Source organism: Loxodonta africana, chromosome 20 (genome assembly GCF_030014295.1).
Source record: "Loxodonta africana isolate mLoxAfr1 chromosome 20, mLoxAfr1.hap2, whole genome shotgun sequence".
Classification (NCBI taxonomy): domain Eukaryota; kingdom Metazoa; phylum Chordata; class Mammalia; order Proboscidea; family Elephantidae; genus Loxodonta; species Loxodonta africana.
The window spans coordinates 72493683-72934280 of NC_087361.1; the positions used below are offsets into that span (position 1 = coordinate 72493683).

Here is a 440598-nt window from a genome sequence, read left to right on the forward strand (position 1 = left end):
TCTGAGCCTCAGGAATCTCATCTGAAAATGGAGATTGTAACACACTAGGGAATGTAGTCCTTGTGAAGATGACATTAGGTGCCCCGGGACAGCAGTTCTCAAATTGTGGTCCGCGGATCCCTTGGAGTTCCCAAGAATTTTTCAGGGGGGTCTGTGAGGTCAACACTGTCTTCATAATAATATTAACAGATTATATGCCATTTTCAGTGTGTTGACAGTGAAGGGACTAAAGCAGTGGAGGGTAAAACTGCTGATAGCTCAGCATGAATAAAGCTAGGGCACCAACCTGTACTAGTAGTCATTGTATTCCTCACCACCGTACTGCTACTTTGAATGAGTGAATAAATACCAGTTTCACTTAAGAATGTCTTTGGTGAATGACAAAGATTATAAATTTTATTAAATCTTGACTCTTGAATACATGTCTATTTAATACTCTCTGTGGTGCAGTGGTTAAGAGCTATGGCTGCTAACCAAAAGGTCGGCAGTTCAAATTCACCAGCCCCTCCTTGGAAACCCTATGGGGCAGTGCTACTGTGTCCTGTAGGGTCGCTAAGAGTTGGAATTGACTCAAGGGCAAGACTATTTTTTTTTTTTTGGTAATGGAATGAGCAGTACACATGAAGCACTGTGCTGCATACTGAAGGACAAAGTGTTCTCAAGGAAAAACGTCTGTTCATCTGTTTGAGTTGCCAGCTAAACTAGCCACTTTTTTCATAGAACACTGTTTTTACTTGAAAGGGCAACCAACAGATACTGCAGTTATTCAGACCTGGGTGTTTGGCAGGTGGTTTGCAGAAATGAGTGAAATGAGTCTCTGTCACTTCAAGGAAAAATCTGACAGTATTTGTTACCAGTGATGAAATTCAAGCTTTCTAGCAAAAATTAGAATTTGTGTTTGGAAAACTCACATCTATTACCAGGAGAAAGATTTTTCTGATGAGATCAATGGGAATGTAATGAAATTTGTCAGCATTTGGAAGATCTGTGCAACTCGATGAACCAGTATTTTCCAGATGATGTTTTTGTTGCTAGCTGTTATTGAATCAGCCTTGACTGATGGAGACCTCACGCACAGCAGAACAGAACAAAACCCTGCCTGGTCCTGTTCCATCCCTGTGATCGGTTAGGGATTGGACCATTGTGACCTATAGGGTTTCCACTGGCTAATTTTGAGAAGTAGGTCACTGGTCCTTTCTTCCCAGTCTTAGTCTGGAAGCTCTGTGAAACCTGTTCAGCATCATGGCAACGCACAAGCCTCCACTGACAGAGTAGTGGCTGCACATGGGGCACATTGGCCAGGAGCTGAACTTGGGTCTCCCACATGGCAGGCGGGAAGTCTACCACGGAACCATTAAAGCCCCCCAATTCCAAAGGCATGGACGGGTAAAAGATCCATTCAGTGTGGATCCAGTCACATTCCACATTGCAACTAACCTCTCAGAAACTACCACTTGTCAGGTGTTGGTGAGGTATCAGATAAGAATATCTACAGTGATCTGAAAAGACTATTAAAATACTCCTCCCTTTTTCCAGCTACATATCTGTGTGCTTTCATACCTTAGTCAGAACAACATAATGCAACACAGAGTGCTGAAGCAGATGTGAGAATCCAGCTATCTTCTAGTCGACCAAACTTTAAAGAGATTTACAAAAACGTAACACAATACCGCTCTTCTTACTAGGACTTAAAAATATATCTAGTTACTTTTTTTTTTTTTAATAACTTTTATTAAGCTTCAAGTGAACGTTTACAAATCCAATCAGTCTGTCACATATAAGTTTACATACATCTCACTCCCTACTCCCACTTGCTCTCCCCCTCTTGAGTCAGCCCTTTCAGTCTCTCCTTTCTTGACAATTTTGCCAGCTTCCCTCTCTCTCTATCCTCCCATCCCCCCTCCAGACAAGAGTTGCCAACACAATCTCGAGTGTCCACCTGTTATCATTAGCTCACTCTTCATCAGCGTCTCTCTCCCACCCGCTAACCAGTCCCTTTCATTTCTGATGAGTTGTCTTCGGGGATGGGTCCTGTCCTGTGTCAACTGAAGGTCTGGGGAGCATGGCCGCCGGGATTCCTCCAGTCTCAGTCAGACCATTAAGTTTGGTCTTTTTATGAGAATTTGGGGTCTGTATCCCACTGATCTCCTGCTCCCTCAGGGGTCCTCTGCTGTGCTCCCTGTCAGGGCAGTCATCGATTGTGGCCGGGCACCAACTAGTTCTTCTGGTCTCAGGATGATGTAGGTCTCTGGTTCATGTGGCCCTTTCTGTCTCTTGGGCTCTGAGTTGTCGTGTGGCCTTGGTGTTCTTCCTTTTCCTTTGCTCCAGGTGGGTTGAGACCAATTGCTGCATCTTAGACGGCCGCTTGTTAGCATTTAAGACCCCAGACGCCACATTTCAAAGTGGGATGCAGAATGATTTCATAATAGAATTATTTTGCCAATTGACTTAGAAGTCCCCGCAAACCATGTTCCCCAGACCCCCGCACTTTCTAGTTACTTTTTCTAAAACTATGTTGTTTGTATTAACATGTAGTGGGTTTATTATTGTTATTTTTAAATAAATAAATGATTAAAAATTTCTCAGTCTTAATTTCTAATATGATAGATGTAACCCACATGAGCAAACGATCTTGGAGGGTCCTCAATAAAGGGATATTGGGGCCAAAAAGTTTGAGAACTTCTATTTTAAAGCCTTGCCCAGGGCTGAGCACATGGTAAGCACTGGGCAAGACCTGCTTGCTCCCCTGGAGAGCAGAACCTGGGGCATTCCCTGTGTCTGAGAACAAATAGGCACAGAGATGCACCACCAGGGCTGAGGGGTCCTTGGAGCACATCTGGTCCCCTGGCCTCCAGGTGGCTTCTGTGGGTGAGACCCCTTCTGGGGCTGCCTGGGGGAGGGGCTTTCCTTGGAGTTGGGACCAGGGAGAACTACAGTCCCCCACCCTACCTTCACTGGAGCAACTCTGCCTTTATCTGTCTTGCATATTGGGGTTCCACTTAAGCTTCTGCTTAAAGAAAAAGTTTTAAGGCTTTAAAAAAAGGTTTAAAAACTCTGAATAGCCCAAGCCTTCATTTTACAGATGAGGCCCAGAGAGGGAAAGTAACTTCTCAAAGAACCCAAGGCAAACAATCAGCTCAACAGTGATCAAGGCAGAACCAGCGCGAACCCAGTGGCCATTGCCAGGGCCTGTCTGTCCGTGAGCCGGGCTGTGGGGCCTCAGCGAATGCTCATTGAATGGATCAAAATGCTTCCCCGTGTGTCATCTCCTTTTACCCTTACGAGAAGTCTGAGCAGTATACGCTATTTTTTAAACATTTTTATTGATGTGTAATATATATATCGTAGCATTTACCTGTTTTAACTGTACAGCTGAATGATTTTTAATAGATTTAGGTGTTGTGCAGCCATCACTACAATCCAGTTTTAGAGCGTATGATAGTTACTTCCCTTTACAGATGAGGACATCAGGTATCAAAGGTAAATGTTCCCTAGGTCCCTGGGTGGTGCAAGCAGTTTACATTCGACTGCTAACCCCCCCAGCGGTACCATGGAAGAAAGGCCTGGTTGTCTGATTCCATTAAGATTACAGCCAAGAGAACCCTAGGGAGCAGTTGTAACTCTGTAACACATGGGGCCACCAGGAGTCAGAATCTACTCGATGGCAGCTAGCAACAACAGGCCACACTGCTAGTGGGTGGTAGAGTCAACATGCAGATTCAGGTTTGTCTGCCCCAAACGCCAGCTCCCCCCAACTTCCCGCACCATGCTCCACACTGCAGAGAGGAGGAGATGACAAGTTTGGTCCCTTCTGGGGGACTGTGGACAAATGCTCCCCCACCCCCAGCCTGGCATTGCTGGGGCTCTATCTCACACTGTCATGGCAGTCCAGTTTGGGTGCTGGTCCTGTCCACACAGCTCTGTGGAGGCAGAGGAAGCCCCAGATCCCAGCCCCTCTCAGAGTGAAATCTCACAAATGGGGGACCCACAGTGCTTCTCTTTGCCTCTCCTTTATAGGGGACCTAAGGCTTCTTGGGTGGTGCAGTTAATGCATTCAGTTGCTACTGAAAGGCTGGAAGTTCAGGTCCACCACAGGCACCTCAGAAGAAAGACCTGGTGATCTACTTGCAAAAAATCAGCCACTGAAAACCTCGCGGAGCACAGTCCTCCTCAGACACGTGGGGTCGCTACCAGTTGGGATCAACTCCATGGCAGCTCGCTACTGGGCCATTGAAAACCTCGTGGAGCACAGTCCTCCTCAGACACGTGGGGTCGCTACGACTTGGGATCAACTCCATGGCAGCTGGCTACTGGGCCATTGAAAACCTCGCAGAGCACAGTCCTCCTCAGACACGTGGGGTCGCTACGAGTTGGGATCAACTCCATGGCAGCTGGCTACTGGGCCATTGAAAACCTCGCAGAGCACAGTCCTCCTCAGACACGTGGGGTCGCTACGAGTTGGGATCAACTCCATGGCAGCTGGCTACTGGGCCATTGAAAACCTCGCAGAGCACAGTCCTCCTCAGACACACGTGGGGTCGCTACGAGTTGGGATCAACTCCATGGCAGCTCGCTACTGGGCCATTGAAAACCTCGCAGAGCACAGTCCTCCTCAGACACACGTGGGGTCGCTACGACTTGGGATCAACTCCATGGCAGCTGGCTACTGGGCCATTGAAAACCTCGCAGAGCACAGTCCTCCTCAGACACACGTGGGGTCGCTACGAGTTGGAATCAGCTCCATGGCAGCTGGTTACTGGGCCATTGAAAACCTCGCAGAGCACAGTCCTCCTCAGACACGTGGGGTCACTACGACTTGGGATCAACTCCATGGCAGCTGGCTACTGGGCCATTGAAAACCTCGCGGAGCACAGTCCTCCTCAGACACGTGGGGTCGCTACCAGTTGGGATCAACTCCATGGCAGCTGGTTACTGGGCCATTGAAAACCTCACGGAGCACAGTCCTCCTCAGACACGTGGGGTCGCTACGAGTTGGGATCAACTCCATGGCAGCTGGCTACTGGGCCATTGAAAACCTCGCAGAGCACAGTCCTCCTCAGACACGTGGGGTCGCTACGACTTGGGATCAACTCCATGGCAGCTGGTTACTGGCCAGAGCCTCCAAGGGTGGTCTGCTCCAGGGGTAAAATCAGCCCTTGTTGGTGGTGACCCCTAACAGGGAGGAAGTCCCTCCTTGTTCCACGCCGTTGTCCTCCTGCTACACTGAGTGCCCGTTTCCTCTGACCACGCCCTTGCCGACTTCCACTGGGTGAGTCTGGGTCAGTGTACACAGCTCAGTGGCCGCAGAGAAACACGGAGCGCCGGAGGCAGAGTTATGGACTATGTCTGTCTGGACAACTGCCTGTCGTAATTAAGATTTAGCACCCTGGTCTCCGAGACCGAGAGATAATTGCTCTGTGAAGAGCAGGCAGTCTTCACGTCTCTTCTGAGGCTTTGTGGCTCCCGCACGGAGAGAATGTGGTCAGCTCGTCCTGGGAGGAGAAGAGGAGGGAAGGTCTGGGGAGGGCTCTGAGGAAGAGCCACCTTCAGCCGAGGTCATGTGTCTGCTCACGCACATCTGGCCCAGCAGGGGGAGCAGCCTCTCTGGGCTCTTCAGCGGGCACAGGCCGTGTAATTGATTGTCCTGGCACAAGGTTCCTTCCCAGCTCGCGGCCCTGGGGCAGCCCTTCTGTCCAGGCACCTCTCTGTACCAGCTGCTTCCAGCCCCCATTATAGACTAGGAAGGGGGCCAGACTGAGACAGTAAGAGAAGGGGGCGGGACTCCCCAAAGAGAGGGGTCATCTGAGCAGTTTGTCCTTTCCTGGGGGAGGAGTGGTAAGACCCTGGGCGCTGGCCCCTGGGGCCATGCAGCTGAAGCAGGAACTGGCCCTGATGCTTCCTCTCCCCACCTGAGTGGCTTCCCTCCCTTGGCTTCTCCTCCAGGTACCAGGCGCTGCCCTGCAGGCCAACCATGGGCCTGGCAGCTGCTGGGCAGGAGAGAAATCAGTAATCAATCTGGGCATGCTCTGAGGCAGGGCTGTGCAGCCTCCTATGGGTAGGTCGGTACCCCTGGGACTCTACGTTCTGGGGTACAGGGGCTCAGACTCTTTCCCTTCCCCAAGTAAACTAGGCAGATTCCCCAACAGCTCCCTCCCAGGGTCCACCCCGTCGTCCTAAACCCATTGCCACCCAGTCGATTCTGACTCATGTGACCTCATGCGTTACAGAGTAGAGCTGCACCATGGGGTTTTCTTGGCCATAATGTTTTATGGCAGCAGATCTCCAGGCCTTTCTTCTGCAGCACCACTGGTTGGGTTTGCATTCCCAACCTTTAGGTTAGTAGCTGAGTGCAAACTGTTTGCACTACCATGGACTTTCCCTTTACTCTAGCCTTATTCGTTCAGAGGGCAGTCCCTTCTTATTTAGGCTTCATGGCATCTCGGGGCAGTTGGCACAGAGTAGGGAAGACTCACAACTTCACACCTACACAGACACACTGCACCACAGACACACATGGCTTTTGGCAGGTTGCCCCTGCAGAGTGGGCCCTCCTGCTCACATTCCTTGGAAATTGAGACTGAAATTGAACCTGAGGCCTTACCTCCAGGCTGGAGGAGACTGTTCTCCCAGGTGGCATGTGGTCTCCTTCCCTGTCCATATGCCACTTCCTGGCTTGACTCAGAATGGGTCTGGGTGGGTGTTGGGCTGGGGTCTGGGTCCATGCTTGGCAGTTGTGTTGTCTGTTTGCAGACTTTGGACCTGTGGTTTCCCCCAAACCATTGCTGCCTTCCCAGGCCCCGTGGCAGCTGCTGTCAGTGATTAGGAGCTAATGCCTGGAGAAGCCTGCTCAGCTTGGCTGTTAGCGTAGCACTTTCCAGAGGTGGCATTGATCAGGGATGGACCAGCTAAGAGACCAGCAGCAGGGGCTTCTGGGAAGGTGATTGAGACAGTGTTTGGGAGTGGAGCTGGGGACACTAGTCACTGCCCTGGCAACAAGGCGGTGGGGGAGAAGGGAACAAGTGGGAGGAAAGGTATGTGAGAAAGCACGTAGACATGGTCAACCCTTTCATCCACGCAGAGGGCTTGCCTATTCCCCTGCTTCATAGAGACCCCATGTGTCCAAAGTTCTCTAGAAAAGGAAGCTCTATGACATTGCCTGACCCCCCTTTTCAGTGTTGCAGCCTGGACTGGAACCTGTGAGCTCTGGCCTTGCTGCCTTTCACCTACGTACCACTGGCCAGGCACCCACATGCCACAGGGCCACCCCTCCGTGGACTCCAGAGGACTCTTGAAAGGGTATCTGACCTATTCCCCTGTGTCTAGAGGTAAAACTGCCTCAAGGCCCCCTCAGAAGAATGCTTTGTGGGCTGCCCAGTTGCACACTCTCTAGGAACTCATTCATTCATTCAAACAATAAACATTCATTGAGCAAGCCGGTGTGCTGGGCTGCAGTGGTGCTGAAGACAGACACCATCCCTGCCCTCGTGGTCTTGACAGCCTGAGGGAAGCAGACATTAAACAAAAGAATCACACGATTGATTACGTAATTACAATTGTGATCATTGGCAGGAAGTAAAAAGTATGCAATGCTCTGAGGGTTTGTAACGGGGCCTCATGGAGTGGGGCTCGTGGGGATATGGCCACCACAATTCATGGGTGATGAATTCCTGGGCCTTCCTGTGGGATGGCAGGTCTGCGTCCTGGCTCTGCCAGTCATGTGTGTACATGGCACACATTCATAACAACACACTCAGGCAGGCTGCCGTCCATGGGAAGCCTTCTGAGCTGCGAGGCAGGATTCGAGTTATAAAGGAGACTGGACTTTCTGGCTCTGCCTCTAATTCTCCACATGACCTTGAGCTTGTCACGTCCTCTCTCTGTGTCTGTTTCTTCTTCTGTGAAATGAGGCATTGGCCTAGGTAATCCCTGCAGTCTCTTCCCAGAAAAGCATCAGAGATTTTCAAAGACCAAACTGTAGTCCTTCGCTTGGAGTCTGAGAAAGGAATCCAGGAACAGGGGCCAGGAAGCTCCGGCTACTCACTGCAGAGGGTGGGGAGGAGACAGAACAAGCCCAGAGTCAGGGGATGTCACAAACTGAGGAATGGCCGTGGCAGGTACATCCCCAGAGTGGCTGGGTGGAGACCTGACAGGAGAGGGTAGCTGTCACTGCACTGAGGGTAGGACTAGAGCAATGGCTGAAAACTGCAGCAAGCAGGGTTTAGGTTAGATATAAGGCAGTACTTTCTTGCTTGTTTCAGAGACATCTGGCAGGTGATCAAAGGGGTGTAAGAGGGCGTGTCATATAGATGTTCCAGAAAATCACAGAAAGGGCTTCTCAGAGGGTGGTGTTTTGCAGAGAAGCAGGAGTGGATGGTGACCTTATAAGCTCTCTTCCTCAGACAAATCCGTGAATCTCCTCTCCTCGTGTTGCCACTGATGTCAGCACTGTCTGGACGTCTGTGAGAGGAAGATGTCAGGTCCTCTGGGAAATGAGTTTTTGAGCATAAACTATCCCTGGTTCACATCTCTCGATGACACGTGGTGGCTAACTGCAGTTGTCACACTCAATCAAACCGAGTCCAGTTCCACCTTTGCACGCTGTCCTGCTCTAATATAAATATGGCTTCTGAGGACTGTATTAGTTGCTGGCAACGTGGGAGCTGGGAAGGCTGGGTTTGGGGGGCTGAGAGGCCAGGGAGTTTCCCATTTCAGATCCAGAAACAAGGCTGGAGAGAGGTTCTTTTGGTGTGCGGGGCAGCCCGGGAGGCCTTCTGCTGAGGGGGTCCTGAGGCAGCTTTATCTCTAGAGACAAGGGAATGGATCAGATACCCTTTCAAGGTCCTTTGGGTCCTTTGACTTTTTTTTTTTTAATAATATTTTATTGTGTTTTCATTGAAGGTTTACACAGTAGTTTAGGTTCCCATTCGACAGTTTCTACGCAAGTTATTCAGTACATCGGTTACGTCCTTCACGATGAGTGAGTGTTCTCATTATTTCAATTCTGGTTGTTCTGTTCGCATTAATCTGGTTTCCCTGCTCCCTTACATTCTCATCTTTGTTTTAAAGTAATGATTGACCGTTTGAGTGTCCTTTGACTTAAAAAAAAAATTGTTAGCAGTGGCCACAGGTTCTGTGTGGGGGGTGGTGGTGAGGGGTATATGTATGCTGGAGTACGTGTCTGATGAAACTCTGCCCCCCGTGTCCACTGAGGAAGAAGCTCCATATCTTTAAAAAGGATTCATAATGTCAGAAAGGCAAGGGGATTGGTTACTCCATAGCAGTAAGGATTGCAGTTAGATATAAAGAGGAATTTCCAAACCTTAAAGATGGTTAGACATTGTAACAGAAGACCAAGCAGGTAGTGAGATCTCCTTCAAAGAGAAAAGTCAGGGACAGGCTAGACATTGGAAAAGGGCAAATTGACCACCAAGATTCCCTCCGTTCCACAGTTTTATGAGTGTGGGTCTAGACGTGCTAGGGAGAGGTGACTGTGTGCACAGAGGCCAAACATAGTTTACTTGTGTTCAATGAGTGTGTCACAGTGTGGAGGGAGAGGAGAAGGAGGAGGAAGAAGATGATGCTGATGGAGGTGACAGCAACTGGCCATTATGACAGTAGCAGTAGTTGAATGCTTAGCTGGGTGGAATCCCCTTCTTTATCTGTGTCACTATGTTATCTCTAGGGTGAGGATGGTGTGTGTGTGTGTGTGTGTGTGTGTGTGTGTGTGTGTGAGTTTGTGAATTCAGCATCAAGAGACTTCAGTTATGAGAGTCAAACCTGCAGTAGGACATGCAGGCACCCCCCACTGTGTGGCAGAGCTACCCATTTAAATTTAGGGTTCTGACTGTCTCTTGCTAAATAACTCCTTTGTCCATCAAAGGGAGAGTAAAGGGCCAGGGATCCTGTGAAGAATGTCTTCCAGAGTCCTCCACCAGCATCTTCCAGTCTGAGGTGACTTTGTCATGAACACAAGAGGGATGAACAGTGCGTTTACTTTTTTTACACTCTCCCCCCCGACACCAACTTGACTCCAAGTACCCACGGAAGGGTCACAGTCATGATCCTGAACTTCAGAGGTGTGACCTTGAAAGATCCTGATATCCAGCCTCCAGAATCACCCCACATCCTCTGAAGAATCTCCTACTATCTCCATGTCCTTATCTAATGGGGGAGGAAATTCCATCAAGTTTCTCTTGGCCTTCTTTCTAGTGGCCTTCATCTTTCTCAGTATCTTAGAGCCAGGTGACCATGCCCAGCTCAAGATGGTGAGGAGAGGTGAGGGGTTGGAATGGTGCCTTGTCCCTTTCCTCATGCTTCTGGACATCTGTCTCTTTATTCCCGTGGAATCAGTTGATACCTCTCTCATGTAAATGGGTTCCTAGCTTGCATCATTGACCTCACTGAATCTCCAGTGGCACCCCTACATTGCCAGAGGCCTAAGCAGTGCTTAGAAACACAAACCATGGCTGTTTGGGATTGGGAGAGTTCAGCACCATGGACAGAGTCCAGAGTGGCCTTTCTTTGCTTCCACAGGAGGGTCACAAGCTGAATCCTAATTTTCTAATTTTGGAGATGGAGGCAGGGATGAGAGGAAAACCCATGTTGTGGAATATTGTTTACTGACTCTGTGACCTAGGCCAAACCACTATCTTTCCTCAAACCCCAATTTCTCTTTTGTAAAACGAGGAGCATGACTATACGAACTCCAAGCTCAGTGACACTATGAGCATAAATGTCTATGATTATCTCTTCTAGAAGGTGTTTACAGATGGGCTCTTGAACTGTATGGCCTGGGCCTAGTAGGGCCAGTTTAGTCCATCAGTAATGGGATGTGTGTAATCTGTCCATGGTCTCCCAAAGTTGATGACTGGCACCTTCTTCCAGCTTGTTGAAACTTTCAGAGCAGGAGCGCCTTACTTGTACCATTCATTAGTCCAGATAGCTCACTGCACACTCTACCCATAGGCAAAACCTAGCCTGGGTTGGTGGGAGGGGGCGGGCTTCTGTAGTGAGGAGTGGCCATGTGAAGCTTAACTGGGGTCCAAACAAACAAACAAACAAACAAAACAAAACCTGTTGCCATCAAGTCAATTCTGACTCATAGCGACCCCATAGGACAGAATAGAGCTGCCCCACAGGTTTCCCAAGGCTGTAAATCTTTATGGAAGCAGACTGCCACATCTTTCTCCCATGGAGTTCCTGGTGGGTTAAAATTGCTGACCTCTTGGTTAGCAGTCAAGCTCTTAACCAGTGCACCCTTACCTGGAGACAGAGCCTCCAAATGAGGCTGAAGCTGAGTAGGTACCCTGGAGGGAAGGGACTGCAATAGGGATTAGAGTGGAGAACCAGGCTTGTCTGTGGTGGGCAGGTCAGAGCAGGGCGTGAGAGCTGAGCCACTGTTGCAGTGACACTGCCCAGTGGGAGGCCAGGCTGCAGTGGGAGCAGCTGGCAATGGATGGAGGAGGCATAGATGAAATGGCACGAGGCCAGATATGGAGGATGGGGCAGGCAGAGACTGGCAGCACTCCAGAGCTCTGAGGGCTGGGGGGGCCTGGGATGGTGGGAGAGAGGATAGAGCACCAGAGGTGAGGCTGTGTAACCTTGTACCTGTAGCTGCACCACATTTCCAGCCTCTTCATTCATCTGAACAAGGTCATTCCCTCTGCTTCCAGGCCACAGGACACCCTGCAGGGAGGAGGGAGCTCTCCTTTATCACCCAGTTCCTTCTGTCCCCATCCTTCCCCTCATCTACATCTCTTCTTTGACCATCACACTTCTCCACTAAACTGACGGCCAGTTCCTCCTTGTTTCCCTGCCCAGGGCACTTAGCTGGGGGAGAGGGCATAACTGTCATTTCTTGGGTCCTAAAAGGGGCAGCCCGGGCCCTAGGTACTAGGCAGGATCTTTTGGAACCCTGTACACCTTCTTGTTGGGTGCTGTCAAGTGGATTCTGACTCATACAGACCCTATATGACAGACCTAGGCTATAATCTTTACAGGAGCAGATCATCAGTTCTTTTCTCCTGCAGAGCTGCTGGTGGGTTCAAACCACAGACCTTTTGGTTAGCAGCCGAGTGCTTAACCATTGCACCACCAGGGCTCTTTCTTCTATAACTTACCTCACACTAAAAGGTTGTCTCCTGTCTCCTCTTTGGTGGTTCCTCTTAAGCTCCTCTCAATGGCCCACATCCTCTCCTCTGATCCCCAGCCCCCACTCCCCAGGTCTCACCTCCTCTTCCTTCCCACAGTCCTGAGAACGCACCAGTGTGTTGTATTCTGCAGCCTCAGCCACAGATTAAGGCTGCTGCTATGCTGAACCCAGCATCCTCCCAAACAAAAGGTATTTGCATGTTTAGTAGGCAGCAATGCCTACCCATAAAGGCTGGGTAAAGAATGATGGGATTCCAGGCATGGTGAAGGCTTGAGGAAGATATTTTAGGCAGTCCTTTCCTGTGTCATTTATAATACCAGGTGATCACTGTTGATCTCACCAGTAGGCAAAACCAGTTTTTGGGGGTGAGGTGGGGTAGGGAGAGGTGCAGACAGACCCTGGCTGGGCAGAGAAGATCTGTGTGTGGGTGGGTGGGTAGGTACAATATTCTGGGGGAGGGGGGAGGGTGTGGAGAACTGGGGGCTTAAAACTCTAGCACCAGGGGTACCCATGTCTTGAATCCAGGCCTGAAAACCATTGCCTGAACAGAGAGGCAGTTCTGGGCACAAGGCCAGCCTTGGGGAGGAAGCTGGGCCCCACAGTCTTATTGTAGTGCATCCAGGGCTTTGGGTCTTCCAGGGAATTGAGTCTACATCTCAGCTTCTACTAGGGCCAGGGAGCACAAGATACATGGAGGCCAATTTTGACCCACTCTTAGGAAGATGATTCTAATAGAGCAAGGGCTTGGTTTGCTTCCCAGTTGAACACCAGTGCCAAGTTCAGTGCCTGACCCTTGAGAGATGTTCCGCAAATACTTGTTGAACGAATATTGACAAATTAAAACTGGCTAATGCCTAAGTGCCTGCCTCAGGAGGCCACTGTGCACTTCAGCAGAGACTAAATGACCATTTACCTGTTAATTTGTTGGAGGAGCTCAAGCAGTACAAATGGCTTGGGCTTGAGGGCCCTTTTCCTTTAACTTTGGGAATCCATGATTCTGTGACCTCTTTTGAAGAAAGAAGACCTTCAGATTGGGGCCAGATTTGGGCTGGCGGGGAGCGCCTTTCTCAGGGACGCGCGGGGAATATGAGTCAAGCCCTGTCCCTTCGGCCCAGCCACTCCTGCTACATCAGCCTGCCGCCAAGCACACTTGTCAAGCTTGATAAAGGGAGTGTGTCTTTCTTGATTCTTGGAAATAATGTGAGGCTGCCGCATCTTGGTCTCGGCTTGGCCTGTGTCTTGCTAGCCATCTGTTAAGTGGGGTGATACCCATCTGACTACCTCGTACACTCTTCAGAGGTGGGTGCTCGTAGGACCCTCAGGAGATGGGAGAGATTGTTGGTTGCCTTTGAGGGGGAGTGGGTGTCAGTCCCAGCTCCAGCTGCTCCCAGGCTGGATCCCCGACTCTGGCCCTGATGGGGATGAATAATTGATGGTAACTAATGGATCATTGCTCCTGTAATGAAATATTCAGTGGGGACTGTGGCAGGTTTGTGTAATCAGATGATTCATGTTGCCCTCCTGGTAGGTATGGGGCTCCTGGGTTTCCCTGTTTCTCAGAACCATGGTGGGGGCTTCCCAAAAGAGGAGTAGGTTGTATACAAGGGGGCCTGTGGGGCAGCCTACTCAGCGTGCACTTTATGGGGACAGGAGGCAGGGTCCATAGTCTTAATTTTGGGGGGTTGACTTCCTTGCTTTGTGGGGTGTCTGTACCGCCCCCAGCGTTCAGAATGTTGGTGAACTACTAGGTGGGATCACCAGGGGTAAACAGAGGAGCAGCATGTACACCTGGGATGTCTAAGAGGGTTAGTAGGATGCTGTTGGTGAACTGAGGGTGAAGGAAAAAAACCTCTTCTTCTCCAGTATCCCTGCCCAACCAGAACAAAAAACAAACAAACAAAAACAAACCCATTATCTTCAAGTAGTTTCCAACTCATAGTTACCCTATAACCAACTCAAAACCAGATTTGTTACGTTTTGAGTAGAACTGCCCCATAGGGTTTCCAAGGAGTGGCTGGTGGATTTGAACTGCTGAACTTTTTGTTAGCAGCTGAGCTCTTAATCACTTTGCCACCAGGGCTCCAGTGACTTTATAGCAACCCTATGAAACAACTCAGTACAGTAGCTTTGTTGTGCAGAAGAGGAAGGGGATACTCAGAGGGGTTAAATGATTTGCCTAAGACCAGCTAGTGAAGGATGGAGCTGGGGTCCCACTCCAGACCTGACCTCATGCCACCATGCCTCTCTGCAGAGCTGTCTCTTGGCCTCTTCTCCTCACCCCACCCCCACTCCCTCTCTCCTCTCCTTCCTTGTTGACCCTGGAGAAATGATGTCATTGGGATCCCAGGATAGAGTTACAGCCACAAGCAACTATGTGGTTGAGAGGACTGGCTGGTCCCTGATGGGGGATGGAATAATGGGAATCTCTCTTCTTTTTCTCTCTGTGTGTTGCCAGTGTGTCTGCTGGTTCATTCTTGCATATGTGAAGTGACATGCTCAATATGTGTGTCAGGGGTCTGTGATGGTCTTGTCCTTTCCTTCCGTAGGGAGTAGGGTGGCTAAGAACTTTCCAGCCACACCTGCCCTTGCCCCTTCTGATCAGCTCAGGAGGGTGGAGAGTAAGCCCACCTGGAGCATAACAGACCCAAGGATTTGGGGAGGAGAATGGGCCAGAATTCCTAGTTGGAGGGTTGGCTCTGCAGTGGGGTTAAAAGTGGTACCTTTTCCTGCTGACCCACAGCCCCTCTGCTGTCAGTGTGGGGCTGACCACTTTGAAGCTGCTCCTATGAGCACTTAACTTCAGCAGAGTCCCACAACTAGGACCCAGTGTCCTAACTCCCCTTTTGGATCCTCCCTCTTTGCTACACTGTCCCCATGTCTCCCCACCACCATCAGAGGTTGGGTGAGATGGCCATCTAAGGGCACTACTGTAGGCATGAACACCTTATCTCAGCCCACTCTTACCAGTTTTGAGAAACCCCCTAGAGAAAGAAACTGGACCAATGCCCTCGACCATACATTTGCATGTCTCATAAGGTCCTCGTCAGCAAGTTCTCCTTGCTCTCTAGTCTCATGCCATCCTGCTGCAACCAAATATATCCTCTTGTTCTTTGGGTCTGCAGCTTTCACCCTCCAAGGTCTCATGTAACATCGTGGGCATGGGGGATGTATGAGTAATGCTTGCCTAACGGAGAAGAAAATGCAATTCAGGATTTTGGGTTTAGAGCCAAATTCCTCTGTAGCTATCTCTCAACTCCAACTTGACACATTTCTCTGCTCTATTCCTGGGCACTGTCCAGGGGGCCAAATCAGAACATCCTTGCAGGAGAAACAGCAAGGACCTGCTGGCTGTCCCCTGCCACATGTAGTCCTCAACCTGTTCTAGACCCTTCACTGTGTCCACCCACTGAGCTCATTGTGTCTGGCTGGAGTGTTATAATGGCACAGTCATTCCCGCTAAGGAATGAATCAAAAAAACCTCAGTGAGCTTTCACCACACTCTCGCATTTCGCCCTTCTGATTCTAGGGCTAGAGGAGAAGGGCTGAGGGAACTGTGGCAGATCACATTTGCCCATTTTACAAACGGGGAAACTGAGACTCAGAAAATTAAAGTGAATTGCCAAAGTTCACATTGCAGGTTGGAGTGTGAAACCATGCTTGATGTTCTGCTCTAGAATCAAGTCCCTGGGTATGAAAAGGGACAGTGACCAGAAAGCCAGATACTTGCTCAGAAATAGGGTCACTGTGCTCTCAGCCTCTGCTGCAGGAGGGGCCCTGGCTGGCCAGCTCAGCTGTAGCATGGAACAGTCCCATGCTGCCTTCCGGGGGCACTGTCCCCACCCCATTATTAAGCCCTCAGAGTTGTGACGGCTGAAAAGACTATCATTCTTGCTTATTTCAGGTTCAGTTCAGTGTTAGGTGCAAAGGGTTTAGCAGATAGAAAGGGACAAGGGGAGAAAAAGAATGGCTTTTTATGTCTCAGAGTCCCTAGATGGTGCAAATGGTTGACACACTTGGTGCTAACCGAAATGTTGGAGGTTCAGGTCCACCGAGAGTTGCCTCAGAAGAAAGGCCTGGTGATTTACGTTTGGAAACTCAGCCATTGAAAACCCTGTGGAAGTATGTGGCTAATTGCCTCCATGAACAACTGCCTCATTTGCAATGAGACCAGAAGCACTGCATGGTGCCCAGCTACCATCACTGAACATCTTGATCAAACATTTCATAGAAGAATCCTGATCAAATGGGGGAAAATGTAGAACAGAATTTAAAACTTTCATGGACTCTAGACTTTCTGAAGCCATGGAGGGTGGACGAACCCCTGAAACTATTGCCCTGAGATAATCTTTAAACCTTAAAACAGAAATATCCCCTGAAGTCATCTCAAAACTGAACTGTAGTTTAGCTTGACTAGTAAAAAAGCCTGCCTTGAGCATTATGCTCTTTTTAGAACTATCTATGTGGGAATCAGATTGACAACAGTAACTTGAAAGATTAGATAGGAATCTCAGGGGACAGTGAGTTTATGTTAATGGGGGAAGAACAACTCAGAAAAAGAGGGTGAGAACGATTGCACAACTCAAAGAATGTAATAAATATCACTAAATTGTACACTGTAATTGTGACTGTTAAATTCGTGTGTGTTTTGCTGTGTATATTTTCAACAACAACAGCAGATAAATTAAATACAGAAAAAAATAAAGAAAACCCTGTGGAGCACAGTTCTATTCTGACACACATGGGATTGCTATGAGTCAGTCAACTCCACGGCAACTGGTTTGGTCTCAGGTTCCCAATGGAGACAATTAACAGTATGGAAGAGGATCCATTTTTTTTTTTTCCTTTAAAAAGGCTGTTTTTTGTAGTTATCCCAACCCCCTCCTCGTCTGAGCCACACATGCTGTTGGCTTCCCCAAGCACCTGGCTCTTCATTTCTAGTATCCGGTCAAGGGGAGACCCCTCTCACAGAGTCCTCTTCTTGGTCAGTTGGTCACTCAGTTATCAAGCTCAGCTGCAGGTCTATAGCATACCCAGCCCAGGGCTAGGCTTTGAGAGCAGAGAAGAGCATGATGTCAGGAGTGAAGGGCTCCTTTCTGCCCACGGGCAATATGATAGCAATTCAGACTACCTCACCTGGAGATGAAAGATGTGATAGGATACAGCAACACAAACCTGTCACATGGTTAGGAAACTCAGTGTCCTCCTAAGACGGGCTTCTGGAGTTTGAAGAGTGAGGAAACCAAGGGCTGGGTTGGCTGGGGAGACAAACTGAATACATACCTCATGGGTGTCTTTGAGAATCCCTAGTCATTCATTTAGCACACATTTTATTACATGTACACCAAGGGGAATGCACTCTGCTAAGTGCTGGGGATATAAAGATGCTCAACAGTTTATGCTGAGTAATCAGAGCTTAGTCTTACTGCTTCCCCGTGGTAAGTGACTTTTCATTTTTCTTGGGCTGCTTTCAGGATTCTTTCTTTGTCTTTGGTTTTGGCAAGTGCGATTATGGTGACTTTTTTATTGGGGTCTATCCTATATTTGCTTCATTGAGCTTCTTGGATGGTCAGCTTTTCAACTTTCATGATATTTGGGAAGTTTTCTGCCAGCAAATGTTCAGCAGTCTTCTCTGTGCTTTCCATTTTTTTCCTCTGTTCTGGAAGTCCAATCACATGCAACTTTTTGCTCTTGTATCCCACATAATTCTTAGGTTTTCTTCATTCTTTCCTCTGATTTTTCATCAAACAAAGTGGTGTCCATGGATTTATCTTCAGTCTTGCTGATTCTGTCTTCCATTGTTTCAAATTTGCTCCTGAAACCTTCTACTGAGTTGTCCATTTCTGAAATTTTGTTGTTTACCTTTTGGATTTCTAGTTGCTGTTTTTGTATGATTTCTAATTATTTATTTTGATGTCTTGTTCTTGTATTATTTTCCTGAATTCTTCTATTGCTTTGTCTGTGACTTGATTTTGGCTGTGTTTTCATTGGTTTTGTCTGTGTTTTCCTTGATCTCTTTCTTAATTTCTTCGAGCACCCTAAATATTTGTCTTTTGAATTCCATATCAGGTAGTTTCACTACCTTTTTGTCTACCAGAAGGCCATCTGATTCTTTATTTTGGTCACTCACTGGAGCCGTCTTGTCCTGCTTTTTATATGTTTTGATATTGTCTGCTGTCTCTGAGACATTAAGGCATTATTTTCTTTATTTATTGATTGTATGTTCACATTCTTCACCAAACGTTATTTTCTTTTGTTATGTCAGGGTGGGTGGTCCAGGCGTGCTTTGCTGCTTGCTCATCTGTGGGCACAATAGCTCCTACCAACTTGTCTGGGTGGGCAGGGCCACAGCAGACAGGGTGAGCCTGCTTTGCTATACACTAGCTTGGTGAGGTGGCTAAGGGCAGACTGGATGGGGCTGTCTGCCTCCTGATGTTGGTCCAGAGGTATGGGAACATTCACAGCCCCCTGCCAGACAGTGGTGGTGGAGGCAGTGTTGGTGTTGGAGTGTCAGATGGTGGATGGTATGGGCTCGCTTTCCTTTGCTCAGCAGCTGATTGAGTGGTGGGAGGGGAGGAGAAGTATGGGCCCAGTGTGGTGGTGAGCCTAAGCTGAGGATGCTCTAGCCACAGCAGCATGGGATTGAGGGTGGGGTATGGGGCTAGGTTGGTGGGGGAGACAAAGAAAAGAGGAGCAACAAGAAATGAGGCTGGAGAGGTGGGCAGGCAAGGCCACCTAGGAAGGCCATGATACCACGTCAGGGGGAGGGAGGAGAGAGAGAGAGAAGACATACATTTTGGGATCCTTATTCTGGCAGAGCATAGAGAATGGCTTGGAGAGTGGTGGTAAGAGTTCTAGGCTTAGGGGCCTGCTGGGGTTGATGGACATGGGAGGTGATGGGTGATGGGAAGTGATCAGAACAGGTGGTTCTCTGTCTGCTAACCCCTGGAAGAGTTTAGGGCATGGGTTTTAGGACAATGTGTCCTTTGCTACTTGAGGGCCCTGGGAGTGGGGAGCCTCCTTGCACCAGATCATGTCCTTTCTTTCCCATGCCGATGAAGACATAAGGGAGAAGGGCTCCACCCTCAAGAAGGAAAGAGAGAAGCCAGAATCTTACTTTTCCCTGTGAGATCCTGTCTGTCTGTCTAAGGTTAGGACTGGAGGAAGGTGTGACAAGAAGACATGCTGAGGGAGGGAGGTGACAGGGAGGACCTGTGCTGACGGGGACCAGGGCATGTCCCCTTGGGCTAACCCTCTGTCTGGCTGATGTGTCTGGCCCTGCCCTGATGCTTCCTGGCACTTACCCCAGAAGTGCAGAGGGGGAGCCCTCTACACATCTGCTCACCCCACGCTGGGACCCTATGGGACTGGTTCCTGATGATCTCATTCCCCTGCCTCACTTGCAGGAAACATGCCTTCTAGCAATGCGAGCCTGTTTCCCTAGTTAATGGACCTGGGGAAATGTGCATTCATTTTTCCCCTGAGCTGTGACAGGCAATAGGAAATTTGCCCTGAAATATGCTTCAGTGTGGATTGGAATAAAACACTTGTATTTTGCAACAGAACATTAAAAAGGAATAATGCGGCACCTCACCCAGGCACCAGCTGCCAAGGATAGTGTTCTCCCTAAATTTTCAAGCATCCCTTCATGTGGGCAAGGTGGGCAATGGGGTGAAATACCTGGGCAAGGAGCTGTGGGAGGTCAAGGAAAGGCTGACTCCAGATTGCCCACTGGCCAGAGACCAGGGAACCTGAAACTTTGTTGCTTCCAGAATAATGGTAACTTAAAAAAAATATGCCAGAAAGAATAGGTATGATAAAGCCCCTGAATGCCTTGTTTTGAATAATTAAACTTCATCGACTCTTCACCCTGCTAATGTAAGTTCTGTTGGTGTGAGCAATGGTGGGGTTGGGGTGGGGGCCTGGGATGGAGGCGGGGTGAGTGGGGGCACTGGTGCAGATCTGCTTTCTCTCGGCATCCTCCCAACCCCAGCTCTATTTGTCAGGCCAGTGAACAGGTTTCTACCCAGAGAATGACTAATGCCAGCCAGGTGAATGGGAAATGGCTCGATTTTAGTTTATTTTACTCCTTCGGAGGCAAAAGTACTGTCTGTTCAGGTGGTTGCTCCCTCAGCAGGCAGGTTTGCCCGGAGAGGGCTGAATTCTTAGAGCTTGATTCTGCCAAGGGCTTTTTCTCGCTCCCCAGCAAGAGAGGATGCTCCCAGGGGGCTGTTTCCACCTGTGCGGTCCCCAGGTTTGACAGTTCTCCTTTGCAGCTTCTGTGGCCTCCTCTAGTTTAGGCTCATATCCTGGCAGGGCTGGCTTCCTGGTCACTCTTCCAGTTTCCTACTCACATACCACCACTACATTAATGTTTCTAAAATACCTTTGGAGCATATCACCAGTACCACTATCACCACCATAACCACTACCACCACCACCATCTCTACCACCACTACCACCATCACCTCCACCACTACCACCGCCACCTCCACGGCCACCACTATCACAATCACCATCACCTCCACCACCACCAGCACCACCATCACTACCACCACCACCACTACCGCCACCGTCACCACCACCACCACCTCCACCTCCACCATCACCAACACCACTACCACCACAATCGCCATGACCACCGCCATCACCACCACCGCCACCATCACCATGGTCACCATCACCACCTCCACCACCACTACCACTGCCATCACCACTACCACCACCACCACCACCATCACCACCACCACTACTGCCACTGCCACCACCACCGTCACTAACATCGCCATCACCACTACCACTGCCACCACCACCGCTACCACCACCAGCACTACCAGTGCCACCACCACCATCACCACGACCACCACTACCACCACAACTACCACTATCACCACAACCACCACTGCTACCACCGCCACCTCCACCACCATCACCGCTACCACCACCACCACTACCGCGGCCATCACTGCTGCCAAGACCACTACCACTACCACCACCGTCACCACCGCTACTGCCACCACTGCCGCCGCCACCGCCACCACCTCCACCTCCACCTCCACCTCTACGAGCTCCGCCTCCACCTCTACCACCTCCGCCTCCACCACCACCACCATCATCGCCATCACCACTACCACCACCTCCACCTCCACCACCACCTCCATTACCTCCACCACTACCACCACCTCCACCACCACCTCCACCTCCACCACCACCTCCATTACCTCCACCACTACTACCACCACCTCCATCACCACCACTTCTACCACCATTACCACTCTTAGCACCACCACCACCGCTTCTACCAGTACTACCACCATCATCACCACTGCCAGCACCACTGCCACGACCATTGTTAACATTGCCATCACCACTACCACTGCCACCACTACGACCACCACCACTGCAACCACCACCACCACCACCTCCACCACCACCATCGCCATCACCACTACCACCGCCACGTCCACCACCATCAGCACTACCACCACCACTGCTACGACCACCACTACCACCACCTCCACCACTACCACCGCCATCATCACTACCACCACCACCTCTACCACCATCACCACTACCACCACAACTTCCACCACCACTCCCACCACCACCACCGTCATCACCACTCCTACCACTGCCACCACCACTATCCCTACCACCACCACCACTGCCACCACCACCACTGCCACCACCACCACTGCTACCACCACGACCATCACCTCTACCGCCACCATGACCATCACCTCTACCGCCACCACCACCGTCACCACTACCATCACCACCACTACTACCACCACCACCACCATTGCTACCACCACCATCACTACCACTACTACTACCACTAGCTCAAATGCTGTTTCCTAGAGTGTGTCAGTCTATGGATAAGAGTAGAAAGAAGGGTTGGACATCAATGCCAGGAGCCAAGGACTGAGTTGGAGATGAGTCAGGTCAGGATGGGGAGTTTTGTCAGAACACCACGGACTGGGGACAGAATGTGGGCTCAGCAACATGTTGAGAAGCATGTTAAGTTCAGGAGGGGACAGAGGAAGTAATTTGCTAACCAGCTGAAACCAAATACATCAAGGGGTGCAGGTCAGGGTGGAGTAGGGGGCACCCAGAGACAAATTCCTGCAGACAAGGTTCTGTATATGCTCCCACCCTTTTTTTAAACTTTGGACTGAAATATAATATACATATAGAAAAGTGCACAATTGTACAGTTGGATGGATGTTCACAAAGTGAACACACCTGTGTAAGCTGCAGCTGGGCTAAGAATTAGAACATTACCATCAGCCAGAGGACAGAAATGATACTGGGTGAATGGGGAACACCTCCATTTCCCCTCACCATACTTCTAGCACTAGCACTGTGGATTCGTTTTGCCTGCTTTTGAACTGGAATAATACAATATGCACACTTTTGTGACTGGCTTCTTTCACCCAACCTTATGTTTGTGATATTCACCATGTCATTGCTTGTAGTTGTACCTTATTTATTCTCAGTGCTGTGTCATACTCCATTCTGTCAATGTACCTCAATTTATTTGTCCACTCTACTTGCTAACAGCATTTGTGTGGTTTCCAATTTTGGACTGCTGTGAATAGTGGTGCTATAAACTTGCCTTTTGATAAGCACATTTCTCTTGAGTTTATACTTAAAAGTAGACTTACTTCTCTCCCCCACCTTGCTGGGTCATAGCCTACAGATTTGTTTTCTCATAGTAGAGTGTTATGGATTGAGTTTCACACCCCAAAAAGATATGTTGAAGTCATAACTCTTGTTACCTGTGAACATTACCTTATTTGGAAATAGAGTCTTTGAAGATGTTATCAGTTAAGTGAATGCGAGGTTATACTGGAGTAGGGTAGGTCCCAAACCAATATGAGTGATGTCCTTATAAAAGAGGAAAAGGGACACAGAGACCCATAGGAAAGATGACCATGAGATGACAGAGGCAGAAACTGGAGTCATGCAGCTGCAAGTTAAGGAACACCAAGATGTCTGAGAGTCAGAAGCTAAGAGAGAGGCAGGGAACAGATGTGCATTTTAGAAAGTTCACTCTGGCAGAAATGTGCTCCCGTGTTTGAAGGGGAGCAATGCAGAAGGTGAGGAAACCAGTTAGGAGATAATTGTGGAAGCTAGGTGAGGAATGATGAGGACCTGGGCCTCTGGGAGATGGTGTTCACATTTGAGAGCTAATTAGGAAGACTCATGCATTAGACTTGGTCACCAATTATAAGTAGGAGGTAAGGGAGAAGGAAGCTCTGGAATGATCCCCAAGTCTCTGAACCAGGCAACTGAGTGAATGATGGTGCCATAAGCTGAGAAGGGAAATATAGGAGGAAGTTGGGTTTAATTTAAGGGATGAGAATGAGTTTAGTTTGGGACATGATGTGCTTGGGTGCTTGTAGGACGTCTTTGTGGACATGACCAATAAAAGGCTGAAAGTGTGTGTCTGATGCTCAAGGAAAAGTATAGGACCTTCAGCATCGTGCGAGTTGTGGGAGTGGAGAGAGGACGGAGTCCTGGGGGACACCAACACCAGCAAGGTGGGTTAAGAAAGAAAAGCAGGGGAAGGAAGCTGAGCATGAGGCAAGAAAGAAGGGGCAGGAGAACAGAAGATGGGTGTCGCCCCAAAGGAAAAGGAGAGAGGGCAGGACGGTGTGGCTCTTGTCAAACACCAGCATGGTCAAGCAAGGCAAGATGGAAAAAGTCCCCAAGAACTGGCGTTTCAGAGGCCGCTGGGGATCTTTGTAAGAGCTGTTTCATTGAGTGATAAGGACCAGAGTCAGATTGTAGGGCCAGTGGATCGGTGATAGGGGCGGAAGTGGAGACTGAGTGTGGCAACATGTAACAGCAGTTGATCTGTGTCAGGAAGGAGAAATATATGCAGGTAGCTGGAGGTCATGTGTGTGTTTTATAAATAGGCTAAACTTGAGTTTATCTGTACATGGAAGGGGCAAGTCAAATGGAAGATAGAAGAAAGACTGGGAATAGTTGACAGGCAGCATTCTGGAGGAGGTGGGAGGGGTGGGTGAAGGGTGGAAGGGAGAGACTGGCCCCACACAGGGATAAGGAAGTCCCCCTCTGTGTGAGACTTGTGTCAATGGGGAGGGAAGGAAGTGCTGAATAAAGATTCCAGAGACGGAGAGGATAATTAAGAGAACAATAAGGAAGCAGGGTCTCAGAGGAGGCAGGGGTATTGGGGCCAACCTCAGAGAGAAAAGGTGGACAGTTGGAGATAAGTTGAGAGAGCCAGTCTCCAACTCACAGACTCTAAATCTGGGTTCACATAGATCATAGAATCAGAATATTAGCAAGTTGCTTTTTTTTTTTTTTTTTTACTTTTAGAACGTTAAAAAGTACAGAAAAGTGTAACTACCATCCATTTTCACAGAATTAGCAACTTTTTTTTTAATAACTTTTATTAAGCTTCAAGTGAACGTTTACAAATCCAATCAGTCTGTCACATATAAGTTTACATACATCTCACTCCCTACTCCCACTTGCTCTCCCCCTCTTGAGTCAGCCCTTTCAGTCTCTCCTTTCTTGACAATTTTGCCAGCTTCCCTCTCTCTCTATCCTCCCATCCCCACTCCAGACAAGAGTTGCCAACACAATCTCAAGTGTCCACCTGATATAATTAGCTCACTCTTCATCAGCGTCTCTCTCCCACCCCCTGACCAGTCCCTTTCATTTCTGATGAGTTGTCTTCGGGGATGGGTCCTGTCCTGTGTCAACTGAAGGTCTGGGGAGCATGGCCGCCGGGATTCCTCCAGTCTCAGTCAGACCATTAAGTTTGGTCTTTTTATGAGAATTTGGGGTCTGTATCCCACTGATCTCCTGCTCCCTCAGGGGTCCTCTGCTGTGCTCCCTGTCAGGGCAGTCATCGATTGTGGCTGGGCACCAACTAGTTCTTCTGGTCTCAGAATGATGTAGGTCTCTGGTTCATGTGGCCCTTTCTGTCTCTTGGGCTCTTAGTTGTCGTGTGTCCTTGGTGTTCTTCCTTTTCCTTTGCTCCAGGTGGGTTGAGACCAATTGCTGCATCTTAGACGGCCGCTTGTTAGCATTTAAGACCCCAGACGCCACATTTCAAAGTGGGATACAGAATGATTTCATAATGGAATTATTTTGCCCATTGACTTAGAAGTCCCCGCAAACCATGTTCCCCAGACCTCCGCACTTGCTCCGCTGACCTTTGAAGCATTCATTTTATCCCGGAAACTTCTTTGCTTTTGGTCCAGTCCAATTGAGCTGACCTTCCATGTATTGAGTGTTGTCTTTCCCTTCACCTAAAGCAGTTCTTATCTACTGATTAATCAATAAAAAACCCTCTCCCACCCTCCCTCCCTCCCCGCCTCGTAACCACAAAAGTATGTGTTCTTCTCAGGTTTACTATTGCTCAAGATCTTATAATAGTGGTCTTATACAATATTTGTCCTTTTGCCTCTGACTGATTTCGCTCAGCATAATGCCTTCCAGGTTCCTCCATGTTATGAAATGTTTCACAGATTCGTCACTGTTCTTTATCGATGCGTAGTATTCCATTGTGTGAATATACCACAATTTATTTACCCATTCATCCGTTGATGGACACCTTGGTTGCTTCCAACTTTTTGCTATTGTAAACAGAGCTGCAATAAACATGGGTGTGCATATATCTGTTTGTATGAAGGCTCTTGTATCTCTAGGGTATATTCCTAGGAGTGGGATTTCTGGATTGTATGGTAGTTCTATTTCTAACTGTTTAAGATAACGCCAGATGGATTTCCAAAGTGGTTGTACCATTTTACATTCCCACCAGCAGTGTATGAGAGTTCCAATCTCTCCGCAGCCTCTCCAACATTTATTATTTTGTGTTTTTTGGATTAATGCCAGCCTTGCTGGTGTGAGATGGAATCTCATCATAGTTTTAATTTGCATTTCTCTAATGGCTAATGATCGAGAGCATTTTCTCATGTATCTGTTGGCTGCCTGAATATCTTCTTTAGTGAAATGTGTGTTCATATCCTTTGCCCACTTCTTGATTGGGTTGTTTGTCTTTTTGTGGTTGAGTTTTGACAGAATCATGTAGATTTTAGAGATCAGGCGCTGGTCGGAAATGTCATAGCTGAAAATTCTTTCCCAGTCTGTAGGTGGTCTTTTTACTCTTTTGGAGAAGTCTTTAGATGAGCATAGGTGTTTGATTTTTAGGAGCTCCCAGTTATCGGGTTTCTCTTCATCATTTTTGGTAATGTTTTGTATTCTGTTTATACCTTGTATTAGGGCTCCTAGGGTTGTCCCAATTTTTTCTTCCATGATCTTTATCGTTTTAGTCTTTATGTTTAGGTCTTTGATCCACTTGGAGTTAGTTTTTGTGCATGGTGTAAGGTATGGGTCCTGTTTCATTTTTTTGCAAATGGATATCCAGTTATGCCAGCACCATTTGTTAAAAAGGCTATCTTTTCCCCAGTTAATTGACACTGGTCCTTTGTCAAATATCAGCTGCTCATACGTGGATGGATCTATGTCTGGGTTCTCAATTCTGTTCCATTGGTCTATGTGTCTGTTGTTGTACCAATACCAGGCTGTTTTGACTACTGTGGCTGTATAATAGGTTCTGAAGTCAGGTAGGGTGAGGCCTCCCACTTTCTTCTTCTTTTTCAGTAGTGCTTTGCTTATCCGGGGCTTCTTTCCCTTCCATATGAAATTGGTGATTTGTTTCTCTATCCCCTTAAAATATGACATTGGAATTTGGATCGGAAGTGCGTTAAATGTATAGATGGCTTTTGGTAGAATAGACATTTTCACTACGTTAAGTCTTCCTATCCATGAGCAGGGTATGTTTTTCCACTTAAGTATGTCCTTTTTAATTTCTTGTAGTAGAGCTTTGTAGTTTTCTTTGTATAGGTCTTTTACATCCTTGGTAAGATTTATTCCTAAGTGTCTTATCTTCTTGGGGGCTACTGTGAATGGTATTGATTTGGTTATTTCCTCTTCGGTGTTCTTTTTGTTGATGTAGAGGAATCCAAGTGATTTTTGTATGTTTATTTTATAACCTGAGACTCTGCCGAACTCTTCTATTAGTTTCAGTAGTTTTCTGGAGGATTCCTTAGGGTTTTCTGTGTATATAATCATGTCATCTGCAAATAGTGATAACTTTACTTCTTCCTTGCCAATCCGGATACCTTTTATTTCTTTGTCTAGCCTAATTGCCCTGGCTAAGACTTCCAACACGATGTTGAATAAGAGCGGTGATAAAGGGCATCCTTGTCTGGTTCCCGTTCTCAAGGGAAATGCTTTCAGGTTCTCTCCGTTTAGAGTGATATTGGCTGTTGGCTTTGCATAAAAAAAAAAAAAGATGCCCTTTATTATGTTGAGGAATTTTCCTTCAATTCCTATTTTGGTAAGAGTTTTTATCATGAATGGGTGTTGGACTTTGTCAAATGCCTTTTCTGCATCAATTGATAAGATCATGTGGTTTTTGTCTTTTGTTTTATTTATGTGATGGATTACATTAATGGTTTTTCTGATATTAAACCAGCCTTGCATACCTGGTATAAATCCCACTTGATCAGGGTGAATTATTTTTTTGATGTGTTGTTGGATTCTATTGGCTAGAATTTTGTTGAGGATTTTTGCATCAATGTTCATGAGGGATATAGGTCTATAATTTTCTTTTTTTGTAATGTCTTTACCTGGTTTTGGTATCAGGGAGATGGTGGCTTCATAGAATGAGTTGGGTAGTATTCCGTCATTTTCTATGCTTTGGAATACCTTTAGTAGTAGTGGTGTTAACTCTTCTCTGAAAGTTTGGTAGAACTCTGCAGTGAGGCCACCCGGGCCAGGGCTTTTTTTTGTTGGGAGTTTTTTGATTACCGTTTCAATCTCTTTTTTTGTTATGGGTCTATTTAGTTGTTCTACTTCTGAATGTGTTAGTTTAGGTAGGTAGTGTTTTTCCAGGAATTCATCCATTTCTTCTAGGTTTTCAAATTTGTTAGAATACAATTTTTCATAATAATCTGAAATGATTCTTTTAATTTCACTTGGTTCTGTTGTGATGTGGTCCTTCTCATTTCTTATTCGGGTTATTTGTTTCCTTTCCTGTATTTCTTTAGTCAGTCTAGCCAATGGTTTATCAATTTTGTTAGTTTTTTCAAAGAACCAGCTTTTGGCTTTGTTAATTCTTTCAATTGTTTTTCTGTTCTCTAATTCATTTAGTTCAGCTCTAATTTTTATTATTTGTTTTCTTCTGGTGCCTGATGGATTCTTTTGTTGCTCACTTTCTATTTGTTCAAGTTGTAGGGACAGTTCTCTGATTTTGGCTCTTTCTTCTTTTTGTATGTGTGCATTTATTGATATAAATTGGCCTCTGAGCACTGCTTTTGCTGTGTCCCAGAGGTTTTGATAGGAAGTATTTTCATTCTCGTTGCTTTCTATGAATTTCCTTATTCCCTCCTTGATGTCTTCTATAACCCAGTCTTTTTTCAGGAGGGTATTGTTCATTTTCCAAGTGTTTGATTTCTTTTCCCTAGTTTTTCTGTTATTGATCTCTAGTTTTATTGCCTTGTGGTCTGAGAAGATGCTTTGTAATATTTCGATGTTTTGGACTCTGCAAAGGTTTGTTTTATGGCCTAATATGTGGTCTATTCTAGAGAATGTTCCATGTGCGCTAGAAAAAAAAGTATATTTTGCAGCAGTTGGGTGGAGAGTTCTGTATAAGTCAATGAGGTCAAGGTGGTTGATTGTTGTAATTAGATCTTCCGTGTCTCTGTCGAGCTTCTTACTGGATGTCCTGTCCTTCTCCGAAAGTGGTGTGTTGAAGTCTCCTACTATAATTGTGGAGGTATCTATCTCGCTTTTCAATTCTGTTAAAATTTGATTTATGTATCTTGCAGCCCTGTCATTGGGTGCATAAATATTTAATATGGTTATGTCTTCCTGATCAATTGCCCCTTTTATCATTATATAGTGTCCTTCTTTATCCTTTGTGGTGGATTTAAGTCTAAAGTCTATTTTGTCAGAAATTAATATTGCTACTCCTCTTCTTTTTTGCTTATTGTTTGCTTGATATACTTTTTTCCATCCTTTGAGTTTTAGTATGTTTGTGTCTCTAAGTCTAAGGTGTGTCTCTTGTAGGCAGCATATAGATGGATCGTGTTTCTTTATCCAGTCTGTGACTCTCTGTCTCTTTATTGGTGCATTTAGTCCATTTACATTCAGGGTAATTATAGATAAATAAGTTTTTAGTGCTGTCATTTTGATGCCTTTTTATGTGTGTTGTTGGCAATTTCATTTTTCCACATACTTTTTTGTGCTGAGGCGTTTTTCTTAGTAAATTGTGAGATCCTCATTTTCATAGTGTTTGACTTTATGTTAGTTGAGTCATTACATTTTTCTTGGTTCTTATCTTGAGTTATAGAGTTGTTATACCTTTTTGTGGTTACCTTATTATTTACCCCTATTTTTCTAAGTAAAAACCTAACTTGTATTGTTCTATATCGCCTTGTATCACTCTCCATATGGCAGTTCAATGCCTCCTGTATTTAGTCCCTCTTTTTGATTATTGTGATCTTTTACCTATTGACTTCCATGATTCCCTGTTATGTGTATTTTTTTTTTAATTAATCTTAATTTGTTTGTTTTTGTGATTTCCCTATTTGAGTTGATATCAGGACGTTCTGTTTTGTGACCTTGTGTTGTGCTGATATCTGATATTATTGGTTCTCTGACCAAACAATATCCTTTAGTATTTCTTGTAGCTTTGGTTTGGTTTTTGCAAATTCTCTAAACTTGTGTTTGTCTGTAAATATCTTAATTTCGCCTTCATATTTCAGAGAGAGTTTTGCCGGATATATGATCCTTGGCTGGCAGTTTTTCTCCTTCAGTGTTCTGTATATGTCGTCCCATTCCCTTCTTGCCTGCATGGTTTCTGCTGAGTAGTCTGAACTTATTCTTATTGATTCTCCCTTGAAGGAAACCTTTCTTTTCTCCCTGGCTGCTTTTAAAATTTTCTGTTTATCTTTGGTTTTGGTGAGTTTGATGATAATATGTCTTGGTGTTTTTCTTTTTGGATCAATCTTAAATGGGGTTCGATGAGCATCTTGGATAGATATCCTTTCGACTTTCATGATGTCAGGGAAGTTTTCTGTCAGGAGTTCTTCAACTATTTTCTCTGTATTTTCTGTCCCCCCTCCCTGTTCTGGGACTCCAATCACCCGCAGGTTATCCTTCTTGATAGAGTCCCAAATAATTCTTAGGGTTTCTTCATTTTTTTTAATTCTTTTATCTGATTTTTTTTCAGCTATATTGGTGTCGATTCCCTGGTCCTCCAGATGTCCCAGTCTGCATTCTAATTGCTCGAGTCTGCTCCTCTGACTTCCTAGTGCGTTGTCTAATTCTGTTATTTTATTGTTAATCTTTTGGATTTCTACATGTTGTCTCTCTATGGATTCTTGCAACTTATTAATTTTTCCAGTATGTTCTTGAATAATCTTTTTGAGTTCTTCAACAGTTTTATCAGTGTGTTCCTTGGCTTTTTCTGCAGTTATCCTAATTTCATTTGTGATATCATTAAGCATTCTGTAAATTAGTTTTTTATATTCTGTATCTGATAATTCTAAGATTGTATCTTCATTTGGGAAAGATTTTGATTCTTTTGTTTGGGGGGTTGGAGAAGCTGTCATGGTCTGCTTCTTTAAGTGGTTTGATATGGATTGTTGTCTCCGAGCCATCACTAGGAAACTAGTTTTTCCAGAAAATGCGCTAAAAAAAAAATGCAGTCAGATCCCTATCAGAGTTCTCCCTCTGGCTCAGGTTATTCAGATGTTAATGAAGCCGCCTGGGGAGGGTGGGGGAGGGAACAGAGAGATAGGAGAGTAGCACCTCAGAATATAGCCAGAGTTGCTTGTCTTGCTTGGAATGACTATTATATCTGAGATTCCTGCGGGGCGCGTCGCCTATGTGTGCTGGCTGTGTGGAGATTGCCCCCGGGGGGTCTGGCCCGCTGGAGTCACGGTCAGATCCTCCGCTTCCAGCCGCCCAGCGTCAAGGCTCCCCTACCGGGACGGTGCACTCTCGACTCCAAAATCAGTCGCTGCCTCCCGGGGAGTTCTCGTCCCTCCAGACGCGTGGCCCTGCCACCCCCGAGAACCAGTTGGGCCTTCTCCCGGGGTTAGTTCAGATGGGTGGAGCAGCTCCCCGTGCTTGTGTCGTGACCGAGTGTCCCGGCTGGGATGCTGTTCTCCCCGCTCCAATACTAGTCGCTGCCTCCCGGACACTTCTCCTACCGGCTGTGTCCCACGCCGCCCGCGCGACCCGGCTGGTCCCCTTCCCGGGGTTAGTTCAGAGGGGTGGAGCAACTCTCCGTGTTTATGCCGTACCTGCGTCCAGTCCAAATCCCTGAGGGACGGTTCCCCGGCTCGGACGCTGCTCTTTCTGCTCCAAGACCAGTCACTGCCTCCCGGGGACTTCTCCTACCGGCTGCGTCCCACGCTGCCCGTGGAACCAGCTGGTCCCCCTCCCGGGGTTAGTTCAGGGGGGTGGAGCAGCTCTCTGTGCTTGTGCCGTACCTGACTGGTACGCTGGCTCCAGGCTCTGGAAACAATCGCTGCTTCCCCGTGTTAGTTCGTTCTCCGTCTCTAAATCTGTGTTTGTTGTTCAGGGTTCGTAGATTGTTATGTATGTGATCGATTCACTTGTTTTTCCGTGTCTTTGTTGTAAGAGGGATCCGAGGTAGCGTCTGCCTAGTCTGCCATCTTGGCTCCGCCCCCCAGAATTAGCAACTTTTAATGTTTTACCAATCTTTTCTGTGTATCTAAAAACAACGTAAATAACATGCACACATTCTCCTTTAAAAAATATACGCAGGTATATAAAACATTTAGCATTATAGCTAAAATCCTCTGTGGAATATCACCTCCAACCTCATACCCTTTTCATTTCCTCAGAGGCCCCCACGATGTTCTGTTGTGCATCTTTTATCTTGTGCATCCTTTGACGTGCAGTTTTCCATATATAGATTTGTAAGCCATATTAATGTTGGATTTTGTGTGTTGCATGAGTTACCTAGAAACTCTGGTGGCATAGTGGTTAAGAGCTACAGCTGCTAACCAAAGGGTCAGCAGTTCGAATCCACCAGGCGCTCCTTGGAAACTCTGTCCTATAGGGTCGCAATGAATTAGAATCGACTGAACGCCAATGGGTTTGGTACGGGTTTTATGAGTTACCTGATACAGCAAACCACTTGATAACACCCGATACGATACCTGATAACAAATCACCCCCAATTAGTGGCTTAAAACAATAAAAATCATTTACTTTGCACAGGAATCCGCAGTTTAAGCAGGGCTCAACAAGGATGGTTCATCTCTGCTCCACATGGCGTCTGCTTGATTAAGGGCTGGGGGATTTACTTTCAAGATGACTCATTCACATGGCTAGCAAATTGGAGCTAGCTAGCTGTCATCTGGGAGTTCAGCTGGGGCTGTGGACTAGGACCCTGTTCCTCTCCACATGGACCTGTCCGTGGGTTGCTTGAGCATGCTCACAACATGGTGGTTGGATTCAAAGAACAAATGTTATAAGAGAACAAGATGGAAATGCATTACGTGTTTATGACATAGCCTTAGAAAAGTTATACAGCATCACTTCTGCCATAATTTCTTGGCCAAGACAGTCACAAAATCCACCCAATTTCAAGGATAGGGAAAATAGACTTTGCCTTTCAATGAGAGGAGCATCAAAGCGACATTGTAAGAAAAACATGTGGGATGACAAATATTGTTGTGTCTTTGGAAAATATGATCTGCCACTTGTGTGTTTAAAACTTTTATATAAACAGTGTTTTATTGTCTATATTCTTCTTTAACTTGCATTTTTTTCACTCAGCATTATGTTTTTGAAATTTAGATCTGAATTTACTTTGTTATACATGTCATGGCTGGTGTTCAGACCCAAGCAGTGGGGAAGACCTATTAGCAGTATCATGAATTTGGTTTCAGCTTGGCCTTCTATTATTAAAGCCAAATGCCAGCCTGGAGAAAAGCTTCTGTTTTGATCAGAGCTATTAAATCCAAAAAGCTGAGCCTGGCTGTCGGATGTGAAATGTGAGATTCATGACAATTCCAACTCATACCACTTGTGTAAACATTAGTCTCAGCAAGAGAAGGCAAAGAGAAATATAATTAGTTGGTAGGAATTGAGTGAAGGCATGTGTCCTAGTTGTTGTAAGGTATATGAAAGAAATATAAGGAAGGATTCTTGCCCTTGAGAAACCAGCGAACCATCAGATGAGTTGAGCAAATATCCACAGAATGGTGAGAAGGTTGCATAATCTGAGTGAAGGAATTCAGAGAGGGCAAGATCAATGTGGGTTGAGAGCTAAGGGCAGGCTTTGTGAAGGATGTTCTGCCCTGCGGGCTCCTCCAGGTCAGAATGTCTTATCCAGCCAGTTTCCAACACCCTAAAGAACACCTGGCTCAATACATGCGTGTTGAATGCATGATGTGGGACTTGAACCAACTCTGAATTGGGGAGTGTGTATGAGTTAGGTGTCAGTCAATCCCAATTCTGTTTCACTTCAATTCAATTCAATTCCCGTTCGGACACCAACTGCACATGACATGATTCAATTCAATTCAAATCTATTCAGTTCTGTTCCTGACTGCAAATGCAGTACTTCTCCTCTGACCCTAACTACCAGAGCTAGGTCAGAGCTCACAAATGAAAGGGCACAGTCCTCTAGACTGCCCAATCTGGTACCCAAGACCTCAGATTCTGGCCTCAAGGTAGGAGGTCCTTCTGACACCTGCACTTCTCACTTGCGGTCCACGAATTGAGGGGTTCCCTCAACCCCCTCAGGATGCCAACTCTAAGTCCAGGGATCCTCAGGGCCCCCCTCACATCTGACTTGCTTGCTCCCACTTTTCCCTCAGGTTTGATAATTTGCTAGAATGACTCAAAGAACTCAGGAAAGTGCTATAGTTACTATTATAGTTTTATTATAGCAAAAAGGATACAAATGAAGAGATACATAGGGTGAGGTCCAGGAGGGTTCCCAACGTGGAGCTTCCATGATCCAAAGGATGCACTATCCTCCGTGTGTGCTGGTGTATATCACCAACCAAGAAGCCCATGGAGCATCCATATCCAGAGCCTTTACTGAGGCCTCATTACATAGGCATGATTGATTGAACCCAACCTCCAGCCCCTCTCCCCTAAGGTTAGGGAGGCTGTAGAGGTGGAAAATGCAGTGGTTGAGAGTCAGTTGGGCTGGGATTGACCTGGCTCTGTCAATTACTTGTGGTATGAGTTACTCAGTTTCCCTATGTAAAATAGGCATACTAGTAGTACCTACCTCAAACTGGCTTTAAGGATTAAATGAGAGAGTGCAGGCAAAGTATTTAGCACGGTGTAATTCACCTAAACCCAAGCCCAAACCCATTGCTGTCAAGTCATTTTGGACTCATAGTGACCCTATAGGACAGAGTAGAACTGCCCCATAGGGTTTTCAAGGCTGTAATCTTTATAGAAGCAGATTGCCACAACTTTCTCCTGTGGAGTGGCTGGTGGGTTCAAACCACTGACCTTTTGGTTAGCAGCTGAATGCTTAACCACTGTGCCACTGGGACTCCTTTGTAATGCACCTAATGCATGATAAATACTCAAAAGAAATTAGAAATGATTATTATTCAAGCTAGGGTCAGATGACAGCTGGGTTGAATGCTAAGGCAAAAACCAAACCAAATCTACTACCTTTGAGTTGATTGCAACTCATAGCAACCCTATAGGAGAGAGTAGAACTGCCCCGTATGGTTCCCAAGGAGCAGCTAGGGGATTCGAACTGCCAACCCTTTGGTTAGCAGCCATAGCTCTTAACCACTGTGCCACCAGGGTTTCAGAGGAGCTTTAATATGATCCTCTAGTTGATGTTCTGGGTTTATTAGCTTGGCTGGCTGGACTGGTTAGAGGAAGTGGGGAAGAGTGGAGGGAGACCAACCAGGAGGCCACAAGAAAAATCCATTTGGCATCAGCAAATGAATCGATTTCATCTTAAAAGATGGGGAGTGCTTCCTGCTTGGTGTTCGGCACCTCTAGTGATAACATTGGAGAGTGAACGTAACTCAAATGGTGAGAAAATGCCTTCGTTGAGCCCCCACGTCAGCCACGTGCTCTGGCCAAATACTCTCAGAGTTCTACGCTTTGCATTCGTAGCCCTTAGCGTAGTTTTTATTACATATTTTATTTTTTGGATTATTTGATTAGTGGCGTCTCCCCCATCAGGGACACCATCGTGTCCCCAGTGCAAGTTAGAGTGTCCAGCACACAGTAGGTGCTCGGTAAATGTTTGTTGACTGAATGGCTATACCTTAAATATACGGTGATATGGACCCATTCTAATTCAGATGTGCCACGTGCAGTTACTCACCAGGTCTTATGCACTGGGTTGTAGGACGGGCTGTACTGGAGGCCACCTGAAGCACTAGGCTTAATTGGGCTCCAAATTTGGTAGGTGTCAAAAAATTAGTCTGACTAAAATTTTATCAGAACAAACTAAACATGAAGGTGTTAACGTAAGTTTATATAGGTGTTCCAAACTATGCGCTGCTGTGCAGTGGTGTTAAGGAGGGCGCACGAAACCCTGCTGTAGAAAATATTTTATTTAACATAAAGTAAACAAATAGACTTTTTTCTGATGCTGTTATATTAAAAGGCACCACCGATGCCCTCTTCCAAAGGAGCAAAAATATCTTCATCTGGGCCTACTTGTTCTTAATCTGTCTCATATGTTTGCGTGTAGATAGTCCTTCATCCAGCAGATACTGAGTCCTGCCTGTACACCATCCCTGGTCTGGGGTACAGTGATCAACAAGGCCACAGTGGCCCTCTCTATGGAGCTTACATTTTAGTGGGGGGAGGAATAGACGATAAATGAGGTAAGTACACGAGCAAGATAATTCCAGGTAGCAGTAAGTGCTCTGGATTAAATGAGACAGGGTGATGTGATGGGCTGGAGATGCTTAAGCTGAGACGGGGTGATACAAAGGGGCAGCGGGGTGCAGGGCTTGGGGCAGGCCTGCCAGGCAGGGGGCAGCATGTGCGGGGCACTTGGCAGAACCCAGCATGGTGGGTGTGGGAACAAAGAGCGGACAGTGGGACCAGAGCAGTGCATGAAGAAGGTGGAGCCGGGCGCTGAGGTCAGCTCAGTGGCAGGATCAGACCCGCTGGGGCCTTCGAGGTCAGATTAAAAACCCAAATCAAACCTGTTGCCGTCAAGTTGATTCTAAGTCATAGTGACCCTATAGGACAGAGTAGAACTGATCCACAGTGTTTCCAAGGTGGTCTTTTTCTGGAAGCAGACTGCCACATCTTTCTCCCACAGAGCAGCTAGTGGGTTCCAACCGCCAACCTTTCAGTTAACAGCCGAGTGCTTAAGCACTGCACTACCAGGGCTCATTCATGATCAGATTAGGGAGTTAGGATTTCATACTAAGTGCAATGGGAGCTAAGAAGAAACATAGTTCATTTTTGGGGGTGTGTGTGTGTTTTTTATAGAGGCTTTATAGTTCATAAAACAAATTTATAGCCACTATTTTATGACTCGATGGCAACTAACAACAAAAACAACATTTGACAGTCATGCCAATCTTTTAAAATGGCTATCCTTTTCCCTTGTTTATACATTAGGAAACAGATTCACAGAGGTAAATAATCCCAGCAAAGTGACTCAGTTTAATACATTCAGGAGGCAGTTCTCAAATATAGATCTTGGAAACTCAAGTTTCAAGCCCTCAGTTTCAAGGTTTCAGCTGCCTGTTCCTTAAAAAAAAAAAAATCTACATATATAATTCAGTGACATTGATTACATTCTTCAAGTTGTGCAGTGTTGGTTTGTTTGTTTGTTTACTGTGGTGAAACATTTGCCGATTCAGTAATTTTTACATGAACAATTCAGTGACATTGATTACATTCATTGTGTTGTACAACCATTACCACCATCCTTTTCCAAATTACTCCCCCAATTCCAGTTATCTTTTTAAAAAAAGTATCTCCTGGCAGATAATGGATGGTACCCCCTTCACGGATGAGTGAGTGGTCGTGCATAGTCAGGATGTCACCTGCCGTCATTTATTAAAGCATAATATACAAGAAAAAAAATTTTTTTTCTTTTATATTTCTAGCTTTACATATATACACATGTAACTTCATGTCACACAGACTTTCAAATCCTCAGATGTATGCTCACACCTGGGTATGTGTGTACTTAAGTACACTGATGAAGACCCTCATAAGAGGGATTGACACAGTGGCTGCAGCGATGGACTCAAATATAGCAATGACTGTGAGGTTGGCCCAGGGCCAGGCAGTGTTTTGTTCTGTTGCACATGGTGTCGCTACGAGTTGAACTAACTTGACGGCTCCTAACAGCAACAAGTACACCTCCCCTCTCCCATTACTCAGAAATATATTCACACACATGCCCACAAACGAACCTTCCCACACAGGACTTTAACTGTTACACGCAAGTAGCATGGCCACCTAGATGCCCGTGCACACACTCACACACAGCCAGGACCAGCCAACTCTCCCTGCCCGTCACCTCTGCAATCTCGTCCAGGCTTCTGGTGACAAATGAGATCAGAACTCCATGAGGAATTGTTCTTTCTGTTGAGCATGGATGTGCTAAATAAATCTCCCTGCCTGGTATAAATCTTGCACAGATGTAGAAAATGCATTAGAGCCTGAGAAACTCAAGGGGGCTGGAGATGGTGGTGGAAACAAAGTAGTAAATCTTTTGCGGGGGGCGTGCCAGCAGCAGGAGCGCTCCCCTTGCCCAGCCAGCAGGGTGGAAGCCTGGAGCGTGGAACCTATTAACACATATACCTGTGTGCTCACGTTATTCAGAAATGCATCACACACATACTCACACGGGGATACACACAAACAAACCTGCCCTCGCAGGACTTTACCTGTTACGCACAAATAGCAGTGTCTCCCTGGAGGTCACCCCATGGTGACCCTGACGTTCCTCCCCGGGTGACGTGACCTTTCAGCTGGAGCCTTCCAGGCCACCTCTCAGAGACATGGATGAGTGTGGGTCTTCATGACACAGAAACATCTGCATAATTTGATCCATTCTGGGAGAAAAAGCACTAGTTGAGTCAAAGCTGACACCAAACTGTTTTTACAGTATGTAGAAAAAACATCTTTATATTTCTTGTTTGTTTGGGTCTAATTTAGACGTAGAGCCCTGGTGGTGTAGCAGTTAAGTGGGGAGACTTTGGCATAGTATACATTTAAGATTCAGAAAGGGGAGGAATGGTTTCTGAAGGAAGGAGCCATGTGTAAACTCACCCCTGGCTGCCATGCCACAAGTCATTTAAGAAGTTGTTTCCTTATATGCTAGAGAAATAAGAGCCTTTACACAAACAGATCTATGCACACCCATGTTTATTTCAGCACTGTTTACAATAGCAAAAAGATGGAAGCAACCAAGGTGTCCATCAACGGATGAATGGATAAATAAATTATGGTGTATTTACACAATGGAATACTATGCATGGATAAAGAACAGTGAGGAATCTGTGAAACATTTCATAACATGGAGGAACCTGGAAGGTATTATGCTGAGTGAAATTAGTCAGTTGCAAAAGGACAAATATTGTATGAGACCACTATTATAAGATCTTGAGAATTAGTTTAAACTGAGAAGAACACATTCTTTTGTGGTTACGAGAAGGGGGAGGGAGGGAGGGTGGGAGAGGGTTATTTACTGATTAGATAGTAGATAAGAACTACTTTAGGTGAAGGGAAGGACAACACTCAATACAGGGGAGGTCAGCACAATTGGACTAAACCAAAAGCAGAGAAGTTTCCTGAATAAACTGAATACTTCGAAGGTCAGCTAAGCAGGGGCAGGGGTTTGGGGACTATGGCTTCAGGGGACATCTATTGGCAAAATAAAACCTATTAATAAAACATTCTGCATCCCACTTTGAAGAGTGGCATCTGGGGTCTTAAACGCTAGCAAGTGGCCATCTAAGATGCATCAATGAGTCTCAACCCACCTGGATCAAAGGAGAATGAAGAACACCAAGCTCACAAGGTAATTATGAACCCAAGAGACGGAAAGGGCTACAGGAACTAGAGACTACATCACCCTGAGACCAGAAGAACTAGATGGTGCATGGTCACAACCGATGACTGCCCTGACAGGGAACACACCAGAGAACCCCTGAGGGGGCAGGAGAACAGTGGGATGCAGACCCCAAATTCTCATAAAAAGACCAGACTTAATGGTCTGACTGAGACTAGAAGGACCCCGGCAGTCATGGTCCCCAAACTTTCTGTTGGCCCAGGACAGGAACCATTCCTGAAGCCAACCCATCAGACGTGGATTGGACTGGACAATAGGTTGGAGAGAGATGCCAATGAGGAGTGAGCTACTTGCATCAGGTGGACACTTGAGGCTATGTTGGCATCGCCTGTCTGGAGGGGAGATGGGAGGGTAGAGGGGGTTAGAAACTGGCAAAACGGCCACAAAAGGAGAGACTGGAAGGAGGGAGCGGACTGACTCACTAGGGGGAGAGTAAATGGGAGTATGTAGTAAGATGTATATAAGTTTACATGTGAGAGACTGACTTGTAAACTTTCATTTAAAGCACAATAAAAATTATTAAAAAAAAAAATTGTTTCTTTTGCCCCTGAAACTGTTGCCCTGAGATAATCTTTACATCTTAAACTAAAAAAATATCCCCTGACCTCTTCTTTAAACCAAACAGTAATTTAGCTTAACTGGTAAAGAACATCTGTCTTGAGCATTGTGCTCTTCTAAGATCTATTTTTATGGGATCAAATTGACAACAGCAACTCGAAAAGTTAGATAGGAAGCTTAGGGGGCACTGAGTTTATGTTAATGGGGGAGAAATAACTCAGGAAAGGAGGGTGAGCATGGTTGCACAACTCAAAGACTGTAATCAGCGTCACTGAATTGTACATGGAGAAGCTGTCGAGTTGGTGTATGTTCTGCTGTGTATCTTCTCCACAACGACAACAAAAATAAATTCTAAAAACAGAAGTTGTTTATTTTGTTTTATCAGTGTTACCTCTGGCTTTGAAATTGTCCAGAGCCTACGTTGATCAAAACAAAGGAAAGAGCTGGAATAAACAAAGGATGAATTTTAATACAAAGCAGTGGCCCAGGGCCTTCAAGGGTACCTTCCTTTCACTCTGTTCCCTTTACAGCTGCTTTCAAATTTTAGGGGAGGAGGGTATTAAGTCACCCATCACTTCGCACCCATGCTGTTCAAAGCCAGACTTGGCCGTTAGCGATGGCCATGCCCGCATTATGCTCACAAGCTTCCGGGGAGTGCAGTAATTAATCCTGGCAGGAACTTCATTCATCTTGATTTAGTGCTCAATGTAGCTGTGTCCCCTTCCCCTTCAGTTTTCTACACATGAAATGACTCAAGGAAGAATGTTAATTCCTGGAGCTAGCTAGCTGAGGAGAGGGGGATTCTGCCATTCTTCAGCTCCTTGCAGCCTTAAAGACCTCACCCCAGTCATCAACCAGTAGCTCCCTAGGTGCCAACAGAAATTTGCCTATGTAGGGCTTAAAGAGTTAAGTTCCTGATTCTCCCACTTTTCCATTCTATTTTGAATAGCTCCCCCCACCCCCCAAATTCACATCTTCTCAGAACCTCAGAATGTGACCTTATTTGGAGATAGGATCCTAGCAGGTGTAATTAGTTAAGATGAGGCCATACTGGGTTAGGATGGCCCCTAAATCCAATGACTGGTGTCCGTCTAAGAAGGCCATGTGAAGACACAGAGACACACAGAGGGAAGAAGGCCATGTGAACATGGATACACAGTGGAGTGATGCGTCTACAAGCCAAGGAATGACAAGGATTGCCAGCAACCACAAGAAGCTAGGAAAAAGGCATGGAACAGATTCTCCCTCGGAGCCTCCAGAAGGAACCAGTCCTGCCAACACCTTGATTCCAGACTTTCGGCATCCAGAACTGTGAGAGAGTTGCATTTCTCGTATTTGGAATCACCCCGTTTGTGATCGTTTATTACAGTAGCCCAAGGAAACTCATACGCCTTGAGACCCTGTTCTCTCTGAAGCTGGCTTCTTGGGTTTTATTAGTAATAGTGTATCTTCAGTTTCCTCTCCATCTGTTCCCAGAGAGCCCTTGAGTGGGGTCACTCATGGGACAGTCAGACCCTTACAAGCTGGAAAAAAAAACAAAAAAGACCCTGAAACCAGGGGCCATTGTGTTGATTCTGGCTCACGGTGATCCCATGGTGATCTCGTGGAGTAGAACTGTGCTCCACAGGGTATTCAATGGATGATTTTTTGGAAGTAGATCACCAAGCCTTTCTTCTGAGGTGCTTTTGGGTGGACTTGAACCTCCAACCTTTTGATTAGTGGTTGAGTGCATTAACTGTTTGTACTACCCAGGGACTTCTTACAGGCTGCAGAGGGGCTAAATTCTAACATGCCAGCATCACCCTAAACATGGAAAACCCTCTCACTCTTAACCCCTGGCTCATAGCATTAGGGGTGTTCTCTGGGTCTCAGTCTGACCCTAGGCTTGCTACAGGCCCCCTCTTACTCATGAGCACTGGCCTATGTGTCAGCCAGTAACCGTGTCCTTGAGAATGCTTGGGGTGGTGTACACGTGACGCCTTCGTTCAGTGGGTCAGAGCCTGCAAGCTTAGAATTCATAAGACCTTCTCCTTCCACACTAACTCAGATAAGCTGTCACCAGGCAGGTGGTGGTGCGTCATTATGTCCTCATGATCTGAAAACCAGGGCTCCCAGATGAGCTGACTGAGACTGTGGCATAGTTCACGTTTTTCTACTCAACTAAAGTCTTAAACATTTATTAAAGATAACGTTACAGATTAACTAGTATTTCTAAAATATGCACGATTTAATGTAAAATTTAAAAACTTATAAAGACTTTGGCTAATTATGTGACTCAAAATATCTAATTTTTATTAGTAGCTGCTTGACCTCACTGATGTTTTCGTGGCTTGTATAGAGTTAATGCACTCTGAATTCATTAACTGTATCCAGGCTTTTCAGAAGCATCAACAGGTACCAAAATTCCAGAAGTCTTGACATAAATAAGATATAGACAGACACCTCATTGCCAAATCTTTTTCCTCTGTTCAGTCAATGTTTCTCATATGTTTCCTGCCTGATTTAACAACCCTTTTCTTGGCTTCTACTTCAAGAAATACATGAGACTTCAACAAAAAGAGCATCAGAGCTGCCCAGGGGTCCTTCGTCAGAAATCTTGAATCCCCTCTCTTTGAGAACATGCCTGATACATTGGTGGTTGTGACTCGGAGTCAGACAATCCCCGGCTCAATCCCCAGCTCTGCCCTCAGTAGCTAAGAACTCTTATTCAATTACTTAACCTGTTTTCTTCTGGAAAATGGGGAGAGTAATAATGCCTGCTTCTCAGAAATGCTCTAAATATTAAATAGGAAAATGTATATAAAATGCCTAGTATAGGTATTAGTGTGTAGCAAGCACTTGAAAAATGAGCATTTTCATTATGATCTTTTTCCCAAATAAAGGCCTTCTCTCTCTTTGCCCCTAGTCTTTAAACCTGTTGAATCTTATTACAATTTACCTGCAACCATCACTAGCAGCCTTCACTTACAACAAACTACAAAATGCAGTCACAATCCACGTTATATTTTTGCATTTATTCAGGTAATGTGCTATAAACTTTATAAAGCACTTTCATATATACCACCCTACTTATCTCTCAGATCATCCCTGAGAGGTTTAAGTCACTTTTCAAAAAAGTAAGATTTAGGTATTATGTGTTTTAGCTGTAGTTTATACATGTGTGAGTATACAGATAGGTACGTGTGGGAGCGTGGGAGGTGGGTGTTGTTTTCAGTCGCCACGAAGTCGGCTCTGACTCACGGCCACCTTATGTATACCAGAGCAAAACATCGCCTGGCCCTGCTCCATCTTCGTGATCACTGGTATATCTGAGTCTGTTCTTGTGGCTGCTGCGTTTAAGTCCATCTCACTCAGGGTTTCTCTCATTTTCTCTGACCTTCCACTCTTACCAAACATGATGTCCTTTTCTAGCAACTGGTCTTTCCTGATGACGTGTCTGAAGTAAGCCAGCCAAAGTCTCACCATCCGTGTGTCTCAGGAGCATTCTGGATGTATTTCTTTGAAGACTGACTTGTTCATTCTTCTGGCAGTCCATGGTATATTCAGTATTCTTCACCAACACCACAATTCTATCACATCAATTCTTCTTCTGTCCTCCTTTTTCATTGATGCTTTTTTTTTAAGTTGTGGTACAAATAGTATAACAAAGCACTTGGCATCTCACATTTTTTACATGTACGACTCAGTGACATTAATTACCTTCATTACGTTGTGCAGCAGCTGTTTTTTTACATGTGTTTGTAAATGTGAGTGGGTAGTGGCTGGAGCCCTATAACATACTTCATACCTTTATATCCTGGGTAGACTCAAGATCTATCTCTATTCTCTTTCCACCCAGGGGTCTACCTCTATCCATTTGCATGTGGTTGAGCTAGTATATGGACTCTGGCAGTGCTGGGAGGCAGGCTGCCTGAAAAGACCTGAGAAGCCTGCTGCAAGCTCAGCCAATTACTCTCATCCAACATATTTGTAATGGCTACCATACCCTAAAGTATCAGTGCCTCTTTCTGACAACACACACTGCTGGTCACCGGCCTGTTTGCCTTCAGAGCCACTCTGCACCCTTCCTCTGCTCTGCTCTGATTGGAGGGAACTACGTTTTCCAGGCTTCCTTGCTAACTGAATTCTGAGTGGGTTCAGTCAAAGGGAGCACTGGCAGAAGACTGGAAGGTGAGAAGAGGGGAGAATCCCTTTCCCTTTTTTGCCTCAGGAGGCATCTTTGGCAGCAGTTGTGTCTCTGCTATGGTACAGGGCCCCAGGTTCTGGGCCCTCATAATGCCACCTCCTCCTGTTTTCTCTCCAGCTCTAGGATGAGAGTGGTTTGCTGAGTTGCTCTTCTCTGGGTTGAATCTTCCCTGTTTGGTTTCTCAGTTCTCCCCTCACCCATTAAACAATCCCCTGTATGAAATCGTCTATGTTCAAAAGGCCTAAAGTGTTTTCTGCTTTCCCAACTATACCCTGATTAATGCGTGTGCACCCGCATGCATGTGCACGTGCGCGCACACACACACACACACACACACATACATACACTTACCATGGTAAATACTGTGAGCTGTGACTCAAGTGCTATTAGGATCAGTTATGGGTCAGCAGGGGCTGCACAGAAGAGAAGAAATTTAGCATCTGGGTAGCACATTGCTCCCATAGTCTCCATAAGCCAGTATGTCATTTGCTTTTTTTTTTTTTTTTTTATGGTAGTCCCTGGTGACACAGTGGTTAAATGCTTGACTACTACCACTGGTTTTAACTCACCCAGAGGCACCTTGGAAACACGACTGGTGACTTCCGAAAGTCACACCCTTGAAAGCTCTATGGATCAGTTCTACTCTGCACATATGGGAGTCATCATGAGTTGAAATCGACTTAACAGTATAACTCACAACAACCAAAAACCAAACCTACTGCTGTCGAGCCGATTCCGACTCATAGCAACCCTATAGGACAGAGTAGAACTGCCCCGTAGAGTTTCCAAGGAGCACCTGGTGGATTCGAACTGCAGATCTTTTAGTTAGCAGCCGTAGCACTTAACCACTATGCCACCAGGGTTTAACTCACAACAAAGATATGTATATATAACACAACGTTTTCAAGACTTTTCATGTATACAATTTTAGTCACGCTAATCACATCAGTCTTGTTGTGCAACTATCAACAGTATCTGCTGCCAGATTTTCCTTCATCGTAAACAGAAACCCAATGCTTCCTAAACAATGCTTCCCCTTTTTCCCCTCTCTCTTATTCACCTTTTTTAAATTTTATTTTTTGTGAAAATATACACAACAAAACATACACTGATTCAACAATTTATACATGTGTAGTTGATGGAAACGCTGGTGGCATAGTGGTTAAGTGCTACAGCTGCTAACCAAAGGGTAGGCAGTTCGAATCCGCCAGGTGCTCCTTGGAAATTCTATGGGGCAGTTCTACTCTATCCTATAGGGTTGCTGTGAGTCGGAATTGACAGCACTGGATTTGTTTTTTTGTTTTTGGTAGTTCATTGACAGTGGTTACAGTCTTCACATTGTGTCACCATTCTCACTGTCTCTGCCACTATTATTTTACTACTGTTAACTTATACTCTCTGTTTCTTAAAGTTCTCATCCATGCTTGGGAGTTATATTCTCATTTCACTTTCATATAGGTAATTCTTCAATAGGGAGCAATACTCAAGGTAGATATTCTTTATTTATTGAACTAAATTGTTTAATTTAAAGATGACTTCATGGAATAGTTTTGGCTCAGCATTCAAAAATTGTTTCCCAGCAATAGATTCGGAGGTCCCTCCAGTCTCAATGTGTTTAGTAAGACTGATTTCCAATAAGAATTTGAAGTTCCATTGCTCAATTTTCCTCTTTTTGATCAAGATCCATCTATTGGGTCCCTGATGAAAATATTCAGGAATGGTAGCTGGGCACCATCCATTTCTTCTGGGCTCATGGCAAGGGAAGTAGTAGTTCACCTTTCATTCACTTTGACAGTATCAGTGACGTGCCTTTGAAATTGTAGGTCTACATCATAGAAAGAGTGTTATCTTCTCACACCCACCCTACCCAGGAATCCCAGTGTCTGTCCTTCAAACCTGCCCCTCTCTTCATGTCAGGTGTAGAGCATAAAGAAGATTGCAGAATCCTAGGGGGTCCTAATCCAACAAGGATTGCTCTGTGGGGCACCATTCTGTCCCAATTTCCTAGATGGGAAGCTTCTCTGGGTGAAGAGAATTTTACTATTTCGACAAGAAGACTGGATCTAGAGTCTGCTAAAATCACTAGTCGAGCTGTCAGATCACTGGGGAAATTTAATTTAAATTAGTTGTCTGGCATCCTGAGGACCAGGTAACCTTTTTTCCTACTGAGAGTACTGACGAAACTCACTCATTTTAGTTAGCTCTTTAAGGAAATAAAGTTGTGTCCCATTTATCTGCTTCTTAAATTAGGAACTGCGAGCACACAACTTTATTCAATAAGCCCAACAAACAGAAGTATGAACCTCAGACTGAAGACCAGTTAATGTGAACAGAGAGATGGAGACCAAGGGGTGGAGCAAAGGAAGTGGCAGACAGAGGGACGGAAGAGGGGAGGGGGAAAGAACAGTTAGTGGAGAGAAAGCTATGCTTAGAGGTCCTTCTCAGCAATCCAAATGCACAGAAAATGAGGGGACTGTGGAGAAAGACATATAATGCCCCCTCTCTTGTGGCCTTTTAGGATATCATGGCTAAAGATGTAAAGTAACTTTGTTTTCTCAGCTAGAAGCATAACCTCTATCTCAAAGCCCATGATGCAGATCAGCAAACAAGCTTTTCTCTTGGTTGCTTTAGTCCAGTGTAGGGCCACAAGTCATCACATTTATCTGTCTTCCTGACAGGTGCCGTCAAGTCAGTGACTTTGTCATATGTACTTATCCTAAGGCTTAGGACATAGTAAAACACCAAACCAGTTGCCTTCGAGTGAATTCCGACTCCTGGCGACCCCATGTGCATCAGAGTAGGACTGTGCTCCACAGAGTTTTCAGTGGCTGATTTTTCAGTAGATCATCAGGGCTTTCTTCTGAGATGCCTCTCGGTGGATTTGAACTACCAAACTTTTGGTTAGTAGCCAAGCACTTAACAGTTTGTGCCACCCAGGGACTCCTAGGACATAGTAGGTACTCATTTTTTTTTTTATGAATATCACAGAAAGGGCATCAGGAAACTGAAAAACAGTGTATGAAGTTATTTGGTTCATCTTGTCTCCAGACAAGACATAACCTAACTACCTTTTGACTCCATACTCTATTCTAGAGGTGTTGGCAAAGATTCTCCCTTTTTGTAATTATTTTCTTTATTATTTTCATTCTGGGGACAAACTCCTTATTCTCTTAGAATGCAAAAAAGTTTTCTTAGAGCAGGAACTATGGAAAGGGTAGAGTAGAATACACATATATAATTTTAAAATTATTTTCAATTAAAATGTAAATTTTAAATGTAAATAGGCACTCCGTATGATGCCATACTATATTTAGTAATAAAAACGAGTGAACTACTGTTAAATGCAACAACATGGGTGGATCTCAGAATAATTATGCTGAGCAAAAGAAGCCTGCACAATAGCATGCATGCTGTATGATCCCATTTAAATGAGATTTTAGAGCAGGCAAGCGTAATCTATAGTGAGAAAAACAAATCAATGGTTACCTGGGACTGGAAATGGTGGGGACTCGAGTGCAAAGAGGTATGAGGAAACCTTTTGGGGTGATGGAAATGTCCTGTATCTCGATTGGGGTAGTGGTGAAGTGGATATATACTTAACAAATTCATCAAACTGTATACTTAAAATGAGTGTCTGTTAATGTGTGTATGTAATTATACCTCAATAAAGTTGATTAAAAAAAGTAAAAATAATTCAAGGGACAACAATTGGTATCTATTCTCCTGGAACAACAGAGGAAGAAGGAGAGACAGGAGCAGGAGGAGGAAATGGAATGTGTGGCTAGTTGCCTCCGTGAATAACTGCCTCCTTTGCCATGAGACCTGAAGAACTGGATAGTGCCTGGCTACCATTATTGAATGTTTTCCTCAAAGATTCTATAGAAGAATCTTGATCAAAAGGGGGGAAATGCAGGATGGAATGTCAAAGTATCATGGAATCCAGACTTTCTAGAGCCATTGAGCCAGGTGAGCCCTCAAAACTATTGCATTGGGATAATCTTTAAAACTTAAACCAAAAATATCTCCTGAAGTCTTCTTTAAATGAAACAATAGTTTAGCTTAATTAGTAAAGAATGTCTGCCATGAGTATTGTGCTCTTTTAAAAAACTATATGGGATCAAATTGATAACAGCAACTTGAAAGGTTAGATAAGAAGCTTACGGGGCAGTGAGTTTATGTTACTGGAGGAGAAGCAATTCAGAAAATGAGGGCTGGGTTTTCTAGAGAAGCAAAACCAGTAAAGCAAATGAATAGAGATTTATATCGAAGAAACGGCTCGTGTGATTGTAGAGAAACGGCTCGTGTGATTGTAGAGGCTGGAATGTCCCAAGTCCATGGGTTAGGATAGAGGCTTCACCCGATTCACATAGCCGCAGGGGCTGGCGTACCCAAGATGGGCAGGTTGGAAAGCAGGGCTCCGCTCTCCAGCTGTGAAGATCGATGAATCCCAAGATCAGCAGATAAGCTGACAGCTCAAGTCCCAAGAACTAGAGGTTAGACGAACAGGTGGCATCTGCAGGATCCAGAGAGAGCAAAAAGCCAGAACATCTGCTTGTGTTCAGATGCAGGCCATCCCCCCAAGGGAACTCCCTTTCAACTGATTGGTTCCTCACAGCAGATCCCATCATGGGAGGGATCACATATAAACACTGAGAATCATGACCCAGGCAAGCTGACACAGTATCTGAACCATCATAGAGGATAAGAATGGTTGACAATTTGAAGGATGTAATCAATATCACTGAACTGTACATGTGGAAACTGTTGAATTGGAGGAACAATTCAGAAAAGGAGGGTGAGTATGGTTGCACAATTTGAAGAATGTCATCAATGTCACTGAATAGTACATATAGAAATTGTTGATGTATGTTCTGCTGTGTATATTTTCAACAATAAAATAAATTATTTAAAAAAATATATAAAAATAGGGCAATGAAGGAAAGTGGGGCCTTGTGGCTGTTGCGTGCATTCAGAAAACCCAAGTGAGATGGAAATGAGCTGTCTTCCTCCTGGCTAGGATAATGAGGGGTATCTTAGTTATCTAGCGCTGTTATAACAAATACCACAAGTGGGTGGCTCTAACAAACAGAAGTTTATTTTCTCACAGTCTAGTAGGCTAGAAGTCCAAATTCAGGGCACTGGCTCCAGGGGAAGGCTTTCTCTCTCAGTCGGCTCTGGAGGAAAGTCCTTGTCATCAGTTTTCCTCTGGTCTAGGAGCTTGTTGGCTCAGGAACCTTGGGTCCAAAGGACATGCTCTGTTCCCGGTGCTGCCTTCTTGGTGGTATGAAGTCCCCTGTCTGCTTGCTTCTCTCTTTTATATCTCAAAAGAGACTGACTTAAGACAAAACCCAATCTTGTAGATTAAGTCCTGCCTTATTAACATAAATGCCTCTAATCTGCCTCGTAAACATCATAGAAGTAGGATTTACAGCACATACAAAAATCATATCAGATGACAAAATGGTGGACAGTCACACAATACTGGGAATCATAGCCTAGCCAAGCTGACACACATTTCTAGGGGACACAATTCAATCTATAACAAGGGGCTTGAAGTTAGACTTCACAAGAACCCCCTGGACTGTTACAAAGAGGGGCCTGGCATCTCTTTTCTCCTCTCAAATGGCAAAGTCTTTCCTCCAGCCCCTCCTCAACATTCATACCCTCTGTTTGGGGTAGCCTAGGTTCAGATGATGGGTGAACCTGCCTCCCCCATCTGTCTTGCGTGAAGACGAGACAATTACTTAAACGTGGAGGCAAGGAGAGCACTGGCAAAGTAGCTGATGTCCCCCGTATGCTACCTTGTTGCACAACTCCAGAGGGCAGGATCCTCATGGAACCTGGAGTCCTGCAACTTGGCTGACCCAGCATCAAGGGGAAGAATTTCTCAGATCTGAAGACCATCTGAAATCTAGTGCTTATGCGAGAAAAAGGAGTTCATTCTAAGAGCAGAGCGGCCAGATCCCCAGGGCCCTGGTAAACAGTGCACCCCAGGCATGGTGACTGAGTCCTGCTGCCTGATGGGACTTCCTGCCTTGCAATCCACAGGTCCTGCAGCCCAGAGGTCCCTTAGGCAGCCCCTGGAGTGTCTATTTCCAATTGATTCAAGCCTAAAGGGGAGGTGGGAATGAGTGGCTGGAGGCGCGGAAAGCCTGCTCAAGGGAAGATGTCATGATTGAATTTTAACTCTCACCCTCTGCAAAAGTGCAAGCTCTCCTGTCCCCTGGGCGCTTGCTGCTGCTGCTGTGTGTTGACAGCTCACCCAGTGCCCAGCCTGAAGAAGGTTGAAAGCCCTGTCTCTGCCATCTAAAATAAACATAAAATAAACCAAACCCTCTGCTGGTGAGTCGATTGTGACTCATAGCGACCATACAGCACTGCAAGTCCAATGCCATTGTTGGGTGGGATGCATCCATTCTATAAACATTGAATGAATGCTTATAGTGTGCCAGGCACCATGCTAGGTACTGTGGGTAGGAAGAGGACTAAAAGCAGCCCCTGCTCTCCGGGATCTCCCAGTCGTAGGGGATGCATGCAAGTAAATGGACAAGTGAAACACAGAGGCATGAGCTGCAATGGGCTAAGCAGAGTGCTGTGGGCGCTCAGAGGAGATGCTCTAACTCAGAAGGAAGGCCCCTGGAGGAGGTGGTGTCTAAGTCAAATACTAAAGAAAAGGTGAATTTAGCCAAGGGAAGCAGAAGGAAGAATGTTCCAGGCAAAAGGAACAGCAGGTGCAAAGGCCCAGAGGTGACAGAAGGAACCTGCTTTGGAAGCATTGTTGTTGTTGGGTACCGTCAAGTCTATTCTGACTCATAGTGACTCCATGTGTTACAGGGTAGAACTGCCCCACAGAGTTTCCTTGGCTGTAATCCGTATGGAAGCAGATCGTCAGGTCTTTCTCCCTCGGAGCCATTGGTGGGTTTGAACCACCAGCTTTTCAGTTAGCAGCCGAGTACTAAACCATTGAAAAATTGCAAGTTGTTTAGGAAGGTTGCAATGTAGTGTATGTACACATGTGTTTGGGGGAGTGGTACTGAACGTGAGAGATGGTGTAAAGAGATGAGTGGGTTAAGGAGAGACTTGAACCTGCATCTCATTGAACCTCTAGATTCAGCCATCAGTTTATAGGAAATATGGGGGGGGGGCGGGGCAGGGAGCAGAGGAACAAGCTAGATGACACCACACGGAAGCAATCAGCTTATCCAGAATAGAATGCAGGACATTTTACAGATACCAAATGACCCAGTTTGTCCAACAAATCAATGGCATGAAAAAAAGGGAGAAGGGACTGTTACAGAATAAAAGAGACTTGACAGGTAATAAAAACCAAATGCAATGTACAGACACGAACCAACTTTACAAGGCACTTTTGAGACATCCAGAGAAGTCTGCACATGGATTGCGTGTAATATGCTATTACAGAATCTCACTGGGTTAGCGTGAAAGTGGCATGGTGGTCATAAAGACAGCTGTTTTTAAAGGCCTTCTTAGCTAGAAAGCTATATTGAAGTACTTGTGGGAGAAGCAACATAACGTCTGGGTTTGCTTTAAAATACTCAAGGGGGGGAAGAAGTGTGAGGGGAAGTAGGTAAAATGAGACTGAGACATGTTCATAAATGCTGAAGTTGGGTACATAGGGCATACTGTACTCTTCCTCCTACTTTTTTGTAGGTTTGTAAATGTCCATAGTAAAAAGTCTTTTTAAAAGGTAACCTCAAGGCTTTGAAGTTAAGTAGGCAGAAAAAAAGTGGAGCCATGAATAGACACAGGGAATTCAGGAGGACAAACTCGTTTGGAGGCAAAGGTGATGAGTTTGCTGGAGACATACGTGTTTGTGAGGCAGATGGTGAGGTTTCACATTTACAGCTGAGAGAGAGAAGCAAGGGCTTGGGAGCCAAGCTGACCTGTGGGTGTGGTGATTCCATGGCCATGCCAGAATGAATGCCAATAAACCATGTTGTCCTAGTTATTGTTAATTGCCATCTAGTCGCCAACACAGGGCGACCCCATGTACAATAGAACAAAAAATTGCCAGATCCTGTGCCATCTTCACTCTCGTTGGTATGCTCAAGCCCATCATTGTGGCTACTGTGTATGTTGGATGTCTCCCAACCTGGATGGCTCATCTTCCAGCACCGTATTGAACAATATTCGGTTGTGATCCACAGGACCTTCACTAGCTGATTTTTCTAAGTAGATTGCTAGGCTTTTCTTCCTGGTCTGTCTTAGTCTGGAGGCTCTGGTGAAACTTGTCCACCATGGATGATCCTGCTGGTATTTGAAATACAGGTGACAAAGCTTCCAGCATCATAGCAACACACAAGCCCCATAGTATGACAAACTGACAGACAGGTGGTGTTATCCCAGAGTCCTTCTGAATGCTGAGGGTAATGGCCGCCATTGCCCCGTGGTTCTCCCTCAGCAAAGGTAAGATGACTCGCTGTTCCTGGGAGTAAGGAGTGGTTTAAGTTCTGTTCTTGGTGCCCAGGAAGGTCCTCTCTCATGCTGGACTGGTATCTCAGCCACTGCCCCTCATCCTATAATCCCAGGCTAAGAAAGGAAAACTTCTAGGAAAGAGAGTCCATGATGACGCCAGGAGGGGTGGGGCAGGAACCTAATTCTGTAGTAGGAAGAAAAGGTATTAACTAGACCCTCATCACACACAGGCACCTTCCATGTCTAGTATGATTTAATTTTCATAAAACCTCATGACGTATTATTTCCATTACAGATTAAAAAAAGGAAAAAAAAAACTGAGGCCAATAGAGGTTAAGTAATTTATGCAAGTTCACGGTTACGTCTGGGCAATGGGAAGTGTATCTGAGGATTCAGTGTCCTGACCTGCTACTGCTTCTCTCCTCTTAGAACAACGGATTTCCTCTCAGTCCCTTGTCATATCCCCATTATTATTACGTACGATTTATCAACTATGTGCCAGACACTAGGCTAACCTGCATCCATTATCTTTAATCCTCAACAACAACTGTACGTACGATTTATCAACTATGTGCCAGACACTAGGCTAACCTGCATCCATTATCTTTAATCCTCAACAACAACTGTATTAGATGGCTACTGTTAATTCCTTTTACAGATGAAGATACTGAGGCTCAGAGAGGTTGCCTGACTTGCACAAGGTCAGGCAGATAGTGAATGGCTGAGCCAACAATCAAACCAAGCTTCGTGTGATACCAAGGCCTGTGTTTGTAACCACTATACTGCACTGTCTCCCAATGGACACGATGCTCAGGAAATTGGGGGCATGGGCACTCAGCTCAGAGAAGATGGGGCACCCAGAGTCTCTCCAGCCTATCCTGCCTGCCCCCACCTTCTATTGGTTAATGGCATGGGACAGCCCAGCTATCCTGTATCTGAGCTTGGCTCAGCTAGTACCTGTGCTCTGTCTACCTGTGGTGGGGCCCTCACCTCCGTGAGTATCGATAATTGACACACTCCCTTGCAGAGGCTGACATGAGCACCACTGTTAATTAGTGGGTTTAATGCTTTCCTCCCCCATGCACACAGTTCTCCCCCAGGCAGGCCCAGTCCCACAGAGGGGAGACCCGGGTGTAACCCCCACATCCCTAGGGAGCAGCAAGCTTGCAGAGGCAGGGGAACTCACTAGAAACTGAAGAGCCAGGCAGGTCCCCGTTCTGCCACCACCTCGCACACACCAAGCCACCCACTTCTGTCTTTGTCCATGATGTGTCTTCTGCCTGGGAATGCCCTTCCCATACCATGTGCTTCAGTAATTCCTCTTCTCTCCCAGGCCAGGTTGGCAACCTTCCCTCTGTTCCCATCTTCTTCTCTCCCAGCCCAGGTTGGCAACCTTCCCTCTGTCCCCACCATACCTCTCATTGCACTTACTACGTTGTATTTTGATGGCATGTGCACCTTCTCATTAGAGTGAGAGCTTCTTGAGGTCAGGGACCACCTGCTGGTCATCCTCACACCTCCAACAACTAGCACAGATCTCGGTACCTAACAGACTCACAAGGTGTTTGACAAAATGAACAAGTGAATGAGTGAAGTAAATGTACTAGTTCTGTGACTGACCTTGAGCAAATCAGAGCCCACTCTGAGCCTCAGTTACCCCATCTGCAGGTTAGGGGATTGAGTTGGATGGATCCTGAGAGCCCTTAGTTCTTTACGCACTCTTCAGCAGGGCTGGTGGGAACCGGCCAGCGCCTGTGGAGTGTTCTTTCTGAACACCTGCCCCTTGGAGCAGAGACCGGAGCTGGCAGGCCGGTGATGGATGCGGGACTGGCATGAAAAATTGAGGCCATGGGCTGAGCTCCCCCGCCAGACGCCACGACGGCCCATGAGTGGCACAGCGCGACCACGAGGGAACGTTAATGATGTCCTGACGCTGTGTTTGAGGGAATTAGCCCAACCTCACGTGTAGTTATGAGGCATAGGATTATGCAAAGGGACAGGGCTGGATCCAAGCAAAACAGAAATGCTTGGTAACTGGCAGTGACGATGAGTGAGTTGGGGAGGAAGGCCAAGCCATCCATCTCCCCCAAACCGCCTCTCCTGCCTAATGACCCTGCTGACTCAAGACTGCAGTGGGTGGATCCAGCGGGTGGCCCCTGTGGCTGCCCCCTGCCAGGAGGAGGCAGTAGCTGGGCCGGACCTTGCCCTCTGCCCTAGGGTTTGGAGTTGAAGGTCCCGAAGGGCAGTTAGGCCTTAAGGGCCATTTCTTCCTTGGCCTTCTTCTGATAAGGAGGGCTTTGCACCCTTAGCACCCAGCACAGTGCCTGGCAGAGAGTGGGCACTCAGAAGTATTGATTGAATGAGTGAGTGAATGAATGAAATGAGTCAGTGAATGCATGAATGAACACATCATCGGAAAGTACTGAATCACGTGGTCCACGAGGGCAAGGGTTTTTTTTGGTTCATTGCTCTGTCCCCAGCACCTAGGACAGTGTCTGACATATACCAAAAAAAAACAAAAAAACAAACCACTTGCCGTTGAGTCGATTATGACTCATGGCCACATCATGTTACAAAGTAGAACTGTGACCTTTCAGAGGTAAACGCCAGGCCTTTCTTCCAAGGTACCTCTGGGTGGGTTCAAACCACCAATCTTTTGGTTAGTAGTTGAGTGCTTTATCATTTGTGCCACTGAGGGATCCCTGTCTGACATAGAGTAGATTGAATGACTTGAGGAAAGTGGGTGCAAAAGTATGAGACTGTGGCAAGAAAAATGAAGAACTGAAGAGTACTTGAATCCAGAGAAAAAGAAGATGGGGTGGGGGGCGAGGGAGGAGAGCAGGGCAGCACTTAGTAAGCCGCATCCTCACCACCCCTTGAGCAATGGGATTGGGGCCATCTCTCCCTTCCTCCAGGGCAGCACTTCTCAAAATGTAGTCCCTGGGCCACCTATAGCGGAATCACCTGCGGGTCCTGAACTGAAGCCAACGAATGAGAATCTCTGGAGGTGGGCCTGGGAATATGCATTTTTAGAAGCCTCCAGGAGTTTTTTTTAATGCTTTCTGAAGTCTGGGAAAGGAACCCTGCTGGCGCAGTGGTTAAGAGCTCAGCTGCCAACCAAAAGGCTTGCAGTTCGAACCCACCAGTGGCACTGCAGGAGAAGGACTTGGGGATCTCCTGCCATAAAGGTTACAGCCCAGAAAACCCTCTGGGGCCAATTCTATCCTGTTCTATAGGATCAGTGTGAGTCAGAATCGACTCAACAGCACACAACAAGAGCAAATTCGGGGAGCAGTTTGGTTAAGGCCGCAAAGCAGGAGATTCCTTGCCTTTCTCCCCTATTGTTCTGGGGTAGCCGTAAGTAGTTTACAGAGGGCATGCACACGTACGCCATGTAATCCTTCCAATCCCCTGTATCACCACCCCAATTACAGAGGAGGACACTGAGTTCTGAGAAGCTCAGGAACTTGCCCCAGGTCACACAGCTAGAAGGGGTCGGGCAGTCAGGACCAAAGTCTGGGCTTATAAACAGTGCACTGCCTGACGGGGTTCCCTCTGCTTTCCTGGTGGAATGTCCTCAGAGCCCACCCAGCATGTGGTCCTGACCTCTGGGAAGAAAAATCTATCCATCTTTCCCACAGCAGCTGTGTTGCTCCAGCTGGCTTTGATAGAAAATCTCCAAGAAGAGGGGCAGCCTCTCTCAGGAAGAGGGTCAGTTTGTTTCCATTTAAAGACCTCTATGCCAAGCTCAGGGCCTAGAGGCACTTCCTGCTGGGGCCCAGGGAGAAGTCCTACAGGCAGCAGCTTTGACCCTCCCAGCCTCGAGCTCCCAGCCCCTTGCCCCAACTTCCAAGTCAGTGGCTATCACCTGCTCGGCAGATGGACAGACTGGCAGCACCTCTCCCTGGGCATGGCCCAGATTGGCTCGGCTCTGCCCTGGCTGCCCCTGAGCTAGAGCCATCTGTGCCCAAGAGAGACCAATATCAGAGCAGAAGGGCAGACAGGCTCTCGCAGCCCCTCCAGAGCAGAGGACCTTCTGGTGCCCACGACTGCCTGTGCCCAAACACTGAAGACATAGTGATCTAGCATGCAGGCTGGAGGGGCAGCTTAACCCGCGCCCACAAAGGGCTTCCGAAGTCCCGCCCAAGGCTGCAGTGCGCTTACCTGGCCACAGTCACTGCCCAGCCCCATGTCTTCATCTAAGAGACCTCCTGTCGATGCTCTGTCAGCAAAGAGCCTCCAGTGTCTCCCGCCACCTGGCAGCTGTCGTCCCAGGGAAACCCTCCACCAAGGGGAGAGGAAGGTGGGGGCAGAATTGGCAAGGATAGGTCCGCCTCGGTGCCATTAGGCCTCTCGTCTGGGTTTATTTTCATAGCTGATTGAACTCATCACCTTTTGAACTGGAAACGCATAGCTGAACTGAAATGGTCCCTTAAAGGAAACCTAAGAACAGTGACAGAGGTGGAGTGTGTGCAAAATGCTTATGGTAACGGGAGGGAGTGGTTCAAGTTTGTGCCCTTCCTGAGAACCTGCCACAGATCTGGTATTTGACACCTCAGAGGGGTAGGGGCATTGTTGCCACCCTCCCCCAAAATCTCATTCAAAGAGAAAAAGACAGAGAAAGATTCCAGGAGTCTCTCCTGGAATCGGAAAGCATCTCTGCCTCTGTGAAGGAGCCTGGAGCTGGAGCCCCTGGGGATCCAGAAGCTGAGCTGTGCTCCACTTCAGCAAGCCTTTCAGTTCAATCTGTCCCAGCTCCTGGGAAGGGAAGATCAGCCCCTTCAGACCCCTTCCATCTCCACCTCCCAATTCCACAAGGAGCAGAGGCCAGGGGGCCACACTCCGGCAGGGGCAAGAGGAGGTGCCAGGACAGGAGGTGTTGACATTGTCCCAGGCAACCTGGCCACCCTTTTCTGAAAGGATTTGGCTGTGCATTTCCCTGGGAAATGAGGACTTTTAGGGGAAAAAAAAGAAAACTAACAGAAAAAACCCAACCACTGCATTGCAGTGCCTCTGAGATTGGTGCAGGCTGCTCACTGCTGGTTGAGGCACACACACACCACACAGACTCACTCGCCTGCACCCAGGCCTCCGTGCCCCAGCTGCTGTACCACTGCCCTGAGGGCTGGGCGTTGGGGGAGTGGGGACACTAGCTCTCCTGCCCCAGCTCTGGACTGGCCCAGGTAGAGGCAAATGTGGGGATTAGAGAGCTGGGAGGGTAGGGGAGGGCAAGGGGACATGGTGGCCAGGCTGGGAGGCTGACTTCCTGGGCCTGTCCTCTACCACCTCTACCCCTTCTGCCACAATGCCTGGTTATCTCCATTCATCCTGGGTACCCTCTAGCTGAAACCTGCACGTCCCTGGCACTATCCACTGTGAGTTGCCCTCCTCATTTTCACCTCTTTCCCTTCAAGAGGGGCCAGGCATCCTGCGCTAGCCACCTACCTCCAGCTCCCAGCTCCCAGACACATAACCATGGAATGGCAGAGCTGAAAGGGGCCTAAGAGATCATCCAGGCCAAACCGTTTGTTTTATAGACAGGGAACCTGAGATCCAGAGAGGTGAATGACATGCCCAAGGTCACCCAGGGAGCTAGTGGCAGAGCTGGCCCTAGAACGTAAGCCCAGAGGTGGCGCAGGAAGTAAAACCAAGTGAAGGGTCTGTGGCTCCCTGCTGATTGATTAATGAGTCACTGATTACCTGTTCAGAGCAGTGCTGATGCCAAACTGCAGGCACGTTAGTGCCAGATGCAGGACCGGGGGAACTCCCTCCCCTGCCCAGCTTCCTCCGAGGGGCCTGAGCCCCACAGAGCCCTCTGCCCTCAGCCCCCAGGGCCCCTGTCCACAAACACTGGCTTCAGCCTGGCTTTCAGAGCTTCTCGTCAAGGACAGCAGTGCTGGTTGCACTTGGCTTCTGGAGTGGGGAGCCAACATCAGGGCAAGAGGGGGGCCAAGCAGGGAGGTGGCTCATGTCTCACCCCAGTACCAGGACACCCAAGGCCAGCTCCCAGCACTGCTGTGTGAGAGTGAAAAACCCAATGACCTGCCAGTATTTCCCAGTTCAGAGTGCTGCCTGTCAGCTTCCTCCCCAGCTTCTCCCAGGGCCACTAGGTAGCTCCACCGTCAGCCCAGCCCTGCCACTACAGGTTTAAATTCTGAAAGCTGGAGAATGGAGGCATGGCTCTGTCCAGGGTCCTGATCACACCTCCCAGGAAAGTGGCCTCCAAGTCTGCCAGAAGGGAGAGCATCAAGGTTGGGGGTGGAAGGGGTGGAGAAGAGCCCCTTCCAGGACTTCAGCTTCTCTTCTGCCCTTGACTGCTTGTGTGGGTTGCCCTAAAGAATGAGATGGACAGACATGCCTCTTGCATGGTGTGCTCGGACTAGCTCTGCCCAAGGTTGGGACCTGGTGAAAAGGCTTCAGTGCCACTGACTGTGATGAGCTGGCTCAGTCTCTGTCTGACCCGTGGAATTTGGACTAATTGGCTCATATTTAGAATGTACTGTACCTCTGTGGACATCCATCCCAGCAATAGGGAATCCACTACGTTATGAGATAGCGTTTCCCATGGTTTGGGCATCTTTCAGTTAGAATGAACTTCCTTATCTTGAATAAAAATCTGACGGCTGGACAGAATCTAGCCCTCCAGAAGACATGGCAGGCAGTTCCTCAGCTATCTGATAGCAGCCATTGTGGGCTCCTGGGCTCCTGTGCTCCTTCGGCTCTTGTTCCTGGGTTTCCATTGTCCTTCTGGACAAGAACCAGTTTGTCTTTATCCCCCTTAACACAGGGTGTCTGGAGTGTCACGTTTATGCCACGGCCATGGCCTGTCTACACATGGTGCATCTAACGCTTAACATGCAGGACAGCTGATTTGAGACTCACACCAGTACCAGTGCTAGTTGCCGTCGAGTTGATTCCAAGTCAGAGTAGAACTGTGTTCCGTAGGGTTTTTAATGGCTGATTTTTTTGGAAGCAGATCCCCAGGGCTTTCTTCTGAGGCGTTTCTGAGGGACTTGACTCCCCAAACTTTTGGTTATCAGTCAATTGAGTTAACCATTCACACTACCCAGGGACTCTAAGACACACACAAAAGGTGTTATTTTCCACTTTTAAGATGACAAAATGAGCCTTAGAGAGGTTAAAGGCACTTCCCCAAGGTCATTTGCTTAGAAAGCAGCAGTCGGGACTTGAACCCCACTTGCCAGCTCTGGATCCCTTAGTCTTTGCGCTCTTGCACTCTTGGCCTTGAATGTCGGACTCACAAAGCCCTGGGGCAGAATGTACGATGGAGGATTGCACTGACTCCGCTCTGGGTCTGGAATAAAAAGCAGCAGGACCAAGGGGAGGGGGAAAAGAAGCCCCTAGGAGCTGAGGGTCTGGAGGCCCTGAGAGGCCTTGGAGTCACAGCAATGACCAGCAGGGCACCTCAGTCCAGCCTTTGGGTTTGCCTGAGGAGGCAAACACTCCACTTACTGCTCCGTTTTGGTGTGTGTGTTTGTGTGATGTGTGATGTGGTGTGTGTGTGGCATATGTGTATGTGAGGTGTGTATATCTAGTGTGTGTGGTGTGTGTGTGTGTGGTGTGTGGTATGTGTATGTGGTGTGTGTGTGTGTGAAGTGTGTGGTGTGTGTGGCGTGGTGTGTGGTGTGTGTGGTGTGTGTATGTGGTGTGTGTGGTATGTGGTATGTGTATGTGGTGTGTGTGTGTGAAGTATATGGTGTGTGTGAGGTGTGTATATGCAGTGTGTGTATGGTGTGTAGTTGTGTCTGTTCCCTCTCTGCCTGAGACAGCATGGCAGCCCGTGGGCCAGTGGGAAGAAGTGAGAGATCCACGTCTTCTGGTCTTGGTTCGCAGTGCCCACATAGTCCTTGCTGCCATGACACAGATGAAAGGTCTCTCAGGGCCTCCCCTGCTGTCAGAGCACACATCTGTTTCTTTTGGAGAGATAGCACCCAGAGATTCTGCTCAGATTCTGCCCCTTACTGTATGGCTCAAGGAACATTGCTTAACTTCTCTGAGACCCAGTGTCCTTTCTGAACACGGGGATAATAATGTCTGTCTCACAAGGGTAAAGTCAGCTGAAACATGTAAAGACTCAGCCCAGTATGTAGTTGGATGGTAGTGTTCCCTTGAGCCTGAATTGATGGCAGTGTTCCCCTGTCACTGAAGACTCTTGGGCACTTGATCAGCTGTCATTTTCATGCAGATAAAGGAAACAGAGGGAACTTAAATGACTCTGAGATAGAAAAACAGAGCGAGATGACTTTGCAAAAATGAGGGATGTGTTCAAGTCCAGTAGGGACTTGGTCTAGGGTGAATCATATCAGTCACTCTTAAGGCCTGTCCCAGGCCCTCTTCACATCTGTGATGACCACAGCCCTCAGCTTCAATCCCCTCCTCTAAGTAGATGCTTCGCAGGCGTGTGTCTTCATCCCAGATCCTTCCTCTGAGCTCGGGCTTGTTAATCCATCTGCAGATTCAGTGTCTTCTCTTTGATGCCCTAAAGTACCTCAACACCCAACTTACGCTCTTGCCCAGACCTAGTCTGACTCTAGGGCTTCCTGTCCCAGGGAGTGACTTTGCCACCATCCATCCAGATCACAAGCCAGCAGCTTAGGAGCTACATTTTTTTTTTTAAATTGTACTTTAGATGAAGGTTTATAGAACAAACTAGTTTCTCATTAAACAGTACACATACTGTTTTATGACACTGGTTAACCACTCCACGACATGTCAACACTCTCCCTTCTCAACCTCAGGTTCCCTATTGCCAGCTTTTCTGTCTCCTCTTGCCTTCTAGTCCTTGCCCCAGGGCTGGTGTGCTGCTTTAGTCTTGTTTCGTTCCGTGGGCCTGTTCAGTCTTTGGCTGAAGGGTGAACCTCAGGACTGACCTCATTACTGAGTTGATAGGGTGTTTGGGGGCCATACTCTCAGGGTTTCTCCAGTCTCTGTCAGGCCAGCAAGTCTGGTCTTAGGAGCTACTCTTGATGCCTCGCTCTTCCCTCATACTGATCCAGTACCAAAGCTAGTCACTTTTCTCCTCTTTTGAAACCATCTACTTCTCCCCCTCTCCAGCACCCTGGTCCAGCCATCACCATCTCTCACCTGGCTTATGCACTGACATGCACTTCCCTCCCCTCTGCCTCATTAATTTCTGCCCAGCCATCAAGCCCAGTTCAAGTGCCACTTCCTCAGGGAAGCCACCCTTGATCTCCCTGACGAGTCTGAATTCCTCTATTATAGAGTCTGTGGCACCATCCCACATGTGTGTGGTCATGCGATTACTGTCTGTCTCCCCTGGTAGACCGAATACCCACGAGGACATGGCCTGGTCTAGTTTTGCTCATTGCTGACTACCCAGTGCCAAGACCAGCATTTGACACATTAAGCGGTCACTCAGCAAAGTGCTGTTGAGGGAGGCGTGAGTTGGCAGAGGCGAGTCTGGAGTCAGATTCTGCGCACGGACAGGGAGGCTGGAGGAAGGACTTCTGGTCACCTCAAAGGCCCAGGCTTGACCTGAAAGCAGAGCATGCAGAGTAGGGGCAGCCCTCACAGGCCCTGTAGAAACCCGGCGCATCAGAGTGTGGGCAGCAGCGGCAGTGGGGAATGTGCTTTCTTGGGGCACGTGACTGGAAATATTAGTCCTTGGGAGCAATTAGTTAAGTTAATTAGCTCATCCATTTAAGCTGCAGCTAAGGCAACGGGGCTTGAAGACCGTTTGGGGAAAGACACTCAATTATTTGCACCAGTGTCACCCTAATTTCCCAGTAAGCTTGGCTGTGGCTGGGCAAGGGAAAAGACTTGAACACTCAATTAATTTCCCCTGTGTGGGGCCTGGGGGGAGGGGAGGGGGAGAGGATGAGGGGCCCTGGGGGTGAGAACTGGCTGAAAGCAAGCTGTCGGGCACCGAAAGCTGCTGTGGCCACTCTCACGCTTCCTGTCAGTGACCTTGCTGGCCCAGTAAAGACACAGGATTTTCAGGGCCCTGAGGTGTCAGCCTAGCAAGAGAATGACTTAACCAAGTTTAGTTCCAAGGACAGACCTAGAACCCATGTTTCCAGCCTTATTCTTCAGAGGGAGAAAAGAAGAGGTGCGAATAGTCACTGTGAGGACTTTCAGAGGCCCAGGGAGGGGTGGTGCCAAGGTCACACATAGTGGCTCACCTAGAGCAGGATCCAGAATGGATGGGCCCTAACTTTCCACTCTGGGACTCTAGCACCCAGTCTCTGTGTTTCTATCTGGAAAATGAGGCCAGTGTTTGTTTGAAGTGGGCTTAGAGATACCCCATCCCCTGTTCCCAATCTCTGGGGACAGCCTTTGGGTGCACAAAATCTGGCCTCTTTCTGACCCCCCATACTACGTCAACCAAATAAAATCCAAATCCATTGCCGTCAAGTCAATTCCAACTCATAGTGACCCTATAGGACAGAGTAGAACTGCCCTATAGAGTTTCCAAGGAGTGCCTGGTAGACTTGAACTGCCAACCTTTTGGTTAGCATCTGTAGCACTTAGCCACTATGCCACCATGGTTTCCACTAGGTCAACAGTCGAGATTACTGAAACACCTACCCTGTGCCCAGAACCGTGCTAGATACTCTCACTGAAAAGGTCTAGGACAGGATGCCTACCTCAGAGAGTCTATAGGCTGGAGAAGGAGCCATGGTGACGCAGGTGAAACCACTGAAGAACAGACGATCATGTGTAATGAGATGCTGAGTGTAAGGGGGAACAAGCCAACGAGGACTGGAGTGACAAAGGAAGAGGTGGCATTTGGGTGAGGACTGAAGGCCTTCCAGGTAGCAGTGTGGATGCATACAGGGGAGTAGATGTGATGAGTGTGCAGAGAGCAGCATGCAGATGGGCAGAAGGCTTAGGAGAGTCTGTGATGGGAGCAGAGGCCTGGGAGTCGGAGTCATCAGGTGGGGCTGGTTTGGGAAGGACCTTGGTGGCCAGAGGGCAGCATTTGGCTGGGTGCAGCCAGAAAGGAGCGATGCTCAAGATTTTCAGTTAGGGTAATGGCATCAAGATGTCAAGCTACACATGCAGAGTGAAAAGGAAAAATGATGCCATTGGGGAAGGGCATGTTTTCCATGGGTTGCTGAGCTGGGGGACTTGCAAGCCTAGGTTAGGAGGAAATTCTAAGTTTTATGGGGTTGCTGTGTGGTTTAAAATCAAGAAAGGTGTGTGTCAGGGTTGTATCCTTTCACCATACTTACTCAATCTGTATGCTGAGTAAATAATCTGACTAGCTGGACTATATGAAGAAGAATGGGGCATCAGGATTGGAGGAAGACTCGTTAACAATCTGCAATAAGTAGATGACACAGCCTTGCTTGCTGAAACCAAAGAAGACCTGAAGCACTTACTGATGAAGATCAAAGACTACAGCCCTTACTTTGGATTGTACCTTAACATAAAGAAAACAAAAATCCTCACAACTAGACCAATAAGCAATATCATGATAAGTGGAGAAAAGATTAAATTTGGCAAGGATTTCATTTTACTTGGATCCACAATCACCTCCCATGGAAGCAGCTGTCAAGAAATCAAACGTCATATTGCACTGGGCAAATCTGCTGCAAAAGACCTCTTTAAAAGTGTTAAAAAGCCAAGATGTCACTTTAAGGACACCTGACCCAAGCCATGGTTTTTTCAATCACCTCAGATGCATGTGAAAGTTGGACAATGACTAAGGAAGACCAAAGAAGAATTGGTGCATTTAAATTGTGGTGTTGGTGAAGAGTATCAAATATACCATGGACTGCCAGAAGGACAAACAAATCTGTCTCGGAGGAAGTACACCCAGAATGCTCCTCAGAAGCGAGGATGGGGAAACATCGTCTCACATGCTTTGGGCATGTTATCAGGAGGGACCAGTCCCTGGAGAAGGGCATCATACTTAGTAAACGGTCATCATAAAAGAGGAAGACCCTCAACGGGATGGACTGACACAGTAGCTGCAACATCGGACTCAAACACGTAAACAACATGGAGGACAATGCGGGACCAGGCAGTGTTTCGGTTTGTCGTAGGTAGGGAGGGTCGCTATAAGTCAGAGCTGACTTGCCAGCACGTAACAACAACAAGGGAAGGAAGGTGAGAGGGAGATTATGTGCATCAAAAGCCAACTCAAGCTTTAGGCACTGTGCTTTATATGGGTTACTGTAGGGGGCTTGGCTCTGAATGTCCCTGAAGAAAAGGAAACTGGGGCTCAGAAAGTTTATTTATCCAACTCACACAGCCAATGCAAGGCAGAGCTGTGATTCCCAGGTCTGTCTCTAGAATCCACAGGCTTTCCATTGCAGCCCTGGTTCCCACCCTTGGCTGTACGTAAAATGATGGCCACCTGGGCCCCTCCCCAAGCTGATTGAATCAGGATTTCAGCTTTCTTTTTAAGCTCCTCCAGTGATTCTGATGGACAGAGAGGTTGAGAACCACTGCACTGCAGCACACTGCCTCCTGCTTGGACCCCCAGACTCCAGCCATTCTGTCATAAGGGGTTGGCTTTTGTCACCATTGTTGTCAAGGGTGCAGAAGGCAGGGAAGACAGATTGGTGCGTGAAAGGTGATCTAGACAGGTCTTCTGCAGAAAGGCAAGTGCCAGCAATTGAAAGGGAGAAAGAAGTGCGAGACGAAGAGCTTAGGGGGGTTGTGTGGTGGTCCTGGGAGAAGAGCAGAGATGGAGGCTGACCCACTGGTCCTTCCCTGTCACCCCTTATATGCATGGCCCTGGGGGTTCCTCATGTGCCATCGCTATGATCCTTGACATATGCATACATCTCCCAGTGGAAACCCTGGTGGCATAGTGGTTAAGAGCTACAGCTAGTAATCGAAAGGTTGGCAGTTCGAATCCACCAGGCACTCCTTGGAAACCATATGGGGCAGTTCTACTCTGTCCTATAGGGCTGCTATGAGCCGGAATTGACTCGACAGCAATGGGGTTTTTGGTTTTCCAGTAAGCCAGACTTCTGAACCATCCTTCTGAGCTGAGATGCCACACACTCAAGCGAAAAGGGCAAGGAGTGTCCTCTCTCTAGTTATGCACGTGGCTCCTTTGGCCCCTTCCACTGGTAGCAGCAGCCCCCACCAGCTCTCTGCTGAGGGTACCACTCTCTCGGAGAGATTTCCAGTTGAATGGTTAGCTGTGATGGACACCATGTCAGACTCTATAGCCAATTTGTTGCATGACTTATTTAAAAATATATCTCAACTTTCCAATTTTATAAAATATGTAGGATAATATCTGAATGGAAGCTTATACCCCAAAGCTTTAGGAAAAAGAAAAGAAATTGTTTAGGAGCATTTTGTAGGTGTTTAGACTTAAGGCGGTAACTACTGATGGATAGGAATGTGCTGAGGTGGAAGGAGAACTACTAACCAGGCTCCCCCAAGCCTGAATCAGATCTTCTCACTGCCACTCATTAGGTTATTAATATCTTTTGTGCAAGTTTTACTTAGCGATCTTCATGTCAGTGATTTCCAGAGTTGTATCTCTGATCCAGACCTCTTTCCTGAGCTGCAGATCCACATTTCTAATGGTGTTTTGGATTGAATTGTACCCCTCACCAAAAAAATTTTATGTTGAATCCTAATCCCAGGAGTCCCTGGGTGTCCCAAGCAGTTAAGTGCTGGGCTACTAACTGAAAGGTTGGTGGTTCAAACCCAGCCAGAAGAGCCTCAGAAGAAAGGCCTGGCAGTATGCTTCCGAAAGGTCACAACCATGAAAACGCTATGGAGCACAGCTGTACTGTGAATTACACGAAGTTGCCACGTGTAGAAATTGACTCTAAGGAACTGGTTTTGTTTCGTTTTTATACCTGTGGATGTGATCCTGTTTTAGAAATAGGGTTTTCTTTGTTCTGTTCATCAGTTCATACCTAAGTAGTGGGGGTCCTGAAGCTAATCACTTCTGAGTTATAAAAAGACCAGAATAGTGTTGGCATCTCCTGTCCGGAGGGGAAATGGGAGGGTAGAGAGGGTTAGAAACTGGCAAAACGGTCACGAAAGGAGAGACTGGAAGGAGGGAGTGAGCGGGCTGACTCATAAGGGGGAGAGTAAATGGGAGTATGTAGTAGGGTGTATATAAGTTTATATGTGAGAGACTGACTTGATTTGTAAACTTTCACTTAAAGCACAATAAAAATTATTTACAAAAAAAAAAAAAAAGACCAGAATAGACGCAGAGGTACACACGGGGAAGAGGAAGACAAGATGATGGCGACAGATGAATCTATAAGCCCGGGATCTCCGAAGGTTGCTGGCAGCTACTAGAGGCTGAAATAGACAAGGAAGAACCTCCCCTAGAGACACGCCCCGAGTTCAGACTTCTAGCCTCCTGAATAAATAAATACATTTCTGTTCTTCAGAGCCGCCCACCTGTGGTATTTCCTTGTAGGCAGCACTCGGTAACTAAGGCAAATGGCTTACTGGACAATGCCTCCTCAGTAGGGCGCAGGCTCCCCAGACTGACCTCCTAGCTCACATCCTCCCCTCGGTACTCGGCCTGGGCCCGTCTTGATGAATGACTTCACCCTCCTTCCAGTCACACACAGTCATCCTCCACACCTCTGTTGCCTCGCTTCCCACATCCAATTAGTCATCCAGCCTCAGGAATCTTCCAGATACAAAGCCATCCCTTCCTCTCCACTCCCATGTTCACTTAACCTACTACAATGGTGCAGCCACCTTACGGCCCCCCAGCAGCCCCCTGCTTTAAAGCCTTCTCTGGCACCCCCTTGCCTGTGTGGGGTAAAGCCCAGTCTCTCCTGCCTGGCCTGCAATGCCCTTCAGCCTCACTCCAGCTACCCTCTCTCCTCTGCCCACCACACCTCCAGCCACACGCCCAGTGCCCTCCTGCTTCCATGCTTGAGCACACAATATTCCCTTTGCCTGTAATATCAGGCCTTTTTCCTTGGGCTGGAGTCCCTGGGTGGTGCAAACAATGTGCTCGGCTGCCAGCTGAAAGGTTGGAGGCTTGAGCCCACCCAGAGGTGCCTTGGAAGAAAGTCCTGATGATCTACTTCCAAAAAAATCAACCATTAAAAACCCTACGGAGCACAGCTCTACTCTGACATACAGGGGGTCACCGTGAGTCGGATTGACTCAAGGACAACTGGTTAACTGGTTTTCTTGGATTGAAATCAGAGGCATACTTCGAGGCTGGTCAGAAGGCAGCTTCTCTGGGAAGGTTTTGGCCCCAGTGAGGCTCTGACTGCTTTGGCTCCAGGGTTATTTGCACACACGATCCCTGAACCATTTGTCACAAGTCCGGATCATTATGTGCTTATGTGCTTGTTGCCTCCAACGGCCTTGCAAATTCTGTGGGCAGATACTGTGCCCCAGAGCCCTTTGCATCCCCAGAGCCTAGCAGAGTGCCTGGCACACAGTGGAAACTCAATAAAGGCATGTCAAATGAATGTTGGTCAGAAGGATCCCTGCTGGGTTCTCTTTTTCCCTCAAGACCCAACTACACTGAAAGAAACGTACTGCCTGTGTGTCCTTTATATACGCTCCTGGCTGTTAGGTGGTGACAGAAATGTTACCATGTGCAAGCATGTGGCCCCTTCAGGCAGTCACCTCAGGCAGGCTAGAAACCCTGGCTCACAGGTGGGCAGCGCACCTGAAAACACGAGGCTCACACAGGTAAACAGAGCCCCTCAGGCTGCTGTTTGCACACACGTAGTTGTGGGAGTTGATTATCTTGGCTCCTTGAATTCTCTAGGAAAACCCTGTAAGCCCTCTAATTCCCTTTTCCTCTCAGGGGCCCTCTGCCAAACAGCGGCTCTTCTTAGGTGGTCTGTACGTCCCACCAACAGAGAACTTGGAATCGTTCCCCATGTCCAGGAAAAGCCCTTATAGGGGAGCTGGGGATGAACTGTTTGTGCTGAGAAGACTCTGGGATTTATAGCAGGCTGGAAGAGACACAGGTTAGATATGAGCAAGAACTTCCCCAAAGTCAGCTTGATTGTTCTCCAGAACAAACCTTGGGATTGCTGAGATAACGCTGTCTTGAAGGGGGTTGGGAGAGATAGAGGAGACCATCTCCAAAGCATTTGCAGTTTCTACTTGAAACAAAGAACAGGCAGAGATTGCCTGTGTCCTGCCGGACTCATGGGATAGAGGCAAAGGTGCTGGCCTGAGCCACACTTCAGCTGTGTGGTCTTGGGCAAGTCACATCACTTTCCAGCAGGGGGACCAGCTTTAAAGCCCACAGGCCAGGGCTTGAGTCTTGCTTTGACACTTCACAGTTACATGGATTTGGGCAAGTCATTTGTATTTTTTGAGCTTCAATTTTCTCCTCTGTGAAATGGGAATAAACATTGTTTTCATAAAGTAGTTGTAAGGATCCAATATGATCCCAAGTGCCCACAGCCCTGTCATATTTATGACTAGAAATGAGAGGACTTGATATTAATTGATGAGGCATATGGCAGAGGGGTTAAGAGCATGGCTTCAGGAACAGAATGTCAGGGCTTAAATCCTGCATCTTCCACTTGCTAGCTGTCTGACCTTGGACAAGTTATTCTGTCTCTGTGTACCTCAGTTACTCCATCTGTAAAATGAAAATCCGAATACTCCTCTCTCCTAGGATTGTTCAAGTATCACCTAAGTAAATCCATGTTAAACACTTAAGGTAGTGGCTGGCATAGAGTAAGCACTCAATGTGGGTTTCCTGTTGTCACTATCATCATCATCATTATAATCATCACTGTCATCTTAACACCTGAATCTCATTGGCTCCAAGTGCCTACCGGCTCCTGCAGGAAATTCAGTCTCCTCCAAAGCTGTGTCAGCCCAGCATATGTCCTGGGAGCCCCCTAAAGCTGACTTAGTTGCTCTCCTACACCGGTCTGGGCTGACACTGGCTTCTAGCGTCCGTGTCTCAGGTTCCCCTTGGCACCAACACTGGGCTTGGCTCCTCTGTGTGGCCTCTGATGCCCAAGCCCCCAGCCTCAACAGCTTGGCAGTCTCTTCCAAAGGGAGAATGAGAATATTCCCTCCCTTGGTGATGTGTTTATGTGAGGCGACAGGGTCTGTCTTCTTTCTCTAGGGCCACCATAACAAAGCACCATAAATTGGGTAACTTATGAGAACAAAAATTTATTGTCTCACAGTTCTGGGGGCTGAGTCCAAATCAGGGTTTCGGGGTGCTGATTTCTTCCAAGGGCTCTGAGGGAGAATCTGCTCCATGTCTTTCTCTCAGTTTCTGGTGATGGATGGTAATCCTTGGTGTTTCTTGGCTTGTTGTTGTTGTTAGGTGCCATCTAGTCAGTTCTGATTCGTAACCGACACTATGTACAATAGAACGAAACGCTACCTGGTCCTGCACCATCAACACAATCATTGTTATGCTGGAGCTCATTGTTGCAGCCACTGTGTCAATCCAGCTTGTTGAGGGTCTTCCTCTTTTTTGCTGACCCTCTACTTTACCAAGCATGATGTCTTCTCCAGGGATCGATTCCTCCTGATAACATGTCCAAAGTATTTAAGACATAGTCTTGCCATCCTCGCTCCTAAGGAGCATTCTCGCTGTACTTCTTCCGGAACAGATTTGTTCATTCTTTTGGCAGTCCGTGGTATATTCCAGACTCTTCACCAACACCATAATTCAAAGGCATCGAGTCTTCTTTGGTATTGGCTTGTAGATCACTCCAATCTGCCTTTCTTCATGTGGCTATCTTCCCTCTGTGTGCCTCTTCTAGTCTTTTATAAAAGCACCACTCATATAGGATTAGGACCCAACCCACTCGGGTATTACCTTATGTTAACTGATAACATCTTCATATTACCAAATAAAATCCCATCCATAGGTACTAGGGGTTGGATTTCAACATATCTTCTTGGGGAGACACAAGTCAATCAATAACAGGGGTCTGCAGTAGAGTGTCTTGAACCCTGAAGTGTTAACCTTTAGTGAACTAGTTCTTGAGACAGCTCTTTCAGTTACCAAAAAAAAAAAAAAAAAAAACCCAGATTAAGGCTCATGGCAACCCCACGTAGAACTGCCACATAGGGTTTTCAAGGCAGTGGCCTTTTGGAAGCAGCTCACCAGGCCTTTCTTCTGGAGTGCCTCTGGGTGGCTTAGTCAAGTGTTTAATTATTTGTGCTACCCAGGGACTGCACCTTTCAGTTACACTCAGCATTTTTCTTCCCAGGATAACCAAGGTAGGACAAGGCCAAGTGCCAGCTACTCTACTGGACCTGGGGAGTCCCTCTAACCCTCAGGCTCTATTGTAGAGTCTGACTTGTTTTGCTAGCTATATTCTCTTTTTAACAAATCCTCTATCAGGAGCCCTTCTTTGAGGACTGCCAGATATGTCTCTACATGTCTAGAGCCCAGTTGTGGACATAGTTCAAGATTTCTCAGGGTGCTACTCTTCAGCCTATGTAAACCAGTGGATGCAAGTAAATGCTTCAGAAGAGGAGCGTCAGCAGACTCTCCAAGTTTCATGTATGCATCTAAGTCTCAGCTCCAACCCATCCTGGACTGCCCTACAGCATATATAAACTGCCTGGCGCATAGTAGGCACTCAAAAAAGCTAATTTTATCAGTTTCCTCATCTCCAAAATGGAGATCATATAAAAACAACAGTTAATGTTTACTTACTGAGTATTTCTTATGTCTCAAGCATTGTTCTAAGTGCTTTACATGCATTAACTCAGTCAATAGTCATGCTTCTATGAGGTAGATGCTATTTTTGTTCCCATGTTACAGAGGAGACACAGAGAGGTTATTAACTTGCCCAAGGTCATACAGCTGCTAAGTGGCAGAGCTGGGATTCAAACCCAGTAGGCCGACTTTGGAGCCTATGTTTTTAGCCACTGCAGTGTCCGTGCTCCTGCCCAGAACTGCTGTGAAGATCCCAGGATTCTAAGTTCTGCAGCCCCATACAAGCATGCAGCCTGCGGCTACCATTCCTGGAAGCTGAGGGGGTGGGGGGAGGGCCAGGAGCAGGAAGAGGAGGAGCGGGAGGGTCTCCGATAGCAGTAGTGATGGTCCTGGTGGTGACTGAAGGATTTAGAACCTCTTTGCAGAAATCCAATTGCTGCATTTCTGGAAGGGAAGGACTGAGAGTCATTATTTTGTCTGGAGAGGTCTGAAGTGGGGAGAGAACTTGGTCAAGGTGAAGAGCTAGATCAGCCTTCCAATGCTCTGCTCCCCTCTCCCTCCCTTCCCCCTGTCTCCCTCTCCCCTCCATTCATCTGGAGCTAGGGTGGATGGGGGAAAGGTCTCTGGCAAGGCTGCCTTCACCTGCAATGCTAGGCGACACGCAATCTTAGCTAAGTCTGCAGGGTACCAGCTGTGAGGAGGAGGGGGAGCTGGGGAAAGGGGCTGTCAGCCTCCCAAGCTGCAGCCTTCACTAAGTCCCAGATGACACAGATGGAAAGGAGGACAGCTGAGCAGCACCAGGTCCTCAGTCCAGGGAGACTGCAAAGACCTCTTCGGAACATGACGCCTGCATACATGAGGTCTCATACTCCCTTACTCTGGGACCTGGAAAGATAAAGGCGGCAGGAACTGGATGCTGCAGAGTTGGATTAGAGCCTAGAGCTTCCGGGGCAGCTCCTCAATTTCTGCGTAGGAGGAGCTTAGGAGTTGGATCTCACCAGGAGGGGGCCAGGGACTTGCCTTGGACTGAGGGTTTATTTGGGGGTGACTTTTGGAGATGGTGGCGCAGTGGTTGAGTTCTGCTGCTAACCAAAAGGTCAGCTGTTCCTTGGAAACCCTATGGAGCAGTTCTACTCTGTCCTATAGGGTCGCTATGAGTCCGAATGGACTCCACAGCAATGGATAATGGGATTTTTGGAGATGGAGATCATGAAGGAGATTACAGTGCCCCACCTCCACCCCAGCCACCCGGGATGGGGTTATGCTGACACCTGAGGAGCCAAGGCTGGGTGGGCAGGGAAGGCCCCCAACTGTCTCCACCTACTTTCTCCAGGAAGCCTAGGGGAGAAGTTAGGATTTCAGGAACAACTGAGTGAGGCTGGAGAGAGTTGGGGGCAGGGAGAAGAGATATGTCATATCTGGGGGAAAAGGCCAAGTAGAGGAGTATGTTCATTCCATTATTCCTTCAGTCCTTATTTCTTTATCAGCAGGATGTACCATCAATGTGCCAGGAACGGCACCACGTTAGTCTCTTTACATACATCATCCCTTAAATATTACAGCAACCCTATATTATCATTAAAATCCGCATTTTGCAGGTGATAAAGCCAAGACTTAAGAAGGCTATGTAATTTGTCCAAGATCAAAGAGCATACAAGTGACAGAGCCAGGATTGGAGGACTCTGACCCTCATAAGCACTAAGCCATTCATTGAACACCGACTCCGTGCCAGCAGGCTGGATGGCAGGGTCCTCACCTCATGGAGCTTACAGTCTAGTGGGGGTGGGGTGGGGTGGGTGGGAAGAGATAATAAACAAGAAATGGCAAAGGTGACAAATGCTGCAGAGGAGAAGCACAGGGAACAAAAGGGAGAGGGGTCAGGGAACTGAGACTGGCTGGATGAAGAGGAGTTGGCATGGAGAAGTGGGGTGGAGAGGACAGCGTCCTCCACTGGAAGGACAACATGTGCAAAGGCTCTGTGACAGGAAAGAGCACGACTCTTTCAGGACCTGAAGGCAGCCAATTTGGTTGGAGCCCAGCGGGTGAGGGTGTGGGCAGGACCAGATGGAGCTGGAGGGGTGGGTGGGGGCCATCTAGAGATGCTGGTGCAGGGAAGCAGGGTAGGAGGGGTAACGGGGGCATAAGGAGAACCTGGGAGAAAGGGGAAGACATAGACACACACCCATCCCATGTAGACCAGGGGAGGCTACAGCATCTGGAGTCACAAGAACCAGCTCCACACCCCAACTCTGCTAAATCTACCGTGGAAACTCAGGTGAGTCACTCCTCTCTGAACTTCAGTGGAGTGAAGAGTAGTCCATGCCTTGCCCTGCTGCCTCCTGGAATTGTTTATAAAGGTCAAGTGAAATTAAGGCTAAGAACCTTTTGTCCCTTGGCTGTTGTTACCACCCCTGTTGGGGGGTTTTCATTGGCCAGTCTTTTTTAGAAGTAGATCACTAGGTCCTTCTTGCTAGTCTGGGAACTCTGCTGAAACCTGACCCTGCTGGTATTTGAAATACCAGTGGCATATCTTCCAGCATCAGAGCAACATACAAGCCACCACAATAGACAAACTGGCACACAAGTGCTGGACATAGTGGCTGCAACAGTGAGCTCAAACCTAGCAATGATTGTGAGGATGGCACAGGACCGGGCACTGTTTCATACTGTTGTACATAGTGTTGCTATGAGTCGGAGCCAACTCAACGAAATCTAACGGCAACAATTGCGGGCCTGAGGGGGCTCTAATGGATCCACAGCTGCCTCTTTTCAAGGGGCCACGATGCTCCCATCCCCTCACTCATCTTGACCAGCGTCCTGCCTGTACGAATGTCCTCTGATCTCCCACACCCCATCAAAATTCCACTCTCCCCAGGAGGGAAGACGGAACACTGGAGGAAGCATATCATTAAACACAGGCATTTTCAGAAGGAGCAGACATAGTCTTACATAAATGCTTTATTTTATGTAATTGGACCCATTTTACTGGAAGTAGCTTTGGGTGAGGCTCAGCCATCTTTTCATCCATTTTACCGGAAGGAATTGTACGAGTCATTTCACCTATCCTCCTGCCTCCAGGCAGAACACATTCCAATTACTGAGGCATAAACTTTCTCTGTTAGGCAGGATGATGTCCCAGAACCCTTAGTATCAGCAAATCCCAAAGTCTAGCCTGAATCCAGCCTGCTGCACTTTCAGCCCTTTTTCCTCTCCATCTCACACAAAAAGTTTTTGGGCGATTTCAGGATAGAGACATTTCTTCCCCCAGGGAGAATCAGAAGATGGGCAGCCAGCCGCAGTTCCTGGGCCTGCCCACCTATCTCGGGTGACAGCTCCCGCCTGTTTGTATGTGTGTGTGTGTGTGTGTACTGGTGGGGTGGAATCCCGGATGGGTGCCCTCCAGCTGAGCATCTGACTTGAGCCCTTCACCCTCAGGTCCTCTTTTCTATCTGAGGGAGGTGAGAGGGCCAGCAGAGCTGCCTAGCCTCCGGCATCAATCCTCTCCCTCATCCCCTACATAAACACACCACTCCCACACCCTTCCCCGCACAGACGTGTGCCCACTAGGTGTGCAGGTGTACTTGCTCTCACAAGACATGCAGGCCTGAAAGCCCCGAATCAGCTTTTTCTGCAGACCGTGATCCACGACTAGCTATTGAGCTTCTGCCATTCTGAGAGAGGCTCCAACCCAGCCAGGAGCAGCGGGTGCTGCAGCATTGCAGTGGCCAGACTTCTGGGGTGATGCTGACAGGGTGGGGCTGGGAGGGGTAGGACAGGGGGAGGGGCTGGCTGTAGGTACTGGGGATTTCGGGGGTTCCTTACACTCCAGATAAGAAGCCCTGAAAAGCCCTGAATGAGCCCCTCTCAACATACATACAGGATTTTTTGGGGGGTGTCACCTCCTGGGTGGACCCCAAACTTGATCATGATTCTTAGTCTGCAGAACAGGAAGCAAACTGGAAGGTGTTGCTGCTGAAGGTGAAGGGAAAGCTGAGGGGATGCGGGCGGGGATAAGGCAGAGCTGGGAAGGTCAGGGGTGAGCAATGGCCTGACACCCCCAGAATTCCACCTGAGGGAACTGGGGTCTGAACTCTTAGCCAGTGGGTCCTGGGGATGGAGGATGAGCCACAAGAGGGAACACTGAGGTGCGGGGTGGGGGGGTGGGATAGGAGGCTAGCACAGTCCTTCCTGCCCCCTCCTGGCCTTGGGAGATGCTTGGCCTTCCCTGTGGTCAGGGTGATTGGAGGCCTTGACTTCCCCAAGAGGGAGAAAGCAGAGTTGTGGTGGGTGGGGTTGTGCTGGGCTCCCCAAGGTAGAGTCCTTTTGGGGGCCCCTATCTAGGAGCCAGGCTCAAGGCTCTGGGCCAGTGACCTGTTCCTCCTTTATCCCCTGTCACTCTCCACCCACCTTCTCTCCTCCCTACTGGCAGGTGGCCTGTCCTGGGCACCAGCTCCCCACCCTCCACCCGCCTGCTTCCCCACCCAAGCTGGGGGCAGCGGGCCTTGTGGCTCTCTGGGACTAACAGCCCCACCCTCTTCCCCTCCAGTATCTGCCTTTTGTCTCCATCTCTTCTCCTTCTTGCTCGACTCCGGAAAACCTTTATCCGTGTCCCCTGAAGCAAATCGGCCCCCTCCCACCCTCTTGCTGGTTTCCGACAGCGGGGAGATTACCTTCCCTGTCTCCCCCTCCCCATGTCAATCCCCGAGCTGGAGAAGCTCGTAAAACTCATGGGTGGCAGGGGTGGGGTGGGAGTGTCGCAGGAGGGCGCGGAGCGGGCGGGGACTCCTCCGCAGAGCCAGGGGGAGCCGGGCGGGGCTCCGGGGTCGCGAAGCTGGCCCTGCCCACCCCAAACTTCTCCAGGGCCGCGCCAGGTTTAACCGCCGCGCCACGGCCCCTCGCACATACCGCCCCATCCCCTGCCGCCCCTTGGTCCCCACCCGCTAGCTGTCCCAACCGGAGCCAGGGGGCTCGGGGCGCGCGGAGGCGGCCTCCCGGCGGCGGGGATGCCTGAGGCGGGGGCCCTACGTTGCGGTCTGCGGGAATCGCCTTCGGAGGGGCCGGCACGCGCTGTGTGCAGGCGGATGTGAGGAGCATCTCAATCGGCGGGCGGGCGGGCGGGGGAAGCGGGATCAGGTTGTTACTACTGCAGAGGGAGAGCGCGCGAGCGCAAGCCAGGGAGCCGGTGGGCGGGAGGAGAGCTGCAGCACCGGCCGGCCGCCAAGTGGGGAGCGGGGACCTCGACTCGGGACCCCGGCGGCCCCCGCCCTTTCCGCGAGCTCAAGCCGCACGGCGCCCGGAACGTCCCCGGGTAAGAGGGCTCCCGGGGCAGGGCACCCGGGCAGGGCATCCTGCCAGGGCAGCCGGTAGTCCCGAGCGTAGCTGCCGGACCACCAAAGACCGCCCCTCGGGCCTGGGGCTCGGGAAACGCGGGGTCACCAAACTGGGACACTCCGACTTTCTGGGCTTGGTGCTCATAGCAAGATAAACGAAGTGAGGCATAGTCCGTGGTTGGGGATTGCGCTCCGGAAATCCACTGGCGTCAGAATTACCCGGTTAGTCCCGGGGGAGGTGCCCTGGATTATTCTGGGAACCCTTCACCCTCGCCCTTTCTCCTTGCGAGGAACCCGGGACCGGAGCAGGGCGGGGGGGGGGGGAGGCGAGGGAGGCTGGCGTGTATCCGCGTCGGGACGGGGCGGGGGGGTCGCGGGGAAGCCGAGGCACCAGCCCCTGAGAAGTCGCCGGGAGGTGCGCAGAGGAGGGAGGTAAAAGAGGGTATGCCGGGAGAGGAGAGGAAGTGGGTGCGGGGCGTGTGGGACCCCAGCCGCCCCCACCGCAGTGAGGAGGAGCTAAGGGCTCCGCCCGCGGAGCTCGGGAGCCCCCTGGCGCAGAGTGAGGCGCAGAGCCGGGGGCTCCGGTGGCGTGCGGGGCCCTCTCGCCTTTCGTGCCCAGAGTCCCGCAGCCGTCGAGGGCTGGGATGAACGGCCGAGTTTTGCGCCCCTTCCTCTTCCCGGAACTTTTTCCTACTCCTACAAGCGCTCAAAACACTGGAGGAAGCAGGGTCCCACGAATCCTGGCAAGCGGGGTTAAAGACGGGGCATAGAGTGGGGGTGAGGAAGGGGCACCTGGGCAGTTGGAGCCTGTGCTCCCTACTCGTTGTGCTGTGTGACCTTGGACAAGCAGCTGCACCTCTCTGAAATCTCAGGACTACGGAGGTGCGTGGCGCCCTGGACGAGAATGAGGACGTGGTAGGGGGAGGGTGCTCCAGCGAACAAACCCGCCGGCTGGCGCGCCTGCTCCAGGCCTCGGGGCCTGGGAAGACTGGCCTGTCTGCAGCGAGTTTAGCGCTCACTTCCGGGGGAGGGGGTGGCACAACACCTGCTGGCCCCAGCGCGGGAGGTAAGGCCAAGTGAAAGATGGGGTGGGGTGCAGTCTCACCGGCAGCGTCCCTTCCACTGTGGCTCCACCCAAAAAGGCAGCACTGTGAGACCCTCAGCCTTTTCATCCACCAGCCCTCCCGCCCTCAGAAGCTCCAGCCCTTGGGGAGAATGGCTTGTCTTCCAGCACCAAGTGCACATTGTCTTTGCAGGAGGCAGTCTTCCCTGGGGAAAGGTTCTCTGTGACAGATGGGAGATGGGGAGCTTGCCTAGGGGTTTAAGGGGAATTTCAAGGGCCTCCCAAGGTCATGCTGTCTGCCCTCTGTCTCCAGGCAGCACTGCATCCAACCCAGCCAAGGATGGTCTGAAGGAATCCCCTCTGTTTCCAAAGATCTCGGCTACAGTAGCCCATAGTATCCCATTGTGCATCTGCGCACCCGCCATCAGAAAGTTCTTTCTTAGCTCTAATCTGACTCCTTCTTGCCTAAACTATGGTTCAGTCTTCAGGAGACATGAAACAATAGCTTCTCATCGGGCCTCAGGGTGTTGTGGAAAGAATCCGGGTTTAAGACAGTAGACCTGAGTTTAATTCCAGCCTCTGTCTTTAATTTGGGTGACCTTGGGTGACCTTGGGCAAGCCCCTTTCTTTTCTTGTTTTCCTCATTTGTGGATTGAGAGGGTTGAACTAGATAGCCTCCCAGGACCCTTCCAACCTTGCAATTCTGTGACTCAAGTTCTGGGCTGGCGTCTGAGTTGCAGGAAGTAGGCTTGACTGGGTTATGGGTCCGGGTGGTCTCTAGTAGGCTCCAGGGGAGTTCTGAATGCAACCCCTTCCCCACCTCCAGACTGGAAACAACTGGAGACAAATGCTCAGTATGCATGGGGCCATTTCCGAGGCCCTGCACACTCTGGCTCTACTGGTTATTGACTGTGTGACCTTGAGCAAGTTGTCAAAAGGGAATGATAACAGGGTTATAGGTTTAGCGTTGTGAGGGTTAAATAAGAAACACATGTGTAATGCTTAGGCCAGTGCCTGAGCACCCCCACCCCCCCGCACCCCAGTGCTCAGTAAGTGGTGGTGATGGTTAATAATAACAATAAAAGCCCTGTAGCAAGCAGGGCAGCTGGCACGGCACTGGGCACGGTGGCCGTGGGCAGCGGGGAAGACTGGTGGACTTGCAGTAGATCTCCCTCTGCTGCTTCCGAAGCTTCCTACAGACGGGGAATAGCAGCGCCTCCTCTCTCTGTCTCTCGCTCGCTCCTAGAGTTACTCTGCAGGAGAAGCTTCACGGAAAAGAGACTGCCTGACTTCCTGTAGTCTCACACCCTATCTCCCTCTGGATCTCCCTTCGCCACTCTCTGCCTCGCTTCCAATCCCTCCTGTGGTTGTGACAAAATGAGCCTTTTCCTCCACTCCTTGAACCCTCCAACCCTCAAGTCCCACTGTATAGACTTCCAGGAATGAGCCAGCTGAGGCCCGGAAAGAGGTGAGACTGGGTGTCCCTGGACTGGGTGGCCAGAGGCACGTCTGCACCCAGCCCCAGGGTGGATGGAGAGAGTGGTGAAGGGACTGCTGGGGGAGCTCCCAGGATCCTAGATGCCAGCACCATGTCAGATGGGGCACACCATGATGTGGGTAGAAGGATGGCAGGCCTGGACTGGGGTTTACCCCAGATTCCCTGTGTGACCTTAGGCAAGCTACACCATCCTCTGGGCCTCAGCTTCCTTAGGAGTGAAAAGTTGGATTGGATGAATCCAAGGTCCTTCTACCCTGTTGGTCTATGGCTCTGGTGGCCCTGCTCTTGCTGAGGCAGGGAGGTGGGGGGTGGGAGGTTCACTGGAGTCGTGGAGGCATTGGTTCCCATCCTATTACTCTGTCTGGGAAGAGGTCTATGACACTGCCCTCTTGGGGCTGACGGTTAAGAGCAAGGGCTTTGTAGATGAACAGATTCAGGTTCCCTCCTTACTAGCTGTGTGAGTTTGGGAAAATTACTTTACCTCTCTGAGCCTCGGTTACTTCATCTGTGAAATGGGCTAATATGACCTACCTCTTAGGGCTCTTAGGAGGATACATGGAAATACTTTATATAACATTCCTGGAATGTGGGGAATTCCCAGTGTGATATTGGGTGTGGTGCCAGGAATGGGCTTTTTGAAGCTCCGTGTCAGCACGGGGGCCTCAGGTGAGAGGAAGGGCAGGAGCAGAGCACTTGTCACCACGCACAGGCTTCTGGAAATGCCCTCATTTCCTGTGTCCTCCTCCTGCTGTGCACTGGCTGCAGACGTGTCGTTGTGGGGAGTTTGCATGCACTGCTCCTTGTGACAGGGCCTGCAGAGCGGGGAGCTTGCGGGCCACAGGGGACTGCAGGCTGACTGTGAGCCTGCCAGAGAGAACCTTGGTGGCTAACAGGAGGTGCCTGGTGAGGAAGGAATACAAGCTGGAGGCATGACATCCTTCCATTCAAGGTCAGTCATGAGGAAAGGGCTGTAAAATGAGGTCTTGGAGAACTGGCTGGAGGAGCTGGCCAGTGCTGCCCCCAGGGCGTGCTAGGTGGTGGAACCAGTAAGAGGTCTCAGGAACCATCTCCTCCAGTCCTCTGATGTTAATTATGAGGATGCTGAGGCTCAGTGGCGGGGAGTGCCATACCTGGCCCTGAGCAGCATGTCCACAGCAGAGATGGGGTTGTACAGGCAGCTGTGAACTTTCAGGCCAGTGCTCTTTCCATCCTTCTCCTTAAGCACCAAGCAGTTATTTTTCATCTTTCCTAAAACCAGAGCACAAGGTAGAATGTCTTGATTGCAACAGAAAAGACACGGGTCACTGAGGGGAAGGGACTTCCTGACCTAGATACTGACATTATTGGGCCCACCGTCCCCATTCTGTGGATGAGAACACTAAGGTCCAAGAAAATGAAAGGACTAGCATAAGGTTACCGAGTATCAGAGCTGAGCCAGAGCAGTTCCAGCTTTCTCGGCCACTTCACGCTGCTTCTCATGGGCCAGTCGTACCACATGGCAGCAGGACAGCCAGGATGTGAGAGAACAGACCTGAATGGGCTTGGGAAAGGGAGGGAGGGGCAGGCGACAGAAAAATATCACTGTCCAGATTCTTCATGCTTTCCTTTCTCTGGCCCTGCTCTGAGCTGTTAGGCGGACAGCCTGCCTTGCCCTCTGAGAGAAGGAGACAATAGCCAGCCCCATGGGTCTCAGTCCCACTGGCAGCGCTGAGTGAAAGAAAGTCAATATTTGCCCAGTGGCAGAGGACGATGGAAAACAAGTCTGACTCGGGATTTATGTGGGAAGGAAATGGTTCTGGAGAGGAAGTAGCAGAGTGTGGCCTGATGTGAGCACTAGACTTCTAAGGCGGCCTTTGAATTTATGCGTTAAGTAACCCTTTGTATCTCAGCGTGCACCCCGCCCCATTCGCCCGCACTCTCTGCCCTGCAGCCCCATCCCTAGTAGATTTCCCTTATTGTTTGGAGCTGCTGCCTCCCCTGCTTCCAGCTCCCTGGAGAAATGGGACTTTTGAGCCTTTGCAGAAAGGCCTCAGAGCAGATGGCCTATTGAGTGGGGCTCAGGCAGAGCCGTGCAGAAGCTGCGAGAAAGGCCTGTGTTCTTATCTGGGCCCCTGAGCCAAGAAAGATGTGGAAAAAGTCCTTGACAGGTAAGGAGAGGCTGCGAATGATTTTTTTCTCTGCCTTTGTTTCGTTATCTTTTGGTTTTTCTTTTCTGGGTCCTGCTCTCTTGCTCCCTGGGCCCTGAAGTTGGGGAGGGGCTGGGGGTGGGAGTGCCAAAACCCACAGTCTCTCCTCAACTGAGATGAAATTCTTGAACCCACGGCAGCTGCCAGCTGCTTTAATGGCTTTCGTGATTGCTGGTTGCTCATGGAATAGCATCTTAGCAGTTTAACAAAGGGAGTGTTTGGAAGCAGAAGCGTTTCTAGGACAGGGTAAGGGGCTGTACTGTAGCAGAAAGGGCTCATGTGAGGTACAAGGGAGAACTTCCTGCCGTGGGGAGCTCCAGCTCCTGGTGAACGTGGTAAGTGAGAACCTGGGGTGGATCCACTGAGCTCACTCCTCTCTTAACAATGAGCCAGCTTTGTCACCTGTCCCTGAAGGGGCCACAGGGACACACCTGATGGTCAGTGCTGCCACCCAAGACTCAACCTGGTCCTACAGCCCCCGGGTGGTCAGCAGGGCTGGTGGCTCCTGGAGACCAGTTAACTAGAGCAACCTCCCAAGCCCTTCGCTTTGCCCCGCCGTGGTCTTGGGGAAGATTGGGATGTGTGACTGAGAGTGGGACAGAGGGGCGAGGGAGGTGGAGAGCCCACAGGCCTGGCCTTAGCCCAGCCAGCCCTTCTGCCAGGAGAGATGCTGCAGCACCTATAAGCCGCTCCGGTGGGAGAGTCTCTCAGAGCTGCTGCTCACAGTGGGGCAGGCCAAGGCTGCTAGCTCCGAGCCTGCCTTAACCTGCTCCCCACTGCTTGGCCGGCTGGACCTTGGGCAGCCGGCTGCTCAGAGACAGATTGCGGCCTATCCCACAGCTCATGCTCTCCTTCCCCCAGCACATGGCCCTGGTGGGAGCATGGCCCAGCTCCCGGGCTTAGGGGGACTTTCTGCACCCTGGCTCTGTCTTGGGCAGCCCCCCTGAGCGTATCATAGGCCCCTACCTTACCTTCTGGTGGGAGGAAACTCCTGGCATTTGGAATATGCAGAGCCTTTACATGGTAGGTGCTTGGCAGGGTTGCACAGTGGTTAAAAGCGCAGATGCCAGGGTCAGGCTGCCTGGGTTTTTTAACTGTGGGACTTTGGCTAAGTTACTTAAGCACCAGGTACCTCAGTTTGCTCACCTGTAAAATGGAAATAAAATTTTATTGCCATAGTGCTGCTAACCTGTCACTGTCAAGTTGTTTCTGACTCATAGTGATGCTATAGGACAAAGTAGAACTGCCCCATAGGGTTTTCAAGGCTGTCATCTTTACAGAAGCAGATTGCCACATCTTTCTTCTGAGGATCAGCTGGTGGGTTTGAACTGCTGACCTTTTGGTTAGCAGCCGAGTCCTTAACCACTGTGCCACCAGGGCTCTTTATAGTGTAGCTATGAAGGCTTAATGTATAGATATATTTAAAGTTCTAAGAATAGTAAGTGCCTGGCACTGGTGCCAGTTTGTCGTACTGTGGGGGCTTTTGTGTTGCTGTGATGCTGGAAGCTGTGCCACCAATATTCAAATACCAGAAGGGTCACCCATGGCGGACAGGTTTCAGCTGAGCTTCCAGACTAAGACAGACTAGGAAGAAAGACCCAGAAGTCTACTTCTGAAGAGAATTAGCCAGTGAAAATAGCAGCGGAACATTGTTTGATATAGTGTCGGAAGATGAGCCCCTCAGATTGGAAGGCATTCAAAAGACAGCTGGGGAAGAGCTCCCTCCTCAAAGTAGAGTTGACCATAGTGACATGAACTGAGTTGAGCTTTAGGGACCTTCATCTGCTGTTGTGGCAAGACTCAAAATGAGAAGATATAGCTACAAACATCTATTAATAATCGGAACATGGGATGTAAAAAGTATGAATCTAGGAAAATTGGAGATCGAAAATAAAATGGAAAGCATAAACATTGATATCCTAGGCATCAGTGAGCTGAAATGGACTGATATTGGACATTTTGAATTGGACAATCATCTGGTCTACTATGCTGGTAACGACAACTTGAAGAGGAATGGAGTTGCGTTCATCTTCAAAAAAGAACGTTTCAGGATCTATCCTGAAGTACAATATTGTCAGTGATAGGGTAATATCCATAAGGAAGACCAGTTAATATGACAGTTATTCAAATTTACACACCAACCACTAAGGCCAAAGATGAAGAAATTGAAGATTTTTACCAACTTCTGCAGTCTGAAATTGATTGAACATGCAGTCAGGATGCTTTGATAATTACTGGAGGTTGGAATGCAAAAGTCGGAAGCAAAGAAGGATTGGTAGTTGGAAAATAAGGCCTTGGTGATAGAAACAATGCCAGAGATCACATGATAGAATTTTGCGAGAACAATGACTTCTTCATTGCGAATACCTTTTTCACCAACATAAACAGCGACTATACACGTGGACCTCGCCAGATGGAATACACAAGAATCAAATGGACTACATCTGTGGGAAGAGACGATGGAAAAGCTCAATCTTATCAGTCAGAACAAGGCCAGGAGCCAATTGCGAAACAGACCATCACTTGCTTATACGCAAGTTCAAGTTGAAACTGAAGAAAATTAGAACAAGTCAACGAGAACCAAAGTACAACCTCAAGTATATTCCACCTGAATTTAGAGACCATTTCAAGAATAGATTTGACTTGTTGAACACTAATGACTGAAGACCAGAAAACTTGTAGAATGACATCAAGGACATCATATGTGAAGAAAGCAAGAGGTCATTAAAAAGACAGGAAAGAGAAGACCAAAATGGATGTCAGAAGAGACTCTGAAACTTGCTCTTGAATGTCAAGTAGCTAATGCAAGAGGAAGAAATGATTAAGTAAAAGAACTGAACAGAAGATTTCAAAGGGCTGCTCCAGATGGAAAACCAAAACGGAAGAACACGCTCTGCATTTCTCAAGCTGAAAGAACTGAAGAAAAAATTCAAACCTCAAGTTGCAATACCGAAGGATTCTATGGGGAAAAATTCGACTGTGTGGGTCATAACAAATTATGGATAACATTGTGAAGAATGGGAATTCCAGAATGCTTAATCGTGCTCATGAGGATCATGAGCACATAGATCAAGAGGTGGTCATTCGAACAGAACAAAGGGATGCTGCGTGGTTTAAAATCAGGAAAGGTGTGCGTCAGGGTTGTATCCTTCCACCATACCTATTCAGTCTGTATGCTGAGCGAATAATCAGAGAAGCTGGACTATAGGGAGAAGAACGGGACATCAGGATTGGAGGAAGACTCATTAAAAACCTGTGTTATATGTAGATGACACAACCTTGCTTGCTGAAAGTGAAGAGGACTTGAAGTACTTACTGATGAACATCAAAGACCACAGCCTTCAGTATGGGTTATACCTCAACATAAATAAAACAAGGATTTCATTTTACTTGGATCCACAATTACCTCACATGGAAGCAGCAGTCAAGAAATCAAAGGATGCATTGCATTGGGCAAATCTGCTGCAAAAGACCTCTTTAAAATATTGAAAAGCAAGGATGTCCCCTTGAAGAATAAAGTGCGCCGGACCCAAGCCATGGCATTTTCAGTCATCTCCTATGCACCTGAAAGCTAGGTGATGAATAGAGAAGACCAAAGAAGAATTGACACCTTTGAATTGTGGTGTTGGAGAAGAATATTGAATATACCGTGGACTGCCAAAAGAACGAACAAATCTGTCTTGGAAGAAGTGTAACTAGACACTTAGAAGCAAGGATGGCGAAGCTGCGTCTCACATACTTTGGACATGTTATCAGGAGGAATCAGTCCTTGGAGAAGAACATCACGCTTGGTAGAGGGTCAGTGAAAAAGAGGAAGACCCTCAATGAGATGGGATGACACAGTGCCTGCAACGACAGGCTTAAGCATAACAATGATTGTGGGCGTGGCGCAGGACCAGGCAGTGTTTCTTTCTGTTGTACATCAGGTTACTATAAGTTGGAGTCTACTCAATGGCACCTAACAACAACATTGTTATTACAGGTCCTTGGGTGGCACCAATGGTTTGCACTTGTCTGCTAACCTAAAGGTTGGCAGTTCGAACCCACCCAGCAGTGCCATGGAAGAAAGGCCTGGCAATCTGCTTCCACAAAGACTACAGCCAAGAAAACCTTATGGAGTACAGTTCTACTCGGTAACACATGGGTTCACCCTGAGTCAGGGCCAATTTGATGGCAGTGGGTTTGGTTTTTTGTTTCTTTTTTTAGAATTGTTATTACGGTGTTTCTTAAAACTAAAATGGACATGTAAAGAAACATAACCCCAGGGGTAGGTGGTGAAGCAGTGGCGAAGAGCTCGGATTGGAGGTTCGAATCCACCAGCTGCTCCTTGGAAACCCTACGGGGCAGTTCTACCCTGTCCTGTAGGGTCTCTATGAATTGAAATTGACTCGATGGCAACAGGTTTGGATTTTTTTGGTTTAGGGATGGGATGAGGCGGGGAAGTGACTGGATTTCATTAGAAATATCTAGAATCTAGTGATTTTACCATTAGGTTACTACACATGGCTCTGGGTAAGCTGCTTTTTTTTGCCTCTGGACCTCAATTGTCCCCATTTGAAATTGTCAGTCTGTCTTCCTCACCTCTCCCAAGATGCCCTAGGGATAAATGAGGTGGCTGATGGGGCCTAGGGGATGCACCGGTGACCTCTTTCTGTCCTGGCTCTGTGTCACATGCAGGCTTCCTAGCCAAGGCCTGGCATACTGGGCTTTCTACAAGTTGCACCAGCCCTAGTGGGCTTCTCCCAACAAGGCCACTCAGATTGTGTGGCCCTGGGGTGAGCTGTCCCCTCTCAGTCTCTCCTCTCCTCATTTAGCCAGGAGAAGGGGTAATGGGTTTGTATCTCTGAATGTTCCTAGCAGAGGAAGCAGGACCGTTTTTGGACACGGTGCATGGTTGAACAGCAGACAGAGGGAGGCGGAAGAACCTCTCCTTCACCAGCGGCCCTAGATAGACTGGGGCGATATTTTCCCTGGGATGTCAGGTGTGGGAGCTCTGTCCCTCCAACTGTGCGGCCAGGCTCACTGTGGTGCAGGGAGGGGGCTGCCCGGAAGCAGAAGCATTGATACAATGTCACATTCAGGCCCTTCCTGCCATGTAAGTCATGGACCCTGATGGATAGCACTCTTCTCCCCCTCTTTCACCTGCCTTTTCCCCGGTTAGGAGGAGGAGCCAACTCAACTTGTTGACAGTATTGGGTTGATGACTAGGCCAGGAGCCTCACATATTGTTCCCAAGGTCAAGGACCACAGGATGGCCAACCTAGGATGCCCAAGTCAGCAACTGAGTGATGCTCACTGCCTCATGACCTCCTGGTTGGTCATCCAGGGCAAGTGGCAGGTGTAGAGAAGAAAACCATACCCATTACCACTGAGTCGATTCTGACTTATAGTGACCCTATAGAAAAAGGGACTTTTACTTCAGAGTTCAACTGGGCCTGGGAAATGTCTGCCTTTGGGGTCCTCCTAAAAGCCTCTTCTCGATATCATTTTACCAAGAGCCCCAGAGATGAGATTGCTTGGCCAAGGTCACCCCCAACGTCAGCCATGAGCTCATGGGCCAGAAGCCCCTATATTTTATTGATCCCACTCTTCAGGCTTCCTAGAGAAAGCATCAGGCCTTGGCTCTAAATGTCAGGTTCTGATCTGGTGCCTGTCTCCTATGATTCTGACCCCAACCTCAAATCCTCCTGAACAGCATCCTCCAGTAGTTGGAAGGATTTAAGATTAGACAGCAGCGAGAACTTCCTGAAGTCAGAGTGGCCTCATTAGGGAAGGGAATGGAAGCTTTTCCTAAACTGTTTAAGGACAGACCTGGTCTTCATGGGTCCAGCCTCTCCTAGGTCTTTTGGTGAAGCTGCAGGGAAAAAGTCCAGCAAAACTGTCAGCATCAGGCCTGGGAGCCTACTAGCTGTGCTATCTCAGACAAGCTGCTGCGTTTCTCTGAATCTCATCTCTAAATTGGGCTTGCTTTACAGGGGTTTGTGTTTATTTTTAAGCTAACATTTATTAGACCCTGTTCTAAGTATTTTACATGGATTATCTGATTTAATGATCACAGTTCTCTACGAGGCAGGTACTATTATTATCCCCATTTATAGAATGAGGAAACAGAGGATCAGCGACATCAAATAACTTGTCCGAGGACACTCAATAGAGCCAGGGTTTGAACTCTGGCAGTCTGGCTTTTAGCTCTTAAACCACCTTGCTTCCGTATGTGGAAGGTTTAAATGAGCTACGGTATGAACATGTTCCCAGCCTACTGGCCGGCTATAGTAGGTGCTCAGTAAATGTTTGGTGAATCCTGGGGGCAGGGAAAGAGAAAAGATGACTCTCACGCCTTACATTTATCTCACTGCCCTGCTGTGTAGATTTAAGGAATTTATTGTGCCCCTTGGAGCCTGGTTCTGCCAGTATTTAAATCTTCCCACACGGCATTTAAGAGGAGGAGAAGAGGGCAGTGCAATAGAAAGAGTCCTGGATTCTAGCCCTGACTCTCTTCTTGACTTGGAAAGTGGCCTTGGTAAAGTAAATTCCCTCCTCTGGGCCTTGGTTTCTCCATTGTTCATAAACCCGTGGCTGTCATGGTGACCCCGCGTGATTAAGAGTTTAACTGCATTCCATAGGATTTTCAATGGCTGTAATCTTATGGAAATAGATCGCCAGGCTTTTCTTCTAAAGTGCCACTGGGTGGATTCAAATTGCTAACCTTTCGGTTAGCAGCCGAGTGCGTTAGCACTGTCATTCATAAGGGGCTAGAGTAACTGATCCTAAGGCCCCTTCTAGCTCCTACATCCTATGCAAGTTTTGTGCTCTTGCCTCAGCGCTGGAGGTGGGGTGGTGGGACGCCTGGGTCGGTGTCCATGGCCCCAGGGCCTTCCACTGGGGAGCCCTTACCACAGGCCAGGCCCTGGGCTGGGGACTTCCTCCTGTGATCTAGTCCAGGAATGAACCATTACTGCTTGCCCCCACCCCCACTCTTTCTTGGTCTCCCTTCTCTGGGTCCCACACCCCTGGAATCCTGCTCCCTTTGGAGTTCACTCCAGCCCTCACACCAGTTAACTGCCCAGAAGCTTCTGATGCTTGGCCCTAGTTCCTGGTTTGGGACCAATTATGGGAACATGCTGAACACACAGTAGGTGCCTAATATGTGTCACTTGACTCTGAATCCGGTTCAGCTTTTGAGCCAATGGCCCCCTCACCTGATAAGCCCCTGTTTGCCTTTCCCATTCTTGGTCAGTGGGAGCATTAATTATGTTCTCCAAACTCAATCTGGCAATGCCAAGCAAGGCAACCACTGCCACGCCACATCTTCCATGCTATACCCCTGCATCCTGTAACCTCTTCCTGGATCACCTTTTTCTCCATAGTCCCGGTTTCCAGAACCTACCATGGAAGCTCCTGCTGTATTCCGGGTACTGTGCTAAGCCCCTAACAACATAGGACAGCTCATTTAATGCTCAGAAGGACCCTAGGGGCTAGACATACATAGTGTCTCCATTTTCTGGAAGAGGAAACAAGCCCGGGACCGGGAAGGGGCTTCTCCAAGGTCACCCAGCTGGTAGGAGGCTACAGAAGGATTCCAGTGAAGGCTGTCTAGCCTCAAAGCCTGCATCACTAGACCTGTAAGAAAGGTGGGATAACGGGCTTCTGAGGGGGCCGCCCAGACCCAGGGGAACCAGAAGGAGTGTCTTGGGCAGGTGGGTTCTGAATTCCTCAGGGACACTGAGTCCCTGTGTCGTACCTCTTTTTACACCTGCACCGAGCGTGGTCGGGCTCTGTGGTGCCTGTTGGGTGATGCCTGTGGAACCCTCCTCTGGGCCTCAGTCTTCTCATCAGCGAAGGGGGTCTGACTTTCCAGCAGGCACGTGCTCCAAGCTCATTTGTAGAGACTGGGAGAGGGCGAGGCTGCTTTCCTTTCCCTGGTTCTGGATTCAGTCTTTGCAGGCTGTGCTGTTCTTGCCTCTGGTGTGATGATCTGGAGTTTCAGCCCCTACCCTCTGCACCTGCGTGTCTCGCTATTTTTAAGCTCCGTGGGCTTAATGAGCTGCCTGCCATGACATGTCTTCAACATTCACCTTTTTCTCTGATGAACCTCAGAGAGCTGGGCTGGACTGCCTTTCACTTGACGGCCCCCCAGTCCCAATCAGGAGGCCATAGCTGGGCCCAGGCTCAGCTCTCGGAGATTCCTCAGCAGTGTGCCCCACAATTTGCCTGGTGGCTGCAACACTGTGGGTTCCAGGCCCTCAGGAACTGACCCCTTCTCCCTGTGTCATCCTGTTGTGTTTCCCCTATCCCACCCCTACCCCAACCCCTGCTTGCAAGAGGAGTGATATTATAAAGAGAACTGTGGAGCTCGAGCTCCGCATATAATTGAGTGGTAGCTTCTCCTTGTGAACAAACTCCCTGGAGTCTGTGACTCATGGGGACCCCATGTGTTAAGAGCAGAACTGTTCCATAGGATTTTCATGGCCGTGAACTTTCAGAAGCCAGGCCTTTCTTCTGAAGTGCCTCTGGGCGAGTTCGAACTGCCAACCTTTCAGTTAGTAGCCGAGTACTTAACTGTTTGTGCCACCCAGGGATACCCAGGGCACAGGCAAATGAGGCCATCTGGCTGCAAGGAGTGGGTTGGAGAGGCCAGAGATTTAGAGATGCTCAGGGCTGGAAAGGGGACCTGAAAGTTCATCTAGGCCATTGCTGCATCCTCTCCCTAAGGCCCAACATGACATTCCTCCCAGGAGTGGTCTAACTTGAGCTTGAATACCCCCAATGACGGGTGCTCATTACCCCTAAGGATTTCCTTTCCATTGCAGGTTGGTTCTGGCTATGTGACAACTCTCCCTCCTTTTGAGCCTAAATCTGTCCTCCCACACTATGAAGGGGGGTCCCCCAGTGAGTTTGGGCTTCGGCCTCCAGCCCTCCCTGCTGCTGGGGGAGGGGAGGAGAAGCAGAGGCGGAAGGCATCCATCATGAGCAGCCACAGCCCAGCCTCTTGGGCAGGACAGAGACCCTGTGAGCCAAGGAGACGTGGCTGACCCCTTCCTCTGAGGTGACTTTGCTTGGGGCAGCGGAACCACTGAGAAGAGCTACCATGGCTGTTAGGAAGAACAGGGTAGATGCCTTCCAGCTTCAAGAATGCTAGGTGCTGGATCACATGACAGAAAATAAACACTGATGCAGACCAGCTCTGTGTGGAAAGGGTTAAATGCTGCCCTCTGGTTCCAGCCACAGGGACTCAGGCCTGATAGGAGCTGGACCAGGAGTAGGGTTTCAGTTAAGGTTGTAACCAGGGAGCAGCCCACAGCCTCCAGAGAGCCCAAGATGCACACATCACGCCTGCTTTGGTAAACTCACCAAGCCTGGGGGTTTGTGGACTTAGAAGAGCACTGGATTGGGAGCCAAGCACCACCTATAACTCTGTGGCTTTGGGCAAATCACTTCCTCCCTGTGGCTCTCAGTCTGCTACGTTGTGGAGTGAGTTATGTGGACCTTCAGAGATGACATGGTGGCCGGGCTCTGTCATACATGCAGCAGATGTGCTTTACTGGGGAGCCGAACAAAGGGAGCCCTCTTCTGCCCACCTTTCCCCCTCTCCTCTGGCCTGGGGCAGGGAGGCTGATGCCCTGGGTATTTTACTCCGAGTCAGGACAGCGGCGCTGGTAGGTGTGGACGAGGCTCCCCGGAGCAGGTCCCAGAAGGCTGGGTCTGTCTCTTGAGCCAGGCCAGTGTTTTGCTGTGTCACTCTCCTTCCCAAGCCACTTGTCACCCCTGTGCCTTCCAGGGAGGCCAGCTGGCTAAGCTGGGGGTTGTGAATGGTCCTGACTTTCCTTCTGGTGTCAGACACGCACCCAGCCATCCCTGACAGATCTGTCTCTTGCCTGGAATTAGCCAGGCCCTTTCTGAGCCCATCCCTGCCTCCTCTAAAACCCTGGCTCAGTGCTCCTCCTCCAGGAAGCCCTCCTGGAATGTGCTCCTTGGCTCTTGGCTCCCTTGCTCTGTGGTCCCTCGCCTGGAGCACCTGTGTCTCACAGGGGAAGCAAGTTGGCAGCTTGGCACTCAGCCTCCTGAGCCGGGCCCATCATTCCTCCCACCATGGTGTCCTCTCCCACCGCAAGCTCTTACACCCAGGCTGGAGCCACTGACCAGCTGACCATTCTTTTTTCAATTTTCATTTTGCAGTTTTTAAACTTTATTTGCTAATTAGCTGTTAGTTCTTATCCACCTCGGCAGTTTGTAGGTTTTGAAAGTGTGACAGGTCCATAGGAAACCAACATACAGAGCTCGTTTGGAGAATCTTTATCCTCATTACTTTTTCTGGATGGCCATACATGGACACGGTGTGGGATGTTCCTTCTTCTTTTATAGCCCACACAGCTTTGTTGAGCTCAGTGTCAATGTGCACCTCTGGTGTTTCCATCTCCTTCATGGCAAATTTCTGGATTTCTTCGAGTGCCCAAGGGGCACGCTTCTGAAGCCCACTGCACAGATGCGCTTGTGAGTGTTGGTGGTGCACTCCCAGGCCTCCACCTCGTTGGCAGCAGGATGGCCTTTGCCCTTGCCACTTCTTTGTAGGAGCTCTTGGGCTAGGACCAGAGTGGAAAGGAAGAGCACCATGGATTGCCTGACCATTCTTTTGCATTCCTTTTTTCTTTTTCATTGAGTTATAGCTTACATTCAGCAAAGGGCCCAACTTTTGGGTATATGCTGTACACCTGTATCAACACTAAAGTAGCACCCCACAAGGTTCCCTGTGTCCCCTCCCAGTCCCTGCTCACCCCTCAGAGGTAACTACTCTTCTGACTTCTCTCACCATTGATCAGTTTTCTCTTCTTCCTGGCTCTCCTCCCACCCTTGGCCAATCCTCAATCTCCCTTGATTTCCTCTTTTATTAGGTACTGCCAAGCCACCTCCGACTCACTGCAACCTTATGTATTAACAGAAGGAAACGTTACCTGGTCCTGCGCTATCCTCACAATTGTTGCTGTGTTTGAGCCCATTGTTGCAGCCACTGTATCAGTCCATCTCATTAAGGGTCTTCCTCTTTTTCACTGACCCTCTACTTTACCAAGCATGATTCCCTTCTCCAGGGATTGATTCTCCCTGATAACATGTCCAAAGTAAGTGTGCTGTTTCTAAGGAGCATTCTGGCTGTATTTCCTGCAAGACGGATTTGTTCCTTCTGGTAGTTCTTCTACAACACCACAATTCAAATGTGTCAGTTCTTTTTTTGTCTTCCTTTTTCATTGTCCAGCTTTAACGTGCATATGGGGCGACTAAAAATATGGTGGCTAGGGTCAGAGGCAGCTTAGACATCAAAGTGACATCTTGGCTTTTTAGCACTTTTAAAAGAAGTCTTTTGCACCAGATTTGCCTAAGGTAATTCATTGTTTGATTTCTTGACTATGCTTCCATGGGCATTGATAATTGATACAAGAATAAAATCCCTGACAACTTCAATTTCTTTGCCATTTATCATGATGTTGCTTATTGGTCCAGTTGTAAGGATTTTCATTTTTTTTTTTATGTTGAGGTATAATCCAGACCGAAGGCTCTTTCCCTAAATGGGATGTTACCCAAAGCCCGTCTTTGACTCTCTTCTAATGCCTACACTCTCTCCAGGTGACTTTGTCCATTCTCCCAGCCCCCCTTGCCATTTGTGTCGGCGACTCCCAGAGCCACAGCACCGATAGCCCCACATTTCTGAGCAAACCACCTGCCCACTGGCCACATGGATGCCCACTGGCCTGGCTGGCTTCCAGCTGGAGTGTCTTTGAGGAGTCTGGGCTTACCTCCACGCCTCTCAGTTTCGTCATCTGCGGAATGGGAGTGGCGGCTAGAGGAAGGTAGCCAGACTGCTGACTTCTGTGAGGGGGCTGGAGGGTGTCAGTCACTGTCTTAGTCATCTAGTGCTGCTAGAGCAGAAATACCACAAATGAATGTCTTTAACAAAGAGAAGTTTATTTTCTCACAGTAAAGTAGGCTAAAGGTCCGAATTCAGGGCATCAGCTCCAAGGGAAGGCATTCTCTGTCAGCCTTCTCCTCAATCTTCCCCCAGACTAGGAGCTGCTCTGCGCAGGGACCCCGGGTCCAAAGGCCACGCTCTGCTCCCAGCACTGCTTTCTTGGTGGTATGAGGTCCCCCCTCTCTGCTAGCTTCCATTTCCTTTTATCTCTTGAGAGATAAAAGGTGTTGCAAGCCACACTCCAGGGAAACTCCCTTTATGTTGGATCAGGGATATGACCTGGTAAGGGTGTTACAATTCCACCCTAATCCTCTTTAACATAAAATTACAATCGCAAAATGAAGGACAACCGTAGACTACTGGGAGTCGTGGCCTAACCAAGTTAATATACACATTTTTGGAGGGACATAATTCAATCCATGACATTCCACCCTTTGACCCCCAAAATCACATTCTTGCAATATACAAAACATATTTACCCTGTCATATCATAGCAAAAGTCTTAACTGCAAGTCCAAAATCCAAAAATTCCTCTTCATCTGTGCAATCTAGAATACAAATTATCTGCTTCCACAGTACAGTGGTAGAACGGGCAGGTGGAAGCTAGTCATTCCATTACGAACGGGAAAAATTGGAAGGAAAGAAGGCATTACAGGCACCAAGCAAGGCAGCAGAACACATTACATTAGCCCTCAAGGGGCTTTGAAAATAATCCTCTGTTCTCTGAGACAATTACACAATGGCCCTGCCCTCCAGACCCTAGGTATTGGCCACATTCTCCAGATTCTGAGTGGAGGCCCCTTGGCCCTGGGCTTCAGTGCCGCCTTCCAGACCCACTGGAACAGCAACTCTGCTCCCTCAGCTTTGGGCACAACACACCATTCTAGTAGTCCCTCTGAAACACTGCCATGGCTCCACCCTTTGAAACCCCTGAAGTCATGGCCATACCTTTTAAGACTAAGGCAGCTCGACTTCTTGTGTTCCTTGTCTCTTCAGCTTCTGTTTCCTGGTTTCTTGGCCTCTCAGCTCTAGGGCCTCATACCTGCATCTGCCCTGCTTGGGGCAAGTGTTCCAAAGCTCAGTAGCTCCACCGATTAGTGCCCGGAGGCACCCCATTCCCGCCAGCAAGCCTCCTGCACACAGGCACTCAGCACTCTGGCTCTGTGGGTTGGCAAGCCTAACTCCACTGATAAGTGCCCGGAGGCACCCCGCTCCATTGGGAAGTCTCCTGCACACAGGTACTCAGCTCTCTTGCTCCATGGATCAGCTCCAGCACCGTCTTGAGCTGGTCTCCTGGTTCTGCTGCTGGTCCTCTGCTGCTGTCATTCCTCTATCCATTCACAGTTTCAAAACAGCTTCTGCATTTTAGGTATCTGTTAGAGCAGCCAGCACTCCACTCTTGGTACTAAATGTCCTAGGCTCGGTTCTCTAGAGAAGCAAAACCAGTAAAGTGTATAAATATATAAAGAGAGATTTATATCAAGGAAACAGCTCACCAGATTGTAGGGGTTGGAACGTCCCAAGTCCTTGAATCAGGATAGAGGCCTTTCCCAATTCATGGAGCTGCAGAAGCTGGTGAACCGAAGATGAGCAGGTTGGAAAGAAGGGCTCCGCTCACAGGCTGTGACAGTCAAGGAATCCCCAAGGTTGGTAGATAAGACTGAAAGGTTTCTCTTGAGTCACGTAGCTGCAGGGGTGGTGAACCCAAGATAGACAGATCAGGGAGCAGAACTCTTGTTTGCAGGCTGTGAAGATCGGAGAACCCCAAGATGGACAGACAGGTAAGCTGCTAGCTAAAGTCCCAAGAGGTCAGATGAGACAGCTGCTGGATCCAGAACAAGCCAACAACCTTTGCAAGGTGAGCAGGAAGGAAGTAGGCAGCGGAAGGCAGAGAGATGAAGGCTAAGGGAGCAGTGTGCCACCGCAGGGCCCGCCCCCTCTGGTACCACTCAGCAGATTGCATCACGGGGATGATCACATATCAAATTTCAACAAGAAAATGATCACAACATTATACAACTGCTAAAACACTGAGAATCATGGCCCAGCTAAGTTGACACATAGTCTTAACCATCACAGTTCACCCCTTGTCAACTTGGCATCTGTACACATCTCTCCAAACCATACATAATTTCTGAATAAACACAATTACAAAGTTATACTTGTGCCTAACATGATACAACTAACACTCGTAAACCGAAAATGCACTAGCCCTGTTTACATCTTATACTTTATAAGTGAAAAAAAACAAAAATATCTGATGCATACATACAAAGCAGAAATACTCATAACAATTACAGTCCTCATTTCTGCAACTGGTCACGTGGCCGTAACTGGTATTTAGAACTACCTTCTTCCACCACCCATTCTGTATTTCCTTTGCTCTCAGCAAGCACCTTAGCTGGTCGTGGTTCTGTGCCTGGTGGGGTGACCCAAACCTTCATTCCTGAAGGGCCTGGGCCATTAGTAGTCATGTCAAAATTCAGTTGGTGTAGTTTGCCATTGCCTTTAATCACAGGACATGGTAGTACTAAGAGGCACCATAAGGGATCTCCTGCATTCCAGACATATTCTTCTTTACCTCCATTATGTAGTATCAATCCGATTTCCTCTTGGTTGTCTGGATCAGTCACACCAGCCAGTATGGTAACTCCCTTCTTTGCCTGTTGATCCAGAGGCATAAGGAGCCCAAAGTGGCCAGGTGGCATTCTTAGCTTCCAGTTCAATGGAAGCAGTGATGTGTCTCCAGGTGGGAGCATTCCTCCCTTTAGAACTAAGACCTCTAGGCCTGCAGAGCGTAAGGTTACAGTGACAGGAAGGAAAAATCTTGCAAGTGGGTCACTAGGGGTAATAGTGAATGGTGCCACTCCCATTTCCACCCCTTGATTCCTGGACCTGTGAATCCTGGCTATGGGAGAAACAGCACCATATATTGTATGCCGGTTTAGAGCACATACAGCTTCCTAGAGAACATTGCTCCAAACTTGCAAGGTGTTGCCACCTAGCTGGCACTATAATTGTGTCTTTAGGAGGCCATTCCATCGTTCTATCAAGCCAGCTGCTTCAGGATGATGCGAAACATGGTAAGACCAGTGAATTCCATGAGGATGGGCCCACTGCCGTGTTTCTTTTGCTGTGAAGTGAGTCCCTTGATCAGAGGCAATGCTGTGTGGGATACCATGATGGTGGATAAGGCATTCTGTAAGTCCAGGGATGGTAGTTTTGGCAGAAGCATGGCGTGCAGGGAAGGCAAATCCATATCCAGAGTAAGTGTCTATTCCAGTAAGGACAAAACGCTGCCCTTTCCATAATGGAAGTGGTCCAATGTAATCAACTTGACTCCAAGTTGCTGGCTGGTCACCTCAAGGGATGATGCCATATCGGGGACTCAGTGTTGGTCTCTGCTGCTGACAGATTGGGTGCTCATCAGTGGCTGTAGGCAAGTCAGCCTTGGTGAGTGGAAGTCCAGGTTGCTGGGCCCATGTATAAACTCCATCCCTGCTACCATGGCCACTTTGTTCATGAGCTTGTTGGGCAATGACAGGAGTAGCTGGGAAAAGAGGATTAGTGGTTTCCACAGAACGCATCACCCTATCCACTTGATTGTTAAAATCATCCTCTGCTGAGGTCACCTTTTGGTGAGCATTCACATGAGACACGAAAACCTTCACTTCTTTGGCCCATTCAGAGAGGTCTGTCCACATACCTCTTCCCCACAAATCCTTGTTTCCAATTTTCCAATCATGTTCCTTCCACGTCCCTGACCATCCAACCAAACCACTGGCCACAGCCCATGAATCAGTATACAGTCGCACATCTGGCCATTTCTCCCTCTGAGCAAAATGAACAACCAGGTGCGCTGCTCGAAGTTCTGCCCATTGAGAGGATTTCCCTTCACCACTGTCTTTCAGGGAGGTAGTGCTGCTGCTGTCCGCTTTTGAGTGGTGCCTGCATATTGGGCAGAACCATCCGTAAACCCGGCACAAGTTTTCTCTTCTTCAGTCAACTGGTCATAAGGAACTCCCCATGAGGCCATAGGTGCAGACTGGGAGATGGAAGGTAATGAGACAGGAGTGGAGACCATAGGCATTTGGGCTACTTTCTCATGCAACTTGTGCCTTCAGGTTCTGCTCAGGCTGGATCTCATTTATACCATTTCCATTTAATGATGGAGTGCTGCTGTGCACATCCAACTTTATGACTCTGTGAGTCAGACAACACCCAGTTCATGATGGGCGGCTCAGGCCACGTGGTGATTTGGTGTCCCATGGTTAAGCATTCAGTCTCTACTAAGGCTCAGTAACAAGCCAAAAGCTGTTTCTCAAAAGGAGAGTATTTGCAGAGGATGGCTGGGCTTTGCTCCAAAATCCTAAGGGCCTACACAGTGATTCACCAATAGGGGCCTGGCAAAGACTCCAAACAGCATCTCTATCTGCCACGGACACTTCAAGCACCATTAGATCAGCTGGGTCATATGGCCCAAGTGGCAGAGTGGCTTGCACAGCAGCCTGGAACTGTTGTAGAGCCTTCTCTTGTTCTGGGCCCCACTCAAAGCTAGCAGCTTTTCAAGTCACTTGATAAATAGGCCAGAGCAGCACACCCAAATGAGGAATATGTTGCCTCCAAAATCCAGAGAGGCCCACCAGGTGCTGTGCCTCCTTTTTAGCTGTGGGAGCAGCCAGATGCAATAACTTATCCTTCACTTTAGAAGGAATATCTCGACATTGCCCATACCACTGGACCCCTAGAAATTTCACCGAGGTGGAAGGCCCCAGAACTTTTGTGGGATTAATTTCCCACCCTCTAACATACAAATGTTTTACCAGTAAGTCCAGAGTCATTGACACTTCTTCCTTACTAGGTCCAATCAGCATAATGTCGTCAGTGTAATGGACCAGTGTGACATCTTGTGGAAGGGAAAGGCAATCAAGGTCCCTGTGGACTAAATTATGACATAGGGCTGGAAAGTTGATGTAGCTCTGAGGTAGGCAACTGAAGGTGTATTGCTGGCCTTGCCAGCTGAAGGCAAACTGCTTCTGATGATCCTTCAAAACAGGTATGGGAAAAAAGCATTGGCCAGATCAATAGCTGCATACCAGGCACCAGGAGATGTATTAACTTGCTCAAGCAATGAAACTATATCTGGAACAGCAGCTGCAGTCGGAGTCACCACCTGGTTAAGTTTTTGATAATCTACTGCCATTCTCCAAGGTCCATTTGTTTTTTGCACAGGCCAAATATGAGAGTTGAATGGGGATGTGGTGGGAATTACCACCCCTGCAGCCTTCAAGTCCTTGATGGTGGCAGTAATCTCTTCAACCCCTCCAGGAATGTGGTATTGCTTTTGGTTTACTATTTTCCTAGGTAGGGACAATTCTGATGGCTTCCACTAGACTTTTCCTACCGTAATAGCCCTTACTCCATTTGTCAGGGATCCAATGTTGTCATCTGCAGGGTGGGAGTGGTGGCTAGAGGAAGGGTAGCCAGCCTGTCCTGACTTCTGTGAGGGAGGTGGAGGGTGTCAGTCACCCACACATAAGAACTTGAAAACTCGAGCCGCCAAAATGGAGACATAGCAGCTCCAACTGGAAAGAAGGCACCTGCTGAGAGGTGGGCAGTGTGAGTCCCTGGCAGGACAAGGCTGGGAGGACAGGGAAGCTTGGATAGTGCTTGACACAGAGACAGGGGAGAAGCCACAGCCAGTGTCATGGCTCAAAAGAGAAGCCTTGGCCCAGAGTTGAGCCTCAAGAAGGCTGGCTAGGGTGGAGCTGAGGGCGTGGCTGGCAAGAGGCAGTTTATTAAGAGAGACTGCAGGTGTAGAGGCCTGGACTGTTCCAGTAAGCATGGAAAGGGCTGTGTGGTCAACCTGGCCGTAACTGGGGGGTTACAGAGAGGCCCACCCCTGCCCTCCCCACTGGAGCCATCCCTGTGTGCTCCTCACAGGCCCCTTCCAGTCCCACTCAGGAACAGGGTAAGGGCACAATATCATGCTTTATACACATTATTCCTAAGCCTCACAACCCTGTGAGGCAGGTACTATAGTAATCCACATTTTACAGATGGAGAACTGAGGCCCCGAGAGATGAAGCAACCTACCCAAGTTCCCCAGGCTAAGGGTGGAGCTGAGACTTGAACCCAGGTCTGTCTGACCCAGGGTCCAGGCACTAATCCACCCCACATGGCTGTACCTAGGCTTTTACTTGGCTTCTTTTCCTCCATGAGCTGTCTGCTAGGTTTGGGTCCACAAATGATTCCAAGTTGGGATTTGCCAATTGGGAATTTTCCCCCTCATCTCTCTCCTTTTCCAGCCTGTTGGCATTTTGAGGCCATGGTTTGTCCCTCCCTGGCCCCTATTTCTCATCTCTGCCTGGCCAGCAAGTCAGGTAGGAGGAAGTTGTCTTCTTCAGGAAACATAATTGTGCCCCTGGGACTTGCTTGATTCACGTTAGTTAGCGGAGACCACGAGCTGTCAGAGGTGCCGGTGGTAATGCGTATCTCCTCCGAGGAGTGAATGGCGCATCCCCTCTGTCCACGGGGCCTGCCAGGGTCTGGAAGAAGGAGGTGTGTGTGGAAACAGGAGGGCCACACTGCATTTGCCTCAGCTGACCCCCTTTCTGGGTGTGATCACCCATCTCCCACTGAAAGCAGATTGGGGTCCTGGTTTCTTCTGACCTTACCGACCTCTTAGCTGGGCTCATGGGCATGGTTCTTCTCATTCTATGTTGTTGTTGTTGTGAGGTGCTGTTGAGTTGGTTCTAACTCATAGAGACCCTGTGTACAACAGAACAAAACATTGCCTGGTCCTGCGCCGTCCTCTCAGTCGTTGTTATACTTGATGCTATTATTGTAGCCATTGTGTCTATCCATCTCATTGAGGGTCTTCCTCTTTTTTGCTGACCCTGTACTCTACCAAGCATGATGTTCTTCTCCAGGAATCGGTCCCTCCTGGTAACATGTCCAAAGTATTTGAGACAAAGTCTTGCCATCCTCGCTTCTAATGAGCATTCTTCCAAGACAGATTTGTTCATCCTTCTGGCAGTCCATGGTATATTCAATATTCTTTATCAACACCACAATTCAAAGGCATGGATTCTTCTTTGGTCTTCCTCATTCATTGTCCAGCTTTCACGTGCGCATGAGGAGAGTGAAAACACCATGGCTTGTGTCAGGCGCACCTTAGTCCTTAAAGTGACATCTTTGCTTTTTAACACTTTAAAGAGGTCTTTTGCAGCAGGAAAAGAAGGCAGGAACAGACTGGAAAGCTGGTAATAGGGAATCCAAGGTCCAGAAAGGGGGTTTTGACACGTCGTGGGGTTGGTAACCAATGTTAGAAACCAATATGTATACTAATTGTTTAAAGAGAAGCTAGTTTGTTCTGTAAACCTTCATGTGAAGTACAATAATTAAAAAAAAAATTTAAAAAGTGAAGAGTCAGAGATGCCCAAATAGAGGAAAAGTGGATGTGAGGATGTTGACAAGCTTTTAGGGTTTAATGAGGAACTGATCTTCTTGAGAAACTCCTGTCTCGTGGGCATCTGATCTGTGCTCCAACTACCGAAAATTCTGAGAATTTTCTTCCGGTTCCCGTACCAAGAATCTGGCACAACACATTCTGTTCTTTCTTTAAAGTAGGGGCTCGCAGATGGGAATGATTGAGGATGGTACAATGGGAAGAGGGCAAGAGGGTTGTAGGGGGTAACTGTTCTGAGAATATGTTCTTTCCTTGAAAAAAAAAAAGATATTTGAAGCAATTATGGAAATGTATTAATATTTTTAATCTACCTCAATTTGCTTGCTAATGGTGTTTTGTATATCCTAAACCTGGAGACTTCTTTCTTTGTTAAAAGGAAGTGGCCTGCTCTCATTGCAAAAAATGTCAAGTTCTGAGATAAAAAGAGCGATGCTATACAACCTGAGTCTCCTCCTGTCTGAACGGTAATGACCATACCCACCTCCTAGGGATGTTCTGGGGATTAAAGTTAAGAATTCATGTAAAGTGTGTAGGATGGTAGGTGCTCAGTAAACCAAAAAACAAAGGAAAAAAAAAGAAGGTCTTTTGCAGCAGATTTGCCCAATGCAATGTGTCATTTGATTTCTTGACTGCTGCTTCCATGGGTGTTGATTGTGGATCCAAGTAAAATGAAATCCTTGACAGCTTCAGTCTTTTCTTCATTGATCATGATGTTGCTCATTGGTCCAGTTGTGAGGATTTTTGTTTTCTTTATGTTATCCTATGAGGAAGGGGGAATTTGCATGATGTGAGTGAGTAACCTCTCTCCTACCCCACTTTGCCTCAGTTTCCTCATCTACAACATGGGAATAGTAGTACCTACCTCACAGGGCACTTAGCAGGACTTCTGTGAGTGTTACCTTCCTTTTCCCTGGCTCATGCTCCCCACCTCCTGGGCCCAGTGCCTTCATCACCTCACCGACCACAATTAGACCTGCTCTCAGAGTTTTGGAGAAGCTAGCTGGGGATGCTTGTTGGGAAGGAAAGAACCCTGGGTTGGGTGCCAGGAAGTCAGAGCTCAAGTTTGCAGTGAGGCCGTGGGCAAGTTGATCTCTGAGCTGCAGTTGTCTCCTTCAGTGGCAAGGGTCCCATCTGCTCCTCATCCACGAAGCCCTGAGCTTCCTCTGCCTCCCCTGTGAGTCACTTGAGGACAGGGCTGGGTTTTATCCAGCTCATATTCCCAGCGCTTAGCACAGAGCCTGGCCTAGCACTTGGGGGGAATAAATAAAGGTATCAGATGAAAGAATGGATTTTCAAAAGTTAAACATGCCTAGGGTTATTTTCAAAGTTGGGTAAAGCAGACAAATTCTGCCCCATCTGTCGCTAATTAGGGAAATTGTTTTCAGGCTGGTCCTTGGCTAGGATTCTCTGGAAGGTCCCAGCTGCATTAGAATCCCCTCTCCCAGGGGAACATGCGTGCCTATAGGCTGCCCACACATCTCCCTCTACAGCAGGTCTGTGGCCCAGCCCTGACTGCTGCCCATCCAGGGCCCAAGTGTGAGGGTCTGGCCTCGACAGACCAGCCTCCAGCCTCAGTGTCTCACTTCTCCCCTCAAAGCAAAGAACTTGATGAAGCCGAGAGCTTGATGATACAAAGGTCGCCAGAGGGGAAGGAGTAGCCCCATCTTCTCAGGCACCCACTGTGGGGGCCCAGGAGCCAGGCTGTGCCTCTGGGGCAGGGACTGCAGAGATAAACAAGACACCCGTCTACCTCACGCCCCTCATGTCTACGGGGAGCTGAGTCATTTGCACAGTAACTTTGATACCAGGTAAAAGTGACACAGTCTCTATGAGAGGGACATGCCAAGCTAGGAGGAGGATTCTGGGCCTCAGGCTCCCAGCTGTGCACACTCTGCAGCCCCCTCACCCCATCCTCACAGAGCCTGGGCTGGTGGTCAGGATCCCTGGCTCTGCTGGCGCTGCGGCCCTCCTTCTGGGGGACATACCCTGACCTTGTGCCAATGGTCAGCATGGACTCAGCCCAGCCCCACTGAAGGGAGAACCAGGGAGGGGAAACTAATGCTTGTTTAGAGGCCACTTTGGGCCAGCAAGGGAGCCCTGATGGTACAGTGGTTAAGGGCTCAGCTGCTAACCAATAGGTCAGCAGTTGGAACCCTAGCCTCTCCGCAAGAGAAAGATGTGGCATTCTGCCCCATGGGGCAGTTCTACTCTGTCCTATAGGGTCGCTATGAGTCTGAATGGACTCGAAGGCAGTGGGTTTTTTGTTTTGTTTTGGTTTTTGTGCCAGTACTTGTGGCTTATTTGGTCTTTACAACCTCCCTGTGAGACAGGCGCCTTGCCCTCTGTGGCTGAGGAAATGATACCCAGAGTAACTAATCCACTTCCCAGAGTTGCAGAGCTAGTACATGTCAGAGCAGGGATTTGAATGCCAAGGCTGGCTATTCTAATGCCCATGTTCTCACTGCCACCCCCCACCCCTTGTGCTGCTCATGTTCTGAGATCAACGTCTTCAGCAGCAGGAAGGCCATGTCTTAAAGGCCAAAGGCAGCCCTGGGGGGTGCAAAGCCACTTTCCAAAGGAGGGAAAGCGGGAGAGAAACCAGGTGTCCTGGCACCTGATTCAGGTCCCTGACCTCACTACCTTTGGAGGCAGAGAACTCTGGCCCTCCAACACCCCTGAGGCTCAGGAAGAGGGGGCCATGATGGTGGAGAGGGAGGGTGGGCTGGTCTCTTCCCACCCTGAGGCTCTGGTTCTCCAAGGTGACCCCCTTTGATAGTCTGCCGCCTCGTAAGCCAAGTAAGGGCTTTTAGATATCCCATGGACAAGGCGGCCCACAGACACCCAGTTCTCCCCTCACTAGGGCTTCTTGCATGAGGCTTTATCACACACCTGCACACACACATTATCCCACATGTCTATACACTTGTTTATAAAAGGGCCTGTGTGTGCATGTTTACATATTCACATATGCTGTCCACACACTGAGTTCACACACACATGTACACACAGCCTTCCCCACACTCCCGCCATGTGCCTTCACTGGCTGCTGTTGACTGTCTCAGCTGGCCTGGGAGATGGAGGGCAGATCCCCATCTCTTGGTGCTGCTGGCTAGCAGACACCGCTGGTGCTGAAGTTCTGCTCCATTACTTGGTTAATGAAGTCTCTCCCACCTCCAGCCTCCCACTGGTTGCCCACCTCCTTCTTTCCAGGTTGTGAGCATTGACTTGGGGCCTGGGAGTCAGTCAGCCTGGGCTTGGGGTGCCCAGCTGTGTGCAGACTGCCTTCTCCTGGTGCTGGGGCTAGAGTTGGAGCTGGGGGCAGCTGCAGGGTCCTGCACAGACAGAAGGGGGCGCCACCAGGTCTCACTAAACCAGGAAGTGGGAGTTGGGTGGAGGCGCCTGGTGTCCTAAGACTGATATAGGGCAATCTGGTCACAGCTTCCTGTTCCTGCCTCCTCTTGCTTCTCTCCAACCACCTGCAACACACACATACACTCAGATTGAAAGGCATTCACTTTTATCCCGAACCTCTAACCCTGGTCCCTTAGCGGGGCAGTGCTTAACAGAGCTAGTGTGTTCAAAGCTTGTAACGTTTAGTCAGGAAGAAGATGCATCAATTTTTAATGGTTTTTAGCTCAAAATGAAGATGCATATCTGGCATGAAGGGTAGCAGATGACTGTGTTGGAAAGTATGGTGCGTTTCCCGTGCAGCCGGGCTGCGTACACGTGTCCACAGTGAGCCACTGGTTTGTGTCGGTTAATCACCGCTAAGCCACAGAGTTCCTTCTCCCCCGTGAATGCTCCCCCACCTGTAGGCACCCCAACCACTTTCAGAAGGCAACACCTCTCTTCCAAGCTCTGGAAAGGCATGATCATGGCAGAACCCCTGCCTACCTCCCCACACCAATGGGTCCCACTCCTCGTGCCTTACGCTCAGAACATGCACACACGTCTCTGGGGTGCCATGACACTTTGGGGGCAGACCTGCTAGGGCCCAACAGGTGAACCCCCACCACACTTCCCATTACCTACAGCAGGCACCCCAGGGCCTACTGGTCCCCAAACTTCTATCTATCCTCACCCCGTCACCCATTCAGGGCCCTCACCCTTCCTAGCTTGCTCCCAAGCATCCTGACACCCAGACCCTTTCCCCCACCCGGAAGAGCTGGTTTGGGAGATGTTGGATGCTGGGGAGTAGAGTGGGGGACTCTGGGCCAACGCCCAGCATTTTGAGTCTTTGCAGAAGGGGAGGGGAAGGCAGCGGGTTTGGGGGCTAGAGGGAGCCCCTGGGCTGGCAGCAGCGGGAGCCCCAAGCAGGCAGCTGAGGGCTGGCCAGGCGCCTGGGCGGTGACTCAGCAGTTTCCCCCCTCAGGCTGATGAGCGCTCTATAACGCAGTATTAACTCTCTCCAGGAAGCCTGGGCTTCAGCTCCTCTGCCCACCAGGGGTGGTGGTGGTGGCAGGGCTCCTTGGTCTTCTTTCAGACTGTGGTCTCAGCTAAGGCAGCACAGGGGGTGGGGAGCCCAGGGGTCTTCACCAGTCCTGACCCCTCCTTACAAGGATGAGAAGGGAGCCAATGAGGCTGAGGGGGTAGGTGGAGTAAGGGGGATCAGAAAGAAGGAGGTCAAGGAATCTACACTCAGGGGGATCAGAAAGAAGGGGGTCAAGGAATCTACACTCAGGCCGCTCTCCCACTGCCTGGCCATTTTATTTGTGTAACGTGAGCTAAGTCACGTCCCCTTTGGGGCCTCAGTTTCTTCATTTTTCAAACAAGGGCTTTGGGCTGCATTGTCTGCAAGGTTCCAAGATTTTGTTTGTCTGTGGTTTAAGAGTATCCACTCCAAGAGTCTACTAAGTTCTGAGAAAAATAATCCCTGGCAGGTATGCAGAGCTGCAGGGTTTACAGTGCCTTAATACAGGCGCTTCCTCCTTTGATCATCTCAGCAACCTTTGAGGAGAGCAGAGCAGGGGTGGCTAACCCTCACTCAAGGCCGTGCAAGCGGAGGCTCAGGAAGGCTAATAGACCTACCCAAGGTTACACACAGCAAGTTAAGTGGTGGACCGAGGGCTCAATCTTTGGCCGTTGGACTCTGAGCCTCTCTGCCTCAGGCCTCTCAGGTGGCCTGTGATTTGCTGATCTCAGCTTGCATGCAATAGAAAGGAAATGAGTCTCACTGCAGGAGGAGAGATTGAGGTTAGACACTGGGAAGGACTTTCCAACTCTCAAGAACCCTGGAGTGAGCAGCAACCCCAGGGCCAGTCAAGAACAAGCTCTGCCTTTTGGGCACGAAGAGTGGCAGTCTTGCTTCAAAGCAGAGGTGTGTGGATGGACTGACCCGAGCAGGCTCAGCAGACCTCTGCACTTAAGGAGCTCAAAGAAACGGGTAATTTATTTTCAAAATGAGCTAGAAAATTAATTCATTAGAACTTTATTCTCTGCCCCCCAGGACTAAATGTTGGACTGGAACATTGGTACAAAAAAAAAGACAAATTTATCCTTAAGTATTGATCCTTTTGTAGCCTGCTACCTTTAGCGCATGGGATCTTGCTGGTTAACCTATTTCCATCTCATTACTTTGGCTTCTGCAAGTACGATGTGGGAAAAGATTAAATAAGTTGTAGCCTGTCAACCGACTCATCCCAAAACTGTCAACCCACCATTATCTGCATTAACACAGACCAGAATGGAGTGGGATCATCCACACAAGTGCCTAGTCCTCAAATCACATTTAATTGCTTTGGGGTGGCGGTTGGGGGGTGAGTGTGTGTGTGTGTGTGTGCGTGCGCATGAGCACACACGCACATGTGTTTTATGGGGAGTGAGGGCCAGACTTACTCATCTCTGCTGTGGGGTCCAGATCCCATCGTGAAGTGAGTCTCATCTGGGAGGACCTGGAGGGAGCCCAGAGGCCTGCTGGAGGAGAACGTGAGGCTACAGGGCTCTTGACCCACTTTAGGGCTGGGGAGAAGCAGAGTGGGGGTCCAGGGTGGCCTGATGGGTGAGGGATGTGTCTCCCAGCTTGGGCCAGGCTGGGCGATTCCTGGGGGGAGCTACAGAAACCCCTCATTTGTTCTCTCTTTTACGAGGCTGGGACTCCAGCTCCTGGATTCTAAAGTATCACGAGTAGGGGTGGGGGCACATATGTGATTAAAAATTCAAAAGACCTGAAAGAACGTACAGTGAAATATCTGCCAACCATTCGTTTCCACCTCTCCTCCTGAGAGGCAGCTACAGCTAATGTCACCAGTTCTTTATGCGTCTTTCAGAGCCGTTCTGTGAATACATGAGCACGGATGCATTCCTCTCCCTTCTTCAGGTAGTACGCTTGTGCACAGCTAAACAAGAGCCTCCTCCACCATTGATATCAGAGTCCCTGGCAGTGCAAATGATTAACGCGCTCACCTGCTGACAGAAAGGGGGGAGGTTCAAGTCCACCTAGAGACTTCACTAAAGAAAGACCTGGCGATCTCCTTTTGAAAAATCAGCCACTGAAAACCCTGCGGAGCACTGTTCTGCTCTGACACGCATGGGGTCGCCATGAGTCAGAACTGACTCGATGGCAACTGGTTTTTCCTGTGCACATAGATTTTTTTGATTAACAATCTCTCTCGGAGGTCATGCCATATCCGTAAACAAAGAGCTAAGCTCTGGGCACCTCAGCCGTCTGTGATGCTCCCATGGAGGCTGACTATAAGCACAGCTAAGATCCTGAAAACAGAACATCCTAGAACTTTTGTGAGTATAAGTGTGTGCAAGGCCATTTCACCCCACCATCAGCCTAACTCCCTGTCTTAGTCATCTAGTGCTGCTACAACAAAAATATCACAAATGGAAGGCTTTAATGAAGAGACATTCTCTCACAGTCTAGTAGGCCACAAGTCCAAATTCAGGGCATCAGCTCCAGGGGAAGGCTTTGTCTCTCTGTCATCTCTGGAGGAAGGTCCTTGTCATCATTCTTCCCCTCATCTAGGAGCTTCTGAGCACAAGTACCCTAGGTCCAAAGGACGTGCTATGCTCCTGGTACTACTTTCTTGGTGTATGGGGTCCCCCTGTTTCTCTGGTCACTTCTCTCTTTTATCTCTCAAAAGAGATTGACTCAAGACACAATCTAATTTTGTAGATTGAGTCCTGCCTCATTAACATAACTGCTAATTCCACCTCATTAACATCATAGAGGTAGGATTTACAACACAAAGGAAAATCACATCAGATGACAAAATGGTGGACAATCAATCACACAATACTGGGAATCGTGCCCTAGACAAGTTGACTCACGTTTTTGGGGGACACAATTCAATCTATAACACTTCCCTTTCATCTTACAAAACAGGTTATTGTCAATTGAGTCTCCCTATAAGGTCGCTATAAGTCGAAATCCACACAACGGCAACGGGTTTGGTTTGGTTTATAGTCTAGACACTAGTTACAGCTGGGCTCTGAGCACCTCTGAGTATTTAGGGTTAGAGAAGATAGAGCCTCTAGATAGATGTTGTCTCTGCTTGTTCTGAGAGGGCTCTCTGAGGAGGGTTGGTCCCTAGCTCCCTGCATACCCCATCTCCTTGTATCCCAAGGCTCTCTGTTCATACGTCTTTCCTATACTCAACCTTAGTCCTGCCTTCTGCCCTGGGAGACCTCTTCATTTGGTTTGGTACCGAACAACAGAGAAAGAAGAGTAAGATAAATTAGGTCAACGAGGTGGTCACTTACTTCCCAATACCCATCTAACCTCACCCCAGGTCAAACACGACTGCTTACCCTGGCAGAGGGGCCAGAGGCAGTGAACTAGTGCCCAGAGACCCCAGCTTGACCTGGAGCCTGTGCAACGGCTCATAGACCACACCACCACCTCACCCTGGCCCTCCCCACCCAAGCCTGGCCCCTCTTGGTCCAGCTGCTCCCAGCCCTGGAGAGGAGAGCCATCCACCAGAGCTTGAAAGGACCACAAGGCCATTTCTTTGCTTTGTCATTTCAGTAGAGTTGCAGGCATGAGGTGGGGTGCTGGGTATACCCGGGGTGGGGAGCGGGAGGAAGTTGGCTGGGTGGTGGTGGGGAAGCAGAAGCCGTAGCCCAGAGGTGTGGGGGTCCTTACTATAGGTGCCTGAGCAACTGGGACTGTGTCTGTCACAGGAGCCAAGTGGCCAGCCTGGACAGACAAATGGAGGGCAGCCAGCGGGCTGGGGGAAGAAGGGAATGCCCGCATAGATTCTCCTCCCTGTTTAGTGACCTAGGGAGTCCTGGTGGCACAACAGTTAAGCGCTCGGCTGCTAACTGAAAAGTTTGTGGTTTGAACCCACCCAGCGGTTCCTCAAGAGACAGACCTGGTGATCTGCTCCTGTAAACATTACAGCCAACAAAACCTCATGGGGCAGTTCTCCTCTGTCCAATGGGGTCACTATGAGTTGAAATCGACTTGACGGCACCAAACGACAAGAACAACATTTAGTGACCTAGCTGGTCCATCCCAGCATCTCAAGCATATGTTGCCACTGCTGGAGTCTCCTTCCCAAGCTCTCGCTGACACCTGGGCTCCCCCAACCTTGCCCGTGGAAAATAGAGTGGGAAGAGCAAGACTTGGACTCAGGCAGATTTAGGCTTGAATCTTTATACTGACCAGCTGTGTGACCTTGGGCAGGTCACTTATCTCTGAAGTGGGGCTAATAATAGGATCTCCCCTGCAAGCGGGTTAAAGGAGATGGTGTGTGTAAAGTGCCCAGACTGAGCTGACGCGCTATGTGTGCTCACTAAATGGGGCTGCTGGGGCCTCCAGCTTCCTCCTGCCCTCCCCGACGCAGCTTCTGAGGGAAGCGAGGTGGAGGGCAATGTCCCAGCTCAGCGCAGCCTTTGGAGGCTTATTTTACTTTCAGCAACTAATTTTAGAATTTTACCTTCTCCAGCCAAGTCTTTCCTAATTACTTACCAGTTGCTGTGGTGTTGGCTCCAATTCATGGTGCCCCCATGGGTATCTGGGTAGAATTGTGCTCCATAGAATTCTCAGTGGCTGAGTTTTTGGAACTAGGTTGCCAGGCCTTTCTTCTGAGATGGACTTTCTTTTTTGAAGTACCACCTGTATCAGAGTAAATTGGAGTGCTTGTTAAAATGCAGGCTCCTGGGCCCCGCTTCCAACCCACTGAGTTAGGCTTTAGGGGATGGGGTGTAGTGGCAGGGAATCTGCATTTTAACAAGCTCCCCAGGAGTCGAAGCCTGGGAGACCCTTCCTCAGTCCCTTCCATGATGGGCCTCCCAGCCCCTCTCTCCTCAGACCTTGACCCTGGTCCCTACAGCAGGAGCAGGAGCCCCTGCCCATGCCCTTGGCCTCCCTCCCTGGGGGCCGCAGTGCCTCGCAGCCTTCTCAGCCTAATGGTGCCATTTCATGCTTTCCTGCTCTGGTGATTCGCACCAGACAGAGGAGTTCACTCTGTTCTGGGAGCTCCTGGAGCCCCAATTCATTTATCACCCTCAACCCTTCCAGCTGGCTGCCTTCCCCAGGACTGCAGCTCTGAGCCACAAGGGAGGAAGGGAGGTGAGGAAGCTGTAAACCCCTGAGGACTTGACTGTTCCTCCAGGCTGTTCTTGGCCCCAGGGCTTCAAACCAGTTTGTTTAGATTCCAACCCCTGCAGAGACTTTGCATTTCTAACAAGTTTCCAGGCGATGGTAATGTTGCTGGTTAGGAACCAATTGTGAGAACCACTAGTAGAGCCCAATTGTGAGAACCACTAGTAGAGCGGTGGTTCTCAAACTTTATTATACATAAGAATCACCCTGGATCATGTTAAAATGTAGATTATGATTCAGTGTATCTGGGGTGGAAATGCAAATTCTCAGCAGGGGTTTGAACCAGAACCAACAGGCTCAAAGCTCTGCTTGTCCCTACTCAGCCACAGGAACCCTGCTTCCTAGAGTGGGAAGAACAGCCTTAGAGATGAAGGAGGCAGCTGTGCTGTAGGGGAAAGAGCACTGGGCTACGGGTCCAGAGACTTGGATTCTGCTCCCCGTGCTGCTGTGCAACTACTGTGTGACCTTGGACAAGTCACTTCCCCTCTCTGAGCCTCTTTTTGTCACAGGCGTCTTGAGAATGGGTGCCAAGCCTACAGCATCTTTGTATCCTTAGCTTCTGGAGGAATAAGTGGGGATCAAGAACAACGAACCCTTAGACTATTCCAGAGAGAGAATATGGAAGTTCTTTTTGTTGTTTGTGTATTTTTTAACAAACTCTGAAGTGCTGTAGAAATGGAAGAGAGATGATTGATATCAGAAAAGTTTATAACTGGGAGTGCCTAAGAGGCTCGAGAGACCACAGGCATTGTAGATATAAGAAGCCACTGATCCATCCATTTAGTAACTTATATTTATTGAGCACCTCCTGGCATAAACAGTTAAGCACTTGACTACTAACCAAAAAGTTGGTGGTTCAAACCAGCCCAGAGATGCCTCAGAAGAAAGCCCAGGGGATCTGCTTCTGAAAAGTCACAGCCTTGAAAACCCTATGGAGTGCAATTCTACTCTGCACACAAGGGGCCACCATAAGTCAGACCTGACCCCATGGCAACTGGTTTGGTTTTTGATTTTGATACTATGTGCTAGTCAAAAATCCCACCACGCATCTGTCATGTTCTCATACTGTGGTGGCTTGCGTGTTGCTGTGATTCTGGAAGCTATGCTGCTGGCTTAAATACCAGCTGGGTGAGCCATGGTGGACAGGTTTCAACAGAGCTTCCAGACTAAGACAAACTAGGAAGAAGGACCCGATGATCTACTTCTAAAAAAATTGGCCAGTGAACACCTTATGAATAGCAGCGGAACACTGTCTGACATAGTGCAGAAAGATGAGCCCCCCAGGTTGGAAGACTGGGAAAAGGCTCAAAGTAGAGTCGAACTTAATGACGAGGATAGAGTCAAGCTTTTGGGACCTTCATCTGATGATGTGGCACAACTCAAACTGAGAAGAAACAGCTGCAAACCTCCATTAATAATCAGAACGTGGAAAGTACAAAGTATGAATCTAGGAAAATTGGAAGTCATCAAAAAGGAAATGCAACGAATAAAGATCCATATGCCAGGCATTAGTGAGCTGAAATGGACTGGTATGGGCCATTTTGAATCAGACAATCATATGGTCTCCTATGCCTGGAATGACAAATTGAAGAGGAATGGCGTCACATTCGTTGTCAAAAAAGAACATTGCAAGATCTGTCCTGAAGTACAATGCCGTCAGTGACAGGATAACACCCACATGCCTACCAGGAAGACCAATTAATTATTGAAATTTATGCAACAGCCACTAACGCCAAAGATGAAGAAATTGAAGATTTTTACCAATTCTGCCGTCTGAAATTTGATCAAATGTGCGATCAAGATGCATTGATAATTACTGGAGATTGGATATGCGAAAATTGGAAACGAAGAAGGACGGGTAGTTGGAAAATATGATGCTGGTGATAAATGATGCTGGAGATCGCATGATCTCCACAGCCACAGTATAACCTTGAATGTACCATACCTGAATTTAGAGACCGTCTCAGGAACAGATTTGACACATTGAACGCTAACGACCGAAGACCAGGTGAGCTGTGGGAAGACATCAAGGACATTATACATGAAGAAAGCAAAAGGTCATTAAAAAGAAAGGAAAGAAAGAAAAGACCAAAATGGATGTCAGAAGAGACTCTGAAACTTGCTCTTGAATGTAGAGTAGCTAGAGGAAGAAATAACCATGTGAAAGCGCTGAACAGAAGATTTCAAACAGCAGCTCAAGAAGACAAAGTATTATAATGAAATGTGCAAAGACCTGGAGTTAGAACACAAAAAAGAACACGCTCAGCATTTTTCAAGCTGAAAGAACTGAAGAAAAAATTCAAGCCTCATGTTGCAATATTGAAGGATTCTATGGGCAAAATATTGAACGACAAAGACAACATCAAAAGAAGATGGAAGAAATACACAGAGTCATTGTACCAAAAAGTATTGGTCGACATTCAACCATTTCAGGAGGTAGCATAGGATCAAGAACGGGTGGTACTTTGGTGAGCAGCATCTGGGGTATTAAAAGCTAGCGAGCGGCCATCTAAGATACTCCACTGGTCTCACCCTGTTTGGGAGCAAGGGAGAATGAAGAAGATAAGACACAAGGGAAAGATTGGTCCAAAGGACTAATGGACCACAACTACCACAGCTTCCACAACTAGATGGTGCCCATCTACCACCACTGACTGCTCTGACAGGGATCACAATAGAGGGCCCTGGACAGAGCTGGAGAGAAAATGTAGAACAAAATTCTAACTCACAAAAAAAGACCAGACTTACTGGCCTGAGAGATAGTGGACAAACCCTGAGAGTATGGCCCCCAACACCCTTTTAGCTCAGTAATGAAGCCACTCCTGAGGTTTACCCTTCATCCAAAGATTAGACAGGCCCATTAAAAAAAGAGAGAGAGACTAAAGAGGCACACCAGCCCAGGGGCAAGGACTAGAAGGCAGGAAGGGACAGGAAAGTTGGTAATAGGGAACCCAAGGTCGAGAAGGGGAGAATGTTGACATGTAGTGGGGGTTGGTAACCAATGTCACAAAACAATACGTGTACTACTTGTTTAATGAAAAGCTAGTTTGTTCTGTAAACCTTATTCTAAAGAAAAAAAAAAAAAAAAAGAACCGGTGGTACTGAAGGAAGAAGTCCAAGCTGCACTGAAGGCATTGGTGAAAAACAAGGCTCAAGGAATTGACGGAATACCAACTGAGGTGTTTCCACAAATGGATGCAGCCCTGGAAGTGCTGACTCTTCTATAGCCACAAATTTGGAAGACAGCTACCTGGCCAACTGACTGGAAGAGATTCATATTTGTGCCCATTCCAAAGAAAGGTGATCCAACAGCATGCAGAAATTATCAAACAATATCATTAATAGCACATGTAAGTAAAATTTTGCAGAAGATTGTTCAAAAATGGTTGCAAGAGTACATCAACAGGGAACTACCAGAAACTCAAGCCATATTCAGAAGAGGACGTGGAATGAGGGATATCACTGGTGATGTCAGATGGATCTCAGCTGAAAGCAGATAAGACCAGAAAGATGTTTACCTGTGTTTAGTGACTATGCAAGTCATTCAACTGTGTAGATCATAACAAATTGTGGGTAATGTTACGAAAAAGGAGAATTCCAGAACACCTAATTGTGCTTGTGAGGAACCTAAACATAGATCAAGAGGCAGTCGTTTGAACGGAACCAAGGGGATGTTAAAGTCAGGAAAGATGTGCTTCAGGGTTGTATCCTTTCACCATACCTATTCAATCTGTATGCTGAGCAAATAATCTGAGAAGGTGGATTATATGAAGAAGAACATGGCACCAGGATTGGAGGAAGACTTATTAACAACCTGTGATATACAGATGATATAATCTTGCTTGCCGAAAGTGAAGAGGACTTGAAACACTTATTGATAAAGATCAAAAACTACAGCCTTCAAATACTCAATACACGGAAGGTCAGCTCAACTGGACTGGACCAAAAGCAAAGAAGTTTCCGGGATAAACTGAATGCTTCAAAGGTCAGCGGAGCAAGGGCAGGGGTTTGGGGATTATGGCTTAAGGGGACTTCTAAGTCAATTGGCAAAATAATTCTATTATGAAAACATTCTGCATCCCACCTTGAAATGTGGCATCTGGGGTCTTAAATGCTAACAAGCGGCCATCAAAGATGCATCAATCTCAACCCACCTGGATCAAAGGAGAATGAAGAACACCGAGGTCACACGATAACTATGAGCCCAAGAGACAGAAAGGGCCACATGAACCAGAGACTTACATCATCCTGAGACCAGAAGAACTAGATGGTGCCCGGCCACAACCGATGACTGCCCTGACAGGGAGCACAACAGAGAACCCCTGAGGGAGCAGGAGATCAGTGGGATACAGACCCCAAATTCTCATAAAAAGACCAGACTTAATGGTCTGACTGAGACTAGAGGAATCCTGGGGGGGTCGTGGTCCCCAAACCTTCTGTTGGCCCAGGACAGGAACCATTCCCGAAGACAACTCATCAGACATGGAAGGGACTGGACAATGGGTAGGAGAGAGATGCTGATGAAGAGTGAGCTACTTGTATCAGGTGGACACTGGAGACTGTGTTGGCATCTCCTGTCTGGAGGGGAGACAGGAGGGTAGAGAGGGTTAGAAACCGGCAAAATTGTCACGAAAGGAGAGACTGAAAGGAGGGAGCGGGCTGACTCATTAGGGGGAGAGTAAGTGGGAGTATGGAGTAAGGTGTATATAAGCTTATATGTGACGGACTGACTTGATTTGTAAACATTCACTTAAAGCTCAATAAAAATTATTAAAAAAAAAAAAAAAAAACTACAGCCTTCAGGATGGATTATGCCTCAACATAAAGGAAACAAAAATCATCACAGCTGAACCAATAAGCAGCATCACGATAAACAGGAAAGATTGAAGTTGTCAAGGATTTCATTTTACTTGGATGCACAATCAATGCCCATGGAAGCAGCAGTCAAGAAATCAAATGGCATGTTGCATTGGGCAAATCTGCTGCAAGAGACCTCTTTCAAGTGTTAGAAACCAAAGATGTCACTTTGAGGACTAAGGTGTGCCTAACCCATGCCATGATGTTTTCAGTTACCTCATATGCATGTGAAAGCTTGACAAAGAACAAGGAAGACCAAAGAACTGATGCATTTGAATCGTGGTGTTGGCGAAGAATATTGACTATACCGTGGACTGCCAGAAGAACAAACAAATCTGTCTTAGATTACAGCCAGGATGCCCCTTAGAAACGAGGATGGTGAGACTTCATCTCACATACTTTGGACGTGTTATCAGGAGGGGCTGGCCCCTGGAGAAGACATCATGCTTGGTAAAGCAGAGAGTCAGCGAAAGAGAGGAGGACCTCAACAAGATGGAATGACACTGTGTCTGCAACAATGGGCTTAAACATAACAATGATTGTGAGGATGGGGCAGGACCGGGCAGTATTTCTGTCTGTTGTACGTAGGGTCACTGTGAGTTGGAACCAACTTGATGGCACCTAACAACAATAAGTTCCTCTCATGTACTTTGGACATGTTATCAGGAGGGAACAGTCCCTGGAGAAGGACAACACGACAACCAAAAATCCTTGCTTTTATGAATCTTAAATTCTAGTGTGGGAGACAGACAGATAAAATAAATAAAATATATAGTATGTTGAGTGGTGTTAGGTACTGTGGAGAAAAAATCAGAGGAGGGATTAAAGGGACCCTGATTAGTGCAATTTTAAATAAGGTCATCACAGGTGACCTCACTGAGTAAACACCTGAAAAAGGAAGCCCCAGAGGGATTTATGGGTGGGATGTTTAGGACAGAGGGGACAGCAGGTGGTAAGGCCCTGAGTTAAGAGTGTTCCTGGTGTGTGGGAGGATCCGCAAGGAGGGAGCGTGGCAGGAAGGAATGAACAGAGAGCTGCAGGTGGGCAGGTGAGTGGCAGAGCTTGAAGGCTGTGTGAGGACCTTGGCTTTTCTGAGTGAACGAACAGCCGCTGAAGGGTTTTGAATAGAGAAGTGATGATCTAGTATATATATTTTTAATTTTGGTAAAAAAAAATATGTATAATACAACATTTGCCAATTCAACCTTTTTACATGTACAATTTGGTGACGCCAATTACATTAATCATGTTGTGCAGCCATCACCAGTATCCATTGCCGAGTTTTCCATCATCATAAACAGACACTCAATGCTTCCTAAACAATGATGCCCCTTTTTCCTCTCCCTTCTGCCACTAGTAACCACTAATGAACTTCGCCTCTATATATGCATTTGCCTATTCTAGAAAGCACACGTAAGTGGGACCAGAGACTATTTGTTCTTTTGTGATGGACTTACTACACTCAGTGTAATGTTTTCAAGGTTCGTCCATGTTGTAGCATGTATCAGGACTTCATTTCTTTTTATGGCAGAATAATATTCCATTGTATGTGTTCATCACATTTTGTTTATCCATTCTTCTGTTGATGTTGGGTTGTTTCCACATGTTGGCTATTGTGAATAGTGTTCCAGTGAACACTGGTGTACAAGTATCTGTTTGCATTCCTGCTTTCAGTTCTATTGGGCATATACCTAGGAATGGAATTGCTGGATCATAGGGTAATTCTATGTTTAACTTTTCGAGGAACTGCCAAACTGTTTTCCACAGTGGTTACACCATTTTACATCCCCACCAGCAATGAATGAGGGTTCCAATTTCTCCACATCCTCGCCAACACCTATTGTTGTTGTCTGTTTGTTTTTTTAATCAGCAATGGGCTCAAGCATAACAACAATTGTGATGGTGCAGAACCAGGCAGTGTTTATTTCTGTTGTACATAGGGTTGCTGTGAGTCAGAACTGACTCCACAGCACCTAACAACATCCTAGTGGGTATGAAGTGGTATCTGACCGTGGTTTTGATTTGCATTTTCCTAAGGACTACTGATGTTGAATGTCTTTTCATGTGCTTATTGGCCATTTGTATATCCTCTTTGAAAAAATACCTATTCAAGTCTTTTGCCCATTTTTTATTGTTGTGAAAATATTGATAGCACTACATTTGCCAACTCAGCATTTGTCATAAAGACAATTCAGTGAGATCAATTGCATCGGTCATATTGTGCTACCATCACCAACATCCTTTGCCAAGTTTTCCATCACTGTAAACAAGAACTCAATGCTTCCGAAACAATCATTTCTCCTCCCTCCTGCCCCTGGTAACTATTAAACTCTGGTTTTCCTGCATTCGCCTATTCTAGGTACTTCACGTAAGTGGGATCACACAATATTTGTCCTTTTGTGATTAATTTATTTCACTCAGTATAATGTTTTCAAGGTTCATCCATGTTCTGGCGTGTCTCAGGACTTCATTTCTCTTTACAGCAGAGTAATATTCCATTGTGCGTATATACCACATTTTGTTTATCCATTCATCTGTCAATGGTTATTTGGGTTTTTTCTACCTTTTGGCTAGATCCCATTTACCTACACCTTCTCCTCACTTATCGACTATCTCTTTATCTGATGTTTTGGATTTACAGCCATGGTAAAAAATTTAACGTCCAACTAATTTGCACATTAACAATGTACGTCTGGTAATAATGAATGCCGAGGCACGAGGTGAGAGTAATGCTGACCGTGATGATTAAGGCTGCATGTCAACTTGACTAGGCCATGAATCTCAGTGGTTTGGCAGTTATGTAATGAGTAGTCATCCTCCATTTTGTGATCTGATGTGATCATCCTCCATTTTTGCATAGCACTGATTTTGCATAAGGACTTGGCCTTTGAAACAGAACCATATTGATAAGTGAGGAGAGGGTGTATTTTGTCTTTTTTTGCTTGTGCTTTTGGTGTCTTATCTAAGAATCTGTTGAAGATTAAGTCCCAAAGCGTTACCTCTGTTTTCTTGTAAGAATTTTATGACCTTAGATCATACATTTAGGTCTTTGATCCATTTTCAGTTAGTTTTTGTACATAGTGTGAGATGTGGGTCTAACTTCAGTCTTTTGCATATGGAAACCCAGATGTCCCAACACTATTCCTTTGCTCATTTTTCAGTTGAGTTGTTTGTGTTTTTTTTGTTGTTGTTGAGTTGTAGTTCTTTATATGTTCTGGTTATTAAGCCCTTCTCGGATACATGATTTGCAAATATTTTTGCCCATTCTGTAGATTGTCTTCTCACTTTCTCGATAATGTTCTTTGATGCACAAAAGTTTTTTTATTTTGATGAAGTCCAATTCATCTACTTTTCCTTTTTTTGCTCATGCTTTTGATGTCATATATAAGAATCTGTTGCCAAATACAAGGTCTTAAAGATTAGCCATTATGTTTTCATCTTTTTTTTTATGGCGTTATGCTCTTATATTGAGGTCATTGGTCAGTTTTGAGTTAATTTTTATATATGGTGTGAGGCAGGGGTGCAACTTCATTTTGCATGTGTAAATCCAGTTGTCCCAGCATCATCTGTTGAAGAGAATATTTTTTCCTCATTGAATAGCCTTGGCACCCTTGTTGAGATCAATTGGCCATAGATCTATGGGTTTATTTCTGAACTCTCAATTCTGTTCTATTGGCCTCTATGCGTATCCCTATGTTTTAACTTGGTGTAATAATAATGTTTGAAGTATCGCAAGGTTGAAAACAAATCAAGAGAGGGAGGCTGGAGATATTTAAACACTTATTATACTCACACTTCCTGGTGTTTACAGCATACCAGGCAGGGCCACACGGAGAAAACTCAGGCATAGTCACAAAGCAGAGATAGAGCAGGACTATGGGAAAACATCTTTATTGTTTTCATAGGAAATATGACAGGAAGAAGCAAGAGAACATGCGGATTTTACTGGTCAGCTAAATTGGTTAAGGTGCTTGGCTGCTAACTGAAAGGTTGGAGATTTGTGTTCACCCAGAGGTGCTTCAGAAGAAAGGCCTGGTTATCTCCTTCAGAAAAATCAGCCATTGCAGACCCTATGGAGCACAGTTCTACACTGACACACATGGTGCCATGATGAGTCAGAATCGACTTGATGGCAACTGGCTTCTATTTGACATTAGAGCGTTGAGACCCGAGGTGTGTACTTATCTGGGCATGGTAGACATGGGTGGAGCATTACTGGGTGTGGGTGTTAAAACATCACATTACAGGAGCTACAAAGTATGGTTAATACACCTTATACTGGTGGTTGGTGGTGTTTTAGAGGTTGACAGTCACATATTTGGATCTTGGCTCAGATGCTGATTCACTGTGTGACCTAAAATACTGGTAAGTGGTGTTTTAAAATGGGAGGGGCCCAGCAGAGGAAAAGGAAAGTTTAGGCATAAGGAAGAACAGGGTTTGAGCAGGTTTCCTGAGAAGAGCAGAAGAGATTCCACACATGTGGAGGAGGGGCCTTACACAGGAGAGAAAGTCTTTACATGAAATGGATAGCCAGGAGGAGAGGGTGGGTTAATGTGTATGTAGGTTTGTGGTTTGGCCTGGGAGATTTTTCTTCGATGGCTTCTATTCTCCCCTGAGCTAACAGGCAAGAGAGAGAAGAGAGCTGTGGGAGAGCTACAGGTCTGCAGAGAAGGAGAAGGTCTGGAGTCTCCATTGTAGAGGGAGGCAGAGTGACTTGAGAGTCCTATTAAAGGTTTCTGTGCAGTGTTAGGAGTCCTGGTGGCACAGTGGTTAAGATCTCAGGCTGCTAACCAAAAGATCAGCAGGTCGAATCTACTAGTTGCTCCTTGGAAACCCTATGAGGCAGTTCTACCCTCTCCTATAGGGTCGCTGTGAGTCGGAATCAACTCAACGGCAACGGGTTTGGTTTTTTTCGGTTATGCAGTGTTAATGGGGACAGTGGTGGTTCAGTTGCAGAATTCTGGCCTTCCATGTTAGAGACCTGGGTTTGACTCCCAGCCACTGCACCTCACGTGCAGCCATCACCCACCTGTCAGTGGAGGCTCGCTTGCTGCTATGATGCTAAACAGGTTTCAGCGGAGCTTCCAGACTAAGAAAGACAGGAAGAAAGGGCTGGAAATTTCTGAAAATCAGCCACTGAAAACACTATGGATCACAATGATCCAATGCACAATGATCATAGGGATGGCGCAAGACCGGCAGCATTTAGTTCTGTTGGGCATGGGGGTGCCCTTAGTCGGGGCCGACTCAACAGCAGCAAACAACATGCAGGGGCCAGGTGATGTCAGGAATGTACCTGGTGTCCAGGCGAGCTGCCGTTGTGTAGGATTCTCAGCAGCAGTGCTCAGCAGTCTGGGGGCAGCCATGGGGAAGAGGAAGTTGATAGTAGGAATTCTGCCGGGTGAGTGCTGCAAAAATACAGAGAAGCACAGGAGTTTAGAAAGTGGGGAAGAAAGTTATTGACATGACAGACCATGATGAGAAATGAAAACAGGAGGTATAATGGGGGGCCCAGGGAGTTAAAGAGATCCCTGGGAGAAGGGCGTTCTAGGCTGAGGGAAGGTAAGTTCACAGGCCCTGAGATAGGGGTGCGTGTGCCGAGTTCACGGCTGGCAGCCAGAAGGCCAACATCGAAGGCCAGAGCGCTGAGATCCGGGGCTCTGGAAGATGCATTTGGGGGGCTAGCCAGGGCCAGGCCAAGTAAGGATTTTATTCTAAGTGTGATCAGAAGTCATTGGAGGGTTTTAAGTAAATCAGCCTGGCTGCCGTGTGGAGATTAGATTGAGTGAAGCAAGAATGGAAGCTTCCAGATAGGAGGCTATTGTGGTATTCTGGGTGGAGGGGTAGGAAGTGGCTGATTTTGTGAGGAGAGTTGACAGACTCCCAGTGGCTGTCCTGGATGTGGGAGGTAGGGAAAGGAGCAGAGTCAAGGACAACCCCACGGCTTGGGGTCCGAGTGACTGGTGCCATTTCCTGGATGAATAACTGAGCAGATGGGCCCTGAATCCTGCCCTGGCTAGCTCTCCCACCCCACTGGCCCATGCCTACCTTTTATCAAGAGCCACCTTCTCAGGCATATTCAGTATTCACTTGTTCTCTGGGCACCTTTAGCCTCATGTTTCTTGTTGTGGATGAATTTAAAAGGCTGTTCCAGGCTCAGCTGCCTGGTGTTCCCTCTCAGCAGCTGGATGCCACTCCCTCTGCTGGGCTCCTCATGATCACTGTCATGTCTTTCATAAGAATTTGGGGTTCACAGAGATTTATCATTGGCTGTTTTCAACTCTTTCTCCCATTCCCTCCTGAGTCCCTTTCTAGTCTTTTTTTACTCTGTATGGCCAGGTCAAGGAGCCCTGGTAGGTCAGTGGTTAAGTGCTGGCTGCAAACCAAAAGGTCAGTGGTTCAAACCTTCCCAGCAGCTCCATGAGAGAAAGACCTTGAGATGTGCTCGCATAAAGATTACCGGCCTGGAAACCCTATGGGGCAGTTCTACTGTCACATGGGGTCGCTATGAGTTGAAATCTACTTGATGGCAACCTGACAGCAGCAACAGCAGGTCACCAGCAGTACTTGAAGGCTGAAGCCATCTCTACGGAAGGTGAGGGCTCAGGGTCTTAAAAGAAAGGAGAGAACGTTGGAGCTACGAAAACTTTCTCTCGGAAGAATCCTGAATTATCACATAGAATTAACTCAGACGGTAAGATGTAATGAGAAAAGTAACATTCTTGTGATGTTTGCATCCTACTTTACTATTTCCCTGTTTGTTTTAATAAAATAACAAGACTTCAAATTTCGTGAAGTAAAACAAATGCCCCAAGGAGATGCGGTGTTTACTCTTGTGCCTGGAGTGACCATTGGTACACGTGCTGTGTTCTCCCAGGGCAACACAGCCATAGATGCTTCCTGGGCACCCACTGTCTGCTTGGCATAAAGGGGTCAGGATGCTGACACAGGATCTGCCGTCTTGAGGCTTCCAGTTTAGAGAAGACACATGCCCCCACTTTCAGAAGCAGAAACAGCTCAGTGGAGAGGCCAGGATTGGAGAGTGGGCAGTTTAGAAGCTCATAAGAATGTTGCCTTAAATGAAGACCTAGATTTATGTTCATCACGTATTTTAACCAGCAAAATGATAGAAACCCTGAATGTCTAATAGTGGAATTGTTAAGCAAATTGTGTTACTATTAGGTAGTGGGATATTATTTAGGTATTTATTGATAAAAAAAAATTTTTTAATGATGAAGGAAAATGCTTATGATAAAATTTTATGTAAAAAAATGGGCTGAATGACAAACTATGTATAGTATGATCCAACATGTAATACATACAGACATACACACACATACATACAAACACTCAGAAAAAATATGGGTATAAAATGTCCCAAAATGTTAACCTTAGTTATCTCTGGATGGTAGAATTATGGGTTCTCTCCCAAATTTTCTACAGTAAGCGTGGATTTTTTTTTTTTAATAATTTTTATTGTGCTTTAAGTGAAAGTTTACAAATCAAGTCAGCCTCTCACACAAAAACCCATATACACCTTGCTACACACTCCCAATTACTCTCCCCCTAATGAGACAGCCTGCTGTCTCCCTCCACTCTCTCTTTTCATGTCCATTTCGCCAGCTTCTAACCCCCTCCACCCTCTAATCTCCCCTCCAGGCAGGAGATGCCAACATAGCCTCCAGTGTCCACCTGATCCAAGAAGCTCACTCCTCACCAGCATCCCTCTCCAACCAATTGTCCAGTCCAATCCATGTCTGAAGGGTTGGCTTCAGGAATGGTTCCGGTCCTGGGGCAACAGAAGGTCTGGGGGCCATGACCACCAGGGTCCTTCTAATCTCAGTCAGACCATTAAGTCTGGTCTTATGAGAATTTGGGGTTTGCATCCCACTGGTCTCCTGCTCCCTCAGGGGTTCCCTGTTGTGTTCCCTGTCAGGGCAGTCATCGGTTGTAGCCAGGCACCATCTAGTTCTTCTGGTCTCAGGATGATGTAGTCTCTGGTTCATGTGGCCCTTTCTGTGTCTTGGGCTCATAATCGCCTTGTGTCTTTGGCGTTCTTCATTCTCCTTTGATCCAGGTGGGTTGAGACCAATCGATGCATCTTAGATGGCTGCTTGCTAGCGTTTAAGACCCCAGACGCCGCTCTTCAAAGTGGGATGCAAAATGTTTTCTTAATGCATTTTATTATGTCAATTGACTTAGATGTCCGCTGAAACCATGGTCCCCAGACCCCTACCCCTGCTACGCTGGCCTTTGAAGCATTCAGTTTATTCGGGAAACTTCTTTGTTTTTGGTTTAGTCCAACTGTGCTGGCCTCCCCTGTATTGTGTGCTGTCTTTCCCTTCACCTAGAGTAGTTCTTATCTACTATCTAATTAGTGAATGCCCCTCTCCTACCCTGCCTCCCTCCCCCGTCTCGTAACCGTGAAGGAATGTTTTCTTCTCAGTGTAAACTATTTCTCAAGTTCTTATAATAGTGGTCTTATACAATATTTGTCCTTTTGCAACTAATTTCACTCAGCATGATGCCTTCCACGTTTCTCCATGTTATGTGATGTTTCACAGATTCCTCACTGTTCTTTACAGATGTGTAGTATACCATCGTGTGAAGATACCATAATTTATTTATCCGTTCATCCGTTGATGGGCACCTTGGTTGCTTGCATCTTTTTGCTATTGTAAACAGTGCTGCAGTAAACATGGGTGTGCATGTATCTGTTCGTGTAAAGGCTTTTATTTCTCTAGGATATATTCCACGGAGTGGGATTGCTGGATTGTATGGTAGTTTTATTTCTAGCTTTTTAAGGAAGCACCAAATTTATTTCCAAAGTGGTTGTAACATTTTACATTCCCACCAGCAGTGTATAAGTGTTCCAATCTCTCCACAGCCTCTCCAACATTTATTATTTTGTGTTTTTTGGATTAATGACAGCCTTGTGGGCACCACACACCTTGTTGGAGTGAGATGAAATCTCATTGTAGTTTTGATCTGCATTTCTCTAATGGCTAATGATCGTGAATATTTCCTCATATATCTGTTAGCTACCTGAATGTCTTCTTTAGTGAAGTGTCTATTCATATCTTTTGCCCATTTTTTAATAGGGTTATTTGTCTTTTTGCAGTATCACGTAGATTTTAGCGATCAGGTGCTGATCAAAAATGTCATCACTAAAAACTTTTTCCCAGTCTGTAGGTAGTCTTTTTACTCTTTTGGTGAAGTCATTGGATGAGCATAGGTGTTTGATTTTTAGGAGCTCCCAGTTATCTAGTTTTTCTTCTACGTTCTTTACAATGTTTTGTATACTGTTTATGCCATGTATTAGGGCTCCTAACATTGTCCCTATTTTTTCTTCCATGATCTTTATCGTTTTAGATTTTATGTTTAGGTCTTTGATCCATTTTGAGTTAGTTTTTGTGCATGGAGTGAGGTATGAGTCTTGTTTCATTTTTTTGCAGATGAATATCCAGTTATGCTAGCACCATTTGTTAAAAAGACTGTCTTTTCCCCATTTAACTGTTTTGGGGCCTTTGTCAAATATCAAGGGCTTATATGTGGATGGATTTATGTCTGGATTCTCAATTCTGTTCCATTGGTCCATGTATCAGTTGTTGTACCAGTACCAGGCTGTTTTGACTACTGTGGCGGTATAATAGGTTCTAAAATCCGGTAAAGTAAGGCTTCCCACTTTGTTCTTCTTTTTCAGTAATGCCTTATTTATCAGGGGCTTCATTCCCTTCCATATGAAATTGGTGATTTGTTTCTCCATCTCATTAAAGAATGTCCTTAGGATTTTGATCAGAATTGCATTAAATGTATAGATCGGTTTTGGCAGAAGAGACATTTTTATAATGTTAAGTCTTCCTATCCACAAGCAAGGTATGTTCTTCCACTTAGGTAAGTCTCTTTTGGTTTGTTGCAGAAGTGTACTGTAGTTTTCTTGTATAAGTCTTTTACATCTCTGGTAAGATTTATTCCTAAGTATTTTATCTTCTTGGGGGCTACTGTAAATGGCATTGATGTGGTGATTTCCTCTTCGATGTTCTTTTTGTTGGTGAAGAGGAATCTAACTGATTTTTGTATGTTTATCTTGTATCCTGATACTCTGATGAACTCTTCTATTAGTTTCAGTAGTTTTCTGGAGGATTCCTTAGGGTTTTCTGTGTATAAGATCATATCATCTGCAAATAGAGATACTTTTACTTCTTCCTTTCCAATCTGGATGCCCTTTATTTCTTTATCTAGCCTAATTGCTCTGGCTGGGACTTCCAGCACAATGTTGAATAAGAGTGGTGACAAAGGGCACCCTTGTCTGGTTCCCGATCTCAGTGGGAATGTTTTCAGGCTGTCTCCATTGAGGGTGATGTTGGCTGTTGGCTTTGTATAAATGCCCTTTATTATGTTGAGAAATTTTCCTTCTATTCCTATTTTGCTGAGAGTTTTTACCATGAATGAGTGTTGAATTTAGTCAAATGCCTTTTCTGCATCAATTGATAAAATCATGTGACTCTTGTCTTTTGTTTTATTTATGTGGTGGATTACATTAATTGTTTTCCTAATGTTGAACCATCCCTGCATACCTGGTATGAATCCCACTTGGTCGTGGTGAATTATTTTTTTGATATGTTATTGAATTCTATTGGCTAGAATTTTGTTGAGGGTTTTTGCATCTACGTTCATGAGGGATATAGGTCTACAATTTTCTTTTCTTGTGGTGTCTTTACCTGGTTTCGGTATCAGGGATATGGTGGCTTCATAGAATGAGTTTGGGAGTATTCCGTCCTTTTTTATACTCTGAAATACCTTTAGTAGTAGAGGTGTTAACTCTTCTCTGAAAGTTTGATAGAACTCTGCAGTGAAGCCGTCAGGACCAGGGCTTTTTTTTCGTTGGGAGTTTTTTTAATTACTTCTGAATCTCTTCTTTTGTTATGGGTCTGTTTAGTTGTTCTACCTCTGTTTGTGTTAGTTTAGGTAGGTAGTGTGTTTCTAGGAATTCATCCATTTTTTCTAGGTTTTCAAATTTGTTTGAGTATAGTTTTTCTATATGATTCTTTTAATTTCAGTTGGGTCTGTTGTAATATCGCCCATCTCATTTCTTATTCGGGTTATTTGCTTCCTCTCCTGTTTTTCTTTTGCCATTGTAGCCAGCAGTTTATCAATTTTGTTGATTTTTTCAAAAAACCAGCTTTTGGTCTTGTTAATTCTTTCAACTGTTGATGTTTCGTCCTTTGAGTTTTAGTTTGTTTGTGTCTCTAACTCTAAGGTGTGTCTCTTGTAGGCAGCATATAGATGGATCTTGTTTTTTAATCAATTCTGCCACTCTGTCTCTTTATTGGCGCATTTAGTCCATTTACATTCAGGGAAATTATGGACAGGTATGAATTTAGAGCTATCGTTTTGATGTCTTTTTTTGTGTGTTGACAGTTTCTTTTTCCCACTTGATTTTATGTGCTGCGTAGATTTTCTTTATATATTGTCCTTTCCTCATATTCGTTGTTGTTGATTTTGTTTCTGCTGAGTCTGTATTTTTCCCTTGTATTTCCTTTTGATGAGTAGGATAGTTTGTCTCCTTTGTGGTTACCTTATTATTTACCCCTATTTTTCTAAATTTAAAACTAACTTTTATTTCTTTGTATTGCCATATCTTCCTCTCCATTGGAAGGTGTATGATTACATTTCTTAGTCCCTCTTTATTATTTTAATGTTGTCTTCTTTTATATAATAACATCACCATTACCCTGTGTTGGGCTTTTTTCTTTTTTTCTTTTTAATCTTTGTTTTTTTTGATTTCCCTGTCTGCGTTGACTTCTGGTTGCTCTGCCCAGTGTTCTAGTCTTGGGTTGATACCTGATATTATTGATTTTCTAACCAAAGAACTCCCTTTACTATTTCTTTTACTTTTCGTTTGGTTTTTACAAATTCCCTGAACTTGTGTTTATCTGGAAATGTCTTAATTGCACCTTCATATTTAAGAGACAGTTTTGATGGATATATGATTCTTGGCAGGCAATTTTTTCCCTTCAGTTTTTTAAATATGTCATCCCATCCATTGCCTTCCTGCCTGCATGGTTTCTCCTGAGTAGTCCGAGCTTATTCTTATTGGCTCTCCTTTGTAGGTGACTTTTCGTTTATCCCTTGTTGCTCTTATAATTGTCTCTTAATCTTTGGTTTTGACAAGCTTGATTATGTCTTGGTGACTTTATTTCAAGATCTACCTTATGTGGAGTTCGATGAGCATCTTGGATAGATATCTTCTCATCTTTCACAATATCAGGGAAGTTTTCTGCCAACAAATCTTCAACAATTTTCTCTGTATTTTCTGTTATCCCTCCCCGTTCTGGTACTCCAATCACTGGTAGGTTATTTCTCTTGATAGAGTCCCACATGATTCTTAAGTTTTCTTCATTTTTTTTTAAATTCTTTTATCTGATTTTTCTTCAAATATATTAGTGCCAAGTGATTTATCTTCGAGTTCAGAAATTTTAGCTTCTACTTGCTCAATTCTGCTCCTCTGACTTTCTACTGAGTTATCTAATTCTGTAATTTTATTGTTAATCTTCTGAATTTCTGATGCTGTCTGTCTATGGATTTTTCCAGCTTATTAAACTTTTCATTATGTTCCTGAATAATCTTTCTAATTTCTCCAGTTGCTTTATCTGTGTGTTCCTTGGCTTGTTCTGCATATTGTCTCATTTCCTTCCTGATGTCTTGAAGGGTTCTGTATATTAAAGTTTTGTATTCTGCATCTGGTAATTCCAGGAATGCACTTTCATCTAGAAGATCCCTGTATTCTTTGTTTTGAGAACCTGTTGAGGTGATCATGGTCTATTTCTTTACGTGACTTGATATTGACTGCTGTCTCCAAGCCATCTATAAGTTATTGTATTTGTTTATGCTTGCTTACTGTGTCATAGCTGCTTGCTTTGTTTTGTTTTGGTATAGCCCTATGGGTTGCTTGAGTGAGCTAGCTTGACTATTTTCGCCTTTGGAGCTCTGGTGTCCTGTCCCCAGGTGGCTAGAGCTGTTATCAGGTATATCAGTCTAGGAGTCCATTCAGTTTCCTTGTATGAATTCAGCTCAGGTTTCCAGGTAGCTGATATCAAGTATGTGGTACAGGCTCTGTCCTACAGTCTTAGAGGGGCAGGGGTGATTGGCATATTTACTGGTATCTGATTGCAGCAGGGGGTCACGCTCTGAACAAGGCAGGGGGTGAGAACCGATCCCCAAGTGTCTCTGAGGAAAATGCGTCTCTGTTCTCTAGAGTGTGCTGGTGGGTGTGTTCTGCAGAGGGACCATGGGCACCCAAAGTTTTTGGTTGTGAGGACTGGGAGGTACCAGTTATCTTTGGACCCCTGCCACGGGTGGCTGGGTGACCTGAGTGGAGCTACCAGTCCTTAGGTCCCTGATGTGGGTAGGTGAGGGCCTTGTTTAATAGGCAAAGCAATGTCAAACGTCAAACACCTGCCTCCCCGCCGCACAGCTGAAATGGTTGGGGTTTGCCAACAATGGCCTATTCTCCCGAAATAGGCCCACACAGGTCCATGCAAAAGGGAAAGGTGCTCCAGGTCCACGGATGGTTTATGTCTGGACAGGAGCCCCTCCTGGTCTGAGCTCCCCTGGTTAATGGAGCTATCGAATTATTTTTTCCCCCCAGTTGCAAATGTTTTCCTTCCCCAAGGCTGGGAGGATGGCTCCAGGTGCTCACCAGGGTCAACCTCAGGCCTAGGGATTCAGCCGCTGAAGCTGGGTTGGGGGTGGGGGGGGGGCGCGGTAAAATATACGCAAGTACTTAGCTTTTGCCGAGACCGCCCTTCTGCTCAGGTTCCGGAGGTGTGAGTGGGCTGTGTGGCTGGCTGCTTCTCCCTGAGGAAACTGCAGCTGAATGCTAGGACCAGCCTGCTGCTGCCGCCGCTCAGGGAATGGTGCCTGAGGTCTCCCCGCGATTCAGGTCTGGCAACTCCTCTCCACTTCTGAACGGCCTCTTCCTCCCCCTGCCCCTCAGTTCATTGTCTGAGCTTGCCTTTGGTGCTCAGGGCTCTCAGCTTGTCACAAATATACTGGTTCCACTTGTTTTTTCCGGTCTTTGTTGTAAAGAGGGCTCCACGGAAGCGTCTGTCTATTCCGCCATCTTGGCTTCTCCTCAAGCGTGGATTATTTTTATTATTAACAAATAACATTTATTTGATATGTTGTTGTTGTTAGGTGCCATCGAGTCAGTTCTGACTCATAGTGACCCTGTGTACAACAACAAAACACTGCCCAGTCCTGCGCCATCCTCATAATTGTTATGCTTGAGTCCATTGTTGCAGCCACTGTGTCAGTCCATCTCATTGCAGTTCTTCCTGTTTTCTGCTGACGCTCTACTTTACCAAGCACGATGTCCTTCTCCAGGAACTGATCCCACCTGATAACATTCCAAAGTATTTGATATATAAAGAGTAATGTATGTCCATACAGAAGGAGCAGGGCTGGAGGCTCAGAGACCTTGGGGGCTGAAGGTCTAGACGGAACCCAGGGAAGGAAGAGGCTAGAAATGGAAATTTAGGCACCATCTTCCTAGAGGACAGGCTGAAACAAATCCTGAGTGAGTGCTGAGGGAGCCAGTGAATAAAGAAGACAAGTGGGCTGAGGAGAGAATCTTGGGGACATATTTAGGGTTCAGGAGGAGGAAATGGAGCCAGGGATGATAACAGAATATGAGTGTTATGGGGACAGGTGTAAAATCCAGGCTGAGCAATGTCATTAAAGTCAAGTAAGAGAAAGGTTTAAGGAGTCCTCAGTGGGAAAACCTGGCCTTCTTCCTAGAGTTATTTAGAGGTTAGGGTTAATTGAGATATATGATAGTGATTAAGCATATAGGCTTTGGGGTCAGGTAGACTGGTTCAAATCTCAGTTTCAGAACTTATTAGCTAAGCGACCTTGGGGAACCATCCTAACCTTTCTGAGTTCAGTTTCCTCATTTTTTAAATGGCAATAATAAATTGTTAGGTTGTTTAGATTAAATGAGATAATGCATAGAAAGTACCTGACACGTTTATGGACAACCTTAATGATAGCAATTACTATTATTGTTTTACGTCATCATTAATATTACATGAAAGAGCTTTGAACTATAAAGGGATTACTATTAATATACTAGCTTTTGGAAGAACTTCACTGGTCCTTTGGCAAGGATTTCTGCACTTGGGACTCCGGGATGTTCACCCTGCCCCTTCCTCTCTTATCCCCAGCTCTCCCCCCCAACCCCACCATCATGAGAAACATCTTCAAGAGGAACCAGGAGCCCATTGTGGCTCCTGCCACCACCACCGCCACAATGCCATTTGGCCCCGTAGACAACTCCACTGAGAGTGGGGGTGCTGGAGAGAGCAAGGAGGACATGTTTGCCAAGCTGAAGGAGAAGTTCTTTAATGAGATCAAGAAGATTCCCTGTGAGTGGACCCTGGTGGCCGAAAGGGTGGGCAAGACTAGAGTCTGGGAATGGTTGTGTGGGCAGGACAGGGTTTGTCCAAGTCTGGGGTGGGGGGACCAGTGGGATGTGGTTGGCTGGGTTCTTTCTTACAGCTTAGATTTCAGGCTGGATTCTTTGGGGATCCCCTTCAGAAAGGGAGGAGATGTGGTTTGGCATTAATGAAGGGAACAATGGGTGTATGCGCCCCCAACCTTCAAGAGGAAAAGGAAGTTCTTATAACTTAGAAAACAGTCAAAAGAAGATAAAACCAAAGGAAGATGAAAAATTATGAAACAGAAATCACTATTCAGGTTTTCCAGTAACAGTTTAAAATTACTTTATTTTGGAAAGATAAGAAATAAAAGCTCCCATTGTTTTCTGAATTTCTCACAAAAGCTGTATAGGAGACCTAGAGGTCAATCTTCAGGTGGGAGGTAGTGCTTCAGAACCACGGAGAGCAGCCCATCCCCAAACACTTGAGTTATGCAAAGCTAAGTCTTCTAGGTCCAGGCTAAACCTAGTTTGGTCCTTGTGTCTCTGGGTCATCCCTCTCGTGACTGGGTGCATGAGGTAGGGTCAAGGGGCTCTTTCTACAGCTAGGTCTGATAAGGACTGTTCCACCCTGTCCAGCATGGCCAGTTTTCCATAGATCAAACTAGTCAACACCCAGTAGAGTCAAACTGATGTTCTTCTACATATGTACCTGATTGCCACCCCTCAGTTAACAGGCTGTATCTCCAAAGACAGTAGGCTAAGGAACATGCATGAGATCTTAATGAAAAGGCATGCAAAGTATCTGTAATGTACATGCAAGTCACTATGAGTGTGTGGTTAAAACATATCAAGGAGTGTGGCCATTGAGGATCATAGTCTCGCCCCATTTTTGGCAATGTGCTGGGGTCAGGATTGGGAAGACAGGCACTGCTGACTCCTGGGTTCTTCTCTGTGTGGGCAGTACCACCCTGGGCGCTGATCGCCATTGCTGTGGTGGCTGGCCTCCTCCTCCTCACCTGCTGCTTCTGCATCTGCAAGAAGTGCTGCTGCAAGAAGAAGAAGAACAAGAAGGAGAAGGGCAAAGGCATGAAGAACGCCATGAACATGAGGGACATGAAAGGGGGTCAGGTAGGACACCTGTGGGCAGAGGGGGGTGCTGGGAGAGCCCATCCCAGGCCTTCCTGATGGTAAAGGGTGAAACAAAGGCTTCTGGGTTTCTACAGCTAAACTGGCCCCTTTCTTAAAACAAGGTGGCTCCCCTTTTCCAAGCTTCACATGAAGAGATGCCTCAGGCAGCCCTATTGTCACGTCTCTAGTATAACATCATCTGTAGGTTGGCTGGTGGGAAGGTGGGATTTGCATGCTAGCATGAATGTGTCCTTCAAAAGACAGAGGAAGAAGGCGGTGTTGACCCCAAAGAGGCTATTGGGGAAAAATGTTAGAGAAAGAGGCAACTCCCCAGGAAGACACCACCTGGGTAGTCCTGTGTTCTTCTGTCAGAAGGGGTGGGGTGGGGAATAGACAGAAGCAGAAGAATGATCTTGAGACACCAAGACAGGGCCAACCTGATTCATCTCTAATCACATAATTCAGTTATTTAACTCTGTCTGAGTCTGGTCAGCCTGGAAAGGTCCCTTGACAGACCAAAGTTTCTCCTTTTAAGTTTACAAAGTTCCTTGTGTGCCCCATGTTTGTTTTGGGAGTTACTGGGAGAAATCTCTTCCCTGAGGAAACAATATGGAGGGTGGAAGGTAGGGCCTGATCTCAAGAAGGAATGGGCCAGGGATCAAAATGGCCTGTGAGTGTTTGCATGTTTATACACATGTATGTATATGTGTGTGTATGTGTGCCCAAAAGAAAGCTACAGTGTGTGTGTATGTGTGGGGGGGGGAGGGTTTCCAAGTATTACCTGGGTACAGCCCCACCTGGTCTTACCAAGTGGCTGCAACTTGAGGGGCTGGTCTGAGCTTCAGGACTTTTTCTTACATCACTTTTTCCCTTCTCTTCCCACCTCTGTGGACTCACCCTTCTGTCTGCCTGGATGGAACGCCTGGTATGTCTCGCCCAGGGTGGGTGGGGTCTGAGCTGGGGAAGGTACTGGGGAGTAGGCTAATAAGGGAAGCAGTTCCCACAGCTTGAGAAGTGTAAAGCATTTGGAGTAGTTGCTGGCAAATGGTACTGTGCCCATGGGGAGGACAGGTGCATACCAAATACCATAGGCATGTCTTTCCAGCCCAGGGCTGGGGTCCCAGGGGCTCAGGGGAGGCCCTGGAGGAACAGACGGAGGGTTCTGATGGGCTGTGGGGAAGCAGAGTCCTCTGGATAGTGCTTCGCCCTGTCCCTTAGCCCCACACCCAGCTCTGAGTCAGGGGCTGGCCCAAAGGGCGGGCTTCCACTGCTCCAGTGGCAAGCCAGCCTGCTCAGTTCTCCCCCATAATGTATGCCTCCCCTCCCCCAGCCTCCACAGGATGATGACGACGCAGAGGGAGGCCTGACTGAGGGAGAAGGTGAAGGAGAGGAGGAGAAAGAGCCGGAGAACCTGGGCAAACTGCAGTTTTCCCTGGACTATGATTTCCAGGCCAACCAAGTATGTGGGGCTGGGTTTGGGGTGAGGTAGGGAAGGAGGGAGAGGGCTGGGAGTTGGATGGGAGGGTTGGAAAATCCAGCCCCCCAGGCATGTGGGCATTACTCCTTTCCACGGAGTGGGCCAGGTGGACACCATAGGACATATATCCCTAGACTAATCCTGGCTTGGCTACCAGCCTGTTCTAGGGAAGGTGTCAGCCCAGGCTGATCCTGCTATTAACCTGCCCAGCAACCCTGGGTTAATCAGTTGCCCTTTCAACTCCAGGTTCCCCATATGTCACTGTGAATTCCTGGGATGGCGATCCTGGGGAGGGGTTGGTGGGTGCTGGGTCTAGGGCCATCCTGAGACTAAGGCCTTCTCCCTCCTCTTTCCACAGCTCACAGTGGGTGTTCTGCAGGCTGCGGAACTGCCTGCCCTAGACATGGGAGGCACCTCCGACCCTTACGTCAAAGTCTTCCTCCTTCCAGACAAGAAGAAGAAATACGAGACCAAAGTCCATCGGAAGACCCTGAACCCTGCCTTCAACGAAACCTTCACCTTCAAGGTGACGATACCAGCTCCCTCCCTGACCCCACTTCCACCCTGAGTTCTGCATACCTTTCCTCCATCCTTAGCTGTGGCTGAGGCCCCTGGGACCAGCTCAGTCTGGAACAATGGCAGGGTGTCCACCTACACATAAGGTCCCTCCCTACCCAGCCTCTTTGCAGCATCAGGACCCCTCCTGTCCTGCCCTTGCACTCTGCTCCCCTGTGCCTGGATCTTCTCTGTCTACAGACTCCCTGGGAGCCCTAGGCCAGTTGGGATGGAGGCCAGGCCCAGGGACTGCCCACAGTGCCCCCTGGAGTTTCAGGAGTTGCTCTGACCCCTCTCTGCCCCTGACTGTGCCCTGCAGGTGCCGTACCAAGAGCTGGGGGGCAAAACCCTGGTGATGGCTATCTATGACTTTGACCGCTTCTCCAAACATGACATCATCGGAGAGGTGAAGGTGCCCATGAACACGGTAGACCTCGGCCAGCCCATCGAGGAGTGGAGGGACTTGCAAGGCGGAGAGAAGGAGGAGGTGAGGGCAGAGAGCAGACACTGTCATGACACAGTAGTAAGAGGTGGGCTTTAGAGCCAGGCAAGCTGGTTTAGGATCCCAGCTCCACACTTCCTAGCTGTGCGACCCTGGGCAAGTTGCTTAATCTCTTTGGATCCAAATTTTTCTCTTTTTACAGATGAGGATTAACTGGTTATGTAAAGCACCCAGCGCAGTGTCTGCATTAGTTGGCACTTGAATAAATGAAAGCACCATTATTGTTACTCCAAAGGTTCTGCTATCACCTAGGGCAAGTGAGTCATGACTGTGCCTCAGTTTACCTACAAGGAAAGCCCACTTTTGTTCTGAAGGACTCTTGGCATGGGAGCCTGTCCCCCCAGCAACTGATACAGTGTTTATTCAGTCACCAAATCTTTATTGAGCACCTATTGTTGTTGTCGTGTGCATTAAGTTGATTCTGACTCATGCTGACCCTGTAGGGCTGAGTAGAATTGCCCCTTGGGGCTTCCTAGGCTGTAACCTTTATGGGAGCAGATTGCCAGATCTTTCCTCTCAAGGAGCTGCTGGTGGGTTTGAACCTCAGACCTTTCAGTTAGCAGCCAAGCACTTAGCCGTTGCTCCCCCAGGGTTCCATACTGAGCACCTACTGTGTGCAAAAAGTTCCATTGTAGCCACTGTGCCCTGCCAGGCATCAGTCATTGGTACCTAGCCAAGTGCCTGTAGTGTGCCTGGCACGGCACTAGGCAGTGATGGAGAGCCTAGAAGAGGTGCTTACTGAGACATACGTCCTTACTTTGGGGCTCACGCTGTGGCTGGGAGGGAGGCAGGGCCAGCACACTTGAGCCAAGGCACCTGGTCAGCGTTGGCCTGGTGGTCCTGACTCTGCGAAGATTTGACTCAGGCAGAGCGGTGTTAAGAGAGGGTCTAAGAACCAGGAGTCCTGGGTCCACATCCATCCCCCAGTGTGTGTGTGTGTGACTTTGACCAAATCATCCTTCTCTCTGAACCTCGGGTTCTCACTGCTCAAACAGAATCCTAGCCAAATGACATAATGCATGTGAAAATATTTTATAAAATGTAAGGTGCTTTTGACTGCTGTTATTGTTATCACTGTTTATGTTGTTGGAAATACTGATACCAGATACTGAGATTATCTATCAGAGAGGTTGGAACTAAAAAAAAAAAAAAAATCCTTGTCCTGTCCACATGAAAGAGTTGAGGTGCAATGGCAGAAGAGAAAGAACACGGAAGTGCTTTGAAAACCACGACTCACTCTACCGATGGAGGGGTAAACAGGGAGAGCTTACTGAGCAGCGGACTCAGGGGAGGGAGGCTCCTGAGGTAGCCACGCTTAGTCTCCCAGAAACCAGCCAAGCTAACCAGCTCCTTGCCCTCAAGCAGGTTCTGTCCCATGGTGACCCCCTGTGTTACAGAGTAAACGGACTGGTAGCTTTTACTGAGCTCCGTAGGATGTTCTTGGCTGTAATCTTTACAGAAGCAGATTACCAGACCTTTCTTCCGTGGCACCACTGACCTATGGATGAGTAGCCAAGTGCAAACCATCTGAGCCACCCAGGGACCTTTCAGTTTCCCAGAGACCTTGGAAATGAAGACTTGGTTCCACGCCCACTCCTCCCCCTTTCCACCATCCCAGGCCTCACTGTCCTGGGGCAGGTCAGGGGGTAGAAGCCCTAACATGCCCCACATTGCCTTCAGATCCCCATAGGGTACTCAGTCATCCCCACTATGGCAGCCTGTTCTGTTGCCCTCCTTTCTGAACCCTTAGCCCAGGGCCCCAGGCTCCAGTTGGGCTGCCCAGTCAGTCTCAGGGGCTTTGTTGAGCGGCAGCAGAAGGCACTGAGCTCAAAGGGGAAAGACCTTCTCGGCCATCACAGATGTGAGGCTGGTGACTGAGGGAGGTGGGAACAAACCATTGCCTTGCTAGTAAGGGCAACATGGGGTCGGACCAGGCTAGAGGAAGTGGGGTGCCTGAGATGACCCTGAGTCCTCTCCCCCCATGGACAGCCAGAGAAGCTGGGAGACATCTGCACCTCCCTGCGCTACGTGCCCACAGCTGGGAAGCTCACCGTCTGCATCCTGGAGGCCAAGAACCTGAAGAAGATGGATGTCGGGGGCCTTTCAGGTGCGTGCAGAGCTTCGGGCTACCATTGGGTGGCACCATCGAGCCAGCCACCACCTAGAGCCTTCGGTGTTTGCACATTAGAAGGAAAGCTGTTCTGGATGTCTCTGACCAGCTGTGGGCCCCCAAAGTAGGATGTGGAGCAGAGGGATCTGGCTTCTCAGCCCCTCCCTTTCTCTGAGGGTCCTCTGCCCCCTTTTGGAGCTGTCTTCCCAGGCTCTCCTGCCTTGTCCTCTGGGTCATGAGGAAAGTATCAGATATATGTCATCCCCCAGGGGACGGCTGTAGGAAGCGGGCAGGGCTTAACCCAAAGCATGCCCTTCCAGTCCTGACGCCACAATCGGGGCACATGGGGAGGAACTTTTTGAGGAAAGGCTCTTGGCTCTGCTGGCTATGCCCAGAAAGAGGACTCCAGGGTTGTGCTCCAGGTTTCAGGTGTACTGACGGTGACTGGGGCTGGCCCACAGCACAGGTTTCTTGTGGAAAGGTAGAGAATCAGCCCCATACCTGGCTTTGACCAGCAGGTCTCCATGCTCATCCCAGCTCTGCCACTGACTCTGTTGGCCTTGGGCAGGTCACTTCCTTTCTTTGGGTCCCAGTTTGTCATCTGCGAGGTTAGGGAGATCGGATTGGATCAGGGGATGGTGTATGTGTGTCACGCTTTTAGCACACCTCTGTCCACTGCCTCTGACAGACATCACCAAACCACCACACTCTCTCAGGAGACCTTACTTAGACTCAGGAATTTTCCCAACATAAGGCTCCAGGCAGCCACAACCCGTCCATCAGAGTTGATGCTTAAGGTGAAACCTTTTTGCCATCCCTGGACGAGATGATGGCCCTGATGTCTCCTGGGCTTGATGTCCTAAGACTCGGGGCCCTCTGAGGGCCAGGCCTCAGCAGGGTCTCAGCAAGGTGGAATGGTGGAGGGCTAATGGGAACCTTCCTGGGTGGGGTTCTCCCTCTGCAGATCCCTATGTGAAGATCCACCTGATGCAGAATGGTAAGAGGCTCAAGAAGAAGAAGACCACGGTGAAGAAGAAGACCCTGAACCCATACTTTAATGAGTCCTTCAGCTTTGAGATTCCCTTTGAGCAGATTCAGGTGCTCCAGCCCCTGGGTTGTAGCTGTGGTACAGGGGTGAGGGAGGCAAGCATGTTTGGGGGAGGCGGGTGATGAGGAAGAGCCTTGCTCAGGTGGGGGAAGGCTCTGGGTCTAATGGTGCTGTGGAGGGGCCACCTCCCAAGTGGCCTCTTCCAGAGTCCCACTTTCTACAGAGATGAATGTGAACTAATTCAAAAAAATCCATGAAGCATTCCTTTAGGACTTTGAGGTACATGGTAGAGCACACGGGTGGGTGAAGATGTATCACAGGCACCAGTGAGGGTGGGAGCTGGTGTGAGGAGGTGGGAATGGCCTCCTTCACCCTACTCCAGCCCTTCCCGATTGGGCCATCCCTGCCCCACTTCTGTTGGAGTAGGCAGGCTGCTACCATTTTACCCTCTGACTCCCTTTGTCTTATCTCTCTCTCTTTTTTTAAATTATTTTATTGTGGTAAAATATATATAGCATAAAATTTGCCATTTTAACCTTTTATAAGTGTACAATTCAGTAACATTAATTACATTCACAATGTTGTGCAGCCGTCTCCACCATCTGTTCCAAAACTTTTTCATCACCCCAAACAGAAACCGCACCCATTAAGCAATGACCCCGCATTCACCCCTCCTCCAGGCCCTGGTAACCGGTACTCTACTTGCTGTCTCGTGAATTGACCTGTTCTAGATAACCCAGTGCCGTAGTGACCCTAAAAGACAGAGTAGGACTATTCTATTCTAGATGCTTCATATAAATAGAATCAAGCAATGTTTGTCCTTTGTGTCCGGTTTATTCCGCTCAGCATAATGTTTTTAAGGTTCACCCATGTTGTAGCAGGTATTAGACTTGCATTTCTTTTTACGGCTGAAAAATATTCCATTGTAGGTATGTACCACATTTTATTTATCCATTCATCTCTTGATGCACACTTGGTGGTTTCTAGCATCTGGCTATTGTGAACAAGCTGCAGTGAACACTGGTGTACAAGTATCTGTTTGAGTCCCTGCTTTCAAGTCCCTTGGGTATATACCTGGGAGTAGAGTTACTGGGTTCTATGATAGTTTTATGTTTAACTTTTTGAGGAACTTCCAAACCCTTTCCCACAGTGGCTGCACCATTTTACATGCCCACCAGCAATGGATGAGGGTTCCAATTTCTCCACATCCTCACCGACACTTCTTATTTTCTAATCCTGTTTGGTGTGAAGTGGTATCTTGTGGTTTTGAAGTTTGCATTTCCCTGATGACTACTGATGCTGAGCACCTTTTCATCTGCTTATTGGCCAGTTGTATATCTTCTTTGGAGAAATGTCTGTTCAAGTTCCTGCCTCATTTTTTAATTGAGTTGTCTTTTTGTTGTTGAGCTGTAGTTCTTTTCTGTAGTTCCATTCTGGATATTAACCCCTATTAATATTTGCAAATATTTCTCCTATTCTGTAAGTTGTCATTTAAATTTCTTAATAATGTCCTTTGATGCACACTTCTTTTTTGGTTTCATATTTCTTACTTAGCCCAATTGTACTTTAGATGAAGGTTTACAGAACGAACTAGTTCTCATTAAACAGTTAGTGCACATATTGTTTTATGACATTGGTTAACAACCCCACGACATGTCAACACTCTCTCTTCTCAACCTTGGGTTCCCTATTACCAGCTTTCCTGTTCCCTCCTGCCTGCTAGTCCTTGCCCCAGGGCTGGTGTGCCCCTTTAGTCTTGTTTTGTTTTATGGGTGTGTCCAACCTTTGGCTGAAGGGTGAACCTCAGGAGTCATTTTATTACTGAGCTGAAAGGGTGTCTGGGAGCCATACTCTCAGGGTTTCTCCAGTCTCTGTCGGGCCAGCAAGTCTGCCCTTTCTTTCTGAGTTAGAATTTTGTTCTACATTTTTCTCCAGCTCTGTCCGGGACCCTATATTGTGATCCTTGTCAGAGTAGTCAGTGATGGTAGCCAGACACCATCTAGTTGCACTGGACTCAGTCTGGTGGAGGCGATGGTAGGCGTGGTCCATTAGTCCTTTGGACTAATCTTGCCCTTGTATCTTTAGTTTTCGTCATTCCTCCTTGCTCCCGAAGGGGTGAGACCAGTGGAATATCCTGGATGGCTGCTCACAGGCTTTTTAGACCCCAGACACTACTCACCAAAGTAGAATGTAGAACATTTTCTTTATCAAACATGTTATGCCAATTGAGCTAGATGTTCCCTGAGACCATGGTCCCCAAAGCCCTCAGCCCAGCAATTCCATCCCGAGTTTGGCTGTGTCTATGGAGCTTCCATGACCTTGCCTTGTACAAGTTGTGCTGGCTTGCCCAGTATTGTGTACTGTCTTACCCTTCACCAAAGTTACCAGTTATCTATTATCTATTTAGTGTTTTTCTTTGTTTTAATTTTGATGAAGTCTAATTTATCTACTTTTGTTGCTTATAGTTTTGGTGTCATATCTATGTCTGTCCTCTTTTCCCTCTGTCTTTCCCTTCTCTGCTCCCTCTTTCTTTTCCTTCCTTTCTTCCCACCAGCCAGTGCTGTAAGTGTTTGAGACGATGCCTCTTTTTCACTATTTCTGGGCAGGAATGGGACCTGGACATGGTAGGACAAGAGCCCCACCTACCCTTTCTGGGAGTCAGAATGGGCCAGGACCTTGGAGTCTTTGTCCCTCCCTCTTTATAAGGAGCTGCTACCTCCTCTCTCCAGGAGGGTCGAGGGGCAGGGGTACCAAGGGACTCTTCAGAGTCGGTAATGTCCTCTCTGGAAGTTCTTCAAGGGAACAGTGAACAGCTTGGCAATGATCTTAGAACAAAGTGGAGAACTTGAGAGATATAAAGTATACTGGCCCGAGCAACTCGAATTCAGCACGCCCAGAGCCAGTATAATGAGCTTCTCCACACCTTCCCTCCCAGCCAAAACTGCTCCTTTTGGATTCTTCATTTTCCGTGAATGGCCTCACCATCTACCCAGCTGCCTAACCTGGAAACCTAGGAATCATCTCAGACCTCTCCTTCTCCCAGACGCCCTTTTTCCTTTCTCATTTATCCAAAATACTGAGCATTTCCTAAGGCTAGGCACTCCCTAGGTGCTAGAGAAACAAATGTAAAGAAGACACAGTTCTTGCCCTCAAGGAACTCACAGGCAGGAGGGGTCCAGTCAGCAGGCCCTTCAAACAGTGTGAGAGCAGCTTCAATGTGCATAAACACAGATGGCTGTGAGGTACTCGGGTGGCTTCCCAGAGAAAGCCTGGTCCTAAAGGCTCAGTCTGAGTTGGCTGGGCTCAGGAGAGAGAATAGCATTCACCTTCCCCTCAAGAAACCCAACCAGTCATCCAGCCCTCTTGATTCTCATCCCTAGACACCTCTCCAATCTGACTTCTCCCCATCCCCAATGCCACTGCCTTGGTTCAGGTATTCAATATCTACCCTCCCAGGCCCACTGGCAGTCCCCCACTGAGTCTCTCTGACACCAGTCCCATTCCTCCTCCAGTAAGTCTTCCACCTCAATGCCAGGGTTTTCGTTCTAAAATATCTGTGTCACTCTTTCTCTTAAGTCTTCAGAAGCTCCTATGCTTTGCCTGTAGCATAAAATGCAAACTCCTTAGCTGGCCGAACCCATCCTACTGATTTCATTTCCTGCCTCTTCGGTTCTTGCTCTGCATCTCAGCAACTCTGAACTTGTTCTGTTTCCCAACACTAAATGCGCTCTCATGTCTCTATACCTCCACCCAGGCTAACCTTCTCTTCTGGAATCCTCCCCTTCCTTCTTTTCTCCTATCTGGAGAAATCCTCAGCCTTCATGTTTTAGTTCAGTCTGTCCTCACCCCAGCAGGATTGTCACCTCCTCTGAATGTCTATAGTACCTTGTGCTTACCTCTCTAGCATTATCACTTTGTGTTGTAAGTTTTTGATAATGTGTCTGTTGACCTCATTAGAGGTGAAGTTCATCTTTTAACCACCCCCCCCCCGCCCGGTGCTTAGCACAGTGCCTGGCCCACAACACTTGCTCAATAAATACCTCTTTGTAGAAACAGAGATTGCCTCTAAACAGTGTGGCCTCTGTCTCCATGTAAGTTCAGTTTATGATGGAAGCCAGAGATGAAAGCAAGGGGCCCTGGAAGGGCTCTCCTGCTCAAGCACTCGGAGATAGGTTGATGGAGGGGGAGAAGGTTGGCCATGGGATTCCACCTCTTAGCCTACCAACTCCGTCCCTCCTTTGCTTTCCCTGCAGAAAGTCCAGGTAGTGGTCACTGTGCTGGACTATGACAAGCTGGGCAAGAATGAAGCCATTGGCAAGATCTTTGTGGGCAGCAATGCCACAGGCACCGAGCTGCGGCACTGGTCCGACATGCTGGCCAACCCCCGGAGGCCCATCGCTCAGTGGCACTCACTAAAGCCCGAGGAGGAGGTGGATGCACTTCTGGGCAAGAACAAGTAGGCAGCAGCGGCTGGGACCCCGCTCCCTTCACAGACACTGACGAGATCCAGAGCTATCAATACCTCAGTTATGCAACCTTAGAGGTTTTTGTTTGTTTGTGATTGTGTTCTTGTTTTTTCTTCCCTTTTCTCTTTTAAAAGACCAACTTCCCTCTGATGGCTGTGTGGGGAGAGTCCCCTAAGAGGTGAGAGAGAAGCTTGGCTCTTTTCATCGTCCCAGGAGCTGCCCTTGCTGCCTGCCCTGTCATTTACCCCTCACTCTTTCAAAGTTTCACTTACACCTCACCCTGAGTGAGGCCCTCTTCTGAAAGAAAGTTGCAACACTTCCTGTTTTTCGAATGTTCTGGACCAACAAAATGGCAGCACCTCCTGTTTCCTGACAGGGAAGGCAACACAGTGGCCAATGATCCTTGTGTGTGTGTGTGTGTGTGTGTGTATGTGTGCGTGTGTTGCTTTGAGCATCTCTCTTCATTTCCGGAATGAGCCACGGACAGTGAAGTTGTGTGGGGAGAGACGGCTCTTCGGGAACCCTGAACTGAAGAAAGTCCACTGTCTTAAGTGGGAGATCTTCTGTCAGCTGTGGAGAGGGCTCAGAATCCTGAGACTATGCCAGCAATGCCCATACTGCTTATGGGTGGCTATCTGGGAGGCAGCAAGATGTGGAAACTGGATTTGACAGAACTAGGACCAAATCCCTGATGCCATCGTAGACTTCCTCCTGTCAGTCATGGTTTCCAGAAGTGTGGTTTCTGGGACAGTCATGGAAAAAAACTACTTGCTAGACTCTTAACAGGGACTGTCAGTCCCAAGACATCACTCTCGTTGACAATGAATATTAAACTGTGGAGAAACAGAAGTCTCATTACCCAGAAAGACCAAAATGAAACTCCTGGATCTCAATCCTCGTCCATTGGGAAACACAGATGCTTTCTCCCTTTCCAGAATATAAACAGTGCCATTCATTTGCATTGATTTTCCATCATGCTTTTGCTAATGCTTCTCTTTCAATTTAAGTGGAGCAACGCTGTCTGAGCCAGAGAACTTTAAAAGGAAGGCTTAAGTGTTCTTAGTTACCCTGAGGTCCAGGTAAGAAGGAGGTGGGTGATAGGGGTAAGATGGTAGATAGATGGCAGAGATTCCCTGGATGAGAAAGATGGAAGCACGAATTTCCCCCAACTCCCAACTCCCAGGGTCCTGCTCTGCCCTCCATGCTAGAAGACCTATGGGTAGCTGGAGTCACCCAGGGAGACTCATGGCGAAGCCCCATCTTTCCATTCCTTAGGGAAGCTTCTCTCTATGAATTCTAAGAAACGAAGGATGTCCATTCCAAATGGGTGGTAGAGGAGACCTGCCAGGGTTTCTGCCGCATGCTCAGTTGTGTCTATTCCCCTTCACCTTTTGTCCCCAGCATTGATAAAAAGCCATATATATGTTAGTCAAGTTTGCACTGAGTCCCCTTCCAACCTTCAGTCTGGGCAAGAGACATAGGTCCTCATGTGGCCAGAGGCCAGCACCACTTCCTCAGGCCCCTTTCTCCCATCCTTGCCTCCCTTCAGCCCCCCTCTTCCAACCATAGAACACTCAGGCCATTGCCATTTCTTCATCACAGAAAACTCATGGCTTCTTCAGAAGCTTTGGGATTGCCCTCATTCCCAGCAAAAATAGCAGCACTTCCTATCCTACCTCACCTGGGCCACCTCAGTTTCCTGTAAGTCCCTGAGACAGATGGACGGTGTAGGAGAGAATCAGGTTTTGAAGACCCAACATGAAGAAGGTGCAGAGTATCTTTTTATTTTACTAAAAGAAGAAGGTTTTTTTTGTTTTGTTTTGTTTTGCTTGGTGTTTTGGTCAGAGTAGGTGGTGAGGAAACACCACCACCAGAAACAGACTAAGAAGCAGGACCCAGCCTGCCTGTGTCTCTCAGAGACTCTTCCCCTTCTTGCTAGTGGCACTTGGTACATGGAAAATTATTTTTTTACTGGAGCCTGTGGGGTATGTGTGTGTGTGTGTTTAATGATTGGAAGGCTGAACTCTGACAGGATTATGAGCTTTGGTCCTTGGGACCAGACTTGTGGTTATGGTAGCGAGTTATAAGAAAATAAGGTGCCTTCAGAATCTGGGTGGCTGTGAGTAGGAAATACTGGTGTGGACATCAGAAGCCACCGGGCTCTTCCCCCATCCCCAGAGCTTGGAATTTTGGTGCTTTCTCAGGGTCTCTCTCCCCACGCTCATTCTCCTCACCCACATCCCACAAATATCGTTCATGGCACCTCCCCTGTCAGCCTCATCTCCTCTACCCTCATTCCTTTTCCCTTTCCCAATCCACCTTCTACCACCTGGGATTCTTCTCTGCCCAGGAACCTCATTTAGCCCTTCGGTGGTTTGGGTGTCCCTGTACCTGGAAATAGGTGCTGGATTTATTCCTCCAAGCCTAATGGTAGTGAGCTGTCTTGAGAGGTGGCACAAATCACTGAGAAACTTTGAGCATAGAGCCAGGGGAAGACCTGAGTATGGGGAACAATTCCCTCCCTAGTCCTAGCTGATTCTTAGATGGGCACTTGGCCCAGATGAGCTATCCCAGCAGATGGCATTTTTCCAGGCCCACAGGCGAGGAGGTAGACAGGAAACAATCTTACTCTTGTAAGGTCTCCACAATTGGGGGTGGCTGTAACCCAGACCCCAGAGCATCATTCTAAACCTTCGCTGCTATGCGGGCTTATTTCTGGGGATGTTAGCGTGCTGGGTGCAGGCACTAAGTAGGACAGCGGTAGGCTGTCTAGCTTGTGAGGGTTCAGGATGCCTCAGGAGCTGGGAGGTTTCATTCCTTAAGTCTATTCCAGAGAGGGGAAATATAGAGGTGATTTTTTACAGAGGGGCTGAGACTATGAAAACCCAAACCCACTTCTACCCAGAATTTGTGAGGCCTGAAAGCTGTTTCCTCCTTTCTCCTGAAGAACCATCTCAGGGGGACACTAGCTCTGCCAGAGCTATGAAGAGATGTTTGGGCTTTAGAAGAGGAGGCTGAGGCCTAGGGTAAGCTGGGTAAAGAGCCCTTGGGTAGCCCCAGATGGTGGACTTGGCATAAATGGGCAGTGACTTTCCTGGAGTTTCTCAGCTGGAGGATGGGGCAGCAGGAATTAGGTCCCAGTCTCAGACCCTGACCTCCTCTACTCCCCCCAAACCATATGTAGCTTGTGCTTCTGCAGAAATCACTTTGGGATGATCTTGCTGGCCCAGGGCTTCAGAGAGAGAAGACAGGTTGCAGCAGGCAGCCCTCCTGTGGGTGATGACAGCTCTTTTGTAACCTGACTCCCTGCAGTGGGGTGGATGGTGGCCCTAGCAGAAAGGTCGAGAAACCTGGGTTTGTGGAGTGAGAGCTTCCGTGTTCCTTTAACATTGTGGGCTAATTCTTGAGGCATCTGAGTCCTGGGTCTCACCCAGCCTTATAGAGAGAGAGCCTGTTGCCCCTTCCTCCTAGAGCCAGGAAGAGATTCAGCCAGGAACTGCCCTCGAATCCTCCGCCTTGCCCCAACCCCCCTTCCCAGGCTGGCTAGGGCCCTTTCTCAGAGCCCCTGTGGTGGCAGGCAGGGAGGGAGGAGTCCCAAGGTCTGACCTTGGTGACCCATAGCCCCTATGATAGGGTTGCCAGATTTGGCCAATAAAAAACAGGCTTCGCAGTTAAATTTGAATTTCAGATTAGCAGTGGATAATTTTTAAGTATGTCCCAGGCAATATTTGGGACAATACTATGCTAAAAATTATTGGTTGTCTATTTGAAATTCAAATTTAACTGGGCAGCCTGCATTTTTATCTGGTAACTGTACACTCTGACCACCTCTCCCCCTCTCCCCCTCGGTCTCAGGGGACCAGAGATTGGCCACCAAGGATTTCATTTGACCTGTTTTTTGAACTGCAATATTGAGAAGGGGACACTGTGACTTGAAGACACGTGAATATACTTTATTTTTTAAGTGATGATGACAACAAAAAAAGAACCTTCTGAAACCATTTGAGCCTCATCTGACCCCTCTCCATGTGCGTTTAGTTACCTATAAAAGAAGATAGTTATCTATAAACACACAGCAGAATCTTGTTGAACCAAGATGCATGTTTCTAACTTTCTGTAAATAGCCGCATGGCAATGCTGAAAGCCTCCTACTCCTGCAACCTCAGACCCATTTTACAGAATTTGTTGAGGCTGCTCCTTCAATTTTGTGTCAGGTCCTTGTCCCCCAGCCCCACCCCGTCTCCACCCATCGGGATCCCCCCACAGCACTTGATTTCCAGCTCTGGTCCAACCTCGCCCGTCGGAGATGGTGGAGGACCGTGGGCACCCCGGAAGTCCATCCTGCCGTCTCCTGCACGTCCGTCCACCTGTCTGCAAAGCCAGCCATCGGGGGGCGGTGTGCTGTGTCTGGCCCAGTGTCTGGTGTCCCACTAGCTTCTGTGTCCTATGTATGTGTGTGGCGGGTGTGCCCCTTCCTCCCACTGTGTAAATTAACTGAAAAGCCATAAAGGGGGCCCCCTGCTGGAGATTGCCCTCTGGCTCCTCCCAGGACCCCCATGTCCCTCTGACTGGCTCCCCTCTGAACACTTGTGAAGGGCTCACTGTTGTCACCCCTCTGCTCCCTCAGCCCCGCGTCCTGGGTTTGCAGCCTCACTCGGGTCTCCACCCTGCCCCGGGTGTGGACAGGGCGGTGGCAGGGAGTACATATTGTCAGACCCCTTTCCTGGGGGCCCTGCGGAGGCACCCAGGATTTTCAGGAGCAGCAGTCTGCAGCGTAGCCTGCGGTCAGGACACCATTTATAATCTGGGGTTGGTTGACAGAACCAGCCCTGCTTATTTCACACTGTGGTGTCAGGGTCTGTGGTGGTCGTGGGTGAGGGCCTCTTGGGGAAACCGGGGCGGGGGGGGGAGTTGCCCTGCAAAGGCAGTGGTCTCCCCCCATGCTTCCTCCTACAGTCCAGAGACAGTACCCCAAGAGCAGGCAGCCTGTAGGAACTCCCCTGAGAAAGGTGGGCAGGGGTGTGAGGGGTCGCTCTGGGGAGGGCCTCAGGCCACAGGTATGCACCAGGTCTCGGCCTCCCACCTGCTCCTGCAGCAGTCACGGCCAGGTTGTGGCTGGTAGGAAAAGTGGGCCGAGGGGACTGCGCGCTTCAAAGGCCCCGGGGCATTGTGTTGAGCCAAGAGGGACAAGTAGCTCCTGGCCCGCAGCTCCTGACCCCGTGGCCCCCGGCAAGGGCAGGTGATGCCTCTGAATGACCCCAGAGGCCTTAGGCATGACAGCTATGGCGAGCATGGGGGAGGAGAGACGAGGGTGGTGTGGTGGGGGAAACCAGGCAGGCTGCTGTTCCTGGGTACAGCAGACAAGGCCAAAGCTGGTATGGTGGGCTCTGCCCCTTCCAAACCATGACCCGGGAGGCAGGGCGGGCCCACAGCAGAAGGCCTGGCCAGCTTGTTGCCGGGGTGGGAAAGGAGTGAGGAGAGCAGGAGGGCCACTTTAGAACAGGTGGGGATAGGTGCTTGGAGGAGGTGTGAGGGGACACGGGTCTTGCCCCCTCCAGCTCTCTCTGGGAACTTCCCACCCTCCAAACCCACAGCAGAGTCAGGAACTGAGGCTAGAGTTGAGGGAGAATCTGGCCTGGCAGGTGGGCAGAAGCAGTACACATAGGGGCTGGAGGGCTCCACCCAGCCTTCCTCAGCAGCCAGGGCTTTGGGGGACCCTCTTCAAAGAGCCTAGCTGTCCTGCCCTGCCTCCTCCCCATCAAAGGACTGGATTTGCTGCTTTCCGAAAACCCTGGGGCCTGAAAACCTCAAACCTGGGCTGGGGCAGGCAAGGGCCTGCCCCAGACTGCCCCTGGACTGCACTGGCCCCACCAGGACCCCCTGCCTGTCTTCATAGGAAGGACACATGTATAACCCTCGTCCCCCCTCCCCCGGCTTGGTAACTCTCCCCACCCCAACTCCCTATGTGGACTCTGTTGTTCTTGTCTGATCTCTTGTCAAATTGTTATTTTGTAATGAGCTGCGTCTCCTTATTAAAGAAATGAGCTGAAAGAAACCTGGGGGTGGGGGTGTCTCTAGTTTTTGCTGGGCTGGGGGACAGTATGGTGGGGCAGAGATGGGGAGAAGGCTCTGAGGCCCTGGCCTCTAGCCCGGCATCTCCCTTGGGGGAGGCAGTGAAAGGGGCCCAAGGCCCAGTGTCCTCTCTTCTTGGGAGTGGGGAAGACCAGACCGGTACTGCATGGTGGGAGGACACAGGGCATGTGCCTGGTGCCTGGCAGCTTTTCTAGGGGAAGGGTGGGGGGCCGGGAACATCCTCCTGGAGGCTGGGGAGTGAGTCCCTTCCAGTAGAGCTAGGCTTGGGGAACAGTCACAGTGATGGGGAGGCTGGCCCTGGGGTATGGGGGTTTGAAAAAGTGACCAGGAATTTCTACAAAGTCCTCAATTGCCCTGTTGTAAAGAACTTCAAATCTTTGAATTTGACGCAAAGATGTCAGTGACCAAGGACTGGGCTTCAGAGTCTTTAAATTAAGGAAAGAGAAAGTGGCATTGCCCCCAAGACCAAGAAAAGGTTAAATTCTTTCCTCAGTTCCCACCCCCCCAAGTCCCCTCTGCTTCCATCTTGTCAGTTTACACTGTGCCTCCCAAGCAGGAGGAGACTCTAATGATCTTGAAGGGACTGGGGATCTGATCAACAGGATCTCTGGCTTCGGGTGGAGGGCGGGCCCAGGTGACCGCTAGGTGATACTCTGTCTTCATCGACTTGGCCATATCCAGTGCAGGGGGACACAGACGGAGGAATGGCCTTGCATCGGACATGCTGCTTTGCCTGTTTCCGGGCCCAGGACAGGTCTGAACTCTTCAACTATGACATCATGTGTGTTTGTTCTGCTGCTGCTTGGGCCACAAACAGCTGGGTGACAGCAGCGGAGAAGAATCTCCCCTCTCTGCCCTCCCCATGCTTACTCCCAGTCAGTGACCAGGGCTTTCCGTCTGGCAGAAAACACAGGGCTGAGCCAAGCCAGCGGCTGGGCCTGCTGGGTGGAGAAACCAGACCCGGGCCTTGGCGGGATGAGGTCAGACCTGGCCGCCCACCTACAGACCCTGCCAGAGCGCCTGAGTAGCCTCCTCCCTGGACACAGCCCCTTCTTTTTTGAGTTTGGATTTAACTTCCACTAACTCCCAACTTAGCTACATTTGTAGTTTGAAGCTGTGGTTTTGGATCTCCTGAATCAAACTGATTAACGAAGACCTTATGCATATCAGCAGAGGGCTAGGGGGGAATGCTGGGAGACCTCCGTGGGCCCTGGAAAATCACCAGCCCTCTAGGCCCCCACTTGCCCATGTACAAGAGTGTGTGAAGATCATCTAGGTGGGCTCAGTGGCCTTGTCATTCAGCCCTGCTCTCTGTCTTCAGAGAAATAACCATGCTCTTAGTCTACTTGAGAATTGCTTTCTTCTCACGGCTCTTTTGACCCTCCAGTCTAGGCTTTTCCTTGGCCTGACTCCACTTCGGAAGCACCTTGGTGCTCCCAGAGGCCCTGCTCTCAAAGATGGCAGCTCTCAGTGGCTGTCCTGGGGAGGAGACCTAGGAGAATCTGATTTACATGGCAGGAGGGTGAGACTTCCAAATAGCAAAGACGGTGACAAGAGATAAAAATGAGAAGAGGTTCCTTCAGATGTGGCATTCCATAAACCTCATTTCCTATTACTGAGGGGACAGTCACAAAGTTAAAACACAGTTTTATTTACTCATTTATAAATACTGTTGTGTTTACAGGCATCATATAGATGTGAATATTATTATTCCCAAACTTTCAAGCACAGAATACTTAATAATACTATATAATAACAACCAGTAAAACAAAATCATTCATCTTAGGGTTGAAAGGCCACTCCAAATTGCATAAAAATACATTCAGTTCACAAAGCGAGTCTGGCATACCCCCCCCCAAACCCCCCACTCCACCCCAGGTGTATTTACAGTTCACTGAAGCTAATCCATACAACTCAGCTGAAAAACAGTTACATCTAGTGCTTTAACCGTGGTGGAAGTTGGGGTCAGGAGTGAAGGGTGAGGTGAGTGGAGAAAACACAAAACGCTACCCCTAAAATGGGAGCATGGAGATGCCACGGTGGTTCTTATGAGCTCTCTTCAGCCCTGTCTGACCAAGGTCGGGGCAGAGGGAAGAATGAAGGTAGGAAAACCGTAAAGCCAGACCCCGAGTCTGAACTGCTCAAGTAGGCAGAGGCTCTACCTTCTCTGGGAGGAGAGATGCAAGGTTGACAGCGAGATGAGGACCTAGCGGGGCAGTCCCAGCCTTTCAGGGGATGCTGGTTAGAAAAGGGGGTATTTGAGGCTGCTGCATCCTCCCAGAACCTTCTACACCTGAGTCTGCCTCCTGGTGGTGTGTGCTCCGGATCTCCCTGTCCTTTTTCCTCCACCTCTCTTTCTCCTTACCTGGTCTCTCTTCACCAGAGGACAAGCTGGAATCTTGTCCAGCTTTCAGTGGTGTGGAAGAGAGAAAAGGCAAAGGCAGAGATATCTGGGTCTTACTGGTGCTGGCCCAGTGTACCTCTTGGCCCTAGTGTGCTCCTTGCCCAGGGTCTGTGCCCTGATCTCCAACTCTGGTTTTGTGACAACATGGCTCTTTTAAGAGGCTCCACAGTCAGCCTGTCTTTCCTGAACTCTCTCCCCTGCAAGGCAGGAATGGGCTCCGCTGCTGCCACCAGATGCACGGATACACTGATCAGGTGTTTGCTGAGAAGATACACTTCTGTTTCAAGCTGGAAATAGCCAAACCTCTCAGGACAAAGACTGAATAAGCCAAGATGGCTACCCATGGTCTCCTTGGCCAGGCTATGGAAAAGCCAGACAGGGAGCCCTCACTGACCAAGAAAGGGCAGGAAGACTCAGCCACAAACACCAAGACCTGGAGAGCGGTCCCACTTTAACTGTTGCCTTTGCAGGAACACAGAGCAATTCTGACCCACAGGCCTACAAGTCAAGCCTCACTCAGAGGCCATTAGCACAGACAAGGAACTCTGAAACTGGAAGAGGGGTGGCGGTATTGGTATGTGGAACTCCTCCAGGGATCTTGGCCGATTCATGGAAAACCTCCTCTCCAAGCACCATCAGCGCCAAGTGAGAAAAGCAAGGAATAAGGGGGTGGGGGGGAGACGAAGAGTATGTTTATTTTGGAAAGACATAAGAGGATCCTGATGTCACCTTAAGGGCCACCCAAGAAAAAGTTTATTGGAAGCATTAGAGAAAAATCTGGAGGAATAACAGAAAATCTGACTTCTGGCAGATCCATGGCCCAAAATGATACGCAGATGAATTGGGGAATGGCCCAGAGAGAAGCCCCTGGGGAAATGGAAAGGAGGGGGAAGCAAAAGATATGAACAGAATACCGCACTTGGAGAAGACTGGTTTCTGAGGCTTCACTTCTAATCAGAATTCTAATGGAGCTGAAACTTCTGACTAGCAAACGTGCCAGTGTGTGCACGGGCTGGCAGTCCGGGAGCCCCCAAAGTGTTAAAGCTTCTCAGCTAAGGTGAGAACACTCGCTCAGCGCTGCTCCATCTTTAAACACACCCACTTCTTTTTACAGTTCTTCCCAAGGAGCGGCTCCTGGACACTGGGTTGCAAGCCAGGCCAGCTCAGTTCTGACGCTCAGCCACAGTCTCCCAGGGCAAGGGGTGCAACTCTCAGCCATGCAGCTGCTACTGGCTGGCCAGGAGTCACCATTGGGTTTTTCTCAGCTCTTAGAGACCACCTCACTCCCTAGTAGCTGTGACGGTGACAGTTCCTGGGCTGCAACAAAGCTGATCTATTTTCCAATCTAATCAGAACACAAGCGATCAGTGGCTGTCTCTGACAGGGGCGACTGCTCCTGAGCAATGTCGTACCTATTAGGGAGGCCGATTCAACTCTGTGCAGCTGGTAGCAAGAGGGATGCGGTCACCAGTGAGATGCCACTCACCTCCCTTGTCCACGTGTTGGGCCTCTGCCTCCCAGCATGGAAAGCCTCCCTCCTGCTCGACATTCAGAGCCCTGACCCACCTCTCCCCCTGACAGCAGGCAGCCCCTCCACTCCAGGCCCTCTCCCCGCCACAGCCCTGCAGGGGTCCTGGCAGCCAGTGCTGTTGTGTGCCCCGTGGCTGGGTAGACCTCGGGTTTGGAAACTCTTACTGTGTTGGTAGTCTCTGCAAATCTGATGTAAAGAAAAGAGCACCTTCAACAGCACCGGAACCTCTTACTTCTGAGAGTCCAGAATCCAGTGAAGGAGCTCAACAGAACTAAAAATTGAGGTTTTTTGTTGAGGAAGATTCTCTGGCAGCCGTAAGGCAGAGCTCAGGACCGGGTGCCAGCTGGTGCTACGCAGGAATGCAGTTAGTCTGCTGTTTGGGTGTTGAGAGCCATGTAGGCCACATCCGAGGAGGCTGAGGAAAGGTAGCAGAGGAAATCTATGAAGCAGCAGCTCTATTTCTTTTTAAAACAATTTGTCCAAAGGCTGCCTGCAACAAATTGCTTTCTATCCATTTCCCCATAAGCTCCAATTTCCACCTCTGCAGGTTTTAATATTCTTACCAAGCCATTAGGAGGGAAAGCAATTGCAAAACCATTCAATTACCCTCAATATTAAATTCACTTTCCAACAAGGATGAGAAGTCAACCTTGACACGCTGATGTTAAACAGTTTGAATCCAGAAGAAAACAAGAATATTTGCTCTTAAATTTTTGAAGTTAGAAACAGCAGAAATTCTGAGTTTAAGAAATGTTCTTTAACTTCTGAGGAATGAATACATCACAGAATGTTAAGCCTAGAAGGGGTCTTAAGGATTATCCAGCCCAACCTTATTTCACAGACAGGGGAGGTGACTTGCCCCAGGTCACACAGCTAATGAGGAGAAGAGATGGCCCTGAAATTCAGATGTTCTGACTCTTGTCCTTTCATTCCGCCTTCAGAACTGCCTTCCTTGTTGGATCAGAGCAACTCACATGCTTTGAGGGGTCAGCAACCTTCCTTAAAAACTGGTATGGCAGCCACCATCTATAGTTAACTGGGTCTGGATTTGGGTAAGGGACTGGTTTTGCTAGATAACTATGTGTCCAGAGTTAAGTGTGGTGCCAAATAAACAATGGATACTCAATGAAACCCCTAATAATACCTCAGAGGGCAGGAACGAAAACAAAAAACACCAAACCCGTTGCCATTGAGCTGATTCCAATTCATACTGACCCTCTAGGACAGAGGAGAACTGCCCCATAGGGTTTCCAAGGAGTGGCTGATAGATTTGAACTGCTGACCTTTTAGTTAGCAGCTGAGTTTTTAAACCACTGCGCCACCAGGGCTGCATGAGGGCAGGCCACCAAGTACAGTGTCACCTCACCGTTAAGCTCCCGTGGAATCAGTGGTTCACTTGGTGGGCTGGAACTAGCGACTGATTCCCCGTTCCCATTGGCTTAGTCACTGGATCCCTTAGGCTTGCCTTTCAGGTGCAAAATAGCCTGGAAGCCTAAGAACTGGCCACACTTTAAATAGTTCTCTCTTCTCCATGCGTCTTCTGCTCATTCTGCGCTCGTCTCCTCACGATATGGCAACATGGCCAGGACCACCTCCTGGGCCAGTGTCCTGGACGGAAACTCTCCTCTGCCAGGTTAGGAATGGCTCCAGTGGGGCCAGAAATTCAGGGACCCGACAAAGGGTATGGAGACCCTGGGTGGTGCAGAGAGATAACGTGCTTAGCTGCCAACCTAAAGGCTGGAGGCTCAAGTCTACCCAGAGGCACCTCGGAAGAAAGGCCTGAGAAACTACTTCCAACAAATCAGTGACTGCAAACCCCGTGGAGCACAGCTCTACTCTGACGCACATGGGGTGCCATGAGTCCGGGTCACCTTGACAGCAACTGCATAACAAAGTGCATGGCTTTGAGTTTCTTCTTTCCTCATCTCTGGCTCAGTTAAAAGCCAGAGAGAAACAGTAGCTCACACAAACTTTTGTGGGCTCTAAAAGCAGTTTTTGCCTCCTTGCTTCCTGGGTGGAGCTGTATAAGGATGCATTTAGTTTGGGGGCAGGGGCAGTGGGTAAAATCCATAACACAGGTCTGAAACCACACTCGTGGTCTCAGAGAGCAACAAATGCATTCAAGACTCTGCAGAAACGGGGTGGGAGCTGGGATACAAAAACACAGGGAGGATCCAGGAAATATCAAATGAGACTGCCCCCATAGAGAGTTCAGGGCCCTGAGTAAGCCCAAGCATGTCTGTGTTTCTGATTCTTTAGCAGCGACACCCTGAGATCTGTCTACGCCTGTTACACAGAGGCCTGGCTGGGACTAGGGGTCATTGTGCCCTGAAGCTATCTGGAAAGGGATAAGCAACCCCTGAAAGACAAACAGGCGAAGCAGCAAAAATTCAGCCAGAGAATCTCTGGAACGGCCAAATCATGACTCTCAAAGGTGTGGCTTGGTTTTGAAAACTATCAAATTCATGAGAACAGAGGGTGTAAGGCTGTACCTAGAACCTTCTCTTCCCCATCCTGGTATTTCATGTGAAGACTTTAAAGTGATATACTTTAGCCTCAAGTTGCTGGCCATGCCTGTAGCTATACATTCAGTTTAAGCTCATGGGAGGCTTACGGCCAGCGAAGAGACCAACTGTGAGTGACTGGAGGGGAACGCAAGAGAAGGCAGGCCTGCCGATGCCAGCACCTCCAGAAAACGGCTGGCTGGTAGAGGCCCACAACCATCACTTCAGAGGGCTTCCTGTCAATCAGAGTTGTGAAGAAATGGTATTTTATTCTCCAAAGAGACCAGAATTCAGCGCTTATTTGTCCATTAAAATGAACAGCATAAGAGAGAGTGCCTGGAATTCTCCAGGATGGTTTACACTTTCGTGAGCTCTCAGCCATAGAATCCAGTATTCCTGAGATTGAAAAGCTTGTAAATTTCTCGGTCCACTAGGCAAACTTTCTGGCAAGAAAAGGCAGCGTTAACATTAATTGGCCACGTGAAGCAGCAGGGGTGGGACACCAAGCTAAGAGTTTTGAGTACTTGCCTCCAGCACCTTTGAAAGGCACCAACAAATCTAAAGCAACTCTCTGTAACCACTTTACCTGGTCCATCTAATGGAAAAAGGTCGTCACATTTTCCTGATAATCCACATCTTTTCCTGAGAAAGCAGCAGCAGCCCTTTTAACCCCCAATACCCAAGGAGCGCCTAGGAGAATTGGTCAACCCCCTGTGCTGACTTCCTCTCCCGTGGATGAGGGAAACGCTTACAGTGGAGGGTATGACAGTCCTTGCTGTAATGCAGCATGCCCCGAGAACCGAGTTTACAGTGTTCCCACGAAAATACAAAACCCAAAAGAGTAGCTTTCTTTGAAGAATGGCTGGAAATGGAAGAGAGAGTTTTGTCTACTCTAAAAAGTAGGTTTTACCGGAGACATATCTCCTATTCTGGGATTGGGGTCTGGAATTGTAGCTTCTGGTCTAAAGAGCACTTGATGCTTCAGGGAGCCATGGAGAACTCTACTGCCACTGTAACCTGGAAAGAAATTACAAATGGACAGAGGTGGTAGACATAAGATAAGGGGCCACTCTGAGCACTGAATACCTCCAGCAACCCTAAAACGATGAGGACTTAAATGACCTGCAGGCTCAAAATGAGCCAACCAAGTGATAAGACTCCTACAGAAAGCAAATACAGTATTACTATTAGGTCATTGTCAAGAACTAATGGTTTAATTTTGCACTGGAATATTCTGTCCAGGACTGGGCATGATATTTAAAAGGCTGTTTGTGTCTGGAGGAAGATGACTAAACTAAGATAGGCGTGAAAGGTATACGACATGAACAATGATGGGAAGGACTAGGGATAATGCAGCTAGAAGATTAAGGAGCCATTACCAGCTACACACATCTGCAAGGCTGTCATAGTGAACGGCAACCAGGGGAGATGGGGGCTACTGGGAGAATCCACAGGCACACTTCAGCTCACAATCTGAAAACTTTCTGGTTATTAGAGTTGCCCCACCTTCCCGTAATAAACACACAGCCACCAGGGGCTGTGACATGGGTTCCCGTGATAAACACACAGCCACCAGGGGCTGTGACATGGGTTCCCGTGATAAACACACAACTACCAGGGGCTGTGACATGGGTTCCCGTAATAAACACACAGGCACCAGGGGCTCTGACATGGGTTGCAGCTGTAGTAACAGGGGACCCTGTGCTGCAACCATGGGAAGCCAACCTCTGGGCCTTGCCACTCTAAGATCCCACGACTCTCACTAATGGGTTGTAAGCATTTCATCCCTTTAAACCTCTCTTAAAAAGTCACTTCTTCTACTGCTTGTAAGACAGAAAAATGTCTCTCTCCTAAATCTAACCGCCAGAAATAATCAAATCCACCACCGTGCTCTCAGCCAATGCATCTCAAGTGCGGCCGCCACCTGTCCATCAGTGGAGTCTGCCTGTTGCTGTGATGCTGAACAGATTGCAGCAGAGCTTCCAGACTAAGATGGACTAGGAAGAAAAGCCTGGCAATCGACTTTCTAAAATCAGCCAATAAAAACCCTATGGATCGCAAGGGTCCAATCTGCAACCAGTCATGGGATGGCACAGGACTGGGCAGCACTTCGTTCTACGTGGGGTCTGTCTTCTTTGTCACAATGTTGCAAGTGTCCTCAGATACTGTACTCACACCACATATGTCTTTCCAACCTGCTTCCACTCCCTGGTCCGTCTCCCATAATCTACCTGCCCCATCTCCATGCCTCGTTGCAGTGACTCCCCTGCTTCCACTCCCTGGTCCATCTCCCATAATCTACCTGCCCCATCTCCATGCCTAGTTGCAGTGACTCCCTTTCTCATTAGGACAGTGTCAGAGCGAAGAGAGAAAATACAGTCAAAGAGAGGTAAAGTGGAATAGGGTATTCAGAGCCTAGATTTTCTAATAAAGAAAATCACTCTGTAGGGAGAACAAGTGAGCGATGAGAACACTGGGCTAATCCTTAACGCAGGGGTCCGGCTTTCCTGGGGAGGGCGGGGGGAGTGGTGCTGCCACCAAGATCATTCCTCCCCTTTCCAGAGTGCCCCATAATGAGCAAGGAATTCCCATAATGGCCAAAGACAACTGAGGCAGGTGCTCTGTTCTACTTTTACATCATGAGGTAAGGTTAGGGGGGTGAGAAGGAAGAATAAAAGGACAGAAAAGAAAGGGATAAAGGAGGCCAGGGTGCCTGAGCCTTAGGGAAAGCGCCAGGCGTGAGGGAGGAATAGAGTTTAGGACTAGTCAGGGATGTTGACAGAAAAAATAAACACTGGCAGGGACTTAGAAGAAAGTCAGTTCCTGAGGGGTGAAGAATAGAGCCCAGATGCAGAATCGCTGTCACCTTTGGAATTGAATAGAAACATAGCTCTAGTGGCTGTCTGATGATTACCATTTCTCTTAGCCCCCCAGACAGGGTCCTGGAGTGGCCACCACAAGCCTCACCTGTATCAGAGAACACCAGGTCAATGCAAAGGGTGGTGGGGTACTGGTTTGGGTAAAGGCCTCAAATGTTGGGACCAAATCCAATGTGGACAAAGTAGCTGAGCAGCAGGAAGTTGGGGGCTCCACAGCTGAGCCTGATGTACTCCCCAAGGCCTTCTCCAGATGGCTTGAATGATCACAATCATGCTTCAATTAAAACTGTCGGAAACTTGGGCCATGGGCGTGGGAGAAACGGGTGCTGAGGGTACAAGAAAATGTACAGTGCAGAGAAGGTGACGGTAGGGGCCAGAGAGGTGTCCTTCCACCAAAACATTCACCTCTTTTGGCCAGAAGGCAATGGCTGGAAGAGAGGGTTGGGGCAGCACATGCCGACCCATCCCCCCAAGTCTAAAGTCTAGTCTACTTGGACAGTTTGCTGATGACTCTGATGAGAGCACCGTTTTCATCTTTCAGCCTCTGGTTGTCAGATTTCAGCTCTGTTAACACCTGTAGAGGGGACAGAGGGAAAGGTCTGTTAGAGCCTGGCAACCTCCGTGACCCCCCTGAGCAGGCCAGGACACCCGCGTGTAAAATCTGAGACAGCTTCCGTAATGAAGGGCCACCGCCCCTCTCCCTAGGATGAAATTCTCTTGAATCTTCTATTTATTGAGTTGGTAATGCTAATATTCAGGGAGACCACGGCCCCTCCATCTTTTGAACTAGCATATTAAGTAATAATATGTTATTTCTTTGAATACAGGCTTCATGTCCCACACTGTGTTACCCTTTGATTCTAATGAATCACTATTTTAAATTGTTCCTGTCCTTGAACTGACCTCTAGCCTAGCGTAATTAGGGAATGCGATATGAGCTGGTGGCGACACGGAAGGAGTTCAGAAAGGAGTGGGGGCCATCTAATACAAGTTAAAAAGAGGACACTGCTTCACACCCCCTCAAAAAAAAAAAAAAAATGCAGGGGAGAGGGGCTTTCCTGACACCAGCACAAGACGGTTTAAGTGTTCCTCCTCCTGGGTGCCTTTGGTGATATAATCCACCAACATTCTCACTGCACGTCCTACTGTACATATGTCATACTGCGCACACGTCATACCGCACACATGTCATAGTGCACATGTCATATCGCACACATGTACTTCTAACCACTAACATCCAGGGAGCTATGGAAACCATCCCCACAGAGCCGTGAGCACAGTGAGCACCAGGCATGTATTTAACTCCCTCCGAAGGCCCCCCACTGAGAGTTCCCAAGTGATACCCAGAGGTCTTATCGGCAGTTTTAGGGGATGATGACATAATTCCAGGCAACAGGTGCCTTTGGGCGGGGAGGGAATGGAGATTTCAGTTCTATCATTTCTGTCGTATTGGAACCTTATGCACAGTGTTGCCCAGCTTGTGGAACAAAGGAAAAGCAGCAGCGCCACTGGAATCTCCAAGTCTTTATGAGTGACCAGGCACTCTGATGGGGAAGTTGTGCATCTGAAGAACCTTACTGGGATGTTGGTAAGGTACGGTTTATGTGTGGGCTCCGTTGGCAGAAGAGAGGTTTAGACTAGAGGGTGAGTCATTCTTCACCGTGAAGGTTACAGAAGTCTACGTTCACATCTGCTCAACACAGATGTCCTTTGATTGATTCGTCTCTCAGATATCGGGACCCCTGGGGCAGGCAATGCCTCCGGTAGACAGTGGCCTGGGCTGAGGGGTCACGAGGTCCTGGGTCTGCTTCACCACTTAGGGCATCTAACTACACCTTAATGAATACAATCTTTGCTTCCTCTACCTCTCAGGGAAGAAATAGGTTCAACTACACAAATACACGTGGTGCACATGATTAAGCTTTGAAAGCAACGCATCCCAGATACATACAGAGTTATCAGGGGAAAAACATAATGAACGTCTATGCTGTGGAAGGGACTGCGCTAGAAGGTCTCCTTTCTGCAGTCTAATTAGCACCTGATCCAGCTGTTATCCTTATTCTTACAAACCAGGAAACAAAGGATTTCACAACTCATCCAAGGCACTTGGCTATTAAACGGCAAAGCCGACACTGAACCCAGGTGTGCTGGACTCCATTGCTCATTTTCATTGTTTGGCAAGGTAACAGAGGTGGGGTGAGGGCAGAAAGCAGGGACACCGGAAGTCCAGAAACTGAAATTCTAGTACTGGCATTGTCACTGATGACCTCTTACTTGAGGCAAATCACCTGATCCCTCTGGCTTTCCACTTTTGCATCTATAAAAGACCAACCAACCTGTCCTATCCCACAGAAGGCGGGGACTTGGCGAGTCCCACAGAGATAACAGATGTGGACGTGTGTTGACATACGCAATATGCCGTGTGACACTGAGTATTCCTACTAGTTCTATGAGTTCTCCCTTGATGTGGGAGGGCAGGCAAGGTAATCTGAAAACTCATTAAGAGGATTTTACTCCAGGAAATATCAAAATAAAGTTTCAGCCCTTTGACCCTGCTTCTCCTACCTCCAATCAGTCAAAGCCACTCTGCCTGTCCTCTCTCTGGCACCTCCGCTCCTCCACTCAACACAGACTTTCATAAATGACAGCAGTTATCGTGGATATTAATTACTGAAAGCATGAGATCTAGTTTTGCCCCAGATCCTACGGTATCTTGCACAAAGAGGGAAACTAAAAATACCTGCGATATCTTTTGGGGGCCCTAGCTCACCCTCTTTGGGCCAGACTGAGCACTCTATCCAAAACTCACTAAAAGACGATCAGAAAGTCAGCCCAGGGCAGTCTCATAGCCCACTGCCTTCCCGTCTGGTCTCCGGCGCCCGTCCTGGGGCCTGCAGCTAGGGTGTCAGTCAGGCACTGAAAGCTGTGTTTCTGTGACGGGCCCCACAGGCAGGGGAGAAGCTATACATGGCGACGGATTATATCTCACTGCCAGCAGCTCATCAGAATTGGACTGCTTCCCCCCACCCCACCCCTCCTTTTTTTTAAATGTACAAACAACTCCTTGAGCCTTGGGTGATTTATTTCCACATTAAGAACTCAATTCCTTGAAAAAAATTGGGCAAGGCAATTTCCCAGCTGCAACACACTACAGTTGACATCCGCAGGGAGTGTCAAAAAGTACAAGAAATGGAATGTAGAAATCAAGGGCGGGGGGAGTCTATAAACTTCATCTCAGAAGAGAGAGGGGAGATGAACAGGGTTATCTGATATCCACTTGAAGTTAGAGGATGATTAAATACGAACATCTGGGAAAACACTACACAAACATGAGCTTTAACAATGCTTTGGTTTCAAGTCTCCGGAGCTCAGCTTTTTAATTTTCCAGCTTTCCACTGTCTGATGTTAAGATGCCTCCGAAAAATAAAATTAAATTGATGTTTTCTCAAGTATTACTTCTTCAAGCCTTTGATCAGCAATGAGTTAAAGAGGCAGAGGCTCCAAGGGTCCTGCAGCCACAGCGTAAGGGGCTCTGAAGGGGCCTTCCCTGAGCTGCTGTGCTTCCGATTGCCTGCAAGTGGGAAGGGAGTCCCCACTTAGATTTTGTTGGTAAGCGGCTTGCACTAGGCACTGAGAGACAAGACAACTTCTCCAGGGGAGACTTAAAAGAAAAAAAAAGGGCAGTGCAAAATCTCTTGAGCATGCTGCCAGTTTGGCTTAGTTATCTCATCTTTCTCTATGGCAGGGGTTGGCAAGCTTTTCCTGTAAAGAGCCAGTGAGTACTGGAGGCTTTGCAGGTCAGACAGTCTCTGCTGCTGTAGTGCAAAAGCACCCCTAGACATGATGATGATATGTAAATGAATGAGCGTGGCTCAGTTCCAATAAAACTTTATTAACAAATACAGGAATTTGAATTTTATATCATTTCCATTTTTCGTAAGTATTACTCTTCTTTTGATTTTTAAAAACCTATTGATATGGCTCACAGGCATTACAGGTGGGCCAGAATTTGCTGACCCCTGACATAGAGGGTCATGTACCAGGTGGTGGCTTCCTTTATGGCAGCAAAATCTGTTGGCAGGTTAGTGGCTCTTTGGAAGTTAACCTTCAGCAAGGAAGTCAGACTGCTCAGAAGGAAGAAGGCTGTATGTCATCCTTCGGCTGCCATGCTGGGGCACACTGTAGTTGCTCAACAGATCCTTCTTGAGTTGTTTAGGCTGTATGCTTAACAAATGACTCAGACTCTATGCCAACTACGCACACAGCTTATATCACAGTGGTTAAGTGCTTGAGCTCTGGAACCTAACATATTTAGTTTGAATTTTGATTCTGTCACTTACTCTCTGAGCAACCTTGGTCAAGTTACTTAGTCTGAGACTGTTTTTTCCATAAGTAAAACGACTGCTCTGGGGGAATGAGTGAGATAAAGCATATAGAGCACTCAGCACAGACTTTCATAAACGATAACTGTTACTGTGATTATTAGTTACTGAAAGCGTGAGATCTAGTTTTGCCCCACATTCTATGGTATCTTGTGGAAGAGGGAAACTAAAAATAACTGGGACACCTTTTGGAGGGCCCTGTTTTGGTTAGGTCTCCCCAAGTCAAATTTCCCAGGCATCTTTTTTTTTTTTGCGGGGGGGTTATTTTAAAGCGCAGAGTTTGACCCTAACTGCATTGCTCGCTGGGAGCCAGGCCATGGCAATGCTCGCTCCCCTTTCAGTTTTCTTTCTGCTTGTGACAGCATCTGCAGCAGGCTATTAGCTCAGTCCTTATGGTAATGTGGGTGCTTCAGATCTAGTGGGTATTAGTTGTCAGCAACTGACACCCACAGCAAAAGCAAATAGGCAGAAAAAAGAACAGGCCTTGGTCAGGACTAATCAGATTGGTGCTGAAAATTAAAAACTCATTTCAGAGAGTGAAATTGCTCAGCAGTGGTGACCCCATCACCCTGTCCTGAGATGGGGAAACAAGTGATCTGTGAACCTGTCTCTCAGACCCACAGCCGAGGAAAGGCTCCGTTGCTGCAAATCCCTGCTCTCTGCTCCGCTGCCTGTCGCTGCCTTTGCAAAGCCAGCTCCCTTAGGGAGGGTCTGGCTGTGTGAGGGTCTTATATACCCAGGCTGTGTTCTGCCTCACAGCTCACACGCTCAGAGGGGAAACATCCCCTGGGCCCAGAGATTTGTGACAAGGATGAGAGCAATGCCTCCCAGGATAGGAGAGGAAGGCAAAGATGACTGGGAAGGAGGTAGGCGCTCATCCAGGTCTGCGCAGACGGTGGGAAGGAGGCTCTGTTTTGCTGGTAGGAGCGGGGACAGAACGGCGTTAGCCTTCAGTCCTGGTCCTCCCTGTCAGCAGGGCTGTCAGATGTCAGATTTAGTTCTCTGGTATCCAAAGGGCAGTGTTTCCTCAACCCTTCGGCTGCAGCGAAGAATCAACAGGGAGGGGAGCTCTGAATAAATACTGATGCCTGGGTCTCAACTGAGACCATTTCAATCTGACTTTGGGGGGAATGGTGGGGGGGTTGGGCACAGCACTGGGATATTGTTTCAAGCTCCCAGGGGCTTCTAACGTGCAGCCAGGGTTGAGAGCTTCTAGCCTAGGTTACCCCAGACCCAACCACAATTTGGGGTCCAGAACCAACCCTAAATGCTCCAGGGACCAGGTCCCGCTTGCATCGCTGTTGACTGAGAAAGCACTAGCTCAGTTTTGCAATGACCCCATCAAAGAATTGTGCATACGTATATGTATACAGGGGTCCTGGTGGTGCAGTGGTTACACGTTAGGCTGCTAACCAAAATGTCAGCAGTTCGAGCCCACCAGCTGCTCCTTGGAAACACTATGGGGCAGTTCTACCCTGTCCTACAGGGTCATGAGTTGGAATCGACTCGACAGCAATGGTTTGGTTTTTGTATACGGACACAGGCAGGTACATACACATCCACTGTGTACACCTATGTGCACACGTAGCAGAGTGAGCAAATACATATTCAGTCTCTAGGGGAAGAGAAAGTAGTGTGGTCACCTTACCAAATACCCTGCTAGCCCAGCCAAGGTCTCCCCTAAGGCTGCCCTTGACCTAGGATGTTAAATCCCAGCTTATGGGCTCAGCCCTGGGTCCTTCCATTGCAGATGACCAACCTTTACAGGAACCTGCATGTGGAGGCCCTGGTGGAGTGGGGATGGGCACAGAGCACCTGAGGCCAACGAGAAGAGTGAACCTGCCTGGAGCAGTGGAGGAGGGAAGTGAGGTGGAGAGGAGGGGCAGGGCCTAGAGCTCTTGGGTTTCCGAGGACTCGATGGACTCCGAGAGTCTGGCCACCACTCGGGTCAGGGCCCTGTTTTCAGCCTGCAGTTGCTCGTTCATCTGCTTCAAGGTTTGAATCTGTTTTAGCTGGTGGAGGTTCTGTAGAGAGCGAGACATGGAGGGGAAAGACAGACAAGACAGACCAGGGGAGATAAAAGTAGGACAAAGAAATCATGTGACTTTTTGTTTTTGTTTTTAGTTTGCATGCAAGAAAGGAAATGAGAAAGGCAGGCTGATGACAGCGGATGGGAGGGAGGGATGGAGAAAAGCACCGGGAGGGTGCTGTGTCTGTGATTCTTGGCTAAGGTCTAAATCTGCTCAAGGTCACCATATGAATAGAGCCACTGAGCATCTCAAAAAGCACATCTGGACTGCTTTTGGAAATGACAGCCCTCCATGCACCTGGGGGCCTTCTGAGCTGAAGTAACACGGTCAAGCTGTCGCCTCAGGGACCCTGATCGCTGAGACTGGAGCCGAGGACTGAGGGTGTTCCTAAATCCAGCTGCTGTCCTTTTCTCGCCCCATCCCTCGTCTTTCCCCCATAGTTGATCCCCCTACCCCACCTGTTTTCTTTCTAGGTCCTTCTCTCATGGTATTTATTTTTTGTTGTTAAAAAGAAGGAAAATAAAAGAGGGGTCTGTTGTTTAAATATTTCCGTATGGGGGCACGTACTGTTTAGAAGGTTGAAGTGACTCATAACAAAATTATACAAGAACTGGCGGCTCTCTGGAGGGCCCTCTCACCGCTTAGTAGGAAGCTTCATTAACCTACTGGTTCTCCTCTGCAGTCCAGAGGGCTTGTTCAGGGTCCAAGGACACTAACTTGCCTCTGACGTGCTATTATGATCATCTGCATCACTAAATTCACAGCTAACTGCACTCGCTGTCTCAGTTCATGCAGAGGCCGGGAGCTGCTCAAAGGTGTTCACAAAAAAGACTCATGCTCTGGAAATCAGAACCATGCACGAAAGGCGGAGAAATCGTAAACATCCAGCCACACAGAACTGGTTGGATGGCTGTGCTACTCCAGCCCTTAATATTTGTCAATGTGCAATGGAACAGAATAACCAGTCCACAGATAGTCTTCTTATCCCACAAGGGATCAAAGACTTCATTAAATGGAATTATTTCCCAGCCTGCCTGCTCTATTGTCCTTCACGTGATCATCTGCACTGACCCGGAAAACTGGGACAATCAGCTCTTGGAGAGGAGGGAAGTGATTTTGTTATGTGAAGGGGGTTTTATAGGTGAGGATGGATACTCCTGTAGGTTATAGTAACTACAAAAAGTCACCAGAGAAAAGTCTCTCATACTCTGATGGGTAAGAATGATGGAAATGAAAGCTTAGTGGCGTTGTAATTGTTTAGGAGTGGAGAAGCAGGGAGCTGAAAGCTAGTGTGAGGGGAAAACAGTGAAAAGGAAAAACAAGCGGAGACAAACTGCTGAATATCTCTCCTCATCAAGGGAGAATGGCCACCGTGGAGAAAAGGAGGGCAGCCGGCCAATTCCACGCAGCCACTGGAAGGCAGGGCTTGGACAATCCTCGCCCACTGCAGTGTCTCAGCCATGGCAGGACAGATGATGTAGCATACGGAATTATTTAAAGAGATGGACAGGGGTCAAATCTCAGGACCAATGGAAAGTCCCTGGCTATCACCCTTCTTTGGTGTTTACCTTGGGCCAGAGCTTTCAAAACAATCATTGTCATTATACGAAGTGGTCCCTGCCTCCCAGAATAATATTAAAACATGAGCTGTGAAAGTGACTCAGTCTAACGTGTGAATGCAAGCTGACTGAAGTGGAAGAATTTGGAAGTTATCAGCAAGAGGGAGAGAGGCAGGAAACAATCTGGTGGAATGTTCTACAGGAAACAGTACCAGGAAGATGGGAGTGGCAAGGGGATGGAGAAGGGAGCAGGGCAGAGTTTAGGGGCAGGATCAGACTAGTGATGTTTCCAGAGTAAATAAACATTCCAAGACCAAGCTAAAAGGGGATTGGTTGTTGGGCCTCTCTCATGAAAGGACGTGGGAAAGGAAGAGAGAAGGCCTGGCAAGGGGGCAGGAGGTAGCAGAAAAGTACAGGTCTGATGTGGGCACATCCTAAGGCCAGCTACAGACCTAGCAGAGCTCACAGTGACATGCACCCTGCCAGTGCCTGACACATCATCCTACTCCAGTCCCGGATCTGGGTGGAGTTTCTCCCGGGGGAGAATTCATAAATACTTACATTTCCAATTTTTGCAAGTAAAGGCCAGAAAGGCGCAGCCCAAGTCACAGGCACAGAGCCCCATACCCATGTGAGCCCATCTCAGGGCCCATTTCTCTCTCCAGTCCTGGCCCACAGCCTGCGGACAGCCCAGCATCACTTTCTGTCCTTGAGCACCTACTGTATCTTCACATGGCTCCCTACTGACTGTTCCAAAAAGGAGGGGGAATTTGTTATAAAGGGCAGATGCAACAAGCCTGGGGACTGACTGGCCCCAAGCTCTGCTGGATTCCAGACTGACAAGACGCTCATCTGTTCTGCTGGCTGGTTACCCAGTACACAGAGATTCTGGCTACTCATCCCTCCGGAGATGTGGTTCACCCTAAGCTGCTGTCTGTGTTGAAGCTGGACAGCTAACCAAGCATTTTCTTAGACTCCGCTAGGGTCAGTAGCACCAATTTTATGATGTTTGTATCTGTATATTTGAAGTTTTTGCCTCCAAAGGAATGGATTAGAACTCCAAATATACGGATACAAACAAAATCGGTGTGACTGGAGAGGCTCTGATACTCCTCTGCCTGGTCCTCTAGGGGGCGCTGGGCACGTTGCAAACCTGGTATTAAGGCTTTGACTTGAGCATATGGAGTTTAGGGACTTTAGGGCTTGCAGGATTTCTTCTCCATGTGGTTTGTAATCAGTAATGGAGAATAAGGGCAACTGACTGAATGGGGGGCTTTTTAAACAAAAAATCAGTGTCAGATCAGCTTACCTACTGGCTTGGGGACTAAACAGTCTTGATCTGGCTCCACTTGATAATTTAAAAGCACTTATTTTGAAGTTGGCTGGCAAATGGCTGATGGCCGAGGAGAGCACACACTTTCATGTAATGTAATCTCTATTGATTAAAGGAAGGGACTTATGACCTAGTTTAGGAAACCATAGCCTGACAGGACAAGGAGAGAGAGAGAAATACCTAAGTCTTCTTCAACCCACGGCCCTACTTAAGGGGCTTCTATATTTGCCAAAGTAGACCTGGAATAAAAATAAGGAAGGACTTCAATTTCTCCAGTTTTGGACACTTTCTGGGTCTGTGTGTGAGCCTGAGCGGATGTGATACAGAATTCCATGACTGCTGGGATGGCTTTGGGCTCCTGGGTACTCATTGGAGGGCACTGGCTTTGGCCTCATTTACATGCTCCTCATCAGCATTTAGACCATTTCTCAATGAGCAGCACTGACAGCTGCCTAACAGCAGAGTACAGGTGGTATAACTCAGGGGCTTTCAGATACAGGAAGAGGCCCCGATGCAGCCAAGAGCTGAGGATACTCAGTCATCAAGAACTGCTCACCGCTACTCACAGGCTGTTCCAAGCGGGATGGAATGCATCTGTGTCGTAGGTGAGGGGGCTTTGGAAAAACCAGATGATGGAGAAGCTTAACGGTGTTAGGTCATACTGTTTCCATCACCTCAGGAGAACCAACTACTTATTATTTCTGCTCTGAATTAACTTGGAAATTTTAAAGTGGCACTGTTTGAGATACAAGTGGGTACTGCTAGAAATTCTATGTGGCTGCTGTCAGGTACAGCTTTGGGAGGGTGGGTAAGGAATGCAGGGGCAGGGCTTGGCATCTCGCCTTCGTTCTGGAAATATAAAGAGTACCAGGCTTATGAGCATTGGGTCCTGTAAATGATGGCCCTGTCAGGTCCTGAAAGCTCTTCCAGTAAGTAACCATCCTTTACAGGCGACTGGAGCAATAAGCATCTCTCCCAAAGTGCTCCAGACGCATATTAGGGATGCCTGCTCACAGAAGAGCCCTGGGGATCTACCGAATCCTGCCCCTGAGCTTCCGTTTTCCAGTTGAAGAATCCTGTGTTTCACCAGATGAACACTTCGCATCATATATCCAGTAAAATAAAATCCTTAAAGAAAGAGAAAAAGCTGAGCGAGTGCTAATGACTGTGTGCATGTGGCATCATGTCCTGCAGGGCTCAGATGCTCCCAAATCACACCCAGGTAGGCACCCTGCGCAGCTCCACATTCCCCTTTCAGAGCAGTGAGGTGACTCTTTTGGGTAGATTTCCAGTTTTTAGCACTCAAAACTGCCCAGGACGGCAGTCATTCACTAAAACGGCTAATGAGGTGGGGTCAGGGGTCACAGTGAGGAAGACAGAAGGCAGTAAGGCATGAAGTACACCTGGGGACATGAGCTTACTCCAGTGGGAGAGCACCAGGCATTCCCGAATATTTCAGGGGATAGGAGCAGGCATGCAACCAACAAGTGCAGAAATCTTCATTCTGCTGCAGAATGACTCAAACTGTGTTCCTGTCATGAAGGGGCGAGGACAGGGAGGGGCACCAGGGAGGAAAGCCTCAGGTCCTACCCAGGTCTCCCCAGGCACCTAATGGGCTCTACAGAGCTGGGACCAGCCCCACGGGGGTAGAGCCATTGCTTGGAAACCTTAAAAGTTCATCTCAGGTTTGTCTCCAGCATGCTGGGGGCTTCCCTTAAATCCCTTAAAGCTACATCTGTTCCTAGAAGGGCTCTGAGGTGGCCACAGTGGATGTGGTGTGAGCTGAGAGACCTATGACATGGTGAAGGAGAGGTGTGCGTCTCCTCCTCACACATCATCTCATCTTGAAGGTGATGAGTTTGCAGTAAAATGTGGGGGCAGGGGACAGGCCAGTGCGCAAATATCCAGTCTTGGCCGGCATTCAGAGGACAGGTGTACAAAGAGAGAAAGAAAATCTCTGCGTACCTTCATCTCCTCCTCCATTTCCGACATTTTCCGCTCCAAGGCTCTCCTCTCCTGTTTAGAAACAATGAGACTGTTGAGCATCTAATGGCTTTAGAAGAGAGTCAAGGCGCTGTCTCCCAGCTGCCCCGTGATCAGCAACTTCACGGTCAAAGCATTTGTCTACTGACTCAGGCAAACTTTACCCAGGAGATTTGAGCACTGTCTGATCCTGCCACTTCTGGAGCTACTTCACTGATAAAAATCACATTTTCTAAATCTCCTCAGAAAATTAGAAGAAATATGGGGAAACAGCTTGGTAATATGCAAACGGGATAGGGCCAGGGCATGCTAAGCTATTCTGTTGAGTTAAAGACATCGTGGAATTTCAAATGGCTGCAGTGACCAGGACGCTCACTCTCTATTAACAAGAAGGCATCACGATCTTTAGTAACGCTCCCCCCAGATTCCTAGGGGACTGCTTCCCTCAGGAGGGGGAGCGGATGGCGAGCAAGGAAATAGACATCGTTGTCTATGAAGAGACAGTGCCCCACTCCCTAATCTATTTCTCTCTCCCAGCAATTGAGTCCTGATGTAGCCTAAACTCAACGAGGATTCCTTGACTAGATGAGATACCAAAGAGGTTTGGTTACAGGCCAAGGAAATAAAATATAAAACTAAGCTGCCTTCCAAATTAAACAGACAACAACAGGAGAGATGGGAACATATTATACTCCAAGGGTCAAATTCAAGCTAGGGTTCATCAATAAATCTAATTAAGTTTTCACAATCAAAGAATGTCAAATCCCAGAAAAATACCCTGAATTAGCTGGAAGAGGTCAGCAAATGAACCAGAAATCCTTCCATCAGTCAGAGTGAGTGAAAGACTCTGTTGGCTCATGTTTCAAGTCACAAGACCTAAATTGATGGCAGAGGGTCCTGTCGAAACTTCCTTTCTGTTCAAGGTGATAGGGAGGGTAAAGAGACCTTGGACTTGGGTGTGCACGTGATGATTTACAGTAAACCCAAGTGTATTTTGGGTATGTGCATGTGTGCAGGAGGTGGAACAATGTATGAGACGACCTTCCAAGGACCCTTTCCACCCAAGACTGGAATATGTGAAAAGCACTGACCATCTGAGGATGCCAAAAAGACTAGCAATCAAACTGCTGCCCAGAGTCAGACAAAAAGAATTTATTATCAAACCGGGAATGGAATGTGGCAGAACTCCTGCCTTCTTAAGATGAACTTTTTCCATTGGCATGAACAACAAAGTTAGGGAAAGTCAGACGAAAAAAGGAGGTGAAACAGAGGGGAAAGAGACATACACATACCCGCTTCTCCATCTCCAGCATCGACGACCGGTCAGAGGTCTTCTCTTGTTTCTGCTGGTACAAACGGAAGGAAGACAGTTGTTACTTAAGTTGTCTCTGAGCCAGTGGAAAGCCCAGTCTAGTTCAGCTTCACCATCGGACATCTAGAAATAGACTGCAGGGCTCTGGGCTTTCATATAGCAGGGGTTCCTTGCAAACAGATTCTGATAAGTCTCTAAGTCTCATGTTATCTGCCTCTCTGAAGTTTGCTGGATTCCCACTGGGGAGGGGAAGGCAGGTAAGTGCTATTCCCTGAAATTTAAAACACGTACAAAGACATCGCTCCCAGCACACACACAGACACACACACACAATTTACTAGGTCTTCAATGCCAACTACCTCCCTACACCTCTCAAAACCTAGAGGAAATAAAAAGTGGCTTTTCTTCTTTAAAAGGCCGCAACTCCTGAGCTGGAATGTCGAAGCCCCCATGGATTTGGGGTTCATGTTCACAGGGTATCCATGGTACTCTTCTACAGTCCTCTCCCCCTAGTCTTCCTGTTTGGAGAATTGAGGCTCTTTTTCCTTCAGAGCAGTGGTTTTCACATGTGGGTGGGTTCCCAGGGGTTCTAAGGAGTCCGTTCATAGGGTCCACCCTGGCTTGAATGGAGTAGTTCTACTTTTATCTGTTTTGTATATTGGGTTTCCAGGTAAGGTAAGAGTTCATTTGAATAAAAGATGGTGCAACTTAAAAGAAAGAAAGTTTATTTTAGATCCTCTTTAACTTTCAATTAAAATTAAATTTTGCAGAAGGGCCAAAAAGATTTAGCTACCATAGCTAAGAAGTAGAATAACCTCAGGTTATGACCCTGCCTCCAGAAGGGGAATGGAAATAAATCCTCGAGTCCCTTTTGAACTTAGCATTACAGAACTGGACAGAGTTTCTTCCATTCAACAGGCATTTAATAAATACGGGGTAATTATTTATATTCTAATTTTATTATGCCTAAAAAAAAAAAAGTGGCAGGCACAGACAACATTTAAAACATACAGAAATTATGCTGGTCTGCTTGGAGAGGTTTTTTTTGTTTTGTTTTTTGTCTTGTTTTGTTTTTTAAATAAGGAATAGCCAGGACTAACAGTAAAACTTGGAATTCTGGCTCCCGTCCTGGGCTTTCACCTTCTGTTCTGAAGGTCATGGCCATCTGCCTTTACAGCACATCTACCAAGAAGCAGAAGGAAAAGAAAAAACACAGAAGTAGATCCTGTAGGTTGCTCTCTTTCCTAAGCCCGAGAAACTGTGACAATTTCACCATTTTCAAGGTTCGCTTATACAAAAAACAACCAGCTTTCCTTTTTTTTTTTTGATTTTTAACCCTCTTAGAGTACGGGTGGACCTGTTATATAAAACGTTATGTGTGTCCATGTGGTAACTATCTCCATACAAATGTGTGAGGCTGACAGGCCCTCCCTCCACTGTCCTGCCAAACAACTCCATGTTTGGTAAATAGCAGAGACTAGGTTTGTAGCACAGCATTTCTTCTGAATTGTAATAACTTGTATTTGGCAAAGCCAAGTATATTCCGATGCACCCTGCAAAGCAGTTGGTTGGAAGTAAATGCTTTTCCCCAGTGGTTGGAAAGGCTGCTTTTATTTTCAATGCCCTCTGTGCAAGTCAACGTCAGTGGCTTGTTAGCTGCTCACTGCTATGAAGCACAGACTGATAGAAAAGCCAGGAACCCCTAGAGGTCAGGAAACGAGCTAGCTGTCAGAAGCTTCTGCTGAGGAGACAGTGAGGAGCAAGCAGGAAGGTGAAACTGGGTGCCTCACCTGGCTGCTCCCTAATTTCTGTAAAACAGCCCCAGTAATAACCAACGAGAACCAACATAATCTCTGCATCATTGCCAATACATGACACTATTCAAAATTCAAAATTAGCCTCAGATATTTTCCTAGGGTCTACTGTGAATAGCACTCAGCTGCTAACCAAAAGGTTGGCGGTTTGAATCCACCAGCCACCCTGCAGGAGAAAAGGCCTGGCGATCTGCTCCCATAAAGATTACGGCCTGCCTGTGGGCAGTTCTACTCTGTCATGGGGTCCCTATGAGTCAGAATGGACTCGATGGCACACAACAACTGTAAATAGGAGCCCCTAGGTGGTGCAAAAGTGCTTAGCTGCCAACACAAAAATCGGAAGTTTGAGTCCACCCAGAGGCACCAAAAGTCAGCCATTGAATACCCTGTGGAGAACAGTTCTACTCTGACAACACACTAGGGTCGCCATGAGTTGGAATTGTTTACTGGAAATTGGTAAACTGTGAATAAGACATTTTGCCTGGCTCAGTAATGCTGGGATCAAGAGGCCTTAGGTCCATCCTCAGTCTTACCTTACCTTACCTTACAGCAGAGTTATACCTGAGTGAGTGTATTTATTTTAGATTTGGCGACCTACTTTTCTTGTTCCACTAAACCACTTAAAGCTCAGCTGTTACCTGTCTGTTGCAGCAGATCTCAGAAATTCCCAATCTAAGAGCCATGTTCAACTACTATAGCCAGGCAGAAGGCAATGCCTCTTCCAAATTGACAGGCAGCTCACAGGACATGCCACCCATCCTGTGCCTGGCCAGCGCTTCTCCAGAAAGTGCAGGTGTCCTGAGTGCCTTGCTGGGATTCCATGCAGTTCCATGATGCTGTCTTCCAAGCACTGGTACTCCTTGGCTCACCCCATTCCAGAGGGGTGGCAACAACATGTTCAGAGGGTACCCAACCCCTTGCCCTCCAAAACCCCATGTACCCAGTATTTCAGCCTTGGCTTTTGGATTATATCCTATGGCCAGAACTAACTAGCTGCCTCTGGTTTTCATTTCGTGCCCTCTGGGTAAAGAGTCATTTTTACCTCATTAAGCTTTCAGAGTTCTTAGTTCCCATGCATTTCAGAAGGGCAATAACTCAACAGGTTTCCTGTTAACTCAGCAATAATCTAAGATAGCACTTCCTTCAACTTTCGGCTGCAGGCTTTGTTTCACAGGTGATGAGGTTAACCAGACCTGGTGGTAAGAGGAAATGGTTTGTCTGTCTTTCTGCCACTCAGGTTCCTATCCCTTAGGCTGAAAGACAGTGGTGGCTTGGGAGGCAGCATATGCAATGGACAGAATCTTTGCTTTGGGACTTAAGCCTATGTCATTGTACCATCTTTGTCCTTGATTTGCTGTATGATCTAAGCAAACCAGTTATTGCTCTAGGGCTAATTTGCTGCCTCTCTGCACTAGGTTTAACAGTGTTTTGCTTAGCCTTCTCCAGTGATGACTTGTAGATAAACTGAACTGAAACACGATGAACAACTTAGGAGAAGCCAGCTAGGACTACAGTGTAGTACAATGGGGGAGTACGGTACTTAATAAGGAGATAATCCTTATTAGCTATTAGCATTTGGACCATCAAGAGTTGTCCACTGAACTATGAATTTTCAATTTAAGTTAAACACTGACTGATGGAGTCCTAAAATCAAATTAGGATCTAAGAGGCGTATATCTCATTATCTGAGGAGAACGGCTTCTGACTCTCTCCCTTCCCATCTCTGGATCCTGAGTCTAGCTTGCCTCCTGACCCTCTAGCCCCTGCCTCCCCATCTTCTCTCTTCCTCTTCCCCCTTACCTGGGCCATCTTCTCAAGCTTGGATTTTACATCTGCTAGCTCTAGCTGGGCCTCCTGCAGTTTTGTTTTCAGTTTTTGGTTTTCGGTTAGGGCACTCTCGTAGAGCTGGGGGAGGGGAAAGAGAGAATCAGGTCACCTACTAGGCGAAGCACCCAGAATTAGAACTCACAGCTTTTCACATGTAAGACTGCCTCAGGCTCTCCAGCTCAAGCAGCCACTGTGCTATAGGTGGGGAAGATGCAGAGTCTAGGGAACAGAATGCATTCAGCCTACTGGCCTCTTGCTTCTTAAAAGTGATGAAGTCCCAGATGCTGAACACACAGAGAACAATGCTCTAACTTCCACAATGTTAATCGTCAGGAGAAAAAAACAGTCATTCCGTTTTCTCTTACAGGGCATTTGCAGTGATTAAAAGTGAGGCTCACATACCACCATACCAAAGAGAATTATTTTTTGAACCAGACTAGTGGGTATATGAGTTCTGCTTAACAAGACAGTAACAAAACAAATGTTTTCCTAACAAAAACATTATTTTCCTGGTATCCCAAGCACCTGAAAAAGGGGATTTCCAAGCCTGCCCTTGGAGCTGGGTACTCTTCAGCAAGAAGCACAGGAAATCAACTGTGACTTAAACCTTATCCAAACCCAGATGGTGATGAGGAGGATGATCTTAGTTGACATTCACAGGACCTCATTAAAAGCAGATGTTTATTAACAACAACAGGGTCTCCTGAATGATTCTCAGGGGCTCACACAGTCAGCATTACTTTTATTTCCCTTTTTGCAATTCTTAATTCCTCACTTTTTCCAACACCTCTAAATATCACATTCTAAAGCATACATTTACTGCACTAAAAACAATACACAAAGAGGCCTTTATTTAGCTGTTGGAGAAGTGAGGCAAACCAAGAAACCTGCAAGGAATTAGTTGTCGACATTTATCACTTAAACGCCTTTTCTCTGGTTTCGGCAGCACTACAATCCTTTTCCTATGTTGGTGGAAAAGGCCGAGAGCTTTATACACTGCAACCCAAGAGCAGCAAAACAGATAAAGGGACCCTACTCTCTTATAATCCCTGTTGCTGTCCTCTTCTACCCGGCTGGTCAGGCTGGCCAGACGGGCCTCCCGCCGGGCTCTTGCTGAGGCTCGGTCATAAGATTCACTGCTTGTAGGGTTGCTACCTCCTGACTCCAACCTGTGGGAAATGAAATAAGAGGTAAAAATTGGTTTTGAGAACAAAGGAGTGGGGGAAAGTAATACTTAAGGGCAGTCTGTGGCTTCTCTAAGAAGCACTTGAGAGTCCAGGGCAGAAACAAGGAACGTATTCCTTCCTTGAATCTCTCAGTCGCATTTGGGGACCTCACAGCTAAGCTGCGCAAGTGAGCTTGGAGAGGGAGGCTGCCATTTGCTAAGAATGGAGCTTACTTGAAATATTGGTGGTTTGGACCCATGCGCTGATTTAAATCTTAGAGCTTTTCAAATTAGTTTAGGTTTGAGCAGTTTCCTTCAACAGAGTGTGTTTTAAGAGCAAAAGTTTCTTGGACCTCAATGACTCTTGGAAAATGATTCCAATGAACTGCTAATGAATCAGAAACATATGGACTGGGAGATCTGAGCTGGAAGTTGAATGGGGGAAGAATGGCGACTGGAGCACCACACGCACACTCTTTAGATGTACTGCAGGTTTGCTGGTATCCCAAACATTTCAGTGGTACCATCACAATGCCAAAATAGCTAGTTTTCTTCTTTCTCATCTATACTCCACGTGGAGACTGCTATGATTAGGATTTATACATCTTCCAGTAAGTGAGCAACACTCCAGAGTTGATGGTGGTTTTATTTCCAGTATCAGAAAGTTCATTAAGGGAATGGTCTCTCAACTGACTACCTGAAAACTAAGGCTTATTTAAATGTACAACTATCATCCTGATCCTGAACACTGATTTATCCTTTTCTCAGGCTTTATGCTTTTCAAACTAAAATGTGGGACATATCAAACTGCTGTGTGCAAACCAACCCTGCAGGGTTCCAGCTCCTGGAGCTAGGATGGTCTCAAGAGGCATAGTTGTAGAACTTGCATCTGATGTCTCTATCCCATGGTCACTATTGCCAAAGTTGGGGGTGGGGGGAGGGCTGAAATAAGCATGAGAAGAGGTAGGGGAGCAAGAAGGAGGACACAGAAAGGGGAGAGGCAAGGTAATTAGCACCTAATGACATGAATGGTCACTTTTCTCTTACAGAGATGCTAAGTCCCATAGCAGCCTTCTTTATTTTTGTAAATAGGAGTTGGTTTATTAATTTTCCTGATTACAAAAGCAACATATGCTTGTAGAAAAATTTAAGGACTACTGAAACATCTAAAGTAGAAAGTGAAAGCCATCATATACTCCTGCCCAAGAAATAACCACAGTTAACAGTTTAGTTTGTATCTTTGCAGGATTTAAAACACACAAGTAAATACATTAAAAGATATATTTATATATATAAAATCAGATAATGTGTGTTGTTGTCTAGCCACTCCCCCCCATACTTATCACTATAACCGTGAGCATCTTACCACGTACATAAAAAAAGATTTGCCTTATTTTTAAAAAATGACCACATAGTCTTCCATTGTGCGGCTGCATGATAATTTATTTAATTAATCTTATATTGATAGACATTTATATTGTTTCAAAATTTTTAGCTACTTATAAACAATGCTACAACAAGCACAAATCTTATGCATTTGTCCGGTTATTTCTTTAGAATAAAAGCTTAGGAGTGGAATTGCTCATTCGAGGGGTAAAATATATTTTAAATGTTGATATATATAGCCATACTGCCCTCCAAAAAAGAAGAAAGTATAAATACTGCCCTCCAGAGAGGCTTAATCCTTTCCAGTCCACCACTAGAAATATAATATCTTACTGTCATTCATTTTAACATTTTTAAATCATTAGTGAGGTTCAACATCTTTGGTTGTTCATCCTTGTTTCTGAATGGGGTAATCCTCTTTTTCTTGTTATATCTGGGGAGCCTATTACATAGCAGGATTTTAATAACTGTCCAACATAGGTTGTGGAGCCCTGGTGGCACAGTGGTGAAGAGCTTCGGCTGCTAACCAAAAGGATGGCTGTTCAAATCCACCAGCCTCTCCTTGGAAACCCTATGGGGCAGCTCTACTCTGTACTATAGGGTTGTTACAAGTTGGAATTGATTCAACGGCAACAGGTTGTTTTTTTTTTTTTTTTGGTTTAACATAGGTTGCAGATCTTCTTCCCACTTTAATTTTTATCTCTGTTTATGGTGTCTTTTACTAGCAGAGATTTCAAATTTTATATAATGAAATTTGACAATTTTTACTTTTATAGTATCATGTTTGGGAAGGTGTTTCCTATATAAAGATCAAAATATTCTCTACTATTTTTGTGGTAAAATGTTTTTCTCTTCACAACTGCAATCCATCTGTCATCTATTTTTTTTCCTATGGCTGGAGGGAAGACTATTTTCCCAAGTAGACAGTCAACTGTCCCAATTATCACTTAGTGAGCAATTCTTTCTCTGCTGAGTTGAAAGTCGTCTTTTTACGGAACTTTTTTGAGGGGTTTTCTATCCATCTCTTTGTTTATTCTTGAACTAGCATCTCATTGTTTTATTCACTACAGCTTTACAGCAAATTTTGAAGTCTGTAGGGAAAGTTTCCTTTCACAAATGACCATTATAATATAACGAAGTTCACAAACGATTAACTATAGCAAATACCACTGTGTACCAATCTTGTAAAACTAAGACATTTTCTGCTATGTTGGAAGTAAATTATTTATCCCAGCTGGTGCCTGGTGGGAGGGAAAGCAGAGGAAGAATACATGCAAGCTTGTAAATTTTAGACTATGTTAGTAAGGTAAACCAGCTCAGTTATCAAACAAATTACAGGAGGAGACTCGTTTGCCCTGTGTGGGGCCGTAGCTACACCTCCCCCCCCCGCCCCACCTCCATCTCTTGATTTCTCTATCAAAGGACAGTGGAAAAGGAGAGGTTCCAACTTTTGGCTCCATGGTCTCCATTATTTTATTCTTCAGGACGATCAGTTTTGTACCCTTGGATGTAAGTGAAAAATTACAGAGGGTTATCTCCCAAACTATATGAAAGTCTGAAATCCTTCCTTAATTTTTCAGCAAGTGCCAAACAGGTCTTGAGTTCATTTAACAAATTATTACTGAGCACCATCTAGGTACAGGTATTGTGCTGGATCCACTATTAAATGAGTGTCTAACCTTAATCTCAATTCTGATAGCCAATCTACAGTAACGCTTCCCTGAACCAGCGGATGAAGTTAAACGCCTCTTCTCAGCGCTCATCATAACCATCCATACTGCTGTTTCGGCACTTACCACACCGTATTGAAATTTGTAAGCTACTTGAGGGTAAGGGTAGTACCTAATTCACATTGTTTCCCTAACTCCTGGCACAGTATGTGGTATGCTGGTGCTTTAGAAAATTTAATCTAGTGGAATTACACAAAACCAACTGGCAAGGGGAGAATCTGGAGGCAGGAAGGTGAGTTGAAAGCTTTTGCATGACTTTAGGCAGGAGATAATAGAAGTCTGAATTATGTGGTGGCTGTGGAAATGAAAAGGAAGGAAAGAATGCAGAAACATACTAAACCACATAAAGCTAAATTTAATTAGACCTGCATTTACTCTCAAGTATTAAGCATGCATATAAAACAGGAAAAGTTCTTACCTAGAAAGTCTTTCATGCTAGAGAAAGGAGGAGACAAAAACAAAAACACAGCATTAGCAAGGGACTTATTTTTATTATTTCCATTTATAAATGCATTTTTCAAATCAGATGTCTCAACTTCATAGCTGGAGACAGAGGTGCAATTTAAGAAAAGCAATTCGACTGGCTGCACCAAAGGGAGTCAGGCGGCTTCGCTCTAGCTCACACGTCTCCGTATTCCATGACCCACACTACGTTTAGGACTCTGGGGACAGCATCTTTTTTAAAGTGGAAGTCAGCAAATTTTAAAGTGATGAAAAACCGGCTCTCTCCTCACAAACTAACAAATAAACCTTATGTTCTCGGTGTGACTGCCACTGACCTTCTGTGTGACAGTCTCTCTGGGCCTCAGTATTCATTCTATTAACTTCTTTCAATTCACAAACCCCCAACCCTGGCTTAAGTAAGTACTGTAATTTACCAGTTCTAAAATGGGACAGCTCCTGGCTTCCTCCCAGATCTCTAATAAAAGCTGAGGCGTGAGGGAAATGAGAGGATCGGGGGAGAAGGTCCGCCCTAGTCTCTAGGATGGTGATAAGGAATGAAAAGGATAAGGAAGTGCTCTGAGGTCTCAGAAGGGACGAGTTTGATAGATGCAGGCTGCAAGCTTGGTTACCTGTGGTCACTGTAAACAACCTGAACAACATAAATGATGAAGTCTGTGCTCTACATTTATTTTTTTACCTTAGAGGACCTTTACCCTCCTATCTCTCTGCTTTTTTTTTTTTTTTTAACAACCCATGCAAATAAAAACTCAATTTGATTTGAATGTGTTTATTTCCTCTGTTGAGGTACGAAAGAACAACAACATCCTCAAAGACAGACAAAAGAAGGAACAAGAGAAACAAGAGTCTGGTAACCTACAGCATGAATAACGCATCCTTGATCTGCTGAGAAGTCGCTGAACGACACTGTCTTGTTGATGCATTCAACAGTCCCTGGAAGCCACTGGTACTTCAGCCAACATTGTGTCACAAGGTGAGTGTGGTGTGACAGCACCTCTGACTAAAGAGGGCGACCATGCTCAAAGGTGGCTTTTCCCTATGAAATCCTTCTCTCTTTAAATCAGGGGTCACGTCCATCAGAATTATCTTGTGTGCTTTTTCAGTGTGGACACACGCTAACCTCAATGCTGGCGACTCTCTTTCAGTGCACCTGGAGCGAGGCCTTCCCCTCTGTTTTTAAAATTTCCCCCAGGTGATTTCTGACTGCAGAGCTCTAGTTAAGCACCACTGTTAGCACTAAACAAAGTTGTTTTTAACATAAAGACATGCCCCATTTGAGATGGGGGAGTAAGAAAAGTACATAGGGTATCTTTCATTCTCATACACCTGGAGTTCTTTGAGAATCCTCAGACTTGCAAATCTGAAATTCAGGACAATTCCGGGTTTTCTCCATTTATACATTTCTAACTGATCTCCAGTAAGAGCCATATGCATATCCCACGCTCTCGATGGCCACTTTATCAATATTAATTAAGGTTTTTTTTTTGTCCTACCTGAAGCCTTTTTTATTATTTTTTTTCAAAAAGAAAACTAAATTTTAATCACCTCTGAAGAATTACCTAATATATAAGGAAGTATGAAAGCGAAACTGAAGCTGGGCTGCTGGCTATGCTCCCTCACTAGCTTTGTGGTAAGATCCAGCCTGACAGCATCTGGGTGAATTAAAATTCACAATCAGGGAAAACAGAAAATTGTGACAAGTCAAAAAGAAGCAAATGCTAAGCCTCTGCTGTATTCAAGAGTTCACTGTGTGCAGGCAGGGAGGCACCAAAGAAGAATAAGCAGCAGGAGGAAGCCAGGAGAATAACGTGGACATCATTAACATACCTGTCGGAAACATCGAAGGGCAAACAAACAAGTAATTGCTAAGACAATAATAGGAGTAACTGGTGGGCTCCAACTAAGAAGGCTTCCTCAAAGAAGTGAGTTTTAAGAAAATGGTATTATGGAAACACATACAGCCACCCACCCACTCACACACAATCATACGTTTTTTAGAAAAATATTGTTATGGGAGGTTTCTCTAAAGTTTCTTTATCTCAGATCCATCCCTATTTTGTTTCCAGTTATATCCTCAGTGACAGAACATGGTGGGTGTTCAATAAACACTCACTGAACTGAATTGTTAATGTTTCTGGGAAGCAGTGTGATGGCCTTGGCTGAACCTGAGTGCTGATTTCTGCTCTGACATCTTCTAGCCATGTGACCTTGGGCAAGTTACCAATTACTTGCCCAGTTTTAATTAATTTTTTATTGTGCTTTAGGTGAAACTTTACATAGCAAATTAGTTTCCCATTTGATAGTTTGTACGTGAAGTAAATAAAAAAAAATAAAAAAATTTTTTATTCACTCCACGTGAAGTGCTCATGACATTGGTTGCATTCTCCACGACGTGTCAGCACTCTTTCCCTCCTACTCTGGGTTCATTTCCTTTTGTCTGGATTTTCTACTCCTTCCTGCCTTCTCATATTTGCTTTGGGCGAATGTTGTCCTTTAGATCTTGTTTAGTTGATTGTTCTAAGGAGCATGTTCCCCTCGGGTGTTATTGTTTATTTTATGGGCCTGCCTATTGTTTGGCTGAAAGGTCTCTGGTAATGGCTTCAGTTCCAGCTCAGAAGGTCGTCTTAGGGCCATAGTCTCAGGATTCCTCCAGTCTCTGTCAGACCAGTAAATCTGGTCTGTTTTGTGAATTTGATTTTTTATTCTACATTTTTCTTCGCACTGTCTCGGACCCTCTCTTGTGATCCCAGTCAGAGCGGGTGGTAGTGGTAGCCACACATGACCTAGTTCTTCTGGTCTCAGGGTCGTGTAGGCTGTAGTTCATATGGTCCATTAGTCCTCTGGACTAATTGCTCCCTTGAATCTTTGTTTTTCTTTACTCTCCTTTGCTCTGGACAGGAAGAGACCAATAGTTGTATCTCACAAAAAAAACACCAAACCCACTGCTGCTGAGTCGATTCCAACTCACAGCAACCCTATAGGACAGAGTAGAGCTGCCCAGTAGGGTTTCCAAGGAGTGGCTGGTAGATTAGAACTGCCGACCTTTTGGCTAGCAGCTGTAGTTCTTAACCAGTGTGCCACCAGGGCTCCAGTTATATCTTAAAAAAAAAAAAAGTATCTTAGATGGCAACAATTACTCTTATGGTAAGAATTAAATGTGATAATTATGAGGAAGTACACTCTTAAAATGTCAGGTCCCTTCCCTGTTCCAGCTCCCCTTCTATTCTCTTTCATTTTTTAATTATAAGGATACTATATAGGCTATGGGTTTTTTTTTTTTTTATATAGGCTATTTATGGCAGTTTGAGTATCAGACCTTTGATCCAAGGAACTGAGTTCACGTGTAATCAAATGAGACAATAATTTAGGAGACCATTTAGTTCCTCTCACTACTTCTAGGCAGAGCAGACTTCAAACTAATCATCTACATGGGAGAACCATTCTTGACAAGCTCTCCAAAGACAAGCTTTCCACACTCTCTCTTAACAACAACAAAAAAACCAAACCCACTGCCGTCGAGTCGATTCTGACTCATAGCAACCCTATAGGATAGAGTAGAACCGCACCATAGAATTTCGAAGGAGCACCTGGTGGATTCAAACTACCAACCTTTTGGTTAGCAGCCGTAGTAGCACTTAACCACTATGCCACCAGGGTTTCCACTCTCTCTTAAGGTACATAAAAAATGACCCATTTATAATCAAGCTGGTCTGCTTTGTGCCCTTTCTTCCTCCTACTGAAATATAAACCCATTTCTGCTTGGTGTGCACAGACTAAGGCCTGATGAACTTTCTGACAATTAAATCATGTCTATTTGCTAGCTGTTTTTCCTGAAATGTGCTAACCTTGCTTAAAACACACACACACACACACACACACACACACAGTTTCCTCTTTATAAATATCTAATTTGTTGGGTAAGATTTAAGCTACTTTTTCTGCTTTAAATTCTGCTGTGTAGACTCTAGCAGCTGCCTCTATAGTAAAGAAACAAGCTTTTCTTTCCACTAAAAGAGAAAATTAGGATTTTAACCAGGTATCAATCTTTTTTATCAATCTTAGCCATTATATACATACACATATATATATATAATTAGGCTAATAATTTCTATTGGTTTAGTCCTAAAATAATGGTATGTAATTAACCCTTTCCATCCAGAAAGTTTTGGAAGCACAATGAAACTATGCCCTGTCATCAGACCTAAGAAAGTGCTCAGATGCTCAGATGTGTGACCGGACACTATGGTTGTGTGCACTGTATGGCCTCCACTGAGGAGGGTGATGTAAAACACAAAGGTTAGTACTACCACGTGGCCATCAGAAAAAGCCCATGGGGTTCCTGGATACGAAAAGGCAGATTCCATAAGGTTTTTAAGAGGTCTGAATTAACTTTTCCACAGGTGACAGCATGTGGCAGGAGGTAGTGTGAATGACGCTCAGACTTGTCATTGCCACACCAGTTCCTGCCCCTACAGGCTGACTGCAGGAGATGCTTCCCAAAGATAGCCATCTAAGGAGCTGGTGAGTGACACTCTCACTTCTGCTTGTCAGGAGGAGCTAAAAGCAAATACCACAATCTGTTGTTCATCATCTTTTTAAGGTGTGTTAAGATGCCTCGTTATCCTTTTTTTTTTTTTTTTGAGGGGGTGAACTTTTATAAAAGTGTGTAGGGGATGAGTGATCTAGACACAGTTTACCCAGATCCAGGCATCAGGGAAAAGAGAGTTTCCAAGTTAATCCTTAATCTTTCTTCACTTCTTCTAACACTCCCTCCTTTCCCTCCAGCTTTTATCTGACTTCTTCTGGAGCTATCTGGAATCCTTGGATTTTTTTTATTATTGCCTTCAAAAGTTAGTCTTAACAATGTCCTGGGAAGGTCAGCCCAACCAATAAGGAGAGAGCTCTCTTCATAAAACCTTACAGATTACCAGTATTTGGATGCAATAGATAACACAGTTAACATAATGCAAATAATATTATTTCAAAGAGAGGAGAAAACTGAGATTTCTAAAGAAGATGGTGTTCTCACTGCAAAAAACATGGTTTTCTTTTAAGTTTTTTGGCCTAAGAAGACTGCTCTTATAGGCTGGAAGGCAAGATAGCTCAAAAAAGTATACAAGATTTAATATTTAATTCCCCTTCTGGTAAAATAAAATGGCTTAGGTGTTTATATCATACTTCCTGATTTTCACTGGTAGAATACCCCCGGGAACTATTGCTTTGTTTGGCTTCTTGATAGCCTAGATAATCTGAGGTTTGATGAAAAAACACTGGTTAGATTTAGAGAGAAAATTTTGGGTTCCTTGGGTAAAGGGGCAGAGCGGCTGAATTGGTAAAGGAGACTTCAAGTTTTCTTCTTCAACCTGCTGTCACTCAGACTAAGTGCAGTTCGCAGTGCCAGCGCTGACACTGCTCCTCTTTCTAAAAAGCCAACTGCCTACCCTTCAGGGGGACACCTGAGAAAATCTGGAGAGCAAGAGATAAGACTGAGTGGGAGTTCTCTTAAGTGGTCTCGGAGGTACAGTGAGCCAGAAAGTGACACCAAAAGAAGCAAGTAGAATCCAGGCTGCGGAAATGAACACCAAAGGTTCTCATAGAGAAGAGGATTGATTCTACGACCTTACCCTAGAGGAAATAAGAAATAAGGAGTCCTAGAACACAGGGTTTAGGGACCCAAGTCAAATCTACGATCTTCTGGAGGCTAGCCTCTTACCTGTGCTCTGGAAGGAGTTCCTGGGTGGTGCAAACAGTTCAACACTTGATTACTAGCCAGGCTGGCAGTTCAAACCCACCTGGGGGGGATCTCAGAAGACAGGCCTGATCTGCTTCTGAAAGGTCACAGCCTTGAAAACCTTGTGGAGTAGTTCTACTCTGCACATATGGGGTCGCCATGAGTTGGAATCAACTCGATGGGAACTAATAACATGTTCTAGAAATGACCTCATCCTTCCACTTTCTCTCTTCTATGCATGCTCTTTTAAAAAATTAAAAGTTATTCTTACTCTACTCTTTAAGTAGGTCTGAATAGCTTATCTATACATGATGGAGTCAGATATTTCAGAAAAGGCATGAGTCTTCCATTTAATTTGTAGGTTAATACACAAATGTATTATGTCATATGCAACAATCCAGAAGTTTTAGAGGAACTTCAGTTTTTGTTTAAGATTGTTGCTGTACCTTCTATTGAAGAAAAATGAATGATAGCCATTACGAGGAGACTCTGGTGAGTCTGAACTAGATAAAAACTGTTCAGAGAAAGACTTACTTTCATAGCTTTTATGGCTCAGTTGGGGGCAGTAGATATTGTGAATGAGACACTGGAGCAGAAGGGGCTAAAAGCTGCTCGGAAACGAATATGAAGACAGCAGAGGTAAGAGGAACGATTAGCTAGACGGACCACAGTTTTAAAAACACCCCCCAGACAAGAAGCAGGCTCCTGCTTTTCTTGCCTCTTGAAATTCTTCCATGATAATCTCATCGCTTGAGCGCTGTTTCTAATAAAAGAATAGAGTGACGATCACCATTTATTCATATGGCAATGGTGGAAAGGGACAGGAACCAGGCTGGTTTTGATTTGTGAAATGTGGAGGGCTCTCAAAACACCAGAGACTAGCTTAGAAAAATCCCCACAAAAGCTTTTAACTTTAAAGTTATCAGAAGTTCAGGAAGGCACATAATTAAAACCAAACTCCTTGGTCCAAGTTTAAAATAAAACCGTGGCTCTGGAAAGCTGGGCCTAAGGGAAAGGAATGAGACCAAGTCACATGTCTACTGCCAAGGACAAAACGGGGGCAACTCACGCTCCTTTGGAGTTAGGGCCTGACCCCACAGTGATGGGAAAAAATCTCCTATTTACATTTTCCTTGAAGAGCGACTAACCAGAAGGAACATTTTATATTTAATGTTCTTGTGCGCCAGCGGAGCCAGGAAAACAATCTGAGCTATTCTGGGATGGCCCACGGAGAACTGGCCTTCCTCTTCAATGTTCTCAGATTAATGACTGATAATGACCAAGCCAATGAAATGAGTGTGGCTGTAGCAAGGGTCCTTCAGATTTTGAGGGTCATTGAAAACCTAATCATTATCTGTGTTAACTGCAAAATAATATAATTTATAACTTTTTGTGTTTTAAGAATCTTTATAGTCATGGGACTATATGTTTAAGAGAGACAAAGGTTTTCTAGCCTTCTATCTCCAGAGAAGAGTGCCCTTCATAAATCAAACAGATGGGGTTCTTGGGAAACTTTAAAGGAGACTCTAGTCCTGGTAGTGTAGTGGTTAAGAGCCTGGCTGCTAACCAAAAGGTCAACAGTTCGAATCTGCCAGCTGCTCCTTGGAAACCCTACGGGGCTGTTCTACTCTTTCCTATAGGGCCAGTAAGAGTCAGAATTGACTCCAACAGCAAGTGTGGTTTTGTTTTGGTTATCAGTCTCTAGCTTTGTTTGAACTGGATCTCTCTGAGCCTGTATTGCCACAGTAATATATTTGGGGATCCTGAACAACTTGGAAATACATACAAGGGTAGAAAAAAAACCTTCAAGATTTATGCAGATGTGGTATTAGAGGACAGGGGTGATGAAGCCTGTATTCGTTTTCTATTGCTGCTATAACAAATTACCACAAAGCGCCTTAAGACAATACCCATTTTATTAACTCACAGTTTTACAGGTCAGAAGTCCAGCACGGCTCTGCTGGCTTCTCTGCTTAGGTTGTCACTAGGCTAAAACCGAGGTGTCTGCTAGCTGGGTTCTTATTTGGAAGACTGGGGCAGAATCTGCTTCTAAGCTCATTCAGGTTGTTGGGAGAATCCAGTTCCTTGTGGCTGTAGGTCTTAGGTCCCTGTTTCCTTGCTGGCTGTCAGCTAGCGGATGCACACTGCTTGTAGAGGTGCCCACATTCCTTCTCACACGGCCCCCTCCATCTTCAAATCAGCAAAGTCACACTGACTCCTTTCCACACTTGGAATTTCTCTGGCTTCCCCTTCTGCCATCAGCTGAGAAAGCTCACTACTTTCAAGCACTCACGTGATTAGATCACCTGGCTCACCTGGAAAATTCCCCTGTGTTAAGGTCAACTTTGCCATATAGCACAACATAATCATGACAGTGACAGCTCATCATGTCTACAGGCTCTGCGGGGGTAGGCTGGAACATCTGTGGGGGGCCGTTTTAGAAATTCCAACTATCACAACGATACTCCTTCAAAAAAAAAAAAAAGGTCTAGTTTATAACATCTGCAAAGTAAGCAATATATATCGTACATGGCCTCTCAGCTGCAGTTGGGTGATTATATACAATTAGAATTAGAATAAAGCCAAAAGCACTGCCTTCGCTGGGAAAGGTTGCATCCATGTGCGTGGATGTATGTAGGTGTCAGAGAGTACACTTCTGGCAAAAGTTAGCTTTTAAGAGCAAATATTTAATCACAAATACCTTTACCATATTCTATTTCTTGATTTTTCTTCACCAATTACTAAATACATATGAAACAGAGACAGCTAAATAGGAAAGTCAGGAAACATACCACTTAACCATGAGTTTATATTATAAATATTTCTGAAAAATCTCATATGCCAGATTGGAACTACCCTATCAATTTAATATTGCATGTAGAAATGAGATCATATAATGTCACCTCATATATTTTAGTAAAACTCACTCATTATATTTTAAAAGAAAAATCACTAAGTTCATTAAATGACATAAAAAGATATTAATAAGTTCATTAAATGATAGAAACAGACTCATCTTTTGTTGTACCTAAAACATTGCGTGGAACCTACTTGTCCGTATATGTTACCTAAGTATTTATTATCAGAACTTTATAGCTTATATTTTTCTATGCAGGTCTGTACCTTTTCTCTGTAGATATTCCCAGCTTCTGAAAATTTTCTAGAACTCACAAAACTAATCTAGAAAAAAATGTATGAATATACTAAGGCCTCCCTAAAATATCAGAGGCAAGTCATTTTATCTTTAAAGACAAGGCATAAACTCTTGTGATCCATAGATACATCTGCAGACTTGGGCATATTCTCTACCCAGCCTTTCACACACTGCATACTACACATGTTGAAAACGACCAACAGGAAAATGAGGAGCTCTAAACCTAGTGGCTCTGGCATAGTGGCTCTGGCGTATGGGTCACATCTCTCATACTTAACATTTATTTTTATTTTCCGCATAGGGTAGGATTTTAGGTCCACACTGGTATGCACAGCCACCTGAAACACAGTAGCCCATGAAATATATTCAGAACAAAACAAAAAAACCTCAGTGAACATATAAGAAAAGGCTGATCACATCCCCAAAAATACTGGTAGTAAATTCCGCATATAATAAGTCATAAATTTAACAAGTCCCTGTTGTTGTTATTGTTGGATGACGTCAACTCTAAATGACAGAGTAGGCCTTAAATCTCATTGCGTGACTGAGTTTCATTCTTTTTCTCTAACTCAGTTTCCAGGTTTCTCCTCATTACTCCGTCAAGGCTCTTTAATAGATGTTACTGACTACCTTTGCACCTCTTTAGGCAATAAAAAAAAAAAAAAGGCTTCCTTAATGGATTTTTTTATATGGTAAATGTCACCGTCTAGAAACCTATTTGGGTAGCAGTTAATTTTAATTTTATTTGGAATAGGCTGTGAATCAAAGCCTTTGTGAAGGGGTTAGCAAGACTTTCTAGACCTCACTTTTCAAGAGGAAATAAATACCTGGGACTTCAGTAACGTAAGTACCTGGGACTTCATTACTAAGTAGGTTCCACATAAAGTCAGTGATTTCCTTTGTTATTAAGTCTTCTTCTGTCCCTACAGAAACCAAAATATTAACTCACATATTTAGGATCCATAGATACACTTGCGAACTGCAATAAACAAGAATCTGAATTGCCTTGGGAAGATCTATGATTGATCTTCATTTCATAAATAGGATTACCTAGTGTGTGGCTGACTCCTTTCCAGATGGTCAAATGGGATATGAGCAGAGAGATCAAATCTTAAATAGGCAGTGGTGTTCATGCCTTGTGTTTACGTAGTATCTGTGTTTGCCTAGCTCTGTGAGTAGTACTTAGAAGAATAAAAGACATTTACAGAAATCTAAGACATGGCTCCTTGACCTCAGAGAGGTCTTCTTTGTGGAGGCATGCAAAGAACATCTATAAAACAATTAGAGAGTAATGCAGGAAAGAGATCAATTGAATGTAATCAAATACTAGACTACCTGGTGCACACAGTAAATAAAAAGGATAGCCAGAAAAGGTAGTGAATAGCAGCTAGTGTTTTTTTTTTTTGCATCCTACTAGATATATCGCCCTTGAGTTTCAAAATGAGTAGTCACAGAAAATGAAATTATCATGTGCGATGTGATGAAGCTGGGACCCTGCTACGGCCATAGTTTCCCAAAATGCTACTGGCAGCCCTGAAAGATGAAGACTGGTGCTTTCTTCGATTCTTCCATTAAATATGGCCTTTTATACCCTGTTTGGACCTTGAGTCTTCAGATGCACAAAGCTCTTTGGATTTAGGGGCCTAAACCACCTCCCAGAGCAAGACAGGTATTTTACAAATGTAGCCCATTCACAGTTTGTTGGTTTATTTGCCCTTTTGGTGGGGAAAGGGTCCCTGAGATAAGAAAAGCCTTAGTAATCCAGGCCCTCCTAATTCGGAGCTTGTTATAATTTAACAGGTCCTGAGTTGAAGCATACCTTTGTACCATCTGTTTAAGAATTATCTACAAAGAAAATTAATAGCATAAACAAAATAAGAGACATGCTGTATTTAAAGGATCCATTTTTGAGCCCTTACAAATGGCTTTAGAGTATTTTCATACAGTTAATACACTCACTAAAAATGACTCTAGCCAACAAGATCAAAGGGCACAGAAGATTCTTTTGCAAAGCAATAAGCCAGTGCTTTTGTCATAGATACTTAAAAATAATAAAACTCTACCTATTTAAAAATGATATAAAATTCTGACTTTTTACTAATTTAGTTTTGTCACTTCCTATATTATTCTCTGAAGTTTTTCCTCCTTTAAAATACATTTTATTGTCACCATCTCCCTTTTCAAATCACATTCAATAGTCAGGGATACTGGCAGTAATTCAGGAGCTATTTAGGTAATGGAGGCTCAGTAGTTTCCCTGGAGCAGCTACACAGCTTGGTGATTAAGACCAAGGCTCTGGGGGTCAGGTTGCTAGCTCCAGCATTTACTAGTTGTATAATCTTAATTACTTAACTCCTCTTTGCCTCAGTGGCCTCACTGGTAAAATGGGAGTAATGAGACCCAGTGCATAAGGTTATCGGAAGCATTAAATGAGACAATATCTGTAAGTGCTTGGTATAGAATCCAGCATATAGTAAACGTTTTATACTTGTCAGCTACTGATACTAACACCGTTTTTCCTATTTTTCCTCTCTTTCTGTCTCTTTTGTCTCTCCTTGGTCCTTTGGCTGTGCCAATGCTTGTTGGCTGCAAAAGGAATAAAAGCACAAACAAATTCCTTAGCACTCAAGTACAGAGTTTTTATTATTTGTAGATTTTTATTATCCGGGCTAATTCCTACTTACCCTTTCTAACCTACAGACATTTAAGGTTATTATTTTACTGTCTAAATAATTATATCCTCTCTCAGGTAACCAACTGTCTGAAATTGATTTTGGAAATGCATACAACGATATGACAAATCCTATACGAAAATGTTGCTTTTACAGTTAACCATGAAGAGGTTGAAGTTCAGACACACTTTTAGTCTCTTTATCCAATCGTTTTATTGGTACAGCTCCCTGCATTGTGAAACCAAAGAAGGTTGCTGGGTTTCGGAGCTGTGATGAGAACTCACACCCCAGTTGAGGATAACCACCACCTATTACATTTTTTTTTTTATTACATTATAAGCAGGTCAAGAACAGACCCAAAAAGAGGCTGGAGAAGAATAAAAGACTGATAAAATCCAACTCTAATCATTTTCCTTTGGCCTTCTGATGCTAATGAATGGTCAGGGCACCCAAACACTATGAGATTAAGAAGAAGAACTAGAACACAATGCTGAATAACCTGGGAACATTTAGGAGGGGAAAAATCCCTGTTTATACAACTGGCTATGCACTGAAAACAAAACTAGAGCCCAAACACTTAACCAACTGACCCTTAACTGACCTCCTAAATTTCTGGATCCTTTGAGAACAGAAACTTATCACTGTAACATAAGGTTGACTATAATAGCACCAAACAAAGAAACAAGATGTACGACCTGCTGTGTCTCCCACATGTGACTCCGGTGTAACTGGACAGGAAGGAGACAACGGAAGCAGCAGCAGTACACCTCCATCTGTTGGCTGTTACTCCTCCAATGTGCTATTCTCAGTTCTTATGCTACAACTATCCCTTAGACAATCTCACCAAGCCTATGGCTTCAATTGTAAATATCAACATTTTCAGCCCATAGTTTTCTTCTAAGCTTCAGACAAACTACTTTCTGGATGTCACTCCAAAGTACCTCCAACTCAACATATCCAAAACTGAAACCATTTCCCCACTCTACATCCCTTCCCCTCCAGTCTGCCAACTCAGTTTTTTTCATACCATTTTTTACCACTTCACATAAAGACCTGGGAGCCATCCTTGAGTCTGCCCTCCAACAGGTTCACCTTGCCCCCATTTTATTAGTTCCCTAGTCTTGTCAATTCTACCTTCTAAACAGCCAAACGCTTCTCAGTATTGCCCTGAGAATGTCTTACTGGTCGCTTCTCATCTGGAATACTACAATCATGGGCCAACTGATCTTAGTCTTCTCTCTACAATTTAGCCTCCATAGCTTCCAGTGTTATTTTTTAAATATGCTAATCTGATCACAGTAACTTTACTGTGAATCTTCAATTCTTTTTCTACAGGATAATCTCAAATCCTTGGAATGGGATTTTAAGCCCCTCATGACCTGGCCCCTGCTGTCTCCAGTCTCATTTCCTATTACACTCCTAAATATTTTTTTTGTTCTAACCACACTGATCTACAGCTCTCAAAATAATGCCATACTTCCCTTTTTTTCTTTGAAGTGTGCTGTTTCCTTATTCTTTGCCCATCTAGCTCCTATTGTTCTTGAAAAAAGAATCAGGCTAATACATTTACCATTTGATTGACCTCCTAAAATACCCCATACCTACATATTTTTATTAGAACATCGCTTATTTATCTCCCTGATTAGATTGCCAATTCCTTGAGGGCAGGAACTGTGTCTTTTCTGATTTCCAGTGTTCAGTATGGGGCTACATAATAGGTGCTCATGGAATTTCAGTTGTGGGAGGGTTCAAAATGGGGCAGGTGGCCTTGATATCCATTTATAATGGAAGCATAAAATCAGAGGGATGAGTAGGCCAGGGTTGGCATCTATGTGCTGTCACCCAGAAACTCCAGTAAAGGAGCTGATGTCTTCAAAACTCCCGGTTTCTCTGGTCAACAAATTGAGACTTCAGTTTCTATCTGATCCAACTCTATGTAGGACAGGCCTTAACTAGCCCAGTATCTATCCAGGATTCATGTAATGGCTCCAGATGGGGGAATTACTTTTATTCCCACAGGCTCTACTACTCTTGCTTTATTGACTTCCTTGAGTGAGATATTAAAAAAGATACACTACTGGTTTCAATTAGAAGAAAAAAAAAAAAAGTTAATAGATTGTACCCTTAATTAGCACTGTTCATACAAATACATTCCATTCCATGACAATGGATTATAAAGTTGAGTAAAAAATGGGCTCCAGACTGATAGTGTCCTAGATGCAGTATCAGACATTCAGAGGATAAGATAATATACTAAATAACTGTTCGATGGTTGCCAGAGGAGGACACAAAATTCACATGAAGAAGGATTACCAATATTGACAGTCTGGAAGGCCAAGAGGCAGAATGCTCCCTGTGAACCAGAGATGCCTCATAGACAAGCTCTCATGAAAGCAATAATCCTTTATCACGCAATTGTTTATCAAATGTACTCTGATTAAACTTAGGACTGGTTAAAAAACAAACCAAGTTGGCTCAGTGTTTTCTTTATGTATGTTAATGGTTGGGGCGAAAAATATTATTATGTAAAATCTTTGTATTTTCTGCTCAAATGTTAGTCCTGAAGGAGTAGCAATCCAGATTAAATGGGAAAATGCAACTGATCTTGTAAATGCAAGTCAAATCCTTTCACCACAAATACTGTTTCAATGAAAACGTGCCTAATTAAAACATTCCCAGGGTTCAGCTGATGGATGACACACTTGTTTCAATAAGTATTCAATATAATAATCAAATGAGCACTGCAAAATAATTTGGACATTCTCTAGCATTTGTTTTAGTCAGACATGACCTGTATTGAAAACTACGTTGATAAATCAGCAAATAATAAATATTGACCAAGGATTACCTGACTCTTGCTTTCAAAGCAATTTATAAATGTTATACCATCCAAATTGAATACTTTTAAGTCATAGGGTTGCTATGAGTCAAAATCGACTCCATGGCAGTGGGTTGGGTTTTTTGGTTTTTAAGTTAATAGAATTTACAAACTCTAGACTCAACAGTATACAGTGATGAAAAAGCAACAGCCAGAGGTGTTTAGTGTATTTGTTGTTCAGAATTTTTTTTTTATGTTGGAAAACTAATGTCAGCTTCTCCTGGCATCTCATGTTGTACTTGCTTCATGGTGTGAGAACAGGGGCTGCACCTTCAGATCCTCATAAGTAACTGTCAGCTGTGGTTCCCACAGATGTGAGAGTGAGTCTGGCAATTCAGCAATTCTGTTACTAAAGCAGCTCCCCAACTTTTAGAGACAAAAGAGATAGTGAGCTACAGTGAAACTTTTAAAGCCAAGAAAAGTGGTTAAAAAATAAAATAATTAGGAGCCAACAGAGACCAAAACTGCAATATTAGGAGCATACCACTTACAACAGCCGTTCTCAATGGAGATATGAGTAGGGGATACCAAAAAGATGGATGGATGTTTTCTCTGTTGAAAGAGAGGGGTGTATTTTTGGGGGGGAGGGCTGTGTGGTAAAATACACACAAAACATTTGTCATTTTGGCCAATTCAGAAACATCAATGACATCCACCGCATCGTGCAATCATCATCGCTATTGGTTTCCAAGTGTTTCTTATCACCCGAAACAGAAACTCAGCGCTCCTTAAGCGACAACTACCCATCTGCCCTCCTCACAGCCCCGGTAACCACTTATAAACTCTGCCCTCCTCACAGCCCCGGTAACCACTTATAAACTCTTGTCTGTGTGCATTTGCCCATCCTAGATATTTCATGTAAGTGAGATCATACAATATTTGTCCTTTTGTGTCTGACTTACTTCACACAGCATAATGTTTTCAAGGTTCATAGTGTTGTAGCATGTATCAGAGTATCATTTCTTTTTGTGGCTGAATAATATTCCATTGTATGGATAGGCCACATTTTGTTTATTCACGCATCTATGGATGGGCACTTGGGTTGTTTTCACCTTTTGGCTATTTTTAATGATGTTGCAGTGAACATTGGTGTACAAGTATTTGAGTCCCTGCTTTCATGTCTTTTGGGTAGATATGTAGGAGTGGAATTGCTAGATCATATATGGTCATTCTATGTTTAACTTGTCGAGAAACTGCCAAACCATTTTCCACAGAGGCTGTACCATTTTACGTTTCCATCAGCAATGGAAGAGGGTTCCAATTTCTCCACATCCTCACCAAGGCTTGTTATTTTCCTTTTTTTTTAAGCCATCTTAGTGGGTGTGAAGTAGTATCTCATTGTGGTTTTGATTTGCATTTCCCTAATGACTACTGATGCTGAACATCTTTTTATGTGCTTATTAAAACCAAAAAACCAAACCCAGTGCCGTCGAGTTGATTCTGACTCATAGTGACCCCACAGGACAGAGTAGAACTGCCCCATAATAGAGTTTCCAAGGAGCGCCTGGCAGATTCGAACTGCCGACCCTTTGGTTAGCAGCCGTAGCACTTAACCACTACACCACCAGGGTATTAGCTGCCTGTATATCTCCTTTGGAGCAATGTGTATTGTTGTAGGAGTTCTTTGCATGTTCTGGATATTAAACCTTTATCAGATATCCGGCTATGTTCTGTCATCCTGTAGGCTGTCTCTTCATTTTCTTCATAAAGTCCTTTGATGCACAGAAGTTTTTAATTTTGATGAAGCCCAATTTATCTATTTTGTCTTTTGTTGCTCATGTTTTTGGTGTTATATCTAAGAATTCATTGTCAAAAACTAGGTTCTGAAGCTAATATTCATCTTGCCTTTTGTTTTCTTAAGTTAAAAACTGAACGTGTTTGAGTTGCAGTTTATAGACTGCCCATACTGCTTCTTGAATGTCTGACTAACAGCAAGGTGTTAAAAATATTCTCCCCATGTGAATAGCCATTGTTTTAGATCATTTTGAGGACATTTTCCTTATATGGAAACATCTAGTACTTAGTTCCTTTAACAACATATACAAAAAAAAAAAAAAGATCATAAGCTTTTAAATCCTGGCTCTAAATTTCAATCCTGTTTTGAAGAATATAAATCTCTAGCAGAAAACTATATGTATACATGTCACAGAGGCTGGGAGTAGGATAGTGAGAGCACTGTCTTGACCTTAACTCTGAAATGCACACAGAAACTTCCCTGTATCTTTACTTTCTGGCATCTTTACTATAAAAGGTCCAAGCATTTCTGCCTTTAAGAGAAATCTGAAGACCCTGTAGCTCACAAGGTTCCGGGCCCTGTGGGGTCCGTAGTCACACAGGATATGCTTTGGCTAGAATTTCAGAACCAGGTCTAGGAGATTCAGTTGTGGCCTGTCAATTCCCTCCCGTGGTCTGTAGACACAGTCTTCCTCCTCTTGTAATCTCAGTTTCCAGAACTCCATCATGTCTGAATTTTGGACTCTCACAGCTACTCAAGCTTTAAAATGTCATCTTTGACCCTAGCATGTCTTTAACCTTGACTTTCAAATATTTTGACTTGTACTCCAGCATTGCTGATGAATACAGATTTCAGAGTCAGAGAAACCTGAGCTTGAATCATGACTCTGCTGCTGGGCACGCCACTTCTCTTCTATGGTTCTCAGTTTCCTCATATGTAAAATCGGAATAGCAATACCCACTTTTCAAGGTGGCTCAGGATTAAATGAGATAATGAAAGTAAAGGGCTGGCACATGTTAGGTATTTTGGAGACAGTGCTCATGTTTTTCTTGTATGAGACTCATTAGAACACTGTTCCCCACCTCCTGATTAACACCAAAGTAGCGATGTTAACCCTGGTGGCATAGTGGTTCAGTGCTAAGACTGCTAACCAAAGGGTCGGCAGTTCGAGTCCACCAGGTGCTCCTTGGAAACTCTATAGGGCAGTTCTACTCTGTCCTATAGGGTCGCTAAGAGTCGGAATCGACTCGATGGCACTGGGTTTGGTTTTTTTTTGGTTAGAGATGTTAATCCCTGTGACTATCTTTAAGCAGCAGCCAGTTACAATCAGGCATCAGAAGCCATATAAACACAACAACAACATCAGAAAACTAGTTGTTAAAGGACACCCAAAATTAGTTTTTAAAGAGTACTCTAATTAGTCGGGACATGAAAGGAAAAGACATAGGCTATAGTGGAATTTTAGTTTTATAGTGACTCCCAAGTGTTAAGAGCCTCCAAATTAATCTTGCATATCTCTCACTCTCTCAAACATTAAAGTTATAAGCAACATAATGAAACATGAGTCGTATATGAAAAATCAACGTTCTCTACAGCATGGTCTCAAGCCATTTGGACACTGGAAGTTGGTTACAGTAAGCTGATGATATAGTGGAAATCCACAGTAACTGACCACTAAACTTGGGAAGAAGTCTCTTATTAAAGCCATCCACGTTTGGTTTCCTGTAATCCAACGACACTCAAATTCTCTCCCACTGTGACCTCTGTCTAAAAAGCCGGGGGGGGGGGGCAGTAAAGAGAAGGGTGAAGGCAGGAAGGGTGGATGGCAGCTGTTAGGACAGGGACAAGAAAGTAGTACCCAACTCTAAAGGAGAAATGGGCTCAAAAAGAAAAGGGGAAAAGGAGGATAGTCACTAAGAAGATATTTGTTGATTGCTCACCATATATCCTGCATGGCTCACCTCTATGAATACAGAGGTGAGCAAACATTAACAAGGGGTTCTTTACGCCAAAAGATACTGCTGCTAAGTTCTATCAAACTTTTATCAGAGGGGAGGAAGCAAAGGGAAACACTAACCAAAGAAAAGGTTCAATTTTGTGGACTTCAATTGGTAAACATCAAAAATACCCAACAGCTGCTACGGTTCCTTGGCAAGGTACCAGCCCAGGTGTGGAAGAAACACTCCTGAAACTCAACAATAGTGACATATACATTGGAACCTCCTTGAGCCCTCTCACAGGAAGACCTTACGAACGAAACAGCTTCATAACAAAATTCTTTTTGTATTTTGGTAACTAAACAGACCTGGCTGAGGTCCCAGACCAACATGCCATATACCAAATTCCACTACGTGGTGATTTACACCGTGAGAAAGGCACTGAAAAGGGATATAAAACGATTCAAAAGAAAAAGAGTAGTCTATTCCAATTTCTTGCAGATTTTCTCCCCACAGCCAGTACCTTTCCGAGGAGCCAAGGCTCCCAAAATAAGGAAGCTATGACCTTTCCTCTTTTTACTCTGTATATATAGGTATACCACGACTCACTTCCCCTAAGAAGAAACTGCTGCCATGCCTGCTACCTAATATGCTCATCAGGGCTTCTCATTATTTGCTATTGGTAGCAGTTCTTGCTTTTGTCAGCTTCCTGCAGAGGAAGACCCTAAATTAGATGCAAACGTTCATATACAAATTACTCCAAAAGAGGCATTCACTAAAGAAAATGGAGAAGTCTCAAGTGGATCTGCCTAAGGATATCGCAAACACCTCCGTACAGCTGGTTGTCCACGGCCAGGAGCTATTTCTTTGGCTTTGCACATGAAATTTACTGGTAGTACTTAGTGACTGAGGAGTAAAACTGTAAGTGATCATAATCCCTTGCTCATTTTTTCTTTTCTGTCTTTATTGCTCGCAGACAGACATGCAAAACAAGCACAGGCAGGTCTTTCTCATATACACGTGTACCAAAACACTTAGGCAGAGCTTGCACGTAACTGAGGTTTAATGTACATAGTTTCACGGCTTTTTGGGAGCTTTTCTCCTTGAAACAGTGTTGACCCATAAAACACAGGAAAGGCAGCAACTAAATAGAGCCAGAGAAATTAAGAAAACCCTGTAAAATATAGTGACAAGGATGCTAAAATCTTACTGTTAAACAGTCTATAACTGATGGTTAAAAGCTAGAAGACAGAAGCTGCAGTCTGACGTATTTGTCTGCTTTTACATTAAGTATTATGAACCATAACCTTTTGCAGAGAAGCTAAGAGTCTTTACTTGCAATTTCTTTTTTCCTCTACTGATTCCCATATGTTTTGAAATGCCTTTGCTCTAAACCTAACCTCAAATCATATACATATATATACACACACGCACGTACACATTCTCTACCTTTGACAGGACTTTGAACATACGCAAATAAAAAATGCTGCTTACTCGGAATGTCTTGGCAGTCGGGGAAGGAGATGCTGGGGGAGAATCAGACTGTGATTTCCTATTCCGAGTGAATTCTTTACTTCGGGTATATAAAGAGGACATGGCTCCTTAGGATGTCGATAGACACTCAACCACTGGATTCTTCACACAAAGCTGGGAAACTGCCCCTGTAGGTTACCCTCACAGAATCTTTCCTTTTGCGTTGATGCAAGATGACTTTGAATAGAACTAAATAAAGGATAAAAGCCACCCTGTAAATTATAGTCTTGAGCTCTGAACCAGTCCACAGTTAAACAGAGTCTGAGAGGCGTGTTCCATCAATATTTTCAATTCAGCTTCAACCACAGTGTTCAGGACTGGTAGCTTAAGGTGGAGGGTGTTATGCTGAACCACACCTTTATGTCTCGATTGGGTCCTGGATTCTCCCAAAAGGACACTTCTTATTGAGGCTTGCTCCCCAATAAAACCTGAGTCTAGGCTCCCGATGACACCAGATTAAATCCCAGAGGAAAAACGACCTTGGATCTTGCCGGAGACGAGCCTGGGAACAACTACTGCCACTTTATCCAGAAGGAAGAAATAGAAATCCTCTGGAAATCATGCTGTCCTCCCTTAGCTTGACTCCACAGGGCTGTAAGGGCTTTGGAACTGCAGTGATAAACTCAGGTTAAGCAACTTAAAAAACAAAAACAAAACAAAAAATATATATATATAAATAAGGAACCAAGAGTTCACGAGAAGGAAGCAGTCAGAGGAAGTCAAGTTTCCCTGAGTCCTCCCAGACTAAGCTGGTTTTACATACAAACACTCACAGTCATACACACATCTTTTCCCCTCCCCTCTTCTATTTTCTGACATTCCAAATCCCTATTCGCTCAGCAAGGAATGCTGGAGAGGAGCCAATGGCAAAGATTCACTTTCAACTCAGGATTCGGGTTGCCACTTGTAGGAGGAAAAGAAAGCCTGCCAGCTTCTAGGAAGAAAGGGAGGCTCTTTGGGGGCATGCCCAGGGGCAAAGCCCACCAACCTTTTGGTGTCTACTGCCTCAGAGGAGGCAGCCGTCTCAAGGGCTGATTTCTCTGAACACGTTCCTAAGTATGAGAAGAGGAATTTTTCAACTACTGGATCTCTTAAGTAACAAAGCCCAGACAGACGCATCAGTCAAAGCACCTTCAGGGCCTTTGTGCTCAACTTTAATGACATGTCATTCCTGCGGCACCATGAGGAAGCCCAGCAAGCTGAAACTTTGGCCCACTGCGAAGGACGCTCTTTATGCATTAAAGCCTTAAGTATGCAGCTTACTGGAGTCTTCTAGGATGTTACAGTCAGGGGAGAACAAGACAGAGAAGGGGGCAGTGCAAGTGAGGGGAAAGAAAGAAGGGTCGGAAATGAAGAGAGAAAACAGACAATAGTGGAAGCGTGAGACTACAGGACTCCGGGAAAACTAACAGTTAAAAAGAAAGCAATTTCTTCCTTGGTGTTGAAGGACTTTGGATTTGGCCCTGGAGAAACACCTCAAATTTAATCTTTTGCACTGTGTTGTCATCACTACAGCATCCAACATTTCGAGGCCAAAGACTTCCTGAGCCAATGGGTTGATCCCAAAGTAACAACTCACTTCTCTCTAGACTCTTGGAAACTCCGTCCTGCCCTCCCTTTTCCACATGAAAATGTATACTTTTTCCTTCAAATCTTCCCAATAAGCCATTCTTTCTCCGCTAATTGTCCTGATATCTCCTTTATTTCTATAATCAGGTTTATGAAGCTCAATCAAGGGAAACAATCAGCTACTTGGGGGGTGGTCTGAAGAATATAGGTTGAGAAGAGTTTAGAAAGGGGTCCTGGTTCATTTGCAATCTAAAAAACTCCTCAAGAAGACCGATCAATTCTACCACAAACCAGAACTATACTGCGTCTCAAAGGCCAATTATCTTGGGGACTCAGATCTATGAACCTTACATTATGGGTCCTGGTTACACAGATAATCTCATCTGGTAAGAGGGAGTCTTTCTCCATTAGAGTCCTACACTTAGAAAATAAATACTGTTGTAAAGCTAGACAGCAACATTCCCAAAGCAAGCACGATTCGTTAGGGAAGGATTAGGATATATTTTCAACATGAAGAACTAAAATCACCCGGTTACATTACTTCTTAAAGGGATGGAAAGGACAGATCTGATCAGCCACAGTTTCCTGAGCTGTTTCTATAAAGTTTAGATAGTGATTTTATACGGCAATTAAAGAGGGAATGAATGTAAACCCTTATTACTCCCAACTGGCCTCTTTTTCTCTATCTCATCTCTACTTCTAGGCAGTACTAACGATGGTAAACTCTTTCACATTTTACAAAGTGTTTTAACATACATTATCTCACTGATCTCAATCGTGCTGAAAAATACATTCCTATTGTCTAACAGGGGCATTGGTGGTTCAGTGGTAGAACTCTTGCTTTCCATGCAGGAGACCTGGGTTCGATTCCCAACCGATGCACCTTGAGCGCTGCCACCAACCGTCTTTCAGTGGAGGCTTGTGTGTTGCTCTGATGCTGAACAGGTTTCAGTGGAGCTTCCAGACTAAAGACAGACTAGAAAGAAAGGTCTGGTGATCTACTTCTGAAAATCAGTCAATGAAAACCCTATGGACCACAACAGTCTGATCTGCAACCAATCATGGAGATGGTGCAGGACCAGGCAGCATTCTGCTCTGCTATGCACGGGGTCATCGTTAGTTGGGGCTGAATTGATGGCAGGTAACAACAACATTATCTTACGGACAGGAAACTAGGGTTCTGAAAGGTTAAATGACTTGGTCAAAGACATACAGCCAGTAAAAGAGGAGCAAAACACAACTGCCTGTGGAATAAGCTTCGCTGATTAAGGTGAAGTAAAAGCAGATTGGAGTAGACCCACCAATTCAAATCCTTCAGAAAGATTCTGGGTGTTTGAGGCACTCAAAGGAACATGTCAGAAATATAGGGACAAAGATAAATTCTCCAGAAAGTTAAATCTAAGCTCTTTAATTCATTGCTCTTTTATGTATTTACTTTTTTCCTCATTCCAGCCAACAAGCATTTAGTTTCCTTTCTTACTCAAAAGACATTAACTCCCCTATGAACACAAAATAATCCTCCCCACCCCAGTGAAAATAAGAACTGAATAGAAATATCCTTGGCTATAGCTCTGTGTCTTTCAGTTATAAAGAGAATCCAGCTTTCAGGTAGTACACCACATTTCCAGTTCCATTCCCAAATTAGGGATCCAGAGATGAAAACCATCTACATTTTTGTTCACTCCTGCCTATCATAAATGAAAACATTCTTGGCTAGGGCATACACATTACTACTCAGAAGGTTGCCTAATCAGACAGGCTTTCTGCTCAAAGACAATTGGCATGAAGACATATCTGAGGGTAAGAATCACTCCCTTCTTTGCTTCTCAGGAGGGGGTTCTCCAGTTGATGATTCAGCCTGTTCTTTCTTAGCAATGAGCTTTGCAAACAGCCACTTGTTTAGAGCATAATTTATTCTTGCAAGCAGGATAAAATGTTGGGTTCGTCTGTCTTACTTCTTCCAGGTGAGACAGAGTAAAAAAGTCTAGAAGCTTTAGGGAGTTATTTATGACTGAATTAGCGTTCTGCGTACTTAGCTCAATAAAAAAAAAAAAAAAAAAAAGCCTCCAACAAATATAAGAACTTTCAAATAAAGTGAATACATGTGCTTATTTATCTTTAAGAGCACACACATCAAATGTGTGGGCAAGCCAATAACATGTCTCATGATCTGAAACCTGAGCACCCACTCTCACTGATTCAACTCTCCCAAACTTAGTAGAGGAAGAAATGAACCAGTTAATGCATTACTATCTTTCCTTTTATGTTTTAAATCAAGAAAATTAAATAACATGGTTTAAGAGTGATGATGTTTGGTGAAATGCCCCCGCCCTCCCGCCCCGTGATGATTCCTGAAGAATAAAAAAAAAAAAGTCACCAATATTCAATCCAATATTTACACTGCTTGATCAGTTAAATCTGAGAACACTGTAAGAAGTCATCATTTATTAAAGAAAATTTAGGATTTGATGGACAAACACCACTAGGAGCCAGGACAGAATAATTTTTTTTTTTTAATCACAGTTGATACAATTCCAAAAATCATCTCTACTGTCAGACTGTCAGTTTCACCTTGCAAACATGCAGACTACTCATACACACCCTGAAAATCCTTTGTGTGGTCTATGGCATGAATGAGGATTTGGCAAACGTCACTGAAGGGCTTTAACTAGAGGAAAGTACAGCCCTTACTAGCATCTCAAGAAAGGAATGTTTGGAATTTCAAGTCACTTTCGCCTCAGAGAAGAACAAGGCCTCTTTGCCCCCCAAACAAACTGACAATTCAGTATCAACAATGTCCATTACCATCTGAAGAGGGAAGTGTTGGTAGCTACCTCTGTTTTCCTGATCTGCAAGCATATTACATTCTGGGCATCAAACATGCCACATTTACTAAGTTCACAGAAAAACACTTTGTTATTCTGCTTGCTGCTTTTGTCATTCAGCAGAGACTATTGGTCTGCAGAAGGGATGCTGATAATTACCTAAGACAGATGAAAGTGATTTAAAAAAAAACAAACAAATGAGCTTCATCTAGTAAAGCCTTTGAGCAGGGTGAGGACTGAAGACTATATAAGGAGAGAATGCAAAAGCACAGGTGAGGAAACAGACAATTTAGAATATTATTTGCGTTTTGGTTCAGAGCCAAACTGATTTTTTTAATTCCTGAGGGTAGGGTATACAGATATAAATATGTGTGGGTAGGAACAGGGTGGGCTATACCTGTAAGACTGTGTACCAACTACGAACAATTGTTAAAAATAATCTGCATACTCTATTAGCTTATAAACCTCCAGAGGCTTTCTCTTGGAATTGGTCACTTTTAAAATCAAAGTTATCTAAGAGCAGCTTCAGAATCCGGTATAGTCTCTATCTATACCTTTCAAGGAGCCCTAGTGGCACAGTGGTTAAGAGCTCAGCTGATAAGTAAAAGGACAGCAGTTCAAATGCACCAGACATTCCTTGGAAATTCTATGGGGCAGTTCTGCTCTGTCCTATAAGGTCATTATGAGTCAGAGTCGACTCGATGGCAATGAGTTTTTTCCACCTTTCAAGTTGTTTTATTTCAAAATAAAATAAAATAGAATAAAATTCTGGAGCGCTCCTGACTAAGTGGATCAGAAAAGGCACTCCCTGTTAACACTTGTGAATACCAGAATTGAGCCTGCTTAAGATAAGAAAAAAAAAAAAGATACAAGATGCTTAAATCAATAAATGTTGTACAGCTTTAGCCAGAAACTGCAGACCTAGGCTTTTTTTGAAGGGGCTCTATCATCTAGAAGTGAAATCTCGAAGATTCTAGTTTGGCCCAGTGCCAAAAGGATCCTCTACCACTGCCCATGTTATCAAACAGAAAGTGTAGGAGGGCTCCTTCTGGAAGGTGACATGGCTTTCAAACCACAATGTCTTCATGGTCCAAAGGAGATCCTCAATGGTTTTGGAAACATTACTTGATCTTTCAAAAATTCTTCTCCTTCCTGCAAATCAGTATTTTAGTAGCTGAGTTTATAAACTTCTGAGTAAGCACAATGCACAGTATTTTAGTTCAGATTTAGCGAAGAAGGTGGTAAGTCAAGTATCACCAGTTAAGAACTACAATTTAAATAGTTCAGAAACTAAGAGCATGGAACACACTAATCGTTTTTCAGGCCTATTTATGAACATGAGGACAAAAGAAAATATTTTTAATCATCAATTGACACTTTTCTTCTATTAATCACACCAAAAAAAACACCAAACTCACTGCCTTCGAGTTGAATTCCAACTCATAGCGACCCTATAGGACAGAGTAGAACCGCCCCATAGGGTTTCCAAGGCTGTAATCTTATGGAAGCCGACTGCCACATCTTTCTCCTGAGGAGCAGTTGGTGGGTTAGAACTGCTGATCTTTCTCTTAGTGGCCGAGTGCTTTAACCACTGTGCCACCAGGGATCCACAAGGTACTATTACGGATATATGAAGTTTTTAAAGATATGATTTCTGTCTTCAAAGAAATTGTAAGAAATCTCTACGTTTACAAAACTGCAAAGTGAAGTCTCCATACTGCTAAAACTAATAATCGAGGCTTTCTCTGAATTTCTAAACAAAAAAGCTGTTTTTCAGAGTCATCGGCAGCACACAGCCAAGTTAGAATACGTGGCATTCAGAAGCACTTCATTTACTCTTACCTGCAGCTCTACAGTTGTTTTTACTACAAAGCACCTAGAGGGCCCACAGCATTGTTTGGGGCACGGGGAGGTATGTGTGTGAATGCAAAGTTCTGAAGGAAATAGGTTCTTTGTCACTTATTCCGCTTCTCTTTCCATTTTCCCATCTGATTCCTGTTTTAATTAAAAAAAAAAAAAAAAATGTGATCTGAACACATCCTTTCTTCTTCGGGGGTGGAGAAGATCAGTGATGGTAACTCACATTCAACGATGACCCCTGCGCAGATGCTCCTGAGTGAGGGGGACATGTTAGGGATTTTACCAGAAAATGAATCTCTTATCGTCACTTCTTCTTTAAAACAAATCATTCCAGAGTGAAGAGTCGGCCTTGATTCAGCATATAAGGAAATGCAGAGCAGAGGCCATGCAATTCCTTAAACTTAATAAAAAGGCTTTTGACATGTGTTCTTTATGCAAACGCAATAAATGCTAACAATCAGACCAAGGACATGCACCCACTAAAAGGCTTATGTGTACTCTGTGGGCTTGTGGGGGGACACGGCGCCATTTCGAGGCACAAGTAAGCAAGCGAAGCCAACGCACGACAAGACATGTGAGCTGCCCAGCATGGAGCTCACAGTAATTCTTGTTAGTTCACAAATTGTTCTCAATCTTGTTCTCACATACTTAAATAATCACGCCCTTATGTTATGAAAGTTTAAATCTCAGAAACCCACTTAAGGGTAAGGGGTTATACAGGCCTTTTAAGAAAATCATTCTGCAAACCCTGTCCTAGAAATCGTTTCTGAGTTCAGGGTTGTGCAATTACATTTAAATTTAGCAACGGCTAAAAAGGGCAAACAAGTAAAAAGCTCCGTCTTCTTATGTCAATAACATATGCGGCCTTTTCTTCCTCACACTTTCTTTGTAGGCCCACAGGACAGGAACTGCAGTGAAGTCAGAAGAGGCAACACAACCCGAGCGTACGTGTCCAGGGGTAGGCAGTGGGGGTGAGGGCAGCACTGCCCACAGAGGCATTTAGAAATGCGTGAGGACACGGGTTCTCACAACGAGCGGACGGTGCTACCAGCAATTAGTAGGCCAGGGTCTGGGAAGCTGAATATTTTGCTAGGCTTGAGACAGCCCACATAATGAATGAAGAATTACCTTGCCAAGATGCTCACAGTGCCCTGAGATGAAAAACTGCTTGAATGAATCAGAAGCACTAACAGGGAAAATGAAATATATATATATATATATAAGCTTAAAGGCAACCAGAGGTCTCTCTCTAGGGAATTCTAGGGAATATGGCTGGTTAACACTGGACGTTGTTGCTGTTGTTACTTGCCATTGAGTCAATTCCGATTCATGGTGACCCTGGATAAGTAGCTTAAAATCATAGGAATTATTTGAAAATTTTTGTTAAAACTATAAAGATTCAGTAGGGCTAAGAGTGAGGTCAAATTGTGGAGATGATATCACATATCTCAAAACTCATCAAATAGTAGATTTTCAATATAAGCAGTACATAAGCTGTACATAAATTATATCTCAATAAAGTTGTTTTAAAAAATGGGAGAAAGATGCTGGATAATACCACAGAAATTCTATTTAATAATATTTTACAGTAACTTTTAGAATAAACAAACCATTTAGTTCACAAAGGTCTGATTTGTGATATTCAGATTGTGCTTGTAATCTGTATGTCAGGAAAACATACTACCAGCTGGTGGCAATACACCTAAAATTTAGACTTCAGTGTTTGATGACAGTGAGCTTCTTGAATATGAAATCTACAACCAAAGACTCAACGACGAAACTAGTCCATAGGCCTAACAGCCCACATGAACCACGGCCTCTTCTAACCTGAGAGCAGAAGAACTAGATGGTGCCCAGCTACCACTACCCATCGTTCTGATCAGGGACACAACAGAAGGTTCCAGGCAGAATGAAAGAAAAATGTAGAAGAAAAAAATTGTTAAATGGGAACCTAATTTGCAACTAAAACACAATAAAATATTTTTAAAAAGATGAAATCTACAACTTAACTTTACAGAAGCATCACCAACTGTGAGTAGCAGAAGCTTACAAAAATGCATTATAAACACAAAGTTTTAGAAATTCAACTTTAGGTTCTGTTTTTTAAATGTCATCCACTTGGTTTACTTTTACATTTTGGTAATTTTCTTTAAGACCTATAAATTTGGCTGAATGCTCTAGCAAGTGGTAAGGAAAAGGACACTTCTCTTTTATTAGTAATAACTGCAGAATTTAAGGAAAAGGGAGGTCCCTAACAAAGAAAAGTTCATCTGGATATTTAAATTCCTCGACCAGTCTTAATTGTGAATTTACAGTTGGTCCAGAAATAAAATCTGCTCCTTTTCACCTGGGTTTGAGAATAGTGGCCCTGGTGGCACAGTGGTTAAAGCGATCGACTGCTAATCAAAAGGTTGGCTGTCTGAAACCACCAGTGGCTCTGCAGGAGAAAGATGTGACAGTCTGCTTCTGTAGAGATTTGCAGCCTGGGAAACCCTATGGGGTTGCTATGAGTTGGAATTGGGCCAATGGCAGTGGGTTTATTGAGAATACTTCCCCTCGGTGCTAAAAATATAGTTAGAAACCCAAATCTTCATTTTTTAACATAGATCAGATCTTAGAAGAGTATACGAAAGAATGTCCCTGGTCTAGAATGAATTTTGTTGTCCACACTTCACTATGTTCCCCTGCTCTAGCTCTGGATTTATGATATCACCCTTCCTCGCACACCACCACCATATTATTTTCCTAGGTTTATCAGAAGCCAGGCAAAAAATTCCTTTGTGCTACACTTCAGATTCCTTTTGCTTTGCAGACACTGCTGATGTAAATAGTGTAAATGTTTGCCCATATGTTTTATTAGCTGTCTATGGGCCATCTGGAGTCCCTGGGTGGTGCAAACGGTTAATATGCTTGCTGCTAACCAAAAGGTTAGTGATTCAGATCCACCCAAAGGAAACTTGGAAGAAAGGCCTGGTGATCTACTTCTAAAAAATCAGCCACCAAAAACCCTGTGGAACACATTTCTACTCAGACACACATGGGGTCGCCATGAGTCAGAATCGACTTGATGGCAACTGGTTATGTGCATCTATATGCTTTATCTCCATGTTGTCCGTTAAAAATATTTAGAACAGTTGAAGATGAAAGAAGCCACTGTGCTACTCAGTTTAGTTTCTAATCCTCTCACTTCCTTCATCCTCAAATTATTTTCTACTGTGTCAACTGACTCCTCCAGACATCCAACTTTTCCTTTTTCTGCCTTTCACATTCTGGTGAGCATTGGTTTGCTCCTTCACTAGGATTCTGCCAGTGGAGGTTTAAGCTTTGGTTCTGGTTGAGAAATATGGCTATAACCAAAGTTTCTCCCTGTGGCCAAAATACAGTGTATTAGAAAAAAAAAAAAAAAAGAAGAAGAAGAAAAAAGTTAAAAGAAAAAATATTTCATAGGGAAAGCACTATTTTTTGCTCAGATTTAGAACAAGACCAACTTACTTTTGCCCATGGTAAATAAAGTCTGCACGCATATGTAAAAAGAAATGCATTTCAACCTTCACATCCTAATATAATTAAAAAATCAAAGCTCCTGCAGCCAGGCGTGGCGAAGGGGAAACAATTCCCCAGGGCAACTTAATGGTCCTGTCAACTCTGTCCTTCCCACATCGCAACACCAACGTAATTCCACATAAACACAATTACGTTGAGGTGAACACTGTTGCAAAGTATGAGAGCTACACATGCATTTCTCTAAGAAACACAACTTGTGAGGTTCATGAGGCATGGCAATATTTGTGGCAAACAGGACCAATGTGGAGGTCACATTTAATTAGATTCCTGGAGTCTTTGCTTAGTATGCAATGAAAGAAAGACCCAGGCTCCATGATGACTAAGCTGACAAGCATACACACAACCACATGTTGTTTTCTTGGAGCACAAAGGGCAGGTGAGAGCTAATATTTCAGTGTTTACCACATCCCAGTCATTGTTCTAAGCAGCCTGCAGGATGCTACATGCAATGCTCCTATCTGGGCTGGTCATTAGGTGGTGACAATATGCTATCGGAGCTAAGGTCACCGAGTCAGTCTTCGTATGCTTAGTTAGCACAATATTACAACAAACAAACCAAAAACATAAAAAAGTTTTTCCAAGTCACAGACTACTGGTGAAGTATCTTACAAATACACACTATCAGTCATAACACAGACTGAGTGAGGTCCCCAAACCCATCATTTCTTCTGGAATCAAAACTGAAGAGCAAAGCAGACCTACTGTAAACCACACAGAAAGGAGACCACCAAGTCTGATGTCCCACCTACACTTGTACCACCTAGTTATAATTAGTTGTATTTCTTTATTTGGATAGTGCTATTTGTGTTAAGTATTGAGACTTTTTGCTTGTTTTCCCTGACTCAGTTCTTCACCTTCTTTTGTTGCTCCTAAACAAGTTGGGGAAGCCTGGTGGTACAGTGGTTAAAGCCTGGCTGCTAACCAAAAAGTCAGCATTTCGAATCTACCAGCTGCTCCTTGGAAATCCTATGGGGCAGTTCTACTGTGTTCTACAAGGTTACTATGAGTTGGAATTGACTCCATGGCAATGGGTTTGGGTAAACAAGTTGGAAGCAAGACAATCTAGTGTAGACTCTGGTTTCCTTCTTTTTATTCTCTGAAACAGTTTGCATGAGACAATCATTCTTATACTTGTTCCTTAGAGATTTGATAAAATATGTTCTAAAAATAGTGTAGGCCTGGTGCCTTTGGTAGGAGGTTGGGGGGGTGGTGGTTAAAGTCTGATTACATTTCTTCACCGGTTATTGGGCTTTTCAATTTTATTTCTTCTTGAGTCTTTTTGATATTTTTTTCAGAAGAGTGTTCACTTAAAGTTTTCAAGCTTACTGACATAAAGTTGTTCAAAATACTGGCTTATGACTTTTAATACTTTTTTTTTTCTGTAATTCTGCCTTTATTTCTCTTCCTTACTTATCGTTAGGCGCCAACGAGTCAGTTCTAACTCATAGCAATCCTACATACAACAGGATGAAACGCTGCCTGGTCCTACGCCACCCTCACAATCTTCGCTACGCTCATCGTTGCTGCCACTTTGTCAATCCATCTCCTTGAGGCTCTTCCTCTCTTTCGCTGGGCCTCTATTTGAGTGCCTTCCAACCTGAGGGGCTCATCTTCCGGCCACTATATCAGACAATGTTCTGCTGCTATTCATAAGGTTTTCACTGGCCAATTTTTTCAGAAGTAGACTGCCAGGTCCTTCTTCCAAGACCGGCTTAGTCTGGAAGCTCTGCTGAAACCTGTCCACCATGGGTGACTTTGATAGTATTTGAAATACTGGTGGCATAGCTTCCAGCCTCACAGTGACACACAAGACACCACAGTACGACAAACTGACAGATGAGGGGTGGGTTTACTTATATCTACTGTTTTTTTCTTGACCAGACTTGTCAGAGGTTTATTGTATAAGTCTTCAAAGAATCAGCTTCTGGTATTGCTCATGATCTTCATCTCTACTGCTATTTAGTTTTCTATTCACTAATTTTTGTATTTATCTTTATTTCATTCCTTCTACTTTATTTTTGTTTACTGTTATCGTCCTAGCTTTTTGAGTTGAAAGCGTAGCTTGTTTATTTTCATTCTTCTTATTTTCAAACCTTAAATATGCATTTAAGGTTATAGTTTTCTCTCTTAAGCTACTTCCAGAAGTTCTAATGTGAAATGCTTTCATTGTTTTTCAGTTCTAATTATTTTGTAATTCTCATTGTAATTACCTCTTTAACCCAAGCAGTATTTAGAAGGGCATTGTTAGTGTCTAAAAATATTCTTGTCTTCTCCTCCTACCTTTTCATTGTCATTACAAAAAACTGTAACCCCTCCATAATCTCAATTTTATACTACCATGTCTTATGTTTCCAGCTCACTCTCTCTCTGTTAGGGTGACCCCAAACTATCCTTCAGCTCCGTGGGATCTCATGTCTTTGATGTCCTTCATTATTTTTCTTACCTAGTTTAAATTCCACAGTCAATTATCATCACCACTCTTTCCTCTCTCTCCCTTCATTGTACTTGACAAAACTACAACCTTACTTAAATTCAATTTTTTGCTTACTCTGAGTCTGTGTAACTGAATGTGGCTTGAGAAAAAATACAACCATGCTCATTGGTCTCAATTTAAATTCATGACTTTGAAACTTGAGTGGACTCTTAACGCCGCCAGGCACTCATATATACCTCCTAGTCCATTCACTTTCCTAGACAACTATTTCATCCCTTTTCCTTTCAACTCAAACTGCCAACACTTCCTTCCTCATGTTCTTTCTTGGACGCTGGCCTTGCTTTCTATTTCACTATAAAAATTGAAGCAATCAGAAGAGAACTTCCATAGACTTTCATCACTGCATTTACACTATCTTCCCATCTGTTACCATGGATGAACTTAACATGCTCCTACTGGATGCCAATCTTTCCATTTGTGCCCTAAATTCCATTCTCTTGTCTTCTCAAGGACCTCACACTACTATTCCTCATCTTCCCTCCTACATGATCAATTTTTTTGCTCTCCCCTGGATCATTCCCATTGGCACACATGCAGCTATTACTACCATCTTAAAAAACACCTTTCTCTTGACCCCACTTCCTCTAAAGTTGCTACTCCATTTCTTTGACCCCCTCCTTGCTGAAAAACTTGTTAAGAAAATTATCTTTTCTCAACATGTCCAATTTCTTTCATTCCACTATGTCTTAGACACACTCCAATGAGGCTTTCTGTCCCACCATAACACCAAACCACTCTTATCAAGGTCACCATTGGTCTCCATGTTGCCAAAACCAATAGTCAGTTCTTAGTCCTTATCTTACTTGACCTATCAGCAATGGTCAACACAGTTGATCACTCCATCCGCTTTGATATACTTTCTTCACTCACACTGGAAAGGACACCACATAGTCCTTGGGTTTCCTCTTACTCCATTGGCTGGTATCTCCTCTTCTTCCCAATCTCTCAATGTTGGAGTAGCCCAGGGCTTCATCCTTGGTCCTTCTTCTCTATATTGTCTTTCCATGATCTCATATAGTCTCATCACCTTAAATACCATCTAAATGGTCCACGGACTTGTATATCCAGCTGCCAAATTTTTCAGTTGGATATTTAAAACATATCTCAAACTCAACATATCCAAATCTGGATTGCTCGTTTCCCTCCCCAACCTGCTTCATCTACAGCATCCCCCACCTGATTTGATGAAAATCCTATCCTTCAGTTGTTCAGGCAAAAAACCTTGGAGTCATCCAAGATTTCTCTCTCTCTCACATCCCACATGCAACCCTTCAGGAAAAGGTGGCACTACCTTCAAATATATCCAGAATCTTATCAACTCTCAGCACCTTCATTGCTACCACTTGATACAAGCCCCTATCATTTCTTGCCAGGGTTACTGCAATAGACTCCAGGTTTCTACCCTTGTTTCAGTCTAATCTTAACACAGCAGCTAGAGTGATCCTTTTAAAACTCAAGTCAGATCATGTCACACCTTTAATTAAAAATCTTGCAATGGCTCCCCATTTAACTCAGAGTAAATGGCACATCTCAAGCTGAAGGAACTGAAGAAAAATTCAAGCCTCGAGTTGCAGTAGTGAAGGATTCTATGGAGAAAACATCAAACAACGCAGGAAGCATCAAAAGAAGATGGAAGAAATACTCAGTTATTATACCAAAAACAATTAGTCGATGTTCAACAATTTTGAGAGGTAGCATATGATCAGTTACCAATGGTACTGAAGGAAGAAGTACAAGCTGCACTGAAGGCATTGGTGAAAAACAAGGCTCCAGGAATTGATGGAATATCAACTGACATGGTTCAACAAATGCATGCAGCTCTGGAAGTGCTCACTCAACTATGCCAAGAAATTTGGAAGACAGCTACCTGGCCAAGCTACTGGAAGAGATCCTTATTTATGCCTATTCCCAAGAAAGGTGATCCAACCGAACGTGGAAATTATCCAACAATATCATTACTATCACACGCAAGCAAAATTTTGTTGAAGAACATTCAAAAGTGACTGCAGCAGTATATATTGACAGGGAACTGCCAGAAATTCAGGGTGGATTCAGAAGAGGATGTGGAACCAGGGATGTCATTGCTGATGTCCGATGGATCCTGGCTGAAAGCAGAGAACACCAGAAGGATGTCTACCTGTGTTTTATTGACTATGCAGAGGCATCTGACTGTGTGGATCATAACAAATTATGGATAACATTGTGAAGAATGGGAATTCCAGAATACTTAATAGTGCTCATGAGGAACCTGTACATAGAACAAGGGGATACTGAGTGGTTTAAAGTCAGGAAAGGTGTGTGTCAGGGCTGTATCCTTTTACCATATTTTATTCAGTCTGTATGCTGAGCAAATAATCCCAGAAGCTGGACTGTATGAAGAAGAACGCGACATCAGGATTAGAGGAAGATTCATTAACAGCTTGTATTATGCAGATGACACAACTTTGCTTGCTGAAAGTGAAGAGGACTTGAAGGATTTACTGATGAAGATCAAAAACCACAGCCTTCAGTATACCTCAACATAAACAAAACAAAAATCCTCACAACTGGACCAATAAGCCACATCATGATAAACGGAGAAAAGATTGAAGTTATCAAGGGTTTCACTTTACTTGGATCCACAATCAACAGCCATGGAAGCAGCAGTCAAGAAATCAAAAGACTCATTGCATTGGGCAAATTAGCTGCAAAGAACCTCTTTAAAGTGTTAAAAAGCAAAGATGCCGCCTTGAAGACTAAGGTAAGCCTGACCCAAGCCATAGTATTTTCAGTCACATCATATGCATGTGAAAGCTGGAATATGAATAAGGAAGACTGAAGAAGAACTCATGCCTTTGAATTGTGGTGTTGGCAAAGAATACTGAATATACCATGGACTGCCAAAAGAATGAGCAAATCTTTCTTGGAAGAAGTACAACCAGAATGCTCCTTAGAAGCAAGGATGGTGAGACTGCGTCTTACATACATTGGACATGTTGTCAGGAAGGATCAGTCCCTGGAGAAGGACATCATGCTTGGTAAACTACGGGTCAGCAGGAAAGGGGAAGACCCTCAATGAGATGGACTGACATGGTGGCTACAACAAGGGGCTCAAGCATAACAACAATTGTAAGGATGGTGGAGGACCAGACAGTGTTTCGTTCTGTGGTTGCTATGAGTTGGAACCACAACAACAACAAATGACAAAAGGCCTACAACACCCTACATCCACACGATCTGATTCCTTCTCCTACTATTCTCTATCATAATTTCTTATATGTACGAGTACTTTCCCATAGTATGGCCTTTGCTCTAGCTGCTCCCTCTGTCTGGAATGCTCTTCCTCTAGATAACTGTACGGCTTCTCCCCTCAGCTTCTTCAAATCTTTATTCAAATCTCAACCTATCAGTGGTATTTACTTAAAACCAAAAAACCCGTTGCCATCAAGTTGATTTCCGCTCATAGTTAGACTCTCCCATTTGATGCTACACCCTGTCCTCTCTCCACCCAAACCTTCTTATCCAGCTCTCCTTTTGTTTTTTAAACCATTGGTGTCTAACATACTATATATTTTACTGAGTATGCTTATTGTTTACTTCATGCTGGCTCCTTCCTGCCCCTACTAGAATGTAAGCTTCACAAGGCCCAGATCTTGGTCTATTTTGCTCTCTCATGAATGCCTAGAACAATGTCTGGCAAATGTTAAGACACACAAATATTTGTTGGATGAATGAGTGAATGCTGATTTTTAATTTACTATGGTATTGCACTGTAGTCAGAGAATGTAGTCCATGTGTGTTTATATCTATTGGATCAAGCTGATCAACTATGTTGTTCAAATCCTTTATGTCCTTAAGTATTTTTGTCTGTTTGACCAACTGTTTTCTGAGAGAGCTATTTTAAAATCTGCAACTTTGACTGTGGATATATTTCTCTTTGTGATTGTATCAGTTTTTTAGATATTTTGAGATTAAATGTTCAGCGTCTACATCCTATTATCTTATACCTTCTTGGTAGATTACTCTTTCTTTTTTTTTTTTACAAGTTAAGAGATGTGTCACTTGATCCTTTTTGCTTAAAATTATCTTTTTATAGATATTAATGTGATATGCCAGCTTTCTTTTGGTTAGCATTTGCATATATTTCTTTTCTCATCCTTTATGGAAATCCCGGTGGCACAGTGGTTAAAAGCTATGGCTGCTAACCAAAAGGTCAGCCAGTTTGAATCCACTAGGTGCTCCTTGGAAAACTTATGGGGCAGTTCTACTCTGTCCTTTAGGGTCACTATGAGTTGGAATCAAATTGACAGCAACAGGTTTTTTTATGGGTTGAACAGTGTCCCTAAAAAATATGTGTTGTAAATCCTAATACCCATAAAAAAAAAAAACAAAAACACCTATACCTATGGTTATAATCCCATTTGGGAATGGGTTTTCTTTGTTATGTTAATGAGACAGTATTAGTATCTTGAGTCAATCTCTTTTGAGATATGAAAAGAGCAGATTAAGCAAGGAAGTGAGGAAGCAGAGATGGGGGAAGGAAGATAGACACCATACCATGTGAAGATCCCCAAGGAACCAAGAAACAAGGACCTTCTCTCAGAGCCGACAGAAAGAGAAAGCCCTTCCCAAACGTAAGCTCTCTGAATTTGGACTTCTGGCCTCCCAAACTGTGAGAAAATAAAATTTTGTTTCTTAAAGCTATCCACTTGTGATATTTCTATTATAACAGCATTAGATAACTAAATCACCATCCTTCCATCTTCCACCTTTCAGTGTCATTTTGAAGACAGCATATAGTAGGATAATCCAGTATGAGTATCCCTGTCTTTGTAGATGAATTTACATTCTTTAGTATTACTTACATATTTTATTTTGTATTTCCTATTTACTATGTTTTTCCTTTGCTTCTTTTCATCTCCTTTCCTGCCTTATATTGGATGGACTGAATGCATTTTTAAAATTATCAATTTTTTCTTTACCGATGTGGGTGCTGTACCTTCTATTTCTACATTTCTATTATTTTAGTGGCTACTCCTACATTTAACACACTTATTTAATAATTTTTTTTTCTTTAAAAGTTTAAAGTTAATCTGTATCTTCTCTATTGGAGTAAAGCAAGCATACTTTTACATCTTTAACATCACATTTTTATTGCTAGAATTTTAGTTCTACCTTTTTAAACATAAAAGAGAAAATATTAGTTTTATCATATTTTACAATTTTTTACTCCTTATACTCTACTCCCTTCTACACTTTTCTTTTTCCTGAAGACTATTCTTTAGTTCTTTCATCAGCAAGGCTTTGTGGGTTGAGAAATTAGCCCTTGTGTATCTGAAAATGCCTTTACTTTGTTCTCATTGTGTAAATAAATCACTGTATAGAATTGTAGGTTCATTTTTGTTTTTCTACAGCAGTTTGAAGATACTATTCTGTTTTCTGGCATCTATTGTGTCTAATTAGAAGTCTACAACCAATCTGACTACTATTCCTTGGTATATTATCTACTCCATCCAGCATTTAAGGTTTTCTATTTATCATTAATGCCCTATACTTTCACTGTCATATATGCAGTTATAGATTTATTTATCCTGCTTTACAGATTTATTTTTCCTGGGTTTTTCTATTCTGAGGGCTCCAACTTCATTTTTGGAAACACTCTTGGCTGTAATTTGTAAAACTGTCTCTTCTTCATTCTTTCCCTTTTCTCCTTTGCAACTTCTAGCTGATATGTGTTAGAGCTTCTGAGGTTATCTTCCACATCTTACTTCTCTTCCATTTTTTTCCATCCAACCCTATGTCAACCTGCGTATGAAAGATTTTCTCAGTTCTATCTTCCAGTTCACCAGTTTTCTCTTAAGCTGTGTTTGGTTCTACCTGTACTTTTAGTATAATATTGTATTTTTTTAAAAAAAATTTTATTGTGCTTTAAGTGAAAGTTTACAAATCAAGTCAGTCTCTCACACAAAAACTTATATACACCTTGCTACATACTCTTTTTTTTTTTTTTACACACTCCCAATTGCTCTTCCCCTAATGAGACAGCCCGCTCCCTCCCTCCACTCTCTTTTTGTGTCCATTTCACCAGCTTCTAACCCCCTCTACTCTTTCATCCCCCTCCAGGCAAGAGATGCCAACATAATTTCAAGTGTCCACCTGATCCAAGAAGCTCACTCATCACCAGCATCCCTCTCCAACCCATTGTCCAGTCTAATTCCTGTCTGAAGAGTTGGCTTTGGGAATGGTTCCTGTCCTGGGCCAACAGAAGGTCTGGGGGCCATGACCACCGGGGTCCTTCTAGTCTCAGTCAGACCATTAAGTCTGGTCTTTTTATGAGAATTTGGGGTCTGCATCCCACTGCTCTCCTGCTTCCTCAGGGGTTCTCGGTTGTGTTCCCTGTCAGGACAGTCATTGGTTGTAGCTGGGCACCATCTAGTTCTTCTGGTCTCAGGCTGATGTAGTCTCTGGTTTATGTGGCCCTTTCTGTCTCTTGGGCTCGTAATCACCTTGTGTCCTTGGTGTTCTTCATTCTCCTTTGATCCAGGTAGGTTGAGACCAATTGATGCATCTTAGAAAGCCGCTTGCTAGTGTTTAAGACCCCAGATGCCACTCTCCAAAGTGGGATGCAGAATTTTTCTTAATAAATTTTTATTATGCCAATTGACTTAGATGTCCTCTGAAACCATGATCCCCAAGCCCTGCCCCTGCTACGCTGGCCTTCGAAGCATTCAGTTTATTCAGGAAACTTCATTGCTTTTGGTTTAGTCCAGTTGTGCTGACCTGGCCTGTATTCTCTGTTGTCGTTCCCATTACCCAAAGTAGTTCCTACCTACTATCTAATTAGTGAATACCGCTCTCCCACCCTCCCTCCCTCCCTCCCCCCTCTCGTAACCATCAAAGAATATTTTCTTCTCTGTTTAAACTATTTCTCGAGTTCTTATAATAGTGGTCTTATACAGTATTTTTTTTTAATACAGTATTTGTCCTTTTGCAACTAATTTCACTCAGCATAATGCCTTCCAGATTCCTCCATGTTATGAAATGTTTCACAGATTCATCACTGTTCTTTATTGATGCGTAGTATTCCATTGTGTGAATATACCATAATTTATTTATCCATTCATCTGTTAATGAGCACCTTGGTTGTTTCCATGTTTTTAATATTGTAAACAGTGCTGCAATAAACATGGGCGTGCATATATTTGTTTGTGTAAAGGCTCTTATTTCTCTAGGATATATTCCAAGGAGTGGGATTGCTGGATCGTATGGTAGTTCTATTTCTAGCTTTTTAAGGAAGTGTCAAATCTATTTCCAAAGTGGTTGTACCATTTTACATTCCCACCAGCAGTGTATAAGTGTTCCGGTCTCTCCACAGCCTCTCCAACATTTATTATTTTGTGTTTTTTGGATTAATGCCAGCCTTGTTGGAGTGAGATGAAATCTCATTGTAGTTTTGATTTGCATTTCTCTAATGGTTAATGATCATGAGCATTTCCTCATATATCTGTTAGCTACCTGAATATCTTCTTCAGTGAAGTGTCTGTTCACATCTTTTCCCATTTTTTAATTGGGTTATTTGTCTTTTTTTAGTTGCGTTTTTGCAGTATCGTGTAGATTTTAGAGATCAGGTGCAGATCGGAAATGTCATAGCTAAAAACTTTTTCCCAGTCTATAGGTAATCTTTTTACTCTTTTGGTGAAGTCTTTGGATGAGCATAGGGGTTTGATTTTTAGGAGTTCCCAGTTATCTAGTTTTTCTTCTACATTCTTTACAATCTTTTGTATACTGTTTATGCCAAGTGTTAGGGTTCCTAACGTTGTCCCTATTTTTTTCTTCCATGATCTTCATTGTTTTGGATTTTATAATATCGTATTTTTTTAATTTCAATATTATATTTTTAATTTCCAAGATTTCTAACTGGTTTTCTCTCACACTTTTCTGTTCCTGTTCATTATCTGTTATTTTTATTTTGTGGATGCTAACTCTGTATGTTGAAAATTTTAACCTATTTTTAACCTTCTTCAGATTATTCTACTATTCTCTCACTTGTTGAGTTTCTTGACTTGCTTTCCACTGTTTTAAATTTTATTACATTCTTTGTAATATCTTTGAGCACTCAATTTCTGATTGTTTTAAATGTGAGTACCTAACCCTGTAGGATAGTTTCAAGTTGTCCCAGCTTAGACCCAATAAGTTGCCTGCCTTACACCAGACCTTAAGTTGGTAGTTCTGGATTCTCTCCCCTTCTAAGTAGCCCAGTTCTGGAGTTCTGTGATTCCAGAAGGGGTTTGGGACTCAGTTCTATCTTGAGTGGGTCCCTGGGCTTGCTTGCTTCTGCCTGGCCTTCCCTACTCTCGTCAGGAGCTAGGAGCTTATTTCTAGCTGTGACACTACTGGGACAAGCTGAACTAACCCAGCTCGTCTGCAGATAGTACAGTGTGTTTCTGGTTCCTGACTCACGCTGTACGTGGACAGGATCCTTGTAAAAAATCCTAGTTCCCATTGCCTGTATCCAGTCACAGCTCCCTTACCACACTGGCTTTTCTCTTCATTACTAGCCCAAAGAGACTTTCTTTCTCGTTTTTGGTTATGGCTGTGTGTTTAAAAAAAAAAAAAAAAATCTTTACCCATCATTTCCCTGTTTTGGAATGGAAGGGATAGGATTTGAGTGTGCTCATTCTGCCATACTGACCTGGAAATCCCAGAGTTACTTTCACTTTCGAAATAATAGCAGTTCAATCCCCCGACCTCACTAGTCTCTAAATATTAGCAAATATACCCAAAGTTCAAACTGAGAATCAACTGTAGTGAAAGAAAACTCTCATTATTTGGATTGAAATAAATAATAACTATACCGGAAAATTGGAAATGGAGAGAAGATAGCTTTTAAAAGTTAAGAAACTTCGGACAACAGCAGATTTTATTATTTTATTATAAACCTTGTGTATAAGCTCTACTGCTTTTTTCCATAAATGGAATCAGACTGAACAAAAGCAGAGGGTGCTTTCCACAGCACCAGGAAGAGCCACTGCAGTCAGCGTAGTCCTGTAGTAAGCACCAACCTGTACCCATGTACCTGGCAGACAGCCATCAGCAGAGCGGAAAGAATGCTGGACTAGGAATTCAAAACTGTTCTAGGTCATTCTCTGCTACTAAGTCATTACACGGCTTAGGATAAGACATATCCCATTTTTGAGCCTAAGGTTTTTCACCTGTAAAACAGGAGCTAGGGACTAGAATGACTTTTAAAAGTGCCTTCCAGAAATAATTTTCTGTGACCTCAACAGTTTGGTACTTTGTAAGTAGTCCAGGTACTCCATTCTTCAGTGTACTCTGTAAATAACTTACCAGATAAAGAAAGAAAATTACGCGTTTCTGAAATCAGTCTTCAAATGAAATGGAAGTTGGAATCACCAGATGCCTGGTTTTATTTGATTACCACTCTACTAGCCTAGTGATGCCTGGTAGCTGATGTGTGGGTGTAGACACAGTCTAAGTTTTAAATAGAAAAAAAGCCAACACGGATCAAAACAAAAATTCTACACACAAGTCCCAGACACAAGAAAGGGTAAGATGTTGTATTTTCTACAAACATGCCTGTCACTGGTAGCTGAGAAGACGAGAAAAAGAAATCTCAAACTGACCAGATCAAAGCACAGATAGGGACAATACTAAGCAGCATGCAACAAAACTGTAGGATGTGGGAGATCTGACTCTATAAAGTCTTTACACTGTAAAGTCGGTACAATTAGAATTCCATGTGAATAGATACGAAGGAAAGAGAATGAGGAAGAAACAGCCTACAAGGCAAAGCTGGAGTGCTACTGAACAGAAGGATAATGGATGAAGAATAAAGAAATTTGGATTGAGGTAGAAAGGAAAACTCAAGAATAAATCTTAGAGCTTCTCTGAGCTTTGACTATGGGTCATAATGTGAATTTACATGACTAACTGTATTAATTTCACCACAATGCAGTAAAAACCAAGCTGATTCAGATTTTATTTATAGGTCTGAAGGATGGAGAGTTAATACATAGCTAGTCACAATCATAAAGACCTATCATTTTCTAAAAAACATCACTGATAGCAAAGCATCTTATCATCTATACTGTCACATGTGAGGCACAGTACATTGCAATATCTGTGGATACAGACCATATTAGGGGTGGGTGTCCAGATACTATTCAATTTTCCCACGCCTGCTGAAATAGGCAAACAATCCAAAGGGATTGTTAGTTCACAAACGGCCACTGAGCAACTGGATATCCATCTGTAAAAAAATGAAAGAGGACTCATACCTCACACTATACACAAAAGCTAACTCAAAATGGATCAAAGACCTAAATATAAAACCTAAAATGATAAGGATCGTGGAAGAAAAAATAGGGACAACGCTAGGGGCCCTAATACATGGCATAAATACAATACAAACCATAACTAATGATGCACAAACACCAGAAGATAAACTAATCAACTGGGGGCTCCAAAATATTAAACACTTACGCTCGTCGAAAGTCTTCACCAAAAGAGTAGAGAGAGAAGCTACAGACTGGGAAAAAAATTTTGGCTATGACATATCCAACAAGGGTCAATCTCTAAAATCTACAAAATACTGCAATACCTCTACAACAAAAAGACAAATAATTCAATTAAAAATGGGCAAAAGATATGAACAGACACTTTACCACGGAAGACATTCAGGTGGCTAACAGACATGAGGAAATGCTCATGATCATTAGCTATTAGAGAAATGCAAATCAAAACTACAATGAGATACCATTTCACCCCCAATATTACTGGTATTAATCAACAAAACAGAAAATAACAAATGTTGGAGGAGTTGTGGGGAGACTGGAACTCTTATGCCCTGCTGGTGAGAGTGTAAAATGGTACAACCACTATGGAAAATGATACGGTGTCTCCTTAAAAAGCTAGGAATAGAAATACCATACAATTCAGCAATCTCAATTCTAGGAATATATACTAGAGAAATAAGAGCTGTCACATGAATAGACATATGCACACCCATGTTCATTGCTGCATTATTCACAACAGCAAAGAGATGGAAACAACCTAAGTGCCCACTAACAGATGAATGGATAAACAAATTATGGTACGTACACACAATGGAATACTACGCAATGATAAAGAACAATGATGAATTAGAGAGAAACATCTCCTAACATGAATGAATCTGGAAGGCACTGTGCTGAGTGAAAACACAAAAGGGCAAATATTGAATGAAAGCACTATTATAAAAACCTAAGAAAAGGTTTACACACAGAAAAAATCCATCTTTGATTGTTATGAGAGAGAGTAGAGGGGGGGAAATCACTAACTACATATTAAACAAGTGTTAACTTTGGTGAAGGGAAAGACAATACACATATAGGGGAAGTCAGTACAACTTGACCAATGCAAAGTCATAGAAGCTTCCTAGATACATCCAAACACCTTGAGGGACCAAGTTACCGGGGCTGAGGGCTGGGGTTCACATTCTCGGAGCACATCTAGGTCAATTGGTATAACCTAGTTCATCAAGAAAATGTTCTACATCCTACTTTGGTGAGTAGCATCTAGGGTCTTAAAAGCTTGTGAGCGGCCATCTAAGATACAGCTATTGGTCCCATTACATCCTGAGTAAAGGAAAATAAAAACAAAAAACAAAGACCCAAGGGAAATATTAGTCCAAAGGACTAATGAACCACATGAACCAAAGCCTCCACCAGCCTGAGCCCAGAGAACTAGATGGTGCCCAGCTACCACCACCGCTCTGACAGTGATCACAATACAGGGTCCTAGATAGAGTGAGAGAAAAATGTAGGACAAAATTAAAATTCACAAAAAAGACCAGACTTGCTGGCCTGACAGAGACTGGAGGAACCCCTGGGCACCCTGCTAACTCAGAACTGAAGCCACTCCTGAAATCCACCTTTTAGCCAAAGATTAGACAGGCCTATAAAACAAACGGAAACCCTGATGGTGTAGTGGTTAAGAGTTACAACTGCTAACCAAAAGGTTGGCAGTTCGAATCCACCAGGTGCTCCTTGGAAACTCCATGGGGCAGTTCTACTCTGTCCTATAGGGTCGCTATGAGTCAAAATCAACTCAACGGCAACGGTTTTTGTTTTTTTTTTTCAAATAAAACAAGCAGTAACACACGTGAGGAATGTGCTTCTTAGCTCAATCAAGTATACAAGACCAAATGGGCCACACCTGCCCAAAAACAAAGATGTGAAGAGGGGAAAACTAGACGAATAGGCATGGAGAACCCAGGGTGGAAAGGGGCAGAGTGCTGACATACTGTGAGGATTGCAACCAATGTTACAAAATAATTTGTGTATAAATTTTTGAAAGAGAAACCAATTTGTAATGCAAACTTTCACCTAAAGCACAATTAAAAAAAAAAAAAAAAAACCCACACAGAGCAGCCTTCACTTTCAAGCAAGCCTTCACTGTTTGTAAGTTCATGTTACCAAAAAGCATTTAAGGAAAAAAAAATTAAAAAATTACAAGTAACAAGGGGTCATTAAGAAAAAAATTATAAAATAAAGGAAAGTAGGGCAAGCACATTTGGTCTCACCACAGAAACACAACCACTGTTAACAGTTTGGCGACTTTCTCCCTTGTCTTTTTTACCTGGACCTAGGTATTCTCCATTCCCCTAGAGGTGTAATCATACCATGTATATAATTCTGCAGGTAGTTCATTCAATAATGTTTTATCATAAGCATTTATCCAAGTTATTGCACTATCTTTGTAGCTCATTTTTAAATGGCTGTCTAATACTCCATTTTATTCCAAGGAACTACTCCTAAACAGCCAGTAGTCACCAACCGGTAAACTGAACTATTATTCATAGCATTCCATTCCATGGATGAATCCAAGTTTACTAAACTACTGCCTGAATACTGGACATTTAGGTTGTTTCCAATTTTTCCAGTACTATAAATAGCTAAATGGACTAAGTCTGTTTTGCTCACTGGTGTCTGACAGTCTTCCACATAGCAGGCACTCAGGTACGTGTTGAATGAATAAATGTATCTAAACAAAAAAATCCATTGCCATCAAGTCGATTCCAAAGCATAGCTGCTCCATGGGTAGAACTGCTTCTATGCTTTCTTGGCTGTAATCTTTACATAAGCAAACCACCAAGCCTTTCTTCTGCAGCACCCCTGAGTGAGTTTGAACTGCCAACCTTTAGGTTAGTAGTTGGGTAAAAAATTTTTGTGCCACTCAGGGACCTTATAAACATATATGGAGCTACATATATATAACATACCCTATGGTTTTTTATGGTTAAGCCCTCGGCTGCAAATCAAAAGGTCGATGGCTCAAATCCACCAGCTACTCTGCGGGAGAAAAGACCTGGCAATCTGTTACTGTAAAATTAGTTTAGGAAACCCGATGTGGCAGTTCTACTCTGTCCTGTAAAGTTGGTATGAGTTGGAATCGACTCAACAGCACACAAGAAGAACAACAAACCAAAGAACAACAACAACACGATGAAAATCTACACTAAGCTCTTTTTAAATATATATACCTATTTAGAACTGTTTCCTAGAGGTAGATTTCCTTAAGTGGAAATTCTAGATCAATTTGAGGCTTTTGACAGTACACCATCTCCTCACTTATTGACATGGTTAGGTTCCAAAGATCAGGTTGTTAAGCGAATTCGCTGTTAGCAAAAATGGAGAATGACCACATCAGATCACAAAAAGGAAGTTGACCACATCATTACATTAATTGCCAAGTTATATCATTACATAAGAGCCAAACCACCGAGAATCATGGCCCAGTCAAGTTGACACACAGCCTTAACTATCAAAGCCAATGTTACTCTCACCTTGCACTTGGTGTTCGTTACTGCCAGATGTGCGTTGTTAATGCACAAAATAGATTTTTTACTATTGTAAATGTGAAGTGTTGGAAAACGAGCTAGTCGATAAGTGAAGAGAAGGTGTGTTAATTTGCATTCACAAAAGTGAAATATGAGATGACCCATTTCAGTATATTCTCATCTGAATTGGGCATTATCTTTTCAAAGTCTTTATGTATTTTGGTTGGTAAAAAAATCCTTCTTCGTCATATTTTTAATTTCTAGTTTTGAATACCAGTGATGTTGAACATTTTCCTTATGTTTGTCAACTAGTTGCCTATTTTGAAATTGGTGGCAGTATAATAATCATTACTATCCAAATCAAATTTATTCTTTGAAGTTCAGCTGTAGCTTGCAGTAGAAAAAAAAAAATAGACAACATTTTTAGGAAGTAAATTCTGGAAGAAGCTTTCTTTAAGGAACTAACCTAAATACATAGCTGGAAACAGCTGATTCATAGAGCGAGTCTGGTCCACTGCACTGTTTTTATTAATGGTAAAGTTGGAGGCTAGAACTCTCGATTCTTGACTTTTTCTTGATACTTATCTGTTACATAAAAAAAAAAAAACATAGTTCTGTTTTATTTGTGATATTTTTCTGGAGTGATGATGCAATTGGAGACAGGGAGAGCAGGAGGGAAAAAATTTCCATAATTATTCTTCAACAAGTTTTCTTTGGAGGCCATTTTAGACTAAGCCAGAACCTCTGAGGGCTGTTATCTACAATTGTACTCCATGGAAACTTCTTCAGCTAAGATTATCTGAGAGTGGCATATTGGCAGACCCTTGTCAATCTTGAATTAGGCTTTTTCTCTGAAGGTTTTCTGTAAATACGTAAGCTAAACACAGAAAAGGCAGAAACATGTTTGGAGAAAACTCAGTGGGCCTAGGCAACATTACATTAGTGAGAAATTGATAACGACTCACAATCTCATCTCACTAGCTAAGTCAGTAACTAACTCTGTCCATAATTGCTAGCGTAATATGTGGAGAATGCTCCTCTGAGGTACAAGTCTATTTGCTTTTCATTCCTTCAAAATGTTTGCAGGAAAAGGCAAGAATGTCGATCTACCATCTGTTCTCAACAAGGGGGAAAAAGCAGAAACGTGGAAGAAGGATTGTTTGTGGAGAGCAATTCAAAATAAAGCACGTAATGAGACAGTCACCACAATCTTCCAAATGATGCAATGATTATATCTGTTTGAACTCTTCAAGCTCTTATGAGAAAAAATATATATATATATATTTTTATGGCAAACTATCTTGGCACTCTGCCTACAAAGGAAATGGGTACTAACCAGAGGCTATTAGCCCCCACAAAATCCATAAAACCATTAAATGCAGATGAGTTACAAGGAGAAGATACCATTCCTCTGATTTACCCCACTCAAACAGCTCTCATAAATTAGCAACATCTCTATGTTGCTAAATCCACTGGGTAAGATTTCTGGGGACTGTGGCAGCTGTGAGTCAGAACTGACTTGAGGGCAGTGGGTATGGGTGGTAGCTAGGATTTGTCTTTCTAGTACCTTATCATTTTCTCTTCTTTTGGTAACGGAATTCCTATTTTTTTTTTTTTTATGGGAAACCTATTCCATGTAGTCGACCCTTCCCTAACTTCACCCCACTCCCTGGGTGGGTTGTTGTTATTATAGTTCATCATCATCATCATGATAATAATAACTGTCATTATCTTTATCATCACCATGGTGGCTAACATTTACTGAGCACTTACTATGTGCAAGACGCTGTTCTGTCCACTTTATTGCATAATCTCATTTATTTAAAAAAATGACCTATGTGACACCATTATTTCTCCCATTTTATAGGTGAGGAAACTGAGGCATAGGGAGATTATGTAATTTGCTCGAGGTTATAAAGTGGCAGAGCAGGGATTTGAACCCAAATAACTTGGCTCCAGAGTACAGGCTCTTAACCTGTGTTTCACTGCCTAACTCGGTCTCACCTAATCTCTGGCCACATAAACTGGTTCAGGGAAGCTCGCCTGACCCAATCAGCATCGCCATGTGAAAACCGACACAGGGACACTGGATACAGGAGGTGTTTCTTCCTCTGTGAATGACACAAAGAAGGCGGAGCTCTGATGACAAAGTTCCGGCCTCCTGAATTTAGCTATGCCTGAATTTTTTTTTTTTTTTTTGAAGCCAGGCCAGGATCAATAAGCAGATTTCCCATTTACATAAGCCTTTTTGCTTGAGCTCTTTGAAGTTAAGTGTCTGTCACTTGGAGTCCGTGAAACTTTTCACTTCCTTGCCTGGTGGAACACTATAGCTTTCTGGGTTTCCCCCTCGTTCTCTGACCATGTTTCCTTACTGATCTCTTTCATGGGTGCTGCTCCTCCTCTGCCTGTCCATTACACTGGGGTGCCCTAGGGCTCTGTTCTAAACAGTCTGTTATTCTTTTTTCACAGCAGTGGTCCTCCTTAGCACAACCCACAAACATTCTGATAGGCCTCCCTGGGGAATGTGCTCCCCTTCTTCTTGCCGCTGCTTCAGAATCACTGAGATAGAGGACCACAGTTAACTCATGTGAGTGCCCACATTCCTCAGAATATGGGGGAGGAAAAAAGTTGAGAACCACTGCTCCACAAGTTATCCTCAGAAAACAGCATCCCTTTCAAACCTGAAACTGTTGCCAGCAGGCTGATGACTTCCGAAGCTGTATCTCTAGCCGTGGAGTTCCACATACTTCAGGTCCATGTGTCTAACTGCCTGTACAACATGTACTTTCCTGTGTTTGACAGACTCCTCCAACACAGCATGCCCAGAAGAAAACCATTTTCTTCCTCCCCAAACATGTTTTCCTTCTGAATTCTCAACCTCATTAGTGGCATATAATCCATGTAGTCATCATAACGAGAAACACTAATGCCATTAATTTAATTGCTCTACAAATATTAATAGAAAACGTATTAAATACTAGGTATTCTGCTAGATGCTGGGGGTAAAATAATGAACAAGAAAGAGACCCTGCCTTCAAGGCATTTGGTTTAATGGGCAAATACAACATAGTATGATTAGTGCTGTGTATTAATGATTAAGTTCAAGGTACCAAGGGGTACTTAGCCTGGTCTGGAGAGAGGTCAAGGAAGGCAATATGTGTCAAAAAAAAAATGGAGTGGGAGGAGAAAGAAGCAGTAAAGAGAGAGGAAGAGCATTCCAAGGAATGGAAATAGCACGTGCGAAAGCTCAAAGATACAGAAAGGAAAAAAAAAAAAGGCCGGTGAAGTACTATTATACCACTAAATCGAAAACCAAACCAAACCCGCTGCTGTCCAGTCGATTCCGACTCATAGCGACCCTACAGGACAGATTAGAACTGCCCCATAGAGTTTCCAAGGAGTGCCTGGTGGTTCGAACTGCTGACCTTTTGGTTAGCAGCCATAGCAATTAACCACTACGCCGCCAGGGTTTCCATCATACCACTAGCTTTCAGTTATTACTATAGCCAGGCACTTTTAATACATTATTATTGCCACTCCTTATACAGAGCCTATGAGGTGGGGATAATAATCTCATTTTCACAGATTAAAGAACTGAAGTTCAAAAAAGTTAAATTGCTTCTCCAAAACCATGCAGCTAATGGGATTTGGAACCAGCTTTGGATGCAGGTCTTCTGACTCCAAATCTAATACTGGTTCTACTATCCCATGCAGCCTCCCAGTGACCCTAGGCTCTTCTTTATGCTTCGTCCTCCACATCCAGTTAAATAACAAATCCTGCTGAGTTTTCATATTTCTGAAATTTCTTGACTTTGGTCCATACCTACCATAAGAATCCTTGTTCATTATTTTTCATCTGGATTCCAATAGGCTCCAACTTTAACTGATCTCTAGGTATGGAGGGTGTGTGTGTGTGTGCATGTGTGTATCACAATAAGTCAGATTAGAACTACCTCATTTTGCCAGCACCAGATCCACCAACTTATCTGTTTATATTCTCCTGTTACAGTGGAAGCAATACTTCTGCTCCTGTCTCAGGCCAGCCCTGGAGTAATCCAGGTTTTAGTCATGGGCCCTTTTTTCTTCTTTAATTATACTCTTTCCTTGAGTGATTCTACCCAGTCCTCTGGTTCTAAATACCATCTTTAAGACAATGACTCCCAAGTTTGTATCTCTGGCTCTAACACCTCCCTTGAACACCAGGCTCCTATGTTCAACTGCCTACTTGACATCTCAGCTTAGGTGATGAACAGAAGTATCTCCTGTTCCATTAAATGGGAGTGCTACGAGACAGCAGGACTCTGCTTGTCTTGCATATTTCTTTTTTTTAGTGCACAGTGCCTAGGACACGGAGGGTAGTTAATAAATATTTGTTGGTTGAACAAATGCATGCTGATCCTGAGTGGAATCAGATTGCCCTAGAGGGCCTTAGAGAATTTGGTATTCTATGGGTTAAATGTGCCTTTCTGGAGGAGGGGGAAGAGTAGGGGTTGGCACTATCTCCGTTACTGTGCCAGAGATAATCCTACTTTTTAATGATGACCTACCTGGGATGTCAGCAATCCCTAAATGTCACAGCTCTAGGAATAGCGTTTGTCAAACTTGCCTGCTAAGCATCACCTGCTGGACTTTTAGAAGACAGATGCCCAGGGCCTCAGCTCTCCACACCTCCCCTTGCCCAGCATGCTAAATCAGAAACTCCAGGGTAAAGGCCTGAAAATCTGTATCATAAACAAATGACTCCTGTGATTCTTACTGACAAGTTTGAGAAAGACTGTTAGAGAAGCTTTACTTACTAGGTTATCATTATTGAAAATGGCTCCGTTTGCGGCATATCAGTACAGTAGGTCCCCAGGTTACAAACATCCAACTTACAACTGGTACTTGCCCTTTAATGTTATATAAACTTGCCCTCATTTTGAAATGATGAACCAACCCCTACTCACAACAAATTCTTCATCACAATCACTATCACTTGCTGCACATGGCCCAACTTTCAAATCACTAAAGAGCCTTCGATGCTTTTCTTGCACTGAACAAAACAAAAAAATGACCAAACCAAACCCACTCCCATAGAGTCAGTTCTCATAGAGACCCTATGGACAGGGCAGAACTGCACCACAGGGTTTCCAAGGAGCAGCTGGTGGATTTGAACTGCTAACCTTTCGGTCAGCAGCCAAGTTCTTAACCGCTGCGCCACCAGGGCTCCTCTGGCACTAAAACCAAAAATCAAACCCATTGCTGTCAAGTCGATTCCAACTCATAGCAACCCTATAGGCCAGAGTAGAACTGTCCCATAGAGTTTCCAAGGAGCGTCTGGTGGATTCGAACTGCTGATCATTTGGTTAGCAGCCATAGCTCTTAACCACTATGCCACCAGGGTAAAGTAAGGCTAAATAAGAACTGTATGTACCTGTCCCGGCTTACCTACAAATTCAACTTAAAGACACACTTGGGATGGATTTGGTTTGTAACCCGGGGACTGCCTGTATCCGAACTTGCTCTTAGCTCTAAGTCAAGGACGCTAGAAGTGATTTATAAGTTGCCCAAATAATATTTCATTGGTTTTATTCCACAGCACTATATAGTATCAATGACCCAAGAGAGGCCTTCTCAGACAACATGCTGTACACTAGGTAGAGTCTTATTCTTCAGAAAGGATCTGGCTTTGTTTACTTAGGAGATTAATTCTGCCAATCCATGCTCAATTCCCACTCCTGATATGAGTCTTACTATGACATAGGAATGTTAACTTCCATCACTTTTTTCTTAAAGTTGTTGAAGAATCAGGATTTGAGTTTCTCCATCCAAAAATCCACTCCTCTTACCTATTATTTCAAATAAGCAGAGTCAAAGCTTTGAAAATTTCTGTCACTCTCTCTGCAACCCAAAACTTCCTCCTATATATTTAGTAGACTGAAAGTTGACAAGGCAAAAAGACTAATAAACTCCAAACTTACTCCAGACTAAGGAATTCAAATGACAACCAGCAATTAAAGTGAATGACGGCAATTAACAGTCTTCTGACAGGCCCCATGCAGGAATCTATGAGCCTTAAAGGCACATTTACTTATGGCCTTGTCTACAAAAAGCTGAATTTCTCAAATGTCTTTGATTACATGTCCCCAAACTGCAATCTTAGCTAACCTCAGACAGGTCTTTGGGAGGTAAGAAGGGATAGGATCAGATGAGAAAAACAGATAGGGACACACTGGGAAAACCATTTTAGACATTCTCCTCAAAGCGTACCGAGCTGAAACAGAACAGAGAAACTGCATCTAAAATGACATGGAAGCCACTCCCCACTCCCTACATTACGCCCTCATTCAGGAAGCTTCGGAGCTTGTTTCCTGTGTCATAATCAAAACTCATCAGTGCTTTTCCAAGGGAGAACAAATGACATGTATCCTTCCAAACTGATGACTTCCCTTGCCCCCAAACTAATTTTTTAAAGTGAAACAAAATTTTATTTTGTGGAATAAAACTTGAATATATAATTCTGTTCTCTCCAAGTAACTGTGGTTGTTGTTCTTGTTAGGTGCCGTCGAGTCGGTTCCGACTCATAGTGACCCTATGCACAACAGAATGAAACACTGCCCAGTCCTGTGCCATCCTTACAATCGTTGTTATGCTTGAGCTCATTGTGGCAGCCACTGTGTCAATCCTACTCATTGAGGGTCTTCCTCCTTTCCCCTGACCCCATACTCTGCCTAGCATGATGTCCTTCTCCGGGGACTGATCCCTCCTGACAACACATCCAAAGTATGTAAGACGCAGTCTCGCCATCCTTGCTTCTAAGGAGCGTTCTGGTTGTGCTTCTTCTAAGACAGATTTGTTTGTTCTTTTGGCAGTCCATGGTACACTCAATATTCTTTGCCAACACCACAATTCAAAGGCGTCAATTCTTTGGTCTTCCTTATTCATCATGCCGCTTTCACATGCATATGATGCGATTCAAAATATCATGGCTTGGGTCAGGCGCACCTTAGTCTTCAAGGTGACATCTTTGCTCTTCAACACTTTAAAGAGGCCCTTTGCAGCAGATTTACCCAATGGAACGCGTCTTTTCATTTCTTGACTGCGCTTCCATGGCAGTTGATTGTGGATCCAAGTAAAATGAAATCCTTGACAACATCAATCTTTTCTCCATTTATCATGATGTTGCTCATTGGTCCAGTTGTGAGGATTTTTGTTTTCTTTTTTTTTTTATGTTGAGGTGTAATTCATACTGAAGGGTGTGGTCTTTGATCTTCATTAGTAAGTGCTTCAAGTCCTCTTCACTTTGAGCAAGCAAGGTTGTGTCACCTGCATAACGCAGGTTGTTAATGAGTCTTCCTCCAATCCTGATGCCCCGTTCTTCTTCATATAGTGCAGCTTCTCGGATTATTTGTTCAGCATACAGATTGAATAGTTGTAGTGCAAGAATACAACCCTGACACACACCTTCCCTGACTTTAAACTAATCAGTATTCCCTTGTTCTTTTCGAACAACTGCCTCTTGATCTATGTAAGCGTTCCTCATGAGGACAATTAAGTCTTCTGGAATTCCCATTCTTCACAATGTTATCCATAATTTGTTATGACCCACACAGTCGAATGCCTTTGCATAGTCAATAAAACACAGGTAAACATCCCTCTGGTATTCTCTGCTTTCAGCCAGGATCCATCTGACATCAGCAATGATATCCCTGGTTCCACGTCCTCTTCTGAAACCAGCCTGAATTTCTGGCAGTTCCCTGTCGATATACCGCTGCAGCCATTTTTGAATGATCTTCAGCAAAATTTTGCTTGTGTGTGATATTAATAATATTGTTCTATAATTTCCACATTCGGTTGGATCACCTTTCTTGGGAATAGGCATAAATATGGATCTCTTCCAGTCAGTTGGCCAGGAAGCTGTCTTGCATACTTCTTGGCACAGACAAGTGAGCACCTCCAGCGCTGCATCTGTTTGTTAAAACATCTCAATTGATACTCCATCAATTCCTGGAGCCTTGTTTTTTTGCCAATGCCTTCAGAGCAGCTTGGACTTCTTCCTTCAGTACCATCTGTTCCTGATCATATGCTACCTCTTGAAATGGTTGAATATCGACTCATTCTTTTTAGTATAATGACTCTGTGTATTCCTTCCATCTTCTTTTGATGCTTCCTGCATCGTTTAATATTTTCCCCATGGAATCCTTCACTATTGCAACTTGGGGCTTGATTTTTTTCTTCAATTCTTTCAGCTTGAGAAACGCCGAGTGTGTTCTTCCCTTTTGGTTTTCCATCTCCAGCCCTTTGCGCATGTCATTATAATACTTTGTCTTCTCGAGCCACCCTTTGAAATCTTCTGTTCAGTCCTTTTACTTCATCAATGCTTCCTTTTGCTTTAGCTGCTTGACGTTCGAAAGCAAGTTTCAGAGTCTCCTCTGACATCCATCTTGGTCTTTTCTTTCTTTCCTGTCTTTTCAATGACCTCTTGCTTTCTTCATGTATGATGGCCTTGATGTCATTCCACAACTCGTCTGCTCTTCGTTCACTAGTGTTCAATGCGTCAAATCTATTCTTGAGATGGTCTCTAAATTCAGGGGGGATATACTCAAGGTCATATTTTGGCTCTCATGGACTTGCTCTGATTTTCTTCAGTTTCAGCTTGAACTTGCATATGAGGAATTGATGGTCTATTCCACAATCGGCCCCTGGCCTTGTCCTGACTGACGATATTGGGCTTTTCCATCATCTCTTTCCACAGATGCAGTCAATTTGATTTCTGTGTGTTCCATCTGGCGAGATCCATGTGTATAGTTGCCATTTATGTTGGTGAAAGAAGGTATTTGCAGTGAAGAAGTCGTTGGTCTTGCAAAATTCTCTCATTCGATCTCTGGCGTTGTTTCTATCACCAAGACCATATTTTCCAACTACTGATCCTTCTTCTTTGTTTCCAATTTTCGCATTCCAATCACCAGTAATTATCAATGCATCTTGAGTGCATTGATCAATTTCAGACTGCAGCAGCTGATAAAAATCTTCTATTTCTTCATCTTTGGCCCTAATATCATCCATAGTTGAGGGGGAAAAAAAATTTTTTTTTTTTCATTTAAGTGTGACTAAACCAAAACCAAAAACCAAACCCAGTGCTTCGAGTCGACTCCAACTCACAGCGACTGTATAGGACAGAGTAGAACTGCCCCATAGAGTTTCCAAGGAGCTCCTGGCAGATTCAAACTGCCGACCCTTTGGTTAGCAGCCATAGCACTTAACCACTACACCACCAGAGTTTCCTAAGTGTGACTAGTTACTTGGAATTCACACTTAAATGAAAAAACAAAAACAAAAACCTTTTTTTTGCCCCTCAACTATGGATGATACTAAAGAATCAGGGGAATTGGAAAAACTGCTGAATTACCAGAGAAGTGCTTAGACACAAAACTGACATTTGGAGTCATGTTGATATCAGCAAATACTTTCTGAATCAATAACCTGGAACAGGGGCTGGCAAACTGTGGCCTGCCTGACCCATAGGCCAAATCCAGTTCCACCGGCCTGCTTTTGTAAATAAAGTTTTATTGGAATATCGCCATGACCATTTGTTTACATAATGTCTATGGCTGCTTCCCCACTATAATGGCAAAGATTACAACAGACCACATAGCCTGCAAAGCCAAAAATATTCACTATCTGGACTTTTTTCAGAAATGGCTTGCTGACTCCTGATATACACAGCATTATGTGCCAAAGATGAAGACTCGGCTGGCTCTGCTGCCATGGTCCCTACTCCACCACATACCACTGGAAAATAGGCATCAACATTTTCCCTCCCCATGGGCCTCAGAAGAAGGCAGAGTGTTGGCCCTTCCACAACAGCCAGCAAGTAGCTATACTAGACACCTGGAGAGATGAGAAACTTGGCATGCAGTCCCCATAGACACTCCTATGACTCTCAAATTTGGCATACCACTTTTGAAAGTCTCCAACTATGTTAAATATCAGCTTTAGGTATAACATGTTTTATTTGGTGATATAACATCCAAACATGTTATTTTGCCCTTAAAATGCTATCTATCACCAGAAAAAAAATCTGAAACAAGAGATACAGCACCTTCGCGGTGGGAGACCTGGGTTTGATTCCCAGCCAATGTACCACCTGTTCGTCTGTGAAGGCTTGAGTATTGCTATGATGCTGAACAGGTTTCAGCAGAACTTCTAGACTAAGGCAACTAGGAAGAAGGACCTGGCGATCTACTTCTGAAAATCAGCCAGTGAAAACTCTATGGATTACATCACTGTGATGCGCAACTGATGGTGGGATGGCCCAAGACCGGACAGTGTTTTGTTCCATTGCGCATGAGGTCACCATGAGTCAGGGGCTGACTTGACGGTGGGTAACAACAACAATATAAGCTTCAAGAACATAATCGATATTTTATTTTGAGGTACTAATTTGCAGTGGTTTTCTAAAATGTCCTTTCTTTCCTCTTAGTAGCCAATAACATTAGCGTATTTTAGTATATAAGGGTTCAGGTTGTAAGAAAATGTAAACACATTTTAAAGCATAAGAAAAGTCAAGCATTTTTAAAACCACGCACTCTGTTAAGGCACACCTGTGTGAACATTTATGTACCTTAAGGGATAGTTGGATACAAAACTATGGCTTCTCCATGAAAGAGACTCATGTTACTAAATGGCTGCTATCTGATTCTTGAACTTCATTAAAAACTGAGATGGACTGGAGAAAAATTAAAACTGGTAGGTTGTAACCATTTATCTTCACATTCTCACCCCAACTAATCCTCTTTAGGTACTACCAAAACAACAGTTTCAAAAGCAACATCTGTTAGTGCCTCAAGCTCAACATTCCTGCTGCAGCAATCCATAAACACTCCATTTATTCAAAAGGAGCTGCAAATCCCACACTAAGCTTTCTACCTCAATTCCTGGGGCTAGACCGCTGATGTTAGCTAAACGTAAGCCATGGTTAAGGCTCTCCAGCCTTGCTATCAACAGAAGAAATGTATACTTTTGTAACCAAGGTAACCCTTCAACTCTGGCTGAAAGGGGAACAATTATTCCTGGAGGCTGTCTATGATCAAAGCCATCACAGTACCGACTACTTTGATAAAAGAGTTGAACCCAACTGCTTTGAAGACAACCTTAAGAAATTGTCATCAAGGTAATGATGGGGCCCCAGGAATGCTCAAGTTGAAAATGATCCTTTTCTTAAGAACGCCATTAGCTGGTCTTGAATTTTTATTTTTTTAAGCTTTAGGAAACTCACCAGAATGTTACCAATTACTTCCTCTGAGTAGTATGGTTATAGGCATTTTTTTTCTTGTTCTTTATAGCAGAAACGATCCCCTCCTTACAAAAAATATTTTCTAACACCCCACCCTTACACCCTGAAATAAAATTCACAGATATAAAACTTAGCTAAAATCATAAAAAATCAGTAATAATATAAAGAAGAAATAAAATAAATTTATAATAAAATGTGTATTTCAATGTGTAAATGCTTGGGCCCAAAAACACTAGAAGGCATAAGATAGCCAGAGGCTTGGACCCATCACAGAATCATGAAGACAGAGGTCAAATGCAGATCTGCAGAATGAATTGTTTAAGTTGTCATTATACAAAGAAACTGACATCAATGATGAGTAAAACTAGGTACAGTTTTCCTCCAATTTACATGGTAGTTGAACTTTCAGCAGGAAAAAAAAAGAGTTTATATGTAAAAGGAAGTTTGGTTTTATACTCAAATAATAGACAGGTTTTCATCTCCATGACTGTCCAGTGAGACAGTCAGAAGTCAAGCGAGCTAAAGGAAGTTCGTTTGTTTGTTATACGGAACATTGAAAGACACTTAGCATCTCTGGTTCCTGACTATTAGATGCACGTGGACATCCCCCATCACTGTAACCCCCAAAAGTACCCCTACGCATTTTTACGACTCCCTCCAGAAATGTCACTGCTTTTGAGAACCACCGCTTTATACTTTTCTGTACTTCCTAATTTTTAATAATGAAATGTATTACATTTTATAATCATAAAAAAAGGTTCAAGCAGAATTTCAAGCTCATCACTGTCCCTCCAACAAAGGAAGACAAGGTCACAGGTGACTAACACAGACTCATACCTTGAAGGCTGATGGAAGCAAGAGAAGGAAGAAATTGGAAGAAAAGGTCAAGAGGTTTACTATCCTTAAAAAAAAAATCCTTAGTAGCTGATAAACCTTCTGCGTCTCTGGCTAAGATGTATGAGAGAAACGCAAACAGATACCTTGAAGGTCAATTTATTCTATCTGAAAAAAGATTTCAGATTAAAGTGGAATTCACTGATGTAATGGCACAGTGGGTTCCAAAACTACAGGGTCTCAAAGGAATATATGTGAGCTTTGATTACAGAGATTTCCTTGGCAACAGCATGACCTAAAATTAATAGAGACCTTAAAAGGAAGATTCCAAAAGTAACTTTGTTCTTAAGATGGTTTATACAGCTTAGGCTAGAGCAAGGCACAAGTATGACCCATATATAGAAAATCACAGAATCTGCAGTATTTTAAGAAACTGCAGTTTGCAAAGCAAGAGCAAATGTACAGTGAGAAGAAAGATCCTTCCAGCCAAAGTGGACTCAACCACTGGAGAAAATTCTTCAGTACACATTGGATAAAAGGCAGCTTCCCACATACAGAGCTGGTTAGTTGCCATTTCTCCATCTTTGTCTCCTTTCTGGGGACTGCCCATTGTCATTAATTGTACAGATCCGGGACCCCTTGCTTTTCTACATGTGGAATGCCTACCAACTCCCAGAGGCTGGTTACGACAGAACTGTTTAATAGCCATCACTTATTCAACCTGTCCCTACTTCTTATGTCCTTATAAGCATTATCATGATATCAGTTTCTCAAAATTTCTCTTTAAAATACGTTTATTCTGGGGGCAAGCTAACTACTCTTCCCTTTTGTCCTTATCTGCCTGAAGATGGATTGAGGAAAGAAAAATCTGTGTTTTGTTCCTTTCATTGCTAGAGACAAAAGGGGCCTGCGGCTCTTATAGGGTATACTGTTAAAATATATTACTTTACCACACAAATAATTAATTCTGATAGCTCACCTACCACATCTTTAAACTTAGTCAAACTGTTGTTCCATCTCAACAGTGCAGTCTTGTCTAGGACATACCTTACCATATTAGGCAATCAGGCACCAGAGAGAGGCGAAAGCAAAACAGACCTAGGATTTTACCTAAAAGGAGAACAGCAAATATATCGCCCAGTGTAGAGAGTGGACAGAAAATAGCTGGATGCCCTCCAGGAGATCAAAGGGCTTCGCAAGATTAAAAAATACTGTGTGAGAGAGGGAAAATATCCAGCAAACAGCCAGAAGCAAAGTTGCAAAAAATTAAAGCAAATAAGAAAAAAGGCTGTTACTTATTCCAAGAAAGAGGGTGGGGAAAAACAGTAAAGATCTATGAAACTGAAACTTTCAGAAACTCTGGCAGAGGAGCATAAATGAGAGGGGTAATTTAGGCATAAAAATGAAAGCCTACTAGATTGACAAGGAAATTTGTAGGGGCTTGATTTGATCAGGTATTGAAAGAATTCTGAGTAAAATTTGAAACATCTAATCATTGTTCTTTCTCTTCTATCCATTTTTTTCCCCCTACTTCGACAATCCGTATGAAACTTATTCCTCAAAATTCCCCAGGTATATGTCAGAACACAGACACATATATGCTGGAATTATAAAGTCTGGGTGATTTTTTCTGACTCTCCAAATAAACTATTCTTGAAGAATGAATTAATACATAACTGTAAAATCATATGATTCTAAGGTCAAGGTATTCCAGAGAGCCTTATTCTCATCCAGATTTAGGAGCTCACAGATTTGGAAAATAATTTGAATAAGTCTCAATCACTTCTAACTACTGAAATGTATTAACATATTATCCCCACTTTAGAGATGAGGACACTAAGGAACAGAAAGGTTAAGTCATTTATCCAAAGTAGTTGAGTGGCAGAGCGGGGGTTTGAACCCAGGAAGTCTAGCTCCTGGGTCTGTACTCTTAACCACTATGCTATAATATTTGTCATAACAGTATACGACATAAGATACATAACAGATCTAAAGATTCAACTAAAGGTAGTGTAACAGCCATGGAGTGGGAATACAGCTATAGGATCCTGGCAAATTACTTAATCTCCCTAGGCCTTAGTCATTTTTTAAAATGAGAAGGCTAGCTAGACGGACTTTAAAGTTTCTTTAAGCTCTAAAATTCAAAGTCTGCAACGGTCACTCTAGCCATCACGCAGCTAAATCAGATTTTAATAATACAATTGCACTTAGAAATAAATTTTTCAAAGAAAGTCTCTTCTTAACTGAAATGGAAGTGCTAGTTGCTCAAAGATGTAATATGGCTGAGGAAAATTAGGCAAAACAAAGGGGACCCAGAGGTGAATCCACTTAAAAAAAAAAAATCATTGCAGGCATGGTTAATCAACAGAATCCCTCTGATGTAACAAGAGTCATCGGACACTCTTGGGCTTCAAAGCTCTCTTAAAGAGATTTGCAGAGAGGTGGCTGGGTTCAACCCCCTACTCCGCCACTCAACTACTTTGGATAAATGACTTAACCTTTCTGTTCCTTAGTGTCCTCATCTCTAAAGTGGGGATAATGTGTTAATACATTTCAGTAGTTAGAAGCGATTGAGACTTATTCAAATTATTTTCCAAATCTGTGAGCTCCTAAATCTGGATGAGAATAAGGCTTTTTGGAGTACCTTGACCTTAGAATCATATGATTTTACAGTTATGTATTTATGTATTAATTCATTCTTAAAGAATAGTTTATTTGGAGAGTCAGAAAAAATCACCCAGACTTTTCCAAAAGATGTCAGAGGATGCCCTGGGACATCAGCTCTCCTACACCACTGCATGACGCTTTTATAAACAGGCCAAGCAGGCTTCATGGGTAACATCCCTACACAAGTTGAGAAAAAACGGCAGAAAGACAAAACCACCTACTGCTCTGTGAGTGTTTTTTGTTTGATTTTGTTTTGGAAAACCGTACTTAATTCTCAGAACTCCTCAATTTCCTTTGCTGATTCTTCCTTTCCCCTCACTTTTAACTGTGTTGTGACCCGGGGCTCTATCATTGAACCTCTTCTCTGTCTATACTGATTCTCTTAGGGAGTTTATCCCATCTCATGGTTTTAAATACAGTCCCTGTGTTTACTGAAATCCAAGTTTACATAGCCAGATGAACGGTACGTTCATCTGAACTCCAGACTCCTAAATCCAACTGTTCTCATGACTTTTCCCAGTGAATGTCAATCAGACATACTAAATTTGTTGTTGTTGTTAGTTGCCATCAAGTTGGCTCCGACTTACATATAACAGAATGAAATGCTGCCCGGTCCTTTGCCATCTTTATGATTGTTGGTATGTTTGAGTCCATTGTGGCTATTGTATCAACTCATCTCACTGAGGATTTCCGTTGTTTTCGCTGACTGTCTACCAAACATGATATCTTTTTCTAGCAACTGGTCTTTCCTGATAATCTGTCTAAAATAAACAAGCTGAAGTCTCGCCTTCCTCACTTTTCAGGAGCATTCTGGTTTAATACTTCTAAAATCAAAACCAAACCCTTGTTCTTCCCCTGCCAAATCTATTCCTCCTAATGTCTTCTGCATCTCAGTAAATGAAAATTTCATCCTTTCAGTTGCCTCAGGCTGAATGTCTTGGTGTCAACCTTGGCTCCTGTTTCTCTCACCCTATATTAATCCAACAGTAAATCTTGTTGATTCTAGACTTCAAAATATATCCTGAATATATGTATTGTCAGTATCTTTACGGTCTGCTATCACCCCAGTCCAAACCACCATCAGTTTTTCCCTGGATTACTGCATTAGCCTCCTTACTTATGTCCCATGGCCCTGTGGAGCATATTCTCAAAACAGCACCCAGAGTAACCCTTTAAAATACAAGTATAATCGTGCCACTCTTTTGCTCAAAATTCCACAATGGCTACCCACTGACTCAGATCAAAAGCCAATAACCTACTGTTGTTGTTAGGTGCTGTCATGGATTGAATTATGTCCTCCCAAAAATGTATCAATTTGGTTGGGCCATAATTTCTAGCATCGTGTGGTTGTCCTCCATTTTGGGATTGTAATTGCATACTTAAAAGCATTAGGGTGGGATTGTAACACCACCCTTGCTCAGGTCACCTTCTGATCCAATGTAAAGGGAGTTTCCCTGGGATGTGGCCCGTACCACCTTTTCTCTCTCAAGAGATAAAAGGAAAAGGAAGCAAGCAGAGAGTGGGGACCTCATACCACCAAGAAAGTAGTACCAGGAGCAAAGAGCATCCTTTGGACCTGAGGTCCCTGAGCCTGAGAAGCTCCTCGACCAGGAGAAGACTGATGAGAAGGCTGACAGAGAGAAAAAATATTCCCCTGGAGCTGACACCCTGAATTTGGTCTTTGAGCCTACTTTACTGTGAGAAAATAAACTTTTCTTTGTTAAAGCCTTCCACTAGTGGTATTTCTGTTATGGCAATGCTAGATGACTAAGACAGGTGCCATCAAGTAGGTTCCAACTCACAGTGACCCTATGTACACCAGAACAAAACACTGCCCGGTCCTGCACCATCCTCACTATCTTTATTATGCTTAAGCCCATTGTTGCAGCCACTGTGAATCCATCTTGTTGAGGGTCTTCCTCTTTTTTTGCTGATCCTCTATTTTACCAAGCACAATGTCCTTCTCCAGGGACTGATCCCTCCTGATAACATGTCCAAAGTCTGTGAGATGTAGTCTCGCCATCCTTGCTTCTAAGAAGCATTCTGGCTATACATCTTCCAAGACAGATTTGTTCGTTCTTTTGGCAGTTCATGGTATATTCAATATTCCTTACCAACACCATAACTCAAGGGTGTCAATTCTTCTTTGATCTTCCTTTTTCATAGTCTAGCTTTTGCATGCATATATATATATAAAAAAGCACCTTAAGTCCTCCCTCTTAGTCTGACCTCCTGGCTCATTCTGTTCCAGCCACATCTGTCTCTTCACTGGTCCTTATGCATGTCAGGTACACTCCTGCCTAGGGTCTTTGCAACTGCTATTATCTCTGGATATAATACCCTACCCTCATATATCCACATGGTTCCTCACCTTACTTCCTTTTAAAAAAAAAAAAACTTTAAGTCTAGGCTCAAATGATACTTTCTCAGTAAAGACTATCCAGACCACTCTACTTATAATGGCAATCCCCCCATTCCATCTTGTTGCTTCTATTCCTTTTTAGCATGATCTATATAGTTTTCCATAGCACTTATCACCTTTAAGCGCACCACATTTTACACATTTATTATTTATTGTCTATGTCCCTGACTCACCATGCATCTGTCAGTTTGTTGTACTACGGTGGCTTATGTGTTGCTGTGATGCGTGTTCAAGATGCACTGAAAGCACTGGCAGAAAACAAGCTCAGGAATTGACAGAATACCAATTGTGATGTTTCAACAAGCAGATGCAACACTGGAGGTGCTCACTCATCTATGCCAAGAAATTTAGAAGACAGCTACCTGGCCAACCGACTGGAAGAGATTCACATTTGTGTACATTCCAAAGAAAGGTGATCCAACAGAATGCAGAAATTATTGAACAATATCATTAATATCACATGCAAGCAAAATTTTGCAATCCTTCAAAAACGGTTGCAGCAATACATCAACAGGGAATTAAAGAAAATTAAAGCCGGATTCAGAACAGGACGTGGAACGAGGGATATCACTGCTGATGTCATATGGATCTTGGCTGAAAGTAGAGAATACCAGAAAGATGTTTACCTGTGTTTTATTGACTACGCAAAGGCATTCGACCATGCAGATCACAACAAATTACGGGTAACATTGCGAAAAATGGGCATTCCGGAACACTAAACTGTGCTTATGTAGAACCTGTACATAGACCAAGAGGCAGTTGTTAAAATAGAACAAGAGGGTACTGCGTGGTTAAAAATCAGGAAAGGTGTGCATCGGGGTTGTATCTGTTTGCCATACTTATTCAATCTATTTGCTGAGGAAATAATCCAAGAAGCTAAACTATATGAAGAAGAATGGAGGATCAGGACTGGTAGAAAACTAACAACCTGTGATATGCAGTTGACACAACTTAGCTTGCTGAAAGCGAAGAGAACTTGAAGTGCTTACTGATGAAGATCAAAGACCTCAACCTTCAGTATGGATTACACCTCAACATAAAGAAAACAAAACTCCTCACAACTGGACCAATAAGTAATATCATGATAAATGGAGAAAAGACTGAAGTTGTCAAGGATTTCATTTTACTTGGATCCACAATCAACACCCACAGAAACAACAATAAAGAAATCAAACGAAGTATTCCATTGGGTAAATCTGCTGCAAAAGGCCTCTTTAAAATGTTGAAAAGCAAACATATCACTTTGAGGACTCAGGTGCATGTGAAAGCTTGACTATGAATAAGGAAAACCAAAGATGAATTAATGAATTATGGTGCTGGCGAAAAATATTGACTATACCAAGGACTGCCAGAATGAACAAGTCTGTCTTGGAAGAAGTACAGCCAGAGTGCTCCTTTGGACCTGTTATCAGGAGGGACCAGTCCCTGGAGAAGGACACGATGCTTGGTGCGACGGTTAAGACTGTGTGTCAACTTGGCTGAGCAACGATTCTCAGTGTTTATATGTGATCCCTCCCATGATGGAATCTGCTGTGAGTTAGCCAGTCAGTTGAAGGGGAGTTTCCTTTGGGGGTGTGGCCTGGATCCGAATATAAGCAGACATTCTGGCTTTTTGCTCGCTCTGGGTCCTGCAGCTGCCTCCTGTTCACCTGACCTCTGGTTCTTGGGACTTGGGTTATCAGCTTATCTGCTGATCTCGAGGTTCATCAATCTTCACAGCCTGTGAGCAGGAGTCCTGCTCCCCGACCTGCTGATCTTGGGTTCGCCAGTCCCTGCAGCTACATGAATCAGGAGAAGCCTTGTGGTCTTGCCTGCCAATCTTGGGATTCATTGATCTTCACAGCCTGTGAGCAAGAGCCCTGCTCTCTGACCTACCAACCTTGGATTCGCCAACCCCTGCAGCTACGTGAATCAAGAGAAGCCTCCACCCTGATCCACAGACTTGGGACACTCCAACCTCTACTATTGCATGAGCCATTTACCTGATATAAATCTCTCCCTATATATATATTTATACGCTTTACTGGTTTTGCTTCTCTAGAGAACCCAGCCTAAGACACTTGGTAAAGGATCAGCAAAAAAGAAGAAGACCCTTGATGAGATGGACTGACACAGTGGCTGCCACAATGAGCTCAAACATAGCACCGGTTGTGAGGATGGTGCAGGACTGGGCAGTTTCATTCTGTTGCACATAAGGTTGCTGTGAGTCTGATCCAACTTGACAGCATTTAACAACAACCTTCCCCACTAGAATGTAAACTTCACAGGCGCAAGCGTTTTTGGTCAGTTTTGTTCACTGTTATATCTCCAACATCTAGAAAAGTACCTGACCATAACTGGCACCTAAAAGTACTTGTTGAAAGAATAAGTAGGAGGAGCTTATAAAGGGGAAGGTGCAACAAAATGGGAAATGCATTGTTATGGATTGAATTATGTCCCCCAAAATGTGTTGTAAATGCTAATCTTTATGCCTGTTGTTACAATCCCATTTGGGAATGGGTTGTCTTTTTATGTTAATGAGGCAGGATTAATGTAGGGTATATCTTGAGTCAATCTCTTTTGAAATATAAAAGAGATTAAACAAGTGAGCAGAGTAGAGCAGAGATGGGGAAGAGTGATGCCAAGCCTCATGAAGATCACCCAGGATAAGAAGCTCAAAGAGACAAGGGCCTTCCTCCAAAGCTGACAGAGGAAGCCTTCCCCTAGAGCCAGTACCCTGGATTTAGACTTTTAGCCTCCTAAACTGTGAGAAAATAAGTTTGTTTGTTAAAGCCAACCATTTGTAGTATTTCTGTTACAGCAACACTAGATAACTAAGACAGAATTTGGTAGCCGAAGAGTGGCATGCTCCTCTAACAAAAAAAGATACCTAAAATGTAGAAGCAGTTTTGGAATGGGGTAAATGCGGAAAGACTGTAGGAGTTTAAAGATATCTAACAGTAAAAGCCTAGGTTGCCTTGAAGAAACTGTTGGTAGAATTATGGAGATCAAATGCAATTCTGGGGAGGATTCAGAAGGAATTGAGGAGAGCTACAGAGAAAGTCTCTGTTGGCTTAGAGAATACACATGGTGTCAGCAACAGGATGTTGCTAGAAATGTGGACGTTAAATATGCTTCTGGTGAGATTTTAAAAGAAAATGATGAACATGTGACTGGAAAATGAAGGAAGGGTGATGCTTTTTATGCAGTGGCAAAGAATTTGTCTAAATTATGTTCAAATGTTTGGTGGAAGGTTGAACTTATAAGTGATGAACCTGGGTATCTGGTTGAAGAAATTTCTAAGCAGCATCTTAAAGGGATCGCATGACTTCTCCTTGCCACTTACAGTAAAATACGAGAGGAAAGAGTTGGACTCTAAAGTGAACTGTGCAAAATGAAAACAGAACTTAAAGATTTGGGAAATTCTGCTGTACAAATTAAGGGCACATGTCCTGGAAACTTTTGTTAAAGAGATTAAGCCTATGACTGATGGATCTAACCAATCACCACAGCAGAAAACCCATCAGCTTAGACTGAAGGAGTCAGAGACAGGACGAAAGGAAACTGTCTCTTGGAATTCTACAGGGAGGAAACAGGCTAAAGGAGCTATATCTATTGTCCTCCAAAAAAAGGAAAGTACCATCCCTGAAGCAGCTTGGAGATCAGTAAACTGCTGGAAGAAGCACAGGAAGCAGGGCCTTCTCAGTTTCAAAGGGTGGGGCCAAGGTCTCCTGGATCTGAAAGGCTACAGCTACAGCCTCCTAGGTTTCAAAGAGTTGGATCTTGACTCAACTCAGTTCTGGAGTGTGGGGCTGTTGTTAAGGTGTGCCAGGGGTGGAGCCACTGCCTACAGCTGAGGGGGCTTGGCTGCCATGCTCAAGGGGTATAAGAATGGGGGCCTGCTGGGGTTGAGGAAGTGGGGTCACCACTCAGATGGACTAGGAGAATGAGGGCACCCAAAGCCAAGGAACCAGAGTTTCCATCCCAGTGGGCCTGGAAGGCAGAGCTGAAGCCCAGGGCCAAAGAGCCTTCATCCAGAATCCAGAGAACATGGCCAACACCCAGAGTCTGGAGGGTAGGACCATTGCCTAGATGGTCTCAGAGAACAGAGGATTATTTTCAAGACTTGACAAAAGCTAATGTAATTTGTTCTGCTCGGGTTTGGACTTGCTTGGTGCCTGTTCCACCATCGTACTTTGGAAACAGATAAATTGTAGTTTGATTTCACAGGTTTACAGATGAAAAGGAATTTTGTCCCAGGATGGAATACACCTAAAGTCTCGCCCATATTTGATTTAGATGATTCAAAATATGAGATTTTGGACTTGGAGTTGATTTAAGACTTTTGGGAGGATGTGATGCGATGAATGTATTTCGTATGTGGTAAGGACATGAACTTTGGGGGACCAAAGGGTGAAATGTCATGGATTGAATTATGTCTCCTAAAAATATATGTTGTGAATTCTAACCTTGGGGTTATTCCTGTGGTTACAATCTCATTTGGGAATGGGTAGTCTTTTTTATGTTAATGAGATGGGATTAGTGTAGGGTGTGTAAAAAGGGAATGGGAGTGGAGGCTTTATAGCATCAACAGCCCAAGGCTGATTCCTATGAGGCAGAGATTAGACATACCTCCTCTCTCCAACCTTTTTGCCAATTCTGGCACAAACCATCCCTCCCACAGCACTCTCTACTTCTCTGCTGGGTTCAATAATTTGTTACAATGGCCATACAGAACTCACAGACCATACGCACAGTTATGGGGTTTATTAGGGAAGTAACAGGTTACAATTCAAGTTCAGGAAAGCTCAGGATATAGTTCTTCAATGAGGACAGCCTCTCCTCAGCCATGCTGAAGGCAGGTCTCTGGCCTTCCGTCCTTCAGGCCTCTTGGGCCAGCCTTCCTCTGCCCTCCTTGGGCAAGTGTTACAAAGTTCTTTAGCTCCTCCAGTAAGTGCCTGGAGGCACCCCACTCTGCCAAGAAGCCTCCTGCCCAAAGCACTTAGTTCTTTCACTCCATGGCCTGGGAAGCCCACTGAGCCATCTCCTGCAGGTCTCCTGGTTCTGCTGCCTTTGCTGCCTCTGTTTCTCTGCTGCTGCTTCTTGCTGTTTCTCACTGTCTCTGGTGTTACAGCTCCAGGGTCGAGGAGGTTCTCATCGCCGGGATCCCAGGTCCAAAGGATGTGCTCCACTCCTGGCTCTTCTTTCTTGGTGGTAGTCACGTCCCCCTCTGCTTTGGGACTGGCTCTCTTTTAAGCCTGGTGGGATGGCAAAACTGACCAATCCCCTCGTTAGGTTTCTATATAGCTTATTTGCATTAGCAGCAAGATGTCCAATTCCCTTGGTGGACCACAGGTGCCTTATTTGCATAGTCCCACCCAATCGCTGTGAGAGTCTCAAAGGCTATGGCTAGAAGGGCCATATTAAATAACTCACCATACTGCAGGGTGTATCTTGAGTTAATCTCTTTTGAGATATAAAAGAGATTAAACAAGCAAGCAGAGGAGCTATGAGGGAAGAGTGATGCCAGCCACGTGAAGATCACCCAGGATCAGAAGCTCAAAGAGACAAGGGCCTTCCTCCAGAGCTGACAAAGAGAGAAAGCCTTCCCCTAGAGCTGGCACCCTAATCCAGAATTCTAGCTTTCTAAAATGTGAGAAAATAAATTTGTTTATTAAAGTCACCCTTTTGTAGTATTTCTATTATAGCAGCATTAGATAACTAAGACATGACTTAGTGACTTTTAGTATTAGAGACATTTCTGGGGTCAGGTGGCTCTCAAGCCAACTTTTATTTTCTGTTAAATCTAAGTTCAAAACCAAGCTTTGCCAACAAATTTCAGCTCTTTTCTCTCTTTCATTTAGTTTGAAAACTTTACGTTTAATTGATTATCTCTCTTGGAATAGTTTTACAAAGATCTAAGGCAGATATCTTGATATCCGTGAATTAGTAATTTCTTAACAGGACCTTCTTTACCAATGCATTCTGAGGGATAATTAGTAATCCACGTCTGTGGGTTCCAGTCTGGACTGGGATGGGTAGCTGCTGACTTTAGGGGTAAAGTTTCAGTGATGCTGTTCCGATTGAGTGCTGCCTGATTCCATAAAAGAAACAGGTATTTTAGAAAAAAAAGAAGCACTTTCCTAACTATAGTATGGAAATTCTTACTTCCTGACAGATAACCTACCCACCTATGTCAAGGACAGTAGCAGAATGCTGATGCTCTACCCAGCGAGTCTTGATACTCCGAGTAGGCTTTTAAGTTGTCCTTCAAGAAGATCTTCCTTCACTCAAGGAGGTGAGATGCTACTAGCAAGTCAATTTGAATATGCAACCTACTGAGTAAAAAAACCAAATGGATAAATAGGGAATGGAAAATGATGGAAGCCCTAATTTGGGGTCTGCTTCACCACAATCAAACAAAAAGGTTCCCTGATGCAGAGTACAGGGTGTTCACCTAGGAGAGCTTGTATGGCCCTAAACATTCCTTTACTTCTTGAGGCCTCAGTTTTCTTAATTGTAAAATGACGTTTCTAAACCACGTTATCTCTGAATTTCCTTCTAATTCTAAGATACCAAAAGTTGGGAGGCAAGACTTTACTACATTGTACTGGGTTCTTCAAAAATTCCTTTAAGAGAACCCAAAGTCGAGAAGGGGAAAGTGTTGACATGTTGCGGGGGTGGCAACCAATGTCATAAAATAATATGTGTGTTAATTGTCTAATGAGAAACTAATTTGCTCTGTAAACCCTCATCTAAAATATAATTTTAAAAATTCTTTTAAAATAAAAACAATTTGTCTTTTGCTCAGCTTCTTTAAGATACCATTCTGCTTGTTCACTATCTTTTCTGTTGACCACTTGTGCCCTCTAGTGATAAATTCAATTATACAACAGGATTGGCTTGAGAAATAGCTCCAAAGGAGCCAATCCTTGATACTGGGGGAGGCAACAAGAATACAGTAGATAAAGCTCAATGTTAAGCAAAAAGAAGGCAGCCAAAGCTGTGGGTAAAAAAGATGAAAAGAACCCAAATGGCCATCGCCTTCTGCGCTGTGCCTGTGCCTACCACAGCAAACATTCTGTGCAGTTACTACCTGTTTAAAAAAAAAAAAAAATACTCCTGAATACAAAACCGTTTTCAGGTACCAGGCGCTCCTTGGAAACTCTACTCTGTCCTATAGGGTTGCTATGAGTCGGAATTGACTCCCCGGCACTAGGTTTACTGCAATAACTCACTTCCTCATATTCAGATTCAGTTTTTTTTTTTCACTTAGCAAGACAAGGGATATATTAAAACTTCCAGAGATTACACCTGATGAGGATGACTAAATAGAATTGCTTTAAACACAGAGGTGCTATGTCTTTTAATTATATATTCATTGTCGCTGGTTCATGAATGTACCAATGAAGGATGGGTTTGGACTAAAACCATGCACTATGTTGGGTTTAAGCAAAGTCCGCAGTCTTCCAAGCATCATTCCTCAAAGTTGCCCTCAATGTATAACTGGTTTCTCCTCTATCACACACTCTATTGATAACAAATATCAGAACCATTTCTGGGCATAAATCCTACCTGTGTATAAATGATGGCTACATTTTCTAGATTCGGTACATTAAAAAAAAAAAAAAAGGAAATGGACTTCAATGATGTTAACAGATAATTAGGTTAAACAACAGAAAAGTCTTCTTAACCATGCTGTTGTTACTGATAATAGGGGACAGAGGTTGAAGAATCTTCTTTGGACACCTTTAAGAAGGGGGGAAAAAATTTTGGAATCATTTTAGCTCTAACTCTGACTGGAGGCATAAGATAGAGATAATAACCACTGAAGTTTCCTATCTACTCTTAAAATGAGATATTATTAATGAATGATTCTACACATGTGAAGTTCAAGAACAGGAAATAGTAATTTATGGTGACAGATCTCATCTATGGTGGGTCTTTAGGCAGAGAACTGACTGGAAAAGGGGCTTGAGGGAACTTTTTAAGGCAACAAAAAAGTTCTATAATCTTGATTTGGATGGTGGTTATAATCACGGATAACCCAAAACCCATCAGAGACTGTTTTTATAATCAAGGATACAACTCTCAAAACCCATAAAATGATCCGTTTAAGATCTGTACATTTTATTGGTTATAAATTATATCTCAGTTTAAAAAAATTAGATTTCAGGGTCTTGGGGAGAGCTAACATTAAAAATAATAGACCCCACCACTCTTAAGGAGCAAGCCAAGAGAGGAAAGGAAGCTGATGTGGCCACAATAGCAGGTACCATTTTACTGAACCAAAAAACCAGGAAAGAAAGGATTGTCCTGGCTCCTCATCACTATCCACGCTGATCAGCTAAAAGTGCCATTTCAACAGAATGCCCTCCTCTGGGTGGCTCATCTGAGCCACAAGCCAAGTCAGCTCTGCTGTCTGACAGGTGGACTTGGAGGTGGCGCAGTGGGAGTGGCCATATATACTGCTGATGGTCTTGAAGGTAGCACTGCAGCAATTTACACTGGGCCTGACCAGGTATGATGCTCTGTGGGCCTATACAGATAATGGCATCCTGCCTTCTCGTGTTAGAATAGAGTGCTCAGGGGGAGGAAAACGGGTAATAGCTTCACTGAAATAAGCTGGAGCAACGAAGCAAGCAAACATAATGCTTTTTCAAAAAAGGATGCCCCACCCTGTGCTGACTCTCAATCAGCCTTCCCTTCTACATTGTTGGCTAGGCTGGAGACGGACACCTGGAATGTGCCTGTACCAACCCTGGCTGGTCTACATACATTCAAAGCTACCTGTCTAGAGATAATGGGTTGTTCACACTTCTCTTGGATTCACAGTGGCGTCTGCCTGGCATATGGTAAACACTGGCAGGCGCCTCAAGCAACTGGATGAGTGGAATATTTTTCAGCCTGACAAATGGCTTTCATGCCAATCCTCAACAGTCTCTGGTTTTCCTCACCAATCAGAAAGTCTTTTCATTAATTTTAAGTCAATGGCACTAAAATGAAATTCTCAGGAAAGCACTGCATCAAGGGCCTTTTAACTTTCCTTACTTGGTGCCTGAGCTAGGATTTTCCAATACCAAGTAGTTTAGAAAGGCAAAGATTTTCACTGACAAAAGATGCTCCCTGACAATAAAACCTTCCTTGTCATAATTCCCTTGATGGACTAAATGGCATGTATAGAGCCCTGGTGGCACAGTGTCTCAGTGTTGGCTGCTAACTGAAAGGTCAGCAGTTCGAGCCTACCAGCCACTCCGGGGGAGAAGTTGCGGCAGTCTGCTTCCGCAAAGGCTACAGCCTTGGAAATTCTGTGCGGGCAGTTCTAGTCTGTCCTATAGAGTTGCTGTGAGTTAGAGTTGACTTGATGGCAACAGGTTTGGGGTTTTGGATACCCCTCTAGGGATCATAGTCCATTTCAATAGTCTGTAATCTATTACTCAGATTCTCTGTCTAGATGTCTTATAATTCCCCTAGGGACTTTCCTACAGTCACTCTTCTTGTCTCCAAAAGCTTTTACAAGCCTCTTGAAGGATCTGAGAGTTATTTGCACATGCTCTCCCTCAAGGGAGCCTCTATATACTAATATTTGCACATAACACAGCCCATCTTGATGAAGCAGCCCCAGCTCTAACCAGGGGTAGACAATTCTCACCTATGTCACCATTACTCATTACAGGCATGGTTTTTTGGAAGGCCATTGTTGACTGTTTTGGGTCTTGACTAAAATAATGGGCAGGCCAACGACACAATATACTATTTCTATTTCCTCTGCTAAAAATGAGGCAGTTGTTGATTTTCAGTATGGGTTATTAAATATATCCTGAGAAAGTAAAAAGGCAAGTACCGACTGGGAAAATAATTTCCAAAACCATATATCTGAAAAGAATCTAATAACCTCAACAATTTAATAACAAAAAGACAAATAACCCAATCATAAAATGGGCAAAAGGCTTGAATAGACATTTCACCAAAGAGGACATTCAAATAGCCACCAACACATGAAAAGATGCTCAGCATCATTAACCATCAGAGAGATACAAACAAAAACCACAATGAGATACCATTTCACTCCTGGGTAAGATAAAAAGCAAAAATAACAAATGTTGGTGAGGATGCGGGGAAATTGGAACCCTTACCCATTGCTGGTGGGAATGCACAATGGTACAGCCATTGTGGAAAAGAGTGGCAGTTCCTCAAAAAACTATAAATAGAACTACCATATGGCCCAGCAATTCCACTTCTAGGTATATACCCAAAAATCTTGAAAGCAGAGACTCAAACAGAGACTTGTACATCAGTGTTCACTGCAGCACTATTCACATTAGCCAAAAGTGGAAACAACTTAAATACTCATCAACAGATGAACAGGTAAACAAGATGTGGTATATACATACGATGAAGTACTACTCAGCCAGTAGAAGAAATGAAGTCTTGATACATGCTACAGTATTGATAGAGCTGGAAGACATTATGCTGGGTGAAATAAGTCAGTAACAAAAGGACAAATACTGTATGACCTCACTTACATAAAAAGACAAGAAAAGGAAAATGTATAGAGACCAAAGTTCATTAGTGGTTACCAGGGGCAGGGGGAAGGGGAAAAGCTGGTTAACAGTGATAGAAAGATCACACTGATACGGGTAGCGCTGCATAGCTGATTATTCTATTGCTGTCAATAAGTTGTACACCTGCAAAAAGTTGAATTGACAAAAGCTGTGTGATAGATGTATTTATAACAATGACAACAGAGTGAAAAGAAAAAAAGAGTAGCTGCTGAGGCTGCTTATGTACAACCAAAAACCTCATGGGATTTGGTTTCAAGAAAAGCAAATTTGGAGGTTTAGGGTCACGGGTTCACGGGACATCCCAGTTATTTGGCTTAATAACATCTTTAGTGCTTCTGTTCTACCTCCTAGTTCAATGCCTGGGGTCTCAAAAACTAGCAAGGTACAATAATTGGTTTCTATTCACCTGGAACAACAGGGGCGAAGAAGAGTCAGGAACAGGAAGAGGATATGGAATGTGTGGCTAACTGCCTCCATGAATAATTGCCTTCTTTGCCACGAGACCAGAAGAACTGGATGGTGCCTGGCTGCCATTCCATAGAAGAATCCTGATCAAAAGGTGGAAAACGCAGTACAGAATTTTAAATTCTTATTGACTCCAGGCATCCTGGAGTCATGGAAGTTGGATAAACCCCTGAAACTATTGCTCTGAGGTAATCTTTAAACATTAAACCAAAAATATCCCTTGAAGTCTTCTTAAAACCAAACAATAGTTTAACTAGTAAAAAATGTCTGTCTTGACCATTATGCTCTTTTAAGAACTATCTACTCAGAACCAAATTGACAACAGCAACTCAGAAGTTTAGACAGAAACCTTAAGGGGCAGTGAGTTTATGTTATAGAGGGAGGAACAACTTAGAAAAGGAGGGTGAGAATGGTTACACAACTCTAAGAATGTACTCAATGTCGCTGAATTGGAAACTGTTGAATTGGTATATGTTTTGCTATGTATAGTCTCAACAAGAGCAACAAAATAAAAATAAATAAATTTTTTTAAAAAAGGGAAAAAAAATTTATCCTGATAACAAGTTTTTAATAAACTGTAGGATGCAAAAAGGCTACCTTTCCACAGAATTCCCAACAGAGATGGATATGTTTTCTCAACTGTTAGTCAAAATCAAATCTTTTCTCTCCTGCAAAATAGTACTAAAAAGAAAACCAGTAACTTCCTATTATCTTTGAGGGGCTTAGAGGAACCTGGAGTATTTCCCGGAAAGCTGGGCCCAGGCCTTTCAATGCAGAGAAGGATGCCAGCCTTAAAGGGTCTGAGTTATATCAGGGGCCAGATGTTTAGCCTCATTTCAAAGTCAAATATAAAGGACTCTTGGATTGTCTGATGTTTTACAGTCTCCACATTTAAGTCCCTCTCTATCAGTGTCAGTGTAGATCCATACGGGAAATGGCATCTCTCTTCACTTTTCTTCCAAAGATTTCAAAGTACTTTGTGTAACTCAATAACATACCCACAAAAGAAAAAAAGAAGACAGATCTTGTAACTGTGTTACAGATTGGCGGCAGACATAGAAAACTATAAGAAACTTGCTCCAGAGCGCAGGCATTGTTATACCACGTAAGCAAACAGTACCACCAACTAACACCCACCACATCATCTCTCAGAGGAATGTCTGTCTCCAAACTCTCCCTCAACCCAACATGGTCTTTAGTCCACTGAGAAATCTACATAGGGCTTGCTCCTTCTTCTATTAAGACTGTGGGCACAAGGGACATGCCTCACTGGCTTGTCGCTTACCAGTGCCTGTTTCACCTCTTCGGAGACATCAGCTTCATCCCCCTGAAAAGAAAGAAGGAAGAGAAACAAGAGGATCATAGTCACAGTCATCCTCGAAAGCAACAAGGTCAGCTTCCATCAATGATGCATCTTGGCATTTCAAACATGGGTACTGAGATGCTCTGTTACTATTGCTTTTAACAGCATCATAGGCAGGCACGTTGGCAACCACAGTTGGGTATCTTCAGGAAAGAAAGACTTTATTTCATCTGTAAATAGTGATCAGTCTCTGTGGCCTTATAACAATGAAATACTTTTATCTAAAGAATAGTTTCTAATGGATGACTATTCCTGTCTTATTTCTTGTCTCACTGAATAGTTTATCTAATTTTGAAATGAGTCACTGGTAAGCAGGGACCTTTGTCCAAGTTAACTGGTTGCTTGATATTTAAAATGCCAACAACGAGGCTATTGAGTAAGGTACAGAACAAGACATGGAGGAGGGTGAATTAAAGTACTGAATGTGTGTTTGTAGTTAGAAAGCATTGGTGCACCTATCTTTATTTTAAAGGCTAAGTTAATCTGTGTTATATATATATATATATTGTTTTCCTCCAAAAAGGGTAAAGTTGAGTCAAATGAGTTTGTGTTGCTTACAAATTTTAAGTTCTTTGAAATCTCCATGGCTCCTCTAAATATTTAGTTGGAATCTCTGCTTATACGAGGTACTACGAAATTTTTGACTAATAACATGGCTTTCAGGGAGTATTAGGCAGGACTGCTAAAACTTGACAAGCTTATTCATTTATTATATCTTTTGATATGACTGTTGGAAATTTCCAGTTTTTTCATTCTTCACCAATTATTTACTGAGCACCTACTATGTGCTCAGCCCTGTTCTAGACACTGGGCATCCAGCAGGAATATAACATATGAGTCCCACACTAGGTGACTCTTTCTATTTTTTTCCTCAGTAATATTTCTTGACAATCTGCAAGATTCATGGCACCATGTGGACGCTTTCTTTCTTTTCTTTTAATTAAAGCAAGTTCCATTTTTCATTCCTTAAAAAAAACAATGAGCACACACTTTATGTAGGAGTCTGATACATTGTTTATATCTCTTTGAAACTCAACAGAAAGGACAGCAGCCAAGGGTAACGTGACACGCCCAGCACAGACCCATCCACTTACGTCGTTTGTCCAGAAGTTGATGCCCGTGCCTCTTCGCCGTTCCTTGGGTCGCCTCCTGTCTCGGCTGGACAGCCTGTTGGAGGACTGAGTATCTAAATCTGCTTCTTCGCTCTCTGGCCAGAGATAAACAAAGTACGGGTCTTAAGGACATGGGGCACATGCACTGGGGAGGGGCCTGCATCTAATGAAGCTCTACATACCATTTTTGTCCATTTCCTTTGCAATGTTTGTGGTGGTCTCTGAATTCTCAGAATCAGGGACTGAAGACCTACTTGTTTGTAGCAGATAGGAACTGGTGTAGAGTGAAGGTCTTGATCCAGAGGGAGATACTGGTGTTGTGGGTTTGTCTGGCTTAGCTGGACACCTCAGGCGACGATAGACAGACTGGAAATAACACACAGGATGAGATACTAGAGGTCAAATCCAACCAAAAGAGAAGAATAGCAGGTTTATTCAAAATAGGCTTTTCTCCTATATCAAGGGGCTTATTAGTAGTAGGTGTTCAATAAATAGTTATTGAACTGGACTAAAGTCAATTAATTAACCAGAAAGGAAAGAGCTTCTCAACTGCTACTCTGCTAACATCATCACACTGGGAGCAGTCCAGAGAAATCATTCCCAAATTGAGCAAAGGGCAACTAGACAGCATTAACCTTGTTAATAAAAGTCCTTTGATGCTGGGAATGAAATAGGTAGAATGACGACCCTTTTAAGATAGAGAGCGGAAAGGCAAGGTTTACATAGGAAAATCGAAAGCTCAGGAATAGAAGCACAATATAGGGATTATCTGACAGCAGACGCCACCACTGAGCATTTGACCAATTTCTGAGTATGCAGCTAACCTGCCATACCCACGCTTGTTGAAATTTTTCTTCCTGAGAGTTAGGACAGATAAAGCCTGATGATAAGACTTCACTTGGTTTGTTCAAGATGCAGAGATAGAGAATTCTTACTATGCATTAAGTTTACAGCAAGGAGGTTGTATCCTTTTTTGTTTATAAGTTATAAAGGTAGAAGCAATAAAATAATCTTTGGAGTCAGACAGAATTTGGCTCAAATTCTAGTTTCAGGATTTACTAGCTGTGTGACCTTGAACAAGTTACTTAACGTCTCTAAGCCTCCGCGTCCTTGTCTGTAACATAGGGATGACACCTTCCTTTAAACAGAGGGCTTTGAGGATTAAATGAGATAATATCTGTTAGGTGCTTAGAACAGTACTTGGTTGTAAAGCAAAACCAAAACAAAACAAAACCCCAAATCTGTTACTGTTGAGTCAATTCCAAATCATGACGACCCGACCTGGTAATAAGTACTTAATGAATAGTGGCTGATAAACAAAACAAACGACAGAACCTTAGTTCATGGAACTCTGCCATTCAGAATTAAAGCAAGTAGGTGTTTCTTTTTTCTATAACTGTGATGACCATAAAATTTATCATCTAAACCAAGATACTTCCAAGAGTGAGAAGGAGTGGTACTGAAAACTGGACAGGACAAATAGGTGTAACTGGCACCATCTTAGGTAAACCAGCTTAGGTAACCCTATAACTTTGACTACCAATTCCACTTGACAAATGGAGCAAAAGTCAAAATGTTCACCTCAATAGTGACACTCTGGGGACATGGGATTAAGGGGTGATTCGTAAGCTCTTAGATTTTCAAGAGCTTGGAGAAGCAACATACTAGTGGTTAGGAGTGCAAGCTGTGGAGCCCCACTGACTAGATTCAAAACCTTGCTTGATTGGCTGTATGTTATCGTGGACAAGTGACTTAACTTCTCTAAGACTGAATTTCCTCATATGTAAAATAGGAATAATAGTATCTATCTTATAAGGATATAATAGTATCTATCTTATAAGGATGTTTTGAGGATTAAATGAATTAATACAAATGAAATACTTAAAATATTGCCTGGCATAATGTAAAAACTCAATAAATCTTATATTTTTATTTGTATTTTATTATACTATGACCCCTGGAGGAAAAAAAATTGTCCCTTAAGAACTGATATCCTCTGAATTCTTTCAGTCACACAGGTTTGCTAACTAAAAGCAGTCATAAACAGTGCTTTCTGGGAGCAGTTCACTGCTAAATAAGACACGGTGCTTGAGTTATCAGTGGGGGAGATCTCCCACATGAATTACCCTGCTTTTAGCACAGGATATGTCAGCAATAACGAACTTACTTACCTCTTCATCCAGGCTTCCAACCCACGGCTGTCGGCCCTCCCCAACCTCCTTTGCCGGCACTGCTGAAGGCTCACTCTTCTCCGAGCAGCCCTCAAGCCCTTCGGTGTCTACAGGCTTCTCGCCAGGCTGCTCCTGAGCTTGCCGCTCTGCCCTCGACCGGCTGAAAGTTCTTTCTGCCTCTTGAAGGTCTGTTAGGGTTACACCCTGGGAAAATATCACAAGGTCAGGGAGGAAAGATGGTCTTCAGTTTCGTACTAACCATGGAATGACTCTTGATAAGTGAGTAGGGAAACTCCCTAAAAGATCTAATATCAAATTCCAAAAGAAGATTCCAAAATGCATAACGAGGCCATTGCAGCAATACATGCTTAAAATAAGCACCTCAGTTTGCAAAGAATCTAGACCTCAGTCCAAGTATATTTCAAATGTAATCCTTTAGCTTTTTCAATTTGATCTCCTGAAAATAGGTCACCATTGAGGTCTGCCTGTGGTAGATGTACTTTTTCCATTCCAAACAGTTCTCAACAGCTTTATTTGAAAGCTCCCTACCTTCCCAAGATCAGATGAAGATCAACTGAGATTTTCTGAACATCAGATACTAGAAAAATTTAATTGTACTCAGAGAAAGCAAAACCAATTTCAAAAAAAAAGTGAAAATTCTGAGCCACACTAAAACAACCACACCAAAAAAAAAAAAAAAAACACCACCAAAAAACTTTTACTAATTTTTCCACTAACACCATTTCCCAAGTAGCTCTAGGAATCATCATCGAGAGACACCCCAATAATTAATGTTCCCCCAGCAGGAACAAAAGGACAGCAAGATAGAAGAAAAAAAAAAAACAAATGACAAGGAGACACCTATATCTGCAGGAGAGGGGAGAAAAGGAGTTAGGAAAAAAGTAAGCTGATTCAAACTTAAGTAGTTCTGTGCTTAAGTTCTCAGAAGAAGGGGTGCACTCCAAAGCCGAAAAGTAGTTGAGCTGATACCACATCCACGAGTTGCTTTTTTACAATCCATTCATTTATTTACTCAATCTCTTAATAAAGAATCATTGAGTGGAACTACAAAGACAAAGCAACTTCTGTACTCAAGAACCTCTTAATCCAGTATAAAGAGATAAGAAAACAGATGGCTATAATGGAATGGGAGCCCTGGTGGCACACTGGTTAAGAACTAAGACTGCTAACCAGAAGGTTAGCAGTTCGAATCCACTAGCCGCTCCCTAGAAACCCTATGAGGAAGTTCTACTATAGGGTCGCTATGAATTGGAATCAACTTGTTGGCAGTAGGTTTGGGTTTTTATAATGAAATGTAAGTGTTAAGACAGAAACACAAGAATACACAAGAGGTAGACCTGAGTTTTGAAGAATGAAAAAAATAAAGAGTTGGTGGAAGGAGAGGAGAAAAAAGATGTTATGGAAAGAGGGACTCTCTGGACAAGAAAGGCCATGGGTGATTCAGAAATCTGTAATAACTTAGCAAAATTAAAGCACCCAAGAGAAGAAACAGAAGTCGGGGGAGTGGTGGCAGAAGGGGGTTAGATGAATTTAGGAAAACAGCAAAGGAACATGGATTTGACCTTTGGATAGATCTTCTTTTAGGGGTTAGGGGTTCCTTTGAGAATCTCATAAAGACTAATGAGAATATAGTAAAATCTTCTCTAAAGTTATGTACACATTTTAAGATCCCTTCAAGTTCTGACATGGATTTTCACTCCCTCTCTACTGAATCTTTCCTTTCAAGATATATAGTGTCCCATTCTCTCCTAACTTCCATTCTATGTCCCCCTCTAGCTACTTCCCTATCTTTTTTATCCCTTAATAAGCAAACATGAAATCATTCCAGAGTAGTTTATATTCTCCTACCTTTTATTCCTCATTCATTTATTCAAAAAATGTTTGTTTATTTACTGTGATTTAGGAGATAATACTGCAGGCACTGTTTCCTGTCTTAGAATGTAACCTGCTGGAGCTGGACTCACAAGGACCCACAAGGACTCAACTGGGCCCTGAGGTATAAAGACAATAGCTAGGACAACCTTGGAAGACATCTCTTAGGGAACCTTTCACATGAACTAAAAAAACAGAGCACAAAATACTTTCCACTCTCATCTTCTTCTATTAGCATTTAGTGAATAGAAAATTTGCTGGACCAATGAAGACCCTCCTGACTGTCCTTATTGAAATCTGTACCAATGATTGTCAAGAAAGACAATTCGAAATATAGAATCATGGTGACTTAACAGTTTCTGGTCAATCTGTGAAAAGGTGAAGCTTTCAATGGTTTTGCCCATTTGTAATGTTTATACTGATGCTTCTGTCACCTTCCTTGGACTCCTCCTTGGACTTGGGCAGATGTGGCTCTGGCAGCACGCTTGTCCCTTTCCTACTTCTGCCTCTTTGAACATATGCCGAACAAAACTTTTCCTTTTGTTTACTAAATTTTGTGATGTTTTTACCCTAGAACAACTGTATGCTGGGGGAAAAGATACTGAGCAAAAAATATAATATATATATACTCAGTTTGGTCCTCACGGAGATTACATTCTAATAGGAGAAACAGACAAGTAATCATCAAGCAAAAACAAAATAGCAATGGTTTTAATAACTGTAAGGAAACTTGACTTAGTTTGAGAGGGTCAGGGAAGGTTTCCCAGGGGATTGACAATTAAGCCAAGATCTAAAGGATGAGTAGGTGTTAACTATGTGTTGGGACAAGAGTTGCAGGCAGAGGAAAGAACACGTGCAAAGGCCTTGTGTACAGCACAAGGAAGCATGTCATGTGTGGCCTGAGTTCAGCGAGAAGGGGAAAGTAGGGTAAGATGAGGCCAGAAAGGCAGCCAAGGGTGGATGGCTGAAGGGCTCCCAGGTCAGGCTGAAGACACAGCATCTATTCTAAGAACAAGGGAAAGTCAGTGAAAAGCTCTAGGCAGGGGAGGGCACAGTAAGCTTTTATGTTGAACATACCTCTTTGGTTGCCAAATGGAGAACACAACGCAAGTCTGCAGGTTATAGTTCATAGAAGCTATTATCAGACTTTTGGTGCTATTTGATTTCTTTTAGCTACATGTATGCATTGCTTCGATTTTTACAAAACTGTTTCTTAAAAAAAGAAAAATAGAGGAAGGATACATGAAAACAGATGTAAGAAGACAAGTCTCGAGTGAACTAGCTAAGAGATAACAATGGTAACTTACACAAGGAAGGTAAAAGTGGAAGCACTGAGTAAACCTGAAAGAAATTTAAGATGTAAAACAGCAACAGTGGTGATGGAATAGACACAGCGGTAATGAAGGGGATGGAGTGTTAAGGATGATTTCTAGGTTTTTCAGACTTGTGAGACTGGATGGATGGTGATTCTCTTCACTAATAAGCAGAACACTGGAAGAGAGTGTGGTTTAGGAGGACTCATGAACTAGATGTACAAATAGGAGATTAGATTGACTAGGATTAGATTGCCTGGGAATATAAAGTGAGAAGTGACGTGAACCGAGGACCAAGTCTTGAAGACTTCCAACATTTAATGGCTGGATACAGGATGACCAGCAAAGGAGACAGTGAAGGAATGATGGGAGAGGAGAGGAAAAGTCGGGAGATTACTGTGTAACAGAGGGTAAGGGAAGAGTTTCTTTTAATCATAACTTTAAAAAATCAACTTTATCCAGTAGAAATTACATAGAATAAGATGCACTCACTCAAAGTTTTCAGTCCAACAAGTTTTGATAGGTGTATACACCCATGTAACCAGCGCCCAAATTAAATATAGAATGTTCACAGCACTCCAAAATGTTTGCTTGTGCCACTTTGCAGTCAATCTACCTCAACACCCTCTCTCCCACCCTGCTGGGAGCCAGGCTGCAAGGGCGGCCCCTCTGCACCCACTGCCCCCAGCATAAACATTGAAGAATTCCTGAAAAGTCAGGAAGAGCCAGGCTGCAAGGGCGGCCCCTCTGCACCCACTGCCCCTAGCATAAACATCGAAGAATTCCTGAAAAGTCAGGAATATCTCTGTCATCTGTGTTATGTTTCTGTTTCATTTTCAGCCTGTGTATAGCAGAATGTATAAGCATAAAATTCCATTATATATTTAGGGACCTTTGGACGGGGGGCGTCCTACTCATAATCCCCTGGTGAAATCCCGGGTAGGGACAGCCCGTGTATTACTTGGGGATCAACATGAAGTTGTCTTAGGGGAAAAACAAATAGCTCGACTATGGAAAACAAAAACAGGATGGTGGAATCCTGGTATTTACCAAGGCCGTTTTTGTGATTAAACCACCACCCACACATGACCCCATAAAAGTGGAAAAACAAAAGGCAGTGAGTTCTCTCAGCCAATTTCTCAGCCAATTACAGGTCAACCTTCTCGTCTACCCCGCTCACTGCTGCGTTTGACTGGTCTTTGGGTATAGAGATTGGGCTAATTGTCCTTGGTATAATCGCGGACAATATGACGTAACCTAAAGTGGCTGGACTACAAGAATTTGGCCACCCTGGACAAAATGGACAAAGCCTATGTGGCAATAGTTTTTGCAAAAAGATTAATTATTATAAAAACTGTGGAAGGAATTGCAAGATTAAGCATAAAGTGTAAAGCAGTATGAAGTCAATTGTTACTTTGTGTAAAAATATATCAACAAAATATTCTCTTCAATTAAACAAAAACTCATTGTACTTGTGTGTGTATGCAGAACTGTACTATGTGTCACTTGGAAAATTATGTCTCTGGGAAATGATGTTTATGATTATATATCTTGTACTGCCCCTTTATTGATCATGCGATGTTATGCTTTTGTAAGCTTATGATATAAAAGACCATGTAAAAAATAAAGAGCAGAGGCTTCCTTTTCTGCAGAATGAAAATATAAGACTCACTACCTCTCATTCTTTTTCGCCGAACTCTACCCCTCCTCTGGTAACCCTGTTCATTGCTGAGGCTGGCCCCCAGCACCACCCCAACAACCACTGATCTGATTTCTAGGCCTACAGATTAGTTTTGCCTGTTCTGTAATTTTAAATAAATGGAATCATACAGTAAATACACTCTTTTGTGTTTGGCTGCTTTCACTTCAGAAAATGTTGTTGAAATGTAACCATGTTGTTGAGTACAAAACATTCATTCCTTTTATTTGCTGAGTAGTATCCTGTGGTATGAATATATCATACTTTGTGTATTCATTTACCCACCGAAGAATGTTTGGGTTGTTTCAGTCTTGATTATTATAAATAAAGCTGCAGTGAACACTCGTGTAGAAATATTTTTGTGGCTATATGTTTTATCTTGGGGAAAAAAAATTTTTTTTTAATAATTTTTATTGTGCTTTAAGTGAGAGTTTACAAATCAAGTCAGTCTCTCACACAAAAACCCATATACACCTTGCTACACATTCCCAATTACTCTCCCCCTAATGAGACAGCCCGCTCTCTCCCTCTACTCTCTTTGTGTCCATTTTGTCAGTTTCTAACCCCCTCCACCCTCTCATCTCCCCTCCAGGCAGGAGATGCCAACATAGTCTCAAATGTCCACCTGATCCAAGAAGCTCACTCCTCACCAGCATCCCTCTCCAACCCATTGTCCAGTCCAATCCAGGTCTGAAGAGTTGGCTTCGGGAATGGTTCCTGTCCTGGGCCCACAGAAGGTCTGGAGGCCATGACCACCGGGGTCCTTCCAGTCTCAGTCAGACCATTAAGTCTGGTCTTTTTATGAGAATTTGGGGTCTGCATCCCACTGCTCTCCTGCTCCCTCAGGGGTTCTCTGTTGTGTTCCCTGTCAGGGCAGTGATCGGTTGTAGCTGGGCACCATCTAGTTCTTCTGGTCTCTGGATGATGTAGTCTCTGGTTAAGGGAAGAGTTTTAGTAGTTTGGCTTCTAGCCCCATCACTATGGAAAGATCTTTTTGTGGCTATGAATGATGTCCCTTTTTCCATCCTAAGCTTCAGTCCTAAGCTTCCCTACCTGATTTTTGTAGCATTTAAAACTGTTGAACTTCTCCTTCTCATGGTAAACTGACTTCTCAATCACTCCCATGCTGCTACTATTTCCTGGTTTTCTTTTTATTTCTCTGGTTGCTCCTTTTGGTTCTGCTTCATTGGCTCATCTTCCCTTGCCTTCTTCCTCTAAAACATAGCCTTCTTTCCATTCTCACTGCATTACGACCTGAGTTCATGCCCTTGTCATTTCCAGCGTGGACTACAACAGCTTCCTAACAGGCCTTCCTGCTTCCAGGCTTGACAACCATGCTTCCACCCACCACTCCCATCAAATCTCAGGATGGTGATTTTTATAAAATATAACACAGATCATATCACACCTTTCCTTAAACTGCTAGGATGGCTCCCATAAGGGAGTCTTTTTATTTTTAAGTAACATTTTTATTGAGATATAAAATTCACATACCATAAAATTTACCCCTTTAAATTTTACAATTCAGAAATTTTTAGTGTATTCACAAGTTGAACAACCATCATCACTACCTAATTTCAGAATATTTTTATCATCCCAAGGAGAAATCTTGTATCCATTAGTAGTCACTCCCCATTCGTTGATCCTTCCAGTCTCTAGCAATCAGTAATATACTTTCTGTCCCTATGGATTTGCCTATTCTGGACATTTCATATAAATGAAATTATACAGTACGTGGTCTTTTGCATCTGGCTTCTTTCACTTAGCATAACATTTTCATTCACATTGTAGCATTTATCAGTACTTCATTCCTTTTTATTGACCAATAATATTCCATTGTGTGGATATAGCACATTCTGTTTATCCGTCATGAGTTAATGGACACTTGGGTTGTTTTTACTTTTTGGCTACTGTGAATAATGCTGTTGTAAACATCCATGACAGGTTTTTGCATAGACACATGTTTGTATTTCTCTTTGGTATATATACCTAGAAGTGGAATAGCTGGCTCATATGGTAACTCTATATTTAACATTTTGAGGAATTGCCAGAATGTTTTCCAAAATGGCTGCATCATCCCTCAAGGATTCTTAAGATGTGATCCTTTAAATACAAGTGGAATGGTTAGCCTTGTGAAGGAGATAAACCTGCTCTGAGTCTGGAGGAACAGAGGTCAGACTGGGTGGTATAGCTATAAATTCATTTGATTCTATAGAAATGAAAAAACCAAACCCACTGCTTGAGTCAATTCCAACTAATAGCAATCCTATAGGACACAGCAGAACTGCTCCATAGAATTTCCAAGGAGCCGCTGGTGGATTTGAACTGCTGACCTTTTGGTTAGCAGCTAAGCTCTTAATCACTGTACCACCAGATCTCTGAAAAAAAAATATGGAATGCTTCACAGATTTGTGTATCATCCTTGCACAGATTCTATATATAGCATAAGATCTAACGCAGGTGAAAGCTCTTAAAATACAGTGGCTGGAATAAGGCACTCATTTTACTTTTTTTTTTTTTATACTGTACCTCCCAATGTAAAGGTAGACATTAAAAAAAAAAAGGTCACACTCACTTGAGTAGACCTTCGAGTCTGCCGAGCTTGTCTGGAGCGTGCTTTCCGTAAAGACTCTGCTTCCTCATCCCGTACAGGAGTCAGATATGACCTGCAGAGAAAGAAAATAATAGAAACAAGATGTTTTTACATATACTTGAGGAATGACAAGGTGCTTCCAGAAACTGAAGTTATTTCTACACTCTAGGGATGAACTCAGGCAGAATCAAAACGACAGGAATGCTATCAGATATCAGTTAAAACGACAAAATCCAAAAGGTCATCTGTAAATGTACCACTCACTGTCCATTCAGAATCATGTCACCTGTAAGATGACTATTTTATTTCCTCCTTCCCTAGCCTTACAATTTTAATTTTTTTCTTGCCGTAACGCTCTGGCTAGAACTTCTAGGACATGTTGAAAAGGAGTGGTGATGGTCTCCAGGCTTAGTTTGTTTTCAGAGAGAAAGCTTTCAGCCTTTTACATTAAGTGTTGTGTTTGCAATAAGATTTCTGTAGATACCCTCATCAAATTAAAGAAATTCCCTTCCATTCCTAGCAGGCTAAAAGGGTTTTTTGTTATTGTTGCTTGTTTTTTAATCATTAATGTGTGTTGAACTTTAACACATGCTCCCCAACCCCATGTTGAGATTATTATTTTTATTCCTTTTTTCTATCAACATGGTTAATCACATTAATTGATTTTTGAATGAAAAAACAACACTGAATTATTGGGACAAACCCAACCTGGTCATGCTGTATCTATCACCTTTCTAGAATAAATTCACTATTTTTTTAGTTTAGGATTTCTGCATACATGTTCCTAAGAGAAATTGGCCTGTACATTCTCCTTCCCGTAATATCCTGGCTAACGTTTGCAATTCTAATCACCAGTAATTATCAATGCATCTTGACTGCATGTTTGATCAATTTTAGACTCCAGCAAGTTGTAAAAACTTCAATTTCTTCATCTGTGGCATTTGTGGTAAAATTTAAACAACAGTCATATTAACTGGTTAGTATCTAGTGTCTAGATACTTACCTATCAGTGACCATGTTATACTTCAGGACAGTTTTCAAATTTTTTTTTTTTTTAATGATGAGTGCAACTCTGTTCCTCTCCGGTTTGTTGTTTCAGGTATAGCAGATCATACGACTATCAGATTCAAAATGGCCAAAACCAGTCCACTTCAGCTAACTAGGAAAGGAGCCCTGGTGGCACATGGTTAAGTGCTTAGCTGCTACCTGAAAATTAGCAATTTGAATCCACTAGTTGCTACTCGAGATAAAAGACCTGGTGATCTGCTCCTGTAAAGATTACAGCCTAGGAAGCCCTATGGGGCAGTTCTACTCTGTCCTATAGGGTTGCTGTGAGTGGAATCGATTTGACAGCACACAACAAGTGCCTAGGATATCAGAATACAAACCATAACTCATAATGCACAAACACCAGAAGATAAACTAGATAAGTGGGAGCTCCTAAAAATTAAACACTTATGTTTATCAAAGGGCTTCATCAAAAGAGTAAAAAGAGAACCTATAGACTGGGAAAACAATTTTTAGCTAGGACATATCAGGAAGGGTCTAATCTCTAAAAATCTACAGAATACTTTAATACCACAATAACAAAAAGACAAATAATCCAATTAAAAAATTGGCAAAGGATACAAACAGACACTTCATCAAGGTCGGCATTCAGGCAGCTAGCAGACACACGAGGAAATGCTCACAATCATTAGCCATTAAAAAAATGCAAAGGAAAACTACCATGAGATATCATCTTACCCCAGCATTACTGGCACAAATCCACAAAAAAGAAAATAACAAATGTTGGAGAGGTTGTAGTGAGATTAGAGCTCTTATGCACTGCTGGCGGGAAGGTAAGATGGTACAACCACTATGGAAAACAATATGGCACCTCCTTAAAAAGTTAGAAATACCATCTGATTCAGCAATCCTTCTCCTAGAATTCATCCTAGAGAAACAAGAGCTGTCACATTATTCACAACAGGAAAAAGATGGAAACAATCTAAGTACTCACTAACAGATATATGGATAAACAAATTATGGTGCATACACACAACGGAATACTATGCAACGATAAAGAACAAAGATGAATCTGCGAGAAACATCTGACAACATGGATGACTCTGGAGGTCATTATGCTCAATGAAATCAGTTGCAAAAGGACAAATATTGTATGAGACCACTATTGTAAGAACTCAAGAAAAGGTTTAAGCACAGAAGAAAACATTCTTTGATGGTTATGACAGTGGGGAGGGAGGGAAGGAGAGGGGAATTCACTAACTAGATAGTAAACAAGAATCATCTTTGAGGGACAGAGTAGCTGGGGCTGGGGTCTGGGGACCCTGGTTTCGTGGGACATCTAGGTCAACTGGCTTAACAATGTTTATTAAGAAAATGTTCTTCACTCCAACAAGGCTGGCAATAATTCAAAAAACACAAAATAATAAATGTTGGGGAGGTTGTGGACAGACTGGAACACTTATACACTGCTGGTAGGAATGTAAAATGGTATAACCACTTTGGAAATTGATTTGGCGCTTCCTCATAAAGCTAGAAATAGAACTACCCTACGATCTAGCAATCCCACTCCTCGGAATATATCCTAGAGAAATAAGAGCCTTACACAAACAGACATATGCATGCCCATGTTCGCTGCAGCACTGTTTACAATAGCAAAAAGATGGAAGCAACGAAGGTGCCCATCGACAGATGAATGGATACATAAATTATAGTATATTCATACAGTGGAATACTACACATCCTTAAAGAACAATGATGAATCCATGAAACATCTCATAACATGAAGGAATCTGGAAGGTATTATGCTGAGTGAAATTAGTCAGTTGCAAAAGGACAAATATTGTATGAGACCACTATTATAAGAGCTACAGAAAAAGTTTAAACACAGAAGAAAATATTCTTTGATGGTTACAAGGGTGGGAAGAGAGGGAGGGAAAGGGTATTCACTTATTAGAGAGTAGACAAGAACTATTTTAGGTGAAGGGAAAAACAACACACAATACAGGGGAGGTCAGCACAACTGGACTAAACCAAAAGCAAAGAAGTTTCCTGAAAAAACGGAACATTTCAAAGGCCAGAATAGCAGGGGCGGGGTCTGTGGTCCATAGTTTCAGGAGACATCTAGGTCAATTGGCATAATAAAATCTATTAAGAAAACATTCTTCATCCCACTTTGGCGAGTGGTGTCTGGGGTCTTAAACGCTAGCAGGCGACCATCTGAGATGCATCAATTGGTCTCAACCCACCTGAAGCAAAGGAGAATGAAGAACACCAAAGACACAAGGTAATTATGAGCCCAAGAGACAGAAAGGGCCACATAAATCAGAGACTACATCAACCTGAGACCAGGTTGTGCCTGGCTACAACTGATGACTGCCCTGACGGGGAACACAAGAGAGAATCTCTGATGAAGCAGGTTATCAGTGAGATGCAGAACTCAAATTCTCATAAAAAGGCCAGACTTAACGGTCTGACTGAGACTAGAAGAACCCTAGAGGTCATGGTCCCCAGGCCTTCTGCTAGCCCAAGACTGGAGCCATTCCCAAAGCCAACTCTTCAGACAGGGATTGGACTGGATTATAAGATAGAAAATGATAATGGTGAGGACTGAGCTTCTTGGCTCAAGTAGACACATGAGACTATGTGGGCAGCTCCTGTCTGGAGAGGAGATGAGAAGGCACAGGAAGACAGAAGCTGGCTGAATGGACACAGGGAATACAGAGTGGAGAGAAGGAGTGTGCTATCTCATTAGGGGGAGAGCAACTAGGAGTACATAAAAAAAAAAATTTTTTTTTTTTTTAGCAAGGTATATATAAATTTTTGTATGAGAGACTGACTTGATTTGCAAACTTTCACTTAAAGCACAATAATAAAAAAAAAAAACAATAATGAAAAAAAAGAGAAAATGTTCTGTATCCACTTTGGTGAGTGGCACCTGGGGTCTTAAAAGCTTGTGAGTGGCCATCTAAGATGCATCGATTGGTCCCAACCCACTTGGAGCAAAGAAGAATGAAGAACACCAAAGACACGAGGAAAATATTAGCCCAAAGGACAAAAGGGCCACATAAACCAGAGACTCCAACAGCCTGAGACCAGAAGAACTAGGTCATGTCCTGCTACCATCAATGACCGCCCTGACAGGGAACACAACAGAGATTCTTTGATGGAGCAGGAGCAAAACGTACAGCAGAAATCAAATTCAAATAAGAAGTCAGACTTAATGGTCTGACTGAGACTGCAGGAACCCCTGAAGCCTTGGCCCCCAGAACTAAAATCATTCCCGAATCCCACTCTTCAGACAAAGATTAGACTGGACTATAAAACATAAGATAATATTAGTGAAGAGTGTGCTTCTTAGTTCAAGCTGATACACTAGACCAAATGGGCGGCTCCTGTACAGAGGCAGGATGAAAAGGCAGAAAAGAACAGGAACTGGCTGAATGGACACAAGAAAACTGAGGTGGAAAGGGGGAGTATGCGGTCACATTATAGGGACTGCAACGAATGTCACATAACAATATGTGTATAAATTATCGTATGAGAAACTAACTTGGGCTATAAACTTTCACCTAAAGCACACACACACACACACACACACAACAAACAAACAAACAAGAAAAGGTTTACACACAGAAAAAAGTAATCTTTGATGGTTATGAGGGAGGGAAGGAGCGAGGAGGGGAAATCACTAACTAGATAGTAAAAGACAAGTGTTAATTTTGGTGAAGGGAAAGATAATACACAATATAGGGGATGTCAGCACAATTTGACCAAAGCAAAGTCACAGAAACTTCCTAGACACATCCAAATACCTTGAGGGACCGAGTTACAGGGTCTGAGGGCTGGGGACGATGGTTTTGGGGGACACCTAGGTCAACTGGTACAACAGTTCATAAATAAAATGTGCTATATTCTACTTTGGCGAGTAGCATCTGGGGTCTTAAAAGCTTGTAAGCAGCCATCTAAAATACATTTATTGGTCCCATCATATTCAGAGCAAAGGAGAATGAAGAAAACCAAAGATACAAGAAAAATATTAGTCTAAAGGACTAATGGGCCACATGACCCACAGCCGCCACCAGCTATATGGCGTCAGGTACCACCACCACCTACCGTTCAGATAGGGGTCACAGTAGAAGGTTCTGGACAGAGCAGAAGGAAAATGTAGAACAGAATTCAAATTCCCCAAAAAAGACCAGAGTTACTGGTCTGAAAGAGACTGAAGGAACCCCCAAGACTATGGCCCCCAGAGACCCTGCTAACTCAGAAATGAAGCCACTCCCGAAGTTCACCTTTAAGCCAGAGATTAGAAAGGCCTATAAAACAAACAATAACACACTGAAGAACGTGCTTCTTGTTGAATCAGATATACAAGACCAAATGGGCAACACCTTCCCAAAAGCAAAGACAAGAAGGCAGGAAGGGACAGGAAAACTGGACGAAGCTGGGTTGTAAAGGGAAAGGCAGAGAGTGCTGACACGTTGCTGGGACTGCAACCAATGTCACAAAACAATCTGTATATAATTTTTTGAACGAGAAACTAATTCACGCTGTAAACTTTCACCTAAAACACAATAAAATTAAAAAGAAAAAAATGCCTAGGATATAAATTTTCAAGCATTTCATTTCACTTCTGACGACTTCCAGTTTTCCTTGATTCACACTTTGTATACTCCACGTTCCTTTACTAATAGATTGAGTCACGCCACATCAGCAAATGAAAGTATCAAAGCCTTTACTCCTCCTGCATCATTTAAGGTTGACTCTCCTTTGAGAAGGCAGCTCTTCCCCAGTAGTATTTTGAGTTCATTACAACCTGGGAGACTCATGTTTGGTAAAGAAGAGAGTCAGTTAAAGTTAGGGAACCCGTTAGTGAGATGGACTGACACAGAGCCACAACAATGGGCTCAAACATATCATGGAGATGGTGCAGGACTGGGCAACGTTTCATTCTGTTTTACATACGGTTACACGAGTTGGAGCTGACTTGATGTCAACAATATCCTGCCTAGGTTTGGGAATTAAGCTGAGCTTCAACCTTGGCAAGCACTGTTCATTTTCCAGTAAGCCCCTCTTTCTAGGGCATAGACTTTAAGTGATCCCAGCGGAAAAGTCTAAAGTGTCTCCTGGGGTCTGAACTATAATTTTTGATGGGTTACCTACAGCAGACTGTTGAAAGTTTTGCCCAGTTTCTTAGCCTTATAGCTACTGCTTCAGTAATCAATAAACACCTCAGGGGGAAAGCATAACCAAATGTTGGGTTCACCTCTTCATGATTCCCTTCTTTCCAGGATCTTGACTCCTCAAGTCCTCACTTCCTTGGTAACTCTCCAATGCCTTCAAAGGTATTTCTTCTTGTATTTATTCAGCTTTTCTAGATAGGCTCAGTGGAAGGGTCTGTCTAATACAAGACATGCCACAGCATGAAGAAGTTTCCAACCAGGCTATTTTAAAATAATATTTTTCCCTCAATGTGAATTAATGAATTGGAATTCTGAGATATGTATCAATCTATTGTATATTTTGTGGGCTTGAGTCCTTCTTAACATATTCCTCTCCTCGGGGTGAACTAATAAAATTAAGTCCCCAAACTGGCAAACCTGTCAACCAGACCTTGGAATTGGTGACCATACTGAGGATTAACTTCCCATGAAGTGCTGTGTGGGTTATCAGCCAATCTATTCATATGTCATTTCTATCTGCAAAACACAGTAGAACTGCCCCATAGGGTTTCCTAGCTGTAACCTTTATGGGAGCAGACTGCCAGGTCTTTTCTCCTGCAGAGCAGCTAGTTTCAAATTGCTGAGCTTTCAGTTAGCAGCTACCAGGTCTCCACAGTATACATAGTTTGTATATCTTTTTAAACGAATATCTTACATTCTTTTGTAAACTGTAGCAATACATGAGATGTTTACTGTAAGTTACAGGAAATAAAATTTTATAAATACGAAACTTAGAAAACTCCATGTAATGGTTAAGATTGTGTGTCAACTTGGCTGGGCATGATTCTCAGTATTTTGGCAATTGTATAATGTGATCACTTCCCTGTTGAGATTTGATATGTGCTCTCACCCATGATGGGATTTGCTGTGAGTAGCCAATCAGTTGAAAGGGAGTTTCCTTGGGTGTGTGGCCTGCATCAAATATAAGCGGATATTCTGGCAAGGCTTGGGAGGCTTTGTGCTTGGTCTGATTCCAGCATCTGGCTCCTGTTTGTCTGACCTCCAGTTCTTGGACTTGAGCTAGCAGCTTACCTGTGGTCTTGCCTGCCGATCTTAGGATTCACCGATCTTCGCAGCCTGTGAGTAAGAGCCCTGGTCTCTGACCTGCCGATCTTGGGTTCCCAGCCCCAGTGGCTACGTGAATCAGGAGTAGCCTCTATCCTGACCCGCAGATTTGGGACATTTCAGCCTCTACAACCAGGTGAACCATTTCCTTGATAAAATCTCTGTCTATATATGTTTTTATACACTTTACTGGTTTTGCTTCTCTAAAGAACCCTGCCTAAGATACTCCAGTACTTGAACTTGAAAATGTCTTTGAAGAAGGAAGCATTTTCAGTCATCTTTCTTTACCTAGATGGGGATTCTGAGGTTCTCAAAAGTGATGTGTCTAATTTATGATTACACTGTGGACACACTGTGTTTTAAGTAGATCCTAAGTCCTCGTACTTCCTAAAATCTAGACTGAAGGGTAAGCAAACTATAATCCTTGGGCCAAATCTGGCCTGCCACATTTTTATAAATAAAGTTTTATCAGAACACAGTCACGCCCATTCACTTATGCATTGCCTTTGGCTATTTTCACAAAGTTAAACACTTTAGATGGAGACCATGGCCTGCAAAGCCTGAAATATCTACTATCAGGACCTTTACAGAAAAAATTTGCCAAGCCCACATTTAATACCCCTGAGTCTTCCTGAGAAGCATTTGCAGCCACGTCATGAACATGAACGCTACGTGATTCTTCACTATTTTTAAAAGAAGACAGGTCTGGGCCCACAAAATAAAAATAATAACGTCTATTTCCCATCTATCCCCTGGTCTTCTGGCATCCAGATAAAACTAGGCTAATATCCTCAATTCAGTGGCGTAAGAAAAGACTCCAGTGCTAAACTCCTCTGAAGACCCTATTTGTCTACTACATTTCCTAGAGGGCAGAAAGCATTTTTTTCTTTGTATTTGTTATGACTTACATTGAGGTTATACAATCAGTGGTCATTTGAATAACCAATTATAGAAAATTAAGCATAATGTTACAGAAGTAATTTGTAATTTGCCTCTGAAGTTCACTGTTTCCCTTTACATATCATAGATGGACCAATCTTGTCTTAAGAAGTGTGTAAATGTCTAGCAAATCACTAGTGAGCATTAAGAGAGCCACAATAAATAATAACAGAAGACCTAAAATATCCTCTGACAGGGATAGTGTACTGATTAAGTTCCTTGGCAGGGGAATCAGACTGCCTGGGTCTGTAACCTTGCTCCTCAAGTTACTTGGCTGGATGATCTTGGATAAAGTATTTAAGACTCTAAACCCAAGTTTCTTATAAGACAGAGATATTAACAGCTGTAATAATATTAACAGGTATTAATAGGGTTGTTGTGAAGATTAAATGAAAATCCATGTAAAGCACTTAGAATGGTTCCCAGCATATAGCAAGTACTCAGTACGGCTCAGCTGCTGCCACCACTGCCACCGCCAGACCACCCCCGCTTCATTTCCACTGCACACTGACGGCTCAGCAGCGCTAACGGGGAAAAGAAGGAAAGGCTGGCTGTGCCTGTGACATCCTTCCCGACTAGTCTAATACAATATTTCCTCTTAATCATTTTTCCTGGAAGTGCATAGCTCATTTGGAAGAAGTCTTAATTCCCTTGAAAATGTTCTCCATGAAGGTTCAAACAGGTATCTAAGTGAAATAAAACTAAGTGGAAGAAAAATGAAAGAGAAATAACCATGATTTCCAAGGAGAGAACAAAACTGCTTTCCAAAATAGCTTTCAATTCTGTCCTGAAGACAGATGGGTACTTAAACGTGTTAGTTTCAAACATGGGAAAGAACCAAGTTGGGTATATGTTCTATATAGTACCCAGGTTAATTGCAGAATATCTAATATACTATAAGAAATCTTGTCACTCCTTAGACTTGGGCATAAAGATACATAGGCAAAAGTCATTCAGGGAGGCCAAAAAGATCTTTGAAATCAATCTGGAAGCAGATATGGCTAGGTATAAGGGAGGAGGAGAACTTAACAGAATAACAGAAGACCGTGGGACTAAAGACTTTATGACCTCGAGAAATTACCTGATCTAATTCCATGACTTTAAGTAGAGATGATAAAATTATTCCCGTTTTGCAGATGAGTCAACAAAGACCTAAGGAAAACTTAAAATATTTACCTGAGGTCACAATGTTATTCAGTGATAGATCTAAAAGGGCTGCAACTGTGGCTTCCTGCTTCTAGTATACCAAAAAAACCCAAAACCATTCCCATCGAGTTGATTCCGACTCACAGCGACCCTACAGGACAGAGCAGGACGGCCCCATAGAGTTTTCAAGCAGCGGCTGGTGGATTTGAACTGCCGACCTTTTGGTTAGCAGCCGAGCTCTTAACCACACTGCCACCAGGGCTTCTACTATAGCTCTTCCACTATTACATCCCAATAAAAACTGTTTCTTCCACCCAGCATCATGGTACTCTAGCAACATGGATTTATGGAGCAAGACATTTCTGCTTCCAAAGCCAGCAATAACAGGAAGTAGTGGATAAAGAGGTCTTGCATTAGACTTCTCCTAGCATCCGCTGACGTCTTCTAACAGTTTGCCACAATCAACCCTCTGTCCTCAGAAAGGATGATTTTTACATTTCCAAAGGCTGTCTGTCATCAACATGCTATAGGCTGTCATCGACATGCTATAGGCTGTCATCAACATGCTATAGGCTGTCATCGACAAACTAGAAGTGACACAGTATGAGGACTCAATGCTCCTTTAGAGGGTACAGTTGACTCTACAGCTGCCAGAGCCCCATCAGGCAAGTTTTAGTTCAAGTTTTCCTTGTTCATTCTAACTGGGAACGGATGCCGTCACTGAGGCCCAGTAAAAAGAACAAGGTACCTGGATTCTAGTTTCAGCTCTGGCATTAACTATCTGTTTGACCTTAAGAGACACTCACTTAACCTCTTGGGGCCTTAGTTTCTCCCTTTATAAAATAAAAGTGTAAGTCTACAGTTTTTAAAGTCCCATCTAGCTTTAAATCAGAATGAGTCCATATATATGCTGATTCAGGACAAAAGGCCTTTAAAGCTTTTCACTAAAAAATGCCTATTCTTTGATTCTGGTGAAATATTAAATTTCCTATATTCCACAGGTAACTTTCTCTAGAACTGTACCATCTAATAAAATTTTGTACAATAATGGAAATTTTGTACACCTGCCCTGTTCAATAACGTAGCCACTGGCCACGTGTGGCTACTGAGCACTAAAATGTGGTAGTGTGACTGAGAAACAGAAGTTTTCATATTATTTAATTTTAGTTAATTTAAATATTTAAATTGAAACAGCCATGTGACTACTGGCTAGCACACTGGAAAGCATGGCTGTCAAGTTCTGAGAATCCAATGACGAGACATTTATTGCCAAGCCCTCTCCTTAAACCTGAACGTCAGACCCCGCTCTTAACATCAACCTAACAGAATTTTCCAAGAAAACACTTTGTTAGCCGGCTAAGTTTAAAAGCAACTGATTTTATTTTCTTCTCAAAGATGAAGTTCTCATTTTTCTTCTGTGCTTCCCAGAGGCATTTTTATCGTAATTTTACATTTTCATAGATGGTACTTTTAAGTTATATGAGGCAGTGCTGGGGCTCTCACCTTAAATTGTAAGACATTTATAGATGTAGTCTAGGAATGACCTCACGATGCAGCACACTTCAGGGGCTCCTTTTCTCCTAATTGTAGCGTTTATGCTCTGCTGTTGCTATATGTCTTGCCCAGCACCACCCTGCTTTCCCTCTGTCCCCTGACAAAGAGAGCGCCAAGAAAACAGACTGTTACCTCCATGCGCAGGCTTGCATAGCAGAATGAAGGTCAAGAGATGTGTGGAGGCGAACAGCAAGGAAGGTGAGCGGCTGCTGGGGAAGGCTGCAGCCTCAGCTGGTCTCCCTTGGAAACTGGAAAAGGCTTGCACTGCCACTGCTATCCAGCAAGCCAGAGGCAAAGCTTGTAATTTGCTAAGAAGCTGCCTACTAAGGAAGGAGGAGGAGGAGAAGGAAGGGGAGGATAAAAAGGAAGAAGGCAAAATCTTGGGGCTCGGCAGAGTAAATGTTGCTTATAGTTCCCAAAATACCATTCCATTAGATGCATATTTTATACACTGTACCCAATCAATCAATACTGCTGCTTCTTTGATAGCGAGGGGAGGGGAAAGAATTCTCCCTCACGTGAAAGCAGAGGGAGAAGGAGAGGTGCAGCATTCTTATTCTGGATAGTGTTTCACCTGCCCTTGGGCGATCATAGTTGCTTTATCTGCTCAAGTGAGCTGTAAATACTGCCCCACTGGAGGCTGGGCCAAGCCAGCTGGCAAATGCCGACAGTGATAAAGAGATAGATAAAGAAGAAACACATGCTAGACAGAAGTGCAGAACAAACTTCAGACCTGGTATAAATGGGTTAAACCTAGATGGAGCAAGACGGTCAATACTACTCCATTTAATAAACTAGCTACATATGATGAAGATTTCTAGATCCAGTATGTGTCACATACCCGGATATGATCTGATTTCATAGTTTAGGGAAGACTGCTTTCAAACGATCATGTGTCATCCCGGCCTCTAATTCAACACTGAGATCAGAGCTGAAGTTAAAGCAAGGAACCAAAGCTAAACTCCACTAATCAGAATCATTCCTTTTTTTTTAAAGGAACTTTCTCTCAGCCAAATTAAGCATTTCCTAATTCTTCTAGAACAGTGGTTCTCAACAGGAGGGCAATTTTGCTCCTCAGGGGTCAACAACTAAGAATTATCTGGCCTCAAATGTCAATAGCGCAGTGGTTGCTCTAAACCAGGAGCTGGCAAACTTCTTCTGTAAAGGGCCCAGTAGCAGATATCTTAGGCTTGGTGGGCTTTTGTAGCGCCCCAACAGCCCAGGCAGTAAGGGCAAGGCTGTGTGCCCCTGCCTGCCGTGCTACAATGGCAGAAGTAGCTGCAACAGAGACCACAGGGCCTGTAAAGCCTAAAATATTTACTATCTGCCCTTTACAGAAAAGGTTTGCCGATCCCTGCTCTAGATTCTAAGTTATGTAGCACTAGACGGCGACTCAGAGAAGTCCTTTTGCTTTATAGACAGCATGAATCTGGTGTCTCTTAAATAAGTATGATATCATCTTGGATCCTTGTACTTCTGAACATTTGTCCCATTAAAAATATGCCAGCCTCAAGTGCCAAAGCCACTTTCACAAATGATAATGTTTTACTTACGTAGGTCAACCTACAGTTAGTTCATTGGTCAGAGAGGGTGTTACTGATGCCAGGAATGACAGATTCAAGCACTAAAAAGGCCAGTGAGTGCTACTTTATTTCATACCAGAGGCTGTACTAACTGGACCTGGACAACTGCCTCATAAATATTTATCACTGACTACAAAACAGACAAGGACAAATTTAGCACCACCACTAGCTTTTTTTAAAGTAGGAAAACCCAAGCCAGTCAACATACGAAAAGCTCACGGAGATGACCTAAATGTCAAACAATAGGGGAAATGGTTAAATAAACTATGGGACATCCATATAACGGGGTAGTACACAGATATCAAAAGACAGACTAAAACCTACTACAGCTACATAACTTGCAAATTGTTCGTATCTAGTATGTATTTAAAGAACTTATATCAATCAAAAACTAAATAAAAAGACCAAAGACCCAACCGAAAAAAAATCAGCAAAACATATAACCAAGGAATTCACAAAATGGGAAATGAGAAAAGCCTATAAACACAAGAGAAAATGCTCAGTGTCAATAGTAATCAAGAAAATGCAAATTAAAACAAGGAGATTTTTCCTTAGACTGGCAAAACAAACAAAAAAGCTAAAACTGGCATTATAAAGTGTAACATTAGATGTAAAGAACTAGAAACTCTCCTACATTGCTCTCAATATAACAGAGTGTGAATGGGTGACCCATCTGGCAATGTCCCGTCAAGTTCAAGATGTACTCACCCTTGAGACCTAGCAGTTCCATCTGGAGATAAAGGCCCTTGAGAAACTCTTGTACAGTTGATTAAGGAAACACGAGCAAGAATGTAAACAGCACCATTGTTAGTATTACACACACACACACAAAAAAAAAAAAAAGGAGAAAAAGAAAACAACCCAAACACCCATCAACCAGAGAGAAAAACAAGAAACTGCGATATATTACTACAATGGACTAAAACAAGCATTTAAAACAGATAAACAGAATGCTGTGTGAAAAAAGTAGGCTTCAGAATGATATGTACAGAATGATACAATTCATACACAGTTACACATACAAAAAACATGTAAACGTACTGTATTACATATGTGTACATATATGAAGTAATAAAACTGAGAATGATAAACAACAAGTTCAGAACAGGGATTGAGGAAAGGGGATGAGATTGAGGAAAGATACACAGGGGCTTAAACTATTTTTCAGATTTTATTAGTTTTACAAAATTGAAGCCCCACTACCCACCTGTTAGAATGGCTGAAATCCATAACACTTACAACACCAAATGCTGGCAAGGATGTGGGACAACAGGAACTTTCCGAAGACAGTTTGGCAGTTTCCCATAAAAGCTAAACATAGGCTTAAAGTCCAGTAATCACACACTAGGTAGTTACCCAAATAAGTCAAAAACTTATGTTTGTACAAAAACTTGCACGTGAATGTTTACAATAGCTTTATTCATAATTGCCAAAATTTGGAAGCAACCAAAATGCCCTTCAGTAGATGAATGGATAAACAAATTGCGGTCCATCCATAGAGTAGAGTGTTATGCAGTGATAAAAAGAGATGAGCTATGAACAGACTTGGAGGAACGTTAAATGCATATTGCTAAGTGAAAGAAGCCAACCTGAAAAAACTTTACACTGTATGATTCCAACAAAACAACATTCTGGAAAAGGCACAACTACAGAGACGCTGAAAAAATCAAGGGTTTCCAGGGGGAGGTGAGAAGGACAAAAGATCAAGGGTTTCCAGGGGGAGGTGAGAAGGTTTCCAGGGCATTTTAAGGGTACTGAAGCTATTCTGGAGTCTCTCAGTTGCTGCTAGCTGAAAGGTTTGAAATCTGAGTCCATCCGGAGGCACCTCAGAAGATAGTCCTGGTGATCTACCTCCGAAAAATCAGCCAGTGACAGCGCTGTCGAGCACACTTCTACTCTGACACACACGGAATCACCATGAGTAGGAGCTGACTCAGTGGCAACTGGTCGTTTGGAAACTATTCTTCATGATATTGTGATGGTGGTTACATGACATTGTGCATCTGTCACAAGCCACAGAGCTGCACAATACAAACAGTGAATCCTAATTAAACTACGGATTTTAGTTAATAATAATAATAAAAAAACCCAGTTAGTAATGACGTATCATTGTTGGTTCATCAACTGTGATAAATGTACCACACTAATGCAAGATGTTAACAATAGGAGTTGTGTACAGGGGAGGAACACTGCATATGGGAACTCTCTATACTTCCTGCCCAATTTTTTTTTATAAACCTAAAACTGCTCTAAAAAATAAAGTGTGGGGGCGGGAGGAACTGAAGCAAATAGGGCAAAATGTCAGGCTTTAAGATGAAAGATGGATATACTGGGTACTTGTTTGTAATATTTAATAGTCAAATATTTTTTAAGAAAACACTGTATACAGCATGACCTCAAAATAAACAGAACATAGAAAGACGTTAGCAGAGATATTGCTGAGTGGTGAGACTATGGATAATTTTCATTTTCTACTTAAAATACAATTATAGTGGAAAAATTTAAGAACTAGAAAGTCCAGACACTAAAAAATGATCATTAATACTCAAAGGGCTGTTTCATAACAGTGAGATCTTCATAAAAGAGATGTTTTTGTATTTCACACTTAAAAAAAACCTTATTACCAGAGTTGTTAGTGATATAGAAGGCACAGGCATACTATCTAAACCAAAAAAACCAAACCCGTTGCCGACGAGTTGATTCCGACTCATAGCGACCCTACAGGACAGAGTAGAACCTCCCCATGGGGTTTCTACGGAGCACATGGTAGATCTGAACTGCTGACCTTTTGGTTAGCAGCTGTAGTTCTTAACTACTACGCCACCAGGGTTTCCGCATGCTATCTAGGATATACTAAATGTTAAAGAAAGTTAAATGTGCCAGAAAAAAAAAAGAAAGAAAGAAAAGAAAATGCTATTTGGTCAGCCTTAAGAGAGGTGGAGTATGGTTAGACTAAGGTTGAGGGAGGTAGAAAAGAAGGTTCTAACCTGTGTTTGGAGTCCCTGGGTAGTACAAATGGCTAAGCGCTCAACTACTAGCCAAAAGGTTGGCAGTTCGAACCCACCCACAGGTGTCTCAGAAGACAGGCCTGGCAATCTGCTTCTAAAAGGTCGCAGCTTTGAAAACCCTATGGAGCAGCTCTACTCTGCATACATGGGGTCGCCAGGAGTCAGAATTGACTCAAGCAAAACTAACACAACAAGCTGTGTTCACTGGGAATCAGAAACAGACCCATTTTAACATGAGGTGGGCTCCAAGTACTGAGCCAGTGCATTCACGGATTCACGGGCTCCTCCATTCTCACCAGTTCCCAGCAACTGGTTTCGAGCTGCTGTAGTCACTAGCGTGGCCTTGCTTAGGGAAAGGGGGCACCTGGGAAAGTAGAACGAGCTCCCAGACCTGTGGTCCTTAACCACTGCTGAACTCTGACTCACCTTTAACAATCAGATGAAAACTACTCTCTGAAGAAAAAAACACTTTTAAGTATACGCCAAATTTTGCTAACCATTTCAGAAAGAAAGATTCCTGCGCTTTCCTGAACTGCAGGTTAAGAAGGGAAGAGTATTTTCTTGATATAATCGTGATAAGAAAAATCTATTAAAAATCAGATTGACTAATTGTTAGCATCAAAATCTATTAATAATAAATAAATAGACCAAGAAGTAACAATCAAGACATTAACACAGTCAATTAGGTTTTATTTAGGAACACCTAATACCAGATGTGGAGCCCTGGTGGCACAGCGGTTAAGAGCTCAGCTGCTAGCCAAAAGGTCGGCATTAGAATCTACCAGTTTTTATCCCGGATACTGTATGTAAAAATGAAGAACGTCTGATCTCCAACACGATCTTCTGGAGGACTTGGACATATAAAGAAAAAAAAAAATTTTTTTTTTTCCGGACATATAACTGGTGAGAATTAAAATTTAACATACAAAACTGCCCTAAAGAGACAGTGCTCTGGAGAGGAAACCCAATACTGCCTGAGGGTGAATCAGGAATAGAACACATTCCTGAGGTGATCTGGGTAGAATCTGAAGAAAATGAGAAGCGGCTTCCTAGAAAACAATGGGGGAGGGGCTGACATGGCTCCTTGTGGCATTCATGGTTTTTAAGCAGTCGAGTGACCTAATCGCGTTTGTATATTAGAGAGACTACCTGGGCCCCACTGCAGGAGATGGACTGGTGGGTGGGGCAAGGGAAGGACAGACCAGGGGTCTAGTTAGGAGGGCCTGAGTTAAGAGAGAGCAGTGCAGAGGGAGAGGAGAGGATGGAACTGAAGGGTAACAATGACAGACAGGGCTTGATGATCGACTAAACGTGATACGGAAAGAGGGGAAGGCTTCCAGTCTGATTTCCAAGCTTCTTAGTTGGGTGACACTACACAGGACCATTAACAAAGATTTAAAAAATACACGAGAACAAACAGACTTTTCTCTCTCTCTCTGTCCCTCTCCCCTCTTTTTAAAGGTCAGAGAGAATAATGTGGTTTGGTTTATTTGTTTGTTTATATCCTCTTTCTAAAGAAGACTTGAGAATCCTTAAAGAAACCCGTGACAATATTTTAAATAGATGAAGAAACGAAGGGGAAAGGAAAATACAGGCAGCCCCCGGATTATGAACGTGTTCTGTTCCTAAGTCTGTCTAAGTCGAATCTATACATAGGAAGGAACAGTCAGGTACAGTTCATATTTAATGTCAGTCAGTCAAATGTTTGTCTTAGTATACAGTATATAGTGTACCTTTCTATACATAAAAACATTAAAGAAACACTTCCAGATACACTAAAGCATCTTTAACATAATAATATGGCAATAATAATAATAACTTGCATCGCAAAGTAGTGCCTGTTTGTTATCATGAACCATTGTATATACCTCGAATTTTTAATATAATAGGTTTTAGGGGGGTTGTTTCATAATTACGGTTGTACATAAGTCAGAAATTCATAACCTGGGGACTAGGTAATGGTCAGAAACGGCTATAGTTATAGAGTGCCTACCATAATCCAGGCACTGTTCCTAAGTAAGCCCTTTCCATGTAGCTTCATGAAGCTCAGCAGAAAAGTCTGGGCTAGAGACAGAGACCTGCGTGATAGCTGAAGCAGTTGGAGTAGATAAGATCAGCTAGGGAGAGTACTGAGGACAGAGAAGAAAGCAGCCTGATATAACATAAAAGGTGTTTGCATAGGAAGAAAGGCCAACAAGGACAGAAAAGAAGTAATCAGAAAGGGTGGACGTGAACCAGGCAACAGTGGTATCACAGAGGCAGAGGTTGTAGCAGAGTGAAGGTTTCAGAAGGCAGTGTCAACATTACAAAATGCTGCTGACAGTTCAAGGGAAAAGATGAAGTGACTTAAGGGTACGACAACAAGGAACTCTACAGAGCAATTTCACCGGATGGGTGGGTGGGGCAGAATTCTTACTGTAATAGGTTGAGGAGTGAGTATGAGGCCAGGAAATGAAGGAAGTGAAATTAGAGGACTTTTTCAAGATTAATAGCAAAGGGAGGGGTGAGATATGGTGGCCCTAGAGGGCAGTGCAGGGCCAGAGGTGAGTTCTAGTTAAGATCGGAAAGACAAGTACCTCTCAAGGACAAATGAACTCTGTGCAGGTGTATTTTCATCATGGATTAGCTAAGCTTGCAGTTCTGCTTTCCATTATTTATGGATTTTGTGGGCCAAGTGTTCTTTCTTTTAAACACTGTCAGCTTTATTATAAAGGAATTTAGTTCTCAAAGGATCCTTGAGCTAGTACCATATTTTATTTACATGTCAATGATCAGAAAGCCATTTTCAGCACAGGTACACAGGGATTGTGAATTACAATTTTTCTACTTCTCCTTCTTCCAGGTTAGAAGACTAAGATTTCTTTAAAAAACAACAAATTAAAGAGTTAGGTCAGTATATACCCAGGGTTGTCTAGGAGCCTCTAAGAAAAAGGAGGGAGGAAAAATCGTTGTTTAAAGAAGAATCAGAAACGATGAATCATTCAGGTAATTGCTGTCAGCCTATTTCATTTTTTTTAAATTGTGGTAAATACAGCATATAGGTATCAAAACATCTGCCATTTCAACAATCTTGACAGGTACAGTTCAGTGACATTAAATATGTTCATCATGTTCAATTTTTAGATACTTCTTAAAATAGAAATATGCCCTCCCCAGGCTCTGGAGCTCTCCCAAAGTCAACTTCTTACACCCAGCATCCTTTCCCAACACTGGACAAGCCAGCTGACCTATAAGACAATTTCTCACGTGGTTCTCAAAAGCCCCTCTCTTCCATTCAGATTCCAGAGACGACAGGAAGATTTCAATTCACCTCAATTTCACAAGTGTTATCACCCAAGATAAATACTCATTTGTAGAAGTTCTACCTCCCCTTCAAAGAAATGTAGGAGATTTTAACCGCTGTGTTTATGCTGCCCAGCTTATGGGGTAGGACAGCTCAACTGAGACTGGCCTTTAGTACCGTTCTCACTACACCTTTGCTCGGTGGTCTAGAAAAGGAAGCATGAGCTCTGAAGTTCAAAAAACCTGGTTTTGAATCCTGGCTTTACCATATACTAGCTCTGTGACTGTGAGCAGGTTCCTTAACCTACCTGAGCCTTAATTTTTTTATATGTATAAAGAGAATGATATTACTTATGTCACAAACTTATGAGGAATAAATGCAGCTAGCAGGGTATTGGACATATAATAAGCTCCCCATAACAGTAATTCTCTTATGCCAATTAAGCCTCTCATATGCTTGAAGGCCAAGTCAAATTCCACCTCCTCTGGCTCCATGAAGCCCTTTCTAACCACCCTACACTACACCATTCCCCTTCCTCTCCGAACTCCTGGTATACCTACCTGAACACAAGTTCGCACTCATATATTGTTCCTTAATACATGCTCACGGTTAAGTATGTGTATACTTAGTGTTCTTGATCTTGACGGCACAACCTAGAGCATACCCCTTTCTTATCATACCCAGAATTCTTAACACAATATTGAGCACATAAACAGCAAGACAGTCAATGAAAACTTAGAATCCTATGATTTTAGACTCCATTATTACCTATAGATCTCCTAACTCCACTGATGAACAGATGAAGAAACTGAGACTAGAGACGTTAAATGGCTTGCCTGAGAGAAAGCATAAACTGTGAGCTTAGCTGAAGAGTAAACTAGGCCTCCTGCCTTGCAACCCAGGGAGCTTTTTACCTTGTGCCTGCTGCTCTCGTGTGAAGAGGCGCCAGAGCGGCAGCGCACAGAGGGCCTCCACATGCCAGAAAGCATCTGCGCTCCCTATATGAAAACTCTTAAAATGGAATGGGATAGATATGCTATGCTAAACTGATCCAACTGACATCCCACTGCTGCCATCTTACGGACGTAGGGGATTACTACACTGGGGCTTATTTTCACTTAAGAAACAAAAGAGTCAATAAACATTTACCCATTATCTACTATGTACTAAGTTCTGTGGTGTGAAGAAAGTCCATTAAAAAAAGTACCCTCAAGAATCTCGCAACATAGCAGGGGAGGCAAAAGACAGTTTGTTACGCGAGTCCTGAGGTCCCTGGGTGGTGCAAGTGGTTTGCAATTGGCTACTAACCTAAAGGTTGGCAGTTCAAACCTACCCAATGGCATCACGAAAGGAAGCTCTGACAATTTCCTTCTGTAAAGATCATAGCCAAGAAAACCATGTGCAGTTCTACCCTAACACATGGGGTCGCCACGAGTCAAAACTGACTCAACGGTAACAGGTTTCATTTTGGTTTACAGCAGTCTAAAGAATGGTGCTACAGAAGAACACTGAGGAGGGAATGCTGGTTTCAACTTGGAGCTGGAGGAGCAGGGTAGTCAACAGTGAGGTTTAATTTACAGGAGCTTTTATGGTACAGGTAGGATTTTGTTAAGCAGAGAAGAGAACGTCATTCCAGAAAGAAGGTTCAGCATGGACACAGCAAGAGGGGCATGAGTTCAGAAAATGACTGTCTTCTACCTTAAGCAGATATATAAAGTGATACAATTACCAAAGGCACAAAATACAGGAAGAAGAGTAGAGAAAAGGAGATAAGAACCAACAGTATAGTTCTGGATAGGCTGAATTCAAAGAGTTTGATGAGTTATCTCTCTACAGGGTAAAATGACTGGTCATCAGCAGGACTTTCTATACTACTTGACCAGCATAATTTTGAATTTTGTCCAGAAACTGGTCCTCTGAGCATATAAGATCAATTAGGAAACTTTTCATTTTATATATATGGGAAAACATGTATTTCCATTAAGATTCAATCTGACTGTACACTTCGTAGTAAGTAAAACAGCTTCTACCAGACCTCACTGAACTAGCCTCTTCATTTTATAATTTCCTGTTCAAAGGCCAACTAAAGGAACAATCTACCCTTTCCCCTACTTAAACTAGCTTCTTTCTGTAATTGCCCGAAATATCTGACAATGTTTTTTTCTTTGTTTTATTTAAATAGATTACATTACGTAATATTTAAGATATATGAAAATATATAAAGGATAATACAACCACCACCTGTGAGCCACCATCCAACTTAAAAATAACATTACTGATACCAATTTCCTCTGAAAAAGAGATGCATGTTGCTACTTCTTGAAACGCTTAATTGTCCTCTGCTACCCTAACATCTTGGGTCTGATCCTTAAGTTAGTGCACATGTTTAAATTCATTAGGCGTACGGGAAAACACCACAGAAGCTCAAGGTGGTTATTCTGAACACTGCGCATCTTGTTCTTACTGCCCTGTGTCTCACAACCATACCACCAAAAACAATGTATGCAACCAAGAAAATGCAGCTTCCCAAAGAACCACCAGGAGAAGCAGGGGAGGAGGACAGAGGGTAGAAACATGCATCTAGGACATCAAAGCTGTTGGGCAAAGAACTGTTACCTGCTGTTTCTGCCATTCCGAGTCCAGCACTTGCTGATGTCTCAACACTCAGCATACCCGTTAGTCCCCAAACACAGAGGGTGTTAGTAGACTACGGCAGAACCTCCTCTCAATTCCCCAGAACACAGATCAATTTCCTGTGCCTTTGATTTCCACAAAACCAGGAATGGCAAGGGACTGCACTGCCAGATCAAATCATTCCAGGGGAGAGCAGGTCATTCTACCTCAGACACACCTTGCCACGCACCTGCACAACAGCTTTCCCAGAAGCCCAATTTTAAACAAACAGGGTGGCCACTCCTCTGGCTCTCCTTCTCTAGTAAATACCAGAGCCCGCGTTATGAGATTGTTACAAGTGACTGTCTTTTTCTAACATGGGAAAGTCAACCGACAGAAGAGAAAGAGGGGAGTTTGAGTGAGGGCACAAAATTTGGATCCTTCCTACAGGTCACCAATACTCGCAGCTCTGAAAAAAGAACCACTTTATCAGAAGATTAACTGTAAAAACATGGCTGATAAGGGCTTTGAGTAGCAGGTGTTAGGTGACTGCCCACTTCACACTGAAGTGGCTGGGGAACTGGGACAGAGCCACCAGAGGCTCTGCTACATCAGGGAACCACAGACTCTTGCTCTTTCTTCTGTGTGGTGTTCTGGATGACTGTGTGATAAATGCCCTTGAAAATGAAGTGAGTTCATGTTGCAATAAGCCATATTTAGCAACAAAAATACAGGAAAAATAGGTTTTTTTTAAAATTCAAGGCCCTTAAATACATTAAGATTTAAGGCCGTCTTTGTACTGTAACTTATTCTAATGTTACTAATGTGATTTATAAACGGCTTTATTAGATATAATTTACATACCATACAATTTACCCATTCAAAGTGTACAATTCAACGGTTTTTAGCATATTTGGAGTTATACAATCATCACCATAGTCAGTTTTAGAATTGATCATCCCAAAAGAAATCCCATACACATTAGCAATCACTTCCCATTTCCTTTTTCTAAATATAGACTGACAGCATCATTCTCACCAGCTAAATAGTACCATTTTGCATCAAATCCAAAACACCATCCACTGTAAGATGTGTCATTATTTTATTTATCACTAAGAAAGAAAAAGCACTGCCAATTAACCTATGACACATGATTTCTTATCACTTAAATTAATAGCTGTTGAAAGAAGTCTTTTGGACTTAGACATATTTAGCACCAGCAATGCACGTAACTCAGTGGAAGTAACAATATGAACACCTAGGACCAAATTCACACATGCACAGGAATGACAAAGGGCAAAGGTAAGACACATTCTCATCTCAGAGATCTTAAAATATGAAAAAATGTTCACTTGAGAGGCAACAATATCCAATATTGCATAGTCTGGAGCGTACCTGATTACAAAACAACAGAAGCTGACTGCACAACACAGGAAGGAAAGGAATTTGTGGGAAGGAATTACTAGTGTTTGTAATACGAAGAATATCACTGGTGTTGGAGGCCCATGCTCAAGCTTTCCTGCAAGGATCAAGCGCTCCCATTATATCCTGCTTAGCTGACTGGTTGTTGCCTCAGGTAAACTTCAGTGTGCTGAGATTCCTGGACGACGCAGCTTTTCCCACAGTGCTCCCGTAAGAACATCCCAGCAATGTATGACATTGTCAACAACAGGTAAGGAGATCAGAGACAGGACGAATGGGCCTAGACTAAGAACATAATCTCACAGTGCTGAGATATAGGATCTCTGTAGCACACAAGGTTTAAGAAATAAATAAATAACCTGAAGTCTAAAATGGTAGCAATAAGCACATTCAGGTAGATCTTATTTCCAATTGTATTAGCGCTGGAGGAGCTAGGCACAGACCTAAGTGAAAGCCAAAAGGTCATTTTACTGGTCATAACATGGATAATTATCATTTATATCTCTAAACTCTTTTGCAGTTTGTAATATCCTTTCACATGGTCTGTTTCATTTGATTCTCACAATAGCCTCATGAGATAGGCATGGGGACATCTGGGCTATCCACGAATTATTCCTAATTTAACAACAAGCTTACACGATTGGTTTTATTGTCCCTATTTTATATACGAGGAAGGGGTCAGAAAGGGAGCCTGATCTGCTCAAAATTACACAGCAGATAAGAGGCAGGACTGGAACTCCACATCAGTCCTGTGTTCTTCCCACTAAGTCAAGCCTTTCACAGGTACCTAGTAACATATCACCACTATCTTTTCCAAGCAGACATATTCTGAAAAAATAATACAGATGTGCCATGTGACACTGAGGGCAGTTTTGTCTGTAAGGTATCTTCAGTGGAGCCTCTTGTCATTCTGCTTCCTAAGGATTTGGCCTACACAGAGGCTGACTCTTTTCTTTCATTCCATTCAAGAGTTGTTCGGAGTGCCACGGCATAATCCTAATCATAGAAGGAATAGCAACAGAGTAGGAATACCTACTGCTATGTATATTTCACCGTCTTCCTGCCCAACATTCATAGTTGGAAGAGAGCTATTTATAGCAGTAGAGAAATAAACTTGGTAGTTCAGCATTGCTGCAGATTTTTGGAAAGGAAAGAAAGTACTCATCTCAGAACCCAAATTGAGAGAGCCTGAAGGAGGTTGTGGAATCTCTTTTCTGGAGTACCTTTCTGAATCAACAGCTGCCTACCTCTAGCTTGGCGACAGAGGGATGAGTCAAATGACTTTTACAAACCATGACTCAGAGTTTAATTACTTGGTTTAAATTTCTAACATTCCAAAGCTGATGCCAAATTAATCTGCTGACAGCTTCACATTAGCAAGAATAACTACCTAGCTTAGAAAGACCCCAAGGGATCCAGGAAGGTCGACGTCTGCGATGTATACGACCCAGCCAGTACTGTCGGTATCCTGGCCAAGCAAAACACAGAGGTGTAATGTGGGCTGTTTGGGAGGGAAAAAACAATTGTAGCTTCTTGTGGAGAAAAACTATTTAAGCCATTCCTATAAAGCAAAGAAAGGACGTCCATAAAAAAAAGAAGACTTAAGATTTAGGGTTGGGATGGAAGAAGGGGGAAAAAGCTAGGGAAGAAACAGAGCAAGAGAATCAAAGGCAGGCACTATCAGGCTCTAATATTAGCCAAGGGATTTGTTTACATTGTGTTGCTAAGGAAAACTTGAAGCTGTGGAAAATGAACCCAGCCAAACACTACTGTGACAGCTGCTGCTTGGCCCTGATATCCCTGCAGTTATCTGCCAACTGCTTGCCACTTGCCATTTCTATCCTCCTGTCTGCAAGTCAAATCAACCCCTTTATAATCAGATGGCCCTGTTGGTTTCTATGGTCCTCAGGAGCGAGCCAAAGGCAGTGATCACAGCGCCAAGAAGGCAGAGACTGTTGCATTCTGAGTTGAAGATTAAGACGGACAGGCTCCTGATTCCAAACTTTTATTCTTTATGGTTAATACTCATCCAAAAGAAGAAATGGATAGTGAGTTCAGTGAAGAGGAAAAGGAAGCCTGGGTGATGGTCTCCACTACGCCCTACCTCAAGGTGTGAAAACTAGGCAAATCACTCGATTCTCTTAGGGTCTCAGCATTCTTATTTGTAAAACAGGGAGCATAGTTTCTACCCCTTTCCATCACTGGAAGAGAATACATGTGAGCACACGTGAGCTCTGCAGGAAAAAAAAAAAAAAAAGAACTTCACAAATACAAGATTGTGCCCTTCTCAAAAGCAATGAAGTGTTGCAGAAGTTCTGCCCTGAGCTGTATATGCAAAATGATAAGTTATCTAGAATCTTGCAAACCTTGAATTTCTGACTATTGGGTTTACTCTCAATGATCACGGCCATCTTCACAGACTTAGATCATAAGAAAGGCTCTTGACCCTAGAGTTAAATTTTTTTTCAAGCCCCCTCCACCAGTATAATGGTAATACTTTATCACTACGGAAATTTGGAAAAATTCAGAAAATAAAAATTACCCACAATCCCTCAGAGAAACCCAGTGTTAACATTTCCAAGCTTATTACTGTTTGGTGTATCATAATGTATCCTTTTACACCTGGCTTTGTTTATTTAATAATATATCTGTAGTTAACGACCTGAGTAAAGAACTGTTACCGAGGTGTAAAACTGAGGCCGATTACTGAACAATTGGTATGCACCCACCCGCTTATTCCCTCTTGGAATAAAACATTCTCAAAAAAGGAAAGCCCACTCCCCAATCTAAAAACTCTAATTACATTGCAAATGGAGATTATTTCTGAGAGATTACTTTCCACTGGTTAGGTCTTGCTGCGGCCAGTTTTAAAGCCCTGTTTACCCCAATGCTCACTAATTGGTTCCAATTGGACCTATGAACACAGGCTTCAAGCTTCCACCACGATTTCCCAGCAGGAGTCAAAATGCTTCCACAACGAGTTGATTACGGAGGAACTGCAGCTTCAGGAGAATTAGCACGCAGCAAGCTCTTTCAGAAGGAAAATTCAGCTGTTTTCAAAACATCTCATTTTTTTCTTTATGCTTATGTTTGGCTAGAGGGAGAAACTAAACAGCTTTAATTTTGCAAAGGCTTAAACGATGTGCTTTAGTCAATCAAGTCATTCCCCTGCTTAAAATCCTGCAGTAGCTTTAAGAATAAAAGTCCAGGTTTTTAGCATACCATAGACAAAATTCTCCATGATACGGTTCCTGCCTACCTCTCTAATCCACAATTTCCAAAGTGTGTAAAACGCTGCAAATTCTTAACTTCCCCTTCCCCCTTCACAGGAGAAGAGTGATCCTGAGAAGGCTTTTGGGTAACCTTGTCTAACGTTGTTTAACCCAGTGTTTCCCAAATTCATATGGCCATGGAGTCCTTTCCCTCCCAAATCTAAATCTGTTTCACAAAACACACTTTCAGAAATGCTACAGTGGCCTTCCTTCCCCCAGCTTTAGGCATGCTGAACTTGTTTGCTTCCTGAACTTCTTGTGTTCCCTCTAAAGTACCATCCTTCTATTACTACTTACAGCTAACTTCCAGTTGCCTTTCAAAATTCAACTCCAGTCAGCTCCTCTGGTGAGCCTTCCCTGTCACCCTACTCAATCTAAGTTAGATTCGCCTCCTTTGCGCATCCATAGCAATCTTACCCGTACCTTTACCACAGCACTTCACAAATGTACTGTCCTACCTGGTTTACTTGTTTGCCTTCCCACACTAGAAAGACTTAAGCTCCTCAAGGGCAGGAAAGACATTTTCTTTGACCTTGTATCCTTAGTACTTCTGTGCCTGGCACATGGTAGTCTCTCGATAAATGGTTATTGAACGCTTTATATATGTGGGTTTCCATTTAAACAGACCTCTATAATAAATACGGAAACCCTGGTGGCGTAGTGGTTAAGTGCTACGGCTGCTAACCAAGACGTCAGCAGTTCGAATCCACCAGGTGCTCCTTGGAAACTCTATGGGGCAGTTCTACTCTGTCCTATAGGGTCGCTATGAGTCGGAATCAGCTCGACGGCAGTGGGTTTGGTTTATGATAGATACAATACTGTATTTGCAAAATCTTATATTTTTAAAACCATGCTTCATTCATTTACCTAACTGTTCCTATGTCTACCTTTAGCACAGCTCCTCACTTCTAATTATTGGTGGCACAGTAGTTAAGAACTCTGCTGCTAACCTAAAGGTTGGCATTGCTGCTAACCAAAAGGTCGGCAGTTCAAATCCACCAGCCGCTCCTTGGAAACCCTATGGGGCAGTTCTACTCTGTCCTATAGGGCCATTATGAGTAGGAATTGGCTTGATTGCAATTTTTTTTTTTAACTCAGATAATATTTTGAAATTTCTGTTGTGCATTTAAAGTTCTATTACCTGCTTGTCTATATCTATGAATCTATCTTAGAACCTACATCTGTTGACTCTGCTTCATGGTAGTTCATTTCCTTCAGTGTTTTATAATGTGTTATGACAGTTCATCTTTGGTAGAAACGTTTTTATGGAAATTCCTTATACCCTGCTTGTAGATGTGCTCCTTCAAGGTGGTTTTGAATTTGCTTGTGCCAGGACCACAGAGATTCAAGAACACTGGCAAAGTTTCTCTATTAAATTCCTGGCTTGGGATTTCCAAACTATATGAGTAGAGAAATTTCCCCCAAGAGGCTTTTCTGCCCCTCCCCAGAGCCTTGGATAGACTCCTTCTTTGTCACTTCTTTGGGCCATGGGCAAAGTACCCTTTTCATGAACCAGGGAGCCCTTTGAGAATTCCAGCTTTAGACAGGGTCTCCATTGCAGTTCCCAGACTAGTCAGGTCCAAAGCCATGCTTCCTATACCCACAGATGGCATTAAAATCTGAGTTTCTACACCCCAAGGTCTACATATAGGTCTTATACCATGCCCGGGCCACTTAAACCACTCCGACTTTTGAGTTTCTCTTACTTTCTGTCACCTGGTAGTTCCCTTTCTTTCTTTTGAACTCACTTATATTTTTCTACTTTTATAATGGAAAAACGGTCCTTGTAAGTTCCATCTACCATGTTGCTGGAACCACCCTCTTAAATATATTTTGAGTCCACTCATTTTTCTCCATTTCTTGTACCACCACCTCAGTGCAAGTCACCATTATATCTCATATGCCTTTCCTCTACCCAATTTACACACAACACTGCAGGCAGAGTTTAAAAGCCGGAACTTTAAAAAATGTTAATCGGATCATGGTGCTTTTTGCTTAAAACCTCCTAGTGACATATGATCCAGCAATTCCACTCCTATATGCTCAAGGGAAATGAAAACATAAGTCCACATAAAAATCAATACACAAATGTGCATAGCACCATTTCAAAAGTGGAAACAATCCAAATGTTCGTCAGCTGATACATGCATAAATAAAATGTGTTGTATTCACAGTAAAAGGGAATGAAGTACATGTTACGACCTGGATGAACCTTGAAAACATTATGCTAAGCAAAAGGCGCCAGTCACAAACCACCACATATTATATGATTCCATTTATATGAAATATTTGGAATAGGTAAATATATAAAAAACAAAACCAAGCCTGTTGCCGTCGAGTCGATTCCGGCTCATAGCAACCCTATAGGAAGGAGGAGAACTGCCCCATAGAGTTTCCAAGGAGCACCTGGTGGATTCAAACTGCTGACCTTTTGGTTAGCAGCCATAGCTCTTAAAAACTATGCCACCAGGGTTTCCGGCAAATATATAGAGACGGAAAACACATCAGTGGATGCATAGGGCTGGGGGGATGGAGGGTTTTTTTTGGGGATTATGAAAATGTTCTAAAATTGACTATGGTAATGGTTGCAGGTATCTGTGACTTTACTAAAAACCACTGAATTATATACTTCAAACAGGTGAATTTTACTGTATGTGAATTATATCTCTATAAAACTGTTTAAAAAAAAAAAAAAGTCTTCCAGTGGCTCCCCATGGTTCTTAGCATATAAATCCAAAATCCTGAGCATTAACTATTGACCTTGCATCGTATAGCTCCTACCTACTCCTCAAGCCTCACTTTAGACCACTCTTTCCCTGCTTCTCTACACTAAAGTCACCGACCGTGCCCCCTTTCAGTATCTCCAAAGGACCAAGCGCCTCTCCACCTAGTGCCTTTTCAACTGCCATACTTTCTGGCTGGAATGCCCATTGCCTTCTCTTCACCTACCTATTTGTTGTCCTACAGATCTCAGTTTGAGCATCCCACCCTTAGGGTAGCCTTCTCTAATCCCCCAGAGAAGGCAGGTCTTCTGTAATACACTGTCATGACAACTCATACTGCTTTGTCACAGTATACGCTACAAGCATAATTAAGTGTCTGTTTAATGTTCATCTTCTTCACCAGCATATAAGCTTCCCAAAGGCTAAGATCATGTATGTCTGGTTCACTGCTGCATTGCCTGGGCCTGTATACCTAGCAATGGCAGGTGCTTAATATCTTGAAAAAAATGAATGCTAGTATAGATTAAGTGGCTAAGTCCAACAGTTCTTTACCTACTATCTTCCTATTTATTTATCTTGTTGTCATGCTTTACAAGCACTTATCTTGACCTGTACTTGATATACCATGTTCACCTTATAATTCATTAATATCTCGATTTAGTATTTTTATTCTTCTATCTGCTGCTCCTTAAGGAAATATGTCTTAGTTATTTTACAGGTACTCAATAAATGTTTGTGGAATTTAATAAAGCTTATAAAACAAAAATAAAAATCTGCAGCATATATTATCTTATTGATTCTAGGTTACAAAATTCCCAGAAGGCAGTAACTGTCTCTCTAAATTTCTCTAGGTACTTAATATTTCAGGAATCATGATCTTAATGACGATTTAACTTGTTTTCCTCCTCTCAGCTCAGAAAGATGTTTTAAGGAGTTTTTTTTCAGCTAGTAAAAAATATTACTTTTATATTTAGCTTCTAAATGAAACTAATAGCATCTAAATGACATCTGAGCTATTAAATACACAAGCATTAAATGTCTGAGATTGATGTATTAATACTACCTTGGATGGGAACCAATTAAAAGAGGACAACGGCTGCGTCTGAAATCTGTTAGCCTAGAAAATTAAATTTTAAAAAATTTGTGTAAAGAAATGAACAAAAGAAGGTAGGCAGGGAAGGCAGGAGAAAAGAAGAAAAAAAAAACACTATTTTTCTACTCACTTAGCATCTCACTTCTATTCTTTCTCAAAACATGTATGTTAGAGTCGTCTTTATAATGAACAAACATCTAAAAAGTCTACAGCAACTCTTTCCACTTTTATAAGACAAGAGTAGAAATATATACAGAGACCAATGGTCACTGGTGGTTACCAGGGATGGGTGGGAGGGAACGGTGAATCACTCTCTAGATTGCAGATACTTGTTATTTTTGATGATGGGAAAAGTAGCACTGGGTGTGGCTGTAATGAGCACAGCTTGACCAGAGTAAACGATGTCACTAAGAAGCACACAAAAGAAAAGAATCTTTGTGGTAAAGAATATGGCATATATAATTTCAACAATACTGAAAAACGAATGTATGGTCACATATGCATGTATATAGGCATATATGTGTACGAGAAGTATCCATATGTATGAGTACATACAGATATGTGTGTGCATGCATGTATATTCACAGAGGACACAGTTACAGGTACTTCTCAGATATAACCAAATACCTTGTGAGACTGGTTTTCTGGGTTTGAAGGCTCAGGACCTTAGTCTCATGGGACAGCTCAGTCAATTGGCATAATACAGTTCACAAAGTTCACATTCTGCATCCTAGTCAAAGGAGAAGCATCTGGGGTCTTAAAAGCTTACAAGTAGCCATCTAAGATACAACTATTGGTCTCTACTAGTCCGGAGCAAAAGAGAAAGAAAGAAACCAAAGTTTCAGAGAAGAAACTAGTCTATAGGGCTAATAGCCTACACAAGACATGGCCTCATTTAACCTGAGAACAGAAGACCTAGATGGTGCCCAGCTACCACTACTGACCATTCTGATCAGGGCCATAACAGATGGACCCCAAAAGAATGGGAGAAAAATGCAGAACTCAAATTCTTAAAAACTCCAGACTTACTGGATCAGCTGAGACTAGGGGACTCCCTGAGATTACTGCCGTGAGATACTCTTTAAACCTTGAACCAAAACTATCTCCTGAGGTCACCTTTTGGTGAAATAACAAACTGGCAAACAAAATAAAGGATATTACCTGTGAGTATGGTGCTCCGTTAAAAAAACAGCCATATGAGACAAAAAGGTCACTCAAAAGCAAAGATGAGAATATAATGGGGCAGGGAAACTAGAGTATTGGAAACGAAACAACTGGAACACAAAAAGAATGCTAACACTGTGAAAATGAGACTAATGTCACTGAACAATTTGTATAGAAATTGTCAAATGGGAGCCTAATTTGTTACATAAACTTTCACTGAAAACACATTAAAATATTACTTTAAAAAATCTTATTGTATCTTGTAAATGATAAGATTTCTTGACTTATTACATACATATGTATTCATAAACATAAAATCTTCCTTTGGATAATCAAAGTAAAATTAAGTCAAGCAAATCTAAATTTTTATAAGATTTCACCTGTTTTCTACTCTTAAAAAAGAGGTAATTATGCCTCAGTCTTTAAGTAGATCTGAAATCCCCAAATGGAGTGCAGTCTAGTTTTTACATCTATTAAAGCAGAAGATAACTGTACACTTTACCTTGGTCACATCTTCCAAGGTTTCTTAGCTCTGATAACCAAAAGTTCTTCTTAGCTTCTATCTAAAATCTCTCCCATGTCAATTCAGAACCACTCTCTCACAATTTCTTTCTAAAGAAATTGCAGAACAGCCTGTCACTATCCTTACACCATACGATAAGATACAGCAAAATCTGTGAGAGCCAGAACTCGATGGGTCTGCCTTGTTTTTTGGGGTCTTGAAAGTTTTCCGCCTTTCACAGGGTGCAGTCTTACCACTTTTCTATCACTTGTTTTAGTGGAAAGTATGAGTTTTTCTTCTCTAACAGGTTTCCGCCTTACAGAGACTCCGGCTTTCGAAGGGTTTACTGTACTAGCGTTTCCTTTTCTAGCATTCTTTTCAAATGCATTAATTAAAACTGCATATCCTAACTCAGTTTCTCTGAGCCTTTAATCATAACGTTGCTTCTCTTTGCTGCCAGAAAAGTTGTCATGGATAACCCCAAACAAAACAAGAGATCCTTCTCCATGCTTCTGGTTCTCCATCACAAAACGGGGAAATAATGTCTGACGATTTTCTCCCTCACCAGACAAATTAAAAAAAAGATATGCCTGAAAATCCTATGGATCACGACGGTCTGATCCTGTTGTGCACGGGGGTCGCTACGAGTCTGAGGCAGACTAGATGACAGCTGACAACAACAGCATATTCACCATACAATTAGTATCTATGTCAAATAATCAGAAGTAATTAAGATTTCCACCCAAAACTTCCCAGAGGCAAAAGACAGAATCCAAACTATAATATAAAGATCTGCTTTAATAAATTTATTTGAGATTGGGGAAATTCACACCCATTCCTTTATCTCCTCCTCTTCGCAGAACCCCACAAATTAATCACTGACACAGCATACCTCCTCTTCTCCCTGGCTTCCACGGACGAGTCTGTCCCAGTAGTTGAGAGCACACTGGCAGCTGTGACCCCATTGGCAGTGCTAGGTGGGGGGCGATTGGTGATCACGCAGAGGGGGGTGCTAGAAGAGACATTGTCTGCTGTTTTCTCTGCTGTCGAGTCAGCCTGGGGTTTGTAGGGAGTCCTGAAATGAAAAAAGACACAAGCAGAAAAAGAATGGCCACGCTTGCTACACAACGAAGAGCTGGCACAGAGACAGAAGGGTTAGAGATTGTTAGGTTTAACTAGAACATTTTCTTGCTCGTTTTTTTTTTTTTTTTTGGTGGGTTGGTTGGTTGGTTTTTTAAATTCTGAGACCTTAAATCTTGGAACAGTATCAATATATCAACACACATTCAATCTCCTATCTTCTGTCCAAGGAGTTCTATTTTATGAGGTATTTTTGCCTGAGACTAAATAAATAAATCAACAAAGCCTTAGCTATGGTGCCAGGCAAGACAGTGACACATGCAAGGGTGCTTGAGACCACTCCTCAATACCGTCTGGTCCCTATACGTGCATACATGAAAAAGACGCTCAAATCACTTACAATATGAGTCTCCATCTGCCCTTTAATTCTTGGCAGTGGGTGTCTGTGTGGTAGTCCTCAGTCTAGACGTGAAGACCATCTTCTTGGGTTATCCAGAGACACTCAGTGAATGCTCTGCAACCTCAGTGTGTTTAGTTCTCCCTCGCCTAGCTCAGCAACTACGCCCTCGCCGCTCAGCCAAGTGTCTGTCTGTTCATAACTGCGTAAGTGAGAAACTCAAACAAAAACTACTAGGATTCTATATGTAACCTTAACGAAGGATATTCTCAAAAAAGCAAGCTGTGTAATTAAACTCGTCTACGCAAAAACAAGATCTTTGTTTCTTAAAGGAATTGGGAGCAACCCATTGGCTCTCCACCCAAAAAGCTATCATTTGTGATGTCACAGCTTGTTGCTGGGGTAACAGAGACCCAAAATTGATACTCAGAGATGGGAAAAGCATGAATTTTTTTAAAACCTATTTTTTCACCTACATCCAATTATGACCAGAAATGTTTATAAAAAGCTATAAACTGACTTCCAAATAATCCCATTATTAGAGTAAACTTGGAAAAAATAATCAGATTACAAAAATCTAAATATGGTCCCTAGATGCAAATATAAAAATAGAACACTTTTGAAGATGGCAGTGGTATCTAAAACATACAAGACATTACTCCAGGAGAAATTAATAGCTTAGAAAAAAGGTGAAGTTTTATATTCATTTTTGGATTTAAAAATTGAAGGCAAATAATTCCTCAGACTTACAAGATACATGAGTTGTCAGGAAGCACTAACAAAATTACCCAGAAACAAAGCTACAAAAAAATACACTTATCGAAAGCCTAAAATAAAGTTGTTTTTAGGTTAATGCCGTGTTTTGTTCTCTCTGCCATAGTACTGCAGGTTGTTGTGATGAAATGAAATAATAACAATGAAACTATTTCTGATGATATAAAAATGCCAGGGATTTATTTTACTAAAGTACATGATAGAATCTTTACCATTATTTTGAAATGTGGCATAATTGGACAAGTAGATTGTCAGGAGCAGACTAGGAAAAGCTCCAGAGGAGGGAGTAGGGGCTGCCCAATGGAGTAGAATAAACAGGGGCTTTGAAACCACTTGTGGCTAAATTTAAGCCAACGTCACCTCTCTAATCTCTTCTGTAAAATGGGGATAATGATACCCTAAAACACAGGGTTCCTGTGACGATTAAATAAAATAATATATGTAGAACACTTAATATAGTGCTTGGAACACAATAATGAAATGGCCAAGAGCTTCCAAATACACAGACTTGGGTTCAGCTCCTATCTCAGTTCCTTACCAGCTGTGTGACCTCAGGCAGATGATTAAACTTTGGTCTCAATATCCTTATCTATAAAGTGACAATAATACCTCTACACTGGAGGGGCCTTTGTGAGACTATACATAATATATGTGTGCCTGAGACAGCTAGTTTCCTAACCCATATCCATCCTCCCTTTCTTCCTCATTAACAAAACCTCTGTGTTACTGAAGGCAATGATGTACCTAGTTAAAAATCCACATTTCCCAAAGTTTCCCTAGCTTCTAGAGGTTATGTGAGACATAAGCAGAAAACTGTTGGGTAAGTGCTTGTGGGAAAATTCTCAGTTCTGAAGCATGTCCTCTTTGTCCCCTTCCCCCTTCCTCCTTTCTGCCTAGAATGCAGCCATGATGGCAAGAGCTCCAGCAGCTACTTCAGATCATAAAGCAACCCATGGAGATGGAAGGCATGATCTCAGCACTGTGGAGCAGAAAGACAGAAGGAACCTGGATCTTTTAATGACCTTGGAGCTGTTGTACCAGTTCTATTTCTGGGCTCTCTTAAGTGGAGAAAAAAAAAATAAACTTTTATCTTACTTAAGCCACTATTATTTGGATTTACTGTTACATGTGGGTAAACAAAATCTCGATATGATTTTTGTGTATTACCTAACTCAATGCCTGGCATGTAACAGGGTTCAACAAATGGCAGCTGTCACCAGTAAAGGAGTGATCTCTTGTCACTTTCCCCAGCCCTCTCTCTTAACAGTTAACCGAGTAACCTCCCCATGTTTCAGTGTCTTCATCTATGAGGATACTACCTACCATGCCTATGTGTAACTGGATTACTATGAAGATCTAATAAATTTTTATGTAATTATAAGGTATTATTATTAATAATCCTGTCCCTTCTGTCAAATAAGTGATCGTCATTCATTTTAGGGGAAGAAATCTGGTAAACTGTCAAATACCAATCAAGCACCGCCATTATGGGTATTCTTGTAGAGCAACACTATCATTATTTTTTCTTTTTTTTGTCTCAGCTGCAGAAACAAAAGACCTCCCCACTAAAAAATAAGTCCCTTTGCCACACTCAAAAGCGAAAAGGTCTCTGACCACACCCAGGGGATTATAAACAACACTCAAAGGCCTGCTGCACTTGCACAATGACATTCTGCCCATGCTACCTATTCAGGGAACTGGAAACCACAAAAAGACACTACTCCGAGAACAAAATTTAGATAAACACAAATCTCTCTCCCACCAAAGTGTTTCCACCAAAACACTCCCATTGGCTAGGAATTTTCAGAAAGCTACAGGAAGCTTATGGAACAAGAGTTAGGTTTCCTTCGGATTTGGGTTTAAATGCCATCTTCCAAAAAAGACTAAATCCAAGAGATTCTTACCCGTAATTACTAGAAAATTAATATAAGTGAAACATGGGATTATTTTTAATACTTGATGTACCACAATAGTATGACCTTAAATTTTAATCACAACTAGTAAGAAAGAGATGTTTTTGAGAGACGAAAGCAGTCATATTAAGTTGATGCCTAAACACCAAGGACACACATACTCTGCAATTATTCAGTGAGCAACTGTTGGCCAGCTGCTACAAGTTAAAGCTAAAGCAACCTCATTAAATTACAGACATTCATGCAGGAACTCAAACTTGCTTCTATAGTGACAAAGTCCCTGGTTCAAATCCCATACTGTGTCCAGAGGCATTAACTTTGATGACTACAACTCAAATGGCTCCAAGAAGCCTTACCTGCCATGGTGTACAGATGCAGTAGTGTTTGCACTGATTGGTGCAGGGCAAGAAGAGGCAGGTTGCCCCTGGCAGCCCTGAGAGGTAGATGAACCAGTGGTAATGGGTGAGGTAGCAGGAGATGAATTGCGATTGGCTGAAATGTAGGGACTGGTGGGGTCACTACTTCTACCAAATGAAGCACTGCAAAATAGCACACAGTCACTTCCTTCAGGACATGTTGCTCACCCACCATTTCCCAGCACCGCCTTCCCACCCAGATTGTGCACTTAAAAGGAATATAGGCCAGAGAGAGTATGACAACTGGGAGTGATCAACTCCAGCTAGAGCTGGGTCACTGGCAGCAAGCAGGCAACTGTCAATCATCCAAAAGAGTGACGGAATGTGAAGGAGAGATATGTAACAAGGGAAAGCGGGAGAGTGGAATATTTGACAAGGGTAGAGGCTAAGAAAGGAAAAAACATTAGGAAATACAATAATTTTATTAGAAAAAACAATTCCCAACAACCCCAAGGCAAAAAATCATGCACCCTCAAATGTCTGCTTGACGTAGAAGTAGCACTAAAAAAGCTGAAGTAAGACCAGAGATTTGAAGGAGGTTTCAGAGTAGAGATTCAAAATTAGAAGAGTGCAGAAGAACAGGGGAGTTCTGGGCAAAAATGACTTCGGGAACTGCAATTATTTAGCCTAAAGCAAAAATGCCTTTGGGAGGATTTAAAGTCTTTAAGCCTAGAAAGTATTATTATATGAGCAATAGAACGATTTTCCTTGTTTCAACTGAAGACAGTTGAGAACTATCTCAAGTGCAGACATAAATCACTTGGGTTAGAATTTTACAAATGTTTCTTGACTATAATAGTAATAAGACATTTGAGCAAGTGACCAAAAAAACCTAGGGGCCTTCTTCGGAAAAGAGGCATTTTACTGTGCCATGTGAAAGGAATTCCTGCTTAAAGACAAGAGATGAGCTAGAAAATGGAAAGTATGCCAAGGTTTGGCACAGACCAAGAGTGACAAATTTCTACTCATGCTTTCATTTTTAAATGGTGATGGCATATGATTCTTTCATCCTGAAAAGATCATAAGGCAGGGCTTTGTAAAATCAAAAAGTACTTTAGGGTTATACAGGGAGAAGAAGAGCTTTAGAAATCCAAGGTACGAAGCAAGCTGTATATGTTTCCTCAAAAGTGCTCACATAATTAAGAATGTTTTCCACCCTAAACAGAGGCAGACCCTCTTTTCCTCTATTCACCATAACTCTGTCAGACTACATCTATCAAAGCAAACGCTACTCACCCAACCCATATAACTGATGATTTGGATCACAAAAGTCAACAACCACATTATAAAATAATTCCATGCCTGAAATTAAATGGAAACTTTCTCTCCTAGATCTAGAACGTTAATTCCTTAGAAAAGATTTCTTGGTCTTGGATTCAACCGTATACAATAACAGTATATCTAGTAGACCAAGGCCTTAGCCTTTAAAATAAATAGGTAATAGCCTCATTAAGCCAAAAACACATAGTTTGTGTAATAAAGCTTCCATGAGATAACTGAGCTATACTTGTATACTTTTAAAGTTGAGCCCTTTCTTACAGAATGTATCTGTAGAACTGAAGAACATTATAAGGTAACAGTGGCTGTTTATTTTATAGCTTACTACTTCCCTTGTTCTGACAGTAACTAGTTGGCAGTGCACACATTGGGGAACAGTACTGGATAAGATCTGGAGAAGATTCTTCCTGTGAAATGGAAATAAATTTTGATTCCAAACAGTTAATCTACTCATATAGTCTATGGCCAAAGCCTGCTTCCGTGGTAGCCAATCAATTACCTTAGAAACCTAACGATGAAGGCGATGGCAGGAAAAAGCAGTTGGAGGGGTTAAGTCAGAGGAAATGAAGAAAGAATTCAAAGTAAGCAATGAAAATCAGAATCTTCCACACCAGCAGCAAAGTTCAAATTAAAATTCTAATTCAGTATATCTTGTAGCGTAACGGCTCTGGTAAAGGGGCTTTGGTCACTGGCTAGTCAGTGGCAAAGAAAATAACTGCAGAAAAGGGAATATAGGTGAGAAAAGAGGAAAGAAACCCATGTACCTGCTCTGCACCAAACTTGCGAGTTTCACATCTTGATGGATCTGAGGGCCATTAAAGTCATAAAAAAAAAAAAAAACTCAAGTCCCTAAATTAACAGGCTTCAATATGAAACTTCTTTATGCAATACACAACTATCCCAATTTCCCAACCATCTCCACCCTATAGTGTCCCTCCCTTTTTCCCCCTCTCCAAAAATAAAGCTTGAGATGAGAACTACTCTGGTTTTAGAAAAAGGAGAGCCGACTACTGGACAAGGGTAATTTAAATTCAGTCCTGTCCAGAGATTACTAGAAGTTATTTCCAGTTGAAGACTTTTATAGGACTGAGAGGATGGAGTATAAATTCAGATCTGGGGTAAGAATTTGGAAGTAGCTTACTTTAATTCAGTTAAGAGAATAAATTAAGTTTAATATTAAATTAGTCAGGATGTTAATCCCAAGAAATATAAAAGTAATTCATTTTTTGATTCATTTTTGTGGTGCTAATTGGATATAAAAAGGCATGCAATTACAAATATTCCCATGGCCAGAGTGGAGGAAAAATCATCTCCCACCCCTTTGAGCCTGATACCTTTTCAAGTACGTTGACACATAGGTGGAAGGAGCAACTGTTTCCGGGGTTTCATTTCCCTTTGCTTCATCCCTCCGCAGCTGTCGGGAGTAGGAACCACTCCTCACTAGATTAACAGCTGACTCTCTGTGAGGCATGAAAAAACACAACACAACACAACACTGACTTCTACTATCAGTTTTTGTCAATGATACAATGCAAACTGGGAGTGAAGACCCAGATAGTTAAACTATGAGATGACTAAATAAGCAGGCACATTTTTCGGGCGATTTTCTGTTTTATATACCTGTTCTCTGTATAGAAAGAGGATGAGTATTACTGACTGCCTCTTTCATCAACTTGGAAGCCAAACAATTTCAGTAAGCACCAAATTCTTTAGGCCAAGGGTTCCTAACCCTTTTGTAATGAGGAGTCACTTTTGCGCCTCTTTTAAAAAACTTTGCAACCAGTCCTCAGGAGTGGGTTGCTCATAAATAAGCAGAGAAGGGAGCAGTAGGGGGAGATGAGGGAGTCTGTTCTCAGGGAGAGAGGTGACCACAGAAGGGGAAAGGGAAGGAGGACTTGTTGGAAGCCTCTTTAGCAGTATAAATGAAAAGGCATCCAGGAAGGGGATGTAATAGGGTTTCTGGTCCACAGCTGGTAATTCAGGGTCTTTGTTACAAAAGCTATGGGTTCTCTAGAGCGGTCCTTCTCAAACTTCAATGTGTACAGAATCACCTGGGGAAACTTGTTAAGGGGCAGATTCTAATCTAGCAGGTCTAGGGTGGGGTCTGAGATTCTGGAATGCTAACAAGCTCCCACAAGATACTGACGCTGCTGGTCTGAGGCCCACACTTTAAGAAACAAGGCTCTAGATTGGGTTCTGCTCTGAGATGCAGCAATACTTCAAAATCCTTATGTTCATTTTAACTGATGACGAAGACTTTGAATTTTATCTACTTGCAAATTAGAAATTGATCAATTCAACTAAATAAAAATATTTTTTAGTGTTTACTATGTGGAAGGCACTAGGGGTACTTGACAAAACAGACAGAAATAGACCCTACCTTTACAGAGCCCACTGGTGGACTAAAACTATTCCACACTTGAAAGGGCCAGGAAAGACTTCCTAAAGACAGTAATGTCTAAGCTGGAGTTAGAATTTGAAGGGTCAAGAACTGGCAAAGCAAGGGGGTAAGGGCTGGAAGGTGTTCTAAGCAGAAGAAACAAAACAGTCTAGACTGTGCTAAGGACATCTGCAGAAAGAGGCAAAGGAATTATGGCCAGGAGATCACGATGCCCAGCAAAGTTAAAAAGGGCCAACTTTGGCTTGTGTTAGGAATACCTGTTCTCCTTTTCTTCAATGTCACTTGTGCTGCTGAGCCTCCTGGATGCTAGTGAACCAAAATAGCTTTTGTTTTCTCTCTCCTGTAAAATCAAAACGAGTAAAGCACAGGGGAAGGTACAACACTGACACAGTGTACAACATTATGGGTAAAAGAGCAGAACATAATATACCTACATCATCTTATTTCTGGACTCAACACCAATTCTGTTGTGAGTGGTATTTAAAAACGTTAGCTTCCAGAGGCTTATTGCTAACTTTTCTCCGTTAAAAACCAGTATGTAGGGAAATAATTCTCATAGGAAAAGCCAGGATGATCGAATAAGGATAACAGTAGCACAAATTACAGAGCAGGAGCTCTGCCAAAAGAGGGGGAGCCTTTGAGAAGCCACAAACAGAAAGCTCAGTTCCAAATTTCTTGATGAAATAAACTGTATTTATTCCCCAGCCTGTCTTTTCCTTGAAATGCAGCTTCCTTAGGGGGCATGCACAACAAATACACAGCAGAGGCAATCCAACCAGTATGCCTCATCCACTTTAGTAGTCTCCAGAAATTATCAAGCAAGAAGACTATGATTGTAAGGAATAGCTGAACCAAGAGAATAGCACAGAGTAAGCCCTATAAAATCTGGAACCAAAAGTCAGAAAATAAAAATTTATTCATCTTGGGTGAGTATGTAAGCAAGCTGTTTGTGAAGTTACCCTGATTATACCTCTACTAATAAAAAAAAGAGTTTACATTTTTTTTCTAAGTGCTAAACATCAAAAGATAAGTTATTTGTACTGGTTCACAACACTTTAGGCCATATCCAGATGTTATGCTCCTGATCCTTTTTTTTTCCTGCTCTAGGTAAGGAATAAGGAGGGTAAGGAAGAATAAATATAAGGTAAGCCAGATGGAAAAGCTTTTAAAATAGCAAGGCTTTGTACTGCCAGAATCAACTTAAAAACCCGACCTGTTGCAATTGAGTCAATTCCGACTCAGCAACTCTACGGGACAGAGCAGAACCACCCCATAGGGTTTTCAAGGAGCAGCTGGTAGATTTGAACTGCTGGCCTTTTGGTTAGCAACCGATATCTTAACCACTGTACCACCAGGGTTCTGAATCAACTTAGAGACTAGAAAATATTTTCATTTTTTCCCCCAAGACTGAATTTTCATGGAAGGAAACTGTGCTGGAATTCCCCACACCCTGCCAAAAGCACCTTATCTCTGTTGTCCAGTACAGCAGAAATTCGAGGGCTTGATGATGAACGGTAGACAGAGGAGCCTCGGTCTCTTAGAGTCTCCCTGGAATTGGCCACCTCAGTCAGCATGTTGTGGCTGCCAGTTTTTCTGAGTCCCAGTCTCCAGGAAGAAGGAGATTCATCTTTGGGCTCTTCTGGCTTGTTAAAAAGGCTGGAGGAGAACTATGAGGGAAGAAGCAATAAAAAGAAAGAGAAAGGCCCTGGTGATTCTTTTTCAGCTTATTTGCCTTTTCCACACTTAACTAAGCTCAGTGAGGCAACACAAGGCAATACAAGGAGGGAAATACACAGCAGGCTTTCTGCCAAGGTTCCCTTCCTCACCTGGCAGATGCTAGAAACGTCTCAAGGCTCCCTTTCTCCGTGAGGCAGAAATAGCCTCAGATTCTTAACACAGTGCTCCTACCTGACCAAGCTGCTCCGAGAAATTAAACTCTATTTGCTCTTCTGATGCAATGACAACCGACCTAGAGCACCAGGAGATCTGTGTTCTAGTACCAGCTCTTGACTCACTGTGCAACTGAAAATAAGACACTTCACTTCTCAGCATGCTCATCTGTAAAATGGTAATACTGAGCTGGTTGTTGTTGACGTGTGCCATCTAGTTGATTTTCAACTCATAGTGACTTACAGGAAAGGGTAGCACTGCCCCATAGGGTTTCCTAGGCTGTAATCTTTACGGGGGAGCCCTGGTGGCGTAGTGGTTGAGAGCTTGGCTGCTAACCAAAAGGTTGGCAGTTTGAATCCACCAGCACTCCTTGGAAACTCTATAGGGCAATTCTACTCTGCCCTATAGGGTCACTATGAGTTGGAATTGACTCCATGGCAATGGCTTTTTTTTTTCAATCTTTACAGGAGCAGATCGCCAGGTCTTCTCTCCCACGGAGCTGCTGGTGGGTTCAAACTGCCAAACTTTTGGTGAGCGGCTGAGCACTTAACCGTTGAGCCATCAGGGCTCCCTTAATAATGAGCTTAATCCTTCCTTATATGTGGAGACTGGAAAAAAGAAGATGAGCTAATGAATAAGTATGTTTTAAGTTACTGTGAAAAGATTATAATCAGCTGATTTAAGTCAATACTAATAAAAATACTAAAGGTCATTCCACTCAAATTCTAATTGCTAATTTCAAGAAAATAATTTTATTTAGGGCAGTTCCAAGAGTTTCAGATTCTGCTGACCAGCAAAATTTTTAGAATAAAAAAAATTAGAGGTTGAAGAGTTACCATCTTTTTTATTTTGCCAAAAGAAAACATCTTTCAAAGAGTGACTGCCATTTCTATCACTATCATTTCATTTTAAAAAGAAGGAAAGAAGAAATTTTAACATTAGAAAAGAGAGCTTTATGGAAAGCTTACTATTAATACATTGCCTCTATCTCATTCTGCCACTGATCAGGGAAAACATCACAGACAAGCATCAGGCCAAAGACCAGTTTGGGGTATGACTGGTCCTCAGAATATCAGCCAACAGTCCCTCCGGCCCCTCGCAGAAGGCTTTGGTCCTTCTCCTAATACCAGGCCACCTTTACCACCCGGCATAGTGAAAATAAAAACATTAATCACTAGTCTGCAACTTACACTCAGGTTTTCTCTTTTCATCAGTGCTACCCTGAGAGTAGAGAGAAAAACACCTTTCCCAGCATTATTTCAGTAGAGTAAGTATATGTGTGTATTTGTATTTTTTTTTTTTTAATTCAGTATTTTTCTTTACAAAAGCAGGAAGTCTAGTCACACCATACGGAAATGACAGTATGTGAGGTGTTAACTAAACAACTGTATAATGAACGATGGCTCCTTCTATCTGAAACTTCTCTATGATCCATAATGATGCTCCTCAGAATGCCTGTAGCTGAGCCTTTGTTCCCTTACTCCCACAATGATACCATAACCTCTCCTTTCTGATCTATCCGGTACTAAGAAATTCAATAAGTTGATATCTATAAAGTCATAGAGCTTTTTCAACAGCTTCATTCCAAAGAACTCAGATAAATTCTCATTCTAAAAAGTAATTTTATAAAAAATAAATAAATAAAGTCATTTTATACTCTGTCGAGCAGGGCTGTCATTCAACTCTGCCTCACTGACTAGATGCCGACAGATTCTCAGAGGCCTGGGCAAAGCTGCAGGAAGAGTGGTCTCTGGTGTTTCAACAAGTTCTATCTCTGCCCTCTATCCAATCCAGGATTTTACTCATGAGAAGTAGAAAAAGGAGAATAATCATCAAAAGAATTAATGCTGAATGCTAGATATCTGCCTAGCCCAATCACAACTTTAGGTACGGTTACCGTAACTTCGGATATGAAGAAAATAGGCAATTGACAAAATTTCATTGGTCCCAAACTATTATAACCTATGTTATCTTAAAAAAAAAAAAACAAAAAACAAAAAAATCCTATGTTATCTTCACACACTATAGCCAAATTTGTTTAGTGATGGTTTTATAGTTTTTTGGGATTTTTTTTTCCCCAAGGATATATCTTTACTGTTTTGCAAGCAATGTATCTTTAACGGCTTTCTAACTGTGTGCTATTGTAGTAGGGGGAAATATAGTACCCAAATTAATCCCAAAGTACTCACTCTCCTAGAAGAGGCAGAGAAGGTGTTCTGAGCTGGTGTTGGTATTTGCTCGGTGATACTACTCTTGCTTTCAGAGTTGGAATGGTTGACAATGGCATCTGGCTTTTTATCTGTTATTTAAGACAAGAGAAGCAACAAGCGCAGGTATGAAAATTTTATCTTTGTGTGCGTATGTCCTTTTTTGCTAATGGAAAAGGTTTATCCATTATCAAAACAGATTATTAGAGCCATGTAAATGATTGGACTCAAACTAGGATGAAATTTCTAGCAACGGTTGGTAAAGTAATTTAAACTCAATGATATTCCTGCCTTGGTTGGCTCTGACTCCAATTTCCAAATCTATAGCTGAAATCTTCCTCCACATTATTAATTGTATATAAAATTCATCACTAACTACAGATTAAGAATCTACTGCATTTTTTGAAAGGTGGATAGAAAAACCAGAAAAAGTGTAAGAAACACCTTGCTTTCTAGGTAATTCCAAGCAAGAGAAAAAGATAAGATGCATAATAATAATACTAATAATATAAGATCATACATAACATAGATGTTAAATTGGTTGGTTCAGATCAACAAGTGCTGTAGGAATTCAGAGAACAGGCAGATCCTCCTAAGGAGAGAATAAGGAAAGGTGCCATGGAGGAAGCTGGAAGATAAACAATGATCAGCAGGTGGAGGAAGAAGAGAGGGCATGACTCAGAAATCAAAATACATACATCTGTTGGCCAGTGAAGGGACAGGTCTAATTTAAAGTAACGGGCATTCTTTGGGTCACAATAGGAAACAGAGGTAGAAAGGATTACAAGGATATTGCAACTTAAGCTACAGAATTTTAGTAATTAAATCCACATAACATAAGCAGAAGTAGTCCATCTCGACAGGGTCATACAGCAGAAACTTTGTCTTGTTCACTGGTGTAGACCCAATGACCAGGATAGTGCCTGTACCTAATGGTGTGTGGGGGCATCCTGGTCTATGTACTTTGAAAACAGAGCCCCAAGAGTAACCCATCCATGAATTATGTGACAATTTTAAGCCACCTCCTAGCTGTGTAACACTGAACAAGTTACTTAACACATTTGAACCTCTATTTTTCTCACTGATTAATCAGGGATTTTAATTCTTGTCTTAAAAGAGTTGTAATGAAGATTAGAGATGATACTTCTGAATTGCATAACTCAATGTCCAACCATAAAAAAAAAAACCATAGTAAGTCCCTAATAAAGTGTTATTATTGTTAAAGTTATTATTTTTGTGGTTATTGTGAATACTCAAGGCATTCTTTAAAAATGTAAACTATCTATCCCCAGCACCTCACTAGCCCAGTGTGACAGTTTCTAACAGTGATAGCTCCCAGTGAATCATGCCTCCCTGAATCCATATCCTTGTACAGTGTCCTTTCATACTGACACTGGGTTTGACCATGTGACTTGTGATGCCACCGGGACATTAGCAAATGCATACAAACAGAGGCTTCAAAAGTGCCTGTGCACTGAGCCCCTGCCCTCTTTCAATACTTCTGGAATCCAGCTGCCATGTGAAGGAGTGGCGCTAGCCTGCTTGAAGATGAGACGCGTGGCCCACTTGCCCCTAACACCTTGGGCAACCATCAGAGAGGGGTCAGTAAGGCCATCCAGGACCAGCCAGCCCCTGGCTGACTTACCAACTGACCACAACCACATGAGTGAGCCCAGCTGCATCATGCAGAGCAGAGACAAACCATCCCACCTGAGCCCTTCCCAAATCACCAATCCATAGAATTGGGTGCATACACGTAGTTGTTTTAAACCACTGAGTTTTGGGACGGCTTGTTATTCACCAACAGGTAACTAATAACACCAAATGTTTAAGTCTAACAAAAAAAAAAAGGGAAAAAAATAGGATTCCAAATCAAACTGTTTATAAACCTTGTTGCCGTTGAGTGGATTCTAACTCATAGTGACCCTAGATGACAGAGTAGAAGTGCCCCATAGGGTTTCTAAGGAATACCTAGTGGATTCGAACTGCCGACCTTTTGGTTAGCAGCCATAGCACTTAAGCACTACACCACCAGGGTTTCCAAAGTGCTTATATTCACCTCAAAATATAATTAATATTATTTACTACAATATTTATCTTGAAGGTACATGAAAACTGTCATTTTATGGGGTTGTATCTGTAGATCTTTAACAACAGAATACATTCAACAAAAATTTTATGTGTCAGGCAGCATTTGGAAAGCTTTAGATATAATATACTCCCAACAGTCTTCCAAGATGTATTTATCGAAAGTACCTACCATGGTGAAAGCCCTGTGCTAGGCACTAAAGGAGAGAGAAGGACGAACAAAACACTTAATACATTCAAGTCCTTCAGAAGCTTGCTGGTCAGGGAACAACAGAGGTAAGACAGAACAGAAAAAACTCTCATACTAAGTTTGTTGCTGTTAGTTGCCATCGAGTAGATTCCTAATACTAATTAGTATGAGAGAAACATAATAAAAATAGTTCACACAAACAGCTATAGGAGTCAGAGGAAGGAGGAAAAACGTGTGGCTCCAAAAAGAAAGTTGATTTTAGCTGGGCTCTGAGACATGAGTAAAATACCAATTGGCAGAGAACTGCAGGAATGAGTAGAGAAGCTTGCTGGAACCATCTGGCTTCTGCCTACACCAGCCTACTGAAACTGCTCTCTCAAAGATTACTAGTGACTTCCTAATTGCTATATCATCTTTGATCTTTCCCTTCTCACTCCTGTCCTAGCTTCTCAGATGCAGAAATACGTATGTTTTCTCTCAACCTCTTTGACCACACCTTCCTTGCCTCCTTTACTGATGCCACTTCACTTTCTAAACACAGTATGTCCCAAGATTCTTTTTTGTACCTCTTTTCTCTACAATGGATGCTGACCAAAAGGCTGCTGGTTCAAGTCCACCCAGAGACACCTCGGAAGAAAGCCCTGGTGATATACTTCAAAAAAAATCAGCCACTGAAAATCCTATGGAGTACAGTTCTTCTCTGATATCCAAGGTCACCACGAGTCAAGGCTGACTCAATACTAACTGGTTTTCTTTTCCACAATCTCTCCCTTACAGATCGCATTCTTTCCCACAGCTTTCACTTCTTAGGCAGATAATTCCCCCACTTCACTCTGTCCCTACTACTCTGCGGGACCCCAGAGGTTGGGAGCAAGGCTGGGATCTCAGGCCTGCCATTTGTGGCTCTGAAGCCTAATTTACCTAACCTCCTACAGCATCAATTTCCCATTCTAAAAAGCGATGATAATACACCTTCTCCTCACTTATTGACTATCGTGTTATCTGGCATATCACAGTTATGACAATAGTAAGAAATCTACTATCCAACTATTTTGCACATTAACAATACGTCTGGCAGTAACGAATGCCAAGAAGTGAGGTGAGAGTAATGCTGGCTGTGATGGGTAAAGTAATGAGTCAACTTGGCAGGACCATGAATGATTCTCAGTAGTTTGGCAGATATGTAATGATGTAACTTGGCAGTTATGTAAGGGTGTAGTCATCCTTCATTTTGTGATCTAATGTGGTCATCCTCTATTTTTGCGTAACATTGATTTCACATAATGACCTGGTCTTTGGAACCTATGTCATTAAGTGAGGAGAGGGTATATATACTTCAGAGTGTGGTTGTGAGGATTAAATTAAAATGTTTAAGCATACTGCAAAGTAAAAAGCACCATCCAATATAAAGTTATTATAATCCCCCAAAATAGATATACTGTTTCTTACTAGTTGTTATGGATTAAATTGTACCCCCCCAAAGGCTAGGCCATGATTCCCAGTATTATGTAGTTGTCCTTCATTTTGTGATCTGATGTAATTTTCTCATGTGTTGTAAATCCTAACCTCTACAATGTTAATGAAGCAGGATTAGAGGCAATTATGTTAATGAGGCAGGACTCAATCTACAGGATTAGGTTGTATCTTTAGTCAATCTCTTTTGAGATATAAAAGAGAGAATCAAGCAGAGAGGAGAGGGACCTCATTACCACCAAGCAAGAAGGGCCAGGAGTGGAGCGCGTTCTTTGGACCCAGAGTCCCTGCACTGAGAAGCTCCTAAACCAGGGGAAGATTGATGAGAAGGACCTTTCCCCAGAGCCGACAGAGAGAGAAAGTCTTCCCCTGCAGCTGGCACTCTGAATTTGGACTTCTAGCTTCCTAAACTGTGAGAGAACAAATTTCTCTTTGTTAAAGCCATCTACTTGTGGTATTTCTGTTGCAGCAGAACTAGATAACTAAGATACCACTGACTGCATTTCTCTCTCTCCCATGACATGTATTTTATTCATCTATATAATCTATATAACCTTCCTATTTTCCTACTAGACACGTTCAACAAAAAAAAAAACATTTAATGAATGTGAATGTCTGTCATGTGCTAGGCATTGTGCTGAGACCTGGGAGTACGATGATAAGCCCAGAATTCCCAGCCAAAATGATGAGTGCTATAATAGATAAGCATGTGCTGTTGGAGAGACACAAATAGGGAGAGCAATTATCATGGGGTGAAGGACAATGAAGAGGGTCCGTTCCTTTTCAGCCTCCTGTATCAGGAAAACCTACAGAGACACTGCTTCAATCTGCTAGGTCCCTTAGTTTCTGACAGAAATCACTTAACAAGCTTTTCATGGACTGAAATTAATTCTAAGGCACAAATAAAGGCTCAGAGATAGGAAAGCTCAAGGCATGTTTGAAGAAATCAAGCAATCCAGTTTGGCTAATATATGTCCTTACCTATGTACAGCATTAGAAAGGTCAGCTGGAGCTAGATTATGACAGGCCTTGAAGGCCAGGCTATACTGTTTGAGATTTGCTTTGTATGCAAAGATGGACTGGGGGAGGTGGTCACAGAAGGCTTTTGAACAGAGGTGTAGCATAATCAAGAGAGTGCTGTGGGTGTTTTACTCTGAAAGCAATGTGGGGATGGGCTACAGGGAACAAGAGACCCGAGGGAAGGGGTATAAATCGCAAAGCAATTACAGTAGTCCGGGCAGCTCCCTCCCATTCTTCTGATACCTTGGTAGCTTAAAAAGTGAATTAGCATAAAACAAGTTCAGATATTAATTCCAGACGGCACTTGAAGCCTAGGACGTGTACCAATACCAACTGCCATCGAGTCAATTCTGACTCATGGCAACCCCAGGTGCGCCAGAGTAGGGTTTACGATGGCTGGTTTTTCTGAAGTAGACCACTAGGCCTTTCTTCTGAGGTGCCTCTGGGTGGACTTAGCCTCCAATCTTTTGGTTAGCAGCTGAGTGCGTTAAGTGCACCACCCAGGGATTCCCTAGGACATGTAAGTACTCAATAAATGTTAAATATGTCAAATAGGTGAACATTTATAAATTTTGATAGCTACTACCCTAGCATTTCTAGAGCAAATTGTGCCTGCTTAATAACAGATATCCAAATCTCAAAAAATACGGTCATCTCCTGTACTACAAACTTAGCTAGTGCCTGTCTTCTCATAGAACCAATGGTCTCTAGCTGCCCTGGGTGACATTCAATGAGCCTTAGAGATTGAATGAGACGTGAAGAGGGGCAGTATTCCCCCATAATTGAGAGAAATCGTGTCAACAAAGCCAGACCTCATCAGGAACGGGTGCCCAGACAACAGAGAGAACTAAGTATCTTTATTATGGATAGGCCAGCTATGGTGGAGCTCAGAGGACAACACAGACTCCATTATAAACTTAATGTGTGACCTTTTCTCCTCTAACTCAGTCTTCTAGCTAGAAACATTTCATCTTCTCATGGACTCAAATCTAGAGAGATAATATACCAGTGAACACAGGGCATGTGTACTGTAAAAGCTTATCATTAACTTCCAATTATCTGAGAGAACCATTCTGTTTGGCCGAACCCATATTCAGTATCTGTTTTCTCAGCGTTCGCCTAGCTATATACCAAAATCCATGGGCGACTTTAGAGCTTATTGGTCTAACCATGTTCAGCACCTCACTGAAGGAGCTCCTATCTTGCCATGTAATAGACTTTTTTTTTTTTTGAACATTTTATTGTGGTTTAGGTGAAAGTTTCAGAACAAATTACTTTCTCAATCAATTTATACATGGCTTCTTTTTTTACATTGGTTGCAAACCCCCAAACGTGTCAGCACTCTCCCCTTTCCTCCCTAGGTTCCCTGTGTCCATTCACCCAGCTTTCCTGCCTCTACCTTCCTTCTGAACTTTGCTTTTGGGCAAATGCTGCTGTTTAGGTCTCGTATACTTGATCGTTCTGAGGTGTACATTCCTCACTGGTATTAATGTTCACTATTGTATGGCTATAATGTGATCTCAGGGAGTGATTTCAGTTCCAGGTTGAAGGGTGCCAAAGGGCCATAATCTCAGGAGTTCCACCAGTCTCTGTCAGACCAGGAAGTTTGGTCTTAATTATGAGTTTGAATTTTGTTCTACATTTCTCTCCCACTCTGTCCATGACGTACTATTACGGTCCCAGTCAGAGCGGTTGATAGTGGTAGCTTGGCACCATCTAGTTCTTCTGGTGTCAGGCTAATGGAGGCCACGGCTCATGTGGCCTATTAGTCCTTTGGACTAATTGTTTCCCTGAGTCCTTGGTTTTCTTCACTCTTCTGTGCTACGGATGAGAAGAGACCAATTGTTGTATCTTAGACGGCCACTTGCAAGCTTTTAAGGCCCCAGTCACTACTCACCACGGTAGGATGCAGAACATTGTCTATATAGATTATGATAGGTCAATTGACCTAGATGTTCCCTGAGACTATGGTCCCTAGCCCTCAAGCCCAGTGTCTCAGTCCTGGCAGGTGTATGGTTACAACTAAGAAGTTTTCATGATGGTGTACCCTGTGTGCACTATTGCATACGTGGGTATATGAGCAGCATGTACACGTATATATGTGTGTGAATGTACTTCCACACACCCCTCCACCCCTGTTCAGCTTATATATCTACCTAAGTATCTTCCTGTACATTATTGTTTGTTATTATGTTGTTGCGGGATTGTTATACCGCTGTTGCCTTTTATTCTCACATACCTTTCCGTGTCTTCCTTTACCTTTATGATGTTGCATGACATCTCCCATACTATGTATTATCTCTCCCTTCACCAAAGTTAGTGTGTGTCTACTATCTAGTTAGTGGTTTTCCCTCCCACACCCTCCCACCCCTGGTAACTATCAAAGAATATTTCTGTCTGTGTGAAAGCCTTTCCTTGACTTTTTATAATAGTGGTCCCATACAATATTTGTCCTTTTGTGGTTGGCTTATTTCACTCAACATAATGTCCTACAAATTCATCCAAGTTGTGGGATGTTTTGAGGATTCACCGTTATTCTTTACCATTGCATATGTGTATGTACCACAGTTTGTCTATCCATTCATCCGTCGATGGGCACTTAGGCTGTTCCCATCTTTTTGCTATTGTGAACAACGCTTCAATGAACATGGGTGTGCGTATGTCTACATCCTTTGTCCATGTTTTAATTGGGTTGTTTGTCTTTTTGTCGTTGAGCTGTTGGAGTTTTCTGTACATTTCCCAGATTAGACCCTTGTCAGATATGTCAGAGCCAATTTTTTTCCCCAGTCTGTGGGTTCTCTGTTTACTCTTTTGGGAAAGTCTTTTGATGAGCATAAGTATTTGATTTTCAGGAGGTCCCAATCGTCTAGCTTATCTTCTGCTGTTTGTGCTTTTTTAGTTATGTTTGATAGTCCATTTATCCCATAAATTAGGGCTCCTAGGTTTGCAGCTATTTTTTCTTCTATGATCTTTATGGTTTTAGGTTTTACATTTAGGTCTTTGATGCATCTTCAGTTAGTTTTGTGTATGGTGTGAGGTACGGATCCTGTTTCATTTTTCTGCAAATGGATATCCAGTTTTGCCAGCTTCGTTTGTTAAAGAGACTATCTAGTCCCCATTTAATGGATTTTGACACTTTGTCAAAGACTAACTTTCCATAGGTGAATGGATTTATTTCCAGGTTCTCAATTCTGTTCCATTGGTCTGTCATCGTACCAGTACCAGGCTGTTTTGACTACTACAGCTGTATAGCTGGTTCTGAAATCAGGTAGTGTGAGGTCTCCCACCTTGTCCTGCTTCTTCAGTAATGTTTTACTAACCCAGGGCCTCTTTCTTTTCTATCTAAAGTTGATGATTGGATTTTCCATCTCGTTAAAGAATGTTGTCGGAATTTGGATTGGGATTGCACTATATCTATAGATTGCTTTGGGTAGAATTAACATTTTCACAATGTTGAGTCTTCCTACCCATGAGCACAGTATGTTTTCCCATTTATGTAGGTCTCTTTTGGTTTCTTGCAGTAGTGTTTTGTAGTTTTCTTTGTATAGGTTTATTCCCAAGTATTTTATCTTTTGGGGGCTATTGTAAATGGTACTGTTTTCCCAACTTCCTTTTTGGAGTTCTCTTGGTTGGTGTAGGGGAATTGACTGATTTTTGTATGTTAATCTTATATCCCACCACTTTGCTAAATCCTTCTATTAGTTCCAGTAGCTTTCTTGTGGAGTCTTTGGGATTTTCTACATATAGGATCATGTCGTTTGCAAACAGGGATAGTTTTACTTCTTCTTTACCAATTTGGATGCCTTTTATTTCCCTATCTTGCCCTATTGATCTAGTTAGGACTTCCAATACACTGTTGAATAAAAGTGGTGATAAGGGGCATCCTTGTCTAGTTCCTGTTCTCAAGGGGAATGCTTTCTCCCTTGAGAATAATGTGGCTGCTGGTTTTGTATATATGCCCTTAATTATGTTTAGGAATTTCCCTCCTATTTCTATTTTGCTGAGTTTTATCAAGAAAGGGGCATTGGACTTTATCAAATGCCATTTTTGCATCAAGTGAGATCATGTGATTCTTTTCCTCTGTTTTATTTATGTGGTATATTACACTGATTGATTTTCTGATGTTGAACCATTCTTACATACCTGGTATGAATCTCACTTGGCCATGATGCATTATTTTTTATATGCTTTTGAATTTTGTTGGTTAAGATTTTGTTGAGAATTTTTACATATATATTCATGAAGGATATTGGTTTACAATTTTCTTTTTTAGTGGTGTCTTTGCCTGGCTTTAGTACCAGGGTTTTGCTAGCTTCATAGAATGAATTTGGGGATATTCCTTCCTTTTTCGTGTTCTGGAATAGTTTGAGTAGGATTGGTGTCAACTCTTTTCTGAATGTTTGGTAAAATTCTCCAGTGAAGTCATATGGGCCGGGGCTTTTTTTATTGGGAGCTTTTTAATGATCTCTTCAATTTCTTCTTTTGTTATGGGTCTGTTTAAATTATTCACTTCAGTGTGAGTTAGTTTAGGTACATAGTGTGTTTCTAGAAATTTGTCCATTTCTTCTAGGTTTTCAAATTTGTTGGAGTACAGTTTTTCATAGTATTCTGTTATGGTCCTTCTTATCTCAGTCGGTTCTGTTGTACTGTTGTTCATCTCATTTGTTCTTTTGGTTATTTGCATCTTCTCATTTTCCTTTGTCAATTTGACCAGCATTTTATCTATTTTATTCATCTCAGAGAACCAACTTCTAGTCTTGTTGATTCTTTCTATTGTTTTTTCTGTTTTCTATTTCATTTATTTATGCTCTAATCTTTGTTATTTCCTTTTTTCTTGTGATTGTGGGCTTCTTTTGCTGCTCTTTTTCTATTTATTCAAGTTGTAGGATTAAACTATTGATTTTGGCCTGTTTTTCTTTTTTGATATGTGCATTTATACTATGAATTCTCTGAGCACTGCTTTTGCTGTGTCCTACAGGTTTTGGTATATTGTATTTTCATTCTCATTTGATTCTTAGAATTTTTTAATATCATTTTTTATTTCTTCTATTACCCAGTGATTTTTAAGCAAAAGTATTATTTAGTTTCCATGTATTTGATTTTTTCTCCTATTCTTCCTGCTATTGATTTCTAGTCTTATAGTATTGTGGTCAGAGAAGATGTGTATTGTTTCAATGTTTTTGAATTTATTGAGGCTTGCTTTGTGGTCTAAAATATGGTCTATTCTGGAGAATGATCCGTGTATGTTGAAGAAGAATGTATTCTGTGCTGCTTTTGGATGGGAATGTTCTGTATATGTCTATAAGGCCACGCTAGTTAATTGTGTTATTTAGATCTTCTGTATCTTTGTTTAGTTTCTATTTGTTTTGTCCTTCATTCAATGCAGTGCCCTACTATTATTGTGGAACTGTCAATTTCTCTTTTCAAGGCTGCTAAGAGTTTGTTGTACTTATTTTGGAGCATTGTCACTGGGTATGTAGATATTTATCACGGTTATGTCTTTTGGGTGGCTTGTTCCTTTAATCATTATATGATGCCCCTCCTTGTCTCTTTTGATAGATTTTGATTTAAAGTCTATTTTATCAGGGATTAATACTGTCACTCCTGCTTTTTTTTGCTGTTGTTACTGTTTGCATATTTTTTTCCATCCTTGATTTTTAACCCATTTATGTCTTTGTATCTAACATATTGATGAGTCACTTTTTTTTATCCATTCTGTCACTGTCTCTTGACCGGCGCATCTAAACCATTTATATTCAGTGTGATTATCGACAGCGATGAATTTACTGTTGTCATTTTGTTCTGCTTTTTGTTGTGGTGCTGATGTTTTCTCTGTTCCACTTAATTTTCTGTGCTGAGTTCTTTTTGTTTATGTATTTTCTTTTCATTTCCTCCATTGTTGCTGATTTTGTTTACAGAGTCTTTATGGTTTTCTTCTTCATTTTGGCAAGTAGGTTTATCAACTTTCTTTGTGGTTACATTGATGTTTCCCTTTATCTTTCTAAGTTTAAAACAGCCTGTTATTTCTTGATATTGTCATGACTTCCTTTCCATATGGAAGTTTTATGTCTACACCATTTATTCTCCTTTTTTGTTTTGAAGTTGTCATCCCTTACAGACTGACATCTCTGGTTTCAGTTCTGTAGCTTTAATTTACTTTTGAGATTTCTCTTATCTGGGTTGGCATCTTGGTGATGCCATCCTGTGGCTTACTCTCAGATTGCTGTCTGATGTTGTTGGTTCTCTATCTGAAGGACTCCCTTTAATACTTCTTGTGAGGATGGTCTGGTTTTTTAAAATTCCCTTAATTTCTGTTTATCTGAGAATGTCCTAATCTTGCCATCATATTTGAGAGACAGTTTTGCTGGGTATATGATTCTTGGCTGGTAATTCTTCTCTTTAGGGTTTTATATATGTCATCCTACTACCTTCTTGCCTACATGGTTTCTGCTGAGAAATCAATGCTTAGTCTTATTGGAGTCCCTTTGTAGGTTATATTTTGTTTTTCCCAAGTTGCTCTCAGAATTCTCTTTATCTCTGGACTTGGGGAGTTTGATTATGATATGTCTTGGTAACTTTCTTTTGGGATCTATCCTGTGTAGGCTTCGTTGAGCTTCTTGGATAAAAATCTTCTCATCTTTCATGATATTGGTGATGTTTTCTTCTAGCAGATCTTCAAAAATCCTCTGTGCTTTTTTTTTTTTTTCTGTCTCCTCTTCTGTGATTCCAATCACATGTAAATTATTCCTCTTCAGAGTGTCCCATATAACTCTTAGGCTTTCTTCATTTTTTATCATTCTTTTTTCTGATCGTTCCTCAAACAAACTGGTATCAAGGAATTTGTCCTCTGTTTTGCTAACTCTTTGTTCCATTGTTTCAACTCTACTTCTACATCCTTTGATTGAGTTACCTATTTCTGATATTTTATTGTTAATCTTCTGGATTTCTAGTTGCTGTTCCTGTATGATTTCTAATTGTCTATTCAATTTTCATTTTGTTCTTGTGTTGTTTTCCTGAATGCTAGGGTTTTGTCTGTGTTTTGCTTGATCTCTTTGAGAACTCTACATATAAGCTTTTTGAATTCCTTATCAGGCAGTTCCATTACCATCTCTTTCTCAGGAAGATTTTCTGCCCCTTTATTTTGGTCACTTGGTTGAGCCATCTTTTCTTGTTTATTTGTATGATTTGATATTGCCTGCTGCCTCTGAGGCATTAAGGTGTTATTTTATATATTTATGATTTTTGTTTTGCTTTGTTTTGATATATCAAAGCAGGCAGGTCAAGCATGCTTTGGTGATTGCTTGTCTGGCAGCACAAGGGCATTCTCTATCTTCCCCCAGTTGAGCAGTCAGTGGCGGGCAGGGATAGCCCACATCGCTGTTCACTGTATATGTGAGATGGCTGAGGGTGTGCAGGGCAGGCGCTAGCCAGCGGTACAGGAATGCTCATAGGTGTTTGCTGGGTGAGTGGGCAGTGGGCAAGGAGCAGGAAAGGTGGCCAGGGGGCATACAGGGGCTCTCCCCAGTGGGGGAGGGACAGGGCAGTCAGCCAGTGGGCACACAGGCAGTCTCCTTGACAGGGAAGGCGCAGGATGGTCAGCCAGGGTAGCACAGGTGCTCTCTCTGGTGGAACAGGGAAGGGGCAGTTGGTCAAGGGGCATGCAGGCACTCTTTCCAGTGGCAGAGGGGGAGGTAGTTGGACAGGGGTGAGCAGGCGTGCCCCACCAGTCAGGTACCACCACTGAGAGTCACCTTGTCTCCGGGTCCAGATTTCCTCCCTGCTCTGTGTACACTGGGATCCTTGAAGTTCTCATCCTCCTTCCCGTACCTTCCCTCCTTAGCTCTAGTTCTTATCCTGCTTACCTTGTTTCACTCCGGGTAAGTCTATGCAGTTTCTCTGTCTCCTGTTAGGAGTTTCACAATGTTGTCTTCCTGTGCTTCTCACCCAGGGTCACTGCTGGTTTTGTCTCAAAATGGCCCTGTTGTGCTGGACCAGCTGGCTGGGCACCTTCACTCCATATCTCTCCCCATTCACTGCTGCCATTCAGTTTCTTTTTCCAGTCAACATTTGATCTACTTCTACATCCTTTCACTTGATGCTTAAGGTTACAGGGCTGTCATTTGTATCTGTTACATTTAGTTTCTCAGGTCTTCGCTGTAGAGGGACAGCGTGGTGTGTCTGACTAGGCTGCCATCTTGAATTAGTCTCTTGCCATGTAATAAACTTAAGAAGCTCCATATGAATAAGTACATTATCTCTAACAGTCATAAAGGTAAATATGATTTTGTTCCTTCCTCAATCCGCTACTCAAGAACTAAAGGAGCTTCACGTAATGAGAAAAAAATAAATAAAATTCAGAATTCTGTTTAGGGAATCAGACAAACCTGAGAACAAACGCAAATTTTCACCAGTTAAAGGTACTTGACCAAAAGTGCCTCTGCAAGATCTCACCTTCTCTGCTTTTCAGCATACCGACTTTTGGAATTTGGTTCTCTACACCATCTACCAACCCGAGGCCAGGCTAGTTGGCTCCGTCACACAAGAATTCTTTGTGCACCTTATCATATGGCTACACAGGAACTGGTAAATATAGTCTAACATAGCTCGGAGCTCGTACAATCAAGTTTTCAGTAGCAACTTGATATCTCATCCTTGAAAACTAAATTTAAGGTCCTTTTTGGAGTGCTCTAAGGCATGGCTAGCTCTCTGACAAGCAGTAATCTCGTCATGCTATGGAAATGGAAGGATTTTTGCTACAAACATCTTCGCATTACCTGCCTCCTTCTCAGTTTCTGACTCAGAAGCTTCATCTTCACCTTCTTCCTCCTCTGAACTGGAGCTGCTGGATTCCTTGTTTTCTTCCTCCATTTCTTGGGACTTGGGTGTCTCTTCCTCATAGAGCATCTTCTCCTTGCTAAAATAAAGATGGCAATTTGAGTGAAATTCAGAAACAACAAACCATTTCTTAAGTTCACTGACAATCAAGTGTGAAAAGGAGAACGAGTCTATAAATCTTACGTAGGAGCAAGTAACAGAAATATATTCAAATCTTTCTTTACAGCTGTGTTCTTTGGAATCCTTGGTTTTCTGCAGACTGAGGTTTGGGTTTAGGTTTGACTTCAGAGTATGACTTAAGGCGATTTGGGTTGTCCAATCCACAGAAAAAAAGAGGGCTATGCATCTTGATGATGACGGGACAGGTAAATATTTAAAAAATGCATTTAATGAGTACTTATTATATGTCAGGAATCATGTTAGGCACTGGTCAGCAAAATGGACATGGTCCCTGAACTCACAGAACTTACAGTATAGTAAGGAGAGCACTTGAGTCTAAGATTCCCTAAGGTAGCAAAAAAGAAACGCTGCACACAGCCTCAACTAATTTCTAAGCTTAAAACACTTGCACCCATCCTCAGAGTTGACCCCATGTATCAATGCCACCTCCTTGCCCCTCAAGCATTCCCACATGTTTTAAGATCACTGGGCAAATTCCAAGTTTCCTTACTACAAGAATTCTCAAGCTAAGTATGTCACATACACATACACACTCACACATAGCCAAGCTCATCCCATTTCTCAAGCCCCAAATGTCTTACTTCTTAAAGAGTCCACTCTGCAACTTGCTGTTCAGGTCTGACTCAATGAGTTTATTCCGCGTCTCTTTTTCACTTCGAAGCTAGAAAATGAAAAAAACAGAGAGAAAAGGGAAGTTGACTGTTGGAAAAAAAAATCGGCAACAATGGGTAGAACTCAACTTGGTACTGTCAGTCTGAAGAAGACAGGACTAACAGCCAGCAGATGGGGGCACTGAGAATAAGAGAAAAACATCAGTTGGGTCTCCTTACAAGATAATGAGAGAGAAAAATCTTCGCCAAGGTAACAGAGAAAAAACATAGTCTTAGAACTTCAATAAAACTACCCCAATCAAACATCCTAACTCAATCTTTTAACAAAGGTTAGCTTCTGAAGCATAAAAAGTCAAAAGGAACTTTGAAAGAATTCGTCATGATCTATATGCTGAAATAAGTTGGCAATAGTTCTAAAGAAAAGACAGAATGGGAAATAAGTTCTTAGAAAAAACTGTATGGCATTTAGATGCATGCTATAGACAAAATGTATTTATATTCCTGAACCTCAAAGTGGAGCCCTGGTGGAGAGGTGGTTAAGAGCTACAGCTGCTAACCAAAAGGTTGACAGTTCAAATCCACCAGCTGTTCCTTGGAAACACTATGGGACACTTCTACTCTGCCCTATAGGGTTGCTATGAGTTAGAATCAACTCTACTGCATTTCCCAGATCCAGTCCCCAGAACCTCAAAGTTATAGAGGGGCAGAGATAAACACCACTCCCATTAGGGTAGAAATATTATTTAGTGAAGATGATATTTATATGTAAAAACCTAACTATGCTGGGTAAAGGATACAAGAGAACTCTCTGTACTATTTTTGCAACTTCTATGTGAGTCTAAAAATTATTTAAGGATAAAAAGTTAAAAAAAAAAAAAGGAATCTATGCAAAGTATACATCTTGTATTAGAAGGGCTGTTTTGCTAAACAATAGCACTGGTACTGTATCTGGAGAGTCCCGTCTGTCCTATCTTTAGTGATCCTGGTTGCTCATAAGTTGTTACTGCCTGAACATTGCGTGTGTGATCTTCCCACTGAGCCTTGAAGTACAGGCATTTTCGCTTCACCAGTCCAGATATGATGCTGAACACACATGAGGTTAGATATGGTTGATCTGTCCCATCACTGAGCTATATAGTTCTCCCACCCAAAGCTGCTCTAAGTTTCCCACATTTACCCTGAGTATCATTTCACATGCCCTGACACACAACACATGCAAAACGAAAAAAGAAAGACAGTGATTTTTCTCTGTCACACCCTGTAAAAACAGGGAATTCTCAAGCCTCTAATGTCATTCATCTTTATTCTCCTTGCCCAGATTACTCATCCTCCTTGGGGTAGAAAATGTCAGTTATTCACTGTCCATCTGTATATTGGGTGGGTTTCCCATTCTGTAGTCTCTACACGTCCTGTACGGCACTAAGCAGAAGGGCACACACAAACAAACAATAACAGATTCAGAATGAGGAGAAGGAGGAGGAGGAAAGCAGAATTCTGGATGCTTAATGAATCTGTAATAAGTATAAATCACTGACCAAGTACTGTCCAATACAAATGATAGCTTTGGTTTTGTGTGTCTGTATATTTTTAAAAAAGGAATGTATTCTTCTCTCTAATCAATGTATGTACTTTAAATAAATATACCCTTTTAATCAATAAGAAATAAAAGCTATATGGTATCCTCTACTCTGGTAGCCCTTGTTTAGAAAAAACTCTGATTTGAACACATCGTAATCATTTTCTAGAACTCAAGTGTAATTATTAGTTAGTTAGGTGTTTTTTTCTTTTAACCTTTAGCTGTGCGAAGGCTACCTTACCATGAGTAAACTTTAATAGCAATGGTTTCTGGGGCATTTCTTCTAACAGACTGTTGGTTGTCCCTGAGGGGAAAAATTATCATCTCTGGAATGCAGATATGTCCATTTCAGTTCTCGGCAGGGGCATACATAACTAATAAGGCAAACGGTTAAGATCCCCGAGTGGATTGCAAGCTGTTCCAAAAGCCTTAAAAGCATCATCGGCGACTCACCACATTCTGCTTCTTCTGGAGCATCTCCAAGTGCTCCACAAGACCCTCATCAGCCACATCAAATGGGGTCTGGCCCTGGCAGAGAAAAAAGGGGCACCATGACTGATAGAAAACAAGCAGCAGTCAAGTAGCTATACTTTATCAGGTAAGTATGTTCACTGTCTGCTTTGATTCTAGCGGTAGCTGCTTCTCTGACTAATCTACCCTACTGGATGACAATGCCTTCATCTACCACAGAGGTAACATAACGAGAAAGAGCAAATCCTTTAAATATAGAGTTCCATATTCTACAAAACAGTGTTGAAGAAATCACCACACCATTTTTAACGTTTATTAAGTCTTGGCAAATAATCAATTGAAATCTTTGCTTGCACTTGCTCTAAAATGGTCTTAATTGTTATGATAAATTCAATAAGGAGCTCTTAAAAGAAGGAGGTCCACAGTTCTGCGCACTGAAGACTAAGTCATCATGATCATCTCCTTTAAGGGAAAGAAGGGCAGAGACGGTGGTCATCTCTTTTAGGAAACATCACCACAATTAAGAAGCCCAACCCATAGTCTGAGGATGAAACTTAGGATCAGGAGAAATGTGAGGCAGATAAGAACACTGACTAATTAAAAGGTTACATCTCTAGATTCCTAGAAAATCAGTAGGCCATGGAGTTCCAGGGCTTCCAAGTTGCTTGAAATGAGACTATTTTCAGCCAAACTCAAGGATCTTTGGCATTAAAATGTTTTCTAATGACTCAATATGAATAGAGCTCGGCTGTTAAGTTTCTGAATTAAAAAGTAAAATAAAGTGTTTCACATTTCACTATAGACAATGGCCGTAGGCTCTTCTGAAACTCATTTTTGCATGGGCAAAACATTTGGCAAATATCTTTTTTTTTTTCCTGTTTTTTGTTTTAAACGCTTCAACATAAATAGAATCAGAAGGCTAGGCCAGTGGAGTTTTATTTCACATAGTAAACATATCTCTTTTGATAACTGGGGAAGCCAAAGGGATACAGCACCATTGCTATCAGTGAAGTACATTTCCCCAGGGCAGTTAGGCTGGACAATTAACAGACTTTAAACCTTTTGTTCTGAAGACCCAGTCACCAATCTCTTTGCCCTTTTGGAGAGTCAGGCTCACTAACCAGTTTGTTCCTGATATCCATGTCACAGAGTGCTTCTGCCAGGATGGAGCAAGCCTCCTTCACTCCCCAGTGTGCAGCAGCATGAAGGGGGGTCCAGCCATCATGATCCTGAACATTGAGTTCATAGCCAGCCTGAATTAAAAGTCTAAGAAGAAAACCCCAGATAAGACATTTATCTCCTCTATATTACAGCTTTCTGCCAAATAAACCATTACTCAATTGATATTTCAGATTTTGGCACTGAATCACAGGGGGCCTGTAATTATTTCTGCCCTCTAAGGCATAGCTCAATGGCACTGGGTTTTTTGTAAGGCATAGCTCAGGTTTCATAGCTACTACTGTAAGGACCAATCATAGATGATATTTACCAACCTTCTCCAAAAGGTCACCTGATATTTCCTACACACATCCATGTTACACCATAAAAGTGCATGGAAAGATGAGTGTCCTTGATACCTGAGATTAACCAAAGCCTAATTCAATTGACCAAATCACACAATTCTATTACAAGTTGCATTTTCCATTTTCTAGTGCAGGGAAGAAGTAACATACAAAACGAGAACTCAAATCCCTTCAAGGTACTTTACCAAGTAGTTTTCTAGTACACCATATGTTTATTGTAGACTCTCATACCTCCCATTCTGCAAAAGGATCTGTGAGGGGTTTTTGCTAACTATAAAGCTATAGTCTAACTTGTATGCATGGAGGAGGAAGATGATGACTCCTGAAAGCACAAATTGTACTGGGCTGGTTGAGGCTACCTACACTGTGGGCCTCCAGACACTTTCCAAGAATTGAGCAGAATGTGAACATCATTCTCAGGCAGAAACGGAGTACCAACATGCTGCCACACCTACCGGAAACCCCACAGTTGGTGGAATATAAAGCATTGGAAGAGTCCAAATAGAACTCTAAATACAATGCTTTTAGGAACCTGTGTTATTTAGGAAAGCCCGTCAGCATCAAGCACCAAGAGCTACATAAAGCATGTATGGACATAAGGAAAAATGGAACAGGTAGAGCTAACCCACTGCCGTTGAGTTGATTCTGACTCACAGTGACCTTATAGGACAGAGTAGAACTGCCCCATAGAGTTTCCAAGGCTGTAAATCTTTACAGAAGCAGGCTGCCACATCTTTCTCCTATGGAACAACTGGTGGGTTCGAACTACTGACCTTTCAGTCAGCGGCCAAGACCTTAACCACTGTACCACCAGGGCCCCCTTACAGGTAGAGTAAAAAAAAAAAAAAAATTTTTTTTTTTTTTTTGAGTAGTAGAGTCTAAATCCCTCATAAATTTGACTATCTACCCAAGCTAGAGATTGAACATTCAGGGTTTGTATAATTAACCTAATGAGCCCAAAGAAATTATCTAAGTCCAAAGAGGACCAAAATGATCACAAGTTTGTCCTGTATTACAAGTCACAAAACTAGGAGGTCACAAGAATATTAACGATAAATCATAGAGCTGAAAGAGGTCTTGTAAGGTCGCCTTCTAGGCCAGTGTACTTCAACTCCGTTTCACATCATACATGTCAGTGAGAAGCTAGAAGGATGGTAGGAGGGAATGGGACAATCCATAGATGAATACCAGCAAAATGGGAGAAGACTTTAAGATCAGAGAGGAAACCAGCAAAAAAGGGAGCACACCAGAGCTGAGAATTGAATTCATCCCCTGCTTCCAAAAACCCAACTCAACTTTGCCCAGTCAAACAAACTTCTGATTGATGTAAATGGACAATACCTGAGAACCTCGGAGTAGCCCTTGGCAGCGGCCACATGGAGGGCTGTGGCCCCTGAGCGGGCCTGCCTCACATCCTCTATTTTCCCACTGTTGAGCCACTGGCGGGCATCCTGCAACATTTGTTGTTCTTCTTCTTTTCTTGACTGCTCTAGGTCAACTCCTGCAGAAACCAGACACCACATAGCCAGCATTACTGAAGGTCCACTTAAGTCTGGCAGGATATTTTACTTAGATTCAAAACACACCATAAATATAACCACAAACAACAGTTTAGTCATCAAGTTGTGTATTCATCAAGTTCCTCTTCACTATACACACATTGGTGGTCTTACCAGAGTTAAATCATGGGGTTAAATATCATGCAACTGCAGGTCCATTAGGGGAACATGTCTAAAATTGTTTTCAGGAGAACACTATGACCACAGGGGACACAATTTTTACATTATAATATTTGTACAGCGCAACAACGGCTCCTAATAACAACTACTACTTCTCAAAGTCCTTTTGCATGTTATACTATTTTATTTTAATCCTTTCGATGTAAACATAATAAATATTACTATCCCCACTTAACAGATGAGGAAATAAACATAGAAAGGTTAAATGTCTCGCTCAAAGCCACAAAACACATTTGTGGTGAGCTGGCACTAGAACTCTGATGCTCCTGGGTCCTTGTCTGCTGTTTTCCACTCACTACATCGTAAGACTGGGATCAAAAATCTTTATTTCAGGTATGATACACCTTTAAAAACAAACCACCTCTATCGTTGATTTACATACGTGAGGAAATACACTGATTAGAGTTATACAATTCCAGAGCGTGTGAGTCCCACACCAACACCCGTGCAGCTAATATGCCGGTAGGAAGGTAATATGCAGTAAAAACCAGCTTCCTGCTACAGGAATTAGATTTTGTTTCCCTTAGAAACATTATAGAGAAATCCCAGAGGTTTCTCTCTTTAGCGAACAACTCTCCAACATCTGTACTGGTGAAGGGGAGGAGGGTGGATATTCGCCATTACATAAAATAATGAAATGTCCCAAATACAAACCTATTCATTCAAAGAGTTGTACACCCATTAGCAGCCTTTACCTGTGCTTGGCCAGCTCCCTTCCAGCACACTTCTCAGATGAGAACATATGACCTGCCTAAGAACTGTCTGTCTGATTTGGGGAGATGGATGGGATGAAGGGGTAAGTGACTTAGAATAAGCCAGAAATCCACATACCATGAAGAGTTAACAGTGCTGCACAGTTAAGTGTACATATGAATAAACTCTTCCAATAGAATATGCTCCTTAACTGAAAAGAGTCAGCAATCAAAATAGAAAAAGTGGTTCACTAAATAAAAGCTATTTTTAAAAACCCAGTTTGTTTTAAAAAAAATTAGTTGTAAAGCAAGTCTTGGGAGGTAAGATCGAACGGAAATGGATGGTAAGCTCAGCATAAAATTCTTCAATAGCGCACAAAAACTATTCATGAGAAGGTAGCAGAAAAAAGCCCCAGAACACCATTATTTTAAGGCAGGGATCGGCACACTTTCTACAAAGGTACTAAGTGTTTTCAACTTTGTAGGCCATTGGGTCTGTTATTACTTCTCGACTCTGCTATTATAGTACCATGGACAATATGTAAACAAAATGGGCATGGCTAGCTTTGCCCCAGCCCATTCTGAAGGATCGTATCAGGAAAGGTCACTGGAGCTAAGTCCTTTGGGCTAAACTGCAGATTGTGGTGTTAAGGCAGTTGAGCTGCTGTTGTTGTGTGCTGTGGAGTTGTTCAGACTCGTAATGACCCTATAGAACAGAGCAGAACTGCCGCATAGGGTTTCCAAGGAGTGGCTGATGGATTCAAACTTCTGACCTTTTGGTTAGCAGCTGAGCTCGTAACCACTGCGCCTAAAAACCACTACAAATCATGTCTACAGAGCTCTACGATGGTATCACCACATACTGCCTAAGACCCGTTCTCCCTGTGATATTTACGACATTTTTAAATTAAAGGAACTGAGACCTCTAGTTTTCATGATTAGCTTGGTTAAAAATAATTTCAGAGGGTGCAATAAATATCTTTTTTTTTTTTTAGTTGTTTTTAGGTAAAAGTTTACAGCTCAAGTTAATTTCTCATACAAAAATTTATACACGTATTGTTATGTGACCCTAGTTGCAATCTCTATGTGTGACAGCACACTCCCCCTTTCCACCCCGGGTTTACTGTGTCCATTCAACCAGCTCCTGTCCCTTTCTGCCTTCTCATCCTGCCTCCAGACAGGAGCTGCCCATTTAGTCTCATATATCTACTTGAACTAAGAAGCACACTCTTTAAGAGCATTATTTTATATATCTTTAGCAGCACTCTCAACTCTCAGCAGGAGAAAAGATACAAAACAATAAGCCAAATTTAGTCAATTTTATGTAGCATCTCAGCCTTTCTTTGGACTTTACAATTTACAGCAAAACCTAAGACGATGTACACACAGTAAGAAAAGTTCCCCATCATTGCAATCCGCATCATCAAAGAATGGCCAGGTCACTCCTAACTAAAGGATGGTATACAACCTCAGCATAGCGAAAAACAAGGAATGATCAGTCATTCCTCTGGCATTTTGCCAATAGCTGAGTGTGAGTTATTTAGAGGATACATGATGCTGGTAATTGAAGACTAATACACAGCAAAAGGTTTTTTTTTTTTTTTTTAAATAAGGGGCAGTGTTTGAGACTCTCCCGGCCCCCTCCAATCCCCTAAGTTACCTTGCTTCTTCACTTGCTCCAGGAGAAGATCCTTCATGGCTGGCTCTTCTGCAAGGTCAGAAGGGACTTCACCTTCACTATTCACAATACCCACACTGGCTCCGTGGTTAATGAAATATCTGTGCAGATAAGACCCAGGACCAATATTATCTCTGTTAGTTTAAGATCAATTTATACTCATGCTTCTGGTGTTTGATGCAGAGCAAGGCCTCTGTTTGGGGGTTTTAAATATGGAATACCTCAGATAAGGTATTCTGTTATTAACTTTTAAGTCCATTAGCCTTCAGTAGTTAGGACTGGAGACTTCTCCATTTCCTGGCAAGAACAGCATCAACAAATGGGATTTCTTTCACATTCATATTCCTAAGCCCTGCTCTCTCATCCCCAGTGGATATCAAGAGACTTTTAAATACCATAACAAAGGCAAGAGGCCCTTAAAACTCACCCATCATCTCCAAGGTCCAAACACAGGTTTCCGAAAGGACTTACTGCCCTTATAACACTGGGAATAAAACAGAGAACCCAGAAACTATGCAAAGAAGAAATTCTCATCAAGACTTTCCCAGTGCCACACTGGGGTTTATCTTAAGTACTGTCATAGGTATGAAAATAGGAGAATAAAGCATGCATTAAAATTTGCATGAATCCACCTAAATTTCGTCTCCACAAAACTCTCCTTTCAACCGCCATCTATGTGAAATCTTGCACACTCTAAGAGAAAACTAAATTACTGAGGAAGAAACATTAAAATGCTAAATAGTTATATTCTATATCCAAATAAAATACCTGATCCTGAAGAAAAAAGTCTGATCATTTCAATAACTTACATGGGCCCTTTTTGATTTTCAAACTGCTTTTACATAAAATTATAGCATGAGACAACTTTAAAAAGCAGGCAATATGGGTATTATCCCCATCTTAAGAAAGCGAGGCTTCTACATGTTAAGTAATTTCCTTGAAATCACACAGCTGGCAAATGGCAGAGGTTATAGTACCAGTCTTTTGACTTCAAGTCTAGTTCATCTTTTCACTAAACAAGCTACCTGTGGGCCAGTGAGAAACCCAATAATCCTAGAGCCCTATCAAATACTCAGAAGTCTTAAAAAGGAAAAGAAAAGCTATTCAAATTAGACTTCAATCCATTCAACAATTCAATAAACACTTATTGGTCCCCTACTATGTTCAAGGTACTGATACTTTAGACACCGTAGGAGATAAAACAAGGGGAGCCCTCAATGAGATGAGCCAGCACAACAGCTGCAACAACAGACTCAGACCTACCAACAACCATGAAGATGGTGCAGGACTGGGCAATGTTTCACTCTGTTACACACAAGGTTGCCATCGGTTGGAGCCTACTCACGAGCAACTAACAAAAACAGGATGAAAAAAAAGATAATATATACCACTGTATTCAAGGAGCTGGCAGATGAGAAAAAATTCAATAAGCATTGGAATAAAACAAAAAAAACCAAACCCACTGCCATCAAGTCAGTTCCTACTCATAGTGACCCTGAAGGGCAGAGCAGAACTGCCCCATAGGGTTTCCAAGGACCGGCTGGTAGATTTGAACCACCGACTTTAACCACTCTTTAACCACTATACCGCCAGAGCCCCATGGATTGGAATAAGAACATGTTTTTGCTTTCTCAGTGCCCAATAATGCCTAGTACCTGATCTAATAGGGCCTCAATAATGTTTGTTAATTTATGGATCAATTCTACACTTAAAAAACTCAAAAGCATTCACAGTTCATTCAGTTTTCACTCATCTCCCTCCTGCACTCCCCATCTCAGAGGAAGACACACTTTATTCAATTCCAAGGCTAACTTCCCTTATTTGGACTCTTAATCCAATCAAGTACCAGTCCTTTCTTCAGTTTCACATATTGAATAACTCCTCTCTTCTGGTTCCTCTCCCTCAGGCCAAAGGAATATTTAATTACACTTCCCCCACCACGAAAAGTCAAAATGCACATAATTTACGGTTGTTAGTTGCTGTCAAGTAGGCCCCTGACTTATGGCAACCCCACACACAATGGAATGAAACACTGTCTGGTCTGCATCATTCCCACAATCAGTTGTAGATCCGACCATTATGATTTATAAGGTTTCTTTATGAATCAAAATCGACTCGACAGCAATGGGTTTTTTTTAGGGTTTTTGGGACTCAATAACCGTTTGTTGGATTGAATTGTACCCTACACTCTAACCAAACAGAGTCAGTTACTATTCCCAAACACAACCCACTGGCACTGAGTTCTCTTCCATACTTCAAGTGGTTTCCTCAAACTGGATAAAACACCCTCCTTCCTCTTTTCCCTTGTAGAAATCTTTCACGTTCCCTTCAAAAGACTTTGATGCAGACTTTTGACTCAGACTTCATGAAGCCTTTGCCTGTTCCCACCAACTGAATTTTGTCTCTCCTTCCTTTAATCCTCTCCCTCACCCTAAGCACTAACCTCTGTCATGATATACCCATGCCCTGACGCATCCACCCTATCAGGCTGAAAGCTATGTGAGGGCAGCAATTGTGTCCTCCATCACCATGGAACCTGACACATTATCTTTTCTCCGGGTACTCCATAAATAGTACTTGAGTTAAATGAAAAGGCTTAACCTCTCTCCTCCACGTGTCTGTCAGTTTGTCATACTGTGGCGGCTTGCATGTTGCTATGATACTGGAAGCTTTGCCAGCTGTGTGGATCATAACAAATTATGGATAACACTGTGAAGAACGGGAATTCCAGAACACTTAACTGTGCTCACGAGGATCCTGTACTTAGGCCAAGAGGCAATTGTTCGAACAAAACAAGGGTATGCTGTGTGGTTTAAAGTTAAGAAAGGCGTGCATCAGGGTTGTATCCTTTCACCATACTTGTTCATTGTGTATGATGAGGAAATAATCTAAAAAGCTGGACTATATGAAGAACGGGGCATCAGGACTGAAGGAAGACTCATTAACAACCTGCGTTATGCAGATGACACAACCTCGCTTGCTGAAAGTGAAGAGGATTTGAAGCACTTACTGATGAAGATCAAAGACCAGAGTCTTCAGTATGGATTACACCTCAACATAGAGAAAACAAAAATCCTTACAACTGGACCAATAAGCAACATCATGATAAACAGAGAAAAGACTGAAGTTGTCAAGAATTTCATTTCACTTGGATCCAGTCATCACCCATCGAAGCAGTGGTTGAGAAATCAAAAGATGTGTTCCATTGGGCAAATCTGCTGCAAAAGATCTCTTTAAAGTGTTAAAAAGCAAAGATGTCACTTTAAGGACTAAGGTGCGCCCGACCCGAGCCATGATGTTTTCAATTGCCTCATATGTATGTGAAAGCTGGACAATGAATAAGAAAGACCAAAGAAGAACTGACACTTTTGAATTATGGTGTTGGTGAAGAGTAGTGAATATACCATGGACTGCCAGAAGAACAACCAAGTCTGTCTAGGAAGTATAGCCAGAGTGCTCCTTGGAAGTGAGGATGGCTAGATTTCATCTCGTATACTTTGAACATGTTATTAGGAGGAACCAGTCCCTGGAGGACATTATGGTTGGTAGAGTAGAGGATCAGCAAAAAAGAGGAAGACCCTCAAGAAGATGGACTGACACAGTGGCTGTAACAATGGCTCAAGCATAATAACGACTGCGAGGATGGCGTAGGACCTGCTAGTGTTTTGTTCTGTTGTACATGAGGTTGCTATGAGTTGGAACCAACTTGATGGCACCTAACAACAACAATAACCACTCTGCTCTGACATCTACTCTGTCCCTTACTGCATCAAGTGCAACGTCACTTGGTTATACAGGCCCCAGCTTTTCCCTTTTCCAACATGTTTTTAGACTTTCATCTCTAGAAAGTAATCTGGCTCTCCAAGAATCAGAAAAATCATTGTTAAGTAAGACTACCTTCCTAAACCATTTTAAGGAAAAACTCCTTTAGTTTTATACTTTTACCCAAATAAGAATAAACGTCAGCCTATGATGTATGTCTACCTCTGAGAATCCTTATAGTTGCTCAGAGGTTCAGAAACACTCATTAGCTCAATAAATATGCCCCTTAGATATAAAGCCTTCCTATCTTCCCTAACTCATCACTGATAATAAGGTCTTTTTGGTACTATACTACAGGAGGAAGAAAGAAAATGAAATGTATTCAAGTACTCAGAATAAATTGGCATCCCAATAAACTACAGAACCAGACTAAATGCTATACCCTTGAGTCAATCTGCTGCTTCTAAATGAAATACTTACCGGTAATAAAAATGTAAAACATCCACCTAGCTAACATTGAGCTTCAACTCAAAATAAAATGAGGAAGAAATGTTCTGAATCCCTCTTTTTTAATATATTACTAAACTGAGTTCAAATATGAGACAAAAAAGGTCACCATGGAACGTGAAATCAAATGCACTCGGATTCTTCCTGGAAGGTCAGTTTGCCTTTTATTCATTTCCACTCCCTTAGAACTTAGGGAAACCCTGGTGGCATAGCAGTTAAGTGCTACGGCTGCTCACCAAATGGTCAGCAGCTTTCTTTGGAAACTCTGTGGGGCAGTTCTACTCTACCTTATAGGGTCACTATGAGTTGGACTCGATGGCAAGGGGTCTGGTTTTTTTTTTTTTTTTTTTTTTGGTTAGAAGTTAGAGTTCCTAATGATTCTGGAAATAAAAGTGCAAAGTTTGAGATCTTTAAGATAAAAGAAGAAAATGACAAGATAACCAGGAGCTGATGCTACCTAAACTGTTGTTTGTTGGCCCTAGGGGAATCCTATATAAATGAATAATATACACAATGGGGTTTTTTTCCATTGTATAAAAAGTAATCTTAGATACTGCAGATAAATAATGACAGTAAAGTAAAAACCTATCTAATAATGACAGGCATAATGAAAAATAAAGAAGGTCATTCCTACCACCATCCCACCCCTGTAAAGGATTCTGGTCTATATTATATCTCCCCTGGTCAGAAGCCCTGGTGATGCAGTGGTTAAGAGCTACAGCTGCTAACCAAAAGTTTGGCAGTTCAAACCCATCACCTGTTCCTTGGAAACCCTATGGGGAAGTTCTACTCTGTCCTATTGGTTCACTATGAGTTGGAATCAACTCAACACCAAGAGGTTTGGTCAGACTTACACACGTCCAGTTAGTCATAATTTATAAGCAGAAGTAGTATCTCTCACTCAAGGTAATACTTACTTGGGCAAAAGACTGGAAAGTTGTGGTTAAGGTCGTGTGTCAACTTGGCTGGGCCATGATTCTCAATGGTTGGCAGTCATAAGATATTGTGATCACATCCATGATGAGATTTGATATAATGTGATCACTTCCATGATAGGATCTGCTATGAGTAGTCAATCAGTTGAAAGGGAGTTTACTTGAGCCTGTGGCCTGCATCAAATATGAGTGCACGTTTTGGCAAGGCTCATGGGCTTTTGCTCATTCTGGATCCTACAGCTGGCTCCTGTTCATCAGACCTTTGGTTCTTGGGACTTGAGCTAGCAGCTTATCTGCCATCTTGCCTGCGGATCTTGGGACTTGTTGATCTTCGCAGTTTGTGAGCAAGAGCCCTGCTCTCTGACCTGCAGATCTTGGGTTCGCCAGCCCCTGTAGCTATGTGAATCAGGAGAAGCCTCTATTCTGACCCAGACTTGGGATGTTCCAGTCTCTACAACCAGGCGAGCCATTTCCTTGATATAATTCTCTCTATATATATACTTATATGCTTTACTGGTTTTGCTTCTCTAGAGAACCCAGACATAAGTTCTGAACTCATTTCCAAAGGAACTGTGTGTTCATCCATAAAGAAGAATCAAAGAAGCCACTGAGCGTTTACAATCATTCTCTGTACTCAGCTTCACAAAGGGAGAGAAAAAAGGAACTCCGTGGATAATGCCAACACAAGTGATCCTAATTCTAAGCATGAGCTCTGCTTGTTACCTCCCAGTGGAAAAAAAAGTCCTTGAATGTAATGAGATCCAGTAGCTCAAAAATCACAAATATGCCACCTGAACAAACAATCAAATGTCAGCAAAGAGGGGCTAATACGTTCTATAAATGTTTCTTAGATAAATTTTTTCAGTAAAAATTGAAATCTAAGAGGAAGCTATGTTAACACTTAGGCATCAGAAGTTGGCAGTGATGGGTAAGGCTGAGGATCAGAACTTTTCCTATGAGACTCTGAAAAGAAAAGAGGGCAGCCTGGGAGATGAAGAAGTGACTGACTCTTACTAAATCAGAGCAGAGTGAGGAACCAAGAGTGAAAAAAACTGCATTGTTGGTTTCTGTTGGCTTTGGGGCCCATCCAGCCGTTCACTTTTTAGAACAAGCAGCCCAGTCAAACACCAGTGCTGCTGCCTAACGTTTCTCTGCCTCTGCCTCTCCCTTTGTTTCTCCCGCTAACCATCCCTGGCTCAACAGCAAACGCTGGACACAGGCTCTCCCCTAGGAAATCTGGGCAAATCAGATCCCTTGAGGAGTCATTCCCAGACCTCTTCAGAGCTGCCAACATAATTCTCCCGGCTGTTTGCTGAAGAAGAGCAATGTAACGGAGTTCTCTTATTATCGAAAAGGACCTTAAAAGAAGCAATCTGATTTTCAAAGGGCTGTGGAATATCATGATTTTACTTAGGGAATTTACCTTATCAAACTAAATTTACCCTCATCTGGAATACACTCAATTGCCTCGTTTTAAAGATGTTTTCAACTGCCGATGTCCCTCTCCTATTTAAAAATAGACTTCCTGATCATTTCTTCAATCAACAGACTTTTATTTAGTGTCTCTCATAGTTCAGGTACTACGTGGTCAGGATTCTTCTGCCTAAGGCAGGGGCAACTAGCTGTCATGGAGGTTAAGAGCTACTTGTGCCTCATTACACATATCCATGTGATTAATGTGGAGAACACATGTCAGTCCCACCTTTTCTTTGTTCCATTTGCTTACACTCCTTCTTTTGCAATTAACTAAATGAGTTCGGTGATCAGTATGGCAGGCATTCTCTTCTTCATTTGTACTAAGTACTGATTGTTTTTAAACAATAAAAGAGGTTTATAAAGAAAAACTCTCCAGTCCTATCCACACATGTTCCTAGCTACAGTTGCTCAAAAAGTGAACCAAGACAGTGCAAAGGACAGAAGACACATCTGCATGTGCCAGCAAATATGAAATAGTGGAAAAAAGTAAGAAACCACAAAACTGTGGATTTGGCCCGTATGTAAAACACAGTATCAACTATTCCTTAAATAAAAATAGTTCAACTTCCTAATTTTGTAATTTGCAATAACGGGAGATAATAACTATTTATGCAATTCCAATTCTTAAGAGCAGAAAAGACATGAAGGTTATTCATACAGATAATCCCGACCCAGAGACTCACTCTGCTATGTTGAGATAGCCACAGGAAGCTGCCGCGTGAAGGGGGGTCCAGCCCTCGTTGTCCTGCTGGTTTACATTGGCTCTATTCTCCACCAGAAACTTCACCATGTCCAAATTTTCATCAATACAGGCCTGAAAAGAAAAGTCCATTCATTCATTCAGCAAGGATTTATTGAGTGCTACTCCACGCCAGACACTGCTCTGGGCACTGACAATACAGAAGTTCTAATGATATATTGAATTTCTACTTCTTACAAGCTGAGAAACTTTGTGATTTTATGCAAGCCCCTAAATGTTTCCATGCCTCAATAAATCAGCTGTGAAGCAGGTATAATGATAGTTGGTCTTACTGTACTAAATGTGAAAAGTGCTATAAATGGGAACGCTGTTTTAGCACTATATCATAGAAAGGACAGCATGTTCAGAAACTACTGACTTGTTTGTGAATTTTAAAAGAAAATAGTCACAAAGGATCAAATGCAATTTTCTCAGTGGGACTTTCAGACTCTATGATGGCTAACCAATCCTGCCTTGGTGAGAAACGGTGGGGTGATCATTTCAGACAGAAGTCTTTTCACATTATTTCCTGAATGGCTTCAAACAATATGGCAAAGTATGTCTGTAGTTATGAATGGCTAGGGATCCTTATCTGTGCACCTTATCGCAGCAATTAGGAAAAGCAGAGAAGCAGTATGAATAGAGGCTTTACACCTACTATAAGCCTAAAAAAAAAAGTCACAAACAGCAATGAAATCTGCAAAAAATCAAAAGGCTGTCTCAATACATATACAGGAAAAAAGGAGGCAAAAGGCCGTAATGATAAAGGTAATCATATCTAGGCTCAGATATTTTCACTGTGGTTAGGATAATTAAGACATAGAAACAAATGAGACTCCTTTATTTGTTAAATTATCTTTTAATATCTCTCATTTTTAAAAAAGTCAAAACTTTAGCTGAGAAAGGATTAATTTTCCAGGTCAAAATGATTTTCATAATGCTATGAAGACAGTATTTGTTGTTTTCACTGTGTTGACACTAGGGCTAATGATGCAACAGCAACGGTGGGTAAATCTGCTGGTGCCTGAGCAGGCGCGGAGGCAGTGGCGCCAGGTGGTACTGCCGTGGTTCTGTTCTTCCCGACCAATCACTCGCAGTGAAGAGAGAAAGGAAAAAGAAAAAGCCGGTTTCACTTAATAATGACCTTGATGAAGCAGTAAAACTGATTAATGTTATTAAATCCCAATCCTCAAATATAGGTCTTTTAATACTCTGTGTGACAAATGGGAAGTACGCATAAAAGCACCTCTGCCTTTGAAGGCCAGTGTAGCAGGGGCAGCGGTTTGGGGACAATGGTTTCAGGGGACAGCTAAGTCAATTGGCATAATAAAATCTATTAAGAAAACATTCTGCCTCCCACTTTGAAGAGTGGCGTCTGGGATCTTAAACACTAGCAAGCGGCCAGCTAAAATGCATCAATTGGTCTCAACCAACCTGGAGCAAAGGAGAAAGAAGAACACCAAAGACACAAGGTAATTACTAGCCCAGGAGGCAGAAATGGCCACATAAACCGGAGACTACATTAGCCTCAGACCAGAAGAACTAGATGGTATCTGGCTACAACCGAAGATTGCCCTGACAGGGAACACAACAGAGAACCCCTGAGGGACCAAGAGAGCAGTGGGATACAGACCTCAAATTCTCGTAAAAAGACCAGACTTAATGGTCTGACTGAGACTAGAAGGACCCCGGAGGTCATGGTCCCCAAGGCCTTCTGTTAGCCCAAGATAGGAATCATTCCCAAAGCCAACTCTTCAGACAGGATCGGACTGGACTGTAGGATAGAAAATGATACTGGGGGAGAACAAGCTTCTTGGATCAAGTAGACACATGAGACTCTGTTGGCAACTCCTATCTGGAGGGGAGATGAGAGGGCAGAGGGGGTCAGAAGCTGGCCGAATGGACACGAAAAGAGAGAGCAGAGGGAAGGAGTATACTGTCTCATTAGAGGGAGAGCAATTAGGAGTATATAGTAAGGTGTTTATAAATTTTTGTATGAGAATCCGACTTCATTTGTAAACTTTCACTTAAAGCACGATAAAACTTTTTTTAAAAGAGCACTTCTGCCATCTAACAAAGTACAGAAGTTCTCACTAGGAAAAGCACTACCGTGCATCTGTTTGAGTTGCGAGATGAACTAGCCGCTTTCTTCACGGAACATTATTTTTACTCAAAAGAATGACCGACACATTATGACTATTCAGATTTGGGTATTTGACAGACATTTTCATGGCAAAGAAATAGTTGTTGTTAATGATACAATTCAACCATTCAAGTAAAAATTAGAATTTTGGGGGAACATATCTGCCACCATGAGCCTGACAACTTCCCGATACGTTCCTGTTGAGATCAGTGGGAAAATTAACAAACTGTATTTGCCGATATTGTGTAATGAAATGTGTTAACACTTGGAAGATCTGCATAAATCAGTGAATCCATATTTTCCAAATAACCAAACGTATGATGTTAGAAAATCACGGATGGGTAAAAGATTCAAAGTACAAGACAGACCAATGGATTTTAATGTAGCAGAGTTAGAGAAGTTCATTGACATGGCAACTAACCTTTAAGAAACTACCATTTATTGGAGCTCTGGCATTGGACCAAAGAATAGTATCCACAACTGTTTGAAAAGACTATAAAAATACTCTCCCTTTTCCAGCTATGTGAGGTCATGTTTTCTCTATATACTTTAATCAAAACAATAAATCACAATAGATTGAGCACAGACATTGAAGAGATTTGTAAAAATGTAAAACAATGCCACTCTTCTCACTATTTTTTTGAAAGTGTAGTTATTTTTCATTAAAATATCGTATTTATACTAACATATAATGCGCTACTGTTATTTTAAATGAATTAATAAATATATATTTTTAAATTTCTCAGTAGTATATAATAACCTATATGAACAAAATTTTTTTTTTATAATGCGCTACTGTTATTTTAAATGAATTAATAAATATATATTTTTAAATTTCTCAGTAGTATATAATAACCTATATGAACAAAATTTTGGGGGGTTCTGAATAACTTTTTAGGAGTATAAAGGAAGCCTGGAATCAAACAGTTTGAGAACCACAATCTTAAACATACCAAGGGATATTTTACGGTGATAACGAGCAAATGTTTAAGCAGCAAAAAATCACTGTGGGAAGAATTCACATTAGAATGCCAAAGGACCCTTGTGGCTACAGGACTTAAGCAGACACGTCTTACCAAGAGAACTTACGGAAATTCCCTCCAGAGGTAAATCTCACACCAGTCCTGCCTAGAAGCAGGGGGGTGAGAGAAAAAAGGTTGGTTCAATTTAGATAACTGAGTAACTCTGTTTACGGAAATCATTTTTGTTAGTTTTTCCCCAACTATGTGATGATATTCTTTTCACACTTACTACAAATCAGCCCAGACTGGATACAATATAGTATATTCCTCCAACCTGACCTTTGAGGTCGGATGACTTTTTATAGCCAGTATTCATAATGGTCTCTTTTTCAACAAGCAGCTCCAGAAATTGTTTCTTCTAGAATACTACAAACTTATTAAATTCCACAGCATTCTCCATTTGCTCTTTACTTCTTTACCACGTAAAATATTTCATAATTATGCTTATCACTAAGTTGCTCATATGATGTATGCCCACCAGTCTGTAACCTTTACCTTGCTAAAAACTGTTGATAGAGATTTTTAACTGAAAAGATGGAAGGGGTACTTTCCAAAAAGGTACTTAAGCACAAAGAGAAGAAAGTGTTTTGGAAGTTATGTGTAAGTACATTCTCTGCCCATGTAATACTAAATTCCTATATCAAGAAGGTCAAATGTGTCATCTTAACCTGTGTGGGCCAGGACAGTTGGGTCAACTGCTTCTTGCTTGGTTGCAAAATTTCTTTGGCTCCCAAAGAAGAACAGTCTAAAAACTTAGCTCTAATGGCCGCACCACCACAGGCAGACTTTGCCCTTTGAAAATGGCAGCAGCCAAATTCCAGGGGGCCTAAAATAAGCCCAGCTAGTTGTTTTAGTCCAGGTATCAAAGGGGAGAAAACTTGTCTTTTCTCTTTCCTTCGCTTTTACATACCCCTGCTCCTTTTCTTGGAAACCCTGGTGGCGTAGAGGTTAAGTGCTACGGCTGCTAACCAAAAGGTCAGCAGTTCGAATCCTCTAGGCGCTCCTTGAAACCTCTATGGAGCAGTTCTACTCTGTCCTATAGGGTCGCTATGAGTCGGAATCGACTCAATGGCAGTGGGTTTGGTTGGTTTTGGCTCCTTTTCTTAATCTCCTTTACTCCATCACTCTTTCAGCTTTCTTCTTTAATTTTGTGATATTATTATCTACAAATCTTAAGTCCTTACTACGGTATTTTTATGGGAACAACATTATGCACATATTTGAGAAACCGACAATAAAAGGTGGTCTAATCTGCAATGTAATTTGGGAGATCATTAATCTCCAAAGAGAAAATAAAGTAGGCCAACTGCCTAAATCATTCCCCATGTTCTCCACAAACTGATGGATAAGTATATTGTTAAAAGCATTGGCTTTGGAGTCAGGCAGATGGGTTTGCATACCAGCTCTGCCAATGTGCGTAATCTTGGGGGAGGTATCTAATCAAAATCTCAGCGTACTCATCTAGTGCATGGGAATATCACCTACCTCATAGGGTTTTATGAACATTAAAGGAGGTAAATCCTCAGAATAGTGCCTGACTTAGCTGTTGTTTTAAAACAAATTGTAAACAAACAGCAATTTCCCCAGGAAAAAACACAAATTGTAATTACTTCTAACCCATCACGGCTTTCCCCCACCTGTAGTATTTTATGAAAGGAAGGCAGTTTGGTTAAAATGTCTGAACCAGCAAGATTTTAGAGCTTGTGTTTAAGTCTGACTTCAGAAGATTCTCTAACGTTCAGAGTCCCTAAATTCAAGAGCTATGTGAATAAAGTAGGACGTACAATGGCTAAGGTGGAAGAGAATAAATCGTCCTTGTAGAGGAAACCAATCAACAGAGAGTTGTGTGACACTCACTCTTGTGAAATACCCTGGAGTGTCCTCCAGAAGATGGAATATGACTAAAGACATGGAGGAGAGACGCATGGTGCCTGCAAACCTTCTCAAGTGAATAACGACTAAATTTAGATGCCCTTCTGCCCACTCCATCTGCAGCTGTGCTGCTGACTCATTCAGGACTGAAGCATCACAGACGAGCAGATTCGCCCATCTATAAACCTGTCCAGGACCATGGATCCCAACACCAGACCTCCACACAAAGCGGCACTGAACCTTCTAACCTGCACTTTCCTTTTCTTGACTAAGAAAGGAGGCTAAACAAGTTTCTGGCGTTACCCATGACAACAATTGGAGGAATTTTTCTTTACATTTAACCCAAATTCCTTTTGCTGTGGCTGAAGTCTGTTTCCTCCTATTTTGCATTCCTGAGGACACACAGAATATTAATAACGTAACAACTTGTTCTAAACTCGTTAAGAAAAGGAGATATGATTAAATCATCAGTCTGAAAGAACTACTTAGAAAAATTGCCAGGTGGTAAGTTAAAGCTCCCTAAAGTCAGCTGTCACATTTCCCTGGCAATGACGAGCTATCTCTGGGGGGAAATATTTGACTTTACCAATAAAATGGGGAAAGAGCACTGTGGTCTCTTTACTGTACCTGATATTGTTCTCTCTGTGTCAAAGGGAAAAGTGCCAGAGTTAAATCTGGGAGCGCAGAGAAGCCTTACAAAACAAAGCCTCCTCGGTTCCCAAAATAGCCTGCAACTGTCACCGCCACCGAGTGCTGGCTCTCAGGGCTGACCTTGTGTGGTGCCTCAGGGTATGGCTAATACTACCTGCCTGGGCCCCAGAACACTCTTCCGCACAAAACCCAGATCCAGGTGCTTGACACACTACAAGCTGGGTTTTTTGCAAAACATGCTTGGATTTTTCAGCCCACGTTTGCCTTGATTTCAACAGGTCATGCTGACAAAAGGTGCTGGGAGATGATGGTGCTTGTAATATGTCCCTATTCCATACCTTCCATGATGTTTTCCTTTATCCTCACCAAATTTATATAATTCAGGCTTTACTTTATGTTGGAAACCCTAAAATGCTTAGAAATAACAGCAAAGAGCATAATTTATGTCACACAAATATTTATCAGCCAAATACCAACCCCCTTAACTGCCTATATGAACTACACAGGTCATTGTCTGCAAAGCCAGAAAATAAAAGGGCAGGGATCTTTGTCTATTTGCTCACTGGTGTATCCCAAATATCTAGAATGGCGCCTGGCACAAAGTAGGCCCTGAATAAATACTTGTTGAGTCAAAGAATGAATGCCCACATGCACACAAAGTCACATTTTCTGTACATTCAGTTAATTCTCAGTTACCTAGAATCACTCAAAAACTTCTCTCCACAGTACCCAAATTGAGCCCATCAAAAGTAAGTCCATACCTAGTCCAGGTATGGACCAGGGCCAAGACAGGGATATTGTATTATTTGCTTCCCATCCATTTTGTATGGCTCGTGTATCTCCTTTCCACTGGAGTAGTAAGTTAAATGGTGGCACCTCAAAAAAGTATTTCTACATCCTAATCCCTGGAACCTGTGGATGTTACCTTATTTCAAAAAAGGTCTTTGCAGATTTAATTAGGTTAAGGATCTTGAGATGAGGAGATCATCCCGGATTATCCAGATATGTTCTAAATCCAATGAGAAGTGTCCTTCTAAGAGAAAAGCTGGGGGGGGGGATTTAAAAGAGACAGAAAAGGAAGTGACAATATGACCACAGAGGCAAAGACTGGAGTGACACAGCCATAAGTCAAGCAATGCCGACAGTCAACAGAAGCCGGAAGAAGCAAAGAGCGGATTCTCCCCTGGAGCCTCCACAGGGATGGTGGCCCAATCAGTCCCTTGATTTCAGACTTCTGTTGTTTTAAGCCACCGCATTTATGCTAACTTGTTCTAGCAGCCACAGGAAACTAATACAGTTGACAGAATAGGGCGTCAGAACCTAGAGGGTTTGCTACAGCCTCACTCCTGGGTATTGACTGGATTCACTCCGTCTTTGCTTGCCAGATGGAAAGTCATCACAAAATTAATAAACCATTTTCTAAAGATAATAACATTAAACACAAAGTTTTAAAAGGTTTTTACCAATTGTTAGCCCAAATTGCAAACACTCTGAAAGAACTAAGCACGGCTCTCACATTAGGCATTTTGCTGAAGGTATTCTGGCTGAGGACTGACAGGATGAAACTGAAACTGGGGTGGCAGTACTGACTGAAGAGTTCACGGCAAAACCCAACATTTCTAAGCTCAAAGCACCTTGCTCCAGCTAGGTGCCCCCATCATAACGACAAATAATTATACCAGTAAATCAAAGGTGATGATTAAAGGAGCCAGTAAATTTGGAAATCTCCACAATCATCACTTAGCAGATCATCACAAAGAGAAGGCTCAATATATTAAGAGTGAAGAGTGACTGATTTGATGCTTGAATCAATGCTTCCAAGTACCCGTCTCTCCATTCCAGTCGTGATAGAGTGTAACTACTGCTTAAGTGGGAATCATAATAGCAGTTTGCTCCAACATGGCAGGTGATCCCAGCAACTGTCAGCCCTTTGTGCAAGACTCACAACCCCCCAGGCAGAGACAGTTTGGCTCCCAGATGGTGAGAACTATATCTGATCATGTACTCAGTGGTCAGGCAGGCACTGGACACAGATCTGTAGCCTTTCAAGAGAGATAGCCAAGAGAGACAACAGAAGAAAAGAATTTTCCATGGAGTGTCACGCTAAGATTTTTCTTCTCAGTAAACTGGCATATTACCCCCAAGACTACAGTGCTTAGGATTTTGGACTATAGAATATCATCCCTTCAGTTAAGAGCAAGTATGATTTTGCCTAAGGGTTGACTATATTTATGTTTCAAAAATATGTTCATTCTAGATTTTGACAAGGCCTTCTCTAAATACACCAAGCCCTTACCCTTCAAGTCATGTTTCCCTCAAACTTCTTTAGTCCCGTGCTCTTTCCACCTAAATGAGGAAAAGTCCATTACATTATCTTACAGGTGTCACCTTGACAATTTGGGGACTATACAAGGTTATACACATCTAATCTCATTCTTGTCATCAAGGCAGATCTTTAAAAAGTTGAGAGGGAGAAAGGTGAGGAGGGAAGGGCCCAGAAGATGGAGGCCACATCTTCTCAAAGGCCACAGTTCATCTTCAAACAGAAATTTTATAGTTCCAATCTCTAAATTTCTACTTTGTTATTCACTGATAATCCTAATTTTGAGGAACAATAAATGCAGACTGGAGATTGTGATAAAAATCCCGGGTTTGAGTTTGTCTCAAGTCAAACGAATGTGTACACAATTGAGCCACTCTGGCACTCACACAGAAGTAAGAAAGTCCTAACTGAAGTTACCTTCTTATAGATTCTGCACATAAGAGCTGAGGCATCTAAGTAATGGAATGGTTCACCTTAAACAGACTTGATCAAGGGAGATTCCTTGGAAAAAGTCTTTTATAACCAAGCTGCAAAGAAAGGAAAGAATGTGCTAGCCGGAGCAATATGCATTAGGAGTTTTCATTTTACAGGGGGAGAAACTAAGCCCAGAAAAATGAATGACTTACTAAAGGCCAGTTGCAGAGCCACCTAAATGCTTTCTAACTACCAACTTAGAGATGTCCAACATAGAGTTCATGGGGTAGGGTCAAGATACCACTTGCCTCATGGAACATTTTTAATACCTGATACTATCTCCCTAAGAAGAGCTTTTCATTAGCAGATATGGGGTGAATTTTTATTAGTATAGTCCTCCAATAATTTTATATGAGGAATGTGGCCATTTGGTCAATTTGAGTCAGTCACTCCTGACTGATCTAAAAGCAAAACACAAAGATCCCATTAATATACTTTAGTTACCACTCTTTATTAGCATGAGTCTGGATTAGAAACCTCCCTCATATCTTGGCTACCTGTCTTAACCACGGCCCCCCAAAGGTTTACTCTGCTGCCAACTTGGCATGTAGAGTAAATTGCTGTCCCATGGAGAGGGATTTTTCTATTTAACTTTAGATCACACTGTGCCCATAAACAAGTGTTTCACAAGCTGCAAGACTACGGCCTGAAAGCTATGGCATGGGCAATGCTCCATAGCTGTCAAGTAAGTCCGGGGAAAAGAAGAAAAGCAATTCTGGGATCTGAGTTGGGTAAGAAGTGAAAGCCACAAAGAAATTACAGAAAGATTAAATTCTCAGAAAGTATAAATTGGGACATCAAATTTTACCCCTAAAATAAGATATTAAACAAGGCTAGTATTTTCCCAACATATTCATAGCGAAAGTTTTGAACAGTTGAAGGTAGTAATATATTACTCCACATCATTTATTGGCATTTCCTCCATGTGTACAATCCGTATAGGATTGTAGACGACACTGGAGAAAACAGTTATATAACCCAACCCAGTACAGTGTACTAGGTAAGAGTGCAGACTAGCGAACCAGACCTCCTCTGTTCAAATCCCAGCTCTTTCAATCACTGTTCTTGGAACAAGTTATCTCTGATTGCTTCAGCTTCTTAATCTGTAAATTTATAGCAATCATAGTACCTACTTCATGGGGTTAGAATAAAGATTAAATGAGTTAATGTACATAAAAACACTTAGTGCCTGGAACATAGCTAAATGCTATGTAGTGTTAGCTGCCATTACTATTAGTAACCTTCTATAGTCTCCAAGAGTTAGCAAGGGATACTCATTTCTACACAAAAAGTGCAAAAATGATATATTTAAAATAAATATACTACAAACTCTATTGTCTTAATTATCTAGTGCTGCTATAACAGAAATACCACAAGCGGATGTCTCTAACAGAAATTTATTCTCTCACAGTTTAGGAGGCTAGAAGTCTGAATTCAGGGTGTCAGCTCCAGGGGAAGGCTTTCTCTCTCTGTCAGATCTGGGGGAAGGTCCTTGTCATCAATCTTTTCCTGGCCTAAGAGCTTCTCAGTGCAGGGTCCCCAAGTCCAAAGGACACACTCCACTCCTGGTTCTTTTTGCTTGGTGGTAATGAGGTCCCTCTCCTCTCTGCACTATCTCTCTTTTATATCTCAAAAGAGATTGACTCAAGATACAACCTAATCCTGTAGATTGAGTCCTGCCTCATTAACATAACTGCCTCTCATCCTGCCTCATTAACATCATACAGGTTAGGATTTAAAACACAAAATCACATCAGACGACAAAATGGTGAACAACCACACAATACTGGGAATCATGGCCTAGCCAAGTTGATACACATTTTGGGGGGATACAGTTCAATCCGTAACATCTACATAATCTAGTAGATACAAACAGATCATAGTCAGGTTTCATTAAAAAGAGAAGGAAGTGAATTAAAGGGAGAGAAGGGAAGACAATGAGCCAAGAATAGAAGACAAACTGGTAGCTGGCAAGTTCTGGGGCTGCAGACTGGTTTGTACGTAACAGACTCACTGGCAGCAAAGGTGTCCATCAAGTCTATTGCTAGCATGGGTAGAAAATCTGAGAAGGTAGATTTAAATTCCAGAGCTGGCACTGACTCGCGTTACCAAAGAACAGATTAAGAATTTGTCTCAGTCATCAGTGTTCCCTGACTGCAAAATGCTTTTCCATTTATTCATGTAACATTTACTGGGGACCTTTACTATGCCAGACATAGTCCTTAGACGGAGATGTAGGAATCAAAAACAAGCACACTTTACTGTATAGTGGTGGAAACAGACATGTAAATGATACAATGCAACAGGAATCACAGAAAATAGGTACAAGGTGCTACAGAACAGAGTAAGAAGTCACTCAGTTTGGGGGGTAACAGAGAACGCTTCTCAGAATGGATATCATTCACCTGAGTTATGAAGGATAGATGTTAGCCAGCTGAGAAAGCAAGGATGAAGAGAATCTGACGGTAAGGGAACAGCGTACTTAAAGGTCTGGAGGAGAGACAAAATGGTGAGAAGCCCGGCACGCCGGTACCCAGTTGTGGGTGGGGGCATTCATGTAAATCTGAACAGAGTTTCATTTGCTAAACTGAAGAATTTGAACTTTACATTCTAGGCTAACGGGGAATGGAAGGGAGAGAAACTGCTAGGGTAGGTTGGCAGCTGTGATGGCCCTTGTATCCCATGACAGAGTTTAACTTTTATCCTGAAGACAATAAGGACGAGTTGAGGTTTTTAAACCTGGGAGTGATACTATCAGATTGATACCTTAGAATGAAAATTCCAGTAGGAGTGTGACGATTGAACTGCAGACAGGAAAACTCATGACAGAGACGTCACTTAGGAAATTATAACCTGGGCTGGAGAAGATGCGATCTTGAACTAAGGTACTGGCAGTGGAGATGTGGAGAGGGGATGGATTTGAGAAGCACCTCCAAGGTACAATGGACAGAACACGCTGACTGATTGGAATGCCAGTGGTGAGAGAGGCGATTTTTAAGAGCATAGGACCCTGAGTGCACTGTGACACCACTTAGTCAAAACAGGGAATATAAGGAAGTCTTAGAAGTCTTTTCTGTTTCTGATTCCCATCTAGTGCTAATTTCTCTTAAGGCCTAAGTGACTTGCATCCAGGAATTACACCTGAGCAGCGAACTAGCATGTACTGCTACCCTTTCCATATTAAATAATCCTAAAGTGAGCCCAGAGAAATCAATGCCAACCAGCACAACCTCATAGCTGTTTCCAGCCCCCAGCAAAGCTCTGGATGGCCCAGTGTCATAAATACTGTGGCATGAGCCTGGGAAGCATTACCGTACAGCAGCCCCCAGGACAGGGGAATTGAGGTTACAGAATAATTCTCAGCTGCAACTGAAATCTCTTTAAAGTCACGTTAGTGATAACAATGGTGACTTTACAGCTAAAGAGGCCATCCCCAATTTTTTCTCTAAAATTAAAGTCTTTGGGGTAGAAAAATACTTGATAAATTAGGAGCATTTTTTAGCCAATATGGTATTTTAAAAATAAAGATTTTTCACATTGAAAAAAAAATTTTGAGATTTCTTTTAAAAAACTAGAATATCTGCCAACATTGGCGCCAAATTCTCATGAAGTAACAATTGGTTGGGGCTGAGTAGCGGCTTCCTCCTTTAGGTAGAGCGTGAGTGCCCCAGTAGCCCCGGTCCCTAACGCTCTCTACTGTGTTAGACCTGGACTGTTTCATGAATTTTTATTACCTGCCTATCTCGGTAGTCTAGTTTCCCAAATATTTTATTATGAAAATATTATAATTCTTTTAACACAAAACGTAAAAGAATTTCACAATGAACATATAGCCACACAACCATTAACATCATACGTGCTAGCTTTCTCACACACCTACCCCTCATCCATCCATCTGTCCCATTTCAGACACTGGTAATAATTTCCCCAAATACCTCACCATGAATATGATTAGAGTTTAACACTTATTTACATTATTATTTTTCTTTTAAAGTAAAATTTACACACAATGAAAAGCACAAATTTTCATTATATATTCACTGAATTTGGATAAATGTGTACACCCGTGTAACCCATGCCTGTAGGTGCCTATAAGCATTTCAGCTGTATCTCTGAGACGTCTGACCCCCAGGAGAGAGATGTTTTCCTACATCGCTCTGACCTCAGCACTGTCAGTGGCCAAGGAAATGCTGCCTATGAGCAGAAACCTAACTGCCCTCTCTTAAGATAGCATCTCGCTTCTGCTGGGCCTTAACAGCCCAAATCTGGGTATATCAATTTTATATATCTGATCATATAAACTCACTTTTAGGGCTGAAAGAGAAGATGCTAGTGCTAAGGCTTCAGAAGTCAAAATAATGTTTTTTCCTAAAAGCATCAAGCTCAATAATATTAGATGTATGGCCTAGGGTTCAGCCTCCAGAAGCTATATCCTAGAGCTAGAGAAGTGGGATGAATACCACAAAGCAAGGAATAACACAAACACGCCCTGAGGTCACACAAAGAAGAGCTGGACTCCAGCCTCCCTGCCTAGCTTAGTGGTAGTGTGAAGGTAACAAGGAAAACTTCTGGGGTTTACTTGGTGAGAGAAGGCATTCCCAGCCCAGGAAAAGACCAGGAATAGCAAAAAGGTAGAAACTTCGTGTTCTATGAACAATGGACACGTGAAAACCTGGAAAAGGATTCAAAATTTACTGTTAAGTCAAAGACTTTCCCTACTACCTGACAATGCAATGGCATTCCTTTATGGAAATGAAAATAAGAAATGCCTCCTGTCTCCTTTGACGGTAAGAGCTTGCTTATCCGCAATCAAATCCAAGCCTGGAGCACAGTGCTGGTGGTGTGCTCGGAATCGGGTGAGGCTTGCCAAGGCATGATTTCAGACACTGTTGCAGAGGTGCCGAAAGTTAATTAAAGATCGTGTGTTCCTTGCTCTTTCAATCTGTCTCAACTGTCTCATTGTGGAGTGGCCTGGAGCCCAAGCTCCTAGCAACTGTATATCTGGGACAGAGGTAGAGGGCAAATTTCAGAACAGAATGGGGAGGGGAGACAGTACAAGATACTGTACTGTGAAAAAAAGTCTGATTTTAATGTCGCAGCCCACCCCAATCTTCCTACAACAAAGTCTCCTATCTATAAGATGGAAAACACCAAACTCAACTCTCCATTTATCGGGTTGATATGAGAATACATGAGATAACAGATAAAAAAAACGGATTTTTCAAAAGACAAGTAGTACAGAAATCAATCTAATGCTATTAACACATGCCCTTATTTGTGTTATTTTACAAAACAAAATAAACTCTCAAGCAGTACAGAGCATTAATTTAGAGCAGGGGTCAACACACTCTGTAAAGAGCCAGAGAGTAATACCTTAGGCTTTGCAGGTCACACAGTCTCTTGCGACTACTCAGTTCTGCCATTTTAACACGAAAGCAGCCACAGACAAAAGCAAACAGTGAGTACAGCTGTTTTCCAATAAAATGTTATGAACACTAAAATTTGAATTTCATATTAATTCACATGTCACAAAATATTACTCTTTCGATTTTTTTTTGTGTGTGTGTGACTAATTAGAAATGTAAAAACCATTTTTTACTTGGAGGCCATACAAAAATGGGTAGTGGGCTGGATTTGACCTCTGGTCTACAGTTTGTTGACCCTGATTTAAAGCATGGGCCAGAAAGTTTGAATTCAAATGCCAGTTGTGAAATTTACCAGCTGTAAGACCTTGGGTAAGTTACTTCTCTCTGCCTCAGTTATCTCATCTTTAAAATAAAAATAATAATAGTATTTATCTCCCAGTACTGTCATGAAGATTAAATGACTTAAGTTGGAACAGTGCCTGGCATATAGTAAATGTTCACACATGTTGCTACTTGCTATTGAACACCTTTCCCATAACAATTTCTAACAATTCTCTACCTGTCCCACACTTTCACGTGCCTCCACACATTTGCAAGTGCTATTTGCTCTGCCTGGAATGCACTTCCCTCCTTGAGCTTCCACATGGTCTTCAAGACTTAGTTTAAACATCACCTCCTCCATGAAGCCTTCCTTAACTGCCCTACCAATCCCAGCAGTTAGTGACCACCACTTGTGTTTCCAAGCACCTATGATACAGCCTATTGAATTTTTATTGCAGTTATCTTTGATAAGTCAATGCAGAGACCATGACTTATTAAATGTATCCCCAGGGCCTAGAATAGTGCTTTACTCACAAAGCACATTAAATGTATATATACTTACTTAGTAGTTATTATTAACAATCTAGAACACAACTTAACATACAAGTAACTAGAGACAAACATCTCCTAGGTATGTGACAAACATGGAAATATAATAAAATATGAAAACAATTTCCAATAACTTGAGTATAATCAATCCTATCAATATTCATCCCCAGGCACATCCAGTGAGCATCTAGAGTTTCTTTGGTACTATGAGTTGGCAGTTAACATCTCAGAATCCACAGTGACAATCACAAAATCAGCTTTCAGTAATTCAAAAGCCTATCCTTCACCTCAATTTATACAAAATCATCTGTGTTTGGTAGTAGGGGGAAGGGGACTAAACAGTAAAACTTGAAATTCCCACCAGCATAAATGCAGACTCCCTATATGATAAAAGGTAAAAACAGAATGGGAGCCCTTTTCTGATCCTGCTCTTTAAACTCTTAAGGACAGGACAATGGTCAATGATCAGAAGGCTAGCGAGAAAGGTACGTTTTCTCGGTTGGTCAGGATCCTAACTAAAACGGAGTTACCTGGGCAACCCCAGGCACCGCCCTTGCCACACTCAGCCTGCCAGTCTCTAAGCAGGCAGTGGTGCTCTGCCCTCTGCTCAGACCTCTGCCAGGCAAGCCATGACACCGTGCCCAGTTGATGCTGTGCCAGACACAACATTCCCTCTGACAGAAGGTCCCTTGTGTCTGATGAGACTGGGCTAACCAGCACGCCTGGTTTTTGTCTCCTTTTTTTTTTTTTTTAAGAAATCAAAGCTCTTTTGGGAAAGCAGGTGAGAGGGAGAAGGGACTTCAAAGTAACAAAATAGTAAACGTTTCCCAAAAGGCAATGTAAATGTCATCAAAATCAGCTAAACGTGGCAACGACCAGGAGGAATCCAGTGAAGATTCGGATCACAGCCTCGCAGGCGACACTAACTAGACAACAGCGGGGGTGAAGTAGGAGCTTTTCATTTTTTAAGTTAATGTCCCGTTTGTAAAACCCTAGCTGGCTGCTCTGGAAATAATGACATCAGAATTGGTTTGTGCTTATATTTTTTTGTTTGTTTTTTAATGTGTGTGTGGGTTTGTTTTGTTTTAACACATTGGCTGAGAATTATCCATTTCTCAATTTCTTTCAGGGCATGAGGGCAGACACTATGAGAATCTGCCAAATTTAAGGAACAGAAAACTAAACATACAGAAGATATTTTTGCTCAGACTACCCTGTATTCTTGTCAGTGTCACTGTTATTACTAACATCATTATTATTACTAGTATTTTCTTCAGTGCCCCTAGAAATGGCTTCATATATAACATGTAAACATTGCTAAATTTGGTCACCCTCAAATTTGCGAATTCATAGTAATTCTAAACATACCATATCTACAACTTTTTATTCCAACAATATATTATTGCAATAAATTAGACAAACAGGATTGAGTTTTGTTGTATTTTAAAGTCAGATTAATTTCAACAGAATAATAAATATAAGTAAATGTTAATGCCATCCTTTCTTTCAAAAAAAATAAATTTTACATATATATCCATGGATCTTCCCAAAAGTCCTGTAAGGAAGGAAAAGACTGGTTGAATACGGATAATAATGATGATAGCAGCCAATATTTTTTGAGGACTAGCTGAAACTGGGCACGTGGATAAGGGCTGGAAAGAATGCAGAGTAATAAGAGAGCCTAACACCAAGCTTTATGAAATTCTAGCATTTAAAAATCATGTAGTGAAATCCAGGCTTTCTGAAGCCACTGAGGCTGGATAAACCCCAAAACTATTGCACTGAGATAATTTTTAAACCTTAAACCTTACGCCAAAAATACCCCCTGAAATCTTCTTTAAACCAAACACTAAAACCCAAAAAAAAACCAAACCCATTGCCATCAAGTTGATTCCGACTCATAACAACCCTATAGGACAGAGCAGAACTGCCCCCATAATTTCCAAGGAGCGCCTCGTGGATTCGAACTGCTGACCTTTGGTTAGCAGCCATAGCTCTTAACCACTATGCCACCAGGGTTTTCAACCAAACGCTAGTTTAGCTTAATTAGTAAAAAAAAAAAAAAAAAAGTCTGCCTTCGCTAATTAAGTAGTAGACAAGAGTCAACTTTGGTGAAGCAGAAGACAACACACAATATAGTGGAAGTAAGCAAAACCTGACCAAGGCAAAGGCGTAGAAATTTCTTACACACAGCCAAACACCTTGAAGGACTAAGTTACTGGGGCTGAGGGACCATAGTCTCAGGGGACATCTAGGTCAGCTGGCATAACAAAGTTCATAAAGAAAACATTCTACATCCTACTTTGATAAGTAGTGTCTGGGTTCTTAAAAGCTTGTGAGCCACCACAAAAAAATATATATATATATAGACCAATACCTGTCATGAATACAGATGCAAAAATTCTCAACAAAATTCTAGCCCATAGAATTCAGCAACATATTTAAAAAAATACACCATAACCAAGTGGGATCCATACTAGGTATGCAAGGATGGTTCAACATTAGAAAATCAATCAACACAATCCACCACGTTAAAAAAAAAAAAGAATCACATAATCATCTCAATCAATGTAGAAAAGACATTTGATAAAGTCCAACACCCATTCCTGATAAAAACTCGGTAAATAGGAATAGAAGTGAAATTTCTCAACATAATAAAAGGCATCTATACAAAGCCAATAGCAAACATCATTCTCAATGGAAAGAGCCTAAAATCATTCCCCCTGAGAAAAGGAACAAGACAAGGATGCCCTTTATCACCACTCCTGTTTAACACAGTGCCAAAAGTCCTGTGTTAAAAGTAAAAGTATCCCTATTTGAACATGATATGATCCTATACATAGAGAACCCCAAAGATTCCACAAGAAACCTACTAGAACTAACAGAAAGATTCAGCAGAGTAGTAGGATACAAGAGCAACATACAAAAGTCAGCTGGATTCCTCTACACCTACAAAGAGAACTATGAAAAGGAAATTTTAAAAAAGTACCATTTATAATTGTCCCTAAAAAAAAAATAAAATACTTAGGAATAAATCTAAACAGGGACATAAAAGACCTGTACAAAGAAAATTACAAAACACTACTGCAAGAAACCAAAAGAGACCTACATAAATAAAAAACATACCATGTTCATGGACAGGAAGATGCAGCACTGTGAACATGTCAATTCTACCCAAAGTGATATACTGATATAATGTAATCTCAATCCACATACCAACAGCGTTCTTTAATAAGATCGAAAAACTAATCATCACCTTTATATGGAAAGGGAAGAGGTCCCAGATAAGTAAAGCATTATTGAAAAAGAAAAGTAGGAGGTCTCACACTACCTGATCTCAGAACCTACTACGGCAGCCACGGTAGTCAAAACAGCCTGGTACTGGTACAATGACAGACACACTGACCAATGGAACAGAATGGAGAATGTAGATGTAAATCCATCCACCCACAGTCAGCTGACTTTGACAAAGGCCCAAATTCCATTATGGTGAAATGACAGTCTCTTTAACAAATGATGCTGGCAAAACTGGATGTCCCGCTGTAAAAAAAAGAAATGAGATTCATACCTCACACCAAACACTAAAATTAATTCAAAACAGATAAAAGACCTAGATATAAAACTTGAAACTACAAAGACCACGGAAGAAAAAATACGGATCATGCTAGGGGCCATAATATATGTCATAAACAGGATACAAATCATAACTAACAATGTACAAACACTGGAAGATAAGCTAGATAACTGGGCACTCCTAAAAATTAAACACGCTCATCAAAAGACTTCACCAAAAAAGTAAAAACAGGATGTACAGACTGGGAAAAAAATTTTGGCTACGACGTATCCAGCAAGGGTCTAATCTCGAAAACCTGTAAGATACTGCAATACCTCAACAATAAAAAAACAAATAACCCAATTAAAAAATGGGCATAGGTACTCCGTGGAATATATCCCAGAGAAATAAGAGCCCTCACATGAATAGATATACACACACCCATGTTCACTGCAGCACTGTTTACAATAGCAAAAAGGTGGAAACAACCTAGGTGCCCAACAACAGATGAACTGATAAACAAATTATGGTATAGTCACACAACAGAATACTATGCAAAGATAAAGAACAACGACAAATCTGTGAAACATCTCCTAACTTGGATGAATCTGGAAGGCATTATGCTGAGTGAAATTAGTCATTTGCAAAAGGACAAATACTGTATGAGACCACCATTATAAGAACTCAAAAAAAGATTTAAACACAGAAGAAAACATTCTTTGATGGTTACGAGGCAGGGTGGGGGGGAGGGAGAAGGGTATTCACTAACTAGATAGTGAACTATTTTAGGTGAAGCACAACGCACAATATAGAGGAAGTTAGCACAATTGGACCAAACTAAAAGGAAGTTAGCACAATTGGACCAAACCAAAAGCTACAAACACTTTGAGGGACAGAGTAGCAGGGGCGGGGGTCTGGGGACCATGGTTTCAGGGGACATCTAGGTCAATTGGCATAATAAAGTTTATTACGAAAATGTTCTGCATCCCACTTGGGTGAGTGGCATCTGGGGTCTTAAAAGCTAGCAAGTAGCCATCTAAGATGCATCAATTGGTCCCAACCCACCTGGATCAAAGGAGAATGAAGAACACCAAAGACACAAGGAAAATATGAGCCCAGGAGACAGAAAGGGCCACATAAACCAGAGACTCCATCAGCCTGAGACCAGAAGAACTAGACGGTGCCCAGCTACCACCAATGACTGCCCTGACAGGGAACACAACAGAGAGTCCCTGATGGAACAGGAGAAAAGTGGGGTACAGAACCCAAATTCTAAAAAAAAAAAAAAAGTAAAAAGACCGGACTTAATGGTCTGAGACTTGAGGGAGCCCAGAGGACATGGCCCCCGGACTCTCTGTTAGCCCAAAACTGGGGGAACCATTCCCAAAGCCAACTCTTCAGACAAAGATTAGACTGGACTATAAGACATAAAATGATACTAGGGATGAGTATGCTTCTTAGCTCAAGTAGAAACATGAGACTATGTGGGCAGCTCCTGTCTGGAGGCTAGATGAGAGGGCAAACGGGGACAGGAGCTGGGTGAATGGACACAAGAAATACAGGGTGGAGAGGAGGAGTATGCTGTCACATTATGGGGAGAGCAACTAGGGTCACATAACAATGTATATATGTTTTTGTTTGAGAAGCTGACTTGAACTGTAAACTTTCACTTAAAGCACAATTAAAAAAAAAGTTAACACATTAATGGTTTCTTAATGTGATAGATAATACTTAAAAAAAAAAAATAGTACGTGCAAATTATCAAAGGTCAAATGAATTTCGTAAATAATAGTCAGAGTTGCTTTGGCCCAAAGTGGAGATTCCCTATCTCTAAGGTAAATTAGCATATTTAAGCTTTTGGTCTTTTTGGTGACACATTTAAGAATAAATGTAAAAAAATAAGTATTAGAAGAAAAAAAAATAGGTAAAGGATATGAACGGACACTTCACTAAGGAAGACATCCAGGCAGCTAACGGACATATGAGGAAACACTTGTGATCATTAGCCATTGGAGAAATGCAATGAGATACCATCTTACCCTGACAGTACTCGCACTAATCCAAAAAACACAAAATAACAAGCGTTGTAGAGGTTGCGAGGAGACTGGAATTCTTATGCGTTGTTGGTGGGAATGTAAAATGGTACAACCACTATGGAAAACAATATGGTGCTTCCTTAGAAAGCTAGAGATAGAAATACCATATGACGCAGGAATCCCACTCCTAGAAATATATTCTAGAGAAATAAGAGCCGTCACACGAATAGGTATTGCACATCCATGTTCACTGCAGCATTATTCACAATAGGAAACAGATGGATACAATCGAAGTGCCCATCAACAGATGAGTGGATAAATAAATCATGGTATATACACACAATGGAATGCTATGCAACAATAAAGAACAAGGATGAATCCACAGAAAACATCTCGCAACATGGATGAATCTGGAGGGCGTTAAGCTGAGTAAAATAAGTCAATCACAAAATGACAAACACTGTATGAGACTATAATTATAAAAACTCAAGAAAAGGTTTACACACAGAAAGGAACAATCTTTGATGGTTATGAGGGAGGGGAGGGTTGGGGACAAGAAATAATTAACCAGTGCAGTGTGATGGATCACTTTTGTGTGGCCTTTCTCGCCATGGTCTTGTAACTTCCACCCTAGTCATTGGGCGGGACTGTGTGATAGGGTAATTGTGGCCTACCAAAGGGATTCGTCAGTTTTGCCATCCTGCTTGGCTTAAAATGAGTCACCCCAGAGGCGGGAAAGAGAAGATCTCACCACCACTAAGGCAGAATAGCCAGGAGCCAGCACGTCTTTTGGCCCTAGGATCCCTGCACTGAGAAGCTCCTAGAATCTGGAGACAGAGAGCTGTAACACTGAAGGCAACGAGAAGTGGTGGCAGAGACCCAGCAGCAGGAGATGGCATGGTGGGCTTCCTGGCCCACAGAGGGAGAAAGCTGAGTGTCTCTGGGCAGAGGCCGAGGGCCAGGGAAATATGCAAGCATGGCTGGGAAGACACTGTCCTGATGGAAGAACTGTATCCTGAGTGTTCCTGAGCCTGAACTGCAACTATTACTTCTCTAATAAACTCCATAACCGTGAGTATTGTCTGTGAGTTCTGTGTGGCCATTGAAATGAATTATCAAACACAGCAGAGAAGCAGAGAGTGCTGTGCAAAGGATGGTTAGTGTCAGAATTGGTAAAGATGGCAGAGAGAGGTGGTATGTCTGATTTCTACTTCCCATGAACCAGCCTTGGGCTGTTGATCTCGGTTCTCCTTCCCCCTTGGGAAGTTAGAGGAGGTCAGATGACACCGCCACGCAGTTTTTACAACTAGCTAGTAGATAAGTATTAACTTTGGTGAAGGGACAGACCATACACAATATAGGGAAAGTCAGCACAAATGTCAATATTAATACAGTTATTATTATTATTATAAATTATAATAATTATATAATTATGTATAATATATTATATAATTATACATAAATGATTAATACAAAAAAAAAGGTGAACATCTAAGATACATCTATGAGTGCCATCCCGTCTGAAGCAAAGGAGAATGAAGAAAACCAAAGACATAAGGAAAATATTAGTCCAAAGGACTAAAGGACCACATGAACTAGAGCCTACACCTGCTTGACCCCAGAAGAACCAGATGGTACCCAGCTACCACCACCTACTGCTCTGACAGGGATCACAACAGACAGTCTAGGACAGAGGGGAAGAAAACTATAGAACAAAATTCAAATTCACAAAAAAAGACCAGATTTACTGGTCTGACAGAGACTGGAGGAATCCCAGAGACTATGGACCCTTGTACATTCTGCTAACTTAGATCTGAAACAACTCCTGAAGCCTACATTTCAGACAAAGATTAAACAAGCCTATAAAACAAACAATAACACATGTGAGGAATATGCTTCTAGTTTGATCATTTATACGAGGCCAAATGGACAACTCCTGTCCAAAAGCAAGACAAGAAGGCAGGAAGGGACAGGAAAACTGGATGAATGGACACAGGGAACCTGGGGTAGAAAGGACAGAGTGTTGGCACACTGTGGGGATTGCGACCAATGTCACAAAATAATATATGTATAAAGTTTTGAATGAAAAACTAACTTGAGCTGTAAACTTTTACCTAAAGCACAATAAAATTAAAAAAGAAAAAAAAAGAATGTCTGCCTTCAGCATTGTGTTCTTTTAAAGAGCTATCTATATGGGATCAAATTGACAATAGCAACTTGAAAGGTTAAATAAGAAGTTTAGAGGGCAGTGAGTTTATGTTAATGGAGGAAGAAAAATTTGGAAAAGGAGGGTGTCTTTGTCACCCAATCCTCATGTAACAGAAATACCACAAGTGGATGGCTTTAATAAAGAGAAATTTATTTTCTCACAGGAGGCTAGAAGTCCACATTCAGGGTGCCAGCTCCAAAGTAGGGCTTTCTCTCTCTGTCAGCTCTGGGGAAAGGTCCTTGTCATCACTAGTCCCCTGGTCTAGGAGCATCTCAGTGCAGGGACCCCAGGACCAAAGGATGTGAATGCTCCTGGCTCTTCTTGCTTCTTAGTAATGATGTCCCCCTGTCTCCCTGATCACATCTCTCTTTCATATCTCAAAAGAGACTGGCGCAAGATACAAACTAGTTAGGAGCCCTAATACATGGCATAAACAGTATACAGAACATTACTAACAATGCAGAAGAAAACCTAGATAACTGGGAGCTCCTAAAAATCAAACACCTATGCTCATCCAAAGACTTCATCAAAAGAGTAAGAAGATTATCGACAAACAGGGAAAACATTTTTAGCTATGACATGTCCGATCAGTGCCTGATCTCTAAAATCTGCATGATACTACAAAAACTCAACTACAAAAAGACAAATAACCCTATTAAAAATGGGCAAAAGATATGAACAGACACTTCACTGAAGAAGACATTCAGGTAGCTAACAGATACATGAGGAAATGTTCACGATCATTAGCCATTAGAGAAATGCAAACCAAAACTACAATGAGATTTCATCTCACTCCAACAAGGCGGGCATTAATCCAAAAAACACAAAATAATAAATGTTAGAGAGGCTATGGAGAGGTTGGAACACTTATACACTGCTGGTGGGAATGTAAAATGGTACAACCACTTTGGAAATTGATTTGGTGCTTTTTTAAAAAGCTAGAAATAGAACTCCATACGATCCAGCAATCCCACTCCTTGGAATATATCCTAGAGAAATAAGAGCCTTTACACGAACAGATATATGCACACCCATGTTCACAGCATCACTCTTTACAATAGCAAAAACATGGAAGCAACCAAGTTACTCATCAACAGATGAATGGATAAATAAATCATGGTATATTCACACAATGGAATACTACATATCAATAAAGAACAGTGATGAATCTGTGAAACATTTCATAACATGGAAGAATCTGGAAGGCATTATGCTGAGTGAAATTAGTCAGTTGCAAAAGGACAAATATTGTATAAGACCACTATTATAAGAACTCGAGAAATGGTTTAAACAAAGAAGAAAATATTCTTTGATGGTTATGAGAGGAGGGAGGGTGGGAGAGGGGTGTTCACTAATTATTAGATAAGAACTACTTTAGGTGACGGGAAAGACAACACACAATACAGGCGAGGTCAGCACAACTGGACTAAACCAAAAGCAAAGAAGCTTCCTGAATAAACTGAATGCTTTGAAGGCCAGTGTAGCAGGGATAGGGTTTGGGGACCATGATTTCAGAGGACATCTAAGTCAACTGGCATAATAAAATTAAGAAAACATTTTGCATCCCACTTTGAAGAGTGGCATCTGGGGTCTTAAGCACTAGCAAGCAGCCATCTAAGATGCATCAATTGGTCTCTACCCACCTGGATCAAAGAGGAATGAAGAACACCAAGAACACAAGGTAATTACAAGTCCAAGAGACAGAAAGGGCCACATAAACCAGAGACTACATCAGCCTGAGACCACAATAGCTGGATGGTGCCTGGCTACAACCGATGACTGCCCTGACAGGGAACACAACTGAGAACCCCTGAGGGAGAAGGAGAGCAGTGGGATGCAGGCCCCAAATTCTCGTAAAAAGAGCAGACTTAATGGTCTGCCTGAGAGTAGAAGGACCCCGGAGGTCATGGCCCCCAGACCTTCTCTTGGCCCTGGACAGGAACCATTCCCAAAGCCAACTCTTCAGACAGGGATTGGACTGGACAGTGGGTTGGAGAGGGATGCTGGTGAAGAGTGAGCTTCTTGGAGCAGGTGGACACTTGAGATTATCTTGGCATCTCCTCCCTGGAGGGTAGATGAGAGGGTAGAGGGGGTTAGAAGCTGGCTAAATTGACACAAAAAGAGAAAGTGGAGGGAGGGAGCGGGCTGTCTCATTAGGGGGAGAGCAATTGGGAGTATGTAGCAAGGTATAAATAAGTTTTTGTGTGAGAGACTGACTTGATCTGTAAATTTTCACTTAAAGCACAATAAAAATTAAAAAAAAAAAAGATACAAACTAATCCTGTAGATTGAGTCCTGCCTTATTAACCTAAGTGCCTCTAATCCTGCCTCATTAACATCAGAGAGGTTAGGATTTACAACACATGGGATAATCGCATCAGATCACAAAATGGAGGACAACCACACAATACTGGGAATCATAGCCTAGCCAAGTTGACATACGTTTTGGGGGGACACAAATCAATCCATAACAGAGGATAAGAATAGTTGTACAACTTGAAGAATGTAATCAATGTCAATGAATTGTGCACGTAGAAATTGAATTGTATATTCTACTGTGTTTATTTTCAACCACAACATAAATAAATAAAATAAATTAATAAAACAAAACCATCTAGAAAATAATGAGTAACCAAAAAGGCGTGACTGGAAAAGGAAAAAAGCCAGAGTAAATTACCATGGAAGCCATAGGATAAGAGGATTTCAAGGAGACAGTGGCTGGCATTTCTAAGAATCAAGTCAGATGAAGAAGAGAAATGCCAGAATTAGCAATCTGAAGGTCACTGATGACCTTAGTGTTTCAGTGAAGCAATGAGGGCAGAGGTAAGATAAAAACGGAATGAAGAGTGGGGGGGGGGGGGAAGGAATTGGTTAAGTCTTGAAAAATGTGGCTGAGAAGGGGAGGAAAGAGACAGGGTGATAACTGAAGGGCAGCAGGGGGCCAAAAGGATTTTGTTATTTTAAGATGGAAGAAGCATGAGCATGTTTCATTTTGAAGGGTCCAAATGAAAGCAAAAGGCTCAAGAGAGAAATGGGATAGTGTGCGGTTTCTGAGACGGGTCCTAAAACAAAGATGGAGGGATTAGCCTTAGAGGGGAAGAATACCTCAGTCATTACAATCGGAGGGAAGAAAAAGAATTAGACATAGGTAAAATGGTTTGGAGGTGAAAAGTTAAAGAATTTCCCACCTAATTTCTCTTTTTCTATCTTATCTGTGAAGTAGTATTAATCATATTGGTAATGTAACAGAGGTAGTAGAAGGAGTAATGATACCAAAAAAACCAAACCAAACCCACTGTCGTCAAGTTGATTCCGACTCATAGCGACCCTATAGGACAGAGTAGAACTGCACCATAGAGTTTCCAAGGAGCGCCTGGCGGATTCGAACTGCCAACCTCTTGGTTGGCAGGCGTAGCACTTAACCACTATGCCACCAGGGTTTCCAGGAGTAATAATGACAGCTACTATTTACTGAGTGCTTATTATGGGCTGGAGCCCTGGTGGTGCAGTGGTTAAGAGCTTGGCTGCTAAAGAAAGGCTGGGAGTTCGAATCCACCAGATGCTCCTTGGAAACCCTATGAGGCAGTTTTATCTGTCCTATGGGGTCACTATGGTCAGAATTGACTCCACGGCAATGGGTTTGGCTTTTTTTGGACTATGGCCTAAGCACTGTCTTATATTTTAATTCATTTAATCTTCCTAACCAGTTTTTTACGATAGACACTATTATTATTTTCATTTTAAAACAGTTAAATAACTTGCCCACAGGAACATGGCTATACACCAAGAAGCCAGCATTCAAACCCAATTGTTGTTATCACTGTTAGCTGTCTTTCAGTTGGTTCCGACTCATAGCAACCCTCTGTACAATAGAATGAAACACTGCCTGGTCCTGTGCCGTCCTCACAATCATTTTTATGCTTGAGTCCATTGTTGCAGCCACTGTGTCAATCCATCTCATTGAGGGTTTTCCTCTTTTTTGCTGACCCTCTACCAAGCATAATGTCCTTCTCCAGGAACTGATTCCTCTTGATAACATGCCCAAAGTATGTAAGATGAAGTCTGGCCATTTTTGCTTCTAAGAAGCATTCTGTCTATACTTCTTTCCAGATAGGTTTGTTTGTTTTTTTTTTGGCAGTCCATGGAATATTCAATATTCTTCACCAACACCACAATTCAAAGGCATCAATTCTTCAGTCTTCCTTTTACATTTTCTAGCTTTCATGTACATATGAGGTGACTGAAAACACCATGGCTTAGGTCAGGTGCACCTTAATCTTCAAGATGACATCTTTACTTTTTAAAACTTTAAAGAGGTTTTTTACAGCAGGTTTGCCCAATACAATGCACCTTTTGATTTCTTGACTGCTGCTTCCATGGGTGTCGATTGTGGATCCAAGGAAATGAAATCCTTGACAACTTCAATCTTTTCTCCGTTTATCATGATGTTGCTTATTGGTCCAAGTGTGGGGATTTTTGTTTTCATGTTGAGGTGTAGTCCTCTTCACTTTCAGCAAGCAAGGTTGTGTCATCTGCATAACACAGGTTGTTAATGAGTGTTCTTCCAATCCCAATGTCCCTTTCTTCTACATATAGTCCAGCTTCTCAGATTATTTGCTCAGCATACAGACTGAATAAATATGGTGAAAGGATACAACCCTGACAAACACCTTTCCTGACTTTAAACCACGCAGTATCCCTTTGTTCTGTCTGAATTGGTATGGCTCCAAAGCCTGTATTCTGATCCACTTTATTATACCAATTTCCAATTTAGCAACCTGAAGTTCACTAGAGACTAGCTTATTTTATTTTTATTTTTGGTGCAGTGGTGGAGACAAAAGCCAGATCAGAGTGTGTCGTGGGGTGAGGAGCAAAGTAGTAGAGGATATCATCTGTTGAGAAAAAGGGAAGAAGCAGGGTTGAGAAAAAGAGATGAAGTAGGGTGGTCAGAAGGCTTGAGGTGAGTAGAGAAGCATGAGAGGATCGTTTGATGAGAAAGGAAGAGTAAGTCGACCAGAGAAACATAACAGGGTTGACAGACAATGGTAAGGGTTTATTTGAATTTAGTGGCCATGACTGCACTGTTACATGATTTTCAGCTGCTAGGTGCAAACACAGAGAAATCGGAGAGTGGGGTTCATCCAATGTGAGGACTCTGTCAGAAATGACAGAGAAGTAAAGTTTAGGGCTTTGGAAAAGTATTACTTAAGTGGACACAGAATCTAAGCAGGATAAGAAGGGAAGATGATGCATTAGGAAAGAAAGGAGGTGGGACAAAGAACTGCAAGTCACAGTAAGAGTTTGGTTATAATCGAGTAATTGAACCAGCAGTTACACGTTTTGGCCAAAAAGGCAGATCTTTAGAGGAAGAATGGCTCTAGGTAAAAAGTAGTAAATCATGGGTGTCACTATGGAGGTGGGTGACAGCAGAGTACAGGAATAAGTCAACCAAAAGGAGGAAGTTAAGAAACTAAGAGGCTAGAGTGTACATGGTCTGTTAGAACAACTTGAGGTGGAAAGGAAGTTGTAAGTTGAGGATCAATGCTTTGATGAATGAGGGGGGTGAAGGTAGCATAGCCAAAGGAGCAGAAGGTGTGTCATTTGTTTTTATAAGAGGGTACGGGAAGTAACGCTCAGGAAGTGACAACAGGGAACAACATAGCTACTAATCCTACTTCCTAATACTGAGTTATGTGAGATATGTGAGAATAAAACCACTTGAGAGAGCTTAAGTCTATGACAGTAGTGCTACTAACGCTGAGTTGCCAGTCCAAGGCTCCATCCACTACCAGGTTATACTACAGCCTTTCTTATTTTTTTTACAAATTGATTTTTTTTTAAGTAACCCAGTAACACAGAAGTATATTTATATTATAAGAATAAAAAAATATGGAAGTCTAACTATCTAAAGTTTGATGTATATTCAGCACTTTTTGTTGAAAAGATTATTCTTTCCTCATTGAATGGTCTTGGCACCCTTGTCAAAAATCAGTTGACCATAGATACATGGGTTTATTTCAGGTCAATTCTATTCCGCTGACCTATACATCTATCCTTGTGCCAGTATCACACTGTCTTGATTACTGTTGCTTGGTAGTAAATTTTGAAATCAGGAAATGTGAGTCCTACTTTGTTCTTCTTTTTCAAAATTGTTTTGGCTATTCTGGGTCCCTTGTAATTCCATATAAATTTTATTTCATATGTTTATTAACCATATAAATATTTTCCCGTTCACAGACTCTCCTTATTTTTCTTTCGGATGGCTTATTTTTTTAATTGCTTATATAAGGAGATCTTTACTCTGGATATTAATCCTTTGATTATAAAAACTTTTTCCTAGTCTGTCATTTGTCTTTCAACTTTTTTCCTGATGTCTTTTTTTCATACAAAAGTTCTGAGTTTCCTTTTGCTTAGGAAGCCCTCTTTCTTCCATGGGTGAAAATACTTACCTGTATTTCCTTCTAAAAATTAGTGTGGCTTTGTTTATTTATTTATTTATTGTAGATGGTGAGAATTAGGGGATCTAGTTTTTTTCCCCTGGTAGAGAGCCAACTGTCCAGCACCACTTGCTGATTAATCGAATTATACTCAGTTAATTTTAATGCCACATTTATCAAAATTCAATTACCATTTGTACTTGGCTTTGTTTCTGGAGTCTGTTTCTTTCCCTGATCTATTTAGCTACAAGATTTTAATTATTTTACTGTACTATGTTTTGACATCTGCCAGGTCAAGACTGGAAACCCTGGTAGCATAGTGGTTAAGTGCTACGGCTGCTAACCAAAGGGTCAGCAAAAGTACCCAGGCACTCCTTGGAAACTCTATGGGGCAGTTCCACTCTGTCCTATAGGGTCGCTATGAGTCGGAATTGAGTCGACGGCACTGGGTTTGGTTTTTGGTTTTTAGGTCAAGACCAACCTCACTGGCCTTTGGGGAGATCCTCTTGGCTATTTCAGAAGGTCGATGTTTCCAGATGAACTTTAGAATTAGCTCGTCAAATTTCCAAGGATATTTTCATTAGGGCTACACTGATTTTATAATAAGAATAACAGTAGTAAACACATATAGAGCCTACTATGTACCAGGAAATGTTTTAAGCCTTTTATATATTAACTCAATTAATCTTCACAACTCTTTAAGAGTTACTATTGTAATACTGTTAGTACTATTGTTATTGTTGCTGCCATCTAGTTAGCCCCCAACTTGTGGCAACCCCTTGCACGGTGTTACTATTACAGATTGGTATTACTAAGAAATTGAGATGATACAATACTAAGTTATTTTTACCAGTATCTCTATTTATTTAGATCTTCTTTTATGTTCCTTAATAAAGTATTATATTTTCTTCCTATAGGTCATACACCTTTTTAATTGAATTTAATCCTAATTTTTTAATGATTTTTGTTGCTTCTGTAAGATCTTTATTCCTCTTACATTCTTAAATGCATATCTATTATATTCCAAAATGATGATTTGAAAAGCTACTTTGTGTTGATTCACATTTATTTTATATAACTTTTTTTCTGAAATTTCATTCATCTTAGAATTACTATCCTTTTGCGCAACGGCTAGTTTGGTATACACTTAATCCCATGGACTATGCAACTGGTTGACATAGATTTTTATTTACAGTGTGGCATGGGGAAAGTCAAAGATTTGTCTGGAAAGGTAAAGTTGCTTAAAATTCTACCTTTCCCGAATTTGCTGTCTCAAAAGAATCCTGATGATCTCAGAATTACCCTATGGCACTAAGTTAAACTCCTAATGCGTCTGGGAAGCAGCCTTCTTACCCAGTAGGATCAACCTGGAAGATCACAACAGTCAAATCCGAAGGGATAAGCAGAAATATATCAAGATGGCTGGAGTTTGTTTTTGAACAGTCAAATCACTTATCTTTAAATAAATCATTAAAGAATTGTTTTCTGTTTATAAGGGAGTCTGAGAAAATTCTTGTGCCATTGAAGCATTAAAATGAAGCCAAGCTTAAGAAGCAGCCAAACAGCTGGTATGTTTAAGCTATCTTTTTGGAGTTACTGTTATCTGGTTAACAACCTCAGAGATGAATTCAAATGAAGCTTAAATAGCAGTACACCGACACAGGCCGCACTCCCTCAACTTTTAGAGTGCCAAGGTCTTTACTTAATTAAGAACTAAGCAGAGATGATCTCTATCTTTCTGAGACTATGTTTCACCTTGCTCTGCAAAATTTTAGAAAACTCAGTAGAGCCCCAGATACTCTGACTTGTTAATATGCTACTATGAAATGGTTGACAGAGTTCTCCAATTTAAGGCCAAAGGGCAAAAAATCAAGGACTTAAAATAATTTATCTGTTTTCAAAGGCTATGATAAAGGCCAAGGGCAAAGTCATTTTTCCAGGCTAGCCTACAGAAAATCAGAAAGACCAGAGCAAAGAAGGCTTTCTACGCAAAATCAACAACTGCATGCAAATATGAATGTCATTAGCTACACTTTCTGAGTGAATAAGTTTGGATTGGCACAAACAAAAGCCCTTCCAAAAACATTCTTCTGCTCACACTGACTCCTATTTCACTTCTTCATTCCTTTAAAAAAAATAAATAAATAAAAGAATAGGATGCCACGAAAAGTTGTGTAATTCTATTCTTCTAAAGGAAGTTTGGCAAAGTCCTTAGGCAGAGATATGCTTAAATGTATTCACATAAAGTGGTCCTTATGAAGACTAGTATATTATAAAAAGCAAATGGTAATAATAGAAATATACCACCCTTTAAAAAAGTTGTCAAGGTATTAGACACAATAGAACTTAAGCCAATTCTCAATTATTTAGTACCTTAAGGTTGCTGAAAAGCAAAGAAAGTCATTGAACTTACTAAATACACAGGAACCAACTGTAAGTATTCAAATTTACATTTACATTTTTGAGCCTAGCTGTCTTACTGCTATAACAGAAATACCATAAGTGGGTGGCTTTAAAAAACAGAAGTTTATTTTTTCACAGTTTAGGAGGCTAGAAGTCCAAATTCAGGGTGCTGGCACTAGGGGAAGGCTTTCTCTCTCTGTCTGCTCTGAAGAAAGGTCCTTGTCTCTTTGAGTTTCTGCTCCTGGGTGATCTTCATGTGGATTGGCATCTCTCTTCCTCCATTTCTGCATCCTTAATCTTCTCCTTTTATATTTTGGAATAGGTTGACTCAAAACACACCCTATACTAATCTTGCCTCATTAATATAACAACAACAATCCATTCCCAAGTGGGATTATAACCACAAGCATACCAAAAAATCAAAACCAAACCTATTGCCATGGAGTCAATTCTGACTCATAGCAATCCTACAGGTTAAGATTTACAACACATATTTTTGGAGGGACACAATTCAATCCATATCCCTGGCATGCATTGTATTAATGCAGAAAAACAGATCTTGGACTAGGCATTTAAACTATAATAGCAAGCAAAGGAAAATGTAGCAATTACTATGATTGAAATAGAAAATACATTTAAAGGATCTAGCCGTCACTTCCTCTCTCTGGTCCTTAGCTTTTTGATCTGTAAAATGACAGGGTTGAGCTCTATGATCACTCGGGTACCTTCCAACTGTATTGTTCTATAATTATTCCTCTCCCAACCAGTCTAGGACAATTTCCAATAGATTATACTACTCTAAAAAATTTGAGAATCGAAACCTGCAAGGATTGTTATTTTACTAATGAGTTTATGTGATAAGATTTTTGCAGTGGTTGCTGGTGTTATTCTAGTAAGTGTTTTTCTCCCAGATGTTGACTCAGAGGTTAAATTAAGGCATTTCTTTTTAAAGCATCTAGTACAAACTTCTTCACCTAAGAAAAAACTACAGGGGAAGGGGCTGTATGAAGAAGAAACTGAAAAGGGGAGGGATAAAGAAAGATGTAGAGGGTCTGGATAGTACACAAACTGAAGAGCCCAAACATGAATTGTTGAGACTCAGTTGCCTGCGATGCTAATACGGTAAAGCTTTTCTGTAACAGGCCTGTCCAATATTTCCCTGATTTTCATAAACCTTAAATAAAATTAGTCATACACAAACCCCAAAAATCAGGCAATATGCTATTTGGACTTTGATATTTTGAAGCTAGTAACTAAGAAATCTACACGGCAATAGTCAGCCACTTAAAAATAGCATCACGCTGTCAGCAGTGTCATCAGCTTTGGCCTGAGACATCAATGGTATCTTATCACATAATAATTTGAAAATGAATAAATTAGTGTCATGTGTGTTGTTGCTGCATGTCCTCAAGTTGATTCTGACTCAGAGCCACCCTGTATGACAGAACAGAGCTGCCCATAGGGTTTCCTACGCTGTAATCTTTACAGGAGCAGATCGCCAGGTCTCTTTTCCCTCAGAGCAGTTGCTGGGTTTGAACCACCGATCTTTTTGGTTAGCAGCTGAGCTGCTTAACCATTATGCCACCAGGGCTCCATGTATCACTAGTGTCATGTTATCAATGTGAAAATGAATAAACTAGTGCTGCATGTACCAACACAGACAAACCTCACAATTATAATATTACACACACAAAAAAAAAAACAAAACAAAAGTGGCTGCCGGAGGATATGTAGAATATGATGCCATTTATATATCTTTAAAAAATATGCAAAAGAATATTTAGGGATACATTTAAATGAAGTAAAAATATAAAGACACACAAGATAATGATGAACCCCCAAATCAAAACAGTGATTCCTCTGTTAAAAAAAAAAAAAAGGGGGCCTCAACTATAGTGGTAATGATCTATTCCTCAAGCTGGTTGGTGTCTACATGGGGACTTGTCATATTATTCTCTGTAACTTTTTATATGTTTTAAAAGGTTTGTTAAAAATAAAAGTCAATGACAGAAAAGGCCTGGCCAGAACAGTTGACTCTTCTGTGTGCTGTACATTGCTAGCAAGTATACAACCAAAGTTAAAGGCTGGGAAACAGCTGAACACAGTTACACATCTCACTAAGACTTCTCAGTTCAATAAAATGAGAAAGAAAGAATTCTTAAGGACACTAGGGCTTCCTCCTATCCAAAATTCAAACCCTAAGGGAATCTGTTAGCCCACACAGTTTTTAATATTTGAACAATTGGGAATACATAAACAATTCACTTGAAAGTTTTTAGTCATCCTGTCTTGAATGAGAATATGACAATTTTATTCTACATAAGGAAATCACTCTAAAAAATTTCAGTGGATCATTCAAGCCTTGTTGTTAACACTATTAAATAATAATATTAAAAGCATTCTTGGATATTATACATACATTTCACACCTTTTTAAAGTTATCAGAGAAATTTGCTTCTCTCAGCATAATATGCTTTGTATTTCTAGACTTTCCAGGTTGGAACCTGGATTCCTCAAAAAAAAAAAAAAAAAAAAAGTCACATCGCTTAAAGCACCGGAATAAATTTAAAACAATTTGGAAACTTTAAAAATAATTCCTGTTGTGTCTTGAATCCATTGGTGGTTACCTGAGTCTGTCTACATATGTGATACAATTTCATGTAACTATATACACACACCCAAATGAGTGCAGGTAAAACTGACGAAATCTGAATAAGGTCTGTAGACTGTACCAACGTCCATTTCCAGGTTGTAACGTTGACCTACAGCTATGTAACTCGGTGAAGTGTACAAAGAACGAAAAAATTCCTGGGATCTAACATGAGATACTCAGAAAATAATCTGCCTATGTTTGTCTGAGCTGTGCATGAAGAATCCTTCATCCAGCCATTTTAAATTCCACAGTTGTTGGTTTACAGATTTCCCAAGTCATTTTCATTTGTTCCTCCTACCTTTCTGCCACTTCAGTAAGTCTGGCCTTTAAACTATTCACTACTGCATGAGAGGATCAAGAGAAAGAAAAAAGACAAAATTCTAATAGTTTTAATATGCTACATATTTACAGATACATAAAGGAAGGTTTCTGAATTACTAGTAGATTTCCTTTGCCAAGGTTATTCCCAGAAACCATGGAAAATGCAATACTGGCTTCTCTTCTTGGGAAGAGTCTCCAAGCTGGTGCAAAAGCACAGAGTGGGATACACCGGCAGCTAGATGCAGTTCCTGTGACCTTAAGAAAGACTCTGATGGATAATGACAAGTCATAACTGAACGCCAGAATTGGCGGCAACCTGCCTGGAGAGGGCTGCTCCATGACACTCAGCCTAGGCTACAGGAGGCCACTGAGGAATGAGAAACACACCAACCAAAACTAAAAAAAAAACTCAACTAAGTTCATCCAAACCACACCAACACTCATTAATACAAAGGGACAACACTCAAATAATCTAGATCAGGTCAAACCAAAGGGTGCCCCCCCCCCAATTTCCTTTCCTTTTCTGTAAAATTAAAACAGGTAATCTTACCCCATTAAAGTTCAGAGAAAAAAATAGTATTGTTCTTACATTGAGTAATTACGATTACTATCTTCAGGGCCCTTTGGGGATTTTAATAACCTGAAAAGTATGTATATATGGGTGGGTGTGTATATATGTATACATACATGTGTGAGTGTGTGTATTTGGGAAATCAAGGATGCTATTAAGAAACTATTTATGTGTACAGCAACAAAATACAGCATCTATGAATAAGTTCGAATCTGCCAGGCGCTCCTTGGAAACTCTATGGTACAGTTCTATTCTGTCCTATAGGGTCGCTATGAGTCAGAATCGACTCGACCGCAGTGGTTTTTTTTGTTTTTTTTTTTTTCCTTTTTAATGAATAAGATAGAGACCATGGCCAGTCTAAATTAGTAAAGCAAATACAGTTGGCCCTCCATATACGCAGGTTCCACATCCACAGATTCAACCAGCTGTGGATGGAAAATATTTGAGGGCAAAAAAAGAGTTCCAAAAAGCAAAACTTGAATTTACGGCGTGTCAAGCACTACGCTGAATCCACGCAAATGAAGCAATATGTAGGCACACCCTGCTGTAGCCTCTCGCCATTTCACAGATCCTCAGTCTCCCTCTAGCACTTGTTATTTGAGAATTGTTCACCTGGAGTCTTGTCATTATTCTCTAAATAATACAGTCCTATATAACAAATATTTATATGGCATTTATATTGTATTAGGTATTATAAGTAATATAGAGAGGACTTAAAGTATACGGGAGGATGTGAGTAGGTTACATGCAAATATTATGCCATTTTATATAAGGGATTTGAGCATCTGCAGACTTTGGTATCTGAGGGGGTCCTGGAACCAATCCCCTGCGGATACTGCGTGACAACTGTAATTGCTTTAAAAATTTCAGTACCATTAATGCAACCAATTAACCCAAGTAACGTAACACTCTGATAAAAGGTAGAACAGTGACTTTCAAAGACTATATCATACACACTTGAGACCTTAGTCCTTCAAGTGTTAGAACAGAGAATGAGTCAACTATGAGGAATTCAAAACGAATACACATATTCATTTCTTTAAGGAAGTAAGACATTTGCAAACAGGTGACTCAGGTTCGGAGAAATAATCTACCAGAACAGCCAGGAAAAGTCTTGGAATAAATCAACAACCCAAGTAGGCTACAGCAAAGAGGAAATGAAGGCATCTACTGACACTGTGAAGAGAGAGCCAGGACAGAACCAAGGGACAAGGAAGGTAGAGAGCACAAAGCTTCAGGGCTCTGCTGCCGGGGTGAGAGATGCATGTAGGGTTTGAACATTCATTCTCTGATGTGGATAAGAAACAAGAACAATAATCCAAGTGCAAATCATGTTCACAGAAATCATTCGAAACATATTTTCCTCTTTATTCACAGGTCACATCAAAACCTTTGATAATCTCTCCACTGGGGCAACAGCAACTCTGGGCTGAAAATACCAGGCAAATAATGAAATTCCTTGGCCTCCCGAGTCTTTTGGCTGCCACAGTACTACTTGCTGGAAAAGACTTGACAAATAGCCTACGAATCTCAAAGGTTCTGTGTATCTCCAAATCCCATTTCTGGTTTGTTTGGTAGTTGAAGAGAATTTATAATAATTAAATTCATGCATTTGAATGCAGAAATGGAGTCCTACGTTAAATTTTATTCCCAATGCTTAAGATGTAACATCTTTTATTTTGGTGGTAACAAATGAGACCTGAGAAAACCACAATCCAGGCAATAAAATCATTCCTGGCAGCCATGGGCCAAATGGAACCTAATAAAACTGCCTTAAGATGGGGCTGAACAGATACAAAATTAGAATTTTCTAGAGGCATTACCAGAAGATCATTATAAGCAGAATTAATGGGAGAGACAAGAGATTCCTCATCCTTGTCCAACAAGGAATCATGAAAATATAATAGCCAATCAAAATTTCCAATCATGGCAGAGTCAGGGTGCTTCAAGTACATGCCTATTAGGTCTGGGAAGGTATTTCTTCAACTTGCTCTTATGACTAAGACCCAACAGGAAAGTAGTGGGGGCAATTCCCTCTGGCAACTATGTTCAGAGAAACTAGATGAAGTGTTCTCTCAGACTAGCTAAACTTCTCTCTAATGATTTAGTTGCTTCCCAAAGTATCACCTCAGGAAAAATTGCAATTTCTCAGATTAAAGACGTCCTGGCAGATTTTATCCCTCTGCCTTTGTAATCTATTTCAAAGAGTTGAGAAGATCCTATTCCTCAAGATCTTTTTGAAAATTCTATTTAGAAGACTGGAGTCTAACTTTATCTAACCTATTGCTAACCAGGCTTTACATCTTTAAGGAACAATGAAAAACAACAGACCCAAGTCCCTGTACGGCCAGCTATTCAGGTAACTAGAACAGAGCAGGAAGAAGTCTCAATTCTATGCCTCATCAGACATAAAATTGAAAGTTTTTTGTGGTAGTTATTTATGATTCAGATTTTTTTGTTTTTCTACTTCAGACATGAATACACATCCAAGTACTCTGCAGCACATGCTATCCCTTGTTACCTAGAACAGTGCCCGGCACAGAGCAAATGCTCACTAAACATACATTTTCAAATAAATGGATTGGCGAAGGAATGAACAGTTAAATAAACTCTTTCTCCTTCCTTAGCTTCCATGATATATTAACTAGTTCTTTGGCGCTCTCCTCTGATCACTCTTTGGTTTCCTCTTCCTATTCCTAAACACAGAAATTCCCTAAGAATCAGACCTCAGCCTTCTGCTCTTCCCAACACAAGAGAGCTCATCCTCTTTCAGAGCTTTGCTGACCATTGATTCATTCAAGGAGGGCACCGAGGAGGAAAAGATAGTTGAGGCATGCTTCCTGCCCTGAGTGACTCATAGTCTAGCATGGGAAAAGTCAAATGTGAACTTGTATAATATAATATCTTATGTAGTTGCTAGAGTAACAGCAGCAAGAGTAACATGTTATGAGAGCAAAAAAGGAGGAATAAATAAATTCTGACAGGGAAGACTTCACAGAGGAAGTAACACTGGAGCTGAGCCCTGAAGGATTAAGAGGGTTTTACCAGGTACAGAAGGGTGGAGGGGCAATCCAGGCAAAGAGAACAACATGAGCAAAAGTTCATGAAGAGTGATCAGGAAATGGTAAGTAATAAATGTGTAGGCGTGGTTGGGGAGTAGTATGGAAAGAAACTAGGTAAGACGGGTTGAAGGGTTGAAAGCATTTTAGATGCCACCTAAGGTGTTAGACTTTTTACTCTGCTTGTCAATAGCTCGCCAATGCATCAGAATACCTGGGATTCATGGTAAAAGTAGATTTGTAGGCTCCACCCCAGATCTACTAAATTGAAATTTGCAGAGGTAGGGCCCAGGCATTGGTATTTTAATAAACATTCTGGTGTGTAACTGTGTTTGGTGACCATTGGTGGATTTTTTTTTCTTTTTTAAAGAAAAGTTACATTATTAGATTGGTATTTTGAGGATAACTTTAAGGGTATTATTAAAAACAGGCTGAGAAACTAGAAAAAGGGACCCTGTAGACGACTATAGTAATGATGAATGCATTTAACAAATATTTCAAAAATATCTACTATGGGGCCTACTAGTTCACATAAGATACTAGCCACATGAATAGAGATAAGAAAACAGAATCTAGAGACATTACAAAGTTAGAATTGATAGGTCTTTATGATTTAGTAGATTTGGAATGGAAATGGGGAGGTATAGCCCAGTTTTTATCAGTGGTTCCCAAACTTGGATGAGGATCAGAATAAAGCATTCCTAGGTCTTGTCTCGTACCCGTTGCCGTCGAGTTGATCCTGATTCATAGTGACCCTGTGGGACAGAGCAGAACTGCCCCATACGGTTTTCAAAACTGTAATCTTTATGGAAGCAGACTACCACATCTTTCTCCTGCAGAGCAGCTGGTGGGTTCAAACCGCCGACTTTTCGGTTAGCAGCCGAGAGCTTAACCACTGCGGGTCTTGCTCCAGACTTACTCAGTTAGGCCCTTCACAGGGTAGGGCTCAAGAATCTCTATTTTTAACATGCGCCCCAAGATGATTGTCATGCAGTCAGCGCGGAACCAATCCTGAGATTGACATTTGGGAACCAATGCCTTAGATGACTGAGTGGCTAGAGATACTCTTCTGCAAGAAAAGAACACAGAAGGAGGGAGGACAGGTTTGTGTCTGGGATGAAAATAGTTTTGTTCTGAAAATACTGAGACTAAGATAAACCTGTAGGACAACTAGGTCAAGATGTACAGTAGACAGCTGAAAATGCACGTCTGGAGTTCAGAAGAAAGGTCAAAGCTGGAGAGGTCAGGGCTAGACAGATCTGGACACCATCAGTACATAAGCAGTAGATGAGGCTATGAGAGCAGGTAAAGTTACAAATGGAGAAAGGATAGAGAATACAGTGGGCTGAGGATGCAACTCTGGGGAGAGCATGGGCAGTGGAAAGGGAATAGTGAAGAGAATATAGAAGAGTGATTCAGGAGGTAAGAAGAGAACAAGGGAAAAAACTGTTTCAGAAGCCAAGAGATAAAACTTTAAATTAGTAAAGAGATCAAGTGGACAAAATGTTATGAAATAATCCAAAAGGATAAGAACTAAGAAGAATGATTCAGGTGTGGCATTTAGGAAATCTGTGGTGACCTTTTGAGAAAGCAGTTTCAGAAGAATGGAAGAAATCAAAGCAGAGCAGCAGGTATACACCACTCCAGGAAAAGAATTTGAGGAGAAAGGAAAGAAAAAGATGAGTCAGTGGTTTGAGAGATAGAAGTGAGGCAGAGAAGGTTCTTTTGGTTGCCATTTCTACTTTTAAAAATGGAGACAACTTAAGGCATTTTTAAGAAAAGAAGAAGAAAGCAGAGGGAGACAGTAAAGACACGGTGAGAAGAGATCACTGATCTAGTAACAGCCTCGAAGAGGCAGGAGGAATGATATTAGCCTCTGAGAGAAGAAGGTAAGGAGGAATGACAGCAGAGACAGTGAATGTATGTCTAATTTTTTGGAGAAGTAGATGATTAGGTCAACTGTTGATAGGAAAGAAAGTGAAGATGTGATTGGAAGCACAAAAACGAGCAGCAGAACCTCTAGCGAGGATTAAAATGTTGGTGGGTGGTAATGGAGGCCTAAATGTGAGTATTTTATTTTACTTAACAAAAATATATGTAAGCACTTTGTGCCAGGCAGTGTTCTGAGCACCTTACGTACATTAACTCGATTGTTCCTCACAACAACTCAATTCTATGAGTTTAGAATTCTTATTAACCTCATTTCCTATGATGAAACTAGGCACAAAGAGATTAAATCACTTGCCCAAGCTAGTAAGTAAGTGGCAGATTCAAGTCAACAGTCTGGCTCCAGAGTCCACGCTCTTAACCATCCCATTCCATTGTGCTGCCTCTTTAACACAAAAATCAGTATATTTGTTATGAAGCTAATAAGAAACAATATAACATTTTATCTAGCACTGCTGAAACACCGAGGAAAGCAGGGTTGGGAACAGGCAGGGTAAGTACAGTGAACACCACGAATTAAAGGGAGCTGAAGGCACTTGCTCTTGTTGTTAGGTGCTGTTTCGTTGTTATGCTTGAGCCTGTTGTTAAAGCCACTGAGTCCATCCATCTCGTTGAGGGTCCTCCTATTTTTTGCTGACCTTCTACTTTATCAAGCATGATGTTCTTTTCCAGGAACTGATCCCTCCTGACAATATGTCCAAAGTATGTAAGATATGGTCTTGCCATCCTTGCTTCTAAGCATTCTGGTTGCACTTCTTCCAAGACAGATTTGTTCGTTCCTTTTGCAGTCCATGGTATATTCAATATTCTTCAGCAACATCACAATTCAAAGGCATCAATTCTTCTTCGTTCTTCTTTATTCATTGCCCAGCTTTCGCATGCATATGATGCAACTGAAAATACCAAGGCTTGGGTCAGGTGCACATTAGTGTTCAAGGTGATGTCTTTGCTCTTCAACACTTTAAAGAGGTCCTTTGCAGCAGATTTACCCAATGCAATGCATCTTTTGATTTCTTGACTGTGGATCCAAGTAAATTGAAATCCCTGACAACTTCAATTTTTTCTCCATTTATCATGATGTCCCTTATTGGTCCAGTTGTAAGGATTTTTGTTTTCTTTAGGTTGAGGTGTAATCCATACTGAAGACTGTGGTCTTTGATCTTCATTGGTAAGGGCTTCAAGCCCTCTTCACTTTCAGCAAGCAAGGTTGTGTCATCTGAATAACGCAGGTTGTTAATGAGTCTTCCTCCAATCCCTATGCCCCGTTCTTCTTCACAGAGTCCAGCTTCTCAGATTATTTGCTCAGCACACAGATTGAATAGGTATGGTAAAAGGATGCAACCCTGACGCACACCTTTGCTGACTTCAAACCAATCAGTATCCCCTTGTCCTGTCTGAACAACTGCCTCTTGATCTATGTAAAGGTTCCTCATGAGCACAATGAAATATTCTGGAATTCCCATTCTTCACAATGTTACCCATAATTTGTTATAATCCACACAGTCGAATGCCTTTGCATAGTCGATAAAACAAAGGTAAACATCCTTCTGGTATTCTCTGCTTTCCAGAATCTGTCTGACATCAGCAATGATATCCCTGGTTCCACGTCCTCTTCTGAATCCAGCTTGAATTTCTGGCAGTTCCCTGTCGACATACTGCTGCAGCCGCTTTTGAATGATCTTCAGCAAAATTTTGCTTGCATGTGATATTAATGATATTGTTCTATAATTTCCACATTCGGTTGAATCACCTTTCTTGGGAGTAGGAATAAATATGGATCTCTTCCAGTTGGTTGGCCAAGTAGCTGCCTTCCATATTTCTTGGCATAGATGAGTGAGCACTTCCAGTGCTGCATCCATTTGTTGAAACATCTCAATTGATATTCCGTCAATTCCTGGAGGCTTGTTTTCCACCAGTGCCTTCAGTGCAGCTTGGACTTCTTCCTTCAGTACCATCGGTTCCTGATCATATGCCACCTCTTGAAATGATTGAACATCAACCAATTCTTTTTGTTATAATGACTCTGTGTATTCCTTCCATCTTCTTTTGATGCTTCCTGTGTCGTTTAATATTTTCCCCACAGAATCCTTCACTGTTGCAACTCAAGGACTGAATTTTTTCTTCAGTTCTTTCCATCTTGAGAAACACCGAGCCTGTTCTTCCCTTTTGGTTTTCTGTCTCCAGCTCTTTGCACACGTCATTATAATACTGTACTTTGTCTTCTTGAGCCACCCTTTGAAATCTCCTGTTCAGTTCTTCTCATTGTTTCTTCCTTTTGCTTTAGCTGCTCGACATTCAACAACAAATTTCAGAGTCTCTTCTGACATTCATTTTGGTCTTTTCTACCTTTCCTGTCTTTTTTAATGACCTCTTGCTTTCTTTATGTATGATGTCCTTGATGTCATTCCACAACTCATCTGGTCTTCGGTTATTAGTGTTCAACAAGTAAATCTATTCTTAAGATGGTCTCTAAGTTCAGGTGGGATATACTCAAGGTTGTACCTTGGTTCTCACGGACTTGTAACCTTCAGTTTCAACTTGAACTTGCATATGAGCAACTGATGGTCTGTTCTGACCAACGACATTGAGCTTTTCCCTAGTCTCTTTCCACAGATGTAGTCAATTTGGTTCCTGTGTATTCCGTCTGGTGAGGTCCATGTGTACAGTTGCCATTTATGTTGATGAAAAAAGGTATTTGCAATGAAGAAGTCATTGATCTTGCAAAATTCTATCATGCGATCTCTGGCATCATTTCTATCACCAAGGCCATATTTTCCAACTACTGATCCTTCTTCGTTTCCAACTTTTCCATTCCAATCACCAGTAATTATCAATGCATCCTGATTGTACGTTCAATCAATTTCAGGCTGCAGAAGCTGGTAAAATTCTTCAGTTCCTTCATCTTTGGCCTTAGGGGTTGGTGAAATAATTGTCGTATTAACTGGTCTTCCTTGTAGGCATATGGATATTATCCTATCACTGACAGCGTTGTACATAGTACAGTTACAATGACGCATAGACTGGGGGGGCAGCTGATTCTGACTTCAAAATCTATCTGTGACCCTAAACTCTTTTCCAAATTCCAACTGTTCACTGTACATTAGTGAATTGTTATCTCACACCTTACCTAAAATTATAAGTGTCTAAAGCTAAGCTCTATTCTTCCCCCATAGCAGCTTCCTCTCTTGCCTTCTCTTTTTCTGTTCACAGCATAGTGTACAATGAAAGCTCCAAGAAAGAGGACTATCTTCCTTACTTCTTTATCCCTAGCACCTAGTTTAGAATCTAGTGTGGAACAGATGCTTAATAAATATTTGTTGAATTTCAGTATCATTCTCAAAAGTTTAAAATCACCTTTAACCTTTTCTTCTCCTGCTTTCTATATCTAGTAAGTCTTAATATCCTGTATTTTTCCTAAATGCCTATTCACATCTTATCATTTTATTAGACCTTTTTCACTATTGTCCTAAAAACTATTATAATAAACTATTGTACATCTTAACTTGTCAATCCCACCTCAAATTAATCCATACAACCCAATTTTATCAAATTAATCATTTAAAATACTACCCCTCTCCAATGACACCCCTACTCAGAAATATTCAGTTAGCAGTTATGAGATATACAAGCTGCCAGGAACTGTGCCTTTCCCGATTGAAAGGAACCTCTATCCGCTCGGATGTCTACACCAATTATCCACTCTATTCATTCTACAATTATTCCACCTTGGCTAGTTCTGTTGTTATTTTCTCACCAAATGGTGTGCAAGGTTCTTGAGAGAAAAGAATGCTTACTTTACTTTTTTTCAATCCTACTGAGACCTTAGCATGGCACAGTACACATAAGATACACTCTACCCGACTGACAGTCTCCCAGCATTAAAACTAAAGGTACCAGTTTGAAGAAAACGGTTCTCAATGTATTCTGGTTTTGTTCACTATCCTATTATATTATTTAATAATTATATTATACTGAAACGAAACTTTAATGATCTCACTAGGTTGCCAACCAATGTCACAAAACAGTATGTATATTAATTGTTTAATGAGAAACTAATTTACTCCGTAAACTTTCACCTAAGGCACAATAAAAACAATGTTTTTAATATAAAAAACATTTTTAATGATCATTTCCATATGCCTTTACTACAAGTGGTAACTACTGGGGTAGTTTTTATAAGTAAAACCTGTGAAAGCTGGAAACTGTATAAGGAGGAAACCTGTCGGAGAAGAAAAATTCAAACACTTTACACTAAATAGAGAGTGATAAAAAAGTGATGATTGAAACAGCCTGGTACTGGTACAATGACAGACACAATGACCAAAAGAACTGATTCAAGAACTCAGATGTAAACCCATCTACCTACGGTCACCTGATCTTCAACAAGGGCCCAAAATCCAATAAATGCGGAAAAGACAGTCTTTTTAACAAACAGTGCTGGCAAAACTGATGTCCACCTGTAAAAAAAATGAAACAAGACCCATACCTCACACCATACACAAAAACTAATTAAAAATGAATCAAAGACCTAAATATAAAAACAAAAACCATAAAGATCATGGAAGAAATAGAGTCAATGCCAGAGGCCCTAAAACATGACATTAATAGGATACAAACAATAATTAACAATACACAAATACCAGAAGAGAAGCTAGATAACTGGAATCTTCTAAGAAATTAAACACTTGTGCTCATCAAAAGACCTCACCAAGAGAGTAAAAAGAGAACCTACAGACTAGGAAAAAAAATTTGGCTATGGCATATCCAACAAAGGTCTAATCTCTAAAATGTATAGGAAAATTCAACACCTCTAGAACAAAAAAACAAATAATCCAATTATAAAATGGGCAAAGGATATGAACAGAGACACTTCACCAAAGAAGACATTCAGGTGGCTAACAGACACATGAAAAAATGCTCAAGATCACTAGCCACTAGAGAAGTGCAAATCAAAATTGCAGTGAGATACCATCTCACTCTGACACTACTGGCATGAGTCAAAAAAACAAAATAACAAATGTTGGAGAGGCTGTGGGGAGATTGGAATTCTTACGCACTGCTAGTAAGAACGCAAAATGGTATAACCATTTTGGAAAATGATATGGCGCTTCCTTAAAAAGTTAGAAATAGAAAATACCATATGATCCAACGATCCCACTCCTAGGAATATATCCTAGAGAAATAAGAGACATCACATGAATGAATGTATCGACACTCCTGTTCACTGAAGCATTATTCACAAAAGGAAAAAGATGGAAACAATCTAAGTGCCCATCAACAGATAAATGGATAAACAAACTCTGGTACATACACACGATGGAATACTACCCAATGATAAAGAACAATGATGAATCAGCAAAACACCTCACAACATGGATGAATCTGGAGGGCATTATGCTGAATGAAATAAGTCAGTCACAAAAGGACAAATACTGTATGAGACCACCACTATAAAAATTCATGAAAAGGTTTACACCCAGAAACAATCTTTAATGGTTACGAGGGCGGGGTGGGGAGGGAAAAACACTAAGTAGACAATAGATAAGTGGTAATTTTGATAAGGGGAAAGACAGTACACAATACTGGGGAAATCAGCGCCCTTGACCAAGGCAAGGTCACAGAAACATCACAGACACATCCAAACTCCCTGAGGGACTGAATTACTGGGCTAAGGGCTGGGGACTGGGGACTGTGGTCTTGGGGAACATCTAGCTCAGCTGACATAACATAGTTTATAAGAAAATACTCTACATCCTACTTTGGTGAGTAGTGTCTGGGGTCTTAAAAGCTTATGAACAGCCATCTAAGATACTCTATTCGTTTCACCCCGTCTGGAGCAAGGGAGAATGAAGAAAATCAAAGACGCAATGGAAAGATTGGTCCAAGGGACTAACGAACCACAACTACCGCAGCCTCCACCAGACTGAGTCTGGTACAACTAGGTGGTACCTGGCTACCACCACCGACTGCTCTGACAGGGATCACAATAGAGGGTCCTGGACAGAGCAGGAGAAAAAACGTACAGCAAAATCAAACTCATTAAAAAAGACCAGATTTACTAGTTTGACAGAGACTAGAGAAACTTCAAGAGTATGGCCCCTGGAAACCCTTTTAACTCAGTACTAAAGTCACTCCTGAGGTTCACCCTTCAGCCAAAGATTAGAGAGGCCCATAAAACAAAACAAGACTAAATGGGCACAGCAGCTTGGGGCAAGGACGAGAAGGCAGGAGGGGACAGGAAAGCTGGTAATGGGTAACCCAAGGTAAAGAAAGGAAGGCTGTTGACATGATGGGGGGTTGGCAAAAAATGTTACAAAACAATATGTGTATTAATTGTTTAATGAGAAACTAATTTGCTCTGTAAATCTTCATCTGAAGTATAACAAAAAAAAAAAAATGTTTGAAAAAAAAAAAAAACAGACTTAACTGGTCTGACTGAGACTGGAGAAACCTCAAGAGCATGGCCCCAGACACCCTTTTAACTCAGTACTGAAGTCACTCTTGAGGCTCACCCTTGCCAAAGATCAGACATACCCATAACACAAACAATAGACACGTAGTTTAACCATGTATATGAGACTAAATGGGCACACCAGCCCAGGGTCAAGGACAAGAAGGCAGGAGGAGACAGGAAAGCTGGGCGAATGGAAACGGTAAACCCAAGGTCAAGAAAGGGCCATTGCTGACATGTCACAGGGTTGGCAGCCAATGTCACAAAACAATGAGTATTAATTGTTTAAAGAGAAACTAAATGCTCTGGAAGCCTTCACCTAAAGCACAATTTAAAAAAAAAATTTTTTTTTTTCTGAAAAAAGAAAAGATTGGTGACTGTCAGAAAGCTTGCAAGGTCCTGGAAAAAAAGGCAGTGCTGTCAAGTTCCGGCTCTCACAGGTTTTACTCTATCAAACTATAAAGACTAATTTTATTTAATCCACAAATAATTTCTAAAGGGATGCAACTCTTGTTTTATATACAAGATTGTATTTATATACTAACTTCTAAACTATGCTAAAAATCAGTTTGTTTTATTCTTATTATAACTTTCACATATCTACCAAATTCATTCAATTACACTTTTGACTTGCTTCAGCAGTAATGCTTATAACAAAGCAAGTTGTGTAAACGCTGCACAAACTTTCAACATCAGAAACACTACTCTTAACAGTTGTACTCCTCACATTGACATACTGCCTGAAGGTCAAGGACCTAAATTCTGCAGTATTTTTAGCATCTAAAATCCTGATTTATGTTCTCCCTCTAGTTCTCTTAGTCTTTAAAAGACATAAGAACATGCTATCCAATTCCTAATTCCCTGTAAGTCCTACCAACCAAAGGTTAATAAAAAAAAAAAAATTCTAAAACAAGAACTGATTATTAAGAAAGAAAATCAAAGGAAAGGAAGTTACAAGGTTTGAAATATGAAACTCAAATTCCAACCCTGACTGCTGTTGTTATTGTTGTTGTCGTTGAGTGCCGTAGAGTTGACACATGACAGAGTAGAATTGCCCCATAGGGTTTTCTAGGCTGTAATCTTTACGGGAATAAATTGCCAAGTCTTTCTTCTGGGCTTCGAACCACCAATCTTTGGGTTAGCAGGCTGGCAGTTAACTGTTGCTCTACCAGGGCTCCTTTCAACTTTGATTACTTTCATTAAAATTATCGACTGAAATGATTCACTGCTCCACTCCTGCCACCACCCCTTCCTCTGTTTAATTTATTCATTGAACAAATATTCATTCCTAATGCCTATAATTTAATAGACATTGTGGTAGGTGCAGTTGACATAATAGTGATATATAAGGCAGTCTCTACTCTCCCTGAGCTTAAAGTCCAGTTAAAGGAAGAGAGTCAATTAAACAAGAAACCCAAAGTCTATATGACTTGTCATAAGCTTAGCAAGCTATAAGAGACCAAAGGAAAACATAGGAGAAGTACCCAACATGGGAAAACACAGCCATGGGGAGGCTTCTTAGAGGAAGTGGTGCCCAACCTAAGTGAGATCTGAAAGGTGGGTAGGCAAAGAAGAGAGACAGTAAGAGTTGGGGAAGTAGGGAAGGAAATGTGCTAAAACTTGGGAACAAGAGAATATGATATGAGAGATGATCGATGTGGTTGAAGTACTGAATTCAAAGTTGGGAATGGCAAGAAGTGAGACTGGAGAATAGGGTAATGACAACAATTGATGGACTTAGGGAAGAAGTGAAATGTTCAGATCTTCCTGGCTGAAGCGTAGAAAATGGTTGAAGAAGTAAGAGTAGAAGGCATTCCGCAGACTGAGCAATCCAGGTGAGAGATGATAATGACTTGGACTAAAGTGGTGATAAAGGGAAAAAATGAAAGTAGACTGATTGAAGAGACATTTAGAGGTGGGTCCACAGGGCTTGGTGACTGTAAACTCATGAGAAGATCATGTCTGTTTTGTTCCCTACTGCATCTCCAGTGCTAACTAAGTATCTAGAGCACACAGTAAGCGCTAGATAAACACCGTTGGACAAATGAATCAAGAAAAATAGGGAGTCACAGATGTTACCCAGGATTCCGGCACAACAATAGGATACAGGGAGGCACTATTTACTGAGATAGAAAACAGGAGAAGCAGTTCATTTGAAATATGATGAGTCTGAGGCACCTGTGAGCCCTCCAAGGAGAGAGAATAAAAACGCAGTTGGATATATAGTTATAAAGCTCAGGCAAAAAATAGGTCTTCCTGAAAATGTAATACAACATCCTCAGTGACTCAGTTAAAGCTATGGCTGATAATTGGCACTTTTTAAGCACACTATGTGAGACATCATCCCAGTAGTCCCTTTAAACTTCCCAGGGTTTTTATCAATGTTTTTAACATCAAGGGTATGGAAAAATTAGTATCCATGCCTGATGTTATTAAAAAAAAAAAAACAAACCCAGTGCCCTCAAGTCGATTCCAACTCATAGCGATCCTATAGGACAGAGTTGAACTGCCCCATAGTTTCCAAGGAGTGCCTGGCAAATTCGAACTTCCGACCCTTTGGTTAGCAACCGTAGCACTTAACCACTACTCCACCAGGGTTTCCAGATATATTAAACTCATTAGCAAATAATCATTTATTTCTTGACTGAGGTGCTGGTAACTCAAGTCATTGCTTTATTTACATCATACATGTACACTTTATGTACTTTTCTATATATGTATTAAATTTCACAATAAAAGAGTTTTCAGAAGCCTTAAACTCTAAATAAGGAAATCCCTTAAATCAATCAGAAGAAGTTACTGGTAACTAACGTAAACATCATATTTATGGAGAAATACTAGAGACCAAAAAATGAAAGAAAAAAGAAAAACAGACAAGGATGCCCTCTACCACTGTAATTATTCAACAACATTTCAGAAGTTCTGGAAAAATGAAGACCAGAAAAAGAAAACTTTAAACTTTGGGTTTTTTTTTTTTTTTTCCAACAAATGGTGCTAGGACAACTGGATATTCATATACAAAAGATTTAAGTTGATCTCCTACCTCACACCATATAAAAAATTAACTCAAAAAGGATCAAAAACCTAAATGTAGGCGCTATAAAACTCTTAGAAGAAAACATAGGTGTAAGTTTGTGACCCTGGATTAGGCAATGGTTTCTTAGATGTGATATCAAAAGCACAAGCAACAAAAGAAAAAAACAGATAAATTAGACATCAAAAAAATTAAAAACTTTATGCTTCAAAGGGTTAAACCTTGGGGGAAAAGACAAAAAAAAATTTCGTCATAGTTAATAGATATTATTATCTAACTTGAAAATCCAGAATTTGGTAAAACTGATAAATAACATAGGTCAGTAACAAAATCCAATGAATAATACTGTTTTAAAAAATAGCTTTCCTGATACAAGTAAAAAAAACAGAGAATATGAGGGAAACGCCATTCAGAACATCAACAAAAACAACAGAATATCTGTTTTGACAAGTGTATCATTGTTATGTAAGATGTCAACATTAGGACAAGCTAGGTGAAGAATATACAAGAACTCTCTGAACTATCTTTGCAACTTTTTTGCAAAATCTAAAATTATTCCAAAATAAAAAAAGTCTGTTTAAAATAAAAACAGTTAAGAACATGAAAAAACAAGCCATAGACTACAAGAAAATATTTCATATTTTAGTCAAGACATATCTGACTATAGATTTGTATTCAGAAGACATCAAGAATGTGTACAAATCAATAATAAATAGACCAAAAAAAGCAATTAAAATGTACAAAAGGCATGAACCAGAGACTACACACACACACACACAAAAATCAAATGGCCAATAAACATGTGAAACGGTGCTCAACATCATTTATCTAATATTAAAAACCCAGTGCCATCGAGTCGATTCCAACTCATAAATATTAGAGAAATGTAAATTAAAACTGCATTGAGATAACTCTATTGCAGACTGAATTAAAAAACCAAAAACCAAACCTATTGCTGTCAAGTTGATTCCAACCCATAGCAAGAGAATAGAACAGAGTAGAACCGCCCCATACAGTTTCCAAGGAGCACCTGGTGAATTCAAACTGCCAACCTTTTGGTTAGCAGCCATAGCTCTTGACCACTATGCCACCAGGGTTTCCATAGACTGAATTATGTCCCTTAAAAATACGTGTTGAAATCCTATCCCCCCCAGACCTGTAAATATGATTGTTTAGAAATAGGGGTTTCTTTTGTTATGTTATTGAGGTCACAGCAGAGTCAGGTGGGTCTTAAACTTAACCACTCCTGAGTTATTAAAAGCAGACTAGACACAGAGACACACACAGGGGGAAGACAAATATCAAGGAATGCCAAGGAACTCTAAGGGATTCCTAGGGCTACCAACAAGAAGGGCCTCCCCTAGAGCTATGCCCTGAATTTGGCCTTCTAGTCTTCTGAACTGTGAAAAAAAATAAATTTCTATTCTTTAAGGCCACCCACCTGTGGTTTTTGTTTGTTTTTTTCCTTTGTTACAACAGCACTGGATAATTAAAACAACTACACAAACGCTAGAATAGCTAATATTAAAAAGATCGACAATACCAAATATCAACAAGGATGTGGAACAAATGGCACTCTAATTTCACAGCTAGTGATAGTGTAAAAATGATACCACCGTGTTAGAAAGCTGGATGTTACTAATACAGTCAAACTTTTACCTATACTACAATCCAACAATTCCATTTCTAGGTATTTATCCAAATGGAAAATATATGTCTACAAAAAGACCTGCAGAAGAATGTTCATAGTGGCTTTACTCCTAACAGCAAAAAACTGGAAATAATCCAAATGTCAATCGACAAGACAAAGACTGACAAATTGGGGAATGTTCACACAATAGAATACTACTGAGCCATAAAAAGGAACAAACTATTGATATACTCAACAACATGGATAAACCTCAAAAACATTATGTTCAGTGAAAGAAGCCAAATCTAAAAGAATACATACTATACATTCCATTTAAGAACATGCAAAACTAATCCAAAACCAAAAAACCCATTGCAGTCAAGTTAATTCCACCTCATAGTGAGCCTACATGACACAGTGGAACTGCCCTCACAGAGATTCCAAGGCTCTACTCTTTTTTGTTTTTTCAGTTTTTTACAGATGTACAATTTACTGACAGCGATCAAATACACTCAGCTGTGCAACCCTACCCTTAATCAATGCAATATTTCTATCACCATTAACCCTCCCTATCCCCCTCCCTCCTGTCCCTGCTAACCACTAATAAACTTTGTTTTCTATACTTTTGCCTTCCCTTGTCTTTTTTTTTTTTTTGTCTTTTTATATAAGTCATGCAATATTTGTCCTTTTGTCATTGACTTATTTCACTTAGCATAAAGTCTACAAGCTCCATCCATATTGTAGCATGTAGAAAGGCTTCATTTCTCTTACTGGTTGAGTAGTATTCCATTATTTGTATGTACCACATTTTGTTTATCCATTCATCTGTTGACAGGCATTTAGGTTGTTTCCACCTTCTGGTTACTGTGAATAAGTGCTGTACGAGCATCTATTAGAAGTCTCTGTTTTCAACTCTTTCGGGTATATACCTAGGAGTGGAATGCTGTGTCATATGGTAGTTCTGTTTTTAGTTTTCTGTTTTTTTTTTAATTGTACTTTAGGTGAAGGTTTACAGAGCAAATTAGTTTCTCATTAAACAATTAATACACATATTGTTTTGTGAAATTGGTTGTCAAGCATGACACATCAACACTTCCACCTTCTCGAATTTGGGTTCCTGATTACCAGTTTTCCCGTCCCCTCCTGCCTTCTTGTCCTTGCCCCTGAGCTGGTGTGACCACTTAGTCTCATTTTGTTTAATGCGCCTGTCTAATTATTGGCTGAAGGGTGAACCTCAGGAGGGACTTCAGCACCGAGTTAAAAGGGTGTCTGTGAGCCATACTTCCAAGGTTTCTCCAGTCTCTGTCAGACCTGTGAGTCCGGACTTTTTTTGTGAGTTTGAATTTTGTTCTACCTTTTTTTCCAGCTCTGTATGGGACTCTCTATTGCGATTCATGTCAGAGGAGTCGGTGATGGTAGATGGGCATCATCTAGTGGTGGTGGACTCAGTCTGGTGGAGGCTATGGTACTTGTGGTCCATTAGTCCTTTGGACTAATCTTTTCCTTGTGTCTTTGGTTTTCTTCATTCTCCCTTGCTCCAGGCAGGGTGGGACCAGTCTTAGATGGCCACTCACAGGCTTTTAAGAGTCCAGACCCTACTCACCATTGTAGGACATAGAACATTTTCTTTATAAGCTATGTTATGCCAGTTGAGCTAGATGTCCCGCGAGACCATCATGCCCAGACCTCAGCCAGTGATTTGGTCCCTCAGGGAGTTTGGATGTGTCTATAATGCTTACATGACCTTGCCCAAGGCCGTAATCTTTACAGAAACAGGCTGCTACATCGTTTCCCATGGAGCCACTGCTGGTGGGATTGAATCACTGACCTTCCAGTTAGCAGTCAAGCACTTTAACCACTGTCCCACCAGGGTGCCTTAAAACTAATCTAGAATGATAGAAATCATAACAATGGTTGCCTGGGTGAAGGGGTACAGTGCAATGGATCACTTTTGTGTGGCCTTTCTTGCCATAGTCTTGTAACTGTCATCCAAGTGATTGGATGGAGCTGTGCAAATAGGGTAATTATAGCCCATCAAGGGGACTGGTCAGTTTTGCCATCCCTCTGGGCTTGGAATGAGCCACCCCAGAGGTGGAAAAGAGAAGATCTCACCACCACCAAGGAAGAACAATCAGGAGCCAAAATGTCCTTTGGATCCGGGATCCCTGCGCTGAGAACCTCCTGGAACCAGGAGACATAGAGAGAGAAAGCTGTAACACTGAGGGCAGTGAGAAGCGGAAGCAGAGACATGGCAGTAGGAGACAGCGTGGTGGGCTTCCTGGCCCACAAAGGGAGAAAGCTGAATACCTTTGGGGAGAGGCCGAAGGCCAGGGAGATGTGCAAGCACGGCTGGGAAGAAGCTATACTGATGGAAGAACTGTATCCTGAGTGTTCCCAACCCTGAATTGTAATTGATATTTCCCTAATAAGCCCCATAACTGTATTGACTGTGAGTTCTCTGTGCTCATTGCAATGAATTATTGAATTTAGTAGAGAAGTAGAGAGTGCCATGGGAAGGCTGGTTGGTGTCAGAATTGGTAAAGATGGCAGAGGGAAGAGGCACATGTGACCTCTGCCTCATAGGAATCAGCCTTGGGCTGTTGATCTTGATTCTCCTTCCACCTTGTGGAGTTAGAGGAAGTCAGACACTGCCCCCATGCTGTTTTTACAAGGGAGGAGATGTGGGTAGAACTTTCAAGAGTGGCAAAAATGTCCTCTTTCGTAATGTGGGCAATGGGTCTGTGGATGTATACATTGTCATAAGCCGTCAAACTGTAGATTTAAGATTTTACAGTATATAAAATATAAAAAAAATAAGACGGGGGGAAGCCCATCTGAAATTTTTAGATAGGCTGACCAAAAAGTGCTTCACTGCAAAGGTGACATTTGAGTAAAGACCTATAGAAAGTAAAAAAGCAAGTCATATGGACATCTGACAGAAGAGCATTCCAGGCAGAAGGAACAGCAGATGCAAGGCCCTGCAATGGCAACAGGAACTGGAGTTCTTGAGAAACAGGGAGGAGGTCAATGTGGCTGGAGTGGAATAAATAAGAAGGAGATGAGTTCAGGCAAGAAACAGGAGGATTAGATCAGACAGTACCTTGTGGGTCACAGTGAAAAAAAAAAAAATTTTTTTTAAGATTTTGGTCTTTAGTCTAGGGCTAATGGAAAATCACCTACATGTCTACTAAAGATCAGGTTGTGCTCAGAAATGATCCAAGCCTTCCCAGAGCCTACTTATATAAGTAGCAAAGCCAGGATTAGAACCCAGGTATGTCTGACTCTAAAGCTCATAATCTTAACCACTCTGCTACACTAACTCAACATATATTTGTTGTTGTTGTTATGTGCCATCAAGTTGATTCTAACTTATAGTGACCTTACTGGACAGAGTAAAACTGCCTCACAGGGTTTCCAAGACTGTTATCTTTACGGAAGCAGGCTGCAACATCTTTCTCCCATCGGGTAGCTGGTAGGTTCAAACCCTGACCTTTCAGTTGACAGTCAAGCACTTAACCACTCTGGTACCAGGGCTCCTCAGCCAATATTTACTAACTGCTTAATCTGCCAGGCGCTCCTTAGAAATCCTATGGGGCAGTTCTATTCTGTCCTAAAGGGTCGCTATGAGTTGGAATCAACTCAACAGCACCAGGTTTGGTTTGGTTTACTATTAATACCATCATGGATTGAATTATGTCCCCCCAAAAATGTGCATATCAACTTGGTTAGGCCATGATCCCCAGTATTGGGTGGTTGTACTCCATTTTGTGATTGTACTTTTACGTTCAGAGGATTAGGGTGGGATTGTAAACCACCCTTACTCAGGTCACCACCCCCCACCATGCAAGGTAAAGGGAGTTCCCCCGAGGTGTGGCCTGCACCACATTTTCTCTCTCAAGAGATAAAAGGAAAGCAAGCAGAGTTGGGGACCTCATACTACCAAGAAAGCAGCACCAGGAACAGAGCACGTCCTTTGGACACAGGGTCCCTGTACCTGAGAAGCTCCTTGACCAGGGGAAGATTGAGGACAAAGACCTTCCTCCAGAGCTGACAGAAAGAGAAAGCCTTCCCCTGGAGCTGACATCCTGAATTTGGACTTGTAACCTACTAGACTGTGAGAAAATAAATTTCTCTCTGTTAAAGCCATCTGCTTGTGGTATTTCTGTTATGGCAGCACTAGAGGACTAAGACAAATATGTTTCAGCTAAAGGGTTTTATATCAGATCTTCCCAATCATGGAACTGTGATGCATAGATCTTTTGAATGAAATTTGTATTGCTATTAAAAAAAAATGTTTTGCTATGAATAAAAAAATTTAAATGGGTAAAATTATATTTAATTTGTATGGCTCTGTGATCGTTAGGAAACCCTGGTGGCGTAGTGGTTAAGTGCTATAGCTGTTAACCAAAAAGTTGGCAGTTTGAATCCACCAGGTGCTCCTTGGAAACTCCATGGGGCAGGTCTACTCTGTCCTATATGGCTGCTATGAGTCTCAATCGACTCGACGGCAACAGGTTCGAGTTAGGGTGTGATCATTAAGGCTGTGTTTCAACTTGGCTGGGCCATGATTCTTGTGGTTTGGCAGTGGTATAATGATATAATCACCTCCATGATGAGATCTGATACAATGTGATCACTTCCACGATGGGCTCTGCTGTGAGTAGCCAATCAGTTAAAAGGGAGCTTCCTTGGGGCTGGAGCCCGCATCCAATATACGCCGACTTTCTGGCAAAGCTCGTTGGCTTTTGCTCCCTCTGGATCCTGCAGTTGGCTCCTGTTCATCTGGCCTCCAGTTCTTGAAACTTTAGCTAGCAGCTTACCATCCGTCTTGCCTGCCAATCTTGGGATTATAATTTGGTACATAAAACTTTATGCAGGGCTCCACTGCCAGAGAGCACACTGTAGAGACTCCACAAAGCAGCTCCTTTTCTCAATCTTTCTGTTGAATCATTTTATAGCTTATATTTTATTTTAGTCCTCATTTTTTTAACATCCATGAAGTTCTGCTTTGCATGCACGTGTAAAATATGCTGTTTTCTATTTAATCTGCTCTAATTTTCCCACAATTTTTCTAATCATGTTTGTCATGGTTATCATCCTGATTATCAACGCCATCGTTACTGATACCTGCATTAGGTGTTCCTAAATAAAACATAATTGACTGTCTTAACATCTTGATTGTTACTTCTTGTTCTATTTACTTATTTATTATTAATAGATTTTGATGCTAACAATTAGTCAAAATCTGGCTGTTAATAGATTTTCTTATCATGAATTTTTATAACAAACTCCCAAATCCCCTCCAGTTTACTGAGGCTGCTATACAAATAATGTCACGTTCTGGGTGTGCCACGACATGAAAGAGGTAGGGAAGAAATGTTTTAGGCATTTTCACACACTGAGTAGGGGCAGAATTCTGACAAAGCAAAAGTCAAAGGAACAATAGGATGCTGTCATGGACTGAATAATGTCCCCCCAAAAATGTGTGTATCAACTTGGTTAGGCCATGATTCCCAATATTGTGAGGTTGTCCTCTATTATGTGATTATAATTTTATTTGGAGAGGATTAGAGTGGGATTGTAACACCACCTTTACTCAGGTCACCTCCCTGACCCAAAGCAAGGGGTTTCCCTGGGATGTGGCCTGTACCACCTTTTATCTCTCAAGAGATAAAAAGGAAAAGGAAGCAAGTAGAGAAGGGGGACCTCATACCAGCAAGAAAGCAGCACCAGAAGCAGAGTGCACTCTTTGGACCCTCAGTCCCTGTGCCTGAGAAGCTCCTCGACCACGGGAAGATTGAGGACAAAGATCTTCCTCCAGTGCTGACAGAGAGAGAAAAGCCTCCCCTGGAGCCAGCACCCTGAATTTGGACTTTTAGCCTACTTCACTGTGAGGAAATAAATTTCTCTTTGTTAAAGCCATCCACTCTTGGTATTTCTCTTATGGTGGCACTAGATAACTAAGACAGATGCTGAAAGACACCTCCCACCAAAGGTATATGAGAGATCTTTTATATATAAACAGAAAGGTCTAGATGAAGACGTGAAGCAGGATTTCAAAGAAGCAGCATAATCTAGGTAGAAAACTAGAAGCTTCTGGGTCAGATACATCTGGGTTCAAATACAAGTATGATCTGTGAGATTTAAGGTAGGGCAAATTACCCAACTTCTCTGATTCTACTTCCTCATCATTACATGGAAAAATACAGCTTACTTGGTGGAGCTGTTGATGTAAAGATACTAAAAAAAGGAAAATGCACAGTGCCACCTTTTGTACAAAGCAGGCACTCAGTAAACAGTACTTATTGTTACATGACACCTCCTGAGTTCAAGTATGTTAAAATGTTTTTAAAAATTAACATGGCCTGGGAAAGAAAGAAGAAAAATAAAAATAGTTAATGTGTTACAGTGATAGGTGTACAAAATAACGGTTTTTCTTTGAAATAACTTTGCTTTAATGTTATCATGTTGTTTAAAAATATATAAACCAGTACCAGTTGCTGGGTCCATTCCAACTCATGGTAACCCCGTATGTATCAGAGTATAACTGTGCTCCATAAGGTTTTGAGTGGTTGATTTATCAAAGACAGATCACCAGGTGGTTCTTCTGAGATGCCTTTGGGTAGACTCGAGCTGCCAACTTTTCAGTTAGTAGCTGAGCACATTCACCGTTTGCACTACCTGGGGACTCCTAGTGTATATGCTGTTGTATGCCTCAAGTCGATTCTGACTCATAGCCATGCTATATGACAGAGTTCAACTGCCCCGTAGGGTTTCCTAGGGGAAACCCTGGTGGCGTAGTGGTTATGTGCTATGGCTGCTAACCAAAAGGTTGGCAGTTCGAATTCACCAGGCGCTCCTTGGAAACTCTATGGGGCAGTTCTACTCTGTCCTATAGGGTCACTATGAGTCGGAATCGACTCGACGGCACTGGGTTTTTTTTTTAATCTTTACAGGAGCAGATCACCAGTAATCTTCAGATTGCCACGTCTTTTCTCCCATGGAACGGATGGTGGGTTCAAACCACCCACCTTTTAGTAGCTGAGCGCTTAACCATTGCACTACCAGGGCTCCGAACAGTATATACGGAACTGAATAAGTCAAATGTGAAACCAATACTTAAAAGAACTCTTAGATGGTGACGGTCGCACAACATAATGAACATAATGTCATTGAATTGTACACGTAAAAAAATGTTGAAATGGCCTAAGTGTTGTTATATATATTTTTACCACACACACACACAAAAAGAATCCTTATATTAGGTCTCTTGGAATGTGAATGATTATCTTATGATGTTTCCATTATATTGAAATTTTGAAAGAGAAATACATCTACAAGGTATCATCCTTCTTGAAAAGTTCTTCAAAAGAACTTAGAGAACATTTTGCTTTTCTCAAAGTCTATCTTGTAAGCACATTTTCAAGGACAGCAAGTAGAAACTTGGTCATTTGTTTTACAGATAGATGTTTTCATTATATTTTATTTCTGTTTCATGCTTATGATTCTTTCAGCTTCTTTCTAGGCTTCAGATTTCTTATTTATAAAATGATAGAGGTAGACCAGATGTTGCCCTCTAAGGTTCTTTTTGCTGTAATATCCTAAAACTTGATAATCCTCTAATTAAAGAAATATATAAGGACAGTCCTACAAATCTGTAGCTTCAAATGGTCCTGTGATGTGCTCCCCAGAGCAAAAGATATTACTGACTCTTATCACTGAGCCAGTAGGCCCAAAAAGAGTTGGTGAGCTCGGAAATCCACAAGAGAAATATCAAAAAGACTAATGATTTAGAAATTGATCTTAAAGGGATAGCATGCTTATCCTGGTTTAGAAAACACTGAGGACAAGGACTTGATTATCTTAAAATATACAAAGGCAACTGTGTAGATGATGATCAATACCTTTCCTCTATTTTACTAAGAACAGAATGATAGGAAATGGATTCAGTGTTAGGAGGGATATGGACCAGATTATATTTTAAAAACTATGAGTTTCCCAGTAACTGTGGGATCCCTAAGGGCAGGAACCCTGCCATATTTATCTTTGTATCCCAGCATCTACTACAGGATCTGGCATCCAGGAAGTGTTCAATAAATATCTGGGGAAAAAAATGAATAAAGGATCATTCAAATTTTTAGATTTAAACCACAGAAGTGCATTATGGAGACATGACAGGGAATTTCTCTCCTCTTGATATTAAAAAAAAAGAAGATAATCGCCTTCTGAGACAGTAATCTAATTTAGTGACTAAAAAAAAAAAAATTTAGTGACTAGAAACAGAAAAATAAAATTCATTATATTTCAAAGTTATTTCCCTGTAAAAACCTTGAGCTTTGGTGATCCTGTCATGGACTGGCTATTACACAGACAGAGCTGAAGCAAGGCAAACAGTCTCTATTCTCTTCTGAAAAACTGGTGCCACTCACAAACATGTTGCTTGTTTTAAACACAGGCAGTCCTGCATGTTCTGGCAGGGATCACAACAGAGGGTCCCAGACAGAGCAGGAAAACAATGTAAACCAAAATTCAAAAAAAAAAAAAAAAGACCAAGCTTGCTTGTCTGACAGAAACTGGAGAACCCCAAGAATATGGCCCCCATATGCCCTTTTAACTCAGTACTGAAGTCACTCCTGAGATGTACCCTGCAACCCTGCAGCCAAAGATTAGACAGGTCTAAAACCCATTGCCATTGAGTCAATTCCGACTCATAGCGACCCTATAAGACAGAGTAGAACTGCCCCATAGAGTTTCCAAGGAGCGTCTGGTGGATTCGAACTAACAGCTTTTTTGGTTAGCAGCCATAGCACTTAACCACTACACCATCAGGGTTTCCTAGACAGGTCTATAGGGCCAATAATAACACACATGAGGGATATGCTTCATAGTTCAATCATGAATACGAGACTAAAGGGCACAACAGCCCAAAATCAAACAAGAGAAGGCAAGAAAACAGGAAGAATGGGAACAGGGAACCTGGGGTGGCGGTGGGGGGCGGGGAGGGAGAGTATTGACACATCACAGGGTTTGCAACCAAGGTCACAAAACAATTTGTGTATTAACTATTTAATGAGAAACTAATTTGCTCTGTAAACTTTCACTTAAATCACAACTAAAAAAATAGATAAATATAGGCAGCCCCCAGGTTACAAAAAGATCTGAAGCTAAGTGTGTCTTTAAGTAGAATTTGTAGTTAAGTCTTAACAGGTACATATGGTTCCTATATAGCATCAGTTAGTCAACTGTCTTAGCATATAGTATATATTTTACCTTTCTACACACAGAAAACACTTAAATGCTTCCAAACCATGTAATGTTTTCATGAGAGCCACAAAGCAATGCATGCATTCATTATTACGAACCATTGTACTTAAACTCAAATTTTTAATATAATAGGATTTTTGGTAGTCCGTTCTCAAGTACAAGCTGTTCATAAGTCGGACGTTCGTAACCTGGAGACTGCCTGTATCTACCAAGCATTCAGAGTTACAGCAATAAAATTCTAGTGCTAGCAGTATGGCAGTTGGTAAGACGTGAATGGATGGGCCTCCTCACTGGGCCCCTGTGCTGTAGGAGCTCGCCAACAGATGAAATGACCCTCAGGATGGAATGCAGCTCCCGTCATCCTTCAAACTCATTTTGCATTGCCCCTAGTGATTTATAATGAGGCGAGTCATTCTTTTGACCTCATTTTTCATGCTATTTACTGTCAAAGGGGAACAATCTAAACACGGAAAGGAAAATCAATACAAGAGGTGTGATTATAGAACAGTGAAGCTGTTTCCACAGGCCTCAAATACGATCTGCCTTGGCACTCTACAGTCCCATCTTATAAACTATGCTGACAATAAAAATAAATAAATAAAACAACTAACTAAAAAAAATGTTGCCTCGAAGCAGAGAGAAAGTAAACCTGCCTCCCATAAAATGCTTCCATACAAATAAACAGTTCATAAAACCATACACCCCACTGTGACATCCACATTCAGTTAGAGGGCAGATCTCTGCTCAGCCTCAAAGAGCAAAACACAAGCCAGCCAACCCAATCTCCATATGAATGCTCCAAATGCCACTTCGATTTCCTAGGACAAGTACATCATTTTTCCACAGCTGACTGCCCAAAACTGATGCACTTAGAATGAACACTCTTCCTATATTCTCCCTGATAAGGCAGGTATCTATAAAGAAAGTCCCTCTTTTCTCCTTGTATAGCCGAGTTACCCTGATTCTGTTTTGTTTTTTTTAGTTTTCTTTAGAGTCTTTCCTTTGAAGTCTTCTTTTATAATGAACCTCAAGGGCAGTGGTGGTCTTGGGAGATAACAAAACCGTACTACTGAACTGGAATTTTGAACAATATTTTAAAATAACTCTAGTTAAGAGTTAATGAGAAAAGGATCGTGATCAGAAGGGGGAAAATGTGGAGCAGAATTTCAAAGTCTCATGGACTCCAGACTTTCTGGAGCACTGAGGTTGGATGAAACACCGAAACTGTTGCCCTGAGGCATTCTTTAAACCTTAAACAAAAACATCCCCTGATGTCTTCTTTAGACCAAACAATAAACCAAAAAACAAAAAAATACTACACCCATTGCCATCCACTCGATTCCAACTCATAGCGAACCTATAGGACAGAGTAGAACTGCTCCATAGGGTTTCCAAGGCGCAGCTGGTGGATTTGAACTGCCGACTTTTTGGTTAGCAGCTGAGCTCTTAACCACTGCGCCACCTGGGCTCCAAACCATAGTTTAGCTTAATTAGTAAAGAATGTCTGTCTTGAGCATTGTGCTTTTTTAAGAACTATCTATATGGCATCAAAATTGACAACAGCAACTAGAAAGTTCAGATACTAAGCTTAGGGACCAGTGAATTTATGTTAATGGGGGAGGAAGATTATATTAATGGGGAAAGAGAGTGAGAATGGCCATACAACTTGAAGAATGTAATCAATGCCACTGAATTGTACATATAGAAATTGTTGGTGTATGTTCTACCATGTACATTTTCAACAACAACAAAAATAAATTATTTCAAAAAAAGGAGTTAATGGAGCAGATATGAACAGACTGAAGAGAAAGTATACTCCACTGTCATTATCACTGACAAACATTTATACATGAAGCACATTAATCTAAATGCTGGGCACCATGTTAAGCCTTGTAGCAGTCAACACACCATACCTGTATTAATGATCTTAGTCACAATTTTCACAATTTACATTTATTTAACTGATTTTTGGTATCCCAGTTAGAAGCTCGACAAAAGGAAATATAATAATTAGAAGAATCATTAATTAATAGACTCTAGGTCTATTCAAGACTGACTTAGAACTTCAAAATTCTATTAGGTCATGATCATCAATGGCTACTAAAGCACAAAGAGAAAGACAGCTAGGCATATGTGCCTCTTGATGGAAGTACACACCATCACCTATAATGATGTACGGTTGCCAAAAAATTCAAGCCTGAGCCAGATCAAGTTTCTAGGTCTACTTACCAGTTTACAGGAAATATAGGGGACAAAGGAACATGTTAAACCAGAAGCATGCAGTCACAGTAAAATGCAGATTGTGGGAAACTCTACAGTATATACAAACAACCCATTTCTCAACAGGTATGATGCAGAGAAAAAAATCAGAAGGAGGAAATCATAGGTAAAGAGAGTCTTAAGATATATATCAAGCAATGCAGACCTTATCGGAATCCTGATTTGAAGAAACCAACTGTAAAAAAAAAATATATATATACATATAAACGATCAGAAAATCTGGACACTACTGAATATGATATTGAGGAGCAAGTGCTAAATTTTTAGGTGTAATAATGGAAATGCGGGGTTTTTGCTTTTTATAAATCCTTATCTTTTAGAGATACATACTGAAATCTTTACAAATGAATGATATAATATCTGCTATTGGCTTTAAAATAATCCAGTATATTGGGGGTAGGAGGGAGCAACCTATAGATGAAACAAGGCTGGCCACGAGTTGACAACTTTCAAGATCTCGTTATGCTATTCTCTCATACCTTTGTATGTTTGAATTATTTCATAATAAAAAGAATAAATAAAAGGAAAGTGGGTCACTAGACAAAAAATTCATAGGTAAAAGCCAGGGTTCACGTGAGAAATACCATGGATATTTAGAGCACAGGGCTGTAGAAATGTTCCTGAATTTGCATTAGAATGAGATTCCAACAGATTGTCATGGTATTATGATGCTCAAGTATAAAAAAAAATACTAAGCACAAAATCCTTTCTAAATTCTTGCAAAAACCCATTCCACAGCTATAATAATGTACAATATTTCATTAGAAGCCACATGCAGATCAATTTCAATATTAAGAACTAAGGCTTCAGTTTTCTAACTGAATTGGCTCATGAAACAAATACAAACTATGCATCCCTGATAAAACTTCAAGCTCCCCAAAGTATACTTAAACTGGCTACAATCTAAGATCTAAGGCTTAAGAAACAATTTTTTTTAATTACACTTCAAAAGCAAAGAAAAAAAGAAAAGCACATTTGCAGACCAAAAACACACACACAGAGATTGAAAAACTTTCATTTAGCAGTCAAGAGCTTTAATCTAGATTTATTACTACTATGTTGAACCACAAAAGATTTATTAAAGATCCCAAACATCCATGTTTCAGCATCTTAGAGAAGGTGTAAATATGATCATTTTCATCCATAAACAGAGATGAATATAATACCTCCAAGGGCCCCAAGAGCCAGGACTAGAACAGAAAATCACTATGTAGCTAATTTCCTATTATAAAACCAGCTAGTCAAGACAATTCCCAAAATTCAATTCAGTTTCTAAGAAGCATCAACTGCTAAGTAAAAAAAAATTTTTTTTTTTTTTTTTACTATAGCAAGGAACAAAAAGCACAGTGCCTGACACAGAGTAGGCATTCGATAAAAGAATGCAGAAGAATCAATGGTAGAAGAAACTACAGTTTACGGGCACTAACTCCCCTTTCGCTGCTCTCCCAAGGTGTCTTCCAGGGAAAGTGCTACTGAATGGGAAACGGGCCAAGCCAGAGCTGGGGAATAAAATAATCTAAAGCAGCTAATCAGATCATCAGTAATAGGGATATACCCTTCCTGTCTATAGTGTCAAGTTTAATAACCTAAAATATTCTTATCTCATAAATAATGAAATCACTTGAACTTGCCAGAAATCAGCTTTTTGGAAGTCTTCTCATATATTTTGGGCCCTAATTAACAACCACAATCATATTAATGGACAGATCTATTTTTTTCATTCCACAAGTCAACAGGAAGACTAACTTAAACTACCCTTACTAGGAAAAAAAATTTCATATCATCTCCACAAAAGCCCTCAAAAACATCTCTACTGAAACCACGCTTTAAAAGACTCTTGTTCTTTACATTTTTCTCCCCCTCTTGCATTGATTGCTTTAACTCTAACCACTATTCTAATATGCAAGTCTACATCAATAGCATTCTAATAGTCTTATATTTCACAGAATTTTAGAATTTGAAAGAACCTTAAAATAATCCAACTTCATTCTCTCATCCAAAATATGAGAAAATTGGAGCCTAGATATGGAGGTGACTAGCCTGGACTCATACAGGTGCCTCTAGGATATTTCTACTTGGGTGTCTTCAGAGCCCCTCAGTCCAATGTTGGACTAAGTCTTATTTTTATCTGAATAGCACAATTCTTTCAGTCTCACAGGCTCACAGTCTGTCTTGGCACTCTGTAGTCCCATCTTATAAGCTATGCTGAGCTGTATTACACTTTTTCCACATCTCCATTCTCTCAGCTGGGCCTTTCATCTCTGTCTCTCCATTCATTCTGAATTCCAACTGCAGCTTCATATTCCTAAAATACTGCTTTGGTTGGGGAACTCCCCTGCTCAAATCCACAAACATTTTTTACTAAGGGCTTCATCAAGCCTCTTTGGCCTGATGTTCAATATTTAAAGCCCTATAGGATGTCATTCCCACGCCCATCCCTACCCCTCCAAACACATCCATTAAGATGCCCCCATGTCCTCTGCCTTATTAAAGATCCCAAACCTCCATCCTATTTCTCTGCCCACGTTGCTCTACCATCCTGGGTTCCCTGCCTTTGTCCCTCCACTTAAGAGTATCTCCTTGCTGTGTATCATAGAACTTAGCACTCTATAAGTAACTGCTTTTTATTTATCTGTCTCCAAACCAGACTGTGAGTTCCATGAAGACAGAAACAGTGCCTATCAACATACATACCTTAACACAGACTTAAAATCTACCACTAGGCAGTCAATGTCAACTGTGAATTAAGAATCTAATAAAGTTTCTAACAGAAAAACAAATACATTAGAGCACATGCAAATGATGGTATATTATTCAAATGTCAAAAACTATACTTGTAAAGCCTATTCAATGATACAGAAAAATGATTACAAGGAAAGTTAAGTGAAAAAAAGTCAGAAAACAAAATGTATGATACTAATTTTGTAAACATATTCATATACACATATATACTCACTATAAAGGTTTCTAGGTGGCACGAACTCTTTGCACTCAACTGCTGACCCAAAATTGGTGGTCTGAACCCATCCAGCAGTACCGCAGAAGAGAAGTCCTGGTGATCTGCTTCCATTAAGATTACAGCCAACACACACACACACACACGCTTCCATTAACATTACAGCCAAAGGATGCCCTTTATCACCACTCTTAATCCACATTGTGCTGGAGATGCTAGCCAGAGAAAGTAGGCTTGATAAAAATATAAAGGGCATCCAAATTGGCAAAGAAGAAGTAAAAGTATCTCTATTCGCAGATGACATGATCTTATACACATAAAACCCTAAAGAATCCTCACGAAAACCACTGAAGCTAATAGAAGAGTTCAGCAGGGTATCAGGATACAGGATAAACGTACAAAAATCAGTTGGATTCCTCTACACCAACTAAGAGAATGGAGAAGAGAAAATCCCTAAATCAATACCATTTATAATAGCCCCCAAGAAGATAAAATGCTTAGGAATAAATCTAACCAGAGATGTAAAAGACCTATACAAAGATACTATTGCAAGAAACGAAAAAAGACCTACATAAGTGGAAAAACATACCTTGCTCATGGATAGCAAGACTCAACATTGGAAAAACATCTATTTTACACAAAGCGATCCATAGATTAAATGCAATCCCGATCCAAATACCAATGACATTTTTTAATGAGATGGAGGAACAAATCACCAACTTCATAGGGAAGGGACAGAGACCCCAGAAAAGTAAAAGCATCACTGAAAAAGAAGAACAAAGTGGGAGGCCTGACACTAACTGATTTTAGAACCTGTTATATCACCACAATAGTCAAAACAGCCTGGTACTGGTACAACAACAGATACATAGACCAATGGAACAGAATTGAGAATCCAGACATAAATCCAACCACATATGAGCAGCTAATATTTGACAAAGGCCCAAAGTCTATTAAATGGGGAAAAAACAGTCTCTTTAACAAACGATGCTGGCATACCTGGATATCCATCTGCAAAAAAATGAAACAAGACCCATACCTCACACCATGCATAAAAACTAACTCAAAATGGATCAAAGACCTAAATATAAAATTTAAAACGATAAACATCATGGAAGAAAAAATAGGGACAATGCTAGGAGCCCTAATACAAGGCATAAACAGTATACAAAACATTACTAAAAATGCACAAACGCCAGAAGAGAAACTAGATAACTGGGAGCTCCTAAAAATCAAACACTTATGCCCATCCAAAGACTTCGCCAAAGGAGCAAAAAGATTACCTACAGATTGGGAAAAAGTTTTTTGGGTACGACAATTCTGATCAGCGTCTGATCTCTAAAATCTGCATGATACTACAAAAACTCAACTACAAAAAGACAAATAACTCAGTTAAAAAATGGGCAAAGGATATGAATAGGCATTTCACCAAAGACGTTCAGGCAGCTAACAGATACATGAGGAAATGCTCATGATCACTAGCCATTAGAAAAATGCAAATCAAAACTATAGTGAGATACCATCTCACTCCAACAAGGCTCGCATTAATCCAAAAAACACAAAATAATAAATGTTGGAGAGGTTGTGGAGAGACCAGAACACTTATACACTGCTGGTGGAAATGTAAAATGGTACAGCCACTTTGAAAATCAATTTGGCACTTCCTTAAAAAGCTAGAAATAGAACTATCATACAATCCAGCAATCCCACTCCTTGGAATAAATCCTAAAGAAATAAGAGCCTTCACACAAGCAGATATATGCATACCTGTGTTCACTGCAGTACTGTTTACAATAGCAAAAAGATGGAAGCAACCAAGGTGCCCATCAATGGATGAATGGATAAATAATTATGGTATATTCACATAAGGGAATACTATGAAACGATTAAGAACAATGATGAATCCATGAAACATCTCATAACATGGAGGAATCTGGGAGGCATTATGCTGAGTGAAATTAGTCAGTTGCAAAAGGACAAATATCATACGAGACCACTATTATAAGACCTCAAGAAAAAGTTTAAACACAGAACAAAATATTCTTTGATGGTTACGAGGGTGGGGAGGTACGGAGAGAGGTATTTACTAATTAGATAGTAGACAAGAACTATTTTAGGTGAAGGGAAAGACAACACACAATACAGGAGAGGTCAGCACAACCAAACTAAACCAAAAGCAAAGAAGTTTCCTGAATACAACGAACATTTCAAAGGCCAGAGTAGCAGGGAAGGGCATCTGGGAACCATGGTTTCAGGGGACACCTAGGTCAACTGGCTTAAGAAAATGTATTAAGAAAAAGTTCTGCATCGTACTTTGGTGAGTGGTGTCTGGGGTCTTCAACGCTAGCAAGTGGCCATCCAAGATGCATCAGTTGGTCTCAACTCACCTGGAGCAAAGGAGAATGAAGAACACCAAAGTCATAAGGTAAAGATGACCCCAAAAGACAGAAAGGGCCACATAAACCAGAGTTTATATCAGATTGGAAACCCTGGTGGAATAGTGGTTAAGTGCTACGGCTGCTAACCAAAGGGTCAGCAGTTCAAATCCACGAAGCGCTCCTTGGAAACTCTATGGGGCAGTTCTACTCTGTCCTATAGGGTCGCTATGAGTCGGAATCGACTCGACGGCACTGGGTTATATCAGACTAAGACTGGAAGAACTAGATGGTACCCAGCTACTACCGATGACTGCCCTGAAAGGGAACACTGCCCTGATGGAGCAGGAGAACAGCTGGTTGAAGATCTCAAATTCTTGTAAAAACACCAGACTTAACGGTCTGAATGAGACTGGGGGGACCCCGAAGGTCATGGTCCCCATACCCTCTAGAACCATTCCTGAAGCCAACTCTTCAGACAGGGATTGGGCTGGACTATAAGCAGAGAACGATACTGGTGAGGAGTAAGCTTCTTGGCTCAAGTAGCATGAAACTATGTGGGCCGCTCCTGTCTGGAAGCAAGATGAGAAGCCAGAGGAGGACAGTAGCTGGAGACGGGGAGTACAGGGTGGAGAGAAGGAGTGTGCTGTATTATTAGGGGGAGACCAGCTAGAAGAACATAGCAAGGTGTGTATAAGTTTTTGTATGAGAGACTGACTTGATTTGTAAACTTTCACTTAAAGCACAATAAAAAAAAAAAAAAAAAAAAGATTACAGCCAAGAAAGCCCTATGGTCGCCGCGAGTCGGAATCAACTCCACAGCAACTAACAATGACAACATATACTCAATATAATGTGTGGTCAAAAAAAAAGCCTGAAAGATATTTACTAAGAGTTTAACAATGTTGACATCCATGCAGTCTGATTATAGGTCATTTTCAACTTTTTCTTTGTGTTTTTACTTTCTGATTTTGTTACAACCAGAGGCAACATAGTCTAGTAAGAGGCAATATAATACAGGGTTAAGAGCATGGACTCTAGAGTCGAACTGCCCGAGCTTAAATAAATTCTAGCTCTGTCACTTATTAACTACGTGACCTTTGACAGCACCTCAGTTTCCTCATCTGAAAAACCTAAACACTAAAAGCACCTGCCTCATGAGGTTTTTCTGAGTATTATATATGAGGTAATATACAAAAAGCACGTGGAACAGTCCCCAGCTAAGAGTAAATACTATATAAGTGGGAGCTACTATTACCATTGGAGTCCCTGGGTAGCGCAAATGATTAATGCATTTGGCTGCTAACCGCCCCCCCAAAAAGTTGGAAGTTCGAGTCCACCCACAGGCTTCTCAGAAGAAAGGCCTAATGATCTACTTCTGAAGAACCAGACACTGAAAACCCTACGGAGCCCAGTTCTACTCTGACACACATGGGGTCCCCATGAGTTGTAATCAACTCAGTGGCAACTAGTTTAATTTGTTTTTTACTATTACCACCACTGCCACTATGACTGTTGCTGCTGCTGCTCCTATCATTACTAGTATTATGACTAAGTCAATAAAAAATGGCTTACCTAAAACAAATAAATAAATGACTTACCACTATCAACTACTAAAATGGCTAAAAAAATGAAAAGAAAATATCTAGTGCTGGTAAAGATACAAAGTAATTAGGGCTCTCATACACTGCTGGCTGAAAAGAAAAATGCTAGCACCTCTTTGGAAAAGTTGGGCAGTTTCTAATAAAATTAAACATCATTACCACATGACCCAGTTATCCCACTCCTAAGTACGTAACCCCACCCCCACCCCAACGCGACTGTCAGTTTGTCATATCGTGGGGCCTTGTGCGTTGTTGTGATACTGGAAGCTATGTCACCGGTATTTAAATACCAGCAGGGTCACCCAAGGAGGACAGGTTTCAGCAGAGCTTCCAGACTCAGACAGACTAGGAAGAAGGACTCAGCAGTCTACTTCTGAAAAGCATTAGCCAGTGAAAACCTTATGAATAGCAGCAGAACATTGTCTGATATAGGGCCGGAAGCTGAGCCCCTCAGGTTGGAAGGCATTCAAAATATGCCTGTGGAAGAGGTGCCTCGTCAAAGTAGAGTCAACCTTAATGATATGGATGGAGTCAAGCTTTCGGGACCTTCATTTGCTGATGTGGCATGACTCAAAACAAGAAGAAACAGCTGCAAACATCCATTAATAATTGGAAACTGGAATATCCGAAGTATGAATCCAGGAAAACTGGAAATCATCAAAAATGAAATGGAACACATACAGATGGATATCCTAGGCATTAGTGAGCTGAAATGGACTGGTATTGGTCATTTTAAATCAGATAATCATATGGTCTACTATGCCCGGAATGACAACTTGAAGGGGAATGGTGTTGCATTCATCGTCAAAAAGAACATTTCAAGATCTATCCTAAAGCACCAGGCTGTCAGTGATACGATAATATTCATACGCCTACAAGGAAGACCAATTAATATGACTCTTAAATTTACCCACCAACCACTAAGGACAAGGAAGAAATTGAAGACTTTTACCAACTTCTGCAGTCTGAAATTGATCAAACATGCAATCAGGATGCACTGATAACTACTGGTGATTGGAATGTGAAAGTTGGAAACAAAGAAGAAGGGCCGGTAGTTGGAAAACATGGCCTTGGTGATAGAAATGATGCCAAGATCACATGATTGAGTTTTGCAAGACCAACAACTTCTTCATTGCAAATACCTTTTTTCACCAACATAAACGGTGACTATACACATGAACCTCACCAGATGGAATGCATCTGTGCAAGAGATGATGGAAAAGCTCAATATCATCAGTCAGAACAAGGCCAGGGGCTGAGTGTGGATCAGACCATCAGTTACTCACATTCAAGTTCAAGTTGAAACTGAAGAAAATTAGAACAAGTCCACGACAGCCAAAGTATGACCTTCAGTATAACCCACCTGAATTTAGAGACCATCTCAAGAATAGATTTGGTGCACTGAACACTAATGACTGAAGACCAGATGAATTGTGGAATAATATCAAGGACATCATACATGAAGAAAGCAAGAGGTCATTAAAAAGGCAAGAAAGATAAGATCTAAATGGATGTCAGAAGAGACTCTGAAACTTGCCCTTGAACAACAAGTAGCTAAAGCAAAGGGAAGAATTGATGAAGTAAAAGAGCCGAATTGAAAATTTCAAAAAGCAGCTTGAAAAAACAAAGTAGTACAATGACATGTGCAAAGAGCTGGAGATAGAAAACCAAAAGGAAAGAACATGCTCAGCATTTCTCAAGCTCAAAGAACTGAAGAAAAAATTCAAGCCTTGAGTTGCAATACCGAAGGATTCTATGCGGAAAATATTAAATGACACAGAAAGCATCAAAAGAAGATGGAAGGAACATGCAGAGTCACTATACCAAAAAGAACTGTCGATGGCCAACCATTTCAGGAGGTAACATATGATCAGGAACCAAAGGTACTGAAGGAAGGAGTCCAAGCTGCACTGAAGGCACTGGCGAAAAACAAGGCTCCAGGAGTTGACGGAATACCAACTGAGATGTTTGAACAAATGGATGCAGCACTGGAAGTGCTCGTTTGTCTATGCCAAGAAATTTGGAAGACAGCTACCTGGCCAACCGACTGGAAGAGATCCATATTTAAGCCTATTACCAAGAAAGGTGATCCAATTGAATGGGGAAATTATCGAACAATATCATTAATATTATCATTAATATCGCATGCAAGCAAAATTTTGCTGATGATCATTCAAAAGTGACTGCAGCAGTATATTCACAGGGAATTGCCAGAAATTCAAGCCAGATTTAGAAGAGGACATGGAACCAGGGATATCATTGCTGATGTCAGATGGATCCTGGCTGAAAGCAGAGAATGCCAGAAGGATGTTTACCTGTGTTTTATTGACTATGCAAAGGCATTCGACTGTGTGGATCATAACAAATTATGGATAACATTACAGAGAATGGAAATTCTAGAACGTTTAATTGTGCTCATGAGGAATCTGTACATGGATCAAGAAGCAGTCATTCAAACAGAACAAGGGGATTCTGCATGGTTTAAAGTCAGGAAAGGTGTGCATCAGCGTTGTATCCTTTCACCATACCTATTCAATCTGTAAACTGAGCAAATAATCCGAATAGCTGGACTATCTGAAGAAGAACAGGACATCAGGATTGGAGGAAGACTTGTTAACAACCTGCGTTATGCAGATGCCACAACCTTGCTTGCTGAAAGTGAAGAGGACTTGAAGCACTTACTGATGAAGATCAAAGACCACAGCCTTCAGTATGGATAACGCTTCAACATAAAGAAAACAAAAATCCTCACAATTGGACCAATAAGCAACATCGTGATAAATGGAGAAAAGACTGAGGCTGTCGAGATTTCATTTTACTTGGATCCACAATTAATACCCACGGAAGCAGCAGTCAAGAAATCAAAAGATGCATTGCACTGGGCAAATCTGTTGCAAGAGATCTTTTTAAAGTGTCAAAAAGCAAAGATGTCACCTTGAGGACTAAGGTGCACTTGACCCAAGCCATGGTGTTTTTAATCACCTCATATGCATGCGAAAGCTGGACAATGAGTAAGGAAGAAGACTGGAGAAGAATTGATGCCTTTGAATTGTGGTGCTGGCGAAGAATAATGAACATACCATGGACTGCCAAAAGAATGAACAAATCTGTCTTGGAAGAAGTACAACCAGAATGCTCCTTAGGAGCAAGAATGGTGAGACTATGTCTCGCATATTTTGGGCATGTTATCAGGAGGGATCAGTCCCTGAAGAAGGATATCACACTTGGTAAAGTAGAGGGTCAGCGAAAAAGAGGAAGACCCTCAATGAGATGGACTGACACAGCGGCTGCAACAATGGGCTCAATCATAGCAACAATTGTGAGGACGGTGCAGGACCAGGCAGTGTTCCGTTCTGTTGTACATAGGGTCACTATGAGTTGGAACTGACTCGACAGCACCTAACAACAACAACAGGTATTTAACCAAGTGAAATGAAAAATTGTTTTTTCACACAAAAACTTGTACATAATTGTGGATTTATTTATTATTATCAAATGTTGGAAACAACCCAAATATCCTTCAACTAGTGAATGGATAAACTGCGATACATTCATACGGTGGAATAAAAAGTAATGAACTACTGACACACTCAACAACATAAATGAATCACAAACGCATTATGATAAATGAAAGCAACCAGACTCAAAAGGCTACATACTGTATATTCCATTTACATAGCATTCTGGTTATAAACCAAAACCAAACCCACTACCATCAAGTCAATTCCAACTCATAGCAACCCTACAGAACAGAGTAGAACTGCCAAATAGGGTTTCAAAGGCTGCAAATCTTCAGGGAAGCAGACTGCCACATCTTTCTCCTGCAGAGCAGACGGTGGATTCAAACCGCCGACCTTTTGGTTATCAGCCAAGCACTTTAACCACTGTGCCATCTGAAGCCTTGGAAACCCCGTGGGGTAGTTCTACTCTGTCCTGTAGTGCCGTTATGAGTTGGAACTCACTCGACAGCAATGGATTTATTCTGGTTATAACCCATTGCCATCGAGTTGATTTCGACTCATAGCGACCCTATAGGACAAAGTAGAACTGCCTCATAGTGTTTACAAGGAGCAGCTGGTGGATTCTAACTGTCGACTTCTTGGTTAGCAGCCAAACGCTTAACACTGCACCACCAGACCCCATTAGGGGCATAAAATTGACGAATGGTCGTCTTGGGCTGGGGATAGTGAGAGGGGATGACTACAAAGGGACACAAAGAATTTGGGGCAAGGGAGGGTGATGATGTTGTTGTTGGTGTTAGTTGCCTTCGAGTTGGCTCTGACTCACAGCCACCCCCGGTACAACAGAACGAAAAGCCAGTCCTGCACCATCTTCAGAATCGTTGGTATGCTCAAGTGAATTGCTGTGGCCACTGCGTATTTTGAGCGCCTTTCAACATTGGGGACTCATCTTCCAGCAGTATATCAACAATATTCTGTTGTGTTCCGTAGGGTTTCCCTTGGCTGATTTTTGGAAGCAGAGCATCAGGCCTTTCTTCCTAGCTTGTCTTAGTCTGGAAGCTCCACTGAAACCTGTCCACCATGGGTGACCCTGCTGGTATCTGAAATACCAGTGTCATGGCTTCTAGCATCATCGCAACATGCAAGCTACCACAGTACAACAAACTGATAGACAGGTGATAATGGTACTGTTCTGCATCTTGATTGTGGTAGTAGTTACACAACTGTTAGCATTTGTCAAAACTCATAGAGCTATACCCTAAAAAGGGTGAATTTTACTGTATATGAAATATACCTTACTTTAAAAATTAGAAATCAGCAATGACTTAATTTTGAGTTAACAACAAGACCCATTCAATCTCCTACGTTCAGCAAAATTCTGTTTAATCTACCCATATTGACATCTTACTTATTTCAAAATACTAACATAGAAGGCTCTATAAGCACAAATGGTGGTACACAGCTACTCAGCAGGACTTTCAGAGTGGAGGAGAAAAACTTGGCTAGGGAACAAACAAAAGTCACTTAAATCTGTAGTTCAAAAAAACAAAACAAACAATAAAAATAAGCGTAACTTTCCAAATCTGGCTTTGAGGTCCATTATGGTGTGGAAACTTGGGACCAACACTCATAAGGCAAGAGGCCAGGTGCCCAACATAGTCTGATGCATCATATTAACCAATCTGAAGAGGTAAGCTACCAAAATGACCCAGGATGACTGTCCTAGCTCCACAGTAATGAAGAAGCCGGCAAGATTTTATGATCCCATATTGCCATGAGTCTCGACACTAAATAGATTTCATCAATATACAGGGTAAGGCAAAGTCTCTTCACAGACGGAACTATCAGAGGAATAAGCAATGAACTTGGAATAAAAGAGAAAGGTTAAGAATACAAGTTTAGTTTTACCATACAAGGTGGCACACAGTAGTAACATACTATTTTATATGGAAGTGAACACATTGCCATCTTGCTCTTTGAGTCTATGATGATTTCTGTCTCACTCTTTTCTCCTCAGTTCATCCATCCGTATCTCCTTCTCTCTTCCAGGAAAACAGATAATTTTAATATCCCTGAGGCTACAGGGTCAGACTGAGGTAGCTCTGGAATGACAGAGGCTACTTGAAGTTCAGTTCCAGTCTGTGGGGGTAACCCTGAATGTCCAAACTTGGACCCTGAAGCTATTACAAAGCTAACCTGAATTTCTGAGTCAAGTATAGACTTATAGGGCTCCCTCCAAACAAAGACTGATCAGTCAGGACTAGCGACAAGATCTATGTGGAAAGATATCAGTATCCCCTACCACACTCAGCACAGACAGATACACCAATATAATATGTGCTAAATGAATAAGCAGGCACTCATTTTAGTGAATCTCAGAAAATTCCCTTTCCAAAAGCAAGCCTTTGCCTCTTACAATAGCCCAACAATTCGATAAACATGGTTTCTAAGAGCCTGTATCTAGACCTAGAGCATAATGCTAAGGATACAAAGGCAGATGCTAATAATTAACCTTACACAAATTTTTCGAAGAAATTTTAAAAAGTACCAGCCCACATAGAATTATTAACCCATACTTCCTGCCCTATAATGTGTACACACATAAATGGGAAATCCTTTGTGAGCAAATAAGTGCTTTCAAGAGTTGTATAATCAGATTAACTTCTTTTTCACTGAGGACCCTGGAACACCAAGCATATACACACCAACCCTTAATCCATTCACCCAAACGTATGTAGTTATTCTGCATCGGTTTCCGAGGCTTTCATGAGAGTCAGTCTAACCTTTGAGATACTTCTTATCCCAGTTTATTTCCAGTATTATTAATAGGCCCCCTGGAGCTTCTTATCTTTGACTCAAGTACCTCGTGGTCTAAGCAAGGGCTGCCAAGAAAGAAATGCCTCTAAGTCAAAAGTGGCACCAAGGCACATCCCACAGTGCAAACATCTACTGTGACCTTGTAAGATCCCCCACCGTCGAGTCGATCCCGACTCATTGCAACCCTACAGGACAGAGTAGAGCTGCCCCGCAGAGTTTCCAAGGAGCGCCTGGCAGATTCCACCTGCCGACCTCTTGGTTAGCAGCCGGAGCACTTAACCACTACGCCACCAGGGTTTCCGTGACCTCGTAGGTGGAGGAGAAAAATCATCCCTCAATATCAACCGGGGGTTTCTTCCAATACACCACGGTGATAATCCACAGCTGGTCAAATGTCCACGGCCAAAACAAAGGAGAGAAAGGAAGCAGTTACCCAGATAGTTCTTATCACGCATGTATAATGGATATTATTACTAAATAATTCAGATCATTGTACCATTCTCCATTTCACAGCACAAGAGAATCAGTCATAAAATAGGTTGTTTGGCTACTGGCAGCTCCAGTCTCATGTTTTGAAAATAACCTTTTATTAAGAGTTATTCATTCAGATCATGGAGAAACATATTGTAACTCTGCAGAAACTAACTTGTGAGAGTTTCGGAGCCGAAAGGCCCCTTGTCTTGATTCAGAGATGGTTTCTCAATACAGAGTTGTTTTGACCTCAAATCTTTGAGCAACTTAATCTTTAGCTGAATTTGTCTAGTGTGTGGTGGTGTTATTACCTCATCAATTCAAGTCATTGCCAGTCCCATGAGGGGGAAGGCCTATAATGCATTTGCAGACGCTAAAAAAAAAAAGAGTCCCTAGCTGTCATCTCCTATTTCAAGAGTTTACTGGACGTGGAAAGCATATTAACTGAAAGAAGGTGCACTTCAGGAGAAGTGGTTACCTGGTATGGAAAGGAGATCTACCATGAGTGGCCTCAAAGTAGATGGTTTTCTCAGGGCATTATTAAAGTGTGTATGGTAAGGACCAGACTCAGCTAGCAGAGTCACCTTAAAAAAACAGGGTTACTAAGTTACTGTAAGAAAACGGTGCTTCCACAGAGTAGTAATTCAATAAAGAGACACGTGGACTACAAAGCTAGATTCTATTGCTTTATCTTCTATGAACCCACTGAATGATATCTATCCTCCAGAATTCACATCTTAATCTCCTTCGCATCCCAAATACATTTGAAAAATAAGAATTCACCTTCCCAAAAGTTTAGAAATCAAAAGTAATAAATGTGGTTGTCTTAGTTTCTATCTCATTTTATTCTGCTTTTTAGGTAGGCTATAGAGCTCTGGGGTTCCCTAGGTGGCTCAAGCAGTTTGCAATTGGCTACCAACCTAATGGTTGGTGGATCAAACCCACCCAGTGGCATCACGGAAGAAAGGCCTGGTGATTTGCTTCCGAAAAACATTACAGCCAAGAAACCCTATTGAGCAAGTTCTACTCTGTTGTAACGCATGGGATCGCCAGGGGTCAGAATCGACTCAGGAGCAACAGGTTTTACAGAGCTCTGGACTTTTAACTCTGAAAATTCTGTACCTAAATGCAATTGCTCTTCTTTCTAATCTTGCACAAGTAACAATTTCTCTGAGCTTCAGTTTCCTCATCTGTAAAACGGGAATAACAATACCACCTGCCCCATCTACTTCAGAGGGTCCCTGCTGAGGCTCACATGAGACCAAAACTAAACCAACCCCAGTGCCGTCGAGTCGATCCCGACTCATAGCGACCCTATAGGACAGAGTAGAACTGCCCCATTGAGTTTCCAAGGAGCACCTGGGGGATTCTAACTGCCGATGCCTTGGTTTGCAGCTGTAGCACTTAACCACTATGCCACCAGGGTTTCCTCACATGAGACAGGACATACAAAATCATTTTATAAATAGCAAAGCACTATACAAATGTTGGTTGCTACCTTACATGGGGCATTGCTATGAGCAGAAAATACTGGATATAAATAGAGTTAACAGAGGAGAAACTTCCTCCATCTGAGAGAAGGGTTGCAAACATGATGAGGAGTGATTTTAAGCTCTTGGTTAATACATTAGCAAAGTGGTTTGACATAAAGTTGAATCATTATTTAGAAGTGGATTCTCATGCCAACACATTCACTTTGCACAGACGGCAGAAGAAGAAAAATAAGAAGGATAAAGAGTGGGTGTCCAGCTCTCAGCTCACCAAAATAACTGATGAAGTTCCATTTAGGGAGGTGGAGTTAGTTATGACAGTCAGTATAAACAGATTATTGTTGCATAAGGAGAGAGAAGTAAAGGTGTTATTTATTACCAAGCACAGAGCTATCAGTTCATCCACAATCCATATAAAAACCAAACCCATTGCCGTTGAGTCGATTCCCGACTCATAGCAACCCTATAGGTTGAGGGCTTTAAGAAAAAGAAAAATATAAATGTTATTCCACAGGTATCAAAGAGACATAAGTGATTCAGTAGCCTGGTTCTCCATGGGAAGCCCTTAGGAAAGTCAACAGTGCTGGGAAGAAAATAAGACACCCACAACAACGAGATCAGGGGTGCTCTAGAAGATACAGCCTGGAGGAGACGCAAACTGGTTTGGAAGCTCTACAAATGAGCAAAACAAGAGGTGTGGTTTCAGAAGATCTGCTTGCCTTAACACAATATAATGGTTTATTCTTTAAGTGATCAAATTTATTTTATAATGGGGACACACAGACAGAAAACTGAATTTTCTGAAAGGGCATCAGACAAATGACATTGCCTAGGCATAAGAGTGACATGGTGTACAGGCATACCAAGACACACGTGAAGATGACTAATCTATAGGGCTAACACTGTGGACCAAATCTCCTGTAACCATGACAACTCACGTAGGTGGAGGGAAATACAAACACTGACCAAGCAGCTGGTTGACACTATTCTTTGAGGTACGGATCCTGGGGTCGCAAAGAGTCTTATTAGTGGAGAAAGCTGATGGAGAATGAAACCGACTAGTCTAATGGGGCCAGCGCCCATGCAGGAGGGCTTGGCAGTGACATTAATCCTTTCCATGGGGTAACTCGCAGGTGTCACAGGCTCATCTGTAGGAGACTGGACGCCTACAAGATTGACAATGGAGTTACCTGGTGCAGGGCTGTCAAGCCGTCCACGTTGACGGTGTTGATGTCGGCTCCCCTAGCCAGAAGCTTTTTCACCTCGTCGGTGTCCCCACTAGAACAGGCGGCCAGGAAGACAGCACCGTCCTCGAAGCGGACCCTGGGGCTCCCGCGACGACTCTGCGACTGCCGTCCCGCGCCTCGCCGCTCCGCGGGCTCCTGCTCGGTCAGCGAACCCCGCCAGCGCCGAAGCTGCTCAGCCCGCCGCGTTCGCGCCGACTCTGCCCGCTTCCCGCCTAGGTGCTCCAGCTCCGCCATTGCTCCAGCTTTAGCAGCGGCTGCTGAAACTATCGCTGCTAGATTGCTGTTGCAGCTCCCGTTGCCGCTGTCGCCTCCCTCAGAGCGTTTCAGCCTGGAGCAGAAGGCGGAGACCCCCGCACCGCCATCTTTACTCCTCCCGCCACTAGCACCGCCCGCACTCTCCCTCGGCTTCACTACGCAGGCGCTGCCCGGGCCCCGGGTTGTCACGGGACTTGTAGTAAGCGACCGGCCCTAAAAGTACGCTGTGGCCTTAAGGGAACTACGAATTCCGGGATGCATCGGAAAAGAGGCAAGGACTGGCTGGTCTCTCCTTAGCCGCGGGTCCCTACGGGGTCACCTTTCTCTTAAAGCTGGCATTGGATCCCGGGCTGGCGTCAGCCGCTCCTACTGGGCATTTTGGGTGACGGCTACTAATATTAGGCCCTAAATTATCACATCATTCCTTTGACTGGGGAAGGGGCAGTAATTATCCCTATTTTCTAGCGGGAAAAACTGACATACAGTGCCTGAAGTTCTCGAGTCCATGCCCTGGTTCTAAATTTAGTAAATGTAAATAAATGGGGAAGGGGGAGGAGCATACATACGCACACAATATTACAAAATACTTTCAAGATGACACTCACTCTAGGCCCAGAAAAAATCTTGAAAAAGGTTTATCAAGGTATAGTGGAAAAAGCATAAGCTTCGAATTCAAACAACCGTGAATTCACATTTCTGTATAACTGACTTCTCCGAGCCTGTTTCCTTCTGTGTAAAACGGTAATATCTCACAGGATAGTGATGTGGATCCAATGAGAGAATATATGCCTAGTGCCATCCCTGGCACATACCAGCTTGCAATAAATACTAATCTCCCTTCTTTCTCCTGCCTTCCCCTCTACCCTTTTCATGGATCTTAAATACTCAGGAGACACAAGGGATGTCTTTTCTTCCACGATTTTTTTTCAAAGCTACAGAAAGATGCTATCCATGGAGCATACTAAACTCCAAAGGCAACAAGTAAGATATTTTCATATTCATCTTGAGCTTGGTTAAAATTTATGTCTGTCCTGTTGGTTTAAAACTTACTATATTCCCCAGGGCTTTAGCCTTGGACAAAATATAATTAAATGTGTTATCCACGATGAAAGAGAACATGCACAATTATTAGGTTCTTCAAACTTTTCTATAAGTTTGAAAATTTTCGTTTTAAAAAATGTTGTAAAACTGATTTTAAAAACCCATTGCTGTGGAGTAGATTCTGACTCACAGTGACCCTATAGGACAGAGTAGAACTGTCCCATAGGGTTTCCAAGGCTGTAAATCTTTTTTTTAATTTTTTTAAATTGTACTTTAAGTGAAGGTTTACAGAAAAAACTAGCTTCTCATTAAACAGTTAGTACACATATTGTTCTATGACATTGGTTAACAACCCTGAAACATGTCAACACTCTCCCTTCTCAACCTTGGGTTCCCTATTACCAGCTTTCCTGTCCCCTCCTGCCTGCTAGTCTTTGCCCCTGGGCTGGTGTGCTCCTTTTGTCTTGTTTTGTTTCATGGGTCTGGCTAATCTTTGGCTGAAGGGTGAACCTCAGGAATGACTTTGTTACTGAGCTAAAAGGGTATTGGGGGCCATACTGTTAGGGTTTCTCCAGCCTCTGTCAGGCCTGTAAGTCTGGTCTTTTTTTCGTGTGTGTGTGAGTTAGGATTTTGTTCTACATTTTTCTCCAGCTGTGTGGAACCCTCTATTGTGATCCCTGTCAGAGCAGGCAGTAGTGGCAGCCAGGCACCATCTGGTTGTGCTGGACTCAGACTGGTGGAGGCTGTGGTATAGTTGTGGTCCATTAGTCCTTTGGACTAATCTTGCCCTTGTGTCTTTAGTTTTCTTCATTCTCCCTTGCTCCTGAAGGGGTGAGACTAGTGGAGTATCTCAGATGGCCACTCACACGCTTTTAAGACATTTTCTTTATAAACTATGTTATGCCAGTTGAACTAGAAGTTCCCTGAGACCATGGTTCCCACAGCCCCCATCCCAACAATTCAGCCCCTCAGGGAGTTTGGATATATCTATGGATCAAGGCCGTAAATCTTTACGGAGTGGCCGGTGGGTTCAAACTGCCAACCTTTCAGTTAGTAGCCAACTGCTTAACCACTGTACCACTGATTAGGGCACTGTAAAGAGAAACCAGAGGCCTAGTCATTTCCTTGACTTTTTATATCATGTGAACATTTGCCTGTGCCTCAGTTTCCCCTGAGATGAACTGGAAATCATACACTGAAGAAATAAATAAATGAATCAATGAATTCAGAGCCTCAAATGAAAAGCGACATATAAATGTAAAGTATTAGTATGCATTATTACTCTTATACATAATAATACTGCCTATCTACAATATGGAGCCCTGGTGACACAGTGGTTAAGTGCTTGGCTGCTAACTGAAAGGTCAGCATTTAAAACTACCAGCAACTCCATGGGAGAAAGATGTGCCAGTCTCCTTTCGTAAAGATTTACAGCCTTGGAAACCCTACAAGGAAGTTCTACTCTGTCCTATAGGGTTGCAGTGGGTTTGGTTTGGGTTTGGTTATCTACGATATGCTTTAATAACGGTATTCTTAAATACTTGATAAATACTACTTAAGCCTTACAGCATCTTTGTGAACCGTGAATAACAACATGCATAAAAATAATCAAGGTGTAATCTTTACACAGTTTCAGTCTCCTTGCTATATGCATTTATTTATAGTCACCACACAACATGCCTTGCCATTTATTGCAATTAGAAATTCTTTATGACATTTACTTTGTAACTTGTCAAGATGACACCTCTTCTTATTCCAAGTCAAACTCTTTGGATAATTAAAATTGCTCACAAGCTTCCCAAGAGAATTCTCCCTAAAGGGTAGAAGAAACATTGATAATAAATCAGATAGAAAAGAACCTAACAATCCTATAGGACAGAGTAGAACTACCCCAGTAATCTTTACAGGAGCAGACAGCACATCCTTATCCCTTGGAGAGGCTGGTGGATTTGAACTGGTGACCTTTTGGTTAGCAGCCGAGGGCTTAACCATTGTGCCACCAGGGCTCCTGGGAGAGAGGAATGAGCTATAAAACCAATATATCTTCTGGCTATGATTATTAAAAGCAGTAATAATTATTATAATCTAATTCATTTAACTGGCTTAGCCAAAACAAAAATTATGCCACACACAAAAAAATTTTTCAACCTATAAAGAATTGAAAAGTTTTTCAAAACTAGCATCAGTTTTTTTTTTTGAAGCTTTTCCCCCAACCAGCGCTCTCTGAAAGTAAACTTTTATAGTCAACTCATCAAACAGATATGGTAGTTTAAATTTATTAAATAAATATTCTAAAGAAAAAGTATTTTTATATACAAGAGAGTAAATCTTGACAAGCTGTATACAAATAAAATACAATTTTTGTACTTTTAAGTTTGCTAGGTGAGCCAGCTATGATGTGTTCTTTTATAAAGTGAAGAAACTTTTATAAAGTAATAATTTCCCATGCCCACACTTAAAAAAATAAATGATATTAGGATACGCTGTTTTTAACAGCAGTGACACCTGTGCATTCAGTTAATAAACTCTCAACCCAGCCTCTATTCCCACCAGTTAACATACCTCCCTCTGGTGGACAAATGGAAACTGCACGTTAGCATTTGAGTTTTTGTTGTTTTTTTCCTTCAAATCCTTCGAGTTTGGTTACCAAAACTATAGTTATTTGCTTGCTTTATCACATTATCTCTGCTTCCACTAAATTCAATACAATCTCTGCATTTCCTAAGATACATTTTTAAGATCAGTTTCTCAGAGAACCACCCAAGAAAGCAGTTGATTTCAATTGTGAGGACAGAACTGTAATTGAGGTACAATTACATTCAGAATACCCAGACCCTTGGAATAGGAGAGGAAATAGGGAAGACATTGAAGTGAATACAACAGGGACTACTACTAGTAAAAGAAGCAGCAAGTCCAGAATTATGACAGAAAACACTTCATTACAATAAGTAAATGTTTAAAATAAATGCAAAACTCTAGCAGCTAACTGGAAATTGGTCTGCACAGTAACAAGATCCCTTATGTTTGTAATTCATAAGACACTTTAGATGGTTCATGTCTACAGCTAATGAGAGGCACCCCAGGGTAGAATTGTGGACAGAGTTCTGGTGAATTTTTGGGTCTGTTGATGAGAGATAACAGACCACGAAGTAGACATGGGAGAACCAGCAGCAACTTAACATCATTTTGAACGAAATATGGAAATCACTGCGGTGGCCAAAATGTTGGTTTACAAATTTAGGAAGAGAATGGCCATTACTTCTTGTTATAGATTGAATCGTGTCCCCCAAAAAAGTGTGTGTCAATTTAGCTAGTCCATCATGAGCCCCAGTATTGTGTGATTTTCCACCATTTTGTCATCTGCTGTGATTTTCCTGTGTTGTAAATCCTACCTGTATGATGTTAATGGGAGCCCAGGTGGCACAGTAGTTAAGAACTTGGGTGCTAACCAAAAGGTCAGCAGTTCGAATCCACCAGCCGCTCCTTGGGAACTATGGGGCAGTTTTATGATGTTAATTAGGTGGGATTAATGGCAGTTATGCTAATGAGACAGGAGTCAATCTACTGGATTAGGTTCTGTTGTAAATCAGTCTCTTTTGAGATATAAAAGAGAGAAGCAAGCAGAGAGAAATGGGAACTTTATACCACCAAGAAAGTAGAGCCAGGAGTGCACATTCTTTGGACCCAGGGTCTCTGCACTGAGAAGCTCCTAGACCAAGGGAAGATTGATGATAAGGACCTTCCCCCAGAGCTGACAGAGAGCGCCTTCCCCTAGAGCTGATGCCCTGAATTTGGACTTCTAGCCTAGTAGACTGTAAGAGAATAAATTTCTCTTTGTTAAGCCATCTACTTGTGGTATTTCTGTTATAGCGGCACTAGATAACTAAGACACTCGTATACCACTACCTTTCCAAAGTCACAAAATAAGCTAAGATGAGTGAGATGAGGTTGTTTGGGTTTTTTTCCACTCATTCTGCCAGTTAGCTTTCCAAAGCTAGTCAAGTTCCAGCCACATCCTTTACATTCAAGTCAGGTCTGAGCCGTCCTTGAGCTCTCATGGAGAATTCATCTCTGGTAGAGGCAGCTCTGAGAATCAAGGTTGGCTTAGCTATAAATAGGTACTTCCTTGGTCAGGAGCCCTGGTGGCCCAGTGGCTAAGAGTTTGGCTGCTAACCAAAAGGTTGGCAGTTCATAATACACCAGCCACTCCTTGGAAACCCTATGGGGCAGTTCTACTCTGTCCTATAGGGTTGCTACGAGTCGGAATCAACTCAATGGCAACAGGTTTTAGTTAAGAAGAGTACCACATTTTAGAGTTGGAAAAGGGCTTAAAAGTCATCTCTTCCAAACTTCCATTCAGCGCAAGGATCCTTTTTGCACTGTCCCTAGTGAGTGATTACCTAACTTCCACTTGAACACTTCCACCCACTGCCATCGAGTCCATTCTGACTCATAGCAACCCCATAGGGTTTCCAAGGCTGTAAATCTCTACAGAAGCAGACTGCCCCACTGGTGGTTTCAACCGCCGACCTTTCCTTAGCAGTTGATCGTTTTAACCACTGCGCCACCAGTGCTCCTTTGAACAATTCCAGTGATGGGGAATTCACTACCCCCCAAGTTTACCTGTTTTGTTCTTCAGAGTTCTAAATGACCAGCTATGGTATTGAGCTAAATCTTGCATCCCTTAAAATGTCATCCACTGGCCTTAGGTGTGTCCTCTGAAGCAGTAAAAATCTTCCATGTGAAAACCAGTTAAAATAAGTGAAGACAGCTATCATCTATTCCCTTCTCCAGATGAAATATTTCCAGTTCCCTTTATTGCTCCTCCTCTGAGGTGGTTCCCAGCTGCTTCCCCACCTCCCTCCAACATGTCTGTATCAGTATACACTCTAGTTTGTTAATGTCCCCTTGAGATTAAGGCAGTAGTCCAAATGAAACCATTATCAACCACTGAGTCAGTCTGCACTGCCTAACAATATATTCACCGAGGGTCATTAGAGAAAAGTTATGCGTGACGGTAGGTAATCCACATTATAAAATGCGACCATAAGTACATTCTTGGGAATGAGGTTGGTAGAGAAGAAAGTTCTCAAGCAAAAATCTTTATCTTTCCGAGGGGATCGTTTCCAGAGGCTGGTCTTCTTCTCTTTGGGGAAGACCAAACTAGGCAATCCAATTTGAACCTCTGAACTAGGACAAGCCATTCTGATTTTAACAATCCCAAAACTGACTTACCTCACAGGGTTGTTGTGAGGATCAGTGATGAGATATACGAACAAATCTACAGCGATATATAAATGCACGGCGTTGCCACCATCACTGAGGCAGGAGGTGTCAGTCACCCGCAGACACGTTCAGCGCTCCCCGCCCCCAGCACAGGCCCCACCGCCTTCACCTCCGAATCCCCACAGCTCAGAGCAGCTTGGCGCGAGGCACTGAGCGGCTGCGCACAGCGCGCGCTCGGATTCGAATGCTGCGTGAGCGGAAACCGGCCTCGAAGCGTTGACCAATAGGCGGCTGCGTTCCTCTTCCGGGATTGCTGCGGACCAATCGCAACCCTCACGGGGCGGGAGGCGGAGCGACGCCAACCGACCCCGGTCGCGCAAGCGCCGGGTCCCCCGTGGTGCCCGCGAGGTTGTTTCGTGAGGCCGATCAACGCAGGTAGGAGAGAAGTTCCCGGTTCTCTGGCGGAGAGCGCGCGCTCCGGAGGAGGTCACTGCAGGTCTTGGGGAAAGGAGTCCTAGTTCTTTCTAATACGGGAGTCTCCTACTTTTCTGAAAGGAGAGCCTCAGAAAAGCCGCTGCTGACCGGAGGTTCTTGCAGTCAAATCGTGGTCAGAACTCCCCCATCCGTCCTCGTGCCGGGAGGAGATGGACGTTTCTGTGGGGACAGATGTTTTCATCCTCCTCAGTATATACCTAGGAGTGAAATCTCTGGGTCATATGATAATTCTGTGCTTAACTTTTTGAAGAACCGCCAAACTTTACCGCAACAGCTACATCAAGTCATAAATTCTAGGGATTCAAGGTAAACGAGATGATAAAGTCACTGAGTTTCAGGTGGTTTTACAGCAATAATAATAAAAAAAAAAGAATAGATAATTGATATATTAATAATTGTAAATGTCCTAAGCACACCAGTTAAATTAGATCAGTTTAGCTAGATTAGAACACAGGGTTTTTAAAGTGCAGGTATGTACAAGAGGCACATCTGAAGTTCAAAGATACAGAAAGGTTGAAAATAAAAGGATAGAAAATGGTATCTCAGGCAAATACGAACCAGAAGAAAGTTGGGATAGCTTTAATATGAAAAATACTCTAAAGAACAAGGATTACTAGAGAACAGAGGGTTCTCTAATAATAATAAAAGCTATAATTTGCTAGGAATATGTAAAAATTCTAAACTTGTATGTATCTAAAAGTCCACGCTAAAACATACAAGGCAAAACTTGACAAAACTACATTTATGAATATGTTAAACTTTATAAAACAAGACTCAACAAATTCCAAAGGATATAAAACTGTTCTCTAACCACATGTTAAAAATCAATAGCAAATATAACTGTAAAACCTCTACATGTTTGAAAATGAAGAAACCTGTTTCTAAATAACTGATGTATCAAAGAAGAAATAATGGAAAATTAGAAAATACTGAGAACTAAAGAATATTCTGCATATCAAAACCGTGCTTATGGTAAGATTCACCTGTAATTCTTTATCATTTCAACCACAAATCTAATTTCTTTAAATATCACAGTATTATTCCAGTTTTTTATTTCTTCTTGAGTCAATTTTGGAAAGTTAAAATTTTCCAGGAATTTATTCCATCCAGTTTTAAATTTGTAAAAAGTTACCTTTTTAATCTCTGCAGCATCTATGATTATGCTTCCATTTTCATTTCATTTCCACACGTACATGAAAACTTAATTTATGACAATATCAGCAGGGAAAGGATTGACTTTTCAATAAATGGTGCTAGGACAATTGGTTATTCATATAGGGGAAATTTTAAATTGGACCCTTAGCACATACATACACAAAAATCAATTCCCAGTGGATTAAAGACATACATGTAAAAGGCAGAAGTATAAAATGTTGAAAAGAATAATGTAGGGAAATATCTTTTAAGTTTGAGGGTGAGGAAAACGTAATACACAAAAAGTGCAAATATAAAGGAAAAGATTAAAAAATTTCTTACGTTGTATATATTCATCAAAAGACACCAGAAGTGGAAAGACAAGCCACACTGGGAGATGATGTTGACCACATTATCAAAGGATTCATATACTTTGGCAGTAGCCAGAGGAAAACCGAGAGTTCACAGGGGTGTCAAGCGGATATGTGCGGTGGGTGTTTGCTGCAGATGAGAGAGACTTTGAGCATATTTGAATGTTGATGGGTAAGAAGGAAAGATTGAAAATACTGAGAGAAGTGGAATAATTGAAGGAGTGGGATCCCTGAAGAGTAGGGAGGGTGTGGAATCCACAATACCTGCAGAGAACCTCAGATATTTAAGCACTAACTTACAATTATCTCAGAAGCGGAGCCCTTGGTGTTGACTCTTTGCTCTCCTTGTAAAGCATCTGTAGACTTCCTCACAAAGATATTATTTTGCAAATTCCTTAACTGTACCAGGCATGCTGAGCATACAGTGGTGAGCAAAATCAGACCCAGGCCCTGTCCTCATGATTTTATGATTTATCAGTGGAAACAGACATTAATTTAAAAATCTTTAGTGTTTGCATTGTTTATAGAACTTTCTTGCATTTCTTATTCTTTATGTTTGAAATTTATTTGCTTAGTAAATACTAAGTTCTGAAGAAGGAAATGGAGAAAACTCAGACTCCGTTGTCAGAATAGGGATTAATAAGAGGAGCCTTTTTTGTCTTTCACTCAGTTGAAGTCAAATGCTGAAAGCTGCACAGTAACAACTGCAGACTACTTCACGATTGCCTCTTTTCTCCCCCAGTGAGTCCCAGCCAGCTCTTAGTGTCGAGTGGTGAACTGTGTGTGGTTCCCTCTGCTTGGAGATGATGCAGAGAGCTACACGTCTGAAGAGGGAGCTGAACCTGTTAGCCACAGAGCCACCCCCAGGCATCACATGTTGGCAAGAGAAGGACCAGATGGATGATCTTCGAGCTCGTGCGTATCACCACATAATGTCTGTGATGAGTCAGAACTCTACTGAATTTTGTGCAGAAATTCAACATTTGTATATTTTTCTAAAGTGGGGAGCAGTTGCACAAAGTGTCTAACCATCTTTCTATCCTAATTTGTTTGCATTCATAAAAGGTTTGCTTGACATTTCTTATTTCTCTGGCCTTTTATTATACCTTTTGCTGATTTATAGCCAAGATTTGGGCATCAGCTCTGAAGCAATGGTTAGACTAGAGTTCACCATCTCAAATGTTTGAATCTAGCCCAGGCAGGAAGTGTAAGTGGTTAGAATACTGCAGTCCAAATAAAACCAATCTGCAGGCTGTCTTCAGTGTGTTGCCCGCATTTTACAACTTCTGTTTTGGGTATTCTGTATGTCCTAGCTGTGACACCATCAACTTTTTAGGTACATCAGCATTGTGGTGCATTGCATGAGGACTTGTTAACACCCTAAGAGAGCATTACTGGCCTAGACCCAGTTTCTTTGTTAGGACCAGAGACCTCATTAGGTCCATGTGGTGTGATGATTCAAGTCATCTGATTCCCTTTTAACTTTTTCTTTTCTTTTAAGAAATATTAGGTGGAGCCAACACACCTTATGCAAAAGGTGTGTTCAAGCTGGAAGTTATCATTCCTGAGAGGTTAGTGTGAATTTGATTCTAAACCTACAGAGTGAAGTGCAGTTATTGGAAGAGAGAGCAATGTAGTAGATAGAGCATTAAATCTTGGGGTTAAAGGACCTGGATTTTAATCCTCGGTTTTGTCATGACTTAGTGTGACCTTAGGTCCCTGGGTGACTCAAATGGTTCCCGCCCAACTACTAACCTAAAGGTTGGCAGTTCGAACCCACTCAGCAGTGCCACAAAAGAAAAACCAGGCGATCTGTTTCCATAATGATTACAGCCAAGAAAACCCTATGGAACAGTTCTACTCTGTACACATGGGGTCGTCATGAGTCAGAATGGACTCAACAACAACGGGTTTGGTTTGGTTTTTTAATGTGACCTTGGACAAGTTATTTTATCTCTAGAGTTCAGTTTCCTTCTCAAAAATAATGGGCTAGATCACATCTAAGGCCCCTTTTTAATTTGAGTCTTCTGTAAGTCTTTCATCAAGTGAGTTGTAGTTGTGGTAGTTTTGTGTACAGTGGGGAGTTATGCACCAGGTTAGATCCAGGCCAAACTTGTTAAGGCCCTGAGAAAGTTAGCTTAATCATGTAGTACATCAGGTCTGAAGATCAACTGGAACTTCCCTGGGTTTGTTTCTCAATAAAGAGACGTAATAACCAAATGTAATATATAAATCTTGACTGGATCCTGGTTTGAAAAACCCAGCTGTAAAGGACATTTTGGGGACAATTGAGGAAATATAAATATGGACTGAATAGATGATATTGGGGAATTATTTTAAATTTTCATAGGTATAATAATAGTAGTTAGGTAGTAGATTGTCTTGATTCTTAGGAGATACCTGCTGAAGTGTTTAGTGGGTGAAATGGCTTGAAGCCATATGGGTGTTAATATTAAATTGATGTATTTAATACTATGGTTTCAGCTTTTCTAATTGTTTGAAATTTTTTCATAAGGAAAAGTTGGAGGGAGGGAAGGTTTGCCTCCCAAAGGCTGTCTTCCTGATTTTTTTTTTCTATAATAACAGAATTATTTATTTTTCATGTTAGTGACCAGGAGGCTGTTTATAATGTATTAAGAACCAGCATTATAATGAAAATATGTCCATTGTCTGCGCTTTCAAAGGTACCCATTTGAACCTCCTAAGATCCGATTTCTGACTCCAATCTACCATCCAAACATTGATTCTGCTGGAAGGATTTGTCTAGATGTCCTCAAATTGCCACCAAAAGTGAGTGGTGGGTAAAAGGTTGACTCTACAGCATTCTTTTGTCCTCATCTGTAAAGCCTGAAATAGAGTATCACATTCTTAGTAATACAGAAACAACTGCCTGTCTGTGTATAGGGTGCTTGGAGACCATCCCTCAACATTGCAACTGTGTTGACTTCAATTCAGCTGCTTATGTCAGAACCCAACCCCGATGACCCACTCATGGCTGACATAGTAAGTGTTCCCTACAGTACATACCTAATCTCCCCATCCACTGGCTGTCTATGGCTGCAGCAGCTGGAGCTTACCATTACAAATTATTGTTCTCTCCATTGACTCTTTTCTTTAATTTCATCTCAGTCCTCAGAATATAAATATAATAAGCCAGTCTTCCTTGAGAATGCCAGGCGGTGGACGGAGAAGCATGCAAGACAGAAACAGAAGGTATAATGTTTATGCAGCTCTGCTTTTGCTACTGTTGCCAGACCCTCGAGTGTGTCTATCTATATAGGTGTAATGGTTATTAAATTTGCTAGATTTGCATTGTACCCTAGAATGGCTAGTTCTTTTCTCTTGTTGCAATCTTCTAAAAAATTATTCAGCAAAAAAGCCTAGTAGCTCAGCCAACTGATTTTTCCTAACAGTTATCATCTGTTGACAACACTAGAGGGCAGGCAACATCTGGTTAATTTTTTTTATACTTCTCGGGGGTAGCAGGGATAGAAGGGAGGTGACTCAGATTCTTTTTTCTAAATTTTTTAACACGAAAACCCAAACAACCCATTGCCATTGTGTCGATTCCGACTCATAGCGACCCCATAGGGCACAGTAGAACTGCCCCATAGTGTTTCCAAGGAGCGCCTGGTAGATTAAAACTGCTGACCTTTTGGTTAGCAGCTGTAGCTCTTAACCACCACTCCACCAGGGCTTCCTTTTAACACCAAGAAGGGACTATATTTGGAGGAGTGCAGGGGAAGAGGGGTACAGGGCAGGAGGGGAAAACTGACATTTCTTATGGAGCCATTCAAAATGCAGATTGCAGACATGGAGATTATCACATCCTGGTTCTCGCTGTGTTACCATATCCTTCAAATTAAGTAGCAGTTCTGTTTTACTTATGAAGAGACATAAAAACTTAAAACATGCAAGATTGAAGAAGATACTTTTGTAAAGAATATTACATTTAAGAGGTAACAAAGAAGCCCTTGGAAAATACAGAGCTTCCTTTTTCATCATCCTGGCAATTGTTCACCCTATCTGCTCTTTCTAAGGCTGACGAGGAAGAGATGCTGGACAATCTACCAGAGGCCAGTGACCCGGAGGCACACAACGCTACACAGAAAAGGAAAGCCGGGCAACTGGGAGGGATGGAAAAGAAATTTCACCCAGATGTTTAGGGGGTTTCTCTTGCTATTACTTAATATATCTTCGTTCTCTGCCAAGGTGGTCTAATTTGCCTACCTTTCTTGAACGTCTTTCTTAGTATTTGATGACACAGTCTTTGTATCCTGTAAAACAAACCCTGTATATTTATGTATTCTGCACTACAGTGATTCACTGAGTATTATCTGTTATTTATCTTGTACATACGTATTTTAAAACCTCTTGACCTGAAAAATAAATAACCATTAAATGTTGACTATGTGTTTATCCCGAATGTGTGTTTGCAAGGGAACTGGCCAGATAGTTCTATAATCAGAACGTTAAAATATTTGGAATTGTTGTCCTTTATTTTGCCAACTTACTGCCATCACTAGGGACACTGAATGTTTGACATAGATGTAAAGCTGCTGTTAGAAACAGTTCCATTACCACTAGGCTCTCAGGGATTCTGGGTTTTCAGGAATCTTAGTCCAGTGTGGGAATAAAAGCAATGTGCTCCCCCCACACCCTTTTTTTTTTTTTTTTGCAGCTTTCGTTTTGTGATTTACATAGCTGGCCACAGTTACTGTGGTATGATTTTCATCCATTCAGCAAATATTTATTTGAACACCTACTACATCCCAAGCATTCTGCTAGTGTTGTAGAATATAATGGTGAGCGAAATCAGACATGAGATTAACCCAATAATCACACAAACTTAAAATGGGGATTATTACAATTCCTTTCTCTCCCTAGCTTCATTTCATGACAAGTACTGCTCTTAACTAGGTGCCAAACTGGAATCCCTACACATGATCTTATAATTACTTGACTTGTCTTTATTATTCCGTTTAGATGACAGAGATAACAGATTTGAGCAGAAATCGGCTGCAATGGGAAGAAATTGCCCGTGCCAAGTGAAAGACTTTGAGGAATGTAGCTATTAGGACTGCCTAGACAGAGGAGTAAAGACTGTGATGTCCTTGTCCGTATCCCAGCAGAGCAATGATTTCATGCTAGGCTAGGTACCAGGGACATAAAATGCATCTCTGAATATGCAGTTTCCATTCATCCACCTGCGAATTACTTTGTGCCCTTCACTCAGTGGCAGCCTCCCGTATGGTTTGTGTGGTGGTGAACTTGTGCAAAGAAGAGGGCAAGATAAGTGTAAATTTATATAACCGATTAGTGACAGGTAATGGCATATACCAAAAATATAAATTTCATTTGTCTTCCCCAATTTATAAATTTCTAATATCTACAGATTTTTTTTAAGTTTTTCTTTAAATTGTGGTAAAAAATATACATCAAAACATTTCCCAATTCGATAATTTTTACATGTAATGTTCAGTGACGTTGATTACATTCTTCATGTTGTGCAGCCTTTATAACTGTGCTCTTCTGAATCATTCCACCACCATAACAGAAACTCTGTGCCCCCTAAGCAATAACTTCGCCTCCCCCCATCCTCCCACCTCTGGTAACCACTAATGAGCTTTGGCTTCTATTTGTCTATTTCATATATAAGTGAGATCATACCGTGTTTGCCTTTTGTGACTGACATATTTCACTCAGCAAAATATTTTCAAGGTTAGTCCATGTTGTGGCGCGTATCAGGCCTTCACTTATCTTTATGGCTGAGTAATGTCCTATTGTCTGTATACACCACATGTTATCTGGTCATCTGTAGATGGACATTTTGGTGGTTTCCACCTCTTGAGTGTATACCTAGGATTGGGATTGCTGGGGCGTGTGGTAGTTCTACATGTAACTTTTTGAGAAATTGTTATCACTAGTGGGTGAGGGTTCCAATTTCTCTACATCCTTGCCAGCACCTTTTTTTTTTTTTTAATCATAGCCATTCTAGTGGGGATGAGGTGTTTATTTTGTTTTTTTAATTTTTTGTTGTTGAAAATACAACAGAACATACACTAATTCAACAATTTCTACATGTAAAATTCAGTGACATTGATTACATTATTCAAGTTGTACGACCATTCTCGCCCTCCTTTTTCTGAGTTGTTCCTCCGCCATTAACATTAACTCACTGCCCCCTAAGCTTCCTATCTAAAACCGTTCTAGTTGCAGTTATCAGTTTGATCCCACGTAGATAGTTCTTTAAAAGAGCACAAAACTCAAACCAGAAAACTTCTACAGAATTCTTGAACTCCCTTCTCAATTACTGTTCTCTTTTTAAAGCCCAGGAATTACTTAACTTGTCTCATACTCATGCGTACTTAAGTCACATTTGGGGTGTCTAGATACTATTAGTATATCAGTTAGGATGCTTTCAGTGAGTCAAATACAAATCAAACGTGGTAATAAAGGAAGTTCTTTGCCTTACTAACTGGCAAGTCCAGGGGGTAAGCAGGCATCTGAGTCGGTCGATTTAAAGGCTCAACAACATGGTAAAAATCTCTATCTCTTTACCTGCCATCCGTAGTATCAGTTTTCTCTTAGGCTGTTTGTTCCTTAAGCTGCTTGCCCTCCAGCAACAGTGAGGGCACATCCAGCAGGCCAGAGGCTTCTGTTTCCCGGGGAGCAAAAGATCTGCGATTGGACCACCCAGAAGCCAATCGCTGGCCAGGAAAATGCTGCGTGCTGACTGGTCTGGGTTAATCCCAGATGTGAAGTGAAAGATGGATTTAGAGAAGAACTAGGAAAGGAGCACTTCAGTTCCTCCCTCTACAGGCCAAAGCCACCTACACATCTTAGCCATCACCAAGCCCGGTCAGCTGGACCAGCCGCCCCTGCCTCCACATGTAGCACACCAGTTCAAACTGCCGCAACCTCTCACCTGCGCTGTAGTCACAGCCTGTCTCGTCTCCTCGCCTCCACCCTTGACCGTTTACAGACCCTGCTTCCCACAGTGCAAGAATAATCTTTTAACGATGTAAACCAAATTTTGCTCCCCTTCTTAAAACCCTCCAAGTGGCTTTTGCAATTAGGAAAAAAAAAAAAATCCAATCCTTCCCTGGCTCATAAGACCCTGCACAATCTGGCCCCTGCTTGCTTTACCTAACTGTCCTCATTGCATTCTCTCTCCCCTCTGCCCAGTATACACCACCCTCCAGCCACACTGGCCTATTCTTAATCTCTTGAAGGTACCAAGCTCACTCCTGCTTCAGGGCTTTCACATTTGCTATTTCCTCCACATCCTACGTTTTCCATAATGCCTCCCCATTTTGACCTCAAAGTCCTTGTCTGTCCCATCTAAAGGAGCACCCAGAACCCCAGTCACTCTGGCCCGTAGCACGTTACCCTGATTCCTTTTCTTCATGGCACTGTACCTACCTGGAAATATGTTCATTTGTGTCTGTGTTTATTGTCTGACTGCCAGGGATATATTGGCTACGTGGAACTTCTCTGTAATCTCAAGACATACCAGAGCCAAAAGTTATAAGAATTTACCCATCCATCTCCCTTTTTTACCAAGTACAGAGGATGTACTCGTTAAATCAGAGAACAGAAACGACGTGCCTGAGGATTAGAAGAGCCCAGGCTTCTACTCCCAGCCCAGGGAAAGATGGAGAAGGTTTAAAAGCATGGACCCTGGGGTCAAGGAGACCAGTTCCAGCCCCGCCACCTGTGACCTTAGTTCACTTCTCAATCTTTCTATCCTTCAATTTTCTCCCCCATAAAATATAATGATAATACCTAACTCCTGAGGTTGTTGTGAGGGTTGATGCAATGGTGCTTATAAAGCCCCCAGTGCAGGCCGGGCATGATGCTAACATTGAATACTTAGCAAGGTACTGGTGGATGAAGACAGGAGTCCAACCATTGGTGAACCCCAAAGAGCTGCTGTTGCCCACTTGCCAGTCTGTTGTTATGATGACAAGCAAGCTGAGAGAAATTTCTCAACTTCAATCCTGTAATTGAGAGATGACATCCATGACTGATCATATAAACATTTCAGATTCCAAGCTCCCCTCTCCTGCTGCCCCCGGTCTCCCTGTCAGCCTCCCCCACAAAGTTATCTAAATAAGAACAGATTTTACCACCCACCTTGTGGGCAGTCTCTGAGCTAAGGTTGGGGACTAGCTATTTATCCTTCAGCTGCTGAGGGAATTCAACACATACAAATAAAGCTCCTTCTCCAGCTCGAGTGTGTATTTTTCCATCAGCATGTGGCCCCCCTGCCCAGGTTGTCCTGTTTAGGTTGGGGCAGCCTGAGGGAGGAATGAACAGGGAAGGGACATGGGGCTGTGATTTCAGAACCTGCTCCCAGGCTGGCTGGCTGCAGGGCAGCTTGGAGTCCTGAACTGCGGAGGGCCGCCAGAGCTCTGGGTGAAGCCACGAGAGGCTGGGACAGTGGAGCAGAAACAATCCCACTTTCTCCTTGCCTCTTGGCAAGTCGCCCCTGCCTCCTGCCATGGCCCCCAGAGAGTGCCCATCCCTCTCTCCAACTCTCAGCTTATATCAGGGATGACAGGTCATCCGGAGTGTAGCTCCTATCCCACTCTACTCCCCACCCTCAGTCCAGGGCTGCCCCCCTTTGTGTGCTTGTTTTCTCTGCTCATCTTTTCTCCTCACCCCACATCCCACTAGATCGTGTCTCCTTCCTTCTATTGCCTTCCTCCTCTGACTAGGACCCTGCAAGACCCTGTGCTTCAAGAAAGGGTCTTCTCTGACGGTTCCTTCCCCACAAAACCCCATCAGAGGCAACTTCCTCTAGTGAGGGGATAAGTTTTTAGTCTCTAGGTTCTCTCTAGACCTGGGAGTTAGGTTTGAGGAGCCGTCTGACTACCAGGTAAGGGAGTGGTGCCCTCTGAGGGACTGTCCAGCTTTCCCTCTGCTGGTGGCTCACCATTTACCTCTGAATGTGACCAGGGAGGCTCCTTTGGCATGGCTCTGGGGTCCCCCCTCCTCCATACTACCAGTGGGTTCCCCAGAGAATCCCACAGTCTTCTGGCCAAGCTTTCAACTCCATTCTCAGGAACGCCTCCTCTGGATACCCTTCTTTTTCATTCCCAGTGTTCAAGACCAAGCAGGAAGACAAGTGAGAGCCCCCAGACAGTTCTCTCATTTTTAGAGTTGGGAATAATAATAATAGCAGTTGACATTTCTCAGGTACTTACTATGTTCCAGGCACTAAACTAAGCTTTTTACATGAAAAATCCATCTTAATAACCTTCGGAGTTTAGATATTATTATTATCCCCATTTTACAGATGATGAAACTGAGACCCAGTGCAGGTAAATAAAACTGAAAAGGACAGCTGCCTGTTAATGGCAGATTGGAATTTAAACCCAGGCCTATCTGACTCCAGAGCCAGATTTGACAACGGTATGGATAGTATTCCAATATTTACACATCAGTCGCCCCAGAAGTAGCTGTAGGATAGTGGGCAAGTTCCTCCCCTTCTGTGGGCCTTAGTTTCCTCGTCTATAGAATGAGGAGGCGGTTTAATGCTCTCTAAGCTTTCTCCCAGTGCTGACCTTAGCATTTCTGCAATTCTGAAACTATCTGTGAGATCTGAGGGCAGAGGGTGGAGCGTGCAGACCTCAAGTTCAGCAATGAAGTAAATAAGGTTGGTCTCAGTCACATTCTCACCTATGCTTTCCATCTCCCCGCCCCCAGCATTCTCTTGCCCTAGGTTTCCCTCACCTAGGCCCCCCATCTCCACCTGATAGCCTATCCTGACCATCCTTCTTGCCATCGAAATTGCCATTCAATAACTGCCCTTCTTCCACACTAACAGTTGATAATTGGCCAGTGGGTTTACTTGTGGGCCATGGGAAAGGGGTGATGCAGAGAGGGGGTTATTAAAGAAGCCTTTCTAGGCTCTTCTTTCTGCAAGTGTCAGAAGTTTAACAACCTCACTTGAGCAAACAAATTACTGGCTCACAAACAAAAGTTGAAATGTACCTTCAGACATGTCTAGGTGCCCAAAAAACCACCTTTCCAATCTGCCAGGCACTTCTTGGAAATTCTGTGGGGCAATTTTACTCTGTCCTATAGGGTCACTATGAGTCAGAATCGACTCGACGGCAGCCGGTCTAGGTACAGGTGCTCAAATCATGCCATCGGGATTAATTTTTCTCTGAATGGCAAGCCAGTCACTGGCAGCTCTAAATCCTGCCTGTCCAGCAACTCCAGGTGAGAGTCTTTCTATTCTATTAGCTCCATTAAGGCTCCAGGGTTGGGTCTCATTAACCTGTTGCCCCGAGTTGATTCCGACTCATGTTGACCCCCATGTGTTACAGAGGAAAATTGCTCCATGGGGTTTTCTTAGCTGTAAATTTTACGGAAGCAGATCTCCAGGCCTTTCTTCCCTAGCACTGGGTGGGTTTGAACTGCCAAGCTTTAGGTTAGTAGCCAAGTGCAAACTGTTTGCACCATCCAGGAACCTTGGACCAATCACTGTGGTCAGGAGAATAATAGAGTATGCTGACAAGGTTTGGGTCACATGCCCACCTCTGGAACCTGGAGTGGAGTCAACCTGCCTTAACCATGTGTACTTAGAGAGTAGTAGTAGTTGCCTGAAGCGAAGTCAAACCGATGTTAGCAGAAGAAAGGACGTGGATACCGAGCAGACTAAAGCAACAGATGCCCTCAGCAAAGGGCCATGCCTAACCTGAAAGTAGAAGTAACTATGGCAAAAACTGTGAAAGCCAGAACTTGTGTAAGGAGGAAACCTGTCGGAGAAGGAAAACTCAAATATTTTCCACTAATAGAAAGCAACAAACAAGCAGTAAGACTGCACCCTGTCAAATGCGGAAAACTTGCAGGACAGGCAAAAGCAAGGCAGTCTCGACAAGTTCCAGCTCTCGCAGGTTTCACCATACAATGGTGGAATTTCAACCACTGTGGTAGTTCAGGGAGGAGACGTTACGAAGAAAAGGGTCAGAGAACTTGATGGGCCTTTAAATCTTACCATGTACATATCTGCCTACTCTGCTTTCTTCTAAACAGAAAGACATGCCCAAGGCATGACAGAGGCCTGGTGAAGAGGGTCAGAGTGGCAGTTCTCAAGGATACAAATGGTTCAGGTCAGACACGGAGGCCTCCGTTGTTCTGGGCTATTTGCATCTCCCGGCCAGGTGGCACCATTAGATTGGGAAAGAAGATCTTCATGGATTTACTTAGACATGCTAATTTCTTGATTATTTTTTTTTCAGCAAATTAATTGAATGCCTTCTTTGTGCCTTGTTGTTGTTGTTATTAGCTGCCCTTGAGTCACCCCCAACAAATGGGGACCCCAAGCACAATGAAGGAAACGCTTCCCAGTCCTGGGCCAGACCCGTGATTGGTTGCAGACTGGACTGTGTCACCCATAGCGTTCTAAGTGCCTGGATTTTAGAAGTAGATCACCAGGCCTTTCTTCCTAGTCCCTCTGGAAGCTCTGCTGAAACCTGTTCGGCATCATAGCAACACACAAGCCTCCACTGAGGGATGGTGACTGAGCATGGGGTGCCTTGTCCAGGAATTGAACCTGGGTCTCCCACATGAAACGAAAGAATTCCACCACCGAACACCACTAAAGGATTTAGTATAAAACAGTGAACAAGAACAACATGGTCCCTGCTCTTATGGAACCTTCTTGCCCTGCCCACCGCCCATTCTGCGAGAAGTAGCCCTGCTCACAGCCCACTGTATTTTGTACAATATGATTCCACACAAATATACCCAATCACACTCTACAATTTAGTGGACTGGGGCAGGTACATGGCCTATGAGTGGCCAGCCACTAGGTGACCACTGACCTATGATTTGGACTAGTGTATGTAGAAAAAGGCACTTGACTAGTCAGATTCTCTTTCAATCTCTGGACAATTACTCTGGGAAATAACCAAAAGAAAACAAGGCAGTTAGTCCAGGAACTGAAGCTGAAAGGATGCATAGAGAGGGTTTGAGGAAGAACCGGGGTTATAAGAAGGTGCATACAAGCAAAAGTTATGAATAAACTTATGAGCCTGAAGAAACAGTGAGGTAAAGAAAAGGTATAATTACTTTGAATTACTCCTCTAGCCCAGCAATTCCGCTTCTGGGATTTATCTCACAGATGCATTTATACATGTGCTACATGACACATGTACAAGGTTGCTTGCTGCAGTGTTGTTTGTGAGAGCGAAAGATGAAGCAACCCGAATGTCCGTCAGAAGAGGAATGGTGAAATACAGCTATGCTACATCTATATAATGGGATATAAGCAGTCATTTTAAAAATAAGAGCCTTCTCTTTACTGATATGTAAAAATCTTTGAGCTATATTGCTAGGTAAAAAAGGCAGAATTGTGGTATGCTGCCTTTTCGTGAAAAGGAAAAATAAGAATGTACATGCATTTTGCTTGTTTGTGCATAAAGAAACTCTAGAAATATATATTTTTTAAAAGTTACTGTCAAATACATTCCAACTCATGGCGACCCCATGCGTCAGAGAACTGTGCTCATAGGATTTTCAGCGGCTGATTCTTCAGAAGCAGATTGGTTGGGCTAGCTTTTCTTCCAAGGCGCCTCTAAGTGGTTTTGAAACGCCAACCTTTTGGTTTGTAGCCAAGCACTCAACCATTTGTGCCACCCAGAAACTAACAGCAATGGGAACAGAGAGGGTTTGGGACCTGGGCAAACTGGGCAGGGATGGGAGACTTTTAAAAACACATATGTATACTTGAAACCTGTGAATGTATTATCTATTCAAAATTTAAATTAAAAAAAAAAAAAGCTTTTAAAATAAAAGTGGGTGGGGAAGGAGCAGTTGGTTGTGGTTGAGAAGCAAACAGATGTAAGACCAGGTCTCCCAGACAGCAGCTGAGCCTGCTCGTGGTGCAGCAGGGCGACCAGTCACAGACTTCCACTGACTAGCACTCTGAGAGCTGCCTCAAAACCGAAAGTGCCCTCTGGTTTCAGACACCATGAGGCCCAGCCCCACTGCTCTTTCTGGTTTTGGATTTGCAGAGTTTCTGCTCCACATGTATCCTCTCAAGAAGCACCCACTTGAGTTAGCCTCAGTGTCTTTCTCTCTCAACCCAAAGAGTTGTAACAAGAAGAGCTGAACAAATGGCCTTCCCTGCAGTTAGGCCAGAGGATGGAGGGCCTTAGAGTACTCTATCTTCAGGAAGAGTGGAGGACAGGTGCCCTTGTATGTCCTCCTGGAAGGGAGTCAGGAGCTACGCCAGTAAGACATAGTATCTCGTCCCCATGATTGCAGTTTTTTGTTGGGCACAGCCTCTTTTCCTTACCTTGAGAAGGGACCTGCTTGATTGTCTTGGAGGTACCATCCCATTCCAAAGCCAAGCTTGGGGGAGAAGATTCCCACAGCAGAGGGTGAGAGAGGAAGGTCATCCAAGGAAAGAAAATCAAGCTTATTCTTTGGGTTCACAGTATCAGGAAACCCCAGGAATAGGTTTGGGCCTGAGAAGGTGCTCAGGGTCTGAGGAATAGAAAGCCCCATCTACTCACTGCTTTCTTCAGATTATTCTATGTCTAACTCAGGGCCAAGCATACAACGGGCACTTGAATACATATGGGTGAGTGGAATCAATTCTGATGCCTCCACACTTCAACCCTGAGCCTCCTTGGCTGTGCTTAAGGGCCCCAGAACTCAGAGGGCAGGTTGAGGAGGAACCTTGGTGCTCTCGATGACTCCTCTCTCAAAGCAGTCCCACCTCCAGCCACACCCACAGCTCCAGTCTTCTCTTGGAGACCAGAGGCAGCAGAAAGGAGCTGGGAAACACAGATTGTACTTCACTGGTGCTTTATTATACAGACGAATCCAAATATTTACATCTTGACAATTCTTACATTTCACACAGCTGGAGAGGGCATGGGATTGGAAACCAGAAGTGATGTAGGAAGTGGTGGGTAGTAGTTGGTGGGTGGGAGAACTTACTAAAACAGAGCAGAGGTAGTTAAAGGAGGTGGTGCCAGAGAGGATCAAGGGTTCTCGCTACCTCCTCATCATCCTCACTTACTCAGCTCTTCCTTCTTATCCTCCCTCAATCTATAACTTTTTATTCTTCCTGGAAGAGAAAATTAGAAGGCAGCTGGGAGGCTAGAGGTAGAGAGAGGTAGTCAAGGAGACGGCCCAGCTACAGGCTTTGTTAATCCATAGTCTTCAAATCGCAGCACTGAATTAAGAGGTTTTCCTCTTGATATGTACGGGAGTGCTTAAAAACCATGTTTTAGCCATAGGCAGCTCTTCTCCACAAGCTCGTCTGAGAGAAGGCTGTGGTTGGCGCTGTCTGCCAAGGCACAATACACAGAGTTCAGGGCAAAACATACCAGGTTAGTGGTTTCCAACATGTCTACCACCGCCACAGCCCCCTTGGATGGATTCTTCTCCATGAACGCCATTTTGGAAGACTTTGTCAACCAAACAAAATACATTTACATTCATTTAATAACTGAGTTTTTTGATTTTGTGTTTAATCAAAAACATACATCATCTTCAACCAGAACTACTGATCATAATGGAGATAACCAAAGGAGCAACATACTGACTTGCTAGAAGCCCAGTCAAAAACAAAGAAACTTTGCCACACAGCCTTGTTCTGGGTAAATGTACAACATCTACTTGACTTCTTGGATAATGAAAATAGCTCATGGCAAACACCTCTGTTCTCTTCCCCCACTCCTCCCTCTTCCCAGAAGGCCCAACCCCAGCAGATGCCCCATCTTCAGGAGCAGAAGATAAGGTGACAGTGATGTCACTCTAGAGCCTGCAGCTGAAAAGCACTGTTCCCCTTTACATGGAAAGGCCACCAGTAGGGAACGATCCTTGGAACTGCTAAACTTCCAACACCTGATTACTCCACTCCACTCAACGCTGGCTCCTCGACTTCATGGGGGACAATAATTACAGGAGATGTAAGGAAGGCCCAGGGGAAGAGTCTTTACCAATTCCTGAACATCAAGGCTCCCAAATATTATACCAACTTTGTCATCCCTAGGACATCTCAGAGAACTAACTCCCTTTCCTGACAAAACCCAAAACAACCCACTGCTGCTGAGTTGATTCCGACTTATAACAGCCCTGTAGAACAGAGTAGAACTTCCCCTTAGGGTTTCCAAAGCTATAATCTTTATGGAAGCAGCCTGTCACATCTTTCTTCTGCAGAGTGTCTGGTGGATTTGAACCACAGACCTTTTGGTTAGCAACCAAGTGCTTTAACCACTGAGCCACCAGGGCAAAGCATACCAGGTTAGTGGTTTCCAACATGTCTACCACCACAGCTCTGATAAGCCCTTTTCCCTGATAAGAGTTACCCATTCTCAGTCCCCAAAGCAGAGAAAACTCCTTCCATCAATGGCTCTCGATCAACTCTAGGGAA

General features: G+C 43.2%; 3 protein-coding genes, 1 non-coding gene and 1 pseudogene across 21 annotated transcripts; 3 read left to right on the forward strand and 2 right to left on the reverse strand.

Annotated features, from left to right (window-relative positions):
* Nucleotides 1–91352: 91352 nt before the first annotated feature.
* LOC100676886 (large ribosomal subunit protein eL31-like) lies at nt 91353–99805 on the reverse strand (annotated as a pseudogene).
* A 30433-nt stretch (nt 99806–130238) lies between these two features.
* Nucleotides 130239–141710, forward strand: SYT2 (synaptotagmin 2). The gene is made up of 8 exons (XM_003410231.3): nt 130239–130416; nt 131392–131558; nt 132898–133017; nt 133394–133561; nt 133910–134077; nt 136082–136199; nt 137167–137300; nt 141504–141710. Exons 1-8 carry the CDS (start codon nt 130239–130241, stop codon nt 141708–141710), a joined length of 1260 nt encoding a protein of 419 aa, XP_003410279.3.
* A 7729-nt stretch (nt 141711–149439) lies between these two features.
* On the reverse strand, nt 149440–417747 carry PPP1R12B (protein phosphatase 1 regulatory subunit 12B). Of its 15 annotated transcripts, XR_010318760.1 has the most exons (26): nt 416614–417745; nt 337625–337755; nt 330244–330362; nt 327494–327653; nt 325751–325895; nt 324612–324686; nt 322553–322632; nt 321731–321870; nt 308168–308277; nt 305552–305755; nt 304346–304428; nt 303022–303147; nt 300350–300532; nt 296722–296904; nt 264215–264305; nt 256735–256938; nt 254746–254929; nt 254546–254658; nt 253374–253415; nt 178067–178083; nt 174404–174536; nt 173341–173445; nt 169707–169760; nt 168397–168447; nt 157216–157701; nt 149440–155265 (listed from the first exon to the last, which is right to left on the reverse strand). XR_010318760.1 is itself a non-coding variant. In XM_023548266.2 (25 exons), the coding sequence occupies exons 1-25, from the start codon at nt 416902–416904 to the stop codon at nt 157615–157617; spliced, it is 3111 nt and encodes a 1036-aa protein (XP_023404034.2). In that variant the 5' UTR covers nt 416905–417745; the 3' UTR covers nt 149440–157614. The 15 variants fall into 15 exon arrangements, 13 of the variants coding, with proteins under 13 accessions (XP_023404034.2, XP_003410276.2, XP_003410278.1 ...); XM_023548266.2 differs by having other exon boundaries at nt 149440–157701; XM_064273383.1 differs by lacking the exons at nt 149440–155265; nt 157216–157701 and adding an exon at nt 163376–163533 and having other exon boundaries at nt 169707–169757; nt 416614–417747.
* Nucleotides 200131–200201, forward strand: TRNAG-UCC (transfer RNA glycine (anticodon UCC)). The gene has a single exon. It is a non-coding gene; the product is annotated as a tRNA-Gly (tRNA).
* A 5804-nt stretch (nt 417748–423551) lies between the features above and the next one.
* On the forward strand, nt 423552–429623 carry UBE2T (ubiquitin conjugating enzyme E2 T). 4 transcript variants are annotated; one of them, XM_010590212.3, is made up of 7 exons: nt 423552–423627; nt 425935–426107; nt 426694–426763; nt 427877–427982; nt 428097–428195; nt 428322–428405; nt 429233–429622. In XM_010590212.3, the coding sequence occupies exons 2-7, from the start codon at nt 425996–425998 to the stop codon at nt 429356–429358; spliced, it is 597 nt and encodes a 198-aa protein (XP_010588514.1). In that variant the 5' UTR covers nt 423552–423627; nt 425935–425995; the 3' UTR covers nt 429359–429622. The 4 variants fall into 4 exon arrangements, with proteins under 4 accessions (XP_010588514.1, XP_064129460.1, XP_003410275.1 ...); XM_064273390.1 differs by lacking the exon at nt 423552–423627 and adding an exon at nt 423640–424659 and having other exon boundaries at nt 429233–429623; XM_003410227.4 differs by lacking the exon at nt 423552–423627 and adding an exon at nt 423640–423993 and having other exon boundaries at nt 429233–429623.
* Nucleotides 429624–440598: the final 10975 nt, after the last annotated feature.

Coding starts and splice junctions, on each gene's coding strand:
- SYT2 (XM_003410231.3), top strand. CDS start 130,239: ATGAGAAACATCTTCAAGAGGAACCAGGAGCCCATTGTGGCTCCTGCC. Junction 133,018..133,393: donor ATGATTTCCAGGCCAACCAA/GTATGTGGGGCT, acceptor CTCTTTCCACAG/CTCACAGTGGGTGTTCTGCA. Junction 133,562..133,909: donor ACGAAACCTTCACCTTCAAG/GTGACGATACCA, acceptor TGTGCCCTGCAG/GTGCCGTACCAAGAGCTGGG.
- PPP1R12B (XM_064273382.1), bottom strand. CDS start 416,904: ATGGCGGAGCTGGAGCACCTAGGCGGGAAGCGGGCAGAGTCGGCGCGA. Junction 325,896..327,493: donor GGCTACTCCGAGGTTCTCAG/GTATTGTCCATT, acceptor TTTTCTTCTTAG/ACTTTTAATTCAGGCTGGCT. Junction 305,756..308,167: donor TCTCTGCCTCTTCTAGGAGA/GTGAGTACTTTG, acceptor CTTCCCTCATAG/TTCTCCTCCAGCCTTTTTAA.
- UBE2T (XM_010590212.3), top strand. CDS start 425,996: ATGATGCAGAGAGCTACACGTCTGAAGAGGGAGCTGAACCTGTTAGCC. Junction 427,983..428,096: donor TCCTCAAATTGCCACCAAAA/GTGAGTGGTGGG, acceptor GTCTGTGTATAG/GGTGCTTGGAGACCATCCCT. Junction 428,406..429,232: donor ATGCAAGACAGAAACAGAAG/GTATAATGTTTA, acceptor GCTCTTTCTAAG/GCTGACGAGGAAGAGATGCT.